Consider the following 568,883-nt stretch of genomic DNA (forward strand, 5'->3'; position numbering starts at 1 on the left):
ACACAGAGGGAAGGATGGAGACATACACACACACACACACACACACACAGCGAGGGGGGACACGCATACACACAATGCGAGGGAGTGACACATACGCAACCAGCGAGTAAGGGACACGCAGCGAAGGGGGACACACACAAACACATACTGTGAGGGTGTGACACACACACAGCGAGGGAGGGACACGCGCACACACAGCGAGGGAGGGACACGCACACACAGGAAAGGAGGAACACACACACACAGGGAAGGAGGGACAAGCACACACATGGCGAGGGGGAGGGCATGTGCATAGAAATTGAGAGGGGCACGCACACACAGTGAAAGGGGACATGCACAGACACGGCAAGGGAGGGACACACACAGCAAGGGGGGACATGCACTCACAGCGAGGGGAGATGCGCACATGCAGTGAGGGGGATATACACAAAGAGCAAGGGAGGGACACACACACACACACACACACACACACAAGGGGCGGACACACACACAGCGAGGGAGTGATGCGCACACACAGCAAGAGGGTCACACACACACACACAAAGCAAGGGAGGGACACGCACACATACACACGGTTAAGGGGATACACACAGACACACAGACCCACAGTGAGGGAGTCACACACAGACACACACACCCAGCGAGGGAGGGACACTCACATACTCTGCAAGAGGGACACACATACTCACAGCAAGAGGGGACCACACACGCACACACACACACACACACACACACACACACAGCGAGGGTGGGGGGGGGACACACGCGCGCACACACACACACACACACACAAACAGCGAGGGTGGGGGGCGACACGCACACACACACAGCGAGGGTGGACACACACACACACGCACACACACACACACACACACAGCGAGGGTGGGGGGGGACACACACGCACACACACACACAGACACACACACGGCGAGGGTGGGGACACACACACACACACACACACACACACACACGGCGAGGTTGGGGGGGACACGCACACACACGGCGAGGGTGGGGGGGATACGCACACACACACACGGCGAGGGTGGGGGGTGGACACGCACACACACACACACACACACACACACACACACACACACAGCGAGGGTGGGGGGGGAACACGCACACACACACACACACACACAGCGAGGGTGGGACCACAAACATACACACACACACACACACACGGTCACAAATCTACATTTTGCCTTAAAGGCATTCAAGTTGATAACGTCAAATGCTGCACTCGGCAGGGAATTCCACAGATTCACAACCCTTTAGCTGAAGAAGCTCCTCCTGAACTCAGTCCTAAATCTGCTCCCCCTTATTTTGAGGTTATGCTCTAGTTTCACCTGCCCCCATTGGAAATCACCTCCCTGCTTCTATCTCATCTACTTCCTTCATAATTTTATTTTTTCCTCTCCAACCTCCCATTCTTCTAAATTACAATGACTATAGAACCAGTTTTCTCAATCTCTCCACATACACCAATCCTCTCAACTCCCAACTCAAACTAGTGAACCTCCTCTGTACTCCCTCCAGTGCCGGTACATCCCTGCTAATGTAAGGGGACCAAACCTGTACACAGTACTCCAGGGGTGGCCTCCCCAGCACCCTGTACAGCTGCAGCATAACCATCCCTCTAGCAATGAAGGACAATATTCCCTTCACTGCCATACTTACCTGCTGCACCTGCAAACCAACTTCCTGTGATTCATGCACAAGGACACCCAGCTCCCTCTGTACAGCAGCCTGCTGCATGTTTTCACCATTTCATCATCCAATTTGCTGTTAGTCCGACCAAAATGGATAACCTCACATTTCCCAACATTGAACTCCATCTGCCAGACCCTTACCCACTCATGTACCTGATCTGTATCCCTGTGCAGACTGACAGTGGCCTCTGCAGACATTGCTCTCCCTCATCTTTGTATCAAATGTGAACTCTGACACTGTACACTTGGTCCTCAACTCCAAAACATTTGTGTAAATTGCAAACAGTTGTAGTGCCAACACTAATCCAAACACCCGTTTATCCCCATTCTTTATTTTTTGTTGGTTAACCGATCCTGTATCAATGATAATACATTACCCATAATGCTGTACATCTTTACCTTATACAGCAGCCTTTTGTGTGGCAACTTATCGAATACCTTCTGGAAATCCAGGTACATCACATCCACCGAGTCCCCCTTGTCCAACGCGCTCGTCGTATCCTCAAATAATTCCAGTAAATGCGTTAAACGTGACCTGCCTTTTATGAATCCATGCTGTGTTTGCTAAATGAGACAATATCTACCCAGATATCTCACCACTACTTCCTTGAGAGATTCAAGCATTTTCTCCACGACAGAAATTAAGCTAACGGATCCTTTTTGAAAAATCGTGGCACCGCATTTGCAGCTTCCAGTCTGTCAAAGCCATCCCAGAATTCAACAAATTTTAGTGAATTATCATGAGTCTATTTGTTATTCACCCCCCACTCCGCACCCTCCGCAACCCCCCCCCCCCGCTTCCCCCCCGCTCTCCCCAAACCACCACCCCCGCCATCTCCTTTAGTCCCTGGGATGGAATCCATCAGGGCCAGGAGACCCATCTACCTTTAGGCTGTTATCTTTCCCAACATTACCTCTTTACTGGGAATGATTGCTTCTCTGTCCTCATCTGCCATTGCCTCCATAGGCCTGTGACAACAAGAGTACACAGACAGTATGTTCCTGTTAAGGCCAAGGCTGGTAGGTGTAGAGAATACTGCCTATCGAAAGAATTTGAGGGCCTGGTCAAGAAAATGAAGGAGGGATATGGCAGGTACAGAGAGCTGTTTTTGTGTGAACCCCTAGAGGAGTATGGGGCAGTAAGAGTATACTCAAGGTAAACCATGAGGGCAAAAAGGACATGAGATAGGTTTAAGGAGAATCCAAAGTGGTTGTACAAATACACTAAGGACAAACGAGTAACCAGGCAGAGAATAGGTACTCGCAAAAATCAAGGCTGTCTGTGGAACCGCAGGAGGTGACTGAGATTCTGTATGAGCGGAGAGGTTTTACAAACAAAATGTGCACATCGGAAAACACAAATTTGAATGTCCCAGTCTTGTGTTTTCAGTAAACGGGGAATTGCCAGAGTGTGGCTATAGGCATGGGTGCGCGCTGCCATCTTTATTCGGGGCAAGAATTCTCTGGACACGTGTGGAGCCGCCAGCTTTGTAGGGGGCATTGTGCAGCCAGGCGCATGTGCAGCCTTTCTCTGGTACAGAGTCATTGGGCAGGATTTACACAGAGCACATTCAAACTCAGAGAAATGGATGTTTATTTCTGGATTTGTTTCGTCATTCATTTAAATGATTTAGTATCGTAAATGAGTTTGCAGGTCATACAAAATTGGAGGTATTGTGGATAGTGAAGAAGGTTACCTCAGATTACAATGAGATATTGATCAGATGGGGTTTAATTTAGATAAATGTTAGGTGCTGCAGTTCGGAAAAGCAAATCAGGGCAGGACTTAAACACTGAATGGCAAGGCCCTAGAGACGTTTGTGGAACAAAGAGACCTTGGACTGCAGGTTCATAGTCCTTGCAAGTCAAGTTGCAGGTAGATAGGATGATGAAGAAGGTGTTCAGTATATTTTCCTATATTCGTTAGAGCATTGAGCATACGATGTGGGAGGTCATGTTGTTGTACAGGACATTCGTGAGGCCACTTTTGGAATATTTTGTGCAGTTCTGGCCTGCCTCCTATCAGAAGGGTGCTGTGAAACTTGAAAGGTTTCAAAAAAGACTTACAAGGATGTTGTTAGGGTTGGAGGATTTGAGCGACAGGGTGAGGCGTAAAAGACTGGGGCTGTTTTCCCTGGATTGCTATAGGCTGAGCGGTGATGTTATGGTGGTTTATACAATCATGAGGGGCATGAATAGAGTAAATGAACAAGGTGTTTTCCCTGGAGTGGTGGTGTCCAGAAGTAGAGGGCATTGTTTTAGGGTGAACAGATAAAATTTCAAAGGGGCCTAAAGGGCAACTCTTTCATGCAGTGGAATGAGCTGCCAGAGGAAGTGGTGGAGGCTAGTACAATTAAAACATGTTAAAGGCATTTAAATAGACACATGATATGATTAGGAAGCGTTTACAGGGATATGGGCCAAGTGCTGGCAAATGGGAATAGATTAGGTTCGGATCCCTGTTTGGCAAGGATGAGTTAGACTGAAGGGTCTGTGTCGGTTCTGTACATCTCTATGACTGTGGGATCATAACAGCTTATACTGCTCTGCTTCATCTCTGGGCTCCCTCATGACCACTTTGTCAATATCTAGCTTCCTCAATCTCGAACAATGGGTGTATTTTTGGTCTGTTTGCTATTTTACTATTATTTTTACAGACATTTTTGTAAGTTAATTTTTCACTGCCACCCAGCCCCTGACCATGTGCTGCTTATCAATATTTTCTGGAAAATCTTTAACAGTCAAGAATTCCTTTTTTCAATAAGCAAGTTTATCTTCCTTCCATTTCTGACTATCTCATTCTGCACCATTTTCATTCCCTGTAATCTGTTTTGCACTCCTTGAAACATCAACTGTGTTTCTCCTTCCACAAGTACCAGTGATTAATGCCAAATCCCTGTTACCTGGGGAGAGGGTGATGTTTGACTTTCTTGTACAGCTGCAGTTTGTGTGGTGAAGGTGCTCCCACAATATTGTTAGGTAAGAGACATTAGAGTATTCATTACAGCAACAGTAAAGATCTGAAGATAATGTCCAAATCAACAACAGTTTGTATTTTTATTATCATGCTTATAATTCCACAAAAATATTATTGAGAATTCTAAACATCAGGCCAGAGATGGTGATATTAGGTCAGGTGACCAAAAGCATTGCCAAATAAGCAGGTTTTGAGGAATGTCTTAAAGGAGGAAAGCAGACCTGTGAGGTTTTGGCTACAAATTTCAGACCTCGTTGCTTTGGCAACTGTAAAAGCAGCCACACAGGTGAAGTAATGAATTAACAGATCATTGGGAGTCTTGAACAGAATGGGTTGTCGAGGTCTCAAAGGTTGTGTGATGCAGCGAGCTAGGGATCATCACAATCAGGAATTAAATCAAGGGTGAGAATTTTAAATTGAGGGATGTGGGCTGGATGCTGGCAGGTGAGACTAGATTGGGTTGGGATATCTGGTTGGCCTGGACGGGTTGGATTGAAGGGTCTGTTTCCATGCTGTACATCTCTGTGGCTCTATGTTGTTGATTATGAATAGGAGCCTTTTGATGGATCAACAAGTTTTGGTACAAGGGAGTACTTGGGCAGCAGAGATTTAGTTTTTCTTGAGATTACAGGGAGGTTGAATGTGGGAAGCTGGCCAGGAGTATGTTTGGATAATGAAGTCTGGAGATAACACAAGATGGATGAAAGTGTATAAGCTGAGACAAGGGTGGAATCAGCTAGAATTAGTGGTGTTGGAGTGGGACTGGGCTGTCACACTCACCTCACCTCTGGGATTCAGTTGGTTATCAGGTTGTAAATCAGGGCGGTAACACAATCGGGAGCTGAGTGGCCCTGGTGGAGCCGAAAATAAGTGTCACTCAGCTGGCTGTTGCTGAGCAGCTGCTGCTTGATATCCCTGTTGATGACATTTTCCATCACTTTACTGCTGACCGAGTGTGGACTGATAGAGGGAAATTGGCTGGGTTGGATTGCCCTGTGTTTTTGTGTTGAACATGCCTGGGCAATGTTTCACATTATTATTTGGATGCTGCCTGAACTGCTGTGCTCTTCCAGCACCACTAATCCAGAACAATGTTTCACATTGTTGGTAGATGCTAGTGCAGGAGCAGTACATGACTTGATGGGTGGCAAGTTCTGGAGCACAAGCTATCAGTGTTATTACCAGAATGTTGGCAGGGCCCGTAGCCTTTGCACTACTTAACCATTTCTTGATGTTATTCAAACTCAACCAAACTGGCTTAAAACTCACATCTGTGATGTTAGAAACCACTGGAGAAGGCTAAGATGGATCATCCCACTTTGCACTTCTGGCTGAAGATTGCTGCAAATGCTGTCATCTTATCTGGTGCATGGATGTGTGAGGCCCCTTCATCAGTAAGGGTGGGGATATCTGTGATGCTTCCTCCAGTGAGTTGTTTAATTGTCCATCACCGTTCACAACTTGGTGTGGCAGAACTGCAGAGCTCCGATCTATTCCACTGGTTGTGGGATCATTTAGCTCTGTTGCTTGCTGCTGATGCTGTTTGAAATGAAGATGGCCCTGTTTAGTAGCTTCACCAGGTTGGCACTTCATTTTTAGGTTTGCCTGATGCTGCTCTTGGCAGGCCCTCCTTTCCTGTCCATTGTGATGGGTGAGAGCCGGACTTACAAACCCATGAGATTACAGATTGTGCTGGAGTACAGTTCTGCTGCTGTTCATGTCCCACAGTACCTCAGAGATACCCAGTTTGAGATCCTACATCTCTTCAAAGTCTGCCGCATTTAGAACGGTGATAGTGTTAACCTCCACTCAACACAATGGAGGTTTTTCTCAACTTTAAGCCAAGACGTGTGTCTCCAAAAGGAATGTGTGATGGTCGCTCGTACCGATACTGTATGGACAGATGGATCTGCAGCTGGTCCATTCATAACAATGAGATCAAGTATGTTTTTCCCTCTTGTTGGTTCCCTCACCACCCGCTGCAGACTCCGTTGAGCAGCTATGTCCTTCAGGACCTGGCCAGCTCAGTCAGTAATTCTGTTGCAGAGCTAGTCTCGATTGTGGACATTGAAATCCTGTACCCAGAGTACGTTTGACACCATTTTACTTCCTCAGTGCTTCCTTCAAATGTTGTTCAACATGAAGGAGAACTGATCCATCAACCAAGGGAGGACAGTACGTGGTAATCAGCAGGAGCCATGAGATTTCCTGGTGTCCGGAGTCAATGCTGAGTACTCCCAGGGCAAATCCTCCCTGTCTGTACACCACTGTGCCACCACCTCTGCCTGGTCTGTCCTGCTGGTGGGGCAGGACATATCCAGAGATTTCAGGAGAAAGTGAAGACTGCAGATGCTGGAGATCAGAGTCAAGAGTCTGGTGTTGGAAAAGCACAGCAGGTCAGGTTGATGAAGGGCTTCGGCTCGAAACATCGATTCTCCTTCTCCTCGGATGTTGACTAACCTGTTGTGCTTTTCCATCACCACAATCTCAATATCTAGGGATGGTGATGGTGGTGTCTGGTCATTGTCTGTAAGGGTTGATTTCATGAGTATGAGTATGTCAGGCTGTTCCTTGATTGGTCTGTGAGACAGCTCTGCACCTTTTGGCACCAAAATCCAGATGTTAGACTGAAGGACATTGCACCATCGAGAGGGCTGATTCTGTGGTTGTATTTTCTGGTGCCTTCTTAAATGCTGAGTGTTCCATCCATTTTCATTCCTTTGTTGAGACTTTGCAGTGATTAATACAGTGAGTAGCTGGCTGGGCCACTGTCAGGTTGGCAGGGTTTTTTCTACCATTGACAATGATTCCATGGAGATCAGGAGATTCCTAATTCCAGTTATTTTTTCTTGAATTCAGATTACACCATCTGCCAAGATGGGATTCGAACCAGGACTTCAGTCGTTTGTTTTAATATTTTGGATAAAATTTAAATACATTAGGTTTGATTACTCACTTTAAATATCACTTACCCAGGTTTTGTTTCTTTGTGAAACACTGTCCATCATCGTGTCTCCTCCATCCTTCTCTCCAACAACAAGAGTTTGGAGCACATGGAGTTTCTCTGTCACTGGACTGAGATAATCCGATCTGCTGCTTCCCTTCCTCCCACTAGCCCACTGAGTCAAACTGCCTCACGTGGTGTTCCCGGTTTTTGTCCAAACCTACATCTTTCTCCAATCTCATCTCATGTCAAGCCTTATCAGAGCTCATCTTGACCCTTTGCCCTAATCTCACTAAACCATAGACTTTCCAACTCTCTTTCCTCCTCCTCCTCATCAGTCCCCCTCACCGATTGTTCCTTGTTCTGTCTTTTCTGGTTATGTCCTTCTCTCCCATTCTGTGAAAAACTGACATTTGACCTCACGGTTGTTGGAAAATCCTGCTCCATCTCCACTCTCCCTTTCCTTTCTGAATTCCTTGCATTTGGTGTCCCTCATGGATCTATCCTTGACCCCTCCTGTATCTCACCTACATACTGCCAGGAGGTGACATTGTGCAAAAGTACCATGTTAGGTTTCACATGTACACTAACGATGCCCAGATCTCCCTCCCCATCATCCCTCTCCATTACTCCAGTTCTCAAACTGCTTACCACATTCCCACAACTCGATTAGGTGCAGTTTCCTCCAATGAAACATTGTAGTGGTTAAACCCGTTGCCTGACAAATTCCTTTGCCTAACTGCTGAGCCTCTCCCTCTCACTGGGAACTATGCAGCAGAACTACACTCTTCACAATACTGCTGTTATATCTGATGCGAAGTTGACCTTCTGATTAGACATCCACACATTCCCAAACACCAGGAATTCCAATCTCTAAACCGTTGCTTATCTCCTCTTCACTCTAGCTCAATTGCGACTGAAACCCCTTACCCGTGTCTGTGTTGCCTTAAACTTGACAAATCCAAAGCAGAACCCTTGATTCTGTGACTGGCTCAGAATCTGGTTTCAGACTCCCCTCTCAGTGTTTACCCTCAGACACATCACTATTCATTCTGTCAAACCCCTTAAGAATCTGGTGGTGCGGTCTGATTGTAGGTGGTGGGAATGGCAGAGGATGAGGTGTTGTATCTGGGCGGAAGGTAAGGACTTTTGGGGCGGGGAATGGGGGGGGTTCTATCCTTGTTGCAGTTGGAGGCGTGGGTTTCAAAGGGAGAGGTGCAGGAAGTGGAGGAGATACATTGGATGGTATTGATCACATGGGAGGGGAAATTGCAGTCCTTGATATCCGGGGCCATTTGGTATGTTCTGGCCTCACTGGAACACTGCAGTAAGCATGAGATAGAGATGTTGGCCAGGGAACAGGCTCGTGTGTTAAAGTGGCAGGCAGTTGGAAGCTCGGGGTCTGTTTTTGCAGCAGAACGTAGATCATCAGTCGCCATTTCCGCCACCGCCACTAAGATGCTGCCAGACACAGGTTCCTGTCCCCTCCATTAACAGCGATGCACCCTCCCAGCCATCATCCACTCCTTTTTCTTTCTAAATGTTCCAGTCTCTCTTTGGGTTCTGTCCCTCTCTGTTATTTACACTTTAACACCTATCTCCTACAATACAAAGATCTGCAGGTTAGTTGAATTGGCCAAGCTAACTTTCCCATAATATTTAGGGATGTGTAGGTTAGGTGCATTAGACAGGAGAAATATACAGTAGTAGGGTAGGGGAATGGGTCTGGGTGGGATACCCTTCGGAGGGACGCTGTGGACGTTTTGGGCCGAATAGCCTGTTTCCATGCTGTCAAGATTCTAATTTTCCCAGCTCCCATCGGATCTGAGGAAGGGCCACTGGACAGATTTCTGTTCCCAGATGCTGCCAGACCTGCTGAGCTTTCCCAGCACCTTCTGCTTGTTGCTCCTGATTGACACCATCCAAACACCTTCTGGGTTTGATTCAGACAGGGGGAGGATCCCACCACTGATCTCACAATGGCTTCGGACCAATAGGAAAAGGTGGTGGGACTGGTGGACCAAGTGGAACCAGCTGGTCATCCAAACAATGGGAGTGAATGAGGGGCGTGGCCAGTGGGATGACACGTCACCAGTAACTCTGCCTGTGCAGTGCCACATGACTCGGCTGTCGGTGAATGTGGGAGACGCAAACAGGGAAGGGGAGAGTGGCCTCAGAGACAGGGAGATAATGAGTCACTTTAGACTGGGAAGTTTTCATTACACTTTGCGGTTCGTTAGTCTGAATTAGAAACTCTTAGTCCCGCGTTTGCAGCAGATGGGAAAATGGCTGTGGCCCTTAGCCGGTGATAGGCCCTGGGGTATGGCCGCCATTTTTATTGGGGGCAAGGTACAGTGAGGCACATGTGCATGTCCCCTTCCTAGGATGGGGGAGCGATTTGAAGAGAGGCATTTACACATCAAGCACATACCAAGAGAAACGTATGTCGTTATATTCTTCCTGCACTGACTGTGAGTTTTGTTTTGTGAATTCATTTCATAGGATATTAAATCTGAATAATTGAGGCTATATCTCAAAAGCAAGTTTTTACAGTCAATGGAGTCATCAGGATCTGAATTTCATTGGCATTTAACTGTGGAAGGAAAAAGGTTTGATCTGTTTGTGGGAAAATATCTCCAATATTTTTGTTAAGCAGAAAGATGTACAAATTCGTGGTTGGATCACCCTTTGGGTGTGTGCTCTGTTCTGGGCCCTGCAACAGAGGAAGGAGATATTGGCCTGAGCGGGAGCACAGATTTATCCAATTACACCTCGTCTCTTTTTAAGAACTCACAGATTTAGACCCAATCACCCACTTCATGATGTTAACCTGTAAACTTCATATTTTCAATTACCTGCAAACTTCCTATTAAAAGTCCTTTTGGACTCAAATTCCAGTACCTTTTCAGGTGGAATGTTCCAGCTTCTGACAACTGTCTGTTCATTCAGAAACTGCTGAGGTCCATGTTGACTCTGGGATTACAAAGGGCTGAATTGGAAGATGAGGTGCTGTCCCTGAGCACCCATTGGAATAGTACAGGAGGCTGAGGGCAGTGTAGGTGTGAGCAGACAATGAAAATGACAGGGCTGCACTGTGAGGGCTGCTTGACTCAATGAGAGTGCTTTGGAGTTGGGTATAAACAGGGTGAGGTGAGACAGGGAGAAGGTGAACCTGAAACTTCGGTTTAGTTCAGGCCGTTCAGAAATTCACATGGTCCCAATGGGAACAGCCAGTTTTTAAGTGATACCTGCGGAGTATTTGTTAACAGTTTTTAAAGTACTTTTCCCAAGGGCAGTTGAGAGTTAACCACATTGCTGTGGGTCTGGAGTCGCATGTAGGCCGGACCAGGTGAGGATGACCGTTTCCTTCCCTACAGGACATTAGTGAACCAGATGGGTTTTCTAACAATCAACAATAGTTTCATGGTCATCATTCGCCTTTTCATTCTAGATTGTATTGAATTCCGATGCTGCCATCAGCCATGTTGGGATTCTAACCCTAATCCTCGGAACACTGTACATATCACTCATCTGGGAGGAATACCATTAAGTAATTGCCTCCTTTTTTAGCAATATTTAAAAGGAAGTTCCATCATTCTATGTGTACAATTTGAGATAAAATACTGCAATGTCCATGTGTTAGCCTCTCCAAAAGGTCAATCAACAGAAATTTGTTTGGGGGTGAAATATTTCACTTTTTTGGGGCCAGTTTATGAAACGAAAATGAATCTTAAAAAAAACATATGCCACAGACATGTAATTTCTGAAGCCGGAGGGGGATTACAGAGACAGGGAGAGTTGTGGGGCCAGAGGGGGATTGTTGTCCAAACCTCACTGTGGTGTACATGGACTGCAGCATTTCAGGGAGGCAGTTAACCACCACTTTCTCCAAGACAAGTAAAGGTGGCCAATAAATACTGGTCTGGGCAGCAAAGGCAACCCCCAGTGAATAAAACCAAGCAGTGACCTCTCTGAGCTGTCTTGCTGTGAAGTTAAAAACCTCTCTGGAAATGGAGTGGGCAGAGAAGAGAAACAGAGACATTTCAGCGCTGCCCTCAGAGAGACCTCACCGTTGGAAGTACTCCGAGCCGGGGGTCAGCTCAGTGAGTTTCAGTCTCTTCAAATATCAGTCTTAGTTTTATTTTATTAAATCTACAATCGTGAGTCAGGTGAGGATTTCTTTTTAATGTCTTAGGGTCTCTTGATTAAATGTTTAAGATATAAAACATAAGCATTAAGTTATTCTCGGGCAGTATTTTTCGAGCAGTAAGACTGTGCCTTTGTCTTGGTCTGTAGATTGTTAAGGCGGAGAGATGGCCTGTTGTAGAGTGACGTGCTGTTCCTGTTGGATGTGGGAGATTAGGGAGAGTTTCAATGATCCTGATGATTATGTCTGCAGGAAGTGTGATTGTAAATCCTGTTGGAACGCATGGATTGGTGGAGGAGTGATTAAAGGCAGTGAGGAATTGACAGGAGCCGGGGAGTGTGATAGGTGGCAGTGTCAGGAATGCAGGATACTGCAGATACAGTCAGGTAGATGGGTTACCTCCAGGAAAGCTAGGAGGGCTAGACAGGTACTGCAGGAGTCTCCTGTGGCTACCCCCATCTCAGACAAGTATACTGTTTTGGAAAATGTATGTGGTAATAGACTTTCAGGGGAATGTAGCATTGACAGCCAAGTTACTGGTACTGAGACTGGCTTATAACATAATGTGAGGTATATCCAGTTCCACACGATCGATGGTGACAGGGGACTCTCTAGTCAGGGGCACAGTCTGCCGTTTCTGCAGCTGACAGTGAGACATCAGAATGAGGTGGTGCTGCCCTGGTGCCAGTGTCAAGGATGTCTCACAGAGGGAGAAGAATATTCTCAAAAGGGAAAATAACCAGTGGGAGGACATTGTACATAGGTACCAATGGCATAGGAAGGGGAAAGCCTGGGGTCCTGACGAGCAGGGAGATTTGCTAGTGCCACTCGGGAGGCATTAAACCAGTGAGAGAGTCGGGGTAATCCTAAAGAGATAGTGAGAAAAGAGGTGAGTCTGAGGCTGGTACTGTTCACCAGTCAGACTGTCAAGGCAGGCAAGAGCAAGTCACAGAATGAGGTGCGACGGACCAGTTGCACTGCATTTATTTCAGTGCAAGAGACCTGACAGGTCAGGCAGGTGGGCTCAGGGTATGGTTTTGAACATGTGACTGGGATATTATAGCAATTAAAGAGGCATCACTCAGGGATGAATAGGACTAGCAGCTTAATATTCCACGATATAGATGCTATAGCAAGGATAGAAAGGGGCCAACAGAGCAGGGAGAGAGGTGTTTTTGATTAGGGATAACATTATGGCTGGGCTTCGGGAGGATATTCCTGGGAGTACATCCAGGCAAGTTATTTGGTTGGTATTGAGAAATAAGAAAGGGATGACCATCTTACTGGATTGTATTATAGACTCTCTCCCAATAGTCAGTGGGGAATTGAGACACAATTTTACCAGGAGACCTCAGTTAAATGTAAGAATAATATGGATGCAATGATAAGTGGTTTTAACTTTGCCAACATGGCCTCGGAGTGCTGTAGTGTTAAGGGCTTGGATGGAAAGGTATTTGTTGAGTGTGTACGAGAACACTTCAGATTCAATTGGTAGGATGTACCTACTAGAGAAGGAACAAAACCTGACCTGTTTTCTTTATTCATTCACAGGATGAGGCTGTCACTGGCTTGGCCAGTATTTATTGCTGCGTTTACCCAGAGGGCAGTTAAGAGTCAACCACGTTGCTATGGGTCTGGAGTCCCATGCAGACCAGACCAGGTAAGGGTGGCATTTTCCTTCCCTAAAGGTCATGAGTGAACCACATTGGTTTTTCCAACAATTGACAATGGATTCCTTATCGTCACTAGATTATTTTTTCCAGATATTTATTGAATTCACGTTCCAAAATCTGCCGTGATGGGATTCAAACTCGGGTCCCTAGAACGTTATCTGGGTCTCTGGATTAACTGTCTAGCGATAATTTCACTCCATCATCGCTGCCTCTTAGGAAATGAGGCGGGGTGAGTGACCGAGGTATCGGTGGGGCAGCACATCAGCACCAAAGATCCCACAGTATTGTGGCTCAGTGGTTAGCGCTGCTTCCTCAGCACCAGGGACCTGGGTTTGATTCCAGCCTCGGGCAACTGTCTGTGTTGGAGTTGGCACATTCTCCCTAGTGTCTGTAAGGGTTTCCTTCGGGTGTTCCAGTTTGCTCCCACACTCCGAAGATGTGTAGATTATTTGGATGAACCATGTTAAATTTCCCATAGTGTCCAGATGCAGTATATGAGGTTTTGGGATGTGCAGACAAATCTCTGCTTGATGTGAAAAGATCCTTTTGGGGTCTTGGACAGAGGTCAGAGGGAGGTGTGGCCACACGTTTTACATCTCCCATGGCAGCAAGGGAGGGTCATGGGTGTGGAGCATGAGTTGGTGGGAGGGTGTGGACCGAACATCGGAGGTGCAGAAGGAATGGTCTCTGCGGAACGCAGATAGAGGTGGGGAGGGAAATATGTCTCTGGTGGTGGGGTCTGACTTTAGGTAGCAGAAATAACAGAGGTTAATGTGCTGTATCTGGAGATTAGTGGGGTGGAAGGTGAAGACCGCAGGGTTATATTCTTTATTGTGGCTGGAGGGGTAGGGTAAAGGCGGAGGTGCGGGAAGTGGAGGGTATGTGTTGGAGGGCATTGTTGATCAAGTCAGAGGAAAATTACGGTCCTTGAAGTCGGTCTTTCTGGGATGTCCTGGAGTAGAATCACAGACAAAAGATTAACTGGACCAGAGAATAGGACCCCTTAAAGGTCAACAAGGCTGTCAATGGAACCACAGGGGGTGCGAAAGATATGCAAATATTTCACTTCCTTTTTACTGGAGAAGTATATGGAAGCTCGAGAGTTTGGAGAAATAAATAGTGATAACTTGAAAAGTGTCCATGTTACAGAGGAGGTGGTACTGGATTTCTTAAATCGCATCAAGGTGGATAAAGCCCTGCAACCTGATCAGGTGTATCCTGGAACTTTCTGGAAATCTAGGGAAGTGATTGTTGGGCCTCTCCTGAGGTATTTGTATTTATGATAGCGACAGGTGAGGTGCCATTATTTTTAAAAAGTGGTAAGGAGAGGCCATGGAACAAGAGAACAGTGAGCCTGAAGTCAGTGGCAGGCAAGTTGTTGGAAGGGGTTCTGAGGGACAGGATATTCATCTAGTTGGAAAGGTAAGGAATGACAGGGAGAGTCAATGTGGCTTTGTACATGCACAAGTGTGTTTCACTAACTTGAGTGAGTGTTTTGAAGTGACAAAGAAAATTGATTAAGCCAGGCGGTGAATGTTGTTTATATGGACATTCAACAAGGTTCCACTAAGCAGACTGGTTAGCAGGGTTAGATAACATGGAATGCAGGGAGAGCAAGCCAATTCAAAACCACCTTGAAGGTGGGAGACAGAGGATGATGGAGGGTTGCTTTGCGGACTGGAGGCCTGTGAGCAGCAGTGTGCTGCAAGAATGGATATTGGGCCCTTAAATAATTGACTTTGATGTGAATATATGAGGTATGGTCATTAGGTTTACAGAAGACACCAAAATTGGAGGTGTAGTGGACAGTGAAGAAGGTTAGTTCAGAATACAACAGGACCTTGATCAGATAGGCCATTGGAGCAAGGAATGGCAGACGGAGTTCAATTTAGATAAATACGAGCTGTTGTATTTTGGAAAGGCAAATCAAAGCAGGACTTATACACTTAATGGTAAAGTCCTGGGGAGCATTGCAGAACAAAGAGACCTTGGAGTGCAGGTTCATAGTTCCTTGAAAGTAGAGTCACAGGTAGGCGGGGTAGTGAATGCAGCATTTGGTACGCACCCCGTTATTGATCGATGCATTGAATGCAGCTGTTGTAACGTCATATTGTGGCTGAAGAGGGCACTGATTACAGCTCTTCTGGAGTTCTGTTTTCAGTTCCAATCTCCCTGTTCTTGGAATAATGTTGAGAAACTTGAAAGGGTTCAGAAAACATTTGCAAGGACTTTGCCAGGATTGGATGGTTTGAGCTATTGGGAAAGGCTGAATAGGCTGGGACTATTTTCCCTGGAGGGTTGGAGACTGAGAGGTGATCTTATAAAATCATGAAGGGCATGGATAAGGTGAGCAGTCAGGGACTTTTTCCCAAGTTCGGTGGGTCCAGAACTAGAGGGTACAGGCTTAATGTGAAAGGGAAAAGATTTAAAAGGGATCTAAGGGGCATCTTGTTCATATTGAGGGCATTGCATGTATGGAATGAACTGCCAGAGGAAGGGGTGGAGGCTAGTACAATTGCAGCATTTAAAGGGCATCTGATTGGGTACATGAAGCGGAAGGATTTAGAGGGATAAGGGTGAACCGCTGGCAAATGGGACTCCATTAATGCTCTCCGTTATTGGTCAATGCATTGAATACAGAAGCTGGGACGCCATATTGTGGCTGGACAGGACATTGATTAAGCCACTTCTGGAATTCTGTTTTCAGTTTGAATTTCCCTGTTCTGGGAAGGATGTTGTGAAACTTGAAAAGGTTTGGACAAGATTTACAAACATGTTACCAGGATTGGAGGATTTGGGCTACAAGGAGATGCTGAATAGGCTGGGGCTATTTTCTCTGGTGAGTCAAAGACTGAGAGGTGACTTCATGGAGATTTATAAAATCACGAGGGGTGTGAATAAGGTGAGCAGCCGGGGTCCTATTTCCTCAGGTTGGGTGGGTCCAAAACTAGAGCACCTGGGTTTAAGTGGGATCTAAATGTCAACGTTTTCAAGCTGAGTATGGTGTGTGTATGGGAGGGGCTACCAGATGAAGTAGTGGAGGCTGAAAAATCACAACATTTAAAAGGCTTCCAATTGGGTACATGAATAGGAAGGGTTTTGATGGATACAGGCCAATAGCTGGTAAATGGGAATCCATTAGTTTAGGATTCCTCGTTGGCACGGACGAATTGGACCGAAGGTCTGTTTCTTTGATCTTAATAAATTAAGATGCATTCCTCTCTTTTGTGGAGAGGTGGCTGAAGCACAGATAATTATCCTTGGAGCTGAGAAGGTGAAGCAGTGATTTTGACCTGGTGCAGATTTGGTTCAAAGGTCTTGAATTTGCAGAGAGAGAGAGAGAGAGAGAGAGAAATTGTTAACACTGTCACAATTTTTAGAAACTACTTTCAAGTAATTGGCAAATAATACAAGGTGAAAATATGAACACTATTTTCCTCAGTAAGTTCTGAGCATCTGGAACAGTCTGAATGACACAGATTCAGCAGGTATTGTGAAAGAGACTTGGAATTTTACTTTTTAAGGAAAGATTTGGGGGGGGCTGTGGGCACATGGGAGGGGACTTGGGACAGACTTGCAGCAACTCCAGAGGGAGAGAGTACAGCCCCAATGGGCTGAATAGCCCCAGGCCCTGTGCTCTGTGACACTGCCCCATTCACTGTGAATGATGAAGCTCATCCCAGGGCAGAGAGAGGGATTAGCCCTCCACTCTCATCACAATGGGGCCCGGCTGATTGATGGCAGCTCCAGACCAATGGGAGGAGAGTCTGTGTGGTCCTGGAGCCAATGGGATTGAATGAGGTGTGTGGCCAGCAAGATGACACACGTCCATGAGCTGGTGCAGGTGCAGTGTCACTGGGTTGGGGTGGGAGAGACAGCAGAGACTGGGACAGAGGCTGTGGGACCTGAATTACAAACTCCTGGTAAACTAAAACCAAAAGAACTGTGGATGCTTAAATCAGAAACAACAACCAGCAGGTTCTGGAAAAGCTCAGCAGGTCTGGCAGGATCTGTGATGAGAAATCAGAGTTAAAGTTTAAGATCTAGTGTCCCTTCCACAGAACAGATGTTACTGAGAAAAAAAGTCAGTTTATGTGCAGAAGTTAGTGTGGGGGGTGGGGAAGATAAAAGGAGTAAAGGATAGGTGGGGATAGAGTGAGAAGAACGGTTGGATAAAGGAGTGGATAACGATCTGGTTGGGGTAGGGTGATTAGCTGTTAATGGAGACAGTAAGTGGCTAACCATAGGTAGTGTGTAATGGCAGGCTGTGAGAACAAGGACTGGTGTGTGGGGTAGGGGCTACGACATGAGGTTGTTAACCTATGGTTAGCCACTAACTGTCTCCATTGTGAGCTGTTGCCCACCTATATCACTCCACGATTGGAGCTGCCGAGGACACAAACCTTTGGAATATCCTCCCTTACCCCCTCCGCCTTAAAGATGTATCTAAAAATCGTTCTCTTTAATCAACGTTTCCATCATTCATGAAGCATTTTAAGAGATTTGTCAATGTGAAAGGCTCCATACAATGCAGGTAGTTGTTGTGATTGTCTGACATCAGGAGAAACAGGGATGAGCCCTCTCTCTCTCTGAGACCTGATGAACAGCAGCAAAAGCAGGAAGCACTGAGCATGCTCCAGCCCACAATGGGCCTCGGATTATTGATGTCAGCACAGGACCAATAAGAGTGGGAGAACGGGGGCGAGAGGTGCTGGTTGGTCCTTCAACCAATCGGAGTGAATGAGGGGGCGGGACCATACTCAACCACGTGATAAACTTCACTGACAGCACAGTGTTGTTGTGACCAAGGCATTGGAAATGTGTGAAGGTGAAGGGCAGGGGAAAGGAAAGGAAAGACATATTGACCAGGAAGAGAAGGAAATTTTCGTGCTATGGGATGAGAGGTTTTACAGAACTTGGTGCAAATTGTAAAACACAAATTTGAAATTCCCAAATTCTGCACCATTTTCCCTCCCTATAATGCATTTTGCACTCCCTGAAATATCAACTGTGTTTCTCCCTCAACAGATACCAGTGATCAATGCCAAAGCCCCATTGCCTGTGGAGAAGGTGATGTTTGACTTCCTTGTACAGCTGCAATTCGTGTGGTGAAGGTGCTCCCACAATGTGTTTGAGTAAGAGCTGTTATAGATTATTCACTCAGCGACAGTGAAGAGTTGACAATGTATGTGAAAATCAACAACAGTTTGTTTTTTTTATCATGTTTATAATTCCACAGAAATGCTATTGAGAACTTCTGACATAAGGTCACGGCTGGGGATATTGGGTCAGGTGATCAAAAGAATTGCCAAATAAGCCGGTTTTCAGGAATACCTTAAAGGAGGAAAGCAGGTCTGAGGGGGTTAGGATGGGAATTCCAGACAGTGTTGCCTTGGCAACAGTAGAAACAGCCAGACAGGTGAAACAGTGAATAAACACATCGTTGGGAGTCTGAAAAAAAAAGAGTTGTCGGGATCTCACAGGTTGTGTGGTGCGGGGAGACAGGGATGTTCACAGCCAGGAATTACATCAAGGATGAGAATTTTAAATTGTTGGTTGTTAATAGGAGCCTTTTGATGGATCAACAAGTTTTGGTACAAGTGAGCACTTGGGCAGTAGGGTTTTAGATACTCTTGAGATTACGTGTGGGAGATTACATTGAATGTGGGAGGCTGGCCAGGAGTGTGTTTGGGTAATGAAGTCTGGAGATAACACAGGGATGGATGAGTATTTCAGTAAATGAGCTGAGACTCGGGCGGAGTTGGGTGATGTCACTGATGTAGGGATAGTGCTGTTGGAGTTGGGCTGCTCCTCCTCCTCATCACTCCCCCTCACCAAATCACAGATATTGTTCCTTGTTCTATCTGTCTGTCTTTTCTGGTTATGTCCTTCTCTCCCATTCTGCTACAAACTAATATTTGACCCCACCGTTGTTGCAAAAACCTACTCCATCCTGACTCTCCCTTTCCTTTCTGAATTCCTTGTATTTGGTGTCCCTTAAGGATCTCTCCTTGGTCCCTCCTGTTTCTCACCTACATACTGCCAGGAGGTGACATTGTCCAAAAGCACCGTGTTAGGTTTCACATGTACACTGTCAATGCCCAGCTCTCCCTCCCCATCATCCCTCTCCATTACTCAGTTATCAAACTGCTCATCACACTCCCACTACGGGATTGGCTGCAATTTCCTGCAACGGAACCTTGCAATGGTTAAACCCATTGCCTTCAGTTGCTATTACAAATTACTCTCCCTTACTGCTGAGCCCCTCTCTCTCCCTGGGAACTGTCTGAGACAGAACCACACTCTTCACAATATTGCTCTCATATCTGACCCCAAGGTGAACTTCTGATCAGACATCTACACAATCACAAAGACCAGGAATTCCAATCTCTTAAATGTTGATTGTCTCCACCTCACCCCAGCTCCATTGCTACTGAAACCCGTGACCCGTGTCGGTGTTGCCTTAAACTTGACGAATCCAAAACAGAACCCGTGATTCCGTGACTGACCCAGAATCTGGTTCCAGACTCCCTCATGATTGGAAACATCCTCTCAGTATTTACCCTGTCAAACTCCTTAAGTATTCTGCATGTTACAATGAGATCCCCTTTCATTCTTCCCAAATCCAGTGAGTAGAGTCCCAACTTCTTCAGCCTTTTCTTTAAAGATAATCCCTGCAAACCAGGGTTCATCCCAGTCAATCTTCTGTGAAATGCCTCTGATGAAATGATGTATTTCCTTAAATAAAGGGACCAAAACTTCTGTCATTACTCCAGATGTGGTCTCACTCACACTTTATAAAGTTCCTCTCAGGTATATATTCCAAACAACTCCCTTTAAACTTGCACAGATGTTGTTGGAAATGCTCAGCAGGTCATGCAGCATCTGTGAAGAAAAATCAGTTCAAGTTTCGGGTCTGGTCACCCTTCCTCAGATACGTTAACTCTAATTTCTTTTCACAGATGCTGCTAGACCTGCTGAGCTTTTCCAGAAACTCCTGTTTCTCTTCCTGGTTTAAAGCATCTTCAGTTGGTTCAGTTTTCATATCCTTTAAACTTGCCCATCTCTCTTCTAGAATTTGTCAGTTCCACCTTGGAAAAAAGATTCACATTTATTTGGTCTCCCCTACCCTGGGAAAAAAGAAACCATGACTGGTCACCCTATCGTTGCTCCTCATAATTTTATAAAGTTCGATAAAGCCACCTCAAGTGTCCAGTGCTGCAGGGAAATAGCCTCAGCCTATTCAGCCTTTCCCTATGGTTCAAATGTTCTAATACTGGCAACACCCTGGAAACTTTTCTGATCTCTTGCAAGTTTTCCAACATCTTTCCTATAGCAGGGAGACTTTAATTGAAAGCAGTCTGGGGATTCCAAAAGTGGCCGAGCCAATACACTGTACAACCGAAACATGATCTCCCAACTCCTATCCTCAATGCACTGCCCAATAACAGCTAGCATACCGCACACCACCTTCACTGACCTGTCTACCTTCAACCACACTTTCAAGGAACTATCAACCCACACTGCATGGTCTGTTTGTCTGTCAACACTTCCCAGGAACTTGTCATTAAGAGGTTGAGTCCTATTCTGGTAACATCTTTCTGAAATCAGGGAGACCACAATTGAATACAGTATTCTAAAACTGGCCTCACCACTCAGCCACAACGTGATCTCCTAACCCCTATACTCAATGACAGAATCCCTACAGTGTGGAAGCAGGCCTTTCGGCCCATGAGACCATACCAACCATCAGAACAGCATTCCACCCTAACTCTGTAACCTACCATTACCCAAAGCTAATCCAGCTAACCTGCATGTCTTTGGATTTGTGGGAGGAAATTAAGAGCACCCAGAGGAAGCCCACGCAGACACACAGGGAGAATGTGCAAACACCACACAGATATTGGAGTCGAATCGAATCAGCACATTCCATTCAGTGTTAGTGTCCCAAATGCCACGTTCACCACCCGATCTCCCTGAAATTCTACTTTCCACGAACTATACAGTTGTTCTGAGCCCTTCAGAGGGAATTAAGGTAAGGAGGAGAAAACAGGAACAGGGTTGAGTTTTAGATCTATAAATAACTCTCCATCTTCCCCCTCTGTTCCTCCAGTCTCCCCCAACTCTGTCCGCCCGTCGGCCTGTTCCCCCAACCCCTCTCCCCCCCACTGTCTCTTCCCTCCTTTGTTGGTCGCGTCCCCTCCCCCCCCCCCCCCCCCCTCCCAGTCTGTCCCCCCTTTCTGTCAGCTGCCTGCCCCCCCCCCCCTTCATTTCCCCTCTCTAACCCCACTTTCTGTCCGTACCCGTCTCTGCCACCCCTCTCTCTCCCCCCACCCGTTTCGGTCCGTCCCCTCTCAATCCACCCACCCCCTGTCTGCCTACCCTCCCAAATATCTTGTCTATTCACCGTATCCATGCCCAGCCTGATTTTAAAAATCTTTCAGGTCACCATTCAGCCTCTGCCGCTCCAGGGAAAACAGCCTATCCAACCCTGGCAACATGCTATAATTCTTTTTTGATCTCTTTAAAGTTTAAGAACATCCATCGGATAGGAAGGAGAATAGGATTATATGGAATATTGATTCGGTAACTTTTGCAATGTCCTGTACAGCCGCAATATGATCTCCCAACCCCTATACTCAATGCTCTGACCAATAAAGACAAGCAGACCAACTGCCGCCTTCACTATCCGATTTACTTGCTACTCTACTGTCAAGGAACTATGAAGGTCTCTGTTCAGCAGCACTCCCTTGGAACTTACTATTAACTGTATAAGTCCTGCTAAAGGTTGCTTTTCCAAAATGCAGCAGCTTGCATTTTTCTAAACTGAACTCCTCAGTCCATTCACCCATCTGATCCTGATCCTCTTGTACTCTGAGGTAATCTTTTTCACTGTCTACTACACCTCCCATTTTGGTGTCATCTGCAAACTTACAATACGTCTTACGTTCACATCCAAATCATAGATATAAATAGCGAAAAGTAGTGGACCCAGCACCGATCCTTGTGACACTCCACTGGTCACAGGCCTCCAGCCTGAAAAGCACCCTCTGCCTTCTACCTTCGGGCCAGTTTTGTACTCCATGCGATCTAACCTTGTTGACCAGTCTCCCATGAGGAACCTTGTCGAACACGTTACTGAAGTCCATATAGATCATGTCCATGCTCTGACCTCAGCAATCCTCTCTGTTACTTCTTCAAAAAAACTGAGTCAAATTCATGAGATATGATTTCCCATGCACATAGCTGTTATTAGTATCCAGGAAATAACTCTGTACATTGGGGTCTGCGTTGCCCAGTTATAGGTGTTAATATTCTGGATGAAGTTCAAGTACACCAGCATTTTGTCAGTGAGTCTGTATTGAGTCTTGTTCATGTCACCAACACAGGTGAGTTCTTTTTGAAAGGCAGTCCCTGTATCCCTTGCCCACCAGGAAATTGTGTAAATGTCCTTACATCTGGACTAGGAGGATCAGGCTCAGAGTTGAGTAACAGCATCTTTGAAGAGGCTGCTTAGTAAACCTGCCCAAGCCACCAGGCCATACTGTCTCCCAGCTGTCCCTGCCTGAGCCTCCAAACAGAACCTTCCTGTAGTTTCTCTCCTGTCAGACTCTCCCATTGCTCAGTTTGTCCAGGATCCCCTCCTGCTGCTGCACTGACTTGTCCATCCCCCAGTGTCCTCCACATTCATTCATTGTTTACAATCCCGTTGTCCCAGTCCTCCAGTCCCGCCCCCTCCACTCTAGAGAGACGGCTCAGTGGTTGGCACTGCTGCCTCACAGCACCAGGTGCCCGGGTTCGATTTCGGCCACGGGCAACTGTGTGGAGTTTGTGCATTCGCCCCGTGTCTGAGCAGGTTTCCTCCGGGTGCTCCAGTTTCCTCCCACAATCCAAAGATGTGCAGGGCAGGTGAATTGGCTATTCTAAATTGCCCATAGTATTAGTTACATTAGTTAGGGGGAATGGGTCTGTGTAAGTTACTGTTTGGAGGGTCGGTATGGACTTGTTTGGCCGAAGGGCCTGTTTCCATACTGTAGGGATTCTGATATATTGGGCAGCAGCTGCTGTCAATCACCCGGACTCCTGTATGATCGGGAGCATGTGCTGTAGGAGGGGAGACAAGTGCACGGGCGCAGTGCTGACCAATTGTGGGAGTATGCACCGTATAGGTCAGTTTCTGGATTAGTAGTGCTGGAAGAGCACAGCAGCTCAGGCAGCATCCAAGTAGCTTCGAATTCGACGTTTCGGGCAAAAGCCCTTCATCAAGAATAATCATGGGCTTTTGCCCAAAACGTCGATTTCAAAGCTACTTGGATGCTGCCTGAACTGCTGTGCTCTTCCAGCACCACTAATCCAGAATCTGGTTTCCAGCATCTACAGTCATTGTTTTTACCTCTACAGTATGGGTCAGTGCCTGGGAAGGAGGCTGTGGGTGTGAGGGATTAATCTGTCATTAGCAGCTTCATCCCTCTGGGAGCAGGACCCAGAGGAATGGCTCCTTTCTTGCTCCCCTGACATGTGATCAGACTATCAGTGGTGCAGCGTTTTGCAGAAAGTTATCAGAACTCTTTCGTGAAGATTCGGGGTTGTAATGGAAAGGGACAAGGATGGGCCTGCAATTAGAATTCTAATTTGGCTCATTTTAGTAAGATGGGTCTTGGCCAGAGTGTGCAGGAAGCAGTGTATGCAGGATGGTTCTCATCAGGAGCTAGGAAACTGAATTCGAAGAGAGTCTGTGAGAACTGGGTGTGGAGGAAAGGAGTGGGGGGGATTGGTTTGGATTTCAGCTCACAGAAGAGAGAAATTGTGAGACTGAGGTTTAAAGCTTTGGGGGAACAAGGAAACTACAGTTTAATACTGCAATTGTCTTATGAATTTCCATCCTGTATTAACAGTGGTAACTTGTGTGCTCAGTTGTATGGTACTGAAAGGGTGGATTTGGGGATGAGAAATTCAAATTGAATTTCATGTTCAGATCTGATAGTTACTTGATCCGAGCCGATCTGAATATCATTGGCCTTTTCATCTGGAAGGAAAGGTGTACATTCTGTCCGTGGGCGAATATTTCAAATCTCAGTGTGACTGCAAAAGTACTGAGACACAGACAGGTCCATGTCAGCATGGTGAGTGTGGAGAGAGATTTCATTTGTTTTTGAAAGTCTGGAAAATCATGGCACATTTCCCAGGAACAATTAAGCCACAACTTTGCTTTGTAGAAGGACTAGTCTTTAATTAACCATACAACCAGAAAGACACAAGGATACCTGCACCATGGGAAACACTATGAAAACGGGATTGTTGTAAAGGACTTCATTCTCGATCATGGATTGTAATCCATTGGCATTGTCACGTCGGTTCCAGCGCCGCGGGGAAACACTGGAAATATGAGGAATGTAATGTAGGTTTCAGTTATTAAACTGGAAAAAGTGCAGAACAATTTACAAGGATGTTGCCAGGGCTCAGGGGTCTGAGTTATAGGGAGAGGTTGGACAAGTGAGGATTTTATGTTTAGAGCAGAGGAAACTGAGGGGGTTCTTTTCTAGAAATGTATAAGACCATGAGAGGCATGGATAAGGTGAATGCACTCAGTCTATTTCCCAGGAACTCGAGGATTGGACGGCTTGATTGGATCAGTTTAAGGTTAGAGGAGAAAGAATAAAAGGGAAGCTGAGGGGCAACTGTTTTACACAGAGGGTGGTATGTATATGGAATGAGCTGCCAGTGGAAGTGGTTCAGGTAGGAACACTCTCTCAACAGGTAAGACATTTGGACAAATACATGGATAGGAAAGGGTCAGAAGCAAATGGGCCAAGTGCAGGGAAATGGGGTTAGCATGGATGGACATTCTGGTCGGCATGGGCCAGTTTGGGCCAAAGGGCCTGTGTCTGCTGTAGGATTCTATAACTCGAAGTGCATTTGCTATTTCTCCCACTAACTCTGTTGGTATCCTGGGATGTATTCCATCAGGGCAATGAGACTTGTCTACCTTTAGCTCCATTAACTTGCCCAGCTCTAACTCTTTCATGATAATGGTTATTATCGAGGTCCTCACCTTCCTCAGTCTCCTTATCAATTACTGGCATGTTCTTCGTATCCTCCACTGTGAAGACTGACTGCTGTGTGCTCATATTCCTGAGCCCTGCTGGATAGGAATAACTGGGCACAGAACTCTGAGAGGTCGTCTTTGAGTCTTTATTGATGAAACATGGCAGTTACCTGGATAGTGTACATGCAGAACACCTCGAGGCAGCATCAGGTAACTCCCCACCTGTCCGATGTACAGCTCCAATTCTTATACCTTTGTGGTTTGGGACTTTGAATAGAGACTGTCTCTCAGTATTACCTCCATGGCGACGGCAGTTAGAAAGTCTAGTTCAGTTCAGCACTTTGTGGTTAAACCACACACCCCTCCCGCCTACGCCCCCGTGGCTCCCTCAAGTATGTGACAGACGCTTCAGTTTCAGTGGGGTATCTATCAGGATTCTGATATGGAGGAGTCGGTGTTGAGGTGGGGTGGACAAAGTTATAAATCACACAACCGGTTATAATCCAACAGTGTAAACTGCTATTCTGGCCCTGGGGATAGCTACTCATCATTTTTCTCCCCCAATCCCATCTCGCTTTCTGTTGATCTTTAAACTTTTTCTAATCTCCTAGTTTCTCCTTGGTCTTTGCCAATTTGTATGTTTTCTATTTCAGTTTGATAGACTCCCTTATTTCCTGAGCCACCCACGGCAGATTATTCCTTTTTCCTACAGTCCTTCCTTTTCCCTGAAATATACTTTTGCTGAGCACTTCGAAAAATTGCTTTGATATTCCCCCAATGTGCGTCAACTTTCCCACCGTAAAGTCTTTGTTTCCAGTTTACATTAGCCAACTTCTGCCTCATCCTATTGTAGTCTCCTTTGTTTAAGCACAGGATCTTGGGATTGGATCTAATCTTCCAGCTTTCCATCTGTGTTCTAAGTTCAGCCAGACTGATCAGAAGTCTTTTATCAGATTACAAGGTGAGGCGATGTTACCTGGGTGCTTTGGTTTTCATTCCTTGGCTTTGTAATAAAGTGCAGGATAGATATTCACAACAGAGTATTCTGGATGGTGTGAATGTACGACACAATCTAAAACCATAAATCACTGTCTCTGCTCAGTTTAAAATTGCAAAATCATTATCTCCTACACGCTTCCTCACTATCTAGGTTTGGAACGCTAATCCACCTGACTATCTGCATTTTCCGAAAATCTCCTTTGGTGAAGGTGGTGAGTTTTGGATTCAGCTTTCCAGTTATTACCATAAGACAATAAGCACTGGGCACAGGGGAGGCAATGCAGCCCTTTGAACCAGCTCCACCATTTAATACCATGATGACTGAGCTCACCTCGGTCTCAGCTGGATTTTCCCACCTGCTCTCTCCCAACCTTCATCTCATTGCAAAATAAACATCTGCATCTCTTCATTAAATTGGCTCATTGTCCTGGCATCCACCATATTTTGAAAAGGGAATTCCACAGATTCACAGCACAGTGAGATAAGTACATTCTTCCTCATGAGAATAGAATAGAGTCCCTATAGTGCAGAAAGAGTATTCGTCCATCGAGTCCACACCAACCCTATGATGAGCATCCCATTCAGACCCACTCCACCCCTGTAACACTGCATTTCCCATGGCTAATCCACCTAGTCTGCACAATCCTGGATACTGTGGACAATTTAGCACAACCGATCCACCTAACCTGCACATCTTTGGACTGTGGGAGGAAACCAGAGCACCTGGAGGGGGACCCACACTGTCATGGAGAGAATGTGGGAACTCCACAAAGGCTGTTGACCAAGGCTGGACTCCAACCTTGTACCTAATGCTGTGAATCAGCCATAATTTAAATCAAAACAGATGATCCCTGTTCATTGTCATATTGCTGTTTGTGGAGACTTACTGCCCAGAGAGACATCCTGAGGTTCAGAAAGTGGCAATATAAATTCAGGCAACCCCAGCCCAGTTAATGTGGTTAACAACGACATCAATACTCCAACAGTGTCATCATGTACAAGGTCCACTCCTGACTCTGATGGACAGTAACATCAGAATCAGAGTCCTGCAGTCCACACGGAGCAGGTGGATGACCACTTCCCTGTGAGCACTCACTGATTTCTAAGTTGTGTTGAAGACTCACCAAATCCCTCCTCACATAGCGAGGTAAGCAGCTCCTACCCAGTGTGACCCCGCTGGGGTCTCAGCAGACAGGATGAATCACTGAATCCCCTCTCACACACTGACCATCTGAATGGTCTCTCCCCCTGTATGGGCTCACTGGGGTCTCAGGGGGCAGGATGCATCACTGAATCCCCTCGCTCACGCTGAGCATCTGAATGGCCTCTCCCCGTGTGGGCTCACTGGGATCTCTCCCTCCCAGAGTAAGCTCGCTGGTGTTCTAGCAGGTCACTGAGTGAATCTTTTGCCACACACGGAGCCGGTGAATGACCTTTCCCCGGTGGGAATGCACTGATGTCTCTGCAGGTGGGAGATTTGAATGAATCCTTTCTCACACCTGGAGCAGGTGAAGGGTCTAAATCCACTGTGCCAGCTCAGCAGATTGTAAGATCGAGTAAATCCCTTCCCATACATGGGGCAGGTGAATGGACTCTTCGCAGTGTGACTGTCTCGGTGAGTGTCCCACTGGGAGGGGTAGGTAAATTCCTTTCCACAATCCCCACTTTTGCGTACCCTCGCCCTGGTCCCATCATAATGGTGTCTTCCCAGATCACATGACCGGTTAAATATTCGACCACATGCATAACATGGGAATGATTTCTCTGGGCTGGGAATGCTGCTTTCCCCTTCCATATTACTGATAAGGATCTGGACCTGTGCAATTGGACGACTCTGCAGTTGATGTGATGTTAAAGCTGAGTTTCCAATCTGGGAACTCTCTCTCTCTCGGTAAAACAAAGTTTTTCCCTATCATTATTCCAACTCCCAACACCAGCTTTCCCATCAGTTCTCCTGAACTTCTACATTTGGACAAATGCAATGACCTCAGTAATGTACCTTTCTCTCACTTGTTTCTGAAAGTAAATTAGGAACATTTGGAATAACTTTGCGCACTTTACCAGAAGAACCCACACCTATTCTATCATTTGCAAGTTTTAACCCATGGGAAATTTATTGCCTGCTCCAATGATAGTTATAATGCTCTGACCACTTCTACGGAGCCAGTGCAACTCAATTCTAGCAATTATCAATAGATTGTATCTAAACAGGATGCCCCCACAACAGGAAGTGCTCTGACACTCAATGCCCGTAAGTTGTGTTTTTTCTTAAAGCCCCTCATGAGTCTGGCAATCTGGCAAAACAGTTAAAGATATTTTAGACAGTAACCTTACAGTCTCAATTGCCAGTTCCAGTCCATGATGCAGCCAGTAACGTGCATCAGTGACAGCATTGCCCTGGCAGGAGAGATTGAAGAGCATGAAACTGTCTTCTCTGGAGTATCTAAACTGAAACACTTGAAATGAACAAAATTCTTCAAGAGCTCGATAGGATAGATACAAGTCAGATACCTGGCTGGTGGACCTGGAATAAAATAACCACGAACAGCTGCATAAATGTTTAAGATGTATTTACTGCTCTAATTCCACTCTCTTGACCACTCCTGTTTGTAACTGCTGTAGTGTTGGGGACCATGCAAATTGATAACATTTGATTCAATCCATCCCAAAACCCCTCTGTGTATGTGTCTCACTTTTGTTCACCGAGACTGTCATTCAATCTGACCTCTTTACAAACCCTGAAATGATCTTTCCTTAGAGGGCTCAGAATGAAATGTTCACAGAATTATTACTGCGCAAAAGTAGGCTGTTTGGCTCATCAGCTCTCCAAAGGATCACCTCATGGAATGCTATTCTTCTACCTTTACCCCATAAACCTTCCCATTCATCCACTTCCAGTAACTGTTCAATTCTATTCTCTTCATTGTACCTGACTCCACCACACTCTTTGGCAGTGCATTCCTGGCCATAAACTTTGTCTGCAAGAAAACGTTTTGTCTCATGTCACATGTACTTCTTTTGTCAATCCCTTTACATCGTGCCTTCTCATTATTGATTCTTTCGTGAATGTGAACAGTTTGTCCTGATCTACTCTCACGAGACCCCTGTTGGAGGAATCTTTACCCAGTATCCCCTGGGATGGTGAATATCTCTCCCCGTCACAGGAGACCAGTGCGAGACCATTCAGGTGCTCTCACTTTGGGAAATTTATTACCTGCTCCAATGATAGTTATAATGCTCTGACCACTGGGGAGAGGCCATTCACCTGCTCTGAGTGTGGGAAGCAGTTCACTCAGATATCCAGCTTGATGAAACACCAGCGAGTTCACAACTAACCACAGCAATTGGATTTGTTTTGTTTGTTCGTGGGAACATGGCATCACTTGCTGGGGCAGCATTTGCCATCCATTCTGACTGCCCAGGAGATGGTTCACAGTCAACTCCATTATTCAGGGTCTGGATTCACATGTAGGCTGGACCAGGTCAGAATCAACAGTTTCCCAGGCCCAATGACATGAAGAGTTGATTTCTGGTCTATTATCCTATTTCGGAAATGATAACGAATAATGTTTGCAGTTGAATTAAAAGTGAAAGACCAAAATGGGTTTTATTCAGATTGAGCACGTCCTTCTGTTTTCTCAGTTATTATTGAAAATCTCATTCCCCTCGCACCAGAACCTGTTCCAGAGAGTGTTACAGAAAAGGCAGAATGGTCAGCTGCAGCTGGTCACCTGACCGGTCACTGGACCCAACGGTTCACTTTCCACAGATGCTGCCAGTTCTGTTGAATTTTTCCAGCAATGTCTGTTTTTGTTTCTAATTTCCCAGCATTTGCAGATGGTTAGTTTTTCGATATTCATCTTGTCTGTTGCAGAGGAATTTATTGATGAATTTAGAGGGTTTTGAAAATTGCAAGCGAGACGACAAATCAGCCATGATCATCCTAAATGGAAGAGCAGGGTTAAGGGGAAGAATGGCCTCCTCCTATTCAAATGAAAGTTGTCCATCTGCAGCTTTTGGCAACATTTCCCCTCACTGTTCACTTCACCTCATGTATAACACTCTGTTACTGACTGAACAAACCTCCTGTGTTTGAACTAAACCTGCTCATGTTCAGTGGCTCCCTTTCCTGCCACCTGGGTTTAACTCTCATCATGGAATGCTGTCTCATATTACTGCAGGAATGAGAACAAAGGTCTGTATCCCCTGCGATCCACAGACCCCGTTTATTTCCTTCTTCCTCTTTCATGCTGGCTATTGAACTCTCAGTTTCAATCCAATCTCCTGTCATGCTCTTCAACATACCCATGTGGGTGGACTAGAGGCAGCTGGGATTTAATGAAGGGAAGTGGGAATTAGGCGGAAGCACGAGGAGAGGTGACAACAAAGACAGTTCTCATTGTAATGGTAGAGTTTCTCCATGACCCAGTGAGTGCTGAGACACCTGAGATGGTGGGGGAGGCAGATTCAATCAGGGATTTGGGAAAACACTCAGACAATGACATACCCATCTGATTGTTAACTCAGACAGATAGACAGAAAGAAAGATGCACATTTAGATAGCACCTTTGATGACCTGGGGCAATGATCATGCTTCCACCCCAATGATGTCAACCTCAAATCTCTGAAAACACAGACACAAAGCTTCCTATTTGTACCAGGTTGTCTCTCAGCCTCCTCTTTTCTTGAGAAAAGAGTTTTAAGCTGTTTAGCCTTTCCTGGTGATTATAACCTCTGTGTTCCTATAAGATTTGTGACTGAACTTTATTTTCCTGTCCCTTGTTAGTGATGCCAGCAGCAGAAGCAGGTCCTGACCTGTGAGGGGTTTTGGTTGGAGTATTTATATTTACAAATTCATTCTCACCCTCACGTACAGTGTGAAATTGATGTAAAACTGAAGAAAAGGATTGAGTGAGCACCCACAGAAACACCAAGGCAGAATGTGTACCTGAACTGAATGAACCTGGCATGAGGAAAACGTGATGGCAATCAAAACTAGTTCAAGTCTCAGAATCCCCTGGGTGCAGAATGATGCAATTCGGCCCATCGAGTCTGCAATGACCTGCTCTCCCATCTTACCCACATAACCATACATTAACCATGGTTAACCCAACCCACCTAACCTGCACACCACAGCCCGTGTTAGCATGGCCAATCCAGTAATGCTGCACATCTGTGGGAGGGTCACAGATTACATCCAAATGCTTGGAATTGTCGATGAAGGCTCAAAAATACTTTTCTCTGACGCAAGTGCTACGTTTTAGAAAATAAAATCTGGGGGAAACTGCAACCAGAAAGATTTCCGATTATCTCTGGAAGAAGAGAATTCCAAACTCGAGCCACTGACCCAGGGACACAGTGAAAGTTACAGAGGTCTGGGAACCATCAGAAATGTAACAGGTTGTGATTAAAGTGGGTGTGAGACAAGGACAAAACGTCAGTCTGTCACATGGGGGAAGGCAGGAGAGATTAAACAGCAGAAATGGTAGTCCCTCAAGGCCACGCGGAATGGAGTTAGGGCTGGGAAAGATACAAGGAAACAAGGTGTGCAGCTGTCAAAGAAATACATTATAAAACAGATTATAACAACATAGAGGGCAGAGTTCACAGTCTGAAATTGTTGCTCTCATTGGTGAGTAAAGAACGCTGTAAAGCCTGGATAGTTCTATCACAGCCAACACATGCAGGATGGGCCAAGTGGCCTCAATCTGTGCTGTACCTTTCTGATAAATTTATTCTGACATTTGGAGCTCAGGTCTGATGATGTTCATAAATTCTCAAATTGGACTGGAGTTCAATATTCTGGAGAAATGTCAAATAAATCATAATGATCCCATTCTGCAAACCTTCGTACGTGACCCTGTGTGTTCCAGCATTTCAGTGACATCCATGTCCTTTTATTCTAATGTGATGGTGGTTACTTCCTCTATCACCCCATCAGTGAGTTTCTGCTCCCCACCATCTCTGAGTGAAATACATTCTCCCCTCCCCTTCTTTCTGAAAAGTAGTTACAACCTAAAACTTCCAGTTACTGATCCATCTGTTAATGGATAGCTCCTTCCTATCCATCGATCTGGATTCCTCAGCATCTTATCACTTCAATAAAATCTCAGCTTATCCTCCTTGGAAATCATCCCCAGCCTATCCAGCCTTCCTCAGAGCAGAAATTCTCCAACTGGAGAAACATTCTGATCAATCCTGTCTGGTGAGAACACATCACCCTGGAATGTGGGGAACAGAACTGAGTGCAGTATATTGGCTGTAGTCACACAAGTGTTGCTGACCTCCGTGTTCTTGTGGTTGTCGCTGACACAAGAAATGTCCTGGTTTTCCCACATGGAACAGGATGTGCACTCCATGAGACTGGGATTCCCCACTATGTGTCTGACATTCTTGTTGATTAGTATCTTGCAGAGAACTGTCCTCAGAAATCCATCTGTGTTCTGACTTCATTCACAACTGGATTTGGTTGGATTGCAGATCTTAGATCTGTTCTGTTGTTTCCCGGATTGCTTCACTCTGTCTATCACTTGCTGCTTATGCTGTTTGGCACACAAGTAGTCTTCTTTGGTAACTTCATCAGGTTAACAACCTCATTTTTAGGTATTCACGTTGCTGTTACTGGCATGTCCTCCTGAATTCTCTCAGTTGAACGAGGGCTGATCCTCAGGTTTGTTGGTAAGAGGTAAGTTGGGGGACATGCTGGGCCGTGATTCTGTAAGCTTTGTTGGAGTACAACTCTACTGTTGTTGTTGGAAGGAAAGAGCTAAGCTCTTACATTGTCGGCCCTTTACAAGAAGCTACATGCAGTATCATGAACACTGATAGGCCAAGACAGGAAATACAAGCAGCACTGTAGAATGATGCAGGATCGCAACTGCAGCAAGGGGAATTGAAGAGCCAACTTGACATAGGAGTAGGGAAAGAAGCAGCTGATCAGATTGTCTCATTCATAGTCATAAAGAGACTCCGTGAGATTATTGTACGTTGGAGGTGAGGATGGGGGAGGTTGTGGAGATGGAGAGTCCTTCGAAAGAAACTAATCTGCCTGAAAGTTATGGGATTGACTTGATTGCCATGCATTTAACAGAAAACTAACTGAAACTGTTTTTATCCCCAAAAGATAACAAGACTGATGGTGCTTCCAATCATCATCAGAAACAAACCCCAGAATACATGGTTCAGAGATGGATGTCAATAGCCCATCAACATCCAACTCCTGCAATTATTCAGCAAACTTATGTGTGATTAACCAGTCCTGGTGAACCAGAAAATCCCTGTTCACTCTGTGCAGATGGACAGCGATATGGGGAAGTATTGGCCCAGTGGTATTGTCACGAGACAGTTAATCTAAAACCCCAGATAGTGTTCTGGAGACCTGGGATCAAAGCCTGCTGCAGCAGATGGAGGGATTTGAATTCAATTTTTAAAAACTCGGGAATTTAAGAGTCTAATGATGACCATTAATCGATTGTCAGAAAAACCCATTTGGTTCACTAATGCCCTTTCACGAAGGAAGCTGCCATCCTTACCTGGTCTGGCCTACATTATGACTTCAGACCCACAACAAAGTGATTAACTCTTACCAGCCCTCTGGGCAATTAGGGATGGGCAGTAAATGCTACCGGGCCAGCGATACCCTCATCCTGTGAATGAATAAAGGAAAATAAAAGTCTCTACCCAGTGTGAATCTGTACATATTCAATGGTGTTGTGAACATTTCCAAAACTACGTTCTCTATGTACAAAACTTTATTAATATTATAACTGCCAAAACCATTGTTCATTCCTTGGTGTGAAAAAGAGAAAAAAAATCCTTCAATTGTGGTTATGAGTAAATTCACTGGTGTCTCAGCAGGATAGATACCTGAGTGAATCCCTTCGCCCCCCCCCACCCCCCCAACACACACACACACACACACACACACACACACACAGAGCAGGTGTACAGCTTCTCCCCAGTCTGACTGGTTTGGCCAGTTTCCAGGTGGGATGGGTAAAGTATTCCCTTCTGGCATTCCCCACATTTCCAACATCTGTCACCAGTGTGGCTGCACTGGTATTTTGCCATTTCAGATGAATGCTAGCAGACTGTTACACACACCGTTAGCCTGCCCCCTACACCCCTGCCCCCTGCCCCCAACCCCCCCCCCACCCCACCAAGAACCCAGTATAAAGCAGTAAAAGGTATCTCCTGCTATGGAGGGACAGCCTGTAGGAATACTGAGCAGATTTACCGAAATGACAACTTAATCGGTGACCAGAGCAAGTTAAGCGAGTCCAAATAAAATGCATTATAGCACAGAAAGAGGCCCATCAAATTCAAGCTGGCTCTCTGTAGCAGAATCCAATATTCTCATTCCCCATACATACCCCAAACTCTGCAAGTTTATTTCCCTCAGATCTGATCTAATTGTTTTTATCAATAATTGATCTTCTCTACTTGCACCACCATAATAAGCAGCATGTTCTGCCTATACAGTCAGCAGAAACTCTGGCTCATCTCCCGCTGTCTCAAAACATTATTTCTGATCTTAATTCTTGTGCCATCACCTATAGAATAGAGATATTTTCGTCTGCTATATCTAGGTCTGTTATAATCTTATACAGCTCTATCAAAAATATATTCTACTTCCTCACTTCAAAGAAAATAGTAATTTCTTCAAATAAATTCAGTGACTGCATTTTCTTCATCAATGAACCACTCCAGTAAGTCTGTACTCCACACCCTGAAGATCACTCATATCTTTCATTGTTGATGCCTATTTTGTTCCACAAATCCAGACGATGCAAGTTTTCTGCACAACAGTAGTAGCTTTATTCTTGGACAATCGGCGAGAGTTTCAAAGCATCTCTAAAGTAGCCGAGTGTCGATTCATCATGAATGTCTGCCTTACCCATAGAGACAGTATATTTAATAGGAATTAGACAAAGGCATATCAGTCACATGGGCAATTGTCATTACATAGTTTATGAAGGGCTTTTGCCCGAAACATTGATTTTACTGTTCCTCAGATGTTGCCTGAACTGATGTGCTCTTCCAGCACCACTAATCCAGAATCTGGTTTCCAGCATCTGCAGTCATTGCTTTTACCTATTACATAGATTAAAGCATGTAATTATGACCTTACAAAGCTTGATGAATGGCGATGTCCTGTGATAAAGTGGGAATGGATTACAGGAACTGATTATCGTATTGTTCATGATTATGTGTTGATGGGAAGAGATTCAGGCAGAAGGGTTCTTCCTTCAGTAAATGGGGGATTCACTTACCTAACCTAATATGGAGGGGACTAAGACAATGGGAGCGGGAGGCAGTTTAACAGGGTTGTGCCCAGGGCTCTCAATCTTGTCTGGAAAGGGCAAATTCCTCTGTCTGGGGTTACGGGGCAATCCACATGTGTGGCTGAAAGAGGTTCTGTTTTGAGATACTCTCAGCCTCCCCCCTTCTGAGGTGTTCTGTCTGTATTGTAAGAGTACAGGCCTTCAGTTGATGAAATAAGGCCTTTGGCAGAGGAATATTTAACCCTTGAGACCCCACGGTGTCCTGAAAGCAAAAATTATGGAACTGGCCCCTCTATGGTATTTTAACTTCCTCGTTGTGACCAGGAATCTGTTGATCAGAATTGAATGCAATGATTGACTGTGACCTAACTAGAGCTTTGTCAAAGATCAGCATCTTTTCCATGAGTTTGTTATCATTCCTCCATTAATGAAGCCCAGCATCCCATTTGTTTTACTCAAAACACTTTATGTTCTCTCTCCTTTAAGGATTTGTACACATTGTCCCGCATTCCTGCTGTCCTGCTCTCTATGTCTGTGCCATTCAAATATATATTCCCTTTCTACATTGCTTCTCTCAAAATGCATCAACTTACTGTGTGTTCTAAAGAAGAGACATATTATACTCAAAATATTATTTCTCGCTCCACACATTCTACCCCTGGAAAACAGAACAGTACAGCACCGGAATAATTGGCCCACCATGTCTGTGCGGATCATGATGCTATTCCAAACTAATTCCATCTGCCTGTACATGATCCATATCCCTGCCAACCCATGTCTGCTTATGTGTCTGCCCAAATGCCTCTTAAAAGATGCGATTGTTTCTGCTTTTTCCATCTCTCAGGAAAGTACATTCTTGTCACTTACCACCTTCTGTATAAGAAACTTATCTGACACATCTCCCTTTAAACTTGCACAGATGTTGTTGGAAATGCTTAGCAGATCATGCAGCATCTGTGAAGAAAAAATCACATAATGTTTCGGGTTTGGTCACCCTTCCTCAGAGACGTTAACTTTAATTTGTCTTCATAGAAGCTGCTAGACCTGCTGAACTTTTCCCGAAAATGTTTTTGTTTCTGGTTTACAGCATCTGCAGTTGTTTCAGTTTTCATTTCCTTTAAACTTGCCCCCTCTCACCTTAAATCTATGGCCTCTAGAATTTGCCATTTTCAGCTTGGAAAAAGATTCAGATTATTCACTCTGAGCTTTTCGGATCACCCGCAGCCACTGACTTTCCCAAGACAAAAATCCAAGTCTTTCCAACCTCTCCCAATCCAGGCAACATCCTGGTAAACCTGTTTTCAACCTCTCCAAAGCCTCCACATCCTCGTTTTTATGTGGTGATCAAAACAGCACATAATACTCCAAAGTTGGCCTAATTACAGTTTTATATTCACTCCCCTGACAGAAGAAGGCAAGCCTGCCATACAGATCCTTCACCACTTTCAGGGAGCTGTGACTTTGCACCTGAAGATCCCTGTGTACATCAATACTGCTGAGAGCCCTTAGGTTTAGTGAGTACATTCCTCTTGCAATGACCCTGCCAAAATACATCACCTCACACTTTTGGAATTAAGATCTATCTCCGTATAAGTTTTCCAACTGATCTCTTTCTTGCTGTATCCTTTGACATCAATCTTCACGATTCACAACTTCATCAATTTCTACCATCTAGAAACTTGCTAATTAAATCATTTACATTTCCATGCTAATCATTGATATATGTTACAGACAATAGATGTTCCATTTCTGATCCTTGTGGAACAACACTGACCACAGAACTCCAGCCATCAACATGCTGTGGAAGGAACATATTTCATTTAGTCAGTCAGTTGGAAAGCATTTCAGGTATTGGTGTGGCACTAGATGCTCCAAGATATTCACAATCCTGGTTAAAACACCCTGGAGCAGATTTTCAGTTCTGGGTCCCCTACCTGGGGACTCCCCGAGAACCAAGTGTAAAGCAGTAAACAGTATCTCCTGCTGTGGAAGGACAGCCTGTGTTGGTCTGAGCATGAACACAGAGCAGATTTACCTGAATGATAATTTAACCCTGAACACAAATAACCAGAACAAGTTAAGCAAGTACAAAAAAAATGTGTTATGGCACAGAAAGGGGCCCATCAAATCCAAGCTGGCTCTCTGTAGCAGAATCCCTTATTCTCATTCTCCAACTGTCCCCAAAACCCTGCAAGTTTATTTCCCTCAGATCTGATATAATCGTATTTGTTAATCATTGATCATCCCTACTTGCACCACCATAATAGGCAGCATGTTCTGCATATTTCCAGCCAATACAGTCAGCGGGAACACTTGCCCATCTCCCACTTTCTCAAAACGTTATATCTAATCTTAAATTTTGAGCCATCACCTATCAAGTGCAATTTATTTTATTTTCTGCTCTATTTGGATTTGTTATAATCTTATCCATTTTGATCTATCAAGATATATTCAACTTGATTTCTTCAAAGGAAATAGCATTTTTTTTCCAAATCAATCCAGTGACTGCATTTTCTTCATCAGTGCACCACACCAGTAAGTCTGTACTCCACACCCTGAAGATCACTCAGATCCTTCCTGAGCAGGAATCTGTTGACCTGAATTGGATACAATGATTGACTGTGACCTAATCAGTCACTGAAATTATTTAATGAAACCCAGGATCCCATATGTTTTGATCAAAACTCTTTGATTATGTCCTCTCTCCTTTAAAGAATTGTACACATTGTCCCCCCTTCCCTCAGTCTCTACTCTTTGTGTCTGTGCTATCCAAATATATATTTCCTTTCTACATTGCTTCTCTCAAAATGTATCAACTCACTGTGTGTTCTAAAAAATATTAACTCTCGCTCCACACATTGTACCCCCTGGAAAACAGAACAGTACAGCACCGGAATAATCGGCCCATTATGTCTGTGCAGACCATGATGCCATTCCAAACTAATTCCACCGGCCTGGACATGATCCATATCCCTGCCAACTCCTGCCGGCTTATGTGTCGGCCCAAATGCCTCTTAAGCATTGTGATTGTTTCTGCTTTTACCACCTCCCAGGAGAGTACATTCTAGTCATCCACCACCTTTTGCATAAGAAACTTGCCTGACATAACTCCCTTTAAACTTTCACATGTTGTTGGAAATGCTCAGCAGGTCTTGCAGCATCTGTGAAAATAAAAATCTGTTAATGTTTCGGGTCCTTCCTCAGAAATGTGAACTCTGATTTCTCTTCACAGATTCTTCCAGACTTGTTGAGCATTTCCAGAAACTTCTGTTTTCGTTTCTGATTTACTGCATCTTCTGTTCTTTCGGTTTTTATTTTCTTTAAATTTCCCCCTGTCCCCTGAAATCCATGGCCTCTAGAATTTGTCATTTCTACCTTGGAAAAAGATTCAGATTATAGAACATACAACATAGAACAATAAAGCGCAAAACTGGCCCTTCGGCCCTCAATGTTGCGCCGACCTGTGGAATTTTCTCAACTCGTCCCCCTACACTATCCCAAAATCATCCATGAGCTTATCTAAGGATTGTTTAAAACTCCCTAATGTGGCTGAGTTGACTACCTTAGCTGATTGGGCATTCCACACACTTACCATTCTCTCTGTGTAAAGAATTTGCCTCTGACATCTGTCTTAAATCTTTCACCCCTCAATTTGTAGTTGTGCCCTCTCGTACAAGCTGACGTCATCATCCTAGGAAAAAGACTTTCACTGTCTACCCTATCTAATCCTCAGATTATCTTATATGTCTCCATCAAATCCCCCCTTAGCCGCCTTCTTTCCAATGAGAACAGATCCAAGTCTCTCAACCTTTCCTCATAAGGCCGTCCCTCCAAACCAGGCAACATCCGGATAAATCTCCTCTGCACCTTTTCCAAAGCTTCCATATCCTTTTTGTAATGGGGCGACCAGAACTGTACACAACATTCCAACTGTGGCCACACAAGTGTTTTGTATAGTTGCAATATGATATTGTGGTTCCAGAACTCAATCCCTCCACGAATGAAACCTAACACACCGGATGCCGCCTTAACAGCACTATCCACCTGGGTGGCAAATTTCAGGGATCTATGTACATGGACTCCAAGATCTCTCTGCACATCCACACTACCAAGAATCTTTCCATTGACCCAGTACTCTGCCTTCCTGTTATTCTTCCCAAAGTGCATCACCTCACATTTAGCTGCATTGAACTCCACTTGCACCTCTCGCAAGAAGTGAGACAAATCAAACCTGATATAAAGGTCCAACAGAGTCACTAAATTCATTTGGACATAAAGGGAACATGATTATCTGGTATATCAGTGAGCAAAGGTTTCAAGCAACATTGTGTGTGGTCAAGCACCAACACACACACATATAAGAGTGTGAGTGTTCCAGTGAACTGACTGCAGAAATTATTTAACATTATCCAGTTAACAATCTAAAAACATTCACACACAGAGAAGCTATAAATATGTTGTGTTTATGGGAAAGGATTCACCAGATCATCAAACTTGGAGATATGTGAGGAGATCAGCACCATGGAAATGTCTGGATTGTGAGAAGGATTGCAAATTCCCAGACCTACTGGAGACTCATTGACACAGACATTCTGTATGAAGAGATTTATTTTGTCATCCAGCTTCATGTCACACCAGTGACTTTACACTGACAAGAGACCTTTCCCCTGACTGTGGGGAAAAAAAACCTTTAACATCTGGAAAGGTCTTCAAATCAATGGTCTTTATTTAACATCACCCTATTCACACCGGGGAGAAGACTTTCAGCTGTTCCATGTGTGGGAAGGTATTCACTTGAGGATCCAGCAACGCCTTGCTCTTTCTTCCTTGATAAGAGACTCAAGCATTTCCCCCACTACAGATGTTACGCTAACTGATCTATACTTCCCCATCTTTTGTCTACCTGCCTTTTTAAACAGCAGCGCCACTGTATACCAATCTGCTGAAACTGCCCCAGAGTCCAGCAGATTTGGAAAATTACTGTCAGTGCAGCTGTTCTATCCCCAGCTGTCTCTTTTAGCATTTGGGATGCATTACACCAGGACCAGGAGACTTGTCTATCCTTAGCTCCATGAGCTTGCCCAACACTAGCGTTCCGTAATAATGTTTGTTTCCAGGTCCTCACCAACTCCATCTCTTTGTCAATCACTGGCGTGTTATTAGTGCCCTCCACTGTGAAGACCGATACAAGATACCTGTTCAGTGCCTTAGCCGTTTCATCACATCCCATAACTCAATGCCCCTTCTCATCCTCTGAAGGACCAACATTTACCTTCGCCACTCATTTTCATTTAAAGTTTTCATAGAAACTTCTGCTATCTGTCTTTAAATTCTGTGATGCATCTTTTCTCTCCTGTTCTTTCTTACGGTTCTTTATCGCTCTTTTTGTGGCTTTCTTTTGACCTTTAATGTTTTCCCAATCTTCGAGTTTCATGCTGTTTTTGATCACTTTGTATGCCTCATCTTTCAGTGTGAGAGATGGGGAGGGAGAGTGGGGAGGGGAGGGGGAGGGAGAGGGGAGGAGAGAGGGGGAGAAGAGAGGTTGGAGGAGGGGGAGGTGCGGGGATAAGGGGATTGGGGAAAGAGGCAGCACAGAAGAAAGAAAGGGTGGAGTGAGGGCTTTAGGAGAGAGGGGGTAGGAGAGAGCTGGGAACGGTGGGTGAGTGTAGGAGGAGAGATGGGAGAAGAGAATAGGAGGAGTTGGGTAGGAGAGGGAAAATGAGGACATGGGGTGAGGAGCGAGGGGTGAATGGCATGAGGGGGAGTAGAGGGGTGGAGGGTGTAGGAGAGGGGGGTTATAGGAGAGAGGGAGAGGAATGAAGGAGAGGAGTAGAGGTGAGGAGCAAGTGGAAGGTGGAGGAGGGGGAGGAGACAGTGAATGAAGTGGGGGGAAGAGTGATGGGGAGCAGAAGGGAGGAGGGGGTGTAGGAGAGAGGGGGAAGGAGGGGGAGGAGGGAGGGGAGGAGGTGAAGATGTAGGGGAAGTTTGGGGTGTGAGACGAGGGAGAGTTTGGGGTGGAGTAGGAGAGGGGGTTGGAGAAGGGGGTGAGAGGTGGAGGAGAGAGGGACATGGGGTGGAGGATGTGTGGAGGGTTGGGGAGAAGAGCGGTGAATATGAGGAGGAGGGGGAGGATGGGGGAGGATGGTGTGAGGTGAAGGGGAGGAGAGAGTGGGGAGGAGAGGAGGAAGTGGGGGAAGGAGGGGGGAAGGTGAGGAGGGAAGGGGAGCAGAGACAGGGAGGAGAGCCAGGGAGGAGGGGGCAGAAGAGATGGGAGAGTAGAGGGGAGGACAGGTGGGGTTAGAGGATATGAGGGGAGAACATAGGGGGTAGGGAAGGATTTCAGGAGAAGGGATGAAGAAGAAGGGGACGGGAGAGGGGAAGAAGTGAGTGTGGAGAAGAGGGGAGGAGAGGGCGGGGAAGGGAAGAGGAGAGGAGGGGAGGTGAAGAAAGGAGAGGGTGGAAGATGAGAAGGGGTGAGGAGAGGGGATGAGGAGAGAGGGAGAGGGGAGAGAGGAGAAAGGAGAGGAGAGGGGAGAGGTGAGAGGGGAGATGAGAGAGATATGGGGGAGGACAGACGAGAGAGGGAAGAGGGGAGGGGGAGAGTGGAGAGGAGAGAGTAGAGAGGAGAGAGTGGAGAGGAGAGCAGGGAGAGAGGAGAGGAGAGAGGGCAGAGGGGAGAGGGGAGAGGGGAGAGGAGACAGTGGTGAGGAGTGAGAGGAGTGAGTAGTGACGAGTGAGAGGAGAGGTAGAGGGGAGAGGAGAGAGTGGAGAGGTGAGCGGGAGAGGAGAGAAAGAGAGCTGAGTGGAAATGTGAGAGGGGAGAGAAGAGAGGAGAGAGGAGGGAGCAGAGAGCAGAGAGGGGAGAACAGACAGTGGTGAGGAGTGTGTGAGGAGTGAGAGGAGAGGGGAGAGGAGAGAGGGAAGAGGCAAGAGGAGAGAAGAAAGAGTAGAGAGGGAGGAGGAGAGGGGATAGGGGATGAGGAGAGAGGGGAGAAGAGAGAGAGGAGAGGAGAGAGATGAGAGGGGCTGGGGGAGAAGGGAGAGGAGAGAGTGGTGAGGCGTGATAGGAGAGGAGAGGAGAGAGAAGAGAGGGAAGAGGGAGAAGGAAGGGGAGAGGGGATGATGAGAGAGGGAAGGGGGAGAAGAGAGGAGAGGAGAGAGCAGAGGGGAAGAGGAAATAGGTGAGGGGAGGAGAGAGAGGGATAGGAGAGAGAGCTGGGAAGAGACAGAGAGAGGGGGAAGAGACTGAGGGGAGGAGAGTGTGGGGGAGGAGAGAGGGGGATGAGAGAGATGGGGTGGAGAGAGAGTGGGAGAGAGGGAAGGAGAGAGAGGGGGAGGAGAGAGAGGGGGAGGAGAGAGAGTGGGTGGAGTGAGGGAGAGGAAGGACAGAGTGAGGAAAGAGAGGGGAGGTTAGGGGAGGATGGAGCGGGGAGGAGAGAGATTTGAGGGGAGGGTGTGTGAGGAGAGAAGGGGAGGAGAGAGAGGGGAGGAGAGAGAGTGGGGACAGAGAGAGGGAGGAGAGAGAGGGGAGGTTAGGGGGAGGACGGAGAGGGGAGGAGAGAGAAGGGAGGAGAGAGAGGGGAAGAGAGAGAGGGGAAGAGAGAGAGGGGCAGGGAGGGAGTGGGAGGAGAGAGGGGGAGGATGGAGTGGGGAAGAAGAGAGGGGGAGGAGAGAGGGGGTGGAAGAGAGAGGTGGAAGAGTGAGAGTGGGAGGATGAGGTAGAGAGCAGCAGGGGGAAAGGAGAGTGTCAGAGAGGGGGAGGAGGAGAGTGGGTGAGGTGTGGGGGCGAGGAGGAGGAGAGCAGAGGTGGATGTTAGTGGGGAGAGAAGAGGTTTGGGGGAGGAGGTGGTGGCGTGGAGAGAGGGAGTAGACAGCAGGAGGGGGTGGGAGCAGAAGGAGGTGGCGAGGAGAGTTCGGGAGGACAGAGCGGTTGGAGGTGAGAGAAGGGGAGATTAGGTGAAAGGCAGAATGGCAGATGGGTAGAACGGTGAAAGTGAGGAGAGAATCGGGAAGAAGGGTGAGGGCAGGCTGGCAGAGGAGAGGGGAGTAAGAGACTGGGGGAAAGAGAGGGGTGGGAAGATGGGTAGGAGAGTAACCCACCCAGACCTTTCTCCATCTGAACAGTTCACCTAACCCTATGGGCAACTCCCCGATGACCAGTCCACCCTGACCTGCACATCATTGGACCGGGTGAGGAAACCCACGCAAACACTGGGGAGAATGTGCACACTCCACACAGACAGTCGCCTGGGGCAGGATTTGAACAGGGTCCCTGGCACTGTGAGGCAACAGTGGCAACCACTGAGCCACAGTGCGACCCTAATGAGAGAGAGAGATGAAGAGAGAGTGGGGGGAGAGAGACGAGAGAGGGGCGAGAGAAGAGTGAGGGGAGAGAGAGATCGGAGAGAGAAGAGAAATGGGACAGAGAAGAGTGAGGGGGAGGAGAGAGAGGGAGAAAAGGGGAGGGGGAGAAGAGAGGTGAAGAAGAGGTGAAGAGAGAGCAGGAGAATGAGAGTGTGAGAGAGAAAACGACAGAGGGAGAGAGAGAGGAGAGAGAAGAGAGAGCGAGAGCGAGAGGGAGACAGAGAGATAGATAGAAAAGTCAGAAAAGGAACAAATGACCCCCAGCCCATACTCTGTCACAGACAGACAGAGACAGTAACAGGTCAATACTCCCCCAGTCAGCCCACATGGTGTGAGTATAATGGCTGACTGAGCTAGGTTCAAATACTCCCAGGGTCTGTCACTCAACCCCATCTCCTCCCCAACCCTGTTCATCCTGTCAGCTCCCAGCTTCCTCTATCTGGAACACACCTCTCCCCAGGTATGGGACACACCAACAATCACCTAAGACTTTTTTACAGATCGTCAGCGAGGATACAATGGAGAAATTATATGCAGTGATTGGTAATGACTGAGGATGCAACACTCAAATGCCAATTGTTTTCAGTTTCTGATGAATTGATTGATCATGTCAGATTTTGATTAGATGTTTGTTTGGAGTTTCCTGTCTGTGAATCTTCTTCAAATAGTCAAAGAAGTTTAATAAAGGAAGTGTCAGTCCAGGTGAGAAATCAGACAGACAAATAATTCCCTTTGTTTGATACTTTTGTGTGTATATCCTTCCTTGCAATCCTCAGAGAAAGAAGCTTCCAAAATCCATCACTATTAGGGCAGAGAGAAAAGAATAATCAAAATAAAATAAGAAATTATCTCTAAACATGAACATTATTTTTCTCTCCCAAAGCTTGCCAGTCCTATTGGATTCCTCCTGCAACCTCTCTTTTATTTCAGAAACTCACATTATCCCTCCTCCTGGCCGAGGGTTATCAGTACACTCACAACAGAGATAATCACGTATTGTGCAGGATGGGAGGGTCCTGAGAGGGGATAGACTCATTCATTTCCCAGAAAGTTTCAGGAATGATTTATGATGCGATGTAGCAATTGCAGTTGAAGCGAGATGCGACAGAGCGTATTGGCTTATAATTGATGTAGATAAGGAAGATGAAAACAAGATGTTCACATTAGCTGGCGAAATGGACGATGAGATACAAAAATTAAGATTTTGGATAGATTGACAGGGAGGATTTGATGAAGTGGTTATATAGAAGGGATTCAATACCCACTGTATCTTAATTGTATACATTTGGACTGAACAGCCTGAAGTTCTGTATTTAATTTTTAGATTCTGTCAAGCCGTGGGCTTGAATTATCCCAGTACCAGAGCCATAGTGATGTCACTCAGGCAGTCACATAGAAGGGTCTGGGTATCTTCCAATTTGTGATGGTTCCTTTTCCTGTTTGCAGACCCCTCAAGCTCTCTGACACTCTTGGTAATGAAAGCAGGAAAATTGACGACAGACTCTGAAAACAGTGAGAGCTCCAGTTGTTCCACCACCCTTCAGATCCCCGCTAACCTTCCTGGTGTAGGGAAATCGGCATTCCTGGTTGTTGACAGGCTGTGTGGCTCAAATGGTCAGCAGTGGGCTGAAAGGTAACGGTTGGTAGTTTGAGACCATCCAGATATGGAGCTTTGGTTGTTCCAGATCAGACTATGGGAATACTACCCTACCTCCATTAAAACCGGAAAATCCATGGCAAGATTGAATTGCAGCCCAAACCATTGATGATTCTGTGTTCCCTGGCTCCACATGGAGTAAGACAGGTACAAACCCTGCTCTATCCAGACCCCTGCTGTCAACAGAAAGTGGCCACTGCAGCTCCCTGCACAGCCCTGGGACACAGCTCACAGAAACTCCCCTCATGATGGCGCTTCCCGTGTGAAAATCTTGACATTTAATGAGGTAATGGCTGCAACCAAACCCCTGCCCCCAAAATTCAAAGCTGCAGAATTTTGTAATAAGGACAGTGTTATGAAGTTGAAGGCCTGCCCTCCACCTTTAAAAGAGAGTGAATGCTGTTCAGAACTGAGACGTGACAAATACCTGTGATGACCAGCTAGCAGTCTCAGTGTGTACTGGAAAATTGGAAAGATGTAACATTTGGCTGTGAAACAAACCTGAGTTGGTTGCAAATTAGAAAACAATTCCTATTTTGCCAATCAATTTAAATTATGCCTCAGAATATTAAAATTCAATCGCGCTTCAATTTAGTGTTTTGAAACACTGCAAAACCGAGGGCTTCCATAATGTTGCCTCCACTGACCATTCCCCATGAAACATGTCCAGGTCGTCAGTTGAGGATTTTTGTTGGGAACCTTTGCTCATTGGCTTTGAACTGGGTCACCTGCCCAAGAAAAGCAAATGTAGTACTGCCTTTAGTGGAGCGATCAGAGTACGGTAACTCCATTCTGAAACAGAATGGCCATCAATGCTGTACATATCTGTGCATATTCAGAACCAGGTTGGAGAAAACCGTAACAATGTTTCACACAGTAATGAAACGGGATTACATTCCTTTTCACCACTTGAGCATGTATGAGCGAGCACATTCAAAGCTAGGTTTGCTGATGTTAACAGCAAGTTAGAAAGCTCTGCTCACGTCAGTCTGAAAGGCTGCCATCGGGAATAAGGCTATTCTTGCCGGATTTTGACACGGGGTGATTTTGCGTCAGAGTCGTCCAGCGCTAAAATTTCCAGCCGTTCAACGCTTCACCTTTCTGTTTCCAGGATCTGGTTGCTCTCCAGCCTAACTGGCATCATTGAAAAATTAAGAAAATCACATGAAATTGCTCACAAAGTATAATTGTCGGGTGCACAGTTTGGAATGTAGGGCGAGTCAGAAAATGCTGGGACAGCTTTCGTTTCATTGTCGGCATGACCTGAAGGAAGGTTTGTCAACGGAATACTTAAGTTTTTGTTTTCCTCAATGTGGGGCGAGTTGAAAACTGGAGAGCATAGGTTTAAGGTGAGACGGGTAAAATATAAAAGGGACTAGAGGCATCTTTCCTACACAGAAGGCTGTGCGTGTATGGAATCAGCCACCAGAGGAAGTGGAGGAGGCTAGTACACTCAGAATATTTCAAAGGCAACCGGATGAGTTTCTGGATAGGAAGGGTTTAGTAGGATAGGGGCCGAATGCTGGGGAATGGGATTTTGTTTAAAATGCATTTTCAGAGATTTCGAAGCATGAATGCTGTTCTGGGGACAGTCCGAGGGCAATCAGCCAGAAACAGCTCCCAGATCCTTCAGCAGAGCAATTCCAAATTATGCTCCCAACATATATTGGAAACTTAGTGTACCGTCACCTCCCGAAAAACTCCGAAATGAGGGAAAACAAAGAACCGAATATGATTGGGCCATGAAAAGTGAATATTCCCAAACACAGTCTCGATTAGATTAGTTTGCTCATCCGATCCAAAAATGCGGCAGTGCCTGCAGCCCACGTCTAAGGACAGAAGTGAAGGAAATGAGAGAAATGTAAGACCATATGACATCACAACTGACCGGAATTATTTTCCCATCCGCCGGAACACCAAATAATGAGAAGAAAAGTCACTGCGGGATTTTGTTTCACACCAGCGATGAAATCCCAATCTCCGTTCGGTTTCAGTGGAAACAGTGAACAACACAACTTGGCCGGAACATGATGCAGCAGTGGAGCCGCTTGAGGTCCGGGCTTTTCGTGTGGGTGGCGAATGTGATCACTACAGCATGGACACTGGCACATTGGAGAGGGTGCATTCTCCCAAATCAAAGATACATGTCCAATAAGCAAAGTAAGCTGGTCGTGTTGGAATTAAAACACTGAACATTAACATGCTGCAGTAAAACCAGCAACGCCCACAAATGGTGGGATTCAAACACACGCCTCATTAGAGATTCGAGCCACAATGCAGCGCCTCCGACCACTCGGCCAGAAGACCAGCCACTGCAGTCGCACATTTTCTTACACTTTCAATGATGCTCCTGCAAAACAACAAAAGCAAAGTCACTGGGAAAGTGTTCCACGATCCCTGCCCTGCTCGCACTGCTACTGGGATCTGCCCAGCTACAATATCCATTTTGCAGCAGATAATGATAACCCTTCAATCCACACAAAAACCAATGGGACACTGATCCTACCTTCTGAGACTCGTTTGAGCCACAAATTTAATGTCTGTATGAGAGAATGGAAATTGGATTCTGATTCAAGAAAGAAACCAAGAGCTGCGTGACATTATTGCAATTTCGATTCTTGCATTGCTAAATGATTTCACCCATTGCTCGAAACAGAACAACTTTCACGTTTACACGGAACATGAAACACACCGGATTACAGGGAAAATGCACAAAGCTGAGCAGGCCATGTTCCAAATCATACCGTGCAGCATAGTTTCAGTCACTGTGTCTGTCTTGCAGAATAAGAGTCCCAAAGAATGTTCTCCACCCTAAAACCGGAGGTAGCATTACAATCCGAGAACGACAGATCACATTGCGAGGATGCTCTGACCTCGGAGCCAATTCGAGATGCCACTTTCCTTGCCTTTTTGCCTTAACCGTGCAATTTTCTGCTGAGATGTTCACACCTGGACATGAACCACATGGATACCAACTGAGTTGGAAACCTGTGTGGGAATCGACGAGAAGCGACTCAATAAAGTTTGCTAAATTCCATGGTGCTTATTAGAAATGCAATTTCTGTTCACCTCAAACTAAAAGGCAGTTTCTGAACATAGTAACAGAAGTCAAAAGGTCATTGCCTCACCCCACCCCCACTCTGAAAGAGGTGCTAACTGCACTTGAGTGCTTTTTAAGACCATAATACCATAAGACATAGAAGTGGGAGTAAGGCCATTCGGCCCATCGAGTCCACTCCGCCATTCAATCATGGCTGATGGGCATTTCAACTCCACTTGCCCACATTGTCCCTGAAGCCCTTAATTCCTTGTGACATCAAGAATTTATCAATCTCTGCCTTGAAGACATTTAGCGTCCCAGCCTCCACTGCACAACACGGCAATGAATTCCACAGAACCACCACTCTCTTTCTGAAGAAATGTCTCCACATTTCTGTTCTGAATTTACCCCCTCTAATTTTAAGGCTGTGTCCATGGGTCCTAGTCTCCTCACCTAACAGAAACAATATCCCAACGTCCACCCTTTCCAAGCCATGTATTATCTTGTAAGTTTCCATTAGATCTCCCCTTAATCTTCTAAACTCCAATGAATACAATCCCAGTATCCTCAGCTGTTCCTCATATGTTAGACCTACCATTCCAGGGATCACCCGTGTGAATCTCCACTGGACACGCTCCAGTGCCAGTATGTCCTTCCTGAGGTGTGGGGACCAAACCTGGACACAGTACGCCAAATGGGGCCTAACCAGAGCTCTATAAAGTGTCAGTAGCACAACAGTGCTTTTATATTCCAACCCTCTTGAGGTAAATGACAACATTGCATTCGCTTTCTTAATCACGGACTGAACCTGCAAGTTTGCCTTTAGAGAATCCTCGACTAGCACTCCCAGATTCCTTTGTACTTTGGCTTTATGAATTTTCTCACCGTTTAGAAAGTAGTCTATGCCTGTGTTCTTTTTTCCAAAGTGCAAGACCTCACATTTGCTCACATTGAATTCCATCAGCCATTTCCTGGACCACTCTCCCAAACTGTCTAGATCCTTCTGCAGCCTCTCCACTTCCTCAGTACTACCTGCCTGTCCACCTAACTTCATCTCATCGGCAAACTTCGCTAGAATGCCCCCAGTCACTTCATCCAGATCAATAATATATAATGTAAACAGCTGCAGCCCCAACAATGAACCCTGTGGGACACTGCTTGTCACCGGCTGCCATTCCAAAAAAAAAACTTTTTATCCCAACTCTCTGCCTACTGTCAGACAGCCAGTCCTCAATCCATACCAATAGCTCACCTCGAACACCATGGGCCCTCACCTTACTCAGCAGCCTCCCAGGTGGCACCTTATCAAAGGCCTTTTGGAAGTCTAGATAGACCACATCCACTGGGTTTCCCTGGTCTAACCTATTTGTCACCTCTTCAAAGAATTCCAACGGTTTGTCAGGCATGACCTCCCCTTACTAAATCCATGTTGACTTGTTCTAATCCGACCCTGCTCTTCCAAGAATTTAGAAATCTGATTCTTAATGATGGATTCTAAAATTTTACCAACAACCGAGGTTAGGCTAATTGGCCTATAATTTTCCATCTTTTGTCTTGATACTTTCTTGAACAAGGGGGTTACAGCAGCGATCTTCCAATCATCCGGGACTTTCCCTGACTAGAGTGACTTTTGAAAGATCTCAACCAACGCTTCTGCTATTTCCTCAATCATCTCCCTCAGAACTCTAGGATGTAGCCCATCAGGGCCAGATTTAACAATTTTAAGAACTTTTAGCTTTTCTAGCACTTTCTCTTTTGTAATGACAACTTTACTCAACTCAGCCCCCTGACTCCCTTTAATTGTTGGGATATTACTCATGTCTTCCACTGTGAAGACTAACGCAAAGTATTTATTAAGTTCTCCATCTATTTCCTTAACTCCCATTAATAGACTTTCAGCATCAGTTTGAAGTGGACCAAGGTCTACTTTTGCTTGTCATTTGTTTCTTATGTATTGAAAGAAAATTTTACTATCATTTCTAATGTTACCAGCGAGCCTCCCTTCATCTTTGATCCTCTCCTCCCTTATTTCTCTCTTTGTTATCCTCTGTTTTTTGTAACCTTCCCAAGCTTCTGATTTCCCAGTGCTCTTGGCCACTTTATCGGATAAGAGCTCTCACACCTGAGTCACCTTCACGTCTCTGGTTGCTGAGTGAATCACAAAGAAGGAATTTCACCAGAGCTGCAACTGCCTCACTTCCCACTCGCCCTCCCCGTTTACATTTTCCTGCTCGTCAGTGATTTAAAGAAATCCAAATGGATGCGATGTCATTCTGTAGCCTCTCTGTCGATTCCTCCATCTCACTTCCAACGTGGCTTAGATCTCGGGGCGCACCTTAATACTAGCGAAGCTGTGAAAGCACAGGTCCAGAGGTTCCTCTGAGAGTGTAATTTCTTTCATTGCTGTTGCTGATTGAATGAGCTACTTCCGTGCGAACTGCTCCAAAACATGATTCAGGACCTCTCGTGCCAATTCTCGCACGTTGAATAACGACAGGCAGCTTCCAAATGAGGTCTTTCAGAGACGACTTTGGGGGTACATTTGACAGACAGACTAGTTCAGGAATCCGTGGTGCGCTGTGATACCAGCGCATCAGCTTCTTCCCTGTCTTTGAACCGGGCCACCTGCGCAAGGAATGCAAATGCGGTGCTGCTTTTCATGGAAGGATCAGAAGGCGGGAACTACACTCTTAAACAGAATGGCATATGATCAGAACCAGGTTGGAGAAAAACTTGACAATGCTTTGCACAGTAATTAAATGGAGTTGCATTACATTTCACTACGAGAGCAGATTTGTTCAAGCAAACTCGAAGGCAGGTTTGCAGATGGGAAAGCAAGCAAGAAAGCTCCGTTCTTGTCCATGTAAAAGGATGAGGTTGAAGAACAAAGCAGCTTCTGCCCAGTTTCGGGCTGGGGACCTTTCGCGCGTAAGGCGAACGTGACGACCACTACACTACAGAAACCAGCCTCAGCCGTCCCGGCTCAGTGGCATCCAGCACTGAAAGTTGAAGCCATTCGACTTTTCACCTTTCTGTTTCCAATCGCTCGTTGTTTAATGGGACTTGTTTAATTTTGGCGATGTGCTGAGCATGGACGAGATACACCGAAGTATCTGTTTCCACGCGGTGTGCCCTAATAACGTTGTGTTGCTTACACCGGCATTAAAGGATCACTTTTTAGCGGAGATTACCGTCGCAGTCTGTGGAACAATCATATAGCCTGTTCGACTGCTCACGGGAACGGTAGCATTGTGAAACGCTGCAGAAACGAACGACTTCCTTACTTTTGCTCCGACTGACCATACTCTGGGAAATTTTCCCAGATTCTCAGTTGAGGATTTTTGCAGCTGGAAGTTACCTCAGAAACCCTGTTAACTCGAAATTTATTGAGAGAATCGCAAAACGGAAAGCATTTAACACGGAACACAAACAAAACTGGCAAACCAAATGTATTTCCAGACACAGCGAGCATGAATGCTAAATGTGAGACAGTCCGGGGGCATGAGCCATAAAGTAATCTCACAACTAACAACAGGGCAATTCCAAACTACTCTTTCAAACATACTGGAGCCTGAGTGCACCACCACTTCCCGGACAATGCTGAAAAGAGAGAAAGAAAGAACATAATAAGTATGGGCCATAAAAAGTGAATTTCACCAATCACAGTCTCGGCTAGATTACCTTTCCCTTCCGATGTCTCCAGGACGGAGATGAAGGAAATGGGAGAAATTCAATAACATATGACATCGAAATTCATTGGAACGATTTTTTCATTGGCCAGAAAACCAAATAAGGACGAGTCGAGTCACCGTAGTACTTTGTTTCACAACAGCGATGAAATAACAGTCTCCATTCGGTTCCAGTTAAAACTCAACTTGCCTGGAACGTAAAGCAACAGTAGAGCTGCGGGAGGCGAACACGATCATGACAGCACAGACGCTTCGCCAAATTCGGCACTTTCCCAGAAAGCTAACCCATTTCGCTTCTGTTTTAAACAGAAACGCAGCAGGGGTCGAAACAGCATTTCAACCAGCTGCGCCGTTGGAGTGGATCAGCAGAAATGGCAGCGGTGGGATTCGACCCCACGCCTCTGTCAGAGACTAGAGCCTAAATCCAGCGCCTTAGACCGCTCGGCCACACTACCAGCCACCCAGCCATTAGCGCTGCCCATTTTCTTGCACTTCCAATTGTGCTCCTGCATAACAACAGATGCAAACTCACGTGAAAAGGGTTCCATGATCCCTCTCCGACTCGCACAGCTGCTGGGGTGTGCCCATCCACAATATCAATAACCAAACAGTGAATTAAACAACGACTGTGATTCTGGGCTGCCTGGATGGCGAGGCAAAAGGGAAACACTCTGGAAGTGGTTAACATTCACAGGAAAGAAATTGCATAACACCTGCAATTGAAAATGTTCAGTGTAAGAAGAGCTAATGGAGTTGGAAGGTGCAGCCGCTCATTCTACATGAAATATTATATAATGCAAATGCACTGATCTGTTTGGTTTAGCTCTGCATTGAATGGAAGTCGGTTAGCTCAGTTCGCTGACTAACTGGTTTGTGAGAAAAGTGAGACCAAGAACGTGGGATTAATTTTCTCACTGTCTATCCGTCGTTTAATATGATCATGGCTGACCAAACACGTCAATGTCTTTGCCCAGATCACCCACAACAACCTATATTACAACGGGATAAAGACATTTAAGCAATCGAAAATTTCTGTTCATACAGATAACATGAAACATATTGCATTGATCAACATCCAAGAACACGTTGCATAGTGGGTTTCTGCACGAAATTTGCAGGTTTTGCGGATGAGCATCTGATTCTGATCTGATCATGTTTCAAATGATATGATTCCGTAAAAACTCACAACCAAGAAGGTAATGAATTTCCTCTGGTCAGTAGCAGGGACGAGAACTCCAGACGACAGGAATTGGTGATGAATCAGCACAACACTCAATGATTCAGCTGAAAACTGAACTAAACTCCAATTCCAGTACGGTTCAAACCCACAAACATTGAATAGCAAAGTTACCAAATTTGTAGAAATCTAACACGCTTTTCATTGCGCCACAGAGCTGCACTCGCCACAATTTTACTGCACCCAAAGTTGTGGTTGTCGTAGAGAAAACGTCGACTATCACCAGGAGATGCAGAGTTTTTCAAGGAGTAGATCTTTTATTTCCAAACAAAAACAGTGACATTCAGAAAACAAATTTTTGACTCGCCAGAATCTCAGGGTCCATGGCATAGAGTCATAGTGTCATAGAGTCATTGAGATGTGCAGCATCGAAACAGACACTGCTGTCCAACTTGTCCATGCCGACCAGATATCCCAACCCAATCTAGTCCCACCTGCAATCACCCGGCCCATATCCCTCCAAACCCTTCCTATACACATGCCTCTCAAATGTTGTAATTGTACGAGCCTCCACCACATCCTCTGTCAGCTCAATCCATTCACGAACCCCCCCCCCCCCCCCCCCCCCCCGCCATGTGAAAAAGCTGCCCCTAAGATCTCTTTCATATCTTCCCCCTCTTACACTAAACCTATGCTCTCTAGTTCTGGACTCCCCGACCCCAGGGAAAATATTTTGTCGATTTATCCTTTCCATGCCCCTCATAATTTTGTAAACCTCTATAACGTCACCCCTCAACTTCCGAAGATCCAGGGAAAACAGCCCCAGCCTGTTCAGCTTCTCCTTCTGGCTCAAATCCTCCAAGCCTGGACACATCCTTGTAAATCTTTCTGAACCATTTCACAACATCTTTCCGATCGGAAGGACACTAGAATTGCACGCAATATTGCAACAGTGGCCTAACCAATGGCCTGCACAGCCGCAACATGACCTCCCAACTCCTGTACTCAACATTCTGACCAAAAAAGGAAATCATACCAAACACCTTCTTCACTATCCTATCTACCTGCGACTCCACTTTCAAGGAACTATGAACCTCCACTCCAACGTCTCTTTTTTCAGCAACACTCCCCAGGGTCTTACCATTAAGTGTATAAGTCCTGCTAAGATTTGCTTTCCCAAAATTCAGCGACTCACATGTATCTGAATTAAACTCCATCACTTTATACTTTTTCTTTAATCATGTCTTGTTACCTTATCAGAATGCCAACTGTGTTAGTCAGAATTACCTCATTCCAGCTATACAATAAACCAATGGTGCTAATTCCCATTATTTTTCTGCTTCTGCCACTATGTTTTTTTCCTAATTCTACTTTATATTATTCTACTGTAACTAATAAGTATTCTACTGCTACCTGTGCTCAATGAACTTCCATCCCAGACTAACCTGTCATGATTAGATATTTAACTACCCCATCTATCACAATGTTTTCCTGTCCCAAGCTGACTCTACGAACTACTAATTAGATGTTTAATGTCATATCCTGCTCCAAGTGTCTCAAGCAGGCTGACTCTACAATCAAATAATTATTTAAAGTCGTGTCCTAAGTATGTACTGTCACGACGTTTCCCAAACTGCCATGATGATATTTAGTAGGCGAAGCGGACTTTACTAATTGTTATTATCTCAGCCAGCCATTGTAAACTTTCAGCACACTCTGACTCTGACTCTGCTAATTGGTCTAGCAGCATTCCACGATTCATTTCCCATGCTGCCACATGGGCCCCATCCTGCCCCAGTGACCTCTTGACGAGTGTAGCATTCCGCAGACCCCTTGTAACAAATCGCCAGTAGTTTCCGTGCCTTTATTCTTCCCATGCGTTCATGCTCTGTATTTTCTGTACAGTGTTCGGTTCTTTCATCAGATATCCGTTAAATTTCACCCCACTTTCCAGTACCTGGTCCTTATCCATGTGTGCGCTAGCTTCTCAAATATTCGGCTAAACACTCCTGATGACTCATAGCTTTACCACACGTTCAAACAGTGAATTCCAAATAAACAACACTCTCAGAGTGAAAACGTTCTTGCTATTTCTCCTCTGAACATCCTTTCCCTTGCGTTTAAAGGAGATCCCTGGTTGTTAACTCTTCCCAAAAGAAGTTTATTCCTATCACACACACCAATCCCCTTAATGTGCACCTTAATCACTTCCTCACTCAGCCTTCTCCGCTCTCAGATGAAGAGCCTGAGCTGAGCTCGTCTATCTTCGCCATGGCGATAGTGTCGTGCTGGAAAAGTACAGCAGGTCAGGCAGCATCCGAGGAGCGGGAGAATCGACATTTCTGGCATAGTCTTTCCTCAGGAATGAGTCTTGTGGGCGGGGGCTGAGAGATAAATTGGGGGGGGGGTCAGAGTTGGGTGCAAAGGAACTGGGAAAGCGAATGGTGGATGGAGGCGGGGGATAAGGTGATAAGTTAGAGTGGGAGAGATGAATGGGTCCGGAGGGTGGTGCTGAGTTGGATGCTTCAGACTGATAACGTGGGGGTAGGGGAAATGAGGAAGACGTTGAAATCCACATTTATCCCGCAGGGTCCCAAGGCAGAATATGAGGCGTCCATCTTCCAGGCGTCAGGTGGTAACGGTTTGGTGGTGGTTTCTGCCTGAAAAATCTATTGACCTGTTCTGCAATTCACATGACAGGAGAGATGTGAAAACCAAAGACTAAAAAAAGGACAAAAATGTACAGATTCAGAGTTAATGGAATTAGACACAGTGCAGACAGAAACCGTGTGGTCAGTTGAAACTGCACTGTGCCGTGGAAGAGATTCACACTCCCCCACTCTATCTTTCTAAACCCGCATTTATGAGCCACCTACAAAAATAGAAATTGCTCCAAAAGCTCAGCGAGTCAGGCAGCATCAGTGGAGAGAAATAAGAGTTAACATTGCGAATTAAAAACAGTTCCGAGGAAGGGTCTGTTGACCCGAAATGGTCATTCTGTTTTCCCCGAGCTGCAATTCTGACTTTTGACTCTGATTTACACTTAGAGTACATTCAGATTTTGTTTGCCATTGACCTGAATTGCACACCTTTGCATTGTGGGAAGGAATCGGAACAGCCAACGGAAACTCACAAGGGTGAGTGAGAACAAGAGTGTGCAATTTCCACAGTCAGGAACACAAATCTAATGCGGGTTTCTGGGGCTGAAAGGCGCAGTTCCACCCACTGAGCCAGCCCAAAATGCAAGGGCCAGTTCTGGAAGCGAATTGAACCAGATCTCACGCAGCGACAAGCGGTGGTACTACCCAGGAAGTTTATGCAAAAAGAAGCCTATTTGTTAATACTGGAAATTAACGTTCGCTTAACTATCCGAACTCTTTTTTAAATCACTTGGCCTATAGCCCCGTCTGTCTTGGCATCACAAAATTCACATCTGAATACTTCTGAAAGTTATGAGGATTTCTGTCTCTCCAAACTTTGGATGCACCGAGTTCCAGATTTCAACCAATCGCTGTTTAAAAACATTTGTCTGTGCATTCACTCAAATTTTTCCTCTTCTGTCCTTAAATCTATGCCACCCTCCCCTCCCCCAACGTTCGATCTTAACATTAAAGAGAAACGTTTATTTCAGTCTACGCAATCCGTATTCCTGATTATTTTGTACATCTCAATCATGTTTCCTCTCAATCTCTTCTGCTCTCAGAAAAATGCCTCCAGACTATCCAATTTCTCTTCCTAATTGAATCTTTTCTACCCAGACAATATCCTGGTAAATCTCTCCTGCATCATTTCCAGTGATATCAGATCCGTGCTATCATGCGAATTGCAGGACTGCACACAGTAGACAAGATAGAGCTATATGAGCAAGTTTAATAAATGATGTAGAATTCCACAGAAAAAGGTATTTTCTAACAAATTTTCTTTTCCTCAGTGCTGCCCTGTGTCCTTTTCCAGAGCCTGATGTTCCAATAATCTGTGGTCCATGTGGTAAATGCTGATAAATGAGAATTGATCTCACAGCCAAAATGGATTGACCAGTTTGAAGGTGAGCACGTGATTCTTCTATGACGGCACAGAAGCGCAAGAAATGCCAAAGCTGGGACTGCTCGCACATCACCGCTTGCAGTTATTCCCCAGGCTGTGTCACACAGCAGGGTCCTCCGGTGAAATGAACAGCCGTGAATGACATGTGGATCAGTATGTTGGAGACAGCATTTCGAAACAGACACAGTTCCCTATTACTAGGACAAGCAGCACTGATGATGAATAACCTCAGAGAGAAGCAAGCGATAGAGATTTACCGTGGACTCGATGGGCTGAACGGCTTCTGTGGTCACGGGAATGACGTCACCCGCCTCTGCCTGTCTCTGTGATAGAGCGGCTGAGGGAGAAATAATGGCTCGTTTTTAATCCTCCCTTCTGCTTTGGACTGCCTGCTGCCCCGCAGCTCCTGGCTGTGGGGTTGGTTCTCAGTGAGTGAGGGTTTCATTTGGAGTCGCTTCATCTGGGACAGTTGGGACTGAGATGTTAACTGAAGCCCGATTGCAGCAAAGAAACCGACGCCTCCGAAACAAAAGCCTTTCAATAGACAATAGATGCAGGAGTAGGCCATTCAGCCTTTCGAGCCTGCACCGCCATTCAATATGATCATGGCTGATCATTCCCAATCAGTATCCTGTTCCAGCCTTATCTCCATAACCTGGACTCCACTATCTTTAAGAGCTCTATCCAATTCTTTCTTAAATGAATCCAGAGACTGGGCCTCCACTGCCCTCTGGGGCAGAGCATTCCACACAGCCACCACTCTCTGGGTGAAGTAGTTTCTCCTCATCTCTGTCCTAAATGGTCTACCCCGTATTTTGAAGTTGTGTCCTCTGGTTCGGCACTCACCCATCAGCGGAAATATGTTTCCTCCTGCCAGAGTGTCCAATCCTTTCATAATCCTATACGTTTCAATCAGATCCCCTCTCAGTCTTCTAAACTCAAGGGTATACAAGCCCAGTCGCTTCAGTCTTTCCGTGTAAGGCAATCCTGCCATTCCAGGAATTGACCTCGTGAACCTACGCTGCACTCCCTCAATAGCCAGAATGTCTTTCCTCAAATTTGGAGACCAGAACTGTACACAGTACTCCAGGTGTGGTCTCACCAGGGCCCTGTACAGCTGCAGAAGCACCTCTTTGCTTCTATACTCAATTCCTCTTGTTATGAAGGCCAGCATGCTATTAGCCTTCTTCACGACCTGCTGTACCTGCATACTTGCCTTCATTGACTGGTGGACAAGAACACCCAGATCTCTCTGAACAGCCCCTTTACCTAATTTGATACCATTGAGGTAGTAATCTGCCTTCCTGTTCTTGCCACCAAAGTGGATAACCAGACATTTATCCACATTAAACTGCATCTGCCATGCATCTGCCCACTCACCTAACTTGTCCAGGTCACCCTGTAATCTCCAAACATCCTCATCACATTTCACCCTACCACCCAGCTTTGTATCATCAGCAAATTTGCTAATGTTATTGCTGATACCATCTTCTATATCATTTACATATATTGTAAAAAGCTGCGGTCCCAGCACGGATCCCTGCGGTACCCCACTGGTCACTGCCTGCCATTCCGAAATGGAGCCGTTAATCACTACCCTTTGTTTCCTATTAGCCAACCAATTCTCTATCCAATCTAGTACTTTGCCCCCAATACCGTGCACCCTAATTTTACTCACTAACCTCTTGTGTGGGACTTTATCAAAAGCTTTCTGAAAGTCCAGGTACACTACATCCACTGGATCTCCCTTGTCCATCTTCCGAGTTACATCCTCAAAAAATTCAAGAAGATTAGTCAAGCATGATTTCCCCTTCATAAATCCATGCTGACTCTGTCCTATCCTGTTACTATTATCCAGATGTGCCGTAATTTCATCCTTTATAATAGACTCCAGCATCTTTCCCACCACTGAGGTCAGACTAACTGGTCTATAATTTCCTGCTTTCTCCCGCCCACCCTTCTTAAAAAGTGGCACAACATTAGCCGCCCTCCAATCCTCAGGAACCGACCCTGATTCTATTGAACTCTGGAAAATAATCACCAGCGCATCCACGATTTCCCGAGCCACCTCCTTCAGTACCCTGGGATGCAGGCCATCAGGTCCCGGAGACTTATCAACCTTCAGACCTAACAGTCTCTCCAACACCAAATCCTGGCAAATATAAATTCCCTTAAGTTCAGGTCCTTCAGCCACTGTTACCTCAGGGAGATTGCTTGTGTCTTCCCCAGTGAACACTGATCTGAAGTACCCATTTAATTCCTCTGCCATTTCTTTGTTCCCAGTAATATATTCCCCTGTTTCTGTGTTCAAGGGCCCAATTTTTGTCCTAACCATTTTTTTGCCTTGGACATACGTAAAAAAGCTTTTACTATCCTCCTTTCTGCAGGATTGTTCTGCGAAGATTGATTCTGAACATCAAATGGGCAGCACAAAAATGCACTTTTTTGAATTTTACTGAGGGAAGCCCATTTCTCTCTTTCCCACCAGCTCAGCACCTTTCTCTCTCTCTCAAATAAATGATATTTGGAGGAAGTTCGCAATCAAAATTGCTAAGTTCCAGCGGCGCTCTTGCACCTGGCTGTGCCCGTGAGAGGAAGCTTCAGAGCTTATCCGCACTTACATCCCCACATAATGCCTGCAAGTGGACGGAAATAGCTGAATACTCTGCCAATAGAGACAGCTCAGTCCACGGGGATGGGACAAACAGCACCGTCACGCGTGGGGACATTCTGCAGATCAAACACAGTGCACTTTATCATTCAGATCATACCAGAGTGAGAGCGCTCGAGAAAGCCAATCAGTCACTTGTAACTGTGCCACTCGGGAGTTGCAAAGGATTGGTGAAAGTAGAAACACTAGTGATTTGTTCACGTTTCAAGTGTTTCCGTGAAGCAGGAAGCTGAAGAAGATACACAGTGAAGCGATTGAGATCTAAATATAGGAGCAGCAAATAAGTTGTACAGCGCAGAGGAGAGTTTTGAAGTATTGAATTCTGGTTTATGGGACGATCATGCTTTTACTAGGCCACGCTGCTACAGAAGAAACTATGTCAGTGTCTCTCAGCATTGTGAGACAAATGACGCCGTTACACTGCAGGAGACTCCTTTTTCCAATGTGAGGGCAGACCATATGTAAAGTAGCTTGTATATCGAATCCTTTCACATAACTAATTCCACTGCACCTCAGGGTGTTGTATTGTCTCCTTTCCATTTTACCTGTCATTGTGCCTGCACTGAAGTTGATTTTCTCCTTTTGCGAGTCTTTTACAATCTGGGTGATGTGATGCAGTTGTACTGACTCATCTTCTGGCAGAATTTTCCACTACACTTCAGCCCGCCCTAACTTCGCTATCTGATACTATTCCAGTTGTTTAGGTGTTAAGTGCTCATCTCAGATCCAGCCTGCCCTCACCCAAAATAAATGGAAAACTCAGTCACACTGTGATCACTGCAATCGAGGGATATCTTCTTTCCAAGGTCATTGATAATTCCAAGGATAAAGTTAGGACTGCAGATGATGGAGATCAGAGTTGGTAGTGTGATGCTGGAAAAGCACAGCAGATCAGGTCGCATCCAAGGAGCAGGAGAATTCAGGCTTCAGGATTAAGCCCTTCATCAGGAATAAGGCTTATGAGTCGGGGCTGAGAGATAAATGGAAGTGTGTGGGGTTGAGGGGACAAAGCTGGAAAGCAATCGATGGATGACTAGGGGGGAGAAGATAATAGGTCAGAAGTGGCAGTGATGGAAGGGGTCGAGAGGGCGGTGGCGAGTTGAAGGCTTATGCTTGGGGGAGGGGAACTGAGGAAACTGTTCGAATTCGCATTTATCCCATGTGGTGTTAGGGTCCCAAGCCGGAATGTGTGGCGCTCCTCCTCCAGGCGTTGGGTGGTAACAGTTTGACAGTGGAGGAGGTCCAGTACCTGCAAGCCTTTGATGGGGTAGGAGGGGGAGTTGAAGTGTTCAGCCTCGGGACAGTGAAGTTGGTGTGTGCGGGTGTCCCAGAGATGTTCTCTGAAATGATCTGCAAGAAGGTATCCTGTCTGCCTGATGTAGACGAGACCACACTTGGCGCAACGGATGCAGTAGATCACATTGGTAGCTGTACAGGTGAATTTCCAACGGATGTGGAATGATCCCTTCGGGCCTTAGTTGGAGGTGAGGAGACTTTTGTGGGTGCTAGTTTCACCCTTCCTTTGGTGGCAGTCAAAGGTGCCAGGAGAAGGTTATGGGCTGGTGGGGGGAAGTGTCGACCTGAAGAGGGAGTCGTGGAGGGAATGGTATTTCTGGAGTGCTGGCAGAGCTGGGTAGCGAAATATATCTCTGATGGTGGTGTCTGTTTGGAGGTGGCATCAGTGGCAGAATATGATGCGTTTTATGCGGAGGTTGGTGGGGTGGAAGGTGAGCACCAGGAAGTTCTGTTCTTGTTGCGTTGAGAGGCGTGGGGTTCAAGGATGGTGGCGTGTGAAGTGGAGGAGATGCACTGGAGGGCATTGTCAACCAACGTGGAAAGGCAATTTGTGACCTTGGAGGAAGGAGACCAACTGAGTCTTTCTGAGGTGCAATTGGTCATCCTAGGAACAGATGTGGTGGAAGCGGAGGAATTGGGAATAGAGAATGTCGTTTTTACATGAGATAGGGTTGGAGGAGATGTAGTTTAGATACCTTTGGGAGTCGGTGGGCTTGCAGTATATGTCTGTAATTAGCCAGTCGCCAGAGACGGTGATGGAGAGGTCGAGGAAGGCTAAGGAAGTTGCCAAGATGATCCGGATAAATTTGAGGTCGGTGTGGAAGGGTTTGGTAAAGTTGGTGAGCTATTGAACCTCTTTGTTGGAGCACCAAGTGGCGCCAATACATTCATCAATGTAACGGAGGAACAGGTGGAGGATGGTGCCTGTGTAACTGCGAAAGATGGACAGTTCCGCGTATCTGACAAACAGGCAGGCATAGCTAGGTCCTATGCAGGTGCCCATGGTTACCAGTGTCAATGGAGGAAGTGGGACAATTGGAAAGAGAAGTTGTTGATTGTGAGGACCAGTTCAGTCAGGTGGGTGAGGATGTCGGTGGAGGGGTACTGGTTGGGATGGTGTGAGATTAAGAAATGGCAGGCTTGCAGACTTCTGTCATTGCAGATGGATTTGTACAGGGACTGGATATCCATGGTGAAGATGGCGCATTGAGGGCCAGGGAAATGAAATTCTTGGAGGAGGTGAAGTGCATAGTGGCGTCACGAATGTATGTGGGCATTTCCTGGACTGGGGAGATAGGATTGTGTCGAGGTAGGAAGAGATTATTCGGATGGGACAGGCCCAGGATGAGACAATAGGTCGACTGGGGCAGGCAGGTTTTTGAATCTTAGGAAGGAGGTAGAATCGTGGAGTGTGCAGTTCACGGACAATGAGGTTGAAGGTTGTGGATGGGAGATGCCCAGAGGTGATGAGATTGTGGATGGTCTGGGTGATGATGGTTTGGTGAGGGGAGGAGAGTTTGTGATCATGGTCTGTAGGAGGAGGTGCCTGCGAGTTGGCACCTGGCTTCAGCTTTGTTCCTCTGCCCGACTCACAAGCCTAATTCGTGATGAATGGCTTATGCCAAAATCGTCCATTCTCCTGCTCCTCGGATGTTGCCTGACCTGCTGTGCTTTTTTCAGTACAACACTCTCCACTCATTCATTATTACTGTCTCATTTCACACTACCAGGTCCATGTTGTCTGTTTGATTCTAATGGGCACTGTTCTCATGAACTGCGACAAAATCTGCCAATCTGAAACAAAAACAGAAATTGCTGTAAAATCACAGGTGTGCTGGCAGTATCTGTGCAGATGAATCATAGTTAACGTTTCACATCCATTGGGTCCGTCTCTCCACAGATGCTGCAAGACGTCCTCAAATATTCCAGCAACGTCTGGTTTTGTTTGATTTTCAGCAAAAGCAATTTTTTCGTTTTTGTTTTCTTATTTTCTGCCAATATGGTTTGGCTAAAGATTACGTTAAATGTTTTAAATATGACTTCGATAGAATGGCCAAATTCCACCAGCCCGCTCCTTATATTTGGTTCACGTGACCAATGCCTTTCCACTTGGTGACCGCGCCGTACAGCTGCACTGCATATAAATTGACAAAATTGTGGCATTCTCTCGGATTGGTAATCAGGAGCGAGATTGATTGAAATTATTGAAAATTTACGATAAACTGATAAAATACGGGATATAAACGGGAAACTGAAAGTGAAAGAGAGAACAGCGAATGATAATTTTTTGACAAAACTGAAATATAATTGCTCAAGATTCAGAAAGTGCTTTCATCCACAAACATACCATAATATGGAATGTAATTTTTGGGACAACCAATGCAAGAAGATTGCAAAATCTTAGTTTTAAAGTCTTGCTGCAACTGTTTTGGTCATAATGAACGCGCACATGGGATTCAGTGCTGTAATGATATCCTAAAATGGAAAAGGAAATCCTTGCCTTCGAGGATCCGCCCGGAATGTTCACTGATACATCCCAGTAATGGCAGGACTGTCCTCTGGAAGCGTATGAGTAAAATCTTTCAATGTTCCATGGAGTTTCGAATGAGTGGTGAAGGGAATGTCTCCATTCACAATTTAATCATTCAATAGAATTCAATACAGGGACCCATGAAATGATGAACAAATTGAACAAGAACACGGACACAATAGCTACGACCATTACTATGTGAAAACCGTTGATTTCAGATCCACGGTGGCCTTTGGTGATGGCATTTACTTTCCAGAACCACTGGAATGACGGGAGACACACTATGAAGTATTTGAACTTCAGTCACCTTTAAAAATAGCTGAGACTGACTCAGGACACGGGGATATAGAGATGTTGGCCTTAGAAACATTTCAGAAATCCCGTGGAAGAAAAAAGGAAGTGATAGATAATTTTTGTCTCCATGGAGACGATGCTCATGAACTGGATAGATAGTAATTAACCTTATTGGAGTTTATAAATAGAGACGTCATATTTAAAAAGCAAAGAGTTCATAGTGTAACTGTAAAATCTTTAGGTCACACTCAATGGGAGCATTGAGTGTAATCCTTGCCCTCATTCTCCACCAAAAACATGTAAAGAAGTTAGAAAGGGCACAGACGCTGTTTCCTGGATAGCAAGGTATTAGAAAGCCAAAATATCAGAAAACGTACAATCGGTTTCATCGGGGTGATAGAAAGAATGAAGGAGTTTATTCACGAGATTTGGAAATGCTGGAGCAAAAACACGCAAGTTTGATGAAAACAAATGAGATTTTCACATAACGCAAGGTTTGAATGACTAAATCGGGGAAAGTCCCTCTTTCGAGTGAATCAATAACTTTCGTTAGAGCTTGAAAACCATTAGTGAATGATTAAGAAAAGTTTGGATGAGAGTTTCTTCCACTCAATAGAGTTATTTAAATCGTGAACGACTTTACAGAAATAAAACGTAGAAGCTGACTTCAGAGTGTTTTAAAAGATACACGAACAAACGTACAAGGAGAGAATTTACCATTGAGTGAAAGTCAGTGTGGTTGCGTAACAATTTCGAATTTGTTGACTTCAGACACAAAGACATTTCATGAACACGTACAACTGAATAAGACTGAGTATAACAAGTTCATGGATTGGTAAGGTGTGGCGTATTAATCAAGGTGAAGCTCTGTAAATGGAGCTGATGTCGTAAAATATCTGCAGACGGAAGTTATATCCTAATGAGTAGGAATTGAATCGTCACTTGGAGAGGCAACACCTACTTTAAAGATTTGACCACATTCACATGATGTTATGTACATTTCGTACATTCTTAACTCCACCCAAGAAATCCACCAAGAAGACTCTGTCCTTTTGTGTTGTTAACCCTTTGTACTTCTCTGCAGCACGCCATTGAAGATAAAATATGCTCAGACCAAAATTCAATTCAATACAATATTCAAACGGTCCTATGTGATTTCGTTTTTTATTATTATTGCAATAACCTTGCAACAAACTGTGTAACATGAAACCAATTCAACATCTATTTTCCCGGAATTTAAAGCAGTGCACATGGGAAACGTTATCCATCTGCTGAAAAATCACCTTCGGCTCGTTCTCCACATATGTCTCTTCACGTTTTAGATACTTGCAGTGTGTTTGTTGATCAAAGAGTCATTATCCAGAAAAGGTCGTTTCTCAATCCACAAACACGGGTATTTTCCCATAAACTTGGCTTTGCTCAATATCACCTTCTGTCCGTACCCCTCAACACAACGACAAATTGAAGCTGCTTCATGTGAGACTCAAAATTAAAACTTCGGCACAGTACAGCCCACTATACTGGAACAGAGATACCGTGCACTGGTCACCTGCAGCACAGGAGCAACACATTAATGCTTACCTCCACATTCCTGGCTGTACCTTAACGTTTGAGAAACCGACTTTCTCTGATTCTTTGGCTAGTAACGGGGATTATATGATCATCTTCACCAGTGGTTCTGTCCCCGAGTGAGGAAAGTGGTGTGGTACTCATTGTAAAGATGGGTAGATTGATGAAATGTACAATTTCATCTTTTTCCTTCACTAAACCATGAGCTTTTTATTTTGTTTTGCATCTGTAGCAATCTTACAATCTTTATCTTGAACAGACTCAATGACAGATCTCCATTGTGTCTCTGACATCAAATTTCAAAGTGTAAACCCCCTCTGAATTCTTCCACCGCAGTCCGCTGTTTGGGAAGTGTTCCTGTTGTGGGAAATGCACTTCCCCGTCTGTCACCAGCTGCTCCCAGCATGCGCTCTGGCACTGCACTCATTTTCCTTCTGACACTTGCTCACTGTGTTGCTGTGATCATACAGTGACTTGGTGTCGCACGGACCAGGAAAATGATACAGATCAAGGTTTTTGCATTGTTGAGTTCAATTGTCAGTTTAACCTTATTTTGGATTTTGAAATTGTCTGTTCTGTACACAAGTGCGTGTCAAAAACATCTGAGCGGAAGTTAGGTGTTCCGAATAATGACATTAAGCACTATGCACTCTCCTCCAGTCTGGAAAACAATTCCTCACAGGCAATTTAATAGACAATAGAAAGCAGGTGCAGGAGTAGGCCATTCTGCCATTCGAGCCAGCATCACCATTCATTATGATCATGGCTGAACATCCTCAATCTGTATCCTGTTCCTCCCTTAGTCCCATAACCCTTGATTCCATTATCCTTAAGAGCTCTATCCAACTCTTTATTGAAAGAAAACCTCCTGCTGTCTCGGGTTCTTCATTCCGTTCACTTCAAGTCTTCCCAGAATTCAACAGACCTTGTTACATAGTCCTCATTTTTGTTCAGGTCACTGTGTGCATAGTCTGACAGTGGGAATGCGCTTGCCCCACAACCCATAGGTCAGACCATAGTCTTGGAACTGTACTGTGTTATTTATCATTTCACCAACACCAGGGAGAAATATCTGCTGCTCTGCATAATTTACGCAATTCAATTATTCAGAAGGTCATAGGCTTCCCAGTGTCTGTAACGAGGTGGCCGAGAGGTTAAGGCGATGGACTGCTAATCCATTGCGTTCTACCCGCGAGGGTTCGAAACCCACTCTCGTCGCTGTCATTAACAGCTTTGCAATAGCGCTGTTTTCAGATGATCTCAGCTGTGGTATTGGGATTCCAATGGTCAGTTTATATGCATCGATGCTGTTTTGAAATGTAGGTTGCATTAGGATAATGAAAAGGAGCGTGATTTTCTCTTTCAAGTCACGTTGCTGTGAACGTTTTTTCGTATGAAAGACATCCAGGAAAATCAAATACCGAGAGCTGCGAAGTGCATGTTTCTGCAAAGGGATTCTTAATGAATGTTTTGTCAGATGAAATCTGGAGGAGGTTGAGTAGAAGTAATTCATCCTGGCGAGAAGAGCACAGCGAGACAGCACAAAATAATGGAGATATTTCAAAAGGGGCAGGGCGTGGGTTAGGGACACTGAGAACTGGCTGCAAATGCACAGTGGCGAATTGCTGCTGTGGGTGCCGTGCATGGGCACGGAGAGACTTACACATTGGTCTCGCCCTCGCCCCTTGCTCTCGCCATTGATGAATGCTGGACATAAGGCACAGATAAACCCAAGAAGTGGGAAGCAAGCTCCCTCTCGTTATGCACACACAGGATGCATCACATTGAACTGTGAACAACTGGAGAAATCAGCATGTTACCTATAGGGAGTGAAACCAAACTGTGGATCAATAACCGCAGATTTATGCAACATAAACATGAAAAATGATTTAAAACGTAGGGTGTAGGTTTGCTCGCTGAGCTGTAGCTTTGATATCCAGACGTTTCATTACCTGGCTAGGTAACATCATCATCAGTGGCTACCTCCAAGTGAAGCGAAGCTGTTGTCTCCTGCTTTCTATTTATATCTTTCTCCTCGATGGGGTTCCTGGTAATGTCATTTCCTGCTCGTTTTCTGAGGGGATGATAGATGTATTTAGTTCTATGTGTTTGTTTATGGCGTTGTGGTTGGAGTGCTCAGGCCTTTGGGAATTCTCTGGTATGTCCCAGGATAGATGTGTTGTCCCAGTCGAAATAGTTTTTTTAGATTAGATTAGATTACTTACAGTGTGGAAACAGGCCCTTCGGCCCAACAAGTCCACACCGACCCGCCGAAGCGCAACCCACCCATTCCCCTACATTTATCCCTTTACCTAACACATGTGCATGTGCCAATTCACCTGACCTGCACATCTTTGGACTGTGGGAGGAAACCGGCACAGACACGGGGAGAACATATAAACTCCACACAGTCAGTCGCCTGAGTCGGGAATTGAACCCAGATTTCTGGCGCTGTGAGGCAGCAGTGCTAGCCATTGTGCCGTCCACAAATGATGGTATTTGTAATCCGTGTGTAGGGCTACGAAGGAGAGAAGGTCGTGTCTTTTTGTGGCTAGCTGGTGTTCATACATCCTGGTGGCTAACTTTCTTCCTGTTTGTTTTACGTCGTGTTGGTGGCAGACCTTGCATGGAATTTTGTAGATGACGTTGGTTTTGTCCATGGGTTGTACTGGGTCTTTTAAGTTTGTTAGTTTTTGTTTGAGAGTGTTGGTGGGTTTGTGTGCTACTCGGATTCCGAGGGGTCTTAGGAGTCTGGCTGTCATTTCTGAAACTTCTTTGATGTATTGTAAGGTGGTTAGAGTTTCTGGCTGTGTTTGATCTGCTTGTCGTGGTTTGTTCTTGAGGAATCTGCGGACTGTAATTTTTGAGTATCTATTCTTCTTGAATACATTGAATAGGTGTTTCTCCTCTGTTTTCCGAAGTTCTTCTGTGCTGCAGTGTGTGGTGGCTCATTGGAATAGTGTTCTGATACAGCTTCGTTTGTGTGTGTTGGGATGGTTGCTGGTGTAGTTAAGTATTTGGTCAGTGTTTGTCGGTTTTCTGTATATGCAGGTTTGTAGTTCTCCGTTGTCCTTTCTTTCTACTGTGACGTTCAGGAATGCGAGTTTGTTGTCGGTTTCTTCCTCCTTCGTGAACTTTATGGCTGTGAGGGTGTTGTTGATGATGTTAAATGTCTTTACTATGTTGTTTCGTTTTGTGATGACAAAGGTGTCATCTACGTAGTGGACCCAGATTTACCGCTTCTGCTATGAATCCTGAGAGCAGAGATCCCATGGGTGTGCCGTTGGTTTGTTTGTAGACTATGTTGTTCAAAGTGAAGTGGGTGGTGAGGACAGGTCCACTATCTTCATGATGTTTTCGTTGGTAATGTGATTGATGGTGGTTGGTGCGTCTGTGATGGTCTCTTCTAAAAGTTTGATAAGTGGTTCCTTTGTCAGGTCGATGTTGATGAAGGTGAACAGTGCTGTTATGTCGAATGAGATCATTGCTACTTCTTCCTCTATTTTGGTGTTTTTGATGATTTTTAGGAATTCCTGGGTGGAGTGGATGGAGTGCTGTGACTCTTCTATGAGGTATTTCAGTCTTGCGTGTAGTTCTTTGGCCAGTCTGTAAGTTGGTGTTCCGGGTAATGAGACTATGGGTCTGAAGGGGGCTCCTGGTTTATGGATTTTTGGTAGTCCAGTTCGACTTGGGCAACACATTGATCCTGGGACAGTCTAAGCAAAGACATGCCAGAGAATTCCAAACCTTCACAAACCTTGCGATTTAAAGTGTCTATACGCATATCATTAATAGGCTTTTCATTATAATACCCGTCTGGTTGAAAGAAGAAGACACCACATTTCAAGATGGATGACAACGTTACCAATGTTGATTTGAAATCGAGATCTATTTGATCATTTTACACAGTGAACAAGTGCATTTTAAATAATGCAAACCACATTCTCTCACCTGGAATTAAAGTGTGATTTCAATACAAACATTGTCCTTGCTAACTCACAGTTACTCAACATGAAAAATAGGATGTAATTTTTATTAAGCATACATCAATTAGCACCATTATCTTACTTCGGATTGACTGCAGTATGCACATGCTAAATAAGGTTTAAGAAAGAATGACTTTTGGAACTAATGATTCGGTGGTGTCTAAAATAATATTAGGTTCTCATGATGCGGATATTCCACCAATGGCTCCAGTGGTGGGAATGTTCAGTGGGCAGTATTTCTAAGATGGTATAGAAGTATGTGAGCTGCCAGGGATGGGAGCTCTAATTCATCTGGAGTAGCGTCTTTTGACGTGGACCAGGGAGCATTGTGACATCAGTCTGGGAGTTCCAACCACACCTGGAGCAGCTTCTATTGAAATGGAGGAGCAGGGAGCATTGAGGCATCAGGCTGGGAGTTCTACCCACAACTGGAGCAGCTTCTGTTGACATGGAGCAGCAGGGAGCATTGGCACATCCGAATGCAAGATCTAACCTTATTTGGAGCAGCTTCAGTTGGCATGCAGCAGGGAGCTTTGCGAGATCCGTCTGGGAGCTCCACTCTCACCTGGAGCAGCTTTTAATGACATGTAGCAGCAGGGAGCATTGGGACATCAGAGTGGTAGGTCTAACCTCAACTGCACCACTTCTACTGACATGGAAGAGGGAACATTGGGACATCAGACTGGGAGCTCCACCTTCAAGTAGAGCAGCTTCTATTGACATGGAGCAGCAAAGAGCATTGGAACGTCAGGTTGGGAGCTCCAACAACACCTGGAGCAGCTTGTATTTACATGGAAGAGGAGGGAGGATTGGGACATTAGGCTGGGGGAAAGGATATTCAACTATTTTAGTCTAGAGTAAAATATGTTTCAACACCTCAGATGTTAATTGATTTATGAAGAATATTTCCCGGGAAAATAATTAATTCTTTAGATAGTAAAGACAAGTCCTGCAAATATTCAACTCAGGAAAATGCATTGGTACAGAGAGAAATGGGAGTGATGTTTCATGTCTTTGTCTTTTATTTTCTGGCCGGCTCTGCACTGGATTACATCATCGGAAGGACGTTTTCATTCATTTCCTGCAAATACGGCCAGGTCATTAACGTTATCTAAAGCTGAAAATTAATGGGAATATGCGATTTTATAATTCGGGTGGAGTTTACCTCAAATTATGGTGAAAACGCAGCAAAGTCAGTTTCAATTTCCAAGATCAGCAGTGACCTCATTGATTGGCTGATCAGATTGTGAATGGTCGTTGTTTTGAGGACAAACTGAAGTGAGTCAATGATGATGATTATCTTTGTTCTTTGTTCACCTTGTGCCTGTTACTGTTATTGCTCATGTCCTTGTTAACACCACAGCTCTGCAGCGTGTTAAACCTCAGCTGTGCATCTGGCCGGTGGTACAACCATTTGTATAGCTGGCCACGGATCAGGCGATTGTAAGTTCGACTTTTACTTTGCGCAAGCGCATTGTGGAGATTCATCACACATCCAACCTCATCATTTTTGTTATGCTGAGGTGGATAATATTTGAAATTTTCATCTCCACGAACGAAAATTCTTTCACTGTCTTCGATCAGTTAAACATTACCAAGAGCTATCAGAGTAAAGACCACACAGCACCAGATTGTATCGAACAGATGCATTTGCAAGCACCAATGTTCCGTGCACTGCTTTTTCATCAGGTATTTGTCAACTGTTGGAATCTAAAATGGCTTTGTGTGATTATTAAATTTATCTACCCCATCCAACACCAACACCTCCAAGTCATGGGTACCGTCGACACCACGAACGGACGGTTAAAGTCCAGATGATCTTCCAAAAGATCGCGCATATTAACACACACACCAAGTTTCTGCAGAAAAACACCCACCAGATGAAGGAGCGGCTCTCCGAAAGCTAGTGCTTCCAAATAAACCTGCTGGACTCTGCCCTGATATTGTGTAATTTTTAACTTTGTCTACTCAACTCAAACACTGGCACTTCCATATCATAGAGAACACCAGTCATGTCCCAGCGTTGTCAGAGAAGGCAATCCTGGAATAGCCCAATACATTGCTCATAGGTACATTTCGTTTTCAGAAACCAACGCACTCAATCGCTGCAGCTCCTGTGTGTGAAAACCACAGAAAAGAAATAGCTGAGACTCAGTTTTGACAGTATTTTGAAATTCTTTGGAAAGTGGAATCAGAGGAGAATGAAGGATTAACTGTCCGACTGTGCAGAGAGGGAAGGCACTTTTCCCTTCTTTGATGAGCTGGGGTATTGACTGATCTAAGGCATGAAATAGATTCCTGGTAGAGCTGCGCTCTCTGCATCAAGAACAAGAAGTCCTGATTTCCTGAACGGTAATGAAACCCAGGCCACTCAGTTAAAGCCCTGAATACTAACCACTAGACCACCAGGGATGAGGGCAGAAGCCGTTGCACCGTTTCTTCAAACACAGTTTTTGGAATTATGTCACTGCAGATATGTTTCCCCTCAAAAATGATTGAATCATCGAGTGTTTACAGCACAGAAATGGGTCCCTTCATCTCACTTCCCAGCACTTGGTCTGTAACCTTGTAAGCTCTGACGTTTCACGTGTTTATCTGAATGCTAATTTCTCTGGAACGTTTTAATCTCGTAAAACACAACAAATGGGATTTAAGTTTGAGATGGGAAAATGTGTTCACATTCAGTCGGGGAACTGAAACCAATTTTTACCCACAGAACTGAAGCACGCAGACACGTTTCCCCAAGAGTGACACAATCCTCGGGAGAAAACAAGCAGAAAGTAAGATTTCACGGACTTGGCTGATATTGTCCAATTTTAGACTTCAGTACCAGTGTCTGGTTACAGCAAAGAAAGGAAGCGTTCATCCCCTCCCGTCCCAGTGTTCCTTGCCCATTGTTTCCCCTTCAATCTGTAGTTTGTACTGCCTCACCTCGTTCTTGCTGTCATACTTGATCATTGCTCACGCCCGCTATTTCCTGTCTTTCCGATCGGTTTTCCTCAAGTTCTTGGAATGAAAAACTGGAATGGCCTATTTCAAGCACTTTTCTAGTTTACAAGGACAATGTTATCACCACTGAGCAAGCTCAGAGAGAAGGTCTCTTACATTAGAAACTGAAATGCAAAGATGATTGGATAGCCTCAGTATTTTAAACCAACCAACAGGACCGGAATAGAGCCGAGAGGTCATGCCCAGAAGGATGAGAATGTAGAATGACGAATCTCATGGTGTCCAGGGTGGTGTGAACAGGAATCTTCCCTGGTCTATAGTGATGAGGATTCAATGCTTTCACTGTCATGACTTGTTAAAGGTTAACGTTTACAGTAATCAATATGAAATACTGCTTGATATTTCGAAGCAGAATGATGTTGTGCAGCAGACAGAATCGTTTCCCTGCATGATCTAATAAGAGAGCTCAAAAGAGCCAGGAGGAGATATGAGAGCCAGAAGGAGACATGAGAAGTTGTTGGCGGTAGGATCAGGGTTAATCCTAAGGCTTTCCATAGGAATGTCAGCAATAAAAGAATTACGAGAGTTAATTTAGGGCCAATCAAGAATAATACTGGGAAGTTGTGTGTGGAGTCAGAGGAGACATGGGGAAACACTAAATAAATATTTTTCGACAGTGTTCACTATAGAAAATGAAAATGTTGGCGAGGAAGATGCAGAGATACTTGCATCTAGACCAGAAGAGATTGAGGTTCACAAGGAAGAAGTATTAGAAATACTGCAGAGTGTGAAAATGGACAAGTCCTCTGGGCCGGATGGGACCTATCCTCGAATCCTCTGGGAAGCAATGGAAGAGATTTCCGAGACTGTGGCATTGATCTAGAAAAAATCATTGTCTACAGGAATACTGCCTGAGGACTGGAGGAAAGCAAATGTAGTTCTCTTGTTCAAGGAGGGCAGTCGAGACAACCCTAGTAATTACAGACCAGTGAGTGTCACTTCAGTTGTTGATAAAGCGTTGGAAAAGGTTATAAGAGATAGGATTTATAATCATCTAGAAAATAATAATCTGATCAGGGGCAGTCAGCACGGTTTTGTGAAGGGCAGATTGTGTCTAAAGAATCTTATTGAGTTTTTTGACAAAGTGACCAAACAGGTAGATGAGAGTAAACAGGTTGATGTGGTGTATATTGATTTCAGCAAGGTATTTGATAAGGTTCCCCACAGTAGGCTATTATACAAAATGCGGAGGAATGGGATTGTGGGAGACATAGCAGTTTGAATCAGTAATTGACTCGCTGAAAGAAAACAGAGGGTTGTAGGTGATGTAATATGTTCATCTTGGTGTCCAGTTACTAGCGGTGTTCCGCAAGGGTCGGTGTTGGGTCCACTGCTATTCGTCATTTTTATAAATGACCTGAATGAGGGCTTAGAAGGGTGGGTTAGTAAATTTGCGGATGACACTACGGTGGTTGGAGTTGTGGATAGTGACGAAGAATGTAGTAGGTTGCAGAGAGACATAGATAGGATGCAGAGCTGGTCTGAGAGGTGGCAAATGGAGTTTAATGTGGACAAGTGTGAGGCGATACACTTTGGACGGAGTAATCGGATTCAAAGTTTGGGAGAAGATTTGTAACTCGGGTGCTCGTTGTTGTGGTTCTGTTCGCCGAGCTGGGAGTTTTTCTTGCAAACGTTTCGTCCCCTGTGTAGGTGACATCCTCAGTGCTTGGGAGCCTCCTGGGAAGCGCTTCTGTGCTGTTTCCTCCGGCATTTATAGTGGCCTGTCTCTGCCGCTTCCGGTTGTCGGTTCGAGCTGTCCGCTGTAGTGGCCGGTATATTGGGTCCAGGTCGATGTGTTTGTTGATAGAGTCTGTGGATGAGTGCCATGCCTCTAGGAATTCCCTGGCTGTTCTCTATTTGGCTTGCCCTCTAATGGTAGTGTTGTCCCAGTCGAATTCATGTTGCTTGTCGTCTGTGTGAGTGGCTACTAAGGATAGCTGGTCGTGTCGTTTCGTGGCTCGTTGGTGTTCGTGTATACAAATCGTTAACTGTCTTCCTTGACAACGGAACGAGGGCATGCCGCAACCCAAAGGACTAGCCACACTACCATACATCAGGAGCATTTCTGAACTGACAGCCAGACTACTGCGACCACTAGGACTCATAACAGCACACAAACCAACAGCCACTCTCAGACAACAACTCACCAGAACAAAGGACCCGATACCCAACATGAGCAAAACTAATGTAGTGTACAAAATCCCACGCAAGGACTGCACAAAACACTACATCGGACAAACAGGAAGACAGTTAACGATCCGTATACACGAACACCAACTAGCCACGAAACGACACGACCAGCTATCCTTAGTAGCCACACACACAGACGACAAGCAACATGAATTCGACTGGGACAACACTACCATTAGAGGGCAAGCCAAACAGAGAACAGCCAGGGAATTCGTAGAGGCATGGCACTCATCCACAGACTCTATCAACAAACACATCGACCTGGACCCAATATACCGGCCACTACAGCGGACAGCTCGAACTGACAACCGGAAGCGGCAGAGACGGGCCACTATAAATGCCGGAAGAAACAGCGCATAAGCGCTTCACTGGAGGCTCCCAAGCACTGAGGATGTCACCTAGACAGGGGATGAAACGTTTGCAAGACAAATTCCCAGCTCGGCGAACCGAGTAATCGGAATGCAAAGTACTGGGCTAACGGTAAGATTCTTGGGAGTGCAGATGAGCAGAGAGATCTCGATGTCCATGTACACAGATCCCTGAAAGTTGCCAACCAGATTGACAAGGTTGTGAAGAAAGCATACAATGTTTTGGCTTTTATTAATAGAGGGATTGAGTTCCGGAATCAGGAGGTTATGCTGCAGCTGGTACGGCCACATTTGGAGTATTGTGAACAGTTCTGGTCACCGCATTATAAGAAGGATGTTGAAGCTTTGGAAAGGGTGCAGAGGAAACTTTCTAGGATGTTGCCTGGTATGGAAGGAATGTCTTACGAGGAAAGACTGAGGGCCTTGAGGCTGTTCTCGTTCGAGAGAAGAAGATTGAGAGGTGACTTCATGGAGACATACAAGATAATCAGAGGGTTAGATAGGGTGGACAGATAGAGCCTTTTTCCAAGTATGGGGACGGCAAACACGAGGGGACACAACTTTAAAGTGAGGGGAGGTAGATATAAGACGGATGTCAGAGGTAGTTTCTTTACTCAGAGAGTAGTAAGGGTCTGGAATGCTTTGCCTGCAACGGTAGTAGATTCGCCAAGATTAAGTGCATTTAAGTCGTCATTGGAGAGGCTTATGGACGTACATGGAAGTGTGTAGATGGGATGGACTTCAGATTATTATGACAGGGCGGTGCAACATCGAGGGCCGAAGGGCCTATACTGCGCTGTAATGTTCTATGTTCTATATGCTACAGTTCCACATCAGCAATGTCATCTGCAATTGCCTGATATTCAATCAGTTTAAATCAAGAACGGAGGGGACGTCAGGAAAACGGAAGGGAAATAGTGGTTTGTGAGAGTTAACTACATGCCTCGTGGAGCCAGGTTCAATATAGATACTGACTATCGGTTTTCCTGTTTATCTTGGTATACTGATCACTATGATCAATTACCCGATATTGTCTTCCCTTTGTGTGTTGTTCTTTGTACATTTCACCTCGGCTCAGTGATCTGGGGGGACCACGCTTTTTTAAGTTTGGCAGGTTTTACTCAGGTCGGTTTTGCAGCTTCATATTAAGGCCAACAAAATTAGGAACAGATAGACACCATTCAGACCATCAAGTCGGCTCCGCTATTGAATGGTTTCATATCTGATCTGATAACCTTGAATTGCACTTTCTTTCCTTTACCCATTACGCTTGATGTCTTTGCGGTTTGAAGATCTGCCGATCTCAGCCTCATTACACCTAATGACACTTCCTCAACAGCCTTCTGCTACAAGAAAGTCCACTGATACAGAACTGTCTGAGAGAATAAATGGTTCTTCGTCTCTATTTTAATTGTGGGATCCGCATTCTAATACGAAGTTAAAAATCACACAACACCAGGTCACAGTCCAACAGGTTTAATGGAAGCTATAGCTTTTAGAGAACTGCTCCTTCATCAGGTGGCTGTGGAGTACACAGTGGTAAGATACAGAATTTATAGCAAAATGTTACAGTGTCATGTCACTGAAATTATACATTGAAAAATACCTTGATTGTTTGTTAAATCTTCCATCTGTTAGAATGACTATGTTAGGTTCACTTCTTTCTTATGTAAATCGAAAAACGTTCTTTTAACAGTTACATTCTCGGGTGAACTTTACCAATTAGTGTCATCACAGAAAGTATGTTGACAGTGTTAGTCTCTGTGTTCTGCGTCCGTGCCATAATGTTTAGACTGACCCTAATCTAAAAAAAACCAACATGCTGCAGACAAGGATGCTTTAAGGCATGGTACATTGGTGAAACCGAGCAGAGGCTACAGCAACGGAATGGGCACTGCACATTAATCAACAGACAGGTGTGCCCTTCCCAGTTGGAGAGCACTTCAGTGGTCCAGGACATTCGACCTCGAACCTTCGGATGACAATCCTCCAGGGCGGGCTTCGGAACAGTGCCCAAGCAGAGGCTGATAGCTAAAGTCGGTACCCATGGGAATGGCCTCAGTCGGGTCCTTGGGTTCATGTCACCGTACAGGTGATCCCATTGCCCTATCTACAAACATAGACCCTCCTACACACGCACACGCACACACACACATATACGTTTGTTGGGTGAATTTGTACTTACAGAGTTATATTGAACTTTGCTCAAAAACTGCATGAATCCATGTAAGTCTCTGGTAACTCATTTTTATAAATTAGAATCAGTTTAAACATTATGGAACAGACAGCAGCACAGGGGGGCAGACACCAGTTGTTGAATTTCACCTGAGAATGAATCTTTAAAATAACAAGTTTTGCACTTTACATATGAAAGAAGTGAAGCTAATATGGTCATTCTAAAAGATCGGAGACTTAGCAAACGATCAAGATATTTTTCAATGTATAATTTCAGTTACATCACACTGTAAACTTATGCTATAAATTCTGTGACTTACACCTGTGTATTCCACAATCACCTGATGAATGAGCAGCGGACCGAAAGCTAGTACTTTCAATTAAACCTGTTGAACTATAGCCTGGTGTTGTGTGGTTTTCAAATTTGCATACCCCAGTCCAAAACCGGCATCTCCAAGTCATTCGATATGAGGCGCTCTGGTCACAGAACCAAACTTTCTGCATCCAACTTATTAAATCCTTGAAAAAAAACCGTATGTTTCAATAAGGATCATTTTTGAAGTACTGAGTCTGAGCAGGCAAAGGCAACTGGTTCCAGCGTTTCTTCCCATTTGATTTCATCTCCGATATGAAATTCACACTGACTCTGACAGAACTGCTACCTTTGCTGTTTTGTAATGTCTGGAACTCATGTTCAATTTTCATAAGGAACAACAAATATTTTTCCCTGACTGGAAATCAACATTGGGAAATAGCAATGAGACAACTGAATTTCAGCACTTTCGCACCAAGAAAGCCATATGCAATGCTTGGAACTTTTCTTGATGACTTTGTTTTTGCCTATTTTGTTCAGTTGAAAAATGACAGTTTTTGAATTTTTAGAGCATGGCGAGAGGTTCTTCAGCCCGTTGCATCATCATTAGTCATCAAACATCTGGCTTATAAACGCAGTTTCCAGCACGTGACTCATCGCCTGGTGTGTTCTAACATTTCAAGTCTTTAGTTAAATTGTTATTAAATTTCTTAAGGGCTTAAGTGGAGCAAAAACACCTCTGTGAACTAACAGTTCTGAGAGTGAAACTCTTTCTCAGAGCCGTTCGTCAGTTTTCCTCATGATGCTGTGGAAAATGTTTCTGCGCTCACATCTGAATTAGTTTACCCTGTTTCTTCCTCAGCTTCCTTCTTCTTTCTATTAAATGGTTTAGATTCCAGAACAGGCACAAGGTGCAGGTTGCGGAAGTCACGTGTTTGTACTTTCACTGACACTCTGTCTCACCGGGAGCTGCAGTCCTTCCCCACGCTGATTCAGACAGCACTGTCCTTCCTGCGACATGTCCCATGGAGAATGGAAGGACGTGCATTAATAACCCGCACTTGGGAATGGAGCGGTAGTTTTAAAACATTTACATTGCCCCAGCGAGGAATGGAGCTCCTATCTCCCGTATAACATACGGCGACACTAGCCACTATACTACCGAGGACAACAGTTTCAAAGGAGACACTTCAGCCCGTTGTAGTTGCATTTGCTTAAGGACCCGTATCGTTTAGCCCATAGCCTTACAGGTATTGGCGGAACATATTCACATCTGAATATTCCTTCAGGTTATAAGGGTTGCTGCCTCTCTGACCCTTACAGACAGTGTGTTCCAAATTCGAACACCCGCCGGCCTATACCGCTTTTCTACACATCTACTTTAACCTTTCTGTCTCTCTCCTTAAATTTCTGGCCCCCTGTGATCGTTCTTTCCATCGATGGGAAACGCTTCTTCAGTCTACATTATCTGTACACCTCACCAACTCCTCTGCACGGTGACAAACAATCCCAGTTTGTCCTGTCTCCCTTCATGACTGAAACTCTTCTGCCCAGACACTATCCGAGTGAATCTTTCCTGTAACTTTCCCAGTGCGACCTCATCCCTGGACAATTCTAGCAATGAGCCGAATGAACATATTTCCATTCTGTAACAGCATCGGGGGTGGCCCTGCAGCATTTATTGCCTTCCGGTTTGGAGTCACGTGGACGCCAGACCAGATAAGGACGGTAGTTTCCTTCACTCAAGGACGTCAGTGAAACAGATGGGTTTTTCAGACAACGTATTCTTAATTCTAGGCATTTATTGCATTCACATACGATCATCGTCGTGGTGTGGTGGGAATCCAACCCGTCTCCACAGAACATTACCTGGCTTTGCTGTGTTAACAATCCAGCGATAATACCACTAGGCTATCGCAGAAAGCCCTCATGGGGGATCTTTTCCAATAGAGTCTCTTTTCCCCAGTTATTCCCTATGCCCTTTTCTTGAGCCTCACGCTCCAATAATCTCTGGTCCGTGTCAGTAAAAGCTGCGAAAAGAGAATTGATCTCACAGCCACGATCTCCAAACGGATCGGATAGTTTGAAGGTGCCAATGAAGAGATTGGGGAAACAGTGAGTGCAACGGCACAGACTGGTTGTTATCAACGTGCAAGTGGATGTTAGATTGTGCAATGCCTCAGTCAAATGGGACGAGGGACGGAAAAGAGAGCTAGGGTGTGTGCGAGAGAGAGACATCTTCGAGAACTTTTGGGTTTAAATCCTGATACATGAAACGCAGAAATATCAGAGAATAAAATTCGATGGAAAACAGATCATCACCTCGGAGAATATTATCTTGTAAAAACGATTAATTTCTGACCGTGTTTCACCAAAAGTAAAACTTTGAGAGAACTGACCGCCATGATGTGGATTCTAGCCGAGGTCGCTGCAATCGTAACACAGAATACAAACTACTAAACGGTTACAGCATTCCACAGACCACGCTTGCAAACTGCAACCAGGATGGTAGCGGAGGAAATGACGACCGTGTGGGAAAGCAGGCCATTCGGCCCTTCCTATCAGACCCACACTCCGTACCTACTCCATTCCCCTTCATTTCCCATGGCTGATCCCAGTAACCTGCACACCTTCAGACTGTGGGAGGAAACTCACACAAGCAAAGACAGAATGTGCAAACTGCACACAGTCACACGAGACTGGGATCGAATCCATGTCTCTCGAGCAGCGAGACAGCAGCGATTCAGGGAGAACAACAAATGCTGTCCTGACCAGCGACATCCACACCCTGTGGGTACACCAGGAAGAATAAAAACACATTCACAAAATGGACAACGGGACTTGCGTCTGCGTGGACATGATTTGAACCAATTGTTCACCCTGGGTAGATACAGGACAAAGATATCACAGAGAAACCAGCGCAATGTGAGATTCAATTACCTGCTGAAGTGGAAACTCATCTACTCAGTCAAACTGGGGACAGACTATTCAACAATCCCGTGTGTGGGACGGGCTCAATGAGCAGAAGAACCTGCAGAGTAACCAGCAAGATTGCATTACCCAGAAGGAGATCAATTAAACTGTCAACGCTGCTGTTAATCCAAACCAGCTGCCAGTTTCATGGCGTCAAAGTCATAGACTCACACAGTATGAAAAGAGGCCTTTCACTCCTACCAGCTCATACTGAACATAATGCCAAACTAAACGAGTCGCATCTGATGGTTCTTGTAACTGCTGAGGGTGAATAATGCCCTTGTGATATTATTACTGCATTGTTAATATGAATGTCCAGATATAATTCTGTAGACACTTGTTCAAACCCTGGCATGGCAGATGCTGGAATTTTATTTAAATAAATACCTAGAGTCTAATGATGATGTTGAATCAGTTGTCGGCGATCTGATTCACTAATGCCTGATAGGGAAGGAAACTGCCCTACCTATCTGGTCTGGCTGGTTTGTGACTCCAGATCCAGAATATCATGGTTGATACTGAACTTCCCTCTGTGCAATAAATTATGTACTAGGCATGAATGAATAGCTTTTGTTAATCCCACTCAAACTTTCCAATTCATTTATCGATCCAAATATCCTGTAAATATTGTAAATGTACTTTCATTCATCACTGCCTCAGGAAGTGAATTGCACACATAAACCATCCTCTGTTAAAAAAAGCCTCTCATGTCTTATTTTAAATCCCTCTTTTCACTTTAAACATTTGCCTTCTCGTCTTGAAGTCCCCCTCCTTGGAGAAAAGACAGTTACAGTTAACTCGAGCCGGAGTCTCAATAATTTATAAGTTTCTATCAGGTCGCCTTTCAAACTCCAATGCTCGAGTGAAAATATTCTCAACCTATCCAGCCTTTCGTTACAACACAAAGCTTCCCCACTAGCCATACGCTGGTATCCCTGTTCTAAACCTACTCAAGCTGAATAATTTCCTTGATATTACTGGGCGACAAGAACTAGACACAATATTCCATAAGATGCATCACCCAATGTCCTATTGAACTTCAACACAACGTACCAACTCCAACGCTGAAAGGACTGAGCAACGAAGGCAAGATGACATTTTTTTAACCATTCTGTCTATATATGAAGCAAACTAAAAAGAATTATGTACTTGCATTCCTGGCCTCCGTTTTCTACAACACGATGGAACGTCTGATCATTAATTGTATAAGCCCTGCTCTTATTTGATGTAGCAAAATGCAATACCTTCCATTTATCCAGATTGAACTTCATGTGACATTTTTCAGCCCAAAGACGCATTGGATTAATATCCTTCTAGAATCTTATCACCTTCTTTACAGTCTGCAATTCTGCTGTCCTCTGCAAGCTTATGAACCATGGCTTCTATGACTTCTATTGTTTTCTCATATAGGTCAACGATTTTTAATTATTTGTCGTGGCCATCATTTAGCAGTTTGCAAATCATGTGAGAATTAATCATGTAGTTAACCATGAGGAAGAAAGCCATAGACTGCAGGGAGATTGGAAACAATTTGCAAGAAAATATGCTGAAAGGAATTCAATCCAGTGACGTGGGTGATAATGAATTTGGGGAGGAACAATGATAAAAGTGTGACTGTTAACAGTAAAAAAAGAGAATTTGGAGTAGGCATTCACGAATCTTTGAAGGTGATTGGGCAAGGGATCAAGTGGTCTCGAGGGGTTGGAGATACTTTCTGTTCTTGATCGCAGGTGGGAATATAAGAGCAGGGAAATGATGCTGGAACTTTAGCAATTGCCTGTTCAGAGAAGAGTCAGAGGACCGGCCACAAGTCTGGTCATTGCAGTAATCATTTTTTTCGGAAGAATGATAAAATAGAAGATGGAGGGCGGAAAGAGACCATTTGGCCCATCAAGTCTGGATCAGCACTAAATCAGATCTTCGTGGACAATGCATCAAGTCAGGCTGGCACGTTCCTGGGAGGGGAAGTTGCAGATTGAAGTCATTCGATGCACAAGTCCATAAGACAATAGAGTAGAAATTAAACCATTCAGCGCAGTGAGTCTGCTCTGCCATTAATTCATGGCAGATGTCTTTCTAAACCCAATTCTCATGCTTTCGCCCCATAAACCTTGATCCCCTTGAAAACCACGCTGCTATATATCTCCGTCTTACATATAATCAAAGACCTAGCTTCCACAGCCTTATCTGGCAATGAATTCAATACATTCACCACTCTGTGGCTGAATAAGTGTCTCTTATTACTGCTCTCAAATGTCTTCCCTTTTCTCCAAGGCTGTGCCTTTGAGTTCTAGTCTCTACTAAAAATAGAAACACCTTCTCAGCATCCATTGTGTCCAGGCTATTCACGATTCTGTAAGTACGAATTAGATTTCCTCTCATCCTTCTAAACTTGGTCGAGTATAGACCCAGAGTCGTCAAACGTTCCTCATGTGTCAAGCTTTTCATTCCTCAAACCATAATGGTGAATCACCTCTGAACACACCCCAGGGCCAGTGCATCCTTCCTGAAATTTGAGGACCAAACGTACACACAGCAATCCAGATGTGGTCTGTCTGACCAGACCCTTATAGAGTCTCGGAAGTGCAACCCCGCTTTTATATTCAAGTATTCCAAAAATAAATATAATTATTGCAATTATCTTCCTAACTACAGACTCAACCCGTAAGTTCATCTTGAGAAAATCCTGGGCTAAAACTCTCAAGTATCTTTGCACACCAGACATGTGACCTTTCGCCCCGTTTAGACAATAGTCCATATCTTTATTCTTCCTACAAAAGTGCATCACCCCACACTTCTCCACATTATGCTCCACCTGCCATTTTTGTCCGAAGCTCCCTACATGTCCATATCCTTCTGTAGCATCCCCGCCTCCTCAATGCGACCTATCCTTTAACCTTTGCATTGTCTGCAAATTGACACACATTGCCCTCAGGTACTTTATCTCGATTGCTAATGGAGAAAATGAAAAGTTGTGGTCCCAACACAGCCTTGATGAACGCTACTTGTCACCAGCTGCCATCCTGAGAAGGATCATTTTTTTCCCAATCACTGCTTTCTGTCCTGCGGGCGCACCTTGTCTCTGACACCATGGACTCTTATCTTATTCTGTAGCCTCCAGTGCAGCAAATATCATAAACCTTCATGAAGTTCAGACACATAACATCCAATGACTCTCCTTGGTTTACCTTCCACGTTACTTCCTCAAAGCGGAATTCTTACAGATTTGTCAAGCATAGCCTCCCCTTGTTGAAACCATGCTGACTTTGCCTTATTTTTACATACACTTCCAAGTATTCAGAAATTTCTTCCAACGCAATGGATTCCAGGACCTTATCCACAACCAAGATTCGGCTGATTGGTCCTTAATTTGCAGCTTTTGTGTTGTTTCTTTTTAAAATGGGGTGTCACGTTTGTGATTTTTCAGTCCTGTAGCACCCTTCCTGATTCCAGCGATTCCTGAAAGTTCTCCACTAACGTATCCACTATTTCTTCAGTTGTTTATCTGGCGGGTACTCCACCTGATCCAGATGGTTTATCCACCTTCAGGCCATTCAGTGTTTCTTGCACCTTCTCAGTGATGGCACGAGACTCACTTCTGTTCCCCCATTCTCTTGTATGTTTGGGTATAACTTATGCCTTCTACTGGTAAGACAGGTACAAAATATTTTTTCAGTTCCTCAACCCATTGTCGACTTCCTCCTCTCTTTTGCGTTTATATGAATAAAGAAAGAACTGCAGTCTTCTTTTATATTCTTAGTCATCTTATATTTAATCTTCTGCCCCCTCATTTGTTTTGTTGTTGCCCTTTGTAGGTCTTTGTGAACTTTCCAATCCTCTGATTGCTCACTGCCCTTCGCCACATTATATATTTTCTCCTTTGCTTTTATGCTATCGATGACTTCCTCAGTCAGCCATGGTTGCCTCATTCTCCCTGCACCATGCCTCATTTTCCACACGATGTGTCTCTGATGTGTCTGCTGAATTATGCTCAGATACTCCTGCCATTGCATTTCCACTTTCCTGCTTTCTTGCTAGGCTCCTCTCCTCACCAATTTCATCCAGCTCCTCCCTCATGCCTCTGCAATTGTCTTTATTCAATTTCAAAACCGTTACCTCTGATTGTATATTCTCCCTCTCAAATTGCAGGGTAAATTTAATCATGTTATCATCACCGCCTCCTAAGGATTCCTTCATCTTCAGCTCCCTTGTCACGTCTGCCTCATTGTAAACTCTAAATCCAGTATTGCCTATTCCCTACTTGGCTCCACCACAAGTTGCTCCAAAAAACCATCTCGTTGACATTTTACAATTGAATAGAATTGAATTTATTGTCATGTGTTCACAGTGAAAAGCTTTGTCTTGCGATCAATACAAGCAGATCGCAGTGTTAAGTAGCAGAGATGTATAAAGAAAATGTAAACATATAATAGGTTGGCCTTTGTGATTGTCCGGGCCGAGTTCACCACTCGCTGTGTCTCCAATCTTAAATAGTACAGATGCCATATCTGGTAGTGATACATCAGACAGAATGCTCTCAATGCTGCACCAATAAAAGTTGGCAAATGTATTCGCAGTGGTACTAAGTGATCATTAATTTAAAAAGAAACATTTCCACCACCTCTCGCGAAATGTCATCATCACACATATATCCCTCTCCCGTCCCTGTCCACCATCCCCAGGGACCATTCCCTAGCAGAAACCTTGTTGTACTTTGCCTCCACTCCCAACACCTCCCACAACTCGCCCAATGGAGTCTTCCCACTGCATCGCTGCTTTTGTGACACATAAATGCATAGAACCTAAGAACACGAGCAGGAGTAGGTTGTCCGGCCCTTCAAGCCTGCTACGCTGTTCAATGACATCATTGCTGATCTTCCTAAAGACTCACATCCGCTTACTCGCCCTCCCACTCAGTCCCTTATTTCATTCGTTGTTCAAAAGAAGTATCGCTCTTAGCTATAAAAGCCTTTGTTGTACCAGCATCAAGTTCTTCACTGGGCAAGATTTTCCAAATAGTAATATCCGTCTGGGTGAAGAAGGTCCTTCTGAACACAGTCCTAAATCTGCTCCCTCTAATCCTGAGGCTATGCCCTCCTGTCAGAATTTCACCCGCAAGTGGAAGCATCCTTTTCAATTCTACCGAATCTATTCCGTTCAAAGTAAGATCCCCCCCTCATTCTTCTTAATTCCAAAGAAAATAATCCTAATCTATGTAGTCTCTCTTTATAGGCCTGCACCCTCACCTCCGGAATCAACCTAGTGAACCTCATCTCCACCGCCCCCCGCCAACTCCGCCCAGTGCCAGTATATCCGTTCTCAAGTAAAGGGAACAAAAGTGCACACAGTTCACCAAGGATAGCCTCACCAGCACCTTTTACAGCTGCAACATAACATCTCTGCTTGAACCTTCATGAACCTACGTTGCATCTATCCAATTTCTATCGAGAAGCCCCGTTACTTCTTCCTTGATAATAGACTCAAACATTTTCCCAACTGCAGAAATTAAGCTAACTAATCAATAATTCCCAATCTTTTATCCACCTCCCTTTTTAAACACTCGTGTCACACCAGCTGATTTCCAGTCTGCTGGGACTGCCACGCAGTCTAGTGAATTTGAAAATTGCCACTAGAGCACTTGCCGTTTCTCCCGCCATCTCCTTTCATACCCTGAGATGCATGCCCTCACGGCCAGGAGACTTGTCCATCCTCAGCTCCATTAGCTTACCGAACACTACCTCTTCCGAAATAATGTTTGTTTCCAGGTCCTCGCCTGCATTTCTCTCTTTGCCACTTACTGGCATGTTATTAGCATCCTCCACTGTGATGACTGACACAAAATACCTGTTCAATCCCTCTGTCATTTCATTACATCGCATAACTAAATGTCCCTTCTCATCCTCGAAAGGACCAACCTTTACTTTAGCCACTGTTTTTTCGTTTTATATTTTTATACAAACTTTTGCTATCCGTCTTTGTATTCTGTATTAGTTTGCTTTTCCCCTCACGTTAATCTTGAATGTTTCCCCCCTATTCCAGTTTCATGCTGTTCTTGGCCACTTGGTACGCCTTCTCTTTCACTTTGATAGCCTCCCTTATTTCCTAAGACACGCAGGGCAGATTACCCCTTTTCTTACAGTCCTTCCTTTTCACTTGAATATACTTTTGATGAGCACTTCTACAAAAACATCGTTTTTGGAAGTCCTCCACTGCTCGATATCTGTACCACCATATAACCTTTGCTTCCAGTCTACTTTAGCCAGGTGCACTCTCGTTCTATTGTTGTGCCCCCTGGACATGCACAGGACCCTGGTATTGGATCTTCTCTTCACACTCCCCATCTGAATTCTAAGTTCGGCCATACTGTGATCACTCCTTCCAAGAGGATCCGTAGCCATGAGATCATTAATTATTCCTGTTCTTTTACACAGTACCAGATCGAGGATTGCTTACTCCCTCATCTGTTCCATTGCATATTGTTCAAGAAGACTATCACGGGTACTCTCAACGTACTCCTCCTCAAAGGTACTGTGACTGAGCTGGTTTGACCAAACTACATGTAGATTAAAATCCCTAATGATAAAAGCTGACCCACTTTTACAGGCGTTGCTTATTTGTTTGTTTATTGCATTTACCAGTGTGATGTTATTATTTGCTGATTATAGACTGCACCTATCAGTGACTTGTTCTTCTTAGAATTTCTACTTTCCACGCAAATTAATTCAAACTCATTCTCCATAGAGCATATATTGTCTCTCCACACTGCCCTGATGTTGGCCTTGATTAACAGAAAGACACCACCTTCTTTACACTGCTGTCTGACCTTCCAAATAATCTCGTACTCCTGGATATTTAACTCACAGTCGTGGCCTTCCTGTAATCGTGTCTCTCTAATGGCTATTGAATTATTTTCATTTATCTTGATTTGTGCCATTAACTCTTCAACCATGTTATGAATGCGTCGAGCATTCAGGTGAAGTGCTTTTTTGTTCGGATTCTTGCCATTCTGTTTTGTAGGTCGACAGTGTGAATGGGGAAAGCCTCTGCATTCAGCTGGGCAAGCATTTCAGCTGTGGCATGTTATCTCCTCTGGCGAGGTGGCAAGCTGATGTGCCTCTATGTCGAGGTGTAGGGTTTCGTAAGTGGACACAAAAAGGGGGTGTGGCGCGTTTTCTGTGGGGAATAAACTTCTGGAAGGAAGACAACTGGGAGTGGTAAAGGAGTGGTACCACACACTACGTGCCTGCCCATGACAATGCCAGTTGGGGTATGCCTTGTGTCCGCAGAAAAAAATAAGTGTCATTGTATGTTCTTATGTGGTGGGTTTGTGTTCCTTGGCCAAATATTATTGAAATTGGAATTGCGGGCAGACATGTTGTGGCCAAGTAAATCTAGGATGCGACACTCTGCTACAGACCAGAATGCTGCAGGGGTCAAGAGCACTGAGTTAGTGCACCACCTTCACCCAGCCACACATGCGGATGGCTGGCTGGCTTCTCGTTAGGCAGATGGTTCCTCTGCGTGTCCCCTGTGCGGTGGTGTCAGTGATGGTCAAGTATTGGTGTTCATGTGAGAGGTTCTGGGCTACGTATTACCATCCTGTGAATTTGTCGAGCTGGTATCCTGCGGATTTCCAGCAATCTGAGCTATTCGGCACATGACTGGTCAGTCTGGTTAGCTGACTGAGCATTGTGTCCCCGAGGACCTGTCCAGTTTCAGCCACAATTCTGCCATCCCTGCGGTGTTAACAGGGACTGCGCCGTGGGGAATGCCCTGATGGGAATGTTTAGGTACACGGGCACAGTCCCAGCAGCGGGTCTGGTTTACCCTCTGGGCATACCTGTCGGTCATGTCAAGGAAAATGTTCACCCACGGCTCAAGGTGGATGAAGTGCCCTGTGTGTGCTCTGTTACTGATCAGTGGAGAAGTGCAGGTCAGACCAAGAGTGATGACCCCGATGGCTGCAGCGAGCAGCTGCATCCCTCTGTGGTGTCTGGAGCTGTACCCTGTTCTGCTTGGTTGTCCTTCTGTGGAGGCGGAACCCTCTTTCACCGGGTCGCATTCTGGTCTCCCTTGGAGCATGACAGCTGTCACCGTCGTGAGACAGACCAAGAGTGGTCCTTTCCATCTAGTGTAAAGAGAATCTTTCGGCAGGGACTGTCACGTTACATAGTGCCTAGTTTAAACGGGTGCAGTGGTGTGGAGACCACAGCTTTTCATTTGTTTGTTTTTTTTCTTTTACCCCCACACTATCGCCTAACTACGGTAGTGCTTATTCTTTCCCAAGCACCCATGTTGTGTGTGTACAAGTTTGAGATACAGTGAAGGACATGAGATGCGCGAATCTTTATGCAGTTTCCACCAGCAGGAAGAAAAGAAACACCCAAGTGGCCAGTGTACCGCAGCTTTTAACAAATCATGGTTTAAAGGGATCCTTCTACTCAGGGCTTGAACGTAATCCAAGAGAGTTTCCTGTGTTAAGAGTAGCGCTGTGTCATTGGTTACTTTTGTGGGTCCGGCGGCTGTGAGAATGGGTCGTTCCGTTAGCACTTCAATGGGTGTAATTTCCATCGTTCGGGTTCCCTGCCTTCTTACTGTGTAAAACACCAGTGGCCGGCTGTCTGGCCAAGCCATTCCTGTGTCCTGAGTGATTTTGGGGAGGGTGGTTTTGAGGGTGCCGTTCATTCTCTCCACCATTCCTGATGACTGGGGAGTGGTACGGAATGTGGTATATCCAGCGTATTTCCAAGGGTGTAACAGTCAGCAGTAATGAACTTTGCGGTGAACTGGGCCCCATCCCTCATATGTTTCTAAGCGCCCTGGGATACAAAACTCTTGCAATAACGTCCTGCAAGATAGACTTTAGCACTGCTTTGGTGGGGTTTTTTTTGTTGATGGGGAATGACTCTACCCATTTTGAAAACATGTCGACAAATATTAGGACACGTTTGCATTCCTCTTTCTGAGGCATATGGGCAAGGTCAGTTAGAACGTGGGTGAATGGACCCTCAGAAACTGGTATGTAATCATGTTTGGCCATCAGCTTCCATGCATGTTTCGGTAGACAGATGAGGCACTGTGACAGCAGGGCTTGGGCAGCTGCAGTGAATCCCACTGCATACCAGGAGTGGCTGGCAGCATCGTGCCTGTGTGTCCGATTCCGTGTGCCACCAAGGCCAGTAAGTGCAGGTGGGCTTTCAGGTAGATGATGCAGCCATCGAGATGGGTAAGAACCTGTAAGGATGGTGATTGCACGGCACCAATGTGGGCCCATGTGGCCCTCTCTTCTGGTGTGGTGGCTTGCTGATCTGCTCGGACTGCATCGAGGGGGTCAGGGGACTCTGGAGGTTTCACCACCCTGGGGGTCCACAAGGCATATGTGACCCGGGTAGTGCGGATTCCCGGGTGGCTGCATAAACTGATGCATTTACTAAGGTGACGGGGTCGGTGGCAGAGTTGTGGGCGTCACATATTATAATAGTGACAGCGGCGGGTAGCAGGACTGCTTCTCGGATGTTAGCAATGTGTGCAGCATGTGTGATTCGTTTCCGTGCTGAGCCGATAAACACCCTCCCCCTTCCCCACCCCCGTTTCCATATTTTCCGAAGCCCTAAAAGACTCCAAAGGCATATCTGGAGTCTGTGTAGATATTGGCTGTGCAACCCTGTGCCAAGTTGCAGGCTCCGCTGAGGGCAAAGACCTCTGCTGCATGTGTGGAAACCCGGTCTGGTAATGCAGCTGATTCTAGAGGGGTGAAGGGGGCGCAGATGGAATATTCTGCTAATGTGTATAGGTCTGATGGCCAGAAGAGAGAGCCGCTGGTGAAAAGAATCTGGTCAGGGTTTCTCAGACCGGTCAGGACACCTACTCAATCAGGCAAAAGTGAGGATTGCAGATGCTGGAGATTCGTGTCAAGATGAGAGTGGTGCTGGAAAAGCACAGCAGGTTAGACAGCATCTGAGCAGAAGGAAATTCAACGTTTCTGACAGGAGCCCTTTTTTATGAATGCTGAACCAAGTCCAAGCAGTTGTGGTTGTCGACAGAATCATGTTAGGTGTGCAGAATTAGTGTGGCATAGTTCAAAGCTAGGGCACGGTGTAGGGAAATGCTTGCCGAGATCATAAAGCGATCTCATGACCAGTTCTCTGAGTTGCAGCAAAATGTTGGAATTCTGCTGAAATAAGCAGCAGGGAGAGCGACAGTGGGACCAAAACAGTACACGGGTAATCTAGCACAATGGGGGTGGCCATATCCAATGTTACAGTGGCTGCTGCCACAGCGCACAAACATGCCGGCATTCCGCTCGCAACATTTGATAACTAAACATTATAAAACACAACAGGGGGATGGAGATCCCCATGAAGCTGTGTGAAAATGCCAGCTACGAAGCCTTCTTACTTGGTTACATAGTGGTAGAAGGGATGTGAGTAATCTGGGACTCCCAGAGCAGGAGTGGAGGTTAGTTGTTTCTTCAGTTCAATGAATGCCCGTTGCATTTTGGGTGTCCACTTCACTCTGGCTGGCTGTTTAGGGGAAGCTGCCTCCCACAGAGGTGCATCAATAGCACAATGGACAGGAATCCACGGTCTGCAGTAGTTTGCCAGCCCCAGAAACACTTGCAGCTGTCTGTTTGTGACAGTCAGGGGAAGCGGGGTGATGACGGCTAATTGCTCCTTGAACAGTGCTCTGAGGTCATAGGAAAGGTCGCACCCCAGATATTAGACATTTTGCTGACAAAGCTGCAATTTCTTGATGGACACCTCATGCCCATCCTGTTCGAGACTGCAGAGCAAGGCCACTGTAAACTGCTTGCATGCAGTAGCGGAGGTGGAAGCCAACAGCAGGCCATCCGCATACTGGAGGAAGGTTCTCTGGCATGGTAGATGAAGGGTGGACAGGGTGAGGTATACTGCAGCAGCATAACCTGTGGGACTCTCCGAATACCCTTAGGGAAAGCCAGACCATGTATTTTGGCAGCCGCCATGTGTAAAAGCATAAGGTTTCAGGGGCTAACAATGGAGAATGAGGCTGAACAAATGTCAATTACAAGAATATCAGGTGGAGGAGGCGGGATACTGATCAGGATAGCATTTGTGTCCGGGACTACTGGGAAGCAGGGAACAACAATGGCATTGACAGCCCTAAGATCTTGCAATTTTCATGATCTTCCAAGCTTCGGAAAAGTAAGAAGGGAGTGTTGCATGGGTTGGTTGTGGGCACGAGGATTCCCTGTTGGAAAAGTGATTCAATAACTGGTTTGATACCCAATACTGCTGCAGGTGATACTAATATTGATGGCAGGATTGCTCCCTGTCTGAGTGCAACTGTATATGAGTGGGCGGAGAATAGCTGGCCTGCATGGGTCTATTGCTGTGCCCTCAGTGATTATGGGCGATCAGCTAATAAGAGTTGGCTCTCGTAGGAGGAGGCAGCGCCTGTGCCTTGCTTTGTAAAAGTAGCTTGTAGTAATGCGGGAGCATAGCGCACACAGAACTCGCCCTGTCCAATCAGTGAAAGATCTTAAGGGGTCTGTGTCTTGTCCAAAGGGTGTAAAATGTATTGTTGGTTGTACAACACATCCTACCATGGTTGTGAGATCTTTGGGGAGCCACGTGTTCTTAATTATAAATGAATTGTGCGGGACTGCCGTTGGGACATTACAGGCCAGTGCAGCCTGCTCTGCGCTGAGTTGCACTTCTGCTGCAACACCTTGTGCTCTGGCAAAGTACCTGCCAGTGATCGTTAGTGGGGTGGTGAGCTCTCGATGTGAGACCATGAGTGGAGGATATGTTGATGCTGGTTCTCGGGGGGCGGAAGCTGGACAGTGAAATTGACAGACAAAGCGGCTTGTCAACAGCACCCACCAGAGAATGGGTGGAGGATGACGGGGAAGTTGATATCCGGGAGCGGAGAGGGTTGGGAAGGGCGAGGGTAGATTCAGGCGTGCACAACCAAAAGCATGAGTCATGTACGAATCTCACAACAGGGCAATTCCGGACTACTTTTTCAAACACCCTGGAGCCTTAGTGCACCGCCACTTCCCATAAAGTGCTGAAAAGTGGGAAAGAAAGAACACAATAAGAATGAACCATAAAAAGTGAATTTCACCAATCACATTGGCGATAAGATTACCTTTCCCTTCCGCCGTCTCCAGGACAGAAATGACAGACGGAAATGGGAGAAATTTAAGAACATATGACATCGCAATTCATTGGAATTATTTTTCGTTCGCCAGAATACCAAATAACAACGAGTAGAGTCACCGCAGGACCTTGTTTCACAACAGTGATGAAACAACAATCGCTCTTTGGTTCCAGTGAAAATTCAACTTGCCTGGAATGAAACGGCAGCAGTAGAGATGCTTCAGCCCGTGATTTATCGTGTGGGAGGCGAACACGTCATGACAGCACGGACACTGACCCCTTTGAGTAAGTCTGCAATCTCCCACACTGCAGTTAACTATCCAAGAAGCAGACCTGCAGTCCTGCTTTGACCATAGCACTTTACGACGCTGCAGCTGATGCGATGAAATTGCAGCAGTGGGATTCAAACCTACGCTACCTGCCAAACCGGAACCACAATCCTGCGGCTTAGGCTGATGGGCCACGCTATAGAGCCCCTGGCCTTGTCTGAATATTGAAGGGTGATGTGTCAAATCCACAGGACACCCTGCAGGATTTTCAGGCAGCGCCATCCTCCCTGTGACATGTACATGTTGGATAATATTCTGTTGTGTAGATGTGTCCCACTGTGCCAATATCACCGTGGTCTATCTCTCTACATTCTGTTGGTCTAACTGTGAGTCCACTCAGAATTACAAATGTGCCACAAACCACCGTAGCTGTACTGGCTGTCCGCAGAAATAAATGCGTTTCTCTTTTGGTATCATTCTCTTGCCTTCTCCCTGTAACTCTGCACACCTAACCACTCTCTAAGTGAAAACATTCCTCCTCATGTACATTTTTCTTCTTTTACGAATGACTTTAAAACTCTGCCGAATTGTTCTGGATCCTTTCAGGCGTGGGGAGCATTCTCCCTTCCTTATTTCCTCTGTCTAACCCACTCATGTCTTGGAAAGGTTTTCCAAGGCCAGCTTTCGGCCTTCTGCTCTTCAAGGAAAACTGTCCCAACTTTCCAAATTACATTTATTGTTGACATTCCTCAGATAGCACACCATTCCCACCAACCTGTTCAGTGCTGTTTCCAATCATGTCACGTCGCTACTTCCTAAAGTTTCAAACCCAGAACTGTGCAAACATCGAGATGGTGGATTTATTCATAGTGGGATTGTGTGGGTGAGCATCCTGAAACACTTCTTTCAGTTTCACCACATGTGATACTGTGCCATGCCCACTACCATGACACTTATTACCCTCGAACTCAACGTTCTTTCAAGGGATGCAACTTCATGATTTATACCTTTTTTAATCAAACAGTTGATCGGGAGATCGGGCAAAGTGAAATCAAACAACCAAGGCTCGATGGCGACTTGAAGTAAGACATTATCACTTGCCCGTATGAACTCAAGCTACTAAGCGAAGATCATGCCTGTAGACTAGTGACATTCTTACGTTTCTAACACCAAGCCAGCTGAACGTCGCTCAGATCCAACATTACACTTTGCTCTCGGGTTTCTAAGCACTAAAGAGTTTCAAGAATATCGCCTTCACATTCTTTCTCCTTGTTCACGGGAAAGTGCTGATTATCCCTTCCGCTTGGACTCCACCAGCAGAGTATTCAGCTATTTCTTTCCACCTTCCAGCAGTATGAGGGGAGGCAAGCGCGGATATGCTCTAAAGCTCGCTCTCATCGACGCACTGTTCCATCAAGTGCTGGAAATTAGCAAGTTCGATTGGGAACTTCCTGCAAAAATCATTTATCTGAGAGAGCGATAAAGATATTGAGCTGTTGGGAAAGACAGAAATATACTCCGGATTCTCTACCATCAGGTAAATTCATGTGAGGGCATTTTTTGTGCAGTCAGTTTGCTTTTCAGAATCCATCTTCACACAGCAATCCTGCAGAAAGGCTTTTGTAGCAGTAACATCGGCTTCTTTGCTGCAATCGGGCAGCAGTTAACAGCTGAGCCCCAAATGCCCCAAATGAAGAGAATGCGAATGAAACCCTCAGTCACTGAGAGTCACTGCCACAGCCCTGAGCTGCGAGGCTGCAGACAGTCTAACGCGGAAGGGAGGGTTAAAATGAGACATTGTTTCACCATCAGCCACTCTGTCCCAGAGACAGGACGAAGGACAGCATCAACGAGTGGCAACACTCACGCGCCGACAGAAGCTGTTGAGTCCACGGTGGCTCTTTGTCGCTGTATATCTCTGTGGTTATTCATAATTGGCGATCTATGTCCTAATAATGCGGAACTGTGTCCGTGTCATAATGCTGTCTCCAACAAGTTGATCGAATTGTAATTCACAGCTTTTCATTTCACGGGGAGGATACTGCTGTGTGAAACAGCGTGGGGAGTAACTGCAGGGCGTCATGCGCATAGAGCACTCTACAACTGATATATCTCACCATCACCAGTTTATTCCCAGCTCTGGCAAATGATTTTGCGAATCAGATCACAGCAGACCGCCAGTGAAGCTTCCAGAACTTCACAAGTGTGTTTCCTCACCGGTGTAAATTTGGCGGGTGTATCAGTAGAGACATTTATTTCAGATACATTGAGTGAAAGGAAGTGGAAAGTGAAACAAGATGAAAGATGTAGAATGGACCTGTTTTATAGAGAAACACTGGCGGGGGCAGTACACACACTGAAACGTGGAATTGTCAACGAGCAGAGGATGTTTTCAATCGATTGATTTCCGGGTTATGAGCCCAATACGCTCCCGCTGGGCCGCTCTGTTAGCGCTGACCACATTAATTTCCCGCATTTTCAGCTTTTCGTCTTGCGTGTGGCATGTACCTCAGAGGATGATATTGAAAAATTCTTCACTATTATTGTGTGATACTCTGTGGCGCAGATGTGTCCCGGCTGTGTCAATATAAACTTTGAGCAACTTCCCACATTCTGTTGGTTTAACTGTGATTTCACTTAAAATCACAAAATACGTCACAGTGCAAAGTGAGGCCATGCAGCCCACCTTCGCTGTGCTGGCACCAAACAATAAGGGAATGTCTGTGTGGCTCGATTTATTTACTTCATTTGAATTATTGATTGTCACATGTACCTGAGTACAGTGAAAACCTTTGTTTGCGATTGGTAAAGGCAGATCATACTGATCAAGGACATGCAGATCACAGCATGAGACAAGCAAGATTTTGGACAGATCAAGGCTTTCCGGTTACTCCCCACAGGCCGTGCGCTCGGCAAGTTCCACATTAACGGGATCAGCATCATTTGAAGTTAGTAAATCCATTTCTCAGTCTAGTAACCGCCTACAATGAGCAGCTGTTGTGTGTCTTGAAGCTTCGGTATCTTGATCTGACCTGGATCTCATCGAAATCTTAACTTTTGAGTAATAAATAGAACCAAATACAAAACTCCAGGGCTCAAGTGTGACTTCTCACACGTACATCACCCTCCCGAGGCGATATTACACCCAAGCCCAACAAGCTAGAAGCGCAGCTTAAGCGTGATCTATAAATCAGGTGATTCCCTTTGTTTTTTTAAAAAAAAGGATTTTTTCTGTTGTTTCGGAGTGAAGGCAGCACTGAGTTTTAATAACAGTTCCTTGCCATTCGGACTTCCGGATCCCCGGAAGCTGTGCTCGCCACGTCCCCCGCGAGCTGGCTCCCACCATTGGAGCTGGATGAACTCATCTTCTATTGGCAATCAGTGTCGTGGGAGAGCAATGTGAGTCCTGTCTTCAGCTCCCTATCAAATACGTGTTTGTGGAGCGTGGGAGGGGGTAAGAGTGAGTGGGGTTATTGAAATTCTGGAAAGCTGAACAAAAGGGAGATCGCTAATGCACAGGAACTCATATTCTTTTGGAAACATTGTCCAAATAACGCCACCTTAGACATATAGAAAAAGTCAGAACTGCAGGGAAAGGGAGAATCTCTCCAAGTCATCGGGAACTGTGACTGTGTCCTTCTCGAAATCACAGCGAGGACTCTGGTCCCTGAATCAGCGTGGGATGTTTCTGCAGCGAGTCCTGTCGCTCAGGCACACTGCACCTGATGTGTATAAGATTTACCACATTACCCCCAGCTTAGAGAGTAGATTTCACAACTCACATCATTCCAGAGTGACAGGGAGCAGAAGACAGCATTTCAGACCATCATCTTAATACCCCTGGGAAGAGAAGGGATGTGGGAGAGCAGACAGTCTCGACAAGTAAATGTTTCCAGCATTTACAATGTTGGTCTGTCTGAGAACAAAAGCGGAAACCAGGAACTGTTTATGTCGCTTCTTAAAACAGGCGTGAAAATTTTGCAGAGCATAGATACATCTACCTGCTGTTAGTCAAATGATGTACAGTCCACAGAGTATGGTCTGACCTCTGTGTTATGGGCTCAGCACGCTCCAACTGTGACCCTCTGCTCACAGGATTTGAACACAAACAAAGGAATGACTCAGTGACAAAATCTGGTGATACGGATTCTGTGAGGACTTGAAAGCTATGGAATGAAAAGCCCCTTGAGAGCGGGATGTAGCATTACCTGTGAAGGGATTGTTTTCCAGACTGGAGGAGAGTGCGCAGTGCTGTTTCCATGGGTCAATATCAGGATAGGTAGATTGAAACAGCGCCGAATGTTATTGTCGGGAGCCTTGTCGCTTAGACACACCGTACTTTTTGAAAAATGGTGCAAACGCACGGACCTTTTGTGTAGAGGGGACAACTTCAAAATCAGTAATGAGGCAAAATGCACAAATGAACGAAACAATAAAGCCACCACAGAAACTGGTGTGACGTGACGTGGTACACCCCCTCTGCTAATGTAAACCAGCAAAACAGAAAGCATTCACCCGAGCTGTCTCCTGTTAAAATTCAAGAGGAAAAGAGTTATCCCGAAAATCACTATTTAAAGATAAAAATAACATTTTTTTGACAATCAACTTACAATTACTTGCAACTCCTTTCTCTAAACCGGTATTTAATCTTTTGCTCTACAATACCTTCCCCAAACCCGATTCCATTAACATTTACAAACAAATTCAAACTTAAAACCAGCCAGTGGTCAATCTTGTCTTTGTATCTTCCTCTGTAGATTTTTTTCTCCAGGTCGGTGTTGATGCATTTCTTCTATGCAATCTATTTCTCCAGATAGGCACCCCTTGGAGACTTTACTAACATCCTACATTGGTTGGTTTTTTAGCTGCTCTCTTTGCTGTTCTTTGCCACTCTGGGTAACTGTTCAAAATGTCCGATATTTGTCCCACAAAACGTTGGATCGTTTCATTGGTTTTAACATTACAAAAATGCCAAATTCTAACTTGAGTGGGGCATAATTTAAACTGATTGGACGAATTCGATTTTTTTTTGTATCCATGTAACACAGCTCTTAGTTGTTTCGACCAAATTTTATGTTGTTACCTTGTTCTGGACTCCTTGTGCTAGCCAGACATTTCAGCACCATTAAAAGTACGTTACACCCACAACTTCATAACACTGGCATTTGCCAAGACAGTCTATTTCTCTCAACATCGCTCTCTGTCAATCTCATGTGCCTGAGATTTGATCAATCTCTGGTATATGTTATCAAAACTGCCCTATCCTCATAACCTCTAATTTAATACGCCCCTTATGTGTGTCTTACAATATTAATTGATTCCTCACTGTGTTACTTCAGCACGCGTTCAGAAGAAATAAAAATGAGAACAGTCACCTATGTGACTGCGATTTGACCCAATGTTGCTGCAGCCAACTGATTCAGCTGTAAATGAAATAACCCGCATCTTTCCTGTACCGGTAACGAGATTGCATAACATAGTAGTAAGTTTTCCTGAGTTGATATGGACCCAGCATCATTTCTGAGGACGAACTTTACTGGTATATAAAGACATGATGAAATACACGGGGGTTGGGGGTGGAATATGGTTAGGAAGGATATGTTCAGATTTCCCTTGATACAAAATCGGTAGAGATGACGGAAATGAGATTTACTGGGAGATAAAGCCACGAGAAAAGAAAAGAAGGGATTTAATGAGATGGTGGAATAGATGAAGAATCACGCGACACAAATCAGGAATGACTGAGTTGTGTCCTAATGGAGGTTTTCCAGCTGTGTGAGGTTGGTAAGGGTAAATAGGAATGAAATTCCCTCATTCAGGTGACTATATAAATAGAGGTTAGAGCTTGAAAACCAACGAGTAATGACAAAGAAGTTGACAGCAGGTACTTTTTATTCTGAGAATTATTGAAATCGGAGATAATTTTTCAGGAAGGTAAAAAACATTTTGGACGATGATTCCAGCATATTTGACAGGCTACGTGCAGACACAAAAGGAACGAATTTAAAATGGACAAGGATTCTGGGCTGCCTGGATGAGGAGGCAAAAGTGACACACCCACGAATTATTTAGCGTTCATCAGAAAGAAATTGCATAACACCATCGTAACGTGTTGAGTGTAAGAAGAGCTGGTGATGTTGAAAGTGTAGCAGCTGGTTCTCCGTGAACTACTGCAGATTGTTAATGAGCTGAGCTGTATGTTTTCGCTTTGCATTAAATGGAAGCCGGTTAGCTCAGTCCGCTGGCTAACTGGTTTATGGTATAGAGTGAGACTAACAACGCGGGACTAATTGTCACACTGTCTCAGGTTGCCGTAAGGATCATCATCTCCACCGCTCACGTGATCTGTAATGCAATGTTAACTCTAGTGAGTAGGAATGGACCTGTCGATGTCAAGCATCATTATCATTGCCATCTATTGCCTTGAACATTTGGTCACAATGACCAGGACCGGGGACTGAGTCCTTTTAATACTCACTGATCTCCGTCCGGAAAATCCAGAGACAAGAATCATCCTTATTCCTGTTTGAACACTCTGTTCCGCACAGCAGCAAAACTACTTGTCGTGACTTTAACAGATTCACTGACAACATGCAATCTACTCAAAGAGACTAATCTAATTCCTTTTGAACGGTTTAATGAGCTGTGTGAGTTTGCAGCAAACAGGATTATATGAAACGAGTTTAACAGCCTTTCCAATAATGTAATCCAGTGTAGTGTCAGAGATTTGAAAAAGTTCATCAAGCTAAAATATCACCTCTGTTTCTTGATCCAGAGATGGATAATCACGCGGAGAATATGTGCAGTTTTACACTTAATAATTGACAACTTTCTCAAAGACAGAACAATCCCACAAATCAGAAACTGGAGTTTTAGAATCGATGCTGCTTTATTCGACGTTATTCTTCAACTACGGTTCAGTCTGATGCTGCAATAATTACTGTTTGACGTCAGTAAAAGCAGCTTTAGAAAAGAATTGGAAATACAAGTGCGGCATTTTTACACGCTGTTAAGTACCAGGCGCTGATCAGTTGCTCCACTGGAGCCGCCGGCAGCAAGCCTATAACGTGCCCTACTGGTACGTCTGGGACCTTCGAACCGCCTGCTCTACATTTGCTGTGGTTCTGAAATTAAGCTAAGGCAGAGGAGGAGGAACTGAAATGGACCTTTGACTATTCGAGCATCAGGTTCAGGAAATGGGACACAGAAAAATGTTGTGCAAAATAGACTTGTTTGAAAAAGGGTTTCTGTGGGTCGCTGCGTTGTTTACAGAAAATGTTACATTATCGGTGTCACAGGGCTTCTCATTCGGTCGGCTTCAATTTGGCACAGAATTCGATTCAACGGCACTTCACTAACTTCCTTCTGCAAGTTCCTACAGACAACATGAAACACATTCTACATCCAAGGCCATGTTGCACAGTTTTCATGAATATTGAAGATATAAGAATGTCATGCAACAGTAAATTGAATTTCTGTTTAAATTGTAAAGTGATAAGAATCCAGAAAAAGATACAGAATGCCCAAAGTTCATGTTTATTACCGTGGTCAGAACTCTAGCCAGGCAAAGGGGAAATCTGTCATTGAATCTCCAATATCCACACGGCCGTTTGCTCCATGTGACTAGTTGGAAACCTATGTGAAGGAGCATGCAGTCTGATAGATCGCCTGGGAGAATCCTCCACGGACTGATCTAAAGCTGCAACAGGAGCTGTGTATTCCTGGTGTGAGAGCAGTGGAATAAGGTGGAAGACCTTGGCATTCCTTAGTGTGGATTCACATTGTCCTCATCATGTGATTGCTTAAATCATATGGACTTCCAGAAATCTTTTGATAAAGTCCCACATAGGAGGTTAGTGAGCAAAATTAGGGCGCATGGTATTGGGGGCAAAGTACTAACTTGGATTGAAGGTTGGTTGGCTGATAGGAAACAAAGAGCAGTGAAAAACTACTTTCGGAATGGCAGGCAGTGACCAGTGGGCTACCACAGGGATTAGTAATGGGACCGCAGCTTTTTACAATATATATTAATGATATAGAAGATGGTATTAGTAACAACATTAGCAAATTTACTGATGATACTAAGCTGGGTGGCAGGGTGAAATGTGAGGAGGATGTTAAGCGATTACAGGGTGACCTGGACAAGTTAGGTGAGTTGTCAGATACATGGCAGATGCAGTTTAATGTGGATAAATGTATGGTTATCCACTTTGGTGGCAAGAACAGGAAGGCAGATTACTACCTAAATGGAATCAAATTAGGTAAATGGGCAGGACAGAGATCTGGGTGTTCTTGTACACCAGTCAATAAATGTAAGCATGCAGGTACAGCAGGTAGTGAAGAAGGCTAATAGCATGCTGGCCTTGATAACAAGAAGGATTGAGTATAGAAGCAAAGAGATGCTTCTGCAGCTGTACAGGGCCCTGGTGAGACCACTCCTGGAGTACTCTGTGCAGTTCTGGTCTCCAAATTTGAGGAAAGACATTCTGACTATTGAGGGAGTGCAGCGTAGGTTCAAGAGGTCAATTCCTGGAATGGCAGGATTACCTTACACTGAAAGACTGGAGCGACTGGGCTTGTATACCCTTGAGTTTAGAAGACTGAGAGGGCATCTGATTGAGACATATAAGATTATTAAAGGATTGGACACTCTGGAGGCAGGAAAAATGTTTCCGCTGATGGGTGAGTGCCGACTTAGAGGGCACAGCTTAAAAATACGGGGTAGACCATTTAGGACAGAGATGAGGAGAAACGTCTTCACCCAGAGATTGGTAGCTGTGTGGAATGCCCAGAGGGCAGTGGAGGCCCAGTCTCTGGATTCATTGAAGAAAGAGTTGGAGAGAGTTCTCAAGGATTGTGGAATCAAGGGTTATGGAGATAAGGCAGGAACAGGATACTGATTAAGGATGATCAACCATGATCATATTGAATGGTGGTGCAGGCTCAGAGGGCAGAATGGCCTACTCCTGCACCTATTATCTATTGTCTAAAACACTTTGTCAGAAATAGCACAGACAGAGGAATAGGAGGGGGCAATTTCACCCGCCAGAGCTACCCCGCCATTTGACATCATTATGGCTGACAGAACATGTCAATGTTTTTTCCCATCCCTCCCACGTCAACCTGTCGTCTAAAGGGAAGAAGACACTGAATAAATCGAAACATTCTGTGGAATTGTAGGAGGTAAATGCGTTTAGAGGCTGTGGGCATCTGCTGTGGGTTTTGTGAATGTGCAGACGATTCCTTGCAGATCATTTTTAAAATGATATGATTTTCTCAAAACTCACCACTAAAAAAGTGAGGAAACTTCTCTGGTCAGTAGCAGGAACGAGAACTCCAGACGATGGGAACAGATGATGTATCAACAGGACAATCATTGATTCAGCTGAGGTCTGAAGTAAACTTCGATTCTGGTGGGACTCACCCCACAAACTTTGAATCGCAATCTTAACAATGCAGTAGAGGTCCAACACGCCTTTCGTTGCGCCACAGAGCTGCGCTACCCTCCATTTTACTACATTCAAAGTTACGATTTTCAAGTATTTCAAAAATTTCTGTTTATCCGCGCCCCACTTTCCAGTACCTGCTCCTTATCCGTGCATGCTCTTGCTCCTCAAGTGTTCGGCTAAATACTCCTGAAGTGTTTGTATGACTCTTAGCTTTACCACACGTTCAAACAGTGAGTTCAAGACAAACTCTCAGAATGCAATTATTCTTCCTAAACCTTCCATGAACATCCTCTCTCTAGCGTTTCGTCTATATCCCTAGTTTTTTACCCTTCCCATAAGAAGTTTATTCCTGTCACACGTATCTATCCCCTTCCTGTGCACGTTAATCAATTCGTTTCTCAGCTTTCTCCGCTCTCAGATAAAGAGCCACAGTTGAACTCATCTATCTTTGCAGTGGCGAGAGTGTAGTGCTTTAAAAGCACAGAATGTCAGGCAGCATCCGAGGACCAGGAGAATCGATGTGTAGGTCATAATCCCTTCATCTGGAATGAGACTTTTGAGTCGGGGTTGAGGGACGGAAAAGGAGTAGGTGGTCAGGTAGCTGGGAAAGTGATAGGTGGATGAAGGTGACGGAGAATGTGATAGTTCAGAGGGGTCATTAATGGACGGGTCCAGAGAGCAGTTGGAGGCTTGGGACTGGGATAATGTTGGGGTCGGAGGGGGGGGGGGTGTTGAAACGAGGAAACTGTTGAAATACACATTTATCCCGTGTGGTTGCAGGATCCTAAGGTGGAATATGAGACGTTCTTCCTTCAGGCATCGGCTGGTAATGCAATGGCGGTGGCTTGTGCCCGAAACATCGATTCTCCTCCTCCTCAGATGCTGTCTGACGTGCTGTGCTTTTCCAGCACTACTCTCTCGACTCTGAGCCCAGCATCTGCAGCCTTCACTTTCGCTTATCTTCGCAGGGGGAATGGTCGAGCTCAGGTACTACCTTGGTAAATCTCCTCTGACCACGCTCCCGTGCAAACACACGTTTCCTGAAGACTGGCAATCAGAACGGAACAAAATTATCCAAAGAAAATCAGAAATACCTGAACCAAACCAGCAGGTCCAGTGCATCTGGGGAGAGATTTTCGAGCCAAATAATCCTCCTTTGGAACTAATGATATGTGTAGGTGGAGCAGGAGCGTGACAGAAGGTGCACAGGGTCTAAAATGATTGAACTTGATGTTGGGATATTGGGTACTGAAGATTGCATGGTCTCTCAGTAGGAAATGACGTGCCAATCTTCCAACTCGCGCTGTGTTATGTGGGAGCACTGCAGCAGACCAAACTGAAATGGAGGCATGGGAACACAGTGGGACGTTGCAGTGACAGAAACCTGAAAGCTCAGGGTTTTTTCATGCTTGCAAACAGAACGTAGGTGTACTCATGTTTGACACCCGATCTGTTTTGCTGTACCCAGTCGAGATGAGATCACGTTGTGAGCAGGAAATGCAGTTTGCTAAATTGAGTGATGGGCAGATAAATCACTGGAACCTTACACAGTGAGGAGAGACATCATAAACAAGCAGCATTACACCTTCTGGGAATTCGTGGAATTGCACCATATGGGGATGTGCTGGGGGTCAAGGAGGATTGGACGATGGTATTCAGAGAGAAATTGTCCGGCATAGTGCCGGTACTCAGCGGTATGGGCAAGTGGGGAAAGGGCTGTAGAATGTATTTCTTCCTGAGCTACCTGCTAGAAGTAAACACCTCACTATGGAGAAAATGTATCTAATGATTTTCATTCCAAAAACGACACTAGGTACAGCTTGCAGAAGTCACGTGTTTGCACTGTCAAAGTCACTCTGTCTCCCCGGGAGCAGTAGTACTCCCCCACGCTGATTCAGACAGCACACTTCTTCCTGCGACATGTCCCTTCGAGAATAGAAGGATAGGTATTAATAACCCATACTTGGAACGGAGTATCTGATTTGCTCAATAACAATCGCTTAACTACCCTAATTCCTTTTTATATCACTTGACCCATAGCCTTGTATGTCTCGGCATCACAAATTCACATCTGAATACTTCAGAAAGTTATGTTGATTTCTCCCTCTCCGAGTCTTGCATACACTGTGTTCCAGATTTCAACCACCCACTGTTTGAAAACGTTTTTCCGCCGATTCACTCTAACCTTTCCGCCTCTGACCTTAAATCCATGGCCTCCCGTGATCGACATCTCCACCAAAGTGAAACATGTATTTCAGTCTATGCTATCCATATCCATCAGTACTTTTTACGTCTTTATCATGCCCCCTCAATCTCCTCTGCGCTAAGAAAAACAACTCGAGTTTGTCCAATCTCTCTTCTTCAGCCCAGACAATATCCTGGCAAATCTCCCCTGCATCGTTTCCAGTTCTATCGCATCCCTGCTTTAATGTGAATCGCATAACTACACGCAATTGTCTCGCTAGAGCCGAATGAACAAGTGAAATGAATGACGCAGGAGTTCACAGAAACTGGCGTTTTTTGAATAAAGTTTATTTTCCTCAATGCTGCCCTGTGACCTTTTCCGGAGCCTGATGTTTCAATAATTGCTGGACCACGTCAGTAAAAGCTGCGACATGAGGATTGATCTCACAACCGCGGTATCGAAATGGATCAACTGGTTTGAAGGTCCCGATGGTGAGTCTTGGGATTGGTCACCCAGAAACAGTGAGCGCAGCAACACCAACTGAACGGGCTCAATGTGAAAGTGATTGTAAGTGAAATGGCAGGGGGAACTTAAAGGAGGTAAATGATTGCGGGATGGAGGGAATTCTCCGAGAATGGGTGAATCTGAATACTGACATATGACTCGCAGAGATGTGAGAGAGAGAGGGGTTTGATGGGAAAAAAATCATAATCTCTGAGAATGCTTTCATGTAAAATCAACTAATTCCTTTCTGTGTCTCTTCAGCATGAGTCACAAGGAGTAAAATGCTGTGACTCGGATTCGAACGAGCTTACTGCGGCCACAATGCAGAATATTTTAACATTCAAACTATCACTGAGTCATGCAGAGACACGCGTTTAAAAACAGCAACAATTACAGTGAGAGAGGAGATGTTAGGATGAGTAGCAGATGCACAACAGGAATATTAGGCGAGCGATAGCAGACATGTGGGAATTCAGAATTAGCTGAATCTTTAAATTCGATATCCCCAGACTCTGTGGTGGTTCCATCGAGGACTGCAAGTTGAAGACTGAGTTTGATAGATTTCTAGAAACAAAAAGGTTCAGGGAATAGTGCGGGATATTGGTGTAATGTATGTTTCAATAACAATGTGTTATTAGCAATGTGTTAATAACAGTTTTCTCACCAACGTCCCCACACAAGGAAGTATCCATTGCTGCAGTCAGTCACATAACCCTAATTCCGAGAACCGGAATCAGACAAAATTCGTGGCGCAGCCATGAATACCAAAGCGGGAGTGGGGGTGGAAATGAGCACGTGAAGCTATTCTGTGGCACCAGTGATATGATTGGTAAAGGCACGGTCATAGAGTCATAGAGATACACAGCATGGAAGCACACTCTTTGGTCCATGCCAACCAGATATCCCAACCCAATCTCGGTCCATATCCCTCTAAACCCTTCCAGTTCATATACCCATCCAAATGCCTTTGAATTGTTGCAATTGTACCAGCCTCCACCACTTCCTCTAGCAGCTTATTCCCTAAACGCACCACCCTCTGTATGAAAACGTTACCCCTTCGGTCTCTTTTATATCTTTCCCTTCTCAATCTAAATCTATACACTCTAGTTCTATACTCCCAGACCCCAGGGGAAAGACTTTGTCTATTTATCCAAGCGTGTGAAATGCTGCGGCTAGGAGTTCTTCTGATCAAAAGGCGAGGTGGAAGGGCATATTGGTCTCAATTTATTATGTTATTAAGATTCAGCAACAGCATTAACCCGCACTGAGAATTGGCTCAGAGGAAGCGTGCTGGAGCTTTAAGAGAGATGTCGATGTGTTAAAAGCATTCTAAGAGATTTCCTGAACAAAGTGGTATTTTCTTACTTTGACAGTAAGAACTGCTTTTGCTCACATCGTCTCCACATCAGTCTCTTACTCCAGTAAACATTCCAATCCAGCGGACATTGTTTCCATTCCAACACTGAAATGCGTCCTATTCTCTCTCCATCTGGGATAATTTGAATTGACAATGTAATTCTTTGAATGAAGAAATGCAGCAGGGAGTTGTTAGTGCAGCAGCGATCTATTGGGCTAGTAATCTTGGGAGTCTGGAACACGGCAGCTGCTGATCGTTAAGTTTGATGAATAAAATCTGGAAAATAAACCCAATCTCTAGAACAGAGACAATAAATTTATATTTCTGAAAACTTATTCATTCATGTCCCTTCGAAAGGAAAATCTGCTGAATGTAATGAGTCCTGTCAACATGTGACTCCAGACCCACAACAATTTGGTTCACCCATGAATGACCCATGACTCAGTTCAAGGTGAATTAGAATGAACAACAAATGCTCTTCAGTCCAATGGTAGCCACATTCCGTGGGAGAATAAGGAAGAATAGAAATACATGGATAACAGGCGAAATGGGAATCGTGTCTAAGTGGACTCGAATTTAACTGATTATCCAAACTATATAGACACAAGGATACCCGTAGGGCCAAGACGTTAGGGCCATGGGGTGACTGCAGGAAGGGATTCAATTATCCGCTGAAGTGTAAACTCACTTACTCAGTCACAGTGCACACAGGTCATTCACCACTCCCATATGTGAGAAGTGATCCCTCAGGAGGCCAACTGGCAGAGTCACCAGCAAGTTTACAAATGACAGCAGTAGTTCGATTCTGCTGTTATTGCAGCTCTAAATCCCAACCAGCAATGAACCCTGTTTGGATGCGTATTTCCAGTGGAGTTCCACTGTTTTCTGATGTAGATCAGTGATTTAGACTTAGTTGTAGGAGCCATGATTTAGAACTTTACTGATGATACAACAATTGGTCGTGTGGTTGACTGTGGTAAAGACCAGGGACTGCAGAGATGCATCAATCAGGTGGAAAGGTAAAATGGCGAATGGAATTGAATCCAAATCAATGAGTGTCAATGAATTTGTGGAGAAGAAACAATAACAGTTAGTATTCTGTGTGGTGTAGACGGACAAAGAGATCTTGAAGTGGGCACTCACGATCGCTGAAGATCAATGGACAGGGAATCAGTTGGACGGAAGTACGTACTGTAGTTGCTGGAGATCAGAATCAAGATTAGACTGGGTTCGGAAGAAGCACAGCAGGTCAGGCAGCATCCGAGTTGAAGAAAAAAAATGACGTTTCGGGCAATAGCCTTTCAACTGGAATAAAGTTGGAAGCCTTGAGGGTGGACAGATAAACGGGAGGACTGGGTCTGGGAAGAATTTAACTGATGGTGAAATAGTTGAATAGAGGTGGGGTTAAAGGTGATAGGTCAGAGAAGAGCGTAGCGTGGATAGTTGGGAAGGAAAATAGACAGGTGGGACAGGTCAGTCGGTTGGTGCCAAGCTAGAGAGTTGGAACTAGTGTTATGTGGGCGTGGAGAGATAAGAAATCTGGTGAACATCACATTGATGCCCTGGTGTTGTAGGGTCCCGAGGTGGAAGATGAGGCGTCGGGTGGTGAGGGAATGGCGGTGGAAGAGGCCCGGGAACTGTTTTGGCATCACAAATTAACATCTCAATTTTTTTCAGGTTGGAAGCGTTTCCACATCTCTGACCCTTTCCGCACATCTACTCAAAACTTTCTGCCTTTTCCCGAAATCTCTTGGCCCCAGTGTTCGATCCCTCCATCAATAACAAAAGCTTCTTTCAGTCTATCCTATCCATAACCCTCGTTATTTTGTACATCTCAGTCATGTCTTCTCCAATCTCCTCTGCTCGGCGACAAACAACCCCAGTCTGTCCAATCTCTCCTCGTAACTGAAACTCTTCAGCCCAAGCAATATCCCATTGAATCTCTCCTGCACCGTTTCCATTGCGATCACATCATTGCTATACTGTGAATTGCAGAACTGCACACAGTAATCCAGCTAGAGCCAAATTAACTTATTTTTAATATTCTGTTACAGTATGAGGGTGTCGTTGGCTCGGCAGAATTGATTGCGATCCCGAATTGCACAGCGGGCAGTTGAGACTCAACCGTATTGCAGTGAGTCTGGAGTCATATCGAGGCCCGACCAGGTAAAAATGGCAGGTTCCTTCCTCAAAGGACGTCATTGAACACGATGGTTTTGTTTTTTCAACGATTGACCATGGATTTATAGGTTTTATTAGATTCGTAATTCCAGATATCTATTGAATCTCAATTCTATCACCTGGCATAGTTGGAGTCAAACCCAGGTCCCTGGTTAATTTGCATGGTGTCTGAGTTAACAGTCCAGTGGTAATAGCGCTCAGTCATTGCAGAAAACCCGTGAAACTAATCTTTCCCAATGAAGTCGCTTTTCCTCGATATTGTCCTGTATCGTTTTCCTGAGCTTGACCGTCAATAATCGCAAATTCATATCAGTAAAATCTGCTACCTGAGGATTGGCCTCACAACAGCGGTAACCAAATGGATCAACTGGTCTGCAGGTCCCGATGGTGGGGTTGGGGCACGTTCACCCAGCAACAGTGACCGCAGCAGCACAGACTGAACGGTATCAATGTGAGAGTCAGTGTTAGATTCTGCAGTGCCTTAATGAAATAGGAAATGACTCCACAACCACATGATGAAAGGGCAGTGCTCCGAAAACTAGTGCTCAGTTAAACCTGGTAGACTCTAACCTTGCGTTGTGTGATTTTTAACTTTGTACACCATAGTTCAACACCGGCATCTGTAAATTAATGAAATGGGGGTGTGGGATGGAAAGTTCAGTAAGTGATCGAAGGAGGGAGAGAAGTCTTTGAGAACGGGTGGATTTGAATTCTGACATTTGAAACGCAGAGATGTGAGCGAAGAGAATCTGAAGGGAAAAGATCATCACCTTGGAGAAAATTACCATGTTAAAACAACCGATTCCTTTGTGTTTCACAAAAACTGGGGCAGATAGAGAATTCACTGCCATGACTCTAATTCGAACCGTGGTTGCTGTGGCCACAATGCAGAGTACTAACTACTATACGATGACGGCATCCCACAGACGTGCACACTGCCCGTGGATAATAAGTACAGTAGCATAGGAAATGTTAGGCAGCGCACCAACTGCACAACATCAGTGCTAAGCAAACAGTGGGAACTCAGAATGGGCTGACCATTTAATATCGGTTCCCCCAGTGGCTGTGGTGATTCCATCATTAATATGCTGAACGCTGAGATAAATAGATTTCTCCAAAACATCAAAAATTCCGGGGGCAGTGCAGGTGTTGTTGAAATGTATGCTTCAATAACAATGCAGTTTAACATCGGCTCCTTCACCAGTTTCCCCCAACAAGGCAGTAACCACTGCTGCCACATAATACCAATTCCCAGTCCCAGAATCAGATGAATTGAGTGGCGCATTCGCGAAGATCCAACTGGAAGTCGGGATGGGAATGAGGTCGTACAGATACTCGAGAGCTCCAGTGACCCAACCGGTGAATGCACGGCATATCTATGACGGTTTCGAGGCGCAAGCAATTCTGAGGTTGGGAGTGCTCCTGGTCAAAGGCGGGGCAGAAGGGAAATTATTTTCACGTTTATAGCAATCTACAGTGCATCTTGCTGAGACAGCTGAGTGCCACAACTGGAGCGTGTGCGCCTGGTTTGATGCTTGAACTTGCTTCACTATCACCAACTTGCCTGGAATGAATTGCTTTCACCGTTTTCATTTCCAATTGTTTAATATCTCCCTGTAGTCTGCGGCTTTCTTCCTCATGGTTAATTGCATGATTAACTGTTGTATGATCTGCACACTGCTAAATCACGGCCACTACAAGTAAATATGAATCATTGACCTATATGTGAAAACAGTGGAACTCACAGCAGGCATGCTTTGTCGGTTTGCAGGCGACCCCGGAACTGTAGACAGTGAGGAAGATTATCTAAGTTTCAAAAGGATCTTAATCCAATGAGTCGTTGGATTGAAAAATGTAACATGGAGTTCAATCTGGATAAATGGAAGGTATTGCATTTTGGTACAACAACAAGTTGCGTAGTGTTGGAGAAGACGGAAGCTAGGGGTGCAGGTGCATAATTCCTTGTAGTTTGCATCACCTACAGACAAGATGGTTCAAAGGCATTTAACATGCTTCCCTTCATTGTTTAGTCCGTTGTATATAGGAGTTGGGACGTTATGTTGAAGCCTTGCAGGACATTGATGAGGCCTCTTCTGGAATATTATGTCCAGTTCTGGTCGCCAGTTGTAGGAATGATATTATTCAGCTGGAGCAGGTTCAGAAAAGTATGCACGCATGTTGCCGTGTGTGGAAGGTTTGAGTTATAATTAAAGGCTTGATAGGCTGAGACTATTTTCAGATTCGAGATTGGGGTGCTCGAAAACCACAACAGGTAAGGCAGCATCCCAGAGCAGGAGAATATTTTTTTTTGCGCAAGTGTCCTTCATCAGGCTCTTTCCCGAAACGTCGATTCTCCTGCTCCTCAAATGCTGCCTGACCTGCTGTGCTTTCCCAGCACAACACTCTCGATTCTGATCTCTCATCTGCAGTTCTCACTTTCTCCTAGTTGAGATTGTTTTCACTCTAGGTTAGGGGTTTGAGCAGCGACCTGACAGAAGTTTATGAATTATTGAGAGGCAAGTTAGAGTTAACGGTAGCTGCCTTTTCCCAGGAGGGGGGTTTCACGGCGAGAGGGCATATGTTTAAGATGAAAAGAGAGAGATTTTTTTTTAAAATCATGAGGCTTTTTTTAGGGAAGGTGTTTTACGTGTGCAATGAACTTGCTGAGGAAGTGATGGATGGGGTACGTATGCAACATTTAATGGACAATTGATTCCAAATATGAATGGGAAAGTGGGATTTTTAAAATAAATTTATTCATGCCTCGTACATTAGTTATTTCCCAGAGGACATTTAAGAGTCAACCACATTATTATCCATCTGGAGTCTCCTGTGGGACAGAGCAAATGAATATGACAGTGTGCTTCCCGAACTGGCATGAGTGAATCAGATGGGATTTTCCACACAACTGATTCAGGTCATCACGAGACTCTTCAATTCCAGTTGCTTATTGAATTCAAACTCCATTATCTGTCATGCCAGGACCTGAACTCTTAATCCTCAAAATATTACCTTTTAACAAAACAGTAATAAAACTACAAGTGCATTATAACCACTCAACGGGTACAGGAGGAGGCAGATGGGATGAGATTAGTTTGGCAGTATGTTCAGCATGGATCGGTTGGACTGACAGGCCTGTATGCCTTCATGCTGTATGACTCTATGATTGACGCTATGGAACAAAAAGCTGGTTGGGATTAACAGCAGCATTGACAGCATAATCGAATACCTGATGGGATATGTAATCCTGCTGGAGTCTCCGGAGGTTGTTTTGCTCAGTTCTCCCTACCCACACACTGGACTGGAGAATGGTCTCTCCCCAGTGTTACTGATTAAATGAGTTTCCATTCCTGTGGTTAATTGAATCCCTTCCAGAAGTTCCCACATTTCCCTGCTTTCTCTGTGGTATCAGTGTCCTTTTTTCTACACAAGGTGAACGATCTTTTCAAATTGTGTCCACACAGATACAAATCCCGTTTTCCATGTTGTTAATGTGTTTTCATTCTTCCTCATTCTCCCACAGGGTGTGAGTATCACTGGTTAGGACAACATTTATTATTCGCCCCTTGTTGGTTGCTGTCTGGCTACATCACAAACCCGGGTACAATCCCAGCCTCGGGTGTCTGTCTGTGGGCAGTCTTCACATTCTCTGTGTGGTTGCGTTTTTATTTCTCCCTCTGACCAAAGATGTGCCAGTTACAGGGATCAGGGAAATGCAGGCTTATGGGATAGGGAATACCATGGGGTCTGGTGGGATGCGCTTCAGATGGACCATGTGGACTGGAAGGGTCGACTAGATTGCTTCCCCACGTGATGGGGATTCCTGGATTAAGGGTCAGTTCATGTTTTTTTCTGGTCCTGGAGTCTCTCGTAGGCAGGACTGGGTGAAGATGGTATAATCCCCTGCATAAGGGAAATGAATGAATGATATTGCAGGAAATTAAAGTCATGATCTCTGTTCCTGAGGTCAGGCTTGCATTCCAGGTTTCATTCGTCGAACTTAAGCATCACCCTTTCCACGTCCCAGTCCCAAGGATGACAAGTTTAAAATATCACCCCAACACCACCTTCTCCAGGTTGAAGTCTTGACTGTGTGGAAGAAACTGATACTGAGCTGATGTAAGCAAATACAGCTGCCACGCCAGTGTCGGAAACACAGATCCAAATAGCAAAATCATCTTTTAAACCCATCACTAAAAATTCTGTCGAGCATGGCTATTTATTGGAATTTGCTGTTATTATAATTCTGATGCAAGCAGAAACACAATGGTGTGGATTCGATTCCGCTCTGCAAATTTCTCATCCTTTACTTTCACCACAAGTAACCTGATGAGGTGACATGTCACTCCTCTACGAAATGTGCTGCGAAGACTGAACGATTATAGTGTTGGGTTACTATATCGCTGTGCTCCACGTTCACGAGCTCGAGTCACACTCTGGTTACTAAATCCGCAAACCACTCCAGCAGCTTTTATTGGCACCTCACAAGTCTGGTATACACTGGATAGAGAATCTTGCTCTTGCCCTTCACTGCACGGGAGATTCAAAAATAATCGACATCACATTAAAGTCGAAATGAAGAGTGACAGCAGTCATTCTATTCAATTGTAGATTAACTTGGTGTAATGAGAAAGAACACATTTTTCTTTCCACCCCACATTCCATCTTGTCTTTCTATGAATTTACATCGAAAGAATGAGAAACGAATAACAATAGATCGGGAGCACATGTTTATCCAGTGGGGTGGGGGGGGGGGGGTGGGGTGGGGGTGGCGGGGGGGTGGGGGGGGGGCGCGTGAATATCTTAACCGAACACTTCAGGCAATGATCTGATCAGTAATTCCAACAGTGACTCGGAATTGGAACCGCAGAAAACTTCTCCAATGAAACGAACCTTTCATTCTTTCAGAAATTTCTGTTGTGTGTGAATCATACAACGATCCATCATCCAGCGTGATCACTGACTTGCCAATTGTATAAGGTCTACCAACTTTCTTCAGCATTCACAGCTTCTGTTCACAGCCACCTGTGCTGTGCCCAGTGTCGTTGGTTATCCCCAGGTCACAGTACATTTCGTCTTCCTGAGTTTATGAACCTTTTTCCTGATCTGTCTGATCTGTTTAATAAACCTTTTCTATCACTTCATCCCATCCCCCCACAATTCTGAACTTATGAATAAAATAAGACGTTAGACAAAATGTTAAACAAGTGGGAGTTTACCAATGGAGTCTGCCCCACCATTCAACGAACTCATGGTTGATCTGATAATCTTTAACTCCTTTCTGCTCACTCACCTCGACAAATTTTCATCATCTTTCTGATTAACTATCAGGCACAGTTTGAAAACACCCAACAACACTGATAGCACACATTGTTTGGCCCCTGAGCAAAGAGATGACTCCTCATTTCTGAATTAAATGGGCAATATCTAATTCTGAGATTATGTCCTCTGGTGCTCTCCTCACAGCATGGGGCAAACCACCTGCCCGTATCTACCCTGTCAAGATTCCACGAATGTTGAACGTTTCTTATTGGTGTTATATGATTATAGAGCACCCCTCCGTCTCCTTTGTTTCGAAGAGAATATTCCCAGCCTAACCAATAATTCCACGAAGGTCCTTTTTATACAGAGATGGCAACATCCTCGTAAATCTCTGCTGTCCCCTGCAGCGTCCTGGCATATTATAAAGACAGGTGGAGAAATTTCGGTGATGAAAAGGGTTGAAATTTCAGGGCAGACGGGAATTGGAACTTGAAATCAGAAAGCAATTGGAATCGAATTTATCCACAGAAAGACCAAATGTAGCTATGATAACTCTGACAAATCAGAATCTAATCATATTCGATTGACATTCTATGGCTTCATTGTAACTGAGTTCCTCCGTGTAATCGTCCTGACAGCTAGTATTTAGGAGAAATGGAACCTGATCGCGCATAAAAGAAGTTGACGACTAAAACCTGTCCGTCGGTCGACTTTGTTTGATTATTAACTCAACCCTTGTCTCCGTGAAGCCTATATCGTCCACAACGCACAAATTAGATGTTGAACCGAACTCTCTCCATTTGCCTAGGTGGGTGCCGCTGAAATACCACTGAAGGAACTGAACACCCTCCACGACAATGCAGTCACTTAACTGTATATTGTTCAACGCCTGCATATTTTTTCCCTTAACTGCTGAAACACAATTATAGCAGAGTGTGCCACCTTGAATATTCACTGAATTAAGTCATCCAGGCTTTGTTGACAGAACCTTCAAAGCTCAAAGAATGTACCGGCTATAACGACAAGGTTGAAGATGCACTGAAATGTCACCACTTATGAATTACCCTCCAAGGCACATACCAGCATGACTTGGAGAAGAAGCAGTAATAAATTCATTGAGTAGTGAAGCGGTCTTGATGGGCAAAGAGTTATACTCGAGCCCTCCACGTTTTATTTTACAATTTTGAAAAATGTTGATTATCGCATTGACCAGGCTTGTGCTCATTCCTTTAGTTGTTTCCGAAACTGGCGTTTGCTAAAGATCGAATATTATTCTCAGACTGTGGACAACAAAGAGCCTCTCGTACAACTGATCTCCCTGTCCAACAATCTTCAGAGATCTGTGAATATCTACTCCAAAATCTATTTGTTCCTTTACACCACTCAGAATCCTCACTGCTATTGTTTCAACTCTCCAAATTCATTACCACTTATTCGTTTGGATTCAATTCCATTCGCCGTTGTTCCTTTCCACCTGATCCCTGCGATCCCTGATATTATTCATCACAGTCACCGACACGACCAATTGTTGCATCATGTGTAAACATCTAAACGTGACTCCTACAACTAAGTTTGAGTTTTTGATCCACATCAGGAAACAGTGGTACTCCACTGGAAACAGGCATGGTTCATTGCTGGATGGGATGAACACCTGCAATAACAACAGAATCGGACCCTTGCTATCATTTGTAAACCTGATGGCAACTCTGCAGGTTAGTCTCCTGACTGATTCCTTCTCACATAGGGGAGTGGTGAATGACCTGCCCACATTGTGACTGAGGAAGTGAGTTTACATTTCAGTGGATAATTGAATCCCTTCGTACAGACCCCGCCCCCATGGACCTGACTTCATGGAGGCGTGGGTATCCTTGTGTCTATTTAGTTTGGATAATCAACTGAATTTGAGACAACGCTGAGACAATTCCCAATTTTCCCCGTCATCCATGCATCTTTTTTATCCTTCCTTATTCTCCCACGGAGTGTGGCCATCATAGTCTGAACAACATTTGTTGTTCATCCTAAAATCTCCTTGAACTGAGTCAGAGGGAATTTATGGGTGAACCGTACTATTGTGGGTCTGGAGTTATATGTTGGCAGGTCTCTTTAAGGACGGCAGATTTCCCTTTTGAAGGGACATGAATGAATGGGATTTCAGCAAATTATAACTTTTTGTCACTCTTCCTCTGAGCGGGTTTATATTCCAGATTTTATTCATCGAATCTAATTACCAGCAGCTGCCATGCTCCAGTCTCCAAGGGTTGCTGGCCCAAATATCGCCATTACATTTGCAGATGACACGAAGATTGGTGGAGTAGCAGAAAGCATAGGGGACTGTCAAAGAATGAAGGAGAATATGGATAGGGCAGTTGAGCGGAGAAGTGGCCGATGGAGTTGAATCCAGGCAAATGTGAGTTGATGTATTTTGGGAAGTCTAATTCTAGAGCCAAGTATACGGTAAATGGAAGAACCTTGGGTAAAATTGCTGAACAGAGAGATATGGGAATTCAGGTTCTTTCTACCCTGAAGGTGGCTGCACAGGTGGATCGAGTGGACAAGAAGGCATATGGCATGCTTGCTTTCATCGGACCAGGCATTGAGTGTAAGAACTGGGAGGTCATGCTAAAATTGTACAACATTTTGGTTCAACTGCATTTAGATTACTGTGTACAGTTCTGGTTGCAAAATTACCAAAACGACGTGGACATTTAGGAGAGGGTGTAGAGAATGTTTATGAGGATGTTGCCTGTTATGGAAGATGCTAGCTCTGAAGAGAGGTTGAGTAGGTTGCGTTTGTTTTCATTAGAAAAAACGAGATTGAGGGGGACCTGATTGACGTCTACAAAATCATGAAGGGTATAGCCAGGGTGGATAGAGATAAGCTTTTTCCCAAGGTGAGGGATTCAATAATGAGAGGTCACGCGTTCAAGGTGAAAGTTGAAAAGTTTAAGAGAGATAGTCATTGGAAGTATTTTACACCGAGGGTGATAGGTGCCTGGAACGTGTTGCCAGCAGGGGTATTAGACGCAGGCACAGTAGATTCATTTCAGGTGCGCCTGGACAGATGCATGTGTAGGAAGTGTGCAGAGGTATACAGATGTTTTGGAATTGGGTAATAGGTTTTGACAATGGATTTGGATCAGCTCAGGCTTCGACGTCTAAAGGGCCTGTTCCTGGGCTGTAAGTTTTCTCTGTTCTTTGTTCTTCTTTGTTCACTACTCTGTCAACTTCATGCAACATTGCTGCATCTCAGAGAATGATATTGTCAATTCTAATTATCACAGAGGGAATGAGGATATGACATGTGGCTGTGTCGGAATGAAAGTGATGTCCGCTGGTCTGGAATGTTTACTGGGAGCAAGAGGCTGATGTGGAGACGATGTGATCAAAAACAGCTCTTACTGTCAACGTAACAAAACAGTGCATTGTTCAGGAAAATTTCAGAGAATGCTTTCAATTAATCGACCTCTCGCTGAAGGCTCCAGCACGCTTCATCTGAGCCAATCTATAGTGTGGGTTAATGCTGGTGTTGTATCCTAATACAACAATTCTGCTCTTCGTCCCCGCTTTTGACCAGGAGCACTCCAAGCTTTGGCATTTCTTGCACCTCTGTACCGTCATAGAAGAACCATGTGCTCACCTTCAAGCCAATCAATCCATTTCGATACCATGGCTGTGAGATCAATTCTCTTGTAGCAGCTTTTACCACAAGGACCAGAGATTATTAGAACATCAGGCACTGGAAAAGGACGCAGGGCAGCACTGAGGAAAAGAGAATTTATTCGAAAATACCTCTGTCTGTGGACTTCTACATCATTTATTTCACTTGCTCATTTAGCTCTGTCTTGTCTATTGTGTGCAGTTCTGCAATTCGCATTATAGCACGGATATGATAGCACTGGAAATGATGTAGGAGAGATTTACCAGGATATTGTCTGGGTAGAAGAGTTTCAGTTATGAAGAGAAATTGGACAGACTGGAGGCGTTTTGCTGAGAGTCAAAGAGATTGAGAGGACACATGATTGAAATGTATAAAATATTCAGGAATATGGATGGCACACACTGAAATCGATGTTTCTCTTTGATGGTGAGATCGATCACCGGGGGAGGGGCAGGGTAGCATATATTTAAGGATAGAAAAGGAAAGATTTGAGTGAGTGTGCAGACAAATGTTTTGAAACAACGGTTGGTTGAAATCTGGAACTCTGCATGCAAAGGTTGCAGAGGCAGAAATCCTCATAACTTTCAGAAGTTTTCAGATGTGAATTTGTGATGCCAAGACATACAAGGCTATTGACCAAGTAATTGAAAAATGTGTTCGGATAGTTGAGCGAATGTTAATTTCCAGTGTTAACAAATAGGCTTCTTTTTGCATAGAATTCCTGGGCAGTACCACCGCCTATCACTGCATGAGGTCGGGTTCTATTCGCTTCCAGGACAGGCGCTTGCATATTGGGAGAGCTCAGTGGGTAACACTGTGCAAATCAGCGCCAGAAACCCGCCTTCGATTCATATCTTCTTTGACTGACTGTATGGAAATTGCACACTCCTTTCTCTCTCTCTCGTGTGAGTTTCCTCTGGCTGCTCCAATTCCTTCCCACAGTACAAAGGTGTGCAATTCAGGTAAATGGCAAACAAAATCTGAAGTGTAAATCAGAGACAAAAGTCAGAATTGCAGCTCAGGGAAAACAGAATGACCATTTCGGGTCAACAGACCCTTCCTCGGAACTGACTTTAATTCGCAATGTTAACCCTGATTTCTCTCCACTGATGCTGCCTGATTTCGCTGAGCTTTTGGAGTAATTTCTATTTTTGCAGGTGGATCACAAATGCGGGTTTAGAAAGATAGAGTGGGGGAGTGTGAATCTCTTCGACGGCACAGTGCAGATTCAACTGGCCAAATGGTTTCTGTCCACACAGTGTCGAATTCCATTAACTCTGAATCTATAAGTTTTTGTCCTTCTTTTAGTCTTTGGTTTTCACATCTCTCCTGTCATGTGAATTGCAGAGCAGGACAATCGACGTTTCGGGCATAAGCCACCATCAAACCGTTACCACCTGACACCTAGAAGATGAACGCCTCATGTTCTGCCATGGCACACTGCAACCACTCGGGATAAATGTGGGTTTCAGCGGCTTCCTCATTTCCCCTCCACCCACATTATCACAGTCAGCACCACACTCCGTACCTATTCATCTCTCCCCCACTTTCAGAAAGATTTACAAGGATGTTTCCAGGCTTGGAGGATTTGAGCCATAAGGAGAAGCTGAACTGGCTGGTGCTGTTTTCCCTGGAGCTTCAGAAGCTGAGGGGTGACCTAAAAGAGGTTTACAAAATTATGAGGGGGATGGATAGGATAAATCGACAAAATGTTTTCCCAGGGGTCAGGGAGTCCAGAACTAGAGGGCATAGGTTTAGTGTGAAAGGGGTAAGATATGAAAGAGACCTAAGGGGCAACTTTTCACACAAGGGGTGATACATGAATGGAATGAGCTGCCGGAGGATGTGGTGGAGGCTCATACAATTGCAACATTTGAGAGGCATGTGTATAGGAAGGGTTTGGAGGGATATGGGCCAGTCGATTGCAGGTGGGACTAGATTGGGTTGGGATATCTGGTCGGCATGGACAAGTTGGACAGCAGGTTCTGTTTCGATGCTGCCCATCTCAATGACTCTATGACTCTATGCCATGGACCCTGAGGTTCGGGCGAGTAAAAAATTTGTTTTCTGAATGTCACTGTTTTTGTTTGGAAATAAAAGATCTACTCCTTGAAAAACTCCGCATCTCCTGGTGATAGTCGACGTTTTCTCTACAACAACCACAACTTTGGGTACAGTAAAATTGTGGCAAGTGCAGCTCTGTGGCGCAATGAAAAGCGTGTTAGATTTCTACAAATTTGGTAACTTTGCTATTCAATGTTTGTGGTTTTGAACCGCACTAGAATTGGAGTTTAGTTCAGTTTTCAGCTGAATAATTGAGTGTTTTGCTGATTCATCGCCAATTCCTGTCGTCTGGAGTTCTCGTCCCTGCTACCGACCAGAGGAAATTCATTACCTTCTTGTTTGTGAGTTTTTACGGAATCATATCATTTGAAACATGATCAGACCAGAATCGGATGCTCAACCGCAAAACTTGCAAGTTTCGTGCAGAAACCCACTGTGCAACGTGTTCTTGGATGTCGGAATGGTGAAGATTATTGATGAATGCAATGTGTTTCATGTTATCTGTATGAACAGAAATTTTCGATTGCTTAAGTGTCTTTATCCCGTTGTACGACAGGTTGTTGTGGATGAGCTGGGCAAAGACATTGACGTGTTTGTCAGCCATGATCATATCAAACGGTGGGTAGACAGTGAGAAAATTAATCCCACGCTGTTGTTCTCACTTTTCTCACAAACCAGTTCGTCAGCGAACTGAGCTAACCGACTTCCATTCAATGCAGAGCTAAACCAAACAGATCAGTGCATTTGCATTATATAATATTTCATGTAGAATGAGCTGCTGCACCTTCCAACTCCATTAGCTCTTCTTACACTTAACATTTTCAATTGCAGGTGTTATGCAATTTCTTTCCTGTGAATGTTAACCACTTCCAGAGTGTTTCCCTTTTGCCTCGCCATCCAGGCAGCCCAGAATCACTGTCGCTGTTTAATTCACTCCTTGTATGCCTGTACGTGCTTTTCGAATATTCTGGAATCAGCACCTAAAATGTTTTTTATTTCTGAAAATTCACCTCCGAAATCAATAACTCTCAGAATATAAAATGCCTAATCCAAACTTATTTATCGTGCCCCGCTGGGTTTGAAGTTCTAACGTCAAGTTTCCACTCACCTAAACGAGGAAACTTCCCTCATATTTACTCTTAAGATCTTCACATCAGCTGAATAACCTCTATTCGGACAGAAATAAATCTTTCCTGATTTCTCCCGCATTATTCTTTATCTATGCCATCATCTCATTAAACCGCTTCTTTTCGTTTCTAGTGGCTTTATCTCCCACTAAACCTCATTTCCTCCGTTTCTAACGACATGGTATCATGGCCGTGTCATTCCTAACGTCTTTGTATAACAGTAAACGGTGCCCGTGTCATTATTCATGTCTTTATATCCCTGTAAATTTCAACCTGAGAAAGGATGCTGGGTCTAATTCACAGCATGAAAACTCAGCACTAAGCTATGCAATCTTATTACCGACACAGGAAAGGTGGAAGCAATTTCAATTACAGCTGAATCGATTTACTGCAACAGAATCGGGTCAAATCCCAGTCACATACATGACTGTTGTTCTGATAGTTATTTGTTCTCTACGTGTGCTGAAGTAACACAGTGAGAAATCAATTAATATTGCCAGACATACATAAGGGGGTAATACGGAATGCTGAAATTGGGAGATCAGAGCAGTTTTTATTGACATAGACCATTCTCAGTCTTAGGAATTAGACAGAGAACTATTTCGAGCAAAATTTGAGCAGGGAAGTTTACTTTTTTTTAGATTAGATTACTTACAGTGTGGAAACAGGCCGTTCGGCCCAGCAGGTCCACACCGCACCCGCCGAAGCGCAACCCACCCATACCCCTACATCATCCCTTACCTAACCCTACGGGCAATTTAGCATGGCCAATTTACCTGACCTGCACATCTTTGGAGTGTGGGAGGAAACCGGAGCACCCGGAGGAAACCCACGCAGACACGGGGAGAACGTGCAAACTCCACACAGTCAGTCACCTGAGGCGGGAATTGAACCCAGATCTCTGGCGCTGTGAGGCAGCAGTGCCCATGATGTAACACCAAATTGTGTGGTTACTTTGTTGTTGACCTCATTTGTGTGTTTTGCCTCATTGAGGATGTTGAGGTTATCCCCTCTATACAAAAGTTCCGTGCTTTTGTACCATTTTACAAAAGATGCAGTACAATAGCACCCAACGCTGTTTCAGTCTACTTGTACAGATATTGACTCCTGAAAACAACACTATTCACTCTCCTCGAGTCTAAAAAATTATTTGCTGCATTCCTACTCTTATGGCTCTTTTCATTACATCGGCTTCTGTTCTTCACGGAATCCGATTCAGCAGATCTTGTCACTGAGTCATTTCTTTGTATGTGTTCAGATCATGTGAGCAGAATATCACAGTCCATAACGCAGAACTCAGACCATACTCAGGGAACCGTACTCTGCTCTAGATCATTTCATGAACACCAGGAAGAACTATCGATGATCTGTAAAATGTACTAACCTGTTTTTCAGAAGCAAGATAAACAGTTCCAGGTTTCTGCTTTTGTTGTCACACGGACCAAGATTGTAAATGCTGTCCGCTCTCCGACGTTCATTTTCTCCCCAGGAGGTGTTAAATGATGGTCTGTATCGGATTCTTCTAAAAAGAAGAATCTTTTTATCCATTGATTTCTGGTGTATGGGCCCACCAGGCTCCCGCTGGGCCTCTGTGTTCGCGCTGATCACAGCAGTTTCACGCAGTGTTCAGCGTTTTTGTAGCAAGTACCTTCGAGGATGACATCAAAAGATATTCACTGTTACTGTATGATACTCTACCAATGGAGACAGCTCGATCAATGGAGGCAGCTCAGTCCGCTGGGATGGGATAATTTCTGAAATGTGTCCTGCGGATCAGATATAGTCCACTTTATCATTCAGATCATACAGAGAGCGCTCGAAAAGGTCAAGTGAGTTTTCCCCATAGGAGTTAATTGTAGGTGGAACAATACCAGTGGCACCACCCTAACCGAGGAAAGAACCGTCTCAGAAGTCCATTTGGCAAGTTTACTTTTCAGACTCTGGTCACCATGCTCCAAGAGCCCTGCAGCTTGTGGGCAATAAGCACAATGAAGTTGGTGGTGGATCCCAAAATGAAGCATAATTCCTCTTTAATATCTCCAACAAAATGGGAGTGGGGGTGGGGGGGGGGGCGGGTGGTGCATTGTCAGAAGGTAGACAAAATGACAAAATCAAATACCAAAGCAGGTTATAATCTCCTTGAGTAAAATATTTACAACAGTTTTGGCAGTAGCGTTAAAAGTGCGGTAAGCTTCAACCCATCAAGGAAAAGAAAATCAACAATGACCAAAACATACTTATAGTACTGACACCTTTGCAACTCAATGAAGTCTTTAAACATCTTTTGCAGTTGGCATTAGGTGGTCAGAGGTCGACTCACCCTTGTCAGAGAACATAGAACAGAGAAAGGACAGCACAGAACAGGCCCTTTCAACCCATGATGTTTAATCCTAATGTAAAATATAGCAACAACCCCCACACCCCTCAATTCACTGCTCTCCATATGCAAGTCTACAAGTCGCTTCAATGTCCCCAATAACTCTGCTTCCACCACTACCACTGGTAACGCATTCCATGCATTCACAGCTCTCAGTGTAAAAAAACACTACTTCTGACATCTCCTTTATACCTTCCTCCTAATATCTTCAAACTATGTGCTCTCAGACCAGTCAATCTTGCCCTGGGGAAAATACTCTAGCTATTGACTCTATCTATTCCTCTCATTATTTTGTAGACATCTATCAGGTCTCCTTTCTTCCTCCTTCTCTCCATAGAGATGTCCAAGCCTATTCAACCTTTTTTTCCATAAGACACGCCCTCCAGTCCAAGCAGCATCCTTCTTTGCACCCTCTCCCAAGCCTCTGTATATTTCCTATAGTAGGACGACCAGAACTGGACACAATATTTCAAGTATTGCCTCACCAGAGACTTGTAGAACTGCAGCAAAACCTCACAGCTCTTGAACTCTATCCCCCTGTTGATGAAAGCCAAAACACCATATGCATTCTTAACAACCTTATCGACTTGTTTGGAAACTTTGAGGAATCTATGTACTTGCACATCCAAATCCCACTGTTCCTCCATACTGCCAAGAATCCTGTCTTTAATCCTATATTCAGCATTCGAGTTTCACCTTCCAACATGCATCACTTCGCATTTATCCAGGTTGAACTCAATCTGCCATTTCTCAGCCAGGCTCTGCAGTCTGTCTATGTCGCGCTGTAGCCAGCAGTAGCCCTTTATACTATTGCTGACACCTCCAAACTTTGTGTCATCTGCAAATTTACTAACCCTCCCCACAACCTCCTCATCCAAGTCATTTATAAAAACTACAACGAGCAGAGGCCCAAGTACAGAGCCCTGGGAGACCCCACTCAACACTGTCGTCTAGGCAGAATACTTTCCATCTACAGCCAATCTCTGCCTTCTGTCAGCCAGCCAATTCTGTGTATATCTGTTTAATGCCTGGAAACAGAGTTTGATGGAGGGTTGTCTGTTTATGTCTGATTAATGGTCGGTGATAGGGGGTGGTGCAGAGTTGTTTGTGTTTTTCTGTATATATCTGCTCAATGACAGGAGACAGACTGGTGGTGGTCGAAGGATGTTTGTGTGTGTATTTCTGTGTATATCTGCTCAATGGAAGGATAACAGGGCGGTGGTGGAGGGTTGTGTGTGTGTGTTTCTGTGTATATCTGTTTAATGGCAGGAGACAGGGCTGTCTTGGAGGGGTGTGCGTGTGATTCTGTGTATATCTATTTAAGGGCTGGAGACAGGGTGGCGGTGTGTGTATTTCTGTGTATATCTGTTCCGTGGCAGGAGACAAGGTGGTTATGGAGGGTTGTGTGTGTGTTTCTGCATAGACCTGCTCAATGGCAGGAGGCATGTTGTTCCTGGAATGTTGTGCTTGCGTGTGTGTGTTTCTGCGTATTTCTATTTAATTGCAGGAGATAGGGTGGTGGGGGAGGATTGTGTATGTATGTGCGTTTTTGTGTATATCTGTTTAAGGGCAGTAGGCAGGGTGTTCGTGGAAGATTGTGTGTGTATATTTCCGTGTATAACTGTTTGATGATAGGAGACAGGGTGGTCAAGGAGGTTTGAGTGAGTGTGTGTGTGTGTTTCTGTGCATATGTGCTTAATGGCACGAGACAGTTTGGTGTGTGTGTGTGTCATTGTGTATATCTGTCCAACGGCAGGAGGCAGGGTGTTCATGGAGTGTTGTGCATGTGGGTGGTTCTGCGTATATCCTTTTAATGGCAGGAGACAGGGCGGTGTTGGACTGTAGATGTCTGTGTTTCTGTGTCTAAGTGCTTATTGGTCGGAGACACGTTGGTGATGTAGGTTTGTGTATGTGTGTGTTTCTGTGCATATCTGTTAAATGGCAAGAGACAGGGTGGTGGAAGGGTCTGTATGTGTGTTTCTGTGTATATCTGTTTAATGCCAGGAGATGGAGAGTTGGTGGAGGGTTGTCTGTGTGTGTTTTTTTTCTGTGCCTGTCTGTTTAATACTGGTGTTAGGGTGGTGGTGCAGGGATGTGTATGTTTTTCTGTAAGAATATGCTGAATGACAGGAGACAGACTGATGGTGGTGGAGGGTTGTGTGTGTTTGTTTCTGTGTATTTCTGATTAATTGCAGGAATCAGAGTGCTGTTGGAGCATTCTGAAAGTATGCGTGTTTCTGTTTAAGGGCAGGAGACAGGGTGATGGGAGAGGGATGCGTGCGAGTTTCTGTGTATATCTGTTGTAAGAGCTGGAGAGAGTGTGGTGGTGGTGGAGGGTTGTCCGTGTGTTTTTCTGTTTATATCTGATAAACGGCAGGAAACGAGGTGGTGGTCAAGGGACGTGTATGTGTGTGTGTGTGTGTGTTTGTGTATAAACCTGCTTAAAAGCAGGAGACAGGTGTACAAAGTATTAAGGTGCGCCCCGAGATCGAAGCCACGTTGGAAGTGAGACGGAGGAATCGACAGAGAGGCTACAGAATGACATCGCATCCATTTGGATTTCTTTAAATCACTGACGAGCAGGAAAATGTAAACGGGGAGGGCGAGTGGGGAAGTGAGGCAGTAGCAGCTCTGGTGAAATTCCTTCTTTGTGATTCGCTCAGCAACCAGAGACGTGAAGGTGACTCAGGCGTGAGAGCTCTTCACATCGAGAACAAAAAGCACTCAAGGGCAGTTAGCACCTCTTCCGGAGAGTGGGGTGGGGTGAGGTAATTCCCTTTTGACTTCTCTGACTATGTTCAGAAACTGCCTTTTAGATTGAGGTGAACAGAGACTGCATTTCTTAAAAGCACCGTGGAATTTATCAAACTTTATTGTGTCGCTTCCTTTCGATTCCCACACAGGTTTCCAACTCAGTTGGTATCCATGTGGCTCATATCCAGGTGTGCACATCTCTGCAGCGAATTGCACGGTTAAGGCAAAAAGGCAAGGAAAGTGGCATCTCGAATTGGCTCCGAGGTCAGAGCATCCTCGCAATGTGATCTGTCGTTCTCGGATTGTAATGCTACCTCCGGTTTTAGGGTGGAGAACATTCTTTGGGACTCTTATTCTGCAAGACAGACACAGTGACTGAAACTATACTGCACGTTATGATTTGGAACACGGGCTGCTCAGCTTTGTGCATTTTCCCTGTAGTCCGGTGTGTTTCATGTTCCGTGTAAACGTGAAAGTTGTCCTGTTTCGAGCAATGGGTGAAATCATTTATCAATGCAAGAATCGAAATTGCAGTCATGTCAAGCAGCTCATGGTAATTTGACCAAATCATAACCGATCGTGTGTTCTCACGCACTCACAGATGCATTTGGAGCTGAAAAGAGTCTGAGAAGATCGACTCAGCTTACCATTGATTTTTGTCTGGATTGATGGGTATCATTATCTGCTGCGAAATTGTCATTGTAGCCGGGCACATCCCAGCAGCTGTGCGAGTCGGAGAGGGATCATGGAACCCTTTTAACGTGACTTTGCATCTGTTGTTTTGCAGGAGCACAATTGGAAGTGCAAGAAAATAGGCAGCAGTCGTGGCTGGCTGGTAGTGTGGCCGAGCGGTCTAAGGCGCTGGGTTTAAGCTCCAGTCTCTGACAGAGGCGTGGGTTCGAATTCCACCGCTGCCATTTCTGCTGACCTTCTCCAATCGCGCAGCTGGTTGAAATGCTGTTTCGACTCCTGCTGCGTTTCTGTTTAAAACAGAAGCGAAATGGGTTTGCTTCCCGGGCAATTAATTGTGGTGTGTGAAAGTGCCGAATTTGGCGAAGCGTCTGTGCTGTCATGATCGTGTTCGCCTCCCGCAGCTCTTCTGTTGCTTTACGTTCCAGGCGAGTTGAATTTTAATGGAACCGAATGGAGACTGTTATTTCATCGCTGTTGTGAAACAAAGTACTACGGTGACTCGACTCGTCGTTATTTGGTTTTCTGGCCAATGAAAAAATCGTTCCAATGAATTTCGATGTCATATGTTATTGAATTTCTCCCATTTCATTCATCTCCGTCCTGGAGACATCGGAAGGGAAAGGTAATCTAGCCGAGACTGTGATTGGTGAAATTCACTTTTTATGGCCCATTCTTATTATGTTCTTTCTTTCTCTCTTTTCAGCATTGTCCGGGAAGTGGTGGTGCACTCAGGCTCCTGTATGTTTGAAAGAGTAGTTTGGAATTGCCCTGTTGTTAGTTGTGAGATTACCTTATGGCTCATGCCCCGGACTGTCTCACATTTAGCATTCATGCTCGCTGTGTCTGGAAATACATTTGGTTTGCCAGTTTTGTTTGTGTTCCGTGTTAAATGCTTTCCGTTTTGCGATTCTCTCAATAAATTACGACTGAACAGGGTTTCTGAGGTAACTTCCAGCTGCAAAAATCCTGAACTGAGAATCTGGGAAAATTTCCCAGAGTATGGTCAGTCGGAGCAAAAGTAAGGAAGTCGTTCGTTTCTGCAGCGATTCACAATGCTACCGTTCCCGTGAGCAGTCGAACAGGCTATATGATTGTGCCGCAGACTGCGACGGCAAGCTCCGCTAAAGAGTGATCCTTTAATGCCGGTGTAAGCAACACAACGTTATTAGGGCACACCGCGTGGAAACAGATACTTCGGTGTATCTCGTCCATGCTCAGCACATAGCCAAAATTAAACAAGTCCCATTAAACAACGAGCGATTGGAAACAGAAAGGTGAAAAGTAGAATGGCTTCAACTTTCAGTGCTTGAACAAATCTGCTCTCGTAGTGAAATGTAATGCAACTCCATTTAATTACTGTGCAAAGCATTGTCAAGTTTTTCTCCAACCTGGTTCTGATCATATGCCATTCTGTTTGAGAGTGTAGTTCCCGCCTTCTGATCCTTCCATGAAAAGCAGCACCGCATTTGCATTCCTTGCGCAGGTTTGCCCGGTTCAAAGACAGGGAAGAAGCTGATGCTCTGGTATCACAGCGCACCACGGATTCCTGAACTAGTCTGTCTGTCAAATGTACCCCCAAAGTCGTCTCTGAAAGACCTCATTTGGAAGCTGTCTGTCGTTATTCAACGTACGAGAGTTGGCACCACAGGTCCTGAATCATGTTTTGGAGCAGTTCGCACGGAAGTGGCTCATTCAATCAGCAACAGCAATGAAAGAAATTACACTCTCAGAGGAACCTCTGGACCTATGCTTTCACAGCGTCGCTAGTATTAAGGTGCGCCCCGAGATCTAAGCCACGTTGGAAGTGAGACGGAGGAATCGACAGAGAGGCTACAGAATGACATCGCATCCATTTGGATTTCTTTAAATCACTGACGAGCAGGAAAATGTAAACGGGGAGGGCGAGTGGGGAAGTGAGGCAGTAGCAGCTCTGGTGAAATTCCTTCTTTGTGATTCGCTCAGCAACCAGAGACGTGAAGGTGACTCAGGCGTGAGAGCTCTTCACATCGAGAACAAAAAGCACTCAAGGGCAGTTAGCACCTCTTCCGGAGAGTGGGGTGGGGTGAGGTAATTCCCTTTTGACTTCTCTGACTATGTTCAGAAACTGCCTTTTAGATTGAGGTGAACAGAGACTGCATTTCTTAAAAGCACCATGGAATTTATCAAACTTTATTGTGTCGCTTCCTTTCGATTCCCACACAGGTTTCCAACTCAGTTGGTATCCATGTGGCTCATATCCAGGTGTGAACATCTCTGCAGCGAATTGCACGGTTAAGGCAAAAAGGCAAGGAAAGTGGCATCTCGAATTGGCTCCGAGGTCAGAGCATCCTCGCAATGTGATCTGTCGTTCTCGGATTGTAATGCTACCTCCGGTTTTAGGGTGGAGAACATTCTTTGGGACTCTTATTCTGCAAGACAGACACAGTGACTGAAACTATGCTGCACGTTATGATTTGGAACACGGGCTGCTCAGCTTTGTGCATTTTCCCTGTAGTCCGGTGTGTTTCATGTTCCGTGTAAACGTGAAAGTTGTCCTGTTTCGAGCAATGGGTGAAATCATTTATCAATGCAAGAATCGAAATTGCAGTCATGTCAAGCAGCTCATGGTAATTTGACCAAATCATAACCGATCGTGTGTTCTCACGCACTCACAGATGCATTTGGAGCTGAAAAGAGTCTGAGAAGATCGACTCAGCTTACCATTGATTTTTGTCTGGATTGATGGGTATCATTATCTGCTGCGAAATTGTCATTGTAGCCGGGCACATCCCAGCAGCTGTGCGAGTCGGAGAGGGATCATGGAACCCTTTTAACGTGACTTTGCATCTGTTGTTTTGCAGGAGCACAATTGGAAGTGCAAGAAAATAGGCAGCAGTCGTGGCTGGCTGGTAGTGTGGCCGAGCGGTCTAAGGCGCTGGGTTTAAGCTCCAGTCTCTGACAGAGGCGTGGGTTCGAATCCCACCGCTGCCATTTCTGCTGACCTTCTCCAATCGCGCAGCTGGTTGAAATGCTGTTTCGACTCCTGCTGCGTTTCTGTTTAAAACAGAAGCGAAATGGGTTTGCTTCCCGGGCAATTAATTGTGGTGTGTGAAAGTGCCGAATTTGGCGAAGCGTCTGTGCTGTCATGATCGTGTTCGCCTCCCGCAGCTCTTCTGTTGCTTTACGTTCCAGGCGAGTTGAATTTTAATGGAACCGAATGGAGACTGTTATTTCATCGCTGTTGTGAAACAAAGTACTACGGTGACTCGACTCGTCGTTATTTGGTTTTCTGGCCAATGAAAAAATCGTTCCAATGAATTTCGATGTCATATGTTATTGAATTTCTCCCATTTCATTCATCTCCGTCCTGGAGACATCGGAAGGGAAAGGTAATCTAGCCGAGACTGTGATTGGTGAAATTCACTTTTTATGGCCCATTCTTATTATGTTCTTTCTTTCTCTCTTTTCAGCATTGTCCGGGAAGTGGTGGTGCACTCAGGCTCCTGTATGTTTGAAAGAGTAGTTTGGAATTGCCCTGTTGTTAGTTGTGAGATTACCTTATGGCTCATGCCCCGGACTGTCTCACATTTAGCATTCATGCTCGCTGTGTCTGGAAATACATTTGGTTTGCCAGTTTTGTTTGTGTTGCGTGTTAAATGCTTTCCGTTTTGCGATTCTCTCAATAAATTACGACTGAACAGGGTTTCTGAGGTAACTTCCAGCTGCAAAAATCCTGAACTGAGAATCTGGGAAAATTTCCCAGAGTATGGTCAGTCGGAGCAAAAGTAAGGAAGTCGTTCGTTTCTGCAGCGATTCACAATGCTACCGTTCCCGTGAGCAGTCGAACAGGCTATATGATTGTGCCGCAGACTGCGACGGCAAGCTCCGCTAAAGAGTGATCCTTTAATGCCGGTGTAAGCAACACAACGTTATTAGGGCACACCGCGTGGAAACAGATACTTCGGTGTATCTCGTCCATGCTCAGCACATAGCCAAAATTAAACAAGTCCCATTAAACAACGAGCGATTGGAAACAGAAAGGTGAAAAGTAGAATGGCTTCAACTTTCAGTGCTTGAACCAATCTGCTCTCGTAGTGAAATGTAATGCAACTCCATTTAATTACTGTGCAAAGCATTGTCAAGTTTTTCTCCAACCTGGTTCTGATCATATGCCATTCTGTTTGAGAGTGTAGTTCCCGCCTTCTGATCCTTCCATGAAAAGCAGCACCGCATTTGCATTCCTTGCGCAGGTTTGCCCGGTTCAAAGACAGGGAAGAAGCTGATGCTCTGGTATCACAGCGCACCACGGATTCCTGAACTAGTCTGTCTGTCAAATGTACCCCCAAAGTCGTCTCTGAAAGACCTCATTTGGAAGCTGTCTGTCGTTATTCAACGTACGAGAGTTGGCACCAGAGGTCCTGAATCATGTTTTGGAGCAGTTCGCACGGAAGTGGCTCATTCAATCAGCAACAGCAATGAAAGAAATTACACTCTCAGAGGAACCTCTGGACCTATGCTTTCACAGCGTCGCTAGTATTAAGGTGCGCCCCGAGATCGAAGCCACGTTGGAAGTGAGACGGAGGAATCGACAGAGAGGCTACAGAATGACATCGCATCCATTTGGATTTCTTTAAATCACTGACGAGCAGGAAAATGTAAACGGGGAGGGCGAGTGGGGAAGTGAGGCAGTAGCAGCTCTGGTGAAATTCCTTCTTTGTGATTCGCTCAGCAACCAGAGACGTGAAGGTGACTCAGGCGTGAGAGCTCTTCACATCGAGAACAAAAAGCACTCACGGGCAGTTAGCACCTCTTCCGGAGAGTGGGGTGGGGTGAGGTAATTCCCTTTTGACTTCTCTGACTATGTTCAGAAACTGCCTTTTAGATTGAGGTGAACAGAGACTGCATTTCTTAAAAGCACCATGGAATTTATCAAACTTTATTGTGTCGCTTCCTTTCGATTCCCACACAGGTTTCCAACTCAGTTGGTATCCATGTGGCTCATATCCAGGTGTGAACATCTCTGCAGCGAATTGCACGGTTAAGGCAAAAAGGCAAGGAAAGTGGCATCTCGAATTGGCTCCGAGGTCAGAGCATCCTCGCAATGTGATCTGTCGTTCTCGGATTGTAATGCTACCTCCGGTTTTAGGGTGGAGAACATTCTTTGGGACTCTTATTCTGCAAGACAGACACAGTGACTGAAACTATGCTGCACGTTATGATTTGGAACACGGGCTGCTCTGCTTTGTGCATTTTCCCTGTAGTCCGGTGTGTTTCATGTTCCGTGTAAACGTGAAAGTTGTCCTGTTTCGAGCAATGGGTGAAATCATTTATCAATGCAAGAATCGAAATTGCAGTCATGTCAAGTAGCTCATGGTAATTTGACCAAATCATAACCGATCGTGTGTTCTCACGCACTCACAGATGCATTTGGAGCTGAAAAGAGTCTGAGAAGATCGACTCAGCTTTCCATTGAGTTTTGTCTGGATTGATGGGTATCATTATCTGCTGCGAAATTGTCATTGTAGCCGGGCACATCCCAGCAGCTGTGCGAGTCGGAGAGGGATCATGGAACCCTTTTAACGTGACTTTGCATCTGTTGTTTTGCAGGAGCACAATTGGAAGTGCAAGAAAATGGGCAGCGCTAGTGGCTGGCTGGTAGTGTGGCCGAGCGGTCTAAGGCGCTGGATTTAAGCTCCAGTCTCTGACAGAGGCGTGGGTTCGAATCCCACCGCTGCCGTTTCTGCTGACCTTCTCCAATCGCGCAGCTGGTTGAAATGCTGTTTCGACTCCTGCTGCGTTTCTGTTTAAAACAGAAGCGAAATGGGTTTGCTTCCCGGGCAATTAATTGTGGTGTGTGAAAGTGCCGAATTTGGCGAAGCGTCTGTGCTGTCATGATCGTGTTCGCCTCCCGCAGCTCTTCTGTTGCTTTACGTTCCAGGCGAGTTGAATTTTAATGGAACCGAATGGAGACTGTTATTTCATCGCTGTTGTGAAACAAAGTACTACGGTGACTCGACTCGTCGTTATTTGGTTTTCTGGCCAATGAAAAAATCGTTCCAATGAATTTCGATGTCATATGTTATTGAATTTCTCCCATTTCATTCATCTCCGTCCTGGAGACATCGGAAGGGAAAGGTAATCTAGCCGAGACTGTGATTGGTGAAATTCACTTTTTATGGACCATTCTTATTATGTTCTTTCTTTCTCTCTTTTCAGCATTGTCCGGGAAGTGGTGGTGCACTCAGGCTCCTGTATGTTTGAAAGAGTAGTTTGGAATTGCCCTGTTGTTAGTTGTGAGATTACCTTATGGCTCATGCCCCGGACTGTCTCACATTTAGCATTCATGCTCGCTGTGTCTGGAAATACATTTGGTTTGCCAGTTTTGTTTGTGTTCCGTGTTAAATGCTTTCCGTTTTGCGATTCTCTCAATAAATTACGACTGAACAGGGTTTCTGAGGTAACTTCCAGCTGCAAAAATCCTGAACTGAGAATCTGGGAAAATTTCCCAGAGTATGGTCAGTCGGAGCAAAAGTAAGGAAGTCGTTCGTTTCTGCAGCGATTCACAATGCTACCGTTCCCGTGAGCAGTCGAACAGGCTATATGATTGTGCCGCAGACTGCGACGGCAAGCTCCGCTAAAGAGTGATCCTTTAATGCCGGTGTAAGCAACACAACGTTATTAGGGCACACCGCGTGGAAACAGATACTTCGGTGTATCTCGTCCATGCTCAGCACATAGCCAAAATTAAACAAGTCCCATTAAACAACGAGCGATTGGAAACAGAAAGGTGAAAAGTAGAATGGCTTCAACTTTCAGTGCTTGAACAAATCTGCTCTCGTAGTGAAATGTAATGCAACTCCATTTAATTACTGTGCAAAGCATTGTCAAGTTTTTCTCCAACCTGGTTCTGATCATATGCCATTCTGTTTGAGAGTGTAGTTCCCGCCTTCTGATCCTTCCATGAAAAGCAGCACCGCATTTGCATTCCTTGCGCAGGTTTGCCCGGTTCAAAGACAGGGAAGAAGCTGATGCTCTGGTATCACAGCGCACCACGGATTCCTGAACTAGTCTGTCTGTCAAATGTACCCCCAAAGTCGTCTCTGAAAGACCTCATTTGGAAGCTGTCTGTCGTTATTCAACGGACGAGAGTTGGCACCAGAGGTCCTGAATCATGTTTTGGAGCAGTTCGCACGGAAGTGGCTCATTCAATCAGCAACAGCAATGAAAGAAATTACACTCTCAGAGGAACCTCTGGACCTATGCTTTCACAGCGTCGCTAGTATTAAGGTGCGCCCCGAGATCTAAGCCACGTTGGAAGTGAGACGGAGGAATCGACAGAGAGGCTACAGAATGACATCGCATCCATTTGGATTTCTTTAAATCACTGACGAGCAGGAAAATGTAAACGGGGAGGGCGAGTGGGGAAGTGAGGCAGTAGCAGCTCTGGTGAAATTCCTTCTTTGTGATTCGCTCAGCAACCAGAGACGTGAAGGTGACTCAGGCGTGAGAGCTCTTCACATCGAGAACAAAAAGCACTCAAGGGCAGTTAGCACCTCTTCCGGAGAGTGGGGTGGGGTGAGGTAATTCCCTTTTGACTTCTCTGACTATGTTCAGAAACTGCCTTTTAGATTGAGGTGAACAGAGACTGCATTTCTTAAAAGCACCATGGAATTTATCAAACTTTATTGTGTCGCTTCCTTTCGATTCCCACACAGGTTTCCAACTCAGTTGGTATCCATGTGGCTCATATCCAGGTGTGAACATCTCTGCAGCGAATTGCACGGTTAAGGCAAAAAGGCAAGGAAAGTGGCATCTCGAATTGGCTCCGAGGTCAGAGCATCCTCGCAATGTGATCTGTCGTTCTCGGATTGTAATGCTACCTCCGGTTTTAGGGTGGAGAACATTCTTTGGGACTCTTATTCTGCAAGACAGACACAGTGACTGAAACTATACTGCACGTTATGATTTGGAACACGGGCTGCTCAGCTTTGTGCATTTTCCCTGTAGTCCGGTGTGTTTCATGTTCCGTGTAAACGTGAAAGTTGTCCTGTTTCGAGCAATGGGTGAAATCATTTATCAATGCAAGAATCGAAATTGCAGTCATGTCAAGCAGCTCATGGTAATTTGACCAAATCATAACCGATCGTGTGTTCTCACGCACTCACAGATGCATTTGGAGCTGAAAAGAGTCTGAGAAGATCGACTCAGCTTACCATTGATTTTTGTCTGGATTGATGGGTATCATTATCTGCTGCGAAATTGTCATTGTAGCCGGGCACATCCCAGCAGCTGTGCGAGTCGGAGAGGGATCATGGAACCCTTTTAACGTGACTTTGCATCTGTTGTTTTGCAGGAGCACAATTGGAAGTGCAAGAAAATAGGCAGCAGTCGTGGCTGGCTGGTAGTGTGGCCGAGCGGTCTAAGGCGCTGGGTTTAAGCTCCAGTCTCTGACAGAGGCGTGGGTTCGAATTCCACCGCTGCCATTTCTGCTGACCTTCTCCAATCGCGCAGCTGGTTGAAATGCTGTTTCGACTCCTGCTGCGTTTCTGTTTAAAACAGAAGCGAAATGGGTTTGCTTCCCGGGCAATTAATTGTGGTGTGTGAAAGTGCCGAATTTGGCGAAGCGTCTGTGCTGTCATGATCGTGTTCGCCTCCCGCAGCTCTTCTGTTGCTTTACGTTCCAGGCGAGTTGAATTTTAATGGAACCGAATGGAGACTGTTATTTCATCGCTGTTGTGAAACAAAGTACTACGGTGACTCGACTCGTCGTTATTTGGTTTTCTGGCCAATGAAAAAATCGTTCCAATGAATTTCGATGTCATATGTTATTGAATTTCTCCCATTTCATTCATCTCCGTCCTGGAGACATCGGAAGGGAAAGGTAATCTAGCCGAGACTGTGATTGGTGAAATTCACTTTTTATGGCCCATTCTTATTATGTTCTTTCTTTCTCTCTTTTCAGCATTGTCCGGGAAGTGGTGGTGCACTCAGGCTCCTGTATGTTTGAAAGAGTAGTTTGGAATTGCCCTGTTGTTAGTTGTGAGATTACCTTATGGCTCATGCCCCGGACTGTCTCACATTTAGCATTCATGCTCGCTGTGTCTGGAAATACATTTGGTTTGCCAGTTTTGTTTGTGTTCCGTGTTAAATGCTTTCCGTTTTGCGATTCTCTCAATAAATTACGACTGAACAGGGTTTCTGAGGTAACTTCCAGCTGCAAAAATCCTGAACTGAGAATCTGGGAAAATTTCCCAGAGTATGGTCAGTCGGAGCAAAAGTAAGGAAGTCGTTCGTTTCTGCAGCGATTCACAATGCTACCGTTCCCGTGAGCAGTCGAACAGGCTATATGATTGTGCCGCAGACTGCGACGGCAAGCTCCGCTAAAGAGTGATCCTTTAATGCCGGTGTAAGCAACACAACGTTATTAGGGCACACCGCGTGGAAACAGATACTTCGGTGTATCTCGTCCATGCTCAGCACATAGCCAAAATTAAACAAGTCCCATTAAACAACGAGCGATTGGAAACAGAAAGGTGAAAAGTAGAATGGCTTCAACTTTCAGTGCTTGAACAAATCTGCTCTCGTAGTGAAATGTAATGCAACTCCATTTAATTACTGTGCAAAGCATTGTCAAGTTTTTCTCCAACCTGGTTCTGATCATATGCCATTCTGTTTGAGAGTGTAGTTCCCGCCTTCTGATCCTTCCATGAAAAGCAGCACCGCATTTGCATTCCTTGCGCAGGTTTGCCCGGTTCAAAGACAGGGAAGAAGCTGATGCTCTGGTATCACAGCGCACCACGGATTCCTGAACTAGTCTGTCTGTCAAATGTACCCCCAAAGTCGTCTCTGAAAGACCTCATTTGGAAGCTGTCTGTCGTTATTCAACGTACGAGAGTTGGCACCACAGGTCCTGAATCATGTTTTGGAGCAGTTCGCACGGAAGTGGCTCATTCAATCAGCAACAGCAATGAAAGAAATTACACTCTCAGAGGAACCTCTGGACCTATGCTTTCACAGCGTCGCTAGTATTAAGGTGCGCCCCGAGATCTAAGCCACGTTGGAAGTGAGACGGAGGAATCGACAGAGAGGCTACAGAATGACATCGCATCCATTTGGATTTCTTTAAATCACTGACGAGCAGGAAAATGTAAACGGGGAGGGCGAGTGGGGAAGTGAGGCAGTAGCAGCTCTGGTGAAATTCCTTCTTTGTGATTCGCTCAGCAACCAGAGACGTGAAGGTGACTCAGGCGTGAGAGCTCTTCACATCGAGAACAAAAAGCACTCAAGGGCAGTTAGCACCTCTTCCGGAGAGTGGGGTGGGGTGAGGTAATTCCCTTTTGACTTCTCTGACTATGTTCAGAAACTGCCTTTTAGATTGAGGTGAACAGAGACTGCATTTCTTAAAAGCACCATGGAATTTATCAAACTTTATTGTGTCGCTTCCTTTCGATTCCCACACAGGTTTCCAACTCAGTTGGTATCCATGTGGCTCATATCCAGGTGTGAACATCTCTGCAGCGAATTGCACGGTTAAGGCAAAAAGGCAAGGAAAGTGGCATCTCGAATTGGCTCCGAGGTCAGAGCATCCTCGCAATGTGATCTGTCGTTCTCGGATTGTAATGCTACCTCCGGTTTTAGGGTGGAGAACATTCTTTGGGACTCTTATTCTGCAAGACAGACACAGTGACTGAAACTATGCTGCACGTTATGATTTGGAACACGGGCTGCTCAGCTTTGTGCATTTTCCCTGTAGTCCGGTGTGTTTCATGTTCCGTGTAAACGTGAAAGTTGTCCTGTTTCGAGCAATGGGTGAAATCATTTATCAATGCAAGAATCGAAATTGCAGTCATGTCAAGCAGCTCATGGTAATTTGACCAAATCATAACCGATCGTGTGTTCTCACGCACTCACAGATGCATTTGGAGCTGAAAAGAGTCTGAGAAGATCGACTCAGCTTACCATTGATTTTTGTCTGGATTGATGGGTATCATTATCTGCTGCGAAATTGTCATTGTAGCCGGGCACATCCCAGCAGCTGTGCGAGTCGGAGAGGGATCATGGAACCCTTTTAACGTGACTTTGCATCTGTTGTTTTGCAGGAGCACAATTGGAAGTGCAAGAAAATAGGCAGCAGTCGTGGCTGGCTGGTAGTGTGGCCGAGCGGTCTAAGGCGCTGGGTTTAAGCTCCAGTCTCTGACAGAGGCGTGGGTTCGAATCCCACCGCTGCCATTTCTGCTGACCTTCTCCAATCGCGCAGCTGGTTGAAATGCTGTTTCGACTCCTGCTGCGTTTCTGTTTAAAACAGAAGCGAAATGGGTTTGCTTCCCGGGCAATTAATTGTGGTGTGTGAAAGTGCCGAATTTGGCGAAGCGTCTGTGCTGTCATGATCGTGTTCGCCTCCCGCAGCTCTTCTGTTGCTTTACGTTCCAGGCGAGTTGAATTTTAATGGAACCGAATGGAGACTGTTATTTCATCGCTGTTGTGAAACAAAGTACTACGGTGACTCGACTCGTCGTTATTTGGTTTTCTGGCCAATGAAAAAATCGTTCCAATGAATTTCGATGTCATATGTTATTGAATTTCTCCCATTTCATTCATCTCCGTCCTGGAGACATCGGAAGGGAAAGGTAATCTAGCCGAGACTGTGATTGGTGAAATTCACTTTTTATGGCCCATTCTTATTATGTTCTTTCTTTCTCTCTTTTCAGCATTGTCCGGGAAGTGGTGGTGCACTCAGGCTCCTGTATGTTTGAAAGAGTAGTTTGGAATTGCCCTGTTGTTAGTTGTGAGATTACCTTATGGCTCATGCCCCGGACTGTCTCACATTTAGCATTCATGCTCGCTGTGTCTGGAAATACATTTGGTTTGCCAGTTTTGTTTGTGTTGCGTGTTAAATGCTTTCCGTTTTGCGATTCTCTCAATAAATTACGACTGAACAGGGTTTCTGAGGTAACTTCCAGCTGCAAAAATCCTGAACTGAGAATCTGGGAAAATTTCCCAGAGTATGGTCAGTCGGAGCAAAAGTAAGGAAGTCGTTCGTTTCTGCAGCGATTCACAATGCTACCGTTCCCGTGAGCAGTCGAACAGGCTATATGATTGTGCCGCAGACTGCGACGGCAAGCTCCGCTAAAGAGTGATCCTTTAATGCCGGTGTAAGCAACACAACGTTATTAGGGCACACCGCGTGGAAACAGATACTTCGGTGTATCTCGTCCATGCTCAGCACATAGCCAAAATTAAACAAGTCCCATTAAACAACGAGCGATTGGAAACAGAAAGGTGAAAAGTAGAATGGCTTCAACTTTCAGTGCTTGAACAAATCTGCTCTCGTAGTGAAATGTAATGCAACTCCATTTAATTACTGTGCAAAGCATTGTCAAGTTTTTCTCCAACCTGGTTCTGATCATATGCCATTCTGTTTGAGAGTGTAGTTCCCGCCTTCTGATCCTTCCATGAAAAGCAGCACCGCATTTGCATTCCTTGCGCAGGTTTGCCCGGTTCAAAGACAGGGAAGAAGCTGATGCTCTGGTATCACAGCGCACCACGGATTCCTGAACTAGTCTGTCTGTCAAATGTACCCCCAAAGTCGTCTCTGAAAGACCTCATTTGGAAGCTGTCTGTCGTTATTCAACGTACGAGAGTTGGCACCACAGGTCCTGAATCATGTTTTGGAGCAGTTCGCACGGAAGTGGCTCATTCAATCAGCAACAGCAATGAAAGAAATTACACTCTCAGAGGAACCTCTGGACCTATGCTTTCACAGCGTCGCTAGTATTAAGGTGCGCCCCGAGATCTAAGCCACGTTGGAAGTGAGACGGAGGAATCGACAGAGAGGCTACAGAATGACATCGCATCCATTTGGATTTCTTTAAATCACTGACGAGCAGGAAAATGTAAACGGGGAGGGCGAGTGGGGAAGTGAGGCAGTAGCAGCTCTGGTGAAATTCCTTCTTTGTGATTCGCTCAGCAACCAGAGACGTGAAGGTGACTCAGGCGTGAGAGCTCTTCACATCGAGAACAAAAAGCACTCAAGGGCAGTTAGCACCTCTTCCGGAGAGTGGGGTGGGGTGAGGTAATTCCCTTTTGACTTCTCTGACTATGTTCAGAAACTGCCTTTTAGATTGAGGTGAACAGAGACTGCATTTCTTAAAAGCACCGTGGAATTTATCAAACTTTATTGTGTCGCTTCCTTTCGATTCCCACACAGGTTTCCAACTCAGTTGGTATCCATGTGGCTCATATCCAGGTGTGCACATCTCTGCAGCGAATTGCACGGTTAAGGCAAAAAGGCAAGGAAAGTGGCATCTCGAATTGGCTCCGAGGTCAGAGCATCCTCGCAATGTGATCTGTCGTTCTCGGATTGTAATGCTACCTCCGGTTTTAGGGTGGAGAACATTCTTTGGGACTCTTATTCTGCAAGACAGACACAGTGACTGAAACTATGCTGCACGTTATGATTTGGAACACGGGCTGCTCAGCTTTGTGCATTTTCCCTGTAGTCCGGTGTGTTTCATGTTCCGTGTAAACGTGAAAGTTGTCCTGTTTCGAGCAATGGGTGAAATCATTTATCAATGCAAGAATCGAAATTGCAGTCATGTCAAGTAGCTCATGGTAATTTGACCAAATCATAACGGATCGTGTGTTCTCACGCACTCACAGATGCATTTGGAGCTGAAAAGAGTCTGAGAAGATCGACTCAGCTTACCATTGATTTTTGTCTGGATTGATGGGTATCATTATCTGCTGCGAAATTGTCATTGTAGCCGGGCACATCCCAGCAGCTGTGCGAGTCGGAGAGGGATCATGGAACCCTTTTAACGTGACTTTGCATCTGTTGTTTTGCAGGAGCACAATTGGAAGTGCAAGAAAATGGGCAGCGCTAGTGGCTGGCTGGTAGTCTGGCCGAGCGGTCTAAGGCGCTGGATTTAAGCTCCAGTCTCTGACAGAGGCGTGGGTTCGAATCCCACCGCTGCCATTTCTGCTGACCTTCTCCAATCGCGCAGCTGGTTGAAATGCTGTTTCGACTCCTGCTGCGTTTCTGTTTAAAACAGAAGCGAAATGGGTTTGCTTCCCGGGCAATTAATTGTGGTGTGTGAAAGTGCCGAATTTGGCGAAGCGTCTGTGCTGTCATGATCGTGTTCGCCTCCCGCAGCTCTTCTGTTGCTTTACGTTCCAGGCGAGTTGAATTTTAATGGAACCGAATGGAGACTGTTATTTCATCGCTGTTGTGAAACAAAGTACTACGGTGACTCGACTCGTCGTTATTTGGTTTTCTGGCCAATGAAAAAATCGTTCCAATGAATTTCGATGTCATATGTTATTGAATTTCTCCCATTTCATTCATCTCCGTCCTGGAGACATCGGAAGGGAAAGGTAATCTAGCCGAGACTGTGATTGGTGAAATTCACTTTTTATGGCCCATTCTTATTATGTTCTTTCTTTCTCTCTTTTCAGCATTGTCCGGGAAGTGGTGGTGCACTCAGGCTCCTGTATGTTTGAAAGAGTAGTTTGGAATTGCCCTGTTGTTAGTTGTGAGATTACCTTATGGCTCATGCCCCGGACTGTCTCACATTTAGCATTCATGCTCGCTGTGTCTGGAAATACATTTGGTTTGCCAGTTTTGTTTGTGTTGCGTGTTAAATGCTTTCCGTTTTGCGATTCTCTCAATAAATTACGACTGAACAGGGTTTCTGAGGTAACTTCCAGCTGCAAAAATCCTGAACTGAGAATCTGGGAAAATTTCCCAGAGTATGGTCAGTCGGAGCAAAAGTAAGGAAGTCGTTCGTTTCTGCAGCGATTCACAATGCTACCGTTCCCGTGAGCAGTCGAACAGGCTATATGATTGTGCCGCAGACTGCGACGGCAAGCTCCGCTAAAGAGTGATCCTTTAATGCCGGTGTAAGCAACACAACGTTATTAGGGCACACCGCGTGGAAACAGATACTTCGGTGTATCTCGTCCATGCTCAGCACATAGCCAAAATTAAACAAGTCCCATTAAACAACGAAAGATTGGAAACAGAAAGGTGAAAAGTAGAATGGCTTCAACTTTCAGTGCTTGAACAAATCTGCTCTCGTAGTGAAATGTAATGCAACTCCATTTAATTACTGTGCAAAGCATTGTCAAGTTTTTCTCCAACCTGGTTCTGATCATATGCCATTCTGTTTGAGAGTGTAGTTCCCGCCTTCTGATCCGTCCATGAAAAGCAGCACCGCATTTGCATTCCTTGCGCAGGTTTGCCCGGTTCAAAGACAGGGAAGAAGCTGATGCTCTGGTATCACAGCGCACCACGGATTCCTGAACTAGTCTGTCTGTCAAATGTACCCCCAAAGTCGTCTCTGAAAGACCTCATTTGGAAGCTGTCTGTCGTTATTCAACGTACGAGAGTTGGCACCAGAGGTCCTGAATCATGTTTTGGAGCAGTTCGCACGGAAGTGGCTCATTCAATCAGCAACAGCAATGAAAGAAATTACACTCTCAGAGGAACCTCTGGACCTATGCTTTCACAGCGTCGCTAGTATTAAGGTGCGCCCCGAGATCTAAGCCACGTTGGAAGTGAGACGGAGGAATCGACAGAGAGGCTACAGAATGACATCGCATCCATTTGGATTTCTTTAAATCACTGACGAGCAGGAAAATGTAAACGGGGAGGGCGAGTGGGGAAGTGAGGCAGTAGCAGCTCTGGTGAAATTCCTTCTTTGTGATTCGCTCAGCAACCAGAGACGTGAAGGTGACTCAGGTGTGAGAGCTCTTCACATCGAGAACAAAAAGCACTCAAGGGCAGTTAGCACCTCTTCCGGAGAGTGGGGTGGGGTGAGGTAATTCCCTTTTGACTTCTCTGACTATGTTCAGAAACTGCCTTTTAGATTGAGGTGAACAGAGACTGCATTTCTTAAAAGCACCGTGGAATTTATCAAACTTTATTGTGTCGCTTCCTTTCGATTCCCACACAGGTTTCCAACTCAGTTGGTATCCATGTGGCTCATATCCAGGTGTGCACATCTCTGCAGCGAATTGCACGGTTAAGGCAAAAAGGCAAGGAAAGTGGCATCTCGAATTGGCTCCGAGGTCAGAGCATCCTCGCAATGTGATCTGTCGTTCTCGGATTGTAATGCTACCTCCGGTTTTAGGGTGGAGAACATTCTTTGGGACTCTTATTCTGCAAGACAGACACAGTGACTGAAACTATGCTGCACGTTATGATTTGGAACACGGGCTGCTCAGCTTTGTGCATTTTCCCTGTAGTCCGGTGTGTTTCATGTTCCGTGTAAACGTGAAAGTTGTCCTGTTTCGAGCAATGGGTGAAATCATTTATCAATGCAAGAATCGAAATTGCAGTCATGTCAAGCAGCTCATGGTAATTTGACCAAATCATAACCGATCGTGTGTTCTCACGCACTCACAGATGCATTTGGAGCTGAAAAGAGTCTGAGAAGATCGACTCAGCTTACCATTGATTTTTGTCTGGATTGATGGGTATCATTATCTGCTGCGAAATTGTCATTGTAGCCGGGCACATCCCAGCAGCTGTGCGAGTCGGAGAGGGATCATGGAACCCTTTTAACGTGACTTTGCATCTGTTGTTTTGCAGGAGCACAATTGGAAGTGCAAGAAAATGGGCAGCGCTAGTGGCTGGCTGGTAGTCTGGCCGAGCGGTCTAAGGCGCTGGATTTAAGCTCCAGTCTCTGACAGAGGCGTGGGTTCGAATCCCACCGCTACCATTTCTGCTGACCTTCTCCAATCGCGCAGCTGGTTGAAATGCTGTTTCGACTCCTGCTGCGTTTCTGTTTAAAACAGAAGCGAAATGGGTTTGCTTCCCGGGCAATTAATTGTGGTGTGTGAAAGTGCCGAATTTGGCGAAGCGTCTGTGCTGTCATGATCGTGTTCGCCTCCCGCAGCTCTTCTGTTGCTTTACGTTCCAGGCGAGTTGAATTTTAATGGAACCGAATGGAGACTGTTATTTCATCGCTGTTGTGAAACAAAGTACTACGGTGACTCGACTCGTCGTTATTTGGTTTTCTGGCCAATGAAAAAATCGTTCCAATGAATTTCGATGTCATATGTTATTGAATTTCTCCCATTTCATTCATCTCCGTCCTGGAGACATCGGAAGGGAAAGGTAATCTAGCCGAGACTGTGATTGGTGAAATTCACTTTTTATGGCCCATTCTTATTATGTTCTTTCTTTCTCTCTTTTCAGCATTGTCCGGGAAGTGGTGGTGCACTCAGGCTCCTGTATGTTTGAAAGAGTAGTTTGGAATTGCCCTGTTGTTAGTTGTGAGATTACCTTATGGCTCATGCCCCGGACTGTCTCACATTTAGCATTCATGCTCGCTGTGTCTGGAAATACATTTGGTTTGCCAGTTTTGTTTGTGTTCCGTGTTAAATGCTTTCCGTTTTGCGATTCTCTCAATAAATTACGACTGAACAGGGTTTCTGAGGTAACTTCCAGCTGCAAAAATCCTGAACTGAGAATCTGGGAAAATTTCCCAGAGTATGGTCAGTCGGAGCAAAAGTAAGGAAGTCGTTCGTTTCTGCAGCGATTCACAATGCTACCGTTCCCGTGAGCAGTCGAACAGGCTATATGATTGTGCCGCAGACTGCGACGGCAAGCTCCGCTAAAGAGTGATCCTTTAATGCCGGTGTAAGCAACACAACGTTATTAGGGCACACCGCGTGGAAACAGATACTTCGGTGTATCTCGTCCATGCTCAGCACATAGCCAAAATTAAACAAGTCCCATTAAACAACGAGCGATTGGAAACAGAAAGGTGAAAAGTAGAATGGCTTCAACTTTCAGTGCTTGAACAAATCTGCTCTCGTAGTGAAATGTAATGCAACTCCATTTAATTACTGTGCAAAGCATTGTCAAGTTTTTCTCCAACCTGGTTCTGATCATATGCCATTCTGTTTGAGAGTGTAGTTCCCGCCTTCTGATCCTTCCATGAAAAGCAGCACCGCATTTGCATTCCTTGCGCAGGTTTGCCCGGTTCAAAGACAGGGAAGAAGCTGATGCTCTGGTATCACAGCGCACCACGGATTCCTGAACTAGTCTGTCTGTCAAATGTACCCCCAAAGTCGTCTCTGAAAGACCTCATTTGGAAGCTGTCTGTCGTTATTCAACGTACGAGAGTTGGCACCAGAGGTCCTGAATCATGTTTTGGAGCAGTTCGCACGGAAGTGGCTCATTCAATCAGCAACAGCAATGAAAGAAATTACACTCTCAGAGGAACCTCTGGACCTATGCTTTCACAGCGTCGCTAGTATTAAGGTGCGCCCCGAGATCTAAGCCACGTTGGAAGTGAGACGGAGGAATCGACAGAGAGGCTACAGAATGACATCGCATCCATTTGGATTTCTTTAAATCACTGACGAGCAGGAAAATGTAAACGGGGAGGGCGAGTGGGGAAGTGAGGCAGTAGCAGCTCTGGTGAAATTCCTTCTTTGTGATTCGCTCAGCAACCAGAGACGTGAAGGTGACTCAGGCGTGAGAGCTCTTCACATCGAGAACAAAAAGCACTCAAGGGCAGTTAGCACCTCTTCCGGAGAGTGGGGTGGGGTGAGGTAATTCCCTTTTGACTTCTCTGACTATGTTCAGAAACTGCCTTTTAGATTGAGGTGAACAGAGACTGCATTTCTTAAAAGCACCATGGAATTTATCAAACTTTATTGTGTCGCTTCCTTTCGATTCCCACACAGGTTTCCAACTCAGTTGGTATCCATGTGGCTCATATCCAGGTGTGAACATCTCTGCAGCGAATTGCACGGTTAAGGCAAAAAGGCAAGGAAAGTGGCATCTCGAATTGGCTCCGAGGTCAGAGCATCCTCGCAATGTGATCTGTCGTTCTCGGATTGTAATGCTACCTCCGGTTTTAGGGTGGAGAACATTCTTTGGGACTCTTATTCTGCAAGACAGACACAGTGACTGAAACTATGCTGCACGTTATGATTTGGAACACGGGCTGCTCAGCTTTGTGCATTTTCCCTGTAGTCCGGTGTGTTTCATGTTCCGTGTAAACGTGAAAGTTGTCCTGTTTCGAGCAATGGGTGAAATCATTTATCAATGCAAGAATCGAAATTGCAGTCATGTCAAGCAGCTCATGGTAATTTGACCAAATCATAACCGATCGTGTGTTCTCACGCACTCACAGATGCATTTGGAGCTGAAAAGAGTCTGAGAAGATCGACTCAGCTTACCATTGATTTTTGTCTGGATTGATGGGTATCATTATCTGCTGCGAAATTGTCATTGTAGCCGGGCACATCCCAGCAGCTGTGCGAGTCGGAGAGGGATCATGGAACCCTTTTAACGTGACTTTGCATCTGTTGTTTTGCAGGAGCACAATTGGAAGTGCAAGAAAATGGGCAGCGCTAGTGGCTGGCTGGTAGTGTGGCCGAGCGGTCTAAGGCGCTGGATTTAAGCTCCAGTCTCTGACAGAGGCGTGGGCTCGAATCCCACCGCTACCATTTCTGCTGACCTTCTCCAATCGCGCAGCTGGTTGAAATGCTGTTTCGACTCCTGCTGCGTTTCTGTTTAAAACAGAAGCGAAATGGGTTTGCTTCCCGGGCAATTAATTGTGGTGTGTGAAAGTGCCGAATTTGGCGAAGCGTCTGTGCTGTCATGATCGTGTTCGCCTCCCGCAGCTCTTCTGTTGCTTTACGTTCCAGGCGAGTTGAATTTTAATGGAACCGAATGGAGACTGTTATTTCATCGCTGTTGTGAAACAAAGTACTACGGTGACTCGACTCGTCGTTATTTGGTTTTCTGGCCAATGAAAAAATCGTTCCAATGAATTTCGATGTCATATGTTATTGAATTTCTCCCATTTCATTCATCTCCGTCCTGGAGACATCGGAAGGGAAAGGTAATCTAGCCGAGACTGTGATTGGTGAAATTCACTTTTTATGGCCCATTCTTATTATGTTCTTTCTTTCTCTCTTTTCAGCATTGTCCGGGAAGTGGTGGTGCACTCAGGCTCCTGTATGTTTGAAAGAGTAGTTTGGAATTGCCCTGTTGTTAGTTGTGAGATTACCTTATGGCTCATGCCCCGGACTGTCTCACATTTAGCATTCATGCTCGCTGTGTCTGGAAATACATTTGGTTTGCCAGTTTTGTTTGTGTTCCGTGTTAAATGCTTTCCGTTTTGCGATTCTCTCAATAAATTACGACTGAACAGGGTTTCTGAGGTAACTTCCAGCTGCAAAAATCCTGAACTGAGAATCTGGGAAAATTTCCCAGAGTATGGTCAGTCGGAGCAAAAGTAAGGAAGTCGTTCGTTTCTGCAGCGATTCACAATGCTACCGTTCCCGTGAGCAGTCGAACAGGCTATATGATTGTGCCGCAGACTGCGACGGCAAGCTCCGCTAAAGAGTGATCCTTTAATGCCGGTGTAAGCAACACAACGTTATTAGGGCACACCGCGTGGAAACAGATACTTCGGTGTATCTCGTCCATGCTCAGCACATAGCCAAAATTAAACAAGTCCCATTAAACAACGAGCGATTGGAAACAGAAAGGTGAAAAGTAGAATGGCTTCAACTTTCAGTGCTTGAACAAATCTGCTCTCGTAGTGAAATGTAATGCAACTCCATTTAATTACTGTGCAAAGCATTGTCAAGTTTTTCTCCAACCTGGTTCTGATCATATGCCATTCTGTTTGAGAGTGTAGTTCCCGCCTTCTGATCCTTCCATGAAAAGCAGCACCGCATTTGCATTCCTTGCGCAGGTTTGCCCGGTTCAAAGACAGGGAAGAAGCTGATGCTCTGGTATCACAGCGCACCACGGATTCCTGAACTAGTCTGTCTGTCAAATGTACCCCCAAAGTCGTCTCTGAAAGACCTCATTTGGAAGCTGTCTGTCGTTATTCAACGTACGAGAGTTGGCACCACAGGTCCTGAATCATGTTTTGGAGCAGTTCGCACGGAAGTGGCTCATTCAATCAGCAACAGCAATGAAAGAAATTACACTCTCAGAGGAACCTCTGGACCTATGCTTTCACAGCGTCGCTAGTATTAAGGTGCGCCCCGAGATCTAAGCCACGTTGGAAGTGAGACGGAGGAATCGACAGAGAGGCTACAGAATGACATCGCATCCATTTGGATTTCTTTAAATCACTGACGAGCAGGAAAATGTAAACGGGGAGGGCGAGTGGGGAAGTGAGGCAGTAGCAGCTCTGGTGAAATTCCTTCTTTGTGATTCGCTCAGCAACCAGAGACGTGAAGGTGACTCAGGCGTGAGAGCTCTTCACATCGAGAACAAAAAGCACTCAAGGGCAGTTAGCACCTCTTCCGGAGAGTGGGGTGGGGTGAGGTAATTTCCTTTTGACTTCTCTGACTATGTTCAGAAACTGCCTTTTAGATTGAGGTGAACAGAGACTGCATTTCTTAAAAGCACCGTGGAATTTATCAAACTTTATTGTGTCGCTTCCTTTCGATTCCCACACAGGTTTCCAACTCAGTTGGTATCCATGTGGCTCATATCCAGGTGTGCACATCTCTGCAGCGAATTGCACGGTTAAGGCAAAAAGGCAAGGAAAGTGGCATCTCGAATTGGCTCCGAGGTCAGAGCATCCTCGCAATGTGATCTGTCGTTCTCGGATTGTAATGCTACCTCCGGTTTTAGGGTGGAGAACATTCTTTGGGACTCTTATTCTGCAAGACAGACACAGTGACTGAAACTATGCTGCACGTTATGATTTGGAACACGGGCTGCTCAGCTTTGTGCATTTTCCCTGTAGTCCGGTGTGTTTCATGTTCCGTGTAAACGTGAAAGTTGTCCTGTTTCGAGCAATGGGTGAAATCATTTATCAATGCAAGAATCGAAATTGCAGTCATGTCAAGCAGCTCATGGTAATTTGACCAAATCATAACCGATCGTGTGTTCTCACGCACTCACAGATGCATTTGGAGCTGAAAAGAGTCTGAGAAGATCGACTCAGCTTACCATTGATTTTTGTCTGGATTGATGGGTATCATTATCTGCTGCGAAATTGTCATTGTAGCCGGGCACATCCCAGCAGCTGTGCGAGTCGGAGAGGGATCATGGAACCCTTTTAACGTGACTTTGCATCTGTTGTTTTGCAGGAGCACAATTGGAAGTGCAAGAAAATGGGCAGCGCTAGTGGCTGGCTGGTAGTGTGGCCGAGCGGTCTAAGGCGCTGGATTTAAGCTCCAGTCTCTGACAGAGGCGTGGGCTCGAATCCCACCGCTACCATTTCTGCTGACCTTCTCCAATCGCGCAGCTGGTTGAAATGCTGTTTCGACTCCTGCTGCGTTTCTGTTTAAAACAGAAGCGAAATGGGTTTGCTTCCCGGGCAATTAATTGTGGTGTGTGAAAGTGCCGAATTTGGCGAAGCGTCTGTGCTGTCATGATCGTGTTCGCCTCCCGCAGCTCTTCTGTTGCTTTACGTTCCAGGCGAGTTGAATTTTAATGGAACCGAATGGAGACTGTTATTTCATCGCTGTTGTGAAACAAAGTACTACGGTGACTCGACTCGTCGTTATTTGGTTTTCTGGCCAATGAAAAAATCGTTCCAATGAATTTCGATGTCATATGTTATTGAATTTCTCCCATTTCATTCATCTCCGTCCTGGAGACATCGGAAGGGAAAGGTAATCTAGCCGAGACTGTGATTGGTGAAATTCACTTTTTATGGCCCATTCTTATTATGTTCTTTCTTTCTCTCTTTTCAGCATTGTCCGGGAAGTGGTGGTGCACTCAGGCTCCTGTATGTTTGAAAGAGTAGTTTGGAATTGCCCTGTTGTTAGTTGTGAGATTACCTTATGGCTCATGCCCCGGACTGTCTCACATTTAGCATTCATGCTCGCTGTGTCTGGAAATACATTTGGTTTGCCAGTTTTGTTTGTGTTCCGTGTTAAATGCTTTCCGTTTTGCGATTCTCTCAATAAATTACGACTGAACAGGGTTTCTGAGGTAACTTCCAGCTGCAAAAATCCTCAACTGAGAATCTGGGAAAATTTCCCAGAGTATGGTCAGTCGGAGCAAAAGTAAGGAAGTCGTTCGTTTCTGCAGCGATTCACAATGCTACCGTTCCCGTGAGCAGTCGAACAGGCTATATGATTGTGCCGCAGACTGCGACGGCAAGCTCCGCTAAAGAGTGATCCTTTAATGCCGGTGTAAGCAACACAACGTTATTAGGGCACACCGCGTGGAAACAGATACTTCGGTGTATCTCGTCCATGCTCAGCACATAGCCAAAATTAAACAAGTCCCATTAAACAACGAGCGATTGGAAACAGAAAGGTGAAAAGTAGAATGGCTTCAACTTTCAGTGCTTGAACAAATCTGCTCTCGTAGTGAAATGTAATGCAACTCCATTTAATTACTGTGCAAAGCATTGTCAAGTTTTTCTCCAACCTGGTTCCGATCATATGCCATTCTGTTTGAGAGTGTAGTTCCCGCCTTCTGATCCTTCCATGAAAAGCAGCACCGCATTTGCATTCCTTGCGCAGGTTTGCCCGGTTCAAAGACAGGGAAGAAGCTGATGCTCTGGTATCACAGCGCACCACGGATTCCTGAACTAGTCTGTCTGTCAAATGTACCCCCAAAGTCGTCTCTGAAAGACCTCATTTGGAAGCTGTCTGTCGTTATTCAACGTACGAGAGTTGGCACCAGAGGTCCTGAATCATGTTTTGGAGCAGTTCGCACGGAAGTGGCTCATTCAATCAGCAACAGCAATGAAAGAAATTACACTCTCAGAGGAACCTCTGGACCTATGCTTTCACAGCGTCGCTAGTATTAAGGTGCGCCCCGAGATCTAAGCCACGTTGGAAGTGAGACGGAGGAATCGACAGAGAGGCTACAGAATGACATCGCATCCATTTGGATTTCTTTAAATCACTGACGAGCAGGAAAATGTAAACGGGGAGGGCGAGTGGGGAAGTGAGGCAGTAGCAGCTCTGGTGAAATTCCTTCTTTGTGATTCGCTCAGCAACCAGAGACGTGAAGGTGACTCAGGCGTGAGAGCTCTTCACATCGAGAACAAAAAGCACTCAAGGGCAGTTAGCACCTCTTCCGGAGAGTGGGGTGGGGTGAGGTAATTCCCTTTTGACTTCTCTGACTATGTTCAGAAACTGCCTTTTAGATTGAGGTGAACAGAGACTGCATTTCTTAAAAGCACCATGGAATTTATCAAACTTTATTGTGTCGCTTCCTTTCGATTCCCACACAGGTTTCCAACTCAGTTGGTATCCATGTGGCTCATATCCAGGTGTGAACATCTCTGCAGCGAATTGCACGGTTAAGGCAAAAAGGCAAGGAAAGTGGCATCTCGAATTGGCTCCGAGGTCAGAGCATCCTCGCAATGTGATCTGTCGTTCTCGGATTGTAATGCTACCTCCGGTTTTAGGGTGGAGAACATTCTTTGGGACTCTTATTCTGCAAGACAGACACAGTGACTGAAACTATGCTGCACGTTATGATTTGGAACACGGGCTGCTCAGCTTTGTGCATTTTCCCTGTAGTCCGGTGTGTTTCATGTTCCGTGTAAACGTGAAAGTTGTCCTGTTTCGAGCAATGGGTGAAATCATTTATCAATGCAAGAATCGAAATTGCAGTCATGTCAAGCAGCTCATGGTAATTTGACCAAATCATAACCGATCGTGTGTTCTCACGCACTCACAGATGCATTTGGAGCTGAAAAGAGTCTGAGAAGATCGACTCAGCTTACCATTGATTTTTGTCTGGATTGATGGGTATCATTATCTGCTGCGAAATTGTCATTGTAGCCGGGCACATCCCAGCAGCTGTGCGAGTCGGAGAGGGATCATGGAACCCTTTTAACGTGACTTTGCATCTGTTGTTTTGCAGGAGCACAATTGGAAGTGCAAGAAAATGGGCAGCGCTAGTGGCTGGCTGGTAGTGTGGCCGAGCGGTCTAAGGCGCTGGATTTAAGCTCCAGTCTCTGACAGAGGCGTGGGCTCGAATCCCACCGCTGCCATTTCTGCTGACCTTCTCCAATCGCGCAGCTGGTTGAAATGCTGTTTCGACTCCTGCTGCGTTTCTGTTTAAAACAGAAGCGAAATGGGTTTGCTTCCCGGGCAATTAATTGTGGTGTGTGAAAGTGCCGAATTTGGCGAAGCGTCTGTGCTGTCATGATCGTGTTCGCCTCCCGCAGCTCTTCTGTTGCTTTACGTTCCAGGCGAGTTGAATTTTAATGGAACCGAATGGAGACTGTTATTTCATCGCTGTTGTGAAACAAAGTACTACGGTGACTCGACTCGTCGTTATTTGGTTTTCTGGCCAATGAAAAAATCGTTCCAATGAATTTCGATGTCATATGTTATTGAATTTCTCCCATTTCATTCATCTCCGTCCTGGAGACATCGGAAGGGAAAGGTAATCTAGCCGAGACTGTGATTGGTGAAATTCACTTTTTATGGCCCATTCTTATTATGTTCTTTCTTTCTCTCTTTTCAGCATTGTCCGGGAAGTGGTGGTGCACTCAGGCTCCTGTATGTTTGAAAGAGTAGTTTGGAATTGCCCTGTTGTTAGTTGTGAGATTACCTTATGGCTCATGCCCCGGACTGTCTCACATTTAGCATTCATGCTCGCTGTGTCTGGAAATACATTTGGTTTGCCAGTTTTGTTTGTGTTCCGTGTTAAATGCTTTCCGTTTTGCGATTCTCTCAATAAATTACGACTGAACAGGGTTTCTGAGGTAACTTCCAGCTGCAAAAATCCTGAACTGAGAATCTGGGAAAATTTCCCAGAGTATGGTCAGTCGGAGCAAAAGTAAGGAAGTCGTTCGTTTCTGCAGCGATTCACAATGCTACCGTTCCCGTGAGCAGTCGAACAGGCTATATGATTGTGCCGCAGACTGCGACGGCAAGCTCCGCTAAAGAGTGATCCTTTAATGCCGGTGTAAGCAACACAACGTTATTAGGGCACACCGCGTGGAAACAGATACTTCGGTGTATCTCGTCCATGCTCAGCACATAGCCAAAATTAAACAAGTCCCATTAAACAACGAGCGATTGGAAACAGAAAGGTGAAAAGTAGAATGGCTTCAACTTTCAGTGCTTGAACAAATCTGCTCTCGGAGTGAAATGTAATGCAACTCCATTTAATTACTGTGCAAAGCATTGTCAAGTTTTTCTCCAACCTGGTTCTGATCATATGCCATTCTGTTTGAGAGTGTAGTTCCCGCCTTCTGATCCTTCCATGAAAAGCAGCACCGCATTTGCATTCCTTGCGCAGGTTTGCCCGGTTCAAAGACAGGGAAGAAGCTGATGCTCTGGTATCACAGCGCACCACGGATTCCTGAACTAGTCTGTCTGTCAAATGTACCCCCAAAGTCGTCTCTGAAAGACCTCATTTGGAAGCTGTCTGTCGTTATTCAACGTACGAGAGTTGGCACCACAGGTCCTGAATCATGTTTTGGAGCAGTTCGCACGGAAGTGGCTCATTCAATCAGCAACAGCAATGAAAGAAATTACACTCTCAGAGGAACCTCTGGACCTATGCTTTCACAGCGTCGCTAGTATTAAGGTGCGCCCCGAGATCTAAGCCACGTTGGAAGTGAGACGGAGGAATCGACAGAGAGGCTACAGAATGACATCGCATCCATTTGGATTTCTTTAAATCACTGACGAGCAGGAAAATGTAAACGGGGAGGGCGAGTGGGGAAGTGAGGCAGTAGCAGCTCTGGTGAAATTCCTTCTTTGTGATTCGCTCAGCAACCAGAGACGTGAAGGTGACTCAGGCGTGAGAGCTCTTCACATCGAGAACAAAAAGCACTCAAGGGCAGTTAGCACCTCTTCCGGAGAGTGGGGTGGGGTGAGGTAATTCCCTTTTGACTTCTCTGACTATGTTCAGAAACTGCCTTTTAGATTGAGGTGAACAGAGACTGCATTTCTTAAAAGCACCATGGAATTTATCAAACTTTATTGTGTCGCTTCCTTTCGATTCCCACACAGGTTTCCAACTCAGTTGGTATCCATGTGGCTCATATCCAGGTGTGAACATCTCTGCAGCGAATTGCACGGTTAAGGCAAAAAGGCAAGGAAAGTGGCATCTCGAATTGGCTCCGAGGTCAGAGCATCCTCGCAATGTGATCTGTCGTTCTCGGATTGTAATGCTACCTCCGGTTTTAGGGTGGAGAACATTCTTTGGGACTCTTATTCTGCAAGACAGACACAGTGACTGAAACTATGCTGCACGTTATGATTTGGAACACGGGCTGCTCAGCTTTGTGCATTTTCCCTGTAGTCCGGTGTGTTTCATGTTCCGTGTAAACGTGAAAGTTGTCCTGTTTCGAGCAATGGGTGAAATCATTTATCAATGCAAGAATCGAAATTGCAGTCATGTCAAGCAGCTCATGGTAATTTGACCAAATCATAACCGATCGTGTGTTCTCACGCACTCACAGATGCATTTGGAGCTGAAAAGAGTCTGAGAAGATCGACTCAGCTTACCATTGATTTTTGTCTGGATTGATGGGTATCATTATCTGCTGCGAAATTGTCATTGTAGCCGGGCACATCCCAGCAGCTGTGCGAGTCGGAGAGGGATCATGGAACCCTTTTAACGTGACTTTGCATCTGTTGTTTTGCAGGAGCACAATTGGAAGTGCAAGAAAATGGGCAGCGCTAGTGGCTGGCTGGTAGTGTGGCCGAGCGGTCTAAGGCGCTGGATTTAAGCTCCAGTCTCTGACAGAGGCGTGGGCTCGAATCCCACCGCTGCCATTTCTGCTGACCTTCTCCAATCGCGCAGCTGGTTGAAATGCTGTTTCGACTCCTGCTGCGTTTCTGTTTAAAACAGAAGCGAAATGGGTTTGCTTCCCGGGCAATTAATTGTGGTGTGTGAAAGTGCCGAATTTGGCGAAGCGTCTGTGCTGTCATGATCGTGTTCGCCTCCCGCAGCTCTTCTGTTGCTTTACGTTCCAGGCGAGTTGAATTTTAATGGAACCGAATGGAGACTGTTATTTCATCGCTGTTGTGAAACAAAGTACTACGGTGACTCGACTCGTCGTTATTTGGTTTTCTGGCCAATGAAAAAATCGTTCCAATGAATTTCGATGTCATATGTTATTGAATTTCTCCCATTTCATTCATCTCCGTCCTGGAGACATCGGAAGGGAAAGGTAATCTAGCCGAGACTGTGATTGGTGAAATTCACTTTTTATGGCCCATTCTTATTATGTTCTTTCTTTCTCTCTTTTCAGCATTGTCCGGGAAGTGGTGGTGCACTCAGGCTCCTGTATGTTTGAAAGAGTAGTTTGGAATTGCCCTGTTGTTAGTTGTGAGATTACCTTATGGCTCATGCCCCGGACTGTCTCACATTTAGCATTCATGCTCGCTGTGTCTGGAAATACATTTGGTTTGCCAGTTTTGTTTGTGTTCCGTGTTAAATGCTTTCCGTTTTGCGATTCTCTCAATAAATTACGACTGAACAGGGTTTCTGAGGTAACTTCCAGCTGCAAAAATCCTCAACTGAGAATCTGGGAAAATTTCCCAGAGTATGGTCAGTCGGAGCAAAAGTAAGGAAGTCGTTCGTTTCTGCAGCGATTCACAATGCTACCGTTCCCGTGAGCAGTCGAACAGGCTATATGATTGTGCCGCAGACTGCGACGGCAAGCTCCGCTAAAGAGTGATCCTTTAATGCCGGTGTAAGCAACACAACGTTATTAGGGCACACCGCGTGGAAACAGATACTTCGGTGTATCTCGTCCATGCTCAGCACATAGCCAAAATTAAACAAGTCCCATTAAACAACGAGCGATTGGAAACAGAAAGGTGAAAAGTAGAATGGCTTCAACTTTCAGTGCTTGAACAAATCTGCTCTCGTAGTGAAATGTAATGCAACTCCATTTAATTACTGTGCAAAGCATTGTCAAGTTTTTCTCCAACCTGGTTCTGATCATATGCCATTCTGTTTGAGAGTGTAGTTCCCGCCTTCTGATCCTTCCATGAAAAGCAGCACCGCATTTGCATTCCTTGCGCAGGTTTGCCCGGTTCAAAGACAGGGAAGAAGCTGATGCTCTGGTATCACAGCGCACCACGGATTCCTGAACTAGTCTGTCTGTCAAATGTACCCCCAAAGTCGTCTCTGAAAGACCTCATTTGGAAGCTGTCTGTCGTTATTCAACGTACGAGAGTTGGCACCAGAGGTCCTGAATCATGTTTTGGAGCAGTTCGCACGGAAGTGGCTCATTCAATCAGCAACAGCAATGAAAGAAATTACACTCTCAGAGGAACCTCTGGACCTATGCTTTCACAGCGTCGCTAGTATTAAGGTGCGCCCCGAGATCTAAGCCACGTTGGAAGTGAGACGGAGGAATCGACAGAGAGGCTACAGAATGACATCGCATCCATTTGGATTTCTTTAAATCACTGACGAGCAGGAAAATGTAAACGGGGAGGGCGAGTGGGGAAGTGAGGCAGTAGCAGCTCTGGTGAAATTCCTTCTTTGTGATTCGCTCAGCAACCAGAGACGTGAAGGTGACTCAGGCGTGAGAGCTCTTCACATCGAGAACAAAAAGCACTCAAGGGCAGTTAGCACCTCTTCCGGAGAGTGGGGTGGGGTGAGGTAATTCCCTTTTGACTTCTCTGACTATGTTCAGAAACTGCCTTTTAGATTGAGGTGAACAGAGACTGCATTTCTTAAAAGCACCGTGGAATTTATCAAACTTTATTGTGTCGCTTCCTTTCGATTCCCACACAGGTTTCCAACTCAGTTGGTATCCATGTGGCTCATATCCAGGTGTGCACATCTCTGCAGCGAATTGCACGGTTAAGGCAAAAAGGCAAGGAAAGTGGCATCTCGAATTGGCTCCGAGGTCAGAGCATCCTCGCAATGTGATCTGTCGTTCTCGGATTGTAATGCTACCTCCGGTTTTAGGGTGGAGAACATTCTTTGGGACTCTTATTCTGCAAGACAGACACAGTGACTGAAACTATGCTGCACGTTATGATTTGGAACACGGGCTGCTCAGCTTTGTGCATTTTCCCTGTAGTCCGGTGTGTTTCATGTTCCGTGTAAACGTGAAAGTTGTCCTGTTTCGAGCAATGGGTGAAATCATTTATCAATGCAAGAATCGAAATTGCAGTCATGTCAAGCAGCTCATGGTAATTTGACCAAATCATAACCGATCGTGTGTTCTCACGCACTCACAGATGCATTTGGAGCTGAAAAGAGTCTGAGAAGATCGACTCAGCTTACCATTGATTTTTGTCTGGATTGATGGGTATCATTATCTGCTGCGAAATTGTCATTGTAGCCGGGCACATCCCAGCAGCTGTGCGAGTCGGAGAGGGATCATGGAACCCTTTTAACGTGACTTTGCATCTGTTGTTTTGCAGGAGCACAATTGGAAGTGCAAGAAAATGGGCAGCGCTAGTGGCTGGCTGGTAGTGTGGCCGAGCGGTCTAAGGCGCTGGATTTAAGCTCCAGTCTCTGACAGAGGCGTGGGTTCGAATCCCACCGCTGCCATTTCTGCTGACCTTCTCCAATCGCGCAGCTGGTTGAAATGCTGTTTCGACTCCTGCTGCGTTTCTGTTTAAAACAGAAGCGAAATGGGTTTGCTTCCCGGGCAATTAATTGTGGTGTGTGAAAGTGCCGAATTTGGCGAAGCGTCTGTGCTGTCATGATCGTGTTCGCCTCCCGCAGCTCTTCTGTTGCTTTACGTTCCAGGCGAGTTGAATTTTAATGGAACCGAATGGAGACTGTTATTTCATCGCTGTTGTGAAACAAAGTACTACGGTGACTCGACTCGTCGTTATTTGGTTTTCTGGCCAATGAAAAAATCGTTCCAATGAATTTCGATGTCATATGTTATTGAATTTCTCCCATTTCATTCATCTCCGTCCTGGAGACATCGGAAGGGAAAGGTAATCTAGCCGAGACTGTGATTGGTGAAATTCACTTTTTATGGCCCATTCTTATTATGTTCTTTCTTTCTCTCTTTTCAGCATTGTCCGGGAAGTGGTGGTGCACTCAGGCTCCTGTATGTTTGAAAGAGTAGTTTGGAATTGCCCTGTTGTTAGTTGTGAGATTACCTTATGGCTCATGCCCCGGACTGTCTCACATTTAGCATTCATGCTCGCTGTGTCTGGAAATACATTTGGTTTGCCAGTTTTGTTTGTGTTCCGTGTTAAATGCTTTCCGTTTTGCGATTCTCTCAATAAATTACGACTGAACAGGTTTTCTGAGGTAACTTCCAGCTGCAAAAATCCTCAACTGAGAATCTGGGAAAATTTCCCAGAGTATGGTCAGTCGGAGCAAAAGTAAGGAAGTCGTTCGTTTCTGCAGCGATTCACAATGCTACCGTTCCCGTGAGCAGTCGAACAGGCTATATGATTGTGCCGCAGACTGCGACGGCAAGCTCCGCTAAAGAGTGATCCTTTAATGCCGGTGTAAGCAACACAACGTTATTAGGGCACACCGCGTGGAAACAGATACTTCGGTGTATCTCGTCCATGCTCAGCACATAGCCAAAATTAAACAAGTCCCATTAAACAACGAGCGATTGGAAACAGAAAGGTGAAAAGTAGAATGGCTTCAACTTTCAGTGCTTGAACAAATCTGCTCTCGTAGTGAAATGTAATGCAACTCCATTTAATTACTGTGCAAAGCATTGTCAAGTTTTTCTCCAACCTGGTTCTGATCATATGCCATTCTGTTTGAGAGTGTAGTTCCCGCCTTCTGATCCTTCCATGAAAAGCAGCACCGCATTTGCATTCCTTGCGCAGGTTTGCCCGGTTCAAAGACAGGGAAGAAGCTGATGCTCTGGTATCACAGCGCACCACGGATTCCTGAACTAGTCTGTCTGTCAAATGTACCCCCAAAGTCGTCTCTGAAAGACCTCATTTGGAAGCTGTCTGTCGTTATTCAACGTACGAGAGTTGGCACCAGAGGTCCTGAATCATGTTTTGGAGCAGTTCGCACGGAAGTGGCTCATTCAATCAGCAACAGCAATGAAAGAAATTACACTCTCAGAGGAACCTCTGGACCTATGCTTTCACAGCGTCGCTAGTATTAAGGTGCGCCCCGAGATCTAAGCCACGTTGGAAGTGAGACGGAGGAATCGACAGAGAGGCTACAGAATGACATCGCATCCATTTGGATTTCTTTAAATCACTGACGAGCAGGAAAATGTAAACGGGGAGGGCGAGTGGGGAAGTGAGGCAGTAGCAGCTCTGGTGAAATTCCTTCTTTGTGATTCGCTCAGCAACCAGAGACGTGAAGGTGACTCAGGCGTGAGAGCTCTTCACATCGAGAACAAAAAGCACTCAAGGGCAGTTAGCACCTCTTCCGGAGAGTGGGGTGGGGTGAGGTAATTCCCTTTTGACTTCTCTGACTATGTTCAGAAACTGCCTTTTAGATTGAGGTGAACAGAGACTGCATTTCTTAAAAGCACCGTGGAATTTATCAAACTTTATTGTGTCGCTTCCTTTCGATTCCCACACAGGTTTCCAACTCAGTTGGTATCCATGTGGCTCATATCCAGGTGTGAACATCTCTGCAGCGAATTGCACGGTTAAGGCAAAAAGGCAAGGAAAGTGGCATCTCGAATTGGCTCCGAGGTCAGAGCATCCTCGCAATGTGATCTGTCGTTCTCGGATTGTAATGCTACCTCCGGTTTTAGGGTGGAGAACATTCTTTGGGACTCTTATTCTGCAAGACAGACACAGTGACTGAAACTATGCTGCACGTTATGATTTGGAACACGGGCTGCTCAGCTTTGTGCATTTTCCCTGTAGTCCGGTGTGTTTCATGTTCCGTGTAAACGTGAAAGTTGTCCTGTTTCGAGCAATGGGTGAAATCATTTATCAATGCAAGAATCGAAATTGCAGTCATGTCAAGCAGCTCATGGTAATTTGACCAAATCATAACCGATCGTGTGTTCTCACGCACTCACAGATGCATTTGGAGCTGAAAAGAGTCTGAGAAGATCGACTCAGCTTACCATTGATTTTTGTCTGGATTGATGGGTATCATTATCTGCTGCGAAATTGTCATTGTAGCCGGGCACATCCCAGCAGCTGTGCGAGTCGGAGAGGGATCATGGAACCCTTTTAACGTGACTTTGCATCTGTTGTTTTGCAGGAGCACAATTGGAAGTGCAAGAAAATGGGCAGCAGTCGTGGCTGGCTGGTAGTGTGGCCGAGCGGTCTAAGGCGCTGGATTTAAGCTCCAGTCTCTGACAGAGGCGTGGGTTCGAATCCCACCGCTGCCATTTCTGCTGACCTTCTCCAATCGCGCAGCTGGTTGAAATGCTGTTTCGACTCCTGCTGCGTTTCTGTTTAAAACAGAAGCGAAATGGGTTTGCTTCCCGGGCAATTAATTGTGGTGTGTGAAAGTGCCGAATTTGGCGAAGCGTCTGTGCTGTCATGATCGTGTTCGCCTCCCGCAGCTCTTCTGTTGCTTTACGTTCCAGGCGAGTTGAATTTTAATGGAACCGAATGGAGACTGTTATTTCATCGCTGTTGTGAAACAAAGTACTACGGTGACTCGACTCGTCGTTATTTGGTTTTCTGGCCAATGAAAAAATCGTTCCAATGAATTTCGATGTCATATGTTATTGAATTTCTCCCATTTCATTCATCTCCGTCCTGGAGACATCGGAAGGGAAAGGTAATCTAGCCGAGACTGTGATTGGTGAAATTCACTTTTTATGGCCCATTCTTATTATGTTCTTTCTTTCTCTCTTTTCAGCATTGTCCGGGAAGTGGTGGTGCACTCAGGCTCCTGTATGTTTGAAAGAGTAGTTTGGAATTGCCCTGTTGTTAGTTGTGAGATTACCTTATGGCTCATGCCCCGGACTGTCTCACATTTAGCATTCATGCTCGCTGTGTCTGGAAATACATTTGGTTTGCCAGTTTTGTTTGTGTTCCGTGTTAAATGCTTTCCGTTTTGCGATTCTCTCAATAAATTACGACTGAACAGGTTTTCTGAGGTAACTTCCAGCTGCAAAAATCCTCAACTGAGAATCTGGGAAAATTTCCCAGAGTATGGTCAGTCGGAGCAAAAGTAAGGAAGTCGTTCGTTTCTGCAGCGATTCACAATGCTACCGTTCCCGTGAGCAGTCGAACAGGCTATATGATTGTGCCGCAGACTGCGACGGCAAGCTCCGCTAAAGAGTGATCCTTTAATGCCGGTGTAAGCAACACAACGTTATTAGGGCACACCGCGTGGAAACAGATACTTCGGTGTATCTCGTCCATGCTCAGCACATAGCCAAAATTAAACAAGTCCCATTAAACAACGAAAGATTGGAAACAGAAAGGTGAAAAGTAGAATGGCTTCAACTTTCAGTGCTTGAACAAATCTGCTCTCGTAGTGAAATGTAATGCAACTCCATTTAATTACTGTGCAAAGCATTGTCAAGTTTTTCTCCAACCTGGTTCTGATCATATGCCATTCTGTTTGAGAGTGTAGTTCCCGCCTTCTGATCCTTCCATGAAAAGCAGCACCGCATTTGCATTCCTTGCGCAGGTTTGCCCGGTTCAAAGACAGGGAAGAAGCTGATGCTCTGGTATCACAGCGCACCACGGATTCCTGAACTAGTCTGTCTGTCAAATGTACCCCCAAAGTCGTCTCTGAAAGACCTCATTTGGAAGCTGTCTGTCGTTATTCAACGTACGAGAGTTGGCACCAGAGGTCCTGAATCATGTTTTGGAGCAGTTCGCACGGAAGTGGCTCATTCAATCAGCAACAGCAATGAAAGAAATTACACTCTCAGAGGAACCTCTGGACCTATGCTTTCACAGCGTCGCTAGTATTAAGGTGCGCCCCGAGATCTAAGCCACGTTGGAAGTGAGACGGAGGAATCGACAGAGAGGCTACAGAATGACATCGCATCCATTTGGATTTCTTTAAATCACTGACGAGCAGGAAAATGTAAACGGGGAGGGCGAGTGGGGAAGTGAGGCAGTAGCAGCTCTGGTGAAATTCCTTCTTTGTGATTCGCTCAGCAACCAGAGACGTGAAGGTGACTCAGGCGTGAGAGCTCTTCACATCGAGAACAAAAAGCACTCAAGGGCAGTTAGCACCTCTTCCGGAGAGTGGGGTGGGGTGAGGTAATTCCCTTTTGACTTCTCTGACTATGTTCAGAAACTGCCTTTTAGATTGAGGTGAACAGAGACTGCATTTCTTAAAAGCACCGTGGAATTTATCAAACTTTATTGTGTCGCTTCCTTTCGATTCCCACACAGGTTTCCAACTCAGTTGGTATCCATGTGGCTCATATCCAGGTGTGAACATCTCTGCAGCGAATTGCACGGTTAAGGCAAAAAGGCAAGGAAAGTGGCATCTCGAATTGGCTCCGAGGTCAGAGCATCCTCGCAATGTGATCTGTCGTTCTCGGATTGTAATGCTACCTCCGGTTTTAGGGTGGAGAACATTCTTTGGGACTCTTATTCTGCAAGACAGACACAGTGACTGAAACTATGCTGCACGTTATGATTTGGAACACGGGCTGCTCAGCTTTGTGCATTTTCCCTGTAGTCCGGTGTGTTTCATGTTCCGTGTAAACGTGAAAGTTGTCCTGTTTCGAGCAATGGGTGAAATCATTTATCAATGCAAGAATCGAAATTGCAGTCATGTCAAGCAGCTCATGGTAATTTGACCAAATCATAACCGATCGTGTGTTCTCACGCACTCACAGATGCATTTGGAGCTGAAAAGAGTCTGAGAAGATCGACTCAGCTTACCATTGATTTTTGTCTGGATTGATGGGTATCATTATCTGCTGCGAAATTGTCATTGTAGCCGGGCACATCCCAGCAGCTGTGCGAGTCGGAGAGGGATCATGGAACCCTTTTAACGTGACTTTGCATCTGTTGTTTTGCAGGAGCACAATTGGAAGTGCAAGAAAATGGGCAGCGCTAGTGGCTGGCTGGTAGTGTGGCCGAGCGGTCTAAGGCGCTGGATTTAAGCTCCAGTCTCTGACAGAGGCGTGGGTTCGAATCCCACCGCTGCCATTTCTGCTGACCTTCTCCAATCGCGCAGCTGGTTGAAATGCTGTTTCGACTCCTGCTGCGTTTCTGTTTAAAACAGAAGCGAAATGGGTTTGCTTCCCGGGCAATTAATTGTGGTGTGTGAAAGTGCCGAATTTGGCGAAGCGTCTGTGCTGTCATGATCGTGTTCGCCTCCCGCAGCTCTTCTGTTGCTTTACGTTCCAGGCGAGTTGAATTTTAATGGAACCGAATGGAGACTGTTATTTCATCGCTGTTGTGAAACAAAGTACTACGGTGACTCGACTCGTCGTTATTTGGTTTTCTGGCCAATGAAAAAATCGTTCCAATGAATTTCGATGTCATATGTTATTGAATTTCTCCCATTTCATTCATCTCCGTCCTGGAGACATCGGAAGGGAAAGGTAATCTAGCCGAGACTGTGATTGGTGAAATTCACTTTTTATGGCCCATTCTTATTATGTTCTTTCTTTCTCTCTTTTCAGCATTGTCCGGGAAGTGGTGGTGCACTCAGGCTCCTGTATGTTTGAAAGAGTAGTTTGGAATTGCCCTGTTGTTAGTTGTGAGATTACCTTATGGCTCATGCCCCGGACTGTCTCACATTTAGCATTCATGCTCGCTGTGTCTGGAAATACATTTGGTTTGCCAGTTTTGTTTGTGTTCCGTGTTAAATGCTTTCCGTTTTGCGATTCTCTCAATAAATTACGACTGAACAGGGTTTCTGAGGTAACTTCCAGCTGCAAAAATCCTCAACTGAGAATCTGGGAAAATTTCCCAGAGTATGGTCAGTCGGAGCAAAAGTAAGGAAGTCGTTCGTTTCTGCAGCGATTCACAATGCTACCGTTCCCGTGAGCAGTCGAACAGGCTATATGATTGTGCCGCAGACTGCGACGGCAAGCTCCGCTAAAGAGTGATCCTTTAATGCCGGTGTAAGCAACACAACGTTATTAGGGCACACCGCGTGGAAACAGATACTTCGGTGTATCTCGTCCATGCTCAGCACATAGCCAAAATTAAACAAGTCCCATTAAACAACGAAAGATTGGAAACAGAAAGGTGAAAAGTAGAATGGCTTCAACTTTCAGTGCTTGAACAAATCTGCTCTCGTAGTGAAATGTAATGCAACTCCATTTAATTACTGTGCAAAGCATTGTCAAGTTTTTCTCCAACCTGGTTCTGATCATATGCCATTCTGTTTGAGAGTGTAGTTCCCGCCTTCTGATCCTTCCATGAAAAGCAGCACCGCATTTGCATTCCTTGCGCAGGTTTGCCCGGTTCAAAGACAGGGAAGAAGCTGATGCTCTGGTATCACAGCGCACCACGGATTCCTGAACTAGTCTGTCTGTCAAATGTACCCCCAAAGTCGTCTCTGAAAGACCTCATTTGGAAGCTGTCTGTCGTTATTCAACGTACGAGAGTTGGCACCAGAGGTCCTGAATCATGTTTTGGAGCAGTTCGCACGGAAGTGGCTCATTCAATCAGCAACAGCAATGAAAGAAATTACACTCTCAGAGGAACCTCTGGACCTATGCTTTCACAGCGTCGCTAGTATTAAGGTGCGCCCCGAGATCTAAGCCACGTTGGAAGTGAGACGGAGGAATCGACAGAGAGGCTACAGAATGACATCGCATCCATTTGGATTTCTTTAAATCACTGACGAGCAGGAAAATGTAAACGGGGAGGGCGAGTGGGGAAGTGAGGCAGTAGCAGCTCTGGTGAAATTCCTTCTTTGTGATTCGCTCAGCAACCAGAGACGTGAAGGTGACTCAGGCGTGAGAGCTCTTCACATCGAGAACAAAAAGCACTCAAGGGCAGTTAGCACCTCTTCCGGAGAGTGGGGTGGGGTGAGGTAATTCCCTTTTGACTTCTCTGACTATGTTCAGAAACTGCCTTTTAGATTGAGGTGAACAGAGACTGCATTTCTTAAAAGCACCATGGAATTTATCAAACTTTATTGTGTCACTTCCTTTCGATTCCCACACAGGTTTCCAACTCAGTTGGTATCCATGTGGCTCATATCCAGGTGTGAACATCTCTGCAGCGAATTGCACGGTTAAGGCAAAAAGGCAAGGAAAGTGGCATCTCGAATTGGCTCCGAGGTCAGAGCATCCTCGCAATGTGATCTGTCGTTCTCGGATTGTAATGCTACCTCCGGTTTTAGGGTGGAGAACATTCTTTGGGACTCTTATTCTGCAAGACAGACACAGTGACTGAAACTATGCTGCACGTTATGATTTGGAACACGGGCTGCTCAGCTTTGTGCATTTTCCCTGTAGTCCGGTGTGTTTCATGTTCCGTGTAAACGTGAAAGTTGTCCTGTTTCGAGCAATGGGTGAAATCATTTATCAATGCAAGAATCGAAATTGCAGTCATGTCAAGCAGCTCATGGTAATTTGACCAAATCATAACCGATCGTGTGTTCTCACGCACTCACAGATGCATTTGGAGCTGAAAAGAGTCTGAGAAGATCGACTCAGCTTACCATTGATTTTTGTCTGGATTGATGGGTATCATTATCTGCTGCGAAATTGTCATTGTAGCCGGGCACATCCCAGCAGCTGTGCGAGTCGGAGAGGGATCATGGAACCCTTTTAACGTGACTTTGCATCTGTTGTTTTGCAGGAGCACAATTGGAAGTGCAAGAAAATGGGCAGCGCTAGTGGCTGGCTGGTAGTCTGGCCGAGCGGTCTAAGGCGCTGGATTTAAGCTCCAGTCTCTGACAGAGGCGTGGGTTCGAATCCCACCGCTGCCATTTCTGCTGACCTTCTCCAATCGCGCAGCTGGTTGAAATGCTGTTTCGACTCCTGCTGCGTTTCTGTTTAAAACAGAAGCGAAATGGGTTTGCTTCCCGGGCAATTAATTGTGGTGTGTGAAAGTGCCGAATTTGGCGAAGCGTCTGTGCTGTCATGATCGTGTTCGCCTCCCGCAGCTCTTCTGTTGCTTTACGTTCCAGGCGAGTTGAATTTTAATGGAACCGAATGGAGACTGTTATTTCATCGCTGTTGTGAAACAAAGTACTACGGTGACTCGACTCGTCGTTATTTGGTTTTCTGGCCAATGAAAAAATCGTTCCAATGAATTTCGATGTCATATGTTATTGAATTTCTCCCATTTCATTCATCTCCGTCCTGGAGACATCGGAAGGGAAAGGTAATCTAGCCGAGACTGTGATTGGTGAAATTCACTTTTTATGGCCCATTCTTATTATGTTCTTTCTTTCTCTCTTTTCAGCATTGTCCGGGAAGTGGTGGTGCACTCAGGCTCCTGTATGTTTGAAAGAGTAGTTTGGAATTGCCCTGTTGTTAGTTGTGAGATTACCTTATGGCTCATGCCCCGGACTGTCTCACATTTTGCATTCATGCTCGCTGTGTCTGGAAATACATTTGGTTTGCCAGTTTTGTTTGTGTTCCGTGTTAAATGCTTTCCGTTTTGCGATTCTCTCAATAAATTACGACTGAACAGGGTTTCTGAGGTAACTTCCAGCTGCAAAAATCCTCAACTGAGAATCTGGGAAAATTTCCCAGAGTATGGTCAGTCGGAGCAAAAGTAAGGAAGTCGTTCGTTTCTGCAGCGATTCACAATGCTACCGTTCCCGTGAGCAGTCGAACAGGCTATATGATTGTGCCGCAGACTGCGACGGCAAGCTCCGCTAAAGAGTGATCCTTTAATGCCGGTGTAAGCAACACAACGTTATTAGGGCACACCGCGTGGAAACAGATACTTCGGTGTATCTCGTCCATGCTCAGCACATAGCCAAAATTAAACAAGTCCCATTAAACAACGAGCGATTGGAAACAGAAAGGTGAAAAGTAGAATGGCTTCAACTTTCAGTGCTTGAACAAATCTGCTCTCGTAGTGAAATGTAATGCAACTCCATTTAATTACTGTGCAAAGCATTGTCAAGTTTTTCTCCAACCTGGTTCCGATCATATGCCATTCTGTTTGAGAGTGTAGTTCCCGCCTTCTGATCCTTCCATGAAAAGCAGCACCGCATTTGCATTCCTTGCGCAGGTTTGCCCGGTTCAAAGACAGGGAAGAAGCTGATGCTCTGGTATCACAGCGCACCACGGATTCCTGAACTAGTCTGTCTGTCAAATGTACCCCCAAAGTCGTCTCTGAAAGACCTCATTTGGAAGCTGTCTGTCGTTATTCAACGTACGAGAGTTGGCACCAGAGGTCCTGAATCATATTTTGGAGCAGTTCGCACGGAAGTGGCTCATTCAATCAGCAACAGCAATGAAAGAAATTACACTCTCAGAGGAACCTCTGGACCTATGCTTTCACAGCGTCGCTAGTATTAAGGTGCGCCCCGAGATCTAAGCCACGTTGGAAGTGAGACGGAGGAATCGACAGAGAGGCTACAGAATGACATCGCATCCATTTGGATTTCTTTAAATCACTGACGAGCAGGAAAATGTAAACGGGGAGGGCGAGTGGGGAAGTGAGGCAGTAGCAGCTCTGGTGAAATTCCTTCTTTGTGATTCGCTCAGCAACCAGAGACGTGAAGGTGACTCAGGCGTGAGAGCTCTTCACATCGAGAACAAAAAGCACTCAAGGGCAGTTAGCACCTCTTCCGGAGAGTGGGGTGGGGTGAGGTAATTCCCTTTTGACTTCTCTGACTATGTTCAGAAACTGCCTTTTAGATTGAGGTGAACAGAGACTGCATTTCTTAAAAGCACCATGGAATTTATCAAACTTTATTGTGTCGCTTCCTTTCGATTCCCACACAGGTTTCCAACTCAGTTGGTATCCATGTGGCTCATATCCAGGTGTGAACATCTCTGCAGCGAATTGCACGGTTAAGGCAAAAAGGCAAGGAAAGTGGCATCTCGAATTGGCTCCGAGGTCAGAGCATCCTCGCAATGTGATCTGTCGTTCTCGGATTGTAATGCTACCTCCGGTTTTAGGGTGGAGAACATTCTTTGGGACTCTTATTCTGCAAGACAGACACAGTGACTGAAACTATGCTGCACGTTATGATTTGGAACACGGGCTGCTCAGCTTTGTGCATTTTCCCTGTAGTCCGGTGTGTTTCATGTTCCGTGTAAACGTGAAAGTTGTCCTGTTTCGAGCAATGGGTGAAATCATTTATCAATGCAAGAATCGAAATTGCAGTCATGTCAAGCAGCTCATGGTAATTTGACCAAATCATAACCGATCGTGTGTTCTCACGCACTCACAGATGCATTTGGAGCTGAAAAGAGTCTGAGAAGATCGACTCAGCTTACCATTGATTTTTGTCTGGATTGATGGGTATCATTATCTGCTGCGAAATTGTCATTGTAGCCGGGCACATCCCAGCAGCTGTGCGAGTCGGAGAGGGATCATGGAACCCTTTTAACGTGACTTTGCATCTGTTGTTTTGCAGGAGCACAATTGGAAGTGCAAGAAAATGGGCGGCGCTAGTGGCTGGCTGGTAGTCTGGCCGAGCGGTCTAAGGCGCTGGATTTAAGCTCCAGTCTCTGACAGAGGCGTGGGTTCGAATCCCACCGCTGCCATTTCTGCTGACCTTCTCCAATCGCGCAGCTGGTTGAAATGCTGTTTCGACTCCTGCTGCGTTTCTGTTTAAAACAGAAGCGAAATGGGTTTGCTTCCCGGGCAATTAATTGTGGTGTGTGAAAGTGCCGAATTTGGCGAAGCGTCTGTGCTGTCATGATCGTGTTCGCCTCCCGCAGCTCTTCTGTTGCTTTACGTTCCAGGCGAGTTGAATTTTAATGGAACCGAATGGAGACTGTTATTTCATCGCTGTTGTGAAACAAAGTACTACGGTGACTCGACTCGTCGTTATTTGGTTTTCTGGCCAATGAAAAAATCGTTCCAATGAATTTCGATATCATATGTTATTGAATTTCTCCCATTTCATTCATCTCCGTCCTGGAGACATCGGAAGGGAAAGGTAATCTAGCCGAGACTGTGATTGGTGAAATTCACTTTTTATGGCCCATTCTTATTATGTTCTTTCTTTCTCTCTTTTCAGCATTGTCCGGGAAGTGGTGGTGCACTCAGGCTCCTGTATGTTTGAAAGAGTAGTTTGGAATTGCCCTGTTGTTAGTTGTGAGATTACCTTATGGCTCATGCCCCGGACTGTCTCACATTTAGCATTCATGCTCGCTGTGTCTGGAAATACATTTGGTTTGCCAGTTTTGTTTGTGTTCCGTGTTAAATGCTTTCCGTTTTGCGATTCTCTCAATAAATTACGACTGAACAGGGTTTCTGAGGTAACTTCCAGCTGCAAAAATCCTCAACTGAGAATCTGGGAAAATTTCCCAGAGTATGGTCAGTCGGAGCAAAAGTAAGGAAGTCGTTCGTTTCTGCAGCGATTCACAATGCTACCGTTCCCGTGAGCAGTCGAACAGGCTATATGATTGTGCCGCAGACTGCGACGGCAAGCTCCGCTAAAGAGTGATCCTTTAATGCCGGTGTAAGCAACACAACGTTATTAGGGCACACCGCGTGGAAACAGATACTTCGGTGTATCTCGTCCATGCTCAGCACATAGCCAAAATTAAACAAGTCCCATTAAACAACGAGCGATTGGAAACAGAAAGGTGAAAAGTAGAATGGCTTCAACTTTCAGTGCTTGAACAAATCTGCTCTCGTAGTGAAATGTAATGCAACTCCATTTAATTACTGTGCAAAGCATTGTCAAGTTTTTCTCCAACCTGGTTCCGATCATATGCCATTCTGTTTGAGAGTGTAGTTCCCGCCTTCTGATCCTTCCATGAAAAGCAGCACCGCATTTGCATTCCTTGCGCAGGTTTGCCCGGTTCAAAGACAGGGAAGAAGCTGATGCTCTGGTATCACAGCGCACCACGGATTCCTGAACTAGTCTGTCTGTCAAATGTACCCCCAAAGTCGTCTCTGAAAGACCTCATTTGGAAGCTGTCTGTCGTTATTCAACGTACGAGAGTTGGCACCAGAGGTCCTGAATCATATTTTGGAGCAGTTCGCACGGAAGTGGCTCATTCAATCAGCAACAGCAATGAAAGAAATTACACTCTCAGAGGAACCTCTGGACCTATGCTTTCACAGCGTCGCTAGTATTAAGGTGCGCCCCGAGATCTAAGCCACGTTGGAAGTGAGACGGAGGAATCGACAGAGAGGCTACAGAATGACATCGCATCCATTTGGATTTCTTTAAATCACTGACGAGCAGGAAAATGTAAACGGGGAGGGCGAGTGGGGAAGTGAGGCAGTAGCAGCTCTGGTGAAATTCCTTCTTTGTGATTCGCTCAGCAACCAGAGACGTGAAGGTGACTCAGGCGTGAGAGCTCTTCACATCGAGAACAAAAAGCACTCAAGGGCAGTTAGCACCTCTTCCGGAGAGTGGGGTGGGGTGAGGTAATTCCCTTTTGACTTCTCTGACTATGTTCAGAAACTGCCTTTTAGATTGAGGTGAACAGAGACTGCATTTCTTAAAAGCACCATGGAATTTATCAAACTTTATTGTGTCGCTTCCTTTCGATTCCCACACAGGTTTCCAACTCAGTTGGTATCCATGTGGCTCATATCCAGGTGTGAACATCTCTGCAGCGAATTGCACGGTTAAGGCAAAAAGGCAAGGAAAGTGGCATCTCGAATTGGCTCCGAGGTCAGAGCATCCTCGCAATGTGATCTGTCGTTCTCGGATTGTAATGCTACCTCCGGTTTTAGGGTGGAGAACATTCTTTGGGACTCTTATTCTGCAAGACAGACACAGTGACTGAAACTATGCTGCACGTTATGATTTGGAACACGGGCTGCTCAGCTTTGTGCATTTTCCCTGTAGTCCGGTGTGTTTCATGTTCCGTGTAAACGTGAAAGTTGTCCTGTTTCGAGCAATGGGTGAAATCATTTATCAATGCAAGAATCGAAATTGCAGTCATGTCAAGCAGCTCATGGTAATTTGACCAAATCATAACCGATCGTGTGTTCTCACGCACTCACAGATGCATTTGGAGCTGAAAAGAGTCTGAGAAGATCGACTCAGCTTACCATTGATTTTTGTCTGGATTGATGGGTATCATTATCTGCTGCGAAATTGTCATTGTAGCCGGGCACATCCCAGCAGCTGTGCGAGTCGGAGAGGGATCATGGAACCCTTTTAACGTGACTTTGCATCTGTTGTTTTGCAGGAGCACAATTGGAAGTGCAAGAAAATGGGCAGCGCTAGTGGCTGGCTGGTAGTCTGGCCGAGCGGTCTAAGGCGCTGGATTTAAGCTCCAGTCTCTGACAGAGGCGTGGGTTCGAATCCCACCGCTGCCATTTCTGCTGACCTTCTCCAATCGCGCAGCTGGTTGAAATGCTGTTTCGACTCCTGCTGCGTTTCTGTTTAAAACAGAAGCGAAATGGGTTTGCTTCCCGTGCAATTAATTGTGGTGTGTGAAAGTGCCGAATTTGGCGAAGCGTCTGTGCTGTCATGATCGTGTTCGCCTCCCGCAGCTCTTCTGTTGCTTTACGTTCCAGGCGAGTTGAATTTTAATGGAACCGAATGGAGACTGTTATTTCATCGCTGTTGTGAAACAAAGTACTACGGTGACTCGACTCGTCGTTATTTGGTTTTCTGGCCAATGAAAAAATCGTTCCAATGAATTTCGATATCATATGTTATTGAATTTCTCCCATTTCATTCATCTCCGTCCTGGAGACATCGGAAGGGAAAGGTAATCTAGCCGAGACTGTGATTGGTGAAATTCACTTTTTATGGCCCATTCTTATTATGTTCTTTCTTTCTCTCTTTTCAGCATTGTCCGGGAAGTGGTGGTGCACTCAGGCTCCTGTATGTTTGAAAGAGTAGTTTGGAATTGCCCTGTTGTTAGTTGTGAGATTACCTTATGGCTCATGCCCCGGACTGTCTCACATTTAGCATTCATGCTCGCTGTGTCTGGAAATACATTTGGTTTGCCAGTTTTGTTTGTGTTCCGTGTTAAATGCTTTCCGTTTTGCGATTCTCTCAATAAATTACGACTGAACAGGGTTTCTGAGGTAACTTCCAGCTGCAAAAATCCTCAACTGAGAATCTGGGAAAATTTCCCAGAGTATGGTCAGTCGGAGCAAAAGTAAGGAAGTCGTTCGTTTCTGCAGCGATTCACAATGCTACCGTTCCCGTGAGCAGTCGAACAGGCTATATGATTGTGCCGCAGACTGCGACGGCAAGCTCCGCTAAAGAGTGATCCTTTAATGCCGGTGTAAGCAACACAACGTTATTAGGGCACACCGCGTGGAAACAGATACTTCGGTGTATCTCGTCCATGCTCAGCACATAGCCAAAATTAAACAAGTCCCATTAAACAACGAGCGATTGGAAACAGAAAGGTGAAAAGTAGAATGGCTTCAACTTTCAGTGCTTGAACAAATCTGCTCTCGTAGTGAAATGTAATGCAACTCCATTTAATTACTGTGCAAAGCATTGTCAAGTTTTTCTCCAACCTGGTTCTGATCATATGCCATTCTGTTTGAGAGTGTAGTTCCCGCCTTCTGATCCTTCCATGAAAAGCAGCACCGCATTTGCATTCCTTGCGCAGGTTTGCCCGGTTCAAAGACAGGGAAGAAGCTGATGCTCTGGTATCACAGCGCACCACGGATTCCTGAACTAGTCTGTCTGTCAAATGTACCCCCAAAGTCGTCTCTGAAAGACCTCATTTGGAAGCTGTCTGTCGTTATTCAACGTACGAGAGTTGGCACCAGAGGTCCTGAATCATGTTTTGGAGCAGTTCGCACGGAAGTGGCTCATTCAATCAGCAACAGCAATGAAAGAAATTACACTCTCAGAGGAACCTCTGGACCTATGCTTTCACAGCGTCGCTAGTATTAAGGTGCGCCCCGAGATCTAAGCCACGTTGGAAGTGAGACGGAGGAATCGACAGAGAGGCTACAGAATGACATCGCATCCATTTGGATTTCTTTAAATCACTGACGAGCAGGAAAATGTAAACGGGGAGGGCGAGTGGGGAAGTGAGGCAGTAGCAGCTCTGGTGAAATTCCTTCTTTGTGATTCGCTCAGCAACCAGAGACGTGAAGGTGACTCAGGCGTGAGAGCTCTTCACATCGAGAACAAAAAGCACTCAAGGGCAGTTAGCACCTCTTCCGGAGAGTGGGGTGGGGTGAGGTAATTCCCTTTTGACTTCTCTGACTATGTTCAGAAACTGCCTTTTAGATTGAGGTGAACAGAGACTGCATTTCTTAAAAGCACCATGGAATTTATCAAACTTTATTGTGTCGCTTCCTTTCGATTCCCTCACAGGTTTCCAACTCAGTTGGTATCCATGTGGCTCATATCCAGGTGTGAACATCTCTGCAGCGAATTGCACGGTTAAGGCAAAAAGGCAAGGAAAGTGGCATCTCGAATTGGCTCCGAGGTCAGAGCATCCTCGCAATGTGATCTGTCGTTCTCGGATTGTAATGCTACCTCCGGTTTTAGGGTGGAGAACATTCTTTGGGACTCTTATTCTGCAAGACAGACACAGTGACTGAAACTATGCTGCACGTTATGATTTGGAACACGGGCTGCTCAGCTTTGTGCATTTTCCCTGTAGTCCGGTGTGTTTCATGTTCCGTGTAAACGTGAAAGTTGTCCTGTTTCGAGCAATGGGTGAAATCATTTATCAATGCAAGAATCGAAATTGCAGTCATGTCAAGCAGCTCATGGTAATTTGACCAAATCATAACCGATCGTGTGTTCTCACGCACTCACAGATGCATTTGGAGCTGAAAAGAGTCTGAGAAGATCGACTCAGCTTACCATTGATTTTTGTCTGGATTGATGGGTATCATTATCTGCTGCGAAATTGTCATTGTAGCCGGGCACATCCCAGCAGCTGTGCGAGTCGGAGAGGGATCATGGAACCCTTTTAACGTGACTTTGCATCTGTTGTTTTGCAGGAGCACAATTGGAAGTGCAAGAAAATGGGCAGCGCTAGTGGCTGCCTGGTAGTGTGGCCGAGCGGTCTAAGGCGCTGGATTTAAGCTCCAGTCTCTGACAGAGGCGTGGGTTCGAATCCCACCGCTGCCATTTCTGCTGACCTTCTCCAATCGCGCAGCTGGTTGAAATGCTGTTTCGACTCCTGCTGCGTTTCTGTTTAAAACAGAAGCGAAATGGGTTTGCTTCCCGGGCAATTAATTGTGGTGTGTGAAAGTGCCGAATTTGGCGAAGCGTCTGTGCTGTCATGATCGTGTTCGCCTCCCGCAGCTCTTCTGTTGCTTTACGTTCCAGGCGAGTTGAATTTTAATGGAACCGAATGGAGACTGTTATTTCATCGCTGTTGTGAAACAAAGTACTACGGTGACTCGACTCGTCGTTATTTGGTTTTCTGGCCAATGAAAAAATCGTTCCAATGAATTTCGATGTCATATGTTATTGAATTTCTCCCATTTCATTCATCTCCGTCCTGGAGACATCGGAAGGGAAAGGTAATCTAGCCGAGACTGTGATTGGTGAAATTCACTTTTTATGGCCCATTCTTATTATGTTCTTTCTTTCTCTCTTTTCAGCATTGTCCGGGAAGTGGTGGTGCACTCAGGCTCCTGTATGTTTGAAAGAGTAGTTTGGAATTGCCCTGTTGTTAGTTGTGAGATTACCTTATGGCTCATGCCCCGGACTGTCTCACATTTAGCATTCATGCTCGCTGTGTCTGGAAATACATTTGGTTTGCCAGTTTTGTTTGTGTTCCGTGTTAAATGCTTTCCGTTTTGCGATTCTCTCAATAAATTACGACTGAACAGGGTTTCTGAGGTAACTTCCAGCTGCAAAAATCCTCAACTGAGAATCTGGGAAAATTTCCCAGAGTATGGTCAGTCGGAGCAAAAGTAAGGAAGTCGTTCGTTTCTGCAGCGATTCACAATGCTACCGTTCCCGTGAGCAGTCGAACAGGCTATATGATTGTGCCGCAGACTGCGACGGCAAGCTCCGCTAAAGAGTGATCCTTTAATGCCGGTGTAAGCAACACAACGTTATTAGGGCACACCGCGTGGAAACAGATACTTCGGTGTATCTCGTCCATGCTCAGCACATAGCCAAAATTAAACAAGTCCCATTAAACAACGAGCGATTGGAAACAGAAAGGTGAAAAGTAGAATGGCTTCAACTTTCAGTGCTTGAACAAATCTGCTCTCGTAGTGAAATGTAATGCAACTCCATTTAATTACTGTGCAAAGCATTGTCAAGTTTTTCTCCAACCTGGTTCTGATCATATGCCATTCTGTTTGAGAGTGTAGTTCCCGCCTTCTGATCCTTCCATGAAAAGCAGCACCGCATTTGCATTCCTTGCGCAGGTTTGCCCGGTTCAAAGACAGGGAAGAAGCTGATGCTCTGGTATCACAGCGCACCACGGATTCCTGAACTAGTCTGTCTGTCAAATGTACCCCCAAAGTCGTCTCTGAAAGACCTCATTTGGAAGCTGTCTGTCGTTATTCAACGTACGAGAGTTGGCACCAGAGGTCCTGAATCATGTTTTGGAGCAGTTCGCACGGAAGTGGCTCATTCAATCAGCAACAGCAATGAAAGAAATTACACTCTCAGAGGAACCTCTGGACCTATGCTTTCACAGCGTCGCTAGTATTAAGGTGCGCCCCGAGATCTAAGCCACGTTGGAAGTGAGACGGAGGAATCGACAGAGAGGCTACAGAATGACATCGCATCCATTTGGATTTCTTTAAATCACTGACGAGCAGGAAAATGTAAACGGGGAGGGCGAGTGGGGAAGTGAGGCAGTAGCAGCTCTGGTGAAATTCCTTCTTTGTGATTCGCTCAGCAACCAGAGACGTGAAGGTGACTCAGGCGTGAGAGCTCTTCACATCGAGAACAAAAAGCACTCAAGGGCAGTTAGCACCTCTTCCGGAGAGTGGGGTGGGGTGAGGTAATTCCCTTTTGACTTCTCTGACTATGTTCAGAAACTGCCTTTTAGATTGAGGTGAACAGAGACTGCATTTCTTAAAAGCACCATGGAATTTATCAAACTTTATTGTGTCGCTTCCTTTCGATTCCCACACAGGTTTCCAACTCAGTTGGTATCCATGTGGCTCATATCCAGGTGTGAACATCTCTGCAGCGAATTGCACGGTTAAGGCAAAAAGGCAAGGAAAGTGGCATCTCGAATTGGCTCCGAGGTCAGAGCATCCTCGCAATGTGATCTGTCGTTCTCGGATTGTAATGCTACCTCCGGTTTTAGGGTGGAGAACATTCTTTGGGACTCTTATTCTGCAAGACAGACACAGTGACTGAAACTATGCTGCACGTTATGATTTGGAACACGGGCTGCTCAGCTTTGTGCATTTTCCCTGTAGTCCGGTGTGTTTCATGTTCCGTGTAAACGTGAAAGTTGTCCTGTTTCGAGCAATGGGTGAAATCATTTATCAATGCAAGAATCGAAATTGCAGTCATGTCAAGCAGCTCATGGTAATTTGACCAAATCATAACCGATCGTGTGTTCTCACGCACTCACAGATGCATTTGGAGCTGAAAAGAGTCTGAGAAGATCGACTCAGCTTACCATTGATTTTTGTCTGGATTGATGGGTATCATTATCTGCTGCGAAATTGTCATTGTAGCCGGGCACATCCCAGCAGCTGTGCGAGTCGGAGAGGGATCATGGAACCCTTTTAACGTGACTTTGCATCTGTTGTTTTGCAGGAGCACAATTGGAAGTGCAAGAAAATGGGCAGCAGTGGTGGCTGGCTGGTAGTGTGGCCGAGCGGTCTAAGGCGCTGGATTTAAGCTCCAGTCTCTGACAGAGGCGTGGGTTCGAATCCCACCGCTGCCATTTCTGCTGACCTTCTCCAATCGCGCAGCTGGTTGAAATGCTGTTTCGACTCCTGCTGCGTTTCTGTTTAAAACAGAAGCGAAATGGGTTTGCTTCCCGGGCAATTAATTGTGGTGTGTGAAAGTGCCGAATTTGGCGAAGCGTCTGTGCTGTCATGATCGTGTTCGCCTCCCGCAGCTCTTCTGTTGCTTTACGTTCCAGGCGAGTTGAATTTTAATGGAACCGAATGGAGACTGTTATTTCATCGCTGTTGTGAAACAAAGTACTACGGTGACTCGACTCGTCGTTATTTGGTTTTCTGGCCAATGAAAAAATCGTTCCAATGAATTTCGATGTCATATGTTATTGAATTTCTCCCATTTCATTCATCTCCGTCCTGGAGACATCGGAAGGGAAAGGTAATCTAGCCGAGACTGTGATTGGTGAAATTCACTTTTTATGGCCCATTCTTATTATGTTCTTTCTTTCTCTCTTTTCAGCATTGTCCGGGAAGTGGTGGTGCACTCAGGCTCCTGTATGTTTGAAAGAGTAGTTTGGAATTGCTCTGTTGTTAGTTGTGAGATTACCTTATGGCTCATGCCCCGGACTGTCTCACATTTAGCATTCATGCTCGCTGTGTCTGGAAATACATTTGGTTTGCCAGTTTTGTTTGTGTTCCGTGTTAAATGCTTTCCGTTTTGCGATTCTCTCAATAAATTACGACTGAACAGGGTTTCTGAGGTAACTTCCAGCTGCAAAAATCCTCAACTGAGAATCTGGGAAAATTTCCCAGAGTATGGTCAGTCGGAGCAAAAGTAAGGAAGTCGTTCGTTTCTGCAGCGATTCACAATGCTACCGTTCCCGTGAGCAGTCGAACAGGCTATATGATTGTGCCGCAGACTGCGACGGCAATCTCCGCTAAAGAGTGATCCTTTAATGCCGGTGTAAGCAACACAACGTTATCAGGGCACACCGCGTGGAAACAGATACTTCGGTGTATCTCGTCCATGCTCAGCACATAGCCAAAATTAAACGAGTCCCATTAAACAACGAGCGATTGGAAACAGAAAGGTGAAAAGTAGAATGGCTTCAACTTTCAGTGCTTGAACAAATCTGCTCTCGTAGTGAAATGTAATGCAACTCCATTTAATTACTGTGCAAAGCATTGTCAAGTTTTTCTCCAACCTGGTTCTGATCATATGCCATTCTGTTTGAGAGTGTAGTTCCCGCCTTCTGATCCTTCCATGAAAAGCAGCACCGCATTTGCATTCCTTGCGCAGGTTTGCCCGGTTCAAAGACAGGGAAGAAGCTGATGCTCTGGTATCACAGCGCACCACGGATTCCTGAACTAGTCTGTCTGTCAAATGTACCCCCAAAGTCGTCTCTGAAAGACCTCATTTGGAAGCTGTCTGTCGTTATTCAACGTACGAGAGTTGGCACCAGAGGTCCTGAATCATGTTTTGGAGCAGTTCGCACGGAAGTGGCTCATTCAATCAGCAACAGCAATGAAAGAAATTACACTCTCAGAGGAACCTCTGGACCTATGCTTTCACAGCGTCGCTAGTATTAAGGTGCGCCCCGAGATCTAAGCCACGTTGGAAGTGAGACGGAGGAATCGACAGAGAGGCTACAGAATGACATCGCATCCATTTGGATTTCTTTAAATCACTGACGAGCAGGAAAATGTAAACGGGGAGGGCGAGTGGGGAAGTGAGGCAGTAGCAGCTCTGGTGAAATTCCTTCTTTGTGATTGGCTCAGCAACCAGAGACGTGAAGGTGACTGAGGCGTGAGAGCTCTTCACATCGAGAACAAAAAGCACTCAAGGGCAGTTAGCACCTCTTCCGGAGAGTGGGGTGGGGTGAGGTAATTCCCTTTTGACTTCTCTGACTATGTTCAGAAACTGCCTTTTAGATTGAGGTGAACAGAGACTGCATTTCTTAAAAGCACCATGGAATTTATCAAACTTTATTGTGTCGCTTCCTTTCGATTCCCACACAGGTTTCCAACTCAGTTGGTATCCATGTGGCTCATATCCAGGTGTGAACATCTCTGCAGCGAATTGCACGGTTAAGGCAAAAAGGCAAGGAAAGTGGCATCTCGAATTGGCTCCGAGGTCAGAGCATCCTCGCAATGTGATCTGTCGTTCTCGGATTGTAATGCTACCTCCGGTTTTAGGGTGGAGAACATTCTTTGGGACTCTTATTCTGCAAGACAGACACAGTGACTGAAACTATGCTGCACGTTATGATTTGGAACACGGGCTGCTCAGCTTTGTGCATTTTCCCTGTAGTCCGGTGTGTTTCATGTTCCGTGTAAACGTGAAAGTTGTCCTGTTTCGAGCAATGGGTGAAATCATTTATCAATGCAAGAATCGAAATTGCAGTCATGTCAAGCAGCTCATGGTAATTTGACCAAATCATAACCGATCGTGTGTTCTCACGCACTCACAGATGCATTTGGAGCTGAAAAGAGTCTGAGAAGATCGACTCAGCTTACCATTGATTTTTGTCTGGATTGATGGGTATCATTATCTGCTGCGAAATTGTCATTGTAGCCGGGCACATCCCAGCAGCTGTGCGAGTCGGAGAGGGATCATGGAACCCTTTTAACGTGACTTTGCATCTGTTGTTTTGCAGGAGCACAATTGGAAGTGCAAGAAAATGGGCAGCGCTAGTGGCTGGCTGGTAGTGTGGTCGAGCGGTCTAAGGCGCTGGATTTAAGCTCCAGTCTCTGACAGAGGCGTGGGTTCGAATCCCACCGCTGCCATTTCTGCTGACCTTCTCCAATCGCGCAGCTGGTTGAAATGCTGTTTCGACTCCTGCTGCGTTTCTGTTTAAAACAGAAGCGAAATGGGTTTGCTTCCCGGGCAATTAATTGTGGTGTGTGAAAGTGCCGAATTTGGCGAAGCGTCTGTGCTGTCATGATCGTGTTCGCCTCCCGCAGCTCTTCTGTTGCTTTACGTTCCAGGCGAGTTGAATTTTAATGGAACCGAATGGAGACTGTTATTTCATCGCTGTTGTGAAACAAAGTACTACGGTGACTCGACTCGTCGTTATTTGGTTTTCTGGCCAATGAAAAAATCGTTCCAATGAATTTCGATGTCATATGTTATTGAATTTCTCCCATTTCATTCATCTCCGTCCTGGAGACATCGGAAGGGAAAGGTAATCTAGCCGAGACTGTGATTGGTGAAATTCACTTTTTATGGCCCATTCTTATTATGTTCTTTCTTTCTCTCTTTTCAGCATTGTCCGGGAAGTGGTGGTGCACTCAGGCTCCTGTATGTTTGAAAGAGTAGTTTGGAATTGCCCTGTTGTTAGTTGTGAGATTACCTTATGGCTCATGCCCCGGACTGTCTCACATTTAGCATTCATGCTCGCTGTGTCTGGAAATACATTTGGTTTGCCAGTTTTGTTTGTGTTCCGTGTTAAATGCTTTCCGTTTTGCGATTCTCTCAATAAATTACGACTGAACAGGGTTTCTGAGGTAACTTCCAGCTGCAAAAATCCTGAACTGAGAATCTGGGAAAATTTCCCAGAGTATGGTCAGTCGGAGCAAAAGTAAGGAAGTCGTTCGTTTCTGCAGCGATTCACAATGCTACCGTTCCCGTGAGCAGTCGAACAGGCTATATGATTGTGCCGCAGACTGCGACGGCAAGCTCCGCTAAAGAGTGATCCTTTAATGCCGGTGTAAGCAACACAACGTTATTAGGGCACACCGCGTGGAAACAGATACTTCGGTGTATCTCGTCCATGCTCAGCACATAGCCAAAATTAAACAAGTCCCATTAAACAACGAGCGATTGGAAACAGAAAGGTGAAAAGTAGAATGGCTTCAACTTTCAGTGCTTGAACAAATCTGCTCTCGTAGTGAAATGTAATGCAACTCCATTTAATTACTGTGCAAAGCCTTGTCAAGTTTTTCTCCAACCTGGTTCTGATCATATGCCATTCTGTTTGAGAGTGTAGTTCCCGCCTTCTGATCCTTCCATGAAAAGCAGCACCGCATTTGCATTCCTTGCGCAGGTTTGCCCGGTTCAAAGACAGGGAAGAAGCTGATGCTCTGGTATCACAGCGCACCACGGATTCCTGAACTAGTCTGTCTGTCAAATGTACCCCCAAAGTCGTCTCTGAAAGACCTCATTTGGAAGCTGTCTGTCGTTATTCAACGTACGAGAGTTGGCACCAGAGGTCCTGAATCATGTTTTGGAGCAGTTCGCACGGAAGTGGCTCATTCAATCAGCAACAGCAATGAAAGAAATTACACTCTCAGAGGAACCTCTGGACCTATGCTTTCACAGCGTCGCTAGTATTAAGGTGCGCCCCGAGATCTAAGCCACGTTGGAAGTGAGACGGAGGAATCGACAGAGAGGCTACAGAATGACATCGCATCCATTTGGATTTCTTTAAATCACTGACGAGCAGGAAAATGTAAACGGGGAGGGCGAGTGGGGAAGTGAGGCAGTAGCAGCTCTGGTGAAATTCCTTCTTTGTGATTCGCTCAGCAACCAGAGACGTGAAGGTGACTCAGGCGTGAGAGCTCTTCACATCGAGAACAAAAAGCACTCAAGGGCAGTTAGCACCTCTTCCGGAGAGTGGGGTGGGGTGAGGTAATTCCCTTTTGACTTCTCTGACTATGTTCAGAAACTGCCTTTTAGATTGAGGTGAACAGAGACTGCATTTCTTAAAAGCACCATGGAATTTATCAAACTTTATTGTGTCGCTTCCTTTCGATTCCCACACAGGTTTCCAACTCAGTTGGTATCCATGTGGCTCATATCCAGGTGTGAACATCTCTGCAGCGAATTGCACGGTTAAGGCAAAAAGGCAAGGAAAGTGGCATCTCGAATTGGCTCCGAGGTCAGAGCATCCTCGCAATGTGATCTGTCGTTCTCGGATTGTAATGCTACCTCCGGTTTTAGGGTGGAGAACATTCTTTGGGACTCTTATTCTGCAAGACAGACACAGTGACTGAAACTATGCTGCACGTTATGATTTGGAACACGGGCTGCTCAGCTTTGTGCATTTTCCCTGTAGTCCGGTGTGTTTCATGTTCCGTGTAAACGTGAAAGTTGTCCTGTTTCGAGCAATGGGTGAAATCATTTATCAATGCAAGAATCGAAATTGCAGTCATGTCAAGCAGCTCATGGTAATTTGACCAAATCATAACCGATCGTGTGTTCTCACGCACTCACAGATGCATTTGGAGCTGAAAAGAGTCTGAGAAGATCGACTCAGCTTACCATTGATTTTTGTCTGGATTGATGGGTATCATTATCTGCTGCGAAATTGTCATTGTAGCCGGGCACATCCCAGCAGCTGTGCGAGTCGGAGAGGGATCATGGAACCCTTTTAACGTGACTTTGCATCTGTTGTTTTGCAGGAGCACAATTGGAAGTGCAAGAAAATGGGCAGCGCTAGTGGCTGGCTGGTAGTGTGGCCGAGCGGTCTAAGGCGCTGGATTTAAGCTCCAGTCTCTGACAGAGGCGTGGGTTCGAATCCCACCGCTGCCATTTCTGCTGACCTTCTCCAATCGCGCAGCTGGTTGAAATGCTGTTTCGACTCCTGCTGCGTTTCTGTTTAAAACAGAAGCGAAATGGGTTTGCTTCCCGGGCAATTAATTGTGGTGTGTGAAAGTGCCGAATTTGGCGAAGCGTCTGTGCTGTCATGATCGTGTTCGCCTCCCGCAGCTCTTCTGTTGCTTTACGTTCCAGGCGAGTTGAATTTTAATGGAACCGAATGGAGACTGTTATTTCATCGCTGTTGTGAAACAAAGTACTACGGTGACTCGACTCGTCGTTATTTGGTTTTCTGGCCAATGAAAAAATCGTTCCAATGAATTTCGATGTCATATGTTATTGAATTTCTCCCATTTCATTCATCTCCGTCCTGGAGACTTCGGAAGGGAAAGGTAATCTAGCCGAGACTGTGATTGGTGAAATTCACTTTTTATGGCCCATTCTTATTATGTTCTTTCTTTCTCTCTTTTCAGCATTGTCCGGGAAGTGGTGGTGCACTCAGGCTCCTGTATGTTTGAAAGAGTAGTTTGGAATTGCCCTGTTGTTAGTTGTGAGATTACCTTATGGCTCATGCCCCGGACTGTCTCACATTTAGCATTCATGCTCGCTGTGTCTGGAAATACATTTGGTTTGCCAGTTTTGTTTGTGTTCCGTGTTAAATGCTTTCCGTTTTGCGATTCTCTCAATAAATTACGACTGAACAGGGTTTCTGAGGTAACTTCCAGCTGCAAAAATCCTGAACTGAGAATCTGGGAAAATTTCCCAGAGTATGGTCAGTCGGAGCAAAAGTAAGGAAGTCGTTCGTTTCTGCAGCGATTCACAATGCTACCGTTCCCGTGAGCAGTCGAACAGGCTATATGATTGTGCCGCAGACTGCGACGGCAAGCTCCGCTAAAGAGTGATCCTTTAATGCCGGTGTAAGCAACACAACGTTATTAGGGCACACCGCGTGGAAACAGATACTTCGGTGTATCTCGTCCATGCTCAGCACATAGCCAAAATTAAACAAGTCCCATTAAACAACGAGCGATTGGAAACAGAAAGGTGAAAAGTAGAATGGCTTCAACTTTCAGTGCTTGAACAAATCTGCTCTCGTAGTGAAATGTAATGCAACTCCATTTAATTACTGTGCAAAGCATTGTCAAGTTTTTCTCCAACCTGGTTCTGATCATATGCCATTCTGTTTGAGAGTGTAGTTCCCGCCTTCTGATCCTTCCATGAAAAGCAGCACCGCATTTGCATTCCTTGCGCAGGTTTGCCCGGTTCAAAGACAGGGAAGAAGCTGATGCTCTGGTATCACAGCGCACCACGGATTCCTGAACTAGTCTGTCTGTCAAATGTACCCCCAAAGTCGTCTCTGAAAGACCTCATTTGGAAGCTGTCTGTCGTTATTCAACGTACGAGAGTTGGCACCAGAGGTCCTGAATCATGTTTTGGAGCAGTTCGCACGGAAGTGGCTCATTCAATCAGCAACAGCAATGAAAGAAATTACACTCTCAGAGGAACCTCTGGACCTATGCTTTCACAGCGTCGCTAGTATTAAGGTGCGCCCCGAGATCTAAGCCACGTTGGAAGTGAGACGGAGGAATCGACAGAGAGGCTACAGAATGACATCGCATCCATTTGGATTTCTTTAAATCACTGACGAGCAGGAAAATGTAAACGGGGAGGGCGAGTGGGGAAGTGAGGCAGTAGCAGCTCTGGTGAAATTCCTTCTTTGTGATTGGCTCAGCAACCAGAGACGTGAAGGTGACTCAGGCGTGAGAGCTCTTCACATCGAGAACAAAAAGCACTCAAGGGCAGTTAGCACCTCTTCCGGAGAGTGGGGTGGGGTGAGGTAATTCCCTTTTGACTTCTCTGACTATGTTCAGAAACTGCCTTTTAGATTGAGGTGAACAGAGACTGCATTTCTTAAAAGCACCATGGAATTTATCAAACTTTATTGTGTCGCTTCCTTTCGATTCCCACACAGGTTTCCAACTCAGTTGGTATCCATGTGGCTCATATCCAGGTGTGCACATCTCTGCAGCGAATTGCACGGTTAAGGCAAAAAGGCAAGGAAAGTGGCATCTCGAATTGGCTCCGAGATCAGAGCATCCTCGCAATGTGATCTGTCGTTCTCGGATTGTAATGCTACCTCCGGTTTTAGGGTGGAGAACATTCTTTGGGACTCTTATTCTGCAAGACAGACACAGTGACTGAAACTATGCTGCACGTTATGATTTGGAACACGGGCTGCTCAGCTTTGTGCATTTTCCCTGTAGTCCGGTGTGTTTCATGTTCCGTGTAAACGTGAAAGTTGTCCTGTTTCGAGCAATGGGTGAAATCATTTATCAATGCAAGAATCGAAATTGCAGTCATGTCAAGCAGCTCATGGTAATTTGACCAAATCATAACCGATCGTGTGTTCTCACGCACTCACAGATGCATTTGGAGCTGAAAAGAGTCTGAGAAGATCGACTCAGCTTACCATTGATTTTTGTCTGGATTGATGGGTATCATTATCTGCTGCGAAATTGTCATTGTAGCCGGGCACATCCCAGCAGCTGTGCGAGTCGGAGAGGGATCATGGAACCCTTTTAACGTGACTTTGCATCTGTTGTTTTGCAGGAGCACAATTGGAAGTGCAAGAAAATGGGCAGCGCTTGTGGCTGGCTGGTAGTGTGGCCGAGCGGTCTAAGGCGCTGGATTTTAGCTCCAGTCTCTGACAGAGGCGTGGGTTCGAATCCCACCGCTGCCATTTCTGCTGACCTTCTCCAATCGCGCAGCTGGTTGAAATGCTGTTTCGACCCCTGCTGCGTTTCTGTTTAAAACAGAAGCGAAATGGGTTTGCTTCCCGGGCAATTAATTGTGGTGTGTGAAAGTGCCGAATTTGGCGAAGCGTCTGTGCTGTCATGATCGTGTTCGCCTCCCGCAGCTCTTCTGTTGCTTTACGTTCCAGGCGAGTTGAATTTTAATTGAACCGAATGGAGACTGTTATTTCATCGCTGTTGTGAAACAAAGTACTACGGTGACTCGACTCGTCGTTATTTGGTTTTCTGGCCAATGAAAAAATCGTTCCAATGAATTTCGATGTCATATGTTATTGAATTTCTCCCATTTTATTCATCTCCGTCCTGGAGACATCGGAAGGGAAAGGTAATCTAGCCGAGACTGTGATTGGTGAAATTCACTTTTTATGGCCCATTCTTATTATGTTCTTTCTTTCTCTCTTTTCAGCATTGTCCGGGAAGTGGTGGTGCACTCAGGCTCCTGTATGTTTGAAAGAGTAGTTTGGAATTGCCCTGTTGTTAGTTGTGAGATTACCTTATGGCTCATGCCCCGGACTGTCTCACATTTAGCATTCATGCTCGCTGTGTCTGGAAATACATTTGGTTTGCCAGTTTTGTTTGTGTTCCGTGTTAAATGCTTTCCGTTTTGCGATTCTCTCAATAAATTACGAGTTAACAGGGTTTCTGAGGTAACTTCCAGCTGCAAAAATCCTGAACTGAGAATCTGGGAAAATTTCCCAGAGTATGGTCAGTCGGAGCAAAAGTAAGGAAGTCGTTCGTTTCTGCAGCGATTCACAATGCTACCGTTCCCGTGAGCAGTCGAACAGGCTATATGATTGTGCCGCAGACTGCGACGGCAAGCTCCGCTAAAGAGTGATCCTTTAATGCCGGTGTAAGCAACACAACGTTATTAGGGCACACCGCGTGGAAACAGATACTTCGGTGTATCTCGTCCATGCTCAGCACATAGCCAAAATTAAACAAGTCCCATTAAACAACGAGCGATTGGAAACAGAAAGGTGAAAAGTAGAATGGCTTCAACTTTCAGTGCTTGAACAAATCTGCTCTCGTAGTGAAATGTAATGCAACTCCATTTAATTACTGTGCAAAGCATTGTCAAGTTTTTCTCCAACCTGGTTCTGATCATATGCCATTCTGTTTGAGAGTGTAGTTCCCGCCTTCTGATCCTTCCATGAAAAGCAGCACCGCATTTGCATTCCTTGCGCAGGTTTGCCCGGTTCAAAGACAGGGAAGAAGCTGATGCTCTGGTATCACAGCGCACCACGGATTCCTGAACTAGTCTGTCTGTCAAATGTACCCCCAAAGTCGTCTCTGAAAGACCTCATTTGGAAGCTGTCTGTCGTTATTCAACGTACGAGAGTTGGCACCAGAGGTCCTGAATCATGTTTTGGAGCAGTTCGCACGGAAGTGGCTCATTCAATCAGCAACAGCAATGAAAGAAATTACACTCTCAGAGGAACCTCTGGACCTATGCTTTCACAGCGTCGCTAGTATTAAGGTGCGCCCCGAGATCTAAGCCACGTTGGAAGTGAGACGGAGGAATCGACAGAGAGGCTACAGAATGACATCGCATCCATTTGGATTTCTTTAAATCACTGACGAGCAGGAAAATGTAAACGGGGAGGGCGAGTGGGGAAGTGAGGCAGTAGCAGCTCTGGTGAAATTCCTTCTTTGTGATTGGCTCAGCAACCAGAGACGTGAAGGTGACTCAGGCGTGAGAGCTCTTCACATCGAGAACAAAAAGCACTCAAGGGCAGTTAGCACCTCTTCCGGAGAGTGGGGTGGGGTGAGGTAATTCCCTTTTGACTTCTCTGACTATGTTCAGAAACTGCCTTTTAGATTGAGGTGAACAGAGACTGCATTTATTAAAAGCACCATGGAATTTATCAAACTTTATTGTGTCGCTTCCTTTCGATTCCCACACAGGTTTCCAACTCAGTTGGTATCCATGTGGCTCATATCCAGGTGTGAACATCTCTGCAGCGAGTTGCACGGTTAAGGCAAAAAGGCAAGGAAAGTGGCATCTCGAATTGGCTCCGAGGTCAGAGCATCCTCGCAATGTGATCTGTCGTTCTCGGATTGTAATGCTACCTCCGGTTTTAGGGTGGAGAACATTCTTTGGGACTCTTATTCTGCAAGACAGACACAGTGACTGAACCTATGCTGCACGTTATGATTTGGAACACGGGCTGCTCAGCTTTGTGCATTTTCCCTGTAGTCCGGTGTGTTTCATGTTCCGTGTAAACGTGAAAGTTGTCCTGTTTCGAGCAATGGGTGAAATCATTTATCAATGCAAGAATCGAAATTGCAGTCATGTCAAGTAGCTCATGGTAATTTGACCAAATCATAACCGATCGTGTGTTCTCACGCACTCACAGATGCATTTGGAGCTGAAAAGAGTCTGAGAAGATCGACTCAGCTTACCATTGATGTTTGTCTGGATTGATGGGTATCATTATCTGCTGCGAAATTGTCATTGTAGCCGGGCACATCCCAGCAGCTGTGCGAGTCGGAGAGGGATCATGGAACCCTTTTAACGTGACTTTGCATCTGTTGTTTTGCAGGAGCACAATTGGAAGTGCAAGAAAATGGGCAGCGCTAGTGGCTGGCTGGTAGTGTGGCCGAGCGGTCTAAGGCGCTGGATTTAAGCTCCAGTCTCTGACAGAGGCGTGGGTTCGAATCCCACCGCTGCCATTTCTGCTGACCTTCTCCAATCGCGCAGCTGGTTGAAATGCTGTTTCGACCCCTGCTGCGTTTCTGTTTAAAACAGAAGCGAAATGGGTTTGCTTCCCGGGCAATTAATTGTGGTGTGTGAAAGTGCCGAATTTGGCGAAGCGTCTGTGCTGTCATGATCGTGTTCGCCTCCCGCAGCTCTTCTGTTGCTTTACGTTCCAGGCGAGTTGAATTTTAATGGAATCGAATGGAGACTGTTATTTCATCGCTGTTGTGAAACAAAGTACTACGGTGACTCGACTCGTCGTTATTTGGTTTTCTGGCCAATGAAAAAATCGTTCCAATGAATTTCGATGTCATATGTTATTGAATTTCTCCCATTTCCTTCATCTCCGTCCTGGAGACATCGGAAGGGAAAGGTAATCTAGCCGAGACTGTGATTGGTGAAATTCACTTTTTATGGCCCATTCTTATTATGTTCTTTCTTTCTCTCTTTTCAGCATTGTCCGGGAAGTGGTGGTGCACTCAGGCTCCTGTATGTTTGAAAGAGTAGTTTGGAATTGCCCTGTTGTTAGTTGTGAGATTACTTTATGGCTCATGCCCCGGACTGTCTCACATTTAGCATTCATGCTCGCTGTGTCTGGAAATACATTTGGTTTGCCAGTTTTGTTTGTGTTCCGTGTTAAATGCTTTCCGTTTTGCGATTCTCTCAATAAATTACGAGTTAACAGGGTTTCTGAGGTAACTTCCAGCTGCAAAAATCCTCAACTGAGAATCTGGGAAAATTTCCCAGAGTATGGTCAGTCGGAGCAAAAGTAAGGAAGTCGTTCGTTTCTGCAGCGATTCACAATGCTACCGTTCCCGTGAGCAGTCGAACAGGCTATATGATTGTGCCGCAGACTGCGACGGCAAGCTCCGCTAAAGAGTGATCCTTTAATGCCGGTGTAAGCAACACAACGTTATTAGGGCACACCGCGTGGAAACAGATACTTCGGTGTATCTCGTCCATGCTCAGCACATAGCCAAAATTAAACAAGTCCCATTAAACAACGAGCGATTGGAAACAGAAAGGTGAAAAGTAGAATGGCTTCAACTTTCAGTGCTTGAACAAATCTGCTCTCGTAGTGAAATGTAATGCAACTCCATTTAATTACTGTGCAAAGCATTGTCAAGTTTTTCTCCAACCTGGTTCTGATCATATGCCATTCTGTTTGAGAGTGTAGTTCCCGCCTTCTGATCCTTCCATGAAAAGCAGCACCGCATTTGCATTCCTTGCGCAGGTTTGCCCGGTTCAAAGACAGGGAAGAAGCTGATGCTCTGGTATCACAGCGCACCACGGATTCCTGAACTAGTCTGTCTGTCAAATGTACCCCCAAAGTCGTCTCTGAAAGACCTCATTTGGAAGCTGTCTGTCGTTATTCAACGTACGAGAGTTGGCACCAGAGGTCCTGAATCATGTTTTGGAGCAGTTCGCACGGGAAGTGGCTCATTCAATCAGCAACAGCAATGAAAGAAATTACACTCTCAGAGGAACCTCTGGACCTATGCTTTCACAGCGTCGCTAGTATTAAGGTGCGCCCCGAGATCTAAGCCACGTTGGAAGTGAGACGGAGGAATCGACAGAGAGGCTACAGAATGACATCGCATCCATTTGGATTTCTTTAAATCACTGACGAGCAGGAAAATGTAAACGGGGAGGGCGAGTGGGGAAGTGAGGCAGTAGCAGCTCTGGTGAAATTCCTTCTTTGTGATTGGCTCAGCAACCAGAGACGTGAAGGTGACTCAGGCGTGAGAGCTCTTCACATCGAGAACAAAAAGCACTCAAGGGCAGTTAGCACCTCTTCCGGAGAGTGGGGTGGGGTGAGGTAATTCCCTTTTGACTTCTCTGACTATGTTCAGAAACTGCCTTTTAGATTGAGGTGAACAGAGACTGCATTTCTTAAAAGCACCATGGAATTTATCAAACTTTATTGTGTCGCTTCCTTTCGATTCCCACACAGGTTTCCAACTCAGTTGGTATCCATGTGGCTCATATCCAGGTGTGAACATCTCTGCAGCGAGTTGCACGGTTAAGGCAAAAAGGCAAGGAAAGTGGCATCTCGAATTGGCTCCGAGGTCAGAGCATCCTCGCAATGTGATCTGTCGTTCTCGGATTGTAATGCTACCTCCGGTTTTAGGGTGGAGAACATTCTTTGGGACTCTTATTCTGCAAGACAGACACAGTGACTGAACCTATGCTGCACGTTATGATTTGGAACACGGGCTGCTCAGCTTTGTGCATTTTCCCTGTAGTCCGGTGTGTTTCATGTTCCGTGTAAACGTGAAAGTTGTCCTGTTTCGAGCAATGGGTGAAATCATTTATCAATGCAAGAATCGAAATTGCAGTCATGTCAAGTAGCTCATGGTAATTTGACCAAATCATAACCGATCGTGTGTTCTCACGCACTCACAGATGCATTTGGAGCTGAAAAGAGTCTGAGAAGATCGACTCAGCTTACCATTGATTTTTGTCTGGATTGATGGGTATCATTATCTGCTGCGAAATTGTCATTGTAGCCGGGCACATCCCAGCAGCTGTGCGAGTCGGAGAGGGATCATGGAACCCTTTTAACGTGACTTTGCATCTGTTGTTTTGCAGGAGCACAATTGGAAGTGCAAGAAAATGGGCAGCGCTAGTGGCTGGCTGGTAGTGTGGCCGAGCGGTCTAAGGCGCTGGATTTAAGCTCCAGTCTCTGACAGAGGCGTGGGTTCGAATCCCACCGCTGCCATTTCTGCTGACCTTCTCCAATCGCGCAGCTGGTTGAAATGCTGTTTCGACCCCCTGCTGCGTTTCTGTTTAAAACAGAAGCGAAATGGGTTTGCTTCCCGGGCAATTAATTGTGGTGTGTGAAAGTGCCGAATTTGGCGAAGCGTCTGTGCTGTCATGATCGTGTTCGCCTCCCGCAGCTCTTCTGTTGCTTTACGTTCCAGGCGAGTTGAATTTTAATGGAATCGAATGGAGACTGTTATTTCATCGCTGTTGTGAAACAAAGTACTACGGTGACTCGACTCGTCGTTATTTGGTTTTCTGGCCAATGAAAAAATCGTTCCAATGAATTTCGATGTCATATGTTATTGAATTTCTCCCATTTCCTTCATCTCCGTCCTGGAGACATCGGAAGGGAAAGGTAATCTAGCCGAGACTGTGATTGGTGAAATTCACTTTTTATGGCCCATTCTTATTATGTTCTTTCTTTCTCTCTTTTCAGCATTGTCCGGGAAGTGGTGGTGCACTCAGGCTCCTGTATGTTTGAAAGAGTAGTTTGGAATTGCCCTGTTGTTAGTTGTGAGATTACTTTATGGCTCATGCCCCGGACTGTCTCACATTTAGCATTCATGCTCGCTGTGTCTGGAAATACATTTGGTTTGCCAGTTTTGTTTGTGTTCCGTGTTAAATGCTTTCCGTTTTGCGATTCTCTCAATAAATTACGAGTTAACAGGGTTTCTGAGGTAACTTCCAGCTGCAAAAATCCTGAACTGAGAATCTGGGAAAATTTCCCAGAGTATGGTCAGTCGGAGCAAAAGTAAGGAAGTCGTTCGTTTCTGCAGCGATTCACAATGCTACCGTTCCCGTGAGCAGTCGAACAGGCTATATGATTGTGCCGCAGACTGCGACGGCAAGCTCCGCTAAAGAGTGATCCTTTAATGCCGGTGTAAGCAACACAACGTTATTAGGGCACACCGCGTGGAAACAGATACTTCGGTGTATCTCGTCCATGCTCAGCACATAGCCAAAATTAAACAAGTCCCATTAAACAACGAGCGATTGGAAACAGAAAGGTGAAAAGTAGAATGGCTTCAACTTTCAGTGCTTGAACAAATCTGCTCTCGTAGTGAAATGTAATGCAACTCCATTTAATTACTGTGCAAAGCATTGTCAAGTTTTTCTCCAACCTGGTTCTGATCATATGCCATTCTGTTTGAGAGTGTAGTTCCCGCCTTCTGATCCTTCCATGAAAAGCAGCACCGCATTTGCATTCCTTGCGCAGGTTTGCCCGGTTCAAAGACAGGGAAGAAGCTGATGCTCTGGTATCACAGCGCACCACGGATTCCTGAACTAGTCTGTCTGTCAAATGTACCCCCAAAGTCGTCTCTGAAAGACCTCATTTGGAAGCTGTCTGTCGTTATTCAACGTACGAGAGTTGGCACCAGAGGTCCTGAATCATGTTTTGGAGCAGTTCGCACGGGAAGTGGCTCATTCAATCAGCAACAGCAATGAAAGAAATTACACTCTCAGAGGAACCTCTGGACCTATGCTTTCACAGCGTCGCTAGTATTAAGGTGCGCCCCGAGATCTAAGCCACGTTGGAAGTGAGACGGAGGAATCGACAGAGAGGCTACAGAATGACATCGCATCCATTTGGATTTCTTTAAATCACTGACGAGCAGGAAAATGTAAACGGGGAGGGCGAGTGGGGAAGTGAGGCAGTAGCAGCTCTGGTGAAATTCCTTCTTTGTGATTCGCTCAGCAACCAGAGACGTGAAGGTGACTCAGGCGTGAGAGCTCTTCACATCGAGAACAAAAAGCACTCAAGGGCAGTTAGCACCTCTTCCGGAGAGTGGGGTGGGGTGAGGTAATTCCCTTTTGACTTCTCTGACTATGTTCAGAAACTGCCTTTTAGATTGAGGTGAACAGAGACTGCATTTCTTAAAAGCACCATGGAATTTATCAAACTTTATTGTGTCGCTTCCTTTCGATTCCCACACAGGTTTCCAACTCAGTTGGTATCCATGTGGCTCATATCCAGGTGTGAACATCTCTGCAGCGAATTGCACGGTTAAGGCAAAAAGGCAAGGAAAGTGGCATCTCGAATTGGCTCCGAGGTCAGAGCATCCTCGCAATGTGATCTGTCGTTCTCGGATTGTAATGCTACCTCCGGTTTTAGGGTGGAGAACATTCTTTGGGACTCTTATTCTGCAAGACAGACACAGTGACTGAAACTATGCTGCACGTTATGATTTGGAACACGGGCTGCTCAGCTTTGTGCATTTTCCCTGTAGTCCGGTGTGTTTCATGTTCCGTGTAAACGTGAAAGTTGTCCTGTTTCGAGCAATGGGTGAAATCATTTATCAATGCAAGAATCGAAATTGCAGTCATGTCAAGTAGCTCATGGTAATTTGACCAAATCATAACCGATCGTGTGTTCTCACGCACTCACAGATGCATTTGGAGCTGAAAAGAGTCTGAGAAGATCGACTCAGCTTACCATTGATTTTTGTCTGGATTGATGGGTATCATTATCTGCTGCGAAATTGTCATTGTAGCCGGGCACATCCCAGCAGCTGTGCGAGTCGGAGAGGGATCATGGAACCCTTTTAACGTGACTTTGCATCTGTTGTTTTGCAGGAGCACAATTGGAAGTGCAAGAAAATGGGCAGCGCTAGTGGCTGGCTGGTAGTGTGGCCGAGCGGTCTAAGGCGCTGGATTTAAGCTCCAGTCTCTGACAGAGGCGTGGGTTCGAATCCCACCGCTGCCATTTCTGCTGACCTTCTCCAATCGCGCAGCTGGTTGAAATGCTGTTTAAAACAGAAGCGAAATGGGTTTGCTTCCCGGGCAATTAATTGTGGTGTGTGAAAGTGCCGAATTTGGCGAAGCGTCTGTGCTGTCATGATCGTGTTCGCCTCCCGCAGCTCTTCTGTTGCTTTACGTTCCAGGCGAGTTGAATTTTAATGGAATCGAATGGAGACTGTTATTTCATCGCTGTTGTGAAACAAAGTACTACGGTGACTCGACTCGTCGTTATTTGGTTTTCTGGCCAATGAAAAAATCGTTCCAATGAATTTCGATGTCATATGTTATTGAATTTCTCCCATTTCCTTCATCTCCGTCCTGGAGACATCGGAAGGGAAAGGTAATCTAGCCGAGACTGTGATTGGTGAAATTCACTTTTTATGGCCCATTCTTATTATGTTCTTTCTTTCTCTCTTTTCAGCATTGTCCGGGAAGTGGTGGTGCACTCAGGCTCCTGTATGTTTGAAAGAGTAGTTTGGAATTGCCCTGTTGTTAGTTGTGAGATTACTTTATGGCTCATGCCCCGGACTGTTTCACATTTAGCATTCATGCTCGCTGTGTCTGGAAATACATTTGGTTTGCCAGTTTTGTTTGTGTTCCGTGTTAAATGCTTTCCGTTTTGCGATTCTCTCAATAAATTACGAGTTAACAGGGTTTCTGAGGTAACTTCCAGCTGCAAAAATCCTCAACTGAGAATCTGGGAAAATTTCCCAGAGTATGGTCAGTCGGAGCAAAAGTAAGGAAGTCGTTCGTTTCTGCAGCGATTCACAATGCTACCGTTCCCGTGAGCAGTCGAACAGGCTATATGATTGTGCCGCAGACTGCGACGGCAAGCTCCGCTAAAGAGTGATCCTTTAATGCCGGTGTAAGCAACACAACGTTATTAGGGCACACCGCGTGGAAACAGATACTTCGGTGTATCTCGTCCATGCTCAGCACATAGCCAAAATTAAACAAGTCCCATTAAACAACGAGCGATTGGAAACAGAAAGGTGAAAAGTAGAATGGCTTCAACTTTCAGTGCTTGAACAAATCTGCTCTCGTAGTGAAATGTAATGCAACTCCATTTAATTACTGTGCAAAGCATTGTCAAGTTTTTCTCCAACCTGGTTCTGATCATATGCCATTCTGTTTGAGAGTGTAGTTCCCGCCTTCTGATCCTTCCATGAAAAGCAGCACCGCATTTGCATTCCTTGCGCAGGTTTGCCCGGTTCAAAGACAGGGAAGAAGCTGATGCTCTGGTATCACAGCGCACCACGGATTCCTGAACTAGTCTGTCTGTCAAATGTACCCCCAAAGTCGTCTCTGAAAGACCTCATTTGGAAGCTGTCTGTCGTTATTCAACGTACGAGAGTTGGCACCAGAGGTCCTGAATCATGTTTTGGAGCAGTTCGCACGGGAAGTGGCTCATTCAATCAGCAACAGCAATGAAAGAAATTACACTCTCAGAGGAACCTCTGGACCTATGCTTTCACAGCGTCGCTAGTATTAAGGTGCGCCCCGAGATCTAAGCCACGTTGGAAGTGAGACGGAGGAATCGACAGAGAGGCTACAGAATGACATCGCATCCATTTGGATTTCTTTAAATCACTGACGAGCAGGAAAATGTAAACGGGGAGGGCGAGTGGGGAAGTGAGGCAGTAGCAGCTCTGGTGAAATTCCTTCTTTGTGATTGGCTCAGCAACCAGAGACGTGAAGGTGACTCAGGCGTGAGAGCTCTTCACATCGAGAACAAAAAGCACTCAAGGGCAGTTAGCACCTCTTCCGGAGAGTGGGGTGGGGTGAGGTAATTCCCTTTTGACTTCTCTGACTATGTTCAGAAACTGCCTTTTAGATTGAGGTGAACAGAGACTGCATTTCTTAAAAGCACCATGGAATTTATCAAACTTTATTGTGTCGCTTCCTTTCGATTCCCACACAGGTTTCCAACTCAGTTGGTATCCATGTGGCTCATATCCAGGTGTGAACATCTCTGCAGCGAATTGCACGGTTAAGGCAAAAAGGCAAGGAAAGTGGCATCTCGAATTGGCTCCGAGGTCAGAGCATCCTCGCAATGTGATCTGTCGTTCTCGGATTGTAATGCTACCTCCGGTTTTAGGGTGGAGAACATTCTTTGGGACTCTTATTCTGCAAGACAGACACAGTGACTGAAACTATGCTGCACGTTATGATTTGGAACACGGGCTGCTCAGCTTTGTGCATTTTCCCTGTAGTCCGGTGTGTTTCATGTTCCGTGTAAACGTGAAAGTTGTCCTGTTTCGAGCAATGGGTGAAATCATTTATCAATGCAAGAATCGAAATTGCAGTCATGTCAAGTAGCTCATGGTAATTTGACCAAATCATAACCGATCGTGTGTTCTCACGCACTCACAGATGCATTTGGAGCTGAAAAGAGTCTGAGAAGATCGACTCAGCTTACCATTGATTTTTGTCTGGATTGATGGGTATCATTATCTGCTGCGAAATTGTCATTGTAGCCGGGCACATCCCAGCAGCTGTGCGAGTCGGAGAGGGATCATGGAACCCTTTTAACGTGACTTTGCATCTGTTGTTTTGCAGGAGCACAATTGGAAGTGCAAGAAAATGGGCAGCGCTAGTGGCTGGCTGGTAGTGTTGCCGAGCGGTCTAAGGCGCTGGATTTAAGCTCCAGTCTCTGACAGAGGCGTGGGTTCGAATCCCACCGCTGCCATTTCTGCTGACCTTCTCCAATCGCGCAGCTGGTTGAAATGCTGTTTAAAACAGAAGCGAAATGGGTTTGCTTCCCGGGCAATTAATTGTGGTGTGTGAAAGTGCCGAATTTGGCGAAGCGTCTGTGCTGTCATGATCGTGTTCGCCTCCCGCAGCTCTTCTGTTGCTTTACGTTCCAGGCGAGTTGAATTTTAATGGAATCGAATGGAGACTGTTATTTCATCGCTGTTGTGAAACAAAGTACTACGGTGACTCGACTCGTCGTTATTTGGTTTTCTGGCCAATGAAAAAATCGTTCCAATGAATTTCGATGTCATATGTTATTGAATTTCTCCCATTTCCTTCATCTCCGTCCTGGAGACATCGGAAGGGAAAGGTAATCTAGCCGAGACTGTGATTGGTGAAATTCACTTTTTATGGCCCATTCTTATTATGTTCTTTCTTTCTCTCTTTTCAGCACTGTCCGGGAAGTGGTGGTGCACTCAGGCTCCTGTATGTTTGAAAGAGTAGTTTGGAATTGCCCTGTTGTTAGTTGTGAGATTACTTTATGGCTCATGCCCCGGACTGTCTCACATTTAGCATTCATGCTCGCTGTGTCTGGAAATACATTTGGTTTGCCAGTTTTGTTTGTGTTCCGTGTTAAATGCTTTCCGTTTTGCGATTCTCTCAATAAATTACGAGTTAACAGGGTTTCTGAGGTAACTTCCAGCTGCAAAAATCCTCAACTGAGAATCTGGGAAAATTTCCCAGAGTATGGTCAGTCGGAGCAAAAGTAAGGAAGTCGTTCGTTTCTGCAGCGATTCACAATGCTACCGTTCCCGTGAGCAGTCGAACAGGCTATATGATTGTGCCGCAGACTGCGACGGCAAGCTCCGCTAAAGAGTGATCCTTTAATGCCGGTGTAAGCAACACAACGTTATTAGGGCACACCGCGTGGAAACAGATACTTCGGTGTATCTCGTCCATGCTCAGCACATAGCCAAAATTAAACAAGTCCCATTAAACAACGAGCGATTGGAAACAGAAAGGTGAAAAGTAGAATGGCTTCAACTTTCAGTGCTTGAACAAATCTGCTCTCGTAGTGAAATGTAATGCAACTCCATTTAATTACTGTGCAATGCATTGTCAAGTTTTTCTCCAACCTGGTTCTGATCATATGCCATTCTGTTTGAGAGTGTAGTTCCCGCCTTCTGATCCTTCCATGAAAAGCAGCACCGCATTTGCATTCCTTGCGCAGGTTTGCCCGGTTCAAAGACAGGGAAGAAGCTGATGCTCTGGTATCACAGCGCACCACGGATTCCTGAACTAGTCTGTCTGTCAAATGTACCCCCAAAGTCGTCTCTGAAAGACCTCATTTGGAAGCTGTCTGTCGTTATTCAACGTACGAGAGTTGGCACCAGAGGTCCTGAATCATGTTTTGGAGCAGTTCGCACGGAAGTGGCTCATTCAATCAGCAACAGCAATGAAAGAAATTACACTCTCAGAGGAACCTCTGGACCTATGCTTTCACAGCGTCGCTAGTATTAAGGTGCGCCCCGAGATCTAAGCCACGTTGGAAGTGAGACGGAGGAATCGACAGAGAGGCTACAGAATGACATCGCATCCATTTGGATTTCTTTAAATCACTGACGAGCAGGAAAATGTAAACGGGGAGGGCGAGTGGGGAAGTGAGGCAGTAGCAGCTCTGGTGAAATTCCTTCTTTGTGATTCGCTCAGCAACCAGAGACGTGAAGGTGACTCAGGCGTGAGAGCTCTTCACATCGAGAACAAAAAGCACTCAAGGGCAGTTAGCACCTCTTCCGGAGAGTGGGGTGGGGTGAGGTAATTCCCTTTTGACTTCTCTGACTATGTTCAGAAACTGCCTTTTAGATTGAGGTGAACAGAGACTGCATTTCTTAAAAGCACCATGGAATTTATCAAACTTTATTGTGTCGCTTCCTTTCGATTCCCACACAGGTTTCCAACTCAGTTGGTATCCATGTGGCTCATATCCAGGTGTGAACATCTCTGCAGCGAATTGCACGGTTAAGGCAAAAAGGCAAGGAAAGTGGCATCTCGAATTGGCTCCGAGGTCAGAGCATCCTCGCAATGTGATCTGTCGTTCTCGGATTGTAATGCTACCTCCGGTTTTAGGGTGGAGAACATTCTTTGGGACTCTTATTCTGCAAGACAGACACAGTGACTGAAACTATGCTGCACGTTATGATTTGGAACACGGGCTGCTCTGCTTTGTGCATTTTCCCTGTAGTCCGGTGTGTTTCATGTTCCGTGTAAACGTGAAAGTTGTCCTGTTTCGAGCAATGGGTGAAATCATTTATCAATGCAAGAATCGAAATTGCAGTCATGTCAAGCAGCTCATGGTAATTTGACCAAATCATAACCGATCGTGTGTTCTCACGCACTCACAGATGCATTTGGAGCTGAAAAGAGTCTGAGAAGATCGACTCAGCTTACCATTGATTTTTGTCTGGATTGATGGGTATCATTATCTGCTGCGAAATTGTCATTGTATCCGGGCACATCCCAGCAGCTGTGCGAGTCGGAGAGGGATCATGGAACCCTTTTAACGTGACTTTGCATCTGTTGTTTTGCAGGAGCACAATTGGAAGTGCAAGAAAATGGGCAGTGCTAGTGGCTGGCTGGTAGTGTGGCCGAGCGGTCTAAGTCGCTGGATTTAAGCTCCAGTCTCTGACAGAGGCGTGGGTTCGAATCCCACCGCTGCCATTTCTGCTGACCTTCTCCAATCGCGCAGCTGGTTGAAATGCTGTTTCGACCCCTGCTGCGTTTCTGTTTAAAACAGAAGCGAAATGGGTTTGCTTCCCGGGCAATTAATTGTGGTGTGTGAAAGTGCCGAATTTGGCGAAGCGTCTGTGCTGTCATGATCGTGTTCGCCTCCCGCAGCTCTTCTGTTGCTTTACGTTCCAGGCGAGTTGAATTTTAATGGAATCGAATGGAGACTGTTATTTCATCGCTGTTGTGAAACAAAGTACTACGGTGACTCGACTCGTCGTTATTTGGTTTTCTGGCCAATGAAAAAATCGTTCCAATGAATTTCGATGTCATATGTTATTGAATTTCTCCCATTTCCTTCATCTCCGTCCTGGAGACATCGGAAGGGAAAGGTAATCTAGCCGAGACTGTGATTGGTGAAATTCACTTTTTATGGCCCATTCTTATTATGTTCTTTCTTTCTCTCTTTTCAGCATTGTCCGGGAAGTGGTGGTGCACTCAGGCTCCTGTATGTTTGAAAGAGTAGTTTGGAATTGCCCTGTTGTTAGTTGTGAGATTACTTTATGGCTCATGCCCCGGACTGTCTCACATTTAGCATTCATGCTCGCTGTGTCTGGAAATACATTTGGTTTGCCAGTTTTGTTTGTGTTCCGTGTTAAATGCTTTCCGTTTTGCGATTCTCTCAATAAATTACGAGTTAACAGGGTTTCTGAGGTAACTTCCAGCTGCAAAAATCCTGAACTGAGAATCTGGGAAAATTTCCCAGAGTATGGTCAGTCGGAGCAAAAGTAAGGAAGTCGTTCGTTTCTGCAGCGATTCACAATGCTACCGTTCCCGTGAGCAGTCGAACAGGCTATATGATTGTGCCGCAGACTGCGACGGCAAGCTCCGCTAAAGAGTGATCCTTTAATGCCGGTGTAAGCAACACAACGTTATTAGGGCACACCGCGTGGAAACAGATACTTCGGTGTATCTCGTCCATGCTCAGCACATAGCCAAAATTAAACAAGTCCCATTAAACAACGAGCGATTGGAAACAGAAAGGTGAAAAGTAGAATGGCTTCAACTTTCAGTGCTTGAACAAATCTGCTCTCGTAGTGAAATGTAATGCAACTCCATTTAATTACTGTGCAAAGCATTGTCAAGTTTTTCTCCAACCTGGTTCTGATCATAGCCATTCTGTTTGAGAGTGTAGTTCCCGCCTTCTGATCCTTCCATGAAAAGCAGCACCGCATTTGCATTCCTTGCGCAGGTTTGCCCGGTTCAAAGACAGGGAAGAAGCTGATGCTCTGGTATCACAGCGCACCACGGATTCCTGAACTAGTCTGTCTGTCAAATGTACCCCCAAAGTCGTCTCTGAAAGACCTCATTTGGAAGCTGTCTGTCGTTATTCAACGTACGAGAGTTGGCACCAGAGGTCCTGAATCATGTTTTGGAGCAGTTCGCACGGAAGTGGCTCATTCAATCAGCAACAGCAATGAAAGAAATTACACTCTCAGAGGAACCTCTGGACCTATGCTTTCACAGCGTCGCTAGTATTAAGGTGCGCCCCGAGATCTAAGCCACGTTGGAAGTGAGACGGAGGAATCGACAGAGAGGCTACAGAATGACATCGCATCCATTTGGATTTCTTTAAATCACTGACGAGCAGGAAAATGTAAACGGGGAGGGCGAGTGGGGAAGTGAGGCAGTAGCAGCTCTGGTGAAATTCCTTCTTTGTGATTCGCTCAGCAACCAGAGACGTGAAGGTGACTCAGGCGTGAGAGCTCTTCACATCGAGAACAAAAAGCACTCAAGGGCAGTTAGCACCTCTTCCGGAGAGTGGGGTGGGGTGAGGTAATTCCCTTTTGACTTCTCTGACTATGTTCAGAAACTGCCTTTTAGATTGAGGTGAACAGAGACTGCATTTCTTAAAAGCACCATGGAATTTATCAAACTTTATTGTGTCGCTTCCTTTCGATTCCCACACAGGTTTCCAACTCAGTTGGTATCCATGTGGCTCATATCCAGGTGTGAACATCTCTGCAGCGAATTGCACGGTTAAGGCAAAAAGGCAAGGAAAGTGGCATCTCGAATTGGCTCCGAGGTCAGAGCATCCTCGCAATGTGATCTGTCGTTCTCGGATTGTAATGCTACCTCCGGTTTTAGGGTGGAGAACATTCTTTGGGACTCTTATTCTGCAAGACAGACACAGTGACTGAAACTATGCTGCACGTTATGATTTGGAACACGGGCTGCTCAGCTTTGTGCATTTTCCCTGTAGTCCGGTGTGTTTCATGTTCCGTGTAAACGTGAAAGTTGTCCTGTTTCGAGCAATGGGTGAAATCATTTATCAATGCAAGAATCGAAATTGCAGTCATGTCAAGCAGCTCATGGTAATTTGACCAAATCATAACCGATCGTGTGTTCTCACGCACTCACAGATGCATTTGGAGCTGAAAAGAGTCTGAGAAGATCGACTCAGCTTACCATTGATTTTTGTCTGGATTGATGGGTATCATTATCTGCTGCGAAATTGTCATTGTATCCGGGCACATCCCAGCAGCTGTGCGAGTCGGAGAGGGATCATGGAACCCTTTTAACGTGACTTTGCATCTGTTGTTTTGCAGGAGCACAATTGGAAGTGCAAGAAAATGGGCAGCGCTAGTGGCTGGCTGGTAGTGTGGCCGAGCGGTCTAAGGCGCTGGATTTAAGCTCCAGTCTCTGACAGAGGCGTGGGTTCGAATCCCACCGCTGCCATTTCTGCTGACCTTCTCCAATCGCGCAGCTGGTTGAAATGCTGTTTCGACCCCTGCTGCGTTTCTGTTTAAAACAGAAGCGAAATGGGTTTGCTTCCCGGGCAATTAATTGTGGTGTGTGAAAGTGCCGAATTTGGCGAAGCGTCTGTGCTGTCATGATCGTGTTCGCCTCCCGCAGCTCTTCTGTTGCTTTACGTTCCAGGCGAGTTGAATTTTAATGGAATCGAATGGAGACTGTTATTTCATCGCTGTTGTGAAACAAAGTACTACGGTGACTCGACTCGTCGTTATTTGGTTTTCTGGCCAATGAAAAAATCGTTCCAATGAATTTCGATGTCATATGTTATTGAATTTCTCCCATTTCCTTCATCTCCGTCCTGGAGACATCGGAAGGGAAAGGTAATCTAGCCGAGACTGTGATTGGTGAAATTCACTTTTTATGGCCCATTCTTATTATGTTCTTTCTTTCTCTCTTTTCAGCATTGTCCGGGAAGTGGTGGTGCACTCAGGCTCCTGTATGTTTGAAAGAGTAGTTTGGAATTGCCCTGTTGTTAGTTGTGAGATTACTTTATGGCTCATGCCCCGGACTGTCTCACATTTAGCATTCATGCTCGCTGTGTCTGGAAATACATTTGGTTTGCCAGTTTTGTTTGTGTTCCGTGTTAAATGCTTTCCGTTTTGCGATTCTCTCAATAAATTACGACTGAACAGGGTTTCTGAGGTAACTTCCAGCTGCAAAAATCCTGAACTGAGAATCTGCGAAAATTTCCCAGAGTATGGTCAGTCGGAGCAAAAGTAAGGAAGTCGTTCGTTTCTGCAGCGATTCACAATGCTACCGTTCCCGTGAGCAGTCGAACAGGCTATATGATTGTGCCGCAGACTGCGACGGCAAGCTCCGCTAAAGAGTGATCCTTTAATGCCGGTGTAAGCAACACAACGTTATTAGGGCACACCGCGTGGAAACAGATACTTCGGTGTATCTCGTCCATGCTCAGCACATAGCCAAAATTAAACAAGTCCCATTAAACAACGAGCGATTGGAAACAGAAAGGTGAAAAGTAGAATGGCTTCAACTTTCAGTGCTTGAACAAATCTGCTCTCGTAGTGAAATGTAATGCAACTCCATTTAATTACTGTGCAAAGCATTGTCAAGTTTTTCTCCAACCTGGTTCTGATCATATGCCATTCTGTTTGAGAGTGTAGTTCCCGCCTTCTGATCCTTCCATGAAAAGCAGCACCGCATTTGCATTCCTTGCGCAGGTTTGCCCGGTTCAAAGACAGGGAAGAAGCTGATGCTCTGGTATCACAGCGCACCACGGATTCCTGAACTAGTCTGTCTGTCAAATGTACCCCCAAAGTCGTCTCTGAAAGACCTCATTTGGAAGCTGTCTGTCGTTATTCAACGTACGAGAGTTGGCACCAGAGGTCCTGAATCATGTTTTGGAGCAGTTCGCACGGAAGTGGCTCATTCAATCAGCAACAGCAATGAAAGAAATTACACTCTCAGAGGAACCTCTGGACCTATGCTTTCACAGCGTCGCTAGTATTAAGGTGCGCCCCGAGATCGAAGCCACGTTGGAAGTGAGACGGAGGAATCGACAGAGAGGCTACAGAATGACATCGCATCCATTTGGATTTCTTTAAATCACTGACGAGCAGGAAAATGTAAACGGGGAGGGCGAGTGGGGAAGTGAGGCAGTAGCAGCTCTGGTGAAATTCCTTCTTTGTGATTCGCTCAGCAACCAGAGACGTGAAGGTGACTCAGGCGTGAGAGCTCTTCACATCGAGAACAAAAAGCACTCAAGGGCAGTTAGCACCTCTTCCGGAGAGTGGGGTGGGGTGAGGTAATTCCCTTTTGACTTCTCTGACTATGTTCAGAAACTGCCTTTTAGATTGAGGTGAACAGAGACTGCATTTCTTAAAAGCACCATGGAATTTATCAAACTTTATTGTGTCGCTTCCTTTCGATTCCCACACAGGTTTCCAACTCAGTTGGTATCCATGTGGCTCATATCCAGGTGTGAACATCTCTGCAGCGAATTGCACGGTTAAGGCAAAAAGGCAAGGAAAGTGGCATCTCGAATTGGCTCCGAGGTCAGAGCATCCTCGCAATGTGATCTGTCGTTCTCGGATTGTAATGCTACCTCCGGTTTTAGGGTGGAGAACATTCTTTGGGACTCTTATTCTGCAAGACAGACACAGTGACTGAAACTATGCTGCACGTTATGATTTGGAACACGGGCTGCTCTGCTTTGTGCATTTTCCCTGTAGTCCGGTGTGTTTCATGTTCCGTGTAAACGTGAAAGTTGTCCTGTTTCGAGCAATGGGTGAAATCATTTATCAATGCAAGAATCGAAATTGCAGTCATGTCAAGCAGCTCATGGTAATTTGACCAAATCATAACCGATCGTGTGTTCTCACGCACTCACAGATGCATTTGGAGCTGAAAAGAGTCTGAGAAGATCGACTCAGCTTACCATTGATTTTTGTCTGGATTGATGGGTATCATTATCTGCTGCGAAATTGTCATTGTATCCGGGCACATCCCAGCAGCTGTGCGAGTCGGAGAGGGATCATGGAACCCTTTTAACGTGACTTTGCATCTGTTGTTTTGCAGGAGCACAATTGGAAGTGCAAGAAAATGGGCAGGGCTAGTGGCTGGCTGGTAGTGTGGCCGAGCGGTCTAAGGCGCTGGATTTAAGCTCCAGTCTCTGACAGAGGCGTGGGTTCGAATCCCACCGCTGCCATTTCTGCTGACCTTCTCCAATCGCGCAGCTGGTTGAAATGCTGTTTCGACCCCTGCTGCGTTTCTGTTTAAAACAGAAGCGAAATGGGTTTGCTTCCCGGGCAATTAATTGTGGTGTGTGAAAGTGCCGAATTTGGCGAAGCGTCTGTGCTGTCATGATCGTGTTCGCCTCCCGCAGCTCTTCTGTTGCTTTACGTTCCAGGCGAGTTGAATTTTAATGGAATCGAATGGAGACTGTTATTTCATCGCTGTTGTGAAACAAAGTACTACGGTGACTCGACTCGTCGTTATTTGGTTTTCTGGCCAATGAAAAAATCGTTCCAATGAATTTCGATGTCATATGTTATTGAATTTCTCCCATTTCATTCATCTCCGTCCTGGAGACATCGGAAGGGAAAGGTAATCTAGCCGAGACTGTGATTGGTGAAATTCACTTTTTATGGCCCATTCTTATTATGTTCTTTCTTTCTCTCTTTTCAGCATTGTCCGGGAAGTGGTGGTGCACTCAGGCTCCTGTATGTTTGAAAGAGTAGTTTGGAATTGCCCTGTTGTTAGTTGTGAGATTACTTTATGGCTCATGCCCCGGACTGTCTCACATTTAGCATTCATGCTCGCTGTGTCTGGAAATACATTTGGTTTGCCAGTTTTGTTTGTGTTCCGTGTTAAATGCTTTCCGTTTTGCGATTCTCTCAATAAATTACGAGTTAACAGGGTTTCTGAGGTAACTTCCAGCTGCAAAAATCCTTAACTGAGAATCTGGGAAAATTTCCCAGAGTATGGTCAGTCGGAGCAAAAGTAAGGAAGTCGTTCGTTTCTGCAGCGATTCACAATGCTACCGTTCCCGTGAGCAGTCGAACAGGCTATATGATTGTGCCGCAGACTGCGACGGCAAGCTCCGCTAAAGAGTGATCCTTTAATGCCGGTGTAAGCAACACAACGTTATTAGGGCACACCGCGTGGAAACAGATACTTCGGTGTATCTCGTCCATGCTCAGCACATAGCCAAAATTAAACAAGTCCCATTAAACAACGAGCGATTGGAAACAGAAAGGTGAAAAGTAGAATGGCTTCAACTTTCAGTGCTTGAACAAATCTGCTCTCGTAGTGAAATGTAATGCAACTCCATTTAATTACTGTGCAAAGCATTGTCAAGTTTTTCTCCAACCTGGTTCTGATCATATGCCATTCTGTTTGAGAGTGTAGTTCCCGCCTTCTGATCCTTCCATGAAAAGCAGCACCGCATTTGCATTCCTTGCGCAGGTTTGCCCGGTTCAAAGACAGGGAAGAAGCTGATGCTCTGGTATCACAGCGCACCACGGATTCCTGAACTAGTCTGTCTGTCAAATGTACCCCCAAAGTCGTCTCTGAAAGACCTCATTTGGAAGCTGTCTGTCGTTATTCAACGTACGAGAGTTGGCACCAGAGGTCCTGAATCATGTTTTGGAGCAGTTCGCACGGAAGTGGCTCATTCAATCAGCAACAGCAATGAAAGAAATTACACTCTCAGAGGAACCTCTGGACCTATGCTTTCACAGCGTCGCTAGTATTAAGGTGCGCCCCGAGATCTAAGCCACGTTGGAAGTGAGACGGAGGAATCGACAGAGAGGCTACAGAATGACATCGCATCCATTTGGATTTCTTTAAATCACTGACGAGCAGGAAAATGTAAACGGGGAGGGCGAGTGGGGAAGTGAGGCAGTAGCAGCTCTGGTGAAATTCCTTCTTTGTGATTCGCTCAGCAACCAGAGACGTGAAGGTGACTCAGGCGTGAGAGCTCTTCACATCGAGAACAAAAAGCACTCAAGGGCAGTTAGCACCTCTTCCGGAGAGTGGGGTGGGGTGAGGTAATTCCCTTTTGACTTCTCTGACTATGTTCAGAAACTGCCTTTTAGATTGAGGTGAACAGAGACTGCATTTCTTAAAAGCACCATGGAATTTATCAAACTTTATTGTGTCGCTTCCTTTCGATTCCCACACAGGTTTCCAACTCAGTTGGTATCCATGTGGCTCATATCCAGGTGTGAACATCTCTGCAGCGAATTGCACGGTTAAGGCAAAAAGGCAAGGAAAGTGGCATCTCGAATTGGCTCCGAGGTCAGAGCATCCTCGCAATGTGATCTGTCGTTCTCGGATTGTAATGCTACCTCCGGTTTTAGGGTGGAGAACATTCTTTGGGACTCTTATTCTGCAAGACAGACACAGTGACTGAAACTATGCTGCACGTTATGATTTGGAACACGGGCTGCTCTGCTTTGTGCATTTTCCCTGTAGTCCGGTGTGTTTCATGTTCCGTGTAAACGTGAAAGTTGTCCTGTTTCGAGCAATGGGTGAAATCATTTATCAATGCAAGAATCGAAATTGCAGTCATGTCAAGCAGCTCATGGTAATTTGACCAAATCATAACCGATCGTGTGTTCTCACGCACTCACAGATGCATTTGGAGCTGAAAAGAGTCTGAGAAGATCGACTCAGCTTACCATTGATTTTTGTCTGGATTGATGGGTATCATTATCTGCTGCGAAATTGTCATTGTATCCGGGCACATCCCAGCAGCTGTGCGAGTCGGAGAGGGATCATGGAACCCTTTTAACGTGACTTTGCATCTGTTGTTTTGCAGGAGCACAATTGGAAGTGCAAGAAAATGGGCAGTGCTAGTGGCTGGCTGGTAGTGTGGCCGAGCGGTCTAAGGCGCTGGATTTAAGCTCCAGTCTCTGACAGAGGCGTGGGTTCGAATCCCACCGCTGCCATTTCTGCTGACCTTCTCCAATCGCGCAGCTGGTTGAAATGCTGTTTCGACCCCTGCTGCGTTTCTGTTTAAAACAGAAGCGAAATGGGTTTGCTTCCCGGGCAATTAATTGTGGTGTGTGAAAGTGCCGAATTTGGCGAAGCGTCTGTGCTGTCATGATCGTGTTCGCCTCCCGCAGCTCTTCTGTTGCTTTACGTTCCAGGCGAGTTGAATTTTAATGGAATCGAATGGAGACTGTTATTTCATCGCTGTTGTGAAACAAAGTACTACGGTGACTCGACTCGTCGTTATTTGGTTTTCTGGCCAATGAAAAAATCGTTCCAATGAATTTCGATGTCATATGTTATTGAATTTCTCCCATTTCCTTCATCTCCGTCCTGGAGACATCGGAAGGGAAAGGTAATCTAGCCGAGACTGTGATTGGTGAAATTCACTTTTTATGGCCCATTCTTATTATGTTCTTTCTTTCTCTCTTTTCAGCATTGTCCGGGAAGTGGTGGTGCACTCAGGCTCCTGTATGTTTGAAAGAGTAGTTTGGAATTGCCCTGTTGTTAGTTGTGAGATTACTTTATGGCTCATGCCCCGGACTGTCTCACATTTAGCATTCATGCTCGCTGTGTCTGGAAATACATTTGGTTTGCCAGTTTTGTTTGTGTTCCGTGTTAAATGCTTTCCGTTTTGCGATTCTCTCAATAAATTACGAGTTAACAGGGTTTCTGAGGTAACTTCCAGCTGCAAAAATCCTGAACTGAGAATCTGGGAAAATTTCCCAGAGTATGGTCAGTCGGAGCAAAAGTAAGGAAGTCGTTCGTTTCTGCAGCGATTCACAATGCTACCGTTCCCGTGAGCAGTCGAACAGGCTATATGATTGTGCCGCAGACTGCGACGGCAAGCTCCGCTAAAGAGTGATCCTTTAATGCCGGTGTAAGCAACACAACGTTATTAGGGCACACCGCGTGGAAACAGATACTTCGGTGTATCTCGTCCATGCTCAGCACATAGCCAAAATTAAACAAGTCCCATTAAACAACGAGCGATTGGAAACAGAAAGGTGAAAAGTAGAATGGCTTCAACTTTCAGTGCTTGAACAAATCTGCTCTCGTAGTGAAATGTAATGCAACTCCATTTAATTACTGTGCAAAGCATTGTCAAGTTTTTCTCCAACCTGGTTCTGATCATATGCCATTCTGTTTGAGAGTGTAGTTCCCGCCTTCTGATCCTTCCATGAAAAGCAGCACCGCATTTGCATTCCTTGCGCAGGTTTGCCCGGTTCAAAGACAGGGAAGAAGCTGATGCTCTGGTATCACAGCGCACCACGGATTCCTGAACTAGTCTGTCTGTCAAATGTACCCCCAAAGTCGTCTCTGAAAGACCTCATTTGGAAGCTGTCTGTCGTTATTCAACGTACGAGAGTTGGCACCAGAGGTCCTGAATCATGTTTTGGAGCAGTTCGCACGGAAGTGGCTCATTCAATCAGCAACAGCAATGAAAGAAATTACACTCTCAGAGGAACCTCTGGACCTATGCTTTCACAGCGTCGCTAGTATTAAGGTGCGCCCCGAGATCTAAGCCACGTTGGAAGTGAGACGGAGGAATCGACAGAGAGGCTACAGAATGACATCGCATCCATTTGGATTTCTTTAAATCACTGACGAGCAGGAAAATGTAAACGGGGAGGGCGAGTGGGGAAGTGAGGCAGTAGCAGCTCTGGTGAAATTCCTTCTTTGTGATTGGCTCAGCAACCAGAGACGTGAAGGTGACTGAGGCGTGAGAGCTCTTCACATCGAGAACAAAAAGCACTCAAGGGCAGTTAGCACCTCTTCCGGAGAGTGGGGTGGGGTGAGGTAATTCCCTTTTGACTTCTCTGACTATGTTCAGAAACTGCCTTTTAGATTGAGGTGAACAGAGACTGCATTTCTTAAAAGCACCATGGAATTTATCAAACTTTATTGTGTCGCTTCCTTTCGATTCCCACACAGGTTTCCAACTCAGTTGGTATCCATGTGGCTCATATCCAGGTGTGAACATCTCTGCAGCGAATTGCACGGTTAAGGCAAAAAGGCAAGGAAAGTGGCATCTCGAATTGGCTCCGAGGTCAGAGCATCCTCGCAATGTGATCTGTCGTTCTCGGATTGTAATGCTACCTCCGGTTTTAGGGTGGAGAACATTCTTTGGGACTCTTATTCTGCAAGACAGACACAGTGACTGAAACTATGCTGCACGTTATGATTTGGAACACGGGCTGCTCAGCTTTGTGCATTTTCCCTGTAGTCCGGTGTGTTTCATGTTCCGTGTAAACGTGAAAGTTGTCCTGTTTCGAGCAATGGGTGAAATCATTTATCAATGCAAGAATCGAAATTGCAGTCATGTCAAGCAGCTCATGGTAATTTGACCAAATCATAACCGATCGTGTGTTCTCACGCACTCACAGATGCATTTGGAGCTGAAAAGAGTCTGAGAAGATCGACTCAGCTTACCATTGATTTTTGTCTGGATTGATGGGTATCATTATCTGCTGCGAAATTGTCATTGTATCCGGGCACATCCCAGCAGCTGTGCGAGTCGGAGAGGGATCATGGAACCCTTTTAACGTGACTTTGCATCTGTTGTTTTGCAGGAGCACAATTGGAAGTGCAAGAAAATGGGCAGTGCTAGTGGCTGGCTGGTAGTGTGGCCGAGCGGTCTAAGGCGCTGGATTTAAGCTCCAGTCTCTGACAGAGGCGTGGGTTCGAATCCCACCGCTGCCATTTCTGCTGACCTTCTCCAATCGCGCAGCTGGTTGAAATGCTGTTTCGACCCCTGCTGCGTTTCTGTTTAAAACAGAAGCGAAATGGGTTTGCTTCCCGGGCAATTAATTGTGGTGTGTGAAAGTGCCGAATTTGGCGAAGCGTCTGTGCTGTCATGATCGTGTTCGCCTCCCGCAGCTCTTCTGTTGCTTTACGTTCCAGGCGAGTTGAATTTTAATGGAATCGAATGGAGACTGTTATTTCATCGCTGTTGTGAAACAAAGTACTACGGTGACTCGACTCGTCGTTATTTGGTTTTCTGGCCAATGAAAAAATCGTTCCAATGAATTTCGATGTCATATGTTATTGAATTTCTCCCATTTCCTTCATCTCCGTCCTGGAGACATCGGAAGGGAAAGGTAATCTAGCCGAGACTGTGATTGGTGAAATTCACTTTTTATGGCCCATTCTTATTATGTTCTTTCTTTCTCTCTTTTCAGCATTGTCCGGGAAGTGGTGGTGCACTCAGGCTCCTGTATGTTTGAAAGAGTAGTTTGGAATTGCCCTGTTGTTAGTTGTGAGATTACTTTATGGCTCATGCCCCGGACTGTCTCACATTTAGCATTCATGCTCGCTGTGTCTGGAAATACATTTGGTTTGCCAGTTTTGTTTGTGTTCCGTGTTAAATGCTTTCCGTTTTGCGATTCTCTCAATAAATTACGAGTTAACAGGGTTTCTGAGGTAACTTCCAGCTGCAAAAATCCTGAACTGAGAATCTGGGAAAATTTCCCAGAGTATGGTCAGTCGGAGCAAAAGTAAGGAAGTCGTTCGTTTCTGCAGCGATTCACAATGCTACCGTTCCCGTGAGCAGTCGAACAGGCTATATGATTGTGCCGCAGACTGCGACGGCAAGCTCCGCTAAAGAGTGATCCTTTAATGCCGGTGTAAGCAACACAACGTTATTAGGGCACACCGCGTGGAAACAGATACTTCGGTGTATCTCGTCCATGCTCAGCACATAGCCAAAATTAAACAAGTCCCATTAAACAACGAGCGATTGGAAACAGAAAGGTGAAAAGTAGAATGGCTTCAACTTTCAGTGCTTGAACAAATCTGCTCTCGTAGTGAAATGTAATGCAACTCCATTTAATTACTGTGCAATGCATTGTCAAGTTTTTCTCCAACCTGGTTCTGATCATATGCCATTCTGTTTGAGAGTGTAGTTCCCGCCTTCTGATCCTTCCATGAAAAGCAGCACCGCATTTGCATTCCTTGCGCAGGTTTGCCCGGTTCAAAGACAGGGAAGAAGCTGATGCTCTGGTATCACAGCGCACCACGGATTCCTGAACTAGTCTGTCTGTCAAATGTACCCCCAAAGTCGTCTCTGAAAGACCTCATTTGGAAGCTGTCTGTCGTTATTCAACGTACGAGAGTTGGCACCAGAGGTCCTGAATCATGTTTTGGAGCAGTTCGCACGGAAGTGGCTCATTCAATCAGCAACAGCAATGAAAGAAATTACACTCTCAGAGGAACCTCTGGACCTATGCTTTCACAGCGTCGCTAGTATTAAGGTGCGCCCCGAGATCTAAGCCACGTTGGAAGTGAGACGGAGGAATCGACAGAGAGGCTACAGAATGACATCGCATCCATTTGGATTTCTTTAAATCACTGACGAGCAGGAAAATGTAAACGGGGAGGGCGAGTGGGGAAGTGAGGCAGTAGCAGCTCTGGTGAAATTCCTTCTTTGTGATTCGCTCAGCAACCAGAGACGTGAAGGTGACTCAGGCGTGAGAGCTCTTCACATCGAGAACAAAAAGCACTCACGGGCAGTTAGCACCTCTTCCGGAGAGTGGGGTGGGGTGAGGTAATTCCCTTTTGACTTCTCTGACTATGTTCAGAAACTGCCTTTTAGATTGAGGTGAACAGAGACTGCATTTCTTAAAAGCACCATGGAATTTATCAAACTTTATTGTGTCGCTTCCTTTCGATTCCCACACAGGTTTCCAACTCAGTTGGTATCCATGTGGCTCATATCCAGGTGTGAACATCTCTGCAGCGAATTGCACGGTTAAGGCAAAAAGGCAAGGAAAGTGGCATCTCGAATTGGCTCCGAGGTCAGAGCATCCTCGCAATGTGATCTGTCGTTCTCGGATTGTAATGCTACCTCCGGTTTTAGGGTGGAGAACATTCTTTGGGACTCTTATTCTGCAAGACAGACACAGTGACTGAAACTATGCTGCACGTTATGATTTGGAACACGGGCTGCTCAGCTTTGTGCATTTTCCCTGTAGTCCGGTGTGTTTCATGTTCCGTGTAAACGTGAAAGTTGTCCTGTTTCGAGCAATGGGTGAAATCATTTATCAATGCAAGAATCGAAATTGCAGTCATGTCAAGTAGCTCATGGTAATTTGACCAAATCATAACCGATCGTGTGTTCTCACGCACTCACAGATGCATTTGGAGCTGAAAAGAGTCTGAGAAGATCGACTCAGCTTACCATTGATTTTTGTCTGGATTGATGGGTATCATTATCTGCTGCGAAATTGTCATTGTAGCCGGGCACATCCCAGCAGCTGTGCGAGTCGGAGAGGGATCATGGAACCCTTTTAACGTGACTTTGCATCTGTTGTTTTGCAGGAGCACAATTGGAAGTGCAAGAAAATGGGCAGCGCTAGTGGCTGGCTGGTAGTGTGGCCGAGCGGTCTAAGGCGCTGGATTTAAGCTCCAGTCTCTGACAGAGGCGTGGGTTCGAATCCCACCGCTGCCATTTCTGCTGACCTTCTCCAATCGCGCAGCTGGTTGAAATGCTGTTTCGACCCCTGCTGCGTTTCTGTTTAAAACAGAAGCGAAATGGGTTTGCTTCCCGGGCAATTAATTGTGGTGTGTGAAAGTGCCGAATTTGGCGAAGCGTCTGTGCTGTCATGATCGTGTTCGCCTCCCGCAGCTCTTCTGTTGCTTTACGTTCCAGGCGAGTTGAATTTTAATGGAATCGAATGGAGACTGTTATTTCATCGCTGTTGTGAAACAAAGTACTACGGTGACTCGACTCGTCGTTATTTGGTTTTCTGGCCAATGAAAAAATCGTTCCAATGAATTTCGATGTCATATGTTATTGAATTTCTCCCATTTCCTTCATCTCCGTCCTGGAGACATCGGAAGGGAAAGGTAATCTAGCCGAGACTGTGATTGGTGAAATTCACTTTTTATGGCCCATTCTTATTATGTTCTTTCTTTCTCTCTTTTCAGCATTGTCCGGGAAGTGGTGGTGCACTCAGGCTCCTGTATGTTTGAAAGAGTAGTTTGGAATTGCCCTGTTGTTAGTTGTGAGATTACTTTATGGCTCATGCCCCGGACTGTCTCACATTTAGCATTCATGCTCGCTGTGTCTGGAAATACATTTGGTTTGCCAGTTTTGTTTGTGTTCCGTGTTAAATGCTTTCCGTTTTGCGATTCTCTCAATAAATTACGAGTTAACAGGGTTTCTGAGGTAACTTCCAGCTGCAAAAATCCTCAACTGAGAATCTGGGAAAATTTCCCAGAGTATGGTCAGTCGGAGCAAAAGTAAGGAAGTCGTTCGTTTCTGCAGCGATTCACAATGCTACCGTTCCCGTGAGCAGTCGAACAGGCTATATGATTGTGCCGCAGACTGCGACGGCAAGCTCCGCTAAAGAGTGATCCTTTAATGCCGGTGTAAGCAACACAACGTTATTAGGGCACACCGCGTGGAAACAGATACTTCGGTGTATCTCGTCCATGCTCAGCACATAGCCAAAATTAAACAAGTCCCATTAAACAACGAGCGATTGGAAACAGAAAGGTGAAAAGTAGAATGGCTTCAACTTTCAGTGCTTGAACAAATCTGCTCTCGTAGTGAAATGTAATGCAACTCCATTTAATTACTGTGCAAAGCATTGTCAAGTTTTTCTCCAACCTGGTTCTGATCATATGCCATTCTGTTTGAGAGTGTAGTTCCCGCCTTCTGATCCTTCCATGAAAAGCAGCACCGCATTTGCATTCCTTGCGCAGGTTTGCCCGGTTCAAAGACAGGGAAGAAGCTGATGCTCTGGTATCACAGCGCACCACGGATTCCTGAACTAGTCTGTCTGTCAAATGTACCCCCAAAGTCGTCTCTGAAAGACCTCATTTGGAAGCTGTCTGTCGTTATTCAACGTACGAGAGTTGGCACCAGAGGTCCTGAATCATGTTTTGGAGCAGTTCGCACGGAAGTGGCTCATTCAATCAGCAACAGCAATGAAAGAAATTACACTCTCAGAGGAACCTCTGGACCTATGCTTTCACAGCGTCGCTAGTATTAAGGTGCGCCCCGAGATCTAAGCCACGTTGGAAGTGAGACGGAGGAATCGACAGAGAGGCTACAGAATGACATCGCATCCATTTGGATTTCTTTAAATCACTGACGAGCAGGAAAATGTAAACGGGGAGGGCGAGTGGGGAAGTGAGGCAGTAGCAGCTCTGGTGAAATTCCTTCTTTGTGATTCGCTCAGCAACCAGAGACGTGAAGGTGACTCAGGCGTGAGAGCTCTTCACATCGAGAACAAAAAGCACTCAAGGGCAGTTAGCACCTCTTCCGGAGAGTGGGGTGGGGTGAGGTAATTCCCTTTTGACTTCTCTGACTATGTTCAGAAACTGCCTTTTAGATTGAGGTGAACAGAGACTGCATTTCTTAAAAGCACCATGGAATTTATCAAACTTTATTGTGTCGCTTCCTTTCGATTCCCACACAGGTTTCCAACTCAGTTGGTATCCATGTGGCTCATATCCAGGTGTGAACATCTCTGCAGCGAATTGCACGGTTAAGGCAAAAAGGCAAGGAAAGTGGCATCTCGAATTGGCTCCGAGGTCAGAGCATCCTCGCAATGTGATCTGTCGTTCTCGGATTGTAATGCTACCTCCGGTTTTAGGGTGGAGAACATTCTTTGGGACTCTTATTCTGCAAGACAGACACAGTGACTGAAACTATGCTGCACGTTATGATTTGGAACACGGGCTGCTCAGCTTTGTGCATTTTCCCTGTAGTCCGGTGTGTTTCATGTTCCGTGTAAACGTGAAAGTTGTCCTGTTTCGAGCAATGGGTGAAATCATTTATCAATGCAAGAATCGAAATTGCAGTCATGTCAAGCAGCTCATGGTAATTTGACCAAATCATAACCGATCGTGTGTTCTCACGCACTCACAGATGCATTTGGAGCTGAAAAGAGTCTGAGAAGATCGACTCAGCTTACCATTGATTTTTGTCTGGATTGATGGGTATCATTATCTGCTGCGAAATTGTCATTGTATCCGGGCACATCCCAGCAGCTGTGCGAGTCGGAGAGGGATCATGGAACCCTTTTAACGTGACTTTGCATCTGTTGTTTTGCAGGAGCACAATTGGAAGTGCAAGAAAATGGGCAGTGCTAGTGGCTGGCTGGTAGTGTGGCCGAGCGGTCTAAGGCGCTGGATTTAAGCTCCAGTCTCTGACAGAGGCGTGGGTTCGAATCCCACCGCTGCCATTTCTGCTGACCTTCTCCAATCGCGCAGCTGGTTGAAATGCTGTTTCGACCCCTGCTGCGTTTCTGTTTAAAACAGAAGCGAAATGGGTTTGCTTCCCGGGCAATTAATTGTGGTGTGTGAAAGTGCCGAATTTGGCGAAGCGTCTGTGCTGTCATGATCGTGTTCGCCTCCCGCAGCTCTTCTGTTGCTTTACGTTCCAGGCGAGTTGAATTTTAATGGAATCGAATGGAGACTGTTATTTCATCGCTGTTGTGAAACAAAGTACTACGGTGACTCGACTCGTCGTTATTTGGTTTTCTGGCCAATGAAAAAATCGTTCCAATGAATTTCGATGTCATATGTTATTGAATTTCTCCCATTTCCTTCATCTCCGTCCTGGAGACATCGGAAGGGAAAGGTAATCTAGCCGAGACTGTGATTGGTGAAATTCACTTTTTATGGCCCATTCTTATTATGTTCTTTCTTTCTCTCTTTTCAGCATTGTCCGGGAAGTGGTGGTGCACTCAGGCTCCTGTATGTTTGAAAGAGTAGTTTGGAATTGCCCTGTTGTTAGTTGTGAGATTACTTTATGGCTCATGCCCCGGACTGTCTCACATTTAGCATTCATGCTCGCTGTGTCTGGAAATACATTTGGTTTGCCAGTTTTGTTTGTGTTCCGTGTTAAATGCTTTCCGTTTTGCGATTCTCTCAATAAATTACGAGTTAACAGGGTTTCTGAGGTAACTTCCAGCTGCAAAAATCCTGAACTGAGAATCTGGGAAAATTTCCCAGAGTATGGTCAGTCGGAGCAAAAGTAAGGAAGTCGTTCGTTTCTGCAGCGATTCACAATGCTACCGTTCCCGTGAGCAGTCGAACAGGCTATATGATTGTGCCGCAGACTGCGACGGCAAGCTCCGCTAAAGAGTGATCCTTTAATGCCGGTGTAAGCAACACAACGTTATTAGGGCACACCGCGTGGAAACAGATACTTCGGTGTATCTCGTCCATGCTCAGCACATAGCCAAAATTAAACAAGTCCCATTAAACAACGAGCGATTGGAAACAGAAAGGTGAAAAGTAGAATGGCTTCAACTTTCAGTGCTTGAACAAATCTGCTCTCGTAGTGAAATGTAATGCAACTCCATTTAATTACTGTGCAATGCATTGTCAAGTTTTTCTCCAACCTGGTTCTGATCATATGCCATTCTGTTTGAGAGTGTAGTTCCCGCCTTCTGATCCTTCCATGAAAAGCAGCACCGCATTTGCATTCCTTGCGCAGGTTTGCCCGGTTCAAAGACAGGGAAGAAGCTGATGCTCTGGTATCACAGCGCACCACGGATTCCTGAACTAGTCTGTCTGTCAAATGTACCCCCAAAGTCGTCTCTGAAAGACCTCATTTGGAAGCTGTCTGTCGTTATTCAACGTACGAGAGTTGGCACCAGAGGTCCTGAATCATGTTTTGGAGCAGTTCGCACGGAAGTGGCTCATTCAATCAGCAACAGCAATGAAAGAAATTACACTCTCAGAGGAACCTCTGGACCTATGCTTTCACAGCGTCGCTAGTATTAAGGTGCGCCCCGAGATCTAAGCCACGTTGGAAGTGAGACGGAGGAATCGACAGAGAGGCTACAGAATGACATCGCATCCATTTGGATTTCTTTAAATCACTGACGAGCAGGAAAATGTAAACGGGGAGGGCGAGTGGGGAAGTGAGGCAGTAGCAGCTCTGGTGAAATTCCTTCTTTGTGATTCGCTCAGCAACCAGAGACGTGAAGGTGACTCAGGCGTGAGAGCTCTTCACATCGAGAACAAAAAGCACTCACGGGCAGTTAGCACCTCTTCCGGAGAGTGGGGTGGGGTGAGGTAATTCCCTTTTGACTTCTCTGACTATGTTCAGAAACTGCCTTTTAGATTGAGGTGAACAGAGACTGCATTTCTTAAAAGCACCATGGAATTTATCAAACTTTATTGTGTCGCTTCCTTTCGATTCCCACACAGGTTTCCAACTCAGTTGGTATCCATGTGGCTCATATCCAGGTGTGAACATCTCTGCAGCGAATTGCACGGTTAAGGCAAAAAGGCAAGGAAAGTGGCATCTCGAATTGGCTCCGAGGTCAGAGCATCCTCGCAATGTGATCTGTCGTTCTCGGATTGTAATGCTACCTCCGGTTTTAGGGTGGAGAACATTCTTTGGGACTCTTATTCTGCAAGACAGACACAGTGACTGAAACTATGCTGCACGTTATGATTTGGAACACGGGCTGCTCAGCTTTGTGCATTTTCCCTGTAGTCCGGTGTGTTTCATGTTCCGTGTAAACGTGAAAGTTGTCCTGTTTCGAGCAATGGGTGAAATCATTTATCAATGCAAGAATCGAAATTGCAGTCATGTCAAGTAGCTCATGGTAATTTGACCAAATCATAACCGATCGTGTGTTCTCACGCACTCACAGATGCATTTGGAGCTGAAAAGAGTCTGAGAAGATCGACTCAGCTTACCATTGATTTTTGTCTGGATTGATGGGTATCATTATCTGCTGCGAAATTGTCATTGTAGCCGGGCACATCCCAGCAGCTGTGCGAGTCGGAGAGGGATCATGGAACCCTTTTAACGTGACTTTGCATCTGTTGTTTTGCAGGAGCACAATTGGAAGTGCAAGAAAATGGGCAGCGCTAGTGGCTGGCTGGTAGTGTGGCCGAGCGGTCTAAGGCGCTGGATTTAAGCTCCAGTCTCTGACAGAGGCGTGGGTTCGAATCCCACCGCTGCCATTTCTGCTGACCTTCTCCAATCGCGCAGCTGGTTGAAATGCTGTTTCGACCCCTGCTGCGTTTCTGTTTAAAACAGAAGCGAAATGGGTTTGCTTCCCGGGCAATTAATTGTGGTGTGTGAAAGTGCCGAATTTGGCGAAGCGTCTGTGCTGTCATGATCGTGTTCGCCTCCCGCAGCTCTTCTGTTGCTTTACGTTCCAGGCGAGTTGAATTTTAATGGAATCGAATGGAGACTGTTATTTCATCGCTGTTGTGAAACAAAGTACTACGGTGACTCGACTCGTCGTTATTTGGTTTTCTGGCCAATGAAAAAATCGTTCCAATGAATTTCGATGTCATATGTTATTGAATTTCTCCCATTTCCTTCATCTCCGTCCTGGAGACATCGGAAGGGAAAGGTAATCTAGCCGAGACTGTGATTGGTGAAATTCACTTTTTATGGCCCATTCTTATTATGTTCTTTCTTTCTCTCTTTTCAGCATTGTCCGGGAAGTGGTGGTGCACTCAGGCTCCTGTATGTTTGAAAGAGTAGTTTGGAATTGCCCTGTTGTTAGTTGTGAGATTACTTTATGGCTCATGCCCCGGACTGTCTCACATTTAGCATTCATGCTCGCTGTGTCTGGAAATACATTTGGTTTGCCAGTTTTGTTTGTGTTCCGTGTTAAATGCTTTCCGTTTTGCGATTCTCTCAATAAATTACGAGTTAACAGGGTTTCTGAGGTAACTTCCAGCTGCAAAAATCCTGAACTGAGAATCTGGGAAAATTTCCCAGAGTATGGTCAGTCGGAGCAAAAGTAAGGAAGTCGTTCGTTTCTGCAGCGATTCACAATGCTACCGTTCCCGTGAGCAGTCGAACAGGCTATATGATTGTGCCGCAGACTGCGACGGCAAGCTCCGCTAAAGAGTGATCCTTTAATGCCGGTGTAAGCAACACAACGTTATTAGGGCACACCGCGTGGAAACAGATACTTCGGTGTATCTCGTCCATGCTCAGCACATAGCCAAAATTAAACAAGTCCCATTAAACAACGAGCGATTGGAAACAGAAAGGTGAAAAGTAGAATGGCTTCAACTTTCAGTGCTTGAACAAATCTGCTCTCGTAGTGAAATGTAATGCAACTCCATTTAATTACTGTGCAAAGCATTGTCAAGTTTTTCACCAACCTGGTTCTGATCATATGCCATTCTGTTTGAGAGTGTAGTTCCCGCCTTCTGATCCTTCCATGAAAAGCAGCACCGCATTTGCATTCCTTGCGCAGGTTTGCCCGGTTCAAAGACAGGGAAGAAGCTGATGCTCTGGTATCACAGCGCACCACGGATTCCTGAACTAGTCTGTCTGTCAAATGTACCCCCAAAGTCGTCTCTGAAAGACCTCATTTGGAAGCTGTCTGTCGTTATTCAACGTACGAGAGTTGGCACCAGAGGTCCTGAATCATGTTTTGGAGCAGTTCGCACGGAAGTGGCTCATTCAATCAGCAACAGCAATGAAAGAAATTACACTCTCAGAGGAACCTCTGGACCTATGCTTTCACAGCGTCGCTAGTATTAAGGTGCGCCCCGAGATCTAAGCCACGTTGGAAGTGAGACAGAGGAATCGACAGAGAGGCTACAGAATGACATCGCATCCATTTGGATTTCTTTAAATCACTGACGAGCAGGAAAATGTAAACGGGGAGGGCGAGTGGGGAAGTGAGGCAATAGCAGCTCTGGTGAAATTCCTTCTTTGTGATTCGCTCAGCAACCAGAGACGTGAAGGTGACTCAGGCGTGAGAGCTCTTCACATCGAGAACAAAAAGCACTCAAGGGCAGTTAGCACCTCTTCCGGAGAGTGGGGTGGGGTGAGGTAATTCCCTTTTGACTTCTCTGACTATGTTCAGAAACTGCCTTTTAGATTGAGGTGAACAGAGACTGCATTTCTTAAAAGCACCATGGAATTTATCAAACTTTATTGTGTCGCTTCCTTTCGATTCCCACACAGGTTTCCAACTCAGTTGGTATCCATGTGGCTCATATCCAGGTGTGAACATCTCTGCAGCGAATTGCACGGTTAAGGCAAAAAGGCAAGGAAAGTGGCATCTCGAATTGGCTCCGAGGTCAGAGCATCCTCGCAATGTGATCTGTCGTTCTCGGATTGTAATGCTACCTCCGGTTTTAGGGTGGAGAACATTCTTTGGGACTCTTATTCTGCAAGACAGACACAGTGACTGAAACTATGCTGCACGTTATGATTTGGAACACGGGCTGCTCAGCTTTGTGCATTTTCCCTGTAGTCCGGTGTGTTTCATGTTCCGTGTAAACGTGAAAGTTGTCCTGTTTCGAGCAATGGGTGAAATCATTTATCAATGCAAGAATCGAAATTGCAGTCATGTCAAGTAGCTCATGGTAATTTGACCAAATCATAACCGATCGTGTGTTCTCACGCACTCACAGATGCATTTGGAGCTGAAAAGAGTCTGAGAAGATCGACTCAGCTTACCATTGATTTTTGTCTGGATTGATGGGTATCATTATCTGCTGCGAAATTGTCATTGTAGCCGGGCACATCCCAGCAGCTGTGCGAGTCGGAGAGGGATCATGGAACCCTTTTAACGTGACTTTGCATCTGTTGTTTTGCAGGAGCACAATTGGAAGTGCAAGAAAATGGGCAGCGCTAGTGGCTGGCTGGTAGTGTGGCCGAGCGGTCTAAGGCGCTGGATTTAAGCTCCAGTCTCTGACAGAGGCGTGGGTTCGAATCCCACCGCTGCCATTTCTGCTGACCTTCTCCAATCGCGCAGCTGGTTGAAATGCTGTTTCGACCCCTGCTGCGTTTCTGTTTAAAACAGAAGCGAAATGGGTTTGCTTCCCGGGCAATTAATTGTGGTGTGTGAAAGTGCCGAATTTGGCGAAGCGTCTGTGCTGTCATGATCGTGTTCGCCTCCCGCAGCTCTTCTGTTGCTTTACGTTCCAGGCGAGTTGAATTTTAATGGAATCGAATGGAGACTGTTATTTCATCGCTGTTGTGAAACAAAGTACTACGGTGACTCGACTCGTCGTTATTTGGTTTTCTGGCCAATGAAAAAATCGTTCCAATGAATTTCGATGTCATATGTTATTGAATTTCTCCCATTTCCTTCATCTCCGTCCTGGAGACATCGGAAGGGAAAGGTAATCTAGCCGAGACTGTGATTGGTGAAATTCACTTTTTATGGCCCATTCTTATTATGTTCTTTCTTTCTCTCTTTTCAGCATTGTCCGGGAAGTGGTGGTGCACTCAGGCTCCTGTATGTTTGAAAGAGTAGTTTGGAATTGCCCTGTTGTTAGTTGTGAGATTACTTTATGGCTCATGCCCCGGACTGTCTCACATTTAGCATTCATGCTCGCTGTGTCTGGAAATACATTTGGTTTGCCAGTTTTGTTTGTGTTCCGTGTTAAATGCTTTCCGTTTTGCGATTCTCTCAATAAATTACGAGTTAACAGGGTTTCTGAGGTAACTTCCAGCTGCAAAAATCCTCAACTGAGAATCTGGGAAAATTTCCCAGAGTATGGTCAGTCGGAGCAAAAGTAAGGAAGTCGTTCGTTTCTGCAGCGATTCACAATGCTACCGTTCCCGTGAGCAGTCGAACAGGCTATATGATTGTGCCGCAGACTGCGACGGCAAGCTCCGCTAAAGAGTGATCCTTTAATGCCGGTGTAAGCAACACAACGTTATTAGGGCACACCGCGTGGAAACAGATACTTCGGTGTATCTCGTCCATGCTCAGAACATAGCCAAAATTAAACAAGTCCCATTAAACAACGAGCGATTGGAAACAGAAAGGTGAAAAGTAGAATGGCTTCAACTTTCAGTGCTTGAACAAATCTGCTCTCGTAGTGAAATGTAATGCAACTCCATTTAATTACTGTGCAAAGCATTGTCAAGTTTTTCTCCAACCTGGTTCTGATCATATGCCATTCTGTTTGAGAGTGTAGTTCCCGCCTTCTGATCCTTCCATGAAAAGCAGCACCGCATTTGCATTCCTTGCGCAGGTTTGCCCGGTTCAAAGACAGGGAAGAAGCTGATGCTCTGGTATCACAGCGCACCACGGATTCCTGAACTAGTCTGTCTGTCAAATGTACCCCCAAAGTCGTCTCTGAAAGACCTCATTTGGAAGCTGTCTGTCGTTATTCAACGTACGAGAGTTGGCACCAGAGGTCCTGAATCATGTTTTGGAGCAGTTCGCACGGAAGTGGCTCATTCAATCAGCAACAGCAATGAAAGAAATTACACTCTCAGAGGAACCTCTGGACCTATGCTTTCACAGCGTCGCTAGTATTAAGGTGCGCCCCGAGATCTAAGCCACGTTGGAAGTGAGACAGAGGAATCGACAGAGAGGCTACAGAATGACATCGCATCCATTTGGATTTCTTTAAATCACTGACGAGCAGGAAAATGTAAACGGGGAGGGCGAGTGGGGAAGTGAGGCAATAGCAGCTCTGGTGAAATTCCTTCTTTGTGATTCGCTCAGCAACCAGAGACGTGAAGGTGACTCAGGCGTGAGAGCTCTTCACATCGAGAACAAAAAGCACTCAAGGGCAGTTAGCACCTCTTCCGGAGAGTGGGGTGGGGTGAGGTAATTCCCTTTTGACTTCTCTGACTATGTTCAGAAACTGCCTTTTAGATTGAGGTGAACAGAGACTGCATTTCTTAAAAGCACCATGGAATTTATCAAACTTTATTGTGTCGCTTCCTTTCGATTCCCACACAGGTTTCCAACTCAGTTGGTATCCATGTGGCTCATATCCAGGTGTGAACATCTCTGCAGCGAATTGCACGGTTAAGGCAAAAAGGCAAGGAAAGTGGCATCTCGAATTGGCTCCGAGGTCAGAGCATCCTCGCAATGTGATCTGTCGTTCTCGGATTGTAATGCTACCTCCGGTTTTAGGGTGGAGAACATTCTTTGGGACTCTTATTCTGCAAGACAGACACAGTGACTGAAACTATGCTGCACGTTATGATTTGGAACACGGGCTGCTCAGCTTTGTGCATTTTCCCTGTAGTCCGGTGTGTTTCATGTTCCGTGTAAACGTGAAAGTTGTCCTGTTTCGAGCAATGGGTGAAATCATTTATCAATGCAAGAATCGAAATTGCAGTCATGTCAAGTAGCTCATGGTAATTTGACCAAATCATAACCGATCGTGTGTTCTCACGCACTCACAGATGCATTTGGAGCTGAAAAGAGTCTGAGAAGATCGACTCAGCTTACCATTGATTTTTGTCTGGATTGATGGGTATCATTATCTGCTGCGAAATTGTCATTGTAGCCGGGCACATCCCAGCAGCTGTGCGAGTCGGAGAGGGATCATGGAACCCTTTTAACGTGACTTTGCATCTGTTGTTTTGCAGGAGCACAATTGGAAGTGCAAGAAAATGGGCAGCGCTAGTGGCTGGCTGGTAGTGTGGCCGAGCGGTCTAAGGCGCTGGATTTAAGCTCCAGTCTCGGACAGAGGCGTGGGTTCGAATCCCACCGCTGCCATTTCTGCTGACCTTCTCCAATCGCGCAGCTGGTTGAAATGCTGTTTCGACCCCTGCTGCGTTTCTGTTTAAAACAGAAGTGAAATGGGTTTGCTTCCCGGGCAATTAATTGTGGTGTGTGAAAGTGCCGAATTTGGCGAAGCGTCTGTGCTGTCATGATCGTGTTCGCCTCCCGCAGCTCTTCTGTTGCTTTACGTTCCAGGCGAGTTGAATTTTAATGGAATCGAATGGAGACTGTTATTTCATCGCTGTTGTGAAACAAAGTACTACGGTGACTCGACTCGTCGTTATTTGGTTTTCTGGCCAATGAAAAAATCGTTCCAATGAATTTCGATGTCATATGTTATTGAATTTCTCCCATTTCCTTCATCTCCGTCCTGGAGACATCGGAAGGGAAAGGTAATCTAGCCGAGACTGTGATTGGTGAAATTCACTTTTTATGGCCCATTCTTATTATGTTCTTTCTTTCTCTCTTTTCAGCATTGTCCGGGAAGTGGTGGTGCACTCAGGCTCCTGTATGTTTGAAAGAGTAGTTTGGAATTGCCCTGTTGTTAGTTGTGAGATTACTTTATGGCTCATGCCCCGGACTGTCTCACATTTAGCATTCATGCTCGCTGTGTCTGGAAATACATTTGGTTTGCCAGTTTTGTTTGTGTTCCGTGTTAAATGCTTTCCGTTTTGCGATTCTCTCAATAAATTACGAGTTAACAGGGTTTCTGAGGTAACTTCCAGCTGCAAAAATCCTGAACTGAGAATCTGGGAAAATTTCCCAGAGTATGGTCAGTCGGAGCAAAAGTAAGGAAGTCGTTCGTTTCTGCAGCGATTCACAATGCTACCGTTCCCGTGAGCAGTCGAACAGGCTATATGATTGTGCCGCAGACTGCGACGGCAAGCTCCGCTAAAGAGTGATCCTTTAATGCCGGTGTAAGCAACACAACGTTATTAGGGCACACCGCGTGGTAACAGATACTTCGGTGTATCTCGTCCATGCTCAGCACATAGCCAAAATTAAACAAGTCCCATTAAACAACGAGCGATTGGAAACAGAAAGGTGAAAAGTAGAATGGCTTCAACTTTCAGTGCTTGAACAAATCTGCTCTCGTAGTGAAATGTAATGCAACTCCATTTAATTACTGTGCAAAGCATTGTCAAGTTTTTCTCCAACCTGGTTCTGATCATATGCCATTCTGTTTGAGAGTGTAGTTCCCGCCTTCTGATCCTTCCATGAAAAGCAGCACCGCATTTGCATTCCTTGCGCAGGTTTGCCCGGTTCAAAGACAGGGAAGAAGCTGATGCTCTGGTATCACAGCGCACCACGGATTCCTGAACTAGTCTGTCTGTCAAATGTACCCCCAAAGTCGTCTCTGAAAGACCTCATTTGGAAGCTGTCTGTCGTTATTCAACGTACGAGAGTTGGCACCAGAGGTCCTGAATCATGTTTTGGAGCAGTTCGCACGGAAGTGGCTCATTCAATCAGCAACAGCAATGAAAGAAATTACACTCTCAGAGGAACCTCTGGACCTATGCTTTCACAGCGTCGCTAGTATTAAGGTGCGCCCCGAGATCTAAGCCACGTTGGAAGTGAGACGGAGGAATCGACAGAGAGGCTACAGAATGACATCGCATCCATTTGGATTTCTTTAAATCACTGACGAGCAGGAAAATGTAAACGGGGAGGGCGAGTGGGGAAGTGAGGCAGTAGCAGCTCTGGTGAAATTCCTTCTTTGTGATTCGCTCAGCAACCAGAGACGTGAAGGTGACTCAGGCGTGAGAGCTCTTCACATCGAGAACAAAAAGCACTCACGGGCAGTTAGCACCTTTGACTTCTCTGACTATATTCAGAAACTGCCTTTTAGATTGAGGTGAACAGAGACTGCATTTCTTAAAAGCACCATGGAATTTATCAAACTTTATTGTGTCGCTTCCTTTCGATTCCCACACAGGTTTCCAACTCAGTTGGTATCCATGTGGCTCATATCCAGGTGTGAACATCTCTGCAGCGAATTGCACGGTTAAGGCAAAAAGGCAAGGAAAGTGGCATCTCGAATTGGCTCCGAGGTCAGAGCATCCTCGCAATGTGATCTGTCGTTCTCGGATTGTAATGCTACCTCCGGTTTTAGGGTGGAGAACATTCTTTGGGACTCTTATTCTGCAAGACAGACACAGTGACTGAAACTATGCTGCACGTTATGATTTGGAACACGGGCTGCTCAGCTTTGTGCATTTTCCCTGTAGTCCGGTGTGTTTCATGTTCCGTGTAAACGTGAAAGTTGTCCTGTTTCGAGCAATGGGTGAAATCATTTATCAATGCAAGAATCGAAATTGCAGTCATGTCAAGTAGCTCATGGTAATTTGACCAAATCATAACCGATCGTGTGTTCTCACGCACTCACAGATGCATTTGGAGCTGAAAAGAGTCTGAGAAGATCGACTCAGCTTTCCATTGATTTTTGTCTGGATTGATGGGTATCATTATCTGCTGCGAAATTGTCATTGTAGCCGGGCACATCCCAGCAGCTGTGCGAGTCGGAGAGGGATCATGGAACCCTTTTAACGTGACTTTGCATCTGTTGTTTTGCAGGAGCACAATTGGAAGTGCAAGAAAATTGGCAGCGCTAGTGGCTGGCTGGTAGTGTGGCCGAGCGGTCTAAGGCGCGGGATTTAAGCTCCAGTCTCTGACAGAGGCGTGGGTTCGAATCCCACCGCTGCCATTTCTGCTGACCTTCTCCAATCGCGCAGCTGGTTGAAATGCTGTTTCGCCCCCTGCTGCGTTTCTGTTTAAAACAGAAGCGAAATGGGTTTGCTTCCCGGGCAATTAATTGTGGTGTGTGAAAGTGCCGAATTTAGCGAAGCGTCTGTGCTGTCATGATCGTGTTCGCCTCCCGCAGCTCTTCTGTTGCTTTACGTTCCAGGCGAGTTGAATTTTAATGGAATCGAATGGAGACTGTTATTTCATCGCTGTTGTGAAACAAAGTACTACGGTGACTCGACTCGTCGTTATTTGGTTTTCTGGCCAATGAAAAAATCGTTCCAATGAATTTCGATGTCATATGTTATTGAATTTCTCCCATTTCCTTCATCTCCGTCCTGGAGACATCGGAAGGGAAAGGTAATCTAGCCGAGACTGTGATTGGTGAAATTCACTTTTTATGGCCCATTCTTATTATGTTCTTTCTTTCTCTCTTTTCAGCATTGTCCGGGAAGTGGTGGTGCACTCAGGCTCCTGTATGTTTGAAAGAGTAGTTTGGAATTGCCCTGTTGTTAGTTGTGAGATTACTTTATGGCTCATGCCCCGGACTGTCTCACATTTAGCATTCATGCTCGCTGTGTCTGGAAATACATTTGGTTTGCCAGTTTTGTTTGTGTTCCGTGTTAAATGCTTTCCGTTTTGCGATTCTCTCAATAAATTACGAGTTAACAGGGTTTCTGAGGTAACTTCCAGCTGCAAAAATCCTGAACTGAGAATCTGGGAAAATTTCCCAGAGTATGGTCAGTCGGAGCAAAAGTAAGGAAGTCGTTCGTTTCTGCAGCGATTCACAATGCTACCGTTCCCGTGAGCAGTCGAACAGGCTATATGATTGTGCCGCAGACTGCGACGGCAAGCTCCGCTAAAGAGTGATCCTTTAATGCCGGTGTAAGCAACACAACGTTATTAGGGCACACCGCGTGGAAACAGATACTTCGGTGTATCTCGTCCATGCTCAGCACATAGCCAAAATTAAACAAGTCCCATTAAACAACGAGCGATTGGAAACAGAAAGGTGAAAAGTAGAATGGCTTCAACTTTCAGTGCTTGAACAAATCTGCTCTCGTAGTGAAATGTAATGCAACTCCATTTAATTACTGTGCAAAGCATTGTCAAGTTTTTCTCCAACCTGGTTCTGATCATATGCCATTCTGTTTGAGAGTGTAGTTCCCGCCTTCTGATCCTTCCATGAAAAGCAGCACCGCATTTGCATTCCTTGCGCAGGTTTGCCCGGTTCAAAGACAGGGAAGAAGCTGATGCTCTGGTATCACAGCGCACCACGGATTCCTGAACTAGTCTGTCTGTCAAATGTACCCCCAAAGTCGTCTCTGAAAGACCTCATTTGGAAGCTGTCTGTCGTTATTCAACGTACGAGAGTTGGCACCAGAGGTCCTGAATCATGTTTTGGAGCAGTTCGCACGGAAGTGGCTCATTCAATCAGCAACAGCAATGAAAGAAATTACACTCTCAGAGGAACCTCTGGACCTATGCTTTCACAGCGTCGCTAGTATTAAGGTGCGCCCCGAGATCTAAGCCACGTTGGAAGTGAGACGGAGGAATCGACAGAGAGGCTACAGAATGACATCGCATCCATTTGGATTTCTTTAAATCACTGACGAGCAGGAAAATGTAAACGGGGAGGGCGAGTGGGGAAGTGAGGCAGTAGCAGCTCTGGTGAAATTCCTTCTTTGTGATTCGCTCAGCAACCAGAGACGTGAAGGTGACTCAGGCGTGAGAGCTCTTCACATCGAGAACAAAAAGCACTCACGGGCAGTTAGCACCTTTGACTTCTCTGACTATATTCAGAAACTGCCTTTTAGATTGAGGTGAACAGAGACTGCATTTCTTAAAAGCACCATGGAATTTATCAAACTTTATTGTGTCGCTTCCTTTCGATTCCCACACAGGTTTCCAACTCAGTTGGTATCCATGTGGCTCATATCCAGGTGTGAACATCTCTGCAGCGAATTGCACGGTTAAGGCAAAAAGGCAAGGAAAGTGGCATCTCGAATTGGCTCCGAGGTCAGAGCATCCTCGCAATGTGATCTGTCGTTCTCGGATTGTAATGCTACCTCCGGTTTTAGGGTGGAGAACATTCTTTGGGACTCTTATTCTGCAAGACAGACACAGTGACTGAAACTATGCTGCACGTTATGATTTGGAACACGGGCTGCTCAGCTTTGTGCATTTTCCCTGTAGTCCGGTGTGTTTCATGTTCCGTGTAAACGTGAAAGTTGTCCTGTTTCGAGCAATGGGTGAAATCATTTATCAATGCAAGAATCGAAATTGCAGTCATGTCAAGTAGCTCATGGTAATTTGACCAAATCATAACCGATCGTGTGTTCTCACGCACTCACAGATGCATTTGGAGCTGAAAAGAGTCTGAGAAGATCGACTCAGCTTTCCATTGATTTTTGTCTGGATTGATGGGTATCATTATCTGCTGCGAAATTGTCATTGTAGCCGGGCACATCCCAGCAGCTGTGCGAGTCGGAGAGGGATCATGGAACCCTTTTAACGTGACTTTGCATCTGTTGTTTTGCAGGAGCACAATTGGAAGTGCAAGAAAATTGGCAGCGCTAGTGGCTGGCTGGTAGTGTGGCCGAGCGGTCTAAGGCGCGGGATTTAAGCTCCAGTCTCTGACAGAGGCGTGGGTTCGAATCCCACCGCTGCCATTTCTGCTGACCTTCTCCAATCGCGCAGCTGGTTGAAATGCTGTTTCGCCCCCTGCTGCGTTTCTGTTTAAAACAGAAGCGAAATGGGTTTGCTTCCCGGGCAATTAATTGTGGTGTGTGAAAGTGCCGAATTTAGCGAAGCGTCTGTGCTGTCATGATCGTGTTCGCCTCCCGCAGCTCTTCTGTTGCTTTACGTTCCAGGCGAGTTGAATTTTAATGGAATCGAATGGAGACTGTTATTTCATCGCTGTTGTGAAACAAAGTACTACGGTGACTCGACTCGTCGTTATTTGGTTTTCTGGCCAATGAAAAAATCGTTCCAATGAATTTCGATGTCATATGTTATTGAATTTCTCCCATTTCCTTCATCTCCGTCCTGGAGACATCGGAAGGGAAAGGTAATCTAGCCGAGACTGTGATTGGTGAAATTCACTTTTTATGGCCCATTCTTATTATGTTCTTTCTTTCTCTCTTTTCAGCATTGTCCGGGAAGTGGTGGTGCACTCAGGCTCCTGTATGTTTGAAAGAGTAGTTTGGAATTGCCCTGTTGTTAGTTGTGAGATTACTTTATGGCTCATGCCCCGGACTGTCTCACATTTAGCATTCATGCTCGCTGTGTCTGGAAATACATTTGGTTTGCCAGTTTTGTTTGTGTTCCGTGTTAAATGCTTTCCGTTTTGCGATTCTCTCAATAAATTACGAGTTAACAGGGTTTCTGAGGTAACTTCCAGCTGCAAAAATCCTGAACTGAGAATCTGGGAAAATTTCCCAGAGTATGGTCAGTCGGAGCAAAAGTAAGGAAGTCGTTCGTTTCTGCAGCGATTCACAATGCTACCGTTCCCGTGAGCAGTCGAACAGGCTATATGATTGTGCCGCAGACTGCGACGGCAAGCTCCGCTAAAGAGTGATCCTTTAATGCCGGTGTAAGCAACACAACGTTATTAGGGCACACCGCGTGGAAACAGATACTTCGGTGTATCTCGTCCATGCTCAGCACATAGCCAAAATTAAACAAGTCCCATTAAACAACGAGCGATTGGAAACAGAAAGGTGAAAAGTAGAATGGCTTCAACTTTCAGTGCTTGAACAAATCTGCTCTCGTAGTGAAATGTAATGCAACTCCATTTAATTACTGTGCAAAGCATTGTCAAGTTTTTCTCCAACCTGGTTCTGATCATATGCCATTCTGTTTGAGAGTGTAGTTCCCGCCTTCTGATCCTTCCATGAAAAGCAGCACCGCATTTGCATTCCTTGCGCAGGTTTGCCCGGTTCAAAGACAGGGAAGAAGCTGATGCTCTGGTATCACAGCGCACCACGGATTCCTGAACTAGTCTGTCTGTCAAATGTACCCCCAAAGTCGTCTCTGAAAGACCTCATTTGGAAGCTGTCTGTCGTTATTCAACGTACGAGAGTTGGCACCAGAGGTCCTGAATCATGTTTTGGAGCAGTTCGCACGGAAGTGGCTCATTCAATCAGCAACAGCAATGAAAGAAATTACACTCTCAGAGGAACCTCTGGACCTATGCTTTCACAGCGTCGCTAGTATTAAGGTGCGCCCCGAGATCTAAGCCACGTTGGAAGTGAGACGGAGGAATCGACAGAGAGGCTACAGAATGACATCGCATCCATTTGGATTTCTTTAAATCACTGACGAGCAGGAAAATGTAAACGGGGAGGGCGAGTGGGGAAGTGAGGCAGTAGCAGCTCTGGTGAAATTCCTTCTTTGTGATTCGCTCAGCAACCAGAGACGTGAAGGTGACTCAGGCGTGAGAGCTCTTCACATCGAGAACAAAAAGCACTCACGGGCAGTTAGCACCTCTTCCGGAGAGTGGGGTGGGGTGAGGTAATTCCCTTTTGACTTCTCTGACTATATTCAGAAACTGCCTTTTAGATTGAGGTGAACAGAGACTGCATTTCTTAAAAGCACCATGGAATTTATCAAACTTTATTGTGTCGCTTCCTTTCGATTCCCACACAGGTTTCCAACTCAGTTGGTATCCATGTGGCTCATATCCAGGTGTGAACATCTCTGCAGCGAATTGCACGGTTAAGGCAAAAAGGCAAGGAAAGTGGCATCTCGAATTGGCTCCGAGGTCAGAGCATCCTCGCAATGTGATCTGTCGTTCTCGGATTGTAATGCTACCTCCGGTTTTAGGGTGGAGAACATTCTTTGGGACTCTTATTCTGCAAGACAGACACAGTGACTGAAACTATGCTGCACGTTATGATTTGGAACACGGGCTGCTCAGCTTTGTGCATTTTCCCTGTAGTCCGGTGTGTTTCATGTTCCGTGTAAACGTGAAAGTTGTCCTGTTTCGAGCAATGGGTGAAATCATTTATCAATGCAAGAATCGAAATTGCAGTCATGTCAAGTAGCTCATGGTAATTTGACCAAATCATAACCGATCGTGTGTTCTCACGCACTCACAGATGCATTTGGAGCTGAAAAGAGTCTGAGAAGATCGACTCAGCTTTCCATTGATTTTTGTCTGGATTGATGGGTATCATTATCTGCTGCGAAATTGTCATTGTAGCCGGGCACATCCCAGCAGCTGTGCGAGTCGGAGAGGGATCATGGAACCCTTTTAACGTGACTTTGCATCGGTTGTTTTGCAGGAGCACAATTGGAAGTGCAAGAAAATTGGCAGCGCTAGTGGCTGGCTGGTAGTGTGGCCGAGCGGTCTAAGGCGCGGGATTTAAGCTCCAGTCTCTGCCAGAGGCGTGGGTTCGAATCCCACCGCTGCCATTTCTGCTGACCTTCTCCAATCGCGCAGCTGGTTGAAATGCTGTTTCGCCCCCTGCTGCGTTTCTGTTTAAAACAGAAGCGAAATGGGTTTGCTTCCCGGGCAATTAATTGTGGTGTGTGAAAGTGCCGAATTTAGCGAAGCGTCTGTGCTGTCATGATCGTGTTCGCCTCCCGCAGCTCTTCTGTTGCTTTACGTTCCAGGCGAGTTGAATTTTAATGGAATCGAATGGAGACTGTTATTTCATCGCTGTTGTGAAACAAAGTACTACGGTGACTCGACTCGTCGTTATTTGGTTTTCTGGCCAATGAAAAAATCGTTCCAATGAATTTCGATGTCATATGTTATTGAATTTCTCCCATTTCCTTCATCTCCGTCCTGGAGACATCGGAAGGGAAAGGTAATCTAGCCGAGACTGTGATTGGTGAAATTCACTTTTTATGGCCCATTCTTATTATGTTCTTTCTTTCTCTCTTTTCAGCATTGTCCGGGAAGTGGTGGTGCACTCAGGCTCCTGTATGTTTGAAAGAGTAGTTTGGAATTGCCCTGTTGTTAGTTGTGAGATTACTTTATGGCTCATGCCCCGGACTGTCTCACATTTAGCATTCATGCTCGCTGTGTCTGGAAATACATTTGGTTTGCCAGTTTTGTTTGTGTTCCGTGTTAAATGCTTTCCGTTTTGCGATTCTCTCAATAAATTACGAGTTAACAGGGTTTCTGAGGTAACTTCCAGCTGCAAAAATCCTGAACTGAGAATCTGCGAAAATTTCCCAGAGTATGGTCAGTCGGAGCAAAAGTAAGGAAGTCGTTCGTTTCTGCAGCGATTCACAATGCTACCGTTCCCGTGAGCAGTCGAACAGGCTATATGATTGTGCCGCAGACTGCGACGGCAAGCTCCGCTAAAGAGTGATCCTTTAATGCCGGTGTAAGCAACACAACGTTATTAGGGCACACCGCGTGGAAACAGATACTTCGGTGTATCTCGTCCATGCTCAGCACATAGCCAAAATTAAACAAGTCCCATTAAACAACGAGCGATTGGAAACAGAAAGGTGAAAAGTAGAATGGCTTCAACTTTCAGTGCTTGAACAAATCTGCTCTCGTAGTGAAATGTAATGCAACTCCATTTAATTACTGTGCAAAGCATTGTCAAGTTTTTCTCCAACCTGGTTCTGATCATATGCCATTCTGTTTGAGAGTGTAGTTCCCGCCTTCTGATCCTTCCATGAAAAGCAGCACCGCATTTGCATTCCTTGCGCAGGTTTGTCCGGTTCAAAGACAGGGAAGAAGCTGATGCTCTGGTATCACAGCGCACCACGGATTCCTGAACTAGTCTGTCTGTCAAATGTACCCCCAAAGTCGTCTCTGAAAGACCTCATTTGGAAGCTGTCTGTCGTTATTCAACGTACGAGAGTTGGCACCAGAGGTCCTGAATCATGTTTTGGAGCAGTTCGCACGGAAGTGGCTCATTCAATCAGCAACAGCAATGAAAGAAATTACACTCTCAGAGGAACCTCTGGACCTATGCTTTCACAGCGTCGCTAGTATTAAGGTGCGCCCCGAGATCTAAGCCACGTTGGAAGTGAGACGGAGGAATCGACAGAGAGGCTACAGAATGACATCGCATCCATTTGGATTTCTTTAAATCACTGACGAGCAGGAAAATGTAAACGGGGAGGGCGAGTGGGGAAGTGAGGCAGTAGCAGCTCTGGTGAAATTCCTTCTTTGTGATTCGCTCAGCAACCAGAGACGTGAAGGTGACTCAGGCGTGAGAGCTCTTCACATCGAGAACAAAAAGCACTCAAGGGCAGTTAGCACCTCTTCCGGAGAGTGGGGTGGGGTGAGCTAATTCCCTTTTGACTTCTCTGACTATGTTCAGAAACTGCCTTTTAGATTGAGGTGAACAGAGACTGCATTTCTTAAAAGCACCATGGAATTTATCAAACTTTATTGTGTCGCTTCCTTTCGATTCCCACACAGGTTTCCAACTCAGTTGGTATCCATGTGGCTCATATCCAGGTGTGAACATCTCTGGAGCGAATTGCACGGTTAAGGCAAAAAGGCAAGGAAAGTGGCATCTCGAATTGGCTCCGAGGTCAGAGCATCCTCGCAATGTGATCTGTCGTTCTCGGATTGTAATGCTACCTCCGGTTTTAGGGTGGAGAACATTCTTTGGGACTCTTATTCTGCAAGACAGACACAGTGACTGAAACTATGCTGCACGTTATGATTTGGAACACGGGCTGCTCTGCTTTGTGCATTTTCCCTGTAGTCCGGTGTGTTTCATGTTCCGTGTAAACGTGAAAGTTGTCCTGTTTCGAGCAATGGGTGAAATCATTTATCAATGCAAGAATCGAAATTGCAGTCATGTCAAGCAGCTCATGGTAATTTGACCAAATCATAACCGATCGTGTGTTCTCACGCACTCACAGATGCATTTGGAGCTGAAAAGAGTCTGAGAAGATCGACTCAGCTTTCCATTGATTTTTGTCTGGATTGATGGGTATCATTATCTGCTGCGAAATTGTCATTGTAGCCGGGCACATCCCAGCAGCTGTGCGAGTCGGAGAGGGATCATGGAACCCTTTTAACGTGACTTTGCATCTGTTGTTTTGCAGGAGCACAATTGGAAGTGCAAGAAAATGGGCAGCGCTAGTGGCTGGCTGGTAGTGTGGCCGAGCGGTCTAAGGCGCGGGATTTAAGCTCCAGTCTCTGACAGAGGCGTGGGTTCGAATCCCACCGCTGCCATTTCTGCTGACCTTCTCCAATCGCGCAGCTGGTTGAAATGCTGTTTCGCCCCCTGCTGCGTTTCTGTTTAAAACAGAAGCGAAATGGGTTTGCTTCCCGGGCAATTAATTGTGGTGTGTGAAAGTGCCGAATTTAGCGAAGCGTCTGTGCTGTCATGATCGTGTTCGCCTCCCGCAGCTCTTCTGTTGCTTTACGTTCCAGGCGAGTTGAATTTTAATGGAATCGAATGGAGACTGTTATTTCATCGCTGTTGTGAAACAAAGTACTACGGTGACTCGACTCGTCGTTATTTGGTTTTCTGGCCAATGAAAAAATCGTTCCAATGAATTTCGATGTCATATGTTATTGAATTTCTCCCATTTCCTTCATCTCCGTCCTGGAGACATCGGAAGGGAAAGGTAATCTAGCCGAGACTGTGATTGGTGAAATTCACTTTTTATGGCCCATTCTTATTATGTTCTTTCTTTCTCTCTTTTCAGCATTGTCCGGGAAGTGGTGGTGCACTCAGGCTCCTGTATGTTTGAAAGAGTAGTTTGGAATTGCCCTGTTGTTAGTTGTGAGATTACTTTATGGCTCATGCCCCGGACTGTCTCACATTTAGCATTCATGCTCGCTGTGTCTGGAAATACATTTGGTTTGCCAGTTTTGTTTGTGTTCCGTGTTAAATGCTTTCCGTTTTGCGATTCTCTCAATAAATTACGAGTTAACAGGGTTTCTGAGGTAACTTCCAGCTGCAAAAATCCTGAACTGAGAATCTGCGAAAATTTCCCAGAGTATGGTCAGTCGGAGCAAAAGTAAGGAAGTCGTTCGTTTCTGCAGCGATTCACAATGCTACCGTTCCCGTGAGCAGTCGAACAGGCTATATGATTGTGCCGCAGACTGCGACGGCAAGCTCCGCTAAAGAGTGATCCTTTAATGCCGGTGTAAGCAACACAACGTTATTAGGGCACACCGCGTGGAAACAGATACTTCGGTGTATCTCGTCCATGCTCAGCACATAGCCAAAATTAAACAAGTCCCATTAAACAACGAGCGATTGGAAACAGAAAGGTGAAAAGTAGAATGGCTTCAACTTTCAGTGCTTGAACAAATCTGCTCTCGTAGTGAAATGTAATGCAACTCCATTTAATTACTGTGCAAAGCATTGTCAAGTTTTTCTCCAACCTGGTTCTGATCATATGCCATTCTGTTTGAGAGTGTAGTTCCCGCCTTCTGATCCTTCCATGAAAAGCAGCACCGCATTTGCATTCCTTGCGCAGGTTTGTCCGGTTCAAAGACAGGGAAGAAGCTGATGCTCTGGTATCACAGCGCACCACGGATTCCTGAACTAGTCTGTCTGTCAAATGTACCCCCAAAGTCGTCTCTGAAAGACCTCATTTGGAAGCTGTCTGTCGTTATTCAACGTACGAGAGTTGGCACCAGAGGTCCTGAATCATGTTTTGGAGCAGTTCGCACGGAAGTGGCTCATTCAATCAGCAACAGCAATGAAAGAAATTACACTCTCAGAGGAACCTCTGGACCTATGCTTTCACAGCGTCGCTAGTATTAAGGTGCGCCCCGAGATCTAAGCCACGTTGGAAGTGAGACGGAGGAATCGACAGAGAGGCTACAGAATGACATCGCATCCATTTGGATTTCTTTAAATCACTGACGAGCAGGAAAATGTAAACGGGGAGGGCGAGTGGGGAAGTGAGGCAGTAGCAGCTCTGGTGAAATTCCTTCTTTGTGATTCGCTCAGCAACCAGAGACGTGAAGGTGACTCAGGCGTGAGAGCTCTTCACATCGAGAACAAAAAGCACTCAAGGGCAGTTAGCACCTCTTCCGGAGAGTGGGGTGGGGTGAGCTAATTCCCTTTTGACTTCTCTGACTATGTTCAGAAACTGCCTTTTAGATTGAGGTGAACAGAGACTGCATTTCTTAAAAGCACCATGGAATTTATCAAACTTTATTGTGTCGCTTCCTTTCGATTCCCACACAGGTTTCCAACTCAGTTGGTATCCATGTGGCTCATATCCAGGTGTGAACATCTCTGGAGCGAATTGCACGGTTAAGGCAAAAAGGCAAGGAAAGTGGCATCTCGAATTGGCTCCGAGGTCAGAGCATCCTCGCAATGTGATCTGTCGTTCTCGGATTGTAATGCTACCTCCGGTTTTAGGGTGGAGAACATTCTTTGGGACTCTTATTCTGCAAGACAGACACAGTGACTGAAACTATGCTGCACGTTATGATTTGGAACACGGGCTGCTCTGCTTTGTGCATTTTCCCTGTAGTCCGGTGTGTTTCATGTTCCGTGTAAACGTGAAAGTTGTCCTGTTTCGAGCAATGGGTGAAATCATTTATCAATGCAAGAATCGAAATTGCAGTCATGTCAAGCAGCTCATGGTAATTTGACCAAATCATAACCGATCGTGTGTTCTCACGCACTCACAGATGCATTTGGAGCTGAAAAGAGTCTGAGAAGATCGACTCAGCTTTCCATTGATTTTTGTCTGGATTGATGGGTATCATTATCTGCTGCGAAATTGTCATTGTAGCCGGGCACATCCCAGCAGCTGTGCGAGTCGGAGAGGGATCATGGAACCCTTTTAACGTGACTTTGCATCTGTTGTTTTGCAGGAGCACAATTGGAAGTGCAAGAAAATGGGCAGCGCTAGTGGCTGGCTGGTAGTGTGGCCGAGCGGTCTAAGGCGCTGGATTTAAGCTCCAGTCTCTGACAGAGGCGTGGGTTCGAATCCCACCGCTGCCATTTCTGCTGACCTTCTCCAATCGCGCAGCTGGTTGAAATGCTGTTTCGACCCCTGCTGCGTTTCTGTTTAAAACAGAAGCGAAATGGGTTTGCTTCCCGGGCAATTAATTGTGGTGTGTGAAACTGCCGAATTTGGCGAAGCGTCTGTGCTGTCATGATCGTGTTCGCCTCCCGCAGCTCTTCTGTTGCTTTACGTTCCAGGCGAGTTGAATTTTAATGGAATCGAATGGAGACTGTTATTTCATCGCTGTTGTGAAACAAAGTACTACGGTGACTCGACTCGTCGTTATTTGGTTTTCTGGCCAATGAAAAAATCGTTCCAATGCATTTCGATGTCATATGTTATTGAATTTCTCCCATTTCCTTCATCTCCGTCCTGGAGACATCGGAAGGGAAAGGTAATCTAGCCGAGACTGTGATTGGTGAAATTCACTTTTTATGGCCCATTCTTATTATGTTCTTTCTTTCTCTCTTTTCAGCATTGTCCGGGAAGTGGTGGTGCACTCAGGCTCCTGTATGTTTGAAAGAGTAGTTTGGAATTGCCCTGTTGTTAGTTGTGAGATTACTTTATGGCTCATGCCCCGGACTGTCTCACATTTAGCATTCATGCTCGCTGTGTCTGGAAATACATTTGGTTTGCCAGTTTTGTTTGTGTTCCGTGTTAAATGCTTTCCGTTTTGCGATTCTCTCAATAAATTACGAGTTAACAGGGTTTCTGAGGTAACTTCCAGCTGCAAAAATCCTGAACTGAGAATCTGGGAAAATTTCCCAGAGTATGGTCAGTCGGAGCAAAAGTAAGGAAGTCGTTCGTTTCTGCAGCGATTCACAATGCTACCGTTCCCGTGAGCAGTCGAACAGGCTATATGATTGTGCCGCAGACTGCGACGGCAAGCTCCACTAAAGAGTGATCCTTTAATGCCGGTGTAAGAAACACAACGTTATTAGGGCACACCGCGTGGAAACAGATACTTCGGTGTATCTCGTCCATGCTCAGCACATAGCCAAAATTAAACAAGTCCCATTAAACAACGAGCGATTGGAAACAGAAAGGTGAAAAGTAGAATGGCTTCAACTTTCAGTGCTTGAACAAATCTGCTCTCGTAGTGAAATGTAATGCAACTCCATTTAATTACTGTGCAAAGCATTGTCAAGTTTTTCTCCAACCTGGTTCTGATCATATGCCATTCTGTTTGAGAGTGTAGTTCCCGCCTTCTGATCCTTCCATGAAAAGCAGCACCGCATTTGCATTCCTTGCGCAGGTTTGCCCGGTTCAAAGACAGGGAAGAAGCTGATGCTCTGGTATCACAGCGCACCACGGATTCCTGAACTAGTCTGTCTGTCAAATGTACCCCCAAAGTCGTCTCTGAAAGACCTCATTTGGAAGCTGTCTGTCGTTATTCAACGTACGAGAGTTGGCACCAGAGGTCCTGAATCATGTTTTGGAACAGTTCGCACGGAAGTGGCTCATTCAATCAGCAACAGCAATGAAAGAAATTACACTCTCAGAGGAACCTCTGGACCTATGCTTTCACAGCGTCGCTAGTATTAAGGTGCGCCCCGAGATCTAAGCCACGTTGGAAGTGAGACGGAGGAATCGACAGAGAGGCTACAGAATGACATCGCATCCATTTGGATTTCTTTAAATCACTGACGAGCAGGAAAATGTAAACGGGGAGGGCGAGTGGGGAAGTGAGGCAGTAGCAGCTCTGGTGAAATTCCTTCTTTGTGATTCGCTCAGCAACCAGAGACGTGAAGGTGACTCAGGCGTGAGAGCTCTTCACATCGAGAACAAAAAGCACTCAAGGGCAGTTAGCACCTCTTCCGGAGAGTGGGGTGGGGTGAGGTAATTCCCTTTTGACTTCTCTGACTATGTTCAGAAACTGCCTTTTAGATTGAGGTGAACAGAGACTGCATTTCTTAAAAGCACCATGGAATTTATCAAACTTTATTGTGTCGCTTCCTTTCGATTCCCACACAGGTTTCCAACTCAGTTGGTATCCATGTGGCTCATATCCAGGTGTGAACATCTCTGCAGCGAATTGCACGGTTAAGGCAAAAAGGCAAGGAAAGTGGCATCTCGAATTGGCTCCGAGGTCAGAGCATCCTCGCAATGTGATCTGTCGTTCTCGGATTGTAATGCTACCTCCGGTTTTAGGGTGGAGAACATTCTTTGGGACTCTTATTCTGCAAGACAGACACAGTGACTGAAACTATGCTGCACGTTATGATTTGGAACACGGGCTGCTCAGCTTTGTGCATTTTCCCTGTAGTCCGGTGTGTTTCATGTTCCGTGTAAACGTGAAAGTTGTCCTGTTTCGAGCAATGGGTGAAATCATTTATCAATGCAAGAATCGAAATTGCAGTCATGTCAAGTAGCTCATGGTAATTTGACCAAATCATAACCGATCGTGTGTTCTCACGCACTCACAGATGCATTTGGAGCTGAAAAGAGTCTGAGAAGATCGACTCAGCTTTCCATTGATTTTTGTCTGGATTGATGGGTATCATTATCTGCTGCGAAATTGTCATTGTAGCCGGGCACATCCCAGCAGCTGTGCGAGTCGGAGAGGGATCATGGAACCCTTTTAACGTGACTTTGCATCTGTTGTTTTGCAGGAGCACAATTGGAAGTGCAAGAAAATGGGCAGCGCTAGTGGCTGGCTGGTAGTGTGGCCGAGCGGTCTAAGGCGCTGGATTTAAGCTCCAGTCTCTGACAGAGGCGTGGGTTCGAATCCCACCGCTGCCATTTCTGCTGACCTTCTCCAATCGCGCAGCTGGTTGAAATGCTGTTTCGACCCCTGCTGCGTTTCTGTTTAAAACAGAAGCGAAATGGGTTTGCTTCCCGGGCAATTAATTGTGGTGTGTGAAAGTGCCGAATTTAGCGAAGCGTCTGTGCTGTCATGATCGTGTTCGCCTCCCGCAGCTCTTCTGTTGCTTTACGTTCCAGGCGAGTTGAATTTTAATGGAATCGAATGGAGACTGTTATTTCATCGCTGTTGTGAAACAAAGTACTACGGTGACTCGACTCGTCGTTATTTGGTTTTCTGGCCAATGAAAAAATCGTTCCAATGAATTTCGATGTCATATGTTATTGAATTTCTCCCATTTCCTTCATCTCCGTCCTGGAGACATCGGAAGGGAAAGGTAATCTAGCCGAGACTGTGATTGGTGAAATTCACTTTTTATGGCCCATTCTTATTATGTTCTTTCTTTCTCTCTTTTCAGCATTGTCCGGGAAGTGGTGGTGCACTCAGGCTCCTGTATGTTTGAAAGAGTAGTTTGGAATTGCCCTGTTGTTAGTTGTGAGATTACTTTATGGCTCATGCCCCGGACTGTCTCACATTTAGTATTCATGCTCGCTGTGTCTGGAAATACATTTGGTTTGCCAGTTTTGTTTGTGTTCCGTGTTAAATGCTTTCCGTTTTGCGATTCTCTCAATAAATTACGACTGAACAGGGTTTCTGAGGTAACTTCCAGCTGCAAAAATCCTGAACTGAGAATCTGGGAAAATTTCCCAGAGTATGGTCAGTCGGAGCAAAAGTAAGGAAGTCGTTCGTTTCTGCAGCGATTCACAATGCTACCGTTCCCGTGAGCAGTCGAACAGGCTATATGATTGTGCCGCAGACTGCGACGGCAAGCTCCGCTAAAGAGTGATCCTTTAATGCCGGTGTAAGCAACACAACGTTATTAGGGCACACCGCGTGGAAACAGATACTTCGGTGTATCTCGTCCATGCTCAGCACATAGCCAAAATTAAACAAGTCCCATTAAACAACGAGCGATTGGAAACAGAAAGGTGAAAAGTAGAATGGCTTCAACTTTCAGTGCTTGAACAAATCTGCTCTCGTAGTGAAATGTAATGCAACTCCATTTAATTACTGTGCAAAGCATTGTCAAGTTTTTCTCCAACCTGGTTCTGATCATATGCCATTCTGTTTGAGAGTGTAGTTCCCGCCTTCTGATCCTTCCATGAAAAGCAGCACCGCATTTGCATTCCTTGCGCAGGTTTGCCCGGTTCAAAGACAGGGAAGAAGCTGATGCTCTGGTATCACAGCGCACCACGGATTCCTGAACTAGTCTGTCTGTCAAATGTACCCCCAAAGTCGTCTCTGAAAGACCTCATTTGGAAGCTGTCTGTCGTTATTCAACGTACGAGAGTTGGCACCAGAGGTCCTGAATCATGTTTTGGAGCAGTTCGCACGGAAGTGGCTCATTCAATCAGCAACAGCAATGAAAGAAATTACACTCTCAGAGGAACCTCTGGACCTATGCTTTCACAGCGTCGCTAGTATTAAGGTGCGCCCCGAGATCTAAGCCACGTTGGAAGTGAGACGGAGGAATCGACAGAGAGGCTACAGAATGACATCGCATCCATTTGGATTTCTTTAAATCACTGACGAGCAGGAAAATGTAAACGGGGAGGGCGAGTGGGGAAGTGAGGCAGTAGCAGCTCTGGTGAAATTCCTTCTTTGTGATTCGCTCAGCAACCAGAGACGTGAAGGTGACTCAGGCGTGAGAGCTCTTCACATCGAGAACAAAAAGCACTCACGGGCAGTTAGCACCTCTTCCGGAGAGTGGGGTGGGGTGAGGTAATTCCCTTTTGACTTCTCTGACTATGTTCAGAAACTGCCTTTTAGATTGAGGTGAACAGAGACTGCATTTCTTAAAAGCACCATGGAATTTATCAAACTTTATTGTGTCGCTTCCTTTCGATTCCCACACAGGTTTCCAACTCAGTTGGTATCCATGTGGCTCATATCCAGGTGTGAACATCTCTGCAGCGAATTGCACGGTTAAGGCAAAAAGGCAAGGAAAGTGGCATCTCGAATTGGCTCCGAGGTCAGAGCATCCTCGCAATGTGATCTGTCGTTCTCGGATTGTAATGCGACCTCCGGTTTTAGGGTGGAGAACATTCTTTGGGACTCTTATTCTGCAAGACAGACACAGTGACTGAAACTATGCTGCACGTTATGATTTGGAACACGGGCTGCTCAGCTTTGTGCATTTTCCCTGTAGTCCGGTGTGTTTCATGTTCCGTGTAAACGTGAAAGTTGTCCTGTTTCGAGCAATGGGTGAAATCATTTATCAATGCAAGAATCGAAATTGCAGTCATGTCAAGCAGCTCATGGTAATTTGACCAAATCATAACCGATCGTGTGTTCTCACGCACTCACAGATGCATTTGGAGCTGAAAAGAGTCTGAGAAGATCGACTCAGCTTACCATTGATTTTTGTCTGGATTGATGGGTATCATTATCTGCTGCGAAATTGTCATTGTAGCCGGGCACATCCCAGTAGCTGTGCGAGTCGGAGAGGGATCATGGAACCCTTTTAACGTGACTTTGCATCTGTTGTTTTGCAGGAGCACAATTGGAAGTGCAAGAAAATGGGCAGCGCTAGTGGCTGGCTGGTAGTGTGGCCGAGCGGTCTAAGGCGCTGGATTTAAGCTCCAGTCTCTGACAGAGGCGTGGGTTCGAATCCCACCGCTGCCATTTCTGCTGACCTTCTCCCACCGCGCAGCTGGTTGAAATGCTGTTTCGACCCCTGCTGCGTTTCTGTTTAAAGCAGAAGCGAAATGGGTTTGCTTCCCGGGCAATTAATTGTGGTGTGTGAAAGTGCCGAATTTGGCGAAGCGTCTGTGCTGTCATGATCGTGTTCGCCTCCCGCAGCTCTTCTGTTGCTTTACGTTCCAGGCGAGTTGAATTTTAATGGAATCGAATGGAGACTGTTATTTCATCGCTGTTGTGAAACAAAGTACTACGGTGACTCGACTCGTCGTTATTTGGTTTTCTGGCCAATGAAAAAATCGTTCCAATGCATTTCGATGTCATATGTTATTGAATTTCTCCCATTTCCTTCATCTCCGTCCTGGAGACATCGGAAGGGAAAGGTAATCTAGCCGAGACTGTGATTGGTGAAATTCACTTTTTATGGCCCATTCTTATTATGTTCTTTCTTTCTCTCTTTTCAGCATTGTCCGGGAAGTGGTGGTGCACTCAGGCTCCTGTATGTTTGAAAGAGTAGTTTGGAATTGCCCTGTTGTTAGTTGTGAGATTACTTTATGGCTCATGCCCCGGACTGTCTCACATTTAGCATTCATGCTCGCTGTGTCTGGAAATACATTTGGTTTGCCAGTTTTGTTTGTGTTCCGTGTTAAATGCTTTCCGTTTTGCGATTCTCTCAATAAATTACGAGTTAACAGGGTTTCTGAGGTAACTTCCAGCTGCAAAAATCCTGAACTGAGAATCTGGGAAAATTTCCCAGAGTATGGTCAGTCGGAGCAAAAGTAAGGAAGTCGTTCGTTTCTGCAGCGATTCACAATGCTACCGTTCCCGTGAGCAGTCGAACAGGCTATATGATTGTGCCGCAGACTGCGACGGCAAGCTCCGCTAAAGAGTGATCCTTTAATGCCGGTGTAAGCAACACAACGTTATTAGGGCACACCGCGTGGAAACAGATACTTCGGTGTATCTCGTCCATGCTCAGCACATAGCCAAAATTAAACAAGTCCCATTAAACAACGAGCGATTGGAAACAGAAAGGTGAAAAGTAGAATGGCTTCAACTTTCAGTGCTTGAACAAATCTGCTCTCGTAGTGAAATGTAATGCAACTCCATTTAATTACTGTGCAAAGCATTGTCAAGTTTTTCTCCAACCTGGTTCTGATCATATGCCATTCTGTTTGAGAGTGTAGTTCCCGCCTTCTGATCCTTCCATGAAAAGCAGCACCGCATTTGCATTCCTTGCGCAGGTTTGCCCGGTTCAAAGACAGGGAAGAAGCTGATGCTCTGGTATCACAGCGCACCACGGATTCCTGAACTAGTCTGTCTGTCAAATGTACCCCCAAAGTCGTCTCTGAAAGACCTCATTTGGAAGCTGTCTGTCGTTATTCAACGTACGAGAGTTGGCACCAGAGGTCCTGAATCATGTTTTGGAGCAGTTCGCACGGAAGTGGCTCATTCAATCAGCAACAGCAATGAAAGAAATTACACTCTCAGAGGAACCTCTGGACCTATGCTTTCACAGCGTCGCTAGTATTAAGGTGCGCCCCGAGATCTAAGCCACGTTGGAAGTGAGACGGAGGAATCGACAGAGAGGCTACAGAATGACATCGCATCCATTTGGATTTCTTTAAATCACTGACGAGCAGGAAAATGTAAACGGGGAGGGCGAGTGGGGAAGTGAGGCAGTAGCAGCTCTGGTGAAATTCCTTCTTTGTGATTCGCTCAGCAACCAGAGACGTGAAGGTGACTCAGGCGTGAGAGCTCTTCACATCGAGAACAAAAAGCACTCAAGGGCAGTTAGCACCTCTTCCGGAGAGTGGGGTGGGGTGAGGTAATTCCCTTTTGACTTCTCTGACTATGTTCAGAAACTGCCTTTTAGATTGAGGTGAACAGAGACTGCATTTCTTAAAAGCACCATGGAATTTATCAAACTTTATTGTGTCGCTTCCTTTCGATTCCCACACAGGTTTCCAACTCAGTTGGTATCCATGTGGCTCATATCCAGGTGTGAACATCTCTGCAGCGAATTGCACGGTTAAGGCAAAAAGGCAAGGAAAGTGGCATCTCGAATTGGCTCCGAGGTCAGAGCATCCTCGCAATGTGATCTGTCGTTCTCGGATTGTAATGCTACCTCCGGTTTTAGGGTGGAGAACATTCTTTGGGACTCTTATTCTGCAAGACAGACACAGTGACTGAAACTATGCTGCACGTTATGATTTGGAACACGGGCTGCTCAGCTTTGTGCATTTTCCCTGTAGTCCGGTGTGTTTCATGTTCCGTGTAAACGTGAAAGTTGTCCTGTTTCGAGCAATGGGTGAAATCATTTATCAATGCAAGAATCGAAATTGCAGTCATGTCAAGTAGCTCATGGTAATTTGACCAAATCATAACCGATCGAGTGTTCTCACGCACTCACAGATGCATTTGGAGCTGAAAAGAGTCTGAGAAGATCGACTCAGCTTACCATTGATTTTTGTCTGGATTGATGGGTATCATTATCTGCTGCGAAATTGTCATTGTAGCCGGGCACATCCCAGCAGCTGTGCGAGTCGGAGAGGGATCATGGAACCCTTTTAACGTGACTTTGCATCTGTTGTTTTGCAGGAGCACAATTGGAAGTGCAAGAAAATGGGCAGCGCTAGTGGCTGGCTGGTAGTGTGGCCGAGCGGTCTAAGGCGCTGGATTTAAGCTCCAGTCTCTGACAGAGGCGTGGGTTCGAATCCCACCGCTGCCATTTCTGCTGACCTTCTCCAATCGCGCAGCTGGTTGAAATGCTGTTTCGACCCCTGCTGCGTTTCTGTTTAAAACAGAAGCGAAATGGGTTTGCTTCCCGGGCAATTAATTGTGGTGTGTGAAAGTGCCGAATTTGGCGAAGCGTCTGTGCTGTCATGATCGTGTTCGCCTCCCGCAGCTCTTCTGTTGCTTTACGTTCCAGGCGAGTTGAATTTTAATGGAATCGAATGGAGACTGTTATTTCATCGCTGTTGTGAAACAAAGTACTACGGTGACTCGACTCGTCGTTATTTGGTTTTCTGGCCAATGAAAAAATCGTTCCAATGAATTTCGATGTCATATGTTATTGAATTTCTCCCATTTCCTTCATCTCCGTCCTGGAGACATCGGAAGGGAAAGGTAATCTAGCCGAGACTGTGATTGGTGAAATTCACTTTTTATGGCCCATTCTTATTATGTTCTTTCTTTCTCTCTTTTCAGCATTGTCCGGGAAGTGGTGGTGCACTCAGGCTCCTGTATGTTTGAAAGAGTAGTTTGGAATTGCCCTGTTGTTAGTTGTGAGATTACTTTATGGCTCATGCCCCGGACTGTCTCACATTTAGCATTCATGCTCGCTGTGTCTGGAAATACATTTGGTTTGCCAGTTTTGTTTGTGTTCCGTGTTAAATGCTTTCCGTTTTGCGATTCTCTCAATAAATTACGAGTTAACAGGGTTTCTGAGGTAACTTCCAGCTGCAAAAATCCTCAACTGAGAATCTGGGAAAATTTCCCAGAGTATGGTCAGTCGGAGCAAAAGTAAGGAAGTCGTTCGTTTCTGCAGCGATTCACAATGCTACCGTTCCCGTGAGCAGTCGAACAGGCTATATGATTGTGCCGCAGACTGCGACGGCAAGCTCCGCTAAAGAGTGATCCTTTAATGCCGGTGTAAGCAACACAACGTTATTAGGGCACACCGCGTGGAAACAGATACTTCGGTGTATCTCGTCCATGCTCAGCACATAGCCAAAATTAAACAAGTCCCATTAAACAACGAGCGATTGGAAACAGAAAGGTGAAAAGTAGAATGGCTTCAACTTTCAGTGCTTGAACAAATCTGCTCTCGTAGTGAAATGTAATGCAACTCCATTTAATTACTGTGCAAAGCATTGTCAAGTTTTTCTCCAACCTGGTTCTGATCATATGCCATTCTGTTTGAGAGTGTAGTTCCCGCCTTCTGATCCTTCCATGAAAAGCAGCACCGCATTTGCATTCCTTGCGCAGGTTTGCCCGGTTCAAAGACAGGGAAGAAGCTGATGCTCTGGTATCACAGCGCACCACGGATTCCTGAACTAGTCTGTCTGTCAAATGTACCCCCAAAGTCGTCTCTGAAAGACCTCATTTGGAAGCTGTCTGTCGTTATTCAACGTACGAGAGTTGGCACCAGAGGTCCTGAATCATGTTTTGGAGCAGTTCGCACGGAAGTGGCTCATTCAATCAGCAACAGCAATGAAAGAAATTACACTCTCAGAGGAACCTCTGGACCTATGCTTTCACAGCGTCGCTAGTATTAAGGTGCGCCCCGAGATCTAAGCCACGTTGGAAGTGAGACGGAGGAATCGACAGAGAGGCTACAGAATGACATCGCATCCATTTGGATTTCTTTAAATCACTGACGAGCAGGAAAATGTAAACGGGGAGGGCGAGTGGGGAAGTGAGGCAGTAGCAGCTCTGGTGAAATTCCTTCTTTGTGATTCGCTCAGCAACCAGAGACGTGAAGGTGACTCAGGCGTGAGAGCTCTTCACATCGAGAACAAAAAGCACTCACGGGCAGTTAGCACCTCTTCCGGAGAGTGGGGTGGGGTGAGGTAATTCCCTTTTGACTTCTCTGACTATGTTCAGAAACTTCCTTTTAGATTGAGGTGAACAGAGACTGCATTTCTTAAAAGCACCATGGAATTTATCAAACTTTATTGTGTCGCTTCCTTTCGATTCCCACACAGGTTTCCAACTCAGTTGGTATCCATGTGGCTCATATCCAGGTGTGAACATCTCTGCAGCGAATTGCACGGTTAAGGCAAAAAGGCAAGGAAAGTGGCATCTCGAATTGGCTCCGAGGTCAGAGCATCCTCGCAATGTGATCTGTCGTTCTCGGATTGTAATGCTACCTCCGGTTTTAGGGTGGAGAACATTCTTTGGGACTCTTATTCTGCAAGACAGACACAGTGACTGAAACTATGCTGCACGTTATGATTTGGAACACGGGCTGCTCTGCTTTGTGCATTTTCCCTGTAGTCCGGTGTGTTTCATGTTCCGTGTAAACGTGAAAGTTGTCCTGTTTCGAGCAATGGGTGAAATCATTTATCAATGCAAGAATCGAAATTGCAGTCATGTCAAGTAGCTCATGGTAATTTGACCAAATCATAACCGATCGTGTGTTCTCACGCACTCACAGATGCATTTGGAGCTGAAAAGAGTCTGAGAAGATCGACTCAGCTTACCATTGATTTTTGTCTGGATTGATGGGTATCATTATCTGCTGCGAAATTGTCATTGTAGCCGGGCACATCCCAGTAGCTGTGCGAGTCGGAGAGGGATCATGGAACCCTTTTAACGTGACTTTGCATCTGTTGTTTTGCAGGAGCACAATTGGAAGTGCAAGAAAATGGGCAGCGCTAGTGGCTGGCTGGTAGTGTGGCCGAGCGGTCTAAGGCGCTGGATTTAAGCTCCAGTCTCTGACAGAGGCGTGGGTTCGAATCCCACCGCTGCCATTTCTGCTGACCTTCTCCAATCGCGCAGCTGGTTGAAATGCTGTTTCGACCCCTGCTGCGTTTCTGTTTAAAACAGAAGCGAAATGGGTTTGCTTCCCGGGCAATTAATTGTGGTGTGTGAAAGTGCCGAATTTGGCGAAGCGTCTGTGCTGTCATGATCGTGTTCGCCTCCCGCAGCTCTTCTGTTGCTTTACGTTCCAGGCGAGTTGAATTTTAATGGAACCGAATGGAGACTGTTATTTCATCGCTGTTGTGAAACAAAGTACTACGGTGACTCGACTCGTCGTTATTTGGTTTTCTGGCCAATGAAAAAATCGTTCCAATGCATTTCGATGTCATATGTTATTGAATTTCTCCCATTTCCTTCATCTCCGTCCTGGAGACATCGGAAGGGAAAGGTAATCTAGCCGAGACTGTGATTGGTGAAATTCACTTTTTATGGCCCATTCTTATTATGTTCTTTCTTTCTCTCTTTTCAGCATTGTCCGGGAAGTGGTGGTGCACTCAGGCTCCTGTATGTTTGAAAGAGTAGTTTGGAATTGCCCTGTTGTTAGTTGTGAGATTACTTTATGGCTCATGCCCCGGACTGTCTCACATTTAGCATTCATGCTCGCTGTGTCTGGAAATACATTTGGTTTGCCAGTTTTGTTTGTGTTCCGTGTTAAATGCTTTCCGTTTTGCGATTCTCTCAATAAATTACGAGTTAACAGGGTTTCTGAGGTAACTTCCAGCTGCAAAAATCCTGAACTGAGAATCTGGGAAAATTTCCCAGAGTATGGTCAGTCGGAGCAAAAGTAAGGAAGTCGTTCGTTTCTGCAGCGATTCACAATGCTACCGTTCCCGTGAGCAGTCGAACAGGCTATATGATTGTGCCGCAGACTGCGACGGCAAGCTCCGCTAAAGAGTGATCCTTTAATGCCGGTGTAAGCAACACAACGTTATTAGGGCACACCGCGTGGAAACAGATACTTCGGTGTATCTCGTCCATGCTCAGCACATAGCCAAAATTAAACAAGTCCCATTAAACAACGAGCGATTGGAAACAGAAAGGTGAAAAGTAGAATGGCTTCAACTTTCAGTGCTTGAACAAATCTGCTCTCGTAGTGAAATGTAATGCAACTCCATTTAATTACTGTGCAAAGCATTGTCAAGTTTTTCTCCAACCTGGTTCTGATCATATGCCATTCTGTTTGAGAGTGTAGTTCCCGCCTTCTGATCCTTCCATGAAAAGCAGCACCGCATTTGCATTCCTTGCGCAGGTTTGCCCGGTTCAAAGACAGGGAAGAAGCTGATGCTCTGGTATCACAGCGCACCACGGATTCCTGAACTAGTCTGTCTGTCAAATGTACCCCCAAAGTCGTCTCTGAAAGACCTCATTTGGAAGCTGTCTGTCGTTATTCAACGTACGAGAGTTGGCACCAGAGGTCCTGAATCATGTTTTGGAGCAGTTCGCACGGAAGTGGCTCATTCAATCAGCAACAGCAATGAAAGAAATTACACTCTCAGAGGAACCTCTGGACCTATGCTTTCACAGCGTCGCTAGTATTAAGGTGCGCCCCGAGATCTAAGCCACGTTGGAAGTGAGACGGAGGAATCGACAGAGAGGCTACAGAATGACATCGCATCCATTTGGATTTCTTTAAATCACTGACGAGCAGGAAAATGTAAACGGGGAGGGCGAGTGGGGAAGTGAGGCAGTAGCAGCTCTGGTGAAATTCCTTCTTTGTGATTCGCTCAGCAACCAGAGACGTGAAGGTGACTCAGGCGTGAGAGCTCTTCACATCGAGAACAAAAAGCACTCACGGGCAGTTAGCACCTCTTCCGGAGAGTGGGGTGGGGTGAGGTAATTCCCTTTTGACTTCTCTGACTATGTTCAGAAACTGCCTTTTAGATTGAGGTGAACAGAGACTGCATTTCTTAAAAGCACCATGGAATTTATCAAACTTTATTGTGTCGCTTCCTTTCGATTCCCACACAGGTTTCCAACTCAGTTGGTATCCATGTGGCTCATATCCAGGTGTGAACATCTCTGCAGCGAATTGCACGGTTAAGGCAAAAAGGCAAGGAAAGTGGCATCTCGAATTGGCTCCGAGGTCAGAGCATCCTCGCAATGTGATCTGTCGTTCTCGGATTGTAATGCTACCTCCGGTTTTAGGGTGGAGAACATTCTTTGGGACTCTTATTCTGCAAGACAGACACAGTGACTGAAACTATGCTGCACGTTATGATTTGGAACACGGGCTGCTCAGCTTTGTGCATTTTCCCTGTAGTCCGGTGTGTTTCATGTTCCGTGTAAACGTGAAAGTTGTCCTGTTTCGAGCAATGGGTGAAATCATTTATCAATGCAAGAATCGAAATTGCAGTCATGTCAAGCAGCTCATGGTAATTTGACCAAATCATAACCGATCGTGTGTTCTCACGCACTCACAGATGCATTTGGAGCTGAAAAGAGTCTGAGAAGATCGACTCAGCTTACCATTGATTTTTGTCTGGATTGATGGGTATCATTATCTGCTGCGAAATTGTCATTGTAGCCGGGCACATCCCAGTAGCTGTGCGAGTCGGAGAGGGATCATGGAACCCTTTTAACGTGACTTTGCATCTGTTGTTTTGCAGGAGCACAATTGGAAGTGCAAGAAAATGGGCAGCGCTAGTGGCTGGCTGGTAGTGTGGCCGAGCGGTCTAAGGCGCTGGATTTAAGCTCCAGTCTCTGACAGAGGCGTGGGTTCGAATCCCACCGCTGCCATTTCTGCTGACCTTCTCCCACCGCGCAGCTGGTTGAAATGCTGTTTCGACCCCTGCTGCGTTTCTGTTTAAAACAGAAGCGAAATGGGTTTGCTTCCCGGGCAATTAATTGTGGTGTGTGAAAGTGCCGAATTTGGCGAAGCGTCTGTGCTGTCATGATCGTGTTCGCCTCCCGCAGCTCTTCTGTTGCTTTACGTTCCAGGCGAGTTGAATTTTAATGGAATCGAATGGAGACTGTTATTTCATCGCTGTTGTGAAACAAAGTACTACGGTGACTCGACTCGTCGTTATTTGGTTTTCTGGCCAATGAAAAAATCGTTCCAATGCATTTCGATGTCATATGTTATTGAATTTCTCCCATTTCCTTCATCTCCGTCCTGGAGACATCGGAAGGGAAAGGTAATCTAGCCGAGACTGTGATTGGTGAAATTCACTTTTTATGGCCCATTCTTATTATGTTCTTTCTTTCTCTCTTTTCAGCATTGTCCGGGAAGTGGTGGTGCACTCAGGCTCCTGTATGTTTGAAAGAGTAGTTTGGAATTGCCCTGTTGTTAGTTGTGAGATTACTTTATGGCTCATGCCCCGGACTGTCTCACATTTAGCATTCATGCTCGCTGTGTCTGGAAATACATTTGGTTTGCCAGTTTTGTTTGTGTTCCGTGTTAAATGCTTTCCGTTTTGCGATTCTCTCAATAAATTACGAGTTAACAGGGTTTCTGAGGTAACTTCCAGCTGCAAAAATCCTGAACTGAGAATCTGGGAAAATTTCCCAGAGTATGGTCAGTCGGAGCAAAAGTAAGGAAGTCGTTCGTTTCTGCAGCGATTCACAATGCTACCGTTCCCGTGAGCAGTCGAACAGGCTATATGATTGTGCCGCAGACTGCGACGGCAAGCTCCGCTAAAGAGTGATCCTTTAATGCCGGTGTAAGCAACACAACGTTATTAGGGCACACCGCGTGGAAACAGATACTTCGGTGTATCTCGTCCATGCTCAGCACATAGCCAAAATTAAACAAGTCCCATTAAACAACGAGCGATTGGAAACAGAAAGGTGAAAAGTAGAATGGCTTCAACTTTCAGTGCTTGAACAAATCTGCTCTCGTAGTGAAATGTAATGCAACTCCATTTAATTACTGTGCAAAGCATTGTCAAGTTTTTCTCCAACCTGGTTCTGATCATATGCCATTCTGTTTGAGAGTGTAGTTCCCGCCTTCTGATCCTTCCATGAAAAGCAGCACCGCATTTGCATTCCTTGCGCAGGTTTGCCCGGTTCAAAGACAGGGAAGAAGCTGATGCTCTGGTATCACAGCGCACCACGGATTCCTGAACTAGTCTGTCTGTCAAATGTACCCCCAAAGTCGTCTCTGAAAGACCTCATTTGGAAGCTGTCTGTCGTTATTCAACGTACGAGAGTTGGCACCAGAGGTCCTGAATCATGTTTTGGAGCAGTTCGCACGGAAGTGGCTCATTCAATCAGCAACAGCAATGAAAGAAATTACACTCTCAGAGGAACCTCTGGACCTATGCTTTCACAGCGTCGCTAGTATTAAGGTGCGCCCCGAGATCTAAGCCACGTTGGAAGTGAGACGGAGGAATCGACAGAGAGGCTACAGAATGACATCGCATCCATTTGGATTTCTTTAAATCACTGACGAGCAGGAAAATGTAAACGGGGAGGGCGAGTGGGGAAGTGAGGCAGTAGCAGCTCTGGTGAAATTCCTTCTTTGTGATTCGCTCAGCAACCAGAGACGTGAAGGTGACTCAGGCGTGAGAGCTCTTCACATCGAGAACAAAAAGCACTCAAGGGCAGTTAGCACCTCTTCCGGAGAGTGGGGTGGGGTGAGCTAATTCCCTTTTGACTTCTCTGACTATGTTCAGAAACTGCCTTTTAGATTGAGGTGAACAGAGACTGCATTTCTTAAAAGCACCATGGAATTTATCAAACTTTATTGTGTCGCTTCCTTTCGATTCCCACACAGGTTTCCAACTCAGTTGGTATCCATGTGGCTCATATCCAGGTGTGAACATCTCTGCAGCGAATTGCACGGTTAAGGCAAAAAGGCAAGGAAAGTGGCATCTCGAATTGGCTCCGAGGTCAGAGCATCCTCGCAATGTGATCTGTCGTTCTCGGATTGCAATGCTACCTCCGGTTTTAGGGTGGAGAACATTCTTTGGGACTCTTATTCTGCAAGATAGACACAGTGACTGAAACTATGCTGCACGTTATGATTTGGAACACGGGCTGCTCAGCTTTGTGCATTTTCCCTGTAGTCCGGTGTGTTTCATGTTCCGTGTAAACGTGAAAGTTGTCCTGTTTCGAGCAATGGGTGAAATCATTTATCAATGCAAGAATCGAAATTGCAGTCATGCCAAGCAGCTCATGGTAATTTGACCAAATCATAACCGATCGTGTGTTCTCACGCACTCACAGATGCATTTGGAGCTGAAAAGAGTCTGAGAAGATCGACTCAGCTTTCCATTGATTTTTGTCTGGATTGATGGGTATCATTATCTGCTGCGAAACTGTCATTGTAGCCGGGCACATCCCAGCAGCTGTGCGAGTCGGAGAGGGATCATGGAACCCTTTTAACGTGACTTTGCATCTGTTGTTTTGCAGGAGCACAATTGGAAGTGCAAGAAAATGGGCAGCGCTAGTGGCTGGCTGGTAGTGTGGCCGAGCGGTCTAAGGCGCTGGATTTAAGCTCCAGTCTCTGACAGAGGCGTGGGTTCGAATCCCACCGCTGCCATTTCTGCTGACCTTCTCCAATCGCGCAGCTGGTTGAAATGCTGTTTCGACCCCTGCTGCGTTTCTGTTTAAAACAGAAGCGAAATGGGTTTGCTTCCCGGGCAATTAATTGTGGTGTGTGAAAGTGCCGAATTTAGCGAAGCGTCTGTGCTGTCATGATCGTGTTCGCCTCCCGCAGCTCTTCTGTTGCTTTACGTTCCAGGCGAGTTGAATTTTAATGGAATCGAATGGAGACTGTTATTTCATCGCTGTTGTGAAACAAAGTACTACGGTGACTCGACTCGTCGTTATTTGGTTTTCTGGCCAATGAAAAAATCGTTCCAATGAATTTCGATGTCATATGTTATTGAATTTCTCCCATTTCCTTCATCTCCGTCCTGGAGACATCGGAAGGGAAAGGTAATCTAGCCGAGACTGTGATTGGTGAAATTCACTTTTTATGGCCCATTCTTATTATGTTCTTTCTTTCTCTCTTTTCAGCATTGTCCGGGAAGTGGTGGTGCACTCAGGCTCCTGTATGTTTGAAAGAGTAGTTTGGAATTGCCCTGTTGTTAGTTGTGAGATTACTTTATGGCTCATGCCCCGGACTGTCTCACATTTAGCATTCATGCTCGCTGTGTCTGGAAATACATTTGGTTTGCCAGTTTTGTTTGTGTTCCGTGTTAAATGCTTTCCGTTTTGCGATTCTCTCAATAAATTACGAGTTAACAGGGTTTCTGAGGTAACTTCCAGCTGCAAAAATCCTGAACTGAGAATCTGGGAAAATTTCCCAGAGTATGGTCAGTCGGAGCAAAAGTAAGGAAGTCGTTCGTTTCTGCAGCGATTCACAATGCTACCGTTCCCGTGAGCAGTCGAACAGGCTATATGATTGTGCCGCAGACTGCGACGGCAAGCTCCGCTAAAGAGTGATCCTTTAATGCCGGTGTAAGCAACACAACGTTATTAGGGCACACCGCGTGGAAACAGATACTTCGGTGTATCTCGTCCATGCTCAGCACATAGCCAAAATTAAACAAGACCCATTAAACAACGAGCGATTGGAAACAGAAAGGTGAAAAGTAGAATGGCTTCAACTTTCAGTGCTTGAACAAATCTGCTCTCGTAGTGAAATGTAATGCAACTCCATTTAATTACTGTGCAAAGCATTGTCAAGTTTTTCTCCAACCTGGTTCTGATCATATGCCATTCTGTTTGAGAGTGTAGTTCCCGCCTTCTGATCCTTCCATGAAAAGCAGCACCGCATTTGCATTCCTTGCGCAGGTTTGCCCGGTTCAAAGACAGGGAAGAAGCTGATGCTCTGGTATCACAGCGCACCACGGATTCCTGAACTAGTCTGTCTGTCAAATGTACCCCCAAAGTCGTCTCTGAAAGACCTCATTTGGAAGCTGTCTGTCGTTATTCAACGTACGAGAGTTGGCACCACAGGTCCTGAATCATGTTTTGGAGCAGTTCGCACGGAAGTGGCTCATTCAATCAGCAACAGCAATGAAAGAAATTACACTCTCAGAGGAACCTCTGGACCTATGCTTTCACAGCGTCGCTAGTATTAAGGTGCGCCCCGAGATCTAAGCCACGTTGGAAGTGAGACGGAGGAATCGACAGAGAGGCTACAGAATGACATCGCATCCATTTGGATTTCTTTAAATCACTGACGAGCAGGAAAATGTAAACGGGGAGGGCGAGTGGGGAAGTGAGGCAGTAGCAGCTCTGGTGAAATTCCTTCTTTGTGATTCGCTCAGCAACCAGAGACGTGAAGGTGACTCAGGCGTGAGAGCTCTTCACATCGAGAACAAAAAGCACTCAAGGGCAGTTAGCACCTCTTCCGGAGAGTGGGGTGGGGTGAGGTAATTCCCTTTTGACTTCTCTGACTATGTTCAGAAACTGCCTTTTAGATTGAGGTGAACAGAGACTGCATTTCTTAAAAGCACCATGGAATTTATCAAACTTTATTGTGTCGCTTCCTTTCGATTCCCACACAGGTTTCCAACTCAGTTGGTATCCATGTGGCTCATATCCAGGTGTGAACATCTCTGCAGCGAATTGCACGGTTAAGGCAAAAAGGCAAGGAAAGTGGCATCTCGAATTGGCTCCGAGGTCAGAGCATCCTCGCAATGTGATCTGTCGTTCTCGGATTGTAATGCTACCTCCGGTTTTAGGGTGGAGAACATTCTTTGGGACTCTTATTCTGCAAGACAGACACAGTGACTGAAACTATGCTGCACGTTATGATTTGGAACACGGGCTGCTCTGCTTTGTGCATTTTCCCTGTAGTCCGGTGTGTTTCATGTTCCGTGTAAACGTGAAAGTTGTCCTGTTTCGAGCAATGGGTGAAATCATTTATCAATGCAAGAATCGAAATTGCAGTCATGTCAAGCAGCTCATGGTAATTTGACCAAATCATAACCGATCGTGTGTTCTCACGCACTCACAGATGCATTTGGAGCTGAAAAGAGTCTGAGAAGATCGACTCAGCTTTCCATTGATTTTTGTCTGGATTGATGGGTATCATTATCTGCTGCGAAATTGTCATTGTAGCCGGGCACATCCCAGCAGCTGTGCGAGTCGGAGAGGGATCATGGAACCCTTTTAACGTGACTTTGCATCTGTTGTTTTGCAGGAGCACAATTGGAAGTGCAAGAAAATGGGCAGCGCTAGTGGTTGGCTGGTAGTGTGGCCGAGCGGTCTAAGGCGCGGGATTTAAGCTCCAGTCTCTGACAGAGGCGTGGGTTCGAATCCCACCGCTGCCATTTCTGCTGACCTTCTCCAATCGCGCAGCTGGTTGAAATGCTGTTTCGACCCCTGCTGCGTTTCTGTTTAAAACAGAAGCGAAATGGGTTTGCTTCCCGGGCAATTAATTGTGGTGTGTGAAAGTGCCGAATTTAGCGAAGCGTCTGTGCTGTCATGATCGTGTTCGCCTCCCGCAGCTCTTCTGTTGCTTTACGTTCCAGGCGAGTTGAATTTTAATGGAATCGAATGGAGACTGTTATTTCATCGCTGTTGTGAAACAAAGTACTACGGTGACTCGACTCGTCGTTATTTGGTTTTCTGGCCAATGAAAAAATCGTTCCAATGAATTTCGATGTCATATGTTATTGAATTTCTCCCATTTCCTTCATCTCCGTCCTGGAGACATCGGAAGGGAAAGGTAATCTAGCCGAGACTGTGATTGGTGAAATTCACTTTTTATGGCCCATTCTTATTATGTTCTTTCTTTCTCTCTTTTCAGCATTGTCCGGGAAGTGGTGGTGCACTCAGGCTCCTGTATGTTTGAAAGAGTAGTTTGGAATTGCCCTGTTGTTAGTTGTGAGATTACTTTATGGCTCATGCCCCGGACTGTCTCACATTTAGCATTCATGCTCGCTGTGTCTGGAAATACATTTGGTTTGCCAGTTTTGTTTGTGTTCCGTGTGAAATGCTTTCCGTTTTGCGATTCTCTCAATAAATTACGAGTTAACAGGGTTTCTGAGGTAACTTCCAGCTGCAAAAATCCTGAACTGAGAATCTGGGAAAATTTCCCAGAGTATGGTCAGTCGGAGCAAAAGTAAGGAAGTCGTTCGTTTCTGCAGCGATTCACAATGCTACCGTTCCCGTGAGCAGTCGAACAGGCTATATGATTGTGCCGCAGACTGCGACGGCAAGCTCCGCTAAAGAGTGATCCTTTAATGCCGGTGTAAGCAACACAACGTTATTAGGGCACACCGCGTGGAAACAGATACTTCGGTGTATCTCGTCCATGCTCAGCACATAGCCAAAATTAAACAAGTCCCATTAAACAACGAGCGATTGGAAACAGAAAGGTGAAAAGTAGAATGGCTTCAACTTTCAGTGCTTGAACAAATCTGCTCTCGTAGTGAAATGTAATGCAACTCCATTTAATTACTGTGCAAAGCATTGTCAAGTTTTTCTCCAACCTGGTTCTGATCATATGCCATTCTGTTTGAGAGTGTAGTTCCCGCCTTCTGATCCTTCCATGAAAAGCAGCACCGCATTTGCATTCCTTGCGCAGGTTTGCCCGGTTCAAAGACAGGGAAGAAGCTGATGCTCTGGTATCACAGCGCACCACGGATTCCTGGACTAGTCTGTCTGTCAAATGTACCCCCAAAGTCGTCTCTGAAAGACCTCATTTGGAAGCTGTCTGTCGTTATTCAACGTACGAGAGTTGGCACCAGAGGTCCTGAATCATGTTTTGGAGCAGTTCGCACGGAAGTGGCTCATTCAATCAGCAACAGCAATGAAAGAAATTACACTCTCAGAGGAACCTCTGGACCTATGCTTTCACAGCGTCGCTAGTATTAAGGTGCGCCCCGAGATCTAAGCCACGTTGGAAGTGAGACGGAGGAATCGACAGAGAGGCTACAGAATGACATCGCATCCATTTGGATTTCTTTAAATCACTGACGAGCAGGAAAATGTAAACGGGGAGGGCGAGTGGGGAAGTGAGGCAGTAGCAGCTCTGGTGAAATTCCTTCTTTGTGATTCGCTCAGCAACCAGAGACGTGAAGGTGACTCAGGCGTGAGAGCTCTTCACATCGAGAACAAAAAGCACTCAAGGGCAGTTAGCACCTCTTCCGGAGAGTGGGGTGGGGTGAGCTAATTCCCTTTTGACTTCTCTGACTATGTTCAGAAACTGCCTTTTAGATTGAGGTGAACAGAGACTGCATTTCTTAAAAGCACCATGGAATTTATCAAACTTTATTGTGTCGCTTCCTTTCGATTCCCACACAGGTTTCCAACTCAGTTGGTATCCATGTGGCTCATATCCAGGTGTGAACATCTCTGCAGCGAATTGCACGGTTAAGGCAAAAAGGCAAGGAAAGTGGCATCTCGAATTGGCTCCGAGGTCAGAGCATCCTCGCAATGTGATCTGTCGTTCTCGGATTGTAATGCTACCTCCGGTTTTAGGGTGGAGAACATTCTTTGGGACTCTTATTCTGCAAGACAGACACAGTGACTGAAACTATGCTGCACGTTATGATTTGGAACACGGGCTGCTCAGCTTTGTGCATTTTCCCTGTAGTCCGGTGTGTTTCATGTTCCGTGTAAACGTGAAAGTTGTCCTGTTTCGAGCAATGGGTGAAATCATTTATCAATGCAAGAATCGAAATTGCAGTCATGTCAAGCAGCTCATGGTAATTTGACCAAATCATAACCGATCGTGTGTTCTCACGCACTCACAGATGCATTTGGAGCTGAAAAGAGTCTGAGAAGATCGACTCAGCTTACCATTGATTTTTGTCTGGATTGATGGGTATCATTATCTGCTGCGAAATTGTCATTGTAGCCGGGCACATCCCAGCAGCTGTGCGAGTCGGAGAGGGATCATGGAACCCTTTTAACGTGACTTTGCATCTGTTGTTTTGCAGGAGCACAATTGGAAGTGCAAGAAAATGGGCAGCGCTAGTGGCTGGCTGGTAGTGTGGCCGAGCGTTCTAAGGCGCTGGATTTAAGCTCCTGTCTCTGACAGAGGCGTGGGTTCGAATCCCACCGCTGCCATTTCTGCTGACCTTCTCCCACCGCGCAGCTGGTTGAAATGCTGTTTCGACCCCTGCTGCGTTTCTGTTTAAAACAGAAGCGAAATGGGTTTGCTTCCCGGGCAATTAATTGTGGTGTGTGAAAGTGCCGAATTTGGCGAAGCGTCTGTGCTGTCATGATCGTGTTCGCCTCCCGCAGCTCTTCTGTTGCTTTACGTTCCAGGCGAGTTGAATTTTAATGGAACCGAATGGAGACTGTTATTTCATCGCTGTTGTGAAACAAAGTACTACGGTGACTCGACTCGTCGTTATTTGGTTTTCTGGCCAATGAAAAAATCGTTCCAATGAATTTCGATGTCATATGTTATTGAATTTCTCCCATTTCCTTCATCTCCGTCCTGGAGACATCGGAAGGGAAAGGTAATCTAGCCGAGACTGTGATTGGTGAAATTCACTTTTTATGGCCCATTCTTATTATGTTCTTTCTTTCTCTCTTTTCAGCATTGTCCGGGAAGTGGTGGTGCACTCAGGCTCCTGTATGTTTGAAAGAGTAGTTTGGAATTGCCCTGTTGTTAGTTGTGAGATTACTTTATGGCTCATGCCCCGGACTGTCTCACATTTAGCATTCATGCTCGCTGTGTCTGGAAATACATTTGGTTTGCCAGTTTTGTTTGTGTTCCGTGTTAAATGCTTTCCGTTTTGCGATTCTCTCAATAAATTACGAGTTAACAGGGTTTCTGAGGTAACTTCCAGCTGCAAAAATCCTGAACTGAGAATCTGGGAAAATTTCCCAGAGTATGGTCAGTCGGAGCAAAAGTAAGGAAGTCGTTCGTTTCTGCAGCGATTCACAATGCTACCGTTCCCGTGAGCAGTCGAACAGGCTATATGATTGTGCCGCAGACTGCGACGGCAAGCTCCGCTAAAGAGTGATCCCTTAATGCCGGTGTAAGCAACACAACGTTATTAGGGCACACCGCGTGGAAACAGATACTTCGGTGTATCTCGTCCATGCTCAGCACATAGCCAAAATTAAACAAGTCCCATTAAACAACGAGCGATTGGAAACAGAAAGGTGAAAAGTAGAATGGCTTCAACTTTCAGTGCTTGAACAAATCTGCTCTCGTAGTGAAATGTAATGCAACTCCATTTAATTACTGTGCAAAGCATTGTCAAGTTTTTCTCCAACCTGGTTCTGATCATATGCCATTCTGTTTGAGAGTGTAGTTCCCGCCTTCTGATCCTTCCATGAAAAGCAGCACCGCATTTGCATTCCTTGCGCAGGTTTGCCCGGTTCAAAGACAGGGAAGAAGCTGATGCTCTGGTATCACAGCGCACCACGGATTCCTGAACTAGTCTGTCTGTCAAATGTACCCCCAAAGTCGTCTCTGAAAGACCTCATTTGGAAGCTGTCTGTCGTTATTCAACGTACGAGAGTTGGCACCAGAGGTCCTGAATCATGTTTTGGAGCAGTTCGCACGGAAGTGGCTCATTCAATCAGCAACAGCAATGAAAGAAATTACACTCTCAGAGGAACCTCTGGACCTATGCTTTCACAGCGTCGCTAGTATTAAGGTGCGCCCCGAGATCTAAGCCACGTTGGAAGTGAGACGGAGGAATCGACAGAGAGGCTACAGAATGACATCGCATCCATTTGGATTTCTTTAAATCACTGACGAGCAGGAAAATGTAAACGGGGAGGGCGAGTGGGGAAGTGAGGCAGTAGCAGCTCTGGTGAAATTCCTTCTTTGTGATTCGCTCAGCAACCAGAGACGTGAAGGTGACTCAGGCGTGAGAGCTCTTCACATCGAGAACAAAAAGCACTCAAGGGCAGTTAGCACCTCTTCCGGAGAGTGGGGTGGGGTGAGGTAATTCCCTTTTGACTTCTCTGACTATGTTCAGAAACTGCCTTTTAGATTGAGGTGAACAGAGACTGCATTTCTTAAAAGCACCATGGAATTTATCAAACTTTATTGTGTCGCTTCCTTTCGATTCCCACACCGGTTTCCAACTCAGTTGGTATCCATGTGGCTCATATCCAGGTGTGAACATCTCTGCAGCGAATTGCACGGTTAAGGCAAAAAGGCAAGGAAAGTGGCATCTCGAATTGGCTCCGAGGTCAGAGCATCCTCGCAATGTGATCTGTCGTTCTCGGATTGTAATGCTACCTCCGGTTTTAGGGTGGAGAACATTCTTTGGGACTCTTATTCTGCAAGACAGACACAGTGACTGAAACTATGCTGCACGTTATGATTTGGAACACGGGCTGCTCAGCTTTGTGCATTTTCCCTGTAGTCCGGTGTGTTTCATGTTCCGTGTAAACGTGAAAGTTGTCCTGTTTCGAGCAATGGGTGAAATCATTTATCAATGCAAGAATCGAAATTGCAGTCATGTCAAGTAGCTCATGGTAATTTGACCAAATCATAACCGATCGTGTGTTCTCACGCACTCACAGATGCATTTGGAGCTGAAAAGAGTCTGAGAAGATCGACTCAGCTTACCATTGATTTTTGTCTGGATTGATGGGTATCATTATCTGCTGCGAAATTGTCATTGTAGCCGGGCACATCCCAGCAGCTGTGCGAGTCGGAGAGGGATCATGGAACCCTTTTAACGTGACTTTGCATCTGTTGTTTTGCAGGAGCACAATTGGAAGTGCAAGAAAATGGGCAGCGCTAGTGGCTGGCTGGTAGTGTGGCCGAGCGGTCTAAGGCGCTGGATTTAAGCTCCAGTCTCTGACAGAGGCGTGGGTTCGAATCCCACCGCTGCCATTTCTGCTGACCTTCTCCCACCGCACAGCTGGTTGAAATGCTGTTTCGACCCCTGCTGCGTTTCTGTTTAAAACAGAAGCGAAATGGGTTTGCTTCCCGGGCAATTAATTGTGGTGTGTGAAAGTGCCGAATTTGGCGAAGCGTCTGTGCTGTCATGATCGTGTTCGCCTCCCGCAGCTCTTCTGTTGCTTTACGTTCCAGGCGAGTTGAATTTTAATGGAACCGAATGGAGACTGTTATTTCATCGCTGTTGTGAAACAAAGTACTACGGTGACTCGACTCGTCGTTATTTGGTTTTCTGGCCAATGAAAAAATCGTTCCAATGAATTTCGATGTCATATGTTATTGAATTTCTCCCATTTCCTTCATCTCCGTCCTGGAGACATCGGAATGGAAAGGTAATCTAGCCGAGACTGTGATTGGTGAAATTCACTTTTTATGGCCCATTCTTATTATGTTCTTTCTTTCTCTCTTTTCAGCATTGTCCGGGAAGTGGTGGTGCACTCAGGCTCCTGTATGTTTGAAAGAGTAGTTTGGAATTGCCCTGTTGTTAGTTGTGAGATTACTTTATGGCTCATGCCCCGGACTGTCTCACATTTAGCATTCATGCTCGCTGTGTCTGGAAATACATTTGGTTTGCCAGTTTTGTTTGTGTTCCGTGTTAAATGCTTTCCGTTTTGCGATTCTCTCAATAAATTACGAGTTAACAGGGTTTCTGAGGTAACTTCCAGCTGCAAAAATCCTGAACTGAGAATCTGGGAAAATTTCCCAGAGTATGGTCAGTCGGAGCAAAAGTAAGGAAGTCGTTCGTTTCTGCAGCGATTCACAATGCTACCGTTCCCGTGAGCAGTCGAACAGGCTATATGATTGTGCCGCAGACTGCGACGGCAAGCTCCGCTAAAGAGTGATCCTTTAATGCCGGTGTAAGCAACACAACGTTATTAGGGCACACCGCGTGGAAACAGATACTTCGGTGTATCTCGTCCATGCTCAGCACATAGCCAAAATTAAACAAGTCCCATTAAACAACGAGCGATTGGAAACAGAAAGGTGAAAAGTAGAATGGCTTCAACTTTCAGTGCTTGAACAAATCTGCTCTCGTAGTGAAATGTAATGCAACTCCATTTAATTACTGTGCAAAGCATTGTCAAGTTTTTCTCCAACCTGGTTCTGATCATATGCCATTCTGTTTGAGAGTGTAGTTCCCGCCTTCTGATCCTTCCATGAAAAGCAGCACCGCATTTGCATTCCTTGCGCAGGTTTGCCCGGTTCAAAGACAGGGAAGAAGCTGATGCTCTGGTATCACAGCGCACCACGGATTCCTGAACTAGTCTGTCTGTCAAATGTACCCCCAAAGTCGTCTCTGAAAGACCTCATTTGGAAGCTGTCTGTCGTTATTCAACGTACGAGAGTTGGCACCAGAGGTCCTGAATCATGTTTTGGAGCAGTTCGCACGGAAGTGGCTCATTCAATCAGCAACAGCAATGAAAGAAATTACACTCTCAGAGGAACCTCTGGACCTATGCTTTCACAGCGTCGCTAGTATTAAGGTGCGCCCCGAGATCTAAGCCACGTTGGAAGTGAGACGGAGGAATCGACAGAGAGGCTACAGAATGACATCGCATCCATTTGGATTTCTTTAAATCACTGACGAGCAGGAAAATGTAAACGGGGAGGGCGAGTGGGGAAGTGAGGCAGTAGCAGCTCTGGTGAAATTCCTTCTTTGTGATTCGCTCAGCAACCAGAGACGTGAAGGTGACTCAGGCGTGAGAGCTCTTCACATCGAGAACAAAAAGCACTCAAGGGCAGTTAGCACCTCTTCCGGAGAGTGGGGTGGGGTGAGCTAATTCCCTTTTGACTTCTCTGACTATGTTCAGAAACTGCCTTTTAGATTGAGGTGAACAGAGACTGCATTTCTTAAAAGCACCATGGAATTTATCAAACTTTATTGTGTCGCTTCCTTTCGATTCCCACACAGGTTTCCAACTCAGTTGGTATCCATGTGGCTCATATCCAGGTGTGAACATCTCTGCAGCGAATTGCACGGTTAAGGCAAAAAGGCAAGGAAAGTGGCATCTCGAATTGGCTCCGAGGTCAGAGCATCCTCGCAATGTGATCTGTCGTTCTCGGATTGTAATGCTACCTCCGGTTTTAGGGTGGAGAACATTCTTTGGGACTCTTATTCTGCAAGACAGACACAGTGACTGAAACTATGCTGCACGTTATGATTTGGAACACGGGCTGCTCAGCTTTGTGCATTTTCCCTGTAGTCCGGTGTGTTTCATGTTCCGTGTAAACGTGAAAGTTGTCCTGTTTCGAGCAATGGGTGAAATCATTTATCAATGCAAGAATCGAAATTGCAGTCATGTCAAGTAGCTCATGGTAATTTGACCAAATCATAACCGATCGTGTGTTCTCACGCACTCACAGATGCATTTGGAGCTGAAAAGAGTCTGAGAAGATCGACTCAGCTTACCATTGATTTTTGTCTGGATTGATGGGTATCATTATCTGCTGCGAAATTGTCATTGTAGCCGGGCACATCCCAGCAGCTGTGCGAGTCGGAGAGGGATCATGGAACCCTTTTAACGTGACTTTGCATCTGTTGTTTTGCAGGAGCACAATTGGAAGTGCAAGAAAATGGGCAGCGCTAGTGGCTGGCTGGTAGTGTGGCCGAGCGGTCTAAGGCGCTGGATTTAAGCTCCAGTCTCTGACAGAGGCGTGGGTTCGAATCCCACCGCTGCCATTTCTGCTGACCTTCTCCAATCGCGCAGCTGGTTGAAATGCTGTTTCGACCCCTGCTGCGTTTCTGTTTAAAACAGAAGCGAAATGGGTTTGCTTCCCGGGCAATTAATTGTGGTGTGTGAAAGTGCCGAATTTGGCGAAGCGTCTGTGCTGTCATGATCGTGTTCGCCTCCCGCAGCTCTTCTGTTGCTTTACGTTCCAGGCGAGTTGAATTTTAATGGAATCGAATGGAGACTGTTATTTCATCGCTGTTGTGAAACAAAGTACTACGGTGACTCGACTCGTCGTTATTTGGTTTTCTGGCCAATGAAAAAATCGTTCCAATGAATTTCGATGTCATATGTTATTGAATTTCTCCCATTTCCTTCATCTCCGTCCTGGAGACATCGGAAGGGAAAGGTAATCTAGCCGAGACTGTGATTGGTGAAATTCACTTTTTATGGCCCATTCTTATTATGTTCTTTCTTTCTCTCTTTTCAGCATTGTCCGGGAAGTGGTGGTGCACTCAGGCTCCTGTATGTTTGAAAGAGTAGTTTGGAATTGCCCTGTTGTTAGTTGTGAGATTACTTTATGGCTCATGCCCCGGACTGTCTCACATTTAGCATTCATGCTCGCTGTGTCTGGAAATACATTTGGTTTGCCAGTTTTGTTTGTGTTCCGTGTTAAATGCTTTCCGTTTTGCGATTCTCTCAATAAATTACGAGTTAACAGGGTTTCTGAGGTAACTTCCAGCTGCAAAAATCCTGAACTGAGAATCTGCGAAAATTTCCCAGAGTATGGTCAGTCGGAGCAAAAGTAAGGAAGTCGTTCGTTTCTGCAGCGATTCACAATGCTACCGTTCCCGTGAGCAGTCGAACAGGCTATATGATTGTGCCGCAGACTGCGACGGCAAGCTCCGCTAAAGAGTGATCCTTTAATGCCGGTGTAAGCAACACAACGTTATTAGGGCACACCGCGTGGAAACAGATACTTCGGTGTATCTCGTCCATGCTCAGCACATAGCCAAAATTAAACAAGTCCCATTAAACAACGAGCGATTGGAAACAGAAAGGTGAAAAGTAGAATGGCTTCAACTTTCAGTGCTTGAACAAATCTGCTCTCGTAGTGAAATGTAATGCAACTCCATTTAATTACTGTGCAAAGCATTGTCAAGTTTTTCTCCAACCTGGTTCTGATCATATGCCATTCTGTTTGAGAGTGTAGTTCCCGCCTTCTGATCCTTCCATGAAAAGCAGCACCGCATTTGCATTCCTTGCGCAGGTTTGCCCGGTTCAAAGACAGGGAAGAAGCTGATGCTCTGGTATCACAGCGCACCACGGATTCCTGAACTAGTCTGTCTGTCAAATGTACCCCCAAAGTCGTCTCTGAAAGACCTCATTTGGAAGCTGTCTGTCGTTATTCAACGTACGAGAGTTGGCACCAGAGGTCCTGAATCATGTTTTGGAGCAGTTCGCACGGAAGTGGCTCATTCAATCAGCAACAGCAATGAAAGAAATTACACTCTCAGAGGAACCTCTGGACCTATGCTTTCACAGCGTCGCTAGTATTAAGGTGCGCCCCGAGATCTAAGCCACGTTGGAAGTGAGACGGAGGAATCGACAGAGAGGCTACAGAATGACATCGCATCCATTTGGATTTCTTTAAATCACTGACGAGCAGGAAAATGTAAACGGGGAGGGCGAGTGGGGAAGTGAGGCAGTAGCAGCTCTGGTGAAATTCCTTCTTTGTGATTCGCTCAGCAACCAGAGACGTGAAGGTGACTCAGGCGTGAGAGCTCTTCACATCGAGAACAAAAAGCACTCAAGGGCAGTTAGCACCTCTTCCGGAGAGTGGGGTGGGGTGAGCTAATTCCCTTTTGACTTCTCTGACTATGTTCAGAAACTGCCTTTTAGATTGAGGTGAACAGAGACTGCATTTCTTAAAAGCACCATGGAATTTATCAAACTTTATTGTGTCGCTTCCTTTCGATTCCCACACAGGTTTCCAACTCAGTTGGTATCCATGTGGCTCATATCCAGGTGTGAACATCTCTGCAGCGAATTGCACGGTTAAGGCAAAAAGGTAAGGAAAGTGGCATCTCGAATTGGCTCCGAGGTCAGAGCATCCTCGCAATGTGATCTGTCGTTCTCGGATTGTAATGCTACCTCCGGTTTTAGGGTGGAGAACATTCTTTGGGACTCTTATTCTGCAAGACAGACACAGTGACTGAAACTATGCTGCACGTTATGATTTGGAACACGGGCTGCTCAGCTTTGTGCATTTTCCCTGTAGTCCGGTGTGTTTCATGTTCCGTGTAAACGTGAAAGTTGTCCTGTTTCGAGCAATGGGTGAAATCATTTATCAATGCAAGAATCGAAATTGCAGTCATGTCAAGCAGCTCATGGTAATTTGACCAAATCATAACCGATCGTGTGTTCTCACGCACTCACAGATGCATTTGGAGCTGAAAAGAGTCTGAGAAGATCGACTCAGCTTACCATTGATTTTTGTCTGGATTGATGGGTATCATTATCTGCTGCGAAATTGTCATTGTAGCCGGGCACATCCCAGTAGCTGTGCGAGTCGGAGAGGGATCATGGAACCCTTTTAACGTGACTTTGCATCTGTTGTTTTGCAGGAGCACAATTGGAAGTGCAAGAAAATGGGCAGCGCTAGTGGCTGGCTGGTAGTGTGGCCGAGCGGTCTAAGGCGCTGGATTTAAGCTCCAGTCTCTGACAGAGGCGTGGGTTCGAATCCCACCGCTGCCATTTCTGCTGACCTTCTCCCACCGCGCAGCTGGTTGAAATGCTGTTTCGACCCCTGCTGCGTTTCTGTTTAAAACAGAAGCGAAATGGGTTTGCTTCCCGGGCAATTAATTGTGGTGTGTGAAAGTGCCGAATTTGGCGAAGCGTCTGTGCTGTCATGATCGTGTTCGCCTCCCGCAGCTCTTCTGTTGCTTTACGTTCCAGGCGAGTTGAATTTTAATGGAACCGAATGGAGACTGTTATTTCATCGCTGTTGTGAAACAAAGTACTACGGTGACTCGACTCGTCGTTATTTGGTTTTCTGGCCAATGAAAAAATCGTTCCAATGCATTTCGATGTCATATGTTATTGAATTTCTCCCATTTCCTTCATCTCCGTCCTGGAGACATCGGAAGGGAAAGGTAATCTAGCCGAGACTGTGATTGGTGAAATTCACTTTTTATGGCCCATTCTTATTATGTTCTTTCTTTCTCTCTTTTCAGCATTGTCCGGGAAGTGGTGGTGCACTCAGGCTCCTGTATGTTTGAAAGAGTAGTTTGGAATTGCCCTGTTGTTAGTTGTGAGATTACTTTATGGCTCATGCCCCGGACTGTCTCACATTTAGCATTCATGCTCGCTGTGTCTGGAAATACATTTGGTTTGCCAGTTTTGTTTGTGTTCCGTGTTAAATGCTTTCCGTTTTGCGATTCTCTCAATAAATTACGAGTTAACAGGGTTTCTGAGGTAACTTCCAGCTGCAAAAATCCTGAACTGAGAATCTGCGAAAATTTCCCAGAGTATGGTCAGTCGGAGCAAAAGTAAGGAAGTCGTTCGTTTCTGCAGCGATTCACAATGCTACCGTTCCCGTGAGCAGTCGAACAGGCTATATGATTGTGCCGCAGACTGCGACGGCAAGCTCCGCTAAAGAGTGATCCTTTAATGCCGGTGTAAGCAACACAACGTTATTAGGGCACACCGCGTGGAAACAGATACTTCGGTGTATCTCGTCCATGCTCAGCACATAGCCAAAATTAAACAAGTCCCATTAAACAACGAGCGATTGGAAACAGAAAGGTGAAAAGTAGAATGGCTTCAACTTTCAGTGCTTGAACAAATCTGCTCTCGTAGTGAAATGTAATGCAACTCCATTTAATTACTGTGCAAAGCATTGTCAAGTTTTTCTCCAACCTGGTTCTGATCATATGCCATTCTGTTTGAGAGTGTAGTTCCCGCCTTCTGATCCTTCCATGAAAAGCAGCACCGCATTTGCATTCCTTGCGCAGGTTTGCCCGGTTCAAAGACAGGGAAGAAGCTGATGCTCTGGTATCACAGCGCACCACGGATTCCTGAACTAGTCTGTCTGTCAAATGTACCCCCAAAGTCGTCTCTGAAAGACCTCATTTGGAAGCTGTCTGTCGTTATTCAACGTACGAGAGTTGGCACCAGAGGTCCTGAATCATGTTTTGGAGCAGTTCGCACGGAAGTGGCTCATTCAATCAGCAACAGCAATGAAAGAAATTACACTCTCAGAGGAACCTCTGGACCTATGCTTTCACAGCGTCGCTAGTATTAAGGTGCGCCCCGAGATCTAAGCCACGTTGGAAGTGAGACGGAGGAATCGACAGAGAGGCTACAGAATGACATCGCATCCATTTGGATTTCTTTAAATCACTGACGAGCAGGAAAATGTAAACGGGGAGGGCGAGTGGGGAAGTGAGGCAGTAGCAGCTCTGGTGAAATTCCTTCTTTGTGATTCGCTCAGCAACCAGAGACGTGAAGGTGACTCAGGCGTGAGAGCTCTTCACATCGAGAACAAAAAGCACTCACGGGCAGTTAGCACCTCTTCCGGAGAGTGGGGTGGGGTGAGGTAATTCCCTTTTGACTTCTCTGACTATGTTCAGAAACTGCCTTTTAGATTGAGGTGAACAGAGACTGCATTTCTTAAAAGCACCATGGAATTTATCAAACTTTATTGTGTCGCTTCCTTTCGATTCCCACACAGGTTTCCAACTCAGTTGGTATCCATGTGGCTCATATCCAGGTGTGAACATCTCTGCAGCGAATTGCACGGTTAAGGCAAAAAGGTAAGGAAAGTGGCATCTCGAATTGGCTCCGAGGTCAGAGCATCCTCGCAATGTGATCTGTCGTTCTCGGATTGTAATGCTACCTCCGGTTTTAGGGTGGAGAACATTCTTTGGGACTCTTATTCTGCAAGACAGACACAGTGACTGAAACTATGCTGCACGTTATGATTTGGAACACGGGCTGCTCAGCTTTGTGCATTTTCCCTGTAGTCCGGTGTGTTTCATGTTCCGTGTAAACGTGAAAGTTGTCCTGTTTCGAGCAATGGGTGAAATCATTTATCAATGCAAGAATCGAAATTGCAGTCATGTCAAGCAGCTCATGGTAATTTGACCAAATCATAACCGATCGTGTGTTCTCACGCACTCACAGATGCATTTGGAGCTGAAAAGAGTCTGAGAAGATCGACTCAGCTTACCATTGATTTTTGTCTGGATTGATGGGTATCATTATCTGCTGCGAAATTGTCATTGTAGCCGGGCACATCCCAGTAGCTGTGCGAGTCGGAGAGGGATCATGGAACCCTTTTAACGTGACTTTGCATCTGTTGTTTTGCAGGAGCACAATTGGAAGTGCAAGAAAATGGGCAGCGCTAGTGGCTGGCTGGTAGTGTGGCCGAGCGGTCTAAGGCGCTGGATTTAAGCTCCAGTCTCTGACAGAGGCGTGGGTTCGAATCCCACCGCTGCCATTTCTGCTGACCTTCTCCCACCGCGCAGCTGGTTGAAATGCTGTTTCGACCCCTGCTGCGTTTCTGTTTAAAACAGAAGCGAAATGGGTTTGCTTCCCGGGCAATTAATTGTGGTGTGTGAAAGTGCCGAATTTGGCGAAGCGTCTGTGCTGTCATGATCGTGTTCGCCTCCCGCAGCTCTTCTGTTGCTTTACGTTCCAGGCGAGTTGAATTTTAATGGAATCGAATGGAGACTGTTATTTCATCGCTGTTGTGAAACAAAGTACTACGGTGACTCGACTCGTCGTTATTTGGTTTTCTGGCCAATGAAAAAATCGTTCCAATGCATTTCGATGTCATATGTTATTGAATTTCTCCCATTTCCTTCATCTCCGTCCTGGAGACATCGGAAGGGAAAGGTAATCTAGCCGAGACTGTGATTGGTGAAATTCACTTTTTATGGCCCATTCTTATTATGTTCTTTCTTTCTCTCTTTTCAGCATTGTCCGGGAAGTGGTGGTGCACTCAGGCTCCTGTATGTTTGAAAGAGTAGTTTGGAATTGCCCTGTTGTTAGTTGTGAGATTACTTTATGGCTCATGCCCCGGACTGTCTCACATTTAGCATTCATGCTCGCTGTGTCTGGAAATACATTTGGTTTGCCAGTTTTGTTTGTGTTCCGTGTTAAATGCTTTCCGTTTTGCGATTCTCTCAATAAATTACGAGTTAACAGGGTTTCTGAGGTAACTTCCAGCTGCAAAAATCCTGAACTGAGAATCTGCGAAAATTTCCCAGAGTATGGTCAGTCGGAGCAAAAGTAAGGAAGTCGTTCGTTTCTGCAGCGATTCACAATGCTACCGTTCCCGTGAGCAGTCGAACAGGCTATATGATTGTGCCGCAGACTGCGACGGCAAGCTCCGCTAAAGAGTGATCCTTTAATGCCGGTGTAAGCAACACAACGTTATTAGGGCACACCGCGTGGAAACAGATACTTCGGTGTATCTCGTCCATGCTCAGCACATAGCCAAAATTAAACAAGTCCCATTAAACAACGAGCGATTGGAAACAGAAAGGTGAAAAGTAGAATGGCTTCAACTTTCAGTGCTTGAACAAATCTGCTCTCGTAGTGAAATGTAATGCAACTCCATTTAATTACTGTGCAAAGCATTGTCAAGTTTTTCTCCAACCTGGTTCTGATCATATGCCATTCTGTTTGAGAGTGTAGTTCCCGCCTTCTGATCCTTCCATGAAAAGCAGCACCGCATTTGCATTCCTTGCGCAGGTTTGCCCGGTTCAAAGACAGGGAAGAAGCTGATGCTCTGGTATCACAGCGCACCACGGATTCCTGAACTAGTCTGTCTGTCAAATGTACCCCCAAAGTCGTCTCTGAAAGACCTCATTTGGAAGCTGTCTGTCGTTATTCAACGTACGAGAGTTGGCACCAGAGGTCCTGAATCATGTTTTGGAGCAGTTCGCACGGAAGTGGCTCATTCAATCAGCAACAGCAATGAAAGAAATTACACTCTCAGAGGAACCTCTGGACCTATGCTTTCACAGCGTCGCTAGTATTAAGGTGCGCCCCGAGATCTAAGCCACGTTGGAAGTGAGACGGAGGAATCGACAGAGAGGCTACAGAATGACATCGCATCCATTTGGATTTCTTTAAATCACTGACGAGCAGGAAAATGTAAACGGGGAGGGCGAGTGGGGAAGTGAGGCAGTAGCAGCTCTGGTGAAATTCCTTCTTTGTGATTCGCTCAGCAACCAGAGACGTGAAGGTGACTCAGGCGTGAGAGCTCTTCACATCGAGAACAAAAAGCACTCAAGGGCAGTTAGCACCTCTTCCGGAGAGTGGGGTGGGGTGAGCTAATTCCCTTTTGACTTCTCTGACTATGTTCAGAAACTGCCTTTTAGATTGAGGTGAACAGAGACTGCATTTCTTAAAAGCACCATGGAATTTATCAAACTTTATTGTGTCGCTTCCTTTCGATTCCCACACAGGTTTCCAACTCAGTTGGTATCCATGTGGCTCATATCCAGGTGTGAACATCTCTGCAGCGAATTGCACGGTTAAGGCAAAAAGGCAAGGAAAGTGGCATCTCGAATTGGCTCCGAGGTCAGAGCATCCTCGCAATGTGATCTGTCGTTCTCGGATTGTAATGCTACCTCCGGTTTTAGGGTGGAGAACATTCTTTGGGACTCTTATTCTGCAAGACAGACACAGTGACTGAAACTATGCTGCACGTTATGATTTGGAACACGGGCTGCTCAGCTTTGTGCATTTTCCCTGTAGTCCGGTGTGTTTCATGTTCCGTGTAAACGTGAAAGTTGTCCTGTTTCGAGCAATGGGTGAAATCATTTATCAATGCAAGAATCGAAATTGCAGTCATGTCAAGCAGCTCATGGTAATTTGACCAAATCATAACCGATCGTGTGTTCTCACGCACTCACAGATGCATTTGGAGCTGAAAAGAGTCTGAGAAGATCGACTCAGCTTTCCATTGATTTTTGTCTGGATTGATGGGTATCATTATCTGCTGCGAAATTGTCATTGTAGCCGGGCACATCCCAGCAGCGGTGCGAGTCGGAGAGGGATCATGGAACCCTTTTAACGTGACTTTGCATCTGTTGTTTTGCAGGAGCACAATTGGAAGTGCAAGAAAATGGGCAGCGCTAGTGGTTGGCTGGTAGTGTGGCCGAGCGGTCTAAGGCGCTGGATTTAAGCTCCAGTCTCTGACAGAGGCGTGGGTTCGAATCCCACCGCTGCCATTTCTGCTGACCTTCTCCAATCGCGCAGCTGGTTGAAATGCTGTTTCGACCCCTGCTGCGTTTCTGTTTAAAACAGAAGCGAAATGGGTTTGCTTCCCGGGCAATTAATTGTGGTGTGTGAAAGTGCCGAATTTAGCGAAGCGTATGTGCTGTCATGATCGTGTTCGCCTCCCGCAGCTCTTCTGTTGCTTTACGTTCCAGGCGAGTTGAATTTTAATGGAATCGAATGGAGACTGTTATTTCATCGCTGTTGTGAAACAAAGTACTACGGTGACTCGACTCGTCGTTATTTGGTTTTCTGGCCAATGAAAAAATCGTTCCAATGAATTTCGATGTCATATGTTATTGAATTTCTCCCATTTCCTTCATCTCCGTCCTGGAGACATCGGAAGGGAAAGGTAATCTAGCCGAGACTGTGATTGGTGAAATTCACTTTTTATGGCCCATTCTTATTATGTTCTTTCTTTCTCTCTTTTCAGCATTGTCCGGGAAGTGGTGGTGCACTCAGGCTCCTGTATGTTTGAAAGAGTAGTTTGGAATTGCCCTGTTGTTAGTTGTGAGATTACTTTATGGCTCATGCCCCGGACTGTCTCACATTTAGCATTCATGCTCGCTGTGTCTGGAAATACATTTGGTTTGCCAGTTTTGTTTGTGTTCCGTGTTAAATGCTTTCCGTTTTGCGATTCTCTCAATAAATTACGAGTTAACAGGGTTTCTGAGGTAACTTCCAGCTGCAAAAATCCTGAACTGAGAATCTGGGAAAATTTCCCAGAGTATGGTCAGTCGGAGCAAAAGTAAGGAAGTCGTTCGTTTCTGCAGCGATTCACAATGCAACCGTTCCCGTGAGCAGTCGAACAGGCTATATGATTGTGCCGCAGACTGCGACGGCAAGCTCCGCTAAAGAGTGATCCTTTAATGCCGGTGTAAGCAACACAACGTTATTAGGGCACACCGCGTGGAAACAGATACTTCGGTGTATCTCGTCCATGCTCAGCACATAGCCAAAATTAAACAAGTCCCATTAAACAACGAGCGATTGGAAACAGAAAGGTGAAAAGTAGAATGGCTTCAACTTTCAGTGCTTGAACAAATCTGCTCTCGTAGTGAAATGTAATGCAACTCCATTTAATTACTGTGCAAAGCATTGTCAAGTTTTTCTCCAACCTGGTTCTGATCATATGCCATTCTGTTTGAGAGTGTAGTTCCCGCCTTCTGATCCTTCCATGAAAAGCAGCACCGCATTTGCATTCCTTGCGCAGGTTTGCCCGGTTCAAAGACAGGGAAGAAGCTGATGCTCTGGTATCACAGCGCACCACGGATTCCTGAACTAGTCTGTCTGTCAAATGTACCCCCAAAGTCGTCTCTGAAAGACCTCATTTGGAAGCTGTCTGTCGTTATTCAACGTACGAGAGTTGGCACCAGAGGTCCTGAATCATGTTTTGGAGCAGTTCGCACGGAAGTGGCTCATTCAATCAGCAACAGCAATGAAAGAAATTACACTCTCAGAGGAACCTCTGGACCTATGCTTTCACAGCGTCGCTAGTATTAAGGTGCGCCCCGAGATCTAAGCCACGTTGGAAGTGAGACGGAGGAATCGACAGAGAGGCTACAGAATGACATCGCATCCATTTGGATTTCTTTAAATCACTGACGAGCAGGAAAATGTAAACGGGGAGGGCGAGTGGGGAAGTGAGGCAGTAGCAGCTCTGGTGAAATTCCTTCTTTGTGATTCGCTCAGCAACCAGAGACGTGAAGGTGACTCAGGCGTGAGAGCTCTTCACATCGAGAACAAAAAGCACTCAAGGGCAGTTAGCACCTCTTCCGGAGAGTGGGGTGGGGTGAGCTAATTCCCTTTTGACTTCTCTGACTATGTTCAGAAACTGCCTTTTAGATTGAGGTGAACAGAGACTGCATTTCTTAAAAGCACCATGGAATTTATCAAACTTTATTGTGTCGCTTCCTTTCGATTCCCACACAGGTTTCCAACTCAGTTGGTATCCATGTGGCTCATATCCAGGTGTGAACATCTCTGCAGCGAATTGCACGGTTAAGGCAAAAAGGCAAGGAAAGTGGCATCTCGAATTGGCTCCGAGGTCAGAGCATCCTCGCAATGTGATCTGTCGTTCTCGGATTGTAATGCTACCTCCGGTTTTAGGGTGGAGAACATTCTTTGGGACTCTTATTCTGCAAGACAGACACAGTGACTGAAACTATGCTGCACGTTATGATTTGGAACACGGGCTGCTCAGCTTTGTGCATTTTCCCTGTAGTCCGGTGTGTTTCATGTTCCGTGTAAACGTGAAAGTTGTCCTGTTTCGAGCAATGGGTGAAATCATTTATCAATGCAAGAATCGAAATTGCAGTCATGTCAAGCAGCTCATGGTAATTTGACCAAATCATAACCGATCGTGTGTTCTCACGCACTCACAGATGCATTTGGAGCTGAAAAGAGTCTGAGAAGTTCGACTCAGCTTACCATTGATTTTTGTCTGGATTGATGGGTATCATTATCTGCTGCGAAATTGACATTGTAGCCGGGCACATCCCAGCAGCTGTGCGAGTCGGAGAGGGATCATGGAACCCTTTTAACGTGACTTTGCATCTGTTGTTTTGCAGGAGCACAATTGGAAGTGCAAGAAAATGGGCAGCGCTAGTGGCTGGCTGGTAGTGTGGCCGAGCGGTCTAAGGCGCTGGATTTAAGCTCCAGTCTCTGACAGAGGCGTGGGTTCGAATCCCACCGCTGCCATTTCTGCTGACCTTCTCCCACCGCGCAGCTGGTTGAAATGCTGTTTCGACCCCTGCTGCGTTTCTGTTTAAAACAGAAGCGAAATGGGTTTGCTTCCCGGGCAATTAATTGTGGTGTGTGAAAGTGCCGAATTTGGCGAAGCGTCTGTGCTGTCATGATCGTGTTCGCCTCCCGCAGCTCTTCTGTTGCTTTACGTTCCAGGCGAGTTGAATTTTAATGGAACCGAATGGAGACTGTTATTTCATCGCTGTTGTGAAACAAAGTACTACGGTGACTCGACTCGTCGTTATTTGGTTTTCTGGCCAATGAAAAAATCGTTCCAATGAATTTCGATGTCATATGTTATTGAATTTCTCCCATTTCCTTCATCTCCGTCCTGGAGACATCGGAAGGGAAAGGTAATCTAGCCGAGACTGTGATTGGTGAAATTCACTTTTTATGGCCCATTCTTATTATGTTCTTTCTTTCTCTCTTTTCAGCATTGTCCGGGAAGTGGTGGTGCACTCAGGCTCCTGTATGTTTGAAAGAGTAGTTTGGAATTGCCCTGTTGTTAGTTGTGAGATTACTTTATGGCTCATGCCCCGGACTGTCTCACATTTAGCATTCATGCTCGCTGTGTCTGGAAATACATTTGGTTTGCCAGTTTTGTTTGTGTTCCGTGTTAAATGCTTTCCGTTTTGCGATTCTCTCAATAAATTACGAGTTAACAGGGTTTCTGAGGTAACTTCCAGCTGCAAAAATCCTGAACTGAGAATCTGGGAAAATTTCCCAGAGTATGGTCAGTCGGAGCAAAAGTAAGGAAGTCGTTCGTTTCTGCAGCGATTCACAATGCTACCGTTCCCGTGAGCAGTCGAACAGGCTATATGATTGTGCCGCAGACTGCGACGGCAAGCTCCGCTAAAGAGTGATCCTTTAATGCCGGTGTAAGCAACACAACGTTATTAGGGCACACCGCGTGGAAACAGATACTTCGGTGTATCTCGTCCATGCTCAGCACATAGCCAAAATTAAACAAGTCCCATTAAACAACGAGCGATTGGAAACAGAAAGGTGAAAAGTAGAATGGCTTCAACTTTCAGTGCTTGAACAAATCTGCTCTCGTAGTGAAATGTAATGCAACTCCATTTAATTACTGTGCAAAGCATTGTCAAGTTTTTCTCCAACCTGGTTCTGATCATATGCCATTCTGTTTGAGAGTGTAGTTCCCGCCTTCTGATCCTTCCATGAAAAGCAGCACCGCATTTGCATTCCTTGCGCAGGTTTGCCCGGTTCAAAGACAGGGAAGAAGCTGATGCTCTGGTATCACAGCGCACCACGGATTCCTGAACTAGTCTGTCTGTCAAATGTACCCCCAAAGTCGTCTCTGAAAGACCTCATTTGGAAGCTGTCTGTCGTTATTCAACGTACGAGAGTTGGCACCAGAGGTCCTGAATCATGTTTTGGAGCAGTTCGCACGGAAGTGGCTCATTCAATCAGCAACAGCAATGAAAGAAATTACACTCTCAGAGGAACCTCTGGACCTATGCTTTCACAGCGTCGCTAGTATTAAGGTGCGCCCCGAGATCTAAGCCACGTTGGAAGTGAGACGGAGGAATCGACAGAGAGGCTACAGAATGACATCGCATCCATTTGGATTTCTTTAAATCACTGACGAGCAGGAAAATGTAAACGGGGAGGGCGAGTGGGGAAGTGAGGCAGTAGCAGCTCTGGTGAAATTCCTTCTTTGTGATTCGCTCAGCAACCAGAGACGTGAAGGTGACTCAGGCGTGAGAGCTCTTCACATCGAGAACAAAAAGCACTCAAGGGCAGTTAGCACCTCTTCCGGAGAGTGGGGTGGGGTGAGCTAATTCCCTTTTGACTTCTCTGACTATGTTCAGAAACTGCCTTTTAGATTGAGGTGAACAGAGACTGCATTTCTTAAAAGCACCATGGAATTTATCAAACTTTATTGTGTCGCTTCCTTTCGATTCCCACACAGGTTTCCAACTCAGTTGGTATCCATGTGGCTCATATCCAGGTGTGAACATCTCTGCAGCGAATTGCACGGTTAAGGCAAAAAGGCAAGGAAAGTGGCATCTCGAATTGGCTCCGAGGTCAGAGCATCCTCGCAATGTGATCTGTCGTTCTCGGATTGTAATGCTACCTCCGGTTTTAGGGTGGAGAACATTCTTTGGGACTCTTATTCTGCAAGACAGACACAGTGACTGAAACTATGCTGCACGTTATGATTTGGAACACGGGCTGCTCAGCTTTGTGCATTTTCCCTGTAGTCCGGTGTGTTTCATGTTCCGTGTAAACGTGAAAGTTGTCCTGTTTCGAGCAATGGGTGAAATCATTTATCAATGCAAGAATCGAAATTGCAGTCATGTCAAGCAGCTCATGGTAATTTGACCAAATCATAACCGATCGTGTGTTCTCACGCACTCACAGATGCATTTGGAGCTGAAAAGAGTCTGAGAAGATCGACTCAGCTTACCATTGATTTTTGTCTGGATTGATGGGTATCATTATCTGCTGCGAAATTGTCATTGTAACCGGGCACATCCCAGCAGCTGTGCGAGTCGGAGAGGGATCATGGAACCCTTTTAACGTGACTTTGCATCTGTTGTTTTGCAGGAGCACAATTGGAAGTGCAAGAAAATGGGCAGCGCTAGTGGCTGGCTGGTAGTGTGGCCGAGCGGTCTAAGGCGCTGGATTTAAGCTCCAGTCTCTGACAGAGGCGTGGGTTCGAATCCCACCGCTGCCATTTCTGCTGACCTTCTCCCACCGCGCAGCTGGTTGAAATGCTGTTTCGACCCCTGCTGCGTTTCTGTTTAAAACAGAAGCGAAATGGGTTTGCTTCCCGGGCAATTAATTGTGGTGTGTGAAAGTGCCGAATTTGGCGAAGCGTCTGTGCTGTCATGATCGTGTTCGCCTCCCGCAGCTCTTCTGTTGCTTTACGTTCCAGGCGAGTTGAATTTTAATGGAACCGAATGGAGACTGTTATTTCATCGCTGTTGTGAAACAAAGTACTACGGTGACTCGACTCGTCGTTATTTGGTTTTCTGGCCAATGAAAAAATCGTTCCAATGAATTTCGATGTCATATGTTATTGAATTTCTCCCATTTCCTTCATCTCCGTCCTGGAGACATCGGAAGGGAAAGGTAATCTAGCCGAGACTGTGATTGGTGAAATTCACTTTTTATGGCCCATTCTTATTATGTTCTTTCTTTCTCTCTTTTCAGCATTGTCCGGGAAGTGGTGGTGCACTCAGGCTCCTGTATGTTTGAAAGAGTAGTTTGGAATTGCCCTGTTGTTAGTTGTGAGATTACTTTATGGCTCATGCCCCGGACTGTCTCACATTTAGCATTCATGCTCGCTGTGTCTGGAAATACATTTGGTTTGCCAGTTTTGTTTGTGTTCCGTGTTAAATGCTTTCCGTTTTGCGATTCTCTCAATAAATTACGAGTTAACAGGGTTTCTGAGGTAACTTCCAGCTGCAAAAATCCTGAACTGAGAATCTGGGAAAATTTCCCAGAGTATGGTCAGTCGGAGCAAAAGTAAGGAAGTCGTTCGTTTCTGCAGCGATTCACAATGCTACCGTTCCCGTGAGCAGTCGAACAGGCTATATGATTGTGCCGCAGACTGCGATGGCAAGCTCCGCTAAAGAGTGATCCTTTAATGCCGGTTTAAGCAACACAACGTTATTAGGGCACACCGCGTGGAAACAGATACTTCGGTGTATCTCGTCCATGCTCAGCACATAGCCAAAATTAAACAAGTCCCATTAAACAACGAGCGATTGGAAACAGAAAGGTGAAAAGTAGAATGGCTTCAACTTTCAGTGCTTGAACAAATCTGCTCTCGTAGTGAAATGTAATGCAACTCCATTTAATTACTGTGCAAAGCATTGTCAAGTTTTTCTCCAACCTGGTTCTGATCATATGCCATTCTGTTTGAGAGTGTAGTTCCCGCCTTCTGATCCTTCCATGAAAAGCAGCACCGCATTTGCATTCCTTGCGCAGGTTTGCCCGGTTCAAAGACAGGGAAGAAGCTGATGCTCTGGTATCACAGCGCACCACGGATTCCTGAACTAGTCTGTCTGTCAAATGTACCCCCAAAGTCGTCTCTGAAAGACCTCATTTGGAAGCTGTCTGTCGTTATTCAACGTACGAGAGTTGGCACCAGAGGTCCTGAATCATGTTTTGGAGCAGTTCGCACGGAAGTGGCTCATTCAATCAGCAACAGCAATGAAAGAAATTACACTCTCAGAGGAACCTCTGGACCTATGCTTTCACAGCGTCGCTAGTATTAAGGTGCGCCCCGAGATCTAAGCCACGTTGGAAGTGAGACGGAGGAATCGACAGAGAGGCTACAGAATGACATCGCATCCATTTGGATTTCTTTAAATCACTGACGAGCAGGAAAATATAAACGGGGAGGGCGAGTGGGGAAGTGAGGCAGTAGCAGCTCTGGTGAAATTCCTTCTTTGTGATTCGCTCAGCAACCAGAGACGTGAAGGTGACTCAGGCGTGAGAGCTCTTCACATCGAGAACAAAAAGCACTCAAGGGCAGTTAGCACCTCTTCCGGAGAGTGGGGTGGGGTGAGCTAATTCCCTTTTGACTTCTCTGACTATGTTCAGAAACTGCTTTTTAGATTGAGGTGAACAGAGACTGCATTTCTTAAAAGCACCATGGAATTTATCAAACTTTATTGTGTCGCTTCCTTTCGATTCCCACACAGGTTTCCAACTCAGTTGGTATCCATGTGGCTCATATCCAGGTGTGAACATCTCTGCAGCGAATTGCACGGTTAAGGCAAAAAGGCAAGGAAAGTGGCATCTCGAATTGGCTCCGAGGTCAGAGCATCCTCGCAATGTGATCTGTCGTTCTCGGATTGTAATGCTACCTCCGGTTTTAGGGTGGAGAACATTCTTTGGGACTCTTATTCTGCAAGACAGACACAGTGACTGAAACTATGCTGCACGTTATGATTTGGAACACGGGCTGCTCAGCTTTGTGCATTTTCCCTGTAGTCCGGTGTGTTTCATGTTCCGTGTAAACGTGAAAGTTGTCCTGTTTCGAGCAATGGGTGAAATCATTTATCAATGCAAGAATCGAAATTGCAGTCATGTCAAGCAGCTCATGGTAATTTGACCAAATCATAACCGATCGTGTGTTCTCACGCACTCACAGATGCATTTGGAGCTGAAAAGAGTCTGAGAAGATCGACTCAGCTTACCATTGATTTTTGTCTGGATTGATGGGTATCATTATCTGCTGCGAAATTGTCATTGTAGCCGGGCACATCCCAGCAGCTGTGCGAGTCGGAGAGGGATCATGGAACCCTTTTAACGTGACTTTGCATCTGTTGTTTTGCAGGAGCACAATTGGAAGTGCAAGAAAATGGGCAGCGCTAGTGGCTGGCTGGTAGTGTGGCCGAGCGGTCTAAGGCGCTGGATTTAAACTCCAGTCTCTGACAGAGGCGTGGGTTCGAATCCCACAGCTGCCATTTCTGCTGACCTTCTCCAATCGCGCAGCTGGTTGAAATGCTGTTTCGACCCCTGCTGCGTTTCTGTTTAAAACAGAAGCGAAATGGGTTTGCTTCCCGGGCAATTAATTGTGGTGTGTGAAAGTGCCGAATTTAGCGAAGCGTCTGTGCTGTCATGATCGTGTTCGCCTCCCGCAGCTCTTCTGTTGCTTTACGTTCCAGGCGAGTTGAATTTTAATGGAACCGAATGGAGACTGTTATTTCATCGCTGTTGTGAAACAAAGTACTACGGTGACTCGACTCGTCGTTATTTGGTTTTCTGGCCAATGAAAAAATCGTTCCAATGAATTTCGATGTCATATGTTATTGAATTTCTCCCATTTCCTTCATCTCCGTCCTGGAGACATCGGAAGGGAAAGGTAATCTAGCCGAGACTGTGATTGGTGAAATTCACTTTTTATGGCCCATTCTTATTATGTTCTTTCTTTCTCTCTTTTCAGCATTGTCCGGGAAGTGGTGGTGCACTCAGGCTCCTGTATGTTTGAAAGAGTAGTTTGGAATTGCCCTGTTGTTAGTTGTGAGATTACATTATGGCTCATGCCCCGGACTGTCTCACATTTAGCATTCATGCTCGCTGTGTCTGGAAATACATTTGGTTTGCCAGTTTTGTTTGTGTTCCGTGTTAAATGCTTTCCGTTTTGCGATTCTCTCAATAAATTACGACTGAACAGGGTTTCTGAGGTAACTTCCAGCTGCAAAAATCCTGAACTGAGAATCTGGGAAAATTTCCCAGAGTATGGTCAGTCGGAGCAAAAGTAAGGAAGTCGTTCGTTTCTGCAGCGATTCACAATGCTACCGTTCCCGTGAGCAGTCGAACAGGCTATATGATTGTGCCGCAGACTGCGACGGCAAGCTCCGCTAAAGAGTGATCCTTTAATGCCGGTGTAAGCAACACAACGTTATTAGGGCACACCGCGTGGAAACAGATACTTCGGTGTATCTCGTCCATGCTCAGCACATAGCCAAAATTAAACAAGTCCCATTAAACAACGAGCGATTGGAAACAGAAAGGTGAAAAGTAGAATGGCTTCAACTTTCAGTGCTTGAACAAATCTGCTCTCGTAGTGAAATGTAATGCAACTCCATTTAATTACTGTGCAAAGCATTGTCAAGTTTTTCTCCAACCTGGTTCTGATCATATGCCATTCTGTTTGAGAGTGTAGTTCCCGCCTTCTGATCCTTCCATGAAAAGCAGCACCGCATTTGCATTCCTTGCGCAGGTTTGCCCGGTTCAAAGACAGGGAAGAAGCTGATGCTCTGGTATCACAGCGCACCACGGATTCCTGAACTAGTCTGTCTGTCAAATGTACCCCCAAAGTCGTCTCTGAAAGACCTCATTTGGAAGCTGTCTGTCGTTATTCAACGTACGAGAGTTGGCACCAGAGGTCCTGAATCATGTTTTGGAGCAGTTCGCACGGAAGTGGCTCATTCAATCAGCAACAGCAATGAAAGAAATTACACTCTCAGAGGAACCTCTGGACCTATGCTTTCACAGCGTCGCTAGTATTAAGGTGCGCCCCGAGATCTAAGCCACGTTGGAAGTGAGACGGAGGAATCGACAGAGAGGCTACAGAATGACATCGCATCCATTTGGATTTCTTTAAATCACTGACGAGCAGGAAAATGTAAACGGGGAGGGCGAGTGGGGAAGTGAGGCAGTAGCAGCTCTGGTGAAATTCCTTCTTTGTGATTCGCTCAGCAACCAGAGACGTGAAGGTGACTCAGGCGTGAGAGCTCTTCACATCGAGAACAAAAAGCACTCAAGGGCAGTTAGCACCTCTTCCGGAGAGTGGGGTGGGGTGAGCTAATTCCCTTTTGACTTCTCTGACTATGTTCAGAAACTGCTTTTTAGATTGAGGTGAACAGAGACTGCATTTCTTAAAAGCACCATGGAATTTATCAAACTTTATTGTGTCGCTTCCTTTCGATTCCCACACAGGTTTCCAACTCAGTTGGTATCCATGTGGCTCATATCCAGGTGTGAACATCTCTGCAGCGAATTGCACGGTTAAGGCAAAAAGGCAAGGAAAGTGGCATCTCGAATTGGCTCCGAGGTCAGAGCATCCTCGCAATGTGATCTGTCGTTCTCGGATTGTAATGCTACCTCCGGTTTTAGGGTGGAGAACATTCTTTGGGACTCTTATTCTGCAAGACAGACACAGTGACTGAAACTATGCTGCACGTTATGATTTGGAACACGGGCTGCTCAGCTTTGTGCATTTTCCCTGTAGTCCGGTGTGTTTCATGTTCCGTGTAAACGTGAAAGTTGTCCTGTTTCGAGCAATGGGTGAAATCATTTATCAATGCAAGAATCGAAATTGCAGTCATGTCAAGCAGCTCATGGTAATTTGACCAAATCATAACCGATCGTGTGTTCTCACGCACTCACAGATGCATTTGGAGCTGAAAAGAGTCTGAGAAGATCGACTCAGCTTACCATTGATTTTTGTCTGGATTGATGGGTATCATTATCTGCTGCGAAATTGTCATTGTAGCCGGGCACATCCCAGCAGCTGTGCGAGTCGGAGAGGGATCATGGAACCCTTTTAACGTGACTTTGCATCTGTTGTTTTGCAGGAGCACAATTGGAAGTGCAAGAAAATGGGCAGCGCTAGTGGCTGGCTGGTAGTGTGGCCGAGCGGTCTAAGGCGCTGGATTTAAGCTCCAGTCTCTGACAGAGGCGTGGGTTCGAATCCCACCGCTGCCATTTCTGCTGACCTTCTCCAATCGCGCAGCTGGTTGAAATGCTGTTTCGACCCCTGCTGCGTTTCTGTTTAAAACAGAAGCGAAATGGGTTTGCTTCCCGGGCAATTAATTGTGGTGTGTGAAAGTGCCGAATTTGGCGAAGCGTCTGTGCTGTCATGATCGTGTTCGCCTCCCGCAGCTCTTCTGTTGCTTTACGTTCCAGGCGAGTTGAATTTTAATGGAATCGAATGGAGACTGTTATTTCATCGCTGTTGTGAAACAAAGTACTACGGTGACTCGACTCGTCGTTATTTGGTTTTCTGGCCAATGAAAAAATCGTTCCAATGAATTTCGATGTCATATGTTATTGAATTTCTCCCATTTCCTTCATCTCCGTCCTGGAGACATCGGAAGGGAAAGGTAATCTAGCCGAGACTGTGATTGGTGAAATTCACTTTTTATGGCCCATTCTTATTATGTTCTTTCTTTCTCTCTTTTCAGCATTGTCCGGGAAGTGGTGGTGCACTCAGGCTCCTGTATGTTTGAAAGAGTAGTTTGGAATTGCCCTGTTGTTAGTTGTGAGATTACATTATGGCTCATGCCCCGGACTGTCTCACATTTAGCATTCATGCTCGCTGTGTCTGGAAATACATTTGGTTTGCCAGTTTTGTTTGTGTTCCGTGTTAAATGCTTTCCGTTTTGCGATTCTCTCAATAAATTACGAGTTAACAGGGTTTCTGAGGTAACTTCCAGCTGCAAAAATCCTGAACTGAGAATCTGGGAAAATTTCCCAGAGTATGGTCAGTCGGAGCAAAAGTAAGGAAGTCGTTCGTTTCTGCAGCGATTCACAATGCTACCGTTCCCGTGAGCAGTCGAACAGGCTATATGATTGTGCCGCAGACTGCGACGGCAAGCTCCGCTAAAGAGTGATCCTTTAATGCCGGTTTAAGCAACACAACGTTATTAGGGCACACCGCGTGGAAACAGATACTTCGGTGTATCTCGTCCATGCTCAGCACATAGCCAAAATTAAACAAGTCCCATTAAACAACGAGCGATTGGAAACAGAAAGGTGAAAAGTAGAATGGCTTCAACTTTCAGTGCTTGAACAAATCTGCTCTCGTAGTGAAATGTAATGCAACTCCATTTAATTACTGTGCAAAGCATTGTCAAGTTTTTCTCCAACCTGGTTCTGATCATATGCCATTCTGTTTGAGAGTGTAGTTCCCGCCTTCTGATCCTTCCATGAAAAGCAGCACCGCATTTGCATTCCTTGCGCAGGTTTGCCCGGTTCAAAGACAGGGAAGAAGCTGATGCTCTGGTATCACAGCGCACCACGGATTCCTGAACTAGTCTGTCTGTCAAATGTACCCCCAAAGTCGTCTCTGAAAGACCTCATTTGGAAGCTGTCTGTCGTTATTCAACGTACGAGAGTTGGCACCAGAGGTCCTGAATCATGTTTTGGAGCAGTTCGCACGGAAGTGGCTCATTCAATCAGCAACAGCAATGAAAGAAATTACACTCTCAGAGGAACCTCTGGACCTATGCTTTCACAGCGTCGCTAGTATTAAGGTGCGCCCCGAGATCTAAGCCACGTTGGAAGTGAGACGGAGGAATCGACAGAGAGGCTACAGAATGACATCGCATCCATTTGGATTTCTTTAAATCACTGACGAGCAGGAAAATATAAACGGGGAGGGCGAGTGGGGAAGTGAGGCAGTAGCAGCTCTGGTGAAATTCCTTCTTTGTGATTCGCTCAGCAACCAGAGACGTGAAGGTGACTCAGGCGTGATTTCACCCATTGCTCGAAACAGGACAACTTTCACGTTTACACGGAACATGAAACACACCGGACTACAGGGAAAATGCACAAAGCTGAGCAGCCCGTGTTCCAAATCATAACGTGCAGCATAGTTTCAGTCACTGTGTCTGTCTTGCAGAATAAGAGTCCCAAAGAATGTTCTCCACCCTAAAACCGGAGGTAGCATTACAATCCGAGAACGACAGATCACATTGCGAGGATGCTCTGACCTCGGAGCCAATTCGAGATGCCACTTTCCTTGCCTTTTTGCCTTAACCGTGCAATTCGCTGCAGAGATGTTCACACCTGGATATGAGCCACATGGATACCAACTGAGTTGGAAACCTGTGTGGGAATCGAAAGGAAGCGACACAATAAAGTTTGATAAATTCCATGGTGCTTTTAAGAAATGCAGTCTCTGTTCACCTCAATCTAAAAAGCAGTTTCTGAACATAGTCAGAGAAGTCAAAAGGGAATTAGCTCACCCCACCCCACTCTCCGGAAGAGGTGCTAACTGCCCTTGAGTGCTTTTTGTTCTCGATGTGAAGAGCTCTCACGCCTGAGTCACCTTCACGTCTCTGGTTGCTGAGCGAATCACAAAGAAGGAATTTCACCAGAGCTGCTACTGCCTCACTTCCCCACTCGCCCTCCCCGTTTACATTTTCCTGCTCGTCAGTGATTTAAAGAAATCCAAATGGATGCGATGTCATTCTGTAGCCTCTCTGTCGATTCCTCCGTCTCACTTCCAACGTGGCTTAGATCTCGGGGCGCACCTTAATACTAGCGACGCTGTGAAAGCATAGGTCCAGAGGTTCCTCTGAGAGTGTAATTTCTTTCATTGCTGTTGCTGATTGAATGAGCCACTTCCGTGCGAACTGCTCCAAAACATGATTCAGGACCTCTGGTGCCAACTCTCGTACGTTGAATAACGACAGACAGCTTCCAAATGAGGTCTTTCAGAGACGACTTTGGGGGTACATTTGACAGACAGACTAGTTCAGGAATCCGTGGTGCGCTGTGATACCAGAGCATCAGCTTCTTCCCTGTCTTTGAACCGGGCAAACCTGCGCAAGGAATGCAAATGCGGTGCTGCTTTTCATGGAAGGATCAGAAGGCGGGAACTACACTCTCAAACAGAATGGCATATGATCAGAACCAGGTTGGAGAAAAACTTGACAATGCTTTGCACAGTAATTAAATGGAGTTGCATTACATTTCACTACGAGAGCAGATTTGTTCAAGCACTGAAAGTTGAAGCCATTCTACTTTTCACCTTTCTGTTTCCAATCGCTCGTTGTTTAATGGGACTTGTTTAATTTTGGCTATGTGCTGAGCATGGACGAGATACACCGAAGTATCTGTTTCCACGCGGTGTGCCCTAATAACGTTGTGTTGCTTAAACCGGCATTAAAGGATCACTCTTTAGCGGAGCTTGCCGTCGCAGTCTGCGGCACAATCATATAGCCTGTTCGACTGCTCACGGGAACGGTAGCATTGTGAATCGCTGCAGAAACGAACGACTTCCTTACTTTTGCTCCGACTGACCATACTCTGGGAAATTTTCCCAGATTCTCAGTTCAGGATTTTTGCAGCTGGAAGTTACCTCAGAAACCCTGTTAACTCGTAATTTATTGAGAGAATCGCAAAACGGAAAGCATTTAACACGGAACACAAACAAAACTGTCAAACCAAATGTATTTCCAGACACAGCGAGCATGAATGCTAAATGTGAGACAGTCCGGGGCATGAGCCATAATGTAATCTCACAACTAACAACAGGGCAATTCCAAACTACTCTTTCAAACATACAGGAGCCTGAGTGCACCACCACTTCCCGGACAATGCTGAAAAGAGAGAAAGAAAGAACATAATAAGAATGGGCCATAAAAAGTGAATTTCACCAATCACAGTCTCGGCTAGATTACCTTTCCCTTCCGATGTCTCCAGGACGGAGATGAAGGAAATGGGAGAAATTCAATAACATATGACATCGAAATTCATTGGAACGATTTTTTCATTGGCCAGAAAACCAAATAACGACGAGTCGAGTCACCGTAGTACTTTGTTTCACAACAGCGATGAAATAACAGTCTCCATTCGGTTCCATTAAAATTCAACTCGCCTGGAACGTAAAGCAACAGAAGAGCTGCGGGAGGCGAACACGATCATGACAGCACAGACGCTTCGCTAAATTCGGCACTTTCACACACCACGATTAATTGCCCGGGAAGCAAACCCATTTCGCTTCTGTTTTAAACAGAAACGCAGCAGGGGTCGAAACAGCATTTCAACCAGCTGCGCGATTGGAGAAGGTCAGCAGAAATGGCAGCTGTGGGATTCGAACCCACGCCTCTGTCAGAGGCTGGAGTTTAAATCCAGCGCCTTAGACCGCTCGGCCACACTACCAGCCAGCCACTAGCGCTGCCCATTTTCTTGCACTTCCAATTGTGCTCCTGCAAAACAACAGATGCAAAGTCACGTTAAAAGGGTTCCATGATCCCTCTCCGACTCGCACAGCTGCTGGGATGTGCCCGGCTACAATGACAATTTCGCAGCAGATAATGATACCCATCAATCCAGACAAAAATCAATGGTAAGCTGAGTCGATCTTCTCAGACTCTTTTCAGCTCCAAATGCATCTGTGAGTGCGTGAGAACACACGATCGGTTATGATTTGGTCAAATTACCATGAGCTGCTTGACATGACTGCAATTTCGATTCTTGCATTGATAAATGATTTCACCCATTGCTCGAAACAGGACAACTTTCACGTTTACACGGAACATGAAACACACCGGACTACAGGGAAAATGCACAAAGCTGAGCAGCCCGTGTTCCAAATCATAACGTGCAGCATAGTTTCAGTCACTGTGTCTGTCTTGCAGAATAAGAGTCCCAAAGAATGTTCTCCACCCTAAAACCGGAGGTAGCATTACAATCCGAGAACGACAGATCACATTGCGAGGATGCTCTGACCTCGGAGCCAATTCGAGATGCCACTTTCCTTGCCTTTTTGCCTTAACCGTGCAATTCGCTGCAGAGATGTTCACACCTGGATATGAGCCACATGGATACCAACTGAGTTGGAAACCTGTGTGGGAATCGAAAGGAAGCAACACAATAAAGTTTGATAAATTCCATGGTGCTTTTAAGAAATGCAGTCTCTGTTCACCTCAATCTAAAAGGCAGTTTCTGAACATAGTCAGAGAAGTCAAAAGGGAATTAGCTCACCCCACCCCACTCTCCGGAAGAGGTGCTAACTGCCCTTGAGTGCTTTTTGTTCTCGATGTGAAGAGCTCTCACGCCTGAGTCACCTTCACGTCTCTGGTTGCTGAGCGAATCACAAAGAAGGAATTTCACCAGAGCTGCTACTGCCTCACTTCCCCACTCGCCCTCCCCGTTTATATTTTCCTGCTCGTCAGTGATTTAAAGAAATCCAAATGGATGCGATGTCATTCTGTAGCCTCTCTGTCGATTCCTCCGTCTCACTTCCAACGTGGCTTAGATCTCGGGGCGCACCTTAATACTAGCGACGCTGTGAAAGCATAGGTCCAGAGGTTCCTCTGAGAGTGTAATTTCTTTCATTGCTGTTGCTGATTGAATGAGCCACTTCCGTGCGAACTGCTCCAAAACATGATTCAGGACCTCTGGTGCCAACTCTCGTACGTTGAATAACGACAGACAGCTTCCAAATGAGGTCTTTCAGAGACGACTTTGGGGGTACATTTGACAGACAGACTAGTTCAGGAATCCGTGGTGCGCTGTGATACCAGAGCATCAGCTTCTTCCCTGTCTTTGAACCGGGCAAACCTGCGCAAGGAATGCAAATGCGGTGCTGCTTTTCATGGAAGGATCAGAAGGCGGGAACTACACTCTCAAACAGAATGGCATATGATCAGAACCAGGTTGGAGAAAAACTTGACAATGCTTTGCACAGTAATTAAATGGAGTTGCATTACATTTCACTACGAGAGCAGATTTGTTCAAGCACTGAAAGTTGAAGCCATTCTACTTTTCACCTTTCTGTTTCCAATCGCTCGTTGTTTAATGGGACTTGTTTAATTTTGGCTATGTGCTGAGCATGGACGAGATACACCGAAGTATCTGTTTCCACGCGGTGTGCCCTAATAACGTTGTGTTGCTTAAACCGGCATTAAAGGATCACTCTTTAGCGGAGCTTGCCATCGCAGTCTGCGGCACAATCATATAGCCTGTTCGACTGCTCACGGGAACGGTAGCATTGTGAATCGCTGCAGAAACGAACGACTTCCTTACTTTTGCTCCGACTGACCATACTCTGGGAAATTTTCCCAGATTCTCAGTTCAGGATTTTTGCAGCTGGAAGTTACCTCAGAAACCCTGTTAACTCGTAATTTATTGAGAGAATCGCAAAACGGAAAGCATTTAACACGGAACACAAACAAAACTGGCAAACCAAATGTATTTCCAGACACAGCGAGCATGAATGCTAAATGTGAGACAGTCCGGGGCATGAGCCATAATGTAATCTCACAACTAACAACAGGGCAATTCCAAACTACTCTTTCAAACATACAGGAGCCTGAGTGCACCACCACTTCCCGGACAATGCTGAAAAGAGAGAAAGAAAGAACATAATAAGAATGGGCCATAAAAAGTGAATTTCACCAATCACAGTCTCGGCTAGATTACCTTTCCCTTCCGATGTCTCCAGGACGGAGATGAAGGAAATGGGAGAAATTCAATAACATATGACATCGAAATTCATTGGAACGATTTTTTCATTGGCCAGAAAACCAAATAACGACGAGTCGAGTCACCGTAGTACTTTGTTTCACAACAGCGATGAAATAACAGTCTCCATTCGGTTCCATTAAAATTCAACTCGCCTGGAACGTAAAGCAACAGAAGAGCTGCGGGAGGCGAACACGATCATGACAGCACAGACGCTTCGCTAAATTCGGCACTTTCACACACCACAATTAATTGCCCGGGAAGCAAACCCATTTCGCTTCTGTTTTAAACAGAAACGCAGCAGGGGTCGAAACAGCATTTCAACCAGCTGCGCGATTGGAGAAGGTCAGCAGAAATGGCAGCTGTGGGATTCGAACCCACGCCTCTGTCAGAGACTGGAGTTTAAATCCAGCGCCTTAGACCGCTCGGCCACACTACCAGCCAGCCACTAGCGCTGCCCATTTTCTTGCACTTCCAATTGTGCTCCTGCAAAACAACAGATGCAAAGTCACGTTAAAAGGGTTCCATGATCCCTCTCCGACTCGCACAGCTGCTGGGATGTGCCCGGCTACAATGACAATTTCGCAGCAGATAATGATACCCATCAATCCAGACAAAAATCAATGGTAAGCTGAGTCGATCTTCTCAGACTCTTTTCAGCTCCAAATGCATCTGTGAGTGCGTGAGAACACACGATCGGTTATGATTTGGTCAAATTACCATGAGCTGCTTGACATGACTGCAATTTCGATTCTTGCATTGATAAATGATTTCACCCATTGCTCGAAACAGGACAACTTTCACGTTTACACGGAACATGAAACACACCGGACTACAGGGAAAATGCACAAAGCTGAGCAGCCCGTGTTCCAAATCATAACGTGCAGCATAGTTTCAGTCACTGTGTCTGTCTTGCAGAATAAGAGTCCCAAAGAATGTTCTCCACCCTAAAACCGGAGGTAGCATTACAATCCGAGAACGACAGATCACATTGCGAGGATGCTCTGACCTCGGAGCCAATTCGAGATGCCACTTTCCTTGCCTTTTTGCCTTAACCGTGCAATTCGCTGCAGAGATGTTCACACCTGGATATGAGCCACATGGATACCAACTGAGTTGGAAACCTGTGTGGGAATCGAAAGGAAGCAACACAATAAAGTTTGATAAATTCCATGGTGCTTTTAAGAAATGCAGTCTCTGTTCACCTCAATCTAAAAGGCAGTTTCTGAACATAGTCAGAGAAGTCAAAAGGGAATTAGCTCACCCCACCCCACTCTCCGGAAGAGGTGCTAACTGCCCTTGAGTGCTTTTTGTTCTCGATGTGAAGAGCTCTCACGCCTGAGTCACCTTCACGTCTCTGGTTGCTGAGCGAATCACAAAGAAGGAATTTCACCAGAGCTGCTACTGCCTCACTTCCCCACTCGCCCTCCCCGTTTATATTTTCCTGCTCGTCAGTGATTTAAAGAAATCCAAATGGATGCGATGTCATTCTGTAGCCTCTCTGTCGATTCCTCCGTCTCACTTCCAACGTGGCTTAGATCTCGGGGCGCACCTTAATACTAGCGACGCTGTGAAAGCATAGGTCCAGAGGTTCCTCTGAGAGTGTAATTTCTTTCATTGCTGTTGCTGATTGAATGAGCCACTTCCGTGCGAACTGCTCCAAAACATGATTCAGGACCTCTGGTGCCAACTCTCGTACGTTGAATAACGACAGACAGCTTCCAAATGAGGTCTTTCAGAGACGACTTTGGGGGTACATTTGACAGACAGACTAGTTCAGGAATCCGTGGTGCGCTGTGATACCAGAGCATCAGCTTCTTCCCTGTCTTTGAACCGGGCAAACCTGCGCAAGGAATGCAAATGCGGTGCTGCTTTTCATGGAAGGATCAGAAGGCGGGAACTACACTCTCAAACAGAATGGCATATGATCAGAACCAGGTTGGAGAAAAACTTGACAATGCTTTGCACAGTAATTAAATGGAGTTGCATTACATTTCACTACGAGAGCAGATTTGTTCAAGCACTGAAAGTTGAAGCCATTCTACTTTTCACCTTTCTGTTTCCAATCGCTCGTTGTTTAATGGGACTTGTTTAATTTTGGCTATGTGCTGAGCATGGACGAGATACACCGAAGTATCTGTTTCCACGCGGTGTGCCCTAATAACGTTGTGTTGCTTAAACCGGCATTAAAGGATCACTCTTTAGCGGAGCTTGCCGTCGCAGTCTGCGGCACAATCATATAGCCTGTTCGACTGCTCACGGGAACGGTAGCATTGTGAATCGCTGCAGAAACGAACGACTTCCTTACTTTTGCTCCGACTGACCATACTCTGGGAAATTTTCCCAGATTCTCAGTTCAGGATTTTTGCAGCTGGAAGTTACCTCAGAAACCCTGTTAACTCGTAATTTATTGAGAGAATCGCAAAACGGAAAGCATTTAACACGGAACACAAACAAAACTGGCAAACCAAATGTATTTCCAGACACAGCGAGCATGAATGCTAAATGTGAGACAGTCCGGGGCATGAGCCATAATGTAATCTCACAACTAACAACAGGGCAATTCCAAACTACTCTTTCAAACATACAGGAGCCTGAGTGCACCACCACTTCCCGGACAATGCTGAAAAGAGAGAAAGAAAGAACATAATAAGAATGGGCCATAAAAAGTGAATTTCACCAATCACAGTCTCGGCTAGATTACCTTTCCCTTCCGATGTCTCCAGGACGGAGATGAAGGAAATGGGAGAAATTCAATAACATATGACATCGAAATTCATTGGAACGATTTTTTCATTGGCCAGAAAACCAAATAACGACGAGTCGAGTCACCGTAGTACTTTGTTTCACAACAGCGATGAAATAACAGTCTCCATTCGATTCCATTAAAATTCAACTCGCCTGGAACGTAAAGCAACAGAAGAGCTGCGGGAGGCGAACACGATCATGACAGCACAGACGCTTCGCCAAATTCGGCACTTTCACACACCACAATTAATTGCCCGGGAAGCAAACCCATTTCGCTTCTGTTTTAAACAGAAACGCAGCAGGGGTCGAAACAGCATTTCAACCAGCTGCGCGATTGGAGAAGGTCAGCAGAAATGGCAGCGGTGGGATTCGAACCCACGCCTCTGTCAGAGACTGGAGCTTAAATCCAGCGCCTTAGACCGCTCGGCCACACTACCAGCCAGCCACTAGCGCTGCCCATTTTCTTGCACTTCCAATTGTGCTCCTGCAAAACAACAGATGCAAAGTCACGTTAAAAGGGTTCCATGATCCCTCTCCGACTCGCACAGCTGCTGGGATGTGCCCGGCTACAATGACAATTTCGCAGCAGATAATGATACCCATCAATCCAGACAAAAATCAATGGTAAGCTGAGTCGATCTTCTCAGACTCTTTTCAGCTCCAAATGCATCTGTGAGTGCGTGAGAACACACGATCGGTTATGATTTGGTCAAATTACCATGAGCTGCTTGACATGACTGCAATTTCGATTCTTGCATTGATAAATGATTTCACCCATTGCTCGAAACAGGACAACTTTCACGTTTACACGGAACATGAAACACACCGGACTACAGGGAAAATGCACAAAGCTGAGCAGCCCGTGTTCCAAATCATAACGTGCAGCATAGTTTCAGTCACTGTGTCTGTCTTGCAGAATAAGAGTCCCAAAGAATGTTCTCCACCCTAAAACCGGAGGTAGCATTACAATCCGAGAACGACAGATCACATTGCGAGGATGCTCTGACCTCGGAGCCAATTCGAGATGCCACTTTCCTTGCCTTTTTGCCTTAACCGTGCAATTCGCTGCAGAGATGTTCACACCTGGATATGAGCCACATGGATACCAACTGAGTTGGAAACCTGTGTGGGAATCGAAAGGAAGCGACACAATAAAGTTTGATAAATTCCATGGTGCTTTTAAGAAATGCAGTCTCTGTTCACCTCAATCTAAAAAGCAGTTTCTGAACATAGTCAGAGAAGTCAAAAGGGAATTAGCTCACCCCACCCCACTCTCCGGAAGAGGTGCTAACTGCCCTTGAGTGCTTTTTGTTCTCGATGTGAAGAGCTCTCACGCCTGAGTCACCTTCACGTCTCTGGTTGCTGAGCGAATCACAAAGAAGGAATTTCACCAGAGCTGCTACTGCCTCACTTCCCCACTCGCCCTCCCCGTTTACATTTTCCTGCTCGTCAGTGATTTAAAGAAATCCAAATGGATGCGATGTCATTCTGTAGCCTCTCTGTCGATTCCTCCGTCTCACTTCCAACGTGGCTTAGATCTCGGGGCGCACCTTAATACTAGCGACGCTGTGAAAGCATAGGTCCAGAGGTTCCTCTGAGAGTGTAATTTCTTTCATTGCTGTTGCTGATTGAATGAGCCACTTCCGTGCGAACTGCTCCAAAACATGATTCAGGACCTCTGGTGCCAACTCTCGTACGTTGAATAACGACAGACAGCTTCCAAATGAGGTCTTTCAGAGACGACTTTGGGGGTACATTTGACAGACAGACTAGTTCAGGAATCCGTGGTGCGCTGTGATACCAGAGCATCAGCTTCTTCCCTGTCTTTGAACCGGGCAAACCTGCGCAAGGAATGCAAATGCGGTGCTGCTTTTCATGGAAGGATCAGAAGGCGGGAACTACACTCTCAAACAGAATGGCATATGATCAGAACCAGGTTGGAGAAAAACTTGACAATGCTTTGCACAGTAATTAAATGGAGTTGCATTACATTTCACTACGAGAGCAGATTTGTTCAAGCACTGAAAGTTGAAGCCATTCTACTTTTCACCTTTCTGTTTCCAATCGCTCGTTGTTTAATGGGACTTGTTTAATTTTGGCTATGTGCTGAGCATGGACGAGATACACCGAAGTATCTGTTTCCACGCGGTGTGCCCTAATAACGTTGTGTTGCTTACACCGGCATTAAAGGATCACTCTTTAGCGGAGCTTGCCGTCGCAGTCTGCGGCACAATCATATAGCCTGTTCGACTGCTCACGGGAACGGTAGCATTGTGAATCGCTGCAGAAACGAACGACTTCCTTACTTTTGCTCCGACTGACCATACTCTGGGAAATTTTCCCAGATTCTCAGTTCAGGATTTTTGCAGCTGGAAGTTACCTCAGAAACCCTGTTCAGTCGTAATTTATTGAGAGAATCGCAAAACGGAAAGCATTTAACACGGAACACAAACAAAACTGGCAAACCAAATGTATTTCCAGACACAGCGAGCATGAATGCTAAATGTGAGACAGTCCGGGGCATGAGCCATAATGTAATCTCACAACTAACAACAGGGCAATTCCAAACTACTCTTTCAAACATACAGGAGCCTGAGTGCACCACCACTTCCCGGACAATGCTGAAAAGAGAGAAAGAAAGAACATAATAAGAATGGGCCATAAAAAGTGAATTTCACCAATCACAGTCTCGGCTAGATTACCTTTCCCTTCCGATGTCTCCAGGACGGAGATGAAGGAAATGGGAGAAATTCAATAACATATGACATCGAAATTCATTGGAACGATTTTTTCATTGGCCAGAAAACCAAATAACGACGAGTCGAGTCACCGTAGTACTTTGTTTCACAACAGCGATGAAATAACAGTCTCCATTCGGTTCCATTAAAATTCAACTCGCCTGGAACGTAAAGCAACAGAAGAGCTGCGGGAGGCGAACACGATCATGACAGCACAGACGCTTCGCTAAATTCGGCACTTTCACACACCACAATTAATTGCCCGGGAAGCAAACCCATTTCGCTTCTGTTTTAAACAGAAACGCAGCAGGGGTCGAAACAGCATTTCAACCAGCTGCGCGATTGGAGAAGGTCAGCAGAAATGGCAGCTGTGGGATTCGAACCCACGCCTCTGTCAGAGACTGGAGTTTAAATCCAGCGCCTTAGACCGCTCGGCCACACTACCAGCCAGCCACTAGCGCTGCCCATTTTCTTGCACTTCCAATTGTGCTCCTGCAAAACAACAGATGCAAAGTCACGTTAAAAGGGTTCCATGATCCCTCTCCGACTCGCACAGCTGCTGGGATGTGCCCGGCTACAATGACAATTTCGCAGCAGATAATGATACCCATCAATCCAGACAAAAATCAATGGTAAGCTGAGTCGATCTTCTCAGACTCTTTTCAGCTCCAAATGCATCTGTGAGTGCGTGAGAACACACGATCGGTTATGATTTGGTCAAATTACCATGAGCTGCTTGACATGACTGCAATTTCGATTCTTGCATTGATAAATGATTTCACCCATTGCTCGAAACAGGACAACTTTCACGTTTACACGGAACATGAAACACACCGGACTACAGGGAAAATGCACAAAGCTGAGCAGCCCGTGTTCCAAATCATAACGTGCAGCATAGTTTCAGTCACTGTGTCTGTCTTGCAGAATAAGAGTCCCAAAGAATGTTCTCCACCCTAAAACCGGAGGTAGCATTACAATCCGAGAACGACAGATCACATTGCGAGGATGCTCTGACCTCGGAGCCAATTCGAGATGCCACTTTCCTTGCCTTTTTGCCTTAACCGTGCAATTCGCTGCAGAGATGTTCACACCTGGATATGAGCCACATGGATACCAACTGAGTTGGAAACCTGTGTGGGAATCGAAAGGAAGCGACACAATAAAGTTTGATAAATTCCATGGTGCTTTTAAGAAATGCAGTCTCTGTTCACCTCAATCTAAAAGGCAGTTTCTGAACATAGTCAGAGAACTCAAAAGGGAATTAGCTCACCCCACCCCACTCTCCGGAAGAGGTGCTAACTGCCCTTGAGTGCTTTTTGTTCTCGATGTGAAGAGCTCTCACGCCTGAGTCACCTTCACGTCTCTGGTTGCTGAGCGAATCACAAAGAAGGAATTTCACCAGAGCTGCTACTGCCTCACTTCCCCACTCGCCCTCCCCGTTTATATTTTCCTGCTCGTCAGTGATTTAAAGAAATCCAAATGGATGCGATGTCATTCTGTAGCCTCTCTGTCGATTCCTCCGTCTCACTTCCAACGTGGCTTAGATCTCGGGGCGCACCTTAATACTAGCGACGCTGTGAAAGCATAGGTCCAGAGGTTCCTCTGAGAGTGTAATTTCTTTCATTGCTGTTGCTGATTGAATGAGCCACTTCCGTGCGAACTGCTCCAAAACATGATTCAGGACCTCTGGTGCCAACTCTCGTACGTTGAATAACGACAGACAGCTTCCAAATGAGGTCTTTCAGAGACGACTTTGGGGGTACATTTGACAGACAGACTAGTTCAGGAATCCGTGGTGCGCTGTGATACCAGAGCATCAGCTTCTTCCCTGTCTTTGAACCGGGCAAACCTGCGCAAGGAATGCAAATGCGGTGCTGCTTTTCATGGAAGGATCAGAAGGCGGGAACTACACTCTCAAACAGAATGGCATATGATCAGAACCAGGTTGGAGAAAAACTTGACAATGCTTTGCACAGTAATTAAATGGAGTTGCATTACATTTCACTACGAGAGCAGATTTGTTCAAGCACTGAAAGTTGAAGCCATTCTACTTTTCACCTTTCTGTTTCCAATCGCTCGTTGTTTAATGGGACTTGTTTAATTTTGGCTATGTGCTGAGCATGGACGAGATACACCGAAGTATCTGTTTCCACGCGGTGTGCCCTAATAACGTTGTGTTGCTTACACCGGCATTAAAGGATCACTCTTTAGCGGAGCTTGCCGTCGCAGTCTGCGGCACAATCATATAGCCTGTTCGACTGCTCACGGGAACGGTAGCATTGTGAATCGCTGCAGAAACGAACGACTTCCTTACTTTTGCTCCGACTGACCATACTCTGGGAAATTTTCCCAGATTCTCAGTTCAGGATTTTTGCAGCTGGAAGTTACCTCAGAAACCCTGTTCAGTCGTAATTTATTGAGAGAATCGCAAAACGGAAAGCATTTAACACGGAACACAAACAAAACTGGCAAACCAAATGTATTTCCAGACACAGCGAGCATGAATGCTAAATGTGAGACAGTCCGGGGCATGAGCCATAATGTAATCTCACAACTAACAACAGGGCAATTCCAAACTACTCTTTCAAACATACAGGAGCCTGAGTGCACCACCACTTCCCGGACAATGCTGAAAAGAGAGAAAGAAAGAACATAATAAGAATGGGCCATAAAAAGTGAATTTCACCAATCACAGTCTCGGCTAGATTACCTTTCCCTTCCGATGTCTCCAGGACGGAGATGAAGGAAATGGGAGAAATTCAATAACATATGACATCGAAATTCATTGGAACGATTTTTTCATTGGCCAGAAAACCAAATAACGACGAGTCGAGTCACCGTAGTACTTTGTTTCACAACAGCGATGAAATAACAGTCTCCATTCGGTTCCATTAAAATTCAACTCGCCTGGAACGTAAAGCAACAGAAGAGCTGCGGGAGGCGAACACGATCATGACAGCACAGACGCTTCGCTAAATTCGGCACTTTCACACACCACAATTAATTGCCCGGGAAGCAAACCCATTTCGCTTCTGTTTTAAACAGAAACGCAGCAGGGGTCGAAACAGCATTTCAACCAGCTGCGCGATTGGAGAAGGTCAGCAGAAATGGCAGCTGTGGGATTCGAACCCACGCCTCTGTCAGAGACTGGAGTTTAAATCCAGCGCCTTAGACCGCTCGGCCACACTACCAGCCAGCCACTAGCGCTGCCCATTTTCTTGCACTTCCAATTGTGCTCCTGCAAAACAACAGATGCAAAGTCACGTTAAAAGGGTTCCATGATCCCTCTCCGACTCGCACAGCTGCTGGGATGTGCCCGGCTACAATGACAATTTCGCAGCAGATAATGATACCCATCAATCCAGACAAAAATCAATGGTAAGCTGAGTCGATCTTCTCAGACTCTTTTCAGCTCCAAATGCATCTGTGAGTGCGTGAGAACACACGATCGGTTATGATTTGGTCAAATTACCATGAGCTGCTTGACATGACTGCAATTTCGATTCTTGCATTGATAAATGATTTCACCCATTGCTCGAAACAGGACAACTTTCACGTTTACACGGAACATGAAACACACCGGACTACAGGGAAAATGCACAAAGCTGAGCAGCCCGTGTTCCAAATCATAACGTGCAGCATAGTTTCAGTCACTGTGTCTGTCTTGCAGAATAAGAGTCCCAAAGAATGTTCTCCACCCTAAAACCGGAGGTAGCATTACAATCCGAGAACGACAGATCACATTGCGAGGATGCTCTGACCTCGGAGCCAATTCGAGATGCCACTTTCCTTGCCTTTTTGCCTTAACCGTGCAATTCGCTGCAGAGATGTTCACACCTGGATATGAGCCACATGGATACCAACTGAGTTGGAAACCTGTGTGGGAATCGAAAGGAAGCAACACAATAAAGTTTGATAAATTCCATGGTGCTTTTAAGAAATGCAGTCTCTGTTCACCTCAATCTAAAAGGCAGTTTCTGAACATAGTCAGAGAACTCAAAAGGGAATTAGCTCACCCCACCCCACTCTCCGGAAGAGGTGCTAACTGCCCTTGAGTGCTTTTTGTTCTCGATGTGAAGAGCTCTCACGCCTGAGTCACCTTCACGTCTCTGGTTGCTGAGCGAATCACAAAGAAGGAATTTCACCAGAGCTGCTACTGCCTCACTTCCCCACTCGCCCTCCCCGTTTATATTTTCCTGCTCGTCAGTGATTTAAAGAAATCCAAATGGATGCGATGTCATTCTGTAGCCTCTCTGTCGATTCCTCCGTCTCACTTCCAACGTGGCTTAGATCTCGGGGCGCACCTTAATACTAGCGACGCTGTGAAAGCATAGGTCCAGAGGTTCCTCTGAGAGTGTAATTTCTTTCATTGCTGTTGCTGATTGAATGAGCCACTTCCGTGCGAACTGCTCCAAAACATGATTCAGGACCTCTGGTGCCAACTCTCGTACGTTGAATAACGACAGACAGCTTCCAAATGAGGTCTTTCAGAGACGACTTTGGGGGTACATTTGACAGACAGACTAGTTCAGGAATCCGTGGTGCGCTGTGATACCAGAGCATCAGCTTCTTCCCTGTCTTTGAACCGGGCAAACCTGCGCAAGGAATGCAAATGCGGTGCTGCTTTTCATGGAAGGATCAGAAGGCGGGAACTACACTCTCAAACAGAATGGCATATGATCAGAACCAGGTTGGAGAAAAACTTGACAATGCTTTGCACAGTAATTAAATGGAGTTGCATTACATTTCACTACGAGAGCAGATTTGTTCAAGCACTGAAAGTTGAAGCCATTCTACTTTTCACCTTTCTGTTTCCAATCGCTCGTTGTTTAATGGGACTTGTTTAATTTTGGCTATGTGCTGAGCATGGACGAGATACACCGAAGTATCTGTTTCCACGCGGTGTGCCCTAATAACGTTGTGTTGCTTAAACCGGCATTAAAGGATCACTCTTTAGCGGAGCTTGCCGTCGCAGTCTGCGGCACAATCATATAGCCTGTTCGACTGCTCACGGGAACGGTAGCATTGTGAATCGCTGCAGAAACGAACGACTTCCTTACTTTTGCTCCGACTGACCATACTCTGGGAAATTTTCCCAGATTCTCAGTTCAGGATTTTTGCAGCTGGAAGTTACCTCAGAAACCCTGTTAACTCGTAATTTATTGAGAGAATCGCAAAACGGAAAGCATTTAACACGGAACACAAACAAAACTGGCAAACCAAATGTATTTCCAGACACAGCGAGCATGAATGCTAAATGTGAGACAGTCCGGGGCATGAGCCATAATGTAATCTCACAACTAACAACAGGGCAATTCCAAACTACTCTTTCAAACATACAGGAGCCTGAGTGCACCACCACTTCCCGGACAATGCTGAAAAGAGAGAAAGAAAGAACATAATAAGAATGGGCCATAAAAAGTGAATTTCACCAATCACAGTCTCGGCTAGATTACCTTTCCCTTCCGATGTCTCCAGGACGGAGATGAAGGAAATGGGAGAAATTCAATAACATATGACATCGAAATTCATTGGAACGATTTTTTCATTGGCCAGAAAACCAAATAACGACGAGTCGAGTCACCGTAGTACTTTGTTTCACAACAGCGATGAAATAACAGTCTCCATTCGATTCCATTAAAATTCAACTCGCCTGGAACGTAAAGCAACAGAAGAGCTGCGGGAGGCGAACACGATCATGACAGCACAGACGCTTCGCCAAATTCGGCACTTTCACACACCACAATTAATTGCCCGGGAAGCAAACCCATTTCGCTTCTGTTTTAAACAGAAACGCAGCAGGGGTCGAAACAGCATTTCAACCAGCTGCGCGATTGGAGAAGGTCAGCAGAAATGGCAGCGGTGGGATTCGAACCCACGCCTCTGTCAGAGACTGGAGCTTAAATCCAGCGCCTTAGACCGCTCGGCCACACTACCAGCCAGCCACTCGCGCTGCCCATTTTCTTGCACTTCCAATTGTGCTCCTGCAAAACAACAGATGCAAAGTCACGTTAAAAGGGTTCCATGATCCCTCTCCGACTCGCACAGCTGCTGGGATGTGCCCGGCTACAATGACAATTTCGCAGCAGATAATGATACCCATCAATCCAGACAAAAATCAATGGTAAGCTGAGTCGATCTTCTCAGACTCTTTTCAGCTCCAAATGCATCTGTGAGTGCGTGAGAACACACGATCGGTTATGATTTGGTCAAATTACCATGAGCTGCTTGACATGACTGCAATTTCGATTCTTGCATTGATAAATGATTTCACCCATTGCTCGAAACAGGACAACTTTCACGTTTACACGGAACATGAAACACACCGGACTACAGGGAAAATGCACAAAGCTGAGCAGCCCGTGTTCCAAATCATAACGTGCAGCATAGTTTCAGTCACTGTGTCTGTCTTGCAGAATAAGAGTCCCAAAGAATGTTCTCCACCCTAAAACCGGAGGTAGCATTACAATCCGAGAACGACAGATCACATTGCGAGGATGCTCTGACCTCGGAGCCAATTCGAGATGCCACTTTCCTTGCCTTTTTGCCTTAACCGTGCAATTCGCTGCAGAGATGTTCACACCTGGATATGAGCCACATGGATACCAACTGAGTTGGAAACCTGTGTGGGAATCGAAAGGAAGCGACACAATAAAGTTTGATAAATTCCATGGTGCTTTTAAGAAATGCAGTCTCTGTTCACCTCAATCTAAAAAGCAGTTTCTGAACATAGTCAGAGAAGTCAAAAGGGAATTAGCTCACCCCACCCCACTCTCCGGAAGAGGTGCTAACTGCCCTTGAGTGCTTTTTGTTCTCGATGTGAAGAGCTCTCACGCCTGAGTCACCTTCACGTCTCTGGTTGCTGAGCGAATCACAAAGAAGGAATTTCACCAGAGCTGCTACTGCCTCACTTCCCCACTCGCCCTCCCCGTTTACATTTTCCTGCTCGTCAGTGATTTAAAGAAATCCAAATGGATGCGATGTCATTCTGTAGCCTCTCTGTCGATTCCTCCGTCTCACTTCCAACGTGGCTTAGATCTCGGGGCGCACCTTAATACTAGCGACGCTGTGAAAGCATAGGTCCAGAGGTTCCTCTGAGAGTGTAATTTCTTTCATTGCTGTTGCTGATTGAATGAGCCACTTCCGTGCGAACTGCTCCAAAACATGATTCAGGACCTCTGGTGCCAACTCTCGTACGTTGAATAACGACAGACAGCTTCCAAATGAGGTCTTTCAGAGACGACTTTGGGGGTACATTTGACAGACAGACTAGTTCAGGAATCCGTGGTGCGCTGTGATACCAGAGCATCAGCTTCTTCCCTGTCTTTGAACCGGGCAAACCTGCGCAAGGAATGCAAATGCGGTGCTGCTTTTCATGGAAGGATCAGAAGGCGGGAACTACACTCTCAAACAGAATGGCATATGATCAGAACCAGGTTGGAGAAAAACTTGACAATGCTTTGCACAGTAATTAAATGGAGTTGCATTACATTTCACTACGAGAGCAGATTTGTTCAGGCACTGAAAGTTGAAGCCATTCTACTTTTCACCTTTCTGTTTCCAATCGCTCGTTGTTTAATGGGACTTGTTTAATTTTGGCTATGTGCTGAGCATGGACGAGATACACCGAAGTATCTGTTTCCACGCGGTGTGCCCTAATAACGTTGTGTTGCTTACACCGGCATTAAAGGATCACTCTTTAGCGGAGCTTGCCGTCGCAGTCTGCGGCACAATCATATAGCCTGTTCGACTGCTCACGGGAACGGTAGCATTGTGAATCGCTGCAGAAACGAACGACTTCCTTACTTTTGCTCCGACTGACCATACTCTGGGAAATTTTCCCAGATTCTCAGTTCAGGATTTTTGCAGCTGGAAGTTACCTCAGAAACCCTGTTAACTCGTAATTTATTGAGAGAATCGCAAAACGGAAAGCATTTAACACGGAACACAAACAAAACTGGCAAACCAAATGTATTTCCAGACACAGCGAGCATGAATGCTAAATGTGAGACAGTCCGGGGCATGAGCCATAAAGTAATCTCACAACTAACAACAGGGCAATTCCAAACTACTCTTTCAAACATACAGGAGCCTGAGTGCACCACCACTTCCCGGACAATGCTGAAAAGAGAGAAAGAAAGAACATAATAAGAATGGGCCATAAAAAGTGAATTTCACCAATCACAGTCTCGGCTAGATTACCTTTCCCTTCCGATGTCTCCAGGACGGAGATGAAGGAAATGGGAGAAATTCAATAACATATGACATCGAAATTCATTGGAACGATTTTTTCATTGGCCAGAAAACCAAATAACGACGAGTCGAGTCACCGTAGTACTTTGTTTCACAACAGCGATGAAATAACAGTCTCCATTCGATTCCATTAAAATTCAACTCGCCTGGAACGTAAAGCAACAGAAGAGCTGCGGGAGGCGAACACGATCATGACAGCACAGACGCTTCGCTAAATTCGGCACTTTCACACACCACGATTAATTGCCCGGGAAGCAAACCCATTTCGCTTCTGTTTTAAACAGAAACGCAGCAGGGGTCGAAACAGCATTTCAACCAGCTGCGCGATTGGAGAAGGTCAGCAGAAATGGCAGCGGTGGGATTCGAACCCACGCCTCTGTCAGAGACTGGAGCTTAAATCCAGCGCCTTAGACCGCTCGGCCACACTACCAGCCAGCCACTAGCGCTGCCCATTTTCTTGCACTTCCAATTGTGCTCCTGCAAAACAACAGATGCAAAGTCACGTTAAAAGGGTTCCATGATCCCTCTCCGACTCGCACAGCTGCTGGGATGTGCCCGGCTACAATGACAATTTCGCAGCAGATAATGATACCCATCAATCCAGACAAAAATCAATGGTAAGCTGAGTCGATCTTCTCAGACTCTTTTCAGCTCCAAATGCATCTGTGAGTGCGTGAGAACACACGATCGGTTATGATTTGGTCAAATTACCATGAGCTGCTTGACATGACTGCAATTTCGATTCTTGCATTGATAAATGATTTCACCCATTGCTCGAAACAGGACAACTTTCACGTTTACACGGAACATGAAACACACCGGACTACAGGGAAAATGCACAAAGCTGAGCAGCCCGTGTTCCAAATCATAACGTGCAGCATAGTTTCAGTCACTGTGTCTGTCTTGCAGAATAAGAGTCCCAAAGAATGTTCTCCACCCTAAAACCGGAGGTAGCATTACAATCCGAGAACGACAGATCACATTGCGAGGATGCTCTGACCTCGGAGCCAATTCGAGATGCCACTTTCCTTGCCTTTTTGCCTTAACCGTGCAATTCGCTGCAGAGATGTTCACACCTGGATATGAGCCACATGGATACCAACTGAGTTGGAAACCTGTGTGGGAATCGAAAGGAAGCGACACAATAAAGTTTGATAAATTCCATGGTGCTTTTAAGAAATGCAGTCTCTGTTCACCTCAATCTAAAAGGCAGTTTCTGAACATAGTCAGAGAAGTCAAAAGGGAATTAGCTCACCCCACCCCACTCTCCGGAAGAGGTGCTAACTGCCCTTGAGTGCTTTTTGTTCTCGATGTGAAGAGCTCTCACGCCTGAGTCACCTTCACGTCTCTGGTTGCTGAGCGAATCACAAAGAAGGAATTTCACCAGAGCTGCTACTGCCTCACTTCCCCACTCGCCCTCCCCGTTTACATTTTCCTGCTCGTCAGTGATTTAAAGAAATCCAAATGGATGCGATGTCATTCTGTAGCCTCTCTGTCGATTCCTCCGTCTCACTTCCAACGTGGCTTAGATCTCGGGGCGCACCTTAATACTAGCGACGCTGTGAAAGCATAGGTCCAGAGGTTCCTCTGAGAGTGTAATTTCTTTCATTGCTGTTGCTGATTGAATGAGCCACTTCCGTGCGAACTGCTCCAAAACATGATTCAGGACCTCTGGTGCCAACTCTCGTACGTTGAATAACGACAGACAGCTTCCAAATGAGGTCTTTCAGAGACGACTTTGGGGGTACATTTGACAGACAGACTAGTTCAGGAATCCGTGGTGCGCTGTGATACCAGAGCATCAGCTTCTTCCCTGTCTTTGAACCGGGCAAACCTGCGCAAGGAATGCAAATGCGGTGCTGCTTTTCATGGAAGGATCAGAAGGCGGGAACTACACTCTCAAACAGAATGGCATATGATCAGAACCAGGTTGGAGAAAAACTTGACAATGCTTTGCACAGTAATTAAATGGAGTTGCATTACATTTCACTACGAGAGCAGATTTGTTCAAGCACTGAAAGTTGAAGCCATTCTACTTTTCACCTTTCTGTTTCCAATCGCTCGTTGTTTAATGGGACTTGTTTAATTTTGGCTATGTGCTGAGCATGGACGAGATACACCGAAGTATCTGTTTCCACGCGGTGTGCCCTAATAACGTTGTGTTGCTTAAACCGGCATTAAAGGATCACTCTTTAGCGGAGCTTGCCGTCGCAGTCTGCGGCACAATCATATAGCCTGTTCGACTGCTCACGGGAACGGTAGCATTGTGAATCGCTGCAGAAACGAACGACTTCCTTACTTTTGCTCCGACTGACCATACTCTGGGAAATTTTCCCAGATTCTCAGTTCAGGATTTTTGCAGCTGGAAGTTACCTCAGAAACCCTGTTAACTCGTAATTTATTGAGAGAATCGCAAAACGGAAAGCATTTAACACGGAACACAAACAAAACTGGCAAACCAAATGTATTTCCAGACACAGCGAGCATGAATGCTAAATGTGAGACAGTCCGGGGCATGAGCCATAATGTAATCTCACAACTAACAACAGGGCAATTCCAAACTACTCTTTCAAACATACAGGAGCCTGAGTGCACCACCACTTCCCGGACAATGCTGAAAAGAGAGAAAGAAAGAACATAATAAGAATGGGCCATAAAAAGTGAATTTCACCAATCACAGTCTCGGCTAGATTACCTTTCCCTTCCGATGTCTCCAGGACGGAGATGAAGGAAATGGGAGAAATTCAATAACATATGACATCGAAATTCATTGGAACGATTTTTTCATTGGCCAGAAAACCAAATAACGACGAGTCGAGTCACCGTAGTACTTTGTTTCACAACAGCGATGAAATAACAGTCTCCATTCGATTCCATTAAAATTCAACTCGCCTGGAACGTAAAGCAACAGAAGAGCTGCGGGAGGCGAACACGATCATGACAGCACAGACGCTTCGCCAAATTCGGCACTTTCACACACCACAATTAATTGCCCGGGAAGCAAACCCATTTCGCTTCTGTTTTAAACAGAAACGCAGCAGGGGTCGAAACAGCATTTCAACCAGCTGCGCGATTGGAGAAGGTCAGCAGAAATGGCAGCGGTGGGATTCGAACCCACGCCTCTGTCAGAGACTGGAGCTTAAATCCAGCGCCTTAGACCGCTCGGCCACACTACCAGCCAGCCACTAGCACTGCCCATTTTCTTGCACTTCCAATTGTGCTCCTGCAAAACAACAGATGCAAAGTCACGTTAAAAGGGTTCCATGATCCCTCTCCGACTCGCACAGCTGCTGGGATGTGCCCGGCTACAATGACAATTTCGCAGCAGATAATGATACCCATCAATCCAGACAAAAATCAATGGTAAGCTGAGTCGATCTTCTCAGACTCTTTTCAGCTCCAAATGCATCTGTGAGTGCGTGAGAACACACGATCGGTTATGATTTGGTCAAATTACCATGAGCTGCTTGACATGACTGCAATTTCGATTCTTGCATTGATAAATGATTTCACCCATTGCTCGAAACAGGACAACTTTCACGTTTACACGGAACATGAAACACACCGGACTACAGGGAAAATGCACAAAGCTGAGCAGCCCGTGTTCCAAATCATAACGTGCAGCATAGTTTCAGTCACTGTGTCTGTCTTGCAGAATAAGAGTCCCAAAGAATGTTCTCCACCCTAAAACCGGAGGTAGCATTACAATCCGAGAACGACAGATCACATTGCGAGGATGCTCTGACCTCGGAGCCAATTCGAGATGCCACTTTCCTTGCCTTTTTGCCTTAACCGTGCAATTCGCTGCAGAGATGTTCACACCTGGATATGAGCCACATGGATACCAACTGAGTTGGAAACCTGTGTGGGAATCGAAAGGAAGCGACACAATAAAGTTTGATAAATTCCATGGTGCTTTTAAGAAATGCAGTCTCTGTTCACCTCAATCTAAAAAGCAGTTTCTGAACATAGTCAGAGAAGTCAAAAGGGAATTAGCTCACCCCACCCCACTCTCCGGAAGAGGTGCTAACTGCCCTTGAGTGCTTTTTGTTCTCGATGTGAAGAGCTCTCACGCCTGAGTCACCTTCACGTCTCTGGTTGCTGAGCGAATCACAAAGAAGGAATTTCACCAGAGCTGCTACTGCCTCACTTCCCCACTCGCCCTCCCCGTTTACATTTTCCTGCTCGTCAGTGATTTAAAGAAATCCAAATGGATGCGATGTCATTCTGTAGCCTCTCTGTCGATTCCTCCGTCTCACTTCCAACGTGGCTTAGATCTCGGGGCGCACCTTAATACTAGCGACGCTGTGAAAGCATAGGTCCAGAGGTTCCTCTGAGAGTGTAATTTCTTTCATTGCTGTTGCTGATTGAATGAGCCACTTCCGTGCGAACTGCTCCAAAACATGATTCAGGACCTCTGGTGCCAACTCTCGTACGTTGAATAACAACAGACAGCTTCCAAATGAGGTCTTTCAGAGACGACTTTGGGGGTACATTTGACAGACAGACTAGTTCAGGAATCCGTGGTGCGCTGTGATACCAGAGCATCAGCTTCTTCCCTGTCTTTGAACCGGGCAAACCTGCGCAAGGAATGCAAATGCGGTGCTGCTTTTCATGGAAGGATCAGAAGGCGGGAACTACACTCTCAAACAGAATGGCATATGATCAGAACCAGGTTGGAGAAAAACTTGACAATGCTTTGCACAGTAATTAAATGGAGTTGCATTACATTTCACTACGAGAGCAGATTTGTTCAAGCACTGAAAGTTGAAGCCATTCTACTTTTCACCTTTCTGTTTCCAATCGCTCGTTGTTTAATGGGACTTGTTTAATTTTGGCTATGTGCTGAGCATGGACGAGATACACCGAAGTATCTGTTTCCACGCGGTGTGCCCTAATAACGTTGTGTTGCTTACACCGGCATTAAAGGATCACTCTTTAGCGGAGCTTGCCGTCGCAGTCTGCGGCACAATCATATAGCCTGTTCGACTGCTCACGGGAACGGTAGCATTGTGAATCGCTGCAGAAACGAACGACTTCCTTACTTTTGCTCCGACTGACCATACTCTGGGAAATTTTCCCAGATTCTCAGTTCAGGATTTTTGCAGCTGGAAGTTACCTCAGAAACCCTGTTCAGTCGTAATTTATTGAGAGAATCGCAAAACGGAAAGCATTTAACACGGAACACAAACAAAACTGGCAAACCAAATGTATTTCCAGACACAGCGAGCATGAATGCTAAATGTGAGACAGTCCGGGGCATGAGCCATAATGTAATCTCACAACTAACAACAGGGCAATTCCAAACTACTCTTTCAAACATACAGGAGCCTGAGTGCACCACCACTTCCCGGACAATGCTGAAAAGAGAGAAAGAAAGAACATAATAAGAATGGGCCATAAAAAGTGAATTTCACCAATCACAGTCTCGGCTAGATTACCTTTCCCTTCCGATGTCTCCAGGACGGAGATGAAGGAAATGGGAGAAATTCAATAACATATGACATCGAAATTCATTGGAACGATTTTTTCATTGGCCAGAAAACCAAATAACGACGAGTCGAGTCACCGTAGTACTTTGTTTCACAACAGCGATGAAATAACAGTCTCCATTCGGTTCCATTAAAATTCAACTCGCCTGGAACGTAAAGCAACAGAAGAGCTGCGGGAGGCGAACACGATCATGACAGCACAGACGCTTCGCTAAATTCGGCACTTTCACACACCACAATTAATTGCCCGGGAAGCAAACCCATTTCGCTTCTGTTTTAAACAGAAACGCAGCAGGGGTCGAAACAGCATTTCAACCAGCTGCGCGATTGGAGAAGGTCAGCAGAAATGGCAGCTGTGGGATTCGAACCCACGCCTCTGTCAGAGACTGGAGTTTAAATCCAGCGCCTTAGACCGCTCGGCCACACTACCAGCCAGCCACTAGCGCTGCCCATTTTCTTGCACTTCCAATTGTGCTCCTGCAAAACAACAGATGCAAAGTCACGTTAAAAGGGTTCCATGATCCCTCTCCGACTCGCACAGCTGCTGGGATGTGCCCGGCTACAATGACAATTTCGCAGCAGATAATGATACCCATCAATCCAGACAAAAATCAATGGTAAGCTGAGTCGATCTTCTCAGACTCTTTTCAGCTCCAAATGCATCTGTGAGTGCGTGAGAACACACGATCGGTTATGATTTGGTCAAATTACCATGAGCTGCTTGACATGACTGCAATTTCGATTCTTGCATTGATAAATGATTTCACCCATTGCTCGAAACAGGACAACTTTCACGTTTACACGGAACATGAAACACACCGGACTACAGGGAAAATGCACAAAGCTGAGCAGCCCGTGTTCCAAATCATAACGTGCAGCATAGTTTCAGTCACTGTGTCTGTCTTGCAGAATAAGAGTCCCAAAGAATGTTCTCCACCCTAAAACCGGAGGTAGCATTACAATCCGAGAACGACAGATCACATTGCGAGGATGCTCTGACCTCGGAGCCAATTCGAGATGCCACTTTCCTTGCCTTTTTGCCTTAACCGTGCAATTCGCTGCAGAGATGTTCACACCTGGATATGAGCCACATGGATACCAACTGAGTTGGAAACCTGTGTGGGAATCGAAAGGAAGCAACACAATAAAGTTTGATAAATTCCATGGTGCTTTTAAGAAATGCAGTCTCTGTTCACCTCAATCTAAAAGGCAGTTTCTGAACATAGTCAGAGAAGTCAAAAGGGAATTAGCTCACCCCACCCCACTCTCCGGAAGAGGTGCTAACTGCCCTTGAGTGCTTTTTGTTCTCGATGTGAAGAGCTCTCACGCCTGAGTCACCTTCACGTCTCTGGTTGCTGAGCGAATCACAAAGAAGGAATTTCACCAGAGCTGCTACTGCCTCACTTCCCCACTCGCCCTCCCCGTTTACATTTTCCTGCTCGTCAGTGATTTAAAGAAATCCAAATGGATGCGATGTCATTCTGTAGCCTCTCTGTCGATTCCTCCGTCTCACTTCCAACGTGGCTTAGATCTCGGGGCGCACCTTAATACTAGCGACGCTGTGAAAGCATAGGTCCAGAGGTTCCTCTGAGAGTGTAATTTCTTTCATTGCTGTTGCTGATTGAATGAGCCACTTCCGTGCGAACTGCTCCAAAACATGATTCAGGACCTCTGGTGCCAACTCTCGTACGTTGAATAACGACAGACAGCTTCCAAATGAGGTCTTTCAGAGACGACTTTGGGGGTACATTTGACAGACAGACTAGTTCAGGAATCCGTGGTGCGCTGTGATACCAGAGCATCAGCTTCTTCCCTGTCTTTGAACCGGGCAAACCTGCGCAAGGAATGCAAATGCGGTGCTGCTTTTCATGGAAGGATCAGAAGGCGGGAACTACACTCTCAAACAGAATGGCATATGATCAGAACCAGGTTGGAGAAAAACTTGACAATGCTTTGCACAGTAATTAAATGGAGTTGCATTACATTTCACTACGAGAGCAGATTTGTTCAAGCACTGAAAGTTGAAGCCATTCTACTTTTCACCTTTCTGTTTCCAATCGCTCGTTGTTTAATGGGACTTGTTTAATTTTGGCTATGTGCTGAGCATGGACGAGATACACCGAAGTATCTGTTTCCACGCGGTGTGCCCTAATAACGTTGTGTTGCTTACACCGGCATTAAAGGATCACTCTTTAGCGGAGCTTGCCGTCGCAGTCTGCGGCACAATCATATAGCCTGTTCGACTGCTCACGGGAACGGTAGCATTGTGAATCGCTGCAGAAACGAACGACTTCCTTACTTTTGCTCCGACTGACCATACTCTGGGAAATTTTCCCAGATTCTCAGTTCAGGATTTTTGCAGCTGGAAGTTACCTCAGAAACCCTGTTCAGTCGTAATTTATTGAGAGAATCGCAAAACGGAAAGCATTTAACACGGAACACAAACAAAACTGGCATACCAAATGTATTTCCAGACACAGCGAGCATGAATGCTAAATGTGAGACAGTCCGGGGCATGAGCCATAATGTAATCTCACAACTAACAACAGGGCAATTCCAAACTACTCTTTCAAACATACAGGAGCCTGAGTGCACCACCACTTCCCGGACAATGCTGAAAAGAGAGAAAGAAAGAACATAATAAGAATGGGCCATAAAAAGTGAATTTCACCAATCACAGTCTCGGCTAGATTACCTTTCCCTTCCGATGTCTCCAGGACGGAGATGAAGGAAATGGGAGAAATTCAATAACATATGACATCGAAATTCATTGGAACGATTTTTTCATTGGCCAGAAAACCAAATAACGACGAGTCGAGTCACCGTAGTACTTTGTTTCACAACAGCGATGAAATAACAGTCTCCATTCGGTTCCATTAAAATTCAACTCGCCTGGAACGTAAAGCAACAGAAGAGCTGCGGGAGGCGAACACGATCATGACAGCACAGACGCTTCGCTAAATTCGGCACTTTCACACACCACAATTAATTGCCCGGGAAGCAAACCCATTTCGCTTCTGTTTTAAACAGAAACGCAGCAGGGGTCGAAACAGCATTTCAACCAGCTGCGCGATTGGAGAAGGTCAGCAGAAATGGCAGCTGTGGGATTCGAACCCACGCCTCTGTCAGAGACTGGAGTTTAAATCCAGCGCCTTAGACCGCTCGGCCACACTACCAGCCAGCCACTAGCGCTGCCCATTTTCTTGCACTTCCAATTGTGCTCCTGCAAAACAACAGATGCAAAGTCACGTTAAAAGGGTTCCATGATCCCTCTCCGACTCGCACAGCTGCTGGGATGTGCCCGGCTACAATGACAATTTCGCAGCAGATAATGATACCCATCAATCCAGACAAAAATCAATGGTAAGCTGAGTCGATCTTCTCAGACTCTTTTCAGCTCCAAATGCATCTGTGAGTGCGTGAGAACACACGATCGGTTATGATTTGGTCAAATTACCATGAGCTGCTTGACATGACTGCAATTTCGATTCTTGCATTGATAAATGATTTCACCCATTGCTCGAAACAGGACAACTTTCACGTTTACACGGAACATGAAACACACCGGACTACAGGGAAAATGCACAAAGCTGAGCAGCCCGTGTTCCAAATCATAACGTGCAGCATAGTTTCAGTCACTGTGTCTGTCTTGCAGAATAAGAGTCCCAAAGAATGTTCTCCACCCTAAAACCGGAGGTAGCATTACAATCCGAGAACGACAGATCACATTGCGAGGATGCTCTGACCTCGGAGCCAATTCGAGATGCCACTTTCCTTGCCTTTTTGCCTTAACCGTGCAATTCGCTGCAGAGATGTTCACACCTGGATATGAGCCACATGGATACCAACTGAGTTGGAAACCTGTGTGGGAATCGAAAGGAAGCAACACAATAAAGTTTGATAAATTCCATGGTGCTTTTAAGAAATGCAGTCTCTGTTCACCTCAATCTAAAAGGCAGTTTCTGAACATAGTCAGAGAAGTCAAAAGGGAATTAGCTCACCCCACCCCACTCTCCGGAAGAGGTGCTAACTGCCCTTGAGTGCTTTTTGTTCTCGATGTGAAGAGCTCTCACGCCTGAGTCACCTTCACGTCTCTGGTTGCTGAGCGAATCACAAAGAAGGAATTTCACCAGAGCTGCTACTGCCTCACTTCCCCACTCGCCCTCCCCGTTTACATTTTCCTGCTCGTCAGTGATTTAAAGAAATCCAAATGGATGCGATGTCATTCTGTAGCCTCTCTGTCGATTCCTCCGTCTCACTTCCAACGTGGCTTAGATCTCGGGGCGCACCTTAATACTAGCGACGCTGTGAAAGCATAGGTCCAGAGGTTCCTCTGAGAGTGTAATTTCTTTCATTGCTGTTGCTGATTGAATGAGCCACTTCCGTGCGAACTGCTCCAAAACATGATTCAGGACCTCTGGTGCCAACTCTCGTACGTTGAATAACGACAGACAGCTTCCAAATGAGGTCTTTCAGAGACGACTTTGGGGGTACATTTGACAGACAGACTAGTTCAGGAATCCGTGGTGCGCTGTGATACCAGAGCATCAGCTTCTTCCCTGTCTTTGAACCGGGCAAACCTGCGCAAGGAATGCAAATGCGGTGCTGCTTTTCATGGAAGGATCAGAAGGCGGGAACTACACTCTCAAACAGAATGGCATATGATCAGAACCAGGTTGGAGAAAAACTTGACAATGCTTTGCACAGTAATTAAATGGAGTTGCATTACATTTCACTACGAGAGCAGATTTGTTCAAGCACTGAAAGTTGAAGCCATTCTACTTTTCACCTTTCTGTTTCCAATCGCTCGTTGTTTAATGGGACTTGTTTAATTTTGGCTATGTGCTGAGCATGGACGAGATACACCGAAGTATCTGTTTCCACGCGGTGTGCCCTAATAACGTTGTGTTGCTTAAACCGGCATTAAAGGATCACTCTTTAGCGGAGCTTGCCGTCGCAGTCTGCGGCACAATCATATAGCCTGTTCGACTGCTCACGGGAACGGTAGCATTGTGAATCGCTGCAGAAACGAACGACTTCCTTACTTTTGCTCCGACTGACCATACTCTGGGAAATTTTCCCAGATTCTCAGTTCAGGATTTTTGCAGCTGGAAGTTACCTCAGAAACCCTGTTAACTCGTAATTTATTGAGAGAATCGCAAAACGGAAAGCATTTAACACGGAACACAAACAAAACTGGCAAACCAAATGTATTTCCAGACACAGCGAGCATGAATGCTAAATGTGAGACAGTCCGGGGCATGAGCCATAATGTAATCTCACAACTAACAACAGGGCAATTCCAAACTACTCTTTCAAACATACAGGAGCCTGAGTGCACCACCACTTCCCGGACAATGCTGAAAAGAGAGAAAGAAAGAACATAATAAGAATGGGCCATAAAAAGTGAATTTCACCAATCACAGTCTCGGCTAGATTACCTTTCCCTTCCGATGTCTCCAGGACGGAGATGAAGGAAATGGGAGAAATTCAATAACATATGACATCGAAATTCATTGGAACGATTTTTTCATTGGCCAGAAAACCAAATAACGACGAGTCGAGTCACCGTAGTACTTTGTTTCACAACAGCGATGAAATAACAGTCTCCATTCGATTCCATTAAAATTCAACTCGCCTGGAACGTAAAGCAACAGAAGAGCTGCGGGAGGCGAACACGATCATGACAGCACAGACGCTTCGCCAAATTCGGCACTTTCACACACCACAATTAATTGCCCGGGAAGCAAACCCATTTCGCTTCTGTTTTAAACAGAAACGCAGCAGGGGTCGAAACAGCATTTCAACCAGCTGCGCGATTGGAGAAGGTCAGCAGAAATGGCAGCGGTGGGATTCGAACCCACGCCTCTGTCAGAGACTGGAGCTTAAATCCAGCGCCTTAGACCGCTCGGCCACACTACCAGCCAGCCACTCGCGCTGCCCATTTTCTTGCACTTCCAATTGTGCTCCTGCAAAACAACAGATGCAAAGTCACGTTAAAAGGGTTCCATGATCCCTCTCCGACTCGCACAGCTGCTGGGATGTGCCCGGCTACAATGACAATTTCGCAGCAGATAATGATACCCATCAATCCAGACAAAAATCAATGGTAAGCTGAGTCGATCTTCTCAGACTCTTTTCAGCTCCAAATGCATCTGTGAGTGCGTGAGAACACACGATCGGTTATGATTTGGTCAAATTACCATGAGCTGCTTGACATGACTGCAATTTCGATTCTTGCATTGATAAATGATTTCACCCATTGCTCGAAACAGGACAACTTTCACGTTTACACGGAACATGAAACACACCGGACTACAGGGAAAATGCACAAAGCTGAGCAGCCCGTGTTCCAAATCATAACGTGCAGCATAGTTTCAGTCACTGTGTCTGTCTTGCAGAATAAGAGTCCCAAAGAATGTTCTCCACCCTAAAACCGGAGGTAGCATTACAATCCGAGAACGACAGATCACATTGCGAGGATGCTCTGACCTCGGAGCCAATTCGAGATGCCACTTTCCTTGCCTTTTTGCCTTAACCGTGCAATTCGCTGCAGAGATGTTCACACCTGGATATGAGCCACATGGATACCAACTGAGTTGGAAACCTGTGTGGGAATCGAAAGGAAGCGACACAATAAAGTTTGATAAATTCCATGGTGCTTTTAAGAAATGCAGTCTCTGTTCACCTCAATCTAAAAAGCAGTTTCTGAACATAGTCAGAGAAGTCAAAAGGGAATTAGCTCACCCCACCCCACTCTCCGGAAGAGGTGCTAACTGCCCTTGAGTGCTTTTTGTTCTCGATGTGAAGAGCTCTCACGCCTGAGTCACCTTCACGTCTCTGGTTGCTGAGCGAATCACAAAGAAGGAATTTCACCAGAGCTGCTACTGCCTCACTTCCCCACTCGCCCTCCCCGTTTACATTTTCCTGCTCGTCAGTGATTTAAAGAAATCCAAATGGATGCGATGTCATTCTGTAGCCTCTCTGTCGATTCCTCCGTCTCACTTCCAACGTGGCTTAGATCTCGGGGCGCACCTTAATACTAGCGACGCTGTGAAAGCATAGGTCCAGAGGTTCCTCTGAGAGTGTAATTTCTTTCATTGCTGTTGCTGATTGAATGAGCCACTTCCGTGCGAACTGCTCCAAAACATGATTCAGGACCTCTGGTGCCAACTCTCGTACGTTGAATAACGACAGACAGCTTCCAAATGAGGTCTTTCAGAGACGACTTTGGGGGTACATTTGACAGACAGACTAGTTCAGGAATCCGTGGTGCGCTGTGATACCAGAGCATCAGCTTCTTCCCTGTCTTTGAACCGGGCAAACCTGCGCAAGGAATGCAAATGCGGTGCTGCTTTTCATGGAAGGATCAGAAGGCGGGAACTACACTCTCAAACAGAATGGCATATGATCAGAACCAGGTTGGAGAAAAACTTGACAATGCTTTGCACAGTAATTAAATGGAGTTGCATTACATTTCACTACGAGAGCAGATTTGTTCAAGCACTGAAAGTTGAAGCCATTCTACTTTTCACCTTTCTGTTTCCAATCGCTCGTTGTTTAATGGGACTTGTTTAATTTTGGCTATGTGCTGAGCATGGACGAGATACACCGAAGTATCTGTTTCCACGCGGTGTGCCCTAATAACGTTGTGTTGCTTACACCGGCATTAAAGGATCACTCTTTAGCGGAGCTTGCCGTCGCAGTCTGCGGCACAATCATATAGCCTGTTCGACTGCTCACGGGAACGGTAGCATTGTGAATCGCTGCAGAAACGAACGACTTCCTTACTTTTGCTCCGACTGACCATACTCTGGGAAATTTTCCCAGATTCTCAGTTCAGGATTTTTGCAGCTGGAAGTTACCTCAGAAACCCTGTTAACTCGTAATTTATTGAGAGAATCGCAAAACGGAAAGCATTTAACACGGAACACAAACAAAACTGGCAAACCAAATGTATTTCCAGACACAGCGAGCATGAATGCTAAATGTGAGACAGTCCGGGGCATGAGCCATAAAGTAATCTCACAACTAACAACAGGGCAATTCCAAACTACTCTTTCAAACATACAGGAGCCTGAGTGCACCACCACTTCCCGGACAATGCTGAAAAGAGAGAAAGAAAGAACATAATAAGAATGGGCCATAAAAAGTGAATTTCACCAATCACAGTCTCGGCTAGATTACCTTTCCCTTCCGATGTCTCCAGGACGGAGATGAAGGAAATGGGAGAAATTCAATAACATATGACATCGAAATTCATTGGAACGATTTTTTCATTGGCCAGAAAACCAAATAACGACGAGTCGAGTCACCGTAGTACTTTGTTTCACAACAGCGATGAAATAACAGTCTCCATTCGATTCCATTAAAATTCAACTCGCCTGGAACGTAAAGCAACAGAAGAGCTGCGGGAGGCGAACACGATCATGACAGCACAGACGCTTCGCTAAATTCGGCACTTTCACACACCACGATTAATTGCCCGGGAAGCAAACCCATTTCGCTTCTGTTTTAAACAGAAACGCAGCAGGGGTCGAAACAGCATTTCAACCAGCTGCGCGATTGGAGAAGGTCAGCAGAATTGGCAGCGGTGGGATTCGAACCCACGCCTCTGTCAGAGACTGGAGCTTAAATCCAGCGCCTTAGACCGCTCGGCCACACTACCAGCCAGCCACTAGCGCTGCCCATTTTCTTGCACTTCCAATTGTGCTCCTGCAAAACAACAGATGCAAAGTCACGTTAAAAGGGTTCCATGATCCCTCTCCGACTCGCACAGCTGCTGGGATGTGCCCGGCTACAATGACAATTTCGCAGCAGATAATGATACCCATCAATCCAGACAAAAATCAATGGTAAGCTGAGTCGATCTTCTCAGACTCTTTTCAGCTCCAAATGCATCTGTGAGTGCGTGAGAACACACGATCGGTTATGATTTGGTCAAATTACCATGAGCTGCTTGACATGACTGCAATTTCGATTCTTGCATTGATAAATGATTTCACCCATTGCTCGAAACAGGACAACTTTCACGTTTACACGGAACATGAAACACACCGGACTACAGGGAAAATGCACAAAGCTGAGCAGCCCGTGTTCCAAATCATAACGTGCAGCATAGTTTCAGTCACTGTGTCTGTCTTGCAGAATAAGAGTCCCAAAGAATGTTCTCCACCCTAAAACCGGAGGTAGCATTACAATCCGAGAACGACAGATCACATTGCGAGGATGCTCTGACCTCGGAGCCAATTCGAGATGCCACTTTCCTTGCCTTTTTGCCTTAACCGTGCAATTCGCTGCAGAGATGTTCACACCTGGATATGAGCCACATGGATACCAACTGAGTTGGAAACCTGTGTGGGAATCGAAAGGAAGCGACACAATAAAGTTTGATAAATTCCATGGTGCTTTTAAGAAATGCAGTCTCTGTTCACCTCAATCTAAAAGGCAGTTTCTGAACATAGTCAGAGAAGTCAAAAGGGAATTAGCTCACCCCACCCCACTCTCCGGAAGAGGTGCTAACTGCCCTTGAGTGCTTTTTGTTCTCGATGTGAAGAGCTCTCACGCCTGAGTCACCTTCACGTCTCTGGTTGCTGAGCGAATCACAAAGAAGGAATTTCACCAGAGCTGCTACTGCCTCACTTCCCCACTCGCCCTCCCCGTTTACATTTTCCTGCTCGTCAGTGATTTAAAGAAATCCAAATGGATGCGATGTCATTCTGTAGCCTCTCTGTCGATTCCTCCGTCTCACTTCCAACGTGGCTTAGATCTCGGGGCGCACCTTAATACTAGCGACGCTGTGAAAGCATAGGTCCAGAGGTTCCTCTGAGAGTGTAATTTCTTTCATTGCTGTTGCTGATTGAATGAGCCACTTCCGTGCGAACTGCTCCAAAACATGATTCAGGACCTCTGGTGCCAACTCTCGTACGTTGAATAACGACAGACAGCTTCCAAATGAGGTCTTTCAGAGACGACTTTGGGGGTACATTTGACAGACAGACTAGTTCAGGAATCCGTGGTGCGCTGTGATACCAGAGCATCAGCTTCTTCCCTGTCTTTGAACCGGGCAAACCTGCGCAAGGAATGCAAATGCGGTGCTGCTTTTCATGGAAGGATCAGAAGGCGGGAACTACACTCTCAAACAGAATGGCATATGATCAGAACCAGGTTGGAGAAAAACTTGACAATGCTTTGCACAGTAATTAAATGGAGTTGCATTACATTTCACTACGAGAGCAGATTTGTTCAAGCACTGAAAGTTGAAGCCATTCTACTTTTCACCTTTCTGTTTCCAATCGCTCGTTGTTTAATGGGACTTGTTTAATTTTGGCTATGTGCTGAGCATGGACGAGATACACCGAAGTATCTGTTTCCACGCGGTGTGCCCTAATAACGTTGTGTTGCTTACACCGGCATTAAAGGATCACTCTTTAGCGGAGCTTGCCGTCGCAGTCTGCGGCACAATCATATAGCCTGTTCGACTGCTCACGGGAACGGTAGCATTGTGAATCGCTGCAGAAACGAACGACTTCCTTACTTTTGCTCCGACTGACCATACTCTGGGAAATTTTCCCAGATTCTCAGTTCAGGATTTTTGCAGCTGGAAGTTACCTCAGAAACCCTGTTAACTCGTAATTTATTGAGAGAATCGCAAAACGGAAAGCATTTAACACGGAACACAAACAAAACTGGCAAACCAAATGTATTTCCAGACACAGCGAGCATGAATGCTAAATGTGAGACAGTCCGGGGCATGAGCCATAAAGTAATCTCACAACTAACAACAGGGCAATTCCAAACTACTCTTTCAAACATACAGGAGCCTGAGTGCACCACCACTTCCCGGACAATGCTGAAAAGAGAGAAAGAAAGAACATAATAAGAATGGGCCATAAAAAGTGAATTTCACCAATCACAGTCTCGGCTAGATTACCTTTCCCTTCCGATGTCTCCAGGACGGAGATGAAGGAAATGGGAGAAATTCAATAACATATGACATCGAAATTCATTGGAACGATTTTTTCATTGGCCAGAAAACCAAATAACGACGAGTCGAGTCACCGTAGTACTTTGTTTCACAACAGCGATGAAATAACAGTCTCCATTCGATTCCATTAAAATTCAACTCGCCTGGAACGTAAAGCAACAGAAGAGCTGCGGGAGGCGAACACGATCATGACAGCACAGACGCTTCGCCAAATTCGGCACTTTCACACACCACAATTAATTGCCCGGGAAGCAAACCCATTTCGCTTCTGTTTTAAACAGAAACGCAGCAGGGGTCGAAACAGCATTTCAACCAGCTGCGCGATTGGAGAAGGTCAGCAGAAATGGCAGCGGTGGGATTCGAACCCACGCCTCTGTCAGAGACTGGAGCTTAAATCCCGCGCCTTAGAGCGCTCGGCCACACTACCAGCCAACCACTAGCGCTGCCAATTTTCTTGCACTTCCAATTGTGCTCCTGCAAAACAACAGATGCAAAGTCACGTTAAAAGGGTTCCATGATCCCTCTCCGACTCGCACAGCTGCTGGGATGTGCCCGGCTACAATGACAATTTCGCAGCAGATAATGATACCCATCAATCCAGACAAAAATCAATGGAAAGCTGAGTCGATCTTCTCAGACTCTTTTCAGCTCCAAATGCATCTGTGAGTGCGTGAGAACACACGATCGGTTATGATTTGGTCAAATTACCATGAGCTGCTTGACATGACTGCAATTTCGATTCTTGCATTGATAAATGATTTCACCCATTGCTCGAAACAGGACAACTTTCACGTTTACACGGAACATGAAACACACCGGACTACAGGGAAAATGCACAAAGCTGAGCAGCCCGTGTTCCAAATCATAACGTGCAGCATAGTTTCAGTCACTGTGTCTGTCTTGCAGAATAAGAGTCCCAAAGAATGTTCTCCACCCTAAAACCGGAGGTAGCATTACAATCCGAGAACGACAGATCACATTGCGAGGATGCTCTGACCTCGGAGCCAATTCGAGATGCCACTTTCCTTGCCTTTTTGCCTTAACCGTGCAATTCGCTGCAGAGATGTTCACACCTGGATATGAGCCACATGGATACCAACTGAGTTGGAAACCTGTGTGGGAATCGAAAGGAAGCGACACAATAAAGTTTGATAAATTCCATGGTGCTTTTAAGAAATGCAGTCTCTGTTCACCTCAATCTAAAAGGCAGTTTCTGAACATAGTCAGAGAAGTCAAAAGGGAATTAGCTCACCCCACCCCACTCTCCGGAAGAGGTGCTAACTGCCCTTGAGTGCTTTTTGTTCTCGATGTGAAGAGCTCTCACGCCTGAGTCACCTTCACGTCTCTGGTTGCTGAGCGAATCACAAAGAAGGAATTTCACCAGAGCTGCTACTGCCTCACTTCCCCACTCGCCCTCCCCGTTTACATTTTCCTGCTCGTCAGTGATTTAAAGAAATCCAAATGGATGCGATGTCATTCTGTAGCCTCTCTGTCGATTCCTCCGTCTCACTTCCAACGTGGCTTAGATCTCGGGGCGCACCTTAATACTAGCGACGCTGTGAAAGCATAGGTCCAGAGGTTCCTCTGAGAGTGTAATTTCTTTCATTGCTGTTGCTGATTGAATGAGCCACTTCCGTGCGAACTGCTCCAAAACATGATTCAGGACCTCTGGTGCCAACTCTCGTACGTTGAATAACGACAGACAGCTTCCAAATGAGGTCTTTCAGAGACGACTTTGGGGGTACATTTGACAGACAGACTAGTTCAGGAATCCGTGGTGCGCTGTGATACCAGAGCATCAGCTTCTTCCCTGTCTTTGAACCGGGCAAACCTGCGCAAGGAATGCAAATGCGGTGCTGCTTTTCATGGAAGGATCAGAAGGCGGGAACTACACTCTCAAACAGAATGGCATATGATCAGAACCAGGTTGGAGAAAAACTTGACAATGCTTTGCACAGTAATTAAATGGAGTTGCATTACATTTCACTACGAGAGCAGATTTGTTCAAGCACTGAAAGTTGAAGCCATTCTACTTTTCACCTTTCTGTTTCCAATCGCTCGTTGTTTAATGGGACTTGTTTAATTTTGGCTATGTGCTGAGCATGGACGAGATACACCGAAGTATCTGTTTCCACGCGGTGTGCCCTAATAACGTTGTGTTGCTTAAACCGGCATTAAAGGATCACTCTTTAGCGGAGCTTGCCGTCGCAGTCTGCGGCACAATCATATAGCCTGTTCGACTGCTCACGGGAACGGTAGCATTGTGAATCGCTGCAGAAACGAACGACTTCCTTACTTTTGCTCCGACTGACCATACTCTGGGAAATTTTCCCAGATTCTCAGTTCAGGATTTTTGCAGCTGGAAGTTACCTCAGAAACCCTGTTAACTCGTAATTTATTGAGAGAATCGCAAAACGGAAAGCATTTAACACGGAACACAAACAAAACTGGCAAACCAAATGTATTTCCAGACACAGCGAGCATGAATGCTAAATGTGAGACAGTCCGGGGCATGAGCCATAATGTAATCTCACAACTAACAACAGGGCAATTCCAAACTACTCTTTCAAACATACAGGAGCCTGAGTGCACCACCACTTCCCGGACAATGCTGAAAAGAGAGAAAGAAAGAACATAATAAGAATGGGCCATAAAAAGTGAATTTCACCAATCACAGTCTCGGCTAGATTACCTTTCCCTTCCGATGTCTCCAGGACGGAGATGAAGGAAATGGGAGAAATTCAATAACATATGACATCGAAATTCATTGGAACGATTTTTTCATTGGCCAGAAAACCAAATAACGACGAGTCGAGTCACCGTAGTACTTTGTTTCACAACAGCGATGAAATAACAGTCTCCATTCGATTCCATTAAAATTCAACTCGCCTGGAACGTAAAGCAACAGAAGAGCTGCGGGAGGCGAACACGATCATGACAGCACAGACGCTTCGCCAAATTCGGCACTTTCACACACCACAATTAATTGCCCGGGAAGCAAACCCATTTCGCTTCTGTTTTAAACAGAAACGCAGCAGGGGTCGAAACAGCATTTCAACCAGCTGCGCGATTGGAGAAGGTCAGCAGAAATGGCAGCGGTGGGATTCGAACCCACGCCTCTGTCAGAGACTGGAGCTTAAATCCCGCGCCTTAGAGCGCTCGGCCACACTACCAGCCAACCACTAGCGCTGCCAATTTTCTTGCACTTCCAATTGTGCTCCTGCAAAACAACAGATGCAAAGTCACGTTAAAAGGGTTCCATGATCCCTCTCCGACTCGCACAGCTGCTGGGATGTGCCCGGCTACAATGACAATTTCGCAGCAGATAATGATACCCATCAATCCAGACAAAAATCAATGGAAAGCTGAGTCGATCTTCTCAGACTCTTTTCAGCTCCAAATGCATCTGTGAGTGCGTGAGAACACACGATCGGTTATGATTTGGTCAAATTACCATGAGCTGCTTGACATGACTGCAATTTCGATTCTTGCATTGATAAATGATTTCACCCATTGCTCGAAACAGGACAACTTTCACGTTTACACGGAACATGAAACACACCGGACTACAGGGAAAATGCACAAAGCTGAGCAGCCCGTGTTCCAAATCATAACGTGCAGCATAGTTTCAGTCACTGTGTCTGTCTTGCAGAATAAGAGTCCCAAAGAATGTTCTCCACCCTAAAACCGGAGGTAGCATTACAATCCGAGAACGACAGATCACATTGCGAGGATGCTCTGACCTCGGAGCCAATTCGAGATGCCACTTTCCTTGCCTTTTTGCCTTAACCGTGCAATTCGCTGCAGAGATGTTCACACCTGGATATGAGCCACATGGATACCAACTGAGTTGGAAACCTGTGTGGGAATCGAAAGGAAGCGACACAATAAAGTTTGATAAATTCCATGGTGCTTTTAAGAAATGCAGTCTCTGTTCACCTCAATCTAAAAGGCAGTTTCTGAACATAGTCAGAGAAGTCAAAAGGGAATTAGCTCACCCCACCCCACTCTCCGGAAGAGGTGCTAACTGCCCTTGAGTGCTTTTTGTTCTCGATGTGAAGAGCTCTCACGCCTGAGTCACCTTCACGTCTCTGGTTGCTGAGCGAATCACAAAGAAGGAATTTCACCAGAGCTGCTACTGCCTCACTTCCCCACTCGCCCTCCCCGTTTACATTTTCCTGCTCGTCAGTGATTTAAAGAAATCCAAATGGATGCGATGTCATTCTGTAGCCTCTCTGTCGATTCCTCCGTCTCACTTCCAACGTGGCTTAGATCTCGGGGCGCACCTTAATACTAGCGACGCTGTGAAAGCATAGGTCCAGAGGTTCCTCTGAGAGTGTAATTTCTTTCATTGCTGTTGCTGATTGAATGAGCCACTTCCGTGCGAACTGCTCCAAAACATGATTCAGGACCTCTGGTGCCAACTCTCGTACGTTGAATAACGACAGACAGCTTCCAAATGAGGTCTTTCAGAGACGACTTTGGGGGTACATTTGACAGACAGACTAGTTCAGGAATCCGTGGTGCGCTGTGATACCAGAGCATCAGCTTCTTCCCTGTCTTTGAACCGGGCAAACCTGCGCAAGGAATGCAAATGCGGTGCTGCTTTTCATGGAAGGATCAGAAGGCGGGAACTACACTCTCAAACAGAATGGCATATGATCAGAACCAGGTTGGAGAAAAACTTGACAATGCTTTGCACAGTAATTAAATGGAGTTGCATTACATTTCACTACGAGAGCAGATTTGTTCAAGCACTGAAAGTTGAAGCCATTCTACTTTTCACCTTTCTGTTTCCAATCGCTCGTTGTTTAATGGGACTTGTTTAATTTTGGCTATGTGCTGAGCATGGACGAGATACACCGAAGTATCTGTTTCCACGCGGTGTGCCCTAATAACGTTGTGTTGCTTAAACCGGCATTAAAGGATCACTCTTTAGCGGAGCTTGCCGTCGCAGTCTGCGGCACAATCATATAGCCTGTTCGACTGCTCACGGGAACGGTAGCATTGTGAATCGCTGCAGAAACGAACGACTTCCTTACTTTTGCTCCGACTGACCATACTCTGGGAAATTTTCCCAGATTCTCAGTTCAGGATTTTTGCAGCTGGAAGTTACCTCAGAAACCCTGTTAACTCGTAATTTATTGAGAGAATCGCAAAACGGAAAGCATTTAACACGGAACACAAACAAAACTGGCAAACCAAATGTATTTCCAGACACAGCGAGCATGAATGCTAAATGTGAGACAGTCCGGGGCATGAGCCATAATGTAATCTCACAACTAACAACAGGGCAATTCCAAACTACTCTTTCAAACATACAGGAGCCTGAGTGCACCACCACTTCCCGGACAATGCTGAAAAGAGAGAAAGAAAGAACATAATAAGAATGGGCCATAAAAAGTGAATTTCACCAATCACAGTCTCGGCTAGATTACCTTTCCCTTCCGATGTCTCCAGGACGGAGATGAAGGAAATGGGAGAAATTCAATAACATATGACATCGAAATTCATTGGAACGATTTTTTCATTGGCCAGAAAACCAAATAACGACGAGTCGAGTCACCGTAGTACTTTGTTTCACAACAGCGATGAAATAACAGTCTCCATTCGGTTCCATTAAAATTCAACTCGCCTGGAACGTAAAGCAACAGAAGAGCTGCGGGAGGCGAACACGATCATGACAGCACAGACGCTTCGCCAAATTCGGCACTTTCACACACCACAATTCATTGCCCGGGAAGCAAACCCATTTCGCTTCTGTTTTAAACAGAAACGCAGCAGGGGTCGAAACAGCATTTCAACCAGCTGCGCGGTGGGAGAAGGTCAGCAGAAATGGCAGCGGTGGGATTCGAACCCACGCCTCTGTCAGAGACTGGAGCTTAAATCCAGCGCCTTAGACCGCTCGGCCACACTACCAGCCAGCCACTAGCGCTGCCCATTTTCTTGCACTTCCAATTGTGCTCCTGCAAAACAACAGATGCAAAGTCACGTTAAAAGGGTTCCATGATCCCTCTCCGACTCGCACAGCTGCTGGGATGTGCCCGGCTACAATGACAATTTCGCAGCAGATAATGATACCCATCAATCCAGACAAAAATCAATGGTAAGCTGAGTCGATCTTCTCAGACTCTTTTCAGCTCCAAATGCATCTGTGAGTGCGTGAGAACACACGATCGGTTATGATTTGGTCAAATTACCATGAGCTGCTTGACATGACTGCAATTTCGATTCTTGCATTGATAAATGATTTCACCCATTGCTCGAAACAGGACAACTTTCACGTTTACACGGAACATGAAACACACCGGACTACAGGGAAAATGCACAAAGCTGAGCAGCCCGTGTTCCAAATCATAACGTGCAGCATAGTTTCAGTCACTGTGTCTGTCTTGCAGAATAAGAGTCCCAAAGAATGTTCTCCACCCTAAAACCGGAGGTAGCATTACAATCCGAGAACGACAGATCACATTGCGAGGATGCTCTGACCTCGGAGCCAATTCGAGATGCCACTTTCCTTGCCTTTTTGCCTTAACCGTGCAATTCGCTGCAGAGATGTTCACACCTGGATATGAGCCACATGGATACCAACTGAGTTGGAAACCTGTGTGGGAATCGAAAGGAAGCGACACAATAAAGTTTGATAAATTCCATGGTGCTTTTAAGAAATGCAGTCTCTGTTCACCTCAATCTAAAAAGCAGTTTCTGAACATAGTCAGAGAAGTCAAAAGGGAATTAGCTCACCCCACCCCACTCTCCGGAAGAGGTGCTAACTGCCCTTGAGTGCTTTTTGTTCTCGATGTGAAGAGCTCTCACGCCTGAGTCACCTTCACGTCTCTGGTTGCTGAGCGAATCACAAAGAAGGAATTTCACCAGAGCTGCTACTGCCTCACTTCCCCACTCGCCCTCCCCGTTTACATTTTCCTGCTCGTCAGTGATTTAAAGAAATCCAAATGGATGCGATGTCATTCTGTAGCCTCTCTGTCGATTCCTCCGTCTCACTTCCAACGTGGCTTAGATCTCGGGGCGCACCTTAATACTAGCGACGCTGTGAAAGCATAGGTCCAGAGGTTCCTCTGAGAGTGTAATTTCTTTCATTGCTGTTGCTGATTGAATGAGCCACTTCCGTGCGAACTGCTCCAAAACATGATTCAGGACCTCTGGTGCCAACTCTCGTACGTTGAATAACGACAGACAGCTTCCAAATGAGGTCTTTCAGAGACGACTTTGGGGGTACATTTGACAGACAGACTAGTTCAGGAATCCGTGGTGCGCTGTGATACCAGAGCATCAGCTTCTTCCCTGTCTTTGAACCGGGCAAACCTGCGCAAGGAATGCAAATGCGGTGCTGCTTTTCATGGAAGGATCAGAAGGCGGGAACTACACTCTCAAACAGAATGGCATATGATCAGAACCAGGTTGGAGAAAAACTTGACAATGCTTTGCACAGTAATTAAATGGAGTTGCATTACATTTCACTACGAGAGCAGATTTGTTCAAGCACTGAAAGTTGAAGCCATTCTACTTTTCACCTTTCTGTTTCCAATCGCTCGTTGTTTAATGGGACTTGTTTAATTTTGGCTATGTGCTGAGCATGGACGAGATACACCGAAGTATCTGTTTCCACGCGGTGTGCCCTAATAACGTTGTGTTGCTTACACCGGCATTAAAGGATCACTCTTTAGCGGAGCTTGCCGTCGCAGTCTGCGGCACAATCATATAGCCTGTTCGACTGCTCACGGGAACGGTAGCATTGTGAATCGCTGCAGAAACGAACGACTTCCTTACTTTTGCTCCGACTGACCATACTCTGGGAAATTTTCCCAGATTCTCAGTTCAGGATTTTTGCAGCTGGAAGTTACCTCAGAAACCCTGTTCAGTCGTAATTTATTGAGAGAATCGCAAAACGGAAAGCATTTAACACGGAACACAAACAAAACTGGCAAACCAAATGTATTTCCAGACACAGCGAGCATGAATGCTAAATGTGAGACAGTCCGGGGCATGAGCCATAAAGTAATCTCACAACTAACAACAGGGCAATTCCAAACTACTCTTTCAAACATACAGGAGCCTGAGTGCACCACCACTTCCCGGACAATGCTGAAAAGAGAGAAAGAAAGAACATAATAAGAATGGGCCATAAATAGTGAATTTCACCAATCACAGTCTCGGCTAGATTACCTTTCCCTTCCGATGTCTCCAGGACGGAGATGAAGGAAATGGGAGAAATTCAATAACATATGACATCGAAATTCATTGGAACGATTTTTTCATTGGCCAGAAAACCAAATAACGACGAGTCGAGTCACCGTAGTACTTTGTTTCACAACAGCGATGAAATAACAGTCTCCATTCGGTTCCATTAAAATTCAACTCGCCTGGAACGTAAAGCAACAGAAGAGCTGCGGGAGGCGAACACGATCATGACAGCACAGACGCTTCGCTAAATTCGGCACTTTCACACACCACAATTAATTGCCCGGGAAGCAAACCCATTTCGCTTCTGTTTTAAACAGAAACGCAGCAGGGGTCGAAACAGCATTTCAACCAGCTGCGCGATTGGAGAAGGTCAGCAGAAATGGCAGCTGTGGGATTCGAATCCACGCCTCTGTCAGAGACTGGAGTTTAAATCCAGCGCCTTAGACCGCTCGGCCACACTACCAGCCAGCCACTAGCGCTGCCCATTTTCTTGCACTTCCAATTGTGCTCCTGCAAAACAACAGATGCAAAGTCACGTTAAAAGGGTTCCATGATCCCTCTCCGACTCGCACAGCTGCTGGGATGTGCCCGGCTACAATGACAATTTCGCAGCAGATAATGATACCCATCAATCCAGACAAAAATCAATGGTAAGCTGAGTCGATCTTCTCAGACTCTTTTCAGCTCCAAATGCATCTGTGAGTGCGTGAGAACACACGATCGGTTATGATTTGGTCAAATTACCATGAGCTGCTTGACATGACTGCAATTTCGATTCTTGCATTGATAAATGATTTCACCCATTGCTCGAAACAGGACAACTTTCACGTTTACACGGAACATGAAACACACCGGACTACAGGGAAAATGCACAAAGCTGAGCAGCCCGTGTTCCAAATCATAACGTGCAGCATAGTTTCAGTCACTGTGTCTGTCTTGCAGAATAAGAGTCCCAAAGAATGTTCTCCACCCTAAAACCGGAGGTAGCATTACAATCCGAGAACGACAGATCACATTGCGAGGATGCTCTGACCTCGGAGCCAATTCGAGATGCCACTTTCCTTGCCTTTTTGCCTTAACCGTGCAATTCGCTGCAGAGATGTTCACACCTGGATATGAGCCACATGGATACCAACTGAGTTGGAAACCTGTGTGGGAATCGAAAGGAAGCGACACAATAAAGTTTGATAAATTCCATGGTGCTTTTAAGAAATGCAGTCTCTGTTCACCTCAATCTAAAAGGCAGTTTCTGAACATAGTCAGAGAACTCAAAAGGGAATTAGCTCACCCCACCCCACTCTCCGGAAGAGGTGCTAACTGCCCTTGAGTGCTTTTTGTTCTCGATGTGAAGAGCTCTCACGCCTGAGTCACCTTCACGTCTCTGGTTGCTGAGCGAATCACAAAGAAGGAATTTCACCAGAGCTGCTACTGCCTCACTTCCCCACTCGCCCTCCCCGTTTATATTTTCCTGCTCGTCAGTGATTTAAAGAAATCCAAATGGATGCGATGTCATTCTGTAGCCTCTCTGTCGATTCCTCCGTCTCACTTCCAACGTGGCTTAGATCTCGGGGCGCACCTTAATACTAGCGACGCTGTGAAAGCATAGGTCCAGAGGTTCCTCTGAGAGTGTAATTTCTTTCATTGCTGTTGCTGATTGAATGAGCCACTTCCGTGCGAACTGCTCCAAAACATGATTCAGGACCTCTGGTGCCAACTCTCGTACGTTGAATAACGACAGACAGCTTCCAAATGAGGTCTTTCAGAGACGACTTTGGGGGTACATTTGACAGACAGACTAGTTCAGGAATCCGTGGTGCGCTGTGATACCAGAGCATCAGCTTCTTCCCTGTCTTTGAACCGGGCAAACCTGCGCAAGGAATGCAAATGCGGTGCTGCTTTTCATGGAAGGATCAGAAGGCGGGAACTACACTCTCAAACAGAATGGCATATGATCAGAACCAGGTTGGAGAAAAACTTGACAATGCTTTGCACAGTAATTAAATGGAGTTGCATTACATTTCACTACGAGAGCAGATTTGTTCAAGCACTGAAAGTTGAAGCCATTCTACTTTTCACCTTTCTGTTTCCAATCGCTCGTTGTTTAATGGGACTTGTTTAATTTTGGCTATGTGCTGAGCATGGACGAGATACACCGAAGTATCTGTTTCCACGCGGTGTGCCCTAATAACGTTGTGTTGCTTACACCGGCATTAAAGGATCACTCTTTAGCGGAGCTTGCCGTCGCAGTCTGCGGCACAATCATATAGCCTGTTCGACTGCTCACGGGAACGGTAGCATTGTGAATCGCTGCAGAAACGAACGACTTCCTTACTTTTGCTCCGACTGACCATACTCTGGGAAATTTTCCCAGATTCTCAGTTCAGGATTTTTGCAGCTGGAAGTTACCTCAGAAACCCTGTTCAGTCGTAATTTATTGAGAGAATCGCAAAACGGAAAGCATTTAACACGGAACACAAACAAAACTGGCAAACCAAATGTATTTCCAGACACAGCGAGCATGAATGCTAAATGTGAGACAGTCCGGGGCATGAGCCATAATGTAATCTCACAACTAACAACAGGGCAATTCCAAACTACTCTTTCAAACATACAGGAGCCTGAGTGCACCACCACTTCCCGGACAATGCTGAAAAGAGAGAAAGAAAGAACATAATAAGAATGGGCCATAAAAAGTGAATTTCACCAATCACAGTCTCGGCTAGATTACCTTTCCCTTCCGATGTCTCCAGGACGGAGATGAAGGAAATGGGAGAAATTCAATAACATATGACATCGAAATTCATTGGAACGATTTTTTCATTGGCCAGAAAACCAAATAACGACGAGTCGAGTCACCGTAGTACTTTGTTTCACAACAGCGATGAAATAACAGTCTCCATTCGGTTCCATTAAAATTCAACTCGCCTGGAACGTAAAGCAACAGAAGAGCTGCGGGAGGCGAACACGATCATGACAGCACAGACGCTTCGCTAAATTCGGCACTTTCACACACCACAATTAATTGCCCGGGAAGCAAACCCATTTCGCTTCTGTTTTAAACAGAAACGCAGCAGGGGTCGAAACAGCATTTCAACCAGCTGCGCGATTGGAGAAGGTCAGCAGAAATGGCAGCTGTGGGATTCGAACCCACGCCTCTGTCAGAGACTGGAGTTTAAATCCAGCGCCTTAGACCGCTCGGCCACACTACCAGCCAGCCACTAGCGCTGCCCATTTTCTTGCACTTCCAATTGTGCTCCTGCAAAACAACAGATGCAAAGTCACGTTAAAAGGGTTCCATGATCCCTCTCCGACTCGCACAGCTGCTGGGATGTGCCCGGCTACAATGACAATTTCGCAGCAGATAATGATACCCATCAATCCAGACAAAAATCAATGGTAAGCTGAGTCGATCTTCTCAGACTCTTTTCAGCTCCAAATGCATCTGTGAGTGCGTGAGAACACACGATCGGTTATGATTTGGTCAAATTACCATGAGCTGCTTGACATGACTGCAATTTCGATTCTTGCATTGATAAATGATTTCACCCATTGCTCGAAACAGGACAACTTTCACGTTTACACGGAACATGAAACACACCGGACTACAGGGAAAATGCACAAAGCTGAGCAGCCCGTGTTCCAAATCATAACGTGCAGCATAGTTTCAGTCACTGTGTCTGTCTTGCAGAATAAGAGTCCCAAAGAATGTTCTCCACCCTAAAACCGGAGGTAGCATTACAATCCGAGAACGACAGATCACATTGCGAGGATGCTCTGACCTCGGAGCCAATTCGAGATGCCACTTTCCTTGCCTTTTTGCCTTAACCGTGCAATTCGCTGCAGAGATGTTCACACCTGGATATGAGCCACATGGATACCAACTGAGTTGGAAACCTGTGTGGGAATCGAAAGGAAGCAACACAATAAAGTTTGATAAATTCCATGGTGCTTTTAAGAAATGCAGTCTCTGTTCACCTCAATCTAAAAGGCAGTTTCTGAACATAGTCAGAGAACTCAAAAGGGAATTAGCTCACCCCACCCCACTCTCCGGAAGAGGTGCTAACTGCCCTTGAGTGCTTTTTGTTCTCGATGTGAAGAGCTCTCACGCCTGAGTCACCTTCACGTCTCTGGTTGCTGAGCGAATCACAAAGAAGGAATTTCACCAGAGCTGCTACTGCCTCACTTCCCCACTCGCCCTCCCCGTTTATATTTTCCTGCTCGTCAGTGATTTAAAGAAATCCAAATGGATGCGATGTCATTCTGTAGCCTCTCTGTCGATTCCTCCGTCTCACTTCCAACGTGGCTTAGATCTCGGGGCGCACCTTAATACTAGCGACGCTGTGAAAGCATAGGTCCAGAGGTTCCTCTGAGAGTGTAATTTCTTTCATTGCTGTTGCTGATTGAATGAGCCACTTCCGTGCGAACTGCTCCAAAACATGATTCAGGACCTCTGGTGCCAACTCTCGTACGTTGAATAACGACAGACAGCTTCCAAATGAGGTCTTTCAGAGACGACTTTGGGGGTACATTTGACAGACAGACTAGTTCAGGAATCCGTGGTGCGCTGTGATACCAGAGCATCAGCTTCTTCCCTGTCTTTGAACCGGGCAAACCTGCGCAAGGAATGCAAATGCGGTGCTGCTTTTCATGGAAGGATCAGAAGGCGGGAACTACACTCTCAAACAGAATGGCATATGATCAGAACCAGGTTGGAGAAAAACTTGACAATGCTTTGCACAGTAATTAAATGGAGTTGCATTACATTTCACTACGAGAGCAGATTTGTTCAAGCACTGAAAGTTGAAGCCATTCTACTTTTCACCTTTCTGTTTCCAATCGCTCGTTGTTTAATGGGACTTGTTTAATTTTGGCTATGTGCTGAGCATGGACGAGATACACCGAAGTATCTGTTTCCACGCGGTGTGCCCTAATAACGTTGTGTTGCTTAAACCGGCATTAAAGGATCACTCTTTAGCGGAGCTTGCCGTCGCAGTCTGCGGCACAATCATATAGCCTGTTCGACTGCTCACGGGAACGGTAGCATTGTGAATCGCTGCAGAAACGAACGACTTCCTTACTTTTGCTCCGACTGACCATACTCTGGGAAATTTTCCCAGATTCTCAGTTCAGGATTTTTGCAGCTGGAAGTTACCTCAGAAACCCTGTTAACTCGTAATTTATTGAGAGAATCGCAAAACGGAAAGCATTTAACACGGAACACAAACAAAACTGGCAAACCAAATGTATTTCCAGACACAGCGAGCATGAATGCTAAATGTGAGACAGTCCGGGGCATGAGCCATAATGTAATCTCACAACTAACAACAGGGCAATTCCAAACTACTCTTTCAAACATACAGGAGCCTGAGTGCACCACCACTTCCCGGACAATGCTGAAAAGAGAGAAAGAAAGAACATAATAAGAATGGGCCATAAAAAGTGAATTTCACCAATCACAGTCTCGGCTAGATTACCTTTCCCTTCCGATGTCTCCAGGACGGAGATGAAGGAAATGGGAGAAATTCAATAACATATGACATCGAAATTCATTGGAACGATTTTTTCATTGGCCAGAAAACCAAATAACGACGAGTCGAGTCACCGTAGTACTTTGTTTCACAACAGCGATGAAATAACAGTCTCCATTCGATTCCATTAAAATTCAACTCGCCTGGAACGTAAAGCAACAGAAGAGCTGCGGGAGGCGAACACGATCATGACAGCACAGACGCTTCGCCAAATTCGGCACTTTCACACACCACAATTAATTGCCCGGGAAGCAAACCCATTTCGCTTCTGTTTTAAACAGAAACGCAGCAGGGGTCGAAACAGCATTTCAACCAGCTGCGCGATTGGAGAAGGTCAGCAGAAATGGCAGCGGTGGGATTCGAACCCACGCCTCTGTCAGAGACTGGAGCTTAAATCCAGCGCCTTAGACCGCTCGGCCACACTACCAGCCAGCCACTCGCGCTGCCCATTTTCTTGCACTTCCAATTGTGCTCCTGCAAAACAACAGATGCAAAGTCACGTTAAAAGGGTTCCATGATCCCTCTCCGACTCGCACAGCTGCTGGGATGTGCCCGGCTACAATGACAATTTCGCAGCAGATAATGATACCCATCAATCCAGACAAAAATCAATGGTAAGCTGAGTCGATCTTCTCAGACTCTTTTCAGCTCCAAATGCATCTGTGAGTGCGTGAGAACACACGATCGGTTATGATTTGGTCAAATTACCATGAGCTGCTTGACATGACTGCAATTTCGATTCTTGCATTGATAAATGATTTCACCCATTGCTCGAAACAGGACAACTTTCACGTTTACACGGAACATGAAACACACCGGACTACAGGGAAAATGCACAAAGCTGAGCAGCCCGTGTTCCAAATCATAACGTGCAGCATAGTTTCAGTCACTGTGTCTGTCTTGCAGAATAAGAGTCCCAAAGAATGTTCTCCACCCTAAAACCGGAGGTAGCATTACAATCCGAGAACGACAGATCACATTGCGAGGATGCTCTGACCTCGGAGCCAATTCGAGATGCCACTTTCCTTGCCTTTTTGCCTTAACCGTGCAATTCGCTGCAGAGATGTTCACACCTGGATATGAGCCACATGGATACCAACTGAGTTGGAAACCTGTGTGGGAATCGAAAGGAAGCGACACAATAAAGTTTGATAAATTCCATGGTGCTTTTAAGAAATGCAGTCTCTGTTCACCTCAATCTAAAAAGCAGTTTCTGAACATAGTCAGAGAAGTCAAAAGGGAATTAGCTCACCCCACCCCACTCTCCGGAAGAGGTGCTAACTGCCCTTGAGTGCTTTTTGTTCTCGATGTGAAGAGCTCTCACGCCTGAGTCACCTTCACGTCTCTGGTTGCTGAGCGAATCACAAAGAAGGAATTTCACCAGAGCTGCTACTGCCTCACTTCCCCACTCGCCCTCCCCGTTTACATTTTCCTGCTCGTCAGTGATTTAAAGAAATCCAAATGGATGCGATGTCATTCTGTAGCCTCTCTGTCGATTCCTCCGTCTCACTTCCAACGTGGCTTAGATCTCGGGGCGCACCTTAATACTAGCGACGCTGTGAAAGCATAGGTCCAGAGGTTCCTCTGAGAGTGTAATTTCTTTCATTGCTGTTGCTGATTGAATGAGCCACTTCCGTGCGAACTGCTCCAAAACATGATTCAGGACCTCTGGTGCCAACTCTCGTACGTTGAATAACGACAGACAGCTTCCAAATGAGGTCTTTCAGAGACGACTTTGGGGGTACATTTGACAGACAGACTAGTTCAGGAATCCGTGGTGCGCTGTGATACCAGAGCATCAGCTTCTTCCCTGTCTTTGAACCGGGCAAACCTGCGCAAGGAATGCAAATGCGGTGCTGCTTTTCATGGAAGGATCAGAAGGCGGGAACTACACTCTCAAACAGAATGGCATATGATCAGAACCAGGTTGGAGAAAAACTTGACAATGCTTTGCACAGTAATTAAATGGAGTTGCATTACATTTCACTACGAGAGCAGATTTGTTCAGGCACTGAAAGTTGAAGCCATTCTACTTTTCACCTTTCTGTTTCCAATCGCTCGTTGTTTAATGGGACTTGTTTAATTTTGGCTATGTGCTGAGCATGGACGAGATACACCGAAGTATCTGTTTCCACGCGGTGTGCCCTAATAACGTTGTGTTGCTTACACCGGCATTAAAGGATCACTCTTTAGCGGAGCTTGCCGTCGCAGTCTGCGGCACAATCATATAGCCTGTTCGACTGCTCACGGGAACGGTAGCATTGTGAATCGCTGCAGAAACGAACGACTTCCTTACTTTTGCTCCGACTGACCATACTCTGGGAAATTTTCCCAGATTCTCAGTTCAGGATTTTTGCAGCTGGAAGTTACCTCAGAAACCCTGTTAACTCGTAATTTATTGAGAGAATCGCAAAACGGAAAGCATTTAACACGGAACACAAACAAAACTGGCAAACCAAATGTATTTCCAGACACAGCGAGCATGAATGCTAAATGTGAGACAGTCCGGGGCATGAGCCATAAAGTAATCTCACAACTAACAACAGGGCAATTCCAAACTACTCTTTCAAACATACAGGAGCCTGAGTGCACCACCACTTCCCGGACAATGCTGAAAAGAGAGAAAGAAAGAACATAATAAGAATGGGCCATAAAAAGTGAATTTCACCAATCACAGTCTCGGCTAGATTACCTTTCCCTTCCGATGTCTCCAGGACGGAGATGAAGGAAATGGGAGAAATTCAATAACATATGACACCGAAATTCATTGGAACGATTTTTTCATTGGCCAGAAAACCAAATAACGACGAGTCGAGTCACCGTAGTACTTTGTTTCACAACAGCGATGAAATAACAGTCTCCATTCGATTCCATTAAAATTCAACTCGCCTGGAACGTAAAGCAACAGAAGAGCTGCGGGAGGCGAACACGATCATGACAGCACAGACGCTTCGCTAAATTCGGCACTTTCACACACCACGATTAATTGCCCGGGAAGCAAACCCATTTCGCTTCTGTTTTAAACAGAAACGCAGCAGGGGTCGAAACAGCATTTCAACCAGCTGCGCGATTGGAGAAGGTCAGCAGAAATGGCAGCGGTGGGATTCGAACCCACGCCTCTGTCAGAGACTGGAGCTTAAATCCAGCGCCTTAGACCGCTCGGCCACACTACCAGCCAGCCACTAGCGCTGCCCATTTTCTTGCACTTCCAATTGTGCTCCTGCAAAACAACAGATGCAAAGTCACGTTAAAAGGGTTCCATGATCCCTCTCCGACTCGCACAGCTGCTGGGATGTGCCCGGCTACAATGACAATTTCGCAGCAGATAATGATACCCATCAATCCAGACAAAAATCAATGGTAAGCTGAGTCGATCTTCTCAGACTCTTTTCAGCTCCAAATGCATCTGTGAGTGCGTGAGAACACACGATCGGTTATGATTTGGTCAAATTACCATGAGCTGCTTGACATGACTGCAATTTCGATTCTTGCATTGATAAATGATTTCACCCATTGCTCGAAACAGGACAACTTTCACGTTTACACGGAACATGAAACACACCGGACTACAGGGAAAATGCACAAAGCTGAGCAGCCCGTGTTCCAAATCATAACGTGCAGCATAGTTTCAGTCACTGTGTCTGTCTTGCAGAATAAGAGTCCCAAAGAATGTTCTCCACCCTAAAACCGGAGGTAGCATTACAATCCGAGAACGACAGATCACATTGCGAGGATGCTCTGACCTCGGAGCCAATTCGAGATGCCACTTTCCTTGCCTTTTTGCCTTAACCGTGCAATTCGCTGCAGAGATGTTCACACCTGGATATGAGCCACATGGATACCAACTGAGTTGGAAACCTGTGTGGGAATCGAAAGGAAGCGACACAATAAAGTTTGATAAATTCCATGGTGCTTTTAAGAAATGCAGTCTCTGTTCACCTCAATCTAAAAGGCAGTTTCTGAACATAGTCAGAGAAGTCAAAAGGGAATTAGCTCACCCCACCCCACTCTCCGGAAGAGGTGCTAACTGCCCTTGAGTGCTTTTTGTTCTCGATGTGAAGAGCTCTCACGCCTGAGTCACCTTCACGTCTCTGGTTGCTGAGCGAATCACAAAGAAGGAATTTCACCAGAGCTGCTACTGCCTCACTTCCCCACTCGCCCTCCCCGTTTACATTTTCCTGCTCGTCAGTGATTTAAAGAAATCCAAATGGATGCGATGTCATTCTGTAGCCTCTCTGTCGATTCCTCCGTCTCACTTCCAACGTGGCTTAGATCTCGGGGCGCACCTTAATACTAGCGACGCTGTGAAAGCATAGGTCCAGAGGTTCCTCTGAGAGTGTAATTTCTTTCATTGCTGTTGCTGATTGAATGAGCCACTTCCGTGCGAACTGCTCCAAAACATGATTCAGGACCTCTGGTGCCAACTCTCGTACGTTGAATAACGACAGACAGCTTCCAAATGAGGTCTTTCAGAGACGACTTTGGGGGTACATTTGACAGACAGACTAGTTCAGGAATCCGTGGTGCGCTGTGATACCAGAGCATCAGCTTCTTCCCTGTCTTTGAACCGGGCAAACCTGCGCAAGGAATGCAAATGCGGTGCTGCTTTTCATGGAAGGATCAGAAGGCGGGAACTACACTCTCAAACAGAATGGCATATGATCAGAACCAGGTTGGAGAAAAACTTGACAATGCTTTGCACAGTAATTAAATGGAGTTGCATTACATTTCACTACGAGAGCAGATTTGTTCAAGCACTGAAAGTTGAAGCCATTCTACTTTTCACCTTTCTGTTTCCAATCGCTCGTTGTTTAATGGGACTTGTTTAATTTTGGCTATGTGCTGAGCATGGACGAGATACACCGAAGTATCTGTTTCCACGCGGTGTGCCCTAATAACGTTGTGTTGCTTAAACCGGCATTAAAGGATCACTCTTTAGCGGAGCTTGCCGTCGCAGTCTGCGGCACAATCATATAGCCTGTTCGACTGCTCACGGGAACGGTAGCATTGTGAATCGCTGCAGAAACGAACGACTTCCTTACTTTTGCTCCGACTGACCATACTCTGGGAAATTTTCCCAGATTCTCAGTTCAGGATTTTTGCAGCTGGAAGTTACCTCAGAAACCCTGTTAACTCGTAATTTATTGAGAGAATCGCAAAACGGAAAGCATTTAACACGGAACACAAACAAAACTGGCAAACCAAATGTATTTCCAGACACAGCGAGCATGAATGCTAAATGTGAGACAGTCCGGGGCATGAGCCATAATGTAATCTCACAACTAACAACAGGGCAATTCCAAACTACTCTTTCAAACATACAGGAGCCTGAGTGCACCACCACTTCCCGGACAATGCTGAAAAGAGAGAAAGAAAGAACATAATAAGAATGGGCCATAAAAAGTGAATTTCACCAATCACAGTCTCGGCTAGATTACCTTTCCCTTCCGATGTCTCCAGGACGGAGATGAAGGAAATGGGAGAAATTCAATAACATATGACATCGAAATTCATTGGAACGATTTTTTCATTGGCCAGAAAACCAAATAACGACGAGTCGAGTCACCGTAGTACTTTGTTTCACAACAGCGATGAAATAACAGTCTCCATTCGATTCCATTAAAATTCAACTCGCCTGGAACGTAAAGCAACAGAAGAGCTGCGGGAGGCGAACACGATCATGACAGCACAGACGCTTCGCCAAATTCGGCACTTTCACACACCACAATTAATTGCCCGGGAAGCAAACCCATTTCGCTTCTGTTTTAAACAGAAACGCAGCAGGGGTCGAAACAGCATTTCAACCAGCTGCGCGATTGGAGAAGGTCAGCAGAAATGGCAGCGGTGGGATTCGAACCCACGCCTCTGTCAGAGACTGGAGCTTAAATCCAGCGCCTTAGACCGCTCGGCCACACTACCAGCCAGCCACTAGCACTGCCCATTTTCTTGCACTTCCAATTGTGCTCCTGCAAAACAACAGATGCAAAGTCACGTTAAAAGGGTTCCATGATCCCTCTCCGACTCGCACAGCTGCTGGGATGTGCCCGGCTACAATGACAATTTCGCAGCAGATAATGATACCCATCAATCCAGACAAAAATCAATGGTAAGCTGAGTCGATCTTCTCAGACTCTTTTCAGCTCCAAATGCATCTGTGAGTGCGTGAGAACACACGATCGGTTATGATTTGGTCAAATTACCATGAGCTGCTTGACATGACTGCAATTTCGATTCTTGCATTGATAAATGATTTCACCCATTGCTCGAAACAGGACAACTTTCACGTTTACACGGAACATGAAACACACCGGACTACAGGGAAAATGCACAAAGCTGAGCAGCCCGTGTTCCAAATCATAACGTGCAGCATAGTTTCAGTCACTGTGTCTGTCTTGCAGAATAAGAGTCCCAAAGAATGTTCTCCACCCTAAAACCGGAGGTAGCATTACAATCCGAGAACGACAGATCACATTGCGAGGATGCTCTGACCTCGGAGCCAATTCGAGATGCCACTTTCCTTGCCTTTTTGCCTTAACCGTGCAATTCGCTGCAGAGATGTTCACACCTGGATATGAGCCACATGGATACCAACTGAGTTGGAAACCTGTGTGGGAATCGAAAGGAAGCGACACAATAAAGTTTGATAAATTCCATGGTGCTTTTAAGAAATGCAGTCTCTGTTCACCTCAATCTAAAAAGCAGTTTCTGAACATAGTCAGAGAAGTCAAAAGGGAATTAGCTCACCCCACCCCACTCTCCGGAAGAGGTGCTAACTGCCCTTGAGTGCTTTTTGTTCTCGATGTGAAGAGCTCTCACGCCTGAGTCACCTTCACGTCTCTGGTTGCTGAGCGAATCACAAAGAAGGAATTTCACCAGAGCTGCTACTGCCTCACTTCCCCACTCGCCCTCCCCGTTTACATTTTCCTGCTCGTCAGTGATTTAAAGAAATCCAAATGGATGCGATGTCATTCTGTAGCCTCTCTGTCGATTCCTCCGTCTCACTTCCAACGTGGCTTAGATCTCGGGGCGCACCTTAATACTAGCGACGCTGTGAAAGCATAGGTCCAGAGGTTCCTCTGAGAGTGTAATTTCTTTCATTGCTGTTGCTGATTGAATGAGCCACTTCCGTGCGAACTGCTCCAAAACATGATTCAGGACCTCTGGTGCCAACTCTCGTACGTTGAATAACAACAGACAGCTTCCAAATGAGGTCTTTCAGAGACGACTTTGGGGGTACATTTGACAGACAGACTAGTTCAGGAATCCGTGGTGCGCTGTGATACCAGAGCATCAGCTTCTTCCCTGTCTTTGAACCGGGCAAACCTGCGCAAGGAATGCAAATGCGGTGCTGCTTTTCATGGAAGGATCAGAAGGCGGGAACTACACTCTCAAACAGAATGGCATATGATCAGAACCAGGTTGGAGAAAAACTTGACAATGCTTTGCACAGTAATTAAATGGAGTTGCATTACATTTCACTACGAGAGCAGATTTGTTCAAGCACTGAAAGTTGAAGCCATTCTACTTTTCACCTTTCTGTTTCCAATCGCTCGTTGTTTAATGGGACTTGTTTAATTTTGGCTATGTGCTGAGCATGGACGAGATACACCGAAGTATCTGTTTCCACGCGGTGTGCCCTAATAACGTTGTGTTGCTTACACCGGCATTAAAGGATCACTCTTTAGCGGAGCTTGCCGTCGCAGTCTGCGGCACAATCATATAGCCTGTTCGACTGCTCACGGGAACGGTAGCATTGTGAATCGCTGCAGAAACGAACGACTTCCTTACTTTTGCTCCGACTGACCATACTCTGGGAAATTTTCCCAGATTCTCAGTTCAGGATTTTTGCAGCTGGAAGTTACCTCAGAAACCCTGTTCAGTCGTAATTTATTGAGAGAATCGCAAAACGGAAAGCATTTAACACGGAACACAAACAAAACTGGCAAACCAAATGTATTTCCAGACACAGCGAGCATGAATGCTAAATGTGAGACAGTCCGGGGCATGAGCCATAATGTAATCTCACAACTAACAACAGGGCAATTCCAAACTACTCTTTCAAACATACAGGAGCCTGAGTGCACCACCACTTCCCGGACAATGCTGAAAAGAGAGAAAGAAAGAACATAATAAGAATGGGCCATAAAAAGTGAATTTCACCAATCACAGTCTCGGCTAGATTACCTTTCCCTTCCGATGTCTCCAGGACGGAGATGAAGGAAATGGGAGAAATTCAATAACATATGACATCGAAATTCATTGGAACGATTTTTTCATTGGCCAGAAAACCAAATAACGACGAGTCGAGTCACCGTAGTACTTTGTTTCACAACAGCGATGAAATAACAGTCTCCATTCGGTTCCATTAAAATTCAACTCGCCTGGAACGTAAAGCAACAGAAGAGCTGCGGGAGGCGAACACGATCATGACAGCACAGACGCTTCGCTAAATTCGGCACTTTCACACACCACAATTAATTGCCCGGGAAGCAAACCCATTTCGCTTCTGTTTTAAACAGAAACGCAGCAGGGGTCGAAACAGCATTTCAACCAGCTGCGCGATTGGAGAAGGTCAGCAGAAATGGCAGCTGTGGGATTCGAACCCACGCCTCTGTCAGAGACTGGAGTTTAAATCCAGCGCCTTAGACCGCTCGGCCACACTACCAGCCAGCCACTAGCGCTGCCCATTTTCTTGCACTTCCAATTGTGCTCCTGCAAAACAACAGATGCAAAGTCACGTTAAAAGGGTTCCATGATCCCTCTCCGACTCGCACAGCTGCTGGGATGTGCCCGGCTACAATGACAATTTCGCAGCAGATAATGATACCCATCAATCCAGACAAAAATCAATGGTAAGCTGAGTCGATCTTCTCAGACTCTTTTCAGCTCCAAATGCATCTGTGAGTGCGTGAGAACACACGATCGGTTATGATTTGGTCAAATTACCATGAGCTGCTTGACATGACTGCAATTTCGATTCTTGCATTGATAAATGATTTCACCCATTGCTCGAAACAGGACAACTTTCACGTTTACACGGAACATGAAACACACCGGACTACAGGGAAAATGCACAAAGCTGAGCAGCCCGTGTTCCAAATCATAACGTGCAGCATAGTTTCAGTCACTGTGTCTGTCTTGCAGAATAAGAGTCCCAAAGAATGTTCTCCACCCTAAAACCGGAGGTAGCATTACAATCCGAGAACGACAGATCACATTGCGAGGATGCTCTGACCTCGGAGCCAATTCGAGATGCCACTTTCCTTGCCTTTTTGCCTTAACCGTGCAATTCGCTGCAGAGATGTTCACACCTGGATATGAGCCACATGGATACCAACTGAGTTGGAAACCTGTGTGGGAATCGAAAGGAAGCAACACAATAAAGTTTGATAAATTCCATGGTGCTTTTAAGAAATGCAGTCTCTGTTCACCTCAATCTAAAAGGCAGTTTCTGAACATAGTCAGAGAAGTCAAAAGGGAATTAGCTCACCCCACCCCACTCTCCGGAAGAGGTGCTAACTGCCCTTGAGTGCTTTTTGTTCTCGATGTGAAGAGCTCTCACGCCTGAGTCACCTTCACGTCTCTGGTTGCTGAGCGAATCACAAAGAAGGAATTTCACCAGAGCTGCTACTGCCTCACTTCCCCACTCGCCCTCCCCGTTTACATTTTCCTGCTCGTCAGTGATTTAAAGAAATCCAAATGGATGCGATGTCATTCTGTAGCCTCTCTGTCGATTCCTCCGTCTCACTTCCAACGTGGCTTAGATCTCGGGGCGCACCTTAATACTAGCGACGCTGTGAAAGCATAGGTCCAGAGGTTCCTCTGAGAGTGTAATTTCTTTCATTGCTGTTGCTGATTGAATGAGCCACTTCCGTGCGAACTGCTCCAAAACATGATTCAGGACCTCTGGTGCCAACTCTCGTACGTTGAATAACGACAGACAGCTTCCAAATGAGGTCTTTCAGAGACGACTTTGGGGGTACATTTGACAGACAGACTAGTTCAGGAATCCGTGGTGCGCTGTGATACCAGAGCATCAGCTTCTTCCCTGTCTTTGAACCGGGCAAACCTGCGCAAGGAATGCAAATGCGGTGCTGCTTTTCATGGAAGGATCAGAAGGCGGGAACTACACTCTCAAACAGAATGGCATATGATCAGAACCAGGTTGGAGAAAAACTTGACAATGCTTTGCACAGTAATTAAATGGAGTTGCATTACATTTCACTACGAGAGCAGATTTGTTCAAGCACTGAAAGTTGAAGCCATTCTACTTTTCACCTTTCTGTTTCCAATCGCTCGTTGTTTAATGGGACTTGTTTAATTTTGGCTATGTGCTGAGCATGGACGAGATACACCGAAGTATCTGTTTCCACGCGGTGTGCCCTAATAACGTTGTGTTGCTTACACCGGCATTAAAGGATCACTCTTTAGCGGAGCTTGCCGTCGCAGTCTGCGGCACAATCATATAGCCTGTTCGACTGCTCACGGGAACGGTAGCATTGTGAATCGCTGCAGAAACGAACGACTTCCTTACTTTTGCTCCGACTGACCATACTCTGGGAAATTTTCCCAGATTCTCAGTTCAGGATTTTTGCAGCTGGAAGTTACCTCAGAAACCCTGTTCAGTCGTAATTTATTGAGAGAATCGCAAAACGGAAAGCATTTAACACGGAACACAAACAAAACTGGCAAACCAAATGTATTTCCAGACACAGCGAGCATGAATGCTAAATGTGAGACAGTCCGGGGCATGAGCCATAATGTAATCTCACAACTAACAACAGGGCAATTCCAAACTACTCTTTCAAACATACAGGAGCCTGAGTGCACCACCACTTCCCGGACAATGCTGAAAAGAGAGAAAGAAAGAACATAATAAGAATGGGCCATAAAAAGTGAATTTCACCAATCACAGTCTCGGCTAGATTACCTTTCCCTTCCGATGTCTCCAGGACGGAGATGAAGGAAATGGGAGAAATTCAATAACATATGACATCGAAATTCATTGGAACGATTTTTTCATTGGCCAGAAAACCAAATAACGACGAGTCGAGTCACCGTAGTACTTTGTTTCACAACAGCGATGAAATAACAGTCTCCATTCGATTCCATTAAAATTCAACTCGCCTGGAACGTAAAGCAACAGAAGAGCTGCGGGAGGCGAACACGATCATGACAGCACAGACGCTTCGCCAAATTCGGCACTTTCACACACCACAATTAATTGCCCGGGAAGCAAACCCATTTCGCTTCTGTTTTAAACAGAAACGCAGCAGGGGTCGAAACAGCATTTCAACCAGCTGCGCGATTGGAGAAGGTCAGCAGAAATGGCAGCGGTGGGATTCGAACCCACGCCTCTGTCAGAGACTGGAGCTTAAATCCAGCGCCTTAGACCGCTCGGCCACACTACCAGCCAGCCACTCGCGCTGCCCATTTTCTTGCACTTCCAATTGTGCTCCTGCAAAACAACAGATGCAAAGTCACGTTAAAAGGGTTCCATGATCCCTCTCCGACTCGCACAGCTGCTGGGATGTGCCCGGCTACAATGACAATTTCGCAGCAGATAATGATACCCATCAATCCAGACAAAAATCAATGGTAAGCTGAGTCGATCTTCTCAGACTCTTTTCAGCTCCAAATGCATCTGTGAGTGCGTGAGAACACACGATCGGTTATGATTTGGTCAAATTACCATGAGCTGCTTGACATGACTGCAATTTCGATTCTTGCATTGATAAATGATTTCACCCATTGCTCGAAACAGGACAACTTTCACGTTTACACGGAACATGAAACACACCGGACTACAGGGAAAATGCACAAAGCTGAGCAGCCCGTGTTCCAAATCATAACGTGCAGCATAGTTTCAGTCACTGTGTCTGTCTTGCAGAATAAGAGTCCCAAAGAATGTTCTCCACCCTAAAACCGGAGGTAGCATTACAATCCGAGAACGACAGATCACATTGCGAGGATGCTCTGACCTCGGAGCCAATTCGAGATGCCACTTTCCTTGCCTTTTTGCCTTAACCGTGCAATTCGCTGCAGAGATGTTCACACCTGGATATGAGCCACATGGATACCAACTGAGTTGGAAACCTGTGTGGGAATCGAAAGGAAGCGACACAATAAAGTTTGATAAATTCCATGGTGCTTTTAAGAAATGCAGTCTCTGTTCACCTCAATCTAAAAAGCAGTTTCTGAACATAGTCAGAGAAGTCAAAAGGGAATTAGCTCACCCCACCCCACTCTCCGGAAGAGGTGCTAACTGCCCTTGAGTGCTTTTTGTTCTCGATGTGAAGAGCTCTCACGCCTGAGTCACCTTCACGTCTCTGGTTGCTGAGCGAATCACAAAGAAGGAATTTCACCAGAGCTGCTACTGCCTCACTTCCCCACTCGCCCTCCCCGTTTACATTTTCCTGCTCGTCAGTGATTTAAAGAAATCCAAATGGATGCGATGTCATTCTGTAGCCTCTCTGTCGATTCCTCCGTCTCACTTCCAACGTGGCTTAGATCTCGGGGCGCACCTTAATACTAGCGACGCTGTGAAAGCATAGGTCCAGAGGTTCCTCTGAGAGTGTAATTTCTTTCATTGCTGTTGCTGATTGAATGAGCCACTTCCGTGCGAACTGCTCCAAAACATGATTCAGGACCTCTGGTGCCAACTCTCGTACGTTGAATAACGACAGACAGCTTCCAAATGAGGTCTTTCAGAGACGACTTTGGGGGTACATTTGACAGACAGACTAGTTCAGGAATCCGTGGTGCGCTGTGATACCAGAGCATCAGCTTCTTCCCTGTCTTTGAACCGGGCAAACCTGCGCAAGGAATGCAAATGCGGTGCTGCTTTTCATGGAAGGATCAGAAGGCGGGAACTACACTCTCAAACAGAATGGCATATGATCAGAACCAGGTTGGAGAAAAACTTGACAATGCTTTGCACAGTAATTAAATGGAGTTGCATTACATTTCACTACGAGAGCAGATTTGTTCAGGCACTGAAAGTTGAAGCCATTCTACTTTTCACCTTTCTGTTTCCAATCGCTCGTTGTTTAATGGGACTTGTTTAATTTTGGCTATGTGCTGAGCATGGACGAGATACACCGAAGTATCTGTTTCCACGCGGTGTGCCCTAATAACGTTGTGTTGCTTACACCGGCATTAAAGGATCACTCTTTAGCGGAGCTTGCCGTCGCAGTCTGCGGCACAATCATATAGCCTGTTCGACTGCTCACGGGAACGGTAGCATTGTGAATCGCTGCAGAAACGAACGACTTCCTTACTTTTGCTCCGACTGACCATACTCTGGGAAATTTTCCCAGATTCTCAGTTCAGGATTTTTGCAGCTGGAAGTTACCTCAGAAACCCTGTTAACTCGTAATTTATTGAGAGAATCGCAAAACGGAAAGCATTTAACACGGAACACAAACAAAACTGGCAAACCAAATGTATTTCCAGACACAGCGAGCATGAATGCTAAATGTGAGACAGTCCGGGGCATGAGCCATAAAGTAATCTCACAACTAACAACAGGGCAATTCCAAACTACTCTTTCAAACATACAGGAGCCTGAGTGCACCACCACTTCCCGGACAATGCTGAAAAGAGAGAAAGAAAGAACATAATAAGAATGGGCCATAAAAAGTGAATTTCACCAATCACAGTCTCGGCTAGATTACCTTTCCCTTCCGATGTCTCCAGGACGGAGATGAAGGAAATGGGAGAAATTCAATAACATATGACATCGAAATTCATTGGAACGATTTTTTCATTGGCCAGAAAACCAAATAACGACGAGTCGAGTCACCGTAGTACTTTGTTTCACAACAGCGATGAAATAACAGTCTCCATTCGATTCCATTAAAATTCAACTCGCCTGGAACGTAAAGCAACAGAAGAGCTGCGGGAGGCGAACACGATCATGACAGCACAGACGCTTCGCTAAATTCGGCACTTTCACACACCACGATTAATTGCCCGGGAAGCAAACCCATTTCGCTTCTGTTTTAAACAGAAACGCAGCAGGGGTCGAAACAGCATTTCAACCAGCTGCGCGATTGGAGAAGGTCAGCAGAAATGGCAGCGGTGGGATTCGAACCCACGCCTCTGTCAGAGACTGGAGCTTAAATCCAGCGCCTTAGACCGCTCGGCCACACTACCAGCCAGCCACTAGCGCTGCCCATTTTCTTGCACTTCCAATTGTGCTCCTGCAAAACAACAGATGCAAAGTCACGTTAAAAGGGTTCCATGATCCCTCTCCGACTCGCACAGCTGCTGGGATGTGCCCGGCTACAATGACAATTTCGCAGCAGATAATGATACCCATCAATCCAGACAAAAATCAATGGTAAGCTGAGTCGATCTTCTCAGACTCTTTTCAGCTCCAAATGCATCTGTGAGTGCGTGAGAACACACGATCGGTTATGATTTGGTCAAATTACCATGAGCTGCTTGACATGACTGCAATTTCGATTCTTGCATTGATAAATGATTTCACCCATTGCTCGAAACAGGACAACTTTCACGTTTACACGGAACATGAAACACACCGGACTACAGGGAAAATGCACAAAGCTGAGCAGCCCGTGTTCCAAATCATAACGTGCAGCATAGTTTCAGTCACTGTGTCTGTCTTGCAGAATAAGAGTCCCAAAGAATGTTCTCCACCCTAAAACCGGAGGTAGCATTACAATCCGAGAACGACAGATCACATTGCGAGGATGCTCTGACCTCGGAGCCAATTCGAGATGCCACTTTCCTTGCCTTTTTGCCTTAACCGTGCAATTCGCTGCAGAGATGTTCACACCTGGATATGAGCCACATGGATACCAACTGAGTTGGAAACCTGTGTGGGAATCGAAAGGAAGCGACACAATAAAGTTTGATAAATTCCATGGTGCTTTTAAGAAATGCAGTCTCTGTTCACCTCAATCTAAAAGGCAGTTTCTGAACATAGTCAGAGAAGTCAAAAGGGAATTAGCTCACCCCACCCCACTCTCCGGAAGAGGTGCTAACTGCCCTTGAGTGCTTTTTGTTCTCGATGTGAAGAGCTCTCACGCCTGAGTCACCTTCACGTCTCTGGTTGCTGAGCGAATCACAAAGAAGGAATTTCACCAGAGCTGCTACTGCCTCACTTCCCCACTCGCCCTCCCCGTTTACATTTTCCTGCTCGTCAGTGATTTAAAGAAATCCAAATGGATGCGATGTCATTCTGTAGCCTCTCTGTCGATTCCTCCGTCTCACTTCCAACGTGGCTTAGATCTCGGGGCGCACCTTAATACTAGCGACGCTGTGAAAGCATAGGTCCAGAGGTTCCTCTGAGAGTGTAATTTCTTTCATTGCTGTTGCTGATTGAATGAGCCACTTCCGTGCGAACTGCTCCAAAACATGATTCAGGACCTCTGGTGCCAACTCTCGTACGTTGAATAACGACAGACAGCTTCCAAATGAGGTCTTTCAGAGACGACTTTGGGGGTACATTTGACAGACAGACTAGTTCAGGAATCCGTGGTGCGCTGTGATACCAGAGCATCAGCTTCTTCCCTGTCTTTGAACCGGGCAAACCTGCGCAAGGAATGCAAATGCGGTGCTGCTTTTCATGGAAGGATCAGAAGGCGGGAACTACACTCTCAAACAGAATGGCATATGATCAGAACCAGGTTGGAGAAAAACTTGACAATGCTTTGCACAGTAATTAAATGGAGTTGCATTACATTTCACTACGAGAGCAGATTTGTTCAAGCACTGAAAGTTGAAGCCATTCTACTTTTCACCTTTCTGTTTCCAATCGCTCGTTGTTTAATGGGACTTGTTTAATTTTGGCTATGTGCTGAGCATGGACGAGATACACCGAAGTATCTGTTTCCACGCGGTGTGCCCTAATAACGTTGTGTTGCTTAAACCGGCATTAAAGGATCACTCTTTAGCGGAGCTTGCCGTCGCAGTCTGCGGCACAATCATATAGCCTGTTCGACTGCTCACGGGAACGGTAGCATTGTGAATCGCTGCAGAAACGAACGACTTCCTTACTTTTGCTCCGACTGACCATACTCTGGGAAATTTTCCCAGATTCTCAGTTCAGGATTTTTGCAGCTGGAAGTTACCTCAGAAACCCTGTTAACTCGTAATTTATTGAGAGAATCGCAAAACGGAAAGCATTTAACACGGAACACAAACAAAACTGGCAAACCAAATGTATTTCCAGACACAGCGAGCATGAATGCTAAATGTGAGACAGTCCGGGGCATGAGCCATAATGTAATCTCACAACTAACAACAGGGCAATTCCAAACTACTCTTTCAAACATACAGGAGCCTGAGTGCACCACCACTTCCCGGACAATGCTGAAAAGAGAGAAAGAAAGAACATAATAAGAATGGGCCATAAAAAGTGAATTTCACCAATCACAGTCTCGGCTAGATTACCTTTCCCTTCCGATGTCTCCAGGACGGAGATGAAGGAAATGGGAGAAATTCAATAACATATGACATCGAAATTCATTGGAACGATTTTTTCATTGGCCAGAAAACCAAATAACGACGAGTCGAGTCACCGTAGTACTTTGTTTCACAACAGCGATGAAATAACAGTCTCCATTCGATTCCATTAAAATTCAACTCGCCTGGAACGTAAAGCAACAGAAGAGCTGCGGGAGGCGAACACGATCATGACAGCACAGACGCTTCGCCAAATTCGGCACTTTCACACACCACAATTAATTGCCCGGGAAGCAAACCCATTTCGCTTCTGTTTTAAACAGAAACGCAGCAGGGGTCGAAACAGCATTTCAACCAGCTGCGCGATTGGAGAAGGTCAGCAGAAATGGCAGCGGTGGGATTCGAACCCACGCCTCTGTCAGAGACTGGAGCTTAAATCCAGCGCCTTAGACCGCTCGGCCACACTACCAGCCAGCCACTAGCACTGCCCATTTTCTTGCACTTCCAATTGTGCTCCTGCAAAACAACAGATGCAAAGTCACGTTAAAAGGGTTCCATGATCCCTCTCCGACTCGCACAGCTGCTGGGATGTGCCCGGCTACAATGACAATTTCGCAGCAGATAATGATACCCATCAATCCAGACAAAAATCAATGGTAAGCTGAGTCGATCTTCTCAGACTCTTTTCAGCTCCAAATGCATCTGTGAGTGCGTGAGAACACACGATCGGTTATGATTTGGTCAAATTACCATGAGCTGCTTGACATGACTGCAATTTCGATTCTTGCATTGATAAATGATTTCACCCATTGCTCGAAACAGGACAACTTTCACGTTTACACGGAACATGAAACACACCGGACTACAGGGAAAATGCACAAAGCTGAGCAGCCCGTGTTCCAAATCATAACGTGCAGCATAGTTTCAGTCACTGTGTCTGTCTTGCAGAATAAGAGTCCCAAAGAATGTTCTCCACCCTAAAACCGGAGGTAGCATTACAATCCGAGAACGACAGATCACATTGCGAGGATGCTCTGACCTCGGAGCCAATTCGAGATGCCACTTTCCTTGCCTTTTTGCCTTAACCGTGCAATTCGCTGCAGAGATGTTCACACCTGGATATGAGCCACATGGATACCAACTGAGTTGGAAACCTGTGTGGGAATCGAAAGGAAGCGACACAATAAAGTTTGATAAATTCCATGGTGCTTTTAAGAAATGCAGTCTCTGTTCACCTCAATCTAAAAAGCAGTTTCTGAACATAGTCAGAGAAGTCAAAAGGGAATTAGCTCACCCCACCCCACTCTCCGGAAGAGGTGCTAACTGCCCTTGAGTGCTTTTTGTTCTCGATGTGAAGAGCTCTCACGCCTGAGTCACCTTCACGTCTCTGGTTGCTGAGCGAATCACAAAGAAGGAATTTCACCAGAGCTGCTACTGCCTCACTTCCCCACTCGCCCTCCCCGTTTACATTTTCCTGCTCGTCAGTGATTTAAAGAAATCCAAATGGATGCGATGTCATTCTGTAGCCTCTCTGTCGATTCCTCCGTCTCACTTCCAACGTGGCTTAGATCTCGGGGCGCACCTTAATACTAGCGACGCTGTGAAAGCATAGGTCCAGAGGTTCCTCTGAGAGTGTAATTTCTTTCATTGCTGTTGCTGATTGAATGAGCCACTTCCGTGCGAACTGCTCCAAAACATGATTCAGGACCTCTGGTGCCAACTCTCGTACGTTGAATAACAACAGACAGCTTCCAAATGAGGTCTTTCAGAGACGACTTTGGGGGTACATTTGACAGACAGACTAGTTCAGGAATCCGTGGTGCGCTGTGATACCAGAGCATCAGCTTCTTCCCTGTCTTTGAACCGGGCAAACCTGCGCAAGGAATGCAAATGCGGTGCTGCTTTTCATGGAAGGATCAGAAGGCGGGAACTACACTCTCAAACAGAATGGCATATGATCAGAACCAGGTTGGAGAAAAACTTGACAATGCTTTGCACAGTAATTAAATGGAGTTGCATTACATTTCACTACGAGAGCAGATTTGTTCAAGCACTGAAAGTTGAAGCCATTCTACTTTTCACCTTTCTGTTTCCAATCGCTCGTTGTTTAATGGGACTTGTTTAATTTTGGCTATGTGCTGAGCATGGACGAGATACACCGAAGTATCTGTTTCCACGCGGTGTGCCCTAATAACGTTGTGTTGCTTACACCGGCATTAAAGGATCACTCTTTAGCGGAGCTTGCCGTCGCAGTCTGCGGCACAATCATATAGCCTGTTCGACTGCTCACGGGAACGGTAGCATTGTGAATCGCTGCAGAAACGAACGACTTCCTTACTTTTGCTCCGACTGACCATACTCTGGGAAATTTTCCCAGATTCTCAGTTCAGGATTTTTGCAGCTGGAAGTTACCTCAGAAACCCTGTTCAGTCGTAATTTATTGAGAGAATCGCAAAACGGAAAGCATTTAACACGGAACACAAACAAAACTGGCAAACCAAATGTATTTCCAGACACAGCGAGCATGAATGCTAAATGTGAGACAGTCCGGGGCATGAGCCATAATGTAATCTCACAACTAACAACAGGGCAATTCCAAACTACTCTTTCAAACATACAGGAGCCTGAGTGCACCACCACTTCCCGGACAATGCTGAAAAGAGAGAAAGAAAGAACATAATAAGAATGGGCCATAAAAAGTGAATTTCACCAATCACAGTCTCGGCTAGATTACCTTTCCCTTCCGATGTCTCCAGGACGGAGATGAAGGAAATGGGAGAAATTCAATAACATATGACATCGAAATTCATTGGAACGATTTTTTCATTGGCCAGAAAACCAAATAACGACGAGTCGAGTCACCGTAGTACTTTGTTTCACAACAGCGATGAAATAACAGTCTCCATTCGGTTCCATTAAAATTCAACTCGCCTGGAACGTAAAGCAACAGAAGAGCTGCGGGAGGCGAACACGATCATGACAGCACAGACGCTTCGCTAAATTCGGCACTTTCACACACCACAATTAATTGCCCGGGAAGCAAACCCATTTCGCTTCTGTTTTAAACAGAAACGCAGCAGGGGTCGAAACAGCATTTCAACCAGCTGCGCGATTGGAGAAGGTCAGCAGAAATGGCAGCTGTGGGATTCGAACCCACGCCTCTGTCAGAGACTGGAGTTTAAATCCAGCGCCTTAGACCGCTCGGCCACACTACCAGCCAGCCACTAGCGCTGCCCATTTTCTTGCACTTCCAATTGTGCTCCTGCAATACAACAGATGCAAAGTCACGTTAAAAGGGTTCCATGATCCCTCTCCGACTCGCACAGCTGCTGGGATGTGCCCGGCTACAATGACAATTTCGCAGCAGATAATGATACCCATCAATCCAGACAAAAATCAATGGTAAGCTGAGTCGATCTTCTCAGACTCTTTTCAGCTCCAAATGCATCTGTGAGTGCGTGAGAACACACGATCGGTTATGATTTGGTCAAATTACCATGAGCTGCTTGACATGACTGCAATTTCGATTCTTGCATTGATAAATGATTTCACCCATTGCTCGAAACAGGACAACTTTCACGTTTACACGGAACATGAAACACACCGGACTACAGGGAAAATGCACAAAGCTGAGCAGCCCGTGTTCCAAATCATAACGTGCAGCATAGTTTCAGTCACTGTGTCTGTCTTGCAGAATAAGAGTCCCAAAGAATGTTCTCCACCCTAAAACCGGAGGTAGCATTACAATCCGAGAACGACAGATCACATTGCGAGGATGCTCTGACCTCGGAGCCAATTCGAGATGCCACTTTCCTTGCCTTTTTGCCTTAACCGTGCAATTCGCTGCAGAGATGTTCACACCTGGATATGAGCCACATGGATACCAACTGAGTTGGAAACCTGTGTGGGAATCGAAAGGAAGCAACACAATAAAGTTTGATAAATTCCATGGTGCTTTTAAGAAATGCAGTCTCTGTTCACCTCAATCTAAAAGGCAGTTTCTGAACATAGTCAGAGAAGTCAAAAGGGAATTAGCTCACCCCACCCCACTCTCCGGAAGAGGTGCTAACTGCCCTTGAGTGCTTTTTGTTCTCGATGTGAAGAGCTCTCACGCCTGAGTCACCTTCACGTCTCTGGTTGCTGAGCGAATCACAAAGAAGGAATTTCACCAGAGCTGCTACTGCCTCACTTCCCCACTCGCCCTCCCCGTTTACATTTTCCTGCTCGTCAGTGATTTAAAGAAATCCAAATGGATGCGATGTCATTCTGTAGCCTCTCTGTCGATTCCTCCGTCTCACTTCCAACGTGGCTTAGATCTCGGGGCGCACCTTAATACTAGCGACGCTGTGAAAGCATAGGTCCAGAGGTTCCTCTGAGAGTGTAATTTCTTTCATTGCTGTTGCTGATTGAATGAGCCACTTCCGTGCGAACTGCTCCAAAACATGATTCAGGACCTCTGGTGCCAACTCTCGTACGTTGAATAACGACAGACAGCTTCCAAATGAGGTCTTTCAGAGACGACTTTGGGGGTACATTTGACAGACAGACTAGTTCAGGAATCCGTGGTGCGCTGTGATACCAGAGCATCAGCTTCTTCCCTGTCTTTGAACCGGGCAAACCTGCGCAAGGAATGCAAATGCGGTGCTGCTTTTCATGGAAGGATCAGAAGGCGGGAACTACACTCTCAAACAGAATGGCATATGATCAGAACCAGGTTGGAGAAAAACTTGACAATGCTTTGCACAGTAATTAAATGGAGTTGCATTACATTTCACTACGAGAGCAGATTTGTTCAAGCACTGAAAGTTGAAGCCATTCTACTTTTCACCTTTCTGTTTCCAATCGCTCGTTGTTTAATGGGACTTGTTTAATTTTGGCTATGTGCTGAGCATGGACGAGATACACCGAAGTATCTGTTTCCACGCGGTGTGCCCTAATAACGTTGTGTTGCTTACACCGGCATTAAAGGATCACTCTTTAGCGGAGCTTGCCGTCGCAGTCTGCGGCACAATCATATAGCCTGTTCGACTGCTCACGGGAACGGTAGCATTGTGAATCGCTGCAGAAACGAACGACTTCCTTACTTTTGCTCCGACTGACCATACTCTGGGAAATTTTCCCAGATTCTCAGTTCAGGATTTTTGCAGCTGGAAGTTACCTCAGAAACCCTGTTCAGTCGTAATTTATTGAGAGAATCGCAAAACGGAAAGCATTTAACACGGAACACAAACAAAACTGGCATACCAAATGTATTTCCAGACACAGCGAGCATGAATGCTAAATGTGAGACAGTCCGGGGCATGAGCCATAATGTAATCTCACAACTAACAACAGGGCAATTCCAAACTACTCTTTCAAACATACAGGAGCCTGAGTGCACCACCACTTCCCGGACAATGCTGAAAAGAGAGAAAGAAAGAACATAATAAGAATGGGCCATAAAAAGTGAATTTCACCAATCACAGTCTCGGCTAGATTACCTTTCCCTTCCGATGTCTCCAGGACGGAGATGAAGGAAATGGGAGAAATTCAATAACATATGACATCGAAATTCATTGGAACGATTTTTTCATTGGCCAGAAAACCAAATAACGACGAGTCGAGTCACCGTAGTACTTTGTTTCACAACAGCGATGAAATAACAGTCTCCATTCGGTTCCATTAAAATTCAACTCGCCTGGAACGTAAAGCAACAGAAGAGCTGCGGGAGGCGAACACGATCATGACAGCACAGACGCTTCGCTAAATTCGGCACTTTCACACACCACAATTAATTGCCCGGGAAGCAAACCCATTTCGCTTCTGTTTTAAACAGAAACGCAGCAGGGGTCGAAACAGCATTTCAACCAGCTGCGCGATTGGAGAAGGTCAGCAGAAATGGCAGCTGTGGGATTCGAACCCACGCCTCTGTCAGAGACTGGAGTTTAAATCCAGCGCCTTAGACCGCTCGGCCACACTACCAGCCAGCCACTAGCGCTGCCCATTTTCTTGCACTTCCAATTGTGCTCCTGCAAAACAACAGATGCAAAGTCACGTTAAAAGGGTTCCATGATCCCTCTCCGACTCGCACAGCTGCTGGGATGTGCCCGGCTACAATGACAATTTCGCAGCAGATAATGATACCCATCAATCCAGACAAAAATCAATGGTAAGCTGAGTCGATCTTCTCAGACTCTTTTCAGCTCCAAATGCATCTGTGAGTGCGTGAGAACACACGATCGGTTATGATTTGGTCAAATTACCATGAGCTGCTTGACATGACTGCAATTTCGATTCTTGCATTGATAAATGATTTCACCCATTGCTCGAAACAGGACAACTTTCACGTTTACACGGAACATGAAACACACCGGACTACAGGGAAAATGCACAAAGCTGAGCAGCCCGTGTTCCAAATCATAACGTGCAGCATAGTTTCAGTCACTGTGTCTGTCTTGCAGAATAAGAGTCCCAAAGAATGTTCTCCACCCTAAAACCGGAGGTAGCATTACAATCCGAGAACGACAGATCACATTGCGAGGATGCTCTGACCTCGGAGCCAATTCGAGATGCCACTTTCCTTGCCTTTTTGCCTTAACCGTGCAATTCGCTGCAGAGATGTTCACACCTGGATATGAGCCACATGGATACCAACTGAGTTGGAAACCTGTGTGGGAATCGAAAGGAAGCAACACAATAAAGTTTGATAAATTCCATGGTGCTTTTAAGAAATGCAGTCTCTGTTCACCTCAATCTAAAAGGCAGTTTCTGAACATAGTCAGAGAAGTCAAAAGGGAATTAGCTCACCCCACCCCACTCTCCGGAAGAGGTGCTAACTGCCCTTGAGTGCTTTTTGTTCTCGATGTGAAGAGCTCTCACGCCTGAGTCACCTTCACGTCTCTGGTTGCTGAGCGAATCACAAAGAAGGAATTTCACCAGAGCTGCTACTGCCTCACTTCCCCACTCGCCCTCCCCGTTTACATTTTCCTGCTCGTCAGTGATTTAAAGAAATCCAAATGGATGCGATGTCATTCTGTAGCCTCTCTGTCGATTCCTCCGTCTCACTTCCAACGTGGCTTAGATCTCGGGGCGCACCTTAATACTAGCGACGCTGTGAAAGCATAGGTCCAGAGGTTCCTCTGAGAGTGTAATTTCTTTCATTGCTGTTGCTGATTGAATGAGCCACTTCCGTGCGAACTGCTCCAAAACATGATTCAGGACCTCTGGTGCCAACTCTCGTACGTTGAATAACGACAGACAGCTTCCAAATGAGGTCTTTCAGAGACGACTTTGGGGGTACATTTGACAGACAGACTAGTTCAGGAATCCGTGGTGCGCTGTGATACCAGAGCATCAGCTTCTTCCCTGTCTTTGAACCGGGCAAACCTGCGCAAGGAATGCAAATGCGGTGCTGCTTTTCATGGAAGGATCAGAAGGCGGGAACTACACTCTCAAACAGAATGGCATATGATCAGAACCAGGTTGGAGAAAAACTTGACAATGCTTTGCACAGTAATTAAATGGAGTTGCATTACATTTCACTACGAGAGCAGATTTGTTCAAGCACTGAAAGTTGAAGCCATTCTACTTTTCACCTTTCTGTTTCCAATCGCTCGTTGTTTAATGGGACTTGTTTAATTTTGGCTATGTGCTGAGCATGGACGAGATACACCGAAGTATCTGTTTCCACGCGGTGTGCCCTAATAACGTTGTGTTGCTTAAACCGGCATTAAAGGATCACTCTTTAGCGGAGCTTGCCGTCGCAGTCTGCGGCACAATCATATAGCCTGTTCGACTGCTCACGGGAACGGTAGCATTGTGAATCGCTGCAGAAACGAACGACTTCCTTACTTTTGCTCCGACTGACCATACTCTGGGAAATTTTCCCAGATTCTCAGTTCAGGATTTTTGCAGCTGGAAGTTACCTCAGAAACCCTGTTAACTCGTAATTTATTGAGAGAATCGCAAAACGGAAAGCATTTAACACGGAACACAAACAAAACTGGCAAACCAAATGTATTTCCAGACACAGCGAGCATGAATGCTAAATGTGAGACAGTCCGGGGCATGAGCCATAATGTAATCTCACAACTAACAACAGGGCAATTCCAAACTACTCTTTCAAACATACAGGAGCCTGAGTGCACCACCACTTCCCGGACAATGCTGAAAAGAGAGAAAGAAAGAACATAATAAGAATGGGCCATAAAAAGTGAATTTCACCAATCACAGTCTCGGCTAGATTACCTTTCCCTTCCGATGTCTCCAGGACGGAGATGAAGGAAATGGGAGAAATTCAATAACATATGACATCGAAATTCATTGGAACGATTTTTTCATTGGCCAGAAAACCAAATAACGACGAGTCGAGTCACCGTAGTACTTTGTTTCACAACAGCGATGAAATAACAGTCTCCATTCGATTCCATTAAAATTCAACTCGCCTGGAACGTAAAGCAACAGAAGAGCTGCGGGAGGCGAACACGATCATGACAGCACAGACGCTTCGCCAAATTCGGCACTTTCACACACCACAATTAATTGCCCGGGAAGCAAACCCATTTCGCTTCTGTTTTAAACAGAAACGCAGCAGGGGTCGAAACAGCATTTCAACCAGCTGCGCGATTGGAGAAGGTCAGCAGAAATGGCAGCGGTGGGATTCGAACCCACGCCTCTGTCAGAGACTGGAGCTTAAATCCAGCGCCTTAGACCGCTCGGCCACACTACCAGCCAGCCACTCGCGCTGCCCATTTTCTTGCACTTCCAATTGTGCTCCTGCAAAACAACAGATGCAAAGTCACGTTAAAAGGGTTCCATGATCCCTCTCCGACTCGCACAGCTGCTGGGATGTGCCCGGCTACAATGACAATTTCGCAGCAGATAATGATACCCATCAATCCAGACAAAAATCAATGGTAAGCTGAGTCGATCTTCTCAGACTCTTTTCAGCTCCAAATGCATCTGTGAGTGCGTGAGAACACACGATCGGTTATGATTTGGTCAAATTACCATGAGCTGCTTGACATGACTGCAATTTCGATTCTTGCATTGATAAATGATTTCACCCATTGCTCGAAACAGGACAACTTTCACGTTTACACGGAACATGAAACACACCGGACTACAGGGAAAATGCACAAAGCTGAGCAGCCCGTGTTCCAAATCATAACGTGCAGCATAGTTTCAGTCACTGTGTCTGTCTTGCAGAATAAGAGTCCCAAAGAATGTTCTCCACCCTAAAACCGGAGGTAGCATTACAATCCGAGAACGACAGATCACATTGCGAGGATGCTCTGACCTCGGAGCCAATTCGAGATGCCACTTTCCTTGCCTTTTTGCCTTAACCGTGCAATTCGCTGCAGAGATGTTCACACCTGGATATGAGCCACATGGATACCAACTGAGTTGGAAACCTGTGTGGGAATCGAAAGGAAGCGACACAATAAAGTTTGATAAATTCCATGGTGCTTTTAAGAAATGCAGTCTCTGTTCACCTCAATCTAAAAAGCAGTTTCTGAACATAGTCAGAGAAGTCAAAAGGGAATTAGCTCACCCCACCCCACTCTCCGGAAGAGGTGCTAACTGCCCTTGAGTGCTTTTTGTTCTCGATGTGAAGAGCTCTCACGCCTGAGTCACCTTCACGTCTCTGGTTGCTGAGCGAATCACAAAGAAGGAATTTCACCAGAGCTGCTACTGCCTCACTTCCCCACTCGCCCTCCCCGTTTACATTTTCCTGCTCGTCAGTGATTTAAAGAAATCCAAATGGATGCGATGTCATTCTGTAGCCTCTCTGTCGATTCCTCCGTCTCACTTCCAACGTGGCTTAGATCTCGGGGCGCACCTTAATACTAGCGACGCTGTGAAAGCATAGGTCCAGAGGTTCCTCTGAGAGTGTAATTTCTTTCATTGCTGTTGCTGATTGAATGAGCCACTTCCGTGCGAACTGCTCCAAAACATGATTCAGGACCTCTGGTGCCAACTCTCGTACGTTGAATAACGACAGACAGCTTCCAAATGAGGTCTTTCAGAGACGACTTTGGGGGTACATTTGACAGACAGACTAGTTCAGGAATCCGTGGTGCGCTGTGATACCAGAGCATCAGCTTCTTCCCTGTCTTTGAACCGGGCAAACCTGCGCAAGGAATGCAAATGCGGTGCTGCTTTTCATGGAAGGATCAGAAGGCGGGAACTACACTCTCAAACAGAATGGCATATGATCAGAACCAGGTTGGAGAAAAACTTGACAATGCTTTGCACAGTAATTAAATGGAGTTGCATTACATTTCACTACGAGAGCAGATTTGTTCAAGCACTGAAAGTTGAAGCCATTCTACTTTTCACCTTTCTGTTTCCAATCGCTCGTTGTTTAATGGGACTTGTTTAATTTTGGCTATGTGCTGAGCATGGACGAGATACACCGAAGTATCTGTTTCCACGCGGTGTGCCCTAATAACGTTGTGTTGCTTACACCGGCATTAAAGGATCACTCTTTAGCGGAGCTTGCCGTCGCAGTCTGCGGCACAATCATATAGCCTGTTCGACTGCTCACGGGAACGGTAGCATTGTGAATCGCTGCAGAAACGAACGACTTCCTTACTTTTGCTCCGACTGACCATACTCTGGGAAATTTTCCCAGATTCTCAGTTCAGGATTTTTGCAGCTGGAAGTTACCTCAGAAACCCTGTTAACTCGTAATTTATTGAGAGAATCGCAAAACGGAAAGCATTTAACACGGAACACAAACAAAACTGGCAAACCAAATGTATTTCCAGACACAGCGAGCATGAATGCTAAATGTGAGACAGTCCGGGGCATGAGCCATAAAGTAATCTCACAACTAACAACAGGGCAATTCCAAACTACTCTTTCAAACATACAGGAGCCTGAGTGCACCACCACTTCCCGGACAATGCTGAAAAGAGAGAAAGAAAGAACATAATAAGAATGGGCCATAAAAAGTGAATTTCACCAATCACAGTCTCGGCTAGATTACCTTTCCCTTCCGATGTCTCCAGGACGGAGATGAAGGAAATGGGAGAAATTCAATAACATATGACATCGAAATTCATTGGAACGATTTTTTCATTGGCCAGAAAACCAAATAACGACGAGTCGAGTCACCGTAGTACTTTGTTTCACAACAGCGATGAAATAACAGTCTCCATTCGATTCCATTAAAATTCAACTCGCCTGGAACGTAAAGCAACAGAAGAGCTGCGGGAGGCGAACACGATCATGACAGCACAGACGCTTCGCTAAATTCGGCACTTTCACACACCACGATTAATTGCCCGGGAAGCAAACCCATTTCGCTTCTGTTTTAAACAGAAACGCAGCAGGGGTCGAAACAGCATTTCAACCAGCTGCGCGATTGGAGAAGGTCAGCAGAATTGGCAGCGGTGGGATTCGAACCCACGCCTCTGTCAGAGACTGGAGCTTAAATCCAGCGCCTTAGACCGCTCGGCCACACTACCAGCCAGCCACTAGCGCTGCCCATTTTCTTGCACTTCCAATTGTGCTCCTGCAAAACAACAGATGCAAAGTCACGTTAAAAGGGTTCCATGATCCCTCTCCGACTCGCACAGCTGCTGGGATGTGCCCGGCTACAATGACAATTTCGCAGCAGATAATGATACCCATCAATCCAGACAAAAATCAATGGTAAGCTGAGTCGATCTTCTCAGACTCTTTTCAGCTCCAAATGCATCTGTGAGTGCGTGAGAACACACGATCGGTTATGATTTGGTCAAATTACCATGAGCTGCTTGACATGACTGCAATTTCGATTCTTGCATTGATAAATGATTTCACCCATTGCTCGAAACAGGACAACTTTCACGTTTACACGGAACATGAAACACACCGGACTACAGGGAAAATGCACAAAGCTGAGCAGCCCGTGTTCCAAATCATAACGTGCAGCATAGTTTCAGTCACTGTGTCTGTCTTGCAGAATAAGAGTCCCAAAGAATGTTCTCCACCCTAAAACCGGAGGTAGCATTACAATCCGAGAACGACAGATCACATTGCGAGGATGCTCTGACCTCGGAGCCAATTCGAGATGCCACTTTCCTTGCCTTTTTGCCTTAACCGTGCAATTCGCTGCAGAGATGTTCACACCTGGATATGAGCCACATGGATACCAACTGAGTTGGAAACCTGTGTGGGAATCGAAAGGAAGCGACACAATAAAGTTTGATAAATTCCATGGTGCTTTTAAGAAATGCAGTCTCTGTTCACCTCAATCTAAAAGGCAGTTTCTGAACATAGTCAGAGAAGTCAAAAGGGAATTAGCTCACCCCACCCCACTCTCCGGAAGAGGTGCTAACTGCCCTTGAGTGCTTTTTGTTCTCGATGTGAAGAGCTCTCACGCCTGAGTCACCTTCACGTCTCTGGTTGCTGAGCGAATCACAAAGAAGGAATTTCACCAGAGCTGCTACTGCCTCACTTCCCCACTCGCCCTCCCCGTTTACATTTTCCTGCTCGTCAGTGATTTAAAGAAATCCAAATGGATGCGATGTCATTCTGTAGCCTCTCTGTCGATTCCTCCGTCTCACTTCCAACGTGGCTTAGATCTCGGGGCGCACCTTAATACTAGCGACGCTGTGAAAGCATAGGTCCAGAGGTTCCTCTGAGAGTGTAATTTCTTTCATTGCTGTTGCTGATTGAATGAGCCACTTCCGTGCGAACTGCTCCAAAACATGATTCAGGACCTCTGGTGCCAACTCTCGTACGTTGAATAACGACAGACAGCTTCCAAATGAGGTCTTTCAGAGACGACTTTGGGGGTACATTTGACAGACAGACTAGTTCAGGAATCCGTGGTGCGCTGTGATACCAGAGCATCAGCTTCTTCCCTGTCTTTGAACCGGGCAAACCTGCGCAAGGAATGCAAATGCGGTGCTGCTTTTCATGGAAGGATCAGAAGGCGGGAACTACACTCTCAAACAGAATGGCATATGATCAGAACCAGGTTGGAGAAAAACTTGACAATGCTTTGCACAGTAATTAAATGGAGTTGCATTACATTTCACTACGAGAGCAGATTTGTTCAAGCACTGAAAGTTGAAGCCATTCTACTTTTCACCTTTCTGTTTCCAATCGCTCGTTGTTTAATGGGACTTGTTTAATTTTGGCTATGTGCTGAGCATGGACGAGATACACCGAAGTATCTGTTTCCACGCGGTGTGCCCTAATAACGTTGTGTTGCTTACACCGGCATTAAAGGATCACTCTTTAGCGGAGCTTGCCGTCGCAGTCTGCGGCACAATCATATAGCCTGTTCGACTGCTCACGGGAACGGTAGCATTGTGAATCGCTGCAGAAACGAACGACTTCCTTACTTTTGCTCCGACTGACCATACTCTGGGAAATTTTCCCAGATTCTCAGTTCAGGATTTTTGCAGCTGGAAGTTACCTCAGAAACCCTGTTAACTCGTAATTTATTGAGAGAATCGCAAAACGGAAAGCATTTAACACGGAACACAAACAAAACTGGCAAACCAAATGTATTTCCAGACACAGCGAGCATGAATGCTAAATGTGAGACAGTCCGGGGCATGAGCCATAAAGTAATCTCACAACTAACAACAGGGCAATTCCAAACTACTCTTTCAAACATACAGGAGCCTGAGTGCACCACCACTTCCCGGACAATGCTGAAAAGAGAGAAAGAAAGAACATAATAAGAATGGGCCATAAAAAGTGAATTTCACCAATCACAGTCTCGGCTAGATTACCTTTCCCTTCCGATGTCTCCAGGACGGAGATGAAGGAAATGGGAGAAATTCAATAACATATGACATCGAAATTCATTGGAACGATTTTTTCATTGGCCAGAAAACCAAATAACGACGAGTCGAGTCACCGTAGTACTTTGTTTCACAACAGCGATGAAATAACAGTCTCCATTCGATTCCATTAAAATTCAACTCGCCTGGAACGTAAAGCAACAGAAGAGCTGCGGGAGGCGAACACGATCATGACAGCACAGACGCTTCGCCAAATTCGGCACTTTCACACACCACAATTAATTGCCCGGGAAGCAAACCCATTTCGCTTCTGTTTTAAACAGAAACGCAGCAGGGGTCGAAACAGCATTTCAACCAGCTGCGCGATTGGAGAAGGTCAGCAGAAATGGCAGCGGTGGGATTCGAACCCACGCCTCTGTCAGAGACTGGAGCTTAAATCCCGCGCCTTAGAGCGCTCGGCCACACTACCAGCCAACCACTAGCGCTGCCAATTTTCTTGCACTTCCAATTGTGCTCCTGCAAAACAACAGATGCAAAGTCACGTTAAAAGGGTTCCATGATCCCTCTCCGACTCGCACAGCTGCTGGGATGTGCCCGGCTACAATGACAATTTCGCAGCAGATAATGATACCCATCAATCCAGACAAAAATCAATGGAAAGCTGAGTCGATCTTCTCAGACTCTTTTCAGCTCCAAATGCATCTGTGAGTGCGTGAGAACACACGATCGGTTATGATTTGGTCAAATTACCATGAGCTGCTTGACATGACTGCAATTTCGATTCTTGCATTGATAAATGATTTCACCCATTGCTCGAAACAGGACAACTTTCACGTTTACACGGAACATGAAACACACCGGACTACAGGGAAAATGCACAAAGCTGAGCAGCCCGTGTTCCAAATCATAACGTGCAGCATAGTTTCAGTCACTGTGTCTGTCTTGCAGAATAAGAGTCCCAAAGAATGTTCTCCACCCTAAAACCGGAGGTAGCATTACAATCCGAGAACGACAGATCACATTGCGAGGATGCTCTGACCTCGGAGCCAATTCGAGATGCCACTTTCCTTGCCTTTTTGCCTTAACCGTGCAATTCGCTGCAGAGATGTTCACACCTGGATATGAGCCACATGGATACCAACTGAGTTGGAAACCTGTGTGGGAATCGAAAGGAAGCGACACAATAAAGTTTGATAAATTCCATGGTGCTTTTAAGAAATGCAGTCTCTGTTCACCTCAATCTAAAAGGCAGTTTCTGAACATAGTCAGAGAAGTCAAAAGGGAATTAGCTCACCCCACCCCACTCTCCGGAAGAGGTGCTAACTGCCCTTGAGTGCTTTTTGTTCTCGATGTGAAGAGCTCTCACGCCTGAGTCACCTTCACGTCTCTGGTTGCTGAGCGAATCACAAAGAAGGAATTTCACCAGAGCTGCTACTGCCTCACTTCCCCACTCGCCCTCCCCGTTTACATTTTCCTGCTCGTCAGTGATTTAAAGAAATCCAAATGGATGCGATGTCATTCTGTAGCCTCTCTGTCGATTCCTCCGTCTCACTTCCAACGTGGCTTAGATCTCGGGGCGCACCTTAATACTAGCGACGCTGTGAAAGCATAGGTCCAGAGGTTCCTCTGAGAGTGTAATTTCTTTCATTGCTGTTGCTGATTGAATGAGCCACTTCCGTGCGAACTGCTCCAAAACATGATTCAGGACCTCTGGTGCCAACTCTCGTACGTTGAATAACGACAGACAGCTTCCAAATGAGGTCTTTCAGAGACGACTTTGGGGGTACATTTGACAGACAGACTAGTTCAGGAATCCGTGGTGCGCTGTGATACCAGAGCATCAGCTTCTTCCCTGTCTTTGAACCGGGCAAACCTGCGCAAGGAATGCAAATGCGGTGCTGCTTTTCATGGAAGGATCAGAAGGCGGGAACTACACTCTCAAACAGAATGGCATATGATCAGAACCAGGTTGGAGAAAAACTTGACAATGCTTTGCACAGTAATTAAATGGAGTTGCATTACATTTCACTACGAGAGCAGATTTGTTCAAGCACTGAAAGTTGAAGCCATTCTACTTTTCACCTTTCTGTTTCCAATCGCTCGTTGTTTAATGGGACTTGTTTAATTTTGGCTATGTGCTGAGCATGGACGAGATACACCGAAGTATCTGTTTCCACGCGGTGTGCCCTAATAACGTTGTGTTGCTTAAACCGGCATTAAAGGATCACTCTTTAGCGGAGCTTGCCGTCGCAGTCTGCGGCACAATCATATAGCCTGTTCGACTGCTCACGGGAACGGTAGCATTGTGAATCGCTGCAGAAACGAACGACTTCCTTACTTTTGCTCCGACTGACCATACTCTGGGAAATTTTCCCAGATTCTCAGTTCAGGATTTTTGCAGCTGGAAGTTACCTCAGAAACCCTGTTAACTCGTAATTTATTGAGAGAATCGCAAAACGGAAAGCATTTAACACGGAACACAAACAAAACTGGCAAACCAAATGTATTTCCAGACACAGCGAGCATGAATGCTAAATGTGAGACAGTCCGGGGCATGAGCCATAATGTAATCTCACAACTAACAACAGGGCAATTCCAAACTACTCTTTCAAACATACAGGAGCCTGAGTGCACCACCACTTCCCGGACAATGCTGAAAAGAGAGAAAGAAAGAACATAATAAGAATGGGCCATAAAAAGTGAATTTCACCAATCACAGTCTCGGCTAGATTACCTTTCCCTTCCGATGTCTCCAGGACGGAGATGAAGGAAATGGGAGAAATTCAATAACATATGACATCGAAATTCATTGGAACGATTTTTTCATTGGCCAGAAAACCAAATAACGACGAGTCGAGTCACCGTAGTACTTTGTTTCACAACAGCGATGAAATAACAGTCTCCATTCGATTCCATTAAAATTCAACTCGCCTGGAACGTAAAGCAACAGAAGAGCTGCGGGAGGCGAACACGATCATGACAGCACAGACGCTTCGCCAAATTCGGCACTTTCACACACCACAATTAATTGCCCGGGAAGCAAACCCATTTCGCTTCTGTTTTAAACAGAAACGCAGCAGGGGTCGAAACAGCATTTCAACCAGCTGCGCGATTGGAGAAGGTCAGCAGAAATGGCAGCGGTGGGATTCGAACCCACGCCTCTGTCAGAGACTGGAGCTTAAATCCCGCGCCTTAGAGCGCTCGGCCACACTACCAGCCAACCACTAGCGCTGCCAATTTTCTTGCACTTCCAATTGTGCTCCTGCAAAACAACAGATGCAAAGTCACGTTAAAAGGGTTCCATGATCCCTCTCCGACTCGCACAGCTGCTGGGATGTGCCCGGCTACAATGACAATTTCGCAGCAGATAATGATACCCATCAATCCAGACAAAAATCAATGGAAAGCTGAGTCGATCTTCTCAGACTCTTTTCAGCTCCAAATGCATCTGTGAGTGCGTGAGAACACACGATCGGTTATGATTTGGTCAAATTACCATGAGCTGCTTGACATGACTGCAATTTCGATTCTTGCATTGATAAATGATTTCACCCATTGCTCGAAACAGGACAACTTTCACGTTTACACGGAACATGAAACACACCGGACTACAGGGAAAATGCACAAAGCTGAGCAGCCCGTGTTCCAAATCATAACGTGCAGCATAGTTTCAGTCACTGTGTCTGTCTTGCAGAATAAGAGTCCCAAAGAATGTTCTCCACCCTAAAACCGGAGGTAGCATTACAATCCGAGAACGACAGATCACATTGCGAGGATGCTCTGACCTCGGAGCCAATTCGAGATGCCACTTTCCTTGCCTTTTTGCCTTAACCGTGCAATTCGCTGCAGAGATGTTCACACCTGGATATGAGCCACATGGATACCAACTGAGTTGGAAACCTGTGTGGGAATCGAAAGGAAGCGACACAATAAAGTTTGATAAATTCCATGGTGCTTTTAAGAAATGCAGTCTCTGTTCACCTCAATCTAAAAGGCAGTTTCTGAACATAGTCAGAGAAGTCAAAAGGGAATTAGCTCACCCCACCCCACTCTCCGGAAGAGGTGCTAACTGCCCTTGAGTGCTTTTTGTTCTCGATGTGAAGAGCTCTCACGCCTGAGTCACCTTCACGTCTCTGGTTGCTGAGCGAATCACAAAGAAGGAATTTCACCAGAGCTGCTACTGCCTCACTTCCCCACTCGCCCTCCCCGTTTACATTTTCCTGCTCGTCAGTGATTTAAAGAAATCCAAATGGATGCGATGTCATTCTGTAGCCTCTCTGTCGATTCCTCCGTCTCACTTCCAACGTGGCTTAGATCTCGGGGCGCACCTTAATACTAGCGACGCTGTGAAAGCATAGGTCCAGAGGTTCCTCTGAGAGTGTAATTTCTTTCATTGCTGTTGCTGATTGAATGAGCCACTTCCGTGCGAACTGCTCCAAAACATGATTCAGGACCTCTGGTGCCAACTCTCGTACGTTGAATAACGACAGACAGCTTCCAAATGAGGTCTTTCAGAGACGACTTTGGGGGTACATTTGACAGACAGACTAGTTCAGGAATCCGTGGTGCGCTGTGATACCAGAGCATCAGCTTCTTCCCTGTCTTTGAACCGGGCAAACCTGCGCAAGGAATGCAAATGCGGTGCTGCTTTTCATGGAAGGATCAGAAGGCGGGAACTACACTCTCAAACAGAATGGCATATGATCAGAACCAGGTTGGAGAAAAACTTGACAATGCTTTGCACAGTAATTAAATGGAGTTGCATTACATTTCACTACGAGAGCAGATTTGTTCAAGCACTGAAAGTTGAAGCCATTCTACTTTTCACCTTTCTGTTTCCAATCGCTCGTTGTTTAATGGGACTTGTTTAATTTTGGCTATGTGCTGAGCATGGACGAGATACACCGAAGTATCTGTTTCCACGCGGTGTGCCCTAATAACGTTGTGTTGCTTAAACCGGCATTAAAGGATCACTCTTTAGCGGAGCTTGCCGTCGCAGTCTGCGGCACAATCATATAGCCTGTTCGACTGCTCACGGGAACGGTAGCATTGTGAATCGCTGCAGAAACGAACGACTTCCTTACTTTTGCTCCGACTGACCATACTCTGGGAAATTTTCCCAGATTCTCAGTTCAGGATTTTTGCAGCTGGAAGTTACCTCAGAAACCCTGTTAACTCGTAATTTATTGAGAGAATCGCAAAACGGAAAGCATTTAACACGGAACACAAACAAAACTGGCAAACCAAATGTATTTCCAGACACAGCGAGCATGAATGCTAAATGTGAGACAGTCCGGGGCATGAGCCATAATGTAATCTCACAACTAACAACAGGGCAATTCCAAACTACTCTTTCAAACATACAGGAGCCTGAGTGCACCACCACTTCCCGGACAATGCTGAAAAGAGAGAAAGAAAGAACATAATAAGAATGGGCCATAAAAAGTGAATTTCACCAATCACAGTCTCGGCTAGATTACCTTTCCCTTCCGATGTCTCCAGGACGGAGATGAAGGAAATGGGAGAAATTCAATAACATATGACATCGAAATTCATTGGAACGATTTTTTCATTGGCCAGAAAACCAAATAACGACGAGTCGAGTCACCGTAGTACTTTGTTTCACAACAGCGATGAAATAACAGTCTCCATTCGGTTCCATTAAAATTCAACTCGCCTGGAACGTAAAGCAACAGAAGAGCTGCGGGAGGCGAACACGATCATGACAGCACAGACGCTTCGCCAAATTCGGCACTTTCACACACCACAATTCATTGCCCGGGAAGCAAACCCATTTCGCTTCTGTTTTAAACAGAAACGCAGCAGGGGTCGAAACAGCATTTCAACCAGCTGCGCGGTGGGAGAAGGTCAGCAGAAATGGCAGCGGTGGGATTCGAACCCACGCCTCTGTCAGAGACTGGAGCTTAAATCCAGCGCCTTAGACCGCTCGGCCACACTACCAGCCAGCCACTAGCGCTGCCCATTTTCTTGCACTTCCAATTGTGCTCCTGCAAAACAACAGATGCAAAGTCACGTTAAAAGGGTTCCATGATCCCTCTCCGACTCGCACAGCTGCTGGGATGTGCCCGGCTACAATGACAATTTCGCAGCAGATAATGATACCCATCAATCCAGACAAAAATCAATGGTAAGCTGAGTCGATCTTCTCAGACTCTTTTCAGCTCCAAATGCATCTGTGAGTGCGTGAGAACACACGATCGGTTATGATTTGGTCAAATTACCATGAGCTGCTTGACATGACTGCAATTTCGATTCTTGCATTGATAAATGATTTCACCCATTGCTCGAAACAGGACAACTTTCACGTTTACACGGAACATGAAACACACCGGACTACAGGGAAAATGCACAAAGCTGAGCAGCCCGTGTTCCAAATCATAACGTGCAGCATAGTTTCAGTCACTGTGTCTGTCTTGCAGAATAAGAGTCCCAAAGAATGTTCTCCACCCTAAAACCGGAGGTAGCATTACAATCCGAGAACGACAGATCACATTGCGAGGATGCTCTGACCTCGGAGCCAATTCGAGATGCCACTTTCCTTGCCTTTTTGCCTTAACCGTGCAATTCGCTGCAGAGATGTTCACACCTGGATATGAGCCACATGGATACCAACTGAGTTGGAAACCTGTGTGGGAATCGAAAGGAAGCGACACAATAAAGTTTGATAAATTCCATGGTGCTTTTAAGAAATGCAGTCTCTGTTCACCTCAATCTAAAAAGCAGTTTCTGAACATAGTCAGAGAAGTCAAAAGGGAATTAGCTCACCCCACCCCACTCTCCGGAAGAGGTGCTAACTGCCCTTGAGTGCTTTTTGTTCTCGATGTGAAGAGCTCTCACGCCTGAGTCACCTTCACGTCTCTGGTTGCTGAGCGAATCACAAAGAAGGAATTTCACCAGAGCTGCTACTGCCTCACTTCCCCACTCGCCCTCCCCGTTTACATTTTCCTGCTCGTCAGTGATTTAAAGAAATCCAAATGGATGCGATGTCATTCTGTAGCCTCTCTGTCGATTCCTCCGTCTCACTTCCAACGTGGCTTAGATCTCGGGGCGCACCTTAATACTAGCGACGCTGTGAAAGCATAGGTCCAGAGGTTCCTCTGAGAGTGTAATTTCTTTCATTGCTGTTGCTGATTGAATGAGCCACTTCCGTGCGAACTGCTCCAAAACATGATTCAGGACCTCTGGTGCCAACTCTCGTACGTTGAATAACGACAGACAGCTTCCAAATGAGGTCTTTCAGAGACGACTTTGGGGGTACATTTGACAGACAGACTAGTTCAGGAATCCGTGGTGCGCTGTGATACCAGAGCATCAGCTTCTTCCCTGTCTTTGAACCGGGCAAACCTGCGCAAGGAATGCAAATGCGGTGCTGCTTTTCATGGAAGGATCAGAAGGCGGGAACTACACTCTCAAACAGAATGGCATATGATCAGAACCAGGTTGGAGAAAAACTTGACAATGCTTTGCACAGTAATTAAATGGAGTTGCATTACATTTCACTACGAGAGCAGATTTGTTCAAGCACTGAAAGTTGAAGCCATTCTACTTTTCACCTTTCTGTTTCCAATCGCTCGTTGTTTAATGGGACTTGTTTAATTTTGGCTATGTGCTGAGCATGGACGAGATACACCGAAGTATCTGTTTCCACGCGGTGTGCCCTAATAACGTTGTGTTGCTTACACCGGCATTAAAGGATCACTCTTTAGCGGAGCTTGCCGTCGCAGTCTGCGGCACAATCATATAGCCTGTTCGACTGCTCACGGGAACGGTAGCATTGTGAATCGCTGCAGAAACGAACGACTTCCTTACTTTTGCTCCGACTGACCATACTCTGGGAAATTTTCCCAGATTCTCAGTTCAGGATTTTTGCAGCTGGAAGTTACCTCAGAAACCCTGTTCAGTCGTAATTTATTGAGAGAATCGCAAAACGGAAAGCATTTAACACGGAACACAAACAAAACTGGCAAACCAAATGTATTTCCAGACACAGCGAGCATGAATGCTAAATGTGAGACAGTCCGGGGCATGAGCCATAAAGTAATCTCACAACTAACAACAGGGCAATTCCAAACTACTCTTTCAAACATACAGGAGCCTGAGTGCACCACCACTTCCCGGACAATGCTGAAAAGAGAGAAAGAAAGAACATAATAAGAATGGGCCATAAATAGTGAATTTCACCAATCACAGTCTCGGCTAGATTACCTTTCCCTTCCGATGTCTCCAGGACGGAGATGAAGGAAATGGGAGAAATTCAATAACATATGACATCGAAATTCATTGGAACGATTTTTTCATTGGCCAGAAAACCAAATAACGACGAGTCGAGTCACCGTAGTACTTTGTTTCACAACAGCGATGAAATAACAGTCTCCATTCGGTTCCATTAAAATTCAACTCGCCTGGAACGTAAAGCAACAGAAGAGCTGCGGGAGGCGAACACGATCATGACAGCACAGACGCTTCGCTAAATTCGGCACTTTCACACACCACAATTAATTGCCCGGGAAGCAAACCCATTTCGCTTCTGTTTTAAACAGAAACGCAGCAGGGGTCGAAACAGCATTTCAACCAGCTGCGCGATTGGAGAAGGTCAGCAGAAATGGCAGCTGTGGGATTCGAATCCACGCCTCTGTCAGAGACTGGAGTTTAAATCCAGCGCCTTAGACCGCTCGGCCACACTACCAGCCAGCCACTAGCGCTGCCCATTTTCTTGCACTTCCAATTGTGCTCCTGCAAAACAACAGATGCAAAGTCACGTTAAAAGGGTTCCATGATCCCTCTCCGACTCGCACAGCTGCTGGGATGTGCCCGGCTACAATGACAATTTCGCAGCAGATAATGATACCCATCAATCCAGACAAAAATCAATGGTAAGCTGAGTCGATCTTCTCAGACTCTTTTCAGCTCCAAATGCATCTGTGAGTGCGTGAGAACACACGATCGGTTATGATTTGGTCAAATTACCATGAGCTGCTTGACATGACTGCAATTTCGATTCTTGCATTGATAAATGATTTCACCCATTGCTCGAAACAGGACAACTTTCACGTTTACACGGAACATGAAACACACCGGACTACAGGGAAAATGCACAAAGCTGAGCAGCCCGTGTTCCAAATCATAACGTGCAGCATAGTTTCAGTCACTGTGTCTGTCTTGCAGAATAAGAGTCCCAAAGAATGTTCTCCACCCTAAAACCGGAGGTAGCATTACAATCCGAGAACGACAGATCACATTGCGAGGATGCTCTGACCTCGGAGCCAATTCGAGATGCCACTTTCCTTGCCTTTTTGCCTTAACCGTGCAATTCGCTGCAGAGATGTTCACACCTGGATATGAGCCACATGGATACCAACTGAGTTGGAAACCTGTGTGGGAATCGAAAGGAAGCGACACAATAAAGTTTGATAAATTCCATGGTGCTTTTAAGAAATGCAGTCTCTGTTCACCTCAATCTAAAAGGCAGTTTCTGAACATAGTCAGAGAACTCAAAAGGGAATTAGCTCACCCCACCCCACTCTCCGGAAGAGGTGCTAACTGCCCTTGAGTGCTTTTTGTTCTCGATGTGAAGAGCTCTCACGCCTGAGTCACCTTCACGTCTCTGGTTGCTGAGCGAATCACAAAGAAGGAATTTCACCAGAGCTGCTACTGCCTCACTTCCCCACTCGCCCTCCCCGTTTATATTTTCCTGCTCGTCAGTGATTTAAAGAAATCCAAATGGATGCGATGTCATTCTGTAGCCTCTCTGTCGATTCCTCCGTCTCACTTCCAACGTGGCTTAGATCTCGGGGCGCACCTTAATACTAGCGACGCTGTGAAAGCATAGGTCCAGAGGTTCCTCTGAGAGTGTAATTTCTTTCATTGCTGTTGCTGATTGAATGAGCCACTTCCGTGCGAACTGCTCCAAAACATGATTCAGGACCTCTGGTGCCAACTCTCGTACGTTGAATAACGACAGACAGCTTCCAAATGAGGTCTTTCAGAGACGACTTTGGGGGTACATTTGACAGACAGACTAGTTCAGGAATCCGTGGTGCGCTGTGATACCAGAGCATCAGCTTCTTCCCTGTCTTTGAACCGGGCAAACCTGCGCAAGGAATGCAAATGCGGTGCTGCTTTTCATGGAAGGATCAGAAGGCGGGAACTACACTCTCAAACAGAATGGCATATGATCAGAACCAGGTTGGAGAAAAACTTGACAATGCTTTGCACAGTAATTAAATGGAGTTGCATTACATTTCACTACGAGAGCAGATTTGTTCAAGCACTGAAAGTTGAAGCCATTCTACTTTTCACCTTTCTGTTTCCAATCGCTCGTTGTTTAATGGGACTTGTTTAATTTTGGCTATGTGCTGAGCATGGACGAGATACACCGAAGTATCTGTTTCCACGCGGTGTGCCCTAATAACGTTGTGTTGCTTACACCGGCATTAAAGGATCACTCTTTAGCGGAGCTTGCCGTCGCAGTCTGCGGCACAATCATATAGCCTGTTCGACTGCTCACGGGAACGGTAGCATTGTGAATCGCTGCAGAAACGAACGACTTCCTTACTTTTGCTCCGACTGACCATACTCTGGGAAATTTTCCCAGATTCTCAGTTCAGGATTTTTGCAGCTGGAAGTTACCTCAGAAACCCTGTTCAGTCGTAATTTATTGAGAGAATCGCAAAACGGAAAGCATTTAACACGGAACACAAACAAAACTGGCAAACCAAATGTATTTCCAGACACAGCGAGCATGAATGCTAAATGTGAGACAGTCCGGGGCATGAGCCATAATGTAATCTCACAACTAACAACAGGGCAATTCCAAACTACTCTTTCAAACATACAGGAGCCTGAGTGCACCACCACTTCCCGGACAATGCTGAAAAGAGAGAAAGAAAGAACATAATAAGAATGGGCCATAAAAAGTGAATTTCACCAATCACAGTCTCGGCTAGATTACCTTTCCCTTCCGATGTCTCCAGGACGGAGATGAAGGAAATGGGAGAAATTCAATAACATATGACATCGAAATTCATTGGAACGATTTTTTCATTGGCCAGAAAACCAAATAACGACGAGTCGAGTCACCGTAGTACTTTGTTTCACAACAGCGATGAAATAACAGTCTCCATTCGGTTCCATTAAAATTCAACTCGCCTGGAACGTAAAGCAACAGAAGAGCTGCGGGAGGCGAACACGATCATGACAGCACAGACGCTTCGCTAAATTCGGCACTTTCACACACCACAATTAATTGCCCGGGAAGCAAACCCATTTCGCTTCTGTTTTAAACAGAAACGCAGCAGGGGTCGAAACAGCATTTCAACCAGCTGCGCGATTGGAGAAGGTCAGCAGAAATGGCAGCTGTGGGATTCGAACCCACGCCTCTGTCAGAGACTGGAGTTTAAATCCAGCGCCTTAGACCGCTCGGCCACACTACCAGCCAGCCACTCGCGCTGCCCATTTTCTTGCACTTCCAATTGTGCTCCTGCAAAACAACAGATGCAAAGTCACGTTAAAAGGGTTCCATGATCCCTCTCCGACTCGCACAGCTGCTGGGATGTGCCCGGCTACAATGACAATTTCGCAGCAGATAATGATACCCATCAATCCAGACAAAAATCAATGGTAAGCTGAGTCGATCTTCTCAGACTCTTTTCAGCTCCAAATGCATCTGTGAGTGCGTGAGAACACACGATCGGTTATGATTTGGTCAAATTACCATGAGCTGCTTGACATGACTGCAATTTCGATTCTTGCATTGATAAATGATTTCACCCATTGCTCGAAACAGGACAACTTTCACGTTTACACGGAACATGAAACACACCGGACTACAGGGAAAATGCACAAAGCTGAGCAGCCCGTGTTCCAAATCATAACGTGCAGCATAGTTTCAGTCACTGTGTCTGTCTTGCAGAATAAGAGTCCCAAAGAATGTTCTCCACCCTAAAACCGGAGGTAGCATTACAATCCGAGAACGACAGATCACATTGCGAGGATGCTCTGACCTCGGAGCCAATTCGAGATGCCACTTTCCTTGCCTTTTTGCCTTAACCGTGCAATTCGCTGCAGAGATGTTCACACCTGGATATGAGCCACATGGATACCAACTGAGTTGGAAACCTGTGTGGGAATCGAAAGGAAGCAACACAATAAAGTTTGATAAATTCCATGGTGCTTTTAAGAAATGCAGTCTCTGTTCACCTCAATCTAAAAGGCAGTTTCTGAACATAGTCAGAGAACTCAAAAGGGAATTAGCTCACCCCACCCCACTCTCCGGAAGAGGTGCTAACTGCCCTTGAGTGCTTTTTGTTCTCGATGTGAAGAGCTCTCACGCCTGAGTCACCTTCACGTCTCTGGTTGCTGAGCGAATCACAAAGAAGGAATTTCACCAGAGCTGCTACTGCCTCACTTCCCCACTCGCCCTCCCCGTTTATATTTTCCTGCTCGTCAGTGATTTAAAGAAATCCAAATGGATGCGATGTCATTCTGTAGCCTCTCTGTCGATTCCTCCGTCTCACTTCCAACGTGGCTTAGATCTCGGGGCGCACCTTAATACTAGCGACGCTGTGAAAGCATAGGTCCAGAGGTTCCTCTGAGAGTGTAATTTCTTTCATTGCTGTTGCTGATTGAATGAGCCACTTCCGTGCGAACTGCTCCAAAACATGATTCAGGACCTCTGGTGCCAACTCTCGTACGTTGAATAACGACAGACAGCTTCCAAATGAGGTCTTTCAGAGACGACTTTGGGGGTACATTTGACAGACAGACTAGTTCAGGAATCCGTGGTGCGCTGTGATACCAGAGCATCAGCTTCTTCCCTGTCTTTGAACCGGGCAAACCTGCGCAAGGAATGCAAATGCGGTGCTGCTTTTCATGGAAGGATCAGAAGGCGGGAACTACACTCTCAAACAGAATGGCATATGATCAGAACCAGGTTGGAGAAAAACTTGACAATGCTTTGCACAGTAATTAAATGGAGTTGCATTACATTTCACTACGAGAGCAGATTTGTTCAAGCACTGAAAGTTGAAGCCATTCTACTTTTCACCTTTCTGTTTCCAATCGCTCGTTGTTTAATGGGACTTGTTTAATTTTGGCTATGTGCTGAGCATGGACGAGATACACCGAAGTATCTGTTTCCACGCGGTGTGCCCTAATAACGTTGTGTTGCTTAAACCGGCATTAAAGGATCACTCTTTAGCGGAGCTTGCCGTCGCAGTCTGCGGCACAATCATATAGCCTGTTCGACTGCTCACGGGAACGGTAGCATTGTGAATCGCTGCAGAAACGAACGACTTCCTTACTTTTGCTCCGACTGACCATACTCTGGGAAATTTTCCCAGATTCTCAGTTCAGGATTTTTGCAGCTGGAAGTTACCTCAGAAACCCTGTTAACTCGTAATTTATTGAGAGAATCGCAAAACGGAAAGCATTTAACACGGAACACAAACAAAACTGGCAAACCAAATGTATTTCCAGACACAGCGAGCATGAATGCTAAATGTGAGACAGTCCGGGGCATGAGCCATAATGTAATCTCACAACTAACAACAGGGCAATTCCAAACTACTCTTTCAAACATACAGGAGCCTGAGTGCACCACCACTTCCCGGACAATGCTGAAAAGAGAGAAAGAAAGAACATAATAAGAATGGGCCATAAAAAGTGAATTTCACCAATCACAGTCTCGGCTAGATTACCTTTCCCTTCCGATGTCTCCAGGACGGAGATGAAGGAAATGGGAGAAATTCAATAACATATGACATCGAAATTCATTGGAACGATTTTTTCATTGGCCAGAAAACCAAATAACGACGAGTCGAGTCACCGTAGTACTTTGTTTCACAACAGCGATGAAATAACAGTCTCCATTCGATTCCATTAAAATTCAACTCGCCTGGAACGTAAAGCAACAGAAGAGCTGCGGGAGGCGAACACGATCATGACAGCACAGACGCTTCGCCAAATTCGGCACTTTCACACACCACAATTAATTGCCCGGGAAGCAAACCCATTTCGCTTCTGTTTTAAACAGAAACGCAGCAGGGGTCGAAACAGCATTTCAACCAGCTGCGCGATTGGAGAAGGTCAGCAGAAATGGCAGCGGTGGGATTCGAACCCACGCCTCTGTCAGAGACTGGAGCTTAAATCCAGCGCCTTAGACCGCTCGGCCACACTACCAGCCAGCCACTCGCGCTGCCCATTTTCTTGCACTTCCAATTGTGCTCCTGCAAAACAACAGATGCAAAGTCACGTTAAAAGGGTTCCATGATCCCTCTCCGACTCGCACAGCTGCTGGGATGTGCCCGGCTACAATGACAATTTCGCAGCAGATAATGATACCCATCAATCCAGACAAAAATCAATGGTAAGCTGAGTCGATCTTCTCAGACTCTTTTCAGCTCCAAATGCATCTGTGAGTGCGTGAGAACACACGATCGGTTATGATTTGGTCAAATTACCATGAGCTGCTTGACATGACTGCAATTTCGATTCTTGCATTGATAAATGATTTCACCCATTGCTCGAAACAGGACAACTTTCACGTTTACACGGAACATGAAACACACCGGACTACAGGGAAAATGCACAAAGCTGAGCAGCCCGTGTTCCAAATCATAACGTGCAGCATAGTTTCAGTCACTGTGTCTGTCTTGCAGAATAAGAGTCCCAAAGAATGTTCTCCACCCTAAAACCGGAGGTAGCATTACAATCCGAGAACGACAGATCACATTGCGAGGATGCTCTGACCTCGGAGCCAATTCGAGATGCCACTTTCCTTGCCTTTTTGCCTTAACCGTGCAATTCGCTGCAGAGATGTTCACACCTGGATATGAGCCACATGGATACCAACTGAGTTGGAAACCTGTGTGGGAATCGAAAGGAAGCGACACAATAAAGTTTGATAAATTCCATGGTGCTTTTAAGAAATGCAGTCTCTGTTCACCTCAATCTAAAAAGCAGTTTCTGAACATAGTCAGAGAAGTCAAAAGGGAATTAGCTCACCCCACCCCACTCTCCGGAAGAGGTGCTAACTGCCCTTGAGTGCTTTTTGTTCTCGATGTGAAGAGCTCTCACGCCTGAGTCACCTTCACGTCTCTGGTTGCTGAGCGAATCACAAAGAAGGAATTTCACCAGAGCTGCTACTGCCTCACTTCCCCACTCGCCCTCCCCGTTTACATTTTCCTGCTCGTCAGTGATTTAAAGAAATCCAAATGGATGCGATGTCATTCTGTAGCCTCTCTGTCGATTCCTCCGTCTCACTTCCAACGTGGCTTAGATCTCGGGGCGCACCTTAATACTAGCGACGCTGTGAAAGCATAGGTCCAGAGGTTCCTCTGAGAGTGTAATTTCTTTCATTGCTGTTGCTGATTGAATGAGCCACTTCCGTGCGAACTGCTCCAAAACATGATTCAGGACCTCTGGTGCCAACTCTCGTACGTTGAATAACGACAGACAGCTTCCAAATGAGGTCTTTCAGAGACGACTTTGGGGGTACATTTGACAGACAGACTAGTTCAGGAATCCGTGGTGCGCTGTGATACCAGAGCATCAGCTTCTTCCCTGTCTTTGAACCGGGCAAACCTGCGCAAGGAATGCAAATGCGGTGCTGCTTTTCATGGAAGGATCAGAAGGCGGGAACTACACTCTCAAACAGAATGGCATATGATCAGAACCAGGTTGGAGAAAAACTTGACAATGCTTTGCACAGTAATTAAATGGAGTTGCATTACATTTCACTACGAGAGCAGATTTGTTCAGGCACTGAAAGTTGAAGCCATTCTACTTTTCACCTTTCTGTTTCCAATCGCTCGTTGTTTAATGGGACTTGTTTAATTTTGGCTATGTGCTGAGCATGGACGAGATACACCGAAGTATCTGTTTCCACGCGGTGTGCCCTAATAACGTTGTGTTGCTTACACCGGCATTAAAGGATCACTCTTTAGCGGAGCTTGCCGTCGCAGTCTGCGGCACAATCATATAGCCTGTTCGACTGCTCACGGGAACGGTAGCATTGTGAATCGCTGCAGAAACGAACGACTTCCTTACTTTTGCTCCGACTGACCATACTCTGGGAAATTTTCCCAGATTCTCAGTTCAGGATTTTTGCAGCTGGAAGTTACCTCAGAAACCCTGTTAACTCGTAATTTATTGAGAGAATCGCAAAACGGAAAGCATTTAACACGGAACACAAACAAAACTGGCAAACCAAATGTATTTCCAGACACAGCGAGCATGAATGCTAAATGTGAGACAGTCCGGGGCATGAGCCATAAAGTAATCTCACAACTAACAACAGGGCAATTCCAAACTACTCTTTCAAACATACAGGAGCCTGAGTGCACCACCACTTCCCGGACAATGCTGAAAAGAGAGAAAGAAAGAACATAATAAGAATGGGCCATAAAAAGTGAATTTCACCAATCACAGTCTCGGCTAGATTACCTTTCCCTTCCGATGTCTCCAGGACGGAGATGAAGGAAATGGGAGAAATTCAATAACATATGACACCGAAATTCATTGGAACGATTTTTTCATTGGCCAGAAAACCAAATAACGACGAGTCGAGTCACCGTAGTACTTTGTTTCACAACAGCGATGAAATAACAGTCTCCATTCGATTCCATTAAAATTCAACTCGCCTGGAACGTAAAGCAACAGAAGAGCTGCGGGAGGCGAACACGATCATGACAGCACAGACGCTTCGCTAAATTCGGCACTTTCACACACCACGATTAATTGCCCGGGAAGCAAACCCATTTCGCTTCTGTTTTAAACAGAAACGCAGCAGGGGTCGAAACAGCATTTCAACCAGCTGCGCGATTGGAGAAGGTCAGCAGAAATGGCAGCGGTGGGATTCGAACCCACGCCTCTGTCAGAGACTGGAGCTTAAATCCAGCGCCTTAGACCGCTCGGCCACACTACCAGCCAGCCACTAGCGCTGCCCATTTTCTTGCACTTCCAATTGTGCTCCTGCAAAACAACAGATGCAAAGTCACGTTAAAAGGGTTCCATGATCCCTCTCCGACTCGCACAGCTGCTGGGATGTGCCCGGCTACAATGACAATTTCGCAGCAGATAATGATACCCATCAATCCAGACAAAAATCAATGGTAAGCTGAGTCGATCTTCTCAGACTCTTTTCAGCTCCAAATGCATCTGTGAGTGCGTGAGAACACACGATCGGTTATGATTTGGTCAAATTACCATGAGCTGCTTGACATGACTGCAATTTCGATTCTTGCATTGATAAATGATTTCACCCATTGCTCGAAACAGGACAACTTTCACGTTTACACGGAACATGAAACACACCGGACTACAGGGAAAATGCACAAAGCTGAGCAGCCCGTGTTCCAAATCATAACGTGCAGCATAGTTTCAGTCACTGTGTCTGTCTTGCAGAATAAGAGTCCCAAAGAATGTTCTCCACCCTAAAACCGGAGGTAGCATTACAATCCGAGAACGACAGATCACATTGCGAGGATGCTCTGACCTCGGAGCCAATTCGAGATGCCACTTTCCTTGCCTTTTTGCCTTAACCGTGCAATTCGCTGCAGAGATGTTCACACCTGGATATGAGCCACATGGATACCAACTGAGTTGGAAACCTGTGTGGGAATCGAAAGGAAGCGACACAATAAAGTTTGATAAATTCCATGGTGCTTTTAAGAAATGCAGTCTCTGTTCACCTCAATCTAAAAGGCAGTTTCTGAACATAGTCAGAGAAGTCAAAAGGGAATTAGCTCACCCCACCCCACTCTCCGGAAGAGGTGCTAACTGCCCTTGAGTGCTTTTTGTTCTCGATGTGAAGAGCTCTCACGCCTGAGTCACCTTCACGTCTCTGGTTGCTGAGCGAATCACAAAGAAGGAATTTCACCAGAGCTGCTACTGCCTCACTTCCCCACTCGCCCTCCCCGTTTACATTTTCCTGCTCGTCAGTGATTTAAAGAAATCCAAATGGATGCGATGTCATTCTGTAGCCTCTCTGTCGATTCCTCCGTCTCACTTCCAACGTGGCTTAGATCTCGGGGCGCACCTTAATACTAGCGACGCTGTGAAAGCATAGGTCCAGAGGTTCCTCTGAGAGTGTAATTTCTTTCATTGCTGTTGCTGATTGAATGAGCCACTTCCGTGCGAACTGCTCCAAAACATGATTCAGGACCTCTGGTGCCAACTCTCGTACGTTGAATAACGACAGACAGCTTCCAAATGAGGTCTTTCAGAGACGACTTTGGGGGTACATTTGACAGACAGACTAGTTCAGGAATCCGTGGTGCGCTGTGATACCAGAGCATCAGCTTCTTCCCTGTCTTTGAACCGGGCAAACCTGCGCAAGGAATGCAAATGCGGTGCTGCTTTTCATGGAAGGATCAGAAGGCGGGAACTACACTCTCAAACAGAATGGCATATGATCAGAACCAGGTTGGAGAAAAACTTGACAATGCTTTGCACAGTAATTAAATGGAGTTGCATTACATTTCACTACGAGAGCAGATTTGTTCAAGCACTGAAAGTTGAAGCCATTCTACTTTTCACCTTTCTGTTTCCAATCGCTCGTTGTTTAATGGGACTTGTTTAATTTTGGCTATGTGCTGAGCATGGACGAGATACACCGAAGTATCTGTTTCCACGCGGTGTGCCCTAATAACGTTGTGTTGCTTAAACCGGCATTAAAGGATCACTCTTTAGCGGAGCTTGCCGTCGCAGTCTGCGGCACAATCATATAGCCTGTTCGACTGCTCACGGGAACGGTAGCATTGTGAATCGCTGCAGAAACGAACGACTTCCTTACTTTTGCTCCGACTGACCATACTCTGGGAAATTTTCCCAGATTCTCAGTTCAGGATTTTTGCAGCTGGAAGTTACCTCAGAAACCCTGTTAACTCGTAATTTATTGAGAGAATCGCAAAACGGAAAGCATTTAACACGGAACACAAACAAAACTGGCAAACCAAATGTATTTCCAGACACAGCGAGCATGAATGCTAAATGTGAGACAGTCCGGGGCATGAGCCATAATGTAATCTCACAACTAACAACAGGGCAATTCCAAACTACTCTTTCAAACATACAGGAGCCTGAGTGCACCACCACTTCCCGGACAATGCTGAAAAGAGAGAAAGAAAGAACATAATAAGAATGGGCCATAAAAAGTGAATTTCACCAATCACAGTCTCGGCTAGATTACCTTTCCCTTCCGATGTCTCCAGGACGGAGATGAAGGAAATGGGAGAAATTCAATAACATATGACATCGAAATTCATTGGAACGATTTTTTCATTGGCCAGAAAACCAAATAACGACGAGTCGAGTCACCGTAGTACTTTGTTTCACAACAGCGATGAAATAACAGTCTCCATTCGATTCCATTAAAATTCAACTCGCCTGGAACGTAAAGCAACAGAAGAGCTGCGGGAGGCGAACACGATCATGACAGCACAGACGCTTCGCCAAATTCGGCACTTTCACACACCACAATTAATTGCCCGGGAAGCAAACCCATTTCGCTTCTGTTTTAAACAGAAACGCAGCAGGGGTCGAAACAGCATTTCAACCAGCTGCGCGATTGGAGAAGGTCAGCAGAAATGGCAGCGGTGGGATTCGAACCCACGCCTCTGTCAGAGACTGGAGCTTAAATCCAGCGCCTTAGACCGCTCGGCCACACTACCAGCCAGCCACTAGCACTGCCCATTTTCTTGCACTTCCAATTGTGCTCCTGCAAAACAACAGATGCAAAGTCACGTTAAAAGGGTTCCATGATCCCTCTCCGACTCGCACAGCTGCTGGGATGTGCCCGGCTACAATGACAATTTCGCAGCAGATAATGATACCCATCAATCCAGACAAAAATCAATGGTAAGCTGAGTCGATCTTCTCAGACTCTTTTCAGCTCCAAATGCATCTGTGAGTGCGTGAGAACACACGATCGGTTATGATTTGGTCAAATTACCATGAGCTGCTTGACATGACTGCAATTTCGATTCTTGCATTGATAAATGATTTCACCCATTGCTCGAAACAGGACAACTTTCACGTTTACACGGAACATGAAACACACCGGACTACAGGGAAAATGCACAAAGCTGAGCAGCCCGTGTTCCAAATCATAACGTGCAGCATAGTTTCAGTCACTGTGTCTGTCTTGCAGAATAAGAGTCCCAAAGAATGTTCTCCACCCTAAAACCGGAGGTAGCATTACAATCCGAGAACGACAGATCACATTGCGAGGATGCTCTGACCTCGGAGCCAATTCGAGATGCCACTTTCCTTGCCTTTTTGCCTTAACCGTGCAATTCGCTGCAGAGATGTTCACACCTGGATATGAGCCACATGGATACCAACTGAGTTGGAAACCTGTGTGGGAATCGAAAGGAAGCGACACAATAAAGTTTGATAAATTCCATGGTGCTTTTAAGAAATGCAGTCTCTGTTCACCTCAATCTAAAAAGCAGTTTCTGAACATAGTCAGAGAAGTCAAAAGGGAATTAGCTCACCCCACCCCACTCTCCGGAAGAGGTGCTAACTGCCCTTGAGTGCTTTTTGTTCTCGATGTGAAGAGCTCTCACGCCTGAGTCACCTTCACGTCTCTGGTTGCTGAGCGAATCACAAAGAAGGAATTTCACCAGAGCTGCTACTGCCTCACTTCCCCACTCGCCCTCCCCGTTTACATTTTCCTGCTCGTCAGTGATTTAAAGAAATCCAAATGGATGCGATGTCATTCTGTAGCCTCTCTGTCGATTCCTCCGTCTCACTTCCAACGTGGCTTAGATCTCGGGGCGCACCTTAATACTAGCGACGCTGTGAAAGCATAGGTCCAGAGGTTCCTCTGAGAGTGTAATTTCTTTCATTGCTGTTGCTGATTGAATGAGCCACTTCCGTGCGAACTGCTCCAAAACATGATTCAGGACCTCTGGTGCCAACTCTCGTACGTTGAATAACAACAGACAGCTTCCAAATGAGGTCTTTCAGAGACGACTTTGGGGGTACATTTGACAGACAGACTAGTTCAGGAATCCGTGGTGCGCTGTGATACCAGAGCATCAGCTTCTTCCCTGTCTTTGAACCGGGCAAACCTGCGCAAGGAATGCAAATGCGGTGCTGCTTTTCATGGAAGGATCAGAAGGCGGGAACTACACTCTCAAACAGAATGGCATATGATCAGAACCAGGTTGGAGAAAAACTTGACAATGCTTTGCACAGTAATTAAATGGAGTTGCATTACATTTCACTACGAGAGCAGATTTGTTCAAGCACTGAAAGTTGAAGCCATTCTACTTTTCACCTTTCTGTTTCCAATCGCTCGTTGTTTAATGGGACTTGTTTAATTTTGGCTATGTGCTGAGCATGGACGAGATACACCGAAGTATCTGTTTCCACGCGGTGTGCCCTAATAACGTTGTGTTGCTTACACCGGCATTAAAGGATCACTCTTTAGCGGAGCTTGCCGTCGCAGTCTGCGGCACAATCATATAGCCTGTTCGACTGCTCACGGGAACGGTAGCATTGTGAATCGCTGCAGAAACGAACGACTTCCTTACTTTTGCTCCGACTGACCATACTCTGGGAAATTTTCCCAGATTCTCAGTTCAGGATTTTTGCAGCTGGAAGTTACCTCAGAAACCCTGTTCAGTCGTAATTTATTGAGAGAATCGCAAAACGGAAAGCATTTAACACGGAACACAAACAAAACTGGCAAACCAAATGTATTTCCAGACACAGCGAGCATGAATGCTAAATGTGAGACAGTCCGGGGCATGAGCCATAATGTAATCTCACAACTAACAACAGGGCAATTCCAAACTACTCTTTCAAACATACAGGAGCCTGAGTGCACCACCACTTCCCGGACAATGCTGAAAAGAGAGAAAGAAAGAACATAATAAGAATGGGCCATAAAAAGTGAATTTCACCAATCACAGTCTCGGCTAGATTACCTTTCCCTTCCGATGTCTCCAGGACGGAGATGAAGGAAATGGGAGAAATTCAATAACATATGACATCGAAATTCATTGGAACGATTTTTTCATTGGCCAGAAAACCAAATAACGACGAGTCGAGTCACCGTAGTACTTTGTTTCACAACAGCGATGAAATAACAGTCTCCATTCGGTTCCATTAAAATTCAACTCGCCTGGAACGTAAAGCAACAGAAGAGCTGCGGGAGGCGAACACGATCATGACAGCACAGACGCTTCGCTAAATTCGGCACTTTCACACACCACAATTAATTGCCCGGGAAGCAAACCCATTTCGCTTCTGTTTTAAACAGAAACGCAGCAGGGGTCGAAACAGCATTTCAACCAGCTGCGCGATTGGAGAAGGTCAGCAGAAATGGCAGCTGTGGGATTCGAACCCACGCCTCTGTCAGAGACTGGAGTTTAAATCCAGCGCCTTAGACCGCTCGGCCACACTACCAGCCAGCCACTAGCGCTGCCCATTTTCTTGCACTTCCAATTGTGCTCCTGCAAAACAACAGATGCAAAGTCACGTTAAAAGGGTTCCATGATCCCTCTCCGACTCGCACAGCTGCTGGGATGTGCCCGGCTACAATGACAATTTCGCAGCAGATAATGATACCCATCAATCCAGACAAAAATCAATGGTAAGCTGAGTCGATCTTCTCAGACTCTTTTCAGCTCCAAATGCATCTGTGAGTGCGTGAGAACACACGATCGGTTATGATTTGGTCAAATTACCATGAGCTGCTTGACATGACTGCAATTTCGATTCTTGCATTGATAAATGATTTCACCCATTGCTCGAAACAGGACAACTTTCACGTTTACACGGAACATGAAACACACCGGACTACAGGGAAAATGCACAAAGCTGAGCAGCCCGTGTTCCAAATCATAACGTGCAGCATAGTTTCAGTCACTGTGTCTGTCTTGCAGAATAAGAGTCCCAAAGAATGTTCTCCACCCTAAAACCGGAGGTAGCATTACAATCCGAGAACGACAGATCACATTGCGAGGATGCTCTGACCTCGGAGCCAATTCGAGATGCCACTTTCCTTGCCTTTTTGCCTTAACCGTGCAATTCGCTGCAGAGATGTTCACACCTGGATATGAGCCACATGGATACCAACTGAGTTGGAAACCTGTGTGGGAATCGAAAGGAAGCAACACAATAAAGTTTGATAAATTCCATGGTGCTTTTAAGAAATGCAGTCTCTGTTCACCTCAATCTAAAAGGCAGTTTCTGAACATAGTCAGAGAAGTCAAAAGGGAATTAGCTCACCCCACCCCACTCTCCGGAAGAGGTGCTAACTGCCCTTGAGTGCTTTTTGTTCTCGATGTGAAGAGCTCTCACGCCTGAGTCACCTTCACGTCTCTGGTTGCTGAGCGAATCACAAAGAAGGAATTTCACCAGAGCTGCTACTGCCTCACTTCCCCACTCGCCCTCCCCGTTTACATTTTCCTGCTCGTCAGTGATTTAAAGAAATCCAAATGGATGCGATGTCATTCTGTAGCCTCTCTGTCGATTCCTCCGTCTCACTTCCAACGTGGCTTAGATCTCGGGGCGCACCTTAATACTAGCGACGCTGTGAAAGCATAGGTCCAGAGGTTCCTCTGAGAGTGTAATTTCTTTCATTGCTGTTGCTGATTGAATGAGCCACTTCCGTGCGAACTGCTCCAAAACATGATTCAGGACCTCTGGTGCCAACTCTCGTACGTTGAATAACGACAGACAGCTTCCAAATGAGGTCTTTCAGAGACGACTTTGGGGGTACATTTGACAGACAGACTAGTTCAGGAATCCGTGGTGCGCTGTGATACCAGAGCATCAGCTTCTTCCCTGTCTTTGAACCGGGCAAACCTGCGCAAGGAATGCAAATGCGGTGCTGCTTTTCATGGAAGGATCAGAAGGCGGGAACTACACTCTCAAACAGAATGGCATATGATCAGAACCAGGTTGGAGAAAAACTTGACAATGCTTTGCACAGTAATTAAATGGAGTTGCATTACATTTCACTACGAGAGCAGATTTGTTCAAGCACTGAAAGTTGAAGCCATTCTACTTTTCACCTTTCTGTTTCCAATCGCTCGTTGTTTAATGGGACTTGTTTAATTTTGGCTATGTGCTGAGCATGGACGAGATACACCGAAGTATCTGTTTCCACGCGGTGTGCCCTAATAACGTTGTGTTGCTTACACCGGCATTAAAGGATCACTCTTTAGCGGAGCTTGCCGTCGCAGTCTGCGGCACAATCATATAGCCTGTTCGACTGCTCACGGGAACGGTAGCATTGTGAATCGCTGCAGAAACGAACGACTTCCTTACTTTTGCTCCGACTGACCATACTCTGGGAAATTTTCCCAGATTCTCAGTTCAGGATTTTTGCAGCTGGAAGTTACCTCAGAAACCCTGTTCAGTCGTAATTTATTGAGAGAATCGCAAAACGGAAAGCATTTAACACGGAACACAAACAAAACTGGCAAACCAAATGTATTTCCAGACACAGCGAGCATGAATGCTAAATGTGAGACAGTCCGGGGCATGAGCCATAATGTAATCTCACAACTAACAACAGGGCAATTCCAAACTACTCTTTCAAACATACAGGAGCCTGAGTGCACCACCACTTCCCGGACAATGCTGAAAAGAGAGAAAGAAAGAACATAATAAGAATGGGCCATAAAAAGTGAATTTCACCAATCACAGTCTCGGCTAGATTACCTTTCCCTTCCGATGTCTCCAGGACGGAGATGAAGGAAATGGGAGAAATTCAATAACATATGACATCGAAATTCATTGGAACGATTTTTTCATTGGCCAGAAAACCAAATAACGACGAGTCGAGTCACCGTAGTACTTTGTTTCACAACAGCGATGAAATAACAGTCTCCATTCGGTTCCATTAAAATTCAACTCGCCTGGAACGTAAAGCAACAGAAGAGCTGCGGGAGGCGAACACGATCATGACAGCACAGACGCTTCGCTAAATTCGGCACTTTCACACACCACAATTAATTGCCCGGGAAGCAAACCCATTTCGCTTCTGTTTTAAACAGAAACGCAGCAGGGGTCGAAACAGCATTTCAACCAGCTGCGCGATTGGAGAAGGTCAGCAGAAATGGCAGCTGTGGGATTCGAACCCACGCCTCTGTCAGAGACTGGAGTTTAAATCCAGCGCCTTAGACCGCTCGGCCACACTACCAGCCAGCCACTAGCGCTGCCCATTTTCTTGCACTTCCAATTGTGCTCCTGCAAAACAACAGATGCAAAGTCACGTTAAAAGGGTTCCATGATCCCTCTCCGACTCGCACAGCTGCTGGGATGTGCCCGGCTACAATGACAATTTCGCAGCAGATAATGATACCCATCAATCCAGACAAAAATCAATGGTAAGCTGAGTCGATCTTCTCAGACTCTTTTCAGCTCCAAATGCATCTGTGAGTGCGTGAGAACACACGATCGGTTATGATTTGGTCAAATTACCATGAGCTGCTTGACATGACTGCAATTTCGATTCTTGCATTGATAAATGATTTCACCCATTGCTCGAAACAGGACAACTTTCACGTTTACACGGAACATGAAACACACCGGACTACAGGGAAAATGCACAAAGCTGAGCAGCCCGTGTTCCAAATCATAACGTGCAGCATAGTTTCAGTCACTGTGTCTGTCTTGCAGAATAAGAGTCCCAAAGAATGTTCTCCACCCTAAAACCGGAGGTAGCATTACAATCCGAGAACGACAGATCACATTGCGAGGATGCTCTGACCTCGGAGCCAATTCGAGATGCCACTTTCCTTGCCTTTTTGCCTTAACCGTGCAATTCGCTGCAGAGATGTTCACACCTGGATATGAGCCACATGGATACCAACTGAGTTGGAAACCTGTGTGGGAATCGAAAGGAAGCAACACAATAAAGTTTGATAAATTCCATGGTGCTTTTAAGAAATGCAGTCTCTGTTCACCTCAATCTAAAAGGCAGTTTCTGAACATAGTCAGAGAAGTCAAAAGGGAATTAGCTCACCCCACCCCACTCTCCGGAAGAGGTGCTAACTGCCCTTGAGTGCTTTTTGTTCTCGATGTGAAGAGCTCTCACGCCTGAGTCACCTTCACGTCTCTGGTTGCTGAGCGAATCACAAAGAAGGAATTTCACCAGAGCTGCTACTGCCTCACTTCCCCACTCGCCCTCCCCGTTTACATTTTCCTGCTCGTCAGTGATTTAAAGAAATCCAAATGGATGCGATGTCATTCTGTAGCCTCTCTGTCGATTCCTCCGTCTCACTTCCAACGTGGCTTAGATCTCGGGGCGCACCTTAATACTAGCGACGCTGTGAAAGCATAGGTCCAGAGGTTCCTCTGAGAGTGTAATTTCTTTCATTGCTGTTGCTGATTGAATGAGCCACTTCCGTGCGAACTGCTCCAAAACATGATTCAGGACCTCTGGTGCCAACTCTCGTACGTTGAATAACAACAGACAGCTTCCAAATGAGGTCTTTCAGAGACGACTTTGGGGGTACATTTGACAGACAGACTAGTTCAGGAATCCGTGGTGCGCTGTGATACCAGAGCATCAGCTTCTTCCCTGTCTTTGAACCGGGCAAACCTGCGCAAGGAATGCAAATGCGGTGCTGCTTTTCATGGAAGGATCAGAAGGCGGGAACTACACTCTCAAACAGAATGGCATATGATCAGAACCAGGTTGGAGAAAAACTTGACAATGCTTTGCACAGTAATTAAATGGAGTTGCATTACATTTCACTACGAGAGCAGATTTGTTCAAGCACTGAAAGTTGAAGCCATTCTACTTTTCACCTTTCTGTTTCCAATCGCTCGTTGTTTAATGGGACTTGTTTAATTTTGGCTATGTGCTGAGCATGGACGAGATACACCGAAGTATCTGTTTCCACGCGGTGTGCCCTAATAACGTTGTGTTGCTTACACCGGCATTAAAGGATCACTCTTTAGCGGAGCTTGCCGTCGCAGTCTGCGGCACAATCATATAGCCTGTTCGACTGCTCACGGGAACGGTAGCATTGTGAATCGCTGCAGAAACGAACGACTTCCTTACTTTTGCTCCGACTGACCATACTCTGGGAAATTTTCCCAGATTCTCAGTTCAGGATTTTTGCAGCTGGAAGTTACCTCAGAAACCCTGTTCAGTCGTAATTTATTGAGAGAATCGCAAAACGGAAAGCATTTAACACGGAACACAAACAAAACTGGCAAACCAAATGTATTTCCAGACACAGCGAGCATGAATGCTAAATGTGAGACAGTCCGGGGCATGAGCCATAATGTAATCTCACAACTAACAACAGGGCAATTCCAAACTACTCTTTCAAACATACAGGAGCCTGAGTGCACCACCACTTCCCGGACAATGCTGAAAAGAGAGAAAGAAAGAACATAATAAGAATGGGCCATAAAAAGTGAATTTCACCAATCACAGTCTCGGCTAGATTACCTTTCCCTTCCGATGTCTCCAGGACGGAGATGAAGGAAATGGGAGAAATTCAATAACATATGACATCGAAATTCATTGGAACGATTTTTTCATTGGCCAGAAAACCAAATAACGACGAGTCGAGTCACCGTAGTACTTTGTTTCACAACAGCGATGAAATAACAGTCTCCATTCGGTTCCATTAAAATTCAACTCGCCTGGAACGTAAAGCAACAGAAGAGCTGCGGGAGGCGAACACGATCATGACAGCACAGACGCTTCGCTAAATTCGGCACTTTCACACACCACAATTAATTGCCCGGGAAGCAAACCCATTTCGCTTCTGTTTTAAACAGAAACGCAGCAGGGGTCGAAACAGCATTTCAACCAGCTGCGCGATTGGAGAAGGTCAGCAGAAATGGCAGCTGTGGGATTCGAACCCACGCCTCTGTCAGAGACTGGAGTTTAAATCCAGCGCCTTAGACCGCTCGGCCACACTACCAGCCAGCCACTAGCGCTGCCCATTTTCTTGCACTTCCAATTGTGCTCCTGCAAAACAACAGATGCAAAGTCACGTTAAAAGGGTTCCATGATCCCTCTCCGACTCGCACAGCTGCTGGGATGTGCCCGGCTACAATGACAATTTCGCAGCAGATAATGATACCCATCAATCCAGACAAAAATCAATGGTAAGCTGAGTCGATCTTCTCAGACTCTTTTCAGCTCCAAATGCATCTGTGAGTGCGTGAGAACACACGATCGGTTATGATTTGGTCAAATTACCATGAGCTGCTTGACATGACTGCAATTTCGATTCTTGCATTGATAAATGATTTCACCCATTGCTCGAAACAGGACAACTTTCACGTTTACACGGAACATGAAACACACCGGACTACAGGGAAAATGCACAAAGCTGAGCAGCCCGTGTTCCAAATCATAACGTGCAGCATAGTTTCAGTCACTGTGTCTGTCTTGCAGAATAAGAGTCCCAAAGAATGTTCTCCACCCTAAAACCGGAGGTAGCATTACAATCCGAGAACGACAGATCACATTGCGAGGATGCTCTGACCTCGGAGCCAATTCGAGATGCCACTTTCCTTGCCTTTTTGCCTTAACCGTGCAATTCGCTGCAGAGATGTTCACACCTGGATATGAGCCACATGGATACCAACTGAGTTGGAAACCTGTGTGGGAATCGAAAGGAAGCAACACAATAAAGTTTGATAAATTCCATGGTGCTTTTAAGAAATGCAGTCTCTGTTCACCTCAATCTAAAAGGCAGTTTCTGAACATAGTCAGAGAAGTCAAAAGGGAATTAGCTCACCCCACCCCACTCTCCGGAAGAGGTGCTAACTGCCCTTGAGTGCTTTTTGTTCTCGATGTGAAGAGCTCTCACGCCTGAGTCACCTTCACGTCTCTGGTTGCTGAGCGAATCACAAAGAAGGAATTTCACCAGAGCTGCTACTGCCTCACTTCCCCACTCGCCCTCCCCGTTTACATTTTCCTGCTCGTCAGTGATTTAAAGAAATCCAAATGGATGCGATGTCATTCTGTAGCCTCTCTGTCGATTCCTCCGTCTCACTTCCAACGTGGCTTAGATCTCGGGGCGCACCTTAATACTAGCGACGCTGTGAAAGCATAGGTCCAGAGGTTCCTCTGAGAGTGTAATTTCTTTCATTGCTGTTGCTGATTGAATGAGCCACTTCCGTGCGAACTGCTCCAAAACATGATTCAGGACCTCTGGTGCCAACTCTCGTACGTTGAATAACGACAGACAGCTTCCAAATGAGGTCTTTCAGAGACGACTTTGGGGGTACATTTGACAGACAGACTAGTTCAGGAATCCGTGGTGCGCTGTGATACCAGAGCATCAGCTTCTTCCCTGTCTTTGAACCGGGCAAACCTGCGCAAGGAATGCAAATGCGGTGCTGCTTTTCATGGAAGGATCAGAAGGCGGGAACTACACTCTCAAACAGAATGGCATATGATCAGAACCAGGTTGGAGAAAAACTTGACAATGCTTTGCACAGTAATTAAATGGAGTTGCATTACATTTCACTACGAGAGCAGATTTGTTCAAGCACTGAAAGTTGAAGCCATTCTACTTTTCACCTTTCTGTTTCCAATCGCTCGTTGTTTAATGGGACTTGTTTAATTTTGGCTATGTGCTGAGCATGGACGAGATACACCGAAGTATCTGTTTCCACGCGGTGTGCCCTAATAACGTTGTGTTGCTTACACCGGCATTAAAGGATCACTCTTTAGCGGAGCTTGCCGTCGCAGTCTGCGGCACAATCATATAGCCTGTTCGACTGCTCACGGGAACGGTAGCATTGTGAATCGCTGCAGAAACGAACGACTTCCTTACTTTTGCTCCGACTGACCATACTCTGGGAAATTTTCCCAGATTCTCAGTTCAGGATTTTTGCAGCTGGAAGTTACCTCAGAAACCCTGTTCAGTCGTAATTTATTGAGAGAATCGCAAAACGGAAAGCATTTAACACGGAACACAAACAAAACTGGCAAACCAAATGTATTTCCAGACACAGCGAGCATGAATGCTAAATGTGAGACAGTCCGGGGCATGAGCCATAATGTAATCTCACAACTAACAACAGGGCAATTCCAAACTACTCTTTCAAACATACAGGAGCCTGAGTGCACCACCACTTCCCGGACAATGCTGAAAAGAGAGAAAGAAAGAACATAATAAGAATGGGCCATAAAAAGTGAATTTCACCAATCACAGTCTCGGCTAGATTACCTTTCCCTTCCGATGTCTCCAGGACGGAGATGAAGGAAATGGGAGAAATTCAATAACATATGACATCGAAATTCATTGGAACGATTTTTTCATTGGCCAGAAAACCAAATAACGACGAGTCGAGTCACCGTAGTACTTTGTTTCACAACAGCGATGAAATAACAGTCTCCATTCGGTTCCATTAAAATTCAACTCGCCTGGAACGTAAAGCAACAGAAGAGCTGCGGGAGGCGAACACGATCATGACAGCACAGACGCTTCGCTAAATTCGGCACTTTCACACACCACAATTAATTGCCCGGGAAGCAAACCCATTTCGCTTCTGTTTTAAACAGAAACGCAGCAGGGGTCGAAACAGCATTTCAACCAGCTGCGCGATTGGAGAAGGTCAGCAGAAATGGCAGCTGTGGGATTCGAACCCACGCCTCTGTCAGAGACTGGAGTTTAAATCCAGCGCCTTAGACCGCTCGGCCACACTACCAGCCAGCCACTAGCGCTGCCCATTTTCTTGCACTTCCAATTGTGCTCCTGCAAAACAACAGATGCAAAGTCACGTTAAAAGGGTTCCATGATCCCTCTCCGACTCGCACAGCTGCTGGGATGTGCCCGGTTACAATGACAATTTCGCAGCAGATAATGATACCCATCAATCCAGACAAAAATCAATGGTAAGCTGAGTCGATCTTCTCAGACTCTTTTCAGCTCCAAATGCATCTGTGAGTGCGTGAGAACACACGATCGGTTATGATTTGGTCAAATTACCATGAGCTGCTTGACATGACTGCAATTTCGATTCTTGCATTGATAAATGATTTCACCCATTGCTCGAAACAGGACAACTTTCACGTTTACACGGAACATGAAACACACCGGACTACAGGGAAAATGCACAAAGCTGAGCAGCCCGTGTTCCAAATCATAACGTGCAGCATAGTTTCAGTCACTGTGTCTGTCTTGCAGAATAAGAGTCCCAAAGAATGTTCTCCACCCTAAAACCGGAGGTAGCATTACAATCCGAGAACGACAGATCACATTGCGAGGATGCTCTGACCTCGGAGCCAATTCGAGATGCCACTTTCCTTGCCTTTTTGCCTTAACCGTGCAATTCGCTGCAGAGATGTTCACACCTGGATATGAGCCACATGGATACCAACTGAGTTGGAAACCTGTGTGGGAATCGAAAGGAAGCGACACAATAAAGTTTGATAAATTCCATGGTGCTTTTAAGAAATGCAGTCTCTGTTCACCTCAATCTAAAAGGCAGTTTCTGAACATAGTCAGAGAAGTCAAAAGGGAATTAGCTCACCCCACCCCACTCTCCGGAAGAGGTGCTAACTGCCCTTGAGTGCTTTTTGTTCTCGATGTGAAGAGCTCTCACGCCTGAGTCACCTTCACGTCTCTGGTTGCTGAGCGAATCACAAAGAAGGAATTTCACCAGAGCTGCTACTGCCTCACTTCCCCACTCGCCCTCCCCGTTTACATTTTCCTGCTCGTCAGTGATTTAAAGAAATCCAAATGGATGCGATGTCATTCTGTAGCCTCTCTGTCGATTCCTCCGTCTCACTTCCAACGTGGCTTAGATCTCGGGGCGCACCTTAATACTAGCGACGCTGTGAAAGCATAGGTCCAGAGGTTCCTCTGAGAGTGTAATTTCTTTCATTGCTGTTGCTGATTGAATGAGCCACTTCCGTGCGAACTGCTCCAAAACATGATTCAGGACCTCTGGTGCCAACTCTCGTACGTTGAATAACGACAGACAGCTTCCAAATGAGGTCTTTCAGAGACGACTTTGGGGGTACATTTGACAGACAGACTAGTTCAGGAATCCGTGGTGCGCTGTGATACCAGAGCATCAGCTTCTTCCCTGTCTTTGAACCGGGCAAACCTGCGCAAGGAATGCAAATGCGGTGCTGCTTTTCATGGAAGGATCAGAAGGCGGGAACTACACTCTCAAACAGAATGGCATATGATCAGAACCAGGTTGGAGAAAAACTTGACAATGCTTTGCACAGTAATTAAATGGAGTTGCATTACATTTCACTACGAGAGCAGATTTGTTCAAGCACTGAAAGTTGAAGCCATTCTACTTTTCACCTTTCTGTTTCCAATCGCTCGTTGTTTAATGGGACTTGTTTAATTTTGGCTATGTGCTGAGCATGGACGAGATACACCGAAGTATCTGTTTCCACGCGGTGTGCCCTAATAACGTTGTGTTGCTTACACCGGCATTAAAGGATCACTCTTTAGCGGAGCTTGCCGTCGCAGTCTGCGGCACAATCATATAGCCTGTTCGACTGCTCACGGGAACGGTAGCATTGTGAATCGCTGCAGAAACGAACGACTTCCTTACTTTTGCTCCGACTGACCATACTCTGGGAAATTTTCCCAGATTCTCAGTTCAGGATTTTTGCAGCTGGAAGTTACCTCAGAAACCCTGTTCAGTCGTAATTTATTGAGAGAATCGCAAAACGGAAAGCATTTAACACGGAACACAAACAAAACTGGCAAACCAAATGTATTTCCAGACACAGCGAGCATGAATGCTAAATGTGAGACAGTCCGGGGCATGAGCCATAATGTAATCTCACAACTAACAACAGGGCAATTCCAAACTACTCTTTCAAACATACAGGAGCCTGAGTGCACCACCACTTCCCGGACAATGCTGAAAAGAGAGAAAGAAAGAACATAATAAGAATGGGCCATAAAAAGTGAATTTCACCAATCACAGTCTCGGCTAGATTACCTTTCCCTTCCGATGTCTCCAGGACGGAGATGAAGGAAATGGGAGAAATTCAATAACATATGACATCGAAATTCATTGGAACGATTTTTTCATTGGCCAGAAAACCAAATAACGACGAGTCGAGTCACCGTAGTACTTTGTTTCACAACAGCGATGAAATAACAGTCTCCATTCGGTTCCATTAAAATTCAACTCGCCTGGAACGTAAAGCAACAGAAGAGCTGCGGGAGGCGAACACGATCATGACAGCACAGACGCTTCGCTAAATTCGGCACTTTCACACACCACAATTAATTGCCCGGGAAGCAAACCCATTTCGCTTCTGTTTTAAACAGAAACGCAGCAGGGGTCGAAACAGCATTTCAACCAGCTGCGCGATTGGAGAAGGTCAGCAGAAATGGCAGCTGTGGGATTCGAACCCACGCCTCTGTCAGAGACTGGAGTTTAAATCCAGCGCCTTAGACCGCTCGGCCACACTACCAGCCAGCCACTAGCGCTGCCCATTTTCTTGCACTTCCAATTGTGCTCCTGCAAAACAACAGATGCAAAGTCACGTTAAAAGGGTTCCATGATCCCTCTCCGACTCGCACAGCTGCTGGGATGTGCCCGGCTACAATGACAATTTCGCAGCAGATAATGATACCCATCAATCCAGACAAAAATCAATGGTAAGCTGAGTCGATCTTCTCAGACTCTTTTCAGCTCCAAATGCATCTGTGAGTGCGTGAGAACACACGATCGGTTATGATTTGGTCAAATTACCATGAGCTGCTTGACATGACTGCAATTTCGATTCTTGCATTGATAAATGATTTCACCCATTGCTCGAAACAGGACAACTTTCACGTTTACACGGAACATGAAACACACCGGACTACAGGGAAAATGCACAAAGCTGAGCAGCCCGTGTTCCAAATCATAACGTGCAGCATAGTTTCAGTCACTGTGTCTGTCTTGCAGAATAAGAGTCCCAAAGAATGTTCTCCACCCTAAAACCGGAGGTAGCATTACAATCCGAGAACGACAGATCACATTGCGAGGATGCTCTGACCTCGGAGCCAATTCGAGATGCCACTTTCCTTGCCTTTTTGCCTTAACCGTGCAATTCGCTGCAGAGATGTTCACACCTGGATATGAGCCACATGGATACCAACTGAGTTGGAAACCTGTGTGGGAATCGAAAGGAAGCAACACAATAAAGTTTGATAAATTCCATGGTGCTTTTAAGAAATGCAGTCTCTGTTCACCTCAATCTAAAAGGCAGTTTCTGAACATAGTCAGAGAAGTCAAAAGGGAATTAGCTCACCCCACCCCACTCTCCGGAAGAGGTGCTAACTGCCCTTGAGTGCTTTTTGTTCTCGATGTGAAGAGCTCTCACGCCTGAGTCACCTTCACGTCTCTGGTTGCTGAGCGAATCACAAAGAAGGAATTTCACCAGAGCTGCTACTGCCTCACTTCCCCACTCGCCCTCCCCGTTTACATTTTCCTGCTCGTCAGTGATTTAAAGAAATCCAAATGGATGCGATGTCATTCTGTAGCCTCTCTGTCGATTCCTCCGTCTCACTTCCAACGTGGCTTAGATCTCGGGGCGCACCTTAATACTAGCGACGCTGTGAAAGCATAGGTCCAGAGGTTCCTCTGAGAGTGTAATTTCTTTCATTGCTGTTGCTGATTGAATGAGCCACTTCCGTGCGAACTGCTCCAAAACATGATTCAGGACCTCTGGTGCCAACTCTCGTACGTTGAATAACGACAGACAGCTTCCAAATGAGGTCTTTCAGAGACGACTTTGGGGGTACATTTGACAGACAGACTAGTTCAGGAATCCGTGGTGCGCTGTGATACCAGAGCATCAGCTTCTTCCCTGTCTTTGAACCGGGCAAACCTGCGCAAGGAATGCAAATGCGGTGCTGCTTTTCATGGAAGGATCAGAAGGCGGGAACTACACTCTCAAACAGAATGGCATATGATCAGAACCAGGTTGGAGAAAAACTTGACAATGCTTTGCACAGTAATTAAATGGAGTTGCATTACATTTCACTACGAGAGCAGATTTGTTCAAGCACTGAAAGTTGAAGCCATTCTACTTTTCACCTTTCTGTTTCCAATCGCTCGTTGTTTAATGGGACTTGTTTAATTTTGGCTATGTGCTGAGCATGGACGAGATACACCGAAGTATCTGTTTCCACGCGGTGTGCCCTAATAACGTTGTGTTGCTTACACCGGCATTAAAGGATCACTCTTTAGCGGAGCTTGCCGTCGCAGTCTGCGGCACAATCATATAGCCTGTTCGACTGCTCACGGGAACGGTAGCATTGTGAATCGCTGCAGAAACGAACGACTTCCTTACTTTTGCTCCGACTGACCATACTCTGGGAAATTTTCCCAGATTCTCAGTTCAGGATTTTTGCAGCTGGAAGTTACCTCAGAAACCCTGTTCAGTCGTAATTTATTGAGAGAATCGCAAAACGGAAAGCATTTAACACGGAACACAAACAAAACTGGCAAACCAAATGTATTTCCAGACACAGCGAGCATGAATGCTAAATGTGAGACAGTCCGGGGCATGAGCCATAATGTAATCTCACAACTAACAACAGGGCAATTCCAAACTACTCTTTCAAACATACAGGAGCCTGAGTGCACCACCACTTCCCGGACAATGCTGAAAAGAGAGAAAGAAAGAACATAATAAGAATGGGCCATAAAAAGTGAATTTCACCAATCACAGTCTCGGCTAGATTACCTTTCCCTTCCGATGTCTCCAGGACGGAGATGAAGGAAATGGGAGAAATTCAATAACATATGACATCGAAATTCATTGGAACGATTTTTTCATTGGCCAGAAAACCAAATAACGACGAGTCGAGTCACCGTAGTACTTTGTTTCACAACAGCGATGAAATAACAGTCTCCATTCGGTTCCATTAAAATTCAACTCGCCTGGAACGTAAAGCAACAGAAGAGCTGCGGGAGGCGAACACGATCATGACAGCACAGACGCTTCGCTAAATTCGGCACTTTCACACACCACAATTAATTGCCCGGGAAGCAAACCCATTTCGCTTCTGTTTTAAACAGAAACGCAGCAGGGGTCGAAACAGCATTTCAACCAGCTGCGCGATTGGAGAAGGTCAGCAGAAATGGCAGCTGTGGGATTCGAACCCACGCCTCTGTCAGAGACTGGAGTTTAAATCCAGCGCCTTAGACCGCTCGGCCACACTACCAGCCAGCCACTAGCGCTGCCCATTTTCTTGCACTTCCAATTGTGCTCCTGCAAAACAACAGATGCAAAGTCACGTTAAAAGGGTTCCATGATCCCTCTCCGACTCGCACAGCTGCTGGGATGTGCCCGGTTACAATGACAATTTCGCAGCAGATAATGATACCCATCAATCCAGACAAAAATCAATGGTAAGCTGAGTCGATCTTCTCAGACTCTTTTCAGCTCCAAATGCATCTGTGAGTGCGTGAGAACACACGATCGGTTATGATTTGGTCAAATTACCATGAGCTGCTTGACATGACTGCAATTTCGATTCTTGCATTGATAAATGATTTCACCCATTGCTCGAAACAGGACAACTTTCACGTTTACACGGAACATGAAACACACCGGACTACAGGGAAAATGCACAAAGCTGAGCAGCCCGTGTTCCAAATCATAACGTGCAGCATAGTTTCAGTCACTGTGTCTGTCTTGCAGAATAAGAGTCCCAAAGAATGTTCTCCACCCTAAAACCGGAGGTAGCATTACAATCCGAGAACGACAGATCACATTGCGAGGATGCTCTGACCTCGGAGCCAATTCGAGATGCCACTTTCCTTGCCTTTTTGCCTTAACCGTGCAATTCGCTGCAGAGATGTTCACACCTGGATATGAGCCACATGGATACCAACTGAGTTGGAAACCTGTGTGGGAATCGAAAGGAAGCGACACAATAAAGTTTGATAAATTCCATGGTGCTTTTAAGAAATGCAGTCTCTGTTCACCTCAATCTAAAAGGCAGTTTCTGAACATAGTCAGAGAAGTCAAAAGGGAATTAGCTCACCCCACCCCACTCTCCGGAAGAGGTGCTAACTGCCCTTGAGTGCTTTTTGTTCTCGATGTGAAGAGCTCTCACGCCTGAGTCACCTTCACGTCTCTGGTTGCTGAGCGAATCACAAAGAAGGAATTTCACCAGAGCTGCTACTGCCTCACTTCCCCACTCGCCCTCCCCGTTTACATTTTCCTGCTCGTCAGTGATTTAAAGAAATCCAAATGGATGCGATGTCATTCTGTAGCCTCTCTGTCGATTCCTCCGTCTCACTTCCAACGTGGCTTAGATCTCGGGGCGCACCTTAATACTAGCGACGCTGTGAAAGCATAGGTCCAGAGGTTCCTCTGAGAGTGTAATTTCTTTCATTGCTGTTGCTGATTGAATGAGCCACTTCCGTGCGAACTGCTCCAAAACATGATTCAGGACCTCTGGTGCCAACTCTCGTACGTTGAATAACGACAGACAGCTTCCAAATGAGGTCTTTCAGAGACGACTTTGGGGGTACATTTGACAGACAGACTAGTTCAGGAATCCGTGGTGCGCTGTGATACCAGAGCATCAGCTTCTTCCCTGTCTTTGAACCGGGCAAACCTGCGCAAGGAATGCAAATGCGGTGCTGCTTTTCATGGAAGGATCAGAAGGCGGGAACTACACTCTCAAACAGAATGGCATATGATCAGAACCAGGTTGGAGAAAAACTTGACAATGCTTTGCACAGTAATTAAATGGAGTTGCATTACATTTCACTACGAGAGCAGATTTGTTCAAGCACTGAAAGTTGAAGCCATTCTACTTTTCACCTTTCTGTTTCCAATCGCTCGTTGTTTAATGGGACTTGTTTAATTTTGGCTATGTGCTGAGCATGGACGAGATACACCGAAGTATCTGTTTCCACGCGGTGTGCCCTAATAACGTTGTGTTGCTTACACCGGCATTAAAGGATCACTCTTTAGCGGAGCTTGCCGTCGCAGTCTGCGGCACAATCATATAGCCTGTTCGACTGCTCACGGGAACGGTAGCATTGTGAATCGCTGCAGAAACGAACGACTTCCTTACTTTTGCTCCGACTGACCATACTCTGGGAAATTTTCCCAGATTCTCAGTTCAGGATTTTTGCAGCTGGAAGTTACCTCAGAAACCCTGTTCAGTCGTAATTTATTGAGAGAATCGCAAAACGGAAAGCATTTAACACGGAACACAAACAAAACTGGCAAACCAAATGTATTTCCAGACACAGCGAGCATGAATGCTAAATGTGAGACAGTCCGGGGCATGAGCCATAATGTAATCTCACAACTAACAACAGGGCAATTCCAAACTACTCTTTCAAACATACAGGAGCCTGAGTGCACCACCACTTCCCGGACAATGCTGAAAAGAGAGAAAGAAAGAACATAATAAGAATGGGCCATAAAAAGTGAATTTCACCAATCACAGTCTCGGCTAGATTACCTTTCCCTTCCGATGTCTCCAGGACGGAGATGAAGGAAATGGGAGAAATTCAATAACATATGACATCGAAATTCATTGGAACGATTTTTTCATTGGCCAGAAAACCAAATAACGACGAGTCGAGTCACCGTAGTACTTTGTTTCACAACAGCGATGAAATAACAGTCTCCATTCGGTTCCATTAAAATTCAACTCGCCTGGAACGTAAAGCAACAGAAGAGCTGCGGGAGGCGAACACGATCATGACAGCACAGACGCTTCGCTAAATTCGGCACTTTCACACACCACAATTAATTGCCCGGGAAGCAAACCCATTTCGCTTCTGTTTTAAACAGAAACGCAGCAGGGGTCGAAACAGCATTTCAACCAGCTGCGCGATTGGAGAAGGTCAGCAGAAATGGCAGCTGTGGGATTCGAACCCACGCCTCTGTCAGAGACTGGAGTTTAAATCCAGCGCCTTAGACCGCTCGGCCACACTACCAGCCAGCCACTAGCGCTGCCCATTTTCTTGCACTTCCAATTGTGCTCCTGCAAAACAACAGATGCAAAGTCACGTTAAAAGGGTTCCATGATCCCTCTCCGACTCGCACAGCTGCTGGGATGTGCCCGGCTACAATGACAATTTCGCAGCAGATAATGATACCCATCAATCCAGACAAAAATCAATGGTAAGCTGAGTCGATCTTCTCAGACTCTTTTCAGCTCCAAATGCATCTGTGAGTGCGTGAGAACACACGATCGGTTATGATTTGGTCAAATTACCATGAGCTGCTTGACATGACTGCAATTTCGATTCTTGCATTGATAAATGATTTCACCCATTGCTCGAAACAGGACAACTTTCACGTTTACACGGAACATGAAACACACCGGACTACAGGGAAAATGCACAAAGCTGAGCAGCCCGTGTTCCAAATCATAACGTGCAGCATAGTTTCAGTCACTGTGTCTGTCTTGCAGAATAAGAGTCCCAAAGAATGTTCTCCACCCTAAAACCGGAGGTAGCATTACAATCCGAGAACGACAGATCACATTGCGAGGATGCTCTGACCTCGGAGCCAATTCGAGATGCCACTTTCCTTGCCTTTTTGCCTTAACCGTGCAATTCGCTGCAGAGATGTTCACACCTGGATATGAGCCACATGGATACCAACTGAGTTGGAAACCTGTGTGGGAATCGAAAGGAAGCAACACAATAAAGTTTGATAAATTCCATGGTGCTTTTAAGAAATGCAGTCTCTGTTCACCTCAATCTAAAAGGCAGTTTCTGAACATAGTCAGAGAAGTCAAAAGGGAATTAGCTCACCCCACCCCACTCTCCGGAAGAGGTGCTAACTGCCCTTGAGTGCTTTTTGTTCTCGATGTGAAGAGCTCTCACGCCTGAGTCACCTTCACGTCTCTGGTTGCTGAGCGAATCACAAAGAAGGAATTTCACCAGAGCTGCTACTGCCTCACTTCCCCACTCGCCCTCCCCGTTTACATTTTCCTGCTCGTCAGTGATTTAAAGAAATCCAAATGGATGCGATGTCATTCTGTAGCCTCTCTGTCGATTCCTCCGTCTCACTTCCAACGTGGCTTAGATCTCGGGGCGCACCTTAATACTAGCGACGCTGTGAAAGCATAGGTCCAGAGGTTCCTCTGAGAGTGTAATTTCTTTCATTGCTGTTGCTGATTGAATGAGCCACTTCCGTGCGAACTGCTCCAAAACATGATTCAGGACCTCTGGTGCCAACTCTCGTACGTTGAATAACGACAGACAGCTTCCAAATGAGGTCTTTCAGAGACGACTTTGGGGGTACATTTGACAGACAGACTAGTTCAGGAATCCGTGGTGCGCTGTGATACCAGAGCATCAGCTTCTTCCCTGTCTTTGAACCGGGCAAACCTGCGCAAGGAATGCAAATGCGGTGCTGCTTTTCATGGAAGGATCAGAAGGCGGGAACTACACTCTCAAACAGAATGGCATATGATCAGAACCAGGTTGGAGAAAAACTTGACAATGCTTTGCACAGTAATTAAATGGAGTTGCATTACATTTCACTACGAGAGCAGATTTGTTCAAGCACTGAAAGTTGAAGCCATTCTACTTTTCACCTTTCTGTTTCCAATCGCTCGTTGTTTAATGGGACTTGTTTAATTTTGGCTATGTGCTGAGCATGGACGAGATACACCGAAGTATCTGTTTCCACGCGGTGTGCCCTAATAACGTTGTGTTGCTTACACCGGCATTAAAGGATCACTCTTTAGCGGAGCTTGCCGTCGCAGTCTGCGGCACAATCATATAGCCTGTTCGACTGCTCACGGGAACGGTAGCATTGTGAATCGCTGCAGAAACGAACGACTTCCTTACTTTTGCTCCGACTGACCATACTCTGGGAAATTTTCCCAGATTCTCAGTTCAGGATTTTTGCAGCTGGAAGTTACCTCAGAAACCCTGTTCAGTCGTAATTTATTGAGAGAATCGCAAAACGGAAAGCATTTAACACGGAACACAAACAAAACTGGCAAACCAAATGTATTTCCAGACACAGCGAGCATGAATGCTAAATGTGAGACAGTCCGGGGCATGAGCCATAATGTAATCTCACAACTAACAACAGGGCAATTCCAAACTACTCTTTCAAACATACAGGAGCCTGAGTGCACCACCACTTCCTGGACAATGCTGAAAAGAGAGAAAGAAAGAACATAATAAGAATGGGCCATAAAAAGTGAATTTCACCAATCACAGTCTCGGCTAGATTACCTTTCCCTTCCGATGTCTCCAGGACGGAGATGAAGGAAATGGGAGAAATTCAATAACATATGACATCGAAATTCATTGGAACGATTTTTTCATTGGCCAGAAAACCAAATAACGACGAGTCGAGTCACCGTAGTACTTTGTTTCACAACAGCGATGAAATAACAGTCTCCATTCGGTTCCATTAAAATTCAACTCGCCTGGAACGTAAAGCAACAGAAGAGCTGCGGGAGGCGAACACGATCATGACAGCACAGACGCTTCGCTAAATTCGGCACTTTCACACACCACAATTAATTGCCCGGGAAGCAAACCCATTTCGCTTCTGTTTTAAACAGAAACGCAGCAGGGGTCGAAACAGCATTTCAACCAGCTGCGCGATTGGAGAAGGTCAGCAGAAATGGCAGCTGTGGGATTCGAACCCACGCCTCTGTCAGAGACTGGAGTTTAAATCCAGCGCCTTAGACCGCTCGGCCACACTACCAGCCAGCCACTAGCGCTGCCCATTTTCTTGCACTTCCAATTGTGCTCCTGCAAAACAACAGATGCAAAGTCACGTTAAAAGGGTTCCATGATCCCTCTCCGACTCGCACAGCTGCTGGGATGTGCCCGGCTACAATGACAATTTCGCAGCAGATAATGATACCCATCAATCCAGACAAAAATCAATGGTAAGCTGAGTCGATCTTCTCAGACTCTTTTCAGCTCCAAATGCATCTGTGAGTGCGTGAGAACACACGATCGGTTATGATTTGGTCAAATTACCATGAGCTGCTTGACATGACTGCAATTTCGATTCTTGCATTGATAAATGATTTCACCCATTGCTCGAAACAGGACAACTTTCACGTTTACACGGAACATGAAACACACCGGACTACAGGGAAAATGCACAAAGCTGAGCAGCCCGTGTTCCAAATCATAACGTGCAGCATAGTTTCAGTCACTGTGTCTGTCTTGCAGAATAAGAGTCCCAAAGAATGTTCTCCACCCTAAAACCGGAGGTAGCATTACAATCCGAGAACGACAGATCACATTGCGAGGATGCTCTGACCTCGGAGCCAATTCGAGATGCCACTTTCCTTGCCTTTTTGCCTTAACCGTGCAATTCGCTGCAGAGATGTTCACACCTGGATATGAGCCACATGGATACCAACTGAGTTGGAAACCTGTGTGGGAATCGAAAGGAAGCAACACAATAAAGTTTGATAAATTCCATGGTGCTTTTAAGAAATGCAGTCTCTGTTCACCTCAATCTAAAAGGCAGTTTCTGAACATAGTCAGAGAAGTCAAAAGGGAATTAGCTCACCCCACCCCACTCTCCGGAAGAGGTGCTAACTGCCCTTGAGTGCTTTTTGTTCTCGATGTGAAGAGCTCTCACGCCTGAGTCACCTTCACGTCTCTGGTTGCTGAGCGAATCACAAAGAAGGAATTTCACCAGAGCTGCTACTGCCTCACTTCCCCACTCGCCCTCCCCGTTTACATTTTCCTGCTCGTCAGTGATTTAAAGAAATCCAAATGGATGCGATGTCATTCTGTAGCCTCTCTGTCGATTCCTCCGTCTCACTTCCAACGTGGCTTAGATCTCGGGGCGCACCTTAATACTAGCGACGCTGTGAAAGCATAGGTCCAGAGGTTCCTCTGAGAGTGTAATTTCTTTCATTGCTGTTGCTGATTGAATGAGCCACTTCCGTGCGAACTGCTCCAAAACATGATTCAGGACCTCTGGTGCCAACTCTCGTACGTTGAATAACGACAGACAGCTTCCAAATGAGGTCTTTCAGAGACGACTTTGGGGGTACATTTGACAGACAGACTAGTTCAGGAATCCGTGGTGCGCTGTGATACCAGAGCATCAGCTTCTTCCCTGTCTTTGAACCGGGCAAACCTGCGCAAGGAATGCAAATGCGGTGCTGCTTTTCATGGAAGGATCAGAAGGCGGGAACTACACTCTCAAACAGAATGGCATATGATCAGAACCAGGTTGGAGAAAAACTTGACAATGCTTTGCACAGTAATTAAATGGAGTTGCATTACATTTCACTACGAGAGCAGATTTGTTCAAGCACTGAAAGTTGAAGCCATTCTACTTTTCACCTTTCTGTTTCCAATCGCTCGTTGTTTAATGGGACTTGTTTAATTTTGGCTATGTGCTGAGCATGGACGAGATACACCGAAGTATCTGTTTCCACGCGGTGTGCCCTAATAACGTTGTGTTGCTTAAACCGGCATTAAAGGATCACTCTTTAGCGGAGCTTGCCGTCGCAGTCTGCGGCACAATCATATAGCCTGTTCGACTGCTCACGGGAACGGTAGCATTGTGAATCGCTGCAGAAACGAACGACTTCCTTACTTTTGCTCCGACTGACCATACTCTGGGAAATTTTCCCAGATTCTCAGTTCAGGATTTTTGCAGCTGGAAGTTACCTCAGAAACCCTGTTAACTCGTAATTTATTGAGAGAATCGCAAAACGGAAAGCATTTAACACGGAACACAAACAAAACTGGCAAACCAAATGTATTTCCAGACACAGCGAGCATGAATGCTAAATGTGAGACAGTCCGGGGCATGAGCCATAATGTAATCTCACAACTAACAACAGGGCAATTCCAAACTACTCTTTCAAACATACAGGAGCCTGAGTGCACCACCACTTCCCGGACAATGCTGAAAAGAGAGAAAGAAAGAACATAATAAGAATGGGCCATAAAAAGTGAATTTCACCAATCACAGTCTCGGCTAGATTACCTTTCCCTTCCGATGTCTCCAGGACGGAGATGAAGGAAATGGGAGAAATTCAATAACATATGACATCGAAATTCATTGGAACGATTTTTTCATTGGCCAGAAAACCAAATAACGACGAGTCGAGTCACCGTAGTACTTTGTTTCACAACAGCGATGAAATAACAGTCTCCATTCGATTCCATTAAAATTCAACTCGCCTGGAACGTAAAGCAACAGAAGAGCTGCGGGAGGCGAACACGATCATGACAGCACAGACGCTTCGCCAAATTCGGCACTTTCACACACCACAATTAATTGCCCGGGAAGCAAACCCATTTCGCTTCTGTTTTAAACAGAAACGCAGCAGGGGTCGAAACAGCATTTCAACCAGCTGCGCGATTGGAGAAGGTCAGCAGAAATGGCAGCGGTGGGATTCGAACCCACGCCTCTGTCAGAGACTGGAGCTTAAATCCAGCGCCTTAGACCGCTCGGCCACACTACCAGCCAGCCACTCGCGCTGCCCATTTTCTTGCACTTCCAATTGTGCTCCTGCAAAACAACAGATGCAAAGTCACGTTAAAAGGGTTCCATGATCCCTCTCCGACTCGCACAGCTGCTGGGATGTGCCCGGCTACAATGACAATTTCGCAGCAGATAATGATACCCATCAATCCAGACAAAAATCAATGGTAAGCTGAGTCGATCTTCTCAGACTCTTTTCAGCTCCAAATGCATCTGTGAGTGCGTGAGAACACACGATCGGTTATGATTTGGTCAAATTACCATGAGCTGCTTGACATGACTGCAATTTCGATTCTTGCATTGATAAATGATTTCACCCATTGCTCGAAACAGGACAACTTTCACGTTTACACGGAACATGAAACACACCGGACTACAGGGAAAATGCACAAAGCTGAGCAGCCCGTGTTCCAAATCATAACGTGCAGCATAGTTTCAGTCACTGTGTCTGTCTTGCAGAATAAGAGTCCCAAAGAATGTTCTCCACCCTAAAACCGGAGGTAGCATTACAATCCGAGAACGACAGATCACATTGCGAGGATGCTCTGACCTCGGAGCCAATTCGAGATGCCACTTTCCTTGCCTTTTTGCCTTAACCGTGCAATTCGCTGCAGAGATGTTCACACCTGGATATGAGCCACATGGATACCAACTGAGTTGGAAACCTGTGTGGGAATCGAAAGGAAGCGACACAATAAAGTTTGATAAATTCCATGGTGCTTTTAAGAAATGCAGTCTCTGTTCACCTCAATCTAAAAAGCAGTTTCTGAACATAGTCAGAGAAGTCAAAAGGGAATTAGCTCACCCCACCCCACTCTCCGGAAGAGGTGCTAACTGCCCTTGAGTGCTTTTTGTTCTCGATGTGAAGAGCTCTCACGCCTGAGTCACCTTCACGTCTCTGGTTGCTGAGCGAATCACAAAGAAGGAATTTCACCAGAGCTGCTACTGCCTCACTTCCCCACTCGCCCTCCCCGTTTACATTTTCCTGCTCGTCAGTGATTTAAAGAAATCCAAATGGATGCGATGTCATTCTGTAGCCTCTCTGTCGATTCCTCCGTCTCACTTCCAACGTGGCTTAGATCTCGGGGCGCACCTTAATACTAGCGACGCTGTGAAAGCATAGGTCCAGAGGTTCCTCTGAGAGTGTAATTTCTTTCATTGCTGTTGCTGATTGAATGAGCCACTTCCGTGCGAACTGCTCCAAAACATGATTCAGGACCTCTGGTGCCAACTCTCGTACGTTGAATAACGACAGACAGCTTCCAAATGAGGTCTTTCAGAGACGACTTTGGGGGTACATTTGACAGACAGACTAGTTCAGGAATCCGTGGTGCGCTGTGATACCAGAGCATCAGCTTCTTCCCTGTCTTTGAACCGGGCAAACCTGCGCAAGGAATGCAAATGCGGTGCTGCTTTTCATGGAAGGATCAGAAGGCGGGAACTACACTCTCAAACAGAATGGCATATGATCAGAACCAGGTTGGAGAAAAACTTGACAATGCTTTGCACAGTAATTAAATGGAGTTGCATTACATTTCACTACGAGAGCAGATTTGTTCAAGCACTGAAAGTTGAAGCCATTCTACTTTTCACCTTTCTGTTTCCAATCGCTCGTTGTTTAATGGGACTTGTTTAATTTTGGCTATGTGCTGAGCATGGACGAGATACACCGAAGTATCTGTTTCCACGCGGTGTGCCCTAATAACGTTGTGTTGCTTACACCGGCATTAAAGGATCACTCTTTAGCGGAGCTTGCCGTCGCAGTCTGCGGCACAATCATATAGCCTGTTCGACTGCTCACGGGAACGGTAGCATTGTGAATCGCTGCAGAAACGAACGACTTCCTTACTTTTGCTCCGACTGACCATACTCTGGGAAATTTTCCCAGATTCTCAGTTCAGGATTTTTGCAGCTGGAAGTTACCTCAGAAACCCTGTTAACTCGTAATTTATTGAGAGAATCGCAAAACGGAAAGCATTTAACACGGAACACAAACAAAACTGGCAAACCAAATGTATTTCCAGACACAGCGAGCATGAATGCTAAATGTGAGACAGTCCGGGGCATGAGCCATAAAGTAATCTCACAACTAACAACAGGGCAATTCCAAACTACTCTTTCAAACATACAGGAGCCTGAGTGCACCACCACTTCCCGGACAATGCTGAAAAGAGAGAAAGAAAGAACATAATAAGAATGGGCCATAAAAAGTGAATTTCACCAATCACAGTCTCGGCTAGATTACCTTTCCCTTCCGATGTCTCCAGGACGGAGATGAAGGAAATGGGAGAAATTCAATAACATATGACATCGAAATTCATTGGAACGATTTTTTCATTGGCCAGAAAACCAAATAACGACGAGTCGAGTCACCGTAGTACTTTGTTTCACAACAGCGATGAAATAACAGTCTCCATTCGATTCCATTAAAATTCAACTCGCCTGGAACGTAAAGCAACAGAAGAGCTGCGGGAGGCGAACACGATCATGACAGCACAGACGCTTCGCTAAATTCGGCACTTTCACACACCACGATTAATTGCCCGGGAAGCAAACCCATTTCGCTTCTGTTTTAAACAGAAACGCAGCAGGGGTCGAAACAGCATTTCAACCAGCTCCGCGATTGGAGAAGGTCAGCAGAATTGGCAGCGGTGGGATTCGAACCCACGCCTCTGTCAGAGACTGGAGCTTAAATCCAGCGCCTTAGACCGCTCGGCCACACTACCAGCCAGCCACTAGCGCTGCCCATTTTCTTGCACTTCCAATTGTGCTCCTGCAAAACAACAGATGCAAAGTCACGTTAAAAGGGTTCCATGATCCCTCTCCGACTCGCACAGCTGCTGGGATGTGCCCGGCTACAATGACAATTTCGCAGCAGATAATGATACCCATCAATCCAGACAAAAATCAATGGTAAGCTGAGTCGATCTTCTCAGACTCTTTTCAGCTCCAAATGCATCTGTGAGTGCGTGAGAACACACGATCGGTTATGATTTGGTCAAATTACCATGAGCTGCTTGACATGACTGCAATTTCGATTCTTGCATTGATAAATGATTTCACCCATTGCTCGAAACAGGACAACTTTCACGTTTACACGGAACATGAAACACACCGGACTACAGGGAAAATGCACAAAGCTGAGCAGCCCGTGTTCCAAATCATAACGTGCAGCATAGTTTCAGTCACTGTGTCTGTCTTGCAGAATAAGAGTCCCAAAGAATGTTCTCCACCCTAAAACCGGAGGTAGCATTACAATCCGAGAACGACAGATCACATTGCGAGGATGCTCTGACCTCGGAGCCAATTCGAGATGCCACTTTCCTTGCCTTTTTGCCTTAACCGTGCAATTCGCTGCAGAGATGTTCACACCTGGATATGAGCCACATGGATACCAACTGAGTTGGAAACCTGTGTGGGAATCGAAAGGAAGCGACACAATAAAGTTTGATAAATTCCATGGTGCTTTTAAGAAATGCAGTCTCTGTTCACCTCAATCTAAAAGGCAGTTTCTGAACATAGTCAGAGAAGTCAAAAGGGAATTAGCTCACCCCACCCCACTCTCCGGAAGAGGTGCTAACTGCCCTTGAGTGCTTTTTGTTCTCGATGTGAAGAGCTCTCACGCCTGAGTCACCTTCACGTCTCTGGTTGCTGAGCGAATCACAAAGAAGGAATTTCACCAGAGCTGCTACTGCCTCACTTCCCCACTCGCCCTCCCCGTTTACATTTTCCTGCTCGTCAGTGATTTAAAGAAATCCAAATGGATGCGATGTCATTCTGTAGCCTCTCTGTCGATTCCTCCGTCTCACTTCCAACGTGGCTTAGATCTCGGGGCGCACCTTAATACTAGCGACGCTGTGAAAGCATAGGTCCAGAGGTTCCTCTGAGAGTGTAATTTCTTTCATTGCTGTTGCTGATTGAATGAGCCACTTCCGTGCGAACTGCTCCAAAACATGATTCAGGACCTCTGGTGCCAACTCTCGTACGTTGAATAACGACAGACAGCTTCCAAATGAGGTCTTTCAGAGACGACTTTGGGGGTACATTTGACAGACAGACTAGTTCAGGAATCCGTGGTGCGCTGTGATACCAGAGCATCAGCTTCTTCCCTGTCTTTGAACCGGGCAAACCTGCGCAAGGAATGCAAATGCGGTGCTGCTTTTCATGGAAGGATCAGAAGGCGGGAACTACACTCTCAAACAGAATGGCATATGATCAGAACCAGGTTGGAGAAAAACTTGACAATGCTTTGCACAGTAATTAAATGGAGTTGCATTACATTTCACTACGAGAGCAGATTTGTTCAAGCACTGAAAGTTGAAGCCATTCTACTTTTCACCTTTCTGTTTCCAATCGCTCGTTGTTTAATGGGACTTGTTTAATTTTGGCTATGTGCTGAGCATGGACGAGATACACCGAAGTATCTGTTTCCACGCGGTGTGCCCTAATAACGTTGTGTTGCTTACACCGGCATTAAAGGATCACTCTTTAGCGGAGCTTGCCGTCGCAGTCTGCGGCACAATCATATAGCCTGTTCGACTGCTCACGGGAACGGTAGCATTGTGAATCGCTGCAGAAACGAACGACTTCCTTACTTTTGCTCCGACTGACCATACTCTGGGAAATTTTCCCAGATTCTCAGTTCAGGATTTTTGCAGCTGGAAGTTACCTCAGAAACCCTGTTAACTCGTAATTTATTGAGAGAATCGCAAAACGGAAAGCATTTAACACGGAACACAAACAAAACTGGCAAACCAAATGTATTTCCAGACACAGCGAGCATGAATGCTAAATGTGAGACAGTCCGGGGCATGAGCCATAAAGTAATCTCACAACTAACAACAGGGCAATTCCAAACTACTCTTTCAAACATACAGGAGCCTGAGTGCACCACCACTTCCCGGACAATGCTGAAAAGAGAGAAAGAAAGAACATAATAAGAATGGGCCATAAAAAGTGAATTTCACCAATCACAGTCTCGGCTAGATTACCTTTCCCTTCCGATGTCTCCAGGACGGAGATGAAGGAAATGGGAGAAATTCAATAACATATGACATCGAAATTCATTGGAACGATTTTTTCATTGGCCAGAAAACCAAATAACGACGAGTCGAGTCACCGTAGTACTTTGTTTCACAACAGCGATGAAATAACAGTCTCCATTCGATTCCATTAAAATTCAACTCGCCTGGAACGTAAAGCAACAGAAGAGCTGCGGGAGGCGAACACGATCATGACAGCACAGACGCTTCGCCAAATTCGGCACTTTCACACACCACAATTAATTGCCCGGGAAGCAAACCCATTTCGCTTCTGTTTTAAACAGAAACGCAGCAGGGGTCGAAACAGCATTTCAACCAGCTGCGCGATTGGAGAAGGTCAGCAGAAATGGCAGCGGTGGGATTCGAACCCACGCCTCTGTCAGAGACTGGAGCTTAAATCCCGCGCCTTAGAGCGCTCGGCCACACTACCAGCCAACCACTAGCGCTGCCAATTTTCTTGCACTTCCAATTGTGCTCCTGCAAAACAACAGATGCAAAGTCACGTTAAAAGGGTTCCATGATCCCTCTCCGACTCGCACAGCTGCTGGGATGTGCCCGGCTACAATGACAATTTCGCAGCAGATAATGATACCCATCAATCCAGACAAAAATCAATGGAAAGCTGAGTCGATCTTCTCAGACTCTTTTCAGCTCCAAATGCATCTGTGAGTGCGTGAGAACACACGATCGGTTATGATTTGGTCAAATTACCATGAGCTGCTTGACATGACTGCAATTTCGATTCTTGCATTGATAAATGATTTCACCCATTGCTCGAAACAGGACAACTTTCACGTTTACACGGAACATGAAACACACCGGACTACAGGGAAAATGCACAAAGCTGAGCAGCCCGTGTTCCAAATCATAACGTGCAGCATAGTTTCAGTCACTGTGTCTGTCTTGCAGAATAAGAGTCCCAAAGAATGTTCTCCACCCTAAAACCGGAGGTAGCATTACAATCCGAGAACGACAGATCACATTGCGAGGATGCTCTGACCTCGGAGCCAATTCGAGATGCCACTTTCCTTGCCTTTTTGCCTTAACCGTGCAATTCGCTGCAGAGATGTTCACACCTGGATATGAGCCACATGGATACCAACTGAGTTGGAAACCTGTGTGGGAATCGAAAGGAAGCGACACAATAAAGTTTGATAAATTCCATGGTGCTTTTAAGAAATGCAGTCTCTGTTCACCTCAATCTAAAAGGCAGTTTCTGAACATAGTCAGAGAAGTCAAAAGGGAATTAGCTCACCCCACCCCACTCTCCGGAAGAGGTGCTAACTGCCCTTGAGTGCTTTTTGTTCTCGATGTGAAGAGCTCTCACGCCTGAGTCACCTTCACGTCTCTGGTTGCTGAGCGAATCACAAAGAAGGAATTTCACCAGAGCTGCTACTGCCTCACTTCCCCACTCGCCCTCCCCGTTTACATTTTCCTGCTCGTCAGTGATTTAAAGAAATCCAAATGGATGCGATGTCATTCTGTAGCCTCTCTGTCGATTCCTCCGTCTCACTTCCAACGTGGCTTAGATCTCGGGGCGCACCTTAATACTAGCGACGCTGTGAAAGCATAGGTCCAGAGGTTCCTCTGAGAGTGTAATTTCTTTCATTGCTGTTGCTGATTGAATGAGCCACTTCCGTGCGAACTGCTCCAAAACATGATTCAGGACCTCTGGTGCCAACTCTCGTACGTTGAATAACGACAGACAGCTTCCAAATGAGGTCTTTCAGAGACGACTTTGGGGGTACATTTGACAGACAGACTAGTTCAGGAATCCGTGGTGCGCTGTGATACCAGAGCATCAGCTTCTTCCCTGTCTTTGAACCGGGCAAACCTGCGCAAGGAATGCAAATGCGGTGCTGCTTTTCATGGAAGGATCAGAAGGCGGGAACTACACTCTCAAACAGAATGGCATATGATCAGAACCAGGTTGGAGAAAAACTTGACAATGCTTTGCACAGTAATTAAATGGAGTTGCATTACATTTCACTACGAGAGCAGATTTGTTCAAGCACTGAAAGTTGAAGCCATTCTACTTTTCACCTTTCTGTTTCCAATCGCTCGTTGTTTAATGGGACTTGTTTAATTTTGGCTATGTGCTGAGCATGGACGAGATACACCGAAGTATCTGTTTCCACGCGGTGTGCCCTAATAACGTTGTGTTGCTTAAACCGGCATTAAAGGATCACTCTTTAGCGGAGCTTGCCGTCGCAGTCTGCGGCACAATCATATAGCCTGTTCGACTGCTCACGGGAACGGTAGCATTGTGAATCGCTGCAGAAACGAACGACTTCCTTACTTTTGCTCCGACTGACCATACTCTGGGAAATTTTCCCAGATTCTCAGTTCAGGATTTTTGCAGCTGGAAGTTACCTCAGAAACCCTGTTAACTCGTAATTTATTGAGAGAATCGCAAAACGGAAAGCATTTAACACGGAACACAAACAAAACTGGCAAACCAAATGTATTTCCAGACACAGCGAGCATGAATGCTAAATGTGAGACAGTCCGGGGCATGAGCCATAATGTAATCTCACAACTAACAACAGGGCAATTCCAAACTACTCTTTCAAACATACAGGAGCCTGAGTGCACCACCACTTCCCGGACAATGCTGAAAAGAGAGAAAGAAAGAACATAATAAGAATGGGCCATAAAAAGTGAATTTCACCAATCACAGTCTCGGCTAGATTACCTTTCCCTTCCGATGTCTCCAGGACGGAGATGAAGGAAATGGGAGAAATTCAATAACATATGACATCGAAATTCATTGGAACGATTTTTTCATTGGCCAGAAAACCAAATAACGACGAGTCGAGTCACCGTAGTACTTTGTTTCACAACAGCGATGAAATAACAGTCTCCATTCGGTTCCATTAAAATTCAACTCGCCTGGAACGTAAAGCAACAGAAGAGCTGCGGGAGGCGAACACGATCATGACAGCACAGACGCTTCGCCAAATTCGGCACTTTCACACACCACAATTCATTGCCCGGGAAGCAAACCCATTTCGCTTCTGTTTTAAACAGAAACGCAGCAGGGGTCGAAACAGCATTTCAACCAGCTGCGCGGTGGGAGAAGGTCAGCAGAAATGGCAGCGGTGGGATTCGAACCCACGCCTCTGTCAGAGACTGGAGCTTAAATCCAGCGCCTTAGACCGCTCGGCCACACTACCAGCCAGCCACTAGCGCTGCCCATTTTCTTGCACTTCCAATTGTGCTCCTGCAAAACAACAGATGCAAAGTCACGTTAAAAGGGTTCCATGATCCCTCTCCGACTCGCACAGCTGCTGGGATGTGCCCGGCTACAATGACAATTTCGCAGCAGATAATGATACCCATCAATCCAGACAAAAATCAATGGTAAGCTGAGTCGATCTTCTCAGACTCTTTTCAGCTCCAAATGCATCTGTGAGTGCGTGAGAACACACGATCGGTTATGATTTGGTCAAATTACCATGAGCTGCTTGACATGACTGCAATTTCGATTCTTGCATTGATAAATGATTTCACCCATTGCTCGAAACAGGACAACTTTCACGTTTACACGGAACATGAAACACACCGGACTACAGGGAAAATGCACAAAGCTGAGCAGCCCGTGTTCCAAATCATAACGTGCAGCATAGTTTCAGTCACTGTGTCTGTCTTGCAGAATAAGAGTCCCAAAGAATGTTCTCCACCCTAAAACCGGAGGTAGCATTACAATCCGAGAACGACAGATCACATTGCGAGGATGCTCTGACCTCGGAGCCAATTCGAGATGCCACTTTCCTTGCCTTTTTGCCTTAACCGTGCAATTCGCTGCAGAGATGTTCACACCTGGATATGAGCCACATGGATACCAACTGAGTTGGAAACCTGTGTGGGAATCGAAAGGAAGCGACACAATAAAGTTTGATAAATTCCATGGTGCTTTTAAGAAATGCAGTCTCTGTTCACCTCAATCTAAAAAGCAGTTTCTGAACATAGTCAGAGAAGTCAAAAGGGAATTAGCTCACCCCACCCCACTCTCCGGAAGAGGTGCTAACTGCCCTTGAGTGCTTTTTGTTCTCGATGTGAAGAGCTCTCACGCCTGAGTCACCTTCACGTCTCTGGTTGCTGAGCGAATCACAAAGAAGGAATTTCACCAGAGCTGCTACTGCCTCACTTCCCCACTCGCCCTCCCCGTTTACATTTTCCTGCTCGTCAGTGATTTAAAGAAATCCAAATGGATGCGATGTCATTCTGTAGCCTCTCTGTCGATTCCTCCGTCTCACTTCCAACGTGGCTTAGATCTCGGGGCGCACCTTAATACTAGCGACGCTGTGAAAGCATAGGTCCAGAGGTTCCTCTGAGAGTGTAATTTCTTTCATTGCTGTTGCTGATTGAATGAGCCACTTCCGTGCGAACTGCTCCAAAACATGATTCAGGACCTCTGGTGCCAACTCTCGTACGTTGAATAACGACAGACAGCTTCCAAATGAGGTCTTTCAGAGACGACTTTGGGGGTACATTTGACAGACAGACTAGTTCAGGAATCCGTGGTGCGCTGTGATACCAGAGCATCAGCTTCTTCCCTGTCTTTGAACCGGGCAAACCTGCGCAAGGAATGCAAATGCGGTGCTGCTTTTCATGGAAGGATCAGAAGGCGGGAACTACACTCTCAAACAGAATGGCATATGATCAGAACCAGGTTGGAGAAAAACTTGACAATGCTTTGCACAGTAATTAAATGGAGTTGCATTACATTTCACTACGAGAGCAGATTTGTTCAAGCACTGAAAGTTGAAGCCATTCTACTTTTCACCTTTCTGTTTCCAATCGCTCGTTGTTTAATGGGACTTGTTTAATTTTGGCTATGTGCTGAGCATGGACGAGATACACCGAAGTATCTGTTTCCACGCGGTGTGCCCTAATAACGTTGTGTTGCTTACACCGGCATTAAAGGATCACTCTTTAGCGGAGCTTGCCGTCGCAGTCTGCGGCACAATCATATAGCCTGTTCGACTGCTCACGGGAACGGTAGCATTGTGAATCGCTGCAGAAACGAACGACTTCCTTACTTTTGCTCCGACTGACCATACTCTGGGAAATTTTCCCAGATTCTCAGTTCAGGATTTTTGCAGCTGGAAGTTACCTCAGAAACCCTGTTCAGTCGTAATTTATTGAGAGAATCGCAAAACGGAAAGCATTTAACACGGAACACAAACAAAACTGGCAAACCAAATGTATTTCCAGACACAGCGAGCATGAATGCTAAATGTGAGACAGTCCGGGGCATGAGCCATAATGTAATCTCACAACTAACAACAGGGCAATTCCAAACTACTCTTTCAAACATACAGGAGCCTGAGTGCACCACCACTTCCCGGACAATGCTGAAAAGAGAGAAAGAAAGAACATAATAAGAATGGGCCATAAAAAGTGAATTTCACCAATCACAGTCTCGGCTAGATTACCTTTCCCTTCCGATGTCTCCAGGACGGAGATGAAGGAAATGGGAGAAATTCAATAACATATGACATCGAAATTCATTGGAACGATTTTTTCATTGGCCAGAAAACCAAATAACGACGAGTCGAGTCACCGTAGTACTTTGTTTCACAACAGCGATGAAATAACAGTCTCCATTCGGTTCCATTAAAATTCAACTCGCCTGGAACGTAAAGCAACAGAAGAGCTGCGGGAGGCGAACACGATCATGACAGCACAGACGCTTCGCTAAATTCGGCACTTTCACACACCACAATTAATTGCCCGGGAAGCAAACCCATTTCGCTTCTGTTTTAAACAGAAACGCAGCAGGGGTCGAAACAGCATTTCAACCAGCTGCGCGATTGGAGAAGGTCAGCAGAAATGGCAGCTGTGGGATTCGAACCCACGCCTCTGTCAGAGACTGGAGTTTAAATCCAGCGCCTTAGACCGCTCGGCCACACTACCAGCCAGCCACTAGCGCTGCCCATTTTCTTGCACTTCCAATTGTGCTCCTGCAAAACAACAGATGCAAAGTCACGTTAAAAGGGTTCCATGATCCCTCTCCGACTCGCACAGCTGCTGGGATGTGCCCGGCTACAATGACAATTTCGCAGCAGATAATGATACCCATCAATCCAGACAAAAATCAATGGTAAGCTGAGTCGATCTTCTCAGACTCTTTTCAGCTCCAAATGCATCTGTGAGTGCGTGAGAACACACGATCGGTTATGATTTGGTCAAATTACCATGAGCTGCTTGACATGACTGCAATTTCGATTCTTGCATTGATAAATGATTTCACCCATTGCTCGAAACAGGACAACTTTCACGTTTACACGGAACATGAAACACACCGGACTACAGGGAAAATGCACAAAGCTGAGCAGCCCGTGTTCCAAATCATAACGTGCAGCATAGTTTCAGTCACTGTGTCTGTCTTGCAGAATAAGAGTCCCAAAGAATGTTCTCCACCCTAAAACCGGAGGTAGCATTACAATCCGAGAACGACAGATCACATTGCGAGGATGCTCTGACCTCGGAGCCAATTCGAGATGCCACTTTCCTTGCCTTTTTGCCTTAACCGTGCAATTCGCTGCAGAGATGTTCACACCTGGATATGAGCCACATGGATACCAACTGAGTTGGAAACCTGTGTGGGAATCGAAAGGAAGCGACACAATAAAGTTTGATAAATTCCATGGTGCTTTTAAGAAATGCAGTCTCTGTTCACCTCAATCTAAAAGGCAGTTTCTGAACATAGTCAGAGAACTCAAAAGGGAATTAGCTCACCCCACCCCACTCTCCGGAAGAGGTGCTAACTGCCCTTGAGTGCTTTTTGTTCTCGATGTGAAGAGCTCTCACGCCTGAGTCACCTTCACGTCTCTGGTTGCTGAGCGAATCACAAAGAAGGAATTTCACCAGAGCTGCTACTGCCTCACTTCCCCACTCGCCCTCCCCGTTTATATTTTCCTGCTCGTCAGTGATTTAAAGAAATCCAAATGGATGCGATGTCATTCTGTAGCCTCTCTGTCGATTCCTCCGTCTCACTTCCAACGTGGCTTAGATCTCGGGGCGCACCTTAATACTAGCGACGCTGTGAAAGCATAGGTCCAGAGGTTCCTCTGAGAGTGTAATTTCTTTCATTGCTGTTGCTGATTGAATGAGCCACTTCCGTGCGAACTGCTCCAAAACATGATTCAGGACCTCTGGTGCCAACTCTCGTACGTTGAATAACGACAGACAGCTTCCAAATGAGGTCTTTCAGAGACGACTTTGGGGGTACATTTGACAGACAGACTAGTTCAGGAATCCGTGGTGCGCTGTGATACCAGAGCATCAGCTTCTTCCCTGTCTTTGAACCGGGCAAACCTGCGCAAGGAATGCAAATGCGGTGCTGCTTTTCATGGAAGGATCAGAAGGCGGGAACTACACTCTCAAACAGAATGGCATATGATCAGAACCAGGTTGGAGAAAAACTTGACAATGCTTTGCACAGTAATTAAATGGAGTTGCATTACATTTCACTACGAGAGCAGATTTGTTCAAGCACTGAAAGTTGAAGCCATTCTACTTTTCACCTTTCTGTTTCCAATCGCTCGTTGTTTAATGGGACTTGTTTAATTTTGGCTATGTGCTGAGCATGGACGAGATACACCGAAGTATCTGTTTCCACGCGGTGTGCCCTAATAACGTTGTGTTGCTTACACCGGCATTAAAGGATCACTCTTTAGCGGAGCTTGCCGTCGCAGTCTGCGGCACAATCATATAGCCTGTTCGACTGCTCACGGGAACGGTAGCATTGTGAATCGCTGCAGAAACGAACGACTTCCTTACTTTTGCTCCGACTGACCATACTCTGGGAAATTTTCCCAGATTCTCAGTTCAGGATTTTTGCAGCTGGAAGTTACCTCAGAAACCCTGTTCAGTCGTAATTTATTGAGAGAATCGCAAAACGGAAAGCATTTAACACGGAACACAAACAAAACTGGCAAACCAAATGTATTTCCAGACACAGCGAGCATGAATGCTAAATGTGAGACAGTCCGGGGCATGAGCCATAATGTAATCTCACAACTAACAACAGGGCAATTCCAAACTACTCTTTCAAACATACAGGAGCCTGAGTGCACCACCACTTCCCGGACAATGCTGAAAAGAGAGAAAGAAAGAACATAATAAGAATGGGCCATAAAAAGTGAATTTCACCAATCACAGTCTCGGCTAGATTACCTTTCCCTTCCGATGTCTCCAGGACGGAGATGAAGGAAATGGGAGAAATTCAATAACATATGACATCGAAATTCATTGGAACGATTTTTTCATTGGCCAGAAAACCAAATAACGACGAGTCGAGTCACCGTAGTACTTTGTTTCACAACAGCGATGAAATAACAGTCTCCATTCGGTTCCATTAAAATTCAACTCGCCTGGAACGTAAAGCAACAGAAGAGCTGCGGGAGGCGAACACGATCATGACAGCACAGACGCTTCGCTAAATTCGGCACTTTCACACACCACAATTAATTGCCCGGGAAGCAAACCCATTTCGCTTCTGTTTTAAACAGAAACGCAGCAGGGGTCGAAACAGCATTTCAACCAGCTGCGCGATTGGAGAAGGTCAGCAGAAATGGCAGCTGTGGGATTCGAACCCACGCCTCTGTCAGAGACTGGAGTTTAAATCCAGCGCCTTAGACCGCTCGGCCACACTACCAGCCAGCCACTAGCGCTGCCCATTTTCTTGCACTTCCAATTGTGCTCCTGCAAAACAACAGATGCAAAGTCACGTTAAAAGGGTTCCATGATCCCTCTCCGACTCGCACAGCTGCTGGGATGTGCCCGGCTACAATGACAATTTCGCAGCAGATAATGATACCCATCAATCCAGACAAAAATCAATGGTAAGCTGAGTCGATCTTCTCAGACTCTTTTCAGCTCCAAATGCATCTGTGAGTGCGTGAGAACACACGATCGGTTATGATTTGGTCAAATTACCATGAGCTGCTTGACATGACTGCAATTTCGATTCTTGCATTGATAAATGATTTCACCCATTGCTCGAAACAGGACAACTTTCACGTTTACACGGAACATGAAACACACCGGACTACAGGGAAAATGCACAAAGCTGAGCAGCCCGTGTTCCAAATCATAACGTGCAGCATAGTTTCAGTCACTGTGTCTGTCTTGCAGAATAAGAGTCCCAAAGAATGTTCTCCACCCTAAAACCGGAGGTAGCATTACAATCCGAGAACGACAGATCACATTGCGAGGATGCTCTGACCTCGGAGCCAATTCGAGATGCCACTTTCCTTGCCTTTTTGCCTTAACCGTGCAATTCGCTGCAGAGATGTTCACACCTGGATATGAGCCACATGGATACCAACTGAGTTGGAAACCTGTGTGGGAATCGAAAGGAAGCAACACAATAAAGTTTGATAAATTCCATGGTGCTTTTAAGAAATGCAGTCTCTGTTCACCTCAATCTAAAAGGCAGTTTCTGAACATAGTCAGAGAACTCAAAAGGGAATTAGCTCACCCCACCCCACTCTCCGGAAGAGGTGCTAACTGCCCTTGAGTGCTTTTTGTTCTCGATGTGAAGAGCTCTCACGCCTGAGTCACCTTCACGTCTCTGGTTGCTGAGCGAATCACAAAGAAGGAATTTCACCAGAGCTGCTACTGCCTCACTTCCCCACTCGCCCTCCCCGTTTATATTTTCCTGCTCGTCAGTGATTTAAAGAAATCCAAATGGATGCGATGTCATTCTGTAGCCTCTCTGTCGATTCCTCCGTCTCACTTCCAACGTGGCTTAGATCTCGGGGCGCACCTTAATACTAGCGACGCTGTGAAAGCATAGGTCCAGAGGTTCCTCTGAGAGTGTAATTTCTTTCATTGCTGTTGCTGATTGAATGAGCCACTTCCGTGCGAACTGCTCCAAAACATGATTCAGGACCTCTGGTGCCAACTCTCGTACGTTGAATAACGACAGACAGCTTCCAAATGAGGTCTTTCAGAGACGACTTTGGGGGTACATTTGACAGACAGACTAGTTCAGGAATCCGTGGTGCGCTGTGATACCAGAGCATCAGCTTCTTCCCTGTCTTTGAACCGGGCAAACCTGCGCAAGGAATGCAAATGCGGTGCTGCTTTTCATGGAAGGATCAGAAGGCGGGAACTACACTCTCAAACAGAATGGCATATGATCAGAACCAGGTTGGAGAAAAACTTGACAATGCTTTGCACAGTAATTAAATGGAGTTGCATTACATTTCACTACGAGAGCAGATTTGTTCAAGCACTGAAAGTTGAAGCCATTCTACTTTTCACCTTTCTGTTTCCAATCGCTCGTTGTTTAATGGGACTTGTTTAATTTTGGCTATGTGCTGAGCATGGACGAGATACACCGAAGTATCTGTTTCCACGCGGTGTGCCCTAATAACGTTGTGTTGCTTAAACCGGCATTAAAGGATCACTCTTTAGCGGAGCTTGCCGTCGCAGTCTGCGGCACAATCATATAGCCTGTTCGACTGCTCACGGGAACGGTAGCATTGTGAATCGCTGCAGAAACGAACGACTTCCTTACTTTTGCTCCGACTGACCATACTCTGGGAAATTTTCCCAGATTCTCAGTTCAGGATTTTTGCAGCTGGAAGTTACCTCAGAAACCCTGTTAACTCGTAATTTATTGAGAGAATCGCAAAACGGAAAGCATTTAACACGGAACACAAACAAAACTGGCAAACCAAATGTATTTCCAGACACAGCGAGCATGAATGCTAAATGTGAGACAGTCCGGGGCATGAGCCATAATGTAATCTCACAACTAACAACAGGGCAATTCCAAACTACTCTTTCAAACATACAGGAGCCTGAGTGCACCACCACTTCCCGGACAATGCTGAAAAGAGAGAAAGAAAGAACATAATAAGAATGGGCCATAAAAAGTGAATTTCACCAATCACAGTCTCGGCTAGATTACCTTTCCCTTCCGATGTCTCCAGGACGGAGATGAAGGAAATGGGAGAAATTCAATAACATATGACATCGAAATTCATTGGAACGATTTTTTCATTGGCCAGAAAACCAAATAACGACGAGTCGAGTCACCGTAGTACTTTGTTTCACAACAGCGATGAAATAACAGTCTCCATTCGATTCCATTAAAATTCAACTCGCCTGGAACGTAAAGCAACAGAAGAGCTGCGGGAGGCGAACACGATCATGACAGCACAGACGCTTCGCCAAATTCGGCACTTTCACACACCACAATTAATTGCCCGGGAAGCAAACCCATTTCGCTTCTGTTTTAAACAGAAACGCAGCAGGGGTCGAAACAGCATTTCAACCAGCTGCGCGATTGGAGAAGGTCAGCAGAAATGGCAGCGGTGGGATTCGAACCCACGCCTCTGTCAGAGACTGGAGCTTAAATCCAGCGCCTTAGACCGCTCGGCCACACTACCAGCCAGCCACTCGCGCTGCCCATTTTCTTGCACTTCCAATTGTGCTCCTGCAAAACAACAGATGCAAAGTCACGTTAAAAGGGTTCCATGATCCCTCTCCGACTCGCACAGCTGCTGGGATGTGCCCGGCTACAATGACAATTTCGCAGCAGATAATGATACCCATCAATCCAGACAAAAATCAATGGTAAGCTGAGTCGATCTTCTCAGACTCTTTTCAGCTCCAAATGCATCTGTGAGTGCGTGAGAACACACGATCGGTTATGATTTGGTCAAATTACCATGAGCTGCTTGACATGACTGCAATTTCGATTCTTGCATTGATAAATGATTTCACCCATTGCTCGAAACAGGACAACTTTCACGTTTACACGGAACATGAAACACACCGGACTACAGGGAAAATGCACAAAGCTGAGCAGCCCGTGTTCCAAATCATAACGTGCAGCATAGTTTCAGTCACTGTGTCTGTCTTGCAGAATAAGAGTCCCAAAGAATGTTCTCCACCCTAAAACCGGAGGTAGCATTACAATCCGAGAACGACAGATCACATTGCGAGGATGCTCTGACCTCGGAGCCAATTCGAGATGCCACTTTCCTTGCCTTTTTGCCTTAACCGTGCAATTCGCTGCAGAGATGTTCACACCTGGATATGAGCCACATGGATACCAACTGAGTTGGAAACCTGTGTGGGAATCGAAAGGAAGCGACACAATAAAGTTTGATAAATTCCATGGTGCTTTTAAGAAATGCAGTCTCTGTTCACCTCAATCTAAAAGGCAGTTTCTGAACATAGTCAGAGAAGTCAAAAGGGAATTAGCTCACCCCACCCCACTCTCCGGAAGAGGTGCTAACTGCCCTTGAGTGCTTTTTGTTCTCGATGTGAAGAGCTCTCACGCCTGAGTCACCTTCACGTCTCTGGTTGCTGAGCGAATCACAAAGAAGGAATTTCACCAGAGCTGCTACTGCCTCACTTCCCCACTCGCCCTCCCCGTTTACATTTTCCTGCTCGTCAGTGATTTAAAGAAATCCAAATGGATGCGATGTCATTCTGTAGCCTCTCTGTCGATTCCTCCGTCTCACTTCCAACGTGGCTTAGATCTCGGGGCGCACCTTAATACTAGCGACGCTGTGAAAGCATAGGTCCAGAGGTTCCTCTGAGAGTGTAATTTCTTTCATTGCTGTTGCTGATTGAATGAGCCACTTCCGTGCGAACTGCTCCAAAACATGATTCAGGACCTCTGGTGCCAACTCTCGTACGTTGAATAACGACAGACAGCTTCCAAATGAGGTCTTTCAGAGACGACTTTGGGGGTACATTTGACAGACAGACTAGTTCAGGAATCCGTGGTGCGCTGTGATACCAGAGCATCAGCTTCTTCCCTGTCTTTGAACCGGGCAAACCTGCGCAAGGAATGCAAATGCGGTGCTGCTTTTCATGGAAGGATCAGAAGGCGGGAACTACACTCTCAAACAGAATGGCATATGATCAGAACCAGGTTGGAGAAAAACTTGACAATGCTTTGCACAGTAATTAAATGGAGTTGCATTACATTTCACTACGAGAGCAGATTTGTTCAGGCACTGAAAGTTGAAGCCATTCTACTTTTCACCTTTCTGTTTCCAATCGCTCGTTGTTTAATGGGACTTGTTTAATTTTGGCTATGTGCTGAGCATGGACGAGATACACCGAAGTATCTGTTTCCACGCGGTGTGCCCTAATAACGTTGTGTTGCTTACACCGGCATTAAAGGATCACTCTTTAGCGGAGCTTGCCGTCGCAGTCTGCGGCACAATCATATAGCCTGTTCGACTGCTCACGGGAACGGTAGCATTGTGAATCGCTGCAGAAACGAACGACTTCCTTACTTTTGCTCCGACTGACCATACTCTGGGAAATTTTCCCAGATTCTCAGTTCAGGATTTTTGCAGCTGGAAGTTACCTCAGAAACCCTGTTAACTCGTAATTTATTGAGAGAATCGCAAAACGGAAAGCATTTAACACGGAACACAAACAAAACTGGCAAACCAAATGTATTTCCAGACACAGCGAGCATGAATGCTAAATGTGAGACAGTCCGGGGCATGAGCCATAATGTAATCTCACAACTAACAACAGGGCAATTCCAAACTACTCTTTCAAACATACAGGAGCCTGAGTGCACCACCACTTCCCGGACAATGCTGAAAAGAGAGAAAGAAAGAACATAATAAGAATGGGCCATAAAAAGTGAATTTCACCAATCACAGTCTCGGCTAGATTACCTTTCCCTTCCGATGTCTCCAGGACGGAGATGAAGGAAATGGGAGAAATTCAATAACATATGACATCGAAATTCATTGGAACGATTTTTTCATTGGCCAGAAAACCAAATAACGACGAGTCGAGTCACCGTAGTACTTTGTTTCACAACAGCGATGAAATAACAGTCTCCATTCGATTCCATTAAAATTCAACTCGCCTGGAACGTAAAGCAACAGAAGAGCTGCGGGAGGCGAACACGATCATGACAGCACAGACGCTTCGCTAAATTCGGCACTTTCACACACCACGATTAATTGCCCGGGAAGCAAACCCATTTCGCTTCTGTTTTAAACAGAAACGCAGCAGGGGTCGAAACAGCATTTCAACCAGCTGCGCGATTGGAGAAGGTCAGCAGAAATGGCAGCGGTGGGATTCGAACCCACGCCTCTGTCAGAGACTGGAGCTTAAATCCAGCGCCTTAGACCGCTCGGCCACACTACCAGCCAGCCACTAGCGCTGCCCATTTTCTTGCACTTCCAATTGTGCTCCTGCAAAACAACAGATGCAAAGTCACGTTAAAAGGGTTCCATGATCCCTCTCCGACTCGCACAGCTGCTGGGATGTGCCCGGCTACAATGACAATTTCGCAGCAGATAATGATACCCATCAATCCAGACAAAAATCAATGGTAAGCTGAGTCGATCTTCTCAGACTCTTTTCAGCTCCAAATGCATCTGTGAGTGCGTGAGAACACACGATCGGTTATGATTTGGTCAAATTACCATGAGCTGCTTGACATGACTGCAATTTCGATTCTTGCATTGATAAATGATTTCACCCATTGCTCGAAACAGGACAACTTTCACGTTTACACGGAACATGAAACACACCGGACTACAGGGAAAATGCACAAAGCTGAGCAGCCCGTGTTCCAAATCATAACGTGCAGCATAGTTTCAGTCACTGTGTCTGTCTTGCAGAATAAGAGTCCCAAAGAATGTTCTCCACCCTAAAACCGGAGGTAGCATTACAATCCGAGAACGACAGATCACATTGCGAGGATGCTCTGACCTCGGAGCCAATTCGAGATGCCACTTTCCTTGCCTTTTTGCCTTAACCGTGCAATTCGCTGCAGAGATGTTCACACCTGGATATGAGCCACATGGATACCAACTGAGTTGGAAACCTGTGTGGGAATCGAAAGGAAGCGACACAATAAAGTTTGATAAATTCCATGGTGCTTTTAAGAAATGCAGTCTCTGTTCACCTCAATCTAAAAGGCAGTTTCTGAACATAGTCAGAGAAGTCAAAAGGGAATTAGCTCACCCCACCCCACTCTCCGGAAGAGGTGCTAACTGCCCTTGAGTGCTTTTTGTTCTCGATGTGAAGAGCTCTCACGCCTGAGTCACCTTCACGTCTCTGGTTGCTGAGCGAATCACAAAGAAGGAATTTCACCAGAGCTGCTACTGCCTCACTTCCCCACTCGCCCTCCCCGTTTACATTTTCCTGCTCGTCAGTGATTTAAAGAAATCCAAATGGATGCGATGTCATTCTGTAGCCTCTCTGTCGATTCCTCCGTCTCACTTCCAACGTGGCTTAGATCTCGGGGCGCACCTTAATACTAGCGACGCTGTGAAAGCATAGGTCCAGAGGTTCCTCTGAGAGTGTAATTTCTTTCATTGCTGTTGCTGATTGAATGAGCCACTTCCGTGCGAACTGCTCCAAAACATGATTCAGGACCTCTGGTGCCAACTCTCGTACGTTGAATAACGACAGACAGCTTCCAAATGAGGTCTTTCAGAGACGACTTTGGGGGTACATTTGACAGACAGACTAGTTCAGGAATCCGTGGTGCGCTGTGATACCAGAGCATCAGCTTCTTCCCTGTCTTTGAACCGGGCAAACCTGCGCAAGGAATGCAAATGCGGTGCTGCTTTTCATGGAAGGATCAGAAGGCGGGAACTACACTCTCAAACAGAATGGCATATGATCAGAACCAGGTTGGAGAAAAACTTGACAATGCTTTGCACAGTAATTAAATGGAGTTGCATTACATTTCACTACGAGAGCAGATTTGTTCAAGCACTGAAAGTTGAAGCCATTCTACTTTTCACCTTTCTGTTTCCAATCGCTCGTTGTTTAATGGGACTTGTTTAATTTTGGCTATGTGCTGAGCATGGACGAGATACACCGAAGTATCTGTTTCCACGCGGTGTGCCCTAATAACGTTGTGTTGCTTAAACCGGCATTAAAGGATCACTCTTTAGCGGAGCTTGCCGTCGCAGTCTGCGGCACAATCATATAGCCTGTTCGACTGCTCACGGGAACGGTAGCATTGTGAATCGCTGCAGAAACGAACGACTTCCTTACTTTTGCTCCGACTGACCATACTCTGGGAAATTTTCCCAGATTCTCAGTTCAGGATTTTTGCAGCTGGAAGTTACCTCAGAAACCCTGTTAACTCGTAATTTATTGAGAGAATCGCAAAACGGAAAGCATTTAACACGGAACACAAACAAAACTGGCAAACCAAATGTATTTCCAGACACAGCGAGCATGAATGCTAAATGTGAGACAGTCCGGGGCATGAGCCATAATGTAATCTCACAACTAACAACAGGGCAATTCCAAACTACTCTTTCAAACATACAGGAGCCTGAGTGCACCACCACTTCCCGGACAATGCTGAAAAGAGAGAAAGAAAGAACATAATAAGAATGGGCCATAAAAAGTGAATTTCACCAATCACAGTCTCGGCTAGATTACCTTTCCCTTCCGATGTCTCCAGGACGGAGATGAAGGAAATGGGAGAAATTCAATAACATATGACATCGAAATTCATTGGAACGATTTTTTCATTGGCCAGAAAACCAAATAACGACGAGTCGAGTCACCGTAGTACTTTGTTTCACAACAGCGATGAAATAACAGTCTCCATTCGATTCCATTAAAATTCAACTCGCCTGGAACGTAAAGCAACAGAAGAGCTGCGGGAGGCGAACACGATCATGACAGCACAGACGCTTCGCCAAATTCGGCACTTTCACACACCACAATTAATTGCCCGGGAAGCAAACCCATTTCGCTTCTGTTTTAAACAGAAACGCAGCAGGGGTCGAAACAGCATTTCAACCAGCTGCGCGATTGGAGAAGGTCAGCAGAAATGGCAGCGGTGGGATTCGAACCCACGCCTCTGTCAGAGACTGGAGCTTAAATCCAGCGCCTTAGACCGCTCGGCCACACTACCAGCCAGCCACTAGCGCTGCCCATTTTCTTGCACTTCCAATTGTGCTCCTGCAAAACAACAGATGCAAAGTCACGTTAAAAGGGTTCCATGATCCCTCTCCGACTCGCACAGCTGCTGGGATGTGCCCGGCTACAATGACAATTTCGCAGCAGATAATGATACCCATCAATCCAGACAAAAATCAATGGTAAGCTGAGTCGATCTTCTCAGACTCTTTTCAGCTCCAAATGCATCTGTGAGTGCGTGAGAACACACGATCGGTTATGATTTGGTCAAATTACCATGAGCTGCTTGACATGACTGCAATTTCGATTCTTGCATTGATAAATGATTTCACCCATTGCTCGAAACAGGACAACTTTCACGTTTACACGGAACATGAAACACACCGGACTACAGGGAAAATGCACAAAGCTGAGCAGCCCGTGTTCCAAATCATAACGTGCAGCATAGTTTCAGTCACTGTGTCTGTCTTGCAGAATAAGAGTCCCAAAGAATGTTCTCCACCCTAAAACCGGAGGTAGCATTACAATCCGAGAACGACAGATCACATTGCGAGGATGCTCTGACCTCGGAGCCAATTCGAGATGCCACTTTCCTTGCCTTTTTGCCTTAACCGTGCAATTCGCTGCAGAGATGTTCACACCTGGATATGAGCCACATGGATACCAACTGAGTTGGAAACCTGTGTGGGAATCGAAAGGAAGCGACACAATAAAGTTTGATAAATTCCATGGTGCTTTTAAGAAATGCAGTCTCTGTTCACCTCAATCTAAAAAGCAGTTTCTGAACATAGTCAGAGAAGTCAAAAGGGAATTAGCTCACCCCACCCCACTCTCCGGAAGAGGTGCTAACTGCCCTTGAGTGCTTTTTGTTCTCGATGTGAAGAGCTCTCACGCCTGAGTCACCTTCACGTCTCTGGTTGCTGAGCGAATCACAAAGAAGGAATTTCACCAGAGCTGCTACTGCCTCACTTCCCCACTCGCCCTCCCCGTTTACATTTTCCTGCTCGTCAGTGATTTAAAGAAATCCAAATGGATGCGATGTCATTCTGTAGCCTCTCTGTCGATTCCTCCGTCTCACTTCCAACGTGGCTTAGATCTCGGGGCGCACCTTAATACTAGCGACGCTGTGAAAGCATAGGTCCAGAGGTTCCTCTGAGAGTGTAATTTCTTTCATTGCTGTTGCTGATTGAATGAGCCACTTCCGTGCGAACTGCTCCAAAACATGATTCAGGACCTCTGGTGCCAACTCTCGTACGTTGAATAACGACAGACAGCTTCCAAATGAGGTCTTTCAGAGACGACTTTGGGGGTACATTTGACAGACAGACTAGTTCAGGAATCCGTGGTGCGCTGTGATACCAGAGCATCAGCTTCTTCCCTGTCTTTGAACCGGGCAAACCTGCGCAAGGAATGCAAATGCGGTGCTGCTTTTCATGGAAGGATCAGAAGGCGGGAACTACACTCTCAAACAGAATGGCATATGATCAGAACCAGGTTGGAGAAAAACTTGACAATGCTTTGCACAGTAATTAAATGGAGTTGCATTACATTTCACTACGAGAGCAGATTTGTTCAAGCACTGAAAGTTGAAGCCATTCTACTTTTCACCTTTCTGTTTCCAATCGCTCGTTGTTTAATGGGACTTGTTTAATTTTGGCTATGTGCTGAGCATGGACGAGATACACCGAAGTATCTGTTTCCACGCGGTGTGCCCTAATAACGTTGTGTTGCTTACACCGGCATTAAAGGATCACTCTTTAGCGGAGCTTGCCGTCGCAGTCTGCGGCACAATCATATAGCCTGTTCGACTGCTCACGGGAACGGTAGCATTGTGAATCGCTGCAGAAACGAACGACTTCCTTACTTTTGCTCCGACTGACCATACTCTGGGAAATTTTCCCAGATTCTCAGTTCAGGATTTTTGCAGCTGGAAGTTACCTCAGAAACCCTGTTCAGTCGTAATTTATTGAGAGAATCGCAAAACGGAAAGCATTTAACACGGAACACAAACAAAACTGGCAAACCAAATGTATTTCCAGACACAGCGAGCATGAATGCTAAATGTGAGACAGTCCGGGGCATGAGCCATAATGTAATCTCACAACTAACAACAGGGCAATTCCAAACTACTCTTTCAAACATACAGGAGCCTGAGTGCACCACCACTTCCCGGACAATGCTGAAAAGAGAGAAAGAAAGAACATAATAAGAATGGGCCATAAAAAGTGAATTTCACCAATCACAGTCTCGGCTAGATTACCTTTCCCTTCCGATGTCTCCAGGACGGAGATGAAGGAAATGGGAGAAATTCAATAACATATGACATCGAAATTCATTGGAACGATTTTTTCATTGGCCAGAAAACCAAATAACGACGAGTCGAGTCACCGTAGTACTTTGTTTCACAACAGCGATGAAATAACAGTCTCCATTCGGTTCCATTAAAATTCAACTCGCCTGGAACGTAAAGCAACAGAAGAGCTGCGGGAGGCGAACACGATCATGACAGCACAGACGCTTCGCTAAATTCGGCACTTTCACACACCACAATTAATTGCCCGGGAAGCAAACCCATTTCGCTTCTGTTTTAAACAGAAACGCAGCAGGGGTCGAAACAGCATTTCAACCAGCTGCGCGATTGGAGAAGGTCAGCAGAAATGGCAGCTGTGGGATTCGAACCCACGCCTCTGTCAGAGACTGGAGTTTAAATCCAGCGCCTTAGACCGCTCGGCCACACTACCAGCCAGCCACTAGCGCTGCCCATTTTCTTGCACTTCCAATTGTGCTCCTGCAAAACAACAGATGCAAAGTCACGTTAAAAGGGTTCCATGATCCCTCTCCGACTCGCACAGCTGCTGGGATGTGCCCGGCTACAATGACAATTTCGCAGCAGATAATGATACCCATCAATCCAGACAAAAATCAATGGTAAGCTGAGTCGATCTTCTCAGACTCTTTTCAGCTCCAAATGCATCTGTGAGTGCGTGAGAACACACGATCGGTTATGATTTGGTCAAATTACCATGAGCTGCTTGACATGACTGCAATTTCGATTCTTGCATTGATAAATGATTTCACCCATTGCTCGAAACAGGACAACTTTCACGTTTACACGGAACATGAAACACACCGGACTACAGGGAAAATGCACAAAGCTGAGCAGCCCGTGTTCCAAATCATAACGTGCAGCATAGTTTCAGTCACTGTGTCTGTCTTGCAGAATAAGAGTCCCAAAGAATGTTCTCCACCCTAAAACCGGAGGTAGCATTACAATCCGAGAACGACAGATCACATTGCGAGGATGCTCTGACCTCGGAGCCAATTCGAGATGCCACTTTCCTTGCCTTTTTGCCTTAACCGTGCAATTCGCTGCAGAGATGTTCACACCTGGATATGAGCCACATGGATACCAACTGAGTTGGAAACCTGTGTGGGAATCGAAAGGAAGCAACACAATAAAGTTTGATAAATTCCATGGTGCTTTTAAGAAATGCAGTCTCTGTTCACCTCAATCTAAAAGGCAGTTTCTGAACATAGTCAGAGAACTCAAAAGGGAATTAGCTCACCCCACCCCACTCTCCGGAAGAGGTGCTAACTGCCCTTGAGTGCTTTTTGTTCTCGATGTGAAGAGCTCTCACGCCTGAGTCACCTTCACGTCTCTGATTGCTGAGCGAATCACAAAGAAGGAATTTCACCAGAGCTGCTACTGCCTCACTTCCCCACTCGCCCTCCCCGTTTATATTTTCCTGCTCGTCAGTGATTTAAAGAAATCCAAATGGATGCGATGTCATTCTGTAGCCTCTCTGTCGATTCCTCCGTCTCACTTCCAACGTGGCTTAGATCTCGGGGCGCACCTTAATACTAGCGACGCTGTGAAAGCATAGGTCCAGAGGTTCCTCTGAGAGTGTAATTTCTTTCATTGCTGTTGCTGATTGAATGAGCCACTTCCGTGCGAACTGCTCCAAAACATGATTCAGGACCTCTGGTGCCAACTCTCGTACGTTGAATAACGACAGACAGCTTCCAAATGAGGTCTTTCAGAGACGACTTTGGGGGTACATTTGACAGACAGACTAGTTCAGGAATCCGTGGTGCGCTGTGATACCAGAGCATCAGCTTCTTCCCTGTCTTTGAACCGGGCAAACCTGCGCAAGGAATGCAAATGCGGTGCTGCTTTTCATGGAAGGATCAGAAGGCGGGAACTACACTCTCAAACAGAATGGCATATGATCAGAACCAGGTTGGAGAAAAACTTGACAATGCTTTGCACAGTAATTAAATGGAGTTGCATTACATTTCACTACGAGAGCAGATTTGTTCAAGCACTGAAAGTTGAAGCCATTCTACTTTTCACCTTTCTGTTTCCAATCGCTCGTTGTTTAATGGGACTTGTTTAATTTTGGCTATGTGCTGAGCATGGACGAGATACACCGAAGTATCTGTTTCCACGCGGTGTGCCCTAATAACGTTGTGTTGCTTAAACCGGCATTAAAGGATCACTCTTTAGCGGAGCTTGCCGTCGCAGTCTGCGGCACAATCATATAGCCTGTTCGACTGCTCACGGGAACGGTAGCATTGTGAATCGCTGCAGAAACGAACGACTTCCTTACTTTTGCTCCGACTGACCATACTCTGGGAAATTTTCCCAGATTCTCAGTTCAGGATTTTTGCAGCTGGAAGTTACCTCAGAAACCCTGTTAACTCGTAATTTATTGAGAGAATCGCAAAACGGAAAGCATTTAACACGGAACACAAACAAAACTGGCAAACCAAATGTATTTCCAGACACAGCGAGCATGAATGCTAAATGTGAGACAGTCCGGGGCATGAGCCATAATGTAATCTCACAACTAACAACAGGGCAATTCCAAACTACTCTTTCAAACATACAGGAGCCTGAGTGCACCACCACTTCCCGGACAATGCTGAAAAGAGAGAAAGAAAGAACATAATAAGAATGGGCCATAAAAAGTGAATTTCACCAATCACAGTCTCGGCTAGATTACCTTTCCCTTCCGATGTCTCCAGGACGGAGATGAAGGAAATGGGAGAAATTCAATAACATATGACATCGAAATTCATTGGAACGATTTTTTCATTGGCCAGAAAACCAAATAACGACGAGTCGAGTCACCGTAGTACTTTGTTTCACAACAGCGATGAAATAACAGTCTCCATTCGATTCCATTAAAATTCAACTCGCCTGGAACGTAAAGCAACAGAAGAGCTGCGGGAGGCGAACACGATCATGACAGCACAGACGCTTCGCCAAATTCGGCACTTTCACACACCACAATTAATTGCCCGGGAAGCAAACCCATTTCGCTTCTGTTTTAAACAGAAACGCAGCAGGGGTCGAAACAGCATTTCAACCAGCTGCGCGATTGGAGAAGGTCAGCAGAAATGGCAGCTGTGGGATTCGAACCCACGCCTCTGTCAGAGACTGGAGCTTAAATCCAGCGCCTTAGACCGCTCGGCCACACTACCAGCCAGCCACTCGCGCTGCCCATTTTCTTGCACTTCCAATTGTGCTCCTGCAAAACAACAGATGCAAAGTCACGTTAAAAGGGTTCCATGATCCCTCTCCGACTCGCACAGCTGCTGGGATGTGCCCGGCTACAATGACAATTTCGCAGCAGATAATGATACCCATCAATCCAGACAAAAATCAATGGTAAGCTGAGTCGATCTTCTCAGACTCTTTTCAGCTCCAAATGCATCTGTGAGTGCGTGAGAACACACGATCGGTTATGATTTGGTCAAATTACCATGAGCTGCTTGACATGACTGCAATTTCGATTCTTGCATTGATAAATGATTTCACCCATTGCTCGAAACAGGACAACTTTCACGTTTACACGGAACATGAAACACACCGGACTACAGGGAAAATGCACAAAGCTGAGCAGCCCGTGTTCCAAATCATAACGTGCAGCATAGTTTCAGTCACTGTGTCTGTCTTGCAGAATAAGAGTCCCAAAGAATGTTCTCCACCCTAAAACCGGAGGTAGCATTACAATCCGAGAACGACAGATCACATTGCGAGGATGCTCTGACCTCGGAGCCAATTCGAGATGCCACTTTCCTTGCCTTTTTGCCTTAACCGTGCAATTCGCTGCAGAGATGTTCACACCTGGATATGAGCCACATGGATACCAACTGAGTTGGAAACCTGTGTGGGAATCGAAAGGAAGCGACACAATAAAGTTTGATAAATTCCATGGTGCTTTTAAGAAATGCAGTCTCTGTTCACCTCAATCTAAAAAGCAGTTTCTGAACATAGTCAGAGAAGTCAAAAGGGAATTAGCTCACCCCACCCCACTCTCCGGAAGAGGTGCTAACTGCCCTTGAGTGCTTTTTGTTCTCGATGTGAAGAGCTCTCACGCCTGAGTCACCTTCACGTCTCTGGTTGCTGAGCGAATCACAAAGAAGGAATTTCACCAGAGCTGCTACTGCCTCACTTCCCCACTCGCCCTCCCCGTTTACATTTTCCTGCTCGTCAGTGATTTAAAGAAATCCAAATGGATGCGATGTCATTCTGTAGCCTCTCTGTCGATTCCTCCGTCTCACTTCCAACGTGGCTTAGATCTCGGGGCGCACCTTAATACTAGCGACGCTGTGAAAGCATAGGTCCAGAGGTTCCTCTGAGAGTGTAATTTCTTTCATTGCTGTTGCTGATTGAATGAGCCACTTCCGTGCGAACTGCTCCAAAACATGATTCAGGACCTCTGGTGCCAACTCTCGTACGTTGAATAACGACAGACAGCTTCCAAATGAGGTCTTTCAGAGACGACTTTGGGGGTACATTTGACAGACAGACTAGTTCAGGAATCCGTGGTGCGCTGTGATACCAGAGCATCAGCTTCTTCCCTGTCTTTGAACCGGGCAAACCTGCGCAAGGAATGCAAATGCGGTGCTGCTTTTCATGGAAGGATCAGAAGGCGGGAACTACACTCTCAAACAGAATGGCATATGATCAGAACCAGGTTGGAGAAAAACTTGACAATGCTTTGCACAGTAATTAAATGGAGTTGCATTACATTTCACTACGAGAGCAGATTTGTTCAAGCACTGAAAGTTGAAGCCATTCTACTTTTCACCTTTCTGTTTCCAATCGCTCGTTGTTTAATGGGACTTGTTTAATTTTGGCTATGTGCTGAGCATGGACGAGATACACCGAAGTATCTGTTTCCACGCGGTGTGCCCTAATAACGTTGTGTTGCTTACACCGGCATTAAAGGATCACTCTTTAGCGGAGCTTGCCGTCGCAGTCTGCGGCACAATCATATAGCCTGTTCGACTGCTCACGGGAACGGTAGCATTGTGAATCGCTGCAGAAACGAACGACTTCCTTACTTTTGCTCCGACTGACCATACTCTGGGAAATTTTCCCAGATTCTCAGTTCAGGATTTTTGCAGCTGGAAGTTACCTCAGAAACCCTGTTAACTCGTAATTTATTGAGAGAATCGCAAAACGGAAAGCATTTAACACGGAACACAAACAAAACTGGCAAACCAAATGTATTTCCAGACACAGCGAGCATGAATGCTAAATGTGAGACAGTCCGGGGCATGAGCCATAAAGTAATCTCACAACTAACAACAGGGCAATTCCAAACTACTCTTTCAAACATACAGGAGCCTGAGTGCACCACCACTTCCCGGACAATGCTGAAAAGAGAGAAAGAAAGAACATAATAAGAATGGGCCATAAAAAGTGAATTTCACCAATCACAGTCTCGGCTAGATTACCTTTCCCTTCCGATGTCTCCAGGACGGAGATGAAGGAAATGGGAGAAATTCAATAACATATGACATCGAAATTCATTGGAACGATTTTTTCATTGGCCAGAAAACCAAATAACGACGAGTCGAGTCACCGTAGTACTTTGTTTCACAACAGCGATGAAATAACAGTCTCCATTCGATTCCATTAAAATTCAACTCGCCTGGAACGTAAAGCAACAGAAGAGCTGCGGGAGGCGAACACGATCATGACAGCACAGACGCTTCGCTAAATTCGGCACTTTCACACACCACGATTAATTGCCCGGGAAGCAAACCCATTTCGCTTCTGTTTTAAACAGAAACGCAGCAGGGGTCGAAACAGCATTTCAACCAGCTGCGCGATTGGAGAAGGTCAGCAGAATTGGCAGCGGTGGGATTCGAACCCACGCCTCTGTCAGAGACTGGAGCTTAAATCCAGCGCCTTAGACCGCTCGGCCACACTACCAGCCAGCCACTAGCGCTGCCCATTTTCTTGCACTTCCAATTGTGCTCCTGCAAAACAACAGATGCAAAGTCACGTTAAAAGGGTTCCATGATCCCTCTCCGACTCGCACAGCTGCTGGGATGTGCCCGGCTACAATGACAATTTCGCAGCAGATAATGATACCCATCAATCCAGACAAAAATCAATGGTAAGCTGAGTCGATCTTCTCAGACTCTTTTCAGCTCCAAATGCATCTGTGAGTGCGTGAGAACACACGATCGGTTATGATTTGGTCAAATTACCATGAGCTGCTTGACATGACTGCAATTTCGATTCTTGCATTGATAAATGATTTCACCCATTGCTCGAAACAGGACAACTTTCACGTTTACACGGAACATGAAACACACCGGACTACAGGGAAAATGCACAAAGCTGAGCAGCCCGTGTTCCAAATCATAACGTGCAGCATAGTTTCAGTCACTGTGTCTGTCTTGCAGAATAAGAGTCCCAAAGAATGTTCTCCACCCTAAAACCGGAGGTAGCATTACAATCCGAGAACGACAGATCACATTGCGAGGATGCTCTGACCTCGGAGCCAATTCGAGATGCCACTTTCCTTGCCTTTTTGCCTTAACCGTGCAATTCGCTGCAGAGATGTTCACACCTGGATATGAGCCACATGGATACCAACTGAGTTGGAAACCTGTGTGGGAATCGAAAGGAAGCGACACAATAAAGTTTGATAAATTCCATGGTGCTTTTAAGAAATGCAGTCTCTGTTCACCTCAATCTAAAAGGCAGTTTCTGAACATAGTCAGAGAAGTCAAAAGGGAATTAGCTCACCCCACCCCACTCTCCGGAAGAGGTGCTAACTGCCCTTGAGTGCTTTTTGTTCTCGATGTGAAGAGCTCTCACGCCTGAGTCACCTTCACGTCTCTGGTTGCTGAGCGAATCACAAAGAAGGAATTTCACCAGAGCTGCTACTGCCTCACTTCCCCACTCGCCCTCCCCGTTTACATTTTCCTGCTCGTCAGTGATTTAAAGAAATCCAAATGGATGCGATGTCATTCTGTAGCCTCTCTGTCGATTCCTCCGTCTCACTTCCAACGTGGCTTAGATCTCGGGGCGCACCTTAATACTAGCGACGCTGTGAAAGCATAGGTCCAGAGGTTCCTCTGAGAGTGTAATTTCTTTCATTGCTGTTGCTGATTGAATGAGCCACTTCCGTGCGAACTGCTCCAAAACATGATTCAGGACCTCTGGTGCCAACTCTCGTACGTTGAATAACGACAGACAGCTTCCAAATGAGGTCTTTCAGAGACGACTTTGGGGGTACATTTGACAGACAGACTAGTTCAGGAATCCGTGGTGCGCTGTGATACCAGAGCATCAGCTTCTTCCCTGTCTTTGAACCGGGCAAACCTGCGCAAGGAATGCAAATGCGGTGCTGCTTTTCATGGAAGGATCAGAAGGCGGGAACTACACTCTCAAACAGAATGGCATATGATCAGAACCAGGTTGGAGAAAAACTTGACAATGCTTTGCACAGTAATTAAATGGAGTTGCATTACATTTCACTACGAGAGCAGATTTGTTCAAGCACTGAAAGTTGAAGCCATTCTACTTTTCACCTTTCTGTTTCCAATCGCTCGTTGTTTAATGGGACTTGTTTAATTTTGGCTATGTGCTGAGCATGGACGAGATACACCGAAGTATCTGTTTCCACGCGGTGTGCCCTAATAACGTTGTGTTGCTTACACCGGCATTAAAGGATCACTCTTTAGCGGAGCTTGCCGTCGCAGTCTGCGGCACAATCATATAGCCTGTTCGACTGCTCACGGGAACGGTAGCATTGTGAATCGCTGCAGAAACGAACGACTTCCTTACTTTTGCTCCGACTGACCATACTCTGGGAAATTTTCCCAGATTCTCAGTTCAGGATTTTTGCAGCTGGAAGTTACCTCAGAAACCCTGTTAACTCGTAATTTATTGAGAGAATCGCAAAACGGAAAGCATTTAACACGGAACACAAACAAAACTGGCAAACCAAATGTATTTCCAGACACAGCGAGCATGAATGCTAAATGTGAGACAGTCCGGGGCATGAGCCATAAAGTAATCTCACAACTAACAACAGGGCAATTCCAAACTACTCTTTCAAACATACAGGAGCCTGAGTGCACCACCACTTCCCGGACAATGCTGAAAAGAGAGAAAGAAAGAACATAATAAGAATGGGCCATAAAAAGTGAATTTCACCAATCACAGTCTCGGCTAGATTACCTTTCCCTTCCGATGTCTCCAGGACGGAGATGAAGGAAATGGGAGAAATTCAATAACATATGACATCGAAATTCATTGGAACGATTTTTTCATTGGCCAGAAAACCAAATAACGACGAGTCGAGTCACCGTAGTACTTTGTTTCACAACAGCGATGAAATAACAGTCTCCATTCGATTCCATTAAAATTCAACTCGCCTGGAACGTAAAGCAACAGAAGAGCTGCGGGAGGCGAACACGATCATGACAGCACAGACGCTTCGCCAAATTCGGCACTTTCACACACCACAATTAATTGCCCGGGAAGCAAACCCATTTCGCTTCTGTTTTAAACAGAAACGCAGCAGGGGTCGAAACAGCATTTCAACCAGCTGCGCGATTGGAGAAGGTCAGCAGAAATGGCAGCGGTGGGATTCGAACCCACGCCTCTGTCAGAGACTGGAGCTTAAATCCCGCGCCTTAGAGCGCTCGGCCACACTACCAGCCAACCACTAGCGCTGCCAATTTTCTTGCACTTCCAATTGTGCTCCTGCAAAACAACAGATGCAAAGTCACGTTAAAAGGGTTCCATGATCCCTCTCCGACTCGCACAGCTGCTGGGATGTGCCCGGCTACAATGACAATTTCGCAGCAGATAATGATACCCATCAATCCAGACAAAAATCAATGGAAAGCTGAGTCGATCTTCTCAGACTCTTTTCAGCTCCAAATGCATCTGTGAGTGCGTGAGAACACACGATCGGTTATGATTTGGTCAAATTACCATGAGCTGCTTGACATGACTGCAATTTCGATTCTTGCATTGATAAATGATTTCACCCATTGCTCGAAACAGGACAACTTTCACGTTTACACGGAACATGAAACACACCGGACTACAGGGAAAATGCACAAAGCTGAGCAGCCCGTGTTCCAAATCATAACGTGCAGCATAGTTTCAGTCACTGTGTCTGTCTTGCAGAATAAGAGTCCCAAAGAATGTTCTCCACCCTAAAACCGGAGGTAGCATTACAATCCGAGAACGACAGATCACATTGCGAGGATGCTCTGACCTCGGAGCCAATTCGAGATGCCACTTTCCTTGCCTTTTTGCCTTAACCGTGCAATTCGCTGCAGAGATGTTCACACCTGGATATGAGCCACATGGATACCAACTGAGTTGGAAACCTGTGTGGGAATCGAAAGGAAGCGACACAATAAAGTTTGATAAATTCCATGGTGCTTTTAAGAAATGCAGTCTCTGTTCACCTCAATCTAAAAGGCAGTTTCTGAACATAGTCAGAGAAGTCAAAAGGGAATTAGCTCACCCCACCCCACTCTCCGGAAGAGGTGCTAACTGCCCTTGAGTGCTTTTTGTTCTCGATGTGAAGAGCTCTCACGCCTGAGTCACCTTCACGTCTCTGGTTGCTGAGCGAATCACAAAGAAGGAATTTCACCAGAGCTGCTACTGCCTCACTTCCCCACTCGCCCTCCCCGTTTACATTTTCCTGCTCGTCAGTGATTTAAAGAAATCCAAATGGATGCGATGTCATTCTGTAGCCTCTCTGTCGATTCCTCCGTCTCACTTCCAACGTGGCTTAGATCTCGGGGCGCACCTTAATACTAGCGACGCTGTGAAAGCATAGGTCCAGAGGTTCCTCTGAGAGTGTAATTTCTTTCATTGCTGTTGCTGATTGAATGAGCCACTTCCGTGCGAACTGCTCCAAAACATGATTCAGGACCTCTGGTGCCAACTCTCGTACGTTGAATAACGACAGACAGCTTCCAAATGAGGTCTTTCAGAGACGACTTTGGGGGTACATTTGACAGACAGACTAGTTCAGGAATCCGTGGTGCGCTGTGATACCAGAGCATCAGCTTCTTCCCTGTCTTTGAACCGGGCAAACCTGCGCAAGGAATGCAAATGCGGTGCTGCTTTTCATGGAAGGATCAGAAGGCGGGAACTACACTCTCAAACAGAATGGCATATGATCAGAACCAGGTTGGAGAAAAACTTGACAATGCTTTGCACAGTAATTAAATGGAGTTGCATTACATTTCACTACGAGAGCAGATTTGTTCAAGCACTGAAAGTTGAAGCCATTCTACTTTTCACCTTTCTGTTTCCAATCGCTCGTTGTTTAATGGGACTTGTTTAATTTTGGCTATGTGCTGAGCATGGACGAGATACACCGAAGTATCTGTTTCCACGCGGTGTGCCCTAATAACGTTGTGTTGCTTAAACCGGCATTAAAGGATCACTCTTTAGCGGAGCTTGCCGTCGCAGTCTGCGGCACAATCATATAGCCTGTTCGACTGCTCACGGGAACGGTAGCATTGTGAATCGCTGCAGAAACGAACGACTTCCTTACTTTTGCTCCGACTGACCATACTCTGGGAAATTTTCCCAGATTCTCAGTTCAGGATTTTTGCAGCTGGAAGTTACCTCAGAAACCCTGTTAACTCGTAATTTATTGAGAGAATCGCAAAACGGAAAGCATTTAACACGGAACACAAACAAAACTGGCAAACCAAATGTATTTCCAGACACAGCGAGCATGAATGCTAAATGTGAGACAGTCCGGGGCATGAGCCATAATGTAATCTCACAACTAACAACAGGGCAATTCCAAACTACTCTTTCAAACATACAGGAGCCTGAGTGCACCACCACTTCCCGGACAATGCTGAAAAGAGAGAAAGAAAGAACATAATAAGAATGGGCCATAAAAAGTGAATTTCACCAATCACAGTCTCGGCTAGATTACCTTTCCCTTCCGATGTCTCCAGGACGGAGATGAAGGAAATGGGAGAAATTCAATAACATATGACATCGAAATTCATTGGAACGATTTTTTCATTGGCCAGAAAACCAAATAACGACGAGTCGAGTCACCGTAGTACTTTGTTTCACAACAGCGATGAAATAACAGTCTCCATTCGGTTCCATTAAAATTCAACTCGCCTGGAACGTAAAGCAACAGAAGAGCTGCGGGAGGCGAACACGATCATGACAGCACAGACGCTTCGCCAAATTCGGCACTTTCACACACCACAATTCATTGCCCGGGAAGCAAACCCATTTCGCTTCTGTTTTAAACAGAAACGCAGCAGGGGTCGAAACAGCATTTCAACCAGCTGCGCGGTGGGAGAAGGTCAGCAGAAATGGCAGCGGTGGGATTCGAACCCACGCCTCTGTCAGAGACTGGAGCTTAAATCCAGCGCCTTAGACCGCTCGGCCACACTACCAGCCAGCCACTAGCGCTGCCCATTTTCTTGCACTTCCAATTGTGCTCCTGCAAAACAACAGATGCAAAGTCACGTTAAAAGGGTTCCATGATCCCTCTCCGACTCGCACAGCTGCTGGGATGTGCCCGGCTACAATGACAATTTCGCAGCAGATAATGATACCCATCAATCCAGACAAAAATCAATGGTAAGCTGAGTCGATCTTCTCAGACTCTTTTCAGCTCCAAATGCATCTGTGAGTGCGTGAGAACACACGATCGGTTATGATTTGGTCAAATTACCATGAGCTGCTTGACATGACTGCAATTTCGATTCTTGCATTGATAAATGATTTCACCCATTGCTCGAAACAGGACAACTTTCACGTTTACACGGAACATGAAACACACCGGACTACAGGGAAAATGCACAAAGCTGAGCAGCCCGTGTTCCAAATCATAACGTGCAGCATAGTTTCAGTCACTGTGTCTGTCTTGCAGAATAAGAGTCCCAAAGAATGTTCTCCACCCTAAAACCGGAGGTAGCATTACAATCCGAGAACGACAGATCACATTGCGAGGATGCTCTGACCTCGGAGCCAATTCGAGATGCCACTTTCCTTGCCTTTTTGCCTTAACCGTGCAATTCGCTGCAGAGATGTTCACACCTGGATATGAGCCACATGGATACCAACTGAGTTGGAAACCTGTGTGGGAATCGAAAGGAAGCGACACAATAAAGTTTGATAAATTCCATGGTGCTTTTAAGAAATGCAGTCTCTGTTCACCTCAATCTAAAAAGCAGTTTCTGAACATAGTCAGAGAAGTCAAAAGGGAATTAGCTCACCCCACCCCACTCTCCGGAAGAGGTGCTAACTGCCCTTGAGTGCTTTTTGTTCTCGATGTGAAGAGCTCTCACGCCTGAGTCACCTTCACGTCTCTGGTTGCTGAGCGAATCACAAAGAAGGAATTTCACCAGAGCTGCTACTGCCTCACTTCCCCACTCGCCCTCCCCGTTTACATTTTCCTGCTCGTCAGTGATTTAAAGAAATCCAAATGGATGCGATGTCATTCTGTAGCCTCTCTGTCGATTCCTCCGTCTCACTTCCAACGTGGCTTAGATCTCGGGGCGCACCTTAATACTAGCGACGCTGTGAAAGCATAGGTCCAGAGGTTCCTCTGAGAGTGTAATTTCTTTCATTGCTGTTGCTGATTGAATGAGCCACTTCCGTGCGAACTGCTCCAAAACATGATTCAGGACCTCTGGTGCCAACTCTCGTACGTTGAATAACGACAGACAGCTTCCAAATGAGGTCTTTCAGAGACGACTTTGGGGGTACATTTGACAGACAGACTAGTTCAGGAATCCGTGGTGCGCTGTGATACCAGAGCATCAGCTTCTTCCCTGTCTTTGAACCGGGCAAACCTGCGCAAGGAATGCAAATGCGGTGCTGCTTTTCATGGAAGGATCAGAAGGCGGGAACTACACTCTCAAACAGAATGGCATATGATCAGAACCAGGTTGGAGAAAAACTTGACAATGCTTTGCACAGTAATTAAATGGAGTTGCATTACATTTCACTACGAGAGCAGATTTGTTCAAGCACTGAAAGTTGAAGCCATTCTACTTTTCACCTTTCTGTTTCCAATCGCTCGTTGTTTAATGGGACTTGTTTAATTTTGGCTATGTGCTGAGCATGGACGAGATACACCGAAGTATCTGTTTCCACGCGGTGTGCCCTAATAACGTTGTGTTGCTTACACCGGCATTAAAGGATCACTCTTTAGCGGAGCTTGCCGTCGCAGTCTGCGGCACAATCATATAGCCTGTTCGACTGCTCACGGGAACGGTAGCATTGTGAATCGCTGCAGAAACGAACGACTTCCTTACTTTTGCTCCGACTGACCATACTCTGGGAAATTTTCCCAGATTCTCAGTTCAGGATTTTTGCAGCTGGAAGTTACCTCAGAAACCCTGTTAACTCGTAATTTATTGAGAGAATCGCAAAACGGAAAGCATTTAACACGGAACACAAACAAAACTGGCAAACCAAATGTATTTCCAGACACAGCGAGCATGAATGCTAAATGTGAGACAGTCCGGGGCATGAGCCATAAAGTAATCTCACAACTAACAACAGGGCAATTCCAAACTACTCTTTCAAACATACAGGAGCCTGAGTGCACCACCACTTCCCGGACAATGCTGAAAAGAGAGAAAGAAAGAACATAATAAGAATGGGCCATAAATAGTGAATTTCACCAATCACAGTCTCGGCTAGATTACCTTTCCCTTCCGATGTCTCCAGGACGGAGATGAAGGAAATGGGAGAAATTCAATAACATATGACATCGAAATTCATTGGAACGATTTTTTCATTGGCCAGAAAACCAAATAACGACGAGTCGAGTCACCGTAGTACTTTGTTTCACAACAGCGATGAAATAACAGTCTCCATTCGGTTCCATTAAAATTCAACTCGCCTGGAACGTAAAGCAACAGAAGAGCTGCGGGAGGCGAACACGATCATGACAGCACAGACGCTTCGCCAAATTCGGCACTTTCACACACCACAATTCATTGCCCGGGAAGCAAACCCATTTCGCTTCTGTTTTAAACAGAAACGCAGCAGGGGTCGAAACAGCATTTCAACCAGCTGCGCGGTGGGAGAAGGTCAGCAGAAATGGCAGCGGTGGGATTCGAACCCACGCCTCTGTCAGAGACTGGAGCTTAAATCCAGCGCCTTAGACCGCTCGGCCACACTACCAGCCAGCCACTAGCGCTGCCCATTTTCTTGCACTTCCAATTGTGCTCCTGCAAAACAACAGATGCAAAGTCACGTTAAAAGGGTTCCATGATCCCTCTCCGACTCGCACAGCTGCTGGGATGTGCCCGGCTACAATGACAATTTCGCAGCAGATAATGATACCCATCAATCCAGACAAAAATCAATGGTAAGCTGAGTCGATCTTCTCAGACTCTTTTCAGCTCCAAATGCATCTGTGAGTGCGTGAGAACACACGATCGGTTATGATTTGGTCAAATTACCATGAGCTGCTTGACATGACTGCAATTTCGATTCTTGCATTGATAAATGATTTCACCCATTGCTCGAAACAGGACAACTTTCACGTTTACACGGAACATGAAACACACCGGACTACAGGGAAAATGCACAAAGCTGAGCAGCCCGTGTTCCAAATCATAACGTGCAGCATAGTTTCAGTCACTGTGTCTGTCTTGCAGAATAAGAGTCCCAAAGAATGTTCTCCACCCTAAAACCGGAGGTAGCATTACAATCCGAGAACGACAGATCACATTGCGAGGATGCTCTGACCTCGGAGCCAATTCGAGATGCCACTTTCCTTGCCTTTTTGCCTTAACCGTGCAATTCGCTGCAGAGATGTTCACACCTGGATATGAGCCACATGGATACCAACTGAGTTGGAAACCTGTGTGGGAATCGAAAGGAAGCGACACAATAAAGTTTGATAAATTCCATGGTGCTTTTAAGAAATGCAGTCTCTGTTCACCTCAATCTAAAAAGCAGTTTCTGAACATAGTCAGAGAAGTCAAAAGGGAATTAGCTCACCCCACCCCACTCTCCGGAAGAGGTGCTAACTGCCCTTGAGTGCTTTTTGTTCTCGATGTGAAGAGCTCTCACGCCTGAGTCACCTTCACGTCTCTGGTTGCTGAGCGAATCACAAAGAAGGAATTTCACCAGAGCTGCTACTGCCTCACTTCCCCACTCGCCCTCCCCGTTTACATTTTCCTGCTCGTCAGTGATTTAAAGAAATCCAAATGGATGCGATGTCATTCTGTAGCCTCTCTGTCGATTCCTCCGTCTCACTTCCAACGTGGCTTAGATCTCGGGGCGCACCTTAATACTAGCGACGCTGTGAAAGCATAGGTCCAGAGGTTCCTCTGAGAGTGTAATTTCTTTCATTGCTGTTGCTGATTGAATGAGCCACTTCCGTGCGAACTGCTCCAAAACATGATTCAGGACCTCTGGTGCCAACTCTCGTACGTTGAATAACGACAGACAGCTTCCAAATGAGGTCTTTCAGAGACGACTTTGGGGGTACATTTGACAGACAGACTAGTTCAGGAATCCGTGGTGCGCTGTGATACCAGAGCATCAGCTTCTTCCCTGTCTTTGAACCGGGCAAACCTGCGCAAGGAATGCAAATGCGGTGCTGCTTTTCATGGAAGGATCAGAAGGCGGGAACTACACTCTCAAACAGAATGGCATATGATCAGAACCAGGTTGGAGAAAAACTTGACAATGCTTTGCACAGTAATTAAATGGAGTTGCATTACATTTCACTACGAGAGCAGATTTGTTCAAGCACTGAAAGTTGAAGCCATTCTACTTTTCACCTTTCTGTTTCCAATCGCTCGTTGTTTAATGGGACTTGTTTAATTTTGGCTATGTGCTGAGCATGGACGAGATACACCGAAGTATCTGTTTCCACGCGGTGTGCCCTAATAACGTTGTGTTGCTTACACCGGCATTAAAGGATCACTCTTTAGCGGAGCTTGCCGTCGCAGTCTGCGGCACAATCATATAGCCTGTTCGACTGCTCACGGGAACGGTAGCATTGTGAATCGCTGCAGAAACGAACGACTTCCTTACTTTTGCTCCGACTGACCATACTCTGGGAAATTTTCCCAGATTCTCAGTTCAGGATTTTTGCAGCTGGAAGTTACCTCAGAAACCCTGTTAACTCGTAATTTATTGAGAGAATCGCAAAACGGAAAGCATTTAACACGGAACACAAACAAAACTGGCAAACCAAATGTATTTCCAGACACAGCGAGCATGAATGCTAAATGTGAGACAGTCCGGGGCATGAGCCATAAAGTAATCTCACAACTAACAACAGGGCAATTCCAAACTACTCTTTCAAACATACAGGAGCCTGAGTGCACCACCACTTCCCGGACAATGCTGAAAAGAGAGAAAGAAAGAACATAATAAGAATGGGCCATAAATAGTGAATTTCACCAATCACAGTCTCGGCTAGATTACCTTTCCCTTCCGATGTCTCCAGGACGGAGATGAAGGAAATGGGAGAAATTCAATAACATATGACATCGAAATTCATTGGAACGATTTTTTCATTGGCCAGAAAACCAAATAACGACGAGTCGAGTCACCGTAGTACTTTGTTTCACAACAGCGATGAAATAACAGTCTCCATTCGGTTCCATTAAAATTCAACTCGCCTGGAACGTAAAGCAACAGAAGAGCTGCGGGAGGCGAACACGATCATGACAGCACAGACGCTTCGCCAAATTCGGCACTTTCACACACCACAATTCATTGCCCGGGAAGCAAACCCATTTCGCTTCTGTTTTAAACAGAAACGCAGCAGGGGTCGAAACAGCATTTCAACCAGCTGCGCGGTGGGAGAAGGTCAGCAGAAATGGCAGCGGTGGGATTCGAACCCACGCCTCTGTCAGAGACTGGAGCTTAAATCCAGCGCCTTAGACCGCTCGGCCACACTACCAGCCAGCCACTAGCGCTGCCCATTTTCTTGCACTTCCAATTGTGCTCCTGCAAAACAACAGATGCAAAGTCACGTTAAAAGGGTTCCATGATCCCTCTCCGACTCGCACAGCTGCTGGGATGTGCCCGGCTACAATGACAATTTCGCAGCAGATAATGATACCCATCAATCCAGACAAAAATCAATGGTAAGCTGAGTCGATCTTCTCAGACTCTTTTCAGCTCCAAATGCATCTGTGAGTGCGTGAGAACACACGATCGGTTATGATTTGGTCAAATTACCATGAGCTGCTTGACATGACTGCAATTTCGATTCTTGCATTGATAAATGATTTCACCCATTGCTCGAAACAGGACAACTTTCACGTTTACACGGAACATGAAACACACCGGACTACAGGGAAAATGCACAAAGCTGAGCAGCCCGTGTTCCAAATCATAACGTGCAGCATAGTTTCAGTCACTGTGTCTGTCTTGCAGAATAAGAGTCCCAAAGAATGTTCTCCACCCTAAAACCGGAGGTAGCATTACAATCCGAGAACGACAGATCACATTGCGAGGATGCTCTGACCTCGGAGCCAATTCGAGATGCCACTTTCCTTGCCTTTTTGCCTTAACCGTGCAATTCGCTGCAGAGATGTTCACACCTGGATATGAGCCACATGGATACCAACTGAGTTGGAAACCTGTGTGGGAATCGAAAGGAAGCGACACAATAAAGTTTGATAAATTCCATGGTGCTTTTAAGAAATGCAGTCTCTGTTCACCTCAATCTAAAAGGCAGTTTCTGAACATAGTCAGAGAAGTCAAAAGGGAATTAGCTCACCCCACCCCACTCTCCGGAAGAGGTGCTAACTGCCCTTGAGTGCTTTTTGTTCTCGATGTGAAGAGCTCTCACGCCTGAGTCACCTTCACGTCTCTGGTTGCTGAGCGAATCACAAAGAAGGAATTTCACCAGAGCTGCTACTGCCTCACTTCCCCACTCGCCCTCCCCGTTTACATTTTCCTGCTCGTCAGTGATTTAAAGAAATCCAAATGGATGCGATGTCATTCTGTAGCCTCTCTGTCGATTCCTCCGTCTCACTTCCAACGTGGCTTAGATCTCGGGGCGCACCTTAATACTAGCGACGCTGTGAAAGCATAGGTCCAGAGGTTCCTCTGAGAGTGTAATTTCTTTCATTGCTGTTGCTGATTGAATGAGCCACTTCCGTGCGAACTGCTCCAAAACATGATTCAGGACCTCTGGTGCCAACTCTCGTACGTTGAATAACGACAGACAGCTTCCAAATGAGGTCTTTCAGAGACGACTTTGGGGGTACATTTGACAGACAGACTAGTTCAGGAATCCGTGGTGCGCTGTGATACCAGAGCATCAGCTTCTTCCCTGTCTTTGAACCGGGCAAACCTGCGCAAGGAATGCAAATGCGGTGCTGCTTTTCATGGAAGGATCAGAAGGCGGGAACTACACTCTCAAACAGAATGGCATATGATCAGAACCAGGTTGGAGAAAAACTTGACAATGCTTTGCACAGTAATTAAATGGAGTTGCATTACATTTCACTACGAGAGCAGATTTGTTCAAGCACTGAAAGTTGAAGCCATTCTACTTTTCACCTTTCTGTTTCCAATCGCTCGTTGTTTAATGGGACTTGTTTAATTTTGGCTATGTGCTGAGCATGGACGAGATACACCGAAGTATCTGTTTCCACGCGGTGTGCCCTAATAACGTTGTGTTGCTTACACCGGCATTAAAGGATCACTCTTTAGCGGAGCTTGCCGTCGCAGTCTGCGGCACAATCATATAGCCTGTTCGACTGCTCACGGGAACGGTAGCATTGTGAATCGCTGCAGAAACGAACGACTTCCTTACTTTTGCTCCGACTGACCATACTCTGGGAAATTTTCCCAGATTCTCAGTTCAGGATTTTTGCAGCTGGAAGTTACCTCAGAAACCCTGTTAACTCGTAATTTATTGAGAGAATCGCAAAACGGAAAGCATTTAACACGGAACACAAACAAAACTGGCAAACCAAATGTATTTCCAGACACAGCGAGCATGAATGCTAAATGTGAGACAGTCCGGGGCATGAGCCATAAAGTAATCTCACAACTAACAACAGGGCAATTCCAAACTACTCTTTCAAACATACAGGAGCCTGAGTGCACCACCACTTCCCGGACAATGCTGAAAAGAGAGAAAGAAAGAACATAATAAGAATGGGCCATAAATAGTGAATTTCACCAATCACAGTCTCGGCTAGATTACCTTTCCCTTCCGATGTCTCCAGGACGGAGATGAAGGAAATGGGAGAAATTCAATAACATATGACATCGAAATTCATTGGAACGATTTTTTCATTGGCCAGAAAACCAAATAACGACGAGTCGAGTCACCGTAGTACTTTGTTTCACAACAGCGATGAAATAACAGTCTCCATTCGGTTCCATTAAAATTCAACTCGCCTGGAACGTAAAGCAACAGAAGAGCTGCGGGAGGCGAACACGATCATGACAGCACAGACGCTTCGCCAAATTCGGCACTTTCACACACCACAATTCATTGCCCGGGAAGCAAACCCATTTCGCTTCTGTTTTAAACAGAAACGCAGCAGGGGTCGAAACAGCATTTCAACCAGCTGCGCGGTGGGAGAAGGTCAGCAGAAATGGCAGCGGTGGGATTCGAACCCACGCCTCTGTCAGAGACTGGAGCTTAAATCCAGCGCCTTAGACCGCTCGGCCACACTACCAGCCAGCCACTAGCGCTGCCCATTTTCTTGCACTTCCAATTGTGCTCCTGCAAAACAACAGATGCAAAGTCACGTTAAAAGGGTTCCATGATCCCTCTCCGACTCGCACAGCTGCTGGGATGTGCCCGGCTACAATGACAATTTCGCAGCAGATAATGATACCCATCAATCCAGACAAAAATCAATGGTAAGCTGAGTCGATCTTCTCAGACTCTTTTCAGCTCCAAATGCATCTGTGAGTGCGTGAGAACACACGATCGGTTATGATTTGGTCAAATTACCATGAGCTGCTTGACATGACTGCAATTTCGATTCTTGCATTGATAAATGATTTCACCCATTGCTCGAAACAGGACAACTTTCACGTTTACACGGAACATGAAACACACCGGACTACAGGGAAAATGCACAAAGCTGAGCAGCCCGTGTTCCAAATCATAACGTGCAGCATAGTTTCAGTCACTGTGTCTGTCTTGCAGAATAAGAGTCCCAAAGAATGTTCTCCACCCTAAAACCGGAGGTAGCATTACAATCCGAGAACGACAGATCACATTGCGAGGATGCTCTGACCTCGGAGCCAATTCGAGATGCCACTTTCCTTGCCTTTTTGCCTTAACCGTGCAATTCGCTGCAGAGATGTTCACACCTGGATATGAGCCACATGGATACCAACTGAGTTGGAAACCTGTGTGGGAATCGAAAGGAAGCGACACAATAAAGTTTGATAAATTCCATGGTGCTTTTAAGAAATGCAGTCTCTGTTCACCTCAATCTAAAAGGCAGTTTCTGAACATAGTCAGAGAAGTCAAAAGGGAATTAGCTCACCCCACCCCACTCTCCGGAAGAGGTGCTAACTGCCCTTGAGTGCTTTTTGTTCTCGATGTGAAGAGCTCTCACGCCTGAGTCACCTTCACGTCTCTGGTTGCTGAGCGAATCACAAAGAAGGAATTTCACCAGAGCTGCTACTGCCTCACTTCCCCACTCGCCCTCCCCGTTTACATTTTCCTGCTCGTCAGTGATTTAAAGAAATCCAAATGGATGCGATGTCATTCTGTAGCCTCTCTGTCGATTCCTCCGTCTCACTTCCAACGTGGCTTAGATCTCGGGGCGCACCTTAATACTAGCGACGCTGTGAAAGCATAGGTCCAGAGGTTCCTCTGAGAGTGTAATTTCTTTCATTGCTGTTGCTGATTGAATGAGCCACTTCCGTGCGAACTGCTCCAAAACATGATTCAGGACCTCTGGTGCCAACTCTCGTACGTTGAATAACGACAGACAGCTTCCAAATGAGGTCTTTCAGAGACGACTTTGGGGGTACATTTGACAGACAGACTAGTTCAGGAATCCGTGGTGCGCTGTGATACCAGAGCATCAGCTTCTTCCCTGTCTTTGAACCGGGCAAACCTGCGCAAGGAATGCAAATGCGGTGCTGCTTTTCATGGAAGGATCAGAAGGCGGGAACTACACTCTCAAACAGAATGGCATATGATCAGAACCAGGTTGGAGAAAAACTTGACAATGCTTTGCACAGTAATTAAATGGAGTTGCATTACATTTCACTACGAGAGCAGATTTGTTCAAGCACTGAAAGTTGAAGCCATTCTACTTTTCACCTTTCTGTTTCCAATCGCTCGTTGTTTAATGGGACTTGTTTAATTTTGGCTATGTGCTGAGCATGGACGAGATACACCGAAGTATCTGTTTCCACGCGGTGTGCCCTAATAACGTTGTGTTGCTTACACCGGCATTAAAGGATCACTCTTTAGCGGAGCTTGCCGTCGCAGTCTGCGGCACAATCATATAGCCTGTTCGACTGCTCACGGGAACGGTAGCATTGTGAATCGCTGCAGAAACGAACGACTTCCTTACTTTTGCTCCGACTGACCATACTCTGGGAAATTTTCCCAGATTCTCAGTTCAGGATTTTTGCAGCTGGAAGTTACCTCAGAAACCCTGTTAACTCGTAATTTATTGAGAGAATCGCAAAACGGAAAGCATTTAACACGGAACACAAACAAAACTGGCAAACCAAATGTATTTCCAGACACAGCGAGCATGAATGCTAAATGTGAGACAGTCCGGGGCATGAGCCATAAAGTAATCTCACAACTAACAACAGGGCAATTCCAAACTACTCTTTCAAACATACAGGAGCCTGAGTGCACCACCACTTCCCGGACAATGCTGAAAAGAGAGAAAGAAAGAACATAATAAGAATGGGCCATAAAAAGTGAATTTCACCAATCACAGTCTCGGCTAGATTACCTTTCCCTTCCGATGTCTCCAGGACGGAGATGAAGGAAATGGGAGAAATTCAATAACATATGACATCGAAATTCATTGGAACGATTTTTTCATTGGCCAGAAAACCAAATAACGACGAGTCGAGTCACCGTAGTACTTTGTTTCACAACAGCGATGAAATAACAGTCTCCATTCGGTTCCATTAAAATTCAACTCGCCTGGAACGTAAAGCAACAGAAGAGCTGCGGGAGGCGAACACGATCATGACAGCACAGACGCTTCGCCAAATTCGGCACTTTCACACACCACAATTAATTGCCCGGGAAGCAAACCCATTTCGCTTCTGTTTTAAACAGAAACGCAGCAGGGGTCGAAACAGCATTTCAACCAGCTGCGCGGTGGGAGAAGGTCAGCAGAAATGGCAGCGGTGGGATTCGAACCCACGCCTCTGTCAGAGACTGGAGCTTAAATCCAGCGCCTTAGACCGCTCGGCCACACTACCAGCCAGCCACTAGCGCTGCCCATTTTCTTGCACTTCCAATTGTGCTCCTGCAAAACAACAGATGCAAAGTCACGTTAAAAGGGTTCCATGATCCCTCTCCGACTCGCACAGCTGCTGGGATGTGCCCGGTTACAATGACAATTTCGCAGCAGATAATGATACCCATCAATCCAGACAAAAATCAATGGTAAGCTGAGTCGATCTTCTCAGACTCTTTTCAGCTCCAAATGCATCTGTGAGTGCGTGAGAACACACGATCGGTTATGATTTGGTCAAATTACCATGAGCTGCTTGACATGACTGCAATTTCGATTCTTGCATTGATAAATGATTTCACCCATTGCTCGAAACAGGACAACTTTCACGTTTACACGGAACATGAAACACACCGGACTACAGGGAAAATGCACAAAGCTGAGCAGCCCGTGTTCCAAATCATAACGTGCAGCATAGTTTCAGTCACTGTGTCTGTCTTGCAGAATAAGAGTCCCAAAGAATGTTCTCCACCCTAAAACCGGAGGTAGCATTACAATCCGAGAACGACAGATCACATTGCGAGGATGCTCTGACCTCGGAGCCAATTCGAGATGCCACTTTCCTTGCCTTTTTGCCTTAACCGTGCAATTCGCTGCAGAGATGTTCACACCTGGATATGAGCCACATGGATACCAACTGAGTTGGAAACCTGTGTGGGAATCGAAAGGAAGCGACACAATAAAGTTTGATAAATTCCATGGTGCTTTTAAGAAATGCAGTCTCTGTTCACCTCAATCTAAAAGGCAGTTTCTGAACATAGTCAGAGAAGTCAAAAGGGAATTAGCTCACCCCACCCCACTCTCCGGAAGAGGTGCTAACTGCCCTTGAGTGCTTTTTGTTCTCGATGTGAAGAGCTCTCACGCCTGAGTCACCTTCACGTCTCTGGTTGCTGAGCGAATCACAAAGAAGGAATTTCACCAGAGCTGCTACTGCCTCACTTCCCCACTCGCCCTCCCCGTTTACATTTTCCTGCTCGTCAGTGATTTAAAGAAATCCAAATGGATGCGATGTCATTCTGTAGCCTCTCTGTCGATTCCTCCGTCTCACTTCCAACGTGGCTTAGATCTCGGGGCGCACCTTAATACTAGCGACGCTGTGAAAGCATAGGTCCAGAGGTTCCTCTGAGAGTGTAATTTCTTTCATTGCTGTTGCTGATTGAATGAGCCACTTCCGTGCGAACTGCTCCAAAACATGATTCAGGACCTCTGGTGCCAACTCTCGTACGTTGAATAACGACAGACAGCTTCCAAATGAGGTCTTTCAGAGACGACTTTGGGGGTACATTTGACAGACAGACTAGTTCAGGAATCCGTGGTGCGCTGTGATACCAGAGCATCAGCTTCTTCCCTGTCTTTGAACCGGGCAAACCTGCGCAAGGAATGCAAATGCGGTGCTGCTTTTCATGGAAGGATCAGAAGGCGGGAACTACACTCTCAAACAGAATGGCATATGATCAGAACCAGGTTGGAGAAAAACTTGACAATGCTTTGCACAGTAATTAAATGGAGTTGCATTACATTTCACTACGAGAGCAGATTTGTTCAAGCACTGAAAGTTGAAGCCATTCTACTTTTCACCTTTCTGTTTCCAATCGCTCGTTGTTTAATGGGACTTGTTTAATTTTGGCTATGTGCTGAGCATGGACGAGATACACCGAAGTATCTGTTTCCACGCGGTGTGCCCTAATAACGTTGTGTTGCTTACACCGGCATTAAAGGATCACTCTTTAGCGGAGCTTGCCGTCGCAGTCTGCGGCACAATCATATAGCCTGTTCGACTGCTCACGGGAACGGTAGCATTGTGAATCGCTGCAGAAACGAACGACTTCCTTACTTTTGCTCCGACTGACCATACTCTGGGAAATTTTCCCAGATTCTCAGTTCAGGATTTTTGCAGCTGGAAGTTACCTCAGAAACCCTGTTAACTCGTAATTTATTGAGAGAATCGCAAAACGGAAAGCATTTAACACGGAACACAAACAAAACTGGCAAACCAAATGTATTTCCAGACACAGCGAGCATGAATGCTAAATGTGAGACAGTCCGGGGCATGAGCCATAAAGTAATCTCACAACTAACAACAGGGCAATTCCAAACTACTCTTTCAAACATACAGGAGCCTGAGTGCACCACCACTTCCCGGACAATGCTGAAAAGAGAGAAAGAAAGAACATAATAAGAATGGGCCATAAATAGTGAATTTCACCAATCACAGTCTCGGCTAGATTACCTTTCCCTTCCGATGTCTCCAGGACGGAGATGAAGGAAATGGGAGAAATTCAATAACATATGACATCGAAATTCATTGGAACGATTTTTTCATTGGCCAGAAAACCAAATAACGACGAGTCGAGTCACCGTAGTACTTTGTTTCACAACAGCGATGAAATAACAGTCTCCATTCGGTTCCATTAAAATTCAACTCGCCTGGAACGTAAAGCAACAGAAGAGCTGCGGGAGGCGAACACGATCATGACAGCACAGACGCTTCGCCAAATTCGGCACTTTCACACACCACAATTCATTGCCCGGGAAGCAAACCCATTTCGCTTCTGTTTTAAACAGAAACGCAGCAGGGGTCGAAACAGCATTTCAACCAGCTGCGCGGTGGGAGAAGGTCAGCAGAAATGGCAGCGGTGGGATTCGAACCCACGCCTCTGTCAGAGACTGGAGCTTAAATCCAGCGCCTTAGACCGCTCGGCCACACTACCAGCCAGCCACTAGCGCTGCCCATTTTCTTGCACTTCCAATTGTGCTCCTGCAAAACAACAGATGCAAAGTCACGTTAAAAGGGTTCCATGATCCCTCTCCGACTCGCACAGCTGCTGGGATGTGCCCGGCTACAATGACAATTTCGCAGCAGATAATGATACCCATCAATCCAGACAAAAATCAATGGTAAGCTGAGTCGATCTTCTCAGACTCTTTTCAGCTCCAAATGCATCTGTGAGTGCGTGAGAACACACGATCGGTTATGATTTGGTCAAATTACCATGAGCTGCTTGACATGACTGCAATTTCGATTCTTGCATTGATAAATGATTTCACCCATTGCTCGAAACAGGACAACTTTCACGTTTACACGGAACATGAAACACACCGGACTACAGGGAAAATGCACAAAGCTGAGCAGCCCGTGTTCCAAATCATAACGTGCAGCATAGTTTCAGTCACTGTGTCTGTCTTGCAGAATAAGAGTCCCAAAGAATGTTCTCCACCCTAAAACCGGAGGTAGCATTACAATCCGAGAACGACAGATCACATTGCGAGGATGCTCTGACCTCGGAGCCAATTCGAGATGCCACTTTCCTTGCCTTTTTGCCTTAACCGTGCAATTCGCTGCAGAGATGTTCACACCTGGATATGAGCCACATGGATACCAACTGAGTTGGAAACCTGTGTGGGAATCGAAAGGAAGCGACACAATAAAGTTTGATAAATTCCATGGTGCTTTTAAGAAATGCAGTCTCTGTTCACCTCAATCTAAAAGGCAGTTTCTGAACATAGTCAGAGAAGTCAAAAGGGAATTAGCTCACCCCACCCCACTCTCCGGAAGAGGTGCTAACTGCCCTTGAGTGCTTTTTGTTCTCGATGTGAAGAGCTCTCACGCCTGAGTCACCTTCACGTCTCTGGTTGCTGAGCGAATCACAAAGAAGGAATTTCACCAGAGCTGCTACTGCCTCACTTCCCCACTCGCCCTCCCCGTTTACATTTTCCTGCTCGTCAGTGATTTAAAGAAATCCAAATGGATGCGATGTCATTCTGTAGCCTCTCTGTCGATTCCTCCGTCTCACTTCCAACGTGGCTTAGATCTCGGGGCGCACCTTAATACTAGCGACGCTGTGAAAGCATAGGTCCAGAGGTTCCTCTGAGAGTGTAATTTCTTTCATTGCTGTTGCTGATTGAATGAGCCACTTCCGTGCGAACTGCTCCAAAACATGATTCAGGACCTCTGGTGCCAACTCTCGTACGTTGAATAACGACAGACAGCTTCCAAATGAGGTCTTTCAGAGACGACTTTGGGGGTACATTTGACAGACAGACTAGTTCAGGAATCCGTGGTGCGCTGTGATACCAGAGCATCAGCTTCTTCCCTGTCTTTGAACCGGGCAAACCTGCGCAAGGAATGCAAATGCGGTGCTGCTTTTCATGGAAGGATCAGAAGGCGGGAACTACACTCTCAAACAGAATGGCATATGATCAGAACCAGGTTGGAGAAAAACTTGACAATGCTTTGCACAGTAATTAAATGGAGTTGCATTACATTTCACTACGAGAGCAGATTTGTTCAAGCACTGAAAGTTGAAGCCATTCTACTTTTCACCTTTCTGTTTCCAATCGCTCGTTGTTTAATGGGACTTGTTTAATTTTGGCTATGTGCTGAGCATGGACGAGATACACCGAAGTATCTGTTTCCACGCGGTGTGCCCTAATAACGTTGTGTTGCTTACACCGGCATTAAAGGATCACTCTTTAGCGGAGCTTGCCGTCGCAGTCTGCGGCACAATCATATAGCCTGTTCGACTGCTCACGGGAACGGTAGCATTGTGAATCGCTGCAGAAACGAACGACTTCCTTACTTTTGCTCCGACTGACCATACTCTGGGAAATTTTCCCAGATTCTCAGTTCAGGATTTTTGCAGCTGGAAGTTACCTCAGAAACCCTGTTAACTCGTAATTTATTGAGAGAATCGCAAAACGGAAAGCATTTAACACGGAACACAAACAAAACTGGCAAACCAAATGTATTTCCAGACACAGCGAGCATGAATGCTAAATGTGAGACAGTCCGGGGCATGAGCCATAAAGTAATCTCACAACTAACAACAGGGCAATTCCAAACTACTCTTTCAAACATACAGGAGCCTGAGTGCACCACCACTTCCCGGACAATGCTGAAAAGAGAGAAAGAAAGAACATAATAAGAATGGGCCATAAAAAGTGAATTTCACCAATCACAGTCTCGGCTAGATTACCTTTCCCTTCCGATGTCTCCAGGACGGAGATGAAGGAAATGGGAGAAATTCAATAACATATGACATCGAAATTCATTGGAACGATTTTTTCATTGGCCAGAAAACCAAATAACGACGAGTCGAGTCACCGTAGTACTTTGTTTCACAACAGCGATGAAATAACAGTCTCCATTCGGTTCCATTAAAATTCAACTCGCCTGGAACGTAAAGCAACAGAAGAGCTGCGGGAGGCGAACACGATCATGACAGCACAGACGCTTCGCCAAATTCGGCACTTTCACACACCACAATTCATTGCCCGGGAAGCAAACCCATTTCGCTTCTGTTTTAAACAGAAACGCAGCAGGGGTCGAAACAGCATTTCAACCAGCTGCGCGGTGGGAGAAGGTCAGCAGAAATGGCAGCGGTGGGATTCGAACCCACGCCTCTGTCAGAGACTGGAGCTTAAATCCAGCGCCTTAGACCGCTCGGCCACACTACCAGCCAGCCACTAGCGCTGCCCATTTTCTTGCACTTCCAATTGTGCTCCTGCAAAACAACAGATGCAAAGTCACGTTAAAAGGGTTCCATGATCCCTCTCCGACTCGCACAGCTGCTGGGATGTGCCCGGCTACAATGACAATTTCGCAGCAGATAATGATACCCATCAATCCAGACAAAAATCAATGGTAAGCTGAGTCGAACTTCTCAGACTCTTTTCAGCTCCAAATGCATCTGTGAGTGCGTGAGAACACACGATCGGTTATGATTTGGTCAAATTACCATGAGCTGCTTGACATGACTGCAATTTCGATTCTTGCATTGATAAATGATTTCACCCATTGCTCGAAACAGGACAACTTTCACGTTTACACGGAACATGAAACACACCGGACTACAGGGAAAATGCACAAAGCTGAGCAGCCCGTGTTCCAAATCATAACGTGCAGCATAGTTTCAGTCACTGTGTCTGTCTTGCAGAATAAGAGTCCCAAAGAATGTTCTCCACCCTAAAACCGGAGGTAGCATTACAATCCGAGAACGACAGATCACATTGCGAGGATGCTCTGACCTCGGAGCCAATTCGAGATGCCACTTTCCTTGCCTTTTTGCCTTAACCGTGCAATTCGCTGCAGAGATGTTCACACCTGGATATGAGCCACATGGATACCAACTGAGTTGGAAACCTGTGTGGGAATCGAAAGGAAGCGACACAATAAAGTTTGATAAATTCCATGGTGCTTTTAAGAAATGCAGTCTCTGTTCACCTCAATCTAAAAGGCAGTTTCTGAACATAGTCAGAGAAGTCAAAAGGGAATTAGCTCACCCCACCCCACTCTCCGGAAGAGGTGCTAACTGCCCTTGAGTGCTTTTTGTTCTCGATGTGAAGAGCTCTCACGCCTGAGTCACCTTCACGTCTCTGGTTGCTGAGCGAATCACAAAGAAGGAATTTCACCAGAGCTGCTACTGCCTCACTTCCCCACTCGCCCTCCCCGTTTACATTTTCCTGCTCGTCAGTGATTTAAAGAAATCCAAATGGATGCGATGTCATTCTGTAGCCTCTCTGTCGATTCCTCCGTCTCACTTCCAACGTGGCTTAGATCTCGGGGCGCACCTTAATACTAGCGACGCTGTGAAAGCATAGGTCCAGAGGTTCCTCTGAGAGTGTAATTTCTTTCATTGCTGTTGCTGATTGAATGAGCCACTTCCGTGCGAACTGCTCCAAAACATGATTCAGGACCTCTGGTGCCAACTCTCGTACGTTGAATAACGACAGACAGCTTCCAAATGAGGTCTTTCAGAGACGACTTTGGGGGTACATTTGACAGACAGACTAGTTCAGGAATCCGTGGTGCGCTGTGATACCAGAGCATCAGCTTCTTCCCTGTCTTTGAACCGGGCAAACCTGCGCAAGGAATGCAAATGCGGTGCTGCTTTTCATGGAAGGATCAGAAGGCGGGAACTACACTCTCAAACAGAATGGCATATGATCAGAACCAGGTTGGAGAAAAACTTGACAATGCTTTGCACAGTAATTAAATGGAGTTGCATTACATTTCACTACGAGAGCAGATTTGTTCAAGCACTGAAAGTTGAAGCCATTCTACTTTTCACCTTTCTGTTTCCAATCGCTCGTTGTTTAATGGGACTTGTTTAATTTTGGCTATGTGCTGAGCATGGACGAGATACACCGAAGTATCTGTTTCCACGCGGTGTGCCCTAATAACGTTGTGTTGCTTACACCGGCATTAAAGGATCACTCTTTAGCGGAGCTTGCCGTCGCAGTCTGCGGCACAATCATATAGCCTGTTCGACTGCTCACGGGAACGGTAGCATTGTGAATCGCTGCAGAAACGAACGACTTCCTTACTTTTGCTCCGACTGACCATACTCTGGGAAATTTTCGCAGATTCTCAGTTCAGGATTTTTGCAGCTGGAAGTTACCTCAGAAACCCTGTTAACTCGTAATTTATTGAGAGAATCGCAAAACGGAAAGCATTTAACACGGAACACAAACAAAACTGGCAAACCAAATGTATTTCCAGACACAGCGAGCATGAATGCTAAATGTGAGACAGTCCGGGGCATGAGCCATAAAGTAATCTCACAACTAACAACAGGGCAATTCCAAACTACTCTTTCAAACATACAGGAGCCTGAGTGCACCACCACTTCCCGGACAATGCTGAAAAGAGAGAAAGAAAGAACATAATAAGAATGGGCCATAAAAAGTGAATTTCACCAATCACAGTCTCGGCTAGATTACCTTTCCCTTCCGATGTCTCCAGGACGGAGATGAAGGAAATGGGAGAAATTCAATAACATATGACATCGAAATGCATTGGAACGATTTTTTCATTGGCCAGAAAACCAAATAACGACGAGTCGAGTCACCGTAGTACTTTGTTTCACAACAGCGATGAAATAACAGTCTCCATTCGATTCCATTAAAATTCAACTCGCCTGGAACGTAAAGCAACAGAAGAGCTGCGGGAGGCGAACACGATCATGACAGCACAGACGCTTCGCCAAATTCGGCACTTTCACACACCACAATTAATTGCCCGGGAAGCAAACCCATTTCGCTTCTGTTTTAAACAGAAACGCAGCAGGGGTCGAAACAGCATTTCAACCAGCTGCGCGGTGGGAGAAGGTCAGCAGAAATGGCAGCGGTGGGATTCGAACCCACGCCTCTGTCAGAGACTGGAGCTTAAATCCAGCGCCTTAGACCGCTCGGCCACACTACCAGCCAGCCACTAGCGCTGCCCATTTTCTTGCACTTCCAATTGTGCTCCTGCAAAACAACAGATGCAAAGTCACGTTAAAAGGGTTCCATGATCCCTCTCCGACTCGCACAGCTACTGGGATGTGCCCGGCTACAATGACAATTTCGCAGCAGATAATGATACCCATCAATCCAGACAAAAATCAATGGTAAGCTGAGTCGATCTTCTCAGACTCTTTTCAGCTCCAAATGCATCTGTGAGTGCGTGAGAACACACGATCGGTTATGATTTGGTCAAATTACCATGAGCTACTTGACATGACTGCAATTTCGATTCTTGCATTGATAAATGATTTCACCCATTGCTCGAAACAGGACAACTTTCACGTTTACACGGAACATGAAACACACCGGACTACAGGGAAAATGCACAAAGCTGAGCAGCCCGTGTTCCAAATCATAACGTGCAGCATAGTTTCAGTCACTGTGTCTGTCTTGCAGAATAAGAGTCCCAAAGAATGTTCTCCACCCTAAAACCGGAGGTAGCATTACAATCCGAGAACGACAGATCACATTGCGAGGATGCTCTGACCTCGGAGCCAATTCGAGATGCCACTTTCCTTACCTTTTTGCCTTAACCGTGCAATTCGCTGCAGAGATGTTCACACCTGGATATGAGCCACATGGATACCAACTGAGTTGGAAACCTGTGTGGGAATCGAAAGGAAGCGACACAATAAAGTTTGATAAATTCCATGGTGCTTTTAAGAAATGCAGTCTCTGTTCACCTCAATCTAAAAGGCAGTTTCTGAACATAGTCAGAGAAGTCAAAAGGGAATTACCTCACCCCACCCCACTCTCCGGAAGAGGTGCTAACTGCCCGTGAGTGCTTTTTGTTCTCGATGTGAAGAGCTCTCACGCCTGAGTCACCTTCACGTCTCTGGTTGCTGAGCGAATCACAAAGAAGGAATTTCACCAGAGCTGCTACTGCCTCACTTCCCCACTCGCCCTCCCCGTTTACATTTTCCTGCTCGTCAGTGATTTAAAGAAATCCAAATGGATGCGATGTCATTCTGTAGCCTCTCTGTCGATTCCTCCGTCTCACTTCCAACGTGGCTTAGATCTCGGGGCGCACCTTAATACTAGCGACGCTGTGAAAGCATAGGTCCAGAGGTTCCTCTGAGAGTGTAATTTCTTTCATTGCTGTTGCTGATTGAATGAGCCACTTCCGTGCGAACTGCTCCAAAACATGATTCAGGACCTCTGGTGCCAACTCTCGTACGTTGAATAACGACAGACAGCTTCCAAATGAGGTCTTTCAGAGACGACTTTGGGGGTACATTTGACAGACAGACTAGTTCAGGAATCCGTGGTGCGCTGTGATACCAGAGCATCAGCTTCTTCCCTGTCTTTGAACCGGGCAAACCTGCGCAAGGAATGCAAATGCGGTGCTGCTTTTCATGGAAGGATCAGAAGGCGGGAACTACACTCTCAAACAGAATGGCATATGATCAGAACCAGGTTGGAGAAAAACTTGACAATGCTTTGCACAGTAATTAAATGGAGTTGCATTACATTTCACTACGAGAGCAGATTTGTTCAAGCACTGAAAGTTGAAGCCATTCTACTTTTCACCTTTCTGTTTCCAATCGCTCGTTGTTTAATGGGACTTGTTTAATTTTGGCTATGTGCTGAGCATGGACGAGATACACCGAAGTATCTGTTTCCACGCGGTGTGCCCTAATAACGTTGTGTTGCTTACACCGGCATTAAAGGATCACTCTTTAGCGGAGCTTGCCGTCGCAGTCTGCGGCACAATCATATAGCCTGTTCGACTGCTCACGGGAACGGTAGCATTGTGAATCGCTGCAGAAACGAACGACTTCCTTACTTTTGCTCCGACTGACCATACTCTGGGAAATTTTCGCAGATTCTCAGTTCAGGATTTTTGCAGCTGGAAGTTACCTCAGAAACCCTGTTAACTCGTAATTTATTGAGAGAATCGCAAAACGGAAAGCATTTAACACGGAACACAAACAAAACTGGCAAACCAAATGTATTTCCAGACACAGCGAGCATGAATGCTAAATGTGAGACAGTCCGGGGCATGAGCCATAAAGTAATCTCACAACTAACAACAGGGCAATTCCAAACTACTCTTTCAAACATACAGGAGCCTGAGTGCACCACCACTTCCCGGACAATGCTGAAAAGAGAGAAAGAAAGAACATAATAAGAATGGGCCATAAAAAGTGAATTTCACCAATCACAGTCTCGGCTAGATTACCTTTCCCTTCCGATGTCTCCAGGACGGAGATGAAGGAAATGGGAGAAATTCAATAACATATGACATCGAAATGCATTGGAACGATTTTTTCATTGGCCAGAAAACCAAATAACGACGAGTCGAGTCACCGTAGTACTTTGTTTCACAACAGCGATGAAATAACAGTCTCCATTCGGTTCCATTAAAATTCAACTCGCCTGGAACGTAAAGCAACAGAAGAGCTGCGGGAGGCGAACACGATCATGACAGCACAGACGCTTCGCCAAATTCGGCACTTTCACACACCACAATTAATTGCCCGGGAAGCAAACCCATTTCGCTTCTGTTTTAAACAGAAACGCAGCAGGGGTCGAAACAGCATTTCAACCAGCTGCGCGGTGGGAGAAGGTCAGCAGAAATGGCAGCGGTGGGATTCGAACCCACGCCTCTGTCAGAGGACTGGAGCTTAAATCCAGCGCCTTAGACCGCTCGGCCACACTACCAGCCAGCCACTAGCGCTGCCCATTTTCTTGCACTTCCAATTGTGCTCCTGCAAAACAACAGATGCAAAGTCACGTTAAAAGGGTTCCATGATCCCTCTCCGACTCGCACAGCTACTGGGATGTGCCCGGCTACAATGACAATTTCGCAGCAGATAATGATACCCATCAATCCAGACAAAAATCAATGGTAAGCTGAGTCGATCTTCTCAGACTCTTTTCAGCTCCAAATGCATCTGTGAGTGCGTGAGAACACACGATCGGTTATGATTTGGTCAAATTACCATGAGCTGCTTGACATGACTGCAATTTCGATTCTTGCATTGATAAATGATTTCACCCATTGCTCGAAACAGGACAACTTTCACGTTTACACGGAACATGAAACACACCGGACTACAGGGAAAATGCACAAAGCTGAGCAGCCCGTGTTCCAAATCATAACGTGCAGCATAGTTTCAGTCACTGTGTCTGTCTTGCAGAATAAGAGTCCCAAAGAATGTTCTCCACCCTAAAACCGGAGGTAGCATTACAATCCGAGAACGACAGATCACATTGCGAGGATGCTCTGACCTCGGAGCCAATTCGAGATGCCACTTTCCTTACCTTTTTGCCTTAACCGTGCAATTCGCTGCAGAGATGTTCACACCTGGATATGAGCCACATGGATACCAACTGAGTTGGAAACCTGTGTGGGAATCGAAAGGAAGCGACACAATAAAGTTTGATAAATTCCATGGTGCTTTTAAGAAATGCAGTCTCTGTTCACCTCAATCTAAAAGGCAGTTTCTGAACATAGTCAGAGAAGTCAAAAGGGAATTACCTCACCCCACCCCACTCTCCGGAAGAGGTGCTAACTGCCCGTGAGTGCTTTTTGTTCTCGATGTGAAGAGCTCTCACGCCTGAGTCACCTTCACGTCTCTGGTTGCTGAGCGAATCACAAAGAAGGAATTTCACCAGAGCTGCTACTGCCTCACTTCCCCACTCGCCCTCCCCGTTTACATTTTCCTGCTCGTCAGTGATTTAAAGAAATCCAAATGGATGCGATGTCATTCTGTAGCCTCTCTGTCGATTCCTCCGTCTCACTTCCAACGTGGCTTAGATCTCGGGGCGCACCTTAATACTAGCGACGCTGTGAAAGCATAGGTCCAGAGGTTCCTCTGAGAGTGTAATTTCTTTCATTGCTGTTGCTGATTGAATGAGCCACTTCCGTGCGAACTGCTCCAAAACATGATTCAGGACCTCTGGTGCCAACTCTCGTACGTTGAATAACGACAGACAGCTTCCAAATGAGGTCTTTCAGAGACGACTTTGGGGGTACATTTGACAGACAGACTAGTTCAGGAATCCGTGGTGCGCTGTGATACCAGAGCATCAGCTTCTTCCCTGTCTTTGAACCGGGCAAACCTGCGCAAGGAATGCAAATGCGGTGCTGCTTTTCATGGAAGGATCAGAAGGCGGGAACTACACTCTCAAACAGAATGGCATATGATCAGAACCAGGTTGGAGAAAAACTTGACAATGCTTTGCACAGTAATTAAATGGAGTTGCATTACATTTCACTACGAGAGCAGATTTGTTCAAGCACTGAAAGTTGAAGCCATTCTACTTTTCACCTTTCTGTTTCCAATCGCTCGTTGTTTAATGGGACTTGTTTAATTTTGGCTATGTGCTGAGCATGGACGAGATACACCGAAGTATCTGTTTCCACGCGGTGTGCCCTAATAACGTTGTGTTGCTTACACCGGCATTAAAGGATCACCCTTTAGCGGAGCTTGCCGTCGCAGTCTGCGGCACAATCATATAGCCTGTTCGACTGCTCACGGGAACGGTAGCATTGTGAATCGCTGCAGAAACGAACGACTTCCTTACTTTTGCTCCGACTGACCATACTCTGGGAAATTTTCGCAGATTCTCAGTTCAGGATTTTTGCAGCTGGAAGTTACCTCAGAAACCCTGTTAACTCGTAATTTATTGAGAGAATCGCAAAACGGAAAGCATTTAACACGGAACACAAACAAAACTGGCAAACCAAATGTATTTCCAGACACAGCGAGCATGAATGCTAAATGTGAGACAGTCCGGGGCATGAGCCATAAAGTAATCTCACAACTAACAACAGGGCAATTCCAAACTACTCTTTCAAACATACAGGAGCCTGAGTGCACCACCACTTCCCGGACAATGCTGAAAAGAGAGAAAGAAAGAACATAATAAGAATGGGCCATAAAAAGTGAATTTCACCAATCACAGTCTCGGCTAGATTACCTTTCCCTTCCGATGTCTCCAGGACGGAGATGAAGGAAATGGGAGAAATTCAATAACATATGACATCGAAATGCATTGGAACGATTTTTTCATTGGCCAGAAAACCAAATAACGACGAGTCGAGTCACCGTAGTACTTTGTTTCACAACAGCGATGAAATAACAGTCTCCATTCGGTTCCATTAAAATTCAACTCGCCTGGAACGTAAAGCAACAGAAGAGCTGCGGGAGGCGAACACGATCATGACAGCACAGACGCTTCGCCAAATTCGGCACTTTCACACACCACAATTAATTGCCCGGGAAGCAAACCCATTTCGCTTCTGTTTTAAACAGAAACGCAGCAGGGGTCGAAACAGCATTTCAACCAGCTGCGCGATTGGAGAAGGTCAGCAGAAATGGCAGCGGTGGGATTCGAACCCACGCCTCTGTCAGAGACTGGAGCTTAAATCCAGCGCCTTAGACCGCTCGGCCACACTACCAGCCAGCCACTAGCGCTGCCCATTTTCTTGCACTTCCAATTGTGCTCCTGCAAAACAACAGATGCAAAGTCACGTTAAAAGGGTTCCATGATCCCTCTCCGACTCGCACAGCTACTGGGATGTGCCCGGCTACAATGACAATTTCGCAGCAGATAATGATACCCATCAATCCAGACAAAAATCAATGGTAAGCTGAGTCGATCTTCTCAGACTCTTTTCAGCTCCAAATGCATCTGTGAGTGCGTGAGAACACACGATCGGTTATGATTTGGTCAAATTACCATGAGCTACTTGACATGACTGCAATTTCGATTCTTGCATTGATAAATGATTTCACCCATTGCTCGAAACAGGACAACTTTCACGTTTACACGGAACATGAAACACACCGGACTACAGGGAAAATGCACAAAGCAGAGCAGCCCGTGTTCCAAATCATAACGTGCAGCATAGTTTCAGTCACTGTGTCTGTCTTGCAGAATAAGAGTCCCAAAGAATGTTCTCCACCCTAAAACCGGAGGTAGCATTACAATCCGAGAACGACAGATCACATTGCGAGGATGCTCTGACCTCGGAGCCAATTCGAGATGCCACTTTCCTTGCCTTTTTGCCTTAACCGTGCAATTCGCTGCAGAGATGTTCACACCTGGATATGAGCCACATGGATACCAACTGAGTTGGAAACCTGTGTGGGAATCGAAAGGAAGCGACACAATAAAGTTTGATAAATTCCATGGTGCTTTTAAGAAATGCAGTCTCTGTTCACCTCAATCTAAAAGGCAGTTTCTGAACATAGTCAGAGAAGTCAAAAGGGAATTACCTCACCCCACCCCACTCTCCGGAAGAGGTGCTAACTGCCCGTGAGTGCTTTTTGTTCTCGATGTGAAGAGCTCTCACGCCTGAGTCACCTTCACGTCTCTGGTTGCTGAGCGAATCACAAAGAAGGAATTTCACTAGAGCTGCTACTGCCTCACTTCCCCACTCGCCCTCCCCGTTTACATTTTCCTGCTCGTCAGTGATTTAAAGAAATCCAAATGGATGCGATGTCATTCTGTAGCCTCTCTGTCGATTCCTCCGTCTCACTTCCAACGTGGCTTAGATCTCGGGGCGCACCTTAATACTAGCGACGCTGTGAAAGCATAGGTCCAGAGGTTCCTCTGAGAGTGTAATTTCTTTCATTGCTGTTGCTGATTGAATGAGCCACTTCCGTGCGAACTGCTCCAAAACATGATTCAGGACCTCTGGTGCCAACTCTCGTACGTTGAATAACGACAGACAGCTTCCAAATGAGGTCTTTCAGAGACGACTTTGGGGGTACATTTGACAGACAGACTAGTTCAGGAATCCGTGGTGCGCTGTGATACCAGAGCATCAGCTTCTTCCCTGTCTTTGAACCGGGCAAACCTGCGCAAGGAATGCAAATGCGGTGCTGCTTTTCATGGAAGGATCAGAAGGCGGGAACTACACTCTCAAACAGAATGGCATATGATCAGAACCAGGTTGGAGAAAAACTTGACAATGCTTTGCACAGTAATTAAATGGAGTTGCATTACATTTCACTACGAGAGCAGATTTGTTCAAGCACTGAAAGTTGAAGCCATTCTACTTTTCACCTTTCTGTTTCCAATCGCTCGTTGTTTAATGGGACTTGTTTAATTTTGGCTATGTGCTGAGCATGGACGAGATACACCGAAGTATCTGTTTCCACGCGGTGTGCCCTAATAACGTTGTGTTGCTTACACCGGCATTAAAGGATCACTCTTTAGCGGAGCTTGCCGTCGCAGTCTGCGGCACAATCATATAGCCTGTTCGACTGCTCACGGGAACGGTAGCATTGTGAATCGCTGCAGAAACGAACGACTTCCTTACTTTTGCTCCGACTGACCATACTCTGGGAAATTTTCCCAGATTCTCAGTTCAGGATTTTTGCAGCTGGAAGTTACCTCAGAAACCCTGTTAACTCGTAATTTATTGAGAGAATCGCAAAACGGAAAGCATTTAACACGGAACACAAACAAAACTGGCAAACCAAATGTATTTCCAGACACAGCGAGCATGAATGCTAAATGTGAGACAGTCCGGGGCATGAGCCATAAGGTAATCTCACAACTAACAACAGGGCAATTCCAAACTACTCTTTCAAACATACAGGAGCCTGAGTGCACCACCACTTCCCGGACAATGCTGAAAAGAGAGAAAGAAAGAACATAATAAGAATGGGCCATAAAAAGTGAATTTCACCAATCACAGTCTCGGCTAGATTACCTTTCCCTTCCGATGTCTCCAGGACGGAGATGAATAAAATGGGAGAAATTCAATAACATATGACATCGAAATTCATTGGAACGATTTTTTCATTGGCCAGAAAACCAAATAACGACGAGTCGAGTCACCGTAGTACTTTGTTTCACAACAGCGATGAAATAACAGTCTCCATTCGGTTCAATTAAAATTCAACTCGCCTGGAACGTAAAGCAACAGAAGAGCTGCGGGAGGCGAACACGATCATGACAGCACAGACGCTTCGCCAAATTCGGCACTTTCACACACCACAATTAATTGCCCGGGAAGCAAACCCATTTCGCTTCTGTTTTAAACAGAAACGCAGCAGGGGTCGAAACAGCATTTCAACCAGCTGCGCGATTGGAGAAGGTCAGCAGAAATGGCAGCGGTGGGATTCGAACCCACGCCTCTGTCAGAGACTGGAGCTAAAATCCAGCGCCTTAGACCGCTCGGCCACACTACCAGCCAGCCACAAGCGCTGCCCATTTTCTTGCACTTCCAATTGTGCTCCTGCAAAACAACAGATGCAAAGTCACGTTAAAAGGGTTCCATGATCCCTCTCCGACTCGCACAGCTGCTGGGATGTGCCCGGCTACAATGACAATTTCGCAGCAGATAATGATACCCATCAATCCAGACAAAAATCAATGGTAAGCTGAGTCGATCTTCTCAGACTCTTTTCAGCTCCAAATGCATCTGTGAGTGCGTGAGAACACACGATCGGTTATGATTTGGTCAAATTACCATGAGCTGCTTGACATGACTGCAATTTCGATTCTTGCATTGATAAATGATTTCACCCATTGCTCGAAACAGGACAACTTTCACGTTTACACGGAACATGAAACACACCGGACTACAGGGAAAATGCACAAAGCTGAGCAGCCCGTGTTCCAAATCATAACGTGCAGCATAGTTTCAGTCACTGTGTCTGTCTTGCAGAATAAGAGTCCCAAAGAATGTTCTCCACCCTAAAACCGGAGGTAGCATTACAATCCGAGAACGACAGATCACATTGCGAGGATGCTCTGATCTCGGAGCCAATTCGAGATGCCACTTTCCTTGCCTTTTTGCCTTAACCGTGCAATTCGCTGCAGAGATGTGCACACCTGGATATGAGCCACATGGATACCAACTGAGTTGGAAACCTGTGTGGGAATCGAAAGGAAGCGACACAATAAAGTTTGATAAATTCCATGGTGCTTTTAAGAAATGCAGTCTCTGTTCACCTCAATCTAAAAGGCAGTTTCTGAACATAGTCAGAGAAGTCAAAAGGGAATTACCTCACCCCACCCCACTCTCCGGAAGAGGTGCTAACTGCCCTTGAGTGCTTTTTGTTCTCGATGTGAAGAGCTCTCACGCCTGAGTCACCTTCACGTCTCTGGTTGCTGAGCCAATCACAAAGAAGGAATTTCACCAGAGCTGCTACTGCCTCACTTCCCCACTCGCCCTCCCCGTTTACATTTTCCTGCTCGTCAGTGATTTAAAGAAATCCAAATGGATGCGATGTCATTCTGTAGCCTCTCTGTCGATTCCTCCGTCTCACTTCCAACGTGGCTTAGATCTCGGGGCGCACCTTAATACTAGCGACGCTGTGAAAGCATAGGTCCAGAGGTTCCTCTGAGAGTGTAATTTCTTTCATTGCTGTTGCTGATTGAATGAGCCACTTCCGTGCGAACTGCTCCAAAACATGATTCAGGACCTCTGGTGCCAACTCTCGTACGTTGAATAACGACAGACAGCTTCCAAATGAGGTCTTTCAGAGACGACTTTGGGGGTACATTTGACAGACAGACTAGTTCAGGAATCCGTGGTGCGCTGTGATACCAGAGCATCAGCTTCTTCCCTGTCTTTGAACCGGGCAAACCTGCGCAAGGAATGCAAATGCGGTGCTGCTTTTCATGGAAGGATCAGAAGGCGGGAACTACACTCTCAAACAGAATGGCATATGATCAGAACCAGGTTGGAGAAAAACTTGACAATGCTTTGCACAGTAATTAAATGGAGTTGCATTACATTTCACTACGAGAGCAGATTTGTTCAAGCACTGAAAGTTGAAGCCATTCTACTTTTCACCTTTCTGTTTCCAATCGCTCGTTGTTTAATGGGACTTGTTTAATTTTGGCTATGTGCTGAGCATGGACGAGATACACCGAAGTATCTGTTTCCACGCGGTGTGCCCTAATAACGTTGTGTTGCTTACACCGGCATTAAAGGATCACTCTTTAGCGGAGCTTGCCGTCGCAGTCTGCGGCACAATCATATAGCCTGTTCGACTGCTCACGGGAACGGTAGCATTGTGAATCGCTGCAGAAACGAACGACTTCCTTACTTTTGCTCCGACTGACCATACTCTGGGAAATTTTCCCAGATTCTCAGTTCAGGATTTTTGCAGCTGGAAGTTACCTCAGAAACCCTGTTAACTCGTAATTTATTGAGAGAATCGCAAAACGGAAAGCATTTAACACGGAACACAAACAAAACTGGCAAACCAAATGTATTTCCAGACACAGCGAGCATGAATGCTAAATGTGAGACAGTCCGGGGCATGAGCCATAAGGTAATCTCACAACTAACAACAGGGCAATTCCAAACTACTCTTTCAAACATACAGGAGCCTGAGTGCACCACCACTTCCCGGACAATGCTGAAAAGAGAGAAAGAAAGAACATAATAAGAATGGGCCATAAAAAGTGAATTTCACCAATCACAGTCTCGGCTAGATTACCTTTCCCTTCCGATGTCTCCAGGACGGAGATGAATGAAATGGGAGAAATTCAATAACATATGACATCGAAATGCATTGGAACGATTTTTTCATTGGCCAGAAAACCAAATAACGACGAGTCGAGTCACCGTAGTACTTTGTTTCACAACAGCGATGAAATAACAGTCTCCATTCGGTTCAATTAAAATTCAACTCGCCTGGAACGTAAAGCAACAGAAGAGCTGCGGGAGGCGAACACGATCATGACAGCACAGACGCTTCGCCAAATTCGGCACTTTCACACACCACAATTAATTGCCCGGGAAGCAAACCCATTTCGCTTCTGTTTTAAACAGAAACGCAGCAGGGGTCGAAACAGCATTACAACCAGCTGCGCGATTGGAGAAGGTCAGCAGAAATAGCAGCGGTGGGATTCGAACCCACGCCTCTGTCAGAGACTGGAGCTAAAATCCAGCGCCTTAGACCGCTCGGCCACACTACCAGCCAGCCACAAGCGCTGCCCATTTTCTTGCACTTCCAATTGTGCTCCTGCAAAACAACAGATGCAAAGTCACGTTAAAAGGGTTCCATGATCCCTCTCCGACTCGCACAGCTGCTGGGATGTGCCCGGCTACAATGACAATTTCGCAGCAGATAATGATACCCATCAATCCAGACAAAAATCAATGGTAAGCTGAGTCGATCTTCTCAGACTCTTTTCAGCTCCAAATGCATCTGTGAGTGCGTGAGAACACACGATCGGTTATGATTTGGTCAAATTACCATGAGCTGCTTGACATGACTGCAATTTCGATTCTTGCATTGATAAATGATTTCACCCATTGCTCGAAACAGGACAACTTTCACGTTTACACGGAACATGAAACACACCGGACTACAGGGAAAATGCACAAAGCTGAGCAGCCCGTGTTCCAAATCATAACGTGCAGCATAGTTTCAGTCACTGTGTCTGTCTTGCAGAATAAGAGTCCCAAAGAATGTTCTCCACCCTAAAACCGGAGGTAGCATTACAATCCGAGAACGACAGATCACATTGCGAGGATGCTCTGACCTCGGAGCCAATTCGAGATGCCACTTTCCTTGCCTTTTTGCCTTAACCGTGCAATTCGCTGCAGAGATGTTCACACCTGGATATGAGCCACATGGATACCAACTGAGTTGGAAACCTGTGTGGGAATCGAAAGGAAGCGACACAATAAAGTTTGATTAATTCCATGGTGCTTTTAAGAAATGCAGTCTCTGTTCACCTCAATCTAAAAGGCAGTTTCTGAACATAGTCAGAGAAGTCAAAAGGGAATTACCTCACCCCACCCCACTCTCCGGAAGAGGTGCTAACTGCCCTTGAGTGCTTTTTGTTCTCGATGTGAAGAGCTCTCACGCCTGAGTCACCTTCACGTCTCTGGTTGCTGAGCCAATCACAAAGAAGGAATTTCACCAGAGCTGCTACTGCCTCACTTCCCCACTCGCCCTCCCCGTTTACATTTTCCTGCTCGTCAGTGATTTAAAGAAATCCAAATGGATGCGATGTCATTCTGTAGCCTCTCTGTCGATTCCTCCGTCTCACTTCCAACGTGGCTTAGATCTCGGGGCGCACCTTAATACTAGCGACGCTGTGAAAGCATAGGTCCAGAGGTTCCTCTGAGAGTGTAATTTCTTTCATTGCTGTTGCTGATTGAATGAGCCACTTCCGTGCGAACTGCTCCAAAACATGATTCAGGACCTCTGGTGCCAACTCTCGTACGTTGAATAACGACAGACAGCTTCCAAATGAGGTCTTTCAGAGACGACTTTGGGGGTACATTTGACAGACAGACTAGTTCAGGAATCCGTGGTGCGCTGTGATACCAGAGCATCAGCTTCTTCCCTGTCTTTGAACCGGGCAAACCTGCGCAAGGAATGCAAATGCGGTGCTGCTTTTCATGGAAGGATCAGAAGGCGGGAACTACACTCTCAAACAGAATGGCATATGATCAGAACCAGGTTGGAGAAAAACTTGACAATGCTTTGCACAGTAATTAAATGGAGTTGCATTACATTTCACTACGAGAGCAGATTTGTTCAAGCACTGAAAGTTGAAGCCATTCTACTTTTCACCTTTCTGTTTCCAATCGCTCGTTGTTTAATGGGACTTGTTTAATTTTGGCTATGTGCTGAGCATGGACGAGATACACCGAAGTATCTGTTTCCACGCGGTGTGCCCTAATAACGTTGTGTTGCTTACACCGGCATTAAAGGATCACTCTTTAGCGGAGCTTGCCGTCGCAGTCTGCGGCACAATCATATAGCCTGTTCGACTGCTCACGGGAACGGTAGCATTGTGAATCGCTGCAGAAACGAACGACTTCCTTACTTTTGCTCCGACTGACCATACTCTGGGAAATTTTCCCAGATTCTCAGTTCAGGATTTTTGCAGCTGGAAGTTACCTCAGAAACCCTGTTAACTCGTAATTTATTGAGAGAATCGCAAAACGGAAAGCATTTAACACGGAACACAAACAAAACTGGCAAACCAAATGTATTTCCAGACACAGCGAGCATGAATGCTAAATGTGAGACAGTCCGGGGCATGAGCCATAAGGTAATCTCACAACTAACAACAGGGCAATTCCAAACTACTCTTTCAAACATACAGGAGCCTGAGTGCACCACCACTTCCCGGACAATGCTGAAAAGAGAGAAAGAAAGAACATAATAAGAATGGGCCATAAAAAGTGAATTTCACCAATCACAGTCTCGGCTAGATTACCTTTCCCTTCCGAAGTCTCCAGGACGGAGATGAATGAAATGGGAGAAATTCAATAACATATGACATCGAAATTCATTGGAACGATTTTTTCATTGGCCAGAAAACCAAATAACGACGAGTCGAGTCACCGTAGTACTTTGTTTCACAACAGCGATGAAATAACAGTCTCCATTCGGTTCCATTAAAATTCAACTCGCCTGGAACGTAAAGCAACAGAAGAGCTGCGGGAGGCGAACACGATCATGACAGCACAGACGCTTCGCCAAATTCGGCACTTTCACACACCACAATTAATTGCCCGGGAAGCAAACCCATTTCGCTTCTGTTTTAAACAGAAACGCAGCAGGAGTCGAAACAGCATTTCAACCAGCTGCGCGATTGGAGAAGGTCAGCAGAAATGGCAGCGGTGGGATTCGAACCCACGCCTCTGTCAGAGACTGGAGCTTAAATCCAGCGCCTTAGACCGCTCGGCCACACTACCAGCCAGCCACTAGCGCTGCCCATTTTCTTGCACTTCCAATTGTGCTCCTGCAAAACAACAGATGCAAAGTCACGTTAAAAGGGTTCCATGATCCCTCTCCGACTCGCACAGCTGCTGGGATGTGCCCGGCTACAATGACAATTTCGCAGCAGATAATGATACCCATCAATCCAGACAAAAATCAATGGTAAGCTGAGTCGATCTTCTCAGACTCTTTTCAGCTCCAAATGCATCTGTGAGTGCGTGAGAACACACGATCGGTTATGATTTGGTCAAATTACCATGAGCTGCTTGACATGACTGCAATTTCGATTCTTGCATTGATAAATGATTTCACCCATTGCTCGAAACAGGACAACTTTCACGTTTACACGGAACATGAAACACACCGGACTACAGGGAAAATGCACAAAGCTGAGCAGCCCGTGTTCCAAATCATAACGTGCAGCATAGTTTCAGTCACTGTGTCTGTCTTGCAGAATAAGAGTCCCAAAGAATGTTCTCCACCCTAAAACCGGAGGTAGCATTACAATCCGAGAACGACAGATCACATTGCGAGGATGCTCTGACCTCGGAGCCAATTCGAGATGCCACTTTCCTTGCCTTTTTGCCTTAACCGTGCAATTCGCTGCAGAGATGTTCACACCTGGATATGAGCCACATGGATACCAACTGAGTTGGAAACCTGTGTGGGAATCGAAAGGAAGCGACACAATAAAGTTTGATAAATTCCATGGTGCTTTTAAGAAATGCAGTCTCTGTTCACCTCAATCTAAAAGGCAGTTTCTGAACATAGTCAGAGAAGTCAAAAGGGAATTACCTCACCCCACCCCACTCTCCGGAAGAGGTGCTAACTGCCCTTGAGTGCTTTTTGTTCTCGATGTGAAGAGCTCTCACGCCTGAGTCACCTTCACGTCTCTGGTTGCTGAGCGAATCACAAAGAAGGAATTTCACCAGAGCTGCTACTGCCTCACTTCCCCACTCGCCCTCCCCGTTTACATTTTCCTGCTCGTCAGTGATTTAAAGAAATCCAAATGGATGCGATGTCATTCTGTAGCCTCTCTGTCGATTCCTCCGTCTCACTTCCAACGTGGCTTAGATCTCGGGGCGCACCTTAATACTAGCGACGCTGTGAAAGCATAGGTCCAGAGGTTCCTCTGAGAGTGTAATTTCTTTCATTGCTGTTGCTGATTGAATGAGCCACTTCCGTGCGAACTGCTCCAAAACATGATTCAGGACCTCTGGTGCCAACTCTCGTACGTTGAATAACGACAGACAGCTTCCAAATGAGGTCTTTCAGAGACGACTTTGGGGGTACATTTGACAGACAGACTAGTTCAGGAATCCGTGGTGCGCTGTGATACCAGAGCATCAGCTTCTTCCCTGTCTTTGAACCGGGCAAACCTGCGCAAGGAATGCAAATGCGGTGCTGCTTTTCATGGAAGGATCAGAAGGCGGGAACTACACTCTCAAACAGAATGGCATATGATCAGAACCAGGTTGGAGAAAAACTTGACAATGCTTTGCACAGTAATTAAATGGAGTTGCATTACATTTCACTACGAGAGCAGATTTGTTCAAGCACTGAAAGTTGAAGCCATTCTACTTTTCACCTTTCTGTTTCCAATCGCTCGTTGTTTAATGGGACTTGTTTAATTTTGGCTATGTGCTGAGCATGGACGAGATACACCGAAGTATCTGTTTCCACGCGGTGTGCCCTAATAACGTTGTGTTGCTTACACCGGCATTAAAGGATCACTCTTTAGCGGAGCTTGCCGTCGCAGTCTGCGGCACAATCATATAGCCTGTTCGACTGCTCACGGGAACGGTAGCATTGTGAATCGCTGCAGAAACGAACGACTTCCTTACTTTTGCTCCGACTGACCATACTCTGGGAAATTTTCCCAGATTCTCAGTTCAGGATTTTTGCAGCTGGAAGTTACCTCAGAAACCCTGTTCAGTCGTAATTTATTGAGAGAATCGCAAAACGGAAAGCATTTAACACGGAACACAAACAAAACTGGCAAACCAAATGTATTTCCAGACACAGCGAGCATGAATGCTAAATGTGAGACAGTCCGGGGCATGAGCCATAAGGTAATCTCACAACTAACAACAGGGCAATTCCAAACTACTCTTTCAAACATACAGGAGCCTGAGTGCACCACCACTTCCCGGACAATGCTGAAAAGAGAGAAAGAAAGAACATAATAAGAATGGGCCATAAAAAGTGAATTTCACCAATCACAGTCTCGGCTAGATTACCTTTCCCTTCCGATGTCTCCAGGACGGAGATGAATGAAATGGGAGAAATTCAATAACATATGACATCGAAATTCATTGGAACGATTTTTTCATTGGCCAGAAAACCAAATAACGACGAGTCGAGTCACCGTAGTACTTTGTTTCACAACAGCGATGAAATAACAGTCTCCATTCGGTTCCATTAAAATTCAACTCGCCTGGAACGTAAAGCAACAGAAGAGCTGCGGGAGGCGAACACGATCATGACAGCACAGACGCTTCGCCAAATTCGGCACTTTCACACACCACAATTAATTGCCCGGGAAGCAAACCCATTTCGCTTCTGTTTTAAACAGAAACGCAGCAGGAGTCGAAACAGCATTTCAACCAGCTGCGCGATTGGAGAAGGTCAGCAGAAATGGCAGCGGTGGGATTCGAACCCACGCCTCTGTCAGAGACTGGAGCTTAAATCCAGCGCCTTAGACCGCTCGACCACACTACCAGCCAGCCACTAGCGCTGCCCATTTTCTTGCACTTCCAATTGTGCTCCTGCAAAACAACAGATGCAAAGTCACGTTAAAAGGGTTCCATGATCCCTCTCCGACTCGCACAGCTGCTGGGATGTGCCCGGCTACAATGACAATTTCGCAGCAGATAATGATACCCATCAATCCAGACAAAAATCAATGGTAAGCTGAGTCGATCTTCTCAGACTCTTTTCAGCTCCAAATGCATCTGTGAGTGCGTGAGAACACACGATCGGTTATGATTTGGTCAAATTACCATGAGCTGCTTGACATGACTGCAATTTCGATTCTTGCATTGATAAATGATTTCACCCATTGCTCGAAACAGGACAACTTTCACGTTTACACGGAACATGAAACACACCGGACTACAGGGAAAATGCACAAAGCTGAGCAGCCCGTGTTCCAAATCATAACGTGCAGCATAGTTTCAGTCACTGTGTCTGTCTTGCAGAATAAGAGTCCCAAAGAATGTTCTCCACCCTAAAACCGGAGGTAGCATTACAATCCGAGAACGACAGATCACATTGCGAGGATGCTCTGACCTCGGAGCCAATTCGAGATGCCACTTTCCTTGCCTTTTTGCCTTAACCGTGCAATTCGCTGCAGAGATGTTCACACCTGGATATGAGCCACATGGATACCAACTGAGTTGGAAACCTGTGTGGGAATCGAAAGGAAGCGACACAATAAAGTTTGATAAATTCCATGGTGCTTTTAAGAAATGCAGTCTCTGTTCACCTCAATCTAAAAGGCAGTTTCTGAACATAGTCAGAGAAGTCAAAAGGGAATTACCTCACCCCACCCCACTCTCCGGAAGAGGTGCTAACTGCCCTTGAGTGCTTTTTGTTCTCGATGTGAAGAGCTCTCACGCCTGAGTCACCTTCACGTCTCTGGTTGCTGAGCGAATCACAAAGAAGGAATTTCACCAGAGCTGCTACTGCCTCACTTCCCCACTCGCCCTCCCCGTTTACATTTTCCTGCTCGTCAGTGATTTAAAGAAATCCAAATGGATGCGATGTCATTCTGTAGCCTCTCTGTCGATTCCTCCGTCTCACTTCCAACGTGGCTTAGATCTCGGGGCGCACCTTAATACTAGCGACGCTGTGAAAGCATAGGTCCAGAGGTTCCTCTGAGAGTGTAATTTCTTTCATTGCTGTTGCTGATTGAATGAGCCACTTCCGTGCGAACTGCTCCAAAACATGATTCAGGACCTGTGGTGCCAACTCTCGTACGTTGAATAACGACAGACAGCTTCCAAATGAGGTCTTTCAGAGACGACTTTGGGGGTACATTTGACAGACAGACTAGTTCAGGAATCCGTGGTGCGCTGTGATACCAGAGCATCAGCTTCTTCCCTGTCTTTGAACCGGGCAAACCTGCGCAAGGAATGCAAATGCGGTGCTGCTTTTCATGGAAGGATCAGAAGGCGGGAACTACACTCTCAAACAGAATGGCATATGATCAGAACCAGGTTGGAGAAAAACTTGACAATGCTTTGCACAGTAATTAAATGGAGTTGCATTACATTTCACTACGAGAGCAGATTTGTTCAAGCACTGAAAGTTGAAGCCATTCTACTTTTCACCTTTCTGTTTCCAATCGCTCGTTGTTTAATGGGACTTGTTTAATTTTGGCTATGTGCTGAGCATGGACGAGATACACCGAAGTATCTGTTTCCACGCGGTGTGCCCTAATAACGTTGTGTTGCTTACACCGGCATTAAAGGATCACTCTTTAGCGGAGCTTGCCGTCGCAGTCTGCGGCACAATCATATAGCCTGTTCGACTGCTCACGGGAACGGTAGCATTGTGAATCGCTGCAGAAACGAACGACTTCCTTACTTTTGCTCCGACTGACCATACTCTGGGAAATTTTCCCAGATTCTCAGTTCAGGATTTTTGCAGCTGGAAGTTACCTCAGAAACCCTGTTCAGTCGTAATTTATTGAGAGAATCGCAAAACGGAAAGCATTTAACACGGAACACAAACAAAACTGGCAAACCAAATGTATTTCCAGACACAGCGAGCATGAATGCTAAATGTGAGACAGTCCGGGGCATGAGCCATAAGGTAATCTCACAACTAACAACAGGGCAATTCCAAACTACTCTTTCAAACATACAGGAGCCTGAGTGCACCACCACTTCCCGGACAATGCTGAAAAGAGAGAAAGAAAGAACATAATAAGAATGGGCCATAAAAAGTGAATTTCACCAATCACAGTCTCGGCTAGATTACCTTTCCCTTCCGATGTCTCCAGGACGGAGATGAATGAAATGGGAGAAATTCAATAACATATGACATCGAAATTCATTGGAACGATTTTTTCATTGGCCAGAAAACCAAATAACGACGAGTCGAGTCACCGTAGTACTTTGTTTCACAACAGCGATGAAATAACAGTCTCCATTCGGTTCCATTAAAATTCAACTCGCCTGGAACGTAAAGCAACAGAAGAGCTGCGGGAGGCGAACACGATCATGACAGCACAGACGCTTCGCCAAATTCGGCACTTTCACACACCACAATTAATTGCCCGGGAAGCAAACCCATTTCGCTTCTGTTTTAAACAGAAACGCAGCAGGAGTCGAAACAGCATTTCAACCAGCTGCGCGATTGGAGAAGGTCAGCAGAAATGGCAGCGGTGGGATTCGAACCCACGTCTCTGTCAGAGACTGGAGCTTAAATCCAGCGCCTTAGACCGCTCGGCCACACTACCAGCCAGCCACTAGCGCTGCCCATTTTCTTGCACTTCCAATTGTGCTCCTGCAAAACAACAGATGCAAAGTCACGTTAAAAGGGTTCCATGATCCCTCTCCGACTCGCACAGCTGCTGGGATGTGCCCGGCTACAATGACAATTTCGCAGCAGATAATGATACCCATCAATCCAGACAAAAATCAATGGTAAGCTGAGTCGATCTTCTCAGACTCTTTTCAGCTCCAAATGCATCTGTGAGTGCGTGAGAACACACGATCGGTTATGATTTGGTCAAATTACCATGAGCTGCTTGACATGACTGCAATTTCGATTCTTGCATTGATAAATGATTTCACCCATTGCTCGAAACAGGACAACTTTCACGTTTACACGGAACATGAAACACACCGGACTACAGGGAAAATGCACAAAGCTGAGCAGCCCGTGTTCCAAATCATAACGTGCAGCATAGTTTCAGTCACTGTGTCTGTCTTGCAGAATAAGAGTCCCAAAGAATGTTCTCCACCCTAAAACCGGAGGTAGCATTACAATCCGAGAACGACAGATCACATTGCGAGGATGCTCTGACCTCGGAGCCAATTCGAGATGCCACTTTCCTTGCCTTTTTGCCTTAACCGTGCAATTCGCTGCAGAGATGTTCACACCTGGATATGAGCCACATGGATACCAACTGAGTTGGAAACCTGTGTGGGAATCGAAAGGAAGCGACACAATAAAGTTTGATAAATTCCATGGTGCTTTTAAGAAATGCAGTCTCTGTTCACCTCAATCTAAAAGGCAGTTTCTGAACATAGTCAGAGAAGTCAAAAGGGAATTACCTCACCCCACCCCACTCTCCGGAAGAGGTGCTAACTGCCCTTGAGTGCTTTTTGTTCTCGATGTGAAGAGCTCTCACGCCTGAGTCACCTTCACGTCTCTGGTTGCTGAGCGAATCACAAAGAAGGAATTTCACCAGAGCTGCTACTGCCTCACTTCCCCACTCGCCCTCCCCGTTTACATTTTCCTGCTCGTCAGTGATTTAAAGAAATCCAAATGGATGCGATGTCATTCTGTAGCCTCTCTGTCGATTCCTCCGTCTCACTTCCAACGTGGCTTAGATCTCGGGGCGCACCTTAATACTAGCGACGCTGTGAAAGCATAGGTCCAGAGGTTCCTCTGAGAGTGTAATTTCTTTCATTGCTGTTGCTGATTGAATGAGCCACTTCCGTGCGAACTGCTCCAAAACATGATTCAGGACCTCTGGTGCCAACTCTCGTACGTTGAATAACGACAGACAGCTTCCAAATGAGGTCTTTCAGAGACGACTTTGGGGGTACATTTGACAGACAGACTAGTTCAGGAATCCGTGGTGCGCTGTGATACCAGAGCATCAGCTTCTTCCCTGTCTTTGAACCGGGCAAACCTGCGCAAGGAATGCAAATGCGGTGCTGCTTTTCATGGAAGGATCAGAAGGCGGGAACTACACTCTCAAACAGAATGGCATATGATCAGAACCAGGTTGGAGAAAAACTTGACAATGCTTTGCACAGTAATTAAATGGAGTTGCATTACATTTCACTACGAGAGCAGATTTGTTCAAGCACTGAAAGTTGAAGCCATTCTACTTTTCACCTTTCTGTTTCCAATCGCTCGTTGTTTAATGGGACTCGTTTAATTTTGGCTATGTGCTGAGCATGGACGAGATACACCGAAGTATCTGTTTCCACGCGGTGTGCCCTGATAACGTTGTGTTGCTTACACCGGCATTAAAGGATCACTCTTTAGCGGAGATTGCCGTCGCAGTCTGCGGCACAATCATATAGCCTGTTCGACTGCTCACGGGAACGGTAGCATTGTGAATCGCTGCAGAAACGAACGACTTCCTTACTTTTGCTCCGACTGACCATACTCTGGGAAATTTTCCCAGATTCTCAGTTGAGGATTTTTGCAGCTGGAAGTTACCTCAGAAACCCTGTTCAGTCGTAATTTATTGAGAGAATCGCAAAACGGAAAGCATTTAACACGGAACACAAACAAAACTGGCAAACCAAATGTATTTCCAGACACAGCGAGCATGAATGCTAAATGTGAGACAGTCCGGGGCATGAGCCATAAGGTAATCTCACAACTAACAACAGAGCAATTCCAAACTACTCTTTCAAACATACAGGAGCCTGAGTGCACCACCACTTCCCGGACAATGCTGAAAAGAGAGAAAGAAAGAACATAATAAGAATGGGCCATAAAAAGTGAATTTCACCAATCACAGTCTCGGCTAGATTACCTTTCCCTTCCGATGTCTCCAGGACGGAGATGAATGAAATGGGAGAAATTCAATAACATATGACATCGAAATTCATTGGAACGATTTTTTCATTGGCCAGAAAACCAAATAACGACGAGTCGAGTCACCGTAGTACTTTGTTTCACAACAGCGATGAAATAACAGTCTCCATTCGGTTCCATTAAAATTCAACTCGCCTGGAACGTAAAGCAACAGAAGAGCTGCGGGAGGCGAACACGATCATGACAGCACAGACGCTTCGCCAAATTCGGCACTTTCACACACCACAATTAATTGCCCGGGAAGCAAACCCATTTCGCTTCTGTTTTAAACAGAAACGCAGCAGGAGTCGAAACAGCATTTCAACCAGCTGCGCGATTGGAGAAGGTCAGCAGAAATGGCAGCGGTGGGATTCGAACCCACGCCTCTGTCAGAGACTGGAGCTTAAATCCAGCGCCTTAGACCGCTCGGCCACACTACCAGCCAGCCACCACTGCTGCCCATTTTCTTGCACTTCCAATTGTGCTCCTGCAAAACAACAGATGCAAAGTCACGTTAAAAGGGTTCCATGATCCCTCTCCGACTCGCACAGCTGCTGGGATGTGCCCGGCTACAATGACAATTTCGCAGCAGATAATGATACCCATCAATCCAGACAAAAATCAATGGTAAGCTGAGTCGATCTTCTCAGACTCTTTTCAGCTCCAAATGCATCTGTGAGTGCGTGAGAACACACGATCGGTTATGATTTGGTCAAATTACCATGAGCTGCTTGACATGACTGCAATTTCGATTCTTGCATTGATAAATGATTTCACCCATTGCTCGAAACAGGACAACTTTCACGTTTACACGGAACATGAAACACACCGGACTACAGGGAAAATGCACAAAGCTGAGCAGCCCGTGTTCCAAATCATAACGTGCAGCATAGTTTCAGTCACTGTGTCTGTCTTGCAGAATAAGAGTCCCAAAGAATGTTCTCCACCCTAAAACCGGAGGTAGCATTACAATCCGAGAACGACAGATCACATTGCGAGGATGCTCTGACCTCGGAGCCAATTCGAGATGCCACTTTCCTTGCCTTTTTGCCTTAACCGTGCAATTCGCTGCAGAGATGTTCACACCTGGATATGAGCCACATGGATACCAACTGAGTTGGAAACCTGTGTGGGAATCGAAAGGAAGCGACACAATAAAGTTTGATAAATTCCATGGTGCTTTTAAGAAATGCAGTCTCTGTTCACCTCAATCTAAAAGGCAGTTTCTGAACATAGTCAGAGAAGTCAAAAGGGAATTACCTCACCCCACCCCACTCTCCGGAAGAGGTGCTAACTGCCCTTGAGTGCTTTTTGTTCTCGATGTGAAGAGCTCTCACGCCTGAGTCACCTTCACGTCTCTGGTTGCTGAGCGAATCACAAAGAAGGAATTTCACCAGAGCTGCTACTGCCTCACTTCCCCACTCGCCCTCCCCGTTTACATTTTCCTGCTCGTCAGTGATTTAAAGAAATCCAAATGGATGCGATGTCATTCTGTAGCCTCTCTGTCGATTCCTCCGTCTCACTTCCAACGTGGCTTAGATCTCGGGGCGCACCTTAATACTAGCGACGCTGTGAAAGCATAGGTCCAGAGGTTCCTCTGAGAGTGTAATTTCTTTCATTGCTGTTGCTGATTGAATGAGCCACTTCCGTGCGAACTGCTCCAAAACATGATTCAGGACCTCTGGTGCCAACTCTCGTACGTTGAATAACGACAGACAGCTTCCAAATGAGGTCTTTCAGAGACGACTTTGGGGGTACATTTGACAGACAGACTAGTTCAGGAATCCGTGGTGCGCTGTGATACCAGAGCATCAGCTTCTTCCCTGTCTTTGAACCGGGCAAACCTGCGCAAGGAATGCAAATGCGGTGCTGCTTTTCATGGAAGGATCAGAAGGCGGGAACTACACTCTCAAACAGAATGGCATATGATCAGAACCAGGTTGGAGAAAAACTTGACAATGCTTTGCACAGTAATTAAATGGAGTTGCATTACATTTCACTACGAGAGCAGATTTGTTCAAGCACTGAAAGTTGAAGCCATTCTACTTTTCACCTTTCTGTTTCCAATCGCTCGTTGTTTAATGGGACTTGTTTAATTTTGGCTATGTGCTGAGCATGGACGAGATACACCGAAGTATCTGTTTCCACGCGGTGTGCCCTAATAACGTTGTGTTGCTTACACCGGCATTAAAGGATCACTCTTTAGCGGAGCTTGCCGTCGCAGTCTGCGGCACAATCATATAGCCTGTTCGACTGCTCACGGGAACGGTAGCATTGTGAATCGCTGCAGAAACGAACGACTTCCTTACTTTTGCTCCGACTGACCATACTCTGGGAAATTTTCCCAGATTCTCAGTTGAGGATTTTTGCAGCTGGAAGTTACCTCAGAAACCCTGTTCAGTCGTAATTTATTGAGAGAATCGCAAAACGGAAAGCATTTAACACGGAACACAAACAAAACTGGCAAACCAAATGTATTTCCAGACACAGCGAGCATGAATGCTAAATGTGAGACAGTCCGGGGCATGAGCCATAAGGTAATCTCACAACTAACAACAGGGCAATTCCAAACTACTCTTTCAAACATACAGGAGCCTGAGTGCACCACCACTTCCCGGACAATGCTGAAAAGAGAGAAAGAAAGAACATAATAAGAATGGGCCATAAAAAGTGAATTTCACCAATCACAGTCTCGGCTAGATTACCTTTCCCTTCCGATGTCTCCAGGACGGAGATGAATGAAATGGGAGAAATTCAATAACATATGACATCGAAATTCATTGGAACGATTTTTTCATTGGCCAGAAAACCAAATAACGACGAGTCGAGTCACCGTAGTACTTTGTTTCACAACAGCGATGAAATAACAGTCTCCATTCGGTTCCATTAAAATTCAACTCGCCTGGAACGTAAAGCAACAGAAGAGCTGCGGGAGGCGAACACGATCATGACAGCACAGACGCTTCGCCAAATTCGGCACTTTCACACACCACAATTAATTGCCCGGGAAGCAAACCCATTTCGCTTCTGTTTTAAACAGAAACGCAGCAGGAGTCGAAACAGCATTTCAACCAGCTGCGCGATTGGAGAAGGTCAGCAGAAATGGCAGCGGTGGGATTCGAACCCACGCCTCTGTCAGAGACTGGAGCTTAAATCCAGCGCCTTAGACCGCTCGGCCACACTACCAGGCAGCCACTAGCGCTGCCCATTTTCTTGCACTTCCAATTGTGCTCCTGCAAAACAACAGATGCAAAGTCACGTTAAAAGGGTTCCATGATCCCTCTCCGACTCGCACAGCTGCTGGGATGTGCCCGGCTACAATGACAATTTCGCAGCAGATAATGATACCCATCAATCCAGACAAAAATCAATGGTAAGCTGAGTCGATCTTCTCAGACTCTTTTCAGCTCCAAATGCATCTGTGAGTGCGTGAGAACACACGATCGGTTATGATTTGGTCAAATTACCATGAGCTGCTTGACATGACTGCAATTTCGATTCTTGCATTGATAAATGATTTCACCCATTGCTCGAAACAGGACAACTTTCACGTTTACACGGAACATGAAACACACCGGACTACAGGGAAAATGCACAAAGCTGAGCAGCCCGTGTTCCAAATCATAACGTGCAGCATAGTTTCAGTCACTGTGTCTGTCTTGCAGAATAAGAGTCCCAAAGAATGTTCTCCACCCTAAAACCGGAGGTAGCATTACAATCCGAGAACGACAGATCACATTGCGAGGATGCTCTGACCTCGGAGCCAATTCGAGATGCCACTTTCCTTGCCTTTTTGCCTTAACCGTGCAATTCGCTGCAGAGATGTTCACACCTGGATATGAGCCACATGGATACCAACTGAGTTGGAAACCTGTGAGGGAATCGAAAGGAAGCGACACAATAAAGTTTGATAAATTCCATGGTGCTTTTAAGAAATGCAGTCTCTGTTCACCTCAATCTAAAAGGCAGTTTCTGAACATAGTCAGAGAAGTCAAAAGGGAATTACCTCACCCCACCCCACTCTCCGGAAGAGGTGCTAACTGCCCTTGAGTGCTTTTTGTTCTCGATGTGAAGAGCTCTCACGCCTGAGTCACCTTCACGTCTCTGGTTGCTGAGCGAATCACAAAGAAGGAATTTCACCAGAGCTGCTACTGCCTCACTTCCCCACTCGCCCTCCCCGTTTACATTTTCCTGCTCGTCAGTGATTTAAAGAAATCCAAATGGATGCGATGTCATTCTGTAGCCTCTCTGTCGATTCCTCCGTCTCACTTCCAACGTGGCTTAGATCTCGGGGCGCACCTTAATACTAGCGACGCTGTGAAAGCATAGGTCCAGAGGTTCCTCTGAGAGTGTAATTTCTTTCATTGCTGTTGCTGATTGAATGAGCCACTTCCGTGCGAACTGCTCCAAAACATGATTCAGGACCTCTGGTGCCAACTCTCGTACGTTGAATAACGACAGACAGCTTCCAAATGAGGTCTTTCAGAGACGACTTTGGGGGTACATTTGACAGACAGACTAGTTCAGGAATCCGTGGTGCGCTGTGATACCAGAGCATCAGCTTCTTCCCTGTCTTTGAACCGGGCAAACCTGCGCAAGGAATGCAAATGCGGTGCTGCTTTTCATGGAAGGATCAGAAGGCGGGAACTACACTCTCAAACAGAATGGCATATGATCAGAACCAGGTTGGAGAAAAACTTGACAATGCTTTGCACAGTAATTAAATGGAGTTGCATTACATTTCACTACGAGAGCAGATTTGTTCAAGCACTGAAAGTTGAAGCCATTCTACTTTTCACCTTTCTGTTTCCAATCGCTCGTTGTTTAATGGGACTTGTTTAATTTTGGCTATGTGCTGAGCATGGACGAGATACACCGAAGTATCTGTTTCCACGCGGTGTGCCCTAATAACGTTGTGTTGCTTACACCGGCATTAAAGGATCACTCTTTAGCGGAGCTTGCCGTCGCAGTCTGCGGCACAATCATATAGCCTGTTCGACTGCTCACGGGAACGGTAGCATTGTGAATCGCTGCAGAAACGAACGACTTCCTTACTTTTGCTCCGACTGACCATACTCTGGGAAATTTTCCCAGATTCTCAGTTGAGGATTTTTGCAGCTGGAAGTTACCTCAGAAACCCTGTTCAGTCGTAATTTATTGAGAGAATCGCAAAACGGAAAGCATTTAACACGGAACACAAACAAAACTGGCAAACCAAATGTATTTCCAGACACAGCGAGCATGAATGCTAAATGTGAGACAGTCCGGGGCATGAGCCATAAGGTAATCTCACAACTAACAACAGGGCAATTCCAAACTACTCTTTCAAACATACAGGAGCCTGAGTGCACCACCACTTCCCGGACAATGCTGAAAAGAGAGAAAGAAAGAACATAATAAGAATGGGCCATAAAAAGTGAATTTCACCAATCACAGTCTCGGCTAGATTACCTTTCCCTTCCGATGTCTCCAGGACGGAGATGAATGAAATGGGAGAAATTCAATAACATATGATATCGAAATTCATTGGAACGATTTTTTCATTGGCCAGAAAACCAAATAACGACGAGTCGAGTCACCGTAGTACTTTGTTTCACAACAGCGATGAAATAACAGTCTCCATTCGGTTCCATTAAAATTCAACTCGCCTGGAACGTAAAGCAACAGAAGAGCTGCGGGAGGCGAACACGATCATGACAGCACAGACGCTTCGCCAAATTCGGCACTTTCACACACCACAATTAATTGCACGGGAAGCAAACCCATTTCGCTTCTGTTTTAAACAGAAACGCAGCAGGAGTCGAAACAGCATTTCAACCAGCTGCGCGATTGGAGAAGGTCAGCAGAAATGGCAGCGGTGGGATTCGAACCCACGCCTCTGTCAGAGACTGGAGCTTAAATCCAGCGCCTTAGACCGCTCGGCCAGACTACCAGCCAGCCACTAGCGCTGCCCATTTTCTTGCACTTCCAATTGTGCTCCTGCAAAACAACAGATGCAAAGTCACGTTAAAAGGGTTCCATGATCCCTCTCCGACTCGCACAGCTGCTGGGATGTGCCCGGCTACAATGACAATTTCGCAGCAGATAATGATACCCATCAATCCAGACAAAAATCAATGGTAAGCTGAGTCGATCTTCTCAGACTCTTTTCAGCTCCAAATGCATCTGTGAGTGCGTGAGAACACACGATCGGTTATGATTTGGTCAAATTACCATGAGCTGCTTGACATGACTGCAATTTCGATTCTTGCATTGATAAATGATTTCACCCATTGCTCGAAACAGGACAACTTTCACGTTTACACGGAACATGAAACACACCGGACTACAGGGAAAATGCACAAAGCTGAGCAGCCCGTGTTCCAAATCATAACGTGCAGCATAGTTTCAGTCACTGTGTCTGTCTTGCAGAATAAGAGTCCCAAAGAATGTTCTCCACCCTAAAACCGGAGGTAGCATTACAATCCGAGAACGACAGATCACATTGCGAGGATGCTCTGACCTCGGAGCCAATTCGAGATGCCACTTTCCTTGCCTTTTTGCCTTAACCGTGCAATTCGCTGCAGAGATGTTCACACCTGGATATGAGCCACATGGATACCAACTGAGTTGGAAACCTGTGTGGGAATCGAAAGGAAGCGACACAATAAAGTTTGATAAATTCCATGGTGCTTTTAAGAAATGCAGTCTCTGTTCACCTCAATCTAAAAGGCAGTTTCTGAACATAGTCAGAGAAGTCAAAAGGGAATTACCTCACCCCACCCCACTCTCCGGAAGAGGTGCTAACTGCCCTTGAGTGCTTTTTGTTCTCGATGTGAAGAGCTCTCACGCCTCAGTCACCTTCACGTCTCTGGTTGCTGAGCCAATCACAAAGAAGGAATTTCACCAGAGCTGCTACTGCCTCACTTCCCCACTCGCCCTCCCCGTTTACATTTTCCTGCTCGTCAGTGATTTAAAGAAATCCAAATGGATGCGATGTCATTCTGTAGCCTCTCTGTCGATTCCTCCGTCTCACTTCCAACGTGGCTTAGATCTCGGGGCGCACCTTAATACTAGCGACGCTGTGAAAGCATAGGTCCAGAGGTTCCTCTGAGAGTGTAATTTCTTTCATTGCTGTTGCTGATTGAATGAGCCACTTCCGTGCGAACTGCTCCAAAATATGATTCAGGACCTCTGGTGCCAACTCTCGTACGTTGAATAACGACAGACAGCTTCCAAATGAGGTCTTTCAGAGACGACTTTGGGGGTACATTTGACAGACAGACTAGTTCAGGAATCCGTGGTGCGCTGTGATACCAGAGCATCAGCTTCTTCCCTGTCTTTGAACCGGGCAAACCTGCGCAAGGAATGCAAATGCGGTGCTGCTTTTCATGGAAGGATCAGAAGGCGGGAACTACACTCTCAAACAGAATGGCATATGATCGGAACCAGGTTGGAGAAAAACTTGACAATGCTTTGCACAGTAATTAAATGGAGTTGCATTACATTTCACTACGAGAGCAGATTTGTTCAAGCACTGAAAGTTGAAGCCATTCTACTTTTCACCTTTCTGTTTCCAATCGCTCGTTGTTTAATGGGACTTGTTTAATTTTGGCTATGTGCTGAGCATGGACGAGATACACCGAAGTATCTGTTTCCACGCGGTGTGCCCTAATAACGTTGTGTTGCTTACACCGGCATTAAAGGATCACTCTTTAGCGGAGCTTGCCGTCGCAGTCTGCGGCACAATCATATAGCCTGTTCGACTGCTCACGGGAACGGTAGCATTGTGAATCGCTGCAGAAACGAACGACTTCCTTACTTTTGCTCCGACTGACCATACTCTGGGAAATTTTCCCAGATTCTCAGTTGAGGATTTTTGCAGCTGGAAGTTACCTCAGAAACCCTGTTCAGTCGTAATTTATTGAGAGAATCGCAAAACGGAAAGCATTTAACACGGAACACAAACAAAACTGGCAAACCAAATGTATTTCCAGACACAGCGAGCATGAATGCTAAATGTGAGACAGTCCGGGGCATGAGCCATAAGGTAATCTCACAACTAACAACAGGGCAATTCCAAACTACTCTTTCAAACATACAGGAGCCTGAGTGCACCACCACTTCCCGGACAATGCTGAAAAGAGAGAAAGAAAGAACATAATAAGAATGGGCCATAAAAAGTGAATTTCACCAATCACAGTCTCGGCTAGATTACCTTTCCCTTCCGATGTCTCCAGGACGGAGATGAATGAAATGGGAGAAATTCAATAACATATGATATCGAAATTCATTGGAACGATTTTTTCATTGGCCAGAAAACCAAATAACGACGAGTCGAGTCACCGTAGTACTTTGTTTCACAACAGCGATGAAATAACAGTCTCCATTCGGTTCCATTAAAATTCAACTCGCCTGGAACGTAAAGCAACAGAAGAGCTGCGGGAGGCGAACACGATCATGACAGCACAGACGCTTCGCCAAATTCGGCACTTTCACACACCACAATTAATTGCCCGGGAAGCAAACCCATTTCGCTTCTGTTTTAAACAGAAACGCAGCAGGAGTCGAAACAGCATTTCAACCAGCTGCGCGATTGGAGAAGGTCAGCAGAAATGGCAGCGGTGGGATTCGAACCCACGCCTCTGTCAGAGACTGGAGCTTAAATCCAGCGCCTTAGACCGCTCGGCCAGACTACCAGCCAGCCACTAGCGCTGCCCATTTTCTTGCACTTCCAATTGTGCTCCTGCAAAACAACAGATGCAAAGTCACGTTAAAAGGGTTCCATGATCCCTCTCCGACTCGCACAGCTGCTGGGATGTGCCCGGCTACAATGACAATTTCGCAGCAGATAATGATACCCATCAATCCAGACAAAAATCAATGGTAAGCTGAGTCGATCTTCTCAGACTCTTTTCAGCTCCAAATGCATCTGTGAGTGCGTGAGAACACACGATCGGTTATGATTTGGTCAAATTACCATGAGCTGCTTGACATGACTGCAATTTCGATTCTTGCATTGATAAATGATTTCACCCATTGCTCGAAACAGGACAACTTTCACGTTTACACGGAACATGAAACACACCGGACTACAGGGAAAATGCACAAAGCTGAGCAGCCCGTGTTCCAAATCATAACGTGCAGCATAGTTTCAGTCACTGTGTCTGTCTTGCAGAATAAGAGTCCCAAAGAATGTTCTCCACCCTAAAACCGGAGGTAGCATTACAATCCGAGAACGACAGATCACATTGCGAGGATGCTCTGACCTCGGAGCCAATTCGAGATGCCACTTTCCTTGCCTTTTTGCCTTAACCGTGCAATTCGCTGCAGAGATGTTCACACCTGGATATGAGCCACATGGATACCAACTGAGTTGGAAACCTGTGTGGGAATCGAAAGGAAGCGACACAATAAAGTTTGATAAATTCCATGGTGCTTTTAAGAAATGCAGTCTCTGTTCACCTCAATCTAAAAGGCAGTTTCTGAACATAGTCAGAGAAGTCAAAAGGGAATTAGCTCACCCCACCCCACTCTCCGGAAGAGGTGCTAACTGCCCTTGAGTGCTTTTTGTTCTCGATGTGAAGAGCTCTCACGCCTGAGTCACCTTCACGTCTCTGGTTGCTGAGCGAATCACAAAGAAGGAATTTCACCAGAGCTGCTACTGCCTCACTTCCCCACTCGCCCTCCCCGTTTACATTTTCCTGCTCGTCAGTGATTTAAAGAAATCCAAATGGATGCGATGTCATTCTGTAGCCTCTCTGTCGATTCCTCCGTCTCACTTCCAACGTGGCTTAGATCTCGGGGCGCACCTTAATACTAGCGACGCTGTGAAAGCATAGGTCCAGAGGTTCCTCTGAGAGTGTAATTTCTTTCATTGCTGTTGCTGATTGAATGAGCCACTTCCGTGCGAACTGCTCCAAAACATGATTCAGGACCTCTGGTGCCAACTCTCGTACGTTGAATAACGACAGACAGCTTCCAAATGAGGTCTTTCAGAGACGACTTTGGGGGTACATTTGACAGACAGACTAGTTCAGGAATCCGTGGTGCGCTGTGATACCAGAGCATCAGCTTCTTCCCTGTCTTTGAACCGGGCAAACCTGCGCAAGGAATGCAAATGCGGTGCTGCTTTTCATGGAAGGATCAGAAGGCGGGAACTACACTCTCAAACAGAATGGCATATGATCAGAACCAGGTTGGAGAAAAACTTGACAATGCTTTGCACAGTAATTAAATGGAGTTGCATTACATTTCACTACGAGAGCAGATTTGTTCAAGCACTGAAAGTTGAAGCCATTCTACTTTTCACCTTTCTGTTTCCAATCGCTCGTTGTTTAATGGGACTTGTTTAATTTTGGCTATGTGCTGAGCATGGACGAGATACACCGAAGTATCTGTTTCCACGCGGTGTGCCCTAATAACGTTGTGTTGCTTACACCGGCATTAAAGGATCACTTTTTAGCGGAGCTTGCCGTCGCAGTCTGCGGCACAATCATATAGCCTGTTCGACTGCTCACGGGAACGGTAGCATTGTGAATCGCTGCAGAAACGAACGACTTCCTTACTTTTGCTCCGACTGACCATACTCTGGGAAATTTTCCCAGATTCTCAGTTGAGGATTTTTGCAGCTGGAAGTTACCTCAGAAACCCTGTTCAGTCGTAATTTATTGAGAGAATCGCAAAACGGAAAGCATTTAACACGGAACACAAACAAAACTGGCAAACCAAATGTATTTCCAGACACAGCGAGCATGAATGCTAAATGTGAGACAGTCCGGGGCATGAGCCATAAGGTAATCTCACAACTAACAACAGGGCAATTCCAAACTACTCTTTCAAACATACAGGAGCCTGAGTGCACCACCACTTCCCGGACAATGCTGAAAAGAGAGAAAGAAAGAACATAATAAGAATGGGCCATAAAAAGTGAATTTCACCAATCACAGTCTCGGCTAGATTACCTTTCCCTTCCGATGTCTCCAGGACGGAGATGAAGGAAATGGGAGAAATTCAATAACATATGACATCGAAATTCATTGGAACGATTTTTTCATTGGCCAGAAAACCAAATAACGACGAGTCGAGTCACCGTAGTACTTTGTTTCACAACAGCGATGAAATAACAGTCTCCATTCGGTTCCATTAAAATTCAACTCGCCTGGAACGTAAAGCAACAGAAGAGCTGCGGGAGGCGAACACGATCATGACAGCACAGACGCTTCGCCAAATTCGGCACTTTCACACACCACAATTAATTGCCCGGGAAGCAAACCCATTTCGCTTCTGTTTTAAACAGAAACGCAGCAGGAGTCGAAACAGCATTTCAACCAGCTGCGCGATTGGAGAAGGTCAGCAGAAATGGCAGCGGTGGGATTCGAACCCACGCCTCTGTCAGAGACTGGAGCTTAAATCCAGCGCCTTAGACCGCTCGGCCACACTACCAGCCAGCCACGACTGCTGCCCATTTTCTTGCACTTCCAATTGTGCTCCTGCAAAACAACAGATGCAAAGTCACGTTAAAAGGGTTCCATGATCCCTCTCCGACTCGCACAGCTGCTGGGATGTGCCCGGCTACAATGACAATTTCGCAGCAGATAATGATACCCATCAATCCAGACAAAAATCAATGGTAAGCTGAGTCGATCTTCTCAGACTCTTTTCAGCTCCAAATGCATCTGTGAGTGCGTGAGAACACACGATCGGTTATGATTTGGTCAAATTACCATGAGCTGCTTGACATGACTGCAATTTCGATTCTTGCATTGATAAATGATTTCACCCATTGCTCGAAACAGGACAACTTTCACGTTTACACGGAACATGAAACACACCGGACTACAGGGAAAATGCACAAAGCTGAGCAGCCCGTGTTCCAAATCATAACGTGCAGCATAGTTTCAGTCACTGTGTCTGTCTTGCAGAATAAGAGTCCCAAAGAATGTTCTCCACCCTAAAACCGGAGGTAGCATTACAATCCGAGAACGACAGATCACATTGCGAGGATGCTCTGACCTCGGAGCCAATTCGAGATGCCACTTTCCTTGCCTTTTTGCCTTAACCGTGCAATTCGCTGCAGAGATGTTCACACCTGGATATGAGCCACATGGATACCAACTGAGTTGGAAACCTGTGTGGGAATCGAAAGGAAGCGACACAATAAAGTTTGATAAATTCCATGGTGCTTTTAAGAAATGCAGTCTCTGTTCACCTCAATCTAAAAGGCAGTTTCTGAACATAGTCAGAGAAGTCAAAAGGGAATTACCTCACCCCACCCCACTCTCCGGAAGAGGTGCTAACTGCCCTTGAGTGCTTTTTGTTCTCGATGTGAAGAGCTCTCACGCCTGAGTCACCTTCACGTCTCTGGTTGCTGAGCGAATCACAAAGAAGGAATTTCACCAGAGCTGCTACTGCCTCACTTCCCCACTCGCCCTCCCCGTTTACATTTTCCTGCTCGTCAGTGATTTAAAGAAATCCAAATGGATGCGATGTCATTCTGTAGCCTCTCTGTCGATTCCTCCGTCTCACTTCCAACGTGGCTTAGATCTCGGGGCGCACCTTAATACTAGCGACGCTGTGAAAGCATAGGTCCAGAGGTTCCTCTGAGAGTGTAATTTCTTTCATTGCTGTTGCTGATTGAATGAGCCACTTCCGTGCGAACTGCTCCAAAACATGATTCAGGACCTCTGGTGCCAACTCTCGTACGTTGAATAACGACAGACAGCTTCCAAATGAGGTCTTTCAGAGACGACTTTGGGGGTACATTTGACAGACAGACTAGTTCAGGAATCCGTGGTGCGCTGTGATACCAGAGCATCAGCTTCTTCCCTGTCTTTGAACCGGGCAAACCTGCGCAAGGAATGCAAATGCGGTGCTGCTTTTCATGGAAGGATCAGAAGGCGGGAACTACACTCTCAAACAGAATGGCATATGATCAGAACCAGGTTGGAGAAAAACTTGACAATGCTTTGCACAGTAATTAAATGGAGTTGCATTACATTTCACTACGAGAGCAGATTTGTTCAAGCACTGAAAGTTGAAGCCATTCTACTTTTCACCTTTCTGTTTCCAATCTTTCGTTGTTTAATGGGACTTGTTTAATTTTGGCTATGTGCTGAGCATGGACGAGATACACCGAAGTATCTGTTTCCACGCGGTGTGCCCTAATAACGTTGTGTTGCTTACACCGGCATTAAAGGATCACTCTTTAGCGGAGCTTGCCGTCGCAGTCTGCGGCACAATCATATAGCCTGTTCGACTGCTCACGGGAACGGTAGCATTGTGAATCGCTGCAGAAACGAACGACTTCCTTACTTTTGCTCCGACTGACCATACTCTGGGAAATTTTCCCAGATTCTCAGTTGAGGATTTTTGCAGCTGGAAGTTACCTCAGAAACCCTGTTCAGTCGTAATTTATTGAGAGAATCGCAAAACGGAAAGCATTTAACACGGAACACAAACAAAACTGGCAAACCAAATGTATTTCCAGACACAGCGAGCATGAATGCTAAATGTGAGACAGTCCGGGGCATGAGCCATAAGGTAATCTCACAACTAACAACAGGGCAATTCCAAACTACTCTTTCAAACATACAGGAGCCTGAGTGCACCACCACTTCCCGGACAATGCTGAAAAGAGAGAAAGAAAGAACATAATAAGAATGGGCCATAAAAAGTGAATTTCACCAATCACAGTCTCGGCTAGATTACCTTTCCCTTCCGATGTCTCCAGGACGGAGATGAATGAAATGGGAGAAATTCAATAACATATGATATCGAAATTCATTGGAACGATTTTTTCATTGGCCAGAAAACCAAATAACGACGAGTCGAGTCACCGTAGTACTTTGTTTCACAACAGCGATGAAATAACAGTCTCCATTCGGTTCCATTAAAATTCAACTCGCCTGGAACGTAAAGCAACAGAAGAGCTGCGGGAGGCGAACACGATCATGACAGCACAGACGCTTCGCCAAATTCGGCACTTTCACACACCACAATTAATTGCCCGGGAAGCAAACCCATTTCGCTTCTGTTTTAAACAGAAACGCAGCAGGAGTCGAAACAGCATTTCAACCAGCTGCGCGATTGGAGAAGGTCAGCAGAAATGGCAGCGGTGGGATTCGAACCCACGCCTCTGTCAGAGACTGGAGCTTAAATCCAGCGCCTTAGACCGCTCGGCCAGACTACCAGCCAGCCACTAGCGCTGCCCATTTTCTTGCACTTCCAATTGTGCTCCTGCAAAACAACAGATGCAAAGTCACGTTAAAAGGGTTCCATGATCCCTCTCCGACTCGCACAGCTGCTGGGATGTGCCCGGCTACAATGACAATTTCGCAGCAGATAATGATACCCATCAATCCAGACAAAAATCAATGGTAAGCTGAGTCGATCTTCTCAGACTCTTTTCAGCTCCAAATGCATCTGTGAGTGCGTGAGAACACACGATCGGTTATGATTTGGTCAAATTACCATGAGCTGCTTGACATGACTGCAATTTCGATTCTTGCATTGATAAATGATTTCACCCATTGCTCGAAACAGGACAACTTTCACGTTTACACGGAACATGAAACACACCGGACTACAGGGAAAATGCACAAAGCTGAGCAGCCCGTGTTCCAAATCATAACGTGCAGCATAGTTTCAGTCACTGTGTCTGTCTTGCAGAATAAGAGTCCCAAAGAATGTTCTCCACCCTAAAACCGGAGGTAGCATTACAATCCGAGAACGACAGATCACATTGCGAGGATGCTCTGACCTCGGAGCCAATTCGAGATGCCACTTTCCTTGCCTTTTTGCCTTAACCGTGCAATTCGCTGCAGAGATGTTCACACCTGGATATGAGCCACATGGATACCAACTGAGTTGGAAACCTGTGTGGGAATCGAAAGGAAGCGACACAATAAAGTTTGATAAATTCCATGGTGCTTTTAAGAAATGCAGTCTCTGTTCACCTCAATCTAAAAGGCAGTTTCTGAACATAGTCAGAGAAGTCAAAAGGGAATTACCTCACCACACCCCACTCTCCGGAAGAGGTGCTAACTGCCCTTGAGTGCTTTTTGTTCTCGATGTGAAGAGCTCTCACGCCTGAGTCACCTTCACGTCTCTGGTTGCTGAGCGAATCACAAAGAAGGAATTTCACCAGAGCTGCTACTGCCTCACTTCCCCACTCGCCCTCCCCGTTTACATTTTCCTGCTCGTCAGTGATTTAAAGAAATCCAAATGGATGCGATGTCATTCTGTAGCCTCTCTGTCGATTCCTCCGTCTCACTTCCAACGTGGCTTAGATCTCGGGGCGCACCTTAATACTAGCGACGCTGTGAAAGCATAGGTCCAGAGGTTCCTCTGAGAGTGTAATTTCTTTCATTGCTGTTGCTGATTGAATGAGCCACTTCCGTGCGAACTGCTCCAAAACATGATTCAGGACCTGTGGTGCCAACTCTCGTACGTTGAATAACGACAGACAGCTTCCAAATGAGGTCTTTCAGAGACGACTTTGGGGGTACATTTGACAGACAGACTAGTTCAGGAATCCGTGGTGCGCTGTGATACCAGAGCATCAGCTTCTTCCCTGTCTTTGAACCGGGCAAACCTGCGCAAGGAATGCAAATGCGGTGCTGCTTTTCATGGAAGGATCAGAAGGCGGGAACTACACTCTCAAACAGAATGGCATATGATCGGAACCAGGTTGGAGAAAAACTTGACAATGCTTTGCACAGTAATTAAATGGAGTTGCATTACATTTCACTACGAGAGCAGATTTGTTCAAGCACTGAAAGTTGAAGCCATTCTACTTTTCACCTTTCTGTTTCCAATCGCTCGTTGTTTAATGGGACTTGTTTAATTTTGGCTATGTGCTGAGCATGGACGAGATACACCGAAGTATCTGTTTCCACGCGGTGTGCCCTAATAACGTTGTGTTGCTTACACCGGCATTAAAGGATCACTCTTTAGCGGAGCTTGCCGTCGCAGTCTGCGGCACAATCATATAGCCTGTTCGACTGCTCACGGGAACGGTAGCATTGTGAATCGCTGCAGAAACGAACGACTTCCTTACTTTTGCTCCGACTGACCATACTCTGGGAAATTTTCCCAGATTCTCAGTTGAGGATTTTTGCAGCTGGAAGTTACCTCAGAAACCCTGTTCAGTCGTAATTTATTGAGAGAATCGCAAAACGGAAAGCATTTAACACGGAACACAAACAAAACTGGCAAACCAAATGTATTTCCAGACACAGCGAGCATGAATGCAAAATGTGAGACAGTCCGGGGCATGAGCCATAAGGTAATCTCACAACTAACAACAGGGCAATTCCAAACTACTCTTTCAAACATACAGGAGCCTGAGTGCACCACCACTTCCCGGACAATGCTGAAAAGAGAGAAAGAAAGAACATAATAAGAATGGGCCATAAAAAGTGAATTTCACCAATCACAGTCTCGGCTAGATTACCTTTCCCTTCCGATGTCTCCAGGACGGAGATGAATGAAATGGGAGAAATTCAATAACATATGACATCGAAATTCATTGGAACGATTTTTTCATTGGCCAGAAAACCAAATAACGACGAGTCGAGTCACCGTAGTACTTTGTTTCACAACAGCGATGAAATAACAGTCTCCATTCGGTTCCATTAAAATTCAACTCGCCTGGAACGTAAAGCAACAGAAGAGCTGCGGGAGGCGAACACGATCATGACAGCACAGACGCTTCGCCAAATTCGGCACTTTCACACACCACAATTAATTGCCCGGGAAGCAAACCCATTTCGCTTCTGTTTTAAACAGAAACGCAGCAGGAGTCGAAACAGCATTTCAACCAGCTGCGCGATTGGAGAAGGTCAGCAGAAATGGCAGCGGTGGGATTCGAACCCACGCCTCTGTCAGAGACTGGAGCTTAAATCCAGCGCCTTAGACCGCTCGGCCAGACTACCAGCCAGCCACGACTGCTGCCCATTTTCTTGCACTTCCAATTGTGCTCCTGCAAAACAACAGATGCAAAGTCACGTTAAAAGGGTTCCATGATCCCTCTCCGACTCGCACAGCTGCTGGGATGTGCCCGGCTACAATGACAATTTCGCAGCAGATAATGATACCCATCAATCCAGACAAAAATCAATGGTAAGCTGAGTCGATCTTCTCAGACTCTTTTCAGCTCCAAATGCATCTGTGAGTGCGTGAGAACACACGATCGGTTATGATTTGGTCAAATTACCATGAGCTGCTTGACATGACTGCAATTTCGATTCTTGCATTGATAAATGATTTCACCCATTGCTCGAAACAGGACAACTTTCACGTTTACACGGAACATGAAACACACCGGACTACAGGGAAAATGCACAAAGCTGAGCAGCCCGTGTTCCAAATCATAACGTGCAGCATAGTTTCAGTCACTGTGTCTGTCTTGCAGAATAAGAGTCCCAAAGAATGTTCTCCACCCTAAAACCGGAGGTAGCATTACAATCCGAGAACGACAGATCACATTGCGAGGATGCTCTGACCTCGGAGCCAATTCGAGATGCCACTTTCCTTGCCTTTTTGCCTTAACCGTGCAATTCGCTGCAGAGATGTTCACACCTGGATATGAGCCACATGGATACCAACTGAGTTGGAAACCTGTGTGGGAATCGAAAGGAAGCGACACAATAAAGTTTGATAAATTCCATGGTGCTTTTAAGAAATGCAGTCTCTGTTCACCTCAATCTAAAAGGCAGTTTCTGAACATAGTCAGAGAAGTCAAAAGGGAATTACCTCACCCCACCCCACTCTCCGGAAGAGGTGCTAACTGCCCTTGAGTGCTTTTTGTTCTCGATGTGAAGAGCTCTCACGCCTGAGTCACCTTCACGTCTCTGGTTGCTGAGCGAATCACAAAGAAGGAATTTCACCAGAGCTGCTACTGCCTCACTTCCCCACTCGCCCTCCCCGTTTACATTTTCCTGCTCGTCAGTGATTTAAAGAAATCCAAATGGATGCGATGTCATTCTGTAGCCTCTCTGTCGATTCCTCCGTCTCACTTCCAACGTGGCTTAGATCTCGGGGCGCACCTTAATACTAGCGACGCTGTGAAAGCATAGGTCCAGAGGTTCCTCTGAGAGTGTAATTTCTTTCATTGCTGTTGCTGATTGAATGAGCCACTTCCGTGCGAACTGCTCCAAAACATGATTCAGGACCTCTGGTGCCAACTCTCGTACGTTGAATAACGACAGACAGCTTCCAAATGAGGTCTTTCAGAGACGACTTTGGGGGTACATTTGACAGACAGACTAGTTCAGGAATCCGTGGTGCGCTGTGATACCAGAGCATCAGCTTCTTCCCTGTCTTTGAACCGGGCAAACCTGCGCAAGGAATGCAAATGCGGTGCTGCTTTTCATGGAAGGATCAGAAGGCGGGAACTACACTCTCAAACAGAATGGCATATGATCAGAACCAGGTTGGAGAAAAACTTGACAATGCTTTGCACAGTAATTAAATGGAGTTGCATTACATTTCACTACGAGAGCAGATTTGTTCAAGCACTGAAAGTTGAAGCCATTCTACTTTTCACCTTTCTGTTTCCAATCTTTCGTTGTTTAATGGGACTTGTTTAATTTTGGCTATGTGCTGAGCATGGACGAGATACACCGAAGTATCTGTTTCCACGCGGTGTGCCCTAATAACGTTGTGTTGCTTACACCGGCATTAAAGGATCACTCTTTAGCGGAGCTTGCCGTCGCAGTCTGCGGCACAATCATATAGCCTGTTCGACTGCTCACGGGAACGGTAGCATTGTGAATCGCTGCAGAAACGAACGACTTCCTTACTTTTGCTCCGACTGACCATACTCTGGGAAATTTTCCCAGATTCTCAGTTGAGGATTTTTGCAGCTGGAAGTTACCTCAGAAACCCTGTTCAGTCGTAATTTATTGAGAGAATCGCAAAACGGAAAGCATTTAACACGGAACACAAACAAAACTGGCAAACCAAATGTATTTCCAGACACAGCGAGCATGAATGCTAAATGTGAGACAGTCCGGGGCATGAGCCATAAGGTAATCTCACAACTAACAACAGGGCAATTCCAAACTACTCTTTCAAACATACAGGAGCCTGAGTGCACCACCACTTCCCGGACAATGCTGAAAAGAGAGAAAGAAAGAACATAATAAGAATGGGCCATAAAAAGTGAATTTCACCAATCACAGTCTCGGCTAGATTACCTTTCCCTTCCGATGTCTCCAGGACGGAGATGAATGAAATGGGAGAAATTCAATAACATATGACATCGAAATTCATTGGAACGATTTTTTCATTGGCCAGAAAACCAAATAACGACGAGTCGAGTCACCGTAGTACTTTGTTTCACAACAGCGATGAAATAACAGTCTCCATTCGGTTCCATTAAAATTCAACTCGCCTGGAACGTAAAGCAACAGAAGAGCTGCGGGAGGCGAACACGATCATGACAGCACAGACGCTTCGCCAAATTCGGCACTTTCACACACCACAATTAATTGCCCGGGAAGCAAACCCATTTCGCTTCTGTTTTAAACAGAAACGCAGCAGGAGTCGAAACAGCATTTCAACCAGCTGCGCGATTGGAGAAGGTCAGCAGAAATGGCAGCGGTGGGATTCGAACCCACGCCTCTGTCAGAGACTGGAGCTTAAATCCAGCGCCTTAGACCGCTCGGCCACACTACCAGCCAGCCACGACTGCTGCCCATTTTCTTGCACTTCCAATTGTGCTCCTGCAAAACAACAGATGCAAAGTCACGTTAAAAGGGTTCCATGATCCCTCTCCGACTCGCACAGCTGCTGGGATGTGCCCGGCTACAATGACAATTTCGCAGCAGATAATGATACCCATCAATCCAGACAAAAATCAATGGTAAGCTGAGTCGATCTTCTCAGACTCTTTTCAGCTCCAAATGCATCTGTGAGTGCGTGAGAACACACGATCGGTTATGATTTGGTCAAATTACCATGAGCTGCTTGACATGACTGCAATTTCGATTCTTGCATTGATAAATGATTTCACCCATTGCTCGAAACAGGACAACTTTCACGTTTACACGGAACATGAAACACACCGGACTACAGGGAAAATGCACAAAGCTGAGCAGCCCGTGTTCCAAATCATAACGTGCAGCATAGTTTCAGTCACTGTGTCTGTCTTGCAGAATAAGAGTCCCAAAGAATGTTCTCCACCCTAAAACCGGAGGTAGCATTACAATCCGAGAACGACAGATCACATTGCGAGGATGCTCTGACCTCGGAGCCAATTCGAGATGCCACTTTCCTTGCCTTTTTGCCTTAACCGTGCAATTCGCTGCAGAGATGTTCACACCTGGATATGAGCCACATGGATACCAACTGAGTTGGAAACCTGTGTGGGAATCGAAAGGAAGCGACACAATAAAGTTTGATAAATTCCACGGTGCTTTTAAGAAATGCAGTCTCTGTTCACCTCAATCTAAAAGGCAGTTTCTGAACATAGTCAGAGAAGTCAAAAGGGAATTACCTCACCCCACCCCACTCTCCGGAAGAGGTGCTAACTGCCCTTGAGTGCTTTTTGTTCTCGATGTGAAGAGCTCTCACGCCTGAGTCACCTTCACGTCTCTGGTTGCTGAGCGAATCACAAAGAAGGAATTTCACCAGAGCTGCTACTGCCTCACTTCCCCACTCGCCCTCCCCGTTTACATTTTCCTGCTCGTCAGTGATTTAAAGAAATCCAAATGGATGCGATGTCATTCTGTAGCCTCTCTGTCGATTCCTCCGTCTCACTTCCAACGTGGCTTAGATCTCGGGGCGCACCTTAATACTAGCGACGCTGTGAAAGCATAGGTCCAGAGGTTCCTCTGAGAGTGTAATTTCTTTCATTGCTGTTGCTGATTGAATGAGCCACTTCCGTGCGAACTGCTCCAAAACATGATTCAGGACCTCTGGTGCCAACTCTCGTACGTTGAATAACGACAGACAGCTTCCAAATGAGGTCTTTCAGAGACGACTTTGGGGGTACATTTGACAGACAGACTAGTTCAGGAATCCGTGGTGCGCTGTGATACCAGAGCATCAGCTTCTTCCCTGTCTTTGAACCGGGCAAACCTGCGCAAGGAATGCAAATGCGGTGCTGCTTTTCATGGAAGGATCAGAAGGCGGGAACTACACTCTCAAACAGAATGGCATATGATCAGAACCAGGTTGGAGAAAAACTTGACAATGCTTTGCACAGTAATTAAATGGAGTTGCATTACATTTCACTACGAGAGCAGATTTGTTCAAGCACTGAAAGTTGAAGCCATTCTACTTTTCACCTTTCTGTTTCCAATCTTTCGTTGTTTAATGGGACTTGTTTAATTTTGGCTATGTGCTGAGCATGGACGAGATACACCGAAGTATCTGTTTCCACGCGGTGTGCCCTAATAACGTTGTGTTGCTTACACCGGCATTAAAGGATCACTCTTTAGCGGAGCTTGCCGTCGCAGTCTGCGGCACAATCATATAGCCTGTTCGACTGCTCACGGGAACGGTAGCATTGTGAATCGCTGCAGAAACGAACGACTTCCTTACTTTTGCTCCGACTGACCATACTCTGGGAAATTTTCCCAGATTCTCAGTTGAGGATTTTTGCAGCTGGAAGTTACCTCAGAAAACCTGTTCAGTCGTAATTTATTGAGAGAATCGCAAAACGGAAAGCATTTAACACGGAACACAAACAAAACTGGCAAACCAAATGTATTTCCAGACACAGCGAGCATGAATGCTAAATGTGAGACAGTCCGGGGCATGAGCCATAAGGTAATCTCACAACTAACAACAGGGCAATTCCAAACTACTCTTTCAAACATACAGGAGCCTGAGTGCACCACCACTTCCCGGACAATGCTGAAAAGAGAGAAAGAAAGAACATAATAAGAATGGGCCATAAAAAGTGAATTTCACCAATCACAGTCTCGGCTAGATTACCTTTCCCTTCCGATGTCTCCAGGACGGAGATGAATGAAATGGGAGAAATTCAATAACATATGACATCGAAATTCATTGGAACGATTTTTTCATTGGCCAGAAAACCAAATAACGACGAGTCGAGTCACCGTAGTACTTTGTTTCACAACAGCGATGAAATAACAGTCTCCATTCGGTTCCATTAAAATTCAACTCGCCTGGAACGTAAAGCAACAGAAGAGCTGCGGGAGGCGAACACGATCATGACAGCACAGACGCTTCGCCAAATTCGGCACTTTCACACACCACAATTAATTGCCCGGGAAGCAAACCCATTTCGCTTCTGTTTTAAACAGAAACGCAGCAGGAGTCGAAACAGCATTTCAACCAGCTGCGCGATTGGAGAAGGTCAGCAGAAATGGCAGCGGTGGGATTCGAACCCACGCCTCTGTCAGAGACTGGAGCTTAAATCCAGCGCCTTAGACCGCTCGGCCACACTACCAGCCAGCCACGACTGCTGCCCATTTTCTTGCACTTCCAATTGTGCTCCTGCAAAACAACAGATGCAAAGTCACGTTAAAAGGGTTCCATGATCCCTCTCCGACTCGCACAGCTGCTGGGATGTGCCCGGCTACAATGACAATTTCGCAGCAGATAATGATACCCATCAATCCAGACAAAAATCAATGGTAAGCTGAGTCGATCTTCTCAGACTCTTTTCAGCTCCAAATGCATCTGTGAGTGCGTGAGAACACACGATCGGTTATGATTTGGTCAAATTACCATGAGCTGCTTGACATGACTGCAATTTCGATTCTTGCATTGATAAATGATTTCACCCATTGCTCGAAACAGGACAACTTTCACGTTTACACGGAACATGAAACACACCGGACTACAGGGAAAATGCACAAAGCTGAGCAGCCCGTGTTCCAAATCATAACGTGCAGCATAGTTTCAGTCACTGTGTCTGTCTTGCAGAATAAGAGTCCCAAAGAATGTTCTCCACCCTAAAACCGGAGGTAGCATTACAATCCGAGAACGACAGATCACATTGCGAGGATGCTCTGACCTCGGAGCCAATTCGAGATGCCACTTTCCTTGCCTTTTTGCCTTAACCGTGCAATTCGCTGCAGAGATGTTCACACCTGGATATGAGCCACATGGATACCAACTGAGTTGGAAACCTGTGTGGGAATCGAAAGGAAGCGACACAATAAAGTTTGATAAATTCCACGGTGCTTTTAAGAAATGCAGTCTCTGTTCACCTCAATCTAAAAGGCAGTTTCTGAACATAGTCAGAGAAGTCAAAAGGGAATTACCTCACCCCACCCCACTCTCCGGAAGAGGTGCTAACTGCCCTTGAGTGCTTTTTGTTCTCGATGTGAAGAGCTCTCACGCCTGAGTCACCTTCACGTCTCTGGTTGCTGAGCGAATCACAAAGAAGGAATTTCACCAGAGCTGCTACTGCCTCACTTCCCCACTCGCCCTCCCCGTTTACATTTTCCTGCTCGTCAGTGATTTAAAGAAATCCAAATGGATGCGATGTCATTCTGTAGCCTCTCTGTCGATTCCTCCGTCTCACTTCCAACGTGGCTTAGATCTCGGGGCGCACCTTAATACTAGCGACGCTGTGAAAGCATAGGTCCAGAGGTTCCTCTGAGAGTGTAATTTCTTTCATTGCTGTTGCTGATTGAATGAGCCACTTCCGTGCGAACTGCTCCAAAACATGATTCAGGACCTCTGGTGCCAACTCTCGTACGTTGAATAACGACAGACAGCTTCCAAATGAGGTCTTTCAGAGACGACTTTGGGGGTACATTTGACAGACAGACTAGTTCAGGAATCCGTGGTGCGCTGTGATACCAGAGCATCAGCTTCTTCCCTGTCTTTGAACCGGGCAAACCTGCGCAAGGAATGCAAATGCGGTGCTGCTTTTCATGGAAGGATCAGAAGGCGGGAACTACACTCTCAAACAGAATGGCATATGATCAGAACCAGGTTGGAGAAAAACTTGACAATGCTTTGCACAGTAATTAAATGGAGTTGCATTACATTTCACTACGAGAGCAGATTTGTTCAAGCACTGAAAGTTGAAGCCATTCTACTTTTCACCTTTCTGTTTCCAATCGCTCGTTGTTTAATGGGACTTGTTTAATTTTGGCTATGTGCTGAGCATGGACGAGATACACCGAAGTATCTGTTTCCACGCGGTGTGCCCTAATAACGTTGTGTTGCTTACACCGGCATTAAAGGATCACTCTTTAGCGGAGCTTGCCGTCGCAGTCTGCGGCACAATCATATAGCCTGTTCGACTGCTCACGGGAACGGTAGCATTGTGAATCGCTGCAGAAACGAACGACTTCCTTACTTTTGCTCCGACTGACCATACTCTGGGAAATTTTCCCAGATTCTCAGTTGAGGATTTTTGCAGCTGGAAGTTACCTCAGAAAACCTGTTCAGTCGTAATTTATTGAGAGAATCGCAAAACGGAAAGCATTTAACACGGAACACAAACAAAACTGGCAAACCAAATGTATTTCCAGACACAGCGAGCATGAATGCTAAATGTGAGACAGTCCGGGGCATGAGCCATAAGGTAATCTCACAACTAACAACAGGGCAATTCCAAACTACTCTTTCAAACATACAGGAGCCTGAGTGCACCACCACTTCCCGGACAATGCTGAAAAGAGAGAAAGAAAGAACATAATAAGAATGGGCCATAAAAAGTGAATTTCACCAATCACAGTCTCGGCTAGATTACCTTTCCCTTCCGATGTCTCCAGGACGGAGATGAATGAAATGGGAGAAATTCAATAACATATGACATCGAAATTCATTGGAACGATTTTTTCATTGGCCAGAAAACCAAATAACGACGAGTCGAGTCACCGTAGTACTTTGTTTCACAACAGCGATGAAATAACAGTCTCCATTCGGTTCCATTAAAATTCAACTCGCCTGGAACGTAAAGCAACAGAAGAGCTGCGGGAGGCGAACACGATCATGACAGCACAGACGCTTCGCCAAATTCGGCACTTTCACACACCACAATTAATTGCCCGGGAAGCAAACCCATTTCGCTTCTGTTTTAAACAGAAACGCAGCAGGAGTCGAAACAGCATTTCAACCAGCTGCGCGATTGGAGAAGGTCAGCAGAAATGGCAGCGGTGGGATTCGAACCCACGCCTCTGTCAGAGACTGGAGCTTAAATCCAGCGCCTTAGACCGCTCGGCCACACTACCAGGCAGCCACTAGCGCTGCCCATTTTCTTGCACTTCCAATTGTGCTCCTGCAAAACAACAGATGCAAAGTCACGTTAAAAGGGTTCCATGATCCCTCTCCGACTCGCACAGCTGCTGGGATGTGCCCGGCTACAATGACAATTTCGCAGCAGATAATGATACCCATCAATCCAGACAAAAATCAATGGTAAGCTGAGTCGATCTTCTCAGACTCTTTTCAGCTCCAAATGCATCTGTGAGTGCGTGAGAACACACGATCGGTTATGATTTGGTCAAATTACCATGAGCTGCTTGACATGACTGCAATTTCGATTCTTGCATTGATAAATGATTTCACCCATTGCTCGAAACAGGACAACTTTCACGTTTACACGGAACATGAAACACACCGGACTACAGGGAAAATGCACAAAGCTGAGCAGCCCGTGTTCCAAATCATAACGTGCAGCATAGTTTCAGTCACTGTGTCTGTCTTGCAGAATAAGAGTCCCAAAGAATGTTCTCCACCCTAAAACCGGAGGTAGCATTACAATCCGAGAACGACAGATCACATTGCGAGGATGCTCTGACCTCGGAGCCAATTCGAGATGCCACTTTCCTTGCCTTTTTGCCTTAACCGTGCAATTCGCTGCAGAGATGTGCACACCTGGATATGAGCCACATGGATACCAACTGAGTTGGAAACCTGTGTGGGAATCGAAAGGAAGCGACACAATAAAGTTTGATAAATTCCACGGTGCTTTTAAGAAATGCAGTCTCTGTTCACCTCAATCTAAAAGGCAGTTTCTGAACATAGTCAGAGAAGTCAAAAGGGAATTACCTCACCCCACCCCACTCTCCGGAAGAGGTGCTAACTGCCCTTGAGTGCTTTTTGTTCTCGATGTGAAGAGCTCTCACGCCTGAGTCACCTTCACGTCTCTGGTTGCTGAGCGAATCACAAAGAAGGAATTTCACCAGAGCTGCTACTGCCTCACTTCCCCACTCGCCCTCCCCGTTTACATTTTCCTGCTCGTCAGTGATTTAAAGAAATCCAAATGGATGCGATGTCATTCTGTAGCCTCTCTGTCGATTCCTCCGTCTCACTTCCAACGTGGCTTAGATCTCGGGGCGCACCTTAATACTAGCGACGCTGTGAAAGCATAGGTCCAGAGGTTCCTCTGAGAGTGTAATTTCTTTCATTGCTGTTGCTGATTGAATGAGCCACTTCCGTGCGAACTGCTCCAAAACATGATTCAGGACCTCTGGTGCCAACTCTCGTACGTTGAATAACGACAGACAGCTTCCAAATGAGGTCTTTCAGAGACGACTTTGGGGGTACATTTGACAGACAGACTAGTTCAGGAATCCGTGGTGCGCTGTGATACCAGAGCATCAGCTTCTTCCCTGTCTTTGAACCGGGCAAACCTGCGCAAGGAATGCAAATGCGGTGCTGCTTTTCATGGAAGGATCAGAAGGCGGGAACTACACTCTCAAACAGAATGGCATATGATCAGAACCAGGTTGGAGAAAAACTTGACAATGCTTTGCACAGTAATTAAATGGAGTTGCATTACATTTCACTACGAGAGCAGATTTGTTCAAGCACTGAAAGTTGAAGCCATTCTACTTTTCACCTTTCTGTTTCCAATCGCTCGTTGTTTAATGGGACTTGTTTAATTTTGGCTATGTGCTGAGCATGGACGAGATACACCGAAGTATCTGTTTCCACGCGGTGTGCCCTAATAACGTTGTGTTGCTTACACCGGCATTAAAGGATCACTCTTTAGCGGAGCTTGCCGTCGCAGTCTGCGGCACAATCATATAGCCTGTTCGACTGCTCACGGGAACGGTAGCATTGTGAATCGCTGCAGAAACGAACGACTTCCTTACTTTTGCTCCGACTGACCATACTCTGGGAAATTTTCCCAGATTCTCAGTTGAGGATTTTTGCAGCTGGAAGTTACCTCAGAAACCCTGTTCAGTCGTAATTTATTGAGAGAATCGCAAAACGGAAAGCATTTAACACGGAACACAAACAAAACTGGCAAACCAAATGTATTTCCAGACACAGCGAGCATGAATGCTAAATGTGAGACAGTCCGGGGCATGAGCCATAAGGTAATCTCACAACTAACAACAGGGCAATTCCAAACTACTCTTTCAAACATACAGGAGCCTGAGTGCACCACCACTTCCCGGACAATGCTGAAAAGAGAGAAAGAAAGAACATAATAAGAATGGGCCATAAAAAGTGAATTTCACCAATCACAGTCTCGGCTAGATTACCTTTCCCTTCCGATGTCTCCAGGACGGAGATGAAGGAAATGGGAGAAATTCAATAACATATGACATCGAAATTCATTGGAACGATTTTTTCATTGGCCAGAAAACCAAATAACGACGAGTCGAGTCACCGTAGTACTTTGTTTCACAACAGCGATGAAATAACAGTCTCCATTCGGTTCCATTAAAATTCAACTCGCCTGGAACGTAAAGCAACAGAAGAGCTGCGGGAGGCGAACACGATCATGACAGCACAGACGCTTCGCCAAATTCGGCACTTTCACACACCACAATTAATTGCCCGGGAAGCAAACCCATTTCGCTTCTGTTTTAAACAGAAACGCAGCAGGAGTCGAAACAGCATTTCAACCAGCTGCGCGATTGGAGAAGGTCAGCAGAAATGGCAGCGGTGGGATTCGAACCCACGCCTCTGTCAGAGACTGGAGCTTAAATCCAGCGCCTTAGACCGCTCGGCCACACTACCAGCCAGCCACTAGCGCTGCCCATTTTCTTGCACTTCCAATTGTGCTCCTGCAAAACAACAGATGCAAAGTCACGTTAAAAGGGTTCCATGATCCCTCTCCGACTCGCACAGCTGCTGGGATGTGCCCGGCTACAATGACAATTTCGCAGCAGATAATGATACCCATCAATCCAGACAAAAATCAATGGTAAGCTGAGTCGATCTTCTCAGACTCTTTTCAGCTCCAAATGCATCTGTGAGTGCGTGAGAACACACGATCGGTTATGATTTGGTCAAATTACCATGAGCTGCTTGACATGACTGCAATTTCGATTCTTGCATTGATAAATGATTTCACCCATTGCTCGAAACAGGACAACTTTCACGTTTACACGGAACATGAAACACACCGGACTACAGGGAAAATGCACAAAGCTGAGCAGCCCGTGTTCCAAATCATAACGTGCAGCATAGTTTCAGTCACTGTGTCTGTCTTGCAGAATAAGAGTCCCAAAGAATGTTCTCCACCCTAAAACCGGAGGTAGCATTACAATCCGAGAACGACAGATCACATTGCGAGGATGCTCTGACCTCGGAGCCAATTCGAGATGCCACTTTCCTTGCCTTTTTGCCTTAACCGTGCAATTCGCTGCAGAGATGTGCACACCTGGATATGAGCCACATGGATACCAACTGAGTTGGAAACCTGTGTGGGAATCGAAAGGAAGCGACACAATAAAGTTTGATAAATTCCACGGTGCTTTTAAGAAATGCAGTCTCTGTTCACCTCAATCTAAAAGGCAGTTTCTGAACATAGTCAGAGAAGTCAAAAGGGAATTACCTCACCCCACCCCACTCTCCGGAAGAGGTGCTAACTGCCCTTGAGTGCTTTTTGTTCTCGATGTGAAGAGCTCTCACGCCTGAGTCACCTTCACGTCTCTGGTTGCTGAGCGAATCACAAAGAAGGAATTTCACCAGAGCTGCTACTGCCTCACTTCCCCACTCGCCCTCCCCGTTTACATTTTCCTGCTCGTCAGTGATTTAAAGAAATCCAAATGGATGCGATGTCATTCTGTAGCCTCTCTGTCGATTCCTCCGTCTCACTTCCAACGTGGCTTAGATCTCGGGGCGCACCTTAATACTAGCGACGCTGTGAAAGCATAGGTCCAGAGGTTCCTCTGAGAGTGTAATTTCTTTCATTGCTGTTGCTGATTGAATGAGCCACTTCCGTGCGAACTGCTCCAAAACATGATTCAGGACCTCTGGTGCCAACTCTCGTACGTTGAATAACGACAGACAGCTTCCAAATGAGGTCTTTCAGAGACGACTTTGGGGGTACATTTGACAGACAGACTAGTTCAGGAATCCGTGGTGCGCTGTGATACCAGAGCATCAGCTTCTTCCCTGTCTTTGAACCGGGCAAACCTGCGCAAGGAATGCAAATGCGGTGCTGCTTTTCATGGAAGGATCAGAAGGCGGGAACTACACTCTCAAACAGAATGGCATATGATCAGAACCAGGTTGGAGAAAAACTTGACAATGCTTTGCACAGTAATTAAATGGAGTTGCATTACATTTCACTACGAGAGCAGATTTGTTCAAGCACTGAAAGTTGAAGCCATTCTACTTTTCACCTTTCTGTTTCCAATCGCTCGTTGTTTAATGGGACTTGTTTAATTTTGGCTATGTGCTGAGCATGGACGAGATACACCGAAGTATCTGTTTCCACGCGGTGTGCCCTAATAACGTTGTGTTGCTTACACCGGCATTAAAGGATCACTCTTTAGCGGAGCTTGCCGTCGCAGTCTGCGGCACAATCATATAGCCTGTTCGACTGCTCACGGGAACGGTAGCATTGTGAATCGCTGCAGAAACGAACGACTTCCTTACTTTTGCTCCGACTGACCATACTCTGGGAAATTTTCCCAGATTCTCAGTTGAGGATTTTTGCAGCTGGAAGTTACCTCAGAAACCCTGTTCAGTCGTAATTTATTGAGAGAATCGCAAAACGGAAAGCATTTAACACGGAACACAAACAAAACTGGCAAACCAAATGTATTTCCAGACACAGCGAGCATGAATGCTAAATGTGAGACAGTCCGGGGCATGAGCCATAAGGTAATCTCACAACTAACAACAGGGCAATTCCAAACTACTCTTTCAAACATACAGGAGCCTGAGTGCACCACCACTTCCCGGACAATGCTGAAAAGAGAGAAAGAAAGAACATAATAAGAATGGGCCATAAAAAGTGAATTTCACCAATCACAGTCTCGGCTAGATTACCTTTCCCTTCCGATGTCTCCAGGACGGAGATGAATGAAATGGGAGAAATTCAATAACATATGACATCGAAATTCATTGGAACGATTTTTTCATTGGCCAGAAAACCAAATAACGACGAGTCGAGTCACCGTAGTACTTTGTTTCACAACAGCGATGAAATAACAGTCTCCATTCGGTTCCATTAAAATTCAACTCGCCTGGAACGTAAAGCAACAGAAGAGCTGCGGGAGGCGAACACGATCATGACAGCACAGACGCTTCGCCAAATTCGGCACTTTCACACACCACAATTAATTGCCCGGGAAGCAAACCCATTTCGCTTCTGTTTTAAACAGAAACGCAGCAGGAGTCGAAACAGCATTTCAACCAGCTGCGCGATTGGAGAAGGTCAGCAGAAATGGCAGCGGTGGGATTCGAGCCCACGCCTCTGTCAGAGACTGGAGCTTAAATCCAGCGCCTTAGACCGCTCGGCCACACTACCAGCCAGCCACTAGCGCTGCCCATTTTCTTGCACTTCCAATTGTGCTCCTGCAAAACAACAGATGCAAAGTCACGTTAAAAGGGTTCCATGATCCCTCTCCGACTCGCACAGCTGCTGGGATGTGCCCGGCTACAATGACAATTTCGCAGCAGATAATGATACCCATCAATCCAGACAAAAATCAATGGTAAGCTGAGTCGATCTTCTCAGACTCTTTTCAGCTCCAAATGCATCTGTGAGTGCGTGAGAACACACGATCGGTTATGATTTGGTCAAATTACCATGAGCTGCTTGACATGACTGCAATTTCGATTCTTGCATTGATAAATGATTTCACCCATTGCTCGAAACAGGACAACTTTCACGTTTACACGGAACATGAAACACACCGGACTACAGGGAAAATGCACAAAGCTGAGCAGCCCGTGTTCCAAATCATAACGTGCAGCATAGTTTCAGTCACTGTGTCTGTCTTGCAGAATAAGAGTCCCAAAGAATGTTCTCCACCCTAAAACCGGAGGTAGCATTACAATCCGAGAACGACAGATCACATTGCGAGGATGCTCTGACCTCGGAGCCAATTCGAGATGCCACTTTCCTTGCCTTTTTGCCTTAACCGTGCAATTCGCTGCAGAGATGTTCACACCTGGATATGAGCCACATGGATACCAACTGAGTTGGAAACCTGTGTGGGAATCGAAAGGAAGCGACACAATAAAGTTTGATAAATTCCATGGTGCTTTTAAGAAATGCAGTCTCTGTTCACCTCAATCTAAAAGGCAGTTTCTGAACATAGTCAGAGAAGTCAAAAGGGAATTACCTCACCCCACCCCACTCTCCGGAAGAGGTGCTAACTGCCCTTGAGTGCTTTTTGTTCTCGATGTGAAGAGCTCTCACGCCTGAGTCACCTTCACGTCTCTGGTTGCTGAGCGAATCACAAAGAAGGAATTTCACCAGAGCTGCTACTGCCTCACTTCCCCACTCGCCCTCCCCGTTTACATTTTCCTGCTCGTCAGTGATTTAAAGAAATCCAAATGGATGCGATGTCATTCTGTAGCCTCTCTGTCGATTCCTCCGTCTCACTTCCAACGTGGCTTAGATCTCGGGGCGCACCTTAATACTAGCGACGCTGTGAAAGCATAGGTCCAGAGGTTCCTCTGAGAGTGTAATTTCTTTCATTGCTGTTGCTGATTGAATGAGCCACTTCCGTGCGAACTGCTCCAAAACATGATTCAGGACCTCTGGTGCCAACTCTCGTACGTTGAATAACGACAGACAGCTTCCAAATGAGGTCTTTCAGAGACGACTTTGGGGGTACATTTGACAGACAGACTAGTTCAGGAATCCGTGGTGCGCTGTGATACCAGAGCATCAGCTTCTTCCCTGTCTTTGAACCGGGCAAACCTGCGCAAGGAATGCAAATGCGGTGCTGCTTTTCATGGAAGGATCAGAAGGCGGGAACTACACTCTCAAACAGAATGGCATATGATCAGAACCAGGTTGGAGAAAAACTTGACAATGCTTTGCACAGTAATTAAATGGAGTTGCATTACATTTCACTACGAGAGCAGATTTGTTCAAGCACTGAAAGTTGAAGCCATTCTACTTTTCACCTTTCTGTTTCCAATCGCTCGTTGTTTAATGGGACTTGTTTAATTTTGGCTATGTGCTGAGCATGGACGAGATACACCGAAGTATCTGTTTCCACGCGGTGTGCCCTAATAACGTTGTGTTGCTTACACCGGCATTAAAGGATCACTCTTTAGCGGAGCTTGCCGTCGCAGTCTGCGGCACAATCATATAGCCTGTTCGACTGCTCACGGGAACGGTAGCATTGTGAATCGCTGCAGAAACGAACGACTTCCTTACTTTTGCTCCGACTGACCATACTCTGGGAAATTTTCCCAGATTCTCAGTTGAGGATTTTTGCAGCTGGAAGTTACCTCAGAAACCCTGTTCAGTCGTAATTTATTGAGAGAATCGCAAAACGGAAAGCATTTAACACGGAACACAAACAAAACTGGCAAACCAAATGTATTTCCAGACACAGCGAGCATGAATGCTAAATGTGAGACAGTCCGGGGCATGAGCCATAAGGTAATCTCACAACTAACAACAGGGCAATTCCAAACTACTCTTTCAAACATACAGGAGCCTGAGTGCACCACCACTTCCCGGACAATGCTGAAAAGAGAGAAAGAAAGAACATAATAAGAATGGGCCATAAAAAGTGAATTTCACCAATCACAGTCTCGGCTAGATTACCTTTCCCTTCCGATGTCTCCAGGACGGAGATGAATGAAATGGGAGAAATTCAATAACATATGATATCGAAATTCATTGGAACGATTTTTTCATTGGCCAGAAAACCAAATAACGACGAGTCGAGTCACCGTAGTACTTTGTTTCACAACAGCGATGAAATAACAGTCTCCATTCGGTTCCATTAAAATTCAACTCGCCTGGAACGTAAAGCAACAGAAGAGCTGCGGGAGGCGAACACGATCATGACAGCACAGACGCTTCGCCAAATTCGGCACTTTCACACACCACAATTAATTGCCCGGGAAGCAAACCCATTTCGCTTCTGTTTTAAACAGAAACGCAGCAGGAGTCGAAACAGCATTTCAACCAGCTGCGCGATTGGAGAAGGTCAGCAGAAATGGCAGCGGTGGGATTCGAACCCACGCCTCTGTCAGAGACTGGAGCTTAAATCCAGCGCCTTAGACCGCTCGGCCAGACTACCAGCCAGCCACTAGCGCTGCCCATTTTCTTGCACTTCCAATTGTGCTCCTGCAAAACAACAGATGCAAAGTCACGTTAAAAGGGTTCCATGATCCCTCTCCGACTCGCACAGCTGCTGGGATGTGCCCGGCTACAATGACAATTTCGCAGCAGATAATGATACCCATCAATCCAGACAAAAATCAATGGTAAGCTGAGTCGATCTTCTCAGACTCTTTTCAGCTCCAAATGCATCTGTGAGTGCGTGAGAACACACGATCGGTTATGATTTGGTCAAATTACCATGAGCTGCTTGACATGACTGCAATTTCGATTCTTGCATTGATAAATGATTTCACCCATTGCTCGAAACAGGACAACTTTCACGTTTACACGGAACATGAAACACACCGGACTACAGGGAAAATGCACAAAGCTGAGCAGCCCGTGTTCCAAATCATAACGTGCAGCATAGTTTCAGTCACTGTGTCTGTCTTGCAGAATAAGAGTCCCAAAGAATGTTCTCCACCCTAAAACCGGAGGTAGCATTACAATCCGAGAACGACAGATCACATTGCGAGGATGCTCTGACCTCGGAGCCAATTCGAGATGCCACTTTCCTTGCCTTTTTGCCTTAACCGTGCAATTCGCTGCAGAGATGTTCACACCTGGATATGAGCCACATGGATACCAACTGAGTTGGAAACCTGTGTGGGAATCGAAAGGAAGCGACACAATAAAGTTTGATAAATTCCATGGTGCTTTTAAGAAATGCAGTCTCTGTTCACCTCAATCTAAAAGGCAGTTTCTGAACATAGTCAGAGAAGTCAAAAGGGAATTACCTCACCCCACCCCACTCTCCGGAAGAGGTGCTAACTGCCCTTGAGTGCTTTTTGTTCTCGATGTGAAGAGCTCTCACGCCTGAGTCACCTTCACGTCTCTGGTTGCTGAGCGAATCACAAAGAAGGAATTTCACCAGAGCTGCTACTGCCTCACTTCCCCACTCGCCCTCCCCGTTTACATTTTCCTGCTCGTCAGTGATTTAAAGAAATCCAAATGGATGCGATGTCATTCTGTAGCCTCTCTGTCGATTCCTCCGTCTCACTTCCAACGTGGCTTAGATCTCGGGGCGCACCTTAATACTAGCGACGCTGTGAAAGCATAGGTCCAGAGGTTCCTCTGAGAGTGTAATTTCTTTCATTGCTGTTGCTGATTGAATGAGCCACTTCCGTGCGAACTGCTCCAAAACATGATTCAGGACCTGTGGTGCCAACTCTCGTACGTTGAATAACGACAGACAGCTTCCAAATGAGGTCTTTCAGAGACGACTTTGGGGGTACATTTGACAGACAGACTAGTTCAGGAATCCGTGGTGCGCTGTGATACCAGAGCATCAGCTTCTTCCCTGTCTTTGAACCGGGCAAACCTGCGCAAGGAATGCAAATGCGGTGCTGCTTTTCATGGAAGGATCAGAAGGCGGGAACTACACTCTCAAACAGAATGGCATATGATCGGAACCAGGTTGGAGAAAAACTTGACAATGCTTTGCACAGTAATTAAATGGAGTTGCATTACATTTCACTACGAGAGCAGATTTGTTCAAGCACTGAAAGTTGAAGCCATTCTACTTTTCACCTTTCTGTTTCCAATCGCTCGTTGTTTAATGGGACTTGTTTAATTTTGGCTATGTGCTGAGCATGGACGAGATACACCGAAGTATCTGTTTCCACGCGGTGTGCCCTAATAACGTTGTGTTGCTTACACCGGCATTAAAGGATCACTCTTTAGCGGAGCTTGCCGTCGCAGTCTGCGGCACAATCATATAGCCTGTTCGACTGCTCACGGGAACGGTAGCATTGTGAATCGCTGCAGAAACGAACGACTTCCTTACTTTTGCTCCGACTGACCATACTCTGGGAAATTTTCCCAGATTCTCAGTTGAGGATTTTTGCAGCTGGAAGTTACCTCAGAAACCCTGTTCAGTCGTAATTTATTGAGAGAATCGCAAAACGGAAAGCATTTAACACGGAACACAAACAAAACTGGCAAACCAAATGTATTTCCAGACACAGCGAGCATGAATGCAAAATGTGAGACAGTCCGGGGCATGAGCCATAAGGTAATCTCACAACTAACAACAGGGCAATTCCAAACTACTCTTTCAAACATACAGGAGCCTGAGTGCACCACCACTTCCCGGACAATGCTGAAAAGAGAGAAAGAAAGAACATAATAAGAATGGGCCATAAAAAGTGAATTTCACCAATCACAGTCTCGGCTAGATTACCTTTCCCTTCCGATGTCTCCAGGACGGAGATGAATGAAATGGGAGAAATTCAATAACATATGACATCGAAATTCATTGGAACGATTTTTTCATTGGCCAGAAAACCAAATAACGACGAGTCGAGTCACCGTAGTACTTTGTTTCACAACAGCGATGAAATAACAGTCTCCATTCGGTTCCATTAAAATTCAACTCGCCTGGAACGTAAAGCAACAGAAGAGCTGCGGGAGGCGAACACGATCATGACAGCACAGACGCTTCGCCAAATTCGGCACTTTCACACACCACAATTAATTGCCCGGGAAGCAAACCCATTTCGCTTCTGTTTTAAACAGAAACGCAGCAGGAGTCGAAACAGCATTTCAACCAGCTGCGCGATTGGAGAAGGTCAGCAGAAATGGCAGCGGTGGGATTCGAACCCACGCCTCTGTCAGAGACTGGAGCTTAAATCCAGCGCCTTAGACCGCTCGGCCAGACTACCAGCCAGCCACTGGCGCTGCCCATTTTCTTGCACTTCCAATTGTGCTCCTGCAAAACAACAGATGCAAAGTCACGTTAAAAGGGTTCCATGATCCCTCTCCGACTCGCACAGCTGCTGGGATGTGCCCGGCTACAATGACAATTTCGCAGCAGATAATGATACCCATCAATCCAGACAAAAATCAATGGTAAGCTGAGTCGATCTTCTCAGACTCTTTTCAGCTCCAAATGCATCTGTGAGTGCGTGAGAACACACGATCGGTTATGATTTGGTCAAATTACCATGAGCTGCTTGACATGACTGCAATTTCGATTCTTGCATTGATAAATGATTTCACCCATTGCTCGAAACAGGACAACTTTCACGTTTACACGGAACATGAAACACACCGGACTACAGGGAAAATGCACAAAGCTGAGCAGCCCGTGTTCCAAATCATAACGTGCAGCATAGTTTCAGTCACTGTGTCTGTCTTGCAGAATAAGAGTCCCAAAGAATGTTCTCCACCCTAAAACCGGAGGTAGCATTACAATCCGAGAACGACAGATCACATTGCGAGGATGCTCTGACCTCGGAGCCAATTCGAGATGCCACTTTCCTTGCCTTTTTGCCTTAACCGTGCAATTCGCTGCAGAGATGTTCACACCTGGATATGAGCCACATGGATACCAACTGAGTTGGAAACCTGTGTGGGAATCGAAAGGAAGCGACACAATAAAGTTTGATAAATTCCATGGTGCTTTTAAGAAATGCAGTCTCTGTTCACCTCAATCTAAAAGGCAGTTTCTGAACATAGTCAGAGAAGTCAAAAGGGAATTACCTCACCCCACCCCACTCTCCGGAAGAGGTGCTAACTGCCCTTGAGTGCTTTTTGTTCTCGATGTGAAGAGCTCTCACGCCTGAGTCACCTTCACGTCTCTGGTTGCTGAGCGAATCACAAAGAAGGAATTTCACCAGAGCTGCTACTGCCTCACTTCCCCACTCGCCCTCCCCGTTTACATTTTCCTGCTCGTCAGTGATTTAAAGAAATCCAAATGGATGCGATGTCATTCTGTAGCCTCTCTGTCGATTCCTCCGTCTCACTTCCAACGTGGCTTAGATCTCGGGGCGCACCTTAATACTAGCGACGCTGTGAAAGCATAGGTCCAGAGGTTCCTCTGAGAGTGTAATTTCTTTCATTGCTGTTGCTGATTGAATGAGCCACTTCCGTGCGAACTGCTCCAAAACATGATTCAGGACCTCTGGTGCCAACTCTCGTACGTTGAATAACGACAGACAGCTTCCAAATGAGGTCTTTCAGAGACGACTTTGGGGGTACATTTGACAGACAGACTAGTTCAGGAATCCGTGGTGCGCTGTGATACCAGAGCATCAGCTTCTTCCCTGTCTTTGAACCGGGCAAACCTGCGCAAGGAATGCAAATGCGGTGCTGCTTTTCATGGAAGGATCAGAAGGCGGGAACTACACTCTCAAACAGAATGGCATATGATCAGAACCAGGTTGGAGAAAAACTTGACAATGCTTTGCACAGTAATTAAATGGAGTTGCATTACATTTCACTACGAGAGCAGATTTGTTCAAGCACTGAAAGTTGAAGCCATTCTACTTTTCACCTTTCTGTTTCCAATCTTTCGTTGTTTAATGGGACTTGTTTAATTTTGGCTATGTGCTGAGCATGGACGAGATACACCGAAGTATCTGTTTCCACGCGGTGTGCCCTAATAACGTTGTGTTGCTTACACCGGCATTAAAGGATCACTCTTTAGCGGAGCTTGCCGTCGCAGTCTGCGGCACAATCATATAGCCTGTTCGACTGCTCACGGGAACGGTAGCATTGTGAATCGCTGCAGAAACGAACGACTTCCTTACTTTTGCTCCGACTGACCATACTCTGGGAAATTTTCCCAGATTCTCAGTTGAGGATTTTTGCAGCTGGAAGTTACCTCAGAAACCCTGTTCAGTCGTAATTTATTGAGAGAATCGCAAAACGGAAAGCATTTAACACGGAACACAAACAAAACTGGCAAACCAAATGTATTTCCAGACACAGCGAGCATGAATGCTAAATGTGAGACAGTCCGGGGCATGAGCCATAAGGTAATCTCACAACTAACAACAGGGCAATTCCAAACTACTCTTTCAAACATACAGGAGCCTGAGTGCACCACCACTTCCCGGACAATGCTGAAAAGAGAGAAAGAAAGAACATAATAAGAATGGGCCATAAAAAGTGAATTTCACCAATCACAGTCTCGGCTAGATTACCTTTCCCTTCCGATGTCTCCAGGACGGAGATGAATGAAATGGGAGAAATTCAATAACATATGACATCGAAATTCATTGGAACGATTTTTTCATTGGCCAGAAAACCAAATAACGACGAGTCGAGTCACCGTAGTACTTTGTTTCACAACAGCGATGAAATAACAGTCTCCATTCGGTTCCATTAAAATTCAACTCGCCTGGAACGTAAAGCAACAGAAGAGCTGCGGGAGGCGAACACGATCATGACAGCACAGACGCTTCGCCAAATTCGGCACTTTCACACACCACAATTAATTGCCCGGGAAGCAAACCCATTTCGCTTCTGTTTTAAACAGAAACGCAGCAGGAGTCGAAACAGCATTTCAACCAGCTGCGCGATTGGAGAAGGTCAGCAGAAATGGCAGCGGTGGGATTCGAACCCACGCCTCTGTCAGAGACTGGAGCTTAAATCCAGCGCCTTAGACCGCTCGGCCACACTACCAGCCAGCCACGACTGCTGCCCATTTTCTTGCACTTCCAATTGTGCTCCTGCAAAACAACAGATGCAAAGTCACGTTAAAAGGGTTCCATGATCCCTCTCCGACTCGCACAGCTGCTGGGATGTGCCCGGCTACAATGACAATTTCGCAGCAGATAATGATACCCATCAATCCAGACAAAAATCAATGGTAAGCTGAGTCGATCTTCTCAGACTCTTTTCAGCTCCAAATGCATCTGTGAGTGCGTGAGAACACACGATCGGTTATGATTTGGTCAAATTACCATGAGCTGCTTGACATGACTGCAATTTCGATTCTTGCATTGATAAATGATTTCACCCATTGCTCGAAACAGGACAACTTTCACGTTTACACGGAACATGAAACACACCGGACTACAGGGAAAATGCACAAAGCTGAGCAGCCCGTGTTCCAAATCATAACGTGCAGCATAGTTTCAGTCACTGTGTCTGTCTTGCAGAATAAGAGTCCCAAAGAATGTTCTCCACCCTAAAACCGGAGGTAGCATTACAATCCGAGAACGACAGATCACATTGCGAGGATGCTCTGACCTCGGAGCCAATTCGAGATGCCACTTTCCTTGCCTTTTTGCCTTAACCGTGCAATTCGCTGCAGAGATGTTCACACCTGGATATGAGCCACATGGATACCAACTGAGTTGGAAACCTGTGTGGGAATCGAAAGGAAGCGACACAATAAAGTTTGATAAATTCCACGGTGCTTTTAAGAAATGCAGTCTCTGTTCACCTCAATCTAAAAGGCAGTTTCTGAACATAGTCAGAGAAGTCAAAAGGGAATTACCTCACCCCACCCCACTCTCCGGAAGAGGTGCTAACTGCCCTTGAGTGCTTTTTGTTCTCGATGTGAAGAGCTCTCACGCCTGAGTCACCTTCACGTCTCTGGTTGCTGAGCGAATCACAAAGAAGGAATTTCACCAGAGCTGCTACTGCCTCACTTCCCCACTCGCCCTCCCCGTTTACATTTTCCTGCTCGTCAGTGATTTAAAGAAATCCAAATGGATGCGATGTCATTCTGTAGCCTCTCTGTCGATTCCTCCGTCTCACTTCCAACGTGGCTTAGATCTCGGGGCGCACCTTAATACTAGCGACGCTGTGAAAGCATAGGTCCAGAGGTTCCTCTGAGAGTGTAATTTCTTTCATTGCTGTTGCTGATTGAATGAGCCACTTCCGTGCGAACTGCTCCAAAACATGATTCAGGACCTCTGGTGCCAACTCTCGTACGTTGAATAACGACAGACAGCTTCCAAATGAGGTCTTTCAGAGACGACTTTGGGGGTACATTTGACAGACAGACTAGTTCAGGAATCCGTGGTGCGCTGTGATACCAGAGCATCAGCTTCTTCCCTGTCTTTGAACCGGGCAAACCTGCGCAAGGAATGCAAATGCGGTGCTGCTTTTCATGGAAGGATCAGAAGGCGGGAACTACACTCTCAAACAGAATGGCATATGATCAGAACCAGGTTGGAGAAAAACTTGACAATGCTTTGCACAGTAATTAAATGGAGTTGCATTACATTTCACTACGAGAGCAGATTTGTTCAAGCACTGAAAGTTGAAGCCATTCTACTTTTCACCTTTCTGTTTCCAATCTTTCGTTGTTTAATGGGACTTGTTTAATTTTGGCTATGTGCTGAGCATGGACGAGATACACCGAAGTATCTGTTTCCACGCGGTGTGCCCTAATAACGTTGTGTTGCTTACACCGGCATTAAAGGATCACTCTTTAGCGGAGCTTGCCGTCGCAGTCTGCGGCACAATCATATAGCCTGTTCGACTGCTCACGGGAACGGTAGCATTGTGAATCGCTGCAGAAACGAACGACTTCCTTACTTTTGCTCCGACTGACCATACTCTGGGAAATTTTCCCAGATTCTCAGTTGAGGATTTTTGCAGCTGGAAGTTACCTCAGAAAACCTGTTCAGTCGTAATTTATTGAGAGAATCGCAAAACGGAAAGCATTTAACACGGAACACAAACAAAACTGGCAAACCAAATGTATTTCCAGACACAGCGAGCATGAATGCTAAATGTGAGACAGTCCGGGGCATGAGCCATAAGGTAATCTCACAACTAACAACAGGGCAATTCCAAACTACTCTTTCAAACATACAGGAGCCTGAGTGCACCACCACTTCCCGGACAATGCTGAAAAGAGAGAAAGAAAGAACATAATAAGAATGGGCCATAAAAAGTGAATTTCACCAATCACAGTCTCGGCTAGATTACCTTTCCCTTCCGATGTCTCCAGGACGGAGATGAATGAAATGGGAGAAATTCAATAACATATGACATCGAAATTCATTGGAACGATTTTTTCATTGGCCAGAAAACCAAATAACGACGAGTCGAGTCACCGTAGTACTTTGTTTCACAACAGCGATGAAATAACAGTCTCCATTCGGTTCCATTAAAATTCAACTCGCCTGGAACGTAAAGCAACAGAAGAGCTGCGGGAGGCGAACACGATCATGACAGCACAGACGCTTCGCCAAATTCGGCACTTTCACACACCACAATTAATTGCCCGGGAAGCAAACCCATTTCGCTTCTGTTTTAAACAGAAACGCAGCAGGAGTCGAAACAGCATTTCAACCAGCTGCGCGATTGGAGAAGGTCAGCAGAAATGGCAGCGGTGGGATTCGAACCCACGCCTCTGTCAGAGACTGGAGCTTAAATCCAGCGCCTTAGACCGCTCGGCCACACTACCAGCCAGCCACGACTGCTGCCCATTTTCTTGCACTTCCAATTGTGCTCCTGCAAAACAACAGATGCAAAGTCACGTTAAAAGGGTTCCATGATCCCTCTCCGACTCGCACAGCTGCTGGGATGTGCCCGGCTACAATGACAATTTCGCAGCAGATAATGATACCCATCAATCCAGACAAAAATCAATGGTAAGCTGAGTCGATCTTCTCAGACTCTTTTCAGCTCCAAATGCATCTGTGAGTGCGTGAGAACACACGATCGGTTATGATTTGGTCAAATTACCATGAGCTGCTTGACATGACTGCAATTTCGATTCTTGCATTGATAAATGATTTCACCCATTGCTCGAAACAGGACAACTTTCACGTTTACACGGAACATGAAACACACCGGACTACAGGGAAAATGCACAAAGCTGAGCAGCCCGTGTTCCAAATCATAACGTGCAGCATAGTTTCAGTCACTGTGTCTGTCTTGCAGAATAAGAGTCCCAAAGAATGTTCTCCACCCTAAAACCGGAGGTAGCATTACAATCCGAGAACGACAGATCACATTGCGAGGATGCTCTGACCTCGGAGCCAATTCGAGATGCCACTTTCCTTGCCTTTTTGCCTTAACCGTGCAATTCGCTGCAGAGATGTTCACACCTGGATATGAGCCACATGGATACCAACTGAGTTGGAAACCTGTGTGGGAATCGAAAGGAAGCGACACAATAAAGTTTGATAAATTCCACGGTGCTTTTAAGAAATGCAGTCTCTGTTCACCTCAATCTAAAAGGCAGTTTCTGAACATAGTCAGAGAAGTCAAAAGGGAATTACCTCACCCCACCCCACTCTCCGGAAGAGGTGCTAACTGCCCTTGAGTGCTTTTTGTTCTCGATGTGAAGAGCTCTCACGCCTGAGTCACCTTCACGTCTCTGGTTGCTGAGCGAATCACAAAGAAGGAATTTCACCAGAGCTGCTACTGCCTCACTTCCCCACTCGCCCTCCCCGTTTACATTTTCCTGCTCGTCAGTGATTTAAAGAAATCCAAATGGATGCGATGTCATTCTGTAGCCTCTCTGTCGATTCCTCCGTCTCACTTCCAACGTGGCTTAGATCTCGGGGCGCACCTTAATACTAGCGACGCTGTGAAAGCATAGGTCCAGAGGTTCCTCTGAGAGTGTAATTTCTTTCATTGCTGTTGCTGATTGAATGAGCCACTTCCGTGCGAACTGCTCCAAAACATGATTCAGGACCTCTGGTGCCAACTCTCGTACGTTGAATAACGACAGACAGCTTCCAAATGAGGTCTTTCAGAGACGACTTTGGGGGTACATTTGACAGACAGACTAGTTCAGGAATCCGTGGTGCGCTGTGATACCAGAGCATCAGCTTCTTCCCTGTCTTTGAACCGGGCAAACCTGCGCAAGGAATGCAAATGCGGTGCTGCTTTTCATGGAAGGATCAGAAGGCGGGAACTACACTCTCAAACAGAATGGCATATGATCAGAACCAGGTTGGAGAAAAACTTGACAATGCTTTGCACAGTAATTAAATGGAGTTGCATTACATTTCACTACGAGAGCAGATTTGTTCAAGCACTGAAAGTTGAAGCCATTCTACTTTTCACCTTTCTGTTTCCAATCGCTCGTTGTTTAATGGGACTTGTTTAATTTTGGCTATGTGCTGAGCATGGACGAGATACACCGAAGTATCTGTTTCCACGCGGTGTGCCCTAATAACGTTGTGTTGCTTACACCGGCATTAAAGGATCACTCTTTAGCGGAGCTTGCCGTCGCAGTCTGCGGCACAATCATATAGCCTGTTCGACTGCTCACGGGAACGGTAGCATTGTGAATCGCTGCAGAAACGAACGACTTCCTTACTTTTGCTCCGACTGACCATACTCTGGGAAATTTTCCCAGATTCTCAGTTGAGGATTTTTGCAGCTGGAAGTTACCTCAGAAAACCTGTTCAGTCGTAATTTATTGAGAGAATCGCAAAACGGAAAGCATTTAACACGGAACACAAACAAAACTGGCAAACCAAATGTATTTCCAGACACAGCGAGCATGAATGCTAAATGTGAGACAGTCCGGGGCATGAGCCATAAGGTAATCTCACAACTAACAACAGGGCAATTCCAAACTACTCTTTCAAACATACAGGAGCCTGAGTGCACCACCACTTCCCGGACAATGCTGAAAAGAGAGAAAGAAAGAACATAATAAGAATGGGCCATAAAAAGTGAATTTCACCAATCACAGTCTCGGCTAGATTACCTTTCCCTTCCGATGTCTCCAGGACGGAGATGAATGAAATGGGAGAAATTCAATAACATATGACATCGAAATTCATTGGAACGATTTTTTCATTGGCCAGAAAACCAAATAACGACGAGTCGAGTCACCGTAGTACTTTGTTTCACAACAGCGATGAAATAACAGTCTCCATTCGGTTCCATTAAAATTCAACTCGCCTGGAACGTAAAGCAACAGAAGAGCTGCGGGAGGCGAACACGATCATGACAGCACAGACGCTTCGCCAAATTCGGCACTTTCACACACCACAATTAATTGCCCGGGAAGCAAACCCATTTCGCTTCTGTTTTAAACAGAAACGCAGCAGGAGTCGAAACAGCATTTCAACCAGCTGCGCGATTGGAGAAGGTCAGCAGAAATGGCAGCGGTGGGATTCGAACCCACGCCTCTGTCAGAGACTGGAGCTTAAATCCAGCGCCTTAGACCGCTCGGCCACACTACCAGCCAGCCACTAGCGCTGCCCATTTTCTTGCACTTCCAATTGTGCTCCTGCAAAACAACAGATGCAAAGTCACGTTAAAAGGGTTCCATGATCCCTCTCCGACTCGCACAGCTGCTGGGATGTGCCCGGCTACAATGACAATTTCGCAGCAGATAATGATACCCATCAATCCAGACAAAAATCAATGGTAAGCTGAGTCGATCTTCTCAGACTCTTTTCAGCTCCAAATGCATCTGTGAGTGCGTGAGAACACACGATCGGTTATGATTTGGTCAAATTACCATGAGCTGCTTGACATGACTGCAATTTCGATTCTTGCATTGATAAATGATTTCACCCATTGCTCGAAACAGGACAACTTTCACGTTTACACGGAACATGAAACACACCGGACTACAGGGAAAATGCACAAAGCTGAGCAGCCCGTGTTCCAAATCATAACGTGCAGCATAGTTTCAGTCACTGTGTCTGTCTTGCAGAATAAGAGTCCCAAAGAATGTTCTCCACCCTAAAACCGGAGGTAGCATTACAATCCGAGAACGACAGATCACATTGCGAGGATGCTCTGACCTCGGAGCCAATTCGAGATGCCACTTTCCTTGCCTTTTTGCCTTAACCGTGCAATTCGCTGCAGAGATGTGCACACCTGGATATGAGCCACATGGATACCAACTGAGTTGGAAACCTGTGTGGGAATCGAAAGGAAGCGACACAATAAAGTTTGATAAATTCCACGGTGCTTTTAAGAAATGCAGTCTCTGTTCACCTCAATCTAAAAGGCAGTTTCTGAACATAGTCAGAGAAGTCAAAAGGGAATTACCTCACCCCACCCCACTCTCCGGAAGAGGTGCTAACTGCCCTTGAGTGCTTTTTGTTCTCGATGTGAAGAGCTCTCACGCCTGAGTCACCTTCACGTCTCTGGTTGCTGAGCGAATCACAAAGAAGGAATTTCACCAGAGCTGCTACTGCCTCACTTCCCCACTCGCCCTCCCCGTTTACATTTTCCTGCTCGTCAGTGATTTAAAGAAATCCAAATGGATGCGATGTCATTCTGTAGCCTCTCTGTCGATTCCTCCGTCTCACTTCCAACGTGGCTTAGATCTCGGGGCGCACCTTAATACTAGCGACGCTGTGAAAGCATAGGTCCAGAGGTTCCTCTGAGAGTGTAATTTCTTTCATTGCTGTTGCTGATTGAATGAGCCACTTCCGTGCGAACTGCTCCAAAACATGATTCAGGACCTGTGGTGCCAACTCTCGTACGTTGAATAACGACAGACAGCTTCCAAATGAGGTCTTTCAGAGACGACTTTGGGGGTACATTTGACAGACAGACTAGTTCAGGAATCCGTGGTGCGCTGTGATACCAGAGCATCAGCTTCTTCCCTGTCTTTGAACCGGGCAAACCTGCGCAAGGAATGCAAATGCGGTGCTGCTTTTCATGGAAGGATCAGAAGGCGGGAACTACACTCTCAAACAGAATGGCATATGATCAGAACCAGGTTGGAGAAAAACTTGACAATGCTTTGCACAGTAATTAAATGGAGTTGCATTACATTTCACTACGAGAGCAGATTTGTTCAAGCACTGAAAGTTGAAGCCATTCTACTTTTCACCTTTCTGTTTCCAATCGCTCGTTGTTTAATGGGACTTGTTTAATTTTGGCTATGTGCTGAGCATGGACGAGATACACCGAAGTATCTGTTTCCACGCGGTGTGCCCTAATAACGTTGTGTTGCTTACACCGGCATTAAAGGATCACTCTTTAGCGGAGCTTGCCGTCGCAGTCTGCGGCACAATCATATAGCCTGTTCGACTGCTCACGGGAACGGTAGCATTGTGAATCGCTGCAGAAACGAACGACTTCCTTACTTTTGCTCCGACTGACCATACTCTGGGAAATTTTCCCAGATTCTCAGTTGAGGATTTTTGCAGCTGGAAGTTACCTCAGAAACCCTGTTCAGTCGTAATTTATTGAGAGAATCGCAAAACGGAAAGCATTTAACACGGAACACAAACAAAACTGGCAAACCAAATGTATTTCCAGACACAGCGAGCATGAATGCTAAATGTGAGACAGTCCGGGGCATGAGCCATAAGGTAATCTCACAACTAACAACAGGGCAATTCCAAACTACTCTTTCAAACATACAGGAGCCTGAGTGCACCACCACTTCCCGGACAATGCTGAAAAGAGAGAAAGAAAGAACATAATAAGAATGGGCCATAAAAAGTGAATTTCACCAATCACAGTCTCGGCTAGATTACCTTTCCCTTCCGATGTCTCCAGGACGGAGATGAATGAAATGGGAGAAATTCAATAACATATGACATCGAAATTCATTGGAACGATTTTTTCATTGGCCAGAAAACCAAATAACGACGAGTCGAGTCACCGTAGTACTTTGTTTCACAACAGCGATGAAATAACAGTCTCCATTCGGTTCCATTAAAATTCAACTCGCCTGGAACGTAAAGCAACAGAAGAGCTGCGGGAGGCGAACACGATCATGACAGCACAGACGCTTCGCCAAATTCGGCACTTTCACACACCACAATTAATTGCCCGGGAAGCAAACCCATTTCGCTTCTGTTTTAAACAGAAACGCAGCAGGAGTCGAAACAGCATTTCAACCAGCTGCGCGATTGGAGAAGGTCAGCAGAAATGGCAGCGGTGGGATTCGAACCCACGCCTCTGTCAGAGACTGGAGCTTAAATCCAGCGCCTTAGACCGCTCGGCCACACTACCAGCCAGCCACTAGCGCTGCCCATTTTCTTGCACTTCCAATTGTGCTCCTGCAAAACAACAGATGCAAAGTCACGTTAAAAGGGTTCCATGATCCCTCTCCGACTCGCACAGCTGCTGGGATGTGCCCGGCTACAATGACAATTTCGCAGCAGATAATGATACCCATCAATCCAGACAAAAATCAATGGTAAGCTGAGTCGATCTTCTCAGACTCTTTTCAGCTCCAAATGCATCTGTGAGTGCGTGAGAACACACGATCGGTTATGATTTGGTCAAATTACCATGAGCTGCTTGACATGACTGCAATTTCGATTCTTGCATTGATAAATGATTTCACCCATTGCTCGAAACAGGACAACTTTCACGTTTACACGGAACATGAAACACACCGGACTACAGGGAAAATGCACAAAGCTGAGCAGCCCGTGTTCCAAATCATAACGTGCAGCATAGTTTCAGTCACTGTGTCTGTCTTGCAGAATAAGAGTCCCAAAGAATGTTCTCCACCCTAAAACCGGAGGTAGCATTACAATCCGAGAACGACAGATCACATTGCGAGGATGCTCTGACCTCGGAGCCAATTCGAGATGCCACTTTCCTTGCCTTTTTGCCTTAACCGTGCAATTCGCTGCAGAGATGTGCACACCTGGATATGAGCCACATGGATACCAACTGAGTTGGAAACCTGTGTGGGAATCGAAAGGAAGCGACACAATAAAGTTTGATAAATTCCACGGTGCTTTTAAGAAATGCAGTCTCTGTTCACCTCAATCTAAAAGGCAGTTTCTGAACATAGTCAGAGAAGTCAAAAGGGAATTACCTCACCCCACCCCACTCTCCGGAAGAGGTGCTAACTGCCCTTGAGTGCTTTTTGTTCTCGATGTGAAGAGCTCTCACGCCTGAGTCACCTTCACGTCTCTGGTTGCTGAGCGAATCACAAAGAAGGAATTTCACCAGAGCTGCTACTGCCTCACTTCCCCACTCGCCCTCCCCGTTTACATTTTCCTGCTCGTCAGTGATTTAAAGAAATCCAAATGGATGCGATGTCATTCTGTAGCCTCTCTGTCGATTCCTCCGTCTCACTTCCAACGTGGCTTAGATCTCGGGGCGCACCTTAATACTAGCGACGCTGTGAAAGCATAGGTCCAGAGGTTCCTCTGAGAGTGTAATTTCTTTCATTGCTGTTGCTGATTGAATGAGCCACTTCCGTGCGAACTGCTCCAAAACATGATTCAGGACCTCTGGTGCCAACTCTCGTACGTTGAATAACGACAGACAGCTTCCAAATGAGGTCTTTCAGAGACGACTTTGGGGGTACATTTGACAGACAGACTAGTTCAGGAATCCGTGGTGCGCTGTGATACCAGAGCATCAGCTTCTTCCCTGTCTTTGAACCGGGCAAACCTGCGCAAGGAATGCAAATGCGGTGCTGCTTTTCATGGAAGGATCAGAAGGCGGGAACTACACTCTCAAACAGAATGGCATATGATCAGAACCAGGTTGGAGAAAAACTTGACAATGCTTTGCACAGTAATTAAATGGAGTTGCATTACATTTCACTACGAGAGCAGATTTGTTCAAGCACTGAAAGTTGAAGCCATTCTACTTTTCACCTTTCTGTTTCCAATCGCTCGTTGTTTAATGGGACTTGTTTAATTTTGGCTATGTGCTGAGCATGGACGAGATACACCGAAGTATCTGTTTCCACGCGGTGTGCCCTAATAACGTTGTGTTGCTTACACCGGCATTAAAGGATCACTCTTTAGCGGAGCTTGCCGTCGCAGTCTGCGGCACAATCATATAGCCTGTTCGACTGCTCACGGGAACGGTAGCATTGTGAATCGCTGCAGAAACGAACGACTTCCTTACTTTTGCTCCGACTGACCATACTCTGGGAAATTTTCCCAGATTCTCAGTTGAGGATTTTTGCAGCTGGAAGTTACCTCAGAAACCCTGTTCAGTCGTAATTTATTGAGAGAATCGCAAAACGGAAAGCATTTAACACGGAACACAAACAAAACTGGCAAACCAAATGTATTTCCAGACACAGCGAGCATGAATGCTAAATGTGAGACAGTCCGGGGCATGAGCCATAAGGTAATCTCACAACTAACAACAGGGCAATTCCAAACTACTCTTTCAAACATACAGGAGCCTGAGTGCACCACCACTTCCCGGACAATGCTGAAAAGAGAGAAAGAAAGAACATAATAAGAATGGGCCATAAAAAGTGAATTTCACCAATCACAGTCTCGGCTAGATTACCTTTCCCTTCCGATGTCTCCAGGACGGAGATGAATGAAATGGGAGAAATTCAATAACATATGACATCGAAATTCATTGGAACGATTTTTTCATTGGCCAGAAAACCAAATAACGACGAGTCGAGTCACCGTAGTACTTTGTTTCACAACAGCGATGAAATAACAGTCTCCATTCGGTTCCATTAAAATTCAACTCGCCTGGAACGTAAAGCAACAGAAGAGCTGCGGGAGGCGAACACGATCATGACAGCACAGACGCTTCGCCAAATTCGGCACTTTCACACACCACAATTAATTGCCCGGGAAGCAAACCCATTTCGCTTCTGTTTTAAACAGAAACGCAGCAGGAGTCGAAACAGCATTTCAACCAGCTGCGCGATTGGAGAAGGTCAGCAGAAATGGCAGCGGTGGGAGTCGAGCCCACGCCTCTGTCAGAGACTGGAGCTTAAATCCAGCGCCTTAGACCGCTCGGCCACACTACCAGCCAGCCACTAGCGCTGCCCATTTTCTTGCACTTCCAATTGTGCTCCTGCAAAACAACAGATGCAAAGTCACGTTAAAAGGGTTCCATGATCCCTCTCCGACTCGCACAGCTGCTGGGATGTGCCCGGCTACAATGACAATTTCGCAGCAGATAATGATACCCATCAATCCAGACAAAAATCAATGGTAAGCTGAGTCGATCTTCTCAGACTCTTTTCAGCTCCAAATGCATCTGTGAGTGCGTGAGAACACACGATCGGTTATGATTTGGTCAAATTACCATGAGCTGCTTGACATGACTGCAATTTCGATTCTTGCATTGATAAATGATTTCACCCATTGCTCGAAACAGGACAACTTTCACGTTTACACGGAACATGAAACACACCGGACTACAGGGAAAATGCACAAAGCTGAGCAGCCCGTGTTCCAAATCATAACGTGCAGCATAGTTTCAGTCACTGTGTCTGTCTTGCAGAATAAGAGTCCCAAAGAATGTTCTCCACCCTAAAACCGGAGGTAGCATTACAATCCGAGAACGACAGATCACATTGCGAGGATGCTCTGACCTCGGAGCCAATTCGAGATGCCACTTTCCTTGCCTTTTTGCCTTAACCGTGCAATTCGCTGCAGAGATGTTCACACCTGGATATGAGCCACATGGATACCAACTGAGTTGGAAACCTGTGTGGGAATCGAAAGGAAGCGACACAATAAAGTTTGATAAATTCCACGGTGCTTTTAAGAAATGCAGTCTCTGTTCACCTCAATCTAAAAGGCAGTTTCTGAACATAGTCAGAGAAGTCAAAAGGGAATTACCTCACCCCACCCCACTCTCCGGAAGAGGTGCTAACTGCCCTTGAGTGCTTTTTGTTCTCGATGTGAAGAGCTCTCACGCCTGAGTCACCTTCACGTCTCTGGTTGCTGAGCGAATCACAAAGAAGGAATTTCACCAGAGCTGCTACTGCCTCACTTCCCCACTCGCCCTCCCCGTTTACATTTTCCTGCTCGTCAGTGATTTAAAGAAATCCAAATGGATGCGATGTCATTCTGTAGCCTCTCTGTCGATTCCTCCGTCTCACTTCCAACGTGGCTTAGATCTCGGGGCGCACCTTAATACTAGCGACGCTGTGAAAGCATAGGTCCAGAGGTTCCTCTGAGAGTGTAATTTCTTTCATTGCTGTTGCTGATTGAATGAGCCACTTCCGTGCGAACTGCTCCAAAACATGATTCAGGACCTCTGGTGCCAACTCTCGTACGTTGAATAACGACAGACAGCTTCCAAATGAGGTCTTTCAGAGACGACTTTGGGGGTACATTTGACAGACAGACTAGTTCAGGAATCCGTGGTGCGCTGTGATACCAGAGCATCAGCTTCTTCCCTGTCTTTGAACCGGGCAAACCTGCGCAAGGAATGCAAATGCGGTGCTGCTTTTCATGGAAGGATCAGAAGGCGGGAACTACACTCTCAAACAGAATGGCATATGATCGGAACCAGGTTGGAGAAAAACTTGACAATGCTTTGCACAGTAATTAAATGGAGTTGCATTACATTTCACTACGAGAGCAGATTTGTTCAAGCACTGAAAGTTGAAGCCATTCTACTTTTCACCTTTCTGTTTCCAATCGCTCGTTGTTTAATGGGACTTGTTTAATTTTGGCTATGTGCTGAGCATGGACGAGATACACCGAAGTATCTGTTTCCACGCGGTGTGCCCTAATAACGTTGTGTTGCTTACACCGGCATTAAAGGATCACTCTTTAGCGGAGCTTGCCGTCGCAGTCTGCGGCACAATCATATAGCCTGTTCGACTGCTCACGGGAACGGTAGCATTGTGAATCGCTGCAGAAACGAACGACTTCCTTACTTTTGCTCCGACTGAGCATACTCTGGGAAATTTTCCCAGATTCTCAGTTGAGGATTTTTGCAGCTGGAAGTTACCTCAGAAACCCTGTTCAGTCGTAATTTATTGAGAGAATCGCAAAACGGAAAGCATTTAACACGGAACACAAACAAAACTGGCAAACCAAATGTATTTCCAGACACAGCGAGCATGAATGCTAAATGTGAGACAGTCCGGGGCATGAGCCATAAGGTAATCTCACAACTAACAACAGGGCAATTCCAAACTACTCTTTCAAACATACAGGAGCCTGAGTGCACCACCACTTCCCGGACAATGCTGAAAAGAGAGAAAGAAAGAACATAATAAGAATGGGCCATAAAAAGTGAATTTCACCAATCACAGTCTCGGCTAGATTACCTTTCCCTTCCGATGTCTCCAGGACGGAGATGAATGAAATGGGAGAAATTCAATAACATATGACATCGAAATTCATTGGAACGATTTTTTCATTGGCCAGAAAACCAAATAACGACGAGTCGAGTCACCGTAGTACTTTGTTTCACAACAGCGATGAAATAACAGTCTCCATTCGGTTCCATTAAAATTCAACTCGCCTGGAACGTAAAGCAACAGAAGAGCTGCGGGAGGCGAACACGATCATGACAGCACAGACGCTTCGCCAAATTCGGCACTTTCACACACCACAATTAATTGCCCGGGAAGCAAACCCATTTCGCTTCTGTTTTAAACAGAAACGCAGCAGGAGTCGAAACAGCATTTCAACCAGCTGCGCGATTGGAGAAGGTCAGCAGAAATGGCAGCGGTGGGATTCGAACCCACGCCTCTGTCAGAGACTGGAGCTTAAATCCAGCGCCTTAGACCGCTCGGCCACACTACCAGCCAGCCACGACTGCTGCCCATTTTCTTGCACTTCCAATTGTGCTCCTGCAAAACAACAGATGCAAAGTCACGTTAAAAGGGTTCCATGATCCCTCTCCGACTCGCACAGCTGCTGGGATGTGCCCGGCTACAATGACAATTTCGCAGCAGATAATGATACCCATCAATCCAGACAAAAATCAATGGTAAGCTGAGTCGATCTTCTCAGACTCTTTTCAGCTCCAAATGCATCTGTGAGTGCGTGAGAACACACGATCGGTTATGATTTGGTCAAATTACCATGAGCTGCTTGACATGACTGCAATTTCGATTCTTGCATTGATAAATGATTTCACCCATTGCTCGAAACAGGACAACTTTCACGTTTACACGGAACATGAAACACACCGGACTACAGGGAAAATGCACAAAGCTGAGCAGCCCGTGTTCCAAATCATAACGTGCAGCATAGTTTCAGTCACTGTGTCTGTCTTGCAGAATAAGAGTCCCAAAGAATGTTCTCCACCCTAAAACCGGAGGTAGCATTACAATCCGAGAACGACAGATCACATTGCGAGGATGCTCTGACCTCGGAGCCAATTCGAGATGCCACTTTCCTTGCCTTTTTGCCTTAACCGTGCAATTCGCTGCAGAGATGTTCACACCTGGATATGAGCCACATGGATACCAACTGAGTTGGAAACCTGTGTGGGAATCGAAAGGAAGCGACACAATAAAGTTTGATAAATTCCACGGTGCTTTTAAGAAATGCAGTCTCTGTTCACCTCAATCTAAAAGGCAGTTTCTGAACATAGTCAGAGAAGTCAAAAGGGAATTACCTCACCCCACCCCACTCTCCGGAAGAGGTGCTAACTGCCCTTGAGTGCTTTTTGTTCTCGATGTGAAGAGCTCTCACGCCTGAGTCACCTTCACGTCTCTGGTTGCTGAGCGAATCACAAAGAAGGAATTTCACCAGAGCTGCTACTGCCTCACTTCCCCACTCGCCCTCCCCGTTTACATTTTCCTGCTCGTCAGTGATTTAAAGAAATCCAAATGGATGCGATGTCATTCTGTAGCCTCTCTGTCGATTCCTCCGTCTCACTTCCAACGTGGCTTAGATCTCGGGGCGCACCTTAATACTAGCGACGCTGTGAAAGCATAGGTCCAGAGGTTCCTCTGAGAGTGTAATTTCTTTCATTGCTGTTGCTGATTGAATGAGCCACTTCCGTGCGAACTGCTCCAAAACATGATTCAGGACCTCTGGTGCCAACTCTCGTACGTTGAATAACGACAGACAGCTTCCAAATGAGGTCTTTCAGAGACGACTTTGGGGGTACATTTGACAGACAGACTAGTTCAGGAATCCGTGGTGCGCTGTGATACCAGAGCATCAGCTTCTTCCCTGTCTTTGAACCGGGCAAACCTGCGCAAGGAATGCAAATGCGGTGCTGCTTTTCATGGAAGGATCAGAAGGCGGGAACTACACTCTCAAACAGAATGGCATATGATCAGAACCAGGTTGGAGAAAAACTTGACAATGCTTTGCACAGTAATTAAATGGAGTTGCATTACATTTCACTACGAGAGCAGATTTGTTCAAGCACTGAAAGTTGAAGCCATTCTACTTTTCACCTTTCTGTTTCCAATCTTTCGTTGTTTAATGGGACTTGTTTAATTTTGGCTATGTGCTGAGCATGGACGAGATACACCGAAGTATCTGTTTCCACGCGGTGTGCCCTAATAACGTTGTGTTGCTTACACCGGCATTAAAGGATCACTCTTTAGCGGAGCTTGCCGTCGCAGTCTGCGGCACAATCATATAGCCTGTTCGACTGCTCACGGGAACGGTAGCATTGTGAATCGCTGCAGAAACGAACGACTTCCTTACTTTTGCTCCGACTGACCATACTCTGGGAAATTTTCCCAGATTCTCAGTTGAGGATTTTTGCAGCTGGAAGTTACCTCAGAAACCCTGTTCAGTCGTAATTTATTGAGAGAATCGCAAAACGGAAAGCATTTAACACGGAACACAAACAAAACTGGCAAACCAAATGTATTTCCAGACACAGCGAGCATGAATGCTAAATGTGAGACAGTCCGGGGCATGAGCCATAAGGTAATCTCACAACTAACAACAGGGCAATTCCAAACTACTCTTTCAAACATACAGGAGCCTGAGTGCACCACCACTTCCCGGACAATGCTGAAAAGAGAGAAAGAAAGAACATAATAAGAATGGGCCATAAAAAGTGAATTTCACCAATCACAGTCTCGGCTAGATTACCTTTCCCTTCCGATGTCTCCAGGACGGAGATGAATGAAATGGGAGAAATTCAATAACATATGACATCGAAATTCATTGGAACGATTTTTTCATTGGCCAGAAAACCAAATAACGACGAGTCGAGTCACCGTAGTACTTTGTTTCACAACAGCGATGAAATAACAGTCTCCATTCGGTTCCATTAAAATTCAACTCGCCTGGAACGTAAAGCAACAGAAGAGCTGCGGGAGGCGAACACGATCATGACAGCACAGACGCTTCGCCAAATTCGGCACTTTCACACACCACAATTAATTGCCCGGGAAGCAAACCCATTTCGCTTCTGTTTTAAACAGAAACGCAGCAGGAGTCGAAACAGCATTTCAACCAGCTGCGCGATTGGAGAAGGTCAGCAGAAATGGCAGCGGTGGGATTCGAACCCACGCCTCTGTCAGAGACTGGAGCTTAAATCCAGCGCCTTAGACCGCTCGGCCAGACTACCAGCCAGCCACTAGCGCTGCCCATTTTCTTGCACTTCCAATTGTGCTCCTGCAAAACAACAGATGCAAAGTCACGTTAAAAGGGTTCCATGATCCCTCTCCGACTCGCACAGCTGCTGGGATGTGCCCGGCTACAATGACAATTTCGCAGCAGATAATGATACCCATCAATCCAGACAAAAATCAATGGTAAGCTGAGTCGATCTTCTCAGACTCTTTTCAGCTCCAAATGCATCTGTGAGTGCGTGAGAACACACGATCGGTTATGATTTGGTCAAATTACCATGAGCTGCTTGACATGACTGCAATTTCGATTCTTGCATTGATAAATGATTTCACCCATTGCTCGAAACAGGACAACTTTCACGTTTACACGGAACATGAAACACACCGGACTACAGGGAAAATGCACAAAGCTGAGCAGCCCGTGTTCCAAATCATAACGTGCAGCATAGTTTCAGTCACTGTGTCTGTCTTGCAGAATAAGAGTCCCAAAGAATGTTCTCCACCCTAAAACCGGAGGTAGCATTACAATCCGAGAACGACAGATCACATTGCGAGGATGCTCTGACCTCGGAGCCAATTCGAGATGCCACTTTCCTTGCCTTTTTGCCTTAACCGTGCAATTCGCTGCAGAGATGTGCACACCTGGATATGAGCCACATGGATACCAACTGAGTTGGAAACCTGTGTGGGAATCGAAAGGAAGCGACACAATAAAGTTTGATAAATTCCACGGTGCTTTTAAGAAATGCAGTCTCTGTTCACCTCAATCTAAAAGGCAGTTTCTGAACATAGTCAGAGAAGTCAAAAGGAAATTACCTCACCCCACCCCACTCTCCGGAAGAGGTGCTAACTGCCCTTGAGTGCTTTTTGTTCTCGATGTGAAGAGCTCTCACGCCTGAGTCACCTTCACGTCTCTGGTTGCTGAGCGAATCACAAAGAAGGAATTTCACCAGAGCTGCTACTGCCTCACTTCCCCACTCGCCCTCCCCGTTTACATTTTCCTGCTCGTCAGTGATTTAAAGAAATCCAAATGGATGCGATGTCATTCTGTAGCCTCTCTGTCGATTCCTCCGTCTCACTTCCAACGTGGCTTAGATCTCGGGGCGCACCTTAATACTAGCGACGCTGTGAAAGCATAGGTCCAGAGGTTCCTCTGAGAGTGTAATTTCTTTCATTGCTGTTGCTGATTGAATGAGCCACTTCCGTGCGAACTGCTCCAAAACATGATTCAGGACCTGTGGTGCCAACTCTCGTACGTTGAATAACGACAGACAGCTTCCAAATGAGGTCTTTCAGAGACGACTTTGGGGGTACATTTGACAGACAGACTAGTTCAGGAATCCGTGGTGCGCTGTGATACCAGAGCATCAGCTTCTTCCCTGTCTTTGAACCGGGCAAACCTGCGCAAGGAATGCAAATGCGGTGCTGCTTTTCATGGAAGGATCAGAAGGCGGGAACTACACTCTCAAACAGAATGGCATATGATCAGAACCAGGTTGGAGAAAAACTTGACAATGCTTTGCACAGTAATTAAATGGAGTTGCATTACATTTCACTACGAGAGCAGATTTGTTCAAGCACTGAAAGTTGAAGCCATTCTACTTTTCACCTTTCTGTTTCCAATCGCTCGTTGTTTAATGGGACTTGTTTAATTTTGGCTATGTGCTGAGCATGGACGAGATACACCGAAGTATCTGTTTCCACGCGGTGTGCCCTAATAACGTTGTGTTGCTTACACCGGCATTAAAGGATCACTCTTTAGCGGAGCTTGCCGTCGCAGTCTGCGGCACAATCATATAGCCTGTTCGACTGCTCACGGGAACGGTAGCATTGTGAATCGCTGCAGAAACGAACGACTTCCTTACTTTTGCTCCGACTGACCATACTCTGGGAAATTTTCCCAGATTCTCAGTTCAGGATTTTTGCAGCTGGAAGTTACCTCAGAAACCCTGTTCAGTCGTAATTTATTGAGAGAATCGCAAAACGGAAAGCATTTAACACGGAACACAAACAAAACTGGCAAACCAAATGTATTTCCAGACACAGCGAGCATGAATGCTAAATGTGAGACAGTCCGGGGCATGAGCCATAAGGTAATCTCACAACTAACAACAGGGCAATTCCAAACTACTCTTTCAAACATACAGGAGCCTGAGTGCACCACCACTTCCCGGACAATGCTGAAAAGAGAGAAAGAAAGAACATAATAAGAATGGGCCATAAAAAGTGAATTTCACCAATCACAGTCTCGGCTAGATTACCTTTCCCTTCCGATGTCTCCAGGACGGAGATGAATGAAATGGGAGAAATTCAATAACATATGACATCGAAATTCATTGGAACGATTTTTTCATTGGCCAGAAAACCAAATAACGACGAGTCGAGTCACCGTAGTACTTTGTTTCACAACAGCGATGAAATAACAGTCTCCATTCGGTTCCATTAAAATTCAACTCGCCTGGAACGTAAAGCAACAGAAGAGCTGCGGGAGGCGAACACGATCATGACAGCACAGACGCTTCGCCAAATTCGGCACTTTCACACACCACAATTAATTGCCCGGGAAGCAAACCCATTTCGCTTCTGTTTTAAACAGAAACGCAGCAGGAGTCGAAACAGCATTTCAACCAGCTGCGCGATTGGAGAAGGTCAGCAGAAATGGTAGCGGTGGGATTCGAGCCCACGCCTCTGTCAGAGACTGGAGCTTAAATCCAGCGCCTTAGACCGCTCGGCCACACTACCAGCCAGCCACTAGCGCTGCCCATTTTCTTGCACTTCCAATTGTGCTCCTGCAAAACAACAGATGCAAAGTCACGTTAAAAGGGTTCCATGATCCCTCTCCGACTCGCACAGCTGCTGGGATGTGCCCGGCTACAATGACAATTTCGCAGCAGATAATGATACCCATCAATCCAGACAAAAATCAATGGTAAGCTGAGTCGATCTTCTCAGACTCTTTTCAGCTCCAAATGCATCTGTGAGTGCGTGAGAACACACGATCGGTTATGATTTGGTCAAATTACCATGAGCTACTTGACATGACTGCAATTTCGATTCTTGCATTGATAAATGATTTCACCCATTGCTCGAAACAGGACAACTTTCACGTTTACACGGAACATGAAACACACCGGACTACAGGGAAAATGCACAAAGCTGAGCAGCCCGTGTTCCAAATCATAACGTGCAGCATAGTTTCAGTCACTGTGTCTGTCTTGCAGAATAAGAGTCCCAAAGAATGTTCTCCACCCTAAAACCGGAGGTAGCATTACAATCCGAGAACGACAGATCACATTGCGAGGATGCTCTGACCTCGGAGCCAATTCGAGATGCCACTTTCCTTGCCTTTTTGCCTTAACCGTGCAATTCGCTGCAGAGATGTGCACACCTGGATATGAGCCACATGGATACCAACTGAGTTGGAAACCTGTGTGGGAATCGAAAGGAAGCGACACAATAAAGTTTGATAAATTCCACGGTGCTTTTAAGAAATGCAGTCTCTGTTCACCTCAATCTAAAAGGCAGTTTCTGAACATAGTCAGAGAAGTCAAAAGGGAATTACCTCACCCCACCCCACTCTCCGGAAGAGGTGCTAACTGCCCTTGAGTGCTTTTTGTTCTCGATGTGAAGAGCTCTCACACCTGAGTCACCTTCACGTCTCTGGTTGCTGAGCGAATCACAAAGAAGGAATTTCACCAGAGCTGCTACTGCCTCACTTCCCCACTCGCCCTCCCCGTTTACATTTTCCTGCTCGTCAGTGATTTAAAGAAATCCAAATGGATGCGATGTCATTCTGTAGCCTCTCTGTCGATTCCTCCGTCTCACTTCCAACGTGGCTTAGATCTCGGGGCGCACCTTAATACTAGCGACGCTGTGAAAGCATAGGTCCAGAGGTTCCTCTGAGAGTGTAATTTCTTTCATTGCTGTTGCTGATTGAATGAGCCACTTCCGTGCGAACTGCTCCAAAACATGATTCAGGACCTCTGGTGCCAACTCTCGTACGTTGAATAACGACAGACAGCTTCCAAATGAGGTCTTTCAGAGACGACTTTGGGGGTACATTTGACAGACAGACTAGTTCAGGAATCCGTGGTGCGCTGTGATACCAGAGCATCAGCTTCTTCCCTGTCTTTGAACCGGGCAAACCTGCGCAAGGAATGCAAATGCGGTGCTGCTTTTCATGGACGGATCAGAAGGCGGGAACTACACTCTCAAACAGAATGGCATATGATCAGAACCAGGTTGGAGAAAAACTTGACAATGCTTTGCACAGTAATTAAATGGAGTTGCATTACATTTCACTACGAGAGCAGATTTGTTCAAGCACTGAAAGTTGAAGCCATTCTACTTTTCACCTTTCTGTTTCCAATCGCTCGTTGTTTAATGGGACTTGTTTAATTTTGGCTATGTGCTGAGCATGGACGAGATACACCGAAGTATCTGTTTCCACGCGGTGTGCCCTAATAACGTTGTGTTGCTTACACCGGCATTAAAGGATCACTCTTTAGCGGAGCTTGCCGTCGCAGTCTGCGGCACAATCATATAGCCTGTTCGACTGCTCACGGGAACGGTAGCATTGTGAATCGCTGCAGAAACGAACGACTTCCTTACTTTTGCTCCGACTGACCATACTCTGGGAAATTTTCCCAGATTCTCAGTTCAGGATTTTTGCAGCTGGAAGTTACCTCAGAAACCCTGTTCAGTCGTAATTTATTGAGAGAATCGCAAAACGGAAAGCATTTAACACGCAACACAAACAAAACTGGCAAACCAAATGTATTTCCAGACACAGCGAGCATGAATGCTAAATGTGAGACAGTCCGGGGCATGAGCCATAAGGTAATCTCACAACTAACAACAGGGCAATTCCAAACTACTCTTTCAAACATACAGGAGCCTGAGTGCACCACCACTTCCCGGACAATGCTGAAAAGAGAGAAAGAAAGAACATAATAAGAATGGGCCATAAAAAGTGAATTTCACCAATCACAGTCTCGGCTAGATTACCTTTCCCTTCCGATGTCTCCAGGACGGAGATGAATGAAATGGGAGAAATTCAATAACATATGACATCGAAATTCATTGGAACGATTTTTTCATTGGCCAGAAAACCAAATAACGACGAGTCGAGTCACCGTAGTACTTTGTTTCACAACAGCGATGAAATAACAGTCTCCATTCGGTTCCATTAAAATTCAACTCGCCTGGAACGTAAAGCAACAGAAGAGCTGCGGGAGGCGAACACGATCATGACAGCACAGACGCTTCGCCAAATTCGGCACTTTCACACACCACAATTAATTGCCCGGGAAGCAAACCCATTTCGCTTCTGTTTTAAACAGAAACGCAGCAGGAGTCGAAACAGCATTTCAACCAGCTGCGCGATTGGAGAAGGTCAGCAGAAATGGCAGCGGTGGGATTCGAACCCACGCCTCTGTCAGAGACTGGAGCTTAAATCCAGCGCCTTAGACCGCTCGGCCAGACTACCAGCCAGCCACTAGCGCTGCCCATTTTCTTGCACTTCCAATTGTGCTCCTGCAAAACAACAGATGCAAAGTCACGTTAAAAGGGTTCCATGATCCCTCTCCGACTCGCACAGCTGCTGGGATGTGCCCGGCTACAATGACAATTTCGCAGCAGATAATGATACCCATCAATCCAGACAAAAATCAATGGTAAGCTGAGTCGATCTTCTCAGACTCTTTTCAGCTCCAAATGCATCTGTGAGTGCGTGAGAACACACGATCGGTTATGATTTGGTCAAATTACCATGAGCTACTTGACATGACTGCAATTTCGATTCTTGCATTGATAAATGATTTCACCCATTGCTCGAAACAGGACAACTTTCACGTTTACACGGAACATGAAACACACCGGACTACAGGGAAAATGCACAAAGCTGAGCAGCCCGTGTTCCAAATCATAACGTGCAGCATAGTTTCAGTCACTGTGTCTGTCTTGCAGAATAAGAGTCCCAAAGAATGTTCTCCACCCTAAAACCGGAGGTAGCATTACAATCCGAGAACGACAGATCACATTGCGAGGATGCTCTGACCTCGGAGCCAATTCGAGATGCCACTTTCCTTGCCTTTTTGCCTTAACCGTGCAATTCGCTGCAGAGATGTGCACACCTGGATATGAGCCACATGGATACCAACTGAGTTGGAAACCTGTGTGGGAATCGAAAGGAAGCGACACAATAAAGTTTGATAAATTCCACGGTGCTTTTAAGAAATGCAGTCTCTGTTCACCTCAATCTAAAAGGCAGTTTCTGAACATAGTCAGAGAAGTCAAAAGGGAATTACCTCACCCCACCCCACTCTCCGGAAGAGGTGCTAACTGCCCTTGAGTGCTTTTTGTTCTCGATGTGAAGAGCTCTCACGCCTGAGTCACCTTCACGTCTCTGGTTGCTGAGCGAATCACAAAGAAGGAATTTCACCAGAGCTGCTACTGCCTCACTTCCCCACTCGCCCTCCCCGTTTACATTTTCCTGCTCGTCAGTGATTTAAAGAAATCCAAATGGATGCGATGTCATTCTGTAGCCTCTCTGTCGATTCCTCCGTCTCACTTCCAACGTGGCTTAGATCTCGGGGCGCACCTTAATACTAGCGACGCTGTGAAAGCATAGGTCCAGAGGTTCCTCTGAGAGTGTAATTTCTTTCATTGCTGTTGCTGATTGAATGAGCCACTTCCGTGCGAACTGCTCCAAAACATGATTCAGGACCTGTGGTGCCAACTCTCGTACGTTGAATAACGACAGACAGCTTCCAAATGAGGTCTTTCAGAGACGACTTTGGGGGTACATTTGACAGACAGACTAGTTCAGGAATCCGTGGTGCGCTGTGATACCAGAGCATCAGCTTCTTCCCTGTCTTTGAACCGGGCAAACCTGCGCAAGGAATGCAAATGCGGTGCTGCTTTTCATGGAAGGATCAGAAGGCGGGAACTACACTCTCAAACAGAATGGCATATGATCAGAACCAGGTTGGAGAAAAACTTGACAATGCTTTGCACAGTAATTAAATGGAGTTGCATTACATTTCACTACGAGAGCAGATTTGTTCAAGCACTGAAAGTTGAAGCCATTCTACTTTTCACCTTTCTGTTTCCAATCGCTCGTTGTTTAATGGGACTTGTTTAATTTTGGCTATGTGCTGAGCATGGACGAGATACACCGAAGTATCTGTTTCCACGCGGTGTGCCCTAATAACGTTGTGTTGCTTACACCGGCATTAAAGGATCACTCTTTAGCGGAGCTTGCCGTCGCAGTCTGCGGCACAATCATATAGCCTGTTCGACTGCTCACGGGAACGGTAGCATTGTGAATCGCTGCAGAAACGAACGACTTCCTTACTTTTGCTCCGACTGACCATACTCTGGGAAATTTTCCCAGATTCTCAGTTCAGGATTTTTGCAGCTGGAAGTTACCTCAGAAACCCTGTTCAGTCGTAATTTATTGAGAGAATCGCAAAACGGAAAGCATTTAACACGCAACACAAACAAAACTGGCAAACCAAATGTATTTCCAGACACAGCGAGCATGAATGCTAAATGTGAGACAGTCCGGGGCATGAGCCATAAGGTAATCTCACAACTAACAACAGGGCAATTCCAAACTACTCTTTCAAACATACAGGAGCCTGAGTGCACCACCACTTCCCGGACAATGCTGAAAAGAGAGAAAGAAAGAACATAATAAGAATGGGCCATAAAAAGTGAATTTCACCAATCACAGTCTCGGCTAGATTACCTTTCCCTTCCGATGTCTCCAGGACGGAGATGAATGAAATGGGAGAAATTCAATAACATATGACATCGAAATTCATTGGAACGATTTTTTCATTGGCCAGAAAACCAAATAACGACGAGTCGAGTCACCGTAGTACTTTGTTTCACAACAGCGATGAAATAACAGTCTCCATTCGGTTCCATTAAAATTCAACTCGCCTGGAACGTAAAGCAACAGAAGAGCTGCGGGAGGCGAACACGATCATGACAGCACAGACGCTTCGCCAAATTCGGCACTTTCACACACCACAATTAATTGCCCGGGAAGCAAACCCATTTCGCTTCTGTTTTAAACAGAAACGCAGCAGGAGTCGAAACAGCATTTCAACCAGCTGCGCGATTGGAGAAGGTCAGCAGAAATGGCAGCGGTGGGATTCGAACCCACGCCTCTGTCAGAGACTGGAGCTTAAACCCAGCGCCTTAGACCGCTCGGCCACACTACCAGCCAGCCACGACTGCTGCCTATTTTCTTGCACTTCCAATTGTGCTCCTGCAAAACAACAGATGCAAAGTCACGTTAAAAGGGTTCCATGATACCTCTCCGACTCGCACAGCTGCTGGGATGTGCCCGGCTACAATGACAATTTCGCAGCAGATAATGATACCCATCAATCCAGACAAAAATCAATGGTAAGCTGAGTCGATCTTCTCAGACTCTTTTCAGCTCCAAATGCATCTGTGAGTGCGTGAGAACACACGATCGGTTATGATTTGGTCAAATTACCATGAGCTGCTTGACATGACTGCAATTTCGATTCTTGCATTGATAAATGATTTCACCCATTGCTCGAAACAGGACAACTTTCACGTTTACACGGAACATGAAACACACCGGACTACAGGGAAAATGCACAAAGCTGAGCAGCCCGTGTTCCAAATCATAACGTGCAGCATAGTTTCAGTCACTGTGTCTGTCTTGCAGAATAAGAGTCCCAAAGAATGTTCTCCACCCTAAAACCGGAGGTAGCATTACAATCCGAGAACGACAGATCACATTGCGAGGATGCTCTGACCTCGGAGCCAATTCGAGATGCCACTTTCCTTGCCTTTTTGCCTTAACCGTGCAATTCGCTGCAGAGATGTGCACACCTGGATATGAGCCACATGGATACCAACTGAGTTGGAAACCTGTGTGGGAATCGAAAGGAAGCGACACAATAAAGTTTGATAAATTCCATGGTGCTTTTAAGAAATGCAGTCTCTGTTCACCTCAATCTAAAAGGCAGTTTCTGAACATAGTCAGAGAAGTCAAAAGGGAATTACCTCACCCCACCCCACTCTCCGGAAGAGGTGCTAACTGCCCTTGAGTGCTTTTTGTTCTCGATGTGAAGAGCTCTCACGCCTGAGTCACCTTCACGTCTCTGGTTGCTGAGCGAATCACAAAGAAGGAATTTCACCAGAGCTGCTACTGCCTCACTTCCCCACTCGCCCTCCCCGTTTACATTTTCCTGCTCGTCAGTGATTTAAAGAAATCCAAATGGATGCGATGTCATTCTGTAGCCTCTCTGTCGATTCCTCCGTCTCACTTCCAACGTGGCTTAGATCTCGGGGCGCACCTTAATACTAGCGACGCTGTGAAAGCATAGGTCCAGAGGTTCCTCTGAGAGTGTAATTTCTTTCATTGCTGTTGCTGATTGAATGAGCCACTTCCGTGCGAACTGCTCCAAAACATGATTCAGGACCTGTGGTGCCAACTCTCGTACGTTGAATAACGACAGACAGCTTCCAAATGAGGTCTTTCAGAGACGACTTTGGGGGTACATTTGACAGACAGACTAGTTCAGGAATCCGTGGTGCGCTGTGATACCAGAGCATCAGCTTCTTCCCTGTCTTTGAACCGGGCAAACCTGCGCAAGGAATGCAAATGCGGTGCTGCTTTTCATGGAAGGATCAGAAGGCGGGAACTACACTCTCAAACAGAATGGCATATGATCAGAACCAGGTTGGAGAAAAACTTGACAATGCTTTGCACAGTAATTAAATGGAGTTGCATTACATTTCACTACGAGAGCAGATTTGTTCAAGCACTGAAAGTTGAAGCCATTCTACTTTTCACCTTTCTGTTTCCAATCGCTCGTTGTTTAATGGGACTTGTTTAATTTTGGCTATGTGCTGAGCATGGACGAGATACACCGAAGTATCTGTTTCCACGCGGTGTGCCCTAATAACGTTGTGTTGCTTACACCGGCATTAAAGGATCACTCTTTAGCGGAGCTTGCCGTCGCAGTCTGCGGCACAATCATATAGCCTGTTCGACTGCTCACGGGAACGGTAGCATTGTGAATCGCTGCAGAAACGAACGACTTCCTTACTTTTGCTCCGACTGACCATACTCTGGGAAATTTTCCCAGATTCTCAGTTCAGGATTTTTGCAGCTGGAAGTTACCTCAGAAACCCTGTTCAGTCGTAATTTATTGAGAGAATCGCAAAACGGAAAGCATTTAACACGGAACACAAACAAAACTGGCAAACCAAATGTATTTCCAGACACAGCGAGCATGAATGCTAAATGTGAGACAGTCCGGGGCATGAGCCATAAGGTAATCTCACAACTAACAACAGGGCAATTCCAAACTACTCTTTCAAACATACAGGAGCCTGAGTGCACCACCACTTCCCGGACAATGCTGAAAAGAGAGAAAGAAAGAACATAATAAGAATGGGCCATAAAAAGTGAATTTCACCAATCACAGTCTCGGCTAGATTACCTTTCCCTTCCGATGTCTCCAGGACGGAGATGAATGAAATGGGAGAAATTCAATAACATATGACATCGAAATTCATTGGAACGATTTTTTCATTGGCCAGAAAACCAAATAACGACGAGTCGAGTCACCGTAGTACTTTGTTTCACAACAGCGATGAAATAACAGTCTCCATTCGGTTCCATTAAAATTCAACTCGCCTGGAACGTAAAGCAACAGAAGAGCTGCGGGAGGCGAACACGATCATGACAGCACAGACGCTTCGCCAAATTCGGCACTTTCACACACCACAATTAATTGCCCGGGAAGCAAACCCATTTCGCTTCTGTTTTAAACAGAAACGCAGCAGGAGTCGAAACAGCATTTCAACCAGCTGCGCGATTGGAGAAGGTCAGCAGAAATGGCAGCGGTGGAATTCGAACCCACGCCTCTGTCAGAGACTGGAGCTTAAACCCAGCGCCTTAGACCGCTCGGCCACACTACCAGCCAGCCACGACTGCTGCCTATTTTCTTGCACTTCCAATTGTGCTCCTGCAAAACAACAGATGCAAAGTCACGTTAAAAGGGTTCCATGATCCCTCTCCGACTCGCACAGCTGCTGGGATGTGCCCGGCTACAATGACAATTTCGCAGCAGATAATGATACCCATCAATCCAGACAAAAATCAATGGTAAGCTGAGTCGATCTTCTCAGACTCTTTTCAGCTCCAAATGCATCTGTGAGTGCGTGAGAACACACGATCGGTTATGATTTGGTCAAATTACCATGAGCTGCTTGACATGACTGCAATTTCGATTCTTGCATTGATAAATGATTTCACCCATTGCTCGAAACAGGACAACTTTCACGTTTACACGGAACATGAAACACACCGGACTACAGGGAAAATGCACAAAGCTGAGCAGCCCGTGTTCCAAATCATAACGTGCAGTATAGTTTCAGTCACTGTGTCTGTCTTGCAGAATAAGAGTCCCAAAGAATGTTCTCCACCCTAAAACCGGAGGTAGCATTACAATCCGAGAACGACAGATCACATTGCGAGGATGCTCTGACCTCGGAGCCAATTCGAGATGCCACTTTCCTTGCCTTTTTGCCTTAACCGTGCAATTCGCTGCAGAGATGTTCACACCTGGATATGAGCCACATGGATACCAACTGAGTTGGAAACCTGTGTGGGAATCGAAAGGAAGCGACACAATAAAGTTTGATAAATTCCATGGTGCTTTTAAGAAATGCAGTCTCTGTTCACCTCAATCTAAAAGGCAGTTTCTGAACATAGTCAGAGAAGTCAAAAGGGAATTACCTCACCCCACCCCACTCTCCGGAAGAGGTGCTAACTGCCCTTGAGTGCTTTTTGTTCTCGATGTGAAGAGCTCTCACGCCTGAGTCACCTTCACGTCTCTGGTTGCTGAGCGAATCACAAAGAAGGAATTTCACCAGAGCTGCTACTGCCTCACTTCCCCACTCGCCCTCCCCGTTTACATTTTCCTGCTCGTCAGTGATTTAAAGAAATCCAAATGGATGCGATGTCATTCTGTAGCCTCTCTGTCGATTCCTCCGTCTCACTTCCAACGTGGCTTAGATCTCGGGGCGCACCTTAATACTAGCGACGCTGTGAAAGCATAGGTCCAGAGGTTCCTCTGAGAGTGTAATTTCTTTCATTGCTGTTGCTGATTGAATGAGCCACTTCCGTGCGAACTGCTCCAAAACATGATTCAGGACCTCTGGTGCCAACTCTCGTCCGTTGAATAACGACAGACAGCTTCCAAATGAGGTCTTTCAGAGACGACTTTGGGGGTACATTTGACAGACAGACTAGTTCAGGAATCCGTGGTGCGCTGTGATACCAGAGCATCAGCTTCTTCCCTGTCTTTGAACCGGGCAAACCTGCGCAAGGAATGCAAATGCGGTGCTGCTTTTCATGGAAGGATCAGAAGGCGGGAACTACACTCTCAAACAGAATGGCATATGATCAGAACCAGGTTGGAGAAAAACTTGACAATGCTTTGCACAGTAATTAAATGGAGTTGCATTACATTTCACTACGAGAGCAGATTTGTTCAAGCACTGAAAGTTGAAGCCATTCTACTTTTCACCTTTCTGTTTCCAATCGCTCGTTGTTTAATGGGACTTGTTTAATTTTGGCTATGTGCTGAGCATGGACGAGATACACCGAAGTATCTGTTTCCACGCGGTGTGCCCTAATAACGTTGTGTTGCTTACACCGGCATTAAAGGATCACTCTTTAGCGGAGCTTGCCGTCGCAGTCTGCGGCACAATCATATAGCCTGTTCGACTGCTCACGGGAACGGTAGCATTGTGAATCGCTGCAGAAACGAACGACTTCCTTACTTTTGCTCCGACTGACCATACTCTGGGAAATTTTCCCAGATTCTCAGTTCAGGATTTTTGCAGCTGGAAGTTACCTCAGAAACCCTGTTCAGTCGTAATTTATTGAGAGAATCGCAAAACGGAAAGCATTTAACACGGAACACAAACAAAACTGGCAAACCAAATGTATTTCCAGACACAGCGAGCATGAATGCTAAATGTGAGACAGTCCGGGGCATGAGCCATAAGGTAATCTCACAACTAACAACAGGGCAATTCCAAACTACTCTTTCAAACATACAGGAGCCTGAGTGCACCACCACTTCCCGGACAATGCTGAAAAGAGAGAAAGAAAGAACATAATAAGAATGGTCCATAAAAAGTGAATTTCACCAATCACAGTCTCGGCTAGATTACCTTTCCCTTCCGATGTCTCCAGGACGGAGATGAATGAAATGGGAGAAATTCAATAACATATGACATCGAAATTCATTGGAACGATTTTTTCATTGGCCAGAAAACCAAATAACGACGAGTCGAGTCACCGTAGTACTTTGTTTCACAACAGCGATGAAATAACAGTCTCCATTCGGTTCCATTAAAATTCAACTCGCCTGGAACGTAAAGCAACAGAAGAGCTGCGGGAGGCGAACACGATCATGACAGCACAGACGCTTCGCCAAATTCGGCACTTTCACACACCACAATTAATTGCCCGGGAAGCAAACCCATTTCGCTTCTGTTTTAAACAGAAACGCAGCAGGAGTCGAAACAGCATTTCAACCAGCTGCGCGATTGGAGAAGGTCAGCAGAAACGGCAGCGGTGGGATTCGAACCCACGCCTCTGTCAGAGACTGGAGCTTAAATCCAGCGCCTTAGACCGCTCGGCCACACTACCAGCCAGCCACTAGCGCTGCCCATTTTCTTGCACTTCCAATTGTGCTCCTGCAAAACAACAGATGCAAAGTCACGTTAAAAGGGTTCCATGATCCCTCTCCGACTCGCACAGCTGCTGGGATGTGCCCGGCTACAATGACAATTTCGCAGCAGATAATGATACCCATCAATCCAGACAAAACTCAATGGAAAGCTGAGTCGATCTTCTCAGACTCTTTTCAGCTCCAAATGCATCTGTGAGTGCGTGAGAACACACGATCGGTTATGATTTGGTCAAATTACCATGAGCTACTTGACATGACTGCAATTTCGATTCTTGCATTGATAAATGATTTCACCCATTGCTCGAAACAGGACAACTTTCACGTTTACACGGAACATGAAACACACCGGACTACAGGGAAAATGCACAAAGCAGAGCAGCCCGTGTTCCAAATCATAACGTGCAGCATAGTTTCAGTCACTGTGTCTGTCTTGCAGAATAAGAGTCCCAAAGAATGTTCTCCACCCTAAAACCGGAGGTAGCATTACAATCCGAGAACGACAGATCACATTGCGAGGATGCTCTGACCTCGGAGCCAATTCGAGATGCCACTTTCCTTGCCTTTTTGCCTTAACCGTGCAATTCGCTGCAGAGATGTTCACACCTGGATATGAGCCACATGGATACCAACTGAGTTGGAAACCTGTGTGGGAATCGAAAGGAAGCGACACAATAAAGTTTGATAAATTCCATGGTGCTTTTAAGAAATGCAGTCTCTGTTCACCTCAATCTAAAAGGCAGTTTCTGAACATAGTCAGAGAAGTCAAAAGGGAATTACCTCACCCCACCCCACTCTCCGGAAGAGGTGCTAACTGCCCTTGAGTGCTTTTTGTTCTCGATGTGAAGAGCTCTCACGCCTGAGTCACCTTCACGTCTCTGGTTGCTGAGCGAATCACAAAGAAGGAATTTCACCAGAGCTGCTACTGCCTCACTTCCCCACTCGCCCTCCCCGTTTACATTTTCCTGCTCGTCAGTGATTTAAAGAAATCCAAATGGATGCGATGTCATTCTGTAGCCTCTCTGTCGATTCCTCCGTCTCACTTCCAACGTGGCTTAGATCTCGGGGCGCACCTTAATACTAGCGACGCTGTGAAAGCATAGGTCCAGAGGTTCCTCTGAGAGTGTAATTTCTTTCATTGCTGTTGCTGATTGAATGAGCCACTTCCGTGCGAACTGCTCCAAAACATGATTCAGGACCTCTGGTGCCAACTCTCGTACGTTGAATAACGACAGACAGCTTCCAAATGAGGTCTTTCAGAGACGACTTTGGGGGTACATTTGACAGACAGACTAGTTCAGGAATCCGTGGTGCGCTGTGATACCAGAGCATCAGCTTCTTCCCTGTCTTTGAACCGGGCAAACCTGCGCAAGGAATGCAAATGCGGTGCTGCTTTTCATGGAAGGATCAGAAGGCGGGAACTACACTCTCAAACAGAATGGCATATGATCAGAACCAGGTTGGAGAAAAACTTGACAATGCTTTGCACAGTAATTAAATGGAGTTGCATTACATTTCACTACGAGAGCAGATTTGTTCAAGCACTGAAAGTTGAAGCCATTCTACTTTTCACCTTTCTGTTTCCAATCGCTCGTTGTTTAATGGGACTTGTTTAATTTTGGCTATGTGCTGAGCATGGACGAGATACACCGAAGTATCTGTTTCCACGCGGTGTGCCCTAATAACGTTGTGTTGCTTACACCGGCATTAAAGGATCACTCTTTAGCGGAGCTTGCCGTCGCAGTCTGCGGCACAATCATATAGCCTGTTCGACTGCTCACGGGAACGGTAGCATTGTGAATCGCTGCAGAAACGAACGACTTCCTTACTTTTGCTCCGACTGACCATACTCTGGGAAATTTTCCCAGATTCTCAGTTCAGGATTTTTGCAGCTGGAAGTTACCTCAGAAACCCTGTTCAGTCGTAATTTATTGAGAGAATCGCAAAACGGAAAGCATTTAACACGCAACACAAACAAAACTGGCAAACCAAATGTATTTCCAGACACAGCGAGCATGAATGCTAAATGTGAGACAGTCCGGGGCATGAGCCATAAGGTAATCTCACAACTAACAACAGGGCAATTCCAAACTACTCTTTCAAACATACAGGAGCCTGAGTGCACCACCACTTCCCGGACAATGCTGAAAAGAGAGAAAGAAAGAACATAATAAGAATGGGCCATAAAAAGTGAATTTCACCAATCACAGTCTCGGCTAGATTACCTTTCCCTTCCGATGTCTCCAGGACGGAGATGAATGAAATGGGAGAAATTCAATAACATATGATATCGAAATTCATTGGAACGATTTTTTCATTGGCCAGAAAACCAAATAACGACGAGTCGAGTCACCGTAGTACTTTGTTTCACAACAGCGATGAAATAACAGTCTCCATTCGGTTCCATTAAAATTCAACTCGCCTGGAACGTAAAGCAACAGAAGAGCTGCGGGAGGCGAACACGATCATGACAGCACAGACGCTTCGCCAAATTCGGCACTTTCACACACCACAATTAATTGCCCGGGAAGCAAACCCATTTCGCTTCTGTTTTAAACAGAAACGCAGCAGGAGTCGAAACAGCATTTCAACCAGCTGCGCGATTGGAGAAGGTCAGCAGAAATGGCAGCGGTGGGATTCGAACCCACGCCTCTGTCAGAGACTGGAGCTTAAATCCAGCGCCTTAGACCGCTCGGCCAGACTACCAGCCAGCCACTAGCGCTGCCCATTTTCTTGCACTTCCAATTGTGCTCCTGCAAAACAACAGATGCAAAGTCACGTTAAAAGGGTTCCATGATCCCTCTCCGACTCGCACAGCTGCTGGGATGTGCCCGGCTACAATGACAATTTCGCAGCAGATAATGATACCCATCAATCCAGACAAAAATCAATGGTAAGCTGAGTCGATCTTCTCAGACTCTTTTCAGCTCCAAATGCATCTGTGAGTGCGTGAGAACACACGATCGGTTATGATTTGGTCAAATTACCATGAGCTGCTTGACATGACTGCAATTTCGATTCTTGCATTGATAAATGATTTCACCCATTGCTCGAAACAGGACAACTTTCACGTTTACACGGAACATGAAACACACCGGACTACAGGGAAAATGCACAAAGCTGAGCAGCCCGTGTTCCAAATCATAACGTGCAGCATAGTTTCAGTCACTGTGTCTGTCTTGCAGAATAAGAGTCCCAAAGAATGTTCTCCACCCTAAAACCGGAGGTAGCATTACAATCCGAGAACGACAGATCACATTGCGAGGATGCTCTGACCTCGGAGCCAATTCGAGATGCCACTTTCCTTGCCTTTTGGCCTTAACCGTGCAATTCGCTGCAGAGATGTGCACACCTGGATATGAGCCACATGGATACCAACTGAGTTGGAAACCTGTGTGGGAATCGAAAGGAAGCGACACAATAAAGTTTGATAAATTCCACGGTGCTTTTAAGAAATGCAGTCTCTGTTCACCTCAATCTAAAAGGCAGTTTCTGAACATAGTCAGAGAAGTCAAAAGGGAATTACCTCACCCCACCCCACTCTCCGGAAGAGGTGCTAACTGCCCTTGAGTGCTTTTTGTTCTCGATGTGAAGAGCTCTCACGCCTGAGTCACCTTCACGTCTCTGGTTGCTGAGCGAATCACAAAGAAGGAATTTCACCAGAGCTGCTACTGCCTCACTTCCCCACTCGCCCTCCCCGTTTACATTTTCCTGCTCGTCAGTGATTTAAAGAAATCCAAATGGATGCGATGTCATTCTGTAGCCTCTCTGTCGATTCCTCCGTCTCACTTCCAACGTGGCTTCGATCTCGGGGCGCACCTTAATACTAGCGACGCTGTGAAAGCATAGGTCCAGAGGTTCCTCTGAGAGTGTAATTTCTTTCATTGCTGTTGCTGATTGAATGAGCCACTTCCGTGCGAACTGCTCCAAAACATGATTCAGGACCTCTGGTGCCAACTCTCGTACGTTGAATAACGACAGACAGCTTCCAAATGAGGTCTTTCAGAGACGACTTTGGGGGTACATTTGACAGACAGACTAGTTCAGGAATCCGTGGTGCGCTGTGATACCAGAGCATCAGCTTCTTCCCTGTCTTTGAACCGGGCAAACCTGCGCAAGGAATGCAAATGCGGTGCTGCTTTTCATGGAAGGATCAGAAGGCGGGAACTACACTCTCAAACAGAATGGCATATGATCAGAACCAGGTTGGAGAAAAACTTGACAATGCTTTGCACAGTAATTAAATGGAGTTGCATTACATTTCACTACGAGAGCAGATTTGTTCAAGCACTGAAAGTTGAAGCCATTCTACTTTTCACCTTTCTGTTTCCAATCGCTCGTTGTTTAATGGGACTTGTTTAATTTTGGCTATGTGCTGAGCATGGACGAGATACACCGAAGTATCTGTTTCCACGCGGTGTGCCCTAATAACGTTGTGTTGCTTACACCGGCATTAAAGGATCACTCTTTAGCGGAGCTTGCCGTCGCAGTCTGCGGCACAATCATATAGCCTGTTCGACTGCTCACGGGAACGGTAGCATTGTGAATCGCTGCAGAAACGAACGACTTCCTTACTTTTGCTCCGACTGACCATACTCTGGGAAATTTTCCCAGATTCTCAGTTCAGGATTTTTGCAGCTGGAAGTTACCTCAGAAACCCTGTTCAGTCGTAATTTATTGAGAGAATCGCAAAACGGAAAGCATTTAACACGGAACACAAACAAAACTGGCAAACCAAATGTATTTCCAGACACAGCGAGCATGAATGCTAAATGTGAGACAGTCCGGGGCATGAGCCATAAGGTAATCTCACAACTAACAACAGGGCAATTCCAAACTACTCTTTCAAACATACAGGAGCCTGAGTGCACCACCACTTCCCGGACAATGCTGAAAAGAGAGAAAGAAAGAACATAATAAGAATGGGCCATAAAAAGTGAATTTCACCAATCACAGTCTCGGCTAGATTACCTTTCCCTTCCGATGTCTCCAGGACGGAGATGAATGAAATGGGAGAAATTCAATAACATATGACATCGAAATTCATTGGAACGATTTTTTCATTGGCCAGAAAACCAAATAACGACGAGTCGAGTCACCGTAGTACTTTGTTTCACAACAGCGATGAAATAACAGTCTCCATTCGGTTCCATTAAAATTCAACTCGCCTGGAACGTAAAGCAACAGAAGAGCTGCGGGAGGCGAACACGATCATGACAGCACAGACGCTTCGCCAAATTCGGCACTTTCACACACCACAATTAATTGCCCGGGAAGCAAACCCATTTCGCTTCTGTTTTAAACAGAAACGCAGCAGGAGTCGAAACAGCATTTCAACCAGCTGCGCGATTGGAGAAGGTCAGCAGAAATGGCAGCGGTGGGATTCGAACCCACGCCTCTGTCAGAGACTGGAGCTTAAATCCAGCGCCTTAGACCGCTCGGCCACACTACCAGCCAGCCACGACTGCTGCCCATTTTCTTGCACTTCCAATTGTGCTCCTGCAAAACAACAGATGCAAAGTCACGTTAAAAGGGTTCCATGATCCCTCTCCGACTCGCACAGCTGCTGGGATGTGCCCGGCTACAATGACAATTTCGCAGCAGATAATGATACCCATCAATCCAGACAAAAATCAATGGTAAGCTGAGTCGATCTTCTCAGACTCTTTTCAGCTCCAAATGCATCTGTGAGTGCGTGAGAACACACGATCGGTTATGATTTGGTCAAATTACCATGAGCTGCTTGACATGACTGCAATTTCGATTCTTGCATTGATAAATGATTTCACCCATTGCTCGAAACAGGACAACTTTCACGTTTACACGGAACATGAAACACACCGGACTACAGGGAAAATGCACAAAGCTGAGCAGCCCGTGTTCCAAATCATAACGTGCAGCATAGTTTCAGTCACTGTGTCTGTCTTGCAGAATAAGAGTCCCAAAGAATGTTCTCCACCCTAAAACCGGAGGTAGCATTACAATCCGAGAACGACAGATCACATTGCGAGGATGCTCTGACCTCGGAGCCAATTCGAGATGCCACTTTCCTTGCCTTTTTGCCTTAACCGTGCAATTCGCTGCAGAGATGTGCACACCTGGATATGAGCCACATGGATACCAACTGAGTTGGAAACCTGTGTGGGAATCGAAAGGAAGCGACACAATAAAGTTTGATAAATTCCACGGTGCTTTTAAGAAATGCAGTCTCTGTTCACCTCAATCTAAAAGGCAGTTTCTGAACATAGTCAGAGAAGTCAAAAGGGAATTACCTCACCCCACCCCACTCTCCGGAAGAGGTGCTAACTGCCCTTGAGTGCTTTTTGTTCTCGATGTGAAGAGCTCTCACGCCTGAGTCACCTTCACGTCTCTGGTTGCTGAGCGAATCACAAAGAAGGAATTTCACCAGAGCTGCTACTGCCTCACTTCCCCACTCGCCCTCCCCGTTTACATTTTCCTGCTCGTCAGTGATTTAAAGAAATCCAAATGGATGCGATGTCATTCTGTAGCCTCTCTGTCGATTCCTCCGTCTCACTTCCAACGTGGCTTCGATCTCGGGGCGCACCTTAATACTTTGTACACCTGTCTCCTGCTTTTAAGCAGGTTTATACACAAACACACACACACACACACATACACGTCCCTTGACCACCACCTCGTTTCCTGCCGTTTATCAGATATAAACAGAAAAACACACGGACAACCCTCCACCACCACCACACTCTCTCCAGCTCTTACAACAGATATACACAGAAACTCGCACGCATCCCTCTCCCATCACCCTGTCTCCTGCCCTTAAACAGAAACACGCATACTTTCAGAATGCTCCAACAGCACTCTGATTCCTGCAATTAATCAGAAATACACAGAAACAAACACACACAACCCTCCACCACCATCAGTCTGTCTCCTGTCATTCAGCATATTCTTACAGAAAAACATACACATCCCTGCACCACCACCCTAACACCAGTATTAAACAGACAGGCACAGAAAAAAAACACACACAGACAACCCTCCACCAACTCTCCATCTCCTGGCATTAAACAGATATACACAGAAACACACATACAGACCCTTCCACCACCCTGTCTCTTGCCATTTAACAGATATGCACAGAAACACACACATACACAAACCTACATCACCAACGTGTCTCCGACCAATAAGCACTTAGACACAGAAACACAGACATCTACAGTCCAACACCGCCCTGTCTCCTGCCATTAAAAGGATATACGCAGAACCACCCACATGCACAACACTCCATGAACACCCTGCCTCCTGCCGTTGGACAGATATACACAATGACACACACACACACCAAACTGTCTCGTGCCATTAAGCACATATGCACAGAAACACACACACACACTCACTCAAACCTCCTTGACCACCCTGTCTCCTATCATCAAACAGTTATACACGGAAATATACACACACAATCTTCCACGAACACCCTGCCTACTGCCCTTAAACAGATATACACAAAAACGCACATACATACACAATCCTCCCCCACCACCCTATCTCCTGCAATTAAATAGAAATACGCAGAAACACACACACGCAAGCACAACATTCCAGGAACAACATGCCTCCTGCCATTGAGCAGGTCTATGCAGAAACACACACACAACCCTCCATAACCACCTTGTCTCCTGCCACGGAACAGATATACACAGAAATACACACACCGCCACCCTGTCTCCAGCCCTTAAATAGATATACACAGAATCACACGCACACCCCTCCAAGACAGCCCTGTCTCCTGCCATTAAACAGATATACACAGAAACACACACACACAACCCTCCACCACCGCCCTGTTATCCTTCCATTGAGCAGATATACACAGAAATACACACACAAACATCCTTCGACCACCACCAGTCTGTCTCCTGTCATTGAGCAGATATATACAGAAAAACACAAACAACTCTGCACCACCCCCTATCACCGACCATTAATCAGACATAAACAGACAACCCTCCATCAAACTCTGTTTCCAGGCATTAAACAGATATACACAGAATTGGCTGGCTGACAGAAGGCAGAGATTGGCTGTAGATGGAAAGTATTCTGCCTAGACGACAGTGTTGAGTGGGGTCTCCCAGGGCTCTGTACTTGGGCCTCTGCTCGTTGTAGTTTTTATAAATGACTTGGATGAGGAGGTTGTGGGGAGGGTTAGTAAATTTGCAGATGACACAAAGTTTGGAGGTGTCAGCAATAGTATAAAGGGCTACTGCTGGCTACAGCGCGACATAGACAGACTGCAGAGCCTGGCTGAGAAATGGCAGATTGAGTTCAACCTGGATAAATGCGAAGTGATGCATGTTGGAAGGTGAAACTCGAATGCTGAATATAGGATTAAAGACAGGATTCTTGGCAGTATGGAGGAACAGTGGGATTTGGATGTGCAAGTACATAGATTCCTCAAAGTTTCCAAACAAGTCGATAAGGTTGTTAAGAATGCATATGGTGTTTTGGCTTTCATCAACAGGGGGATAGAGTTCAAGAGCTGTGAGGTTTTGCTGCAGTTCTACAAGTCTCTGGTGAGGCAATACTTGAAATATTGTGTCCAGTTCTGGTCGTCCTACTATAGGAAATATACAGAGGCTTGGGAGAGGGTGCAAAGAAGGATGCTGCTTGGACTGGAGGGCGTGTCTTATGGAAAAAAAGGTTGAATAGGCTTGGACATCTCTATGGAGAGAAGGAGGAAGAAAGGAGACCTGATAGATGTCTACAAAATAATGAGAGGAATAGATAGAGTCAATAGCTAGAGTATTTTCCCCAGGGCAAGATTGACTGGTCTGAGAGCACATAGTTTGAAGATATTAGGAGGAAGGTATAAAGGAGATGTCAGAAGTAGTGTTTTTTTACACTGAGAGCTGTGAATGCATGGAATGCGTTACCAGTGGTAGTGGTGGAAGCAGAGTTATTGGGGACATTGAAGCGACTTGTAGACTTGCATATGGAGAGCAGTGAATTGAGGGGTGTGGGGGTTGTTGCTATATTTTACATTAGGATTAAACATCATGGGTTGAAAGGGCCTGTTCTGTGCTGTCCTTTCTCTGTTCTATGTTCTCTGACAAGGGTGAGTCGACCTCTGACCACCTAATGCCAACTGCAAAAGATGTTTAAAGACTTCATTGAGTTGCAAAGGTGTCAGTACTATAAGTATGTTTTGGTCATTGTTGATTTTCTTTTCCTTGATGGGTTGAAGCTTACCGCACTTTTAACGCTACTGCCAAAACTGTTGTAAATATTTTACTCAAGGAGATTATAACCTGCTTTGGTATTTGATTTTGTCATTTTGTCTACCTTCTGACAATGCACCACCCGCCCCCCCCCCCACCCCCACTCCCATTTTGTTGGAGATATTAAAGAGGAATTATGCTTCATTTTGGGATCCACCACCAACTTCATTGTGCTTATTGCCCACAAGCTGCAGGGCTCTTGGAGCATGGTGACCAGAGTCTGAAAAGTAAACTTGCCAAATGGACTTCTGAGACGGTTCTTTCCTCGGTTAGGGTGGTGCCACTGGTATTGTTCCACCTACAATTAACTCCTATGGGGAAAACTCACTTGACCTTTTCGAGCGCTCTCTGTATGATCTGAATGATAAAGTGGACTATATCTGATCCGCAGGACACATTTCAGAAATTATCCCATCCCAGCGGACTGAGCTGCCTCCATTGATCGAGCTGTCTCCATTGGTAGAGTATCATACAGTAACAGTGAATATCTTTTGATGTCATCCTCGAAGGTACTTGCTACAAAAACGCTGAACACTGCGTGAAACTGCTGTGATCAGCGCGAACACAGAGGCCCAGCGGGAGCCTGGTGGGCCCATACACCAGAAATCAATGGATAAAAAGATTCTTCTTTTTAGAAGAATCCGATACAGACCATCATTTAACACCTCCTGGGGAGAAAATGAACGTCGGAGAGCGGACAGCATTTACAATCTTGGTCCGTGTGACAACAAAAGCAGAAACCTGGAACTGTTTATCTTGCTTCTGAAAAACAGGTTAGTACATTTTACAGATCATCGATAGTTCTTCCTGGTGTTCATGAAATGATCTAGAGCAGAGTACGGTTCCCTGAGTATGGTCTGAGTTCTGCGTTATGGACTGTGATATTCTGCTCACATGATCTGAACACATACAAAGAAATGACTCAGTGACAAGATCTGCTGAATCGGATTCCGTGAAGAACAGAAGCCGATGTAATGAAAAGAGCCATAAGAGTAGGAATGCAGCAAATAATTTTTTAGACTCGAGGAGAGTGAATAGTGCCTATTTTCTTGCACTTCCAATTGTGCTCCTGCAAAACAACAGATGCAAAGTCACGTTAAAAGGGTTCCATGATCCCTCTCCGACTCGCACAGCTGCTGGGATGTGCCCGGCTACAATGACAATTTCGCAGCAGATAATGATACCCATCAATCCAGACAAAAATCAATGGTAAGCTGAGTCGATCTTCTCAGACTCTTTTCAGCTCCAAATGCATCTGTGAGTGCGTGAGAACACACGATCGGTTATGATTTGGTCAAATTACCATGAGCTGCTTGACATGACTGCAATTTCGATTCTTGCATTGATAAATGATTTCACCCATTGCTCGAAACAGGACAACTTTCACGTTTACACGGAACATGAAACACACCGGACTACAGGGAAAATGCACAAAGCTGAGCAGCCCGTGTTCCAAATCATAACGTGCAGCATAGTTTCAGTCACTGTGTCTGTCTTGCAGAATAAGAGTCCCAAAGAATGTTCTCCACCCTAAAACCGGAGGTAGCATTACAATCCGAGAACGACAGATCACATTGCGAGGATGCTCTGACCTCGGAGCCAATTCGAGATGCCACTTTCCTTGCCTTTTTGCCTTAACCGTGCAATTCGCTGCAGAGATGTTCACACCTGGATATGAGCCACATGGATACCAACTGAGTTGGAAACCTGTGTGGGAATCGAAAGGAAGCGACACAATAAAGTTTGATAAATTCCATGGTGCTTTTAAGAAATGCAGTCTCTGTTCACCTCAATCTAAAAGGCAGTTTCTGAACATAGTCAGAGAAGTCAAAAGGGAATTACCTCACCCCACCCCACTCTCCGGAAGAGGTGCTAACTGCCCTTGAGTGCTTTTTGTTCTCGATGTGAAGAGCTCTCACGCCTGAGTCACCTTCACGTCTCTGGTTGCTGAGCGAATCACAAAGAAGGAATTTCACCAGAGCTGCTACTGCCTCACTTCCCCACTCGCCCTCCCCGTTTACATTTTCCTGCTCGTCAGTGATTTAAAGAAATCCAAATGGATGCGATGTCATTCTGTAGCCTCTCTGTCGATTCCTCCGTCTCACTTCCAACGTGGCTTAGATCTCGGGGCGCACCTTAATACTAGCGACGCTGTGAAAGCATAGGTCCAGAGGTTCCTCTGAGAGTGTAATTTCTTTCATTGCTGTTGCTGATTGAATGAGCCACTTCCGTGCGAACTGCTCCAAAACATGATTCAGGACCTGTGGTGCCAACTCTCGTACGTTGAATAACGACAGACAGCTTCCAAATGAGGTCTTTCAGAGACGACTTTGGGGGTACATTTGACAGACAGACTAGTTCAGGAATCCGTGGTGCGCTGTGATACCAGAGCATCAGCTTCTTCCCTGTCTTTGAACCGGGCAAACCTGCGCAAGGAATGCAAATGCGGTGCTGCTTTTCATGGAAGGATCAGAAGGCGGGAACTACACTCTCAAACAGAATGGCATATGATCAGAACCAGGTTGGAGAAAAACTTGACAATGCTTTGCACAGTAATTAAATGGAGTTGCATTACATTTCACTACGAGAGCAGATTTGTTCAAGCACTGAAAGTTGAAGCCATTCTACTTTTCACCTTTCTGTTTCCAATCGCTCGTTGTTTAATGGGACTTGTTTAATTTTGGCTATGTGCTGAGCATGGACGAGATACACCGAAGTATCTGTTTCCACGCGGTGTGCCCTAATAACGTTGTGTTGCTTACACCGGCATTAAAGGATCACTCTTTAGCGGAGCTTGCCGTCGCAGTCTGCGGCACAATCATATAGCCTGTTCGACTGCTCACGGGAACGGTAGCATTGTGAATCGCTGCAGAAACGAACGACTTCCTTACTTTTGCTCCGACTGACCATACTCTGGGAAATTTTCCCAGATTCTCAGTTCAGGATTTTTGCAGCTGGAAGTTACCTCAGAAACCCTGTTCAGTCGTAATTTATTGAGAGAATCGCAAAACGGAAAGCATTTAACACGGAACACAAACAAAACTGGCAAACCAAATGTATTTCCAGACACAGCGAGCATGAATGCTAAATGTGAGACAGTCCGGGGCATGAGCCATAAGGTAATCTCACAACTAACAACAGGGCAATTCCAAACTACTCTTTCAAACATACAGGAGCCTGAGTGCACCACCACTTCCCGGACAATGCTGAAAAGAGAGAAAGAAAGAACATAATAAGAATGGGCCATAAAAAGTGAATTTCACCAATCACAGTCTCGGCTAGATTACCTTTCCCTTCCGATGTCTCCAGGACGGAGATGAATGAAATGGGAGAAATTCAATAACATATGACATCGAAATTCATTGGAACGATTTTTTCATTGGCCAGAAAACCAAATAACGACGAGTCGAGTCACCGTAGTACTTTGTTTCACAACAGCGATGAAATAACAGTCTCCATTCGGTTCCATTAAAATTCAACTCGCCTGGAACGTAAAGCAACAGAAGAGCTGCGGGAGGCGAACACGATCATGACAGCACAGACGCTTCGCCAAATTCGGCACTTTCACACACCACAATTAATTGCCCGGGAAGCAAACCCATTTCGCTTCTGTTTTAAACAGAAACGCAGCAGGAGTCGAAACAGCATTTCAACCAGCTGCGCGATTGGAGAAGGTCAGCAGAAATGGCAGCGGTGGAATTCGAACCCACGCCTCTGTCAGAGACTGGAGCTTAAACCCAGCGCCTTAGACCGCTCGGCCACACTACCAGCCAGCCACGACTGCTGCCTATTTTCTTGCACTTCCAATTGTGCTCCTGCAAAACAACAGATGCAAAGTCACGTTAAAAGGGTTCCATGATCCCTCTCCGACTCGCACAGCTGCTGGGATGTGCCCGGCTACAATGACAATTTCGCAGCAGATAATGATACCCATCAATCCAGACAAAAATCAATGGTAAGCTGAGTCGATCTTCTCAGACTCTTTTCAGCTCCAAATGCATCTGTGAGTGCGTGAGAACACACGATCGGTTATGATTTGGTCAAATTACCATGAGCTGCTTGACATGACTGCAATTTCGATTCTTGCATTGATAAATGATTTCACCCATTGCTCGAAACAGGACAACTTTCACGTTTACACGGAACATGAAACACACCGGACTACAGGGAAAATGCACAAAGCTGAGCAGCCCGTGTTCCAAATCATAACGTGCAGTATAGTTTCAGTCACTGTGTCTGTCTTGCAGAATAAGAGTCCCAAAGAATGTTCTCCACCCTAAAACCGGAGGTAGCATTACAATCCGAGAACGACAGATCACATTGCGAGGATGCTCTGACCTCGGAGCCAATTCGAGATGCCACTTTCCTTGCCTTTTTGCCTTAACCGTGCAATTCGCTGCAGAGATGTTCACACCTGGATATGAGCCACATGGATACCAACTGAGTTGGAAACCTGTGTGGGAATCGAAAGGAAGCGACACAATAAAGTTTGATAAATTCCATGGTGCTTTTAAGAAATGCAGTCTCTGTTCACCTCAATCTAAAAGGCAGTTTCTGAACATAGTCAGAGAAGTCAAAAGGGAATTACCTCACCCCACCCCACTCTCCGGAAGAGGTGCTAACTGCCCTTGAGTGCTTTTTGTTCTCGATGTGAAGAGCTCTCACGCCTGAGTCACCTTCACGTCTCTGGTTGCTGAGCGAATCACAAAGAAGGAATTTCACCAGAGCTGCTACTGCCTCACTTCCCCACTCGCCCTCCCCGTTTACATTTTCCTGCTCGTCAGTGATTTAAAGAAATCCAAATGGATGCGATGTCATTCTGTAGCCTCTCTGTCGATTCCTCCGTCTCACTTCCAACGTGGCTTAGATCTCGGGGCGCACCTTAATACTAGCGACGCTGTGAAAGCATAGGTCCAGAGGTTCCTCTGAGAGTGTAATTTCTTTCATTGCTGTTGCTGATTGAATGAGCCACTTCCGTGCGAACTGCTCCAAAACATGATTCAGGACCTCTGGTGCCAACTCTCGTCCGTTGAATAACGACAGACAGCTTCCAAATGAGGTCTTTCAGAGACGACTTTGGGGGTACATTTGACAGACAGACTAGTTCAGGAATCCGTGGTGCGCTGTGATACCAGAGCATCAGCTTCTTCCCTGTCTTTGAACCGGGCAAACCTGCGCAAGGAATGCAAATGCGGTGCTGCTTTTCATGGAAGGATCAGAAGGCGGGAACTACACTCTCAAACAGAATGGCATA

General features: G+C 45.9%; 151 non-coding genes across 151 annotated transcripts; 57 read left to right on the top strand and 94 right to left on the bottom strand.

The window, feature by feature from the left end:
- Positions 1–52,904: 52,904 nt before the first annotated feature.
- Positions 52,905–52,987, bottom strand: trnal-uag (transfer RNA leucine (anticodon UAG)). Its single transcript has one exon. It is a non-coding gene; the product is annotated as a tRNA-Leu (tRNA).
- A 74,304-nt stretch (positions 52,988–127,291) lies between these two features.
- On the top strand, positions 127,292–127,374 carry trnal-uaa (transfer RNA leucine (anticodon UAA)). The gene has a single exon. It is a non-coding gene; the product is annotated as a tRNA-Leu (tRNA).
- Positions 127,375–130,037: 2,663 nt separating this feature from the next.
- trnal-uaa (transfer RNA leucine (anticodon UAA)) lies at positions 130,038–130,120 on the top strand. The gene has a single exon. It is a non-coding gene; the product is annotated as a tRNA-Leu (tRNA).
- Positions 130,121–132,783: 2,663 nt separating this feature from the next.
- trnal-uaa (transfer RNA leucine (anticodon UAA)) lies at positions 132,784–132,866 on the top strand. Its single transcript has one exon. It is a non-coding gene; the product is annotated as a tRNA-Leu (tRNA).
- Positions 132,867–135,529: 2,663 nt separating this feature from the next.
- Positions 135,530–135,612, top strand: trnal-uaa (transfer RNA leucine (anticodon UAA)). Its single transcript has one exon. It is a non-coding gene; the product is annotated as a tRNA-Leu (tRNA).
- Positions 135,613–138,275: 2,663 nt separating this feature from the next.
- trnal-uaa (transfer RNA leucine (anticodon UAA)) lies at positions 138,276–138,358 on the top strand. The gene has a single exon. It is a non-coding gene; the product is annotated as a tRNA-Leu (tRNA).
- A 2,663-nt stretch (positions 138,359–141,021) lies between these two features.
- On the top strand, positions 141,022–141,104 carry trnal-uaa (transfer RNA leucine (anticodon UAA)). The gene has a single exon. It is a non-coding gene; the product is annotated as a tRNA-Leu (tRNA).
- A 2,663-nt stretch (positions 141,105–143,767) lies between these two features.
- Positions 143,768–143,850, top strand: trnal-uaa (transfer RNA leucine (anticodon UAA)). Its single transcript has one exon. It is a non-coding gene; the product is annotated as a tRNA-Leu (tRNA).
- Positions 143,851–146,513: 2,663 nt separating this feature from the next.
- trnal-uaa (transfer RNA leucine (anticodon UAA)) lies at positions 146,514–146,596 on the top strand. The gene has a single exon. It is a non-coding gene; the product is annotated as a tRNA-Leu (tRNA).
- A 2,663-nt stretch (positions 146,597–149,259) lies between these two features.
- trnal-uaa (transfer RNA leucine (anticodon UAA)) lies at positions 149,260–149,342 on the top strand. Its single transcript has one exon. It is a non-coding gene; the product is annotated as a tRNA-Leu (tRNA).
- Positions 149,343–152,005: 2,663 nt separating this feature from the next.
- Positions 152,006–152,088, top strand: trnal-uaa (transfer RNA leucine (anticodon UAA)). Its single transcript has one exon. It is a non-coding gene; the product is annotated as a tRNA-Leu (tRNA).
- Positions 152,089–154,751: 2,663 nt separating this feature from the next.
- On the top strand, positions 154,752–154,834 carry trnal-uaa (transfer RNA leucine (anticodon UAA)). Its single transcript has one exon. It is a non-coding gene; the product is annotated as a tRNA-Leu (tRNA).
- Positions 154,835–157,497: 2,663 nt separating this feature from the next.
- Positions 157,498–157,580, top strand: trnal-uaa (transfer RNA leucine (anticodon UAA)). Its single transcript has one exon. It is a non-coding gene; the product is annotated as a tRNA-Leu (tRNA).
- Positions 157,581–160,243: 2,663 nt separating this feature from the next.
- Positions 160,244–160,326, top strand: trnal-uaa (transfer RNA leucine (anticodon UAA)). The gene has a single exon. It is a non-coding gene; the product is annotated as a tRNA-Leu (tRNA).
- Positions 160,327–162,989: 2,663 nt separating this feature from the next.
- trnal-uaa (transfer RNA leucine (anticodon UAA)) lies at positions 162,990–163,072 on the top strand. Its single transcript has one exon. It is a non-coding gene; the product is annotated as a tRNA-Leu (tRNA).
- Positions 163,073–165,735: 2,663 nt separating this feature from the next.
- Positions 165,736–165,818, top strand: trnal-uaa (transfer RNA leucine (anticodon UAA)). The gene has a single exon. It is a non-coding gene; the product is annotated as a tRNA-Leu (tRNA).
- Positions 165,819–168,481: 2,663 nt separating this feature from the next.
- trnal-uaa (transfer RNA leucine (anticodon UAA)) lies at positions 168,482–168,564 on the top strand. The gene has a single exon. It is a non-coding gene; the product is annotated as a tRNA-Leu (tRNA).
- Positions 168,565–171,227: 2,663 nt separating this feature from the next.
- On the top strand, positions 171,228–171,310 carry trnal-uaa (transfer RNA leucine (anticodon UAA)). The gene has a single exon. It is a non-coding gene; the product is annotated as a tRNA-Leu (tRNA).
- Positions 171,311–173,973: 2,663 nt separating this feature from the next.
- Positions 173,974–174,056, top strand: trnal-uaa (transfer RNA leucine (anticodon UAA)). Its single transcript has one exon. It is a non-coding gene; the product is annotated as a tRNA-Leu (tRNA).
- Positions 174,057–176,719: 2,663 nt separating this feature from the next.
- trnal-uaa (transfer RNA leucine (anticodon UAA)) lies at positions 176,720–176,802 on the top strand. The gene has a single exon. It is a non-coding gene; the product is annotated as a tRNA-Leu (tRNA).
- Positions 176,803–179,465: 2,663 nt separating this feature from the next.
- trnal-uaa (transfer RNA leucine (anticodon UAA)) lies at positions 179,466–179,548 on the top strand. Its single transcript has one exon. It is a non-coding gene; the product is annotated as a tRNA-Leu (tRNA).
- Positions 179,549–182,211: 2,663 nt separating this feature from the next.
- trnal-uaa (transfer RNA leucine (anticodon UAA)) lies at positions 182,212–182,294 on the top strand. The gene has a single exon. It is a non-coding gene; the product is annotated as a tRNA-Leu (tRNA).
- A 5,409-nt stretch (positions 182,295–187,703) lies between these two features.
- Positions 187,704–187,786, top strand: trnal-uaa (transfer RNA leucine (anticodon UAA)). Its single transcript has one exon. It is a non-coding gene; the product is annotated as a tRNA-Leu (tRNA).
- Positions 187,787–190,450: 2,664 nt separating this feature from the next.
- On the top strand, positions 190,451–190,533 carry trnal-uaa (transfer RNA leucine (anticodon UAA)). The gene has a single exon. It is a non-coding gene; the product is annotated as a tRNA-Leu (tRNA).
- A 2,665-nt stretch (positions 190,534–193,198) lies between these two features.
- On the top strand, positions 193,199–193,281 carry trnal-uaa (transfer RNA leucine (anticodon UAA)). The gene has a single exon. It is a non-coding gene; the product is annotated as a tRNA-Leu (tRNA).
- Positions 193,282–195,922: 2,641 nt separating this feature from the next.
- Positions 195,923–196,005, top strand: trnal-uaa (transfer RNA leucine (anticodon UAA)). Its single transcript has one exon. It is a non-coding gene; the product is annotated as a tRNA-Leu (tRNA).
- A 2,640-nt stretch (positions 196,006–198,645) lies between these two features.
- Positions 198,646–198,728, top strand: trnal-uaa (transfer RNA leucine (anticodon UAA)). Its single transcript has one exon. It is a non-coding gene; the product is annotated as a tRNA-Leu (tRNA).
- Positions 198,729–201,390: 2,662 nt separating this feature from the next.
- On the top strand, positions 201,391–201,473 carry trnal-uaa (transfer RNA leucine (anticodon UAA)). Its single transcript has one exon. It is a non-coding gene; the product is annotated as a tRNA-Leu (tRNA).
- Positions 201,474–204,136: 2,663 nt separating this feature from the next.
- Positions 204,137–204,219, top strand: trnal-uaa (transfer RNA leucine (anticodon UAA)). Its single transcript has one exon. It is a non-coding gene; the product is annotated as a tRNA-Leu (tRNA).
- A 2,663-nt stretch (positions 204,220–206,882) lies between these two features.
- On the top strand, positions 206,883–206,965 carry trnal-uaa (transfer RNA leucine (anticodon UAA)). Its single transcript has one exon. It is a non-coding gene; the product is annotated as a tRNA-Leu (tRNA).
- A 2,663-nt stretch (positions 206,966–209,628) lies between these two features.
- Positions 209,629–209,711, top strand: trnal-uaa (transfer RNA leucine (anticodon UAA)). Its single transcript has one exon. It is a non-coding gene; the product is annotated as a tRNA-Leu (tRNA).
- Positions 209,712–212,374: 2,663 nt separating this feature from the next.
- On the top strand, positions 212,375–212,457 carry trnal-uaa (transfer RNA leucine (anticodon UAA)). The gene has a single exon. It is a non-coding gene; the product is annotated as a tRNA-Leu (tRNA).
- Positions 212,458–215,120: 2,663 nt separating this feature from the next.
- trnal-uaa (transfer RNA leucine (anticodon UAA)) lies at positions 215,121–215,203 on the top strand. The gene has a single exon. It is a non-coding gene; the product is annotated as a tRNA-Leu (tRNA).
- A 2,663-nt stretch (positions 215,204–217,866) lies between these two features.
- Positions 217,867–217,949, top strand: trnal-uaa (transfer RNA leucine (anticodon UAA)). The gene has a single exon. It is a non-coding gene; the product is annotated as a tRNA-Leu (tRNA).
- Positions 217,950–220,612: 2,663 nt separating this feature from the next.
- On the top strand, positions 220,613–220,695 carry trnal-uaa (transfer RNA leucine (anticodon UAA)). The gene has a single exon. It is a non-coding gene; the product is annotated as a tRNA-Leu (tRNA).
- Positions 220,696–223,358: 2,663 nt separating this feature from the next.
- trnal-uaa (transfer RNA leucine (anticodon UAA)) lies at positions 223,359–223,441 on the top strand. Its single transcript has one exon. It is a non-coding gene; the product is annotated as a tRNA-Leu (tRNA).
- A 2,627-nt stretch (positions 223,442–226,068) lies between these two features.
- Positions 226,069–226,151, top strand: trnal-uaa (transfer RNA leucine (anticodon UAA)). The gene has a single exon. It is a non-coding gene; the product is annotated as a tRNA-Leu (tRNA).
- Positions 226,152–228,778: 2,627 nt separating this feature from the next.
- On the top strand, positions 228,779–228,861 carry trnal-uaa (transfer RNA leucine (anticodon UAA)). Its single transcript has one exon. It is a non-coding gene; the product is annotated as a tRNA-Leu (tRNA).
- Positions 228,862–231,524: 2,663 nt separating this feature from the next.
- Positions 231,525–231,607, top strand: trnal-uaa (transfer RNA leucine (anticodon UAA)). Its single transcript has one exon. It is a non-coding gene; the product is annotated as a tRNA-Leu (tRNA).
- Positions 231,608–234,270: 2,663 nt separating this feature from the next.
- On the top strand, positions 234,271–234,353 carry trnal-uaa (transfer RNA leucine (anticodon UAA)). Its single transcript has one exon. It is a non-coding gene; the product is annotated as a tRNA-Leu (tRNA).
- Positions 234,354–237,016: 2,663 nt separating this feature from the next.
- trnal-uaa (transfer RNA leucine (anticodon UAA)) lies at positions 237,017–237,099 on the top strand. The gene has a single exon. It is a non-coding gene; the product is annotated as a tRNA-Leu (tRNA).
- A 2,663-nt stretch (positions 237,100–239,762) lies between these two features.
- Positions 239,763–239,845, top strand: trnal-uaa (transfer RNA leucine (anticodon UAA)). Its single transcript has one exon. It is a non-coding gene; the product is annotated as a tRNA-Leu (tRNA).
- Positions 239,846–242,508: 2,663 nt separating this feature from the next.
- On the top strand, positions 242,509–242,591 carry trnal-uaa (transfer RNA leucine (anticodon UAA)). Its single transcript has one exon. It is a non-coding gene; the product is annotated as a tRNA-Leu (tRNA).
- A 2,663-nt stretch (positions 242,592–245,254) lies between these two features.
- trnal-uaa (transfer RNA leucine (anticodon UAA)) lies at positions 245,255–245,337 on the top strand. The gene has a single exon. It is a non-coding gene; the product is annotated as a tRNA-Leu (tRNA).
- Positions 245,338–248,000: 2,663 nt separating this feature from the next.
- Positions 248,001–248,083, top strand: trnal-uaa (transfer RNA leucine (anticodon UAA)). The gene has a single exon. It is a non-coding gene; the product is annotated as a tRNA-Leu (tRNA).
- Positions 248,084–250,746: 2,663 nt separating this feature from the next.
- trnal-uaa (transfer RNA leucine (anticodon UAA)) lies at positions 250,747–250,829 on the top strand. Its single transcript has one exon. It is a non-coding gene; the product is annotated as a tRNA-Leu (tRNA).
- A 2,663-nt stretch (positions 250,830–253,492) lies between these two features.
- On the top strand, positions 253,493–253,575 carry trnal-uaa (transfer RNA leucine (anticodon UAA)). Its single transcript has one exon. It is a non-coding gene; the product is annotated as a tRNA-Leu (tRNA).
- Positions 253,576–256,238: 2,663 nt separating this feature from the next.
- On the top strand, positions 256,239–256,321 carry trnal-uaa (transfer RNA leucine (anticodon UAA)). Its single transcript has one exon. It is a non-coding gene; the product is annotated as a tRNA-Leu (tRNA).
- A 2,663-nt stretch (positions 256,322–258,984) lies between these two features.
- Positions 258,985–259,067, top strand: trnal-uaa (transfer RNA leucine (anticodon UAA)). Its single transcript has one exon. It is a non-coding gene; the product is annotated as a tRNA-Leu (tRNA).
- A 2,663-nt stretch (positions 259,068–261,730) lies between these two features.
- Positions 261,731–261,813, top strand: trnal-uaa (transfer RNA leucine (anticodon UAA)). The gene has a single exon. It is a non-coding gene; the product is annotated as a tRNA-Leu (tRNA).
- Positions 261,814–264,476: 2,663 nt separating this feature from the next.
- trnal-uaa (transfer RNA leucine (anticodon UAA)) lies at positions 264,477–264,559 on the top strand. Its single transcript has one exon. It is a non-coding gene; the product is annotated as a tRNA-Leu (tRNA).
- Positions 264,560–267,222: 2,663 nt separating this feature from the next.
- trnal-uaa (transfer RNA leucine (anticodon UAA)) lies at positions 267,223–267,305 on the top strand. Its single transcript has one exon. It is a non-coding gene; the product is annotated as a tRNA-Leu (tRNA).
- A 2,663-nt stretch (positions 267,306–269,968) lies between these two features.
- trnal-uaa (transfer RNA leucine (anticodon UAA)) lies at positions 269,969–270,051 on the top strand. Its single transcript has one exon. It is a non-coding gene; the product is annotated as a tRNA-Leu (tRNA).
- Positions 270,052–272,714: 2,663 nt separating this feature from the next.
- Positions 272,715–272,797, top strand: trnal-uaa (transfer RNA leucine (anticodon UAA)). The gene has a single exon. It is a non-coding gene; the product is annotated as a tRNA-Leu (tRNA).
- Positions 272,798–275,460: 2,663 nt separating this feature from the next.
- trnal-uaa (transfer RNA leucine (anticodon UAA)) lies at positions 275,461–275,543 on the top strand. Its single transcript has one exon. It is a non-coding gene; the product is annotated as a tRNA-Leu (tRNA).
- Positions 275,544–278,206: 2,663 nt separating this feature from the next.
- trnal-uaa (transfer RNA leucine (anticodon UAA)) lies at positions 278,207–278,289 on the top strand. Its single transcript has one exon. It is a non-coding gene; the product is annotated as a tRNA-Leu (tRNA).
- A 2,663-nt stretch (positions 278,290–280,952) lies between these two features.
- Positions 280,953–281,035, top strand: trnal-uaa (transfer RNA leucine (anticodon UAA)). The gene has a single exon. It is a non-coding gene; the product is annotated as a tRNA-Leu (tRNA).
- Positions 281,036–283,698: 2,663 nt separating this feature from the next.
- Positions 283,699–283,781, top strand: trnal-uaa (transfer RNA leucine (anticodon UAA)). Its single transcript has one exon. It is a non-coding gene; the product is annotated as a tRNA-Leu (tRNA).
- Positions 283,782–287,883: 4,102 nt separating this feature from the next.
- trnal-uaa (transfer RNA leucine (anticodon UAA)) lies at positions 287,884–287,966 on the bottom strand. The gene has a single exon. It is a non-coding gene; the product is annotated as a tRNA-Leu (tRNA).
- Positions 287,967–290,629: 2,663 nt separating this feature from the next.
- Positions 290,630–290,712, bottom strand: trnal-uaa (transfer RNA leucine (anticodon UAA)). Its single transcript has one exon. It is a non-coding gene; the product is annotated as a tRNA-Leu (tRNA).
- Positions 290,713–293,375: 2,663 nt separating this feature from the next.
- Positions 293,376–293,458, bottom strand: trnal-uaa (transfer RNA leucine (anticodon UAA)). The gene has a single exon. It is a non-coding gene; the product is annotated as a tRNA-Leu (tRNA).
- A 2,663-nt stretch (positions 293,459–296,121) lies between these two features.
- On the bottom strand, positions 296,122–296,204 carry trnal-uaa (transfer RNA leucine (anticodon UAA)). Its single transcript has one exon. It is a non-coding gene; the product is annotated as a tRNA-Leu (tRNA).
- A 2,663-nt stretch (positions 296,205–298,867) lies between these two features.
- On the bottom strand, positions 298,868–298,950 carry trnal-uaa (transfer RNA leucine (anticodon UAA)). Its single transcript has one exon. It is a non-coding gene; the product is annotated as a tRNA-Leu (tRNA).
- A 2,663-nt stretch (positions 298,951–301,613) lies between these two features.
- Positions 301,614–301,696, bottom strand: trnal-uaa (transfer RNA leucine (anticodon UAA)). The gene has a single exon. It is a non-coding gene; the product is annotated as a tRNA-Leu (tRNA).
- A 2,663-nt stretch (positions 301,697–304,359) lies between these two features.
- trnal-uaa (transfer RNA leucine (anticodon UAA)) lies at positions 304,360–304,442 on the bottom strand. Its single transcript has one exon. It is a non-coding gene; the product is annotated as a tRNA-Leu (tRNA).
- Positions 304,443–307,105: 2,663 nt separating this feature from the next.
- Positions 307,106–307,188, bottom strand: trnal-uaa (transfer RNA leucine (anticodon UAA)). Its single transcript has one exon. It is a non-coding gene; the product is annotated as a tRNA-Leu (tRNA).
- Positions 307,189–309,851: 2,663 nt separating this feature from the next.
- Positions 309,852–309,934, bottom strand: trnal-uaa (transfer RNA leucine (anticodon UAA)). The gene has a single exon. It is a non-coding gene; the product is annotated as a tRNA-Leu (tRNA).
- A 2,663-nt stretch (positions 309,935–312,597) lies between these two features.
- trnal-uaa (transfer RNA leucine (anticodon UAA)) lies at positions 312,598–312,680 on the bottom strand. Its single transcript has one exon. It is a non-coding gene; the product is annotated as a tRNA-Leu (tRNA).
- A 2,663-nt stretch (positions 312,681–315,343) lies between these two features.
- trnal-uaa (transfer RNA leucine (anticodon UAA)) lies at positions 315,344–315,426 on the bottom strand. Its single transcript has one exon. It is a non-coding gene; the product is annotated as a tRNA-Leu (tRNA).
- Positions 315,427–318,089: 2,663 nt separating this feature from the next.
- On the bottom strand, positions 318,090–318,172 carry trnal-uaa (transfer RNA leucine (anticodon UAA)). Its single transcript has one exon. It is a non-coding gene; the product is annotated as a tRNA-Leu (tRNA).
- An 8,155-nt stretch (positions 318,173–326,327) lies between these two features.
- trnal-uaa (transfer RNA leucine (anticodon UAA)) lies at positions 326,328–326,410 on the bottom strand. The gene has a single exon. It is a non-coding gene; the product is annotated as a tRNA-Leu (tRNA).
- A 2,663-nt stretch (positions 326,411–329,073) lies between these two features.
- Positions 329,074–329,156, bottom strand: trnal-uaa (transfer RNA leucine (anticodon UAA)). Its single transcript has one exon. It is a non-coding gene; the product is annotated as a tRNA-Leu (tRNA).
- Positions 329,157–331,819: 2,663 nt separating this feature from the next.
- On the bottom strand, positions 331,820–331,902 carry trnal-uaa (transfer RNA leucine (anticodon UAA)). The gene has a single exon. It is a non-coding gene; the product is annotated as a tRNA-Leu (tRNA).
- Positions 331,903–334,565: 2,663 nt separating this feature from the next.
- trnal-uaa (transfer RNA leucine (anticodon UAA)) lies at positions 334,566–334,648 on the bottom strand. The gene has a single exon. It is a non-coding gene; the product is annotated as a tRNA-Leu (tRNA).
- Positions 334,649–337,311: 2,663 nt separating this feature from the next.
- Positions 337,312–337,394, bottom strand: trnal-uaa (transfer RNA leucine (anticodon UAA)). The gene has a single exon. It is a non-coding gene; the product is annotated as a tRNA-Leu (tRNA).
- A 2,663-nt stretch (positions 337,395–340,057) lies between these two features.
- trnal-uaa (transfer RNA leucine (anticodon UAA)) lies at positions 340,058–340,140 on the bottom strand. Its single transcript has one exon. It is a non-coding gene; the product is annotated as a tRNA-Leu (tRNA).
- Positions 340,141–342,803: 2,663 nt separating this feature from the next.
- On the bottom strand, positions 342,804–342,886 carry trnal-uaa (transfer RNA leucine (anticodon UAA)). The gene has a single exon. It is a non-coding gene; the product is annotated as a tRNA-Leu (tRNA).
- Positions 342,887–345,549: 2,663 nt separating this feature from the next.
- On the bottom strand, positions 345,550–345,632 carry trnal-uaa (transfer RNA leucine (anticodon UAA)). The gene has a single exon. It is a non-coding gene; the product is annotated as a tRNA-Leu (tRNA).
- A 2,663-nt stretch (positions 345,633–348,295) lies between these two features.
- trnal-uaa (transfer RNA leucine (anticodon UAA)) lies at positions 348,296–348,378 on the bottom strand. Its single transcript has one exon. It is a non-coding gene; the product is annotated as a tRNA-Leu (tRNA).
- Positions 348,379–351,041: 2,663 nt separating this feature from the next.
- trnal-uaa (transfer RNA leucine (anticodon UAA)) lies at positions 351,042–351,124 on the bottom strand. The gene has a single exon. It is a non-coding gene; the product is annotated as a tRNA-Leu (tRNA).
- Positions 351,125–353,787: 2,663 nt separating this feature from the next.
- trnal-uaa (transfer RNA leucine (anticodon UAA)) lies at positions 353,788–353,870 on the bottom strand. The gene has a single exon. It is a non-coding gene; the product is annotated as a tRNA-Leu (tRNA).
- A 2,663-nt stretch (positions 353,871–356,533) lies between these two features.
- Positions 356,534–356,616, bottom strand: trnal-uaa (transfer RNA leucine (anticodon UAA)). The gene has a single exon. It is a non-coding gene; the product is annotated as a tRNA-Leu (tRNA).
- Positions 356,617–359,279: 2,663 nt separating this feature from the next.
- On the bottom strand, positions 359,280–359,362 carry trnal-uaa (transfer RNA leucine (anticodon UAA)). The gene has a single exon. It is a non-coding gene; the product is annotated as a tRNA-Leu (tRNA).
- Positions 359,363–362,025: 2,663 nt separating this feature from the next.
- trnal-uaa (transfer RNA leucine (anticodon UAA)) lies at positions 362,026–362,108 on the bottom strand. Its single transcript has one exon. It is a non-coding gene; the product is annotated as a tRNA-Leu (tRNA).
- An 8,155-nt stretch (positions 362,109–370,263) lies between these two features.
- On the bottom strand, positions 370,264–370,346 carry trnal-uaa (transfer RNA leucine (anticodon UAA)). The gene has a single exon. It is a non-coding gene; the product is annotated as a tRNA-Leu (tRNA).
- A 2,663-nt stretch (positions 370,347–373,009) lies between these two features.
- On the bottom strand, positions 373,010–373,092 carry trnal-uaa (transfer RNA leucine (anticodon UAA)). The gene has a single exon. It is a non-coding gene; the product is annotated as a tRNA-Leu (tRNA).
- A 2,663-nt stretch (positions 373,093–375,755) lies between these two features.
- On the bottom strand, positions 375,756–375,838 carry trnal-uaa (transfer RNA leucine (anticodon UAA)). Its single transcript has one exon. It is a non-coding gene; the product is annotated as a tRNA-Leu (tRNA).
- A 2,663-nt stretch (positions 375,839–378,501) lies between these two features.
- trnal-uaa (transfer RNA leucine (anticodon UAA)) lies at positions 378,502–378,584 on the bottom strand. The gene has a single exon. It is a non-coding gene; the product is annotated as a tRNA-Leu (tRNA).
- Positions 378,585–381,247: 2,663 nt separating this feature from the next.
- On the bottom strand, positions 381,248–381,330 carry trnal-uaa (transfer RNA leucine (anticodon UAA)). Its single transcript has one exon. It is a non-coding gene; the product is annotated as a tRNA-Leu (tRNA).
- A 2,663-nt stretch (positions 381,331–383,993) lies between these two features.
- On the bottom strand, positions 383,994–384,076 carry trnal-uaa (transfer RNA leucine (anticodon UAA)). Its single transcript has one exon. It is a non-coding gene; the product is annotated as a tRNA-Leu (tRNA).
- Positions 384,077–386,739: 2,663 nt separating this feature from the next.
- trnal-uaa (transfer RNA leucine (anticodon UAA)) lies at positions 386,740–386,822 on the bottom strand. The gene has a single exon. It is a non-coding gene; the product is annotated as a tRNA-Leu (tRNA).
- Positions 386,823–389,485: 2,663 nt separating this feature from the next.
- On the bottom strand, positions 389,486–389,568 carry trnal-uaa (transfer RNA leucine (anticodon UAA)). The gene has a single exon. It is a non-coding gene; the product is annotated as a tRNA-Leu (tRNA).
- A 2,663-nt stretch (positions 389,569–392,231) lies between these two features.
- trnal-uaa (transfer RNA leucine (anticodon UAA)) lies at positions 392,232–392,314 on the bottom strand. The gene has a single exon. It is a non-coding gene; the product is annotated as a tRNA-Leu (tRNA).
- Positions 392,315–394,977: 2,663 nt separating this feature from the next.
- On the bottom strand, positions 394,978–395,060 carry trnal-uaa (transfer RNA leucine (anticodon UAA)). The gene has a single exon. It is a non-coding gene; the product is annotated as a tRNA-Leu (tRNA).
- Positions 395,061–397,723: 2,663 nt separating this feature from the next.
- trnal-uaa (transfer RNA leucine (anticodon UAA)) lies at positions 397,724–397,806 on the bottom strand. The gene has a single exon. It is a non-coding gene; the product is annotated as a tRNA-Leu (tRNA).
- Positions 397,807–400,469: 2,663 nt separating this feature from the next.
- On the bottom strand, positions 400,470–400,552 carry trnal-uaa (transfer RNA leucine (anticodon UAA)). Its single transcript has one exon. It is a non-coding gene; the product is annotated as a tRNA-Leu (tRNA).
- A 2,663-nt stretch (positions 400,553–403,215) lies between these two features.
- Positions 403,216–403,298, bottom strand: trnal-uaa (transfer RNA leucine (anticodon UAA)). Its single transcript has one exon. It is a non-coding gene; the product is annotated as a tRNA-Leu (tRNA).
- Positions 403,299–405,961: 2,663 nt separating this feature from the next.
- On the bottom strand, positions 405,962–406,044 carry trnal-uaa (transfer RNA leucine (anticodon UAA)). The gene has a single exon. It is a non-coding gene; the product is annotated as a tRNA-Leu (tRNA).
- A 2,663-nt stretch (positions 406,045–408,707) lies between these two features.
- Positions 408,708–408,790, bottom strand: trnal-uaa (transfer RNA leucine (anticodon UAA)). Its single transcript has one exon. It is a non-coding gene; the product is annotated as a tRNA-Leu (tRNA).
- Positions 408,791–411,453: 2,663 nt separating this feature from the next.
- trnal-uaa (transfer RNA leucine (anticodon UAA)) lies at positions 411,454–411,536 on the bottom strand. The gene has a single exon. It is a non-coding gene; the product is annotated as a tRNA-Leu (tRNA).
- Positions 411,537–416,945: 5,409 nt separating this feature from the next.
- Positions 416,946–417,028, bottom strand: trnal-uaa (transfer RNA leucine (anticodon UAA)). The gene has a single exon. It is a non-coding gene; the product is annotated as a tRNA-Leu (tRNA).
- Positions 417,029–419,691: 2,663 nt separating this feature from the next.
- On the bottom strand, positions 419,692–419,774 carry trnal-uaa (transfer RNA leucine (anticodon UAA)). Its single transcript has one exon. It is a non-coding gene; the product is annotated as a tRNA-Leu (tRNA).
- A 2,663-nt stretch (positions 419,775–422,437) lies between these two features.
- trnal-uaa (transfer RNA leucine (anticodon UAA)) lies at positions 422,438–422,520 on the bottom strand. The gene has a single exon. It is a non-coding gene; the product is annotated as a tRNA-Leu (tRNA).
- A 2,663-nt stretch (positions 422,521–425,183) lies between these two features.
- trnal-uaa (transfer RNA leucine (anticodon UAA)) lies at positions 425,184–425,266 on the bottom strand. The gene has a single exon. It is a non-coding gene; the product is annotated as a tRNA-Leu (tRNA).
- Positions 425,267–427,929: 2,663 nt separating this feature from the next.
- On the bottom strand, positions 427,930–428,012 carry trnal-uaa (transfer RNA leucine (anticodon UAA)). Its single transcript has one exon. It is a non-coding gene; the product is annotated as a tRNA-Leu (tRNA).
- Positions 428,013–430,675: 2,663 nt separating this feature from the next.
- Positions 430,676–430,758, bottom strand: trnal-uaa (transfer RNA leucine (anticodon UAA)). The gene has a single exon. It is a non-coding gene; the product is annotated as a tRNA-Leu (tRNA).
- Positions 430,759–433,421: 2,663 nt separating this feature from the next.
- On the bottom strand, positions 433,422–433,504 carry trnal-uaa (transfer RNA leucine (anticodon UAA)). Its single transcript has one exon. It is a non-coding gene; the product is annotated as a tRNA-Leu (tRNA).
- Positions 433,505–436,167: 2,663 nt separating this feature from the next.
- trnal-uaa (transfer RNA leucine (anticodon UAA)) lies at positions 436,168–436,250 on the bottom strand. Its single transcript has one exon. It is a non-coding gene; the product is annotated as a tRNA-Leu (tRNA).
- Positions 436,251–438,913: 2,663 nt separating this feature from the next.
- On the bottom strand, positions 438,914–438,996 carry trnal-uaa (transfer RNA leucine (anticodon UAA)). Its single transcript has one exon. It is a non-coding gene; the product is annotated as a tRNA-Leu (tRNA).
- Positions 438,997–444,405: 5,409 nt separating this feature from the next.
- trnal-uaa (transfer RNA leucine (anticodon UAA)) lies at positions 444,406–444,488 on the bottom strand. The gene has a single exon. It is a non-coding gene; the product is annotated as a tRNA-Leu (tRNA).
- Positions 444,489–447,151: 2,663 nt separating this feature from the next.
- trnal-uaa (transfer RNA leucine (anticodon UAA)) lies at positions 447,152–447,234 on the bottom strand. Its single transcript has one exon. It is a non-coding gene; the product is annotated as a tRNA-Leu (tRNA).
- Positions 447,235–449,897: 2,663 nt separating this feature from the next.
- trnal-uaa (transfer RNA leucine (anticodon UAA)) lies at positions 449,898–449,980 on the bottom strand. The gene has a single exon. It is a non-coding gene; the product is annotated as a tRNA-Leu (tRNA).
- Positions 449,981–452,643: 2,663 nt separating this feature from the next.
- On the bottom strand, positions 452,644–452,726 carry trnal-uaa (transfer RNA leucine (anticodon UAA)). The gene has a single exon. It is a non-coding gene; the product is annotated as a tRNA-Leu (tRNA).
- A 2,663-nt stretch (positions 452,727–455,389) lies between these two features.
- Positions 455,390–455,472, bottom strand: trnal-uaa (transfer RNA leucine (anticodon UAA)). The gene has a single exon. It is a non-coding gene; the product is annotated as a tRNA-Leu (tRNA).
- Positions 455,473–458,135: 2,663 nt separating this feature from the next.
- trnal-uaa (transfer RNA leucine (anticodon UAA)) lies at positions 458,136–458,218 on the bottom strand. Its single transcript has one exon. It is a non-coding gene; the product is annotated as a tRNA-Leu (tRNA).
- Positions 458,219–460,881: 2,663 nt separating this feature from the next.
- Positions 460,882–460,964, bottom strand: trnal-uaa (transfer RNA leucine (anticodon UAA)). The gene has a single exon. It is a non-coding gene; the product is annotated as a tRNA-Leu (tRNA).
- Positions 460,965–463,627: 2,663 nt separating this feature from the next.
- Positions 463,628–463,710, bottom strand: trnal-uaa (transfer RNA leucine (anticodon UAA)). Its single transcript has one exon. It is a non-coding gene; the product is annotated as a tRNA-Leu (tRNA).
- A 2,663-nt stretch (positions 463,711–466,373) lies between these two features.
- trnal-uaa (transfer RNA leucine (anticodon UAA)) lies at positions 466,374–466,457 on the bottom strand. Its single transcript has one exon. It is a non-coding gene; the product is annotated as a tRNA-Leu (tRNA).
- Positions 466,458–469,120: 2,663 nt separating this feature from the next.
- Positions 469,121–469,203, bottom strand: trnal-uaa (transfer RNA leucine (anticodon UAA)). The gene has a single exon. It is a non-coding gene; the product is annotated as a tRNA-Leu (tRNA).
- Positions 469,204–477,358: 8,155 nt separating this feature from the next.
- Positions 477,359–477,441, bottom strand: trnal-uaa (transfer RNA leucine (anticodon UAA)). Its single transcript has one exon. It is a non-coding gene; the product is annotated as a tRNA-Leu (tRNA).
- Positions 477,442–480,104: 2,663 nt separating this feature from the next.
- trnal-uaa (transfer RNA leucine (anticodon UAA)) lies at positions 480,105–480,187 on the bottom strand. The gene has a single exon. It is a non-coding gene; the product is annotated as a tRNA-Leu (tRNA).
- Positions 480,188–482,850: 2,663 nt separating this feature from the next.
- trnal-uaa (transfer RNA leucine (anticodon UAA)) lies at positions 482,851–482,933 on the bottom strand. Its single transcript has one exon. It is a non-coding gene; the product is annotated as a tRNA-Leu (tRNA).
- A 2,663-nt stretch (positions 482,934–485,596) lies between these two features.
- On the bottom strand, positions 485,597–485,679 carry trnal-uaa (transfer RNA leucine (anticodon UAA)). The gene has a single exon. It is a non-coding gene; the product is annotated as a tRNA-Leu (tRNA).
- A 2,663-nt stretch (positions 485,680–488,342) lies between these two features.
- Positions 488,343–488,425, bottom strand: trnal-uaa (transfer RNA leucine (anticodon UAA)). The gene has a single exon. It is a non-coding gene; the product is annotated as a tRNA-Leu (tRNA).
- Positions 488,426–491,088: 2,663 nt separating this feature from the next.
- trnal-uaa (transfer RNA leucine (anticodon UAA)) lies at positions 491,089–491,171 on the bottom strand. The gene has a single exon. It is a non-coding gene; the product is annotated as a tRNA-Leu (tRNA).
- Positions 491,172–493,834: 2,663 nt separating this feature from the next.
- Positions 493,835–493,917, bottom strand: trnal-uaa (transfer RNA leucine (anticodon UAA)). The gene has a single exon. It is a non-coding gene; the product is annotated as a tRNA-Leu (tRNA).
- A 2,663-nt stretch (positions 493,918–496,580) lies between these two features.
- Positions 496,581–496,663, bottom strand: trnal-uaa (transfer RNA leucine (anticodon UAA)). The gene has a single exon. It is a non-coding gene; the product is annotated as a tRNA-Leu (tRNA).
- Positions 496,664–499,326: 2,663 nt separating this feature from the next.
- trnal-uaa (transfer RNA leucine (anticodon UAA)) lies at positions 499,327–499,409 on the bottom strand. The gene has a single exon. It is a non-coding gene; the product is annotated as a tRNA-Leu (tRNA).
- A 2,663-nt stretch (positions 499,410–502,072) lies between these two features.
- On the bottom strand, positions 502,073–502,155 carry trnal-uaa (transfer RNA leucine (anticodon UAA)). The gene has a single exon. It is a non-coding gene; the product is annotated as a tRNA-Leu (tRNA).
- Positions 502,156–504,818: 2,663 nt separating this feature from the next.
- trnal-uaa (transfer RNA leucine (anticodon UAA)) lies at positions 504,819–504,901 on the bottom strand. Its single transcript has one exon. It is a non-coding gene; the product is annotated as a tRNA-Leu (tRNA).
- Positions 504,902–507,564: 2,663 nt separating this feature from the next.
- Positions 507,565–507,647, bottom strand: trnal-uaa (transfer RNA leucine (anticodon UAA)). The gene has a single exon. It is a non-coding gene; the product is annotated as a tRNA-Leu (tRNA).
- Positions 507,648–510,310: 2,663 nt separating this feature from the next.
- trnal-uaa (transfer RNA leucine (anticodon UAA)) lies at positions 510,311–510,393 on the bottom strand. Its single transcript has one exon. It is a non-coding gene; the product is annotated as a tRNA-Leu (tRNA).
- Positions 510,394–513,056: 2,663 nt separating this feature from the next.
- Positions 513,057–513,139, bottom strand: trnal-uaa (transfer RNA leucine (anticodon UAA)). Its single transcript has one exon. It is a non-coding gene; the product is annotated as a tRNA-Leu (tRNA).
- Positions 513,140–515,802: 2,663 nt separating this feature from the next.
- trnal-uaa (transfer RNA leucine (anticodon UAA)) lies at positions 515,803–515,885 on the bottom strand. Its single transcript has one exon. It is a non-coding gene; the product is annotated as a tRNA-Leu (tRNA).
- Positions 515,886–518,548: 2,663 nt separating this feature from the next.
- On the bottom strand, positions 518,549–518,631 carry trnal-uaa (transfer RNA leucine (anticodon UAA)). Its single transcript has one exon. It is a non-coding gene; the product is annotated as a tRNA-Leu (tRNA).
- Positions 518,632–521,294: 2,663 nt separating this feature from the next.
- Positions 521,295–521,377, bottom strand: trnal-uaa (transfer RNA leucine (anticodon UAA)). The gene has a single exon. It is a non-coding gene; the product is annotated as a tRNA-Leu (tRNA).
- Positions 521,378–524,040: 2,663 nt separating this feature from the next.
- trnal-uaa (transfer RNA leucine (anticodon UAA)) lies at positions 524,041–524,123 on the bottom strand. The gene has a single exon. It is a non-coding gene; the product is annotated as a tRNA-Leu (tRNA).
- A 2,663-nt stretch (positions 524,124–526,786) lies between these two features.
- On the bottom strand, positions 526,787–526,869 carry trnal-uaa (transfer RNA leucine (anticodon UAA)). The gene has a single exon. It is a non-coding gene; the product is annotated as a tRNA-Leu (tRNA).
- A 2,663-nt stretch (positions 526,870–529,532) lies between these two features.
- Positions 529,533–529,615, bottom strand: trnal-uaa (transfer RNA leucine (anticodon UAA)). Its single transcript has one exon. It is a non-coding gene; the product is annotated as a tRNA-Leu (tRNA).
- Positions 529,616–532,278: 2,663 nt separating this feature from the next.
- Positions 532,279–532,361, bottom strand: trnal-uaa (transfer RNA leucine (anticodon UAA)). Its single transcript has one exon. It is a non-coding gene; the product is annotated as a tRNA-Leu (tRNA).
- A 2,663-nt stretch (positions 532,362–535,024) lies between these two features.
- Positions 535,025–535,107, bottom strand: trnal-uaa (transfer RNA leucine (anticodon UAA)). Its single transcript has one exon. It is a non-coding gene; the product is annotated as a tRNA-Leu (tRNA).
- Positions 535,108–537,770: 2,663 nt separating this feature from the next.
- On the bottom strand, positions 537,771–537,853 carry trnal-uaa (transfer RNA leucine (anticodon UAA)). The gene has a single exon. It is a non-coding gene; the product is annotated as a tRNA-Leu (tRNA).
- Positions 537,854–540,516: 2,663 nt separating this feature from the next.
- On the bottom strand, positions 540,517–540,599 carry trnal-uaa (transfer RNA leucine (anticodon UAA)). Its single transcript has one exon. It is a non-coding gene; the product is annotated as a tRNA-Leu (tRNA).
- Positions 540,600–543,262: 2,663 nt separating this feature from the next.
- trnal-uaa (transfer RNA leucine (anticodon UAA)) lies at positions 543,263–543,345 on the bottom strand. Its single transcript has one exon. It is a non-coding gene; the product is annotated as a tRNA-Leu (tRNA).
- Positions 543,346–546,008: 2,663 nt separating this feature from the next.
- Positions 546,009–546,091, bottom strand: trnal-uaa (transfer RNA leucine (anticodon UAA)). Its single transcript has one exon. It is a non-coding gene; the product is annotated as a tRNA-Leu (tRNA).
- A 2,663-nt stretch (positions 546,092–548,754) lies between these two features.
- trnal-uaa (transfer RNA leucine (anticodon UAA)) lies at positions 548,755–548,837 on the bottom strand. The gene has a single exon. It is a non-coding gene; the product is annotated as a tRNA-Leu (tRNA).
- A 2,663-nt stretch (positions 548,838–551,500) lies between these two features.
- On the bottom strand, positions 551,501–551,583 carry trnal-uaa (transfer RNA leucine (anticodon UAA)). Its single transcript has one exon. It is a non-coding gene; the product is annotated as a tRNA-Leu (tRNA).
- A 2,663-nt stretch (positions 551,584–554,246) lies between these two features.
- Positions 554,247–554,329, bottom strand: trnal-uaa (transfer RNA leucine (anticodon UAA)). The gene has a single exon. It is a non-coding gene; the product is annotated as a tRNA-Leu (tRNA).
- Positions 554,330–556,992: 2,663 nt separating this feature from the next.
- trnal-uaa (transfer RNA leucine (anticodon UAA)) lies at positions 556,993–557,075 on the bottom strand. The gene has a single exon. It is a non-coding gene; the product is annotated as a tRNA-Leu (tRNA).
- A 2,663-nt stretch (positions 557,076–559,738) lies between these two features.
- On the bottom strand, positions 559,739–559,821 carry trnal-uaa (transfer RNA leucine (anticodon UAA)). The gene has a single exon. It is a non-coding gene; the product is annotated as a tRNA-Leu (tRNA).
- Positions 559,822–567,314: 7,493 nt separating this feature from the next.
- trnal-uaa (transfer RNA leucine (anticodon UAA)) lies at positions 567,315–567,397 on the bottom strand. The gene has a single exon. It is a non-coding gene; the product is annotated as a tRNA-Leu (tRNA).
- Between the last annotated feature and the right edge of the window lie 1,486 nt (positions 567,398–568,883).

The sequence above is a fragment of the Chiloscyllium punctatum genome, chromosome 41, assembly GCF_047496795.1.
Source record: "Chiloscyllium punctatum isolate Juve2018m chromosome 41, sChiPun1.3, whole genome shotgun sequence".
NCBI lineage: Eukaryota > Metazoa > Chordata > Chondrichthyes > Orectolobiformes > Hemiscylliidae > Chiloscyllium > Chiloscyllium punctatum.